At 41.0% G+C, this 576716-nt stretch overlaps 4 protein-coding genes and 1 pseudogene across 10 annotated transcripts; 2 read left to right on the top strand and 3 right to left on the bottom strand.

Moving 5' to 3' along the window:
- Positions 1–101437: 101437 nt before the first annotated feature.
- On the bottom strand, positions 101438–433494 carry Ccdc171 (coiled-coil domain containing 171). Of its 2 annotated transcripts, XM_075944990.1 has the most exons (26): positions 433284–433494; positions 422540–422682; positions 414720–414855; positions 411889–412063; positions 402450–402640; positions 398746–398877; positions 382662–382808; positions 368967–369059; positions 366867–367027; positions 349197–349335; positions 332592–332694; positions 318535–318641; positions 316595–316684; positions 315486–315686; positions 312317–312484; positions 310720–310908; positions 293389–293893; positions 292125–292241; positions 273382–273608; positions 272922–273104; positions 269660–269845; positions 210250–210395; positions 207811–207865; positions 180963–181094; positions 153677–153829; positions 101438–103429 (listed from the first exon to the last, which is right to left on the bottom strand). In XM_075944990.1, exons 2-26 carry the CDS (start codon positions 422584–422586, stop codon positions 103208–103210), a joined length of 4005 nt encoding a protein of 1334 aa, XP_075801105.1. In that variant the 5' UTR covers positions 422587–422682; positions 433284–433494; the 3' UTR covers positions 101438–103207. The 2 variants fall into 2 exon arrangements, with proteins under 2 accessions (XP_075801105.1, XP_075801104.1); XM_075944989.1 differs by lacking the exons at positions 101438–103429; positions 153677–153829; positions 180963–181094; ... (15 more) ...; positions 368967–369059; positions 382662–382808 and adding an exon at positions 389681–389769.
- A 32394-nt stretch (positions 433495–465888) lies between these two features.
- LOC142834269 (uncharacterized) lies at positions 465889–472372 on the bottom strand. The gene is made up of 4 exons (XM_075946564.1): positions 471678–472372; positions 471124–471176; positions 466322–466453; positions 465889–466144 (listed from the first exon to the last, which is right to left on the bottom strand). Exons 1-3 carry the CDS (start codon positions 472370–472372, stop codon positions 466359–466361), a joined length of 843 nt encoding a protein of 280 aa, XP_075802679.1. The 3' UTR covers positions 465889–466144; positions 466322–466358.
- Psip1 (PC4 and SRSF1 interacting protein 1) lies at positions 471869–511839 on the top strand. 5 transcript variants are annotated; one of them, XM_075944601.1, is made up of 16 exons: positions 471869–472004; positions 472349–472558; positions 474920–474996; positions 488048–488186; positions 490526–490630; positions 492474–492536; positions 499087–499183; positions 500397–500472; positions 501210–501435; positions 503133–503251; positions 505741–505796; positions 506671–506741; positions 506952–507053; positions 507158–507371; positions 508766–508877; positions 510432–511839. In XM_075944601.1, exons 2-16 carry the CDS (start codon positions 472487–472489, stop codon positions 510490–510492), a joined length of 1590 nt encoding a protein of 529 aa, XP_075800716.1. In that variant the 5' UTR covers positions 471869–472004; positions 472349–472486; the 3' UTR covers positions 510493–511839. The 5 variants fall into 5 exon arrangements, with proteins under 5 accessions (XP_075800716.1, XP_075800717.1, XP_075800718.1 ...); XM_075944602.1 differs by lacking the exons at positions 506671–506741; positions 506952–507053; positions 507158–507371; positions 508766–508877; positions 510432–511839 and having other exon boundaries at positions 504478–505796; XM_075944603.1 differs by lacking the exons at positions 506671–506741; positions 506952–507053; positions 507158–507371; positions 508766–508877; positions 510432–511839 and having other exon boundaries at positions 504423–505796.
- Positions 511840–512469: 630 nt separating this feature from the next.
- Positions 512470–541858, bottom strand: Snapc3 (small nuclear RNA activating complex polypeptide 3). Of its 2 annotated transcripts, XR_012907393.1 has the most exons (10): positions 541529–541858; positions 540775–540852; positions 532657–532741; positions 525578–525682; positions 524593–524742; positions 519471–519553; positions 518329–518493; positions 516437–516544; positions 514199–514660; positions 512470–513714 (listed from the first exon to the last, which is right to left on the bottom strand). XR_012907393.1 is itself a non-coding variant. In XM_075944606.1 (9 exons), exons 1-9 carry the CDS (start codon positions 541828–541830, stop codon positions 514513–514515), a joined length of 1224 nt encoding a protein of 407 aa, XP_075800721.1. In that variant the 5' UTR covers positions 541831–541858; the 3' UTR covers positions 512470–514512. The 2 variants fall into 2 exon arrangements, 1 of the variants encoding a protein (XP_075800721.1); XM_075944606.1 differs by having other exon boundaries at positions 512470–514660.
- A 9655-nt stretch (positions 541859–551513) lies between these two features.
- LOC142833567 (transcription initiation factor IIA subunit 2 pseudogene) lies at positions 551514–552246 on the top strand (annotated as a pseudogene).
- The last annotated feature ends 24470 nt before the right edge of the window (positions 552247–576716 follow it).

The raw sequence follows: 576716 nt of genomic DNA, 5'->3' as shown, positions 1-576716 counted from the left end.
TGAGGCTTTGTCCCCAGAGGATGGCTTGAAGGTTCTGGACACTTTAGAAATGGGATCTACCTGGAGGAAGTAGATCACTTGAAACAGATCCTTGGGAATATCATATTCATGTCTACTTCCTCTCTTGCTCTTAGTTCCTGGTCTAATGGGGAGATGAGGGGTCCTCTGTCTCTTCCTCCCACCAGCTCTGATATTATGCCTGAGTGCATAGAACACGTAGTAATCCATCTGCAAATGTGAGTTACATAAACCACTCCTTGCTTGGTTGATGCAGTCAGGCAGTTTGACACAGTGATAGGAAGGCTTCCTCAGCAGGACGGTCTTGCCTTTCTCCCCATGGAGCAGATAGCCAGAGACACCATCCACACTGTCAGTGAGCTTTGACCATTCCTTATGTGTAGCCCCTGCATACAAGGAAGGGAGGATGACCTGGAAGAGGTTAGTCTACAGCTGAGAAATCTCATTAATAAGAAGGTAATCTCATGCACCCTAAGCTGGCCAAGCTCCTGATGCCATGGATAGCCTTGGATAGCGGAGAAAATCCATGGATGGAGACTAAATTTCTACATCCTTCTCTATTTTCTCATCTTGAGGTATCCAGATAATGGCTTGACTTCCAAACTGTCTCCCATTGGCTTTCTATGGCCTTCTGGTTTCTAAGACAGTCAAAAGAGATGCTGAGAATGTGCCCACCACTCTTGGAGCTCTTCCATACATTGCCTTAGTGAAGTCCCTCAGTGAGCACAGCAGGCTAGTACCAATATTCCCACTTCATAGATGCAAATACAAACACCTCAAGACTCAACTTGATCAGATTCATAATGTGGGTTTGCCACTAGGCTATCGCACAAATCCAGGCATATCTGACCACCAAACCTGGAGCTCCTCGTGAATGAACAGTGTTGCCCCGTTCAGAAAGCCACCCCTCCAGACACACAGCAGCCTAAGCCTCTCACTCAAACTGGCAGAGCAGTGGTATCCACCTGGTTGTCACAACTTCTAGTGCTCTTTTAAGTAAAGTGCTTTGTAACTCTTATTCTGCTCCAGCCAGCCTCTTCCATGGGTCTCTTCCCTTCATGGCCCCTCCCGCTCTCTGAGGTGAAAGCAGTCAACTTATGAGAAAAGGCACCCAGAGAGACCAACCTCACATCAGCCCCTAGGTGCTAGCCTGCAGGCTTTTCCCAGAACGGCCCAGCGTGGCTGGGAGGGAGGGAGTCTTCACTTGTGCTCAGCCGGTTAGCTCTCGGGGCCAGCAGCAGTAATGGAGAACGTGACAGGCTGTCACTAGAAGCCAGCTCGGTTCTCCAAGACTTAATGGTAGAATAACACAATAGGGTCAGACTAGAAAGGTTCCCTTATGAAAATTTTATCAGCAACTTTGGTAAATGGCTATGGGAAAGGTGCATTGCTCCCAGGCAGACCTGGGACCCGGTTTTACAAGGTACAGGCGGCCTGCATTGCCTCTCCCCCACAAGATATTAAGGGCACTCAAATTGAATTAACACCAAATCAAGCCGGTGCACTTAACAATACAAATGCACTTAAGGGATGCCTCAGGATGATTTGTGACTAAAGAAAGCAAAGAAGAGAACAGACTGCAAGCCACAAGGGTGGTGTTGTGTGTCATATACAGGAAAGGCCATAAGTAGACCTCAGGATACCGGAAAACCATGAACTTTGAGGCCTCTCAGATACCTTAGACCAAGCTGTAAAGCAGAAGGCTGCTTTTGTGGTATGCAGAAACAACTGATAAATAAATTACAGCCAGTTTTCTTTGCGGGCATGGTCTCCATTACCTCTGACAGGAGCGGAGCCTCTCTGCTATGGGATGCATAAGAGACAATAATGGCGTATTGGGTAGCACCCCAGGAAATTTGATACCAGGTGCCAGGGCTCTTCATGACAATGATCAGACCAAGATCCTCAGTGACAGCCGAGTGATGAGACATGACAGTTCACCAGACAGTCCTTGACAAGTCCTAAAGAGAATCAACAGAAAATGTCCCTGGCAACCAGGACCCCAGAGTCAGAACCAGCACCTGGGTCTTCTCCTTGCCCCTCCACATTTGTCTGCTCACATCCCTCCCCAGCCTTTCTTCTTCTCAGCCCCTCTCTGTAGGCTTGCTCTGCCTACACTCCTGCTGACACCCCCTCACCTCTCTCCTGCACAGGCCCTGTCTACTGAGCTGGAAGACAATCGGCCCATCTTCATAGCTGACTGGCTCTTCCGGATAATCTCGGAAACTTGGATACATTCCGGACTTGTGAGAATTCAGGGGGAAGAAATGGCCTCCCTGGGAATTTCTTCCCATCAACTGAAATACACACAAAAGCAAGCTTTTGTCATCCTTTCAGGGAACAAGCCGCCTCCACGCAGGGTCTCACTCAGAAAATGGGCTCCATTTAGGTTGGAGGTGGCCTAATTTTGCCAGAGTTAAAGCAGTTGTTCATCTAGTCATGAGGTGGCTGAGAAACTGGGGCAGGCAGCTTCAGATTTTCACTGTGAAACGAAGTTTGGAGAGGGTGAGAAAGGTCCTTCCAGCCACTGTAGGGCCTCAGCTAGGTCTTGTTCCCTCTGGGAGGTTGGCATTACTAGAAAGGAAAGGGAGGCTCATTCTGCCTCCCCTTCACTCTTCCCAAGACTACCTTAGGTCCTTCTCCACCAGAACTGAACTGCACAGGGGACTGATTATGCCATGCTCTTTCTGTTGTAAAATAAACACATTTGCATCTTCTTCAACACCCTCAAGGCACTGTAGCATGGTGCAGAGACAATCACTGTGGACAAAGTCTTTGTTAACTAGGAAGTACCCACTGCTATATGGCGTCATCATGGGGACAGTTGCACTAAAAATGCACCTACAGATCCCCTTCTCACGGGAACAGTGGGCCCTAAGTTCCAAGGAAGAATTTTTAAACTACCTATGGTTTCCCATAATAGTAGCCTTTTCTCAGACCATGCAGAGGAAGAGCCAAGAACAAAAAGCAAATAGAACCAATGTCATCCTCCGATCACAGTACCAATCCTTTTCTGGCTTCTTCCACGTAGAACTTTAAAAGAAAGCAACATTCCTAAAGTCACCCAACACACCTGGAGGTGTAAGACAAGTGCGATTACTCATTTCTCAGAGCCAGAGATGTTCCCCATCCAGACTGTCATGGCAAGGTTGTCTCCTACACACCCACTAGGTGGCGTCTTTCCAGGTTCTGTCTTGCACTCTCTCCATGACTCACGATTGTCCCTTATGCATCACTTGCATGGTTAATTGTCTACCCTCGCTGGTGCCCTTGCTTCGAACAAACTTGCTCAGGGTTCACAAACCTTTATTTAGGAATGATTCACCCAGCCATCGCTGTTTTCTGCTGACCATGTGCCTCGCACAGACAGGTATGAAGAAGACAGGGGAAACCCAGACAAGTTCCTAAATGCACAGAACCTGCTGGCCTCATCGCCATCTAAGTCATGCCCCCGTCTTTGATTTCTCTGCCTAGCTCTTTGCTAACGCTAAAACGCAGATGACTAAGCTGCCTACACTACGGCTAGCAGGGAATACCTCCTACAAAGTAGCAAGGAAGCAAACCGTGCACCATAGGATCAATTCTGCTCTCACGATTTCCCATTGGCCACTCTGTTAGACCAGGCACCGAATTGCTTGTCTGTGTACCTCTGACCCAACACACTTTAAGCTCTTTAACTTCAGTGCCTGCTCCTCCTGTTCAGGTCTATGTTCTGATCACATATCAGCATCCTGCTAAGCGGTAGGGACTCTTCAATCCTATGTGGAATGAATGCATGCCATAAATACATGGGTGTATTTGCCATATCCTGACTATCTATCTCCTTGCTGGTTTCTTTTCTGCTAACCCTCATCCAGTCTTTGCTCCACAGGACTCACAGAGGCAGAACAACCTGATGGTGAATGCCATAAGTTCTCTCTGGGATGTGACAGTTTGTCTCCCCGTGGCTTTGCAGGAGTAGATTGTTAAATACTCAAGGTTTTTCCTCAAGCTGTTTTTAAAGGGCTTTATAGTTGAAATGGGTCACGGTGAGGGTATTTGCACCATAGAAATTAGCGTTACTGATTAGCGATAGGTAGCTCAGCTCTGTCACCCGTGAGCCGTGTGCAGAAACTGTTATCAGAACTAGTGACTATTTCCAGTAGATGTGACGTCACTTCTTGCGTTTCAACTAACACATTCTTTTATCCCCCTACCCTTTTTCTTGTTTTCCAAAAATTCATGACAACAAGGAAAGGCAAAGAAACATAAATGAAAATCAGCAAGAAGGAAAACGAACACTCCAAATCCCAATGCTATCCTGATTGGATGGGGCGTAAGAATGCAAGAGTCACCGAGGTGCTAGCTGTACGTTTCTAGGCACAGCAGACACGATGGTTGCAGGAGCAGGAACAACTTGGGATGTTCCAGCACAGTCTCCCAGGCCACAGGATGAAGTGAGGCACTCAGCTGCAGAACACCTTCATGGAGACCAGCAAACACACAGGAGTTGCTTTTGCTTCCCTCCCCCAAAGGGCACTGCACTTTACAGAGAAAGTCATTGAGGTCAGGGGAATGACACGGCTTGCCTGAAGCCACCTGGCTGGTGATGATAGAACTGAAATTAGGACCCAGAGTCCCATCTTCTGATCCACTCTGCTTCTCTGTTGAGGCACCCTGCTGTCTCCTCGCTCCGGGAAGATCCATTTTATGATAATAAAAAAGATCAAAAAATCTTTCAAGATTGAACAGAATCACACTCAAATGGGAAGAAGCAGAAGAAGAATGCCTGCTGGCGTCTAGAGAGAGGGGACTTCCCAGGGAATTTCCTGGATCTGACTGTGACACATGAAAGAATGACAAGCATCAGCCCAGTGGCAAGAGCAGCTGCTCCAGAAAAGAAAAAAAAGCCATGTCCTCATTTTGTATTGGCTTTTGACAAGAGAGCTGTGGTTATTAATTCATATTCTTTTGTGGGCCACTCTGAAGTCCAGGACGTTTGGCAGCGGCTCCCATACGTAGAAACTTTGCCCCAAACTTCTGTCTACAGCTCCAGCCTCCCTCTTCATGAAGCTCTGTTAAGGTCGCTAATAGGTAGACACAGAAATCAAATCTGGTTTCCTTCCTCTTCTTTGGAGGGAAGCAGCCAACGCAAGAGGGTGTAAAGGCGATCGATGGACCCACAGAAGGGCGAGGAAGAGGTTGTAATCCAGAGGGCGAACGAATCCATTTACCTTCGAGTTGACAGCAATGTTTCATTGATCAGGCAGCAAGCAGGCAGAGCCCAGCATGGGGGTCTCTACTTTATAGGGATCGGGTTATTGCCCTCCAAGTTGGAGCTTTCCTCACACCAAATAAACAGGTGAGCAGATTCCACAGTCGCCATCCCCAGGTTGCCACATGAGAGGTTCCACAGTCGCCGTTCCCAGGGGTGCCGCACGAGCCGGTTCCACAGTCGCCGTTCCCAGGGGTGCCGCACGAGCCGGTTCCACAGTCACCGTTCCCAGGGGTGCCGCACGAGCCGGTTCCACAGTCACCATTCCCAGGGGTGCCACACGAGCCGGTTCCACAGTCGCCGTTCCCAGGGGTGCCACAGAGGTTCCTCACAGAAACCCTTCCCTCTTCTCCACTCAGGAATGTCTCTGGCAGTTCCTGGCATTGTGTCAATAACTCTTGTCCCCTTTCAATCCCTCAAATCACCTGTCTTACCTGTCCAAGATCTCATGGACTGGACCTGCATTGACACACAAGAGCAGGAACAGCCACCAACCTCCAGAGGAACACTAAAAAGGCCCTGGAAAAAACTACTGATTTTTACATATACATTTCTGCAACTTCTTTTACACGTAGCAGAATTTCACCTCACTTAAGCTCAGTTCAACCGTGCCATAAGCACACACCTGAGCTCTGCCGCTCTGCCACCTGTTTGAGTGAGCATGGGAAACATGGACTCACTGTTGGTTTCCTTTTTATATGTTCAATGTGTGTAGGGTGTGTCTCTGGGCATGTGTCTGTATCTGGAGGGGGGGGCTCTGTGCACACATGTGCATAGGCATGCTTTGTTGGGGCATGAGTGAGAGAGTACCCACAGCCCAGGTAGAGACCAAAGGGTAGCCGCAGGTGTCCTTCACACCTGCCTCTCTTGTTCGCTGCTATCTTGGGGATGCCAAGCGAGCTGCCCACAGCTTCTAGGGGATTCCCGTGACTCTGCTCAGGTCTTGCTGTAGGAGTGCCAGGATTGGATCCCGCACCCCACCACATCCAGCTTTCATATGGGGTTCCAGTGCTCTGAACATGTCTCAGTTCCCCAGGCCTTGCTTGGACCCTTTCAATGAGTCACACATGATAAAGCAAGCAAACAAAGAAGTAAAGAGAACCTGCAACTAAGTCTTTTTTTTTTTTTTGCAACGAAGTCAAAGAAGAAATCCACCATCCAGTTAGAAAGCAAGACCAAGTGTCATTTGCTTCAGCCACCCTTGTGGAAGTCTCGTGTGCTGGACGCCACTGTCCCTCTGCAGATATCTGTAGCCAGCCATGGGTCCCAGAGAAGACTCATGAGACCCCAGTCCCACCCTTCATAACTTCTGTTACTTGAGGAAAGTGACCTTGACTTTCATCTCATGTAAGCAGGAATATTGTGGTAGCAATTGCCTGGTGAGCATCACCTCTCCAGTATGAATATTTTATCAAACAGTAGTGTGGGACAAAAATGGCACTTTATCATGGCCATTTGCCAGCTTCAGGAGCACACAGACGAATATTGGGCCCTGCCCACAAATGACATGTAAAATCATGAAGCAGTCTGTATTTCTGGTGGAAGAAGAGAACCAACTCCCACAGTCACTCTCATCTCCACAAAAAGTACACGCATGCACACACACACACACACACACACACACACACACACACACTATGAATCTAAAAAGATTGCACTTTAGTGAGGCATAAAAATCTGGGATGTTTAGTTTTGCAAGCATTTTTTTTCCCAGCTCATTGTGAAACACTGTGGAGACGGAAACAAACTGACCCACCTGCACATCTGTGGGAGAAAGTTCCACACAGTGATGTGTGGTGGTGAAGCCCACAGCTTGTCTGCCGTCCAGAGACTGGTGTTGAAAGCGCAGACTTCAGAAGTAAGTACTGAGTGTACACCCTGAACGCAAGGAATTCAAACACATGGGCTTGCGCTGGGGTTGTTTTCCCGGGCCAATCCAGACTCGGAACTTTGTTGGGGAATTTACTTTGCTCCTTACTTTGGGAAAATAGAAAGCTCAGTTGAGACAATTATAACTCTATTCTGGAGGTGAACAACAGCTCCAGCTGACCTGTGTTGTATCCCCCCCCATCTCCTTCGGGTTTTACCTGCAGCTTCCCCGGGGGAAGCACAGCTGGGAATTGGAATCTGCGGATCTGTTACAAGGTCTTTTTGTGTTCCGTGCCTAAAGTTTCTGAATCTGAAACTTGTGAAATACAACTTGCAAAGCATCTCTTTAGACAAAAACACCGCTGGACTCTTACCTCCTCCTCTACAGACTGGGAGAGGAGAAGGTTCCCCTGTGGTCAAAGCGCTTCCAGCTACATCTGGACCAGAGAAGGGCAGCTCAGACAGAGCAGCAAGGGACCAGGATCTGCCAGGCTGTCCCTGCAGGGTGACAGGCCAAGGGGCTGAAAAATGGAGGGATGCGGGAGGCAGGCAAGTGCTCGCACGTAGACAGTGAGAGTGGAAGGATGTGGTCGTGGGGAGAGAGGAAAGAAAGATGAATGGGGCCTGAGTCAGGCAGAGGCTAAAGCAAACAGGAAGGTTTTAAAGTGAGATTTGAGGAAAGGAAGTGGTTCCGAGCGAGGGAGGGAACCATCCAGAGATCTGTCTCCGAAAGCGGCCATTCTCCTTTTTAGGACAAGCTGACTTGCGTGAATATTTCTTGGCGGTATTGACAGACAAGTGGACCAAAGTCTTCATTTTTTATTTTTTTTAGATAACAACTGGTCCCAGCCTTTTCCTAGAACTTGAGTCAGAAAGAACTGAGGCTTTAGATTTGAAAACATTCAGAGGCTCACGGGTGTGAAAGACAGCTGCGGCTGCTCCAGACACACCAGCAGGGCCACTCAGCTGCCTCTGCTCTGAGCACACAGGCAGGCCCACTTAGATGAAGAACACACGGGAAGCCACCAACTCCTCAGCACCAAGAGAGTTTCCATGGCCATCGCCTGATACTATGTCCAACGCATCCCATTAGACCAGGGAACATGACTGGGGAGAGCCTGAAGGTTTTTAAATATGGAATTGCATTAGCTAACTCCCTGCCTACCTAGGACCCCATGCAGGAAAGGACCGGATGGATGTGTGGGGCCGGGACCCTAGTGAGAGTTCCCATAAGAAGGTGGAGGAGAGAGCTGACTGCATTCTCGTGGAAAGCACAGAGACACTAACCAACTAAGGGGAGACCCAGAGTACCTTCTGAGGACTTAAGATGATTCTAGAAGACAAAAACAAACTAACGAACAAATCTTCACAAAAATGAACTGCTTAAAAGCCTTAACCAAAATCAGCAATTTTTTTTTTGGTTTTTCGAGACAGGGTTTCTCTGTAGCTTTGGTGCCTGTCCCAGAACTAGCTCTTGTAGATCACCAGGCTGGCCTCGAACTCCCAGAGATCCGCCTGCCTCTGCCTCCCGAGTGCTGGGATTAAAGGCGTGCGCCACCACCACCCTGCTCAAAATCAGCAAATTCTCCGTCCCTCCAGTTCCTTCAGAAAGCCCCCTTCTTACAACTCTGGCAGCAATTAGTCTTCCCGTGTTATAAGGGTCAACAATACCCCCAGGGAATCAAGACTAAGAGGATTTTCATTTTCTGCTTCCTGTTTTACAGCTGTCTGAACAGAACCTCCACAGATCTCATTTTTCTCAACTGTAAAATGGCCGCAATATGCCTGGTTCCTGCCTCAAGAGATACTGCCCACTTGGAACGCCTCTGCAGACTGGAAGCGTGTACGTGTAGAATGCTGTCGTGTGTGATGGTGAGAGTTGTCATCGGATGAGAGCACCCAGGCTGTTTCTGTATAGTACACAGGTGAACAAGCCTCATCCTGGACCACTTTTTATTATGTAAGGAAAATCCACTAAAGAAAAGCTTCCGTGATTGCTTAGGCTGTGTCTATATTCTCTGTTTTAAAGTCCGAAGTCTCCACCATGTGACAATAATATTTCATGTTTGTACACTGCATGTGTATAGTGCATAAAAAGGCCAGAAGAGGGCATCAGATCCCCTAGGACTGGGGTTATAGAGTTGGGAGCCACCATGTAGGTGGTGGGACTTGAACCTGGATCCTCTGGAAGAGCAGTCAGGGCTCTTATCTGCTCTTAACCTCTGAGCCTTCTCTCCTGTCAAAATTACCAGGTTTTAAATGCTTATATTAACATATAATCAATGTCACCATTAATGATTGCTTTAAAACTACCTTACAAACACAGTAGTCACTAGCTCCTCCGATTTAAATGTTTAGTTTTTTATTTGTGTGTGAGACAGGAAGGGAGGGAGGAGAGAGCTGTGTATGCACAGATACTCATCAGGGCCAGAAGAGGGGACTTCTCCGGAGCTGGAGCGGTACTGAAAACCCAACTTAGATGCTCAGGAAGAGCGAGGCGTGTGTTTGGAGCGAGCAAACTTCCAGCTCCTCAGTCACACACTTCCCACAAACCATGTGTGGCCTCCAGAAGAGAGTAAGAAGCATTATCGCCATTGTAGCGAAGTCCACTGGGCAATGAGGCTCTGAAAGATAACATACCATTACAAATGCTTGAAAAATGCATACGTTTGGGTAAAAGAAATACAATTCTTAGCTCTCCACTACCCAGTGGAAACCATACTAATACTCAGTCAGCTTACTCATGATGTTTGCCAATTGTTTATTCTGAACGCATCTTGTTTTGTTCGGGTAACATAGTCATGATCTAGTGAACAGTGTTACTTGGTTTGCTTTTTTACCTTTGAGGCAATGGATAAGGCTCGCGGGCGTAGGTAATACTACCACGCAACACATTTTAGAAACCTCATTTTTGAGATGTGGGGTGTTTCGTTATCTTATTATTAGTCACATAGAGTAGATGATTTTTTTAAAAAAACTAAGCCAAAGGTAAAAATCGTAATTTGGTTGCATTTGCCGGGTTAAAGCGGAGGGCAGCAGAATGGCTACATCCCACAAAAGTTCCATGTGAACGTTTTTTACCAGGAACATGCCAGGAGTGTCAGGCTCTGGAAGGGCCCCCCTGACCTGGTGGTGCCTCTCTCGTTCTCAGCTCTTGGACTTGGAAGAAGCCACATGTGTGCCACCACACACCATAACAGCCATCTCCCGCCACTTTAGGATGTGCGCAGCAGATGCTAAGGAAGAGCCACACGCTGCAAAATGAGAATAATCGTCATGAAATTACAGGTTCCACTTGCCAAAAGCTAAAACCGGAGGATTACGCGCTCTCGCAGCCTCCGTTCCACCACATTCCCCGAGCCTGGCAAGGCTGCCGTGAGTGGCCTATGGGAGAACTCTCAGCAGAGAACCCACACAGAGCCTGGCATCCTCCTCCAGAAAGCTTCCAGAAGCCTCTGCCTGCTGGCCGCTCTTCTGCAGAACCGACTGCTCATTGCCCCTCTGCTCCAGGTTCCCCTAATCCCCTTCCCACCTAGCCTACACACTCCCCCTCCACAATTGACCTGTCCCAACCAAGCCTGTAGTTTCACAACCTTGAAAACCCCATATTCTCTCTACCTCTTGGAACCTATCTGAAATTCAGATGTGTCTATTTGCCTGAACATTTTCTCCGGGCATTAAAAGTTAAAATGCAATTTTACCCCATTCTCCCCATCAGACAAATACAGTGACAAATGGCTCCACTTTTGCATAGTTTTCCTTTGCTGCAAATGGTCTTACTAGCGTGCAGACCTGGGGTCCTCCTCGCCCTGCTCTTTCTCTAAAGCCTGACTGGTTGTTAAATCCCATAGATACTAGCTTCCCAATGCTACCATTTCAGTAGCGCCACCATCCTCTCTCACCTAGACCACCACGGAGGGAGGCCTCAGTTTCCGCTCTTTCTCCTCACCCCACCCAATCCTGGCTCACTGAAATCACCACTGTGAAATCTCTCAGGCTGTGCTATCAGAGGGTAAGGAGGGGCCAGAGATGCAACAAGTGTCAGCTCTGCGGGTCTGGAGAACAAGATCGGGCTCTAGGTGACGGCAGGGACTCTGGGCAGCTCCCCCTGAGCTCTCTGGCTTCAGGTTCCCCATCTGTCTGGAGCAGAGCTTCCCCAGACCTCTCAGAGCGGAGCCCTCCACCTGAATTCTATAATCTCAGGAACTTGCACTCATCGGCTACGGCTCTGCGGAGAAGTATTCCCACAGACCCAAGATGAGGAATGCTAAGACTTCGCAGAAGTGTCTGTTCCAGAAACAGCATGTGCGCAGAACGTTCCTGGCCAGGACGGTGGTATCAAGGAAGCATAGAAGCCTGTCTGTCGGCAGCAGACTTAAACGTGGCTGAGCGGCCAGCGAGCAGAGAGGGAAAGGGGTCTGGAAAGGCTCATGCGCTGTTTGAAAAGGAGGGTTTAATGGGATGTGCTCGCTCACTCGGGATTTTAATGACTTTTCAAAATGTAGCTGGGGCAGTGTGGGTGGGACAAATAAAGACAGAAGATTTGTGGCAAGAACAGAGCGGGGAGGAAAAAGAAAGTGACAAAAACTGGGTAGATTCAGCCCTGGGGCCTCTGGACATCGGTGAGGGCAGCCTTCAGAGCAGCCTGAACTGGGCTGGGGGCCCAGAGCTAATTAAGAATGCTGTGGCTGGTATAGTGAGGCACAACTTTAATCCCAGCACTCCATAGGCAGAGGCAGAGAAGAGTTCGAGGCCAGCCTGGTCTACATAGTGAGTTCCAGGACAGCCAGGGCTACACGGTAAGATCCTGTCTCAAAAAGAAAAAAAATCAAAACCAAAACCAAACAAGCAAAAACAATACTGTGAACCAGAGAGTGGCGTTGAGAGGCAAACATCATTTTAAAATCTGAAAAGCCCACTGTATATAACACACACCAGTTGGGTTAGCCCGAGAGGCCTCATTTCTGACAAGGAGAAGAAATTCCTTCTCCATGAGGGTTCTGCGAAAACAAAATGGTATTGTATACATGCAACTCTTAGGGGTCTTTGGCCTGAGCTTACCATCACCTACACGCTGACAGCTCGGTAAGCCGTACCTCACATAAATGAGGAAACTGAGGCACAGGGACATACAACCGTTTATCTACCTGAGACTTGCATCCCGGGATCTTTGCCGGCAAACCTGTGGTTAAGTGTTTCAGGGGCACTTGAAGAAACTGAGTGGGGTGATAGCTGTTCATGGGGTCACAGGATCTGCCGTAACTCACTCATTGGCTATGATACACGTTCTCCTGCCCTTCCTGTCCAGCCCTGCTGCCATGGAAACCACATCTGCACACAGGAAGAGCTCTGCACACTCCCTTCAGTTCAGTCTTTAGGCAGCATGTCCCATCCCAGCTTCTTTCACTATGGAGAAGGACCCCCACACGAGGTGAGTGCATGGGGGTCACGAGAAATGTCGTGCTGTTCCTAAGTTCTGAAAGAACGGCGACCAAGTTAATGCTGACCATCAATGCATAACAAGCCTGGGCCAGTTTTAGAAGAGCTCACCTGAGCTGCAGTGTGTCGCTTACCGCAGCCTGGCGGCAGCAGGTGTCTGCTCCGGACTGTGCACATACTGCCCGTTCCAGGGATGCCAGCGAACACAGCCGGGCATGCCTTATCTCAGATGTGAGGCCATGGTGCATGACGAACCGAAATGTTGTTGCTGTATGTACTAAGATTTCTATTACAGTGATGTAATGGAGACATTTTAGAGAATAAACTTTCAATATTTGGCTACCATCGCTCTTCAGCACGTAAACATGAAACTAGCTCGTCTTTGGATTGCCTTCGGTTAGAATGTTTGATTTTTAAAATTTCCGTTTGAGTTGCTGACTTGAGCTTCATTAAAAAAAAAGATCATTAAATGAATTTTGACTGAAGATTAGGACAAATTTTCCAACAATTTCGAAAATGACCCTGAACCTACCTCTTCCCTTTGTTCTGCGTATTAATACAAAGTAGCATTCTCAGCATGAAAGATAAAATCGAAATGTCAGCTAATTCTGAGAAAAACAGTAGAGATGTCCTATCCTACTGTATTAAATATCCAGCCATGATTTAATTCTTATGTAAAAATCAACAAGCACACATCCATCTCATTAATATGCAAATTTGTTTTCACCTTTAATAAATCATAAAATCAAATGTCTGCCAAAGGATTTAGACTGAATTAAGTCATTATTAGTAAACACTTGATTAATATACCTTATAGAACTGTATGTCCAAGATCATATAAAAATTTCTTAGGTAAAGGAACTGACGCGATAGGTTAGCTGGTAAAGTGCTTGCCATACAGGCCTAAAGACTGGAGTTCAAATCTCCTGCACTCTCTTGTAAATTGAGCAGGGACTGCAATCCCAGAACTAGGGAGGAAGCAACAAGAGGACCCCTGAAGACTTCTGGCCACCCAGTCTAGCTGGACCAACAAGCTCCAAGTTTAATGAGAGATGCTGTCTCAGAAATTATGCACTCAGGAAAAACACCCAACTGTAACTTCTGGCCTCCACACGCACAGGCACGCACATACCTACACCTGCACACGTACGCGAATTGTATCAGATTTTCAGAAAGGCTGAGTGGAATAAGTTTAAGAAGCCCTGCTCCGTGCCCTTTTTCTGCGCTCCCGAGGAGGCTCGCAAAACAGAGCAATGAGCTCTGACTGGAGCAATGAAAGTTCAGCAGCCAGTGTCAAATCTTGACAGATCAGCTGGTACTCCGGCTGACTGTCCTGTGAGCTTATCAACAGGTACAGCCCAGCCTTACACCCCTGCTCCCCTTGGGCACCTTTCATCTGTCCTTTCTACGGGGGTCCTGTTCCCTAACCCACCTCCTGGTGCTGGATCCAAACCCCTACTCAGGCCAGAACAAATAACAAAAGCATACAGTGGGTGGGGTGGTTTAAAAGAAATGGCCCCCAAAAGGAGGGGCACTTTCAGGAGGTGTGGCCTTGTTGGAGGAAGTGTGTCACCGTGGGGGGCAGGCTTGAGGTCTCTTTTCTCAAGCTTCACTCAGTGTGACAGTCAGGTGACTTCCTGCAGCTCCAGCACCACATCTGCCTGCACGTTGCCATGATCCCTTTCATGGTCATAATGGACTAAACCTCTGAAACTCTAAGTGAGCCCCCCCCAATTAAATGCTTTATTTATAAGAGTTGCCATGGTCATGGTGTCTCTTCACAGCAATAGGAAACCCTAACTAAGACAGTGGCTCTTCCACAAATGCCAGCTCACAGCACACCCATGACAGCCCCGGAAGCCAGTTTCCAATGATGGCAGAAAACACTCATCAGCTTCTTAATGCAGGCCGAGCCCTGCATCTCTTGACACAGCTACAGCAGCCTCTCCTGTACCCGTGAGGGGTACACGCCAAGACTCCAGTAGATGCCTGGAATCAGAGGTAGCCCTGGCCCTTTTGTAGCCTGTGTGTTCCTATACATTCAAACCTATGGTAAGGTCTAATTTATAAATTAGGCAGAAGAAACTATGAAATAAACTAAATAAGAACGACAGAGAAATTATTGCAATAACTGTAGCAGAGTCTTGTGAGTGGAAACTACTCTTCTCAGTTTCTGTTGTACTACGGGAATGTTTGGGGACCATGATTGACTGGGAGTCGCAGAACAGACAGGAAGGGAAAGCATGGGTGAGGGGGTCTGTGGAGGATGGGTACTGCTGATCTTAATCCACAATCCAGGATAAATACTCTATCTGAAGGGCCAGGATTTGGATCCAAGCAGGACGGATTTTTAACCATGCTGACATTCTAACTCCTCAAGCCACGGCAGATTTGGTATCTCTTAGCTCAACTGTGAAATTAGTGGTACTTCTTTGAAAATTTCAAACAGAGTATGATGACATTCCTTCTAAAAGAATGGCCCTATGGCCATGGGTAGGGAGTGAAGAATTAGAAGCTGAGAGACTGGGCGGCCAGTTCTGAGGCTATGGTATTAAACAGATATGAGCACCAAGGGCGACTGCCTGGGAAGGTGGCGGGGGGGGGGGGGGGGAGGCGGTGGAGAGGACAGAGTGGGCAGTTCAACACTGAGGGTAGAAAGAGACCTGAGGGGTGGGAAGAGCTCAGTGAATGGGGTCAGTTTGGGAGTATCTCCGATTTTGAGAAAGTGTAAAGATAAATAGAAGGAGAATACGAGGTAAAGAGTAGCTGGAAGGTGCAATAAAGGACAAACATTATGGAAGCACCATCATATTTAGATTGAATTTAAGGCCCGTTCCATGAGATGGGTTCATACATGATACTTCCAAAGTGGCCTAGGTTACAGGCCTAGGGAAAACCTAACACCAATACCCCACCCAAAGAATATAGCCATAAAATGACTCCTAGTGACAGATTGCTATACCTATAGAGTAGAACGTGGCTTGGACCTTATCAGAGAAGCTTCTTCTTTCAGTAGACAGTAACCAAGAAAGAGATCCCCAGCTGGACAATGTGCAGAGAGTGGGAGACTTTGGAGTACTCAGGTTTAGATGGGATTTTTTTTTAAATCAAATCCCACCTCTCAAGGCTCAGGACTCTATATGGAAGAGGAGGCAGAGGTCCTGAATGACTCCAGGGACACGGAATCTTCCCTGCACAACAGTACTGACACATTCATGAACACACAAAGTCTGTGACACCACACAGAGGACCTGTACAGGTTCAAAGACCCCAGCACGGAGATGAGGACATCAACACAAAGTCCCACCCCAGCCGGGAAGCCATCTGCAACTGATGGCTGCTGGGAGAGGGAACTCCAGTTTCTCGGATGAAGTGTCACAGGCTTATCAACCACACTGCAGGGCAGGCCCCACGCCCAGGATAGTTGGTCCAAACAAAATGGACTCCATATTATTTGTGAGTCTTTATTTTCTTTTTGTCTTATTTACTTTCTTTTTGTCTATTAGTCTGATTTTTTTTGTTTTTTTCCCTAATTTCTGTTCTTCCTTTCTTCCCTCCTTCCCTCTTTCCTTTCTTTCTTCCTTTCTTCCTTTCTTCCTTCCTTCCTTCCTTCCTTCCTTTCTTTTGGAGAGAAAGAAAGAGAGAGATCATAAAGTAGTGGGAAGAACTTAGGAGGAGTTGTGGGAGGGGAAAGAAAATGATCAAAATACATTACATGACAAAAATTTAAAAAAATAGCTAAAGGAAGATTTAATGGGTTCTGTCCCGGTTTACTGAGCTCCAGGTACACACAAGCCATCCAGATACAAGTGTGCCCTCCTTCACTAAAGAGCAGAGTTACAAATCAACCTGCCAGTCTTGATCTCTGGGAACTCACTACCCTGAAGTTTGTGAGACCGTTTGGGAAGACTGGGAAATAAACCAAGCAGGCAATCGTGCAGCCTTTAGCGTCTGCTCAGGCGTGGGCTGCAGGAGCAGAACAACCTGGGGAGCCTGCAAGAAGGGGAGACCGGGGGAAAAGGGAGGCAAAATGGCTAGGAAAGAAATTAGAGTGAATCCCTGAAAGAAGTGCTTCCCTGTTGAAGGGAGGGAAACAGGGCACATCCATCAGATGCAGCCATTTGACAGTCTGTGCCACGGCTCTGACAGAATACCATTAGTAGGGTAGTGATGGAGAAAGATCACCCTACTGGAAGCTCCTGGAATCTCATCTAAGCACTATGTTGGGCATGACTCACCAGTCTGGGGCTTGGAGTCTCCCATGAACTTTCCATCCTCCAGACCCAGAAGCCCATCTAACTCTCGGTAGCTTTTTTACCAGTCACCTGTTAGGAGTGTTCCCCCCAGAAAAGACACTTCTGCCTAAACTCTGCCCAACTTTGTGAGTTAACCCACAGAGCCAAAAGTCTACTGTTTTTACTTGGTACAGGTAGAGCTGTGTTCAAATCTATTCTTTCCTTCTCTGGGTTATCTACAGATGTTGACCAAGATACCATGAAAAACAGGTTCATGAGAGCTTTTCTGCATCTGTTGAAGAAACTGCCTTTCTCTCCGCTGGCTGCAGTTCTCTCTCTGGTCTTTCAAATAGTACAGGGAGGGAGACTTGGACTAATACAAACTTGGCTTGGAATGAACTTTTGGGGGGGTGAAGAGTCAGAGGATATGAGATTAACTGGAGTTCTCGGGAAGAGGGAAGAGGCACCAAAACCAACGATTTCCATGGGTTTGAACTGGGGCTTGCCTCCACAGCTGCCTCTGGCAGCTACTACAACCAATACTTTCTTTGACCTCCCCAGACTCCAAAAGAAAATGCAGTAGACAAAGCAGGGATCTTTGGTCACCCTTGTCATGTGGTATATGCCCACCAGACAGCCCATGCCAGAGCCTCCCTGGTTCCTATAATTCTGAACCATGGATGGTGCCCATCCCTAGAAATGTCTGGAGACACTTTTGACTATCATAGCACAGGAAGGAGGGGTACCACCCACACTTAATGACCAACAGCTGGCTAAACCTCCTACAGTTTACCTGACAGCCACTCAACAAGGAATTATCTCTGTCTAAGTATCGGTGGTGCTGAGGCCAAGAAATCCTCCTGGCAGTATTGAGATCCAATTGCCCACAGTGGCCTCCTTTCTTTCCTTGTCTCACTCCCAGGCTCTCCTGGGACTGCTCCGAAATGAGCCATTTGTACGCAAATCATTATCTCTGTCTGTGCCTCTCAGAAGATGGGAACAATACATTATCTAGTCTGGGGATCGTCTATTGACAGTGGAAAACCACACCGTAAAGTTAAATACACATTTTACGTTGTTACAGACAACATGTGAACGTCCAGATGCATCCGAAACCAACAGGGGTCTCGCAGGCTACCCACCACTGAGCTCTCTGCCCCAGCCTCTTTTTACTTTCTGTTTTGGAACATCTTTCTAAGTTGTTGGGACTGACCATGAACTTGTAGTCCTCCTGGTTCGGCTTCTCTGGTAGCTGAGATCACACCTGATTCATAGGACACATTGTAACGAATATTGAAAAGATCAGGGACAGAACCGGGATAGAGTCAGCCTCATTCTGGGTCCTGAAGTGACAGGTGAAGCCCCAGGCTGGAAGTGATAAACAGGGCTTCTCAGAGGAGACTCCACCTCAGAGACAAACCCCCAGTTGCAGCACCCTTGTTTCCTCCCAGCCAGAGACCCCCAGGACAGCGTGGAAGTTGCATAAAAACCAAACGAATGAAAAGCATTACAGAGCCTCAAAGGAGTATCTAAACCTCACCGCAGCTCCTCCCTGTCACCTCACCTCGGTGCCACAGAACTAAATGACTGCACACAGGTCCAGTGTGAAGGGAAGTTCTCTTTGGTGTCACAGCCAGGGGACCACATCTGTTTACAGTTACAGGATGTATCACTCCTGAGAACTCCCATGGCGTGCGCAGGGAAGCAAAAAGGAAAGAAAGAAGGCAAAGGTATTAAATCGCTGGCTATATTTGATCTATATTTTTTCTCCTGGGTTTTTTTCACCATATCCACTCTGACATGCCATTAAAATAAAGCCCTATGTATACAAGCAATAGATTTTAAAAAGAAAGAAAGAAAAAAGCTAATATATTGAAGGATCCAACGTATACAATTTGAAAGCGGTAACCAGATCCTGTGCTCTGGCGGACTGTAAACTGGGCTAGGGAGGAACGTTGTTTTTCTTTTGGTTATTCTGCCAAGTTAAAAAGGAAGTTGGAGATTAGAACAAAATATTTAAATCAAAAATGAATCCTTCAACGAAAGTCGCTTGATCCCCTTCCTTCCCAGCCCTGCCTTTCTTCCCCCTGTTGGAAGCGTATTTCTCTGTGAAAAGAAGTGGTGTATTGTTGTAGAACAGAAGGGAGACAGCCCACTGGGGAGCACATCCACCTCCTCATTCTAAAAGTGAGGGATAAATGACCTAAGGTCTCTTCCCGATCAAACGCTCTGTCTGTACATCCTCGAGATAAATGGCACCATTTCCCCTGGGGAGCAACAGGCTTTTCTCTCTCTCTCTCCCCCATGTTAACCAAGCTTCCTAGACCCTGGGACATGACTTGGCATGGGTAGAATGCCTGCGCAATGCATGGTTCTCCAAATCTCAAACAAGAGCTTGGTTCTTCCTAACAGCTCCATTGTAGGGGTCAGTATTTGGGTTACTTGAAATCACCCTCAAATTCACATAAGAGATGTGCAGATAGCCAAGGTCCTGGGATTCAAATTAGAGAAGGGGTCCAAGAAAGGAGTAGCCAGGAACAGAGCTACATCCGATATTCAGGCATCTCCAGCACTTCCAGGTCAACGTCTGTCCTCAGAAAGATCCTGTCTTGGTTTTTGAAAATGAATAAGTTGATGTGGCCCTTATGGTGCTGAGGTCAATTCATATGCATTTAAAACAACCCAACACGAATAATGGGATGGGACTTTACAACCCCATGCCATGCCTGTTAGAAGAACTCAGAAATGTATGGGTGAAAAAAATTAGCCCAGTGTAACTCTGGGAGAACACTGGCAAACCGGGCAGAGAGAAGGGCTGTCGTTCTCAGGACTGGCTACGCTGCATACATCAGTACTGATTTGTGTCTGTGACCGGCTTTGCAAAAATAATTTGTTGATGCTTTTTTGGCATCCTAAACAAATGTTGGTAATATAGTACCAATGACAGTCATCACAAACTAACTATAGAATCATGCAAGGTATACAAACTAAAGGACACATTGACCGCATTCATGGTAGTGTGGGAAGGTAGAAAGTGGTTTTATTCTCCAGAGGCAAGAAGGAATTGTCTTTCACGTTTGTATCTATTAGGTGATTTGATGGTGAAACTGTTTTCAAGCCCCACATGGATACATGTGTCCTGATGTTTCTCTCCAGTCTCTCTGGCTTCATTATCTTGTGGCCTCAGAAAGCTCCAAAGCTGATCTTGCAGCAAAGATGAGCTGGATGGTCACACTTTCCAAGTATAGCACTCACCCAACACCCCTGCAAGCAATGGGGCAGCCCGGGAGCCCCCTGGTGTATTTTAGGAGGTTTTTAATGGGGAAAAGCCACAGCAGCAGCAAACGGTCCCTGTCGGGCTCGCACGTGGACCGACCCCTTCCTGCCGACATTTTCCCCTGTAGTGCATCTGTAGCAGAACGAAACTCAAGAGTGACTGTGTGGTTGCAATGAGGATAAAGGGACTCTTTATCATCCCTCACTGGGAGCCTTTTGTCCTTGTCACCTCACCAGCAGCCTTACTCAGAGAAGCTGCAGTGCAGGTCTCCATGGCCCGCTCACCTGTGTGGCAGTCCTTCGCGGCAATCGCACGATGATCCACACTGAATCTGACTGGGGTCTGAGCTCCGTGCTCTCCAGATCATCTTGATTAATCTCTATACCTTACCCTCTCAACTCCACTTCGGTTTTTTTCCCTAGTAGCAAGTACGGCTCAGATAGATCAGCTGACTTGCTCAGGGAACCTGGTGGTAGTGGCGAGGTCGGGGGCCAAGAGCCTGCACCCTTCAGTATCGCTGCTCAGGAAGGCCCACCCAGAAGCTGGCCATTCTGGATGGAGCTGCCACTCAGTTGGGTAGCACCTCGTCTCCAGACCTGCACAGGCCTTTCTGTTTCTCGCCTTGTTCCCAGTCTTCTTGCTCCCGTTACTTATTTTTCAGGCTGTGAAGGGCTTCGCCCAGGCTGTGTCTCTAACTCATTGGAGTCTATCTTTTGCCAGCTCACTACCCTAAAGACACCAGCTGGATCCCTCCAGCTCCCAGAAAGTCTCACTTCTCCCCAAACTGGCTGAGTGAGTCTGGGACGGTCATTAACACTTTAGCTGGGTCTTCACCAAGTAGATACAATAATGGCAGCTCTATCTGGGATTAAATGAGACCCAGAAAGTAGGTTTTGGGAGACACAAATTTCCAAAATGGCTTGAAATGTACATTTTTATTTTTATTCAAACTTATTCAAAATGATCTCCACCCAAGGCCGAGTTGCACCCCTGCATTTCTCCTTTGTCCACAAAAAGTGAAAGTTTGTCACCTTTCAAAGGAAAATTGGAGTTTGCAGTATGAGCTCTAGAATACGCAGCTGAAATTACACCTTAGCAATAAACTGTATTTCTCATTGGTAAAGCCACCAATATGGAACTTTAATAAGGAGACTTGATTTTGGTTTGTTTGGTCTCAGACAAGTCTTGCTATCTGCCTGGTCTGGAACTCAACTCAGAAATCTTCTTTGAGGCCAGGCATGGTAACCCAAGCCTATAATTCTAGCATTTGAGAGGTAAAAGTGGGAGAATTAGTTCACCGCCAGCCTTTACTATGTAGCAAGTTCTAATCCAGATGGACAACGTGAGACCCTGTTCAATGAAACAGCAAGAAAGAAAAGAAACAAAAAGAGAAAGAAAAGCAGTCATTTCTTTTTAAAATAGGAACATCATCATATTTAACTAACTCAAGCCTAGCTCTCTGGGCTGGAGTCACACCCACTAAAGTCACTCAGCCCCTTAGCCTGATATTTCCAGTTGGCTACATAATATTCCTTCCTTCCACCATTTTTTCCCTACATGTGTGGGTTGTTTGCAGTCCTCTAAAGCATCCCAGATGTCTTATCTACGCATTTGTCCCGAGGCTTTTCCCCTCCACCAAGAATGCGCCCCTGTTCACCCTGACCTTGAGAAGATTCCAGACTGTCCATAATAGCAGAGCGTGAACTGAGAGCCCTCCCTGTGACAAGTGCAGAGTTCTTTCATCTTGTGCTGCCTTCTGGCCTCACTGCTGTCAGCTGGCGAAGGGCTAAGTGTCTCCCCTTGTATTGTAAAGTTTGTGTCTCATTCTACCTGTGTGCCCCAAAGCTAGCTACACACAGAGAAGCCACTCATTCAAATCACGACACGTAGATTTTCCACACATGCTTGCACACACAAAAAAACTATTCTCATGCATAAAGGAATAGGATTAGAGAATTTCATCCCTCGCAAATATCTTTTGGTGGCTGAAAAGGAAAGAGCCTTTCTTTCCTCAGTCTCAACAGAAACTGTGCATGCGGGTGTGTTTAGGGTACAGAAGTAGAGAGAGGCTTGTTAATTTTAAAGCCACATAGCGTGTTTGGCTAAGACTGTGACTCCGTTTGTGTATTTCAGCCACGTAAAATACACCCTGGGATTTTTGGACTGAGAAAAATAGCCATATAAGGAGAAAACACGGCATTCCCTATAGCCGTTCTTGTAAAACACTCCATGATTTAACCCTCTGCTCCGACAGATCCAAGCTCCTGCACTTCCCAAATGCAAACAATCAGATTCCTGGGAGGAACACCGCCTGTGACCTGCATCACTGGCCACAAAGATCACAAACAAACTCTGACAGGTCACACTCAGGGCAGCGTGACCGACCGACCAAAGCCCCACAGCCGTCTGTCTCTCTCTGCTGTGGACCATTCTGAAACAGGCACCAAGGCGACTCCACGGCCTCATTCATCCTCTCCTTTAAGAACACAGGATTCGGGGTCTGTCTCCATCTTCTAGGTGAAAGGTCATCAATCTGCAGAGTTCCTCCATGACTGAGGTGCAGGAATGAGAAGAAGGTGTGGGAGGAGGAAAGGGGACTCCAGGAACAGCGGCCAGAGGCAGAATCAGGCCAACTGCTGGCCACCTCAACTCAGTACCCATGACCTACAAGTGCTAGTGTTCCTGGCTGGGGCCTCTGGGCCACACACAGAAGGGGTAGCAGAGCAAAGGGATGACAGAAGCCTCCAGTGTGTCTGTTGTCTTCATCTTGGTTGCTATTCCCAATACCTCTGAGAGACTGTCCTCCAGATGGCGATGTTGAGGTTCTGAGGGGCTCTGATGTCCCTCGCATGTAACGTATGACCTATGATTAGGAATGCGTGGGATATACTGCTTGTTTCCTTGTCATACAATCTTTTCGAGGGTAGAAGGACTCTCCCAAAACACTCAGAAGAAGTGAATGCGGAAAGAAAATGATGTGCAGTTGGAAGCAGTGTTTCCTAACTCCCATGCTGCTTAGAGTGGCCCAGTCACCAATCTCCAAGTGGAGACATTACAGCGAAAGTCATATGTGCAAATTCTAGTTAAGATGTTATTAAAAAGAAAAGAAAAGAAGGTGAGAAGGGTGTTTCTTCCCTTGCAGATGTGGAAAACAAGATGAGACCAACAGTCTGGGCAGATGGAGCAAAACAGGAGGAAGCCGGTGGCTTTTGGAGCAGCACTGGCTACCTAACTGCCAGATGCCGCCTGCCTGCTGTTGTACTGCTCCCCTAAACAATCCCGTCAAACTGGCATTTCTCAGTGTCTCTGTGACAGCCCTTTAGCGCATGTCCTAACTAATGCATGCGACTTTCTGCTGCCTCAGCTCTGCAGCGAATCTTGAGGCCATACTAGCTCACATTAATTTAAAAAGCGGAAGGGGGAAAACACAGAGCCGAGTTACCTTAGAGTCAGCAGTATCCCCAGGCCCAGATCACTCCTCCCTGAGTCCTGCATGGGAGAGAGTGAAGGTCACGGAGTCAGCTCCCTTCCCCGTGGAAAGGGGTCCCCCAGAATATCTACCTTCCCAAACAAGGCTTCCAGCCCTCTGCTGCAACCAGAAACACTGTGTGGATAATTGTCATTGTCGCTTTATGACCGATGTATTCAAAATACCTTCCTCAACAGTTTTTAAACGTGTGCCACTTCACAGACACAGAGATGTTAAAGCATATCCGAAGGCTGCAGTCTGACACTTCCTCCTGGGACTTGAGATTGTGCTTTCTTTCTACTGCGACATGATTAGTTTGGTGCAAAGGCAACTGTGGTTTTCACATTACTGAAGTTTATCATTTGATACTGGAATATATTTGTAATAAGTGTGGCTAAATTATGGACAATTTTAATGCATATTTCTTGCTTTGTGCATTTGGCTAATGGCTCATTACTTTGTTGTTCAGTTTGTATTTATTGGATACTATGGAAATGGTGTTAGATAAAAAGCAAATCTGAGTGATTTTCTTACACAAGTTCAAAATGGGTTGTAAAGCAGAGACAATTCATACCGACAGTACCTTTGGCCCAGGAACTCCTAAGGAACATGAAGTGCCAGCAGGGACAAAAGTCTCGAAGGCATGAAGTGCAATGGCAGACCAAGTCAGAGCAGTCTCAAGGCCACTCCTCTTGTAACTATAGGAGAAGTTGCCAACGAACTCATCATGGGCCATTCAATGGGCATTCAGAGTTTGAAGCAAACTGAAAAGATGAAGAAGCTGGATAAGTGAGTGCATCGTGAGCAGACCAAAAAGAAAAAAGAAAAAATCACCATCTCAAACTGTCATTCTTTCTTAGGAAACATTTCTGAACTGATGTGACTTACAATAAATTTATAAAAATCGGTGAACAGCTCTGTGCTTAGCTCAACATGAGGCTCTTACCAAAGCCAAACGAGCACCAAAAAAAGGGTGACCACAGTCAATCTTTGGTTGTCTGCCGCTGGTCAGAGCCTCTATAACACTGGTTCTCAACCTGCAGGTCTCCACCTCTTTGGAGGTCAAAGGGGTTGCCTAAGACCGTCTGCACATCAGATATTTACATTACAAATCACTACAGTAACAAAATTACAGTTATGAAGTAGCAACAAAAATAATTTTATGATTGGGGGTCACCACGGCATGAAGAACTAACTAGACTAAAGGCTCACAGCATTAGGAAAGTTGGGAATCACCGCTCTACAGCTTCTTGATTCTATGCGAAACAATCATATCCGAGAAGTGAGCTCTGCAAATGCATGAGATGCACCAAAGATTGCCTTGCAGGTAGCTGGCAGTGGTGAGCGGGGAAGGGTCCAATTCTCCATGGCAATCTCCAGCCCTATGTCTAAGAACCGAAGTTTTGAATGTTGAGCGGATTGTGCTATGAAATTGTGCCTCTCCACCACATTCACCCGACCTCCCACTGAGCCTTCTCGAAGCATCTGAACCATTTTCTTCCAGGGTAAAAAAAAATGCCTGCATAAGCACCATGATGCAGAAAATGCTTTCAAGAGTCCCTCAAATCCTGAAGCATGGATTCTGATGCTACAGGACTAAACAAAATTATATCTCATATCCCATGAGAAAAATTGTGTTGGCTGTGATGGCTCCTATTTTGATGAATAAAAATGTTTGAGTCTAGTTACAATGACTTAAAATTATGATCCCCAACCATAATTCCTTTTGTACCAAAATAAAGGCATATGTTAGATTTTTCAAAAAGTAAGCTTTATCCATAGGCATGAATTTGGCCTTATATCTGACATAAATTTAGCTGTATCCAGTCTTTCTGTGATCTTGGTCTGATAGGGTTTTTGAACTCTTCTGATGTTCTTTTTCTGTCCCTATGTTTTAGGGAAATCTCTAATACCACATAGTGCTTAGCTTTTCATGCATGTTAATTGAGTGTTTTCATGTGCTTAGGATCTATTTGTATTATCTTATTGTGTACTTATCTTGCCATATGGACTTTGCTTCATTTTTCCCAAACTTTTCGAAAACAAAGTTTGCTTTATTTCATCTTCAACATTTCATATGTATATTTGTGTACGCATGCCACATTTTTAGACATCTTGACTTTGAAAGTGTCAATCATTCCTCTTCACCTAGAAATCTTCAGAACACTAGTCTCCTCCCATCTTCCTGACATAGGTTGGGCACCCAATATCTCATCTGCTTTTTCTACCCTCAAAATCTGTTAACATTGGCATTGCTTTCTACAGGCAGTGCCTGTGTGGATTTAATTTCCGTTCCCGTATCTTGTGCTTTCCTTTTCGGTTCAATGTTTTCTACTTGAAATAAAACTTTAACAATGTCTTCCTAGGAGTCTTTACGAAAATAAAACTTGATTTTTGTTGTTGTTGTTGAGCAGCATTTTAGCTGGATATAAAATTGAAAGTTTGATGTCCTTTTTTATTAGCATTTTGGCCATATCATCTTATTACCTTTGGTGTTCTGTGACTGCTACTGAGGAGTGCTCTGCCTATCTAATCATAGTTCCTACAGGGGAAATTTTCTCTATAGTTGTTTGAAGAAGTTTTTTGCTTTATTGTTTTCTAATTTTATTATAATGGCTTTATTTTAATAGTTATAAATTTACCACTTTTTCTGCTTGAGTATTTATTTTTCAGTTTCTGTCTTCTGAAACTCTCCTGCTCTCTATACTGGTTTTGAGAGTTCTCATGTCTTTGTTTCTGGGATACGATCTGACTTAGAATCAGATATCTTCCAGTTCAATGAAGTATTTTTAGTCATATCTACTTCATTATCATTGATAACTATATATAACCAGAAGTTTGTTTCTTTATCTCAGTTGTATTTTCTTCTTATATGGTATAGTGTTTAAAATGAAGATGTTCCCTGTGAGCTCAAGGTACTTGAACCCTTGGCCTCCGCTTGGTGGACTGTTTAGAGAAGTTCAGTTGGTACAGCCTTGCTGGAGAAAGTAATGACTGGGGGCCTTCAAGACCTTAAAGCGCCGGGCGGTGGTGGCGCACGCCTTTAATCCCAGCACTCGGAAGGCAGAGGCAGGCGGATCTCTGTGAGTTCGAGACCAGCCTGGTCTACAGAGCTAGTTCCAGGACAGGCTCCAAAGCCACAGAGAAACCCTGTCTCGAAAAACCAAAAAAAAAAAATAAATAAAAAATAAAAAAATAAAATAAAATAAAAAAAAAGACCTTAAAGCCTCATGCCACTCCCACTTTGAGACATGAGCATCCAGCTTCCTGTCCCTGCTGCCATGCCTCCCAGCCACAATGGCCTCTTATCCTTCTAGAAAACCCTTACTCTATATGTTGCCTTGGTTATGTAGTCTTTTCACCGCAACACAAAAGTAACTGATACACATGGCATCTTATTCATTTATTATATTTCTGATCCCTTATTTTATGCCTGCAAACATTTTAAGCATATTGAAACATCTTTCTGTTTCTGTTAGCTGAGTTTCTTCGGGCTCTGGTTGTGATGTGGCCTCTACCTACCGATGTACACAAAAGGCTGTTCTCTAAAATGCTTTATAATTTTTGGAAATGAGCTTCTGTTCAGAAGGACTTTACCTGAAGAGATCTAGTGTCACTTGGGTTGAGGTAATAACATATTAAATGCCATACAAACAAACTCACATCACATGGGCATTGGGCTTGGAATCATATTTTATGTTAATATCTTAACCTGTGTATTCCTAGATCATATACATAGGATAAACTCAAACCCCAGGCCCAAGTAAGGCTGAGGACTCTAGCTGAGTTAAAAGAGATTTTGTTTTGTTTTGTTTTGTTTTGATACCCAAAAATGCCAAATAAGAAAAATAACTTGGAGGTTTGGGGTATGCTTTGTCTTGCTATGGTTTTGTTTGTTGCATCTGTACTGATACCTTTCTTAACCTGCTCCTGGCCTGGCATGGAAACTACAAAATGTAGGTTTCATTATTCAGAACCCCTTGCCTTTCCAAACCAAATTCTCTAGACAATGCACACAGTCTGTGCTTCCAGACCAAGTGGGTCACCTTGGGTCAAGAATCCATGTCTAACGCAGCCATCTGCAGACATCTCGGTACTTTACAAATTCCCTTTGTTCTGCAAAGAAAGATAGCAAGAGGGCCTAGAGGAGAGACAAATCAATCGTTAGACTCGGTATCTCTGCAACCGCAATTATTCTTCGCTCTGCTTATCCAGAGCTCTGCTTTCAGTGGTTTCCTATTCCCCCAGTATGGGCATAAAATTACTAAAGGTAATGAGAGGGACATTGGTAGTGTCACAAGAAAGACCACGGTGAGTATAATTTGTAAAGTGGTAGAATTTATTTTCAACTCTGATCAAATCTGGAAGCTTCTCATCCACATACCTCCTAGCTCAGCAACTGACATAGTAGATATTGAATACATGTTGGTTGAAAAAATATCAAACATTTGCAGCAGCCTTTTGTAGGGGGGAAGGCAGCACACAGAGGCAGCAGGCAGAAGGTGTTCAAAGAGAGACAGAAAGCAGCAAGGCCATGCCGAAAGAAAGAAAGCTTTCCCAGGGAAATGAGAACCATGAGGCAGGCAGGCAGCAAAAAAATGCTGGGGGAAAGTAACCTCCCTTGGAAGTCATCAGAAAGAGTTGGGACTTGGAGTGAAATTTGGATGGGCACATAGACCAGAGATCTTCAGTTCATAAATCCGAGCCTGGTCACAAAGGACAGACACCCTCACTCCCAGATATTTCTGGCCCAGATATGCCTGTGGCCCAGGAAGGGCGAGGGGCCATCTGTGAACTTGGATGTTATATTCAATAATGTATTAAAGCAGATGAACTTCAAATCATCCTATAGATTGTTTTTTAATATGCTCTTCATGGGTTTTGGTCTGAAGACACAAGCTAATGGATGTGTTTCTAAATGCTATTATGAATTACTTAATTAACTTAAGACCTGTAGACAAGATGATGTAGGAACCAAGAAAACAGCCCATCCTACAAAACACTGACTAGATTATGATTATTATTATGATTATTATTATTATTACTATTATCATTGTAAATATATAATTCGTCCAGTTGAGTCTTCTCAAGGATTGCCGAGATTTTCTTCAGGAAGTCTCAGGAGGGGCCAGCTAACCAAAAGTCAGAGTCCAGTAGACTTGATTTAGAAACGTATGGGCTCTCTTCTCTACAACATGGCTTTTAAAAGAGGAAGCTATCCAACAATGCAAAATACCAGCTTGCCAGCTTACAGGCAGCAGGCATTATTCAAGCACAAGAATGTGTGGAATGTGGTGTGTGTGTGTGTGTGTGTGTGTGTGTACAATCAGGTAGCTTCCCTCCTTAAACCCTTAAACCTTTGCGGCTCATCATCTGAGGATCTCAAAGACAGACTATCAGTGCGAACTTGGCAACATGACATCAGGAACCCTCCCCCACCTCCCTATAGAAACAAAGAGACACCCTGCAGGGCCCCAAAGGGGGGGTGGCAGAGCCAATAACCCATTACCATCCATTGTGCCTTTCTGTGCCCAGGTAATTCTTGCTGGGAATGCCACTAGGTGGGTGGCACATTTGCCTTCTTCTAGCATTACTGAAAATATTTGAACTATGAGAGGGATAAGCAGGCCAATTCAAATTTATATTAAAAGGCTTAGTTAAGTGAAAAAATTCTACAGTACTCATGTCAGACATTCATAATTCTGGGGCAGCAACAAGCTGGGAAATACCGCTGTGGCTCCTTCCTCCCTGAGCTCTCTGTGTGGGCTCCACAGATAACCAAGAGGCGCGTTTGCTGAGGGCCACCACACTGGATCTTGGTCCCAGGCTGTTAGGAGAACGCAGGCAATCTCCTGACTCCCCTTGTCTGTCCTCAGTTTCTTCTTGGGGTTACTGAAAAGTAACCACTATCCTTATAAACAGGAGCAGTGCGGGCACACATAACCCCTTCCTTCCAGAATTCAGCAGGACCTGCGAGAATGCCTGCTGGAAGGTTCTGGCCTAACTCTGTAGGGCGCACACTGGTATTCCTGCTTCTCCAGCTTTATTTCCTGCTTTCTCTAACAATGGCACCTCAATTTTCTTCTGAAGAGCCTTTCTCCCATTGCTTAGGGTTTGGGTGCCCTCCTCTGGCCAACAGCTGGGAGCATGACCCAAGCTAAACCAACTACAATTGCCCTTCAGAGACTGTGGATCTTGGGCAAGAGTGGGATTGCGATAGAAAATATTTAGAGCTGTTTAAACCTGGAACCTATACCCAAAAATCCTTACCATTGTCCTCGTGATATCATAGCTTTGTAGTTGCCCTAACTCTTACCTCTCCCTGGGTTCTGGGAACTACTCCATGCTCTGACCATGAAACCCTTGTTTGCTTCTTGAAGGCAATAGGACTTCTCTGCCTTGTGACAGGACTTCCCTGTCCTCAGGTCTGGGAAGTAATGCAGAAGCCATGGCTCCTCTCCCTGAGTCTTCCTGGTCTCCTGGAGACACTATTCCTCTCCTTACTGCTGGTCCTCCACACTACTCTCTTAGGTTCAACATCATCCAAGTTTGCAAGCCATCATCTGCCCAACTCTCCAGTCTCTTCTTAGTCCCTGGGTACCAGCCTGCTTTCACAAGCCCTTCATTTTGAAATCAATCATGGTGTCCCTTTCTCCATAATCCTGAAACCCTCTATTATGTCCTTTCCCCTGGCAACAGATCACTCCAGGGGAGGTCCTTCCTACTTTAACTTTGGCAGCATCCTGCCCCCTCGGCTTGTTCTTCTGCCACCTTCTCTTGGAGGGAGAACGAGGTTGAGACTATTGGTGAGATGAAAGCACATCCACGCACGCCAAGCATAGCATTCCCCTGGCCTGCTCAGATGCATTCCTAGACAAGACAGCTTTCAAAATCATTTCTCTAGGGGCCCGTTTGGTGCCATTGTTTGAACTGAATGGCACTGTCAGGCTACCGCTCCTGGAGAGCAAGCAATGGTGGCTGAACACAGCAAGCTGGGGTCTGCCCCGCTCTGTGGGTTGCCTAGACAGCTGAGCACCATGAACTCCCATATTCTCCCAGAGTCCTCAGCTGAGGGGTGAGGGTGTCAGCATGGTCCATTCCACCTCGTCAAGTTTTCCTAGCTGAGCCTCATCAAAGCTTCCTGAGGTCATACTCCGTCCTCAGGAAGTGGTTGAGATTAGAATTTGGGCTATTTTTTTTTCCAGCTGGGAAACATTCTCTGGCCTGTCCTCGGGAGGCCTGTGAGGAATTTACACCTGTGATTAACTTCACTGGCCATCCAATTTCCCTACAGCCCCACACACATCCAGTTGAGAGGACGGCTCTCTGGCAATGAGCAAATCGAGTTTGAGTGAGAAAGCACTGAGATGCAGGTAATTTAGCATCCCATAATCAACACTGTGAGTGGAGCTAGGAGAGATGTCGCCGGCATCTACACTGAAAGCTGGCCCTGCTGGTCAGTACACGCATAACCTAACACATTCCGTCAGTTCCGAACAGCCGTTTCAAAAGGTATTTTTACGATGTGAAACATGAAACTTACTATTTATTTGAAATTTTCCATGTTACTTAAAACTAGGTTAATAATTTACCTTCTGTGGTATTCAGAAGTGGGCTCTGACCAATAGGATGCCCACATATGTGGGCCGTGTGTTTGTGTTCCCGTTGGGAGGTTGTTTTGATAAATGCAGGCTAAAGAATCTATTTTTTCAATGGCTGTTCCTCAACATAAATTTTATTTTAAGGTTAAGCCCATCACCACGACCAAGAAAGAAGAGACTGTAGGCGAAACCCAACTACTGATGCTGCACAAGGTAAGGGGAAGCCTTTAAACTCAGGCCAGCCTTTGGCTCTTCTACCCCTGAGCACTAGAAAAATGGAATCTGAGCCATGGGATCCCCAAATTTCCATACTCTCTCTTTCTGCAAGTCCATTTCCCCTCTGCCCTCTTCAAAAGTCTGTCTGTGCCCCAGAAGGAAAGGCAAGAGGAGCCACCTCAGCAGAGATCACACAAGGCGTAGAGGGAGGGAGGGCAGCCCCCCATCCAGTGTGGTGAACCGCCACCACAAACTTCAGTCTGAAGCTCCGAAAGGAAGTGAATCAAGTCCCTTGAATCCTGTGGTGATGAAGCCACAGCCTGTCACCCTCTTCCCCATCTGTGGGCGTACCCCTGACCAAACATGAAATGTCTGGTGCAAAACAGGGCCAAACAGACCTTCCTTGTTCCTGAATATGCCACACAAACTATACCGTGTTGTTCGCATTTGTAAGCTAAACTCACTGAAACCAACACAGCTATAGTAGAGAACATGCTGGAATTCTTGAAGCACTTCAGAACAGATGATGCCACTATATCCGTGTTTACATATAACAAACAAGCATATCTATAACTCAATATGAATCTGTGCCCATTCGTCCACATAAAAACAGGCATACAAGTAGAATGGTCATAAAAACCATACTACCTACGACCGTAGCTGCTGCTTCTGCCCCCTCTAGGAGAGTGTGTGAGAAAGCAATCCCAGTAACCAGTCTGGCATGGTCTGCATGTGTGTGTGAGAACCTCTCCCCGGTGATGAGGCCAGAGGAGGCTCTACCCTTGGGAACGAGTGCTGCATTAACCAAACAATCCTGGGGACCTCTTTTGCTGGACCTGCAGCTACCTAAGGCCCTATAGATGGCACCAACCCAAGGAATGAACACCATTAAACCTGTCAGTATCGTTAACCCGGATTTCCTCCATTCTCATCTTTACAGCATTGATTGTTTTGACTTTATAACCCTTTGGCTTCAATCAGACCAAAGCTCGGGGTTATCCAGTTAACTCGCACAGCCAGGCACTGTGGCACACACCTGCAATCCAAGGTACTGAAGATAACACATTTAAGGACAGCCTAGAAAACTTAGCAAGAACCTAGTTCATTTTTTTTTTTTTTAGTTAAACAGTAAAACAGGCCTGAGGCTGTCTGTCTGTAGCTCAGTGACAGAAGATGACCTATGTGCTCTGCTCCTGGTTCTGTCCCCACCACTGTGAAAGCAAACAAGAAAACAAACTACAGAGAAACTCCCCACAGCCTGGGCTCCTGAGGAGCCCCCTGCAATGGCCACCCCCACTAGCTGCATTGCCCTGTGCTTTGAGACTAGTTTGTAGGCTACCACCACCTTGCAAAGACAAGTTGTGCACTTACTTTGTTGTCCTGCCTGGAGTCCCTGAGATCTGAGGACAGAGAAGGAAGCCGATAGAGCATAGAAAGATGTAACTTGCTATGTCCTGGATGCCAAGCCATCTGACCATGTGGGCTTGGGCAAACAGCCTTGCCCGGTTCCACGTGTGGCATTAATATCAACAGCTTTACAACCAACAGGGCAAGTCTCCCTTTTAGCCCGTGCAGCTGTTTAATTAATCAGGCCTGTCGTCCTTGTTCGCCCTTGACTGGGCTTCCCTGCTGATTACCCACTGGAAAACTCAGCGCTTTAATGCAAACAATGTCCTGATTAAAGTTCTGTGCTCTGCACTAGGTTTGGGGAACGAGACTTTCATTAGTGAGCCGGTCTGCATTGCAATGTCCGGTTCTGAAAACTCAAACCCGATTTCATACACAGCTGCCTTTTCATTTTCTTCTATATCAAGCCTTCCTTCCCTTTCTTCTATACGCCCAACTTTAATTTGGGGGAGGGAATTTTGCCCGGAGTAAATATAAAATATTAAATTATTCTGATTTCAGCACAGTTCCAAGACAGACGGAGAGAGTGCCGAGGCGAGCAGGGTGTGCCTCCCGTTTGCTATTAGTCTCCACTACTCCGATACTCGGTCAGTATTGCTCTATGCCTTCTTGGGGGGGGGGGGGCAGGGGTTGGCAGGAGAAGGGGATCAGATGAGGAAATGAAAACCTTTAAATAAAATATCATTCACACAAAGGAAAAGAATGTTCCTCTGGGTCATTATCAGTGGAAGCCCAGTGAAAAGATAATAAGCACACGATTCCTGATTAATTAAACATTTGTGCTCATTGTATGCAATTATTCTGGGGAAAATCAACTCCGGGACATCTGTTTACTCAACCTTGGGCCGAGAAACCACCAGATTGCCCCTGCCCTGAATCTCCAGGCACAATGTCAAGATACAGAACCGCTAGCTCGGAAGACCAAGGAAGGCCCACTGATTTCTAAGCTAAAAAAACATGATCACGCTACAGAAGCAATAAAATATGAAGCCTCTATTAAAGACATAGAGGGTTAAGTGGGAAAAATCTAATGTGACAATGTATTAATATAACACATATTTACCAACATACATAATCATTTTATGCTACAGAGAAATTAAATATAGATAATAAACACTTTCATGAACACATCAGTTATTACTGCTTTTTACCCAGTGAAACCACAGTGCTTTTATTCGCCCCTTTTTACCCAGTTATGTTGCCTCTCAAGCTTGCCCTAATAACCAGCTCCTGAATTGTTGCCCCTATCTTATGTCTTCCATCCCTGGCAGTTGTGAGTCAAGGATCTGCCCTGCATGGTTTTGAAAACTCCGTCGCAAACAGAAATGGATGCTTTTCCCACTTGGCCATTGGTGAGCAAAGCCTTCACACTATGTATTGAAGAGAATCAGGGTCTGGGAGGGTCAACCGAGAGCCAAGCTGAGGACATGAGGTCAGCGGGGGAAGAGCAGGGCAAAGGAAGCACAATTGCTGGCTTGACTTGAAAACCCAAATGTTTATGGGAGATTTGGGTCATTGTCCCATCTCAAAGCAGTGAACCCAGTGGGGTAGTGTGGGCTCCAACCAGATAGCCTTGACTAGAGATACCAGAGGTACTTAGTGCTTGAGGAATTATTAATAATACCACACCCAGCTGCCTCTCCTCCACTTGCGAGTCTCCATGTTTACCCAGCCCCATATGCGCCTGCTGAGCCCTGGCTCCAGTGGGCAGTTCGGATGTTTTGGAATCTCCCAAGAAGGAAACACTGAACCTTTAGTTTCCACAGAGCACTTACCACATCACTCCTCTTGCCCAGTCTTCTCCAACATCACCTAAAGCTTGGCCTTGTGTCCCTGATATACCTCATCTTCCCTCCTTACCCAGGCGATCCTGGCCACCTGAGCGGCACTGCGGTTCCAACCATTCCTGTCTGCTTTCTATTGCTCTGATAACACCATGACCAACAGCAATCTTGGTAGAAAGGGCTTTCCTTCACCTCACAGATTACAGTCCATCATCCAGGGAAGTCACAGCAGGAACTCAGGGTAGGAACCTCGAGGCAGGCAGGAAGGAGGTCATGGAGGAAGGCTTCTTACTGGCTTTCTTTCCGTAGCTTGTTCATCCTGCTTTCTTATGCCATCCAGGGCCAAATGCCCAGGGATGGCACCACCTACAGTGAACTGGACCCATCCACATCAATCAATCAATAATCAAGAAAACCTCCCACAAATTTCCCTCAGGTCAATCTGATGGAGGCAGCCCCTCAACTGAGATTGCTTCTTCCCAGATACATCTAGGTTCATGTCAAGTTGACACAGCTGCCCCGCCCCCACCCCACGCGCTTGTCATCTTCACGTACACAGACACATCACTGTTAACCAACAGGGAAGAAATCAGGACACAGCCACAATCAAAGCAAAGCAAAACCGAAGTCCTCTCAGAAACATAAACAGCTCAGTGTCTGACGTCTGGGACTCATGATCTTCTGGGCTCCATGAGTTCTGGGCTGCTGCACTTCCAGCTTTCCCTGCTACAGCACAAATAGCTCATCTCATAGGCTCTGGTTGGCTCAACTCCACAGCTACTACTGTCCTTGGTGGCACCCAAGAGTAATGTTATCTTCAATATGATGGTGTCTCCACTGCAATTGGAGCTACACTCACACCAGTGGCCTCTCCCAGACTCTTTTCAGCCCTGCAATATAATACTAATCCTCAGCTGTCCTCATGACCCCTTCAAACTTTCAAAAGCAGTAACACACAAGAAAGTCTTACACATTGCTAACTTTGGCTGCCCTGGGAACCTCTGAATCACAGCTTCTGTGCACTGTCCCTGAGGAAATCTCACAGAATATCAGGCTTGGATGGTTGGCCAGTGAGTTCCAAGGATCTGCCTGTCTCTGCCTCCCCATATCTGGGACTGTAAGCAAACACCATCATGCCTGACTTTGTATTTTGTTCTGTGGACCAAACAGGTGCTCATGCTTGCAATGGCACCCATTTTATCAACTGAGCCATCACGGTAGGCTCAGTGCTTCTGTAACAATATGTCTCTCACTTTATTGTGTTTTCCTGTGTTCAAAGTCTTGTGAAAAATCCAGATCATTCACAAAGTCTGCGCTGAAGCCCAAGTGTCTACATTTCTTACAAACTCTTGGGTGGCCCTGGTGATGCTGTTGAACAAATCATAGTTCACAAAAGCAAAAAGGTGGACTGGCCATATCTTTTGAGGAATGTTGAGCTGCAAATACTCCAGCCTAGTACCTCTGGCCATAGTCTATAGGAAGAAGGGGATGGATGGGCAATCATACATATAAAAGGCTTTGAGAAGCATCTTCTGTCAACTAAGTGTGGTGGCACCCTCTGAAACATGAACATTCAGGAGGGTAAATCAGAAGTATTGTGAGTTCACAGCCAGCTGCTGCAGCAAAGGGAGACACTAGCTCAACCAAACAGACAACCACAGCAACAAAACCCAGCCAACACACAACAACAAAGCACCTTCTAGACCCCAGACGCTAACTAAAAGTTGAAAGGATAAGGCAAACAGTGCCTTCCCAACATCCCTAAAATTAACTAAGGAAAATAAAAGGTAGTTTGGGAGTTTGTGGAGGCAAAATGTATTCGACAGGAATGTATTTGCCACAGATAATCTATGGTGTTCTAAAGGGCAAGGCAACCCAACACCGACACGCCAGGACCCCCAGGAACAGTCTCTGGTGCTCCATGTACCCCTACTTTCTGCATGGTCTTTCATAGTGATTCTGTCTGTTGCAACCAGGATGTGTGGGAACAACTCCCATTGGTTGCACAACTTCCTTTGATCTCATGACTTTCCTTTAATGGGGCCTTTTTTTTTTGACATGTTCTATGTTTTACAGATGAGGGGGTTTGTGGCTCATGGAGCTGGTCACATGGCACAGAGCAGAAGGTAAAATCAAATCTGTTAAAAGGAAAACTAGATCTCAGATCCTTTTCTAAAACTGCATCCCTGCATGGCACTCCAGGTTGTTTGTGGTGGACTAGCAGGCCTAGATCCTTCTTTGCCTTGAGGTATGATAACAACTGGAGTTCTTATTCCCATATGAGGTAACTGCTATGATAGGGAACCTAACTCTTGAAGTAGACAGAAAGATTTTGGCTTCCAAACTTGAAATCTTTCTCTTTCTGCCCTGTTTGTTTGGGTGTTTGTTTTTGTTGCTTTATTTTGTTGAGACAGGGCCTCATTTATCTCAAGCTAGTCTTGGATTCACTATAGAGCTGAAGATAACTTTCACTGTCTCATTCTCCTGCCTCTATGTCTCCAGTGCTAGGGTTACAGGCATCCAAACACCACACAAGGTTTGCATGACATTACAAAGCAAATCCTGGGCTTCGTGCATAAGCATTCTGTCAGCTGAGTCACAACCTCACCTTATTCTCCTTCTAGATAGATGCTCAACGGTTTAATAGATGGGCCCAAGCAGGTTCGAGATCAGATGCTGTGAAAACATTGAATTCATTTCTTATTGCTGCTGTATCAAACTAGTACTGATTTACCAAGCAAAAGGAGACGTAGCCGTGACAATGACAGAGGAATTCCTTACATACCTTTAGACTGACATTTACTGGTATTATTGAAGAAATAAAATATTGAATGAGCTGTGAATGACAGCTACTGGACCTCCCAAGTTCAGGGGCGTCTGCTTATTTCTGAGCTGCCCACCCTGACCCAGGAGCTAATTACTTGAAGGAATCAAGGCAGTCATCTTGGATGGAATAAATGTAGCCCATCTCTAACCTTTCAAACTTATTTCTTTGGACAGGCCAAAAGCAGTACTGCTCACAGGAATACATTATGGCCCTGATTCGTAAGTCAGTGTGTCAAGGTTTATTATTTCCCAGGTTCCTAGCCATTTACCATGCTAATCACAGCTCACAGTCCAGAGTACAACCTGAGGAAGTATATTGAATCAAAGAGTTTTTAATTCAGATGGGAACCTGTCAGTGTCTTTAATGGGCTACAAATGGCTGACTGGGGAATACAAAATACTATGCCCCAGAATCCTTGGACCTTAGAACTTAGTAAACATTCATCAGAACCCTAGTTCATATTTTCAGCTAGGAAAAGGCTGACTCAGACTCCAGATGGTCCAAATGGTGATTCTGTCTAAGGCTCGCCATGGCACCTGCGGTTCACAGGCAGCCTCTTGGACATGGAGAAAGGCTCCGCCCCCTCCCAAGGTTCCCTCTGTGTGAAGGTGTATGGGGCTGAAACGGAGTGCCAGCTCAGCTAAGACAGACATCAGCAACACTGGGAGGAGAACGCCCATTTTTTTCTTCTTTACAGACACAACAATTGCCTGAAAAATATTATAAGGTAGGATAAGGGAAGTTTCACCACCAAGTTCATGTTTTACGGTGTGTAAAAAAAAATCAACCCTGGGTTCAGCAGTAGGGTACCCCTTTGAGAGAACACGGAACAGTTGTTTTCAGGCCTAAAGGACCTCTTCATTCCACAGTCCAGACCCGGACGAGCAGCCCTGCTTTGGGAGAATCTAAAGACAAGATCTAGTTAAGGTGTGCAGAGTTTCTGCCAGCAATACGTCTCATAAACGTATGGGACAGGACAGGGGACCCTGTGAGGAGGCTGAGGAGTCCTTGGGCACATAGCCCATGGCCCTCTTTCCATAGACATTGACACAGCATTTTCAGCCTGCTTAAGAGGGAAGGAAGACACCAGCTACAGAAGCATGCGGGAGGTCTCCAGACCTCTTTAACTTCCCTTGAGACGTTCCTGAAACCGAGCCAGGGAATCCAATGTCATTCCACATGAACAGTATTTTCCTTGCATCCCCGTCTTCAACATGTGAGGTTCCCTGCGTGTTCTACCACTCACCGTTGACATGCCACTGCCTTCCCCAGGCCTGGACACTGTCCTCAGCCCCTCTGTCTGCTTACCCCTGGTCCTGTGCCGTATGCCCTAGACATGCTGCGAGTAGAGGGCTCTGAGTCTTAGTCTACACCAGGCAAGAGGAGCTAAAAACAGGCTAGAGGAACAAGCAACCCCACGACTCAGTGACTTAGATAGGTAAACGTGTCTTGTTCTTTCATTCTGCACATTTGCTGAGCATCAGTCAGCAGGGGACGCAACTGTGTCCTGCTTGGGGACCCTTCATCATCCTTAAACACAACTATCTAAGTCTCGTAGTAGAGAAAAGAGGTGGAGAAACACATCTTGGACTGATTCTCAGAGACTTGGGCTCACATTATTTTATTAGTAGTATTTCACACAGTAAAGCTATCATTGAATATATATCTGGGCCAAACTTTATAAACATCAGCCCATTTGCTCTCCTCCACATCAACCTCATGATGAATTTATTTGTTCCGCTTTACCAGTTGTCATGGCACAGCGAGATGAAGTAATTTATTCTGAATCTAGCAAACGGCTTAATTCCTAGTCCAGTTACTACCAAGTCCTTGCTTTTAACCAATTTGCCTTCCTCATTTGAAAAGCATCTGCAATTATCTGAGCTTATTTATGTAGAAAACTATAGCAGTTACAATTGTATTTCAAAATAATTATCTATTGAAAAGGAAAAAATAATTAAAAATTAAAATACAGCAAACACATAACAATTAGTAAAAGTCTTGTATTCCTCAGTGTGCTAGTAAAATTCTAGCATACTGTCTTACTTGTGAAAATGTTGTTTGCTTAGTAATTGTTTATTTTCCTTTTTCCCCTCAAATATCTCTTGCCATGCCTCTGAATAGTGGTCCATGGTTCAAGACCCCGTCTATCCTTTCTCTGCTGTCTGGAAGAGACCAGCCACGGCATCCAGCCTTGAACTTGCCACCCTTGATGCCATGCTCAGGACCAACAGGAAGAACTTGCACAATTAGTAATGCTTAACGGTTTGCTTGATTCAGTAGCCACTTGTCAAAATACCTGCGTTTGCAGAATACTTTGATGTTTTCTGTGGGTAACGAAAGCAAACGTTTAAAATGTGAACTATCCTGGGAAATGTGAAATATACAGTAGTTACAGATTGTAGGCTCCCCAAAATCATTCTCACGATGTGTGGGCACGGAGGGGTGCTGGAGATGGTGCATGGTAGTAGAGTGCTTGGCTATCACGCCGAATCACTGGGTTTGAGCTGCAGCACACGTACACAAAAGTGAAATTCTGTCAAACATGTGACTCTGCCTCTTTCCCAATCTCCCTTGCAGCTGGACTCTGGCCCTTGTGTTCTGGCACGTGGCTGTGAAAAACACCTGGAATCTGGCACTCTTCTGTCTTTGTATCAACAAAACTCAATGTCCTTCCCATTAAAAAAAAAATCAAGTTTTACTTGAAATGGCCCTCATTCATTCTCCCACAGAGGGCACCAGGTTCACTCAGTAAGAGCCTGATAAGAGCCTTCAGTTCTAGAACCGGAAGAAGCCAAGGTGATGTTTTTCTGCCAACTTAACAGCTACACATGAATCTATATGAATCCACTGATATTTTAATAGCTGCCATCCCATGACCCTGCAGTCAGCACCCTGTTGACCACTCAGGCTGCAGCCTGGTGAGGCTTCTTCCTATCCCATGGTGTGAAGGTTTAAATTAAGTCTCTGTCCTTCCATTTATCAATAAGACTCAGGAGTCAAAGGCTGGGGTGAAAACCTGCTAGCTCAGAGAGATTGCTGACCTCGCATATTAGCCAGAGACACCATAAGAGACACAGCCCCTCCCTTGTCTCAGAACCCAAAAAGGAAGTTCAAACTCTAGTCTCCTTTCCTTCCTGTGAGTCTTCTCTATCCAAATCACTCTCTTCTTTATGACCAATTCTGGTCAGCTGGTTACTGGCTCCACCCCCTGATTCAAAGTTTAACTTTATCAGAGTGTAATCAAAATATCCCATAACACCAGGTTCTCAGCAGTAGCTGAAGGAGTTTTGCCTTTGTTTCTTGGGAGCAGCTGAGCAAGCACATCTCAGATCATTTCTCCAGGGACACAGGCAAGGTAGCACAATTCCATTTTTAAAAAAACAAAGGTCATGGCTTAGAAGTTAGCTCTTAAATCAGAGGCTTGGAAGGGGAGCTCTGATGTTCTGACTTTGGGACAAATTTGCTCCCATTCTCTTAAATTAATCCACTGCTTCCCTAGTCAGTCTCCCAAGCAGCCCTCAGGGTAAAAGCGTTATTACCTGTAGGCAAAACGCATCAATCTTGGATGCCAGCTTCAACTGACAAGAGACTAAGTAATAAAGGAGTTCTTGGGAAGCTCATGGGTGATTGGCTGAGTGCACACCACCTATAAAAATAGGCCATTCCCTTTCCTAGAGACTCAACTCCCCAGAATGCTCTTAGTTAGTTCAGATGGCTGAAAATTTCTGAACATTATTCAAAGAAAAATCAAAATCAGTTCTGTAGTGGGCTGAAGGAATGACCAATCCTCTGCACTAAAGGACAACCCCACAGGGTCATTTGTTTCCAGATCTGTACAAATCACATGACAGAGTGGCCCAAGGAGGGAGTCATGAGGGATGAAAGATACTTTTATCTACTACTGACTTTATAAATTAGCACAGTTTACTTAAAGAAGAAATAAGTTTTTTTTAACTTAATGAATAAATAAGGCCCAGATATTATTAGGAATAAAAATACTATGCTGTTGTGTAATAGACACCAAAAATATTTTTAAATTGCAAATACAAAGAAACTCATCTTCAACATCTAGACTTCCATTGGAATGAAAGCACTAGAATCAGCCCCTGGCCATTTCCAGGTAATGATGTCAACGTTTTACCTCTCAGCATAAACCTCATTGTCCATGTCTTTCTTATTTTGGGAGCTTCTTTCTCATGTTTTTCTAGAATGGGTTTTTAATTGGCAATTCATCTCTGAAGAAGCTGTCGGACTGACGCTAAGGCAGAAATGAGAGATTGGCATCCAGCATTGTCCTGCCTATCCTGTAGAAGTTGAAAACTCTGAAAATAGTTACTGTCCTCCCTCGCAGTGGGGCTATGGGTGTCACTGTCACAAAAAGACAGAAGTGAAGTCATCCATGTTTTGTGATTCCATGTCACCTGCAATAGCAACTCTGTGCTGGGCTTGCTGGTTCTCCTTGGGTGGCTCCCCAGCCATGGGGACTGGTGGTCTTACAGTGACCACTATTCAAAAGTCAACTGAGATCTGCTTCTTCGGCAGAACCTACAATGACCTGAACCCTGGCATCTAGATCAGGTGAGTTCCCTTCCTGACCTTGACTGACTCCACCTCACTCACCTCACTTACAGTCAAAGAAGTTTGCCATGTAGGACAGCAAAGTTCTTTAACAACCCTAAAGTATATGAATGCATTGCCAATGAAGCAGGAACTTATAATAGTAGGCCAGAAGAATAAACACAAACTCTGGAATCAATTAGGTAGTAAGAATCAAGAATTCTGAAAAGTTTATTTCCTTCTTAGAATCCTAGTTTTAAAGTATAGGAAAGGTTCTGTGGACTATGGCATCCTCTGATGAATTGCTTACGATGGCTAAAATACGGTAATCAACTAGAATTATAATCATAAGAAATATTTGTAACCAATGTGATTCGACCAGGGTGGCACTGTATGATTCTAAGTAAACTTTAAAATTTTTAAATGAAAATGGCAACTTTTGTGTATGACAAAAGTTATAACAACTAAACATGCAAATGCACACAGCCAACAATGGATTATCAAATGCACAGCCTTTTCTGGGCAGAGTCTACGTAGCATTTTTCCTCACTCTTTCATTTTCTAGTTTTCTCTTATAATTTCCTTAATTAAAATTACATTTTAAAAACAGATCAATCCAACTTTCTTAAATAAAAGAGTTATCTTTAACGTACATTTACAATAATGCTTGTGGTTAAATTTAAGCTCAATCTGTCCCCCTCCTGCCCTGTCATTTAATATTTATGGAGCAGGCCCTTTGGTGTCACAGGACTCTGGTGTCTTACACCGATTTTTTATGATCTTACTGGAGACCGGCTGGGTGCTTAGAACAGTATTGTGCACGAAGTCTGCACACACATCATACATCATTCCGGATTGCCAGACAGCAAAGGAAGAACACCATAAAGACTCATTCTTACTCCTAGATGGATTAGTAATTTGCTAAATTTCCTTGTAATTGCATCTAATTATTCATTACATTAGAGTACAAGGTGGTGGCTATAAATTTTCAATGAAAACAAAATTTAAATACAATGCCTCCAAAGTGTCTCCATAGACTCAAGTGGCAACCTGTTTTCCATGTTAGGGAAATCTGACAGATGCCAGCAGACACACGCTGCTGCTTAATGTGAAGGAGGTGAGGGAGCCAAGAAAGTAAAGCTAAGGGTTTGGTACTCGCTTTATGGGTAGATTGCAGAGAAAGCTCTGCCGGTTTCTCTCACGGACAAAGGAGTCTTGAGACCTGACCTCTCCGGCAGTGGGGAGTTTTAGGTACCCATGCTCAGCATTCTGCCTAGTGAGGTGTCAGCATCTCCGGGTGACTCAGAACCAACCTGGCGATTGCTGTACCCCTCCATTCATTCCCCAACCCACTGTCCTTTACTGAACACATGCCTATAAGAAAGACATGGGAGACAAAGGTGCTTCACTAAAGGAGGAAAGCGGTATACACGCAAAACACCATAACTCAGGGCAGTGGTCATGTCCCTGGGGTGGCCCAATCATGACGCATGCCTAGTTCTGGGAAGAGATGCCTATCTAAGCAGGGCATCTATAAAGCTTCAGGGAGGAGGTGGCAACAGAACGAGACCTCAAAAGACACTTCGTGGTTGGCAGTGCACACAGCTGTTGTGGGAGATGGTACGGCGGACCCTCATAAAGCTAGACACAGAATTACCATGTGACTCAACAACCCCGCTTTTGGGTATTTGCTCCCAAAAAGTGGGGGCAGGGATACAAATGAATCTAATTGTCCACTCATGTCCAGAGCAACACCATTCACAATGGCCAAAGGTGAAAGAACCCAATGGGGTTATTGGATTCTTAAAATGTGGGATATATATACATATATGTATATGTGTATGTGTGTATATACATATATATATATATATATATATATATATATATATATATATATATATATATATGACTTATACACACACACGGCTTATTCAGCCTTATAAGAAATGGAATTCTGACATACAACTTACCATGGACAAACATTCAGGAAATGAAATTAGCTAAGTGACATAAACAAGACACAGGGGGGTAACCACTGTATGATTCTAGTTTTTAAAAGAATTTATACGACGGTTAATGCTGATGACAAACATGACTTGATCTGAAATTACCTTGGTGCCTAGGCTCTTGGCATGCCAGTGAGGGTTATCTTCGTCCAGTTAACTGAGGTAGGAAAACAGAACCTAAAAGTGGGTACCACTCTTCTGTGGGCTTCGGTCTTGAACTTGCCCAAGGGAAGAAGCCAGTGGAGCATGCAAGCATCCATAGCTCTCGGCTTCCTGACTGTAGACAATAGGTGGCCAGCAGGCTTGAGTTCCTGCCACTACAGCTCCCCGCCACACTCGGCTGCACCCTTAAACTGCACGCCCAAATAAGCTCTCTCTCCCTTTAACTGCTTTTGTGAGAGATTTTTTTTTTTCCAGCAACAGAAAAGTAACTGATACATCCAATCATAGTGAAATTTGTAGCTTTGTAGAGTAAAGCCCGTAAAGAGGTAAAGTGGAATAGGGCAGGATGGGAGTTGGCGAGGACTTTCTTGGGAAGTTAGACTATATGGGAAACTCATAGTTTTGCTGGGGAAGATGAAAACCTTCTAGAAAGGAATAGTAGTGATGTTTATTCAATATAAATGCACTTAGTGACAATTAACCACACACCTAAAATGATCGGTTTTATGTTGTACATGTATAACCAAAAAAAAAAAGCATTTAAAACTTGACAATGTACAGAGAGTTAAAAAGGCATTTGAGGTGGAGAAATAGCCAAAGCCGGAGTCCTAAAGCAGGAAACTGGGCTTCTATGCAGAAGACCGGAAGGGAACCACTTTGGCGGAATGCTATTGGATCCACAATGTGAACACCAGTAACACCGAAGATATAAATGTGACCTCCAAAGTGATGGGGACAAGAGAGGGAAATGGGTCAGCAAGCTTTGGGACCTTGATCCTTGTCCAGAAGTCAGGAATGTCCTTGGTTTGGTCCTGGCCGGAGACCAGAAATACCAGAAACAGTCTCAGCTTCCTGATGTCTTGCGTTTCCTTCTACACAGCTGCTTGGAAGCTGAACTGAAGACATGATTGAGCCCACAGGCACCTGGACACTTCATGGATGGGCCAGCCGGGCTGACCAGTTCACTTCCCCAGGTTTGGCTATCAGAGCTATAAAAAGTTCCTCGACTAGCAGCTTGCTAATGCCCCATTTTCTAGGACCTGTTCCTTTCATTCAGGAGTTTTGCTTTCTTTTTTCCTTTTAAACTCCCATTATAATAAACTTCTGTCTAAAACTCACCCTTCTGTGGTCTGTGAATTCCATTCTTTAAATTCATGATACAAGAACATAGCTGTACTAACTCATTTTGTGTGTCCCTGAGCTTCTAGCATCCTAACTCCTGAGCTAAAGTCCACCTGAGGCTAGGAAGCTTCTGGTAGTTCTCAAAGGCAGCCACCCTCTGTCCAACACATTTCAAAAGAGTGTTTGTTCTGTCCCGAGCCCTACACTGCCTCTTCTGTATTATGTTATTGGGTGGCTTCCAGACAATGCCCAAACTAGACACTTGCTATGTTAACCTGTCCTGGGGAGACTGAACAGCATCTATTCACCCAGATGGGGCATCAACGACAGACCAAAGTAGAGTTTCACAAATAAGCAAGTTGGCAAGCTGTTGAATTTGTTGTGAAGGGTTATATACAAGAGTACTAGTAATCCCCCAAACAACTCCATCAATGCATGCTCTACCCCATCATGGATGATGACACTTGGAAGCTGAATCATAGGGTCCTGCTTTCATTTAAACTTCCACTTTTTATATATTTTAGCATCTCCCAAGATGGAGTAAAGGCTGACTCCAAGTCTATGGCCCTTTCGTCCTCTCTCCACCAAGGAAAGTCAGTAACTTCACCACTATTGTCATAGACCTGGCTGTGCCTGTATCATTCTGTTTCTTAGTGACTTCAGCCAAAATGTTCTCCACTCAAAGATGGCATCATGTTATGACTATAGGAAAATGCCATAGAACATGTGTATTATCTCAAAATTAGAATTAGAGCTCAGAGAGGGCAAATAATTTGTCCTAAATGTGTGGGAATCTGAACCTCACTGTGTCTGTCTGTCCTAGAGGTCATATTGCACACTTATCTCTACTGGAGGAGAAGAAACCTGGAGTTTAAATATCACATTGAGAATTATGTCTAGGAAATGTTCATCTGTCAGTTGAGTGTAGGAAGGTTGAGAGGCAGGAGGCTAGAAAGAAACTTGAATTTTTACGAGGAATTAGCAACGCTGGCCTGATTGAGGAGGCTGAGCTAGAAGAGGAGGCAGGGGTTATCTTTCAAAATTCTGGAACAGACTAAAGAAGAATGCAGTCCATCAAGATAAGCTATGAGGTTTATTACACAAACGCCAATGCAACTTTCAGAAATAGGAAGCCCAGGTAAAAAAACAGATACATGAAAGAAGAACTCGCATTGCATGGGCATCTGAGGCTGGAAGCGCTTCCTTGTCTGACCAGTGAAGCCATTCCTTAAACTGTTGGAGACAGAGGTGTCAGACTACAGCCTGAGAAAAACATAGTTGCATTCCTGGGTTAAAACCTGCGTGTTTTAAGGACATATGTGTCCCTAGGATTCTCTCTTGTCTCCTGCTTTCTCTCCCTCCACCAATGTACCCTTGTCCTACCAGTCACCCATGATCAGACAACAGAGGAATCAGTGGACACTGATGTCTCCAGTGTGAGCAAGGAGAACCATGTCGAGACAGAAGTGAATGAGTTCTAAGGAATATGTGGCCATTCAGTGAGTCAAAACTATTACCATCATATTCTGCAAGAGTATGAGATAAAACCATATCCATGAAGAGATCTTGGGAGAGTAATAGGCAACAGCAATCCCTACGGAATGACTTGAAACAAAAGTCCTGTGGCATCATAACAAAATTTCAATGGAAAGAAATTGCAATAAAGTTAAGAAACTGTCACCACAAAGAAAACCAATTAGCAGACAAGATCCTTTATGGAAGAAAAAGAGAAGATACCCAGATAATGAATCCATGAGGCCAACTTCTGACCAATCAAAGACCTACCCCACAGTGAAAGCTTGTGCACCATGTTATATGTGCCCACCAGGTTCTCAGCAAAAGGAACCGAAGAGTCGTGACTAGACATTCTCATGAAGCATCCACACCAAGGAGATCCTAAAATCCTCCAGAGCAGAAGAGACAGTGTGCTAGCATGACTTCTGTGGCTATAACAGCTAAGTGCCAGTGGGAGCCACACAAGAAGCACTGCCACGTCAAGGCAGCACACAGGAAAGCCCCAGAGAGGCAGAAATGAAAATCTTCCTGCTTGCCTTGGCCTGCAGGAAAGTACTACCTGTTTGTGGATAACAAGCGGACCTCTGACGCTAGCAGCTGGACCCAATGGTATGAGAGGGAAGGGAGAGAGAGTCCTCTCCACTCTCACTTCTGCAGGCTCTACACAAAAGAAAGAAACACGAGCCCACGGAGGACAAGGCTCCAGGTTGTGAAGGTGTCCTTGTATAAATATTGGAGAGCAGCCCTTGAGAAGAGCAGATCCAACATGGTCCATGCAGCAGGAGGTGAGCATACCCTCTCTGCCCCCCTCAGAAGGGCAAGGCCGAGCTTCTTTTTCTCAGGGCTGATCTCCGCTGCTCCCCTGCCTTATCTGGCTTCTCAATTAGCTATGGACTTCTGGACAATGGGGCCTGCCTTTTTGTCACTGGACCTGGTACCTGACCAGCCCTGTCACTCAACAGGAGTAAATACTGGTTGCCTGAGACACCTAGAGAAACAGAGTGGCTTGTCTCCTCTGTGACACAGAAGGGTGACAGCGGCCGCGACCTGCATCTGTAAAGTATGTACGCTCTTCTCTATTATCAAAAGAAACTCAACATAATAGGTCTCTCTTGTCACTCCTAGCAACAGAGAAGTCCATTTGCCTGTCATTCTTTTAAAACATATACGAATAATAAGTTTACATGGGTCATTGAAACTTCACATCTAAGAGAGTTATATTGCAAACATCTAAAACACAAATTTTCGTAGCACCACTGCCCCGTAGATGGCAGCCTTCAGTTCGGTTCCCAGGGCTGTCTTCCAGCAATTGTTTTTCAATGTCGCTGTGGAAATTTGTCATCTCTGCCTGTCACATTTCTAGCACTTTGGCACTCCCTAGGAGGACTTCACCGGGTTCTGACTCCGTGTCCTAGCTTTGAGGTTCCATGTTTGTGACCTGGGAATAAGTCCCTTTCCCCATCGCTTCCAAGGCATCCAGCTCCCACGCCCTCAGCGCTCATACAATCTTAGGCTCCACTTCAGAATACTGACACCACTGTGCAGGGTTCTGGTTCAGGTTTTGTTTCCATACCAACAACTAATCTCCTACTCTCTGGGTATCAGCTGCACATCCTCCAGGTCAGGACAATTCTGATCCCGGCTCCCTGGGATTAGTGTCAGACGGCAGAGTCTGTATGCACACGCTACCTTCAGTTCAGATAACGGCTACAAGTCCCATGTTGCTTCCAGTCGCTTCTGATCAGCCGTCTCTAAACCAGGTGCCCGCGAGCCCTCTCTCACGTGTGCTGATTTGTGAAGGCACTCATAGAATGCAGAGAGAAGTCTGTTTCCTATAGCCACTTTATTTCGGATGGCAAAGCTGTAGCGCAGCCAGAGAAGAGATGTATAGACATGGAGGAGTGGGCTGAGTGCCCAGGTTCCTATCCTCTCTGAGCTGAGCGGTCCACCCTCAGAAAACCAAGATTAAGGACCAGATGCCCACCCAACTAGAAGTTGTCCGACTCACCGTTTAGGTTTTACAGGTCCAAACTAAACACAATTGACTGAATCACTGGCCACTGGGAATTAGGTCAGCCTCAAGCCCCTTCCTTTCCCTGAGGGTGGAGATGGGACTGGAAGCTTTAACCCCCTAAACACAGGTTGGTTCCTCTGGCTAACAGATCTACCTTGGAGCTGTTCAAGGGCCCACTGAAAGATCACCCCATTAGGTAAGAGCACACAGAGATCTGAGAGGGATGAAATATGAATAACAAAAGATGGTCCTCTCACTCATGGGGGCTCAAGAAATCACAAGGGCATAAGAACTGGAGGCAAACTATCCGTTTCTTAAATTACATCATATCCATCCTTATTTTAGGTCTAAATTGTGTGTCAACCAGTCCCTAAAGCCATGGTTCTCAACCAGTGGGTCACGACCCCAATGGTTGCACATCAGATATTTTCATTATGATTCTCACCAGTAGCAAGATTACAGTTACAAACAGCAAGGAAATAATTTTATGGTAGAGGGGTCACCACAACATGAGGAACTGTATTAAACGGTTGCAGCATTAGGAAGGTTGAGGCCCGGGCACTTCAGCAGGGAAGGGGGGTATAGATGCAAACCTTTACTTTAGGTGGCTTACATTACTGTTCCTGGCCCCTCACATGAGTTTAAGTCTTAGCTCCTCCCTTTGTCTTCTTCTAACCACAGATTCATAGACTCCCGCTCTCAGCGGCTGTCTCTCTGCACGCCATCCCATTTCCTGGAGTGCTCAAGGCTGCTGGAACTTAGGTTGTGAGGTTAAGAACCAGCTAGAGCTCCTGTCTCCTGAGATTTCCTTCCTTTCTTTTTTGTTTATTTATTTGGCCCGACACCCTAGAGTAATAAGTGCAAGTGAATTAAATAACCTAGGGGAAAATTCTTCCTCTTTCTCTTGTCACTAGTGTAAGCCGAGAGAATTCTCCATTTTCTTCATCGTGGCTCTTGAACTTTTAGATTAAACTTTGAAAACAAAGCTGGAATCAATAGTGATTCTCACTGTCTTGATTTATCCTCTTTGTTTACATTCCCTTCAGGGACATCAGAGGAAAGAGCTGGAGATTGAGACAGACTCTGAATTAAGTGCCCTATAGCTTATCCATTTATGGACACATGTACAGTGTGTGTGTGTGTGTGTGTGTGTGTGTGTGTGTGTGTGTGTACCATTGGTGTGCTATGTACTCAAGTGAAAGTCAGAGGACAAACTTGGATGTTGGCCCTTGACTTCTACCTTGTCTGAAACGGGGTCTCATCCATGAAGCATGTACTAGACTAACTGGCCTTCAAGATTCTGGGAATTATCCTGTTTTTGCATCACACAGGGGATCGAGGATTACAGCTACAGGTTAGTGCACCTAGCTTTTACATGAATAACTCAAATCCTTACATTAAGTGTCAAGTGCTTCACTCACTGAACCATTTCCCCAGGCCTGGATATATTTTTTGCTTCTCTGTTTCCTGGGGTTACCAACTGTCTTAGTTAGGGTTTCTATGACCATGACAAAACATCATGACCAAAAAGCAAGTTCAGGGAAGAAAGGGTTGATTTGGTTTACACTTCCACATTGCTGTTCATCACAGAAGGAAGTCAGGAAAGAACTCAAGCAGGGCGGGATCCTGGAGGCAGGAGCTGAGGCAGAGGCCATGGAAGAGTGCTGCTTACTGGCTTGTTTCCATGCCTTGTCCAGCCTACCTTCTTATAGAACCCAGGACTACCAGGCCAGGGACGGCCCCACCAGCCATGGGCTGGGCCCTCTCCCACTGATCCCTGAATGAGAAATGCCTTACAGCTGGATCTCATGGAGGCATTCCCTCAACAGAGGTTCTTCCTCTAATGACTCTAGCATATAACAAGTTGATACACAAAACCAGCTAGTACAACTGACCCTCTGTCAACTAAATCTTTCCCTCCCTGAACTTGCTTTTTGGTCATGATGTTTTGTCATGGCCATAGAAACCCTAACTAAGACAGTTGGTAACCCCAGGAACAGAGAAGCAAAAAAATATATCTGGGTCTGGGGAGATGGCTCACAAACCCATCACTCTTAAGTTACAACTCTTCCTTATTTCTTCCCAAGATTTTACATTAAAGAAATGAATAATTTTAAAAGTCCCATAGATTTTACAAATTCAAACACATTATAATTTCTGTCTTAAATAGGGTTTCTGTTGCTGTGAAGAGACACCATGACCACGGCAACTCTTATAATGATAACATTTCACTGAAGGAGCTCACTTACAGGTTCAGAGGTTCAATTCATTATCATCATGACTGGGACCATGGCCGGGTGCAGGCAGACATGATGCTGACTACATCTTAATCAGAAGGCAACAGGAAATTGACTGAGACACTGGGCAGTACCCAAACATAAGAAGCCCACTCCCATGGTGACACACTTCCTCTAACAAGGCCATACCCATTCCAACAAAGCAACTCCTCCTTTTATAGTGCTACTCCCTATGAGATTACAGGGATCAATTACATTCAAACTACAATACTAATCCACTCTAGAAATTGCACCTCAATAATTAGTAAGAAGAAAGTCTCCCGTACTTCTCCTATTATATCCACAAAACTTTTGCAAAGACTCCATGTCACAATAAATGTTATCTTTCCCTATTCCATTTATGAAATAAAATCTGCATATTCTTATCATTTAGTATCTATAGTATCATTTAGTAACTATAGTAAACAAGGAGGCTTCTTCCAGCTGGGCCTCAAGAGTTACGGCATTTCTGTGGGAAAGAAAGGAGGAGTACCATGGGAAGGGAAGAGCATCATGGTCTGTTTCTGCTTCTTAGTTCTGCATGGTTTGAAGAAGACTGAATACTGTATAGTAGCTGAACTTAAAGATATACAGATCCAAATACAGTGTTCTAACTAATGATGGCATACAGGCTGGATGGAGGTGAATGCTGTTATCTCAGCACTGGGGAGGTGAAGGCAGAAGGATCAACTCAAGGCCAGCCTGGGCTCCATAAAATCCTGTGTCCAAACAAACATAAACAAACTCATAACAGTCTGGAGATCATTCTAATAACTCAAAAGGTCAAGTCTGTCTTAAAAGACTCATCTTTTTAGAAACCAGTTGAATAGAAAGTCAAGGTAGGCACCAGGTAATTAAGAGAAGAACATAAGGGATTAAGCAAACTTTTGTGATGTTTTCTCCAATTTCTCAAAAATCCAGTGAATTATCTCTGTTTTCACTTGAACAATGGCCAATTAATTTCAGTCCAATAAATACAGAGCCCTCTCCATGAATTCACCAAACTAAATATTTTCTTTGTTTTACTCATATCACTAGCATCCTGATTAAGGTAAATAAATTTTTAGAAGAATCTCTATATATCTGAGGGTATGGCAAGACCTGGATTTGCTTCTATTCAATCATCTAGCTCGAAATGTTCTCAAAGGGTTGATGGCTTGCATTTTGACATTGTATCGTACAGATTCATTATTCATCATGATAATGACCTCTGGAATGATTTTCTGCATCTCAATAGATATGGTAAGAAGTAAGAAGAAGGGAGGGAGGGTTGTGGAAGCTTGGGTATTTGGTATATTTTAGTATGCCCCAACCAGCCAGTGCCCCCGGATACTGTCTATGCTGAGGAAGTTAGGCCAGGTGATTGTGGAGTTCCTTTTCAGCTCAACAATTCAAGGCTTCTGTACCTGACATCAGAGTTCCTTTGCTTCAAAGCACACAAGATTGCATAACACAATGACCTCCTCACTTTTCTGGACATACAATGGAGAATTTGCTCAGAAATGTACTGGGGGAGTTGGAAATAGAGTCATCACAGATACATTGTCAAGAAAAGGCCTCTGGGATGGCACATTCTGATTCAGCTCAAAGTGGTGATGTTTAACCACCAGCTAAGTTGTTGGAGGTGGAGAATAGAGGAAGATAGTTGATGATCTCCAAGGTGGCCTTCAAGTGCTTGGATTACATGTAGCATAGAAGGACTGAATGCTCTAGTTAGGTCTTAATCACTTCATCATTTAAGACCAAGACCAAGGCTGTTGATCTCAAGATACAAAGGGTCATGTGAAATGGCCAGACAAGGCAGTTAGCCATCGTATAGACAAGGATGTCTGTGGGTTCATTTTCTCCAAGGTGTCCCTGGCTCCCCTCTGTTCCCAATGGCAATATTCATTGATGTTACATTGATTTCTGGGGCTGCTTTACCTGGTCAATTTCTCACATCAGTGAGAGAGAAAAAGCTACAGTCCTTGGCAGAATTCTGTGCTTACCAGAAATCATCCAGGCTATGGAATGGGTCCCCTGCTGCCCACACATACTCAGCTGCTACCACAGCAGCCACTTTAGCAAAGGACAGTTGGAATAAGTGTTGACAGAGGTTTCTGTCCTGCCCGGTCCCACAGCCATTCAGTCACAAAGAAATACACAGAGTCCTGCATTAATTATAAACTGGTTGGCCTATAGCTTAGGCTTCTTATTAAATAACTCTTACATCTTAAATTAGCCCATACTTCTCGACTGTGTTAGCCATGTGGCTTGGTACCTTTTATCAGCGAGGCATTCTCTTCTTGTTTCTTCTGCATCTGGGTGACAACTACAGGCTGAGCCTTTCCGCTTTCCAGAATTCTCCTATTCTGGTTGCCCTGCCTATACTTCCTGCCTGGCTACTGACCAATAAGCATTTTATTAAACCAATACAAGTGGCAAATCTTTACAGAGTACAAGAGCATTGTTCCACAGTAAATAAGAAGAGGGCAAACTATGAGCACCGAAAGATATCCCTTCTCACGTTCAAGTCTGGACTCTTGAACTTCATATGCTCTTGCCATTCTATTGCCAAATCTCTTTTTATCTAATAAGTTTCTGAAAGGCTTTGGGTTTGAGCATCAGTGGAGACAGGAAATGATATGGCTAGACAGAGAGAGGAATATAAGGTGGGAGCATACAGGAGCTCAGAGATTCAATCTGAGGTTTCATAGAGATGGCACTCAGTCTTCTGACTTGTAGAGACAGGATACCGCATTCTGTCTGAGGATTTCATAGAGGTAAGAACTAGTGGCTGGCTGCTGTTCTGCTTCTCTGATCTTTCAGCATTCACCCCCTAATATCTGGCTATAGGTTTTTATTATTAAGACCAATTAGAATTTATGCTATACATCAGTTCACAAAAGACATGAATAATAAAGTGATATGGATAAAAGATTAAGCTTTTCTTGGGTAGGCAGTTTCCTCAAAAATGTGATGCAATCTGTTTTGTAAGAAAGTATACTAAGTTCCATAATGCAGGAGCAATTCATATTCCGACTAACCATGTGAAAGTGTTTATTTCCTGCTGTATTCTTAGCCACATTTGTTGACTTTGATTTGCATTTTCTTGGTGACTAATAATGTTGATCACATTTTATTGACTATTTGTGTAGCTTCTTTAAATAAATGCCTATGCAGATCTTTTGCCTGTTTTAATTGAACTGCTTCCCTTATATTGTTGAGTTTTAACACTTTAAACATTCTGGATCTAAGACCCTTATTAGATAGTGTGATTTTCAAATATTTTCTTACATTCTTGATAATGATTCTTAAACTTTATATTTTTGATGACCTACAACTTATATATTTTTTGTTCTTGCTTTTGTTGTCGCATTAAACATTCTATTGCTAATGGGCAGACCACAAAGAGTTATTCCTCTGGGTTTTCTGTAGATTTTATAGTTTGATTTGTTACCTTTGGTCTTCCATGTGCTTTTAACTAATTTTTCATAAGGTTCAATGTGAAGTAGAGGTCAAATTTCACTCTTTTGCATGTGATTATACAAATTGCCCCAGTATTATTGTTTTAAAAGACTATTCTGGGCTGAAAAGATGGCTCAGGAATCAAAAATGCTTGCGGCCCAGCCTGATGACCCGAGTTTGACACTTGAAGCCACATGATGGAATTGAGTTGCATAAATTGTCCTCCAACTCCTACACACCATGGTGAACATCTGCATACACAGAAAGGAAGGAAGGAATAAATGAATGGAAAAAGGAAGGAAAGAAGGAAGGAAGGAAAAGAAAGGGAGAGAAAGAGAAAGAAAAAGGGAAGTAAAAAGGAAGGAAAGACAAACTAAAAAAAGACAATTTAATGTGTGTGTCTATGTGTTGCACACACCTGCATGTTTGAGATTGGAACTAGGACTTCATGCAAGCCAGACAAGAGCTCTGCCACTGAGCCACAGCCTCCAAAGAATGTTATTTATAACATTCTTAATAGATTTTTATGTTCAGCTTATAGCATAGAAACCCCCTCAGTCCTAGCTGTGGGGTACATCCTTCCTTTAGATCTATCTACTATAACCAGAGTTCTCATCTTTCATGAATGCAGAACTATCTCCCTTCCACCAGGCGTACCCAGTCTTTCTCCGAGCCCTGGAAGATGAACTGCAGCACTTTCTCCCCGGCCCATGAATTTGCCACTGCCTCCTACCTCGTCCCCCAGACTTCTATGCCTCAAGTATTCTCAAAAGCCTCATTTTTATACCAACAAACGCAGCCAAGACCATGCCTTGAAGGTGCAAGGTAAGCAGAGGAGAAATCGTGGGGGATAACACTCAGTTGTGCATGGTTTGGATAACCTGAGCTCTTCCCACTACATCTATCCATGGGGTATCAACTAGATAACTCAAACCTTAAGCCTCATCTATGGCCCCAGTTCTAATGTTAGAGGGCATCCCCCACATAAGTATACGCTTGACTGGTTCAGACCCTAAAGTCCCTTCCACCAAAGAGACAAGAAAACCTTCTCTTGGGGGAGTTGATTGGGGGCAGGGGAGGGATACGGGAGGCGGTGGCGGGGAAGAGACAGAAATCATAAATAAATAAATAAATAAATAAATAAATAAATAAATAAATAAATGAAAACCTTCTCTTTCCCTAGTCGCCATCATCACAATCTTGCAAAAATAAAAAGTGCTCATTGCCTGGTTCTCTTCAGGTTACTGAGGAGAGCAGTTGAGATCCTCTTTATCTTCAGCACCTTTTCCCAGAAAACAGCTGGTTTACACAAAGCTCATAAAAGTGTTCTTAAATCCAAAGAGCAGATCTGCCTGTCCTAAAGAGGACAGTCCAGCAGCCAGAAAGGAAACTCTGGCCCTCTCAAAGCAGTATAGCCTTACCTCCTGCCCTTCCTCTGACATGGCATATCAGGTATGGGTTCTGGGAAGCCATTAGTTAGTCCAGTGCATCGTGATCATGTGGCATTCACCCTGTGGTTGATTCTCCTGTTCGTAAACATCCTCCTAAAGTCATCTTTCTAAAAAACTAATGTTGTCTTATTTCCAATTTAAGCTTTAGGGAAATGTGTTTGCAACATGGATTTGTTATCTTTACGCTTTGTGTTCATTTTCTCTACAATTCTTTCTGGGGAGTAAACGAGAATCACTTAGTACATCTAATATCGTTCAGCCCAAACAGAGAGATGGGCGCATACATCAGCAGCCAAAGTCGTGGAGTACAGAGAGACCCAAACTCCGCAAACAAGAATAATGTGAACATAAGTGACACCCATTCAGCTTCCAGGGCCCGGATCTGCTCCTGAGTTACTTAGTTCAGTATTATCTAGAAAGGATAGGGAACTAATTTTTAACAGCACATACTTTATTTGAGCTGCAATAAAAATAAATTTGGGGAAAACCATAAATCATGCAAGTAGACAGCTAATGGCAGTAATCTCTTGGGCCCTGAACAAAATAACATCATGGACAAATTGAATGTTGGCAACTCTGTTAAAAATAAATGATGTTGCTTTTATTCCCAAACAAGAATTGATCCTCCTCATTTCTTCATTGTTAAAATTCAGGGGGAAAAAAAACTATTTTGCAGCCTGAGTAATTTACATCTTTACATCCCAAGTGCTTAGCAGAGTACCCAACACAGAGAAGCTCATGCAAGATGTTGCTGAATTAAGCAGAGGGGAAATGTGAATGTTCTTCCCTCGGCGTGCTGTGATTTGTGGAAAGATTACTTGCTTCCCCACAGTGTCCAGCCAAACTCCTCTGCAAGATAAACTTTACCCTCTTCTTGCTGGTTTTATGGGGGTAGTTCCCATCACCCAAACTTTATCATTATAATTGCATAGTATTCAACCAAAGTTTCATGGACTGAGTACTTTTAATACCCAGGTTGCTTGCAAGGTACTTGAACCTGCCAGGGTTTTGCAGGAATGTAGGCAGAGGACCCTGGGGGAGAAGAAGCAGGCAGCTCGGCTCTCCTCACTTTCAGTGCACACAGAGACTCCAGAATAGCAGCTGCAGCTTAAGCAAAAGCCCCTTGTTCTTTCAGCTTCCTCAATATTGACAATATTGTGACATAAGAATTACCTCCTGAACCCTAATTACATCTGTGACGAGAAGCACACCTAATTCTAAGAGTATATATCACTGTGAAGTTCTCATTCAGGATGCCAAGGCCAAAGACACACACACACACTTCTGGCTGAAGAAGCAGTGAGTACAGGAGAAAGGAGGGTTTGTTGTGTAACATGGCACTAAGATCATGGTCTTGAGCCATGCCCAAAAATTTTAGAATGAAAAAAAGCGGGGGGAGGGGGAGGGGAGTTTCAGGGCAGTGACCCAGGAGCTGTCCCAGGCTGGCCACGGCACAGACCAGACCAATTAGCTTCCCAGAATCTTGGTAGTTGGGTTTGTTTGTTTATTTGCTTGCTTGATGGTTTTTTATTCTTACTCTTTGCTCTTTGGGAGGCCTGCCGTTCAGCTCCCAAATAAATACAGAGACTCATTCTTCCTTATGCCCAGCCTTAGCTTGACTTGTTTCGAGCCAATTTTTCTTAAATTATCCTGATTATCTTTTGCCTCTGGGCTTTTATCTTTCTCTGTTCTATATGAGTTTCTTTACTTGTTACCCTGTTGCTGGTTATGTGACTTGATGGCTGGTCCCTGGCATACTCTCACCTCCTTTTGTGCCTCTCTCTCCTTTTATTCTTCTCTATTCTCTCTGCCTGGCAGCCCCACCTGTTTCTCTCTCCTGCCTAGCTATTGGATGTTCAGTTCATTATTAGAGAAACCAGGTGTTTTAGACAGGCATAGTAATACACCTTTCCAGAGTTAAACAAATGCAACATCAAACAATGCAACACATCATTGCATCATTAAACAAATATTTCACAGCATAAATGAATGTAACACATCTTCAACTAATATTCCACAGCACCTCTTCTTTGTTAATAGCAAGGTTCTGATTCATTCAAGACATTGTTTCTCAGCATCTTTTACAGCTAGGAGGCCAAAGGAATGCAGAACAAGGGTTATATTGTATCTATGAGTCTTCTAAAACCTCCCTTCCTGCTTTATGAGAAGTAGCACAAGCTGACCTCGAACTTGCAGTCCTTCTATTTCTGCCTCTGAATTGCTGGGATTATGACCTCTTTAATGACCCAGTTAGCAGTACCAACATTCTCTCCCTCCTTCCTTTGTTTCGATAGTTCATGGTACACATATGATGGCTGCCATCCACGAGGTGACCCTGGGGATGCTGGGAAACTGAAGGAGGGACAGAGGTGAATTCCTAGATACACTACCTTTGGATCACCTTGGTCTCTAATGGAAATATTGTTTTGTCTTATTTGAGCTACATGAATTTTCTTTTCCGTTAAATGCAACCACACTAAAACTTAACCGGAGAAGTGAGGCAGAGAAGGATAAGCTGATAGTGAGGAACTGAAAGAGCAGCTACTGGAGAAGGGACACTATGGTGGTGTTTGGGCTGCACACGGCACGAAGGGCAAATAATCCAAACTGCCAGATATCAAGGTAACAGTAACAAGGGATTGAGTTCCCTCTGGACTTAGTAACATTGACATCACGGTGATCTCGATGAGTCTGTTCCGGTTTTGAACAAGACAGAGTCCAGTGTGGAGTAAGTTGAGTGGAAAGAGGTGAGGAAATTGAGCTCACAGGTGGACACTTAGAAAGTCTGTTCAGCTGAAAAGGCAGGAGCTAGAATAAAAGAAGCAAATGGTGGGGGAGAAGGGAGAGAACAAGAGAGGATGACTTGAAAACCAGAGGGTTTGATGCCTTCTAAGAGGTGGAAACGAGGTGTTAAGTATGAAGAGAAGAGGGCATCAGTCTTTATCCAGACATCTTGTATCCACCTCTCCCCTTCCTCCATGGGTACCACTCTCCCCTTCCTGTCTCTCCTTGGCACACCTCATTCTGAACTGGGTGCAGCAATCCTGACATCTCCCTCTGAGCATCCACTGGAAAAGCCTCACAGCCAAGCTGACAGGCTCCCCTCGATGCTCCTCCCCCACTCTCTAAAGCCTATTTCTCCCCTCAGATCTCTACAGCTCTCTGCTCTTAGATTGCTGGTGGCCTCGCCTTGACTTTTCAAACCATTTTCCACCTCAAACCTTCCGTAGTAATGCAGCTTTCCACCTGGCCACCCTTGCCATAGACATGGTGATCTGGAAGACACATATTGCCTCAAGTTGTAGCCAAACATGGCCAGCGAAAAGGTCTCTGGAGAGAAAGGCTTTGGGTTTGCAGGTTTACACACTCTGGGGTTTCATAGATTTTTGCCAGGGGCCGTATGGAAATGAATGCGTGTACACTCACAGGGCCTACAATGTGACTCTTACCAGGAGGAATTATCCTGCCCTGAAGCGAATGAGGGCCCGCTAAGACATACTTTCTTATGGGATTTATGCTTCTGCCATAATTATTAGATTTACTTCAAAATCCTCATTGGATTGATAGATGGACGGATGGTAGACATATAGGTGGATAAGGGCTAGAAGGGAAAAAGAGATCTTAGTCGTCAGTGTCCTCCTGGGATAAATGCCTCAGGCCTTTGGACACTCAGGAGCCAGGTGGTGTGACGGAGTGTGGAATCCAGCAGCAGAGAAGCACCAGTTTTCAGTCCAGGGTGCAGCATCAGAATGAGGCAGGGCAGCGCGTGAAGCTGGAGCTGCTGTGGAAGCAAGAGACTTTACAAACTGCTGCATGGTGCCCGGGTAGATCAGGGGGCCAACGAGCTTCCCATGTGGTTCTGGCTCTGGGTACCGCAGTTGGACAGTCCTCTTTATGACGATTCCATCTACAGCCAGGGGCTGCTGCCCTGATGAGGTCAGATAGTGGGCCGAGCTGTAGATGCCTGACTCTGTCCTGAGGGCACCACCTGAGACCCTGTGGGGCTATGTCTGAGCATAAGGAGGCAGAGACCCATGAAGGTGAGCACTGAGTTTACAACTCATGCTGAAACAGTCAGACTAGAGGTTCATCGAGCTGGGGAAACCAGCTCAATGTTCTGCAGACTTGGCTCTGGAAAATGCAAAGTCCAAGCTGGTACAATATAAGCCCATTGTCCGTGCTGTTTCTTTCTTTCGTATAAGAAAAGGGGGGAGGAAGAGCTGTGTCCATCACCCAGGGGAACCTCAATGGCTTCCTTGTCAGGTTCTTAAAGGAGAAAGGGAATCTGGCTCCACTGCCAGGGAAGGAACAACATTGATTGGCAGGGAGAAGCATCTTTCAAGCCTTTCTTTGAACCTCTTTTTTCTAGCTCCTCTCTTGCCCTCTGTATGGTAAGACTCATCTAATTAGAGAAATGGGAGTATCACCCCCTCTCGTTCTCTTCCACTTCACCTCCTTCCATATTATCAAGTACCCAAGAACCCTCTTCAGCTACCTTGGGGTGTTTCCACCTTTACAGTGGGAGGTCACTTGGCAGTTCTGCATCTGCAGTGTCTATAACGTTGAGGAGGCAGAGCTAAGGAGGGGAGCATGGGTTATCCAATCTGGGGTTAAGAGGAGGAACATGGAGTGCTGTCCAGCTTGTCACCATGAAGGTAATCATTTCTCCTCATTGGAAAATGCCCAGGTGCCATGTCTGGATATAGCCATAGCCATCTCTCACCTAATCTACTGGACCTGATGAAAAACCCTATGCATCCTAATTCCCTTAAAGTCAAATCTAGCCAATGTACCCTGGCAGGGATGTAAGTCCTACGTGAACTCCTAAGACTCTATACACAGGTGTACATGTGTACACACACACACACCACACCACCACCACCACCACCTTTCTATGCTATCAGCTCCTTGAACATGCAACCCTCAGGAATTCGTACTGAACAAGCACCCTCTTCTGCTTTCTGGGCTATTAGCTCTCCTAAACCTTCCCTTCCCAATTACAGCCTTGAGAGATCTCTGAGTCTTTCTACTGTTACCTGTAGTTGTTTCTGTTCCAGCTTGTGTGGGATCACTCTTTGGGTTATGCTTTCCATCAGAAGGCAATTTTCCAGAGGGTTGTCCCTCTTATCTGCTTAGAGCTGTACTCCTATGTTCCTTGAGCACCAGGCCCTCAATAAACATCCAATAAGTAAATGAGGAGATGGGAAACCCACACATAAAACCTGCCTGCACCTCCCCAGAGGAGTTTGCTATCATCTGTAAAAAGGACCATTAGTTGACAGCCACTGGCTGTGGCACCTTTGTTCACTCTTACGCTCATGCTGTGGTCTCCTAGGACAGCTCCTAGCTCCCAGCATCAACTGGGAAAGATGCAGGTGTTAGGGCCTAACCACTTCTGTTCAACATGTAATTTTTGATCAGGCACTCCCCACTGGATTAAATAGATTGCCGGGACACTGTGACCATTGTGTTAGCCTTACCTTGTCTTACAGATAGGTAGACTCAGCAGTAAGGTGAATTCAGAACTGATCCAAAAGCCAAAGAACAAGGGTGGTGCGGGAGAAGAATTCTATATCTGTCAATTATGTTTTAAATAAATGCTGATTGGTCGGTAGCCAGGCAGGAAGTATAGGCAGGAAAACAAGACAGGAAGTAGAGGTGGGGCAATGAGAACAGGAGAATTCTGGGAAAAAGGAAGCCCATTCATTCCAGTCCTGTCCAGACCACAGAATAAGCAGGATGTGGCCTACCCTGTTGAAAAAGGTACTGAGCCATATGGCTAACATAGATAAGAATAATGGGTTAATATAAGATATAAGAGCTAATACAAAGCCTGAGCTAATGGGCCAATCAGTTTGTCATTAATTTAGCCCTCTCTGTGTGATTTCTTTGGGGTTTAACAGCTGTGGGAACTGGGTAGGACAGAAACCCCATTGAGTAGGCCCTCATGTGAGACAAGAACAATGTTATTGAGCTGATATTCAGGTCCTTGCGACACTGGGAACAGCTTTACCTGTGTTCTTAGTTCACCCATGGAGTCACATGAAGAAGGAATGACCTAGAACTTGCCAGGTACAAGTCAGATCGGTAGTGAGGGCGTGCCAAAAGTGCAAGGTGGTCAAAATCAGGTGTGGACTAGCGGGACAATGATGAGGTGGCGAGTTCCCACTGGAAGCAGGCACCCAGAGATTACATGGAAAGAAGAGTAGCCCTAAGTAAGAATATATATGGAGGGCTGGAGAGTTGACTCCACAGTTAAGAGCACTGGCTGCTCTTCCAGAAGAACTGGGTCCAATTTCCTCCACCTACATGGCAACTCACAACTATATACGACTTCAGTTCCAAGGAATCTGGCACCCTCACGCAGACATACATGCAGGCAAAACACCAATGCACACAAAATAAAGGTAAATACATCTTTTTATAAAGGAAAAAGAATATACATGAACTTGGGCAGTGGTGAATATTTTGGATGAATGACCGCAGGCCTGAAAGACTGGCAATGATACAAAACCCTGGGCTAGTGCCATGAACCACTCTGTAGGACGCAGTACATGGGAGGAATTTTGTACTACCCGACCACGCCCACTAGAAGTTACCAACCTCAGAGAGGGTGCCAAATAACCAAACAAATGAAATAACTTGGCAAATGATAGTATTCTTCTTTGTCAGCTACTGCAGACCTGGCATGCTAGCACACATAGTAACCATGGCAACAGATGCAGAGGGTTCTCAACTGCGTGAACCTGCCTAGCCAGTATTGACTCTGAAGGTCTAACCTATCAGCACACTAAGGATGAGGCACAATTGGCCACTTGGTGAGGAACTGACTACATTGGTCCCCTGCTGTACTAGGGAGACCAGTAGTCGGCCTCAAAGGAAGAGACAGCAGACGTTTGATGAGAGAATGCCTTTGCCTTTCCTGCCCAGTACCTAAACAAACATTGCTTTCACACAGATGTGGAAGGCCACACAATACAGTGACTTGCCATGAGGCCACCATTTCCTCACAAGGCCATAAGGAAAACTGGGATCCACTGGTTCTATAGCATACTGTACCACCCAGAAATAATAAGCTATGAGTATATGCTCTGCCAAGACAAGATGCTGTGTTCTGGGATGCAGAACACAGACAGAATCAGAGAACCCTATATGGCTGTGTGTTGCAAGGAGACTACACAGCTCTAGGATCAAAGGCGGAAGCAGAGGAGGCTCCATTGCTGTCACTCTGATGACACTCTTGGCTTGGGTGTCCTGTTCCCACAATATGAAATGCATTCTGCCATGTTGGAAGTAAAGGACCCTCAAAGGAAAAACCCCTTTGCCAAAGAATAGATTAAGAATCTTTATGGACTCTACAGCTGTGACCTGAGCATGCAGAATCCATGAGTCTGGACACAAGCAAGGAGGAGTTGCCGGTTTATCAGAGGAAGTTGGTGTAGTCAGCAGAGGGTTGAAGAGACTCTATTACATGGTGTGGTAAGGATGCAATGGAGGATCCACCTGGGCACAGCCTGAGATGTCTTCTGCCAGTTCAATAGTGAAGAGTAAGGATCTGAAAGGTTGCATTATCCGAAATTGTACTGTCTCAGGAACAGGGATCTGGGTAAGGCTTCCAGGCTGTTGAGACCAGAAGAGGTAACAAAAGAGAGCAAAGGGAAAGTTTTTCACTATTACACTTTTTTGTGTGCATATATATGGGTGGGGCGCACACGCCAAGGAAACATTTGGAGATCAGAGGACTTGAGAAGTCAGTTCTTGCCTTCCTCCACGTAGATCCTGGGGATCAGACTCAGCTAATCAGGCTTGGTGGCAGACTTCTTTACCCACTGAGTCATCTAGAGGGCCAGGATGAGGAGAATCTTAAAATGGGGAGCAATTAGGAGAAAATGAGTTTCTATACAGTGCTGAGATCAAATGCCAGAGTAAGGGCTGCAGTTTGTTCCCCAACCCTTCCTCTTCTAAATTCCTCCTCAAATTTAGGAAATTCCATTGGAGCTCTGGAAGAATCACTTCTTGAGCCTATATGACCCTAGCGGTCAAGCAGATGACTACGATCCTCTTTCCAAGAAAATTTTGCTTTTCCTCTTGCAAAGAATGCAGTTAATGTTGCAAAGGATGCGGTGAACTCTGCAAAGGATGCAGTGAACTCTGCAAAGAATGCAGTGTACTGACCACCGCTGCCATTGCATCTTTGGTTGCACACACACAGGAGGAGCTGAGGCTATGTTCTTCTGTGCTGTCCTAGCCAATTGTAGAGCACAGCAGGTGCTAGGGTCTGGTCATTTGTCCTTCAAAGAGGACTATTCTGATAGATCATCACTGCTGGGAGCTCCACCCTGGATTGGCAGTGTCTCACCCCCTTCCTGCTGAGTCCCTTCATACAGCCCTTCTTGCTCCTTAGGTAGAGATCAGCACCACAGCCTGAAGGCATTTTCTTCCTCTGCCATTCACAGGTTCTACTCAGTCAACTTCGTGTTCTTCTGACCTTGTCCCAGTGGCTGCTTTCTGGATGGCCTCAAACTGACATAGATAGTAAAATATATGTAATTCAAGATGCAAGTGGCAAGATTCTCACCCTCTCCCAGTGGAAGACAAGGTTTGTCTGACTGTTTATTATAAACATACAATATGCCTGCCTTGTGTCTCATTTTCATTGCCTTGCTTGAGTGGTTATTAGAATTTGTCTTAATATTAATCAGTGTTCTGAACAATACAGCATAGAATTCAAGCAACACAGATCTAAAATAATATATCTATTTAAAACTTTAGTCTCACTCCCCAGAGTTAACAATTTATAGTTCTTCTATAATCTTCCAGATTTGACATGTGTTTTTACAGACAAATAAATGGTCAGTAAACATTGCTCCACAACCTCTGAGTGTTTTTAACTTAAAGCTAATACTCTGGACATAGGAACATCTCTGCCTATCAATACACTCATTCTTCTTTTTAGCAGCTGCTATCATAATTTTGTCAACAGGTTTTACTAGTATCTGTCTACTAAAGCAAGGCATCGGTGAATCTCCAGATCTTTGTATGTTTTTATTGGAATGTCCATCTTGTCCTGTGTAGTTCGTTAGTTAGGTGTGGTCGCATGTATCTGGAGTCCAACTATTTGGAAAACTAAAACAGGGATCACTTCAGCCCAGGAACTCCATCCTAGGCAGCATACTGAGCCTTGTCTTTAAATATTAAAGAATTACTCATTTTCAGGTATGTGTGGTACCAATATTTCTCTTCACCAGTCGTCTTTGGACACTGTTATTATATTTTTTAATATATAAAGCCGAAAGACTTATCATTATAAAACATTAACATTTACCTGTGTTTTCTGTTACAGATTTTAGGTTTAGACTCTTTTAAAGTCCTTGTGTGGGCTGGAGAGATGGCTCAGCAACTAAGAGCACTAGTTGGCTGCCCAGAGGACCTGGTTCAATTCCTAGTACCCACCTGGGGTGACTCATAACTCCCTGTATCTCTATCTCTAGGGAATCAGATCCTGTCTTCTGACTCCTCAGGCACCTGCACAAATGTGGCTGGCACACACCCAATCCCACACACAAATCTTTAAAAATAGTTTTTAAAGGCCTTATCTGTACCAGCATTACAACAAAACAAACATCTGTATATTCCTAGCATATTCTTCATTTTAAGTATTTAATCTTGACTTTGGGGAATTTATTTCAACATAAACAGTTGAGTTTTATCCTTTGCCAACTAGCTGACGGTAATTCTAGTGTCATGTATTAAGCAATATATCTTTCCCCTCCAATTTGAAATACACTAAAGTCCCATAATATCTCTTAATTATCACATTTTCCATCCCATGGGATCCTTATAGAACCCTTGTTAATCAGCCACATGTGAAAAACAACGAAAATAAATAACAGAATGGAAACAGTCACGTGGACATGTCGGTCAGAATGTTCTTCGGAGGCCATTTCACTCTTGGTGCTCTGTCCAAAGTGTAGCAAAGATGGTCCACACCTTCAGTGGTCCCTATGGAAACGAGATAGCATGTGTCTGAATCAATCTGGTTGGTTCTCTCCTCTTAATATACACTCTTTCCCATCAGAGCTCTTGGACTTCATAAGAGCGTGGCAGTTTTAACTAGCATGTAACTGAAAGGAGGCTTTATACTTCAAAGCCTGCTGCTATTCCACCAGCAGCCCTGAGCACATAAGGAGGTCAGCCGCAGGGAGAGCTGTATCTTCTGCATCCCTCTGCAGCCAGATAGCCTTTCTGAAGGTGACTGCAGACAGATGTGGCCCTGCATCTTTGAAGTTGACTCGATGCAGAATCAATTCATGAACTCACAGTTACTATTATCAACCGTGTTTATTCACATCCCAGAGAAGGGTTTAATTAACGCAATACATATTAGTCAATTCTTTGCTTTTAAACCTTACCTTTGGCCCATCAGCAAATCGATATGTATTTTAATCTTCCTGTTTTAGAACTGGTTTTGAGATGCACAGCAAAGAAGCAAAGATTTCACAATCATTAATTGCTATTATCAGCTCCTTTCAATTCTTCAACATCAGCAGGTTCTTGAGTTGCTGCTTTCTTTCTTTCACAAAGTTTTCCTTTCTTGGTCATCACTCACTCCCGCTGTGTCTTTCAACAGAGGACAGAGTCTACAACCAGACAATAGCAAGAAGAAACAGAATGCGCTGGAATTTAGCATCAATTAACGAGTTTAGCCAACGTCATCAAGAGCTCCACACAAAACTCAAGGCATCCAAGAGCGTCATGACACTGTAAAATTTTCCAATGCAGCAGGCTCATAGGTTTTCTCCTCTCTTTCATCTAAGTGCTGAATTATCTCTGGGTCATCCATCTAGTATGCTGCGAACACAGAATAGTTTGTGTCTTTCTAAACTGTCAGTGTTTTCTATGATAGCAAAGGCTGAAGAGTCAGGAGACCCTTCCACTCCTCGCTGTCTAGCTCAGGCAAGCCTCTTCATTTCTCCGGGTCTCTGTGATAACTTCATTAGTAAAGGAAGATCATGCTAGGCCATTTCTGGGACTTATGAGGAAACCTGAATAATGTATTTTTGCACAGAGCCTTGTTGCAAGGCTAAAGGAAGGGCTCAGAACCCAAAGGAAGGATGAGTTTCCCCACACTGCAAACCATGCTGACAGCATTGCATTCTCAAGACTAGAGAAAGGGAACTGAAGGGTGGAAAGAGGCCATTAGTTAGTCAGCTGTATTAACGTGTGACTGCACCACGTGGGACTCAGGAAGAAAAAGAATGCGTGTGACCAGGAATTAAAACAAAGTCATCTTTTTATTCACTGTGCTGCATATTTCAAGAAAAACCATGTCCAAGTGGCACACAGTGACGGAGTCCCCCTGCCCGGAAGCTCTCCGTATCCACCATACAGCCTGCCCCTATTTTAATCCAAACGTATGAGCATATGTGTTCATTTCAAAAAATTAGGAATGCCTAAAACATGATGGAGACAAACGCTTGGTAGTTTTATTATTGATAATAGATTTTCTATTGTCTCTAAATATGGATATTTACATTGTATATAAGTATTCAAATGATTCAACCTCTGTTTATAAAAGTGCTGAAAGCAGGCTTGGTTCTGGAATAGAAATTGTTCTGCTTAAATGTCCATGGTGACTTTTTTTTTAAATTTATTTATTTATTAAAGATTTATGTCTCTTCCCCGCCACCGCCTCCCATTTCCCTCCCCCTCCCCCAATTAAGTCCCCCCCCAGCCCGAAAAGCAATCAGGGTTCCCTGTCCTGTGGGAAGTCCAAGGAACCCCCACCTCCATCCAGGTCTAGTAAGTTGAGCATCCAAACTGCCTAGGCTCCCACAAAGCCAGTGCGTGCAGTAGGATCAGAAACCCATTGCCATTGTTCTTGAGTTCTTAGTAGTCCTCATTGTCTGCTATGTTCAGAGAGTCCGGTTTTATCCCAGACTTTTCCAGACCCAGGCCAGCTGGCCTTGGTGAGTTCCCGACAGAACATCCCCATTGTCTCAATGTGTGGGTGCACCCCTCGTGGTCCTGAGTTCCTTGCTCGTGCTCTTTCTCCTTCTGCTCCTGATTTGGACCTTGAGATTTCAGTCCTGTGCTCCAATTTGGGTCTCTGTCTCTGTCTCCTTTCATCACTTGCTGAAGGTTAATATTCAGGAGGATGCCTATATGTTTTTCTTTGGGTTCTCCTTATTTAGCTTCTCTAGGATCACTAATTATAAGCTCAATGCCCTTGGTTTATGGCTAGAAACAGTAAAATTTGCCGTGGTGGTGGTTAAAGCAGACGGACCCTTTGTGCTTTGTGGCTGAATTCAGACCTATGGAAATCTGAGGAGAGTTTCTAAGTAGAACAGATTTTTTTTAGCCTCTTCTACATCAAATTCAAAACTATAAGATACTGTCGATTTAGTTGTGATTCTTAAAGCTATGCACTGCACCGGTGTGATGCACCTGAGACAGGAAGGGGAAAAAGGCTTAGTTCAGCTCGGGGACCCAGAGGCTCCAGTTCACAATCATTTCACCCTTTGACTGTTAATCTTGTGGCAACCAGGAATAGGAGGAGGATGGGGTGGACGGAGAGGGAAAGGAGCCACTAATACACACACGTACACATGTGTGTGTGCGCGCATACACACATTTTCCAGAAACACAATGCTTGTGCAATATTGGAGGAACTAATGATTGCACAAAGTTGCCCTCATGCTAGGTCCTGTTCAAAGGCAGGAGGCTGGACTTTATCTCACAGATGCTAACTTCCTGAGTACTGGAACTGTCTTCTTTCTCATTAACCACGTCAGCCCAAAACGGTCTGCTTCATGCCGAGGCTGCAGAGGTCCTGCTCCAGTTGGCGTTGTATTAGAAAGTCTGTTTACACTGCCGCAGTTGTTCTGGGTGACAGAATGCTTTCAAAGATAAGTTTCTGCTTTCCTAACTTCAAATGTCCTCCTTATCTTTGAGTTGAAGACAAAAGACACCCAGAATACTTACTTTTCAAAAGTCAGACAGACACGTGTGCATGCCATAGCCCTCCTCCCCACAGACACCCAGGCCCTTGCTTCCCGGGTGAATAAACACAATATAGTTCTCATACAGACGGTCACAGCTACCCTACAGCAGAGGCTATTACATTACCTTATCCAGGTCTCTGGCAACACCTCAAGAGAGTTCTCAAACAGTATTAGAAACAAATTGCTCCCCAGGAACAACTGCTTATGAGTCTTTGGAAGCATGGTTGAAGATACCACAAGAAGAAACTTAGGACATTTCTATATATTGTGAATGCTTCAGAGAATCAATCCCCACTCTGCAAACTGAGCACATGATAAAGAGAGTATTCACATTTCCAGGTCTGAGAGCACTCAGTGGAGTCTAGAAAGTGAAGTAAAATAGTGAGAATATCATGTTTATGCAAAATAAAAGACAGATGTTTCTAGAAAACTAAACCTAAGAGAAAAAGAGTAGATTCCCAAACTCTGTGGTTGATTTTAACAAGGGACATGAGAACCAGAAAACAGGAACGTGTGGCCTTAAAAGGTACTTTTTTATTACAGAGAAGGAAGAAAAAACGTAAAAGGATTAGGACAAGGACCTGTCAGAGTGGGAGGGTCGCCAGCATCAGGCATGGGAAGGTCTCCGGGATCAGGCATGGGAGGGCCCCCAGCATCAGGCACGGGAGCCCCAACTCTTCCAAGAAGCAGAAGTCCATGGTTAAGGAATGCAGTTAAGGGCAAGGAGTGATGGGTAGGGGAGATGTAGGTGCAGAGTCCGTGAGTCCTGAGTGAGTCCGATCAGATGCCCTATTTCCACCTCTCAGAGTCCACCTCAGTTTTCCCTCTGTGTCTGCTGCAGCAAACAGCCAGCAGGGTCCTCTCTCTCTAGACACAGGGATTATAGAGAAGGGGCCACATGACGTGAGTCTTTACACTGAATTCTTTAGGTTCTAAAGCTGAAAAGTCACAAGCAGCTATGCCCTGGACCAGGTGGAACTGGAGTTGAGGGAGGCAGTCAGCAGAGAGGGGAATGTAGAGGTACAGAAGGCGGCAGCAAGGAGCAGACACAGAGCCCCAGAAACAGGAGGGGGCCACATTGCAAGAAACAGCCCCTTCGCTCCATCCAGACCTGGGCTGTGCGCCATAGTCCCTTATTCTACCGAGAGACTTGTGAGTGGGATTACCACCTCCTAACCACATCAGCCTCGCTGGGACAGCGACTACTGTGTGCCGTTCAGCTGTGCACTTAATTCTCTCACAGGATGCTCCCGAGAGCTCCACAAAGAAGGTCTCATTGTCCCCCTTCTCCTGAGAGGCCCAGGAGGTTAAATAACAAGCCGAAGGTCACACAGCTGCTGAGCAAACTTGCTTCGAGGTTCTCATACCTCTAACCCCGGGCCATAAACACGAAGCATGAACTTACTTACTGTTGATAAGTCCTCAGAAGTGCACGAAGGCTATGTTGTTCCATGCTGAACTATGACCATAACACATTCGTGTGACTCACGCATGGGTATTCATGGCTCCCGGAGAGGAAGCATACATGAGGAGTCAGGGTCTTCTTAGCAGTCTGCATGCGCCTGGTTCCCGGATAAACTACAGCTACAAGATGAACTTCACCAGAAGTTCTTAGAGTCTCGAGCAGAAGTAAAAGCCTTTTCGCTTATTAGAAGAATTTGAGACTTTCTATTGTTCAGTTTTTTAAAAAGGCAAACTCCTCCCTTTCAAATTATTCTGCTTTATAGTACAATTCCTTCTGGCTCGAAGGACAGCTTCAGACACTTTTTTCAAATAACCCCAACCATTTAATCTATCCCTTTATGGAGTCATGCTGAGAGTATATGGAAAGGAGACAGATGGAGACAGAGGAGGGGGTGGGGAAGGGAGAGGCCGGAAGAAAAGATGGTGAGATACTTCTGAAGCCGTGAGACTCTCCCGGGTTTCTGGCCTACTTTAAAATGAGCTGGGCATCTCTCTTCACAGAGAATGGCTGTCGCTGTTTAGGCCTTTCAGCTTCTAAAGCCGTCTGCTTCTTTACTCCAGAAACACCGTCCTACCTGTGGTCACCCCACTCCCTGACGTCAGGACACTCTTTCAGAAAGTTTCCGCATATTCACAAAGAGCTGTCTGGCGGGCACTTTCTGCTTCACACATTGGTGTCTGGGAGTTTAGATGCTGGGTGAAGCAGAAGCAGGTTCCTAGTTAGGATGGTTCCTAAGGTAGGGGCGGGGAGGGGGCTCTTTTCCTGATTTGCACACAGGTTCCCTCCCCCTGTTCCTTCAGGGCACAGAGAGTCTGCTGGTCTAGAAACAGCCGACATAGCACACTCAAGAGAGGTGTTTACTACGCCTCACAGAGGTGCTGATCCATGTCAGGTTAGTGTATTGGTTGCTTCTCTATTGCTGTGACAAGACACGGTGGTCAGGGAAACTTATAGAAGAAAGTCTAACAGGCCTATGGTTCCCGAGGGTTAGAGCCTAGGATGGTGGAGTAAAAAAAGCATGGGACAGATGCTGAAACAGTAAGCTGAGAGCTCCATCACATCTTGATCGGCAAGCAGGAGGCAGAGAGAACCCTGGTAATGGTGTGAGTCTTAGAAACCACAAAGCAAGGCTCCAGGGGCACCTTCTGCTACAAGACGACGCCTCTTAATCCTTCCCAAACAGTTCCACCAACTGGGGACCAAGTATTTAATTATATGAGCCGATAGGGGCCATTCAAAACCATCAGATGGACATGCAGTGAGAACTCATGGAAAGGACACATTGGGAAACAAAACTGTCAAGTTAGGGCTGTGAAATGAAGAAAAAAGAGAAGAGAGGGACTGGGGGTTCCACAGTGTCCTTCAATGACATTTCCCAGTGACCTAGAGGCTCCCCACTAGAACTTGTCTCTTAAAGACACCACCACTTCCAAAAAGCAGCAAGCTGGCAACAATGCCTTGAATACATGGACTTTAAGAACATTCCAGCTCCAGACTATAGTAGAGGAGTTGCTTCCTCTTTCCTCTGCTCCCTATCAAGTTACTAGTCATACCATGAAGGCCTCACCTTTGTAATTCACCCAGCCTTCTCTCCTTCCCTCCCTCCCTCCCTCCCTCCCTCCCTCCCTCCCTCCCTCCCTCCCTTCCTCTCTCCTTCCCTCTAAGCACTTTGTATTTCAACCCATGAGGTCTTTCCCTTGGAGAATTTCACACACATGTACAGTGTGCTCTGATCACATCTGCTTCTCTCATTCCTCTCCAACTCCTCACCAATCTCCCTCCGCACCCTTCCTAGCTTTCTATTTATTTTCTTATACAACCCAATGGGTCCAATGCTATGACCACGTGCATGGGAGTGTAGGGCTATCCACCGGCTCCCCCACTCTCAGCAACTGCTAAGAGTCCCTCACTTCGAGATGAGGCCTCATAAGCCCATGCCCCCTCTGTGCTGAATGTTGGTGTCCTCAGTCTCATGCAGTTCATGGACAGGCAGCTCCGGCTGCTGGGAGCAGACGAGGACAGAGTGCAACAATCCTGTCATCTCTGAAAGACACTATTTCGCCAGCCCTCCCAGCCTCTGCTCACAATCCTTCTCCCTCCTTGATGTTCCCCGAGCCAGGAAGAAAGGCTTGTGATGGAAAGATGTCCCGTATAAGGAAAAGCACTTCACTGTCACTTACTTTCTGCATTTTAACCAGAGTATCTGTTTTAATTACCATCCACTTCAAAAACAAGCATCTCTGAGGAGGGATGAGAGCTGTACTAACCTAGAGATAGGAGGAGACCTACAGAGAAGGTAGTTTGATACTATGTCCTTCTAGCAAAGTATAGTAACAGATTCTTCTCTCAGGTCTAGGATTGCACCAGCTCAGGGTTCTTGGCCAAGGTTACATACAGTCCTAGCCGTGAGCACCTGCCTATGAAGTAGGCCTTAGATCCTATCAGAAAGTGGCTGGTTCCCCCTATAACAAGCACGTTACTTACTACTGCATGTCTTGGCGAGCTGGCCATTATTGCCATTCACAGGGTTCGCCACTGGGTGAAATGTTGACGACTTCTGCCACAACACCCTGCACAGCAGCTTCCGACATCATAAAAGCTACCATCCAGGTGAGCATCAGCTTGATCTCTTCCACATCTTGTGATCAAGGTGTAAGTACTTCACGATATCACCACTCGCCAGATCTGGGCTTCTGAGGGGCAAAGTTAAGTCCAAAGCAGATGGTAGGAACTAATTCTTTTAGAAATCAGTATAACAATATGATTATCACTCATGATCCATGGCATTGTTGCAGGAAGCCTGTACAGACAGAATGGTAAACCTTGACAAACGCCAGAGACCTTGTATCACTTGGAAAGGTTATGGACAAAGTACTTGGCAGTGGTATCAGACCCTGGGGGAAAAAAGTCTTCACTGAGAGGGAAGCAGATGAGACAGTGTAGGTATGAAGTGGCATAGAGGTGTTCCATATTGTCCACTGTCTCAGGAATAGAATTTGGAGGGTTCTAACCTCTTCTCCAAACACTATGCTTGGGAAGACTGCTCGCACCATGGAAAACTTGATAATTTTATCTGAGTCCAGTTTAAGAGTTGGCGCTGAAACTGGAAATTGCATATAATTCCAGCTCATTTACTTCAGTGTATTTTGGGAAGATTGTCATCATTATTTTTTGCAAAACCACTTTAATAAAACGTTCAGTTCTATAAGTAAACCTAAGATTGTAGTAACTGTTTTGCATATAATAATACCTAAAATTCTTTTGTTGTTAGTTTATGATATTGCAACTGTCCACAATAGACTGCAGCTAAGAAGCAGAGCAGGAGGGAAGGTTAGGGATTTTTAAGATCTCCTTTTAGGACTTAAATTATGAATACAGAATCTGAGTTCTGCATTAAGGATTAATGCTACAGTACATACCCATGTGAACAGAGAAGTCAGTCCAGGAAGCCTGGTCATGGAACAGAGAGAGCAATTTTGTAGAAGGGCTTAGCTTAAGGACATTTTAAACATGTGTGTGTGTGTTCCATATCTAAGATTTGTATTTTCTATGTTAAAATTCTTTTCATTTATTTTCAAATTTTCACTAGGTTTTGCTAAACACCACTGTCAAATTTTAAAGACTGAATTAATCAAATGATATTGTTGATACTGTTATATAACCATATAATAGCAGCTGTGTACTATAAACTTATATATATTAATATTAATTACAAAGATTTTTTTAAAAAAAAATATCTAAGCACACAAAGATTTCCCATAAAGAAAAGCCCAGGCCCAGAAGGCTTCCTTAGTGGATCCTAAATTTATATAACATCAATGTGCTCCAATTGTTCTTAAAGAGAAGAGGTCGAGTCCCCCAACCTAAGCTATCAGTTTAACACTGTCCTAGTTAGGATTTCTGTTGCTGAGACGAAACACCATGAGCAAACAACAAGTTGTGGAGCAAAGGTTAATTCGGCTACAGTTTCATACAACTGTTCATCGGTGAAGGAAGTCAGGACAGGGACTCAAACAAGGCAGGATCCTTGAGCTGATGCAGAGGCCATGGAGACAGAAGGTGGCTTACTGACTTGCTTTCCCTGGTTGGCTCAGCTTACTTTCTTATACAACCCAGAAACACCAGCCAATGGGAAAGCCCTACTGATCACTAAATGAGAAAACGCCTTACAGCTGGATCTCATGGAGGCATTGCCTCAACTGAGACATCTTGCTCTCTGAGGACTCTAGCTGTGTCAAGTTGACGTACTAACCAGTCAGTACAAGTATTCTCCAAATACTAAGTAAGTTAAAATTCAAACCAATACTCCTTCTTAACGAAGATGTAAAATAGTCAACAAATCCTAGCAAACAGAACCAGCAATATTTAAAAAATAATAATAGCAATATACTGTACCATAATGCTAAGGGGAATTCACCCCAGGACAAGTAAGATTGGTGTGACAGAAGAAAAGAAATCATTGTAGCACATGTTGTTGTTTGGCCGGTGGTGGCAGAGGCAGGAAGAATAGTCACACCATTCACAGAACTTAGGTGGGAGGTTTACTGGGGGAGGGGAGAGGAAGGGACACAGAGCTCTATGCACTGGCAGTGGCTTGATGACACACTCTGTCAGGACCCTTAGTGCTGGCCAGTGTAGATGCCTAGGTATTAACCAGCTCATGGGTACAAGGAGTGTTCTTAAGCGCTGCAGCTGGGGACCCGAAGGGCAGGCCAGCGTAAGATCTGAATGCTAACCTTCCTCCCTTCTGTTTATTATTAAAAAGGTGGGGAAATAGGAAGAGGGTGGCAGATGAGGCAGGAATGGGGGTGTTGTAATGGGGGTGTTGTGTTCTTGAGGCTGCTTCCTGTTGACCTGGGGGCATCAGCATCTCTGGGGACATGAGAAAGCTAAGGTGCTGGCCAAGTGCTGGGGTAGGTGGCTTGTCACTTCACTGTCCGGATATTGTAGGACCATCTGGTGCCAGGAAGGCGCAGGTCTAGGTGAAGTAGTCTGGAGTTTGACACTGGGGCTTGCCACTCTGAAGCTGTCCCAGATGCAAATTAAGGGGACACATGGACCTGGCAAGATGCTGACAAAGCAGAAGATAAAGTTAAGTTGCGGGGGAACATTTTTTTTCTTAGGTCCTGGTCACTGGGGGAGGAGAGAGGGAAAGGGTGGGGAAGCTAAGACTGTTGATTGATAGTACTTATCTGGAATGTATCTGACAGTGCCCCTGACCTGTTTTAGGTGGAGTCAAGTCAACTCCCTGGAACTCACAAGAGATCTTTGAGTTTAGAAAAAGGCATAAGTTTTAGACACGTTAGCATTCCCACTGTCTGTAATCTGTGCTGAAATCCACAGGGCAGAAAAGGCAGTAGACTCACACAGTCCTAGACTGCCAGATTGATAGCTTATTAGAATTCCATCGATTAATGTTGAGACTATGAACGTTTGGAGTCCTAATATAACAGTAGGAGAGAGAGAGACAGAGACAGAGACAGAGAGACAGAGAGGGAGACAGAGACAGAGAGAAAGAGAGAAAAGAGAGAGAATAAAGAAATCTGGATCATGTTTCATTCTTTTATACATCTTAAGCAATTTTTTTCCTTACCACCATTTAAGCTTTCTTATCTTCAGATAAGCAGACCTAAAGCACCTGGTCCTTTCCCATCACCCCAACACCCTCTTTCTATTCAATTTACCAGGGGACACAAGGTGGTTGATTACTGAGGACAGTCATTGTCGAGTGAGTACCTTTTAAATAAAGGAAGAGTAAAAGTTACATTGAAATCTATTCTCTAAGTCTCTTTTCTGAGTCTGGGAGACATGGATACCTCTGGGGTGCTGTGGTTCTCACCACCTGGACATATTTGGTAGTCTTGCACCTCCAGCTCTCTGGCTAGCAGTTAGTAGTCCTATAACAAAAGCTGATTAGTTGTTTGATTAGGGATTTTTTTAAATGTATCATTGGAGATATATAGAGAAGAGATTGATGAAGCAGGGTGTGATTAGTAAAGATAGGAGCACAAGGAAAGGGTCAAGAAGGAAAGCTTCTCCTTCCCTATGGGCTCTCCATCCAGTACAGGTGAGAACAGCTGCGGGATGAAGCCTCATTCTTCTGAAACTAGGGATCAGGCAGCTCATCAAAGTGTCTTCTGAAACCTAATGGAGCAGGGTCCTGTTGGGGTTGATGTATACAGAGGAAAATTGTCTTGAGGTGGGGGAGTAAAAGGCTTTAGGTAGGATGAGTGAATCCAGTGAGAGAGGCCCTCAAGCTTAGCAGCTGTGGGGTGACAAGAATTACCATTTACGGGAATGGTCTGGAGGAGAGAGAAGGACCTGATCCCAGATGCTGAGTGGCGATGGACAGGGATTGGCACACGGTCGGGGTAGGGAGTGGTCAGTAAGTTTCATAGGAAAGAGTGGAGATGACAGAGAAAGGGAGCGAGCAGGTGATCAGAGAGAGGTGAGGGTTTGGCTGAGAGACCAGGGGTTCAAACCAGCAGTCCATACACGATTCAAATGGCAAGATGGTAAGGGGTCACTTGGGGGGAGCCTGGGGCCCAAGAAGAGTGATGAGCAGGCAGGAACTTTACCCAACTGAGATGAAGTTACTGTGTCATTTTGACAAGGGTGTTTTTTAAGGAGCAGTTAGTTCGTTCTGTCTTTCCTGAGGACTGGGGATGATATGGAATATGAAAATGCCAAGCAATGTTGAGGGTTTTAGATAAATTTTGGGAAATCGGGGAAGAGAATTCAGGACCATTGTCTGTCTGGAGGTAGGCGGGGATTCCAAATCAGGGAATGATCTCCCAGAGGAGGAGGAGGAAGAAGAAGAGGAGGAGAAGGAGGAGGTCAGAGTCTTTCTGAGCCCTTTTGTTAGTGGTTGGGAATGCCTCTATCCATCCCAAGAACGTACCCTCTAAGTCCAGGAGGTATCTAAATCAGCTGACTGTGGGTGATGTCAAGTTGCCAGTCAGTCCCCAGGAGGAAGCCTCTGGCCCAGTGGATAGGAAAAGGAGGGCCATGGTATCTGAAGTTTGAGGTCTGACATTTGACAGTTATTACAAAAGTCAGTAATAATCATTAAGAAAAGCAAGTCCTCAGGGGTGGGCTGCAGGTGGGCCTTGACAAAGTGAGCCAGAGCCTGGCTATTAGGATAAAAGAGCTGGAGTAGACAGGACAGGTGTCAGGTGTCTGGGCTGACAGCAAGGGTGTGAGTTGTCATGCAAAGATTCCCTGTGGCAGGTGAGCTCAATGTGGGCCTTGGAAGGCTGCAGCTCTAGCTGCCTCGTCAGCTTGGTTGTTACCCCTAGAGACGATGGAGTCGTCAGCCTTGTGGGACCAGCAGTGGATAGTCCTAGGGTTGTGGGGAGATGAGATGCTTTTAGCGTGGCCTTAATTTGACCTGAGTTAGTTGTGGATCCTCCTTTTGCTGTAAGTAGTCTGTGCTCCTTACAGACAGCAGAGCAGGGCAGCAGAGGTAAAGAAAATCATATTCGGAGTCTGTGTAAACATTTAGGGAGTGCCCTGTGCTAACTGGAGGACACCTGTGAGAGCCTGTTTATTAGTGGTGTGGGCAGGGAGGGCCTGTGCTCCAGCCACCTCAGTGTCTGACAGGATGGCATAGCCTCATGTAAAAAGGAGCTGTCATCTGTGCACCAGGTATAGATGGCCTGAGGCAATGTGCCCTCCTGTATGTGTGAGGGATGGGGCAGTACTTCCTCTGGAGTTTCAATGCAGGAATGAGATGGGGTTTGGTCAGGGAAGAAGATTTGAGATATAGAGGGGTTGGCAAGATTGGAAAGTAAGTGTGGCACCTTCTATTAGTGCCACCTGGAGAGAAAGAACCCGGAAGGAAATAGAGTTTGCTAGCTCTTATACATTAAGAAATGGGAGAGGTCGTGAGAGCAGAAGATAGTGGTGGGTAACCCAAAGGTAAGTTTTTCTGATTTATGAATGAGAAACTCAACACCTCTAAAGTGCATGTGCAGGGTGCCCATCCCTGGGTGGTAAGGTCTAGTTCTTTGATAGGTATGATACAGGAGCAAAGGAAGGTCCCAATTGGTATCCCAGGATCCCAAGGGCAAATCCCTGTTTTCTGTTACCTAGAGAGAGAAGGGACAGGTTAGGTCTGGAAGATGTAGTGTTGGGGCCTGGAGGAGAACCTGTTGGAGCTTCTGAAAGGACTTGGAAATGGGAGTGAAAAGGGGTTCATGTGAGGGGCCAAGGGCTGCCTCATATAAGGGGTGGCCAAGGAGGGGGAAAGAGGAGATCCAGGAAAGTAAAAAGCCAGCTATTCCTAAGAATGATAAAATTTCCTCTTAGTAGAGGGAAGTAGATTAGGTGTTTTCTATCCAAGGTAATAGCTTTGTAGGTTGGGGTAATGGTTAGTCCCAAGTAGGTAACCTGAGGAGTGAACAGTTGGACCTTAGAAAGCGAGACTCTATAGTCCTAGCTGGACAAGAAATTTGGAAGAGCAGGTGTGGGTTGCCCCAAAACCCCTGAGCTACGATAGTCCAAGTGATCTTGGTAGAGAGGGGGATATCAGGGTCAGTCAGGTGAAAGCAGAGAATGCTTTGGGACTGGGAGCTGAGAGGGATAGAGAAGAAAGCATCTTTGAGATCCAGAATTGAGAAGTGGGAGGTCCCTGAGGGGACAGTGGGAAGGAGCGTGTAGGGTGAGGCACCACAGGGCAGAGAAGGACTACTGAAAAATTAATGAGCCAGGGGTCTTGAATCAAGCAGAAGGTCCCATTGGGTTTTTTTAACTGCAAGTATTGGGGTGTTAACGGGAGAATATGTGGGACAAAGTGGTTTTTTTCTTAGGAGGTCAGAGAGGATAGGTTTAAGTCCACTGAGGCTCTGGAGTGAGAGTGGGCCCAGGGCATGGGGGATGCACCTGTAGCCGGTAGGGTCAGTGATGGGGGGAATGGTGATTAGCAACAGAGGGGTTTGGGGTACTCCAGACTTGGGGGTCTACCTGAAAGGCTGGCAGAAAAAATGATGTGTTGGAACCAATAGGTTGGGTTGCTAGGAGGAGAAGGAGACGGGATGCTGGCATGTGGGTCAGGCAAATGGGGGAGCATTTGGCTAAAAGATCCCTTCCCAGTAAGGGGACAGGACAAGATGGCACCAACAGGAAGGAATAAGTACGAGGAACACCCCAGAAAATGCAATTGAGTGTTGGAGTCTGGTGAGGTAAATGAGGCTATCCCCCAACGATAGGGAAATAAGGATGAGAGGTGGGTCCCCAAAACTCCATCAGGATCAAGTAAGTGACCCCAGTGTCCATGAGGAAGGGGCTGGATCATGTTGATACTGTAATGACGATCCAGCGCTCCTTGTCAGACATGAAAGAGGTCAGGCCAAGGAAGCCCAGGCCCCTTCGGTCATCCATAGCCAGGCCTAAAAGGCTGACTGGAGGGTGGCCTGTGTTGATGTCCCCATGCCACAGGGGACACAGGGACAGTCAACAACCCAACATCCCTCTTGATGGCACCTTGAACTTGGACATGGCCTGGGTGGCCTGAGAGATTAGGGAAGGCCCAGTCCCAATGATTTTCCTGACTACATTTGAAGCAGGGACCTCAAGTCCTAGGAAGCAAGGGAGCCTGGGCAGTCTCCGAAGCTGGTTGAATGCCTTGGCCAGCATTGGTATTTCTGTTCATGGGCTTTCTCATCTCTCCTGAGGTAGACCTTAGAGGCCAGCACTAAGACATGTGCCTGTGGAGTTAGGGGTCCTCTCTCCCAATATTTGAGCTTAGCCCTAATATTGGAGAAGTTTTGGGAAAAGAAATAGTCATGGGGAGTTGTCTGCCCTCTGGGTTTTCAGGGTCTAGATTGCTATACTATAAAAGGGCCTTTGTGAGGCATTCTGGGAGCTGAGATGCGTTTTCCTGTTTGTCCTGTACAATTTCTTGAAGCTCTTCATAGTTAACTGGTTTAAGGGCACCTACAGAGACCCACCAGAGGCAGGCTGTAAACCCATCTCCATCACTCTCAACACGTGCCTGCTCCTTCTTCCGCTCCTTCAGCCTCCTCCTCCTCTGCAATAACAGGCCATTCTAACCAGCTGACGCTGGCACCCACTTTCACTCCCCCGTTACTCCTGCTCCACTATGGGGCACCTTCATCTTTTTCTACTCAGCCCGACCTTTGACCCCTGGGATACTACAGTCCCATGGGGATCCAAGTTGGGGTCCAACTCTGCCCCCGTTGGGTGTGCTGTGTTAGTTATGTGGATTTTTGTATGTGCTCTAGCCTGCTCCCAAACTTGCCTGCATTCCTCGGGAAGTAGGTTGTTAGGATATATATAGATAGGTAGATGATAGATAGATAGATAGATAGATAGATAGATAGATAGATAGATAATAGATAGATAGATAGATGGATGGATGATAGATAGATAGATAGATAATAGATAGATAGATAGATAGATAGATAGATAGATAGATAGATAGATAGATAGATAATAGATAGATAGATGGATGGATGATAGATAGATAGATAGATAGATAGATAGATAGATGATAGATAGATAGATAGATAGATAGATAGATAGATAGATAGATAGATAGATAGATAGAGGAAGGTGAGGATATGTGATTGAATTATATATTGGAATTCTTTAATGAAAGAAATAGAGTTAGACATATAAGACCCCAGTTTTTTCTTCTATTTGGGAGAGTTCACTTAATGAACAGGTGGCATATACCTTAACCAGTCCAACCACCTCAGGGAACCTCTCACAAAGGGTGAACTGTGGCCAGATTGGGCTGGGTAGAGAGAGATGAAGGGGGTCCCATAGCAGAGTGGAAGTGAGTAAGGGGGAATTGAAGTGGTACCAGAGTTGGATGGTTAGAATGGCCTGTTACTGGGGAGAAGGAGAGGGCTGAGGAGAAGAAGGAGGAGAAGTTTGTGTTGAGGTCAATAGAGTGGAGGCTCATTATCAGGTTTCTGAGTGGTGGAGGTTCCCCTAGTTCAGAGTTCATAGCTAGGAGGAGTGGAGTTGGGGAACAGGAAAGACAGAGGGAAGGTTTGGAACTAAGGTTCCTCTTTCCAACTGTCCAATCACTGGCAAAAGTTGTAAAGGACCCATATAATACTGGGATCCAGGTGACAGACAGACATTTTGATTGATGATTTAATGGGTATCTGGACTATACCTGACCTCAAAGGCAGTCAAGTATAGAAACCCTTAAGTTTGGTGCTAAGTGCAGGGGTGTGAGGGTTTCCAATAGACATCCCAGTGGGGAGCTGGGAGGTGTGGGGATGACTCGGTTCCCATGAGTGAGGCAGAGAAATAAGATCCAGTGGTCTGCAATGCCTAGCGTCCCAGGAATTCGGAGAGGCACAGACTTCATCACACAAAGAACAGAGCCCATGAGAGAGACATGGTTGCCTGGTACCAGGGCTTGGAGGGGCCAAAGCGTAAAAACCATACTCAAGAGGGTAGATCTCACTCATGAGAAATTGCCAGAGGTGAGTGTCGGCGAAGAGGGTCAACTGTAGCCTTGAAAACTGTGGTTGGGGGTTCCTCCACCTCTAATACCAGAGGGGTGCCAGATGCTTGACAGTCACTCTGACTGATCCAGAGAAGCCATTACCCTGACGGGAGAAGGGGAAATTTACCAATTGTGCTGGTGTTGGGTGGAAGGCCCAGTGATGATCCATCGGGTGAAAAGTAAGCCTGTCATAGGCAGACTGGGAGCTGGATCCCAGAATGCCTCAAACTTCCTGTGGGTGGGAGGAGCCAAAAGGATAGCCAGTCTGAGTCTCACTGAACCAGTGGTGTTGTTTGGCCCGTGGTGGTGGCAGGAAGGAAAGTTACACCATACAACAGAACTCACGTGGGAGAATTATTGGGGGAAGGAAGGGAAAGTAGAGAGCAGCCTCTGATTTGGGAGCAGTGGGAGAAAAAGAAAGACATAAAAGGGGCCTGATTTTTATAAGGGGTACGGTGCATGCACACAGGGAAAGGTCTACATAGCCCCAGCGGCTTGATGACGTATCTGTCAGTACTCTTAGCACAGAAGTGCTCAGAGTGGCTACAGTTGAGGACCCTAATGGCAGGCCAGCATAATGCCTGAATGCTAACAACACACATCAACAGAGTAGAGGGAGAAAATTACAGGATCTCTCAAAACACAGAGAAAAAGCATTTGGAAAAAATGAACACATTTCCATGTTAAAAACACTCAATAATGATGAACAAAGTATCATCTACTTCATAAAAGTAATATATGAAACCCCATAATTCTTCATAACACTAATAATAATTATAATATATAATAATACATATAATACATAATAATACTTTATAATACCAATTGTATAATTAGTATAATACTAATTGTATGCTTCCAACAAACCAGCTAGGATCAGGGGTAGGAAAGGCATGTCCCATCTAGGCACTACCATTCTACATTATGCTAGATGCTATAGTCAAATAAGTTTGGCAAGAAGAAATAATAGGTATTTGGACTTGAAGGAATAAAGCAGGCAGAATCTGTCTCCCAGACGGTATCACCCAGTAAACAGGAAAAAACACAACAACCCACACCTTAAAAAACCTGCAAGAATTTTTTAAATACTCAGGAAGGTTAAAAGACATAGGACAAAACACAGAAATCATGCAGTTGGCTACATGATTTGTAGTGCTAGCTACAAACAACTCAAAATAAAAATTTGAATTCATTTACAGTAGCTTCAAAAAGAATTCTTAGAATAAGTTTAAGAAGTAAGAATTATACCTCAACATGGAAAAGAAGAAAATCAATAAACAAATTAAATAAGATCTAAAGAAAGGGAAAGACAAAGACAGCCGCACTTTGGTTCAAACAGTAAGAATGTACTTAAGACAACAGTTCTCCAGAAGGATGTGGTGGAGAATACTGGGAGAAATGACTAGATTTGGAGGTAATATGGGGCAAACCTTGCTGTAGAATGTTACTTTAAATAAATAAAGATGTGTTACATTTGTTTATTCTGCAATTGTTAACCTAGGCAATGATGTGTTAGTTTTGTTTATGCTGCATTGTTTAATTGTGTAAATATGTGTTGCTATTTTACCTTGCCTGTTTAAGGCACATGATTAGTCTTATAAAAAAGCTGAATGTCCAATAGATAGATAGGCAGGAAAGGGATAGGTGGGTCTGGTAAGCAGAGATAATAAGTTGTAGGGGGAATCTAGGCTTGAGAGAGATGAGAGAACAAAGGAGAAGGTGAGGGAGACTGAATCATTAATCTAATTAATCTTTATCAATAAAGAATTGAAAGTCAAATATGGGATAAAAACATGAAAGATCAGAGAATGGGAAGCAGGCACTAGTTGTTTCTTATCTCTTCCATTTCTCCATCCGAAACGGCCAACATTCTCCCTCAGCCCCAAGTACTAAAACCTGTCTCCTCTCTGTCTACAGTCCTCCAAACCTCTATAGTCATCTAGTGGCTAGCTCTGCCTTTGACTCCAAACAAGCTTTATTTATCAGAATACAATTAAAACATCACACAGCATTTCTCTCCTTTTCTCTAAATAAAAAGCAAAGGTTTAAACTAACATAGAAAAACTGTTTACAATCAGTATAATAACTATATACAAATATGTACAGCCAAGAAGTACATTAACAATATCTAGTTCATTTGCATTTGACAAATTCAGAGAAAATGCTCCATTATCTATCCTTTCTTGGTGAGTTCAAAGTATTGTACCCAATTCATTTTCTATCCTAACTTGTATTACCAACCCAAAACTATCTTTTTATGTCTCTCAATCTTGCATACTTTACACCATTTTTGTGAGTTTCTTTTCTGAATTTTGTAATAAGGAAAATTATAACTGCAACTATCTAGTTTTCAACTCCATCAGAGTCTCAAGAAGGATATAATATTACCTGAGAAGCAGAAAATGTAGAGCAAACAACTTCCAATACTAAGAAATGACAGAAACAGCCAGCTGCCTAGATGGTCATCAATGATTCCCTTCTAACATTGGGGCATCCTTCTTTGGCTTACAGGCCCAGAATATCTGACAAACATTTTTGTGAAGCAGGATTTTTGAAGGCCTGTGCAACCTTGTCTTGGCGAAGTTTGGCAGTCACTCTCTTTTGTGTCCTGCTTGTCCAGTTTGGACAGTAACTGTCAGCAATTGAGACAAGGGCATTTTCTTGCCCAGTGACTAACCTTAGCCACAAAGCAAACTCCATATGGAGTGTCTTTAATGTCCATCTTCTTCTCTGAAGTAAAATGGTAATGCAGACATGTATCAATGTCATAAAAATCCTTATGACATTAAAACATCTTAAATGTCCTATTCTGCGAATCTCTGAAGTGTTTGAAGACCACTTGTCTATCTAAAATATACCTCTATTTGACTTTGAAAACATGCCTCACATGATTACAAGTTTGATTGTACTAGGTGACTAACTACTAACCTGTGTTTCTTTACTATCCTAAATAGTTTGTAATAATAACTTTCAAGGACTAAATATTTACATTACATTATTAAATGAACTATATAAGTACAATACCTTGAACAAGAGTAGAAAAGTATGTACAGTAGGATCTAACAAAAGTAACCTTAAATTCATATCAATATACAGAAATATCTTAAATAAGGACAGAAACATATATATATATATATATATATATATATATATATATATAATAACAAAAATAATCCCAAATTTGTATCACTATACAAAAATTCATACCATTGTAAAAATATTTAAGACTAGTAGTTGCTTTTTTGGTTTAAAGGTAGGTTCAATAATCTCCCTTTTTATCTTATCATTTTTATGTCCCCCCTTTTTCTTTTCAGAACAAGATCTCTGAATCTAGCCTCTTTTGTTTAGCTTTTTCCTGGCCATTACCAATAACAATAACTTAATCAATCCTCTTAAACAATGACAACTATCCATAACCCATAGAATGACCTAAAACAACCCACCCTACCTCTTTGAATTGTTGGCATCATGTTCTTAAAATTATTTCCTGTTGTCTGGAGAAGTGATGGCATCTTTAGGGAACCCTGAAAAAAATGAGATAATTATCAAGTCCTGGGAGAGATAGTTGTATCATTTGTTGTCCAGCCTCTGTGTAATGGGAAAGTATAGGGCTTATCTCCAGTCCTGTCTGGAGTAGTCTGTGAGACTGGACCATCTCAGTTAGCCATCTTGAAATTGTCCTCAGCAGTTTGTAGTCCAAATCCAATCTTTGGATGATTTCTTGTCATTTTGTGGGAGCTTGATATTTGGTGGTTGTTCCTGGATGGTGATGGGATAAAGTAAAGTTGGGTTGTTGTTTTTTTTTTATTTTTATAAACGTGGGCTGTTCGTTTCTAATTTTATGATGTAACAGCGAGGTTGGTTCTCCTATAAATTACTCTGTCTTTGTTTGAATATCTCTATTATCTCTTTTAATAGGTTTTTCTAAGGCTTGTAACATCAATTGAAATTGCATTATGTTCACTAGTAACTGTTTCTAAGGCCTGTATCTTGGCACCAATATCAATAAACTTTTTTAGAAATAAACCAAGAACTACCATATGGCTAATGATTATAATTGACATTACACAAATCCCAGCTAAATTAATTATCTCGTCATTTAATTGTTCCACATTCAAACCATCCATTGTGAAACCATACAGATACCTAACTCCCTCTATCATAATGTTGTTTTCTATTTTTTGTGTGTGGGGGAAAATCCTCTTTTATCTTTTTTTAAAAATAATTCCCAGGGAACTAACTGGGGACCTCAGCTTGGGCACCTGGGAGCCCCTCTAGGGTCAAGTCTCCTGCCCACCCTAAAGTGGGTCCCTTAACTAAGAATTGTGGTTCCGTGCTCCCCTATCCAACCTTCCTTTATCCCGATCCTCCTGTTTCCCCAAGTCCACCCTCCTTCCCTTCTACCTTTTCTCTCCCCATCTCCCCTAACCCCCATCCCACCCCACCCCCAAGATCCCACTTTTCCCCCCCGGCAATTTTGTCTACTTCCCTTATCCAAGAGGATAACTATATGTTTTTCCTTGGGTTCACCTTCTTACTTAGCTTCTTTAGATTCGCCTATTGTAGACTCCGTGAACCCTATTTATGGCTAGAAACCAATTATGAGTGAGTACATCCCATGTTCGTCTTTTTGGGCCTGGGATACCTCACTCAGGATAGTGTTTTCTATTTCCATCCATTTGCATGCAAAATTCGAGAAGTCATTGTTTTTTACCGCAGCGTAGTACTCTAGTGTGTATATATTCCATACTTTCTTCATCCATTCTTCCATTGAAGGGCATCTAGGTTGTTTCCAGGTTCTGGCTATTACAAATAATACTGCTATGAACATAGTTGAACAAATGCTTTTGACATGTGATAGAGCATCTCTTGGGTAAATTCCCAAGAGTGGTATTGCTGGGTCCAGGGGTAGGTTGATCCCGAATTTCCGGAGAAACCGAAACACTGACTTCCACAGTGGTTGCACAAGATTGCATTCCCACCAGCAATGGATGAGGGTACCCCTTCCTCCACAGCCTCTCCAGCAAAGGCTATCCTTGGTGTTTTTGACTTTAGCCAATCTTACAGGTGTAAGATGATATCTCAAAGTTGTTTTGATTTGCATTTCCCTGAGCAGCTGAGGATAGGGAACCTGAAATGACCCTACCCTAGAGCAATACTGATGAATATATTGCATATCATCCTAGAACTTGCATCTGGTGATGGATGGAGATAGAGACAGAGACCCACACTGGAGCACTGGACTGAGCTCCCAAGGTCCCAATGAGGAGCAGAAGGAGGGAGAACATGAGCAAAGATGTCGGGACCACGAGGAGTGCACCCACCCACTGAGACAGTGGAGATGATCTATTGGGAGCTCACCAAGGCCAGCTGGACTGTTACCAGAAAAAGCATGGGATAAAACTGGACTCTCGGAACATGGCGAACAATGAGGGCTGATGAGACGCCAAGGACAATGGCACGCGGTTTTGATCCTACGCAATGTGCTGGCTTGGTGGGAGCCTAGCCAGTCTGGATGTTCACCTTCCTAGATATGGATGGAGGGGGGAGGACCTAGGACGTACCACAGGGCAGGGAACCCTGACTGCTCTTTGGACTGGAGAGGGAGGGTGAGAGGAGTGGGGGGAAGGGGAGAGGGGTGGGAGGAGGGGGAGAAGAGTGGGAGGAGGGGGAGAAGAGTGGGAGGAGGGGGAGGGAAATGGGAGGCTGGTGGGAGGAGGTGGAAATTTGTTTTTTTTTCTTTTCTTTATCCTCCTTTTATCAATAAAAAAATTAAAAAAAAAATAATTCCCCCTTTTAAGAATTTCTAGTTGTCTTACCAAATCTGCTGATGCCAGTGAAGTGTAAGGCTGGCTGTTCCTGTGTAGCACATCTTGTCAGAGGACACAGGCAGTGCACAGCCTGACTGAGGACAGCTGCCACTGAGTGTATGTCAGCAAGCTGAGGGGGGGATCCAGGGAAAGCCCACAACCTGTGGGGAAAAGGAGTCAAAGAGCCAGCTGTCTGGAAGGGGGACACAGTGTAACATGCAAAAGCTGCCATGTGACTGGCAGGAAATGAGAGCACAGAGTTGCCTGAAGGCAGAGCTGGCTGGTGGTGAGGGGTTAACACTCAGGGTGTTTGGAGGCCAGTTGAATTCATGCCCCCAAAGTTGGACGCCAGATGAAGCATTAATCTAATTAATCTTTATCAATAAAGAATTGGGAATCAGATATCGAGGTAAAAACCTGAAAGATCAGAGAACAGTTGCTTCCTACCTCTTCCGGCACCTGATTGGTCTAATAAAAAGATGAACGGCAATAGAGGGATAGCTGGGTCTGGCAGGCAGAAAGAATAGGTAAGAATCTAGGCTCAAGAGAGAAGAAAGAAAAGAAGAAAGAATAACGGAAAATGAGAGGGAGATGCTCAGGGCCAGCCACCAGACAGCCAGACATGGAGTAGGACATAGAGAAAAAGAAAGATAAAAAGGCCCAAGGCAAAACCATAATTGATTTTCCATATAAAGTTGATTATTGTCCTCTCCAGATCTGTGAAGAATTTTGATGGGATCTTGATGGGGATTGCATTGAATCTATAAATTGCCTTTGGTAGAATTGCCATTTTTACTATGTTGATCCTCCCAATCCAAGAGCAAGGGATGTCCATCCATTTTTTTGGTATCCTCTTCAATTTCTTTCTTCAATGCCTTAAAGTTCTTGTCAAATAGATCTTTCACTTCCTTGGTTAGATTTACCCCAAGATATTTTATGCTGTTTGTGGCTATCGTGAATGGAGAAGCTTCTCTGATTTCCCTCTCTGCTTCCATATCCTTTGTGTATAAGAGGGCGACTGATTTTTTGGAGTTGATCTTGTATCCTGCCACATTACTAAAGCTGTTTATCAGCTGTAAGAGTTCTTTGGTGGAGTTTTGGGGGTCGCTTATGTACACTATCATATCATCTGCAAATAACGAAAGTTTAACTTCTTCCTTTCCAATTCGAATCCCCTTGATCCCATTATGTTGTCTTATTGCTATTGCTAGAACTTCAAGCACTCTATTGAAGAGGTATGGAGAGAGTGGACAGCCTTGTCGTGTTCCTGAGTTAAGCGGGATGGCTTTGAGTTTCTCTCCGTTTAATTTGATGTTAGCTGTCGGCTTGCTGTATATAGCTTTTATTATATTTAGGTATGACCCTTGTATCCCTAATCTCTCCAAGACTTTTAACATAAATGGATGTTGAATTTTGTCAAATGCTTTTTCAGCATCTAATGAAATGATCATATGGTTTTTTTCTTTCCAAAACAATCCTATACAATAAAGGATCCTCTGGAGGCATTACCATCCCTGACTTCAAACTCTATTACAGAGCTACAGTAATGAAAACAGGGTGGTACTGGCATAAAAACAGAGAAGTCGACCAATGGAATCGGATAAAAGACCCGGATTTTATCCCACAAACCTATGAACACCTCATTTTCGATAAAGGAGCTAAAAGTATACAATGGAAGAAAGAAAGCATCTTCAACAAACGGTGCTGGCACAACTGGATATCAACCTGTAGAAGAAGGAAAATAGACCCATATCTATCACCGTGCACAAAACTCAAGTCCAAATGGATTAAAGACCTCAATATCAGCCCGAAAACACTGAACCTGATAGAAGAGAAAGTGGGAAATACCCTACAACAGATGGGCACAGGTGATCGCTTCTTAGGTATAACCCCAGAAGCACAAACATTAAGGGCAACATTGAATAAATGGGACCTACTTAAACTGAGAAGTTTCTGTAAAGCAAAGGACACTGTCACTAAGACACAAAGGCAACCTACTGACTGGGAGAAGATCTTCACCAACCCCGCAACAGACAAAGGTCTGATCTCCAAAATATATAGAGAACTCAAGAAACTAGACTTTAAAATGCTAATTAACCCAATTAAAAAATGGGGCACTGAACTGAACAGAGAATTCTCAACAGAAGAAGTTCAAATGGCCAAAAGACACTTAAGGTCGTGCTCAACTTCCTTAGCAATCAGGGAAATGCAAATCAAAACAACTTTGAGATATCATCTTACACCTGTAAGATTGGCTAAAGTCAAAAACACCAATGATAGCCTTTGTTGGAGAGGCTGTGGAGGACGGGGTACCCTCATCCATTGCTGGTGGGAATGCAATCTTGTGCAACCACTGTGGAAGTCAGTGTTTCGGTTTCTCAGGAAATTCGGGATCAACCTACCCCTCGACCCAGCAATACCACTCTTGGGAATATACCCAAGAGATGCTCTATCATATGACAAAAGCATTTGTTCAACTATGTTCATAGCAGTATTATTTGTAATAGCCAGAACCTAGAAACAACCTAGATGCCCTTCAATAGAAGAATGGATGAAGAAAGTATGGAATATATACACACTAGAGTACTACACTGCGGTAAAAAACAATGACTTCTCGAATTTTGCATGCAAATGGATGGAAATAGAAAACACTATCCTGAGTGAGGTAACCCAGACCCAAAAAGATGAACATGGGATGTACTCACTCATAATTGGTTTCTAGCCATAAATAGGGGTCACGGAGTCTACAATAGGCGAATCTAAAGAAGCTAAGTAAGAAGGTGAACCCAAGGAAAAACATATAGTTATCCTCTTGGCTAAGGGAAGTAGACAAAATTGCCAGGGAGAAAATTGGGATTTTGGGGGTGGGGTGGGATGGGGGTAAGGGGAGATGGGGAGAGAAAAGGTAGAAGGGAAGGACGGGGGGGACTTGGGGAAACAGGAGGATTGGGATAAAGGAAGGTTGGATAGGGGAGCTCGGAACCACAATTCTTAGTTAAGGGAGCCACTTTAGGGTAGGCAAGAGACTTGACCCTAGAGGGGCTCCCAGGTGCCCAAGCTGAGGTCCCCAGTTAGTTCCTTGGGCAGCTGAGGATAGGGAACCTGAAATGACCCTATCCTAGAGCAATACTGACGAATATCTTGCATATCATCATAGAACCTTCATCTGGTGATGGATGGAGATAGAGACAAAGACCCGCACTGGAGCAATGGACTGAGATCCCAAGGTCCCAATGAGGAGCAGAAGGAGGGAGAACATGAGCAAAGAAGTTGGAACCACGAGGGGTGCACCCACCCACTGAGACAGTGGAGCTGATCTACTGGGAGCTCACCAAGGCCATCTGGACTGTTACCGAAATAGCATGGGATAAAACTGGACTCTCTGAACATGGCGAACAATGAGGGCTGATGAGGCCAAGGACAATGGCACGGGGTTTTGATCCTACGTAATGTGCTGGCTTGGTGGGAGCCTAGCCAGTTTGGATGTTCACCTTCCTTGATATGGACGGAGTGGGGAGGACCTAGGACTTACCACTGGGCAGGGAACCCTGACTGCTCTTTGGACTGGAGAGGGAGGAGGAGAGGAGTAGGGGGAGGGGGAGGGGGAGAGGAGTGGGAGGAGGGGGAGAGGAGTGGGAGGAGGGGGAGGGAGATGGGAGGCTCGGAGGAGGTGGAAATTTTTTTTATTCTCCTTTAATCAATAAAAAAAAAATAAAATAAAAAAACCATAATTGAAAAGAACCTGGTTAAATAAGAGCTAGTGGGACAGGCATAAGACAAGGCCCAACATTCATAACTAATAATAAGTCTCCATGTCTTGATTTGAGAGCTGGTTTGCAGCCCAAAGAGAAAGCCTGGTACAAATTCTGCACACTGAAACCTATGAACACATCTCTCAACATTAAGATTAAAAGGGCTTGAGCTCACTTAGCTTCTGGGACACAACTGTTTCCTTAATCATTAATCTAAGCCACAGTCTACACAGCTCCTCAGAAGAAACTCAGAAGCTGAGAAGAGTCTCAGCTTGTTTTTATTTTCCATCCTTTGCAGCCCCTGGTTTATCAGGGGCAGGAGCAACACCATATTTTGCTTTTACCTATATTAATTTTCCCTCTAAACTAACTTCTAACATAATCCCTTATTATATTTATGAAAACCCCCAGTCATCAAAATTCTATTTAAACTTAACACTATTATTGTATAAAATCATTGCTTCAGTTAAACAGTACAGTTTAAGAGAAAATCATCTTCATAATAATCCAGAGATTAAAATGCCCAGTAGAATGAGAAATTTCCATGAGATAATCACACCATTAAAGTCAGTAGGGATCCCCTACACACACACACACACACACACACACACACACACACACACACACTCCATGCCAGGCACCAGAGGAAAACAGCAATAGCAAATATGTAGCGATACAGCAGCAGCAAGAGACAGTCTGGAACTGAAGCCCTCAGGAGCCTTGCCTAGCTGAGATTCACCTGTCAGAGCTGTGCTTTCTAGTGGGCCATCCTCCCAAACGTCAGTTGCCACACGCTGCTTCTCTGACATGGCCAGCAGCACTCCACAGTAACCAAAACCATCTTGAGAACAAAAACAGAACACTAGAGAACTTTCGCTACTTATTTAAAACGCATTTCAGACCTACAGCTATCAAACCGGTGTGTAGCAGCTAAGAGGAGACGTGCAGAGCAGTAACATACAACTGTCAGTAAAGAAACAAGCCCCAAACTTAGAGGCAGTTGAGTTTTAGAAGTGTGCCAAGACAACCCAATGGGGAAAAACTGGCCTGCTAACAGACAGTAGTCAGGGCAGGTAGAAATAATGGAATCAGACCTCTTAGTACAGTAGAGAAAAACTAACCCAAATGAACTGTGACCGAGATATAAGAGTTAAACCTGTCAACCCTTAAAGGACACAGCAGAGTTAATCCTTGGGACCTGGGGTTAAGAAATATTTTTGTGACTCTGGATACCAAAATCATAAATGAGAAAAGAAAAATATTCTAAGTTAGACTTCAATGAAAATTTTCATCTTGATGCTTCAAAAGATAAAATTCATGTAGAACAGGTAAAAATATTTTTAAAAAAAATCTGTGACCACAATACTTAGGAATTCCTACAGCTGGAAAGTAAAATGTCATACTGCTTTCAAACAGGAAAAGCACTTGACAGACAGACATATATCCACCAAAAATCTATACAAATCCCCAATGATTGTAAGCACGTGTTCGGCAACCTTGGCTGCTGGTGGTTATGCTCCTGTGGCAGCACCTGGAGGCCAGTCTGGCCTGCAGAGCAAGATCTCTCCAACCAAACAGACCAGATGCTCACCATCGTCATTCATCAAATCAGAGCCACGGTCTACCTATTCACACCTACTAGCATAGCTACGCCCCAACCTATTCACACCTACTAGCATAGCTATGATCCAACCTATTCACACCTACTAGCATAGCTACGATCCAACCTATTCACACCTACTAGCATAGCTACGATCCAACCTATTCACACCTACTAGCATAGCTACGATCCAACAGATGACCTCAGCACTGCCGAGGACATGGAGAAATCAGAATGGCAAGACTTCATGGGTCAAAATGGAAAGTTTTTGAAAACTACCTTTAAAATCCTTGAATATGCTATTGCAGATTCCATTGGTTCATAGTTTAGAAAAATGAAAACATGCCCACACAAGAGCTAGTTAAAGAAGTGTGCATATTAGTAATGACAGCCCTTCAAAATGTCAGCCAGCTGATGACTGGGTGACCACAGTGTAGTACACTCATACAGCGGAATATGAGCTCCAGTAAGAGGGGTAGAAACACTGAGGTGTGCTACAATAAAAACAAACTTTTTATCAACTTTACAGAAAGAGAATCATTGAAAAAGAAAAGAAGCTGGGCGGTGGTGGCGCACACCTTTAATCCCAGCACTCGTGAGGCAGAGGCAGGCGGATCTCTGTGAGTTCAAGACCAGCCTGGTCTACAAGAGCTAGTTCCAGGACAGGCTCCAAAACCACAGAGAAACCCTGTCTCAAGAAACCAAAAGAAAGAAAAAGAAAAGAAAAGCTGCATGGTGGCACACACCTTTAATCCCAGTACTCAAGAGGCAGAGGCAGGCAGGTCTCTGAATTTGAAGCTAGTCTGTTCCACAGAGGGAGTTCCAAGTCAGCCAGGAACAGGTAGAGAATCTGTTTCAAAAACTCTAAAAAGAACAAGAAAAAAATGAAAGAAGCTAAATATTAAAGGCTAATAACATAAAGCCAATCCATAGAAAGAGGAGCTGAAGTTTGGTCACGGGGGGTGTGGCAATAGAAAGAGGGAAGTGATGGCCGTGCCCACGAAGTTTCTTTTAGGGGCCATGAAAATGCTCTGTAATTGGTGGTTGTGGAGGTACATTTTTATAATATTTTATAAATATTCCAAAAACTAGCAGTTTTATGCTTCAAAACAAAATTTTTTTTTTAAATTTTTTTATTGATAAAAGGAGGATAAAGAAAAGAAAAAAAAAACAACTTTCCACCTCCTCCCACCAGCCTCCCATTTCCCTCCCCCTCCTCGCACTCTTCTCCCCCTCCTCCCACTCTTCTCCCCCTCCTCCCACCCCTCTCCCCTTCCCCCCACTCCTCTCCCCCTCCCTTTCCAGTCCAAAGAGCTGTCAGGGTTCCCTGCCCTGTGGTACGTCCTAGGTCCTCCCCCCTCCGTCCATATCTAGGAAGGTGAACATCCAGACTGGCTAGGCTCCCACCAAGCCAGCACATTGCGTAGGATCAAAACCGCGTGCCATTGTCCTTGGCGTCTCATCAGCCCTCATTGTTCGCCATGTTCCGAGAGTCCAGTTTTATCCCATGCTTTTTCTGGTAACAGTCCAGCTGGCCTTGGTGAGCTCCCAGTAGATCATCTCCACTGTCTCAGTGGGTGGGTGCACTCCTCGTGGTCCCGACATCTTTGCTCATGTTCTCACTCCTTCTGCTCCTCATTGGGACCTTGGGAGCTCAGTCCAGTGCTCCAGTGTGGGTCTCTGTCTCTATCTCCATCCATCGCCAGATGCAAGTTCTAGGATGATATGCAATATATTCGTCAGTATTGCACTAGGATGGGGTCATTTCAGGTTCCCTATCCTCAGCTGCCCAGGGAACTAACTGGGGACCTCAGCTTGGGCACCTGGGAGCCCCTCTAGGGTCAAGTCTCCTGCCCACCCTAAAGTGGGTCCCTTAACTCAGAATTGTGGTTCCGTGCTCCCCTATCCAACCTTCCTTTATCCCGATCCTCCTGTTTCCCCAAGTCCACCCTCCTTCCCTTCTACCTTTTCTCTCCCCATCTCCCCTAACCCCCATCCCACCCCACCCCCAAGATCCCACTTTTCCCCCCGGCAATTTTGTCTACTTCCCTTATCCAAGAGGATAACTATATGTTTTTCCTTGGGTTCACCTTCTTACTTAGCTTCTTTAGATTCGCCTATTGTAGACTCCGTGAACCCTATTTATGGCTAGAAACCAATTATGAGTGAGTACATCCCATGTTCGTCTTTTTGGGCCTGGGATACCTCACTCAGGATAGTGTTTTCTATTTCCATCCATTTGCATGCAAAATTCGAGAAGTCATTGTTTTTTACCGCAGCGTAGTACTCTAGTGTGTATATATTCCATACTTTCTTCATCCATTCTTCCATTGAAGGGCATCTAGGTTGTTTCCAGGTTCTGGCTATTACAAATAATACTGCTATGAACATAGTTGAACAAATGCTTTTGACATGTGATAGAGCATCTCTTGGGTAAATTCCCAAGAGTGGTATTGCTGGGTCCAGGGGTAGGTTGATCCCGAATTTCCGGAGAAACCGAAACACTGACTTCCACAGTGGTTGCACAAGATTGCATTCCCACCAGCAATGGATGAGGGTACCCCTTCCTCCACAGCCTCTCCAGCAAAGGCTATCCTTGGTGTTTTTGACTTTAGCCAATCTTACAGGTGTAAGATGATATCTCAAAGTTGTTTTGATTTGCATTTCCCTGATCGCTAAGGAGGTTGAGCATGACCTTAAGTGTCTTTTGGTCATTTGTGTGGATTATATCTCAATATATCTGTAATTTTAAACAGATATGCAACGCATTAATATAGTTGTCGTTTGAACTGTTGCAAAGTGGGTGGACCCCATCAGTGGGTGCCTGCCATGCTCTAGGGTGTAAGGTTCTGTGCAAGCTCAAGTCACACTCACTTTCTACACAGATGAACCTGACACACAGGAACAGCTGTCTGGATGTCCAGAAGTTCAGTAGCTGGACTTCCTCGGGGCTTCTTCCAGAAGAATATGGATTCTGAGATTCTGTCTCCCCGCAGATTAAAGAAAGCAAGAAGCCCCACAGACAAGTAATTCTGGAGCTGAGCACGGTCTCCATATACCAGGACTATCCTGGGCTGCATTGTGCAGCCGTCCTTACCAGTCTCCGTGTTCCGATGAACACCACGCCCCGCCGTATCTGCGCTCTGCGGCAGAAGCACCATCACCCTGGGTTAGCTGTGAATGTGAACACCTCACACTGTGGCTGGGGTGTGAGCGCTGCCTGCTTCCTAGCACACCCATGGCTGGGCCCATTCAGGGTACACTGAGGCACACCACTGTGGTGCTTCTGCAAGTGGAGACATGTGGACAGCCAGTCACATAGCCATCTATACATCGAGCTGAGGGAATGGACTGTTGTTGCCTTTAATTCTTGGCTCCTTTAAGGTTTTGCAGGGCCTGGCCCATGTTCCAACACCTTCCTAACCCAGTCTCACTGCGGAAGCCTCTCACTTTCAGAACAGACTTAGAAAGAAAACTTTCTGGCTAAAGAGAAAAGGCAAAGACTGAGATGTCCTAGGACAGATTCCAATTTGTTTCTTTCATGCTTCATTTTCTAGGCATCCAATTAAATTTCACTCATTCTGAATCTCACTTAAGACTTTTCTCCACCAGGTGGTGGTGGCACACACCTTTAATCCCATCACTCAGGAGGCAGAGCCAGGCCAATCTCTGTGAGTTTGAGGCTAGCCTGGTCTACAAGAGCTAGTTCCAGAATAGCCAGGGCTACACAGAGAAGATTTTTCTCCTGTATTGATTGCCAAAACCTTAAATCTTGCCATTGCTGAAGCTTCATGGATAGCTGACTAATGTCCCAATCATTTGAGTCCTAACCCAATCTAAACGAGGCCTTATTTTCCATAGTTTTCCATAGCAACCTAACCTTGCAGGCTGCTTCACTGGGAAGGCTCTGTCAACAATTCACCTCTCTGGTATTATGTGCAGTAAAATACGATAAAACCCGACTCCATTAAACTACGGGAAGACTATCTTCAGATAACAAGAAGCCAGTGCTGTTCAAAGCTTCTACGGGCTTCTGCTGTATGACTAACATTACGGCCAGTGCTTTGAACACATGTGCCTAAGGATCCAACACATCTACATGCAAGATGATTGAAAGAGAGAAACTGTTTCATGTCCTTCCTAGACTGTATCCAGAGATTTGGCAACTCACAGCATGTGCTGTCAATTAGCACTGTAAAATGAGGAACTAGTCCACCTATGGAGGTGCCGATGGAAATGGAACTTGTGTGTATAAGATACACTTAGAAGACCAGTGGAGTAAAATGTGGTTAAGTATCTATAATAGGTCATGATGCAGGGGATGCTTTAAACGTATGTAAGCAGCCAATGGCCGAGTCATAGGATGTCTGGCGTTTAGGCGTGTGTTGGTCACTGCACAGCGGAAGAGAGCCTTCCAATGATGTTGCTGTTGCTCAGTGGACACAAGTGCAGCCCAGCCATGAGGATGAGGCGTGCTCCTTACTGAAGCAGAGACTTGTGTTTTTCCTTGCTTCTTTCTCTTTGTTTTTCTATGCTTAAAATATTTAACACTTTACATTTAAAACATCAATCTTTTAGCTTTCACAATTTTAAGCACAGCCATATTAGTTAAAAAGGCTTTACTTGTTCTCCCTAACTAAAGAGAGAGAGAGAGAGAAAGAGAGAGAGAGAGAGAGAGAGAGAGAATATTGTTTTGCTTGAGAAAGAGAAAAGGATTTCAAGTATTACAACAATGAAAATTTTAGAAAATTTCATAATTGAGGGAAATCATTAAAACTAATTAACTTCATTTATAACAAATGCTTTGATAAATGACCAGACATATGTTGCCCTCATGAGTACACAGCGAGCGGGGGGAGGTGATATCCTGCCAGCAAAGGGGACTTGTAAACTTCAAACCTTTATGTTAAACAGTATTTAATATAAATTCTTTCAGGGCTGAAATTCTTTCTAAGAACACTATAAAAATATGCCAACAAAATGAGATCAGGTAACTAACAAATCATTTAAAAATAGACCCTTAAGATAAGCGAAATCCATTCAGAGTGGGATGTCTTTATGACTGACATTCGAATGCGTCCTGGAACCCCCGGCTAACTGGAGAATTAGCCAATATGATAGCAACAGAGCGTGACTGTATGATGATCCAATACAGGCTGTTAGGATGCTGTTCCTCCTATGCAAAAGCCCAGCACATGAAATGCAAGCCTAATAAATAAATAGATAAATAAATAAGTGGACACTCAAATTGTGAGCACAGTTAGAGTAGTTTAAAAGAAGGAATTATTTTTTCTTTTTTGCTAAAATTAGATGATTAATATATAGATCTTTCAAAACCTAAAATTTCCTACTTGCATTATCTTCCCAGGGACACTGTAATACACTGTCACAAACTCTTGGGTTAGCAACATATTTCTTCTCTTACAATTCTGGAACCTCTGAGAGAATCCTTGTCCTTGGACTTTTCAATTTCTGAACTCTGGATTCCTCCAAGCTGGCTCTTCTGTCTGCCTCCAAAGCAGCTCCATCTGTCTCTGCCTCTGTCAATCATGTGACCTCCTCGAGTTCTCCGCAGCCGAGCCTGCCTCAGCCTCTCTCTCCTAAAAGGCACTTTGTACTGTGCCTGGGTCCCACCCGGAAAATGCAGAGCAATGCCTACACCCTTTGGCCATGTGAGGTAATATTCACATGTTCCAGAGATTAAAATGGCTCTCTTTGGGGCCAATATTCAGTTTACCAGAAAAAACAAATCTAATGGGTATACCCTAGTAGTTATATAGTAAATACTTTCTTGACCAGCCAAATCAATGGATGGAATAGTTTTCTCAAGATGCTTACCCATCGTTTATGAAGGCCTATTGCTGACAGTATGCAGTCTACCAGGCCAAGTTAGACACACTGGGAAACATAGTAAGGGTGTGAGTTCCTTTCAAAATTAGGTACAAACCTCACCGATCTTCCAGTTCCTAGTTGTACATGCACTGTTGATTGATTAGTATGCATGCAGGTTGTTAAAGCTGATCAACAGGCAAGAGACCTTGCCTGGAACTGGGATGGGGAGACAGCTCAGCTGCTGAAAGGCTTACTATGAAAGCCTGAAGACCTGTGTCTGGTTCCTTAACACCCAAGTAAGAAATTGGTGGCACACACTTGAACTCCTACAGCTGGGGAGGTGGGGACAGGGAGGACTCCTGGGGTTTACTGGTCAACCAACCTAGTCTCATGACCATGCCTCGGGTCCTACTGAGAGACCCTTCTGAGGAATAAAACAGAGGTTATGGCTCTTGAGGGATGATACCTCAGGTTGACCTCTAGCCTGCACAACCACTGTGTGCGCCTGCAGCTACACCAACATCCTAAGGGCGGGAGGGTGTCAGCGCTCATCTGTGGTATGACCGATGCAGTCACACCCACGCTGTAATGGGGAGGGAGTGTTAGTGCCTGTCTATGGGACAATCACATGCAGTCACACCCACATTGTAATGGGGGATGGGATATAGTGCTCATCTGTGGTATGACCGATGCAGTCACACCCACGCTGTAACGGGCAGGAGGGGTGTTCGTGTTCATCTGTGGGATGACTGGAATCATTGAGCTTCCTTTCTGGTGTGGTCAGAGAGCCAGACATCCCAGAAAGATAAAAAACCAAGCCACTGATAAAATGAAAGTAACTTTGTCCCTGAAGTATGGAAAGAGCCATAAGGCTAGTGGTCAACTTTATAGGCCCCTAGTTCTCCACGTTCCCAGACTGGACCTGTCTGGATAACTGGCAGCTGGTGAAGCCTGTCTGCTATTTCCTTCAATATGTACACATACACATGCACACACGTGCGCACGCACACACGTCTGCACTCTAGATTTCAAACAATAACATACTTTTAAAAAATACTACTAACTGGACAAGAAAATTTAAAATTTTTATCTTTAAAAAGCATCCAATATTGCTGGAAGGCAGGTCTGACAAAGTGGAAATGCTGTGGGTTCTGGAATTACGTCCCAGGCATATTTACTTCCTGTTACACTTGTTACTAGGTAGCAGAATGCCATCATTTTAGATATTCCGTTGTGCATGAATAAAATGTGATACAAATCTCAGCTGTTTGTTTTGATAGCACTAGTTTTTTTATATGGCTGAAACGGCGGCTGAATAAAAATTACTGCTACGTTTGGAAACTTGTCTATAAAACCTGTGTGTGAAATAGGATCAACCCACCAATGTCTGAAATGGATTCAGACCAGGAAATAAATTAGCATTAAAAATCCACCAAGAGTTCCGGGCAGTGGTGGCGCACGCCTTTAATCCCAGCACTCAGGAGGCAGAGGCGGGAGGATCTCTGTGGGTTCGAGGCCAGCTTAGTCTACAACAGCTAGTTCCAGGACTGGCCCCAAAGTTACAGAAAAACCCTGACTTGAAAGACTAAAAACCCGAAATAAAAAAAAAACAAAAACCCTGCTGACAAACCCTCGTTAAGTCCACGTGGTTTGGGGGTCAGAACAATAGCTTTTAGCGTCCCCCCGATAGTGAGGAGTCATGCAGGTGCTTTCCTAGATCACAGAAAGTTAGACAGAAAATCCACATCCTGAAATGTAAAGCAAAACTCCCCTCCCTACAAAAGTATTTGAAGTCACTCTCCTGAGAGACGCCAAGTCCATGCATCACGCTTAAAGAGCTGGAGAAGTTGAAGAGCAACTGTCCTGGCCGTGGAGATACGGATCTCAAATATGCAGCAATTGGTCACTGAGGTGCTCAGAGCAGTCTGGAGTTCCTCAGATCTCCATAGGACATGTCATTAACTCTCCTCCTCCTGCTGCGCCTGACTTCTGGGAGGAAAGCATATGGTATAAATATTACTGCACTTGCCCATGAATACTAATGCCCGCTCAGGAGGCCCATCCTTTGGCTCCTATGGCCGTTACCATCCAGTTGCTTATAAATGTGGCTTGCTTCAGTTTGATTTAATAATCTTTTTTTTTTTAGTTTATAACTCAGAATTCTCGGTGCATAGCACACACAGCTACACGATTTTATTTTTTGAGTTTTCCCATTAATACTGTGAAAGTAAAGTAAGCAGAGTAGGGTCTGTGCAGGGCGTATTTTACAAATGCCACTCATGCCTCTGAACTGCGAGGGTCTGAAAGTGCACAACACACAGAGGACGTGGTCACATGGGTGGCAGTGCCCTCCTCGCGAGAGGACTGAACCTTCAGTGATAACATGTAAACTGCAAGCCTCTATGAAAACGTCCGTGCAGAACACCCTCGTCACTGCAGGGCTGGCAGAATGAAGTACCTGGAAACGTGAGAAATTTGTCTACACCCTCATGAAAACAGCAGCACATCCTTTTTCTCTATGTTTCACCCAGGTAAATTTATTCGGAGCACAAGGAGAGTTCCAAAAAATTTTAAAATAAATTAAATGAAAAGAACTAAGAGCAATTTGGTTAAAAACAGAATTTTACTCCTCGTAAAAAGCTTTCTAGAGATGTATACAAAACTAGCTATCCTGGCCCAGCATTTTAAGAAATAGCATGACACGGTATGACAGCAAAGGTTCTGTGTCACCTCCGACAGCACACATCACTGGGGCGATCTGGATGCACAGTAAACAGAATACAGCTTTTATTTCCCAAGGCCAAATGTAACAAAACACAATATGGATTTCACAATACAAACTGCTAGTTTTTAATGTATCCATAATGAAAAAAATTCTATAATGAAAGATAATATCAAATATAGATTTTTATATTAAAATTCTTTTTCAAAAACTACAGTCACATTAGAAGTTAATGTCGCTGGGGAGTTAAATGACGAATATAAAAACAAACGCACATTACAAGTATTCTTTTGTTCTTCGCTTACCATGATGCAAACTGCAAGGAGTTAACCTTTAAGGGTTAAAGAGTTTAATCAATGTCAATGCCTGATCTTCTGACGGCGATAAAGAACAGTCTGTCTAGTGATACCCTACAGAACATCCCTTTGTCAAGCCACAAAGCGCCCAAAAGCTTGTCAAGTAAGTTACCAGAAACCTCTTTGTGGTTAGAACTCAGCTCCTTCCTGCTTGACCTATTATTTGATATTTGACCACTTGGTTGCAAGACACTTGCTCTTTCTAGCTGAAATGTCACTGGGGCATCTTGTCAGCTCCCCGACATCTCGGCCTGACATACAATTTTACTTTTGTGTGCTACAAGGCAGAAAATGCAGGGCAATGGCCTTGTTTTAAATTCTGTCAGCATCAAAGACGGTCGTCACTCTTGGGTCTTACCAACAACAAAAACAAAAAAAAAGGAGTCTATTCTGAAGGTCAAAACGGCCGTTACCTTGAAGTTTTTCAGCTTATACTAAATATATCACCTGCTACAGTGGCGTGGGAACTGTCCTTAGAAAGTGCCCAGGCGGACCACGGAAACCTTCCCAGCAGAGCCGCTCTTCCTTCATTTCAAACACAGACTTGATAAAAGGACAAGGTTTTCAATGCCTACAGGGACCAGATTCGGCAGTTAACTTAACTTGTTCAAATGGGCAAGTGGTATCATGTAGCTTTCCAAGAAGCAAGCTGACCTTCTCACACTGACCAGGAGTGACATTAGTGTGCGGGAGCAGAAGCACCCACATCATTTCTGTTTTGCACAACCTGCTTAAAGTTTGCAACTAAATGCTTGTCTTCCGCCGAGCTGACAAGAGAGAAGAGGGGCTCAGTGAACCATGGCAGCGCTGCCATGAAATGACAGGAATCATTGGCATACATTTCAAATAGCTCTCTCAATCCTATTAAAGTACTGCGGTCTGGCTTGAAAATAGACAAGTATGAAACAACTTTGATAGATAGAGACTAAAATGGCTTATTGATTTTTTTAAGTCTGAGGGAAATTACCCAAAATGTGTCATTCTTTAACATTTAAAAATATGTTACATAAAAATGAGCAACTGTGATAATAAATAAAACTTAGGGAGGAAAAAGTGGGTTATTTCATTATTTGAGGAGACAGAGATTCCTGCGCACATCAAGATACCACACAATTTTTTAAAGCCCACCCTCGCTTGTATTAAACAAACCTCAACTGAAAAGAAAATCCCCCTTCAAAACAATTTTAATTGTACCATTAACTCTTCCTCCATTTTTTATTTCATAAAAGTCATAACCCAATCTGAGATGGTCTTTTGGCATTAGCAGGAATCACCGCAGAGGATGACTGAGAAGATGTTAGAGAATGGGGTGCTGTATTTATGAATGTCTCCTTTAGAAAGGTGTAAGTTGTGTCAAGTTCCGCTTGCAGTGGAAGAAAGTCCCCAACTGTGTCCCCAGGGAGGGCAGCTCTTGGAGGGATGGAGAGGTTGGAATGGTCTCGGGATCCTGTCTGTGGGAAGAAAGAAGCACAATGAATGTTAAACTCTTAAGTAGACTCCACAAAGACAAACGAGGAAGCGGACAAGACTGGAGGTGGAAAGCAGACGGAGCTTGCCACTAAGTAATGTACGTGAGACTACATAAAGGAAGCAACCTCCAACTGTAACTGAATCACGCGTCCTATTGCGGCCAGCTTTCTTGTTGGACTATCTTTAGACCACCAGCCCCCAAATAACACAGAGACTTATTGTTAATCATAAAAGTTGGGTCTTAGTTTAGGTTTGTCCCCAACTAGCACTTATACCTCAGATTAATCTGTTTCTCTTAATAAACGTTGTGCCACATGGCTTGGTTACTTCTGCTCTGTATCTTATGTCTGACTTCTTCAGAGTCTCACCGGCATCTCCCACCTCTCTCCTTCCCAGAGACCTCTCTGTTCCCGAAAGTCCCACCTAACCTTTCTACTTAGCTATTGGCTATTCCACTCTTTATTAAACCAATCACAGCAATGTATCTTCATCCAGTGTACAAATATCCCATAACATCCTATGTCACAGGTGTTTCAGGAAATGGAGGAACAGCAGAACTTTGTGTAAGTTTTATGGCAAGAAGTCAATGCAACCAGGCATTTTCCAGCTCAGCTTCAATTCTTTGGTCATACACAGAGCCAAACCCTAGTAGAGTTTGTTTCATTGGTTTATAAGGTGCTGTATGGACTGCTTAGGAAATGATCCAGGGTGTTCATTTCTAAATTACATTTAATGACTTAATTCACAGGTTTAACACAAAGAAAAATAAGTGAATCCCAGTGATTTCTAGAAAATAATGCACTATGAATAGAGTCTAGTGAGGACTTATGTTATACCTTCATTAACAGTATAACAATCCAACCTGCTTTGATGAAGACTGTTTTAACCATCTGGGAATCATTTATAACATACAGATTATACTGTGAAATCAATTTCTCATATATAAATATATAAAACATGGGTAGAATCCAAAATCAAACTTTAAAACTGCTATATACCCATAAAATATTTGAAAACAAATTTAACATTTGATAAAGCTACAATTTAAGGCTTAAGAAACAAAATACCAGTGAATAGGAGTTAATATTAATGTGACTGAAGCCTTAAACATGAAGCAGGTGCTATTTTCAAACATCTACACATATAAGAAAATAATGATCAATTTTTAATCAGAATTTTCCAGATTCTCAGCAAATGAATGCTGGTGAGGTAATAGGGTCAGTTATGAGTGCCCACTAAAACCATTCCAGTTTACAGAGCTTTCAAAACACCCTTCTTTTGGATTGAGTTTTGATAATAAAATAACATAAGATATAAGAGTCTGATTCCCTATGTCATGTTATACAAAACTATTTCTGCATGTGGAGACAAGGAAGAAACCACTGCTGGCGTTAGGAACATATTAGAAATTCTACTGTTGTATGTGTTACCATTTTTGTAGATTTTTTTTAAAGTACAACTGGAGAAAATCGATGTCTGCATCTAACACCTAGTTCAGCAATTTTCTTTGATCTCTGTTCTTTTGATTTCTTGATACTCCACCGCAAGCAGATAGCTGATGGAAATCATCTCTTTTTATGCTGGAAGTTAATAAAAAAAAAGTGCCCACAGTGGCTACTCAGCTATCTCCAGGAAGCATGGGGTTTAGTGGGTCCCATGGAAGGAAAAGAACACCCAAAAGCATGCACCAGCCCTAGACAGCAGGGCTACAGCTCACTCAGAGCTGTCGTTCTGGGCCTGGGTACCTCAGGCTAAAACCTGAGCAGAGGCAGAGGGGGCAGCAGGCAGAGGGGGCACCGCGGGCAGAAGAGGCACCGCGGGCAGAAGAGGCACCGCGGGCAGCCTCACCCTCCCAGGTTTTCTGTTCCAGAGTCACATCCAGAACTTCGGCTGACTGTGTAAGGTGGTGGCCTCACTACCCAATTGGGCTTGCGGCTGGGAGTGCTATATGCCACCTCCTAAGTTTTCCTCTGCAGACCTAGGCCTTGGCAGAACGCTGAAGGAGCAGAGGACAGTGGGGCTGGACTCTCTTCCTCGCTTTCTTTACCTTCCTTATGACAAGGGTTTTCAGTGTGGTTGGGCGAAGCTTCAAATTTTGTTTTTAAGTCTTTCAGAACTTTACAATGTTGGTAAGTTACATAATGTGTACTGCTGCGACTCACACAGTGAAACTGTAATTTGAATATAATGCAGAGTGATTATATCAGGTACTGAGTGCTCTGTTTTGAGAACATCTCCCTTTTATTGTTAGCCGAACTGTGAGCTCCAGGCACCAAGGTATAAACCCATTACATTTTTGCTGCTCGTTCTAAGACTCGGAACATTTTGGCTGTTCTCTCTCCAGTCCACCTCCCTCGATGGCAATCACCATTCTACTCTCTGCCCTATGAATTCAGCAGATTCTCAATGGTGTCCCCTTACACATAACGGGGAAATCAGGCGTCGGTCCCGGGCTAGGCGTCTTTCACGCCTACCAGCGCTGTCACGCATGACAGGATTCTTTACTAAGTCTAGTAATATTCCAATGTGCAGATACTTCAGATTTGTCTACTCACTGACTGGAGGACACGGGGGGGGGGGGGGTGATTGCATAACCTGACTTGTAAAAAGCTGCTGCAATAAACACGGCATGCAGACATCCCGGCAATGCTGACTTCAAGCAGTCTGGGTAAATATACAGAGCGGCACAGCCCAGGGTGGGGGTCATATGATAATACTATTTCAGGTGGGGTTTTTCTTCTTGTTGTTGTTTTTCTTTTCGTTTTAGAATGAGTGTACATCTTTATGCTTCAAGTTCTGGTCTAAGAAATCTATTTGTGAAAGGAGGACAAACAGAATCAGATCAAGGGATCTGGTCCCCTCCTGGGGCTTCTTCATGTTCTACTGTTTGCCAGTAGCAGAGGTGCACGCAGCTTCCTGAAATCCGCTGCACTTGAAGCCTCCCTTTTACTCCTGTGAGTCCTCCAGTCCAGTACCTGAGGAACCAGAAGGCCGCCCTTCAGGGAAAAGTTCCACCAAGCGCTGCAGTCTGAAGACTGAGCAGGTCTAAGTATCTACACAGGCTAGGGTGTGCCTGCTCCTGCCCTTCTCTTTATGTGTCTAATTTTGTGCGTGTGTACAAACACCCTTTCATCTGATAGAGTGTTTTTACTAAATGACCCTGAAAATCTGTGTGTAGTGTTTCTGTACTATTTTAAATCAATCTCAACCTTTGTACATTTATTGAAAATGCCTTGGAGAAAAGGGGAGGGATGGAGGGAAGAAAAGAGGAAAAGGGGAAGGGGAAATTAAAAGGGAAGAAGGAAGGAAAGAAAGAGAGAAGACAGCAGTGAGAAAAAAGAGAGAATACATATTTCCTTAAAGATTTTATTCCTCAGCGGCCTCTCGCCAGCAGCCAGGCTTATATTTGTGTAAATGAAAACAAATGGCTGCTTCTGCTACTAGAATCACTTGCTACACTTTTAAAAAATATGTTTTTCTCATGAAATGAGATAAAATTTGATTTTAAGTACTTAGCCTCAAAAGAGCCCACACAATATCTAGTCAAAGTTTGATCTGAAAATTTGATGTTTAAATAACAATTAAATATTAAGTATTTTTCTTGTTGCAAATAATATCAAAAGACCTATGGAAATGCTTTTATAATGTAACAAAGAGGTAAGGATAGTAAAATAACTTTGTAGCAGAGATCAATAAGAGTTAATATCATTATCTGATCTTACACCCTAAGTCTGAGAAGCCTGTGGCCGTTTAGACTTCTTCATAAACTGTTTAGAGTTCTGGTCGTCTCATATAACTCTAAATTTGGGCAATTTTTAAAGAAGAAATTGGTTCCCTGAAATAAGAGCTAGGTGTCATGTGAATCACGGAAGCACTTTTATTTCCTCAATGAGCTGTAAATGATTCTATTAGAGTTGTTTCAACTGATCAGGTAAATACACACTCACAATACAGAATGCACCTACTAAATTTCTCCACTTAAAAAATTTGTGAAATGCAGTAATTGAATACACCCAGTAGCCATTTTTTAAAATTATGATTTTCTAAGAATGTTTCCAAACAATAAATATAGCATTTATCTAATAATAAAATAATCACACAACAAGTTGTCTATAAATCAAAGCCGAGTATGAGCGGAGGCTTCTAAACAGCTAGCGCAGGCCCTGTCTCCAGCGCAGCACCCATGATCCAGGTGTGTTTTCTAGGACTTATGGTTAGAGATGAGGGAAAGCATGATTCACTCACACGCAGATCATGCTAAGCACCCAGGACAGTGGAGGTTAGCAGACTGCGGCATACTGCCCAGTTCTGCTATGACTGAATCAGCCATTTGACACGGTAAGTCAGCCTTCCAAAGCCTTGAATCAGGGAAGCACAATTCTTAGTTAAGGGAGCCACCTTAGGGCTGGCAAGAGTCTTGAACCTAGAGTGGCTCCCAGGTGCCCCGGGCAATGTCCCCAGTTAGTTCCTTGGGCAGCTGAGGATAGGGAACCTGAAATGACCCTATCCTATAGCCATACTGATGAATATCTTGCATATCACCATAGAACCTTCATCTGGCAATGGATGGAGATAGAGACAGAGACCCACACTGGAGCACTGGACCGAGCTCCCAAGGTCCCAATGAGGAGCAGAAGGAGGGAGAACATGAGCAAAAAAGTCAGGACCACGGGTGGTGCACCCACCCACGGAGACAGTGGGGCTGATCTATTGGGAGCTCACCAAGGCCAGCTGGACTGTGACTGAAAAAGCATGGGATAAAACCAGAATCTCTGAACATGGTGGACAATGAGGGCTGATGAGAAGCCAAGGACAATGGCACGGGGTTTTGATCCTACTTCATATTCTGGCTTTTTGGGAGCCTAACCAGTTTGGATGTTCACCTTCCTAGACCTGGATGGAGGGGGGAGGACCTTGGATTTTCTACGGGGCAGGGAACCCTGACTGCTCTTCGGACTGGAGAGGGAGGAGGAGAAAATTGGGGGGAGGGAGAGAGGGGCGGGAGGAGGGGAAGGGAAATGGGAGGCTGGGAGGAGGCGGAAATGTTTTTTGCAATAAAAAAAATAATAATAAATGGAAAAAAAATAACATATGACAGTCAATTGTGACTGTCTTAGAGAAGTTCTCAATAAAAAAAATAAGGGTTGGACTCCTCAGCTCTGAAATACTGCGAGTCTGCTACAGCTCCATGTGTGCTGGTGTATGATAACATACTAGCATCTAACTTCTGTTTGATGCTAACTTTAAAACTCAGGATTTCTAGATATAATACTTACAGTTTTAATTTTGAGAGGTAAGATAGACCATGATAGACCATTCTTCTTTAGATGTATATTCTTAAAACTTTTTATTGATTCTTTGTGGATTTCACATCATGCATCCTGATTCCAATCACCTCCCCATCTTTTCGCTTCTACTCTCTGCCCCCGTGATCTGCCCCCTCAAAACAAAAATTAAAAGCAAAAGCAAAAAGCAAACCAAACAACAACAAAGACACATTGAAAAAGAATCTCAGCATGGAAGCTGTAGTGTGGCCCAGTAGACCCTTTAGTCCGTGCATCGTTACTTCTAAGTGTTGACTGCCATGAGCCATTGGTTCGAGACCACTGACTTCTGCTACACTATGGATACTGGGCCCTCACTGGAATTCCTCTTGGATTAGATACATATTCTTTCTTAAAATTTTTTTTGATTCTTTGAGAATTTCATACAATGTATTTTGCTCATCTTCACTCCTGTTCCCCCTTAACTCCGACCAGGTCTGCCCCCACCTCCCTACCCACCCCCTAACTTTCTGTCTACTTTTTTTCTTTAAATTTAATACCCATTGACTCATATTTCTAGGCATGGAGCATACCCATCCACTAAAGCATGGTCAACCTACCAAGAGTCAAACCTTAAAGCCGGGCAGAGGAAGTGCACTCCTTTAATCCCAACACTTGGAGGCCCAGGCAGGCAGATCTCAAGGCCAGCCTGGTCCGCAGAGTGAGTTTAGGACAGCCAGGGCTACACAGAGAAACCCTGTCTTGAAAAAAAAAAAAGGAACGAAGAAAAAGAAAAAAGAAACCTGACTTTCCCTCCCACAGAAGCCATCACTGTCTACAGCTCTTTTGAGCCCCTTGCCCACTCCATGCTGCCTGGCTTGATCTTGCGGGCTTCTGTGCGTTCCTGAGGGCAATGGTCTTGTCATGTCCAGAAGACATGGTTTTCTCCTCCCTGACCTCTGACTCTAACGGTCTTTCCACCCCCTTCTGTAGCGTTGGTCTCTGAGCCATGAGAAGATGTCCCATTGTGACTGATTCTGAGGCAGAAGGAATGCATACTGTCCGCAGCTTTTGTGTAAACCAAAACTCCATTCAGTTAAATTCTGTAGTATACTTTTTGTTACTGTAATCTCCAAGCTGGCATTTCAAGCCCGTATGCTGCTGGCTGCTTCCACACAGAGTGCGATAGCAGTGTTTATATTGATGGCAAAACCAAAGCCCCCACAGAGGGAATGACAATGAGACTGACCATTTCCACTCTGATTCCTAATGTGTCCTAGCGCTAGACTCTCAATACTTAGCATAACAAAATTTTCTTTCCCCCAGAAATATTTGTGTGTCATTTTCCACCTCCCTGCTTTCCAGTTCCACGAGCTGGAGTCATGGGACACCACAGTTACACAACCAGAACTGGAACTAAGGCAGGAAATTGTGTTCTCCTGTGGAAAATTCACCGCCCTGAGACACAAACACGCACATAGACATCCACCTTCAAGCACACACACATTTATACATGCGCTCACACACACATCTGTTATTACACTAAAATACTTATTTCATGAAGCTACTAAGTCTAACTTCCAGTTTGTGATTCCAAACCTTGCCTAGTGTTTTATACCTCCTTCTCCCTCTAGGTTAGCACAGACTAGCTTGCCTCAAGCTTACTGATGAAGGAATAGGGGAGAAGGCAGTGGAGCTTTAGAAAGAACTCTCTATGGTCAACAGACATCCTAAAGGCCCCACATACCTACAGATTTAGAAAGGTCAATCATAAGAATAAAGAGGAAATCAGAAACCTGGCCGAGACACCTACACACCGGTCACACCATTTTGTCCTCCAGCAGAACTCAGCTCCCAGGTCTATGTCTCAATTCAGCCGCAACAGCTTTCCTGACATGGAAATTTGATGGATTAATGACTCTGTGTCTCTATGCTTCCCCACAACCAGGACCTTTGCTGTGCAATCTCTGAGCTTTCTGCTCCCCTGTCCAGCCTCATCGACATTTCTCCTGGTGCTGTGCAATCCAGTTCGTGCCAGAATGTACTCCACAGTACACACCCAGCCCTGCTCCATCCATGTCTTCCTTGCAGGTGACTTCTCTACCCTTCAAACTCCCTGGTCAGAGCTTCTTTCTCTGCTAAGGGCTTTCCAGCTCCTCTCCCTACCTTTTCCCAACTACACTGATGATAAACATCCAATCAGAATTCATATTTCCTTGTAAGCATTTATATTTATTTCTATATTTTTGGTTTTCCCTTAGAACCATGAGCACACCATATGATGAAATAAACCATGACTTTGTATCTCTAGTATAGCCACTTAGCTAAGACTAAATAAGGCTCCTTATTGATGAACGACTAAGTGAACAAACCACCAAAACTCTATAGTTTGGGTCTCATGTTGATATTTGATTATTTTATGCATAAAGAGTATATCTCACATAGAAGTCCCACAACACAGCAGAAAGAAATGAGCTTTGAAGCTAAGCCTTCCAATTTTGTTGTCATTTAGTAAGTATGTGATCTTTGACAGATTATTTACCCTATTTGGGCCTTTATCTGTGAATCCTTGGGATTGCTACAAAGAGTCAATGAAATAAAATCCACAAAAATGTAATAATTTGTGTTTGACTTCTCTTTTCTGCTCTTAGTGATAGTAAATACCAAGTTTATTTTTATTTTTATTTATTTATTTATTTGGTTGGTTGGTTTTTCCTGACAAGGTTTCCCTGTGAAACGGTCCTGGCTGACCTGGAACTCACTCTGTAGACCAGGCTGACCTCTAACTTACAGAGAGATCCTCTTGCTTTTGCCTCCCTAGTGCTAGGATTAAAGGTGTGTGTCACCACCGCCTGACTCCAAGTCTATTTTCATAGTTAACATCTATTAGTTTATATGTCAGGTACCATGGTAGGCTCTTCTTGGTAGCCATTACATACATTCTCATAACTCAAAGAGAAAAATCCCATGAGTTCACATATCTTTTTTTAAAATTTATTTATTTATTTATTAAAGATTTCTGCCTCCTCCCCGCCACTGCCTCCCATTTCCCTCCCCCTCCCCCAATCAAGTCCCCTTCCCTTGTCAGCCCGAAGAGCAATCAGGGTTCCCTGCCCTGTGGGAAGTCCAAGGACCTCCCACCTCCATCCAGGTCTAGTAAGTTGAGCATCCAAACTGCCTAGGCTCCCACACAGCCAGTACGTGCAGTAGGATCAAAACCCAGTGCCATTGTTCTTGAGTTCTCAGTAGTCCTCATTGTCCGCTATGTTCAGCGAGTCCGGTTTTATCCCACGCTTTTTCAGACCCAGGCCAGCTGGCCTTGGTGAGTTCCCGATAGATCATCCCCAATGTCTCAGTGTGTGGGTGCACCCCTCGCGGTCCTGAGTTCCTTGCTCGTGCTCTCACTCCTTCTGCTCCTGATTTGGACCTTGAGATTTCAGTCCGGTGCTCCAATGTGGGTCTCTGTCTCTGTTTCCTTTCATCGCCTGATGAAGGTTAATATCCAGGAGGATGCCTATATATTTTTCTTTGGGTTCACATTCTTATTTAGCTTCTCTAGGATCACGAATTACAGGCTCAATGTCCTTTATTTATGGCTAGAAACCAATATCTTACTGTTGAAGAAACTAGGGCTCAAGGGGTTAGAATTATGTTGCCACAGGTTACTGCTTGCTGTAGCAGAGAGAGCTGTGAATTCTGATCTGGATCAATCGCTCAAACATCAACCACTGTCCTCTCACGCCACCCAAAGCAGAGACTGTCTCGGGTTTACCTCACATCACAGCCATTTTATATGGTAAAGGTTCAGCAGTCTTGGTGACTGGACAACACAAATGCATTCATTGTGCTGGAGGCAGAAATGGATGCTTTATTTGGGGAAGCACGGCTGTAGCACAATCTAGGCTCTGCATAGCCACCACGGCACAGGAGATAAACCAGCTACACAGCATTGACATGGAGCAGAAGTCCCAGCCTTTTTACCAGGGCTTTAAGCTGTTGTTAGGTCCCAATGTGAAATTCGGAGCTGAAGCTGTGAATTACCCCAGAACATTTAACTTAATTTTAAATTATTTTAAAGATGTCTTGTGCCTGACAAGATAACAGCTCCATTGTCTGCTCTTGGATGTTTAAATTTCCTGGTGTGGTAAAAGCTGGAAAAGGAAGGGAAAAACTTTCCTGGACAGCTTTTGTTTTTTCTTCTCCCACTTCCCTTCTCATCCCACACTTGGTTTGTTCCTGACTTCTTATTTCCTACATACGTGAGTGGAGAGCTCCAGAAATGGGAAGGAAAAAAATCACCTTTTTCCTGTCTTAGAAACCTGTATTTCCAAACAACTCAGAGAGAATTCAAAATGTAAATATATTCATATAATCAAATATACAAAAAGAACAAGAACTGTACAAACACAAGAATACAATGTAGGAAATCCTTGGGTGAACTGGTTTTTAGATATGTGTAATACACACGCTAATCACAGGAGTGACTGTCCGAACTTACAAGACTTATGCAGTTAAAAGTAACTCAGGTCTGTGTGTATTGCGTGTATGTCTGTGCACGCATACACACACACACACACACACACACACACACACACACGTATACATAGGCATATGTGTGTACATATATGGTATACAATAATATGTATATTGTTTTCATTTAAAAACAAACATAAAAGTACATTCATTCATGAACAGCTTTTTTTCTAAAAATGAAGCATTAAAAAATTAACTTTGGAATGTGGGTCATAAAAAAGCACTAAATTTTTATATTTCTCCAGGATTTCTTATGTTTAAAATTATTTGATTCATTAGCCAAGGCTGTAAAATTGGAAATACAGGTGACTAACAAATAAATTGGAGGAAATAATGCATCCTTATCAGCAGTTAAGAATGGGAAATAAATGAGATATTTCATGCTAATGAAAAGTGATCTTTAAAAATGATGGTACTGAGTGTTAAAGAGGAGGTCACAGACTGCCAGTTATTGCACACAGTGATGGAGCACAGTGACCATGACTGGGCAACTGTCCTGAACACTGTGACTGAACAGCTCCACAATGATTCAGTTCCTTCTAGTAAGGGAAGACAAAGTCCAGAAGCGATCCAATATTCAACCCCAGAGGCACAGCTGGAGCGCTACCCTCACCTGCTAGGGCACAGTGAAGTACAGACCTACAGCTTTATACCTTCAGGTTACACAGGCAAATGCTTAAGGCTGAGCAAGGGTCAGCAAACATTTTCTACAATGGACCAGATAATATCTGACAGGTAATATTTGTCGGCTATACATTTCTACAATACCTAAAATGTGTCATAGAAAATATGTAAATAAATTATCATAATTATATCCCAATAAAATTTTGTTTACGGGCACTGAAATTTAAATTTCAATAATTTTTATGATTCATGAAATATTTCTTTGACTTTTTTCTACAATTTAAAATATTAGAACCATTCTAAGATTGTGGTTGGAATGAAAATGGCCCCCATAGGCTCATAGGGAATGGCACTATCAGGAAGTATGGTCTTGTGGGAGGAAGTGTGTCATAGTGGGTGGACTCTGAGGTTTCAGAAGTTCAAACCAGGCCCAGTGGCTCACTTGCTCTTCCTGCTGCCTGCTAATCCAGATGTAGAATTCTCAGCTCCCTCTCCAGCACCATGTCTGTCTGCTTGCTGCCATGCTTCCCACCATGATGATAATGGACTAAATCTCTGAAATTGTAAGCCAGCCCCAATTAAATGTTTTCTTTCATAAGAATTGCCATTGTCATCGTGTCTCATCATTATATAGTTTTAAATATGGTTGTTTTCTTTAAGATCTTTTTAAAAGGTGTGGAGGGGTGTTTGCATGTGTGCATGCATGCATACATGAGTACAGGTGCCAGAGGAAGCCAGAGGTGTGGGTTCCCCCGGAGCTGGAGTTGTAGGCGGAGCTCCTTGAAGTGGGTGCTGGGAACTGAACTCAGGTCCTTTACAGGAGAAGCAAGCACTAGCACCAGCTAACCAGTCTCTCCAGACACCAGGGCTGTTTTCTATTCAGTTCTTTGAGTTCCTAGTATGTATTGGACATGAGCCCTCCTTGGATGTACGCCTTAATTGCAATCTGTGGGCTTTCTCTATGCTTTGTTAAATGTTTCCTTTGCTATGAAGAAGGTGCCTACAAAGTATCAGATAGCCTTTCCAGTGACCTACGCACAAAAAAAGTTCCCTATTTTCAGAAGTAATTACTAGTCCTTAATTAAGCTGTATACTTGAACTAGCTCTCCTTGAATCACAATTTGCCAAAGTAACTAACTATGCAAAGACACGACTGCTCTCTTCCTCCTGCAAGCTTTAAACAGCAATGCAGCTGAAAGATCCCCAGCTGGAATGAGCCAGGTTGCCCTGTTCTCCGATCTACTCACACAAACCTGTGCACCCTGGTGCAGTCCCGATCCAGAGCACCACCATCTGCCGCTCCTAGATCTGCAATCCCCATGTCAGGTCCTGCCTCGGATGTCCTAGAGGGCTCCCTGGGCCACACAGGTGATGTCACCACACAGACTGGCCATATCTCACAATCACCTCTCAGTCTTCTGAGAACTGTGGTCAGGCCACTCTGTCTGGAACCCAGTGTTAGCAGATTCTGACTCCAAACATTCTCAGCCGCCAACTGGGAGCTCCTTCGCTGAAAGAGCAGGGCCAGTTCCTAGAGGGTGACCACAGAGGTCACCCTCTCCACTGCCCATCTTCTTCTCTTGCTGTGTGCAAAAAAAATAATGCCAGTAGTTGCTCATAAACTCCTAGGGCTTTCTTTCAAATTAACTACTGCACATCAGTTTGTTAGGAAGGTCGGCACGTGTTTGAAGTGGAGTTTGGAGTCAGAATAAGGTGTCCCCTAGACAATAATTTCAAATGGACCTCAAAACTCTTAACTGGAATTTTTCATCAGTTCTTCCAACTGCCTCGCTTTCCCCATTCTTAATGCATTTGTTCACTGACGTGCCTGGGGCTGCATCCAGGGCCTTGTGCATGCTGGGAAGGCACTCACCAACCAAACTACATCCCCAGTGCCCTAAATGCATTTTAATTTTTTAAACAAGTCATTCTTTTCAGACTGTTTCCCACCTTATCTCTTCTTTATTGTATATCCACTAATTACTTGAGAATACTTAAATTTACTATTAAAGATGAGCAATAAAACGCGATAAATGAAACTCCTAAGAAGCATTAAGCACAGATAACAAATCAGCAAGTAATTTTCAAGACACAGACAGAATCCATCTGATAAGAATAAATAAGTAGCTTATAGGACATAGTACTCTGTAGCGAGTGATGGAAAGACTGCATACGGTAGAGATTCTAAAACTGGCCCCAGAACTGCAGTTCAGACCAGAGCCACTCAACGGCCTGTGTGGCAAACACCACCCCTGAGTCTCTCTTGGAAACCATGTCTGTGTAAGTGATTCTCGGAACCTCCTTTTCAAACTTTATCCCTGGTCCTCCTAACCTTCAGAATGGAGCAAGTTGATACAGTAGCAAGAGGTATGTCATCCGAATATCACTTAGCTGCTTAGCTGAAAGAGCAGCTGCTGGGACTGCCCCTGCTTGCTCCTTAGCGCCTCCTTTTGCTTTAATCGGCTGAAGCACCCTTGGGGCTTGGTCCTGTGCCATCTTCGGTTTCACCTCTCTGGGAAAACTTCAACAGTTTACACTGCCGTAGTGACGTAGCCTCCCACAGACCCTCACCTCTGCTCAGCAGAGTGAGGATCCCAAAGCTTGCCCTGCTTCCCACTGCTCTCGGCTTAGGAAGAGAGCCTAACTCCTACCAGTTTTCAAGATTCATGCCTGCTCTCCCCTTTGCGGCAACATTTCTCTGCCATCCATCGCCTTGCGCTAGGGTCAGGGGCCTCTCCTTTTATCCTAACGACCCTCTGCTTGTTTAGACCCCACCATCTAATACGGTGACCACATGTCAGTGGTTACACATTCATCAGAACTCAAATTAAAATTGAAGCTCATTTTCCTACTCACACAAGCCGTTTCCCAAGCACTCAGACGTGGTGTGTTCTAGTGGACGGCACTGGCTTGGTGACCATTTCTACAGGAACACAGGTGTGGGCGGGTCTGTTTGTTTCTGTTTTCCAGGGCCCTGTGCAGTGCAGACACACAGTGGGTCCTCTGCAAGCCTGCCTACCATTAGCTGAGTGAAGGAGTGAATGAACTCCAGTGGGAAGAACGGTTTTGATATCAGACGCTTTCTGAAAATGTTTTTATTTGTACTCTGACTTTATTTTCTTGAATCCCCGTTTCCTTCAGCCCCTCCTTTTGAAATGTCTACAGCTTCCTCACTCTTCCCGTCTGTTCGTTGTTTAGACCTTGGGTGGCTACACGGTGCTTTGCCTAGGCCTCTCAGAGAAGCGAGGGGAGGAAGCCTGAGAAGGGACACTCGTCCACGACTCTCATCCTCTCATCTGTCCCTTCTCAGGTCACACGACAGGACATCCTGCAGCAGGGAATGCACAGCACCCCTGCTGCTTTAATTGCCCATTTTCACCTCCTCTCGAAGAAGACTCCCTTAGGAGCTAAATCTGGAGGTGATGTAATGGTTTGATGTAAACCTTCAAAGTGTCCTTTGAGGTGGACGTCTATCTGCTTGAGTAGAAAGGGGGAAAAGAAGGAATTTACATTCACTTTGCTAAACATTAGCATCTTTTGTTCGATCATTTGAATGCAGGAGAGTTAGAGAGAAACAGCTTGGAGAACAAGAGTTGACATCCACAGTGGAAAATCTTTGAAGGTGCTTGGATTCAATGAGGGAGAAAGTGAGCCGAAACCATATTTCAGCTTCCTCACTGTGTTCCAGTCAGCGGGAACTTTGTGACAGGTCTCTGTCTCTCAGCTACACTTGACTGGCTTTGGCTGACATTCAGCTGTCAGACAGCAACCCTTTCCCAGGCCCCTAACATGCTCCACAGCTTCACCCAATTAACTCCCTTTCACTTGCCACAGCAGCGAAGAGCTTCATAATAGGTGGTCGGGGTGCGTGGTGTCTGCCTGCCCTCGAACCTGCTCACGCCCAGCAAAATGTTTAACGACTTTTCTTCTTGCCTGTGTGCTCAGAACGAGGATGACACAATTTAGTCATTTCATGGATTGAACTGGACAGGAAATCTAGGAAATACTACAACAATACATTAAGTGGCTCTAAAATAGGTCTCTGTGATGAAAATTGAGTGAATATCAATAATTTTTCTGGAAAAGCTTGTGAAGCTACTCAAAGCATTTTTGGATGAAATGCATTGTACTTTCAAATGTTTCTGGCTAAGATGTAGAATTTTTGTGACTATTTTGAAAAATGATCAGAGTTGTTCATATATTTTCTTTCATCTCCCTCTATGTTCAGACCTAAGTATATCATCAGTTTTCATTCAGGGGTTCTGAGAATCTGAAGATTATGAAAAGAATAAATGTTACACTGAAAATAAAGGAAAGAAACATAAACTCTACGGCCTTTGCAAACCTATATCATAAAGCTACATGATGAAGACAGCACAAAGGGTTATGGTTTTAAGATGGGGCTTTTATTATTGACATTCAAATGCAGATCCCTATAGAGATTCAGGCAGGCTTGTGATTTCAATTCCAAATAGTCTATCCATAATCACAGGTGAGAATCTAATTAAAGGATAGGGAGTTGTAGCCTCTGCCCGCAGAGCTAACCCCAGAAGAGATAACTCAGTGCCAGGCTAAGGGGTCCAGCGATAACTCGCCAGTCTGAGTGTGTGCAGACTTCTGAAGCTCTTAGCATCAGGTCTTCAAGCAGCTGTGTTCCTGTGGTGTCTCCTCACACTGAAATCTTCCTCTGCGCAAAACTAGCATGTGCTGAGCACAGCTCCCGTTAAACTGAAGTGGGAAACAATGTGAGTGCAGTAGTGGGTAACTTAGGAACCACCCATCTGAATCTAGAATCTGGTTCATCGCCAGCTCCTCTTCCAGTACCCTCACACAGATAATTACCACTTGTGACTTGCATTAGTTAGCAGCACTTATATAATTTGTTAAAAATACTTCTACAGTGCCAGAAAGATGGCTCACCGGTTAAGAGCACTTGCTGTTCTTGCAGAGCTTGGGCTTGGTCGCTAGCATTCATGAGGTAGCGAGAAACCATCTGTAATTCCAGATAGTTCCAACACTATCTTCGAACCTCTGGGAACACCAGGAATACATGTGGTGTGTCATATAGATAGATAGATAGATAGATAGATAGATAGATAGATAGATAGATAGATAGATAGATAGATAGATAGATGTGTGTATATGTGTATGTATATATGCACCTATGTATATATGTGTGTATATTTATATGCAAGCAAAAGACTCATACACATAAGATAAATCTAAAATAATTTTTAAAGAAGTACATATGTGTCTGTGATCTCTCTCTCTCTCTCTCTCTCTCACACACACACACACACACTCACACACTCACACACTCACACACAAAGCTATCAGACCCATGAGTAAATGTATATCTTTCATTCTGCCGATGACATAATGTGGTGCTCAAAATAAGGACTTGGAGGATTCTGAAAAGGCATCATTGGCGAAAGCACCAAGGACCATCTACACAATGACAGCCCTGGCAGAACATGACTATTTGGACCTCTGGACTCCTCTAGGCTGTTGGCCTCCAGGGAAGCTTGGACAGCTGTGCTTCATCTTGGCCTGCTTCAGCACTTACTGAGCATCTGTCCATTCGCCTCACCAGTCCTCGTGGCCAATCCTGTGCACAAGTTCGAGTAGCAGCGTGCAGCAGCTCGAGCACAGACCCCCTTCAAGCATCAGGGCCCACGACAGCAGTGCAGAGGAAGGGATTTATTGTTGTGCACCTTCCACAGCCCTGCTGCTGCTGCTGAAGTGACAACAAGAGGGTTTCAAGTGGACATCTTCTCCCTCTCCGTCATTATTCTTTTCTGAAGTCAGACAATAAGGTGAGAATATTCAAAACCTTCTTCATACATGTTATACAGGTTCAGTCAGGAAGCATTAGAGAAAATTACAGTTTATACCTCACCTCATGGTGACGCTTGGCATTAGAGACAGCCACAACAACAACCACAAAAGCAAAAGCAAAACGAAGTACAGAAAATCCCAAGAAAAGGTGTGGAGTTTGATTTCCAGAGTCTACACTGTTAAATGCAAATGACCAGTATACAATAACGCCAACAAATCACTAGGAATCTAAAGAATCAAGAATAAATGGCCCATTCAAAGAAAAAAAGCAAATCAAGAGGAAATTGATGGAAGGTGTGTAAGACAAAAAAGTTTTTATTTAAATAACTTTTTTCATTTATTTTACATACCAACCAGTTTCCCCTCCCTCCTCTCCTCCAGTTCACTCCCCTTTCCCATCTACCCCACTCCCCATCCACTCCTCCTCCATCTCCGCTCAGAAGGGGGCAGGCCTTCCATGGGCTTGCACAAAGCATGGTGCATCAAACTGAGGCAGGACCGAGCTCCTCCCCTCAAGTCTAGGTGGGGCCAGGCATTCCAGCATGGGGAACAGGCTATCAAAAGCCAGCCAAGCACCAGAGACAGATACTGCTTCCACTGTTAGAAGATTTACTAAGAAATAAAGCTACACAATTGTCAGACACATGCAGAGGGCCTAGACCAGTCCCATTCAGACTCCCTGTCTGTTAGTCCAGTGCTGGTCCATGAGCTCTCACAAGCTCAGGTCTGCTGTCTCTGTGGGCTCCCCTATTATGACACCCCTGGCTCATATAATCCCTTCTTCCTTTCTTCCACAAGACTCAGCACAGTACTTGTCTGTGGATCTCTGCCTCTGTTTCCATCAATTACTGGATAGATTATCTCTGATGGCAATTAGGGAAGTCACCATCTGCTTACAGTAGGTGACCAGAACCCTCTCTTAGTTAGGGTCATCCTCCTGGATTCCTTGGTGTTTCCCTGGCGCCAGGTTTCTCCCTAACCCCAAATGTTCCCCCATCAAGACGTCTCTTTTGCCACTCCCGCCCTCCATCCTGCCTCCAACCCACCTCCAGCACCCAGTCTGTGCAAGCTGCTCCCTCTAGTTCCTGTCCCTCCACCCCTGCCTCAAGTTTGCCCAGATCTTTTCTACTTCCCTTCTCCCAGGAAATCCATGCATCCTTCTGAAGCAGAATGCATCAGGTGGGGGGAATGCAAATTAAATAATCCTGCACTAGCTCCAAATCTCACAATAGCTCCCTTTTTTCCTTATTAAAAGGGAAAACTCAAGGAATAGGAATGGGGGTCCAATATCCAGGTGTGGAGAGTGTGAAGGCGGGGGGCAAGTGGGCAGGCCCACTGGCTTTTTGGTACCCAAAGCCATGCCTCAACCTGGTCCAGCCTCTCAAAGACCATTGGCTGAAGGAGGCTCTCCATCACCTCCCCCTTTTATCTAAACAAGAGAATTCTAAACCCAATACAAAACTATATACAATAAGAACAGATATCAAGTATAAAAATTAGTATAAACAATATCAAGCAAGCAACATGCTAAATGTTTCAATAATTATTCTAACCTAAGGAGTCTAAGTCTTGTATTAGAAATGGTTTGGCTAGATCATAAGAGGACAGTAACTATGACTATCTAATCTTCAACCCATTGAAGGCCTGAGAAGGGAGATAATATTACTTGAGTAGGCAGGAAGGACAACCAAACAGCTTCCAAAATGTGCAGTAGATGACAGAGACAACTGGCTACCTAGGCAATCACTCAAAGTCTCATTTGTAATGTTGAAGCAACCAACTTTGGCTAAGGCCTAGAGTAACCGACAGACCATTTTCAGAGGCAGGAAAAATTTTCAAAACTGTCTCACCCTGTTTTGGCAAGGCGTGGCAGTACTTTCTCTTGTATCTTGCTTGTCCATTCCAGACACCATGCATTTTGTCAGTGGTCGAGGCATGGGCAGTTCCTTGCCCAAAGGCCAAGAAGAAAACAAGCTCCAAGTGGAGTGTCTTCAGTGCTCAACATTCTCTTGAGAATAGTTTGGTGCTGCCAGGAGCAATTGTGTCTCATGTCAACAGAACCATAACTTATTTAAATGCCATGTTCTATAGTTCTTTGAAGTGGCTGAAGATTATCTATCTATCTCTGGAAACTACAATCTTTATGTATCTAAAAAAACCTGATTAGTCTAACTATAAGTATGACAAACATGAATAACTATTGACCTATAATACTTAATACCTGTATAATGGTACGAGACAATTGTATTCTGTCAATTATGTTTTAAATAAATGCTGATTGGCCAGTACCCAGGCAGAAAGTATAGGCAAGACAACCAGACAGGAAGTACAGGTGGAGCAATGAGAACAGGAGTATTCTGGGAAGGAGGAAGCTCCCTCTCCAGTCCTGTCCAGACACCAAAGAAGCAGGATGTGACCTGCCCCACTGAAAAAGGTACTGAGCCATGTGGCTAACATGAATAAGAATAATGGGTTAATATAAGTTACAAGAGTTAGTAAGAATCCTGAGCTAATGGGTCAATCAATTTATAACTTATGTAGACCTCTGTGTGATTTTCTTTAGGGCTTACCGGCTGTAGAAACTGGGCAGGACAAAAATCCCAACAAGTAGGCCCTCATGTTACAGCATAACTTAAAGACAAAGACTTCATATTAGAATATTAAACAATCTTTAAAAAACTGTGCAGCAAATGATGCCAATGACCTCAAAATGTAAGCAATGTATAAGTACCTTGATCAGAGATAGAAATGTTTAATGCAATAAGATAAATATATCCTAAAAATTGTATCTATATACAAAATGTCTTAAACAGAAGTAGAAACATGCATGCATACAATCTGACAAAATAATTTGCATAGGTGTATAAATATTGAAAACAGAAATAGGAGCATATTCAATATAACAAATATAATTTGAATTTATATCAATATACGAGAATCTATAAATCTATACCAATGTAAATTGTCTATAAATAATAGCTCACAAATATTCACTCTATTGCTCACTATTATTATTATCAGTGTAAGCTCACACTACTCTACCTATTATTCCATTCAATTTTCCCATTTTTTCCCCAAAGAGATCTCTAAGCCTACATAATTTCCACTCCAACTCCCAACCCTATACAATTAATAATCAACCCCTAAATGATGTCCTTCACCCTAAGGACAAACTTTGTTGGGAGAAAGGCCATCATCTTCTAGAATTACTTCCAGCTCTCATGGGGGCGAAGTTCATTCTATGGGATCCTGTAAAACTAAAATGATGGTTAAGTTTCAAGATTACTGTCTGGTATAATTGTAAATTGTCTCTGAGTAGTAGATAGGGTTTTGTCTGAAGTTTATATTTGGAGTTCTGGCCAGAACATTGTAAGAAGGGGCACCATTTCAGCGAACCAAGTTGGAACCATCTTGACCAGCTGGTACCCAAAAACCAGTCTCATATTAGCACTATCAGCATCATGACGTCATATCAACCAGGTGGAGTCATTGTTTGGGGTCCCATCTTATTCCTGAAAACTTCAAAGATTACTGCAGGAAAATCTACTGTTCATTGTGGAAAACACAAACATTATTCATATAGACATATATTCAATGAAAGATACAATATAGACAAAATAGGTATGGAGAAAAGTAAAATTTTTCCTAAAATCTTTATTTCTGTCCCATACTAGATGGCTCCTGACATGAGACAGAAACTCTGATATTTTTCTTTTAACAAATGCTTGGATTTAGAGAATAATAGCCATTGTCCAACTCCAAAACCAGATATACAGACAGGCAGACAGACAGACAGATACACATATACATATAATGAATTTTTAACCTTCAGATGACCTGTCCTCATAAGTCATATTCTTTTTTGCTTGGTGATCCCTTCTGAATAGTTATTTTTTCTTCTTTAGGCATCTAACTGTCCAGGGTCTCTTGACTTTTTGAGGATGTGTATTTTCTTGCAAAGACAAGAACAGAACCCTGTCCCAACCCTCATAAGGTTCCTTTATGACCTGTTTGATTGTCACCTCTGAGGATGAGCTATCATTTCTCTATCTCAAGAGGTTTCTACTTTTCAAATTGAATCTTTATTAATTTTGATGGTATCCATAGCTTTTCTTCTCCTGTGGAAACAAGAGAGAAGCCCCTTCCCCAATGTAGCACATCTCCTGGTTTTCATTCTGAGGTCAACACATCCTTAAAATATACCAGCTGATTTAATTCAGAGGGTTTTTTTTTCTATTATCAAGTGTCTCTCAGCTGTCATTGTTCGTTTCTCATTAGCATTAAAAAATTTAAGGTTAATAAAGTATCACGCAATTTATTTCTGAGGGTATTTTCCATCCCTTTCTGTTTGTTTGACATATCCTATGTAGTTCAATTTGATATTTCTATAACTGCCTGACCTGTAAGATTATTTGGTATACCTATAATATGCTTTATATTATAATAAGAAAAAACTTTCATTTTCTTAGAGGCATATGCTAAATCATTATCTGTCTTTATTTGTAAAGGTATACCCATGATACCTATAACTTCAAATAAATGTGTAATTACTGAATCAGTCATTTCTGAGCTCAAGGCAGGTGCCCATTGAAAACCTGAATAAGTGTCAATGGTGTGGTGTATATATTTTAATTTTCCAAATTCTGTAAAGTGGAACACATCCATCTGCCAGATTTCATTCCTTTGAGTACCATTTGGGTTACTCCCTGCAGGTAACGGTATTTGGTTATAGGAAGAGTAAGTAGGACATCTCTTTATAATCTCCTTAGCCTGTTGCCATGTAATAGAAAATTCCTTCTTTAAACCTTTACTATTGAGATGATGTTTTTTATGAAATTCTGAGGCTGTCAGCACACTTACAATCAATAATAGATCAATTTCTGTATTACCTTGTGCTAGAGAACCAGGAAGTCCTGTTTGGGATTGGATGTATGTTACATATATGAGACAAAGCCTATTCCTGATTATATCTGGAACCTGAATGAATAATGAAGTCAATTCTGTATCATCTGTCATAAATTCAGTGGTTTTAATATATAAGAAAACTCTGCATATTGCAAATCATTAACTAGGTTAATGATTTTAGGAGGTTCTTTAAAATCCCGTAGTACCAGGAAAATAGCATATAGTTCTGCCTTTTAGAGTCCACAATCAGACTCTACTAATTTGAGCCTTTGTATTCTAATTTTCTGTAAACCTATTTTATAATCTAAGTAATTGACAGAATCTCCTCTCTGTATTTTTTCAAGAGAAGTTTGTTTAATCCCTGTTTAGGCAAAACTTTCCTGACTTTTTCAAACATCCTTACTAAAGTATATGCATTTAAATCAGATATCAAAATGTCATCCGTGTAATGGTAAATTATAGACTTAGGAAATTGCTTACATATTATTTTCAATAGCTGACTTACAAACTATTGGCACAGGGTGAGGCTATTGAGCATTCCCTCAGGGAGGAGGTCGACTGATATCTCCTAGTACGCTGAGAATTATTATAAGTAGGCACTGTGTAGACAAATTTTTCTCTGTCCTCTTCTTCTAAAAGTATAGTGAAGAAACAATCTTTTAAATCAGTAACTATTAAAGACCATCCTTTTGGTAATAGAGAAAGCAGAGAAATTCCAGACTGTAGAGAGCCCATAGGTTGAATAACATTGTTGACTGCTCTTAGATCTGTCACCATTCTCAATTTTCCAGATTTCTTTTCAACAAAAAATACAGGATAATTCCAAGGGCTAGGTGATTCTTCAATATGGTGGGCATCTAGTTGCTCCTGTAACCATTTTAAAGGCAGGGCTGTTAGTACCTCTGAAGATTTGCTAGTTGCTATGTGTTCTTGTACAGCCTGAATGGCTGGTGACCTTTGTGTACAGTACATTATAATATCCTTCCCAGAAACATGAGTTTTGGGGACTTCAGGAATATTAATCTGAATATTCCATTGCTGCAATCAGTCACAACCCCATAAATTTACTGCAATATTAGCTACATATGGCCTCAGCCTTCCTCTCTGTTCTTCTGACCCTATGCATTCAACCCATCTCATGCTTTGTTTCACTTGAGATAGGGTTCCAGTTCTTAGGAACCAGACATCTGTCTCTTGAAGAGACCAATTCAGATGCCAAGATTCTAGAGCAATGATAGTCACAGCCACACCTGTGTCTAGTAATCTTTCAATTACAATGTTATTTACATGCACTCTTAGCTTTGGTATTTGATCATTTATAGAAGTCTGCCAAAATGAACATTTCCTATTTCCTACTGGAGTTTTTGATTCATCCTCTATGTCTATTCCATGAACATCCAGAACAGATTTTTTTTTTACAGTAGGCACTGGGTTGTTTAATTTTCCTGGTGAGACATATTCTCCACAGTGACTGGGAATAACTGGACCACTTTTGACATGGGGACCTGCAAGAGCCTTCCCCAAGGAGTTTCCTGATGGTATCAGGTTGCCTTGTCTGACTTTCTTTGATCTATATTCATTGGTCCAATGTCAGCCTTTGCCACATCTCCTACATATTACAGATGATTGAGACCATTTATTCTTGCCATTCCCAGAGGAGACATTATTACTAGGATTTCCTTGCCTACAGTCCCTCCTCAAATGTACTATTCTACCTCAATTAAAACATTTGGCATTTTGGTGCCTCCTCATACCACTGGAGATTTCTTCTCCTACCCAAGCCTCAGTACTATAGTCAAATTTCTCAACATTCATTTTATGTAAGGTCCATTCATCTATTGTTGCTGATCTGATTTTTAAAGGCTCAAGTATCTTTTTGCATTCTGAGTTGGGATTTTCAAAAGCCAGAGATTCGATAAGTACAATCTAGTTTCTGGGTCTGTTACTCCTCCTTGTACAGCCTCAGTTAATCTTTGTAAAGAGAAAAAGTCACTAAAGGGTTCTCTCTGGCACTGTTTAACCCTGGTATATGATCCAATTCTCTTTCCTGATTTCTGAATCCTGTTGCAAGCATTTCAAGCTGCTGTGCTGCATAGGAACAAGGTGTGTTCATCATAGAGAGCCTGGTCCCGAGGATCAGAGTAATAGCCCTCACCAAGGATTTGATTCTGGGAACTCTCAAATCCTTTTGCTTTCCCCTGTTTTTCTAAAATTTTTGCATCTTCTCATCAATAGTATTTTCATAGCAACTGGGGTCCATCTTCTAGGACTGCTGAGACTACTTGAAGCCAATTGTGTGGGGTAGTCTTATTGCTTGGAGCCCACAGTTTCACTATTTCCTCCTAACAAATGGTGAGTGCAAGGAATAAGATACTATTGCTTGCTTAAGTTACATTGTTCTTACCTATAGGTTGCCATTTATAGTCTTTGACTACCTTAGTACTTTGCACCAGATGGCTTCTCAGAGAAGATTACCAGATAAGCAGTTAAAATTCTGGGTAGGTCATTCCTGATGTTGACCTGTACTGGAGAGGCTAAATCCTGTTCTTGTACCTTTCCTGACTTGCTGGAGAAGCAGTTCTTGTCATAATTTCCACAATTGTTTCCAATTTTTTTTTACCATTGCCTTTTGTGAAGTCTGAATCTCCAGAACAGAAATAGTGGTCCAACCTCCAAGTGTGGAGCACGGGAAGAGAGGGTTGAGTGGGTCAGAACCATGGCTTTTGGTACCCAAAGCCATGCCTCAACCTGGTATAGCTTCTCAAAGGCTATTATTGGCAGAAGGAAGCCCCCTTGTTATCTAGACTATCTGGGGCCATGGGTTGTAGGTTGGATACCCTATACTTTACTTCTAATAACCACCTATGAGTGAGTACATATCATGCTTGTCTTTCTGAATGTAAATGTACCACATTTTTCTTATCCATTCTTTAGTTGTTTCCAGGTTTTGCCTATTATGAATAACGCTATTATGAACATAGTTGAGCAAGTGTTCTTGTGGTATCATTGCACATCCTTTGGGTATATGCCCAAATTTGGTATAGCTGGGTCTTGAGTTAGATGGATTCCTAATTTCCAAAGTGGCTAGTTTGCACTCCTAACAGCAGTGGAGGAGTGTTCTCCTTACTCCACATTTTCACCAACATAAGCTGTAATCAGTTTTTTTTTATCTTAGCCATTTTGAAAGGTATATGATGATAGAACAGAGTCATTTTGATTTGCATTTCCCTGATGACTAAGAACAATTCTTTAAGTGTCTTTAGACCAATTGAGATTTATCTGTTGAGAATTCTCTGTTTAGATCTGTACCCTCACTTTTTAGTTGGATTATTTGGTATTTTGATGAGTTCTTTATATATTTTGGAGATTAGCCCTCTGCCAGATGTAGGGTTGGTAAGGCAACCATTCCGTCTTATTGACAGGGTCTTTTGCCTTAAAGAGCTTTTCCGGAGGTCCCATTTATTAATTTTCTATCTTGATCTCAGTGTTTGTACTACTGGTGTTATATTCAGGAAGTACTATCTTGTGTCAATGTGTTCAATGGTTCTTCCCATTTTCTCTTCTATCAGGCTCACTGTAACTAGACTTATGTGGAGGTCTCTGAGCCATTTGGTCTTGAGTTTTGTGCAGAGAGACAGGTATGGATCTATTTGCAATCTTCTAGATGTCAATCAATATCCACTTATGCCAGCACCATTTGTTGAGGATGCTTTATTTTCCTAATAGTATAATTTTGGCTTCTTTGGCAAAAATCAGGTATTCTTAAGTATGTGAATTTAAGTTGGGGACTTTGATTTGATTCCATTGATCCATGTGTCTGTTTTTATGCCAATACCAAGCTGTTTTTACTACTAAATCTCTATTATAAAGCTTGAGGGATGCACCCACACACTGAGACAATGGGGATGTTCTATCAGGAACTCACCAAAGCCAGCTGGCCTGGGTCTGAAAAAGCATGGGATAAATCTGGACTAGCCGAACATAGCAGACAATGAGGAATACTGAGAACTCAAGAACAATAGCAGTGGGTTTTTGATCCTACGTAATGGCTTTGGGGGAGCCTAGGGAGTTTGGATGCTCACCTTAGGAGACCTGGTTAGAGGTGGGCGGTCCTTGGGCTTCCCACAGGTCAGGGAACCCTGATTGCTCTTCCAGCAGATGAGGGAGGAGGACTTGATCGGGGGAGGGGGAGGGAAATGGGAAGCGGTTGCGGGGAGGAGGCAGAAATCCTTAATAAATAAATAAATTTTAAAAAAAGAAAAAAAAAGCTTGAAGTCAGGGATGGTGATGCCTCTGGAAGTTCCTTTATCATACAGGATTGTTTTAGCTATCCTGGGTTTTTTGTTTGTTTGTTTGTTTGTTTCTTCATATGAAGTTGAGTATTGTTCTTTTGAGGTCTGTCAAGAATTTTGTTGGGATTTTGATGGGGATTGCATTAAATCAGTAGATCATTTACAGCAAGATTGCCATTTTTACTATCTTAATTTTACTTATCATGAGCATGGGAATCTTTCCATTTCCTGATATCTTCTCCGATTTCTTTCTTTAAAGTTCTTGTTATATGGGTGATGTGAGATGCCCTTCTGTATGCTACAAATATATGCTGCTTTTATTGGTTGATGAATAAAGCTACTTTGGCCTATGGCAGAGTAGAATATAGCTAGCCAGGAAAGCCAAACTGAATACAGGGGAAAAGAAGGCAGAATTGAAGGAGACGCCAACAGTCACAGGAGAAGATGCTCGAGTATTACTGGTAAGTCATGGTCAGGTGGCGATAACAGATTATTAGAAATAGGTTAATTTAAATGTAGAGTTAGCTAGTAATAAGAGTGAGCTTATAGGCCAAAGAGTTTGTAATTAATATTAAGCCTTAGAGTGGTTATTCTGAAACTGGCGGGCAGGAAGAAATCTCCTGTTATGTATTGGTCTTTCACCTGTATGGTTACAGTTACCCCAAGATATTTTACATTATTTGTGGCTATTGTAAAGGGTGTTACTTCTCTGATTTCTTTCTCAACCCATTTTTCATTTTTATATAAAAGGGCAATTGATTTTTTAAAATTAATCTTGTATCCTGTCACATTACTGAAGATGCTTATAAGCTGTAGGAGTTCCCTGGTAGAATTTTTCAGGTCACTTATGTATATAATAATATCATCTGCAAATAGTGAAAGTTTGCTTCTTCCTTTCTAATTTATATCCCCTTGTTCTCTTTTTGTTGTTTATTGCCCTAGCTAGAACTTCAAGGACTATATTGAATAGATATGAAGAGAGTTTCTCTCCATTTAATTTGGAGTTGACTGTTGGCTTACCGTATATTACGTTGAATATGCTTAGATATGTTCCTTGCATTCCTGATCTCTCTAAGACCTTTATCATGAAGGGGTGTTGGATTTTGAAAAAGGCTTTTCAGCATCTAATAAAATGATCATGTGGGTTTTTTTTCAGTTTGTTTATATGGCAGATGACATTTACAGATTTTCATATGTTAAACCAACCCTGTATCTCTAGGATGAAACCTACTTGGTTATGATGTATGACTTTCAAACAACTGTCCTGATGGTGCTCAAAGAACTAATGATTGGCATGAGAAAACAAATAAAATTATTTCTGAACAAAACAGAGGTATCAATAAAGAGAAAAAAACTACAAGAAACTAAAGAAGAAGAAGCTGAAGAATACAGTAATAAAAAAATAAAAGGAATCCATGACAGCTATTCAAAAGAAAATCTTGAAATCAAAGCAGACAGAAAAGTCAAGACCCTAAGAGAGATATACATAGATCTAATCTACATGGGAAGTAGAAAAAGATAAGATCTCCTGAGTAAATTGGGAGCATGGGACTTTGGGGGAGGGTTGAAGGGGAGGGGAGAAGCAGGGAGTGGAGCAGAGAAAAATGTAGAGCTCAATAAAAATCAATTTAAAAAAAGACTGAAGGTGGGAGAATAGAAACCACTGCTCCTGAAGAGCATAAAGAGGAAAAGATGGAAGAAAAGGGAACAAGCTTAAAGGGACTTGAGGGATTAAGTCAAGGGACCAACACTGTGGGAGTTTTAAGGGAAAGTGAGGGAGAGAGAATATCTAAAAAAAAAAAAAGATAACTACAAATGACCTCAATTTGATAAATACAAAAAGCTCAACAAATGTAAAGCAGGATGCATTCAGAGTGACTATTCCCAAAATCATGAGAAAACAGAGAATCTTAAAATCAGTAAGTCGGTGAGTTATTGTGGAATATTCCTTTATACTGTTTAAAGATGAGCCATTGTGATTTGTTTAGTAGAAAGCTAAATGACTAGTTGCTAGACAGAAGCTATAACAGGAACTTCTGGACAAACAGAGCAATAGGAAGAAAAAATGTAAAGTTGCTAGCAGAGTCAGAGAGAATAAGCATGTAGGAGGAGAGGGAAAAGCCACAAGTCACGTGGCATTTATATACATATATATATTAGTGTAGATTAATATAAATGGCTTAAATTATAATAACTAGTGGGACAAACCTAAGCTATAGGCTGAGCTTTTATAATTAACAATGTTTCCATGTGGATTTTGTGTGTGTGTGAGCTGGTGGCCCAAAGAAAAGTTCATCTACACATGGCACCCAACATGGGGCCACGTATAACCACATAAGGCTTTCTCAAGCCTTAAAAAAGAAGCCCAGAACATGGCGCCACACACAGCTTCCTGGTGACCATGTTCTTTTGGGTTGGCTTGGCAGTGTACAGAGACATGACTACCGGCAGTTGCCTACCAGCTGGAGCCAGTCACAAGCATGTTGAGTTGAGTCACACAGAAGTTTAAAATGTGTCTCAAGAGATTAGAGAATGCTGCAAATGCTTAGTAAAGACAGATCTAGATGGGGGGGGGGGGATCTCTAAACAGGTTACAGCGGATTTAAAAAATATGCATAGGCATTTTTTAAAAAGAAAATGGCCATAGACAGATATTGAAAAAATAAAGTTTATGAATATATCACAAAGTCTTTAAATAGAGAATAAAATAATATAAAAAGACAAGACATAAACATAGGAAATATACAAAGTCTAGACCCTATGTGGAATATTTTTACTTTAAATTTTTTTATTGCTAATAAGCAAACAATCAATGCTAAGAGACATTGGATTATAAAAGCTGCTAAATTAAACAAACATAAATTTTTAAAATGTCTGAATTTTAAAATGTAAGTCAAAAATACATGGCATTGGAGAAGAGGTTATCCTTTGGTTCCAAAGGAGAAAAAAAAAGTTGAGGATTCATTCAAGGTTGATAGAGATCAGATTTGACTAGAAGAGACCTCATGAGTATCTTGGCTACAGACATGGTTGAGGAAGCAAAGAAAGACTGCAGGATAGGTGATGTGTAAGTTGATCCCTCTGCATGAGAAAAGCTCAGAGATGAGATGAGACATGATAACTCTTGTTGGCTACAGAGTCTTCATGACTTATTTTTACATGTTATCCTTTCATACTGGCATGAATGGAGATTTATAATACAATTTGGCTATACAGCCTTTTACCTGCTCAGACATAGAACAAAAAAAATCATTTTTAACTTATTTATGCACATAGAATATTCCATCATTGTGTTAATGCAGATATGTATATTACCTTTAAAAGTTTTTTTGTGTTTTCAGAACAAAGGGATCAGGCACCAATGAAACTAGGTGGTCCAGCCCCTCAGAGTGACTCTGCTACAGTTATCTCAGAGTTCTGCATCTAGAACAGCTTTAAGACTGCTGGATGAGATAGATAATCTACCCAATAGGCTATTCTAGCCAGAATTTCAGATAAATCTTACATTATCCTACCACACAGAGACTGGACAACAGATAGCTTCCCCAGGATTTGGCCATTATCTTAATTTTTTTCAGAGTCTCCCCAAAACAGGAAGCAATCTAGAGAATACAACTCCCAAAATTCCAAGAAGTGGGGTGGAAAGTTTGTGGCCATTTAATGGGTTATAAATGTTTGTCATTGTTGAGAAGGGTTGGTTACAAATTGCTACTGGTTATGGTCAGGAAAAAAAACCTAAACAAAGGAGATTAGATTCAGGGATCTCTTTCTGAAGGGAAAATGTGGGATACAGTATAAAAATGATGGGATAAAGGATGAGTCTACTTTTAAATAACCACTGGTCTCGGATAGTTTACATTAGTATGAATTTTTGTGTATTGATACAAATTTAAGGTTATTTTATTATACTGTATTTATGTTTCTACTTACTTAAAGTATTGTACCTATGCAGGTCATTTAAAAGGTTATGTAAAGTTTTATCCTTTACTTAAGATATTCAAGAAATACAAACAAACAGTCATGTTATGTATTTTTTCAAAGTCAAACAGAGATATATTTTAAATAGATATATGGTCTTCAAACAATTAAAAAACCTAGAAAATGAGGTATTTAAGTTGTTTTAATAACATAAGGCTTTTCATAACAATGAGACACATCTGCTCCTTGTAGCACCAATCTACTTTATAAAAAGATGATATACATCAAAGAGTCTCCATATGGAGTTTGCTTCTTTTTGGCAAAAGTTAGCCATTTGGGCAAGAACCCACCCTTACTTCAACTGTTGACAGTATGCTATACAAACTGGACAAGCAAGACACCAAAAGAAAGCAATGCTGAACTTTGCCAAGACAAGGTAAGATAATCTTTCAAAATTCCTGTTTTACAAAAAATGTCTGTCAGATATTCTAGGCATATAGGCTAAAGATGGGTGCCTCAATATTACAGAGGAATCTTGGGGTGATTGTCCAAGCAGGCAAATGTCTCTATCATCTCTATAGTTTTAGAAGTTGCTTGTTCTGAACTTTCTGTTTATTCAAGTAATATTTTATTATTCTCTGGTCTCCAGTGGAGTTTAAAATGAGATAGCTATAGTTTTCTTTGTTACCAAATTTTAAAAAAAGACTTACAAAAGGATATAAAGTGTACAAGGTTGAAAGACAAAAGCTTAAGTTGTGTTTAAAGTATAAAAAATATTTTAAGTTGCGAATACAAGCTATGATAAAAAGTAAATTAGGTACAAAATTTTTGACTCACCAAAATAGGATAGATAACATGGTACTTTCTCCAAATTTGCTAAATACAAATGGACTGGATATAGTAAATACAATTCTTACCTGATAGTTATTCTTATTGTATATAGTTTTACTGTGTTAGAGTAGTTCCTTTTTTAGACAAAAATGGGGAAATGTTGTGGAATATTCCTTTATACTGTGTGAAGATATATCACTGTGATTGGTTTAATAAAAGGCTAAATGACCAGTAGTTAGTCGGGAGGAATAGTAGAGACTGCTGAACAGATAGAGCTTGGGAAATAGAAAGGCAGAGTCACCAGTGGAGGCAGAGGGAACAGACATACAGGGGGAGAGATAAAAGTCACAGTTCGTGGCAACATGTAAATTAGTAGAAACAGTAATTAACTATGTCTTAAGTTATAAAAGCTAGTGGGACAAGCCTAAGCTATAGGTCAAGTTTTTGTAACTAATAATAAATCTTTGTGTCAGTTTTTCGTGTGTGTGAGTTGGTGACCCCCCAAAAAAGTACATCTACAATGAGGCACATACAAGGCATCCAAGCTATAATTTTAGTCTATAAATGTGGTTTGTTTTGTTTTGTTTTGATTTCAAGATAAGGTTTCTCTGTATAACAGCCCTGGTTGTCCTGGAACTTGTTCTGTAGACCAGGATGATCTTAAATTCACCAATATCCATCTGTTTCTGCCTCCCAAACACTGGGATTAAAGGCATGTGCCACCATTGCCTGGCATGTTTTGTTGTTTACATGATGTAAAATACTATTTTTTGACACTGTGTCAGGACCATTACGGGTGGGGGGAACATACTATTTTCAACAATGGTTCTAGAGAAACTTGATGCATGCAGAAAAACTGAAATTAGAACCTTACTAAATACCATATATCAAAATAAAGTAAAAATGGATAAAAGACCTACCCATAGGTAAAGCCAAAAGCTATAATGCTCTCAGAAGGAGGCTCAGGACAAAGTTCTATGGCAAATAGATTTTGGTAAAGATTTGCTAAGTGTAATTCCAAAGGTATAAGTAAAAAGAAAAAAAACAGACTAATAGGTGATAATAACTTAAAAAGACTCTTCAGCAGGGGAAAGCAACAACCCACAGTAAACTGTATACCTGATGGGAGATTAAAATCCACATAAATACTGAGTTCTGGAACTCAGCAGCAAAATCTAAGTTCAAAACTGAGCAAGGACGTTGGGGGAACATCATCCAAAGACTGCATGAAGTTGATAAGCACATGAAAAGACAACAAATATCACAAAAACACTTGGATGAAAAGCCAAACCTCAGTGATATGTGACGTTACTCCTATCAGTAGCAACTCTCAAAGAAACAAAGCTAAGCAGGCTGGTAAAGATGCAGCAACACTGGAGATTTTGTGCAATGATTATAGAGCTATAAAACCATACAACCACCATGGAAAATCATATGCCAATTCCTTAAAAAATATAACAAAATTACTGTAAAATCCTGCAATTTCACTTCAGAGTTAACACACAGAAGAACTGAAAGCAAATTTTAAAAAAAAAAAATGTGGACACCCATGTTATTTAGCAGTATTATTCATAGTAACTAAAACTAGAAAGTGACTCAAGTCTATTAACAAATGAATTAATAAGTAAACTGCAGTATATAATACAGGGAAATAGGCTGGGCCTGTTGGTGTACAGCTTTAATTCCATAACTCAGGGGTCTGCGTATATAGTGAGTTCAAGGTCAGCCAAAGCTACATAAATTAGACACTTTCTTAAAAACAACAAGGAATTGCACTATTTGGGGACCTGACTGAAGAGATGTCTCAGTGGTTAAGAGCTCTAGCTGCACTTCCAGAGGATACAGGTTCAATTTCTAGTGACCACAGCCATCTGTAACTCTAGTCCAAGGGGATAAGACATTTTCTCCTGGCCTTTGTGGATGTTATATGCTTGTGATACAAACACATACATAAAGGTAAAACTTCCATACACATAAAAATAAAAAATAATTTACAAAATAATAATACAGTGAAATAGTCAAAAAGAAAGGAAATTATGACTACAACATTATATAAAATTAACTCTGAGGTCATTGTACTAAAAATCTACTAAAAGTTATATTTTATAGGAGATACATAAAGCAGCCAAAACAATGATGGCATTGAGTAAAATGGTAGCAGAAGTTTGGAGATGGAGAGTGATTTTTAAATTTTTTTTAATTGCCAGATGGTTTATGGGTATAGTGTCTCAGTTTTACAAAAGAAAAAGAGATACAGAGGTGGACAGAGGTAAGAATTTATACTATGAATAAATCTAAGATCACACTCAAAATAGTTCAATTGTATTTTAATCACACTATAGAGATGGAAAAAGAAAGGCCAACGATATACCTCAGGAAATTAATCTATTTCTTTTGCTTGACCAGCAGCTTCAAGCTGAAGCTGCCTGACTTGAGTGGCTTTTGTCAGACTGTTTTAACACAGCAACAGGAAAAGAAACCAAGGCAGCATCTTTCAAATTTTATTTGACTATTTTAGATGACAATATATAGACTAGTCTAGCACAACCTTAAAACTTTTAAAGTTAACTTAGCTTTGAAATGATATGGGATTTCCCTCTGTATGTTATGATTACCATTAATGAATAAAGAAACTGCTTTGGACCTATAGCAGGGCAGAAGTTAGATAGGCGGAAAAAACAAAACTGAATGCTGGGAGAAAGAAGGCAGAGTCAGAGAGAAGTCATGTAGCCCCGCCAGAGAAGACGCCGGAACTTTATCCAGTAAGCCACAACCACATGGTGATACACAAATTAATAGAAATGGGTTAAATTAATATATAAGAGTTAGCCAATAAGAAGCTAGAGCTAATGGGCCAAGCAGTGATTTAATTAATATAGTTTCTGTGTTATTATTTTGGTTCTGGGCAGCCAGGACAAATAAGCGGCTCCTTACTACATTGAAAGACAATTGTTAGTAAACATCATTTGATATTTAAATACTACCAAACAAACAGATCAAATATTTTATGTTTACATCATAAAGTGATATGTTTTTCCTTCATTTCTATTTGCTGACTATCTTATATTCATAATAAAGCATATATCCAGAAATCAATTGGGATGACTTAAATATATACTAAATGATATTATGACATAAACTTCCATCCAAAAATTCCACAACAACTCTGCAGGTTGTCTATGAATGTTAATACTCCAGAATGTCTGTAACATGCACAATTGAGAAGTCACAGCAATCTGCTGCTTCTACCAGTCTACCAGAGCTCAGAATAGTTTGATTTCTTAGGATCATGTTTTCAGGTTTTGCATGTACTTCATTTTATTGTGATGGATTGTATTAATGTAGTAAAATGCTAATTGTACAACCTATAAAACAAAAATTTTATATTCAGGGGAAAATATTAATATAATAGAGCACTACTTCTTATCAATGAGTCAGTAATTAAGTAGCATATTTTAAAGCCTAACTAAGTATTTAGACAAACAGAAAGTACAATCAAAAGCATTCTACTTCATACAATCTAATCCAAGGAAATAATATTTTCCTCCAAGACAAGAATTTCTTTAAGGCTATTAGAAACCCCTACTTTAAGAACAAGTAATAGTGATTCTATCCTCAACTGGTCAGGGCAGAATGAAAAATATGTTGTTATAGCAAGGACATTACAAGCATCCTTTTCAATTAACCATTACACAGCCCGGAGGGAGGTGCTATTGGTACCTTCATTCTCAACATATGAAGAAGCTGAAGCATTCCTGAATAGGTCAAACCAGGCCAAAGAGGTCAAACCAGGACTACACAGAATGCAGAGCCCACATAACTAGCCACCATGAATGAGCTACTTAATTGGACAACCAGTGTTCACATCCTTACTTCATCACCTATTGTTCCGGGATACTAGCCACACCTCAGAGTAATACAGCTGTATAGGAATGTTGTAAGTATTGAATATGTTAAAATATATAAGGCCATGACAGTGTCTCATACTGGAAAGTACCAGATAAATGTTAGCTAATTCTCCTCCTCTTTCCCTTCCAGCCCTTCACCAAGCCTCTGGTTTGAAAACTACATACATATGTAAGTATATAAGGTATCAACAAGTTCTGCTTTGTTTCATATTCATAGATTATACTTTTCTTTTGAAAATAATCTCCCTTGGTCATTGCACAGGTAGGAAGTAACTTCAATGGAAAACTGTATGTGACCTGGTAGAAGGAAAAAGGAGCCATGGAGGTTCGCAAAGAGCTAACAGTCTCAGCTCTTGGCTTACTAAACAGGATGAGGCTAGAAAAAAGTAACCTTGCTTTCCTAACATCACAAATAATACCTTTGTCACAAAAAAGAATGAGTATATATAGAAAACTATAAAGAACCGCAAAAATAGGTTAAAATAACAACACTGAACGAGAACTCACAATTTGGCTTTAGTTTCTTATAAACTAATATGCTATCTGCTCACATAGGTTTCCCTGCCTGAAATTTCTTGTTCTCTAACCCTATCCTTCCTTCAAAATAAAGCTGAAGTGCTCAAAAACTATTACCTAATCAGTCCGGTACAAATAAATCATATTTAAGCCCCATGAGCATTTATCACTTTATTGCATTATGTTTCTGTCCTGACTCACCGACTAGATTATAAATTCCACCAAATCAGCAACTCATTACATCTCTTTGTATTCAATCCATGTGTGAACACAACTAGCTTTCTTCCATAAAAGATAGTAAGAGAAAGAGCTCTAAAGAGCCCTTCAAAAGGAAGCAGAATTCATTGGTTCTATAATCCACTTAGTAATGGGAGTCAGGCACAGCAAGGGTGCAGAATACTTAACTTGCAGGCCCTATGCTCAGTAGAGACAAAGCTGAGCAAGGTATAGAGGCCATGGTCTTTATCAGGTCCTAGATATGAAGTCAGAGCTGAATGAGAAACAGATCTGGAAGACACGGGAGGTGGTGAGCTGATTCCAGAAACTTAGATTACCACAGGAAAAGGCTTAAAAAACGCTCACATCATCCTTTCATAACCAATCACAGTACTGGGACCAGACTAGAACTTCCAAAGGAGTGGGGCTGGGAATTACACAGTTTAATAACGGAGGCATTGAATTTTTATATCCAAATGCACATAAATGTCATCAGAAATACATCTCAATTCGTCTATGTGATCCCCAAATAAATATTAAGATGCTTGTCAGCAAACATTTATTAATTTAATAAATATTAACTCATTATCATTACATTGTTAAATGATTTCATGTCAATCAGGTGGTCTTGTTAAGCATACAGTACTCTCCCCAATTACAGAAATAAATTATGTACAATTTACTATCCTCTAGGTGCGAGTCTTTAATCCCAGCACTCAGCAGCTAGAGTTCAAGGCCAGCCTGGTCTACAAGAGCTAGTTCCAGGACAGGTTCCAAAGCTACAGGGAAAAACTCTGTCTTGAAAAAAATAGTATGTGTGTGCAAGTGTCTGAGTGCATGCGTGGGCACACACACACACACACACACACACACACATTGAATAAGATACCCAAACCCTGAACTAAGGTGGACAAGTCAATACATTCACATCAGCAAGTTCTCTCCTTTTCTGTCTCCTCCTTTTAAAGAAAATGGGAAGGCTGTTGAAATATGATTTTTAGTAATTGACAAAGGAGGTGGCCTGGCTAGCAATGAAATTCTGGATCCACAGAGAAGGGGTGACGAGCACAGCCACAAAACTTTGCCTCTGTCATCTACATTTCTAAGTAGGATGAGAACTGTATACTGTACACACAAATCGGAATCTGTGGTGTAACTTTTAGTATTCCTCACAACCTGTACCAGGTGTACTAACATAAAGGAATGCTCTCCCATAGCACCTGTAATGGGGTGAGTGGATTCATCACAGGAAATATGTATCAAAACACACAAACATGTGAAAGCATGGTATTTCAATAAAGATTGGTTCACAGACAAATTATTGTACAATCACAAGATGAGGAGTGAAACGTCTATACAGGTAGAAATGTAGTCATTCTTCAAAACTCTTTTGTTCTTGTATTTCCTTAAAGAAAAATGTTATATTACCAAGAAAAGGCATAACCAGTTAGGAGATATATATACAATTTTAATCATAAGGATCTTTACCCAATGCTACTTAATAAGATGCCTTTTCAAAATGAATAATAAGACACCAGTTAGGATCAGCAAGGCTGTATCAAAATAACCATTTTATTATGGGAATATAAAATCTATACAGCATAAATCTATATGACACATTTTCAACCAAATTCATTAGTTTCAACTAGACTTCAACAGAAATAAAATTAGAAAGACTACAAAAATAAAGTCTTCTAACCTTCATTGGCCCCTCATCTTCTTGAAGCGTATAGTCCCAATTTGTGTCAGGCAATCACTGAGAACAGAGGGTAACCACAAAATAAGCCAAAGGCAGCACCTATCAAAGCATGCCCTAAGCCAAAGTTCTGGAAAATGAAGACCGCTATTTCTTCACAATTTCTCAGCTAACACAGAATCATAAGAACAAACGCAAGACGGAAACTTCAAACCTTTCTACCATGGAAGAATACACCTTGAATTCTTTGTGCATGAAAGCAGCTTCAAAAGGAAAGGAGGAAGTCCTTTTGTTCTAGGTAAAAGATCGTACCTGTAGACCTAGAGAATCTGACACTCTTTATACACAACCACTTTATACTGAAATGAAAAAGTTAGTTTTTTTACAAAGAAAACTATAAAACTTTTCTTCGGTCTAAAATGTACTTGTCCCCTAATGGCCAGTGTGAACCTGGTCCTTCTTAATATATTTCCACCACTGTGTCACCTAAAATTCTTTTTTTCACAAAGAATTTGCATCTTTAGGGTATGGTTTTATGCAGACAGTCAGTAGCTCTAACCCAGACTCTTAGACACACTGCATCCCCGCTCTGGGCCTGCGTTCCTTCATCTAGAGATGGACAGATAGTATTTCTTTTATAAGTCTGACATGAAGATTCACTCAAATAGTAGATGAAACAAGAGCAGCTGTGAAGCATGTCTCCATCAAAATCTGGTATTATGAAAATGTTATTGGTTATTACTGGATACTTACAGGAATACTGATTTCAAACCTATTTTGAATCATGAGCCCTTTCAAAACACAAATCCACTTATCTATAGACATATCCATTCCTATGATGAACTACTTATGTGTGAACTCTTAATTCAACTTGAACAAATGCTGAGTTAGCTCACTAATCATTCAATGAGTCTGATCAGCAAGAAAGATACTTCTTGATCACATACATAAATTAATTTAATGGGGGTCTCATCTTAAAGAAAGCATTTGGGTCTCTCTCAAGTTTTCAGTTTGGCATAAACTGAATTTTTAAGTCCACAAAATTATTATAAGAATTATGCCTCTGACATTTGTTGTCCAACTGCCTACCATGTTTTAAAGATATTGCTTTCTTTTCAATTGCTGGAAATTTTTTAACCTGTCATATTGCCTTTCATGTCATATAAGAGTAAGTTTACATATCCAGTACTGTACAGAATTATAACTACCTAAAATATATAGGTATTCACAGTATCTGCGGCAATTGTATTCAAAAGTCCAAAGTATTGGAATCATCAAATAATTACAACTTTTACTTCCCCTGCAGGTGGAAATGGACAAGTCTAATCAGCCTTCCCACCACAGAAAAAACACAGGCAATATTAAAATATTAAAAACTATTTAATGAGGTTCATTTCCTTCCAAAAGTAAACTGAGTTTAGGCCTGAACAAGCTTCGGGCAAGGGAAGCTTCAAACATAACATTTTAAAAACTAGCCATTATTTCCCATGTTGAAAAAATGCAATTTTATTTCCTAACAGCAAATGAACCTGTCAGGAAAATTTAGGTGTAATAAAGTTGGGTGGCTAAACCAACATGTTAGATTTAAAATAAAACTGAATTAAAGGAATTAAAAGTAATTCTTGTGTCAGTTGGCCCTTCAAAAATACTACTCAAAACTTACTGTTTTGAACAAACAGAGCTTCCTTATTCTTGATAAAGTCATTAATGGTCAAACAAATGAAATTGTGTGTTGAACAATACATTGATTAAAATGTACTGCTTTTGGCAACTTTTCCACTTAAATAAAAAGTTGTCAAGCAAGGTGACGTTAGTGGTACAGGGTTTTAAAACGGTGGACTCGGTCCAAGGTTAGCTAATAGCAGCTGACATGCCCTGGAATCTTGCGGCCTAAATCAACAGTGTTTGCACAGCTGTAATTAAGCCACCTAATCAGAAGCACATTTTGACGGGACAGTTTCTGGAAGCCAGACATTACAATTCCTTATGCCTGGGGCGCAGCGGCTCAGGCGAGGTCCGTATTTAATTTTGGGTTAAAAAGGGTGGAGGGCAGTAAAATCGGAAAGACCACTGAGATGAAGCAGGTCTGTATGCTCCTGCCTTGACCAGCCTTGCAGGCCCCCCTCCCTGACTCTCTGCCGAGTCCCCCACTCTTAAGTGGCAGCTGTACACAGTAAGATTAAGGGCTGCTGCCAAAATCAACAGATGAGCTGGGCTGCACCGGCTCTCTGTGTGTTCTGATTGTAAATCGTGCTGCTGATGATTAGAGAACCAGCACAGGATGTCGACTCTTAAAATTGTCCAGAGAAAATCTTTTTTTTTTAAGTTCAGGGGGAAAAAATTAACTTTTTTTGTGGGTTGGTGCATAGTGTTGCGTCTATTACATTCATATGATTCAAGTGAATTCACCCAAATTAAGCAACTCTGTTATTAAGAAGGAGTGCGGGTTGGCTCGCCGCAGGGACCCTCATCTTGGTCTGTCTATACTGCAGCGCTGTGCTCTTCCAGTGGCTAAGCAGCCATGTGCGTCTGCCACCTGCCAACAGAAGACAACTAACACATGACGATCCAGAACGCCATGGTCACATATCATTAACACCATTAAATAGCCAGCTTGTTTTCTACAGCACTGTTGTATTCTGTAACATTTCAACTCTCAACCCCAGAGGCCATTGTAAAACTATCAATATGGAGGCACTAGTCACTGGAGTCTGATTACATTTAGTTCTGCATTTTAATTACATATGGATTCCATTAACTAAACCTCTTGCCTTATAGGCAACATTTTAATCAAATTACTATAATTTTCAAATATGTTACAATAGTTTGACAAGTTAAAAGTTCACATTCCTGACATATTAAATATCAAAAAAAAACTGTGTATTAAAAAGGAAATATTTCTTACAAGTATACTAATCCATTTTCCAATTACTTTGGGGACTTTTTGACTACCTAGTTATAAGTTATATTCTGGGATTTATATGCCTAGTATGCCTTTGTGAATGGTTTCTTGGTGCTGAATATAATCAAATTTAGAAACATATTCATTTTATTGATGTAAGTAGAAGCAGGAACAACATAAAGGACAGAATTCAGAATTCTAAATTGCTATTCATAACTCAAATAAAAAGATTTTAGAGTTTCGCAGGAATTCAGATTTCTTTTCATTAAAACTCTTCATTCTAGAGCCAAGATAATGAAGACCATGGAGACCGCATGGTTTTGCTTCCCAAAGCTCTGTGACTCAAGAGGCGAGTTTTCTCTAGAACCCAACTTCCTGTTTCTCTGTGTCATGTTACTTCCCAGTGTAACACTTGGCCATCCTGTGTAAGAAGAATCCCACACCAGCCAAAAAACTTCACGGAAAAAAATAAAATTTAATGTGGTAAAGCAAATGCAACATGGAATTTACCATCTTCTTAATTTTAAATCGCCAAGTGCACCCGCAATTCTGTACAGCCATCTCCTTCCAGAAAGCTTCCTCATCCCAAGGGGACCCGTACTCCCTCAGCAATCACCTCCATTGCCTCCTATGGTGACTGTCAACCATTCATCTGATTCTATCAACATGGTTTGCCAATCTGGGACATTTCTTACTAACGGAATCACACAGGTGTGCCCTCGGGAAGAAGACTAAGTGGGCTCTCCTGGTGAGCCTTGTTTTTTTACGCATACTGCACCATGAATCAAAATTACAAGGCCCCTGGGGACTGCAGAGATGGTTTGGCAGTAAGAGCACTTGCTGCTCCTGAAGAGAGCCTAGGTCCAGGTCCAAGCACCCACACAACAGCACACAACTGCTTGTTCACAACTCCAGTTCTAAAGGACCTAACACCCTCTTCTGGCCTCCATGGTCACTGGACGCATGCACAGTGTACATACAATCATGCAAATACTCATATTCATAAATTTTTAAATGTAATTTAAATGCATTGAAACTTGTGGTTAAAGGATATACCTCTGTCTAGATACAATGTATATTTTTATCACTTCAGCAACTGACGTCCATTGAGCAAACCCCCTTGGCTACAGTGAATATTCACCTGCTGTTATGCAGAAGTATTTTGTTTGAAGAACTGCTTTGGATTCTTCTGAACCTAGGAGGAACCTTGCTGTGTCAAATGGAAACCTCAAATTTAATTTACTGAGGAGTCATCAAGTGACGTCAAGAATTTCCTAAGTGTTTGTTGAATATGTTCTTTAGAAAAGCGGCTAAGACAATCCTTTGTCTAGTTTTAAAATTAGGTTATCATTTCTATATTGAGTTAAAGGGCTCTTATATTCTCTATACTAGACCTTAACTAGATACATAATTATAAATATTTTCTCCCAGTCTATTTATTATATTTATTCTGTGTTGGCTTTGTCTTTTCACTCATAAAAGTGTTTTAATTTTGAAGAATTCTGTCCACATGAGTTTCTCCTGACTCTCACCCTTTTGCAGTTATATCTATGAATCAATTATCAAATCTAAGTACTTGAGGATTTAAACCATGGGTTTTATGAATTTTCTCATTGTGAATCTTATACTCAGGACTTTGATCCACTTTTAGTGAATTTTTCTATGATAGGAGGTAAGTGTCCAAGGAAATACAATTTTAAATCACTTGTTATGTCTCAGGGCTCAGGGAGCCCCCATGGAAGAGGAGGCAGGAAGACTGTAAGAGTGAGAAGGGATGGAGGACACCAAGAAAACAAGGCCCTCTACATCAACACGAACGGGGCAAACGTGAACTCACAGAGACTAAGGCAGCACGCACAGGGCCTGCACAAGTCTGTGGCAAATGGGGTTTTAGAGCTGAAAGAAGTGGACACACGCCCCCATCCCTACCCAGAAGCAATCTCCAGCTGAACCACTTACAAATGAAAATTTAGTCTCTCCACCAAGGGAGTCTCACCAGGGAAACAAACTGCTCTGAAGGGTGGGGTGCATGCCCAGCTGTGGGTGCCAGCAGAAATGCACCCCACAACATCTTTGGAGGGTCCTTGTCTCATAACATCATGTCAAGCTTTTGCCTTTTTTCAAATTTTTTACTTTATTATTTTTATTTTATTTATCTTTTTAGTCTCTTTTTTTTTACCCTATAGGTCCTTTCTATATTCAGTATGGCTTCCAGTTTAATGTTTTTATGAGATTCCTATGTATGTAAATGAATGAGTCTGTTTCTCATGCCTGGTACCAGGGAGTCCAGAAGAGGACACTGGATCATCTCCCAAAACTGAAGCTATAGATGGTTGTGAGCCATTTGATGTGGATGACAGGAACTACACCTGAGTCCTCTTGGAGAGCAACAAGTGCTCTTAACTGCGGAGACATCTCCCTAGCCCCCACAACACACTTTTAAGAATGAAGCGCCTGTTGATCTGTGTAAATTAATTTCTACCTGAAGCAATCCTCTCACATGCCCAGCTATTGGAGGACTGAGACACATTTCACATTGATTTGTTTTTTAAAAGGTTCCCAACAAGCATTTCCTGAGCCCCGTCATGTGAATAAAAGGTACTATGCTGGTCACTTTATGTGTGCAAAGGCAAGAGCCACAAAACACTCAACAAAGTGTAAATTATTTAGATGACATGTCAAAGTAATGTTCTGCTTGGACACAAACACTCTCGGAATTTTGTCCCTTTTTATGAAGAGTAATACAAAAGAGAAGTACCCGATTTTATTTTACCATAGACAGAGTAATATATAAATTATTCCAGTCAAGCTTGCGGTCATCAAGGAAGACCATGACACACAGTTTGATGGGGACTCATCAGGAAAATGTACGGCAAGCTCAGGGGACCTGGGGTTTGTGCCAAGGACATGATGAACAGTAAGTAGGTATTGGACAGCTACTATAAAAGGAAGGCTCCTCCAATTAATATTAATTCAAATAAATCAGCATTTCTTTTTTTATGAAGCATATAAAGTTTTTATTTTGTCATTTTGTTCAAGACAGGATTTTGCCATGACAGTTCTGTGGCCTAGGCAGTCTGTGGAGTCACGGCAGTGGGACCAGGATTTTCCCCTATGCACGAACTGAGTCTTTGGAGCCCATTCCCTATGGAGGGATACCTTGCTCAGCCTTGATGGGGGGGAGGGACTTGGTCCTGCTTCAACTTAATATGCCAGACTTTGTTGACTCCTTATGGGAGGCCTTACTCTTTCTGAGGAGTGGATGAGGTATTGGGAGGGGAAAAGGTGGGGGGGCCTTGGGTAGGGGAGGGAGGGGGACTTTGGTTGGTATGCAAAGTGGAATAAAAACTTTTAAATAAAAAAATTTTTAAAAAAAGTTTGGTGTTGGCTGAGCTGACACCATGGGTATTTTTTTGCTTCCCTTATTTAGTTCTATTAGTACCCAAAGGCCAAGGCTGGAGCTTATGACAAACACATGGAGAGTTCAATTGGCTCACTTAGAAAGCAGGCAGTATTTAGCAAAATGTAAAATGAGTGTTGCCTTGCATAAAATGTGGGTGAATTTGGAGGACATAGGAAAAAAATAAGTTTAGAGCGGGAAAGAGAACTAAAGCAAAGGAAGGAGGTGCTTTTTAACAGCCACCAGTGAGAACTTAGTCCAGGTAGTTCTTAAAAGTGGAGCCTATCACTGCTCACGGACCACTGAGCATCCCTCCCCACGTCCCGCAGTGTCCACTCTCATAAGCTCCCCGCATCCTCCAGGTTCGGCTCTCATAAACCCCTCCCATCTTCCAGGGTCAGCTCCTTCAAGTCCCCCCATCCTCCAGGTTGGTCTCTCACAAGCTCCCCCATTCTCCAGGGTTGGCTCACAAGCTCCCCTCATCCTCCAGGTTCAGATCTCCGCATCCTCCAGGTTCAGCTCTCATAAGCTCCCGACGTCTTCCTGGGTCAGCTCCTTCAACCGACACTTGAATTCGGTTCCCCAGCTACAGCTGCATTCTCCATCTCCTTAGAGTGTAGTTCTGCGGACAGCTCTCTCATTCTCCTCTCTCCCTGTAGAGTAGTGCACCAGCAAGCTGCACGCTCCACACCAGTCTCAGGAAGGCACCAAAGAATCAGAGACCCAGGTGAGTTCTACCTGAGCATGGAATGGGATTCTGAATCTGCACTCTGTACCAGGCAGAGTAGAGTATGATCTATACATAAGAAACATTTCCTCATAATTGACATATTTCAAAGCTCAACTGTAGTAAATGCATAACTGATAAAATATGGTTGTATGTAGGCAAGAGAATCAGTATTTATTGTGCACCTACTAGAATGCCAGACATTGTCTTTATTTTACTCTTTCAACAACATTACAGTAGAGGTACTTCCATCTAAATATTAAAAACATCAAAACTGATTCTCAGAGTATTTGTACAAATGACAAATAACAGTGCCAGGGTGCATTAAAAGGCCTGCATTATTGGAAAGCTTTGTATGTGGGCTCTGGGAGAACCTGGTGCTGACGTGTGAGGTGTGCACTGGAAGACAGGACTAGTTAACAGGTTTCTGACATGACCAAAATAAACACTAGAGAGACCAAACACAGGCATCAAGGACATGATGATTAGAAGCATAATAAAATCAGATTATAAAATAAAAGGGGATCTTATTGTGTAAGAACAGAGTGGAAACACATGGAGGTGGGGCTGGAATGCCATAGCAAGCAGTTTGGGATTCTATTGTACACAGCTGCTTGAGTGCAGTGATTTTTTTAAACAGAGAGTATGCAATAAATACAAACGATACAATTTGAATAATATTATATTATTAAAATTTAAAAATGATGTCATTAATTAAACAAATCATTATATAGAAAGCTCACCCCTCACTAAAAAAAAATTAGGTTTCTCTTTCCTTTTAACAAGCTATCAAATCATTACAGAGACTCTCACAGACATTTCTGACCTTCTCAATACCTCTGACAATGTTAAGCAGAATGACCTCTCCCTCACCTGTGTTCCCATGGTTTTTCTATGCCTATTTTTGTGTTAGTTATGTTTCCAGGAAAGAACAGGAAACCACAAAGGCAGAGATCATGTCTTATCCATCTTAATCCACATGCTTCAAATGATGCTCATCCGGAAAATAAGATATAAAATGATCTATACATAACAGACACAGCAGTGCTTGAATTCTGATGGAGACCATACATACAGTCAGTGCTTTGCAGACAAGGTGGTACAAAGTACTAACTCTATTTCTCTGATGTTTGAAACACCTATGTCAGCAGGCATCAATATTCCCAACTATTAGATAAGGAATAGCAGCAGCTCACTGAAGTTAAAGACCTTACCCAAAAAAACAGAGAAATTTGAATGACGAGACACTTGTCACCATCATGCTACTGCACAACATGCTGTCCCCTAAGATAAAGTAACCCATAAAGCCCAACTCTTGAATTTGTTACAACTGAAGTATCTTGGGGAAATCCTAGAAGGACCCACTGAAGGCTCTGGAAAGCAAAGGAAAGTAAGCAGAGTTTAGAGAGGAGAGCAAGGTGTGCCCCCACAGAACTCTGGGTCTCCTGTTTCTTTTTGTTTGTTCTCGCTCCCTTACATGGAGCTACATCTGGCCAGCTTACTAAACGGGGTACTGAGAGCTGGGAGTAGAGGACCATCTCCACTTCCCTTTTTCTCTCTTTCCCCACTTTGTTCTAGGGTGATGTAGGTGGGTCTTCTTTCTATGTGTTGCTTTCATTGGTTAATTAATAAAGAAACTGCTTGGCCTGATAGGTCAGAACATAGGTGGGTGGAGAAGACAGAAGAGAATGCTGGGAAGAAGCCATGAGTCAAACGCCATGATTCCCCTTCCCGAGACTGACGCTGGCTAGACTCATGCCGGTAAGCCACGGCCTCGTGGTGGCATACAGATTATTAGATATGGGTTAGTCAAGATGTGAGTTAGCCAATAAAAGGGTGAAACTTATGGGCCAAGCGGTGTTTAAATGAATACAGTTTCTGTGTAATTATTCTGGGGCTAAGCTAGCCATGCAGGAGCTAGGTGGGACGAAAAGCAGGCCTGCTTGCCTCATCACTACACTAAGGGAAGCCTCACTCTCAGCAACTATATGGCAGCGTAGATAGCACCCAGGAGGCAGAGGCAAGCAAACTCTGTGTGTTTCAAGTCATCCTGGTCTACAAGGCGAATTCCAAGACAATTAGAGATGTTAAACAGGGAAACCCTGAAAGAAAAGGAAGGAAGGAAGGAAGGAAGGAAGGAAGGAAGGAAGGAAGGAGGGAGGGAGGGAGGGAGGGAGGGAGGGAGGGAGGGAGGGAGGGAGGGAGGGAGGGAGGGAGGGAGGGAGGGAGGAAAGGAAGGGGAAGGGGAAGGGAAGGAAGGAGGGAAGGAAGGAAGGAAGGAAGGAAGGAAGGAAGGAAGGAAGGAAGGAAGGAAGGAAGGAAGGAAGGAAGGGGAAAAAAGAAACTTCTCTCTGAAATATCAGATAGAGACCGTTACAGAAAACCACAGTTAACAAATTAAGTCATGGAGCCCAGTCCCAACTGATACATCTGCAATAAAAGTCCTGCATCTAAAGGTTGGATCACAGAGGAAGGGGGGTGAGAAGATTCTAAGAGCCAGAGGGACAGGAAATTTTCTGAGACTGTGTCTCCTAGGAATGTCAGAAGCATAAAGTCTCATCAACATGACTGCCTAATATGAGATGAACAAGGACAATAGACATGCCAAAGTGGATGGAGAAAGTCCGTAAGGCTTCACCCTACACAAGTACAGCCAACTAAGCAATGCTGAGAGTGGCAGAAACAGTATTCCCTAAAAAAGAACACACCAGCCAGTTACCCACACAGACAAGTAACATTACACAGTCTGAGTAGGTTGTATTTGTGTATTTAAAAGTAATATATATTATTATTATATTTAGAAATATATATATATATATATACATATACTAATGAAAAGGCATGAGTTGTAAAAGAGCAAGAAAAAGAATATGGAATAGGAAAAGAGGAGGGAGAAATGGGGTAATTATATTACATCTCAAAAATAAAAAAAATATTTTTAAAATTGAGCATACACGGCTCATGTAGGAATTACTGAGTACTTGCATAAGGAAAATACATATCACTTCAATTTATCATTTCTTGGTTAAGCAACTCACCTAGTAAGACCTAAATTGTAAGGCTAGGAGAAGTGCAATCACCCATGAGACTAGAAAAACAAGGGAAACTCCAGAATGCCTACCAGAGCAAACAAAGTGAGCAACGACAGACTTACCAGTTCTCATCAAGAAAACCAATAAAATCCATGATAAATTGGAAGAATATCAGTATTCTACTGATTATAATAAGAATTATAATTCAAACCATACAATGTGAAAATGTTCAAGAAATAATCTAAACTTACCCAACACAGCAACATAAAGAAATTTTGTCACATTCCTAGAAAAGACAATAGGACTGGAAAGACAGCTCTGCCATTAAAGGCAGGGTCACAACTAAAAGAACAAGAAGACAATAAGTACACTGTACTTCCAAAAAGGATTAACTAGTAAAATTATAAAACAAAGTCTAAAGTAGTTACTGACACTATTGAAATGAATGAAAGCATACAGTTTTTCAGCAGAGAAAATTATAAAAGAACAAATTGAAAATTTAGAAGTAGAAAACATATAAGACTGAAATTAAATTTTTATATGTGTTCACAGCAGATATGACAGACGAAATATATAGTGAACTTGTGTGAATTCACAGAATCCATCCAATTCAAACTACTGGGAAAGAAAATAATGGAAAAAGAGAGGGAAAAAGAAACCTCAAATACAGTTTTGCAGCAACTTGGTTCTGCAGAGATTCTAAGAACTAATGGCAGAAGACCGCCCACATCTACGGAGGTCTAAATGTAGAGATTCAAGAAACTCACTGAATATGACAAACTCCACCCACTAACCCTCAGAAACCTAATAACTAACTAATATGCATTGGCATATTAAAATCAAACTAGGAAAAACTGACAGGAAAATCTGGAATGAAAGTAGAGAAAAAATGAGATAACAGATGTAGGAGACAATCATTTGATGACTGGGTGACTGGAGAGGTCACACCAGAAACACGTAGGAGAAAAGGAAGTCGCAAAACATTTACAGTGTGGGAAGACTACTGTCAATACGGAGTGTCATATTCAATGAAAACATTTTCTAAAAATAAAGTTAAATAAAAATATTGTAAGATGAAAGAGAAATAATAAAATCCATTAAAATTTTTAATCTCTAAAACAAATACTAAGAATTATGGCTATCTGTTAAAAGAAAAATATTTGATGGCCCTTTCAATGTGTGTATGTCAGTTATGATATAATCATGGGAGAACAAATAACTTACATCCTAGTAAGGATTTTTTATTCTGAGATTATAATACAATTACATTATTTCTCACATTCTTCATCCCTCTCTCTAAATCTTCCTATATACCCCTCCTAATTTCTGTTTCAAATTCATTAACTCTTTTTTCATTAATTGTTACATGCATTTATGGCTAAGATTATAAATATAAACTCCTAAATAAGCCTGCTCAGTCTAGGCAAATTTACTTATATGTATGTTTTCAGGGCTAATCATTGGTATTGGATAACTAGTTGGTGTACTTACCATGTGTGTTATAATTTATAACTATAATTTTCTGTTATAAAGGATCATGGTAATTTTTGTAATGTATACTTAGTAGAATTCCAAATGGATACACATCTCAAAGCTCATGCATGCTCTTAACCCAGCAAACACTATTGCCTCTCATCCATATAAAGTCTAAGGTTTGCCCTACCCCCTCCCTCAAAGTTTTAAGAGGTTCAGATTAGAAAGAGCACGTGCAAATGCCTTGACATTTTGGAAAAAGTGCTGCTCAACAAAAGACATAAACAAAAGAGCACACATACATAAAGACACTGAACTCTCCAGGATGGTATGTCACATCACCAGGAGGAGGATTCACGGTGCATGTGTTCCCTTCTTGAGAACCATGGCGAGAAGGCACACATCTCCCATGTGAGGTGATAACAGTGTGTGCAGACCTGACTGGCAGTTCGGGTATGAGGCTGAGTACACAATTTCATCAAAAAAGAAATTGTTTTAAAAAATAACAATTCAAGAAACAATTTCTGTTCACCAAGTTTTGCCTTTCTTAAAATACAAGCAATTAGTTTTATGTGACTAATAGTAGCAATCAATAGGAATTGGTAAAGCCCAACTAGTTACCAGATGCTAACCAGTACAACACAGTACTAACAAATGAGAGCAGAGAACAAACATGAAGAAAGGTAAATATGTAAATTCAAATGTTCAAACGTGCAGTGTTCCCTCCTTCATCTTAATTTATCTTAGTAGAGGTCAAAGTATCATTAAACTCTCATTAAGAATCTAATAAAGGCATATAAAATTGAACTGACACTCTAGGTCCCAAGTAACTGCTTTTGATACTTATTAGATAAATTCCTAATATTTGTCTTTATAAACACTAGATATCAGCTGTGGCCAGACTGCTCTTGGCCCAGGGTGTCTTTGCGGCAGTGAAGAGCACCTCAAACGTGCTTGTATTCACAGAGCTTATCTGGGGTTCAGCGGAGGTCAGGGAGCAAACAGACCGTAAGCTCATGCATAAAATACCCCATGGGTCAGGGGATGACAGGAGCGATGGCAAAAATAGTAAAGCAAGAAAGGGAGAAATGTGGGGCAGAGAGAGGCAGAGAAGATTGGGACAAGGAGGGAGGGGTTGGTTGGTGACTGCGGTTCCAAACACCACAGTCCCAATGGCTGGGTTGTTAAGAGCACTGGCTGCTCTTCCAGAGGACCGGGGTTCAATTCCCAGCACCCACATAACAGCTCACAAGTGTATGCAAATCCAAACACCACAGTCCCAAAGGCGTCACTGAAATGCTGGCAGTGGAACTGAAACGGGAAAGAAAGCAGAGCCGAACCACAATTCTCACCCACCTAAGGTCAGCCAGGGTAACTCATCATTTACAAGAGGTCTACAGCTGAGTCTAAAAACTGTGGTTTTTACTTTGAAATCGCCCCATGCATTATAACCAAACCCAAACAGGAAAACATCCACTCCAATTACTAACAACCCTCTGAGCATTTGTTACATCCCACTACATCACATCCCACTACATCACAAATATATTCATTTTATAAAATTCCCCGAATGCACATCCCAAAAGTAGAATTTTTTATTTTTATTTTTAAATTAGCCCAAATTTCATCACTGCTAAAATTTTAAGACATAAAATGAGTGCTGAAGCGGAATTTTAATCATACAGATGAATCACAACATGCATCTTTAGATAGGCATGTATTATGAATAAGTCTCGTTTTCTACAGAGAATAATCACATGTTCTAATTACCATTTTGGTTATACGCATAATTAATAATATTCTGTCTTAATGGGACACACTGAATCTTCAGACGGTTATAAGCTGTAACTGTGCATACTACCAAACCCAACTGTCGGTGCACTGCCAAACAAAGGAGCCCTGCTGTAGTGCCTGAGAGTGATAGCAATGTGCATATCTCCGGACAGGATACAGTGGAAAAATTAATTGCTTTTTTCCCCTCTCTACTGTTCCTCCATACTAGTTTTATGTTATATGATTGATCACTTATCCTAAATTACATACACAAACATTCACACACAGATATAGCCAAATAATCTTAGGAGCAATAAAAACAGAAATATACATGGGACCAAAGACCCAAAGAAGACAAAACCATTTTGGTCAGAACTTACTGATTGTAAACTTTCATTCTCTCTCAGACAAGCTGTGTGGAGCTCGGATTTCAGAGTTGCGATGTGATTTCGATGCGATGTCATTTCCTTCTCTAATGTGGAGATTCTAGCGCTTGCAAGCTGGTAGACATCCATGAAACTTTTAATCATGGCCTTGAGAAACAAAAATAATGTCACTTACAATCCAAATGAAGTTGTCTCCAAAACATAATGTCTGTTATTTGAAAGCAAAATCATTACAATTAAAAAATAAACAACTTTTTTATATTGAAAATAGTCACTGAGAAAGCTTAGGAACGGGATGGGGAGATCGCTCTGTGGGGAAAATGCTTGCTGCACGAGAGTGAGAAGCAGAATTCAACCCCAGCACCCATGCAAAAAGTTAGGCATGGTGTTGCACATTTACAACTTCAGTTTGGGGGGACACGGGAGGATTCATGGGGATCACTGGCCACCAGCCTACCTTACCACTGTCTCAAACAACAAGGTGAATGGCCCCTAAGAACAAGACTGGCTGCACATGTGCACATGCGCACATAAACCCCCACATGCACACACAGACTTGCACACAGACGAGCAGATATACAGAGGGATAGAAAGTTTTGGGGAAAGATTTATTTAAATCAGATGTACTGTGATCTATTGTGCTTAAAATTTAGAACACAGGTTTTAAATATGGCACACTTACTTTCCGTAATAAAATTAGATTCAGGTTGTACTTTGACCTAAATTTCAATCTTATAAGAGACAACACATGGGTATAGGAACAACATATTAATATTTCATAATGAGCTGACTTAGTAAAACTTCTAATCTACCTAACAAAAGAGTTCAAATAATCCTGTGACTAACTGCTGATTCCTATACTGAGAGAAAAGTGTCCTCTGTCCACCATATAACACAGAGGCGTCCTCAGATACAATCTGCATAATAATAACAATACAAGCAGCTGCTGGCTCTCTTACCATCTTCCCTAAATAGTGCAGACTGGGGATTTGCTAAGCTCTGCAACATGGTTTAACCATATTCTATAGTCTTTTCCTTAGAAAAGAAACCTTCAGTGAATTTTAACCCAAAGGGATTCTATTGTACCCTCTTCAACTAATCTTACAAAATGCTTTAAGTACATCAACATTAATTCAAACATTTCAAAGATATGTTCAAAAGCAGTACTATAGCATTTATGAAGGAAATGTTCCTACTACAGACATATCATGCAATGAGCGATAGAGTCTAAGAATGTGTAAATTACATTCGGTCTGATGGGCTAAACTGAAAAGGCCTTGAGAGACCAGGTATTTATTTTAGCAATTCTGAATGCAAGTGGAGAATAATTTAGTGAACAAGTAAGAAATAGTGTTCAGTGTCTGAGAAGCAGAAGTAGGCTAGTTACTAGAAAATTTGGAGGTTTCCCCTAATAAATTCCTATTTGCCCTCAAACATCCTTCTGAGACAGCAGCTCTTTCAAGAACCGTCTACAAAGCCTCAAAACTGTTCTTAGTGTCTGTCCTCCCTCCCCGTGGGCTGCTCACACCAGCTTTGGTAGTCGCATTCACTGGAGACATTTACTACGTTACATGTTTTTCTTGTATGTCAGACAAGCAGTCTGTGAGGCCAGGCTCAATATCTACAGTTTGTATCCCAGAGTGTAGTTCACAGTGAGTATCTGAGCAAACGGGTGAAGTAACAACCTCTGAAGCATGTATTAACTACAAATTAGGAGAAATGAAAAACTACAACCTACCTATTTGTATAAATTACCTTATAGAAAGGAATAACAGTACTTGGAAAATATCATCTTAATATCCAACCTAATGGATAAAGTATTAATCACATTTTTCTCAAGCTGGAAGGGAAAAAAGCATAGCTATAAATATAAAACAGACTACCTAATATAAATTCTCTGCTGAACAGTAAATCATGATGCCACCTGGGGTGTGGGAAGATATCGTGTGTCCTAGCCTACCCCACCTTGAGTCACTTTAAAATAAGTTTATATCTAATAATAATGGGTACTTCCTGAGGTGCCAAAAGTCTGTAAAACTCAGACAGAAATGAGGCTGGATACTTCAGCAGTAGAGTGCATAAGGTTTGCGTTTATCACCGAGGTGGCAAAAACATCCAGTTACATCTGTTTCTTCCTATGTCCAATCTCTCTTCGTTGTTCTAAGTTCATTCTCTTCTCCAATGAGTTACTAAATCCACCCAGTTCTTGCTCTGTTACATACATAGCACTGTGTTCTCAGAAAACATAACACAATCTCCAGGGCCTTTATCTCCTCCCTTGCTATATAAAATAGGAATAAAAGAAACTTTACTCTCTACATCCAAAACTATTGTGAGATCCATACAAATAAAATACATAATGTTTATTAGTTATTTACTACAATCAACAACTGTTATTACATCTCTTTATAGTAATAATATAGGACAAATACTGTCTTTAATTTTCAGGGTAAAGCAGAAGGATATTACCAAGTGAGCAATACGGCAATGAGATTGAAACCAGGGAACATATGAAGCAAAGCTGTTCCCCTACACCTCTAATTGTATTGTACTGTATTGTATTATATTGTATTGTAATGTATTGTATTGTATTGTAATGTATTGTACTGTATTATATCTCTTATAAGACATGCTTCTAAAATAATAAACTCCTGAACCTCACTGTAATACTATTGTTCTATTTTAACTTCTGCTCTGAAATCCTAATGACATAACCTCTGGTAAGTGATTCACATATGTGTGTATACACACATATAAATGCAAGTATATATAAATATATTCTTGCTATATAAGGATATAAATGTATAAATGACTGTAAACATTCATATAACTTAATGAAAATGAGAATTATTTTTCAATCAGTAAAATGCTCTTATATTATCATTTCAATGTTAAGTCACAAAAGTTACAACCTTTAATATTTTGAGATGAAACAGTTCAACATTTTTTCATATTTTGTATTATTTTTATTGAGCTATATATTTTTCTCCACTCCCCTCCCTTCCTCCACAATCCTCTTCTACCCTCTCCCACAATCGCCATGCTCCCGGTTTACTCGGGAGATCTTGTCGGTTTCTAATTCCCATGTACGTTAGATTCATGTATGTCTTTCTTAGGATGTTTTGTTGTTGAGGTTCTCTAGGATTATGAATTGTAGGCTGGTTTTTCTTTGATTTACGTCTAAAATCCACTCATAAGTGAGTACATATTATATTTGTCTTTCTGGGTCTGGTTACCTCACTCAATATGATGTTTTCTAGATCCATCCATTTGCCCTCAAATTTCAACATTCCATTGTTCTTTTTCTGCTGTGTAGTACTCCAATATGTAAATGTACCACATCTTCTTTATCCATTATTTTGTCGAGGGGCATTTAGGTTGTTTCCAGCTTCTGGCTATGACAACTAATGCTGCTATGAACATAGCAGGCCATGTGTCCTTGTGGTATGATTGAACATCCTTTGGGTATATGCCCAAAAGTGGTATTGCTGGGTCTTGAGGTAGGTAGTTTCCTAATTTTCTGAGAAAACACCACACTTATTTCCAAAGAGACTGTACCAGTTTACACTTCCACCAACAATAGAGGAGTTTTCCCTTTACGCTACATCCTCTCTAGCATAAGCTGTCATTAGGGTTTTTTATCTTGGCCATTCATACAGGTATAAAATGGCATCTCAGAGTTGTTTTGATTTGCATTTTTCTGATGACTAAGGATGTTGAGCATTTCCTAAAGTGTCTTCCAGCCAATACCAGGCTGTTTTCGGTATTGTAGCTCTGTAGTAGAGTTTGAAGTCAGGGATTGTGAAACCTCCAGAAGTTTGTTTTTTTTTTTTATTGTACAGGATTGTTTTGGTTATCCTGAGGGTTTTTTTTTCTGTTTTTCTATATGAAATTGAGTACCGTTCTTTTGAGGTCTGTGAAGAATTTTGCTGCAATTTTGATGGGCATTGCACTGAATCTGTAGATTTCTTTTGGTAAGATTGCCACATTTACTATGTTAATTCTACCTACCCAAGAGCATGGGTGATCTTTTGATTTTCTGACATCTTCTTCAATTTCTTTCTTCAAAGATTTAAAGTTCTTATCATACAAGTCTTCTGCTTGTTTGGTTAGAGTTACTCCATGATATTTTATGCTATTTGTGGCTATTGTGAAGGGTGATGTTTCTCTGATTTCTTTCTCAGCCCATTTATCATCTGTGTAAAAGATGTTTTTTTCTAGTTAATCTTGTATCCTGCTACACCACTGAAGGTGTTTATGAGTTGTAAAAGTTCCTTGGAGGAACTTTTGAGGTCACTTATGTAAATTATCATATCATCAGCAAATAGTGAGAATTTGACTTCTTTTCTGATTTGTATCCCCTTGATCTCTTTGTGTTGTCTTATTGCTCTACCTAGAACCTCAACTACTATATTGACTAGAGATGGAGAGAGTGGACAACCTTGTCTTGTTCCTGATTTTAGTGAAATCGCTTTGAGTTTCTCTCCATTTAGTTTGATGTTGGCTGTTAGCTTGCTGTATATTGCCTTTATTATGGTTAGGTATGCTCCTTGTATCCCTATTCTCTCCAAGACCTTTATCATGAAGGGATGTTGTATTTTGTCAGAGGCATTTTCAGTATCTAATGAGATGATCATGAGGAGTTTTATTTTTCAGTTTGTTTATATGTTGGATTACATTGACAGATTTTCCTATGTTGAACTATCCCTGCATCTGTGGGATGAAGCAGACTTGATCATGGTGGATGATGGTTCTGATGTGTTCTTGGGTTTAGTTTGCCAGTATTTTACTGAGTATTTTTGCATCAATATTCATGAGTGAGATTGGTCTGTAATTCTCTTTCTTAGTAATGTCTTTGTGTTTTGGGTATCAGGGTAATTGCAGCCTCATAAAGAGAGTTTGGCAATGTTCCTTCTGTTTCTATTGTGTGGAACAATTTGAAGAGCATTGGTATTAGTTCTTCTTTGAGAATCCTGTAGAATTCCACACTGAAACCATCAGGTCCTGGGCTTTGCTTGGTTGGGAGACTTTTGATGACTGTTCCTATTTCTTTAGCAGTTATAGGTCTACTTAATTTGCTTATCTGATCTTGATTTAATTTTGGTAAGTGATATTTACTCAGAAAATTGTCCATTTCCTTTAAGTTTTCCAATTTTGTGGAGTACAGGGGTACACTCATCCATTGCTGGTGGGAATGCAAACTTGTACTTTGCAACTCTTAACATTTTTTCTTTATTCTATATGTTCTGTAAGCTTCTTTTATTTTCATATACATATCTTTCTTTAGGTTGTGAAAGTTTTCTTCTATGATTTTGCTGAATATATTTTCTGTGCTTTTGAGCTGGACTTCTCCTTCTTCTACCCCTACTTTTCTTAGGTTTGGTCCTTTCATGGTGTCCCATATTTCCTGGATATTTTGTGTTAAGCTTTTGCTAGATTTAACATTTTCTTTGACCAATGAATTATTTCCTCTATTTTATCTTCAGCACTTGAGATACTTGAGATTCTCTCTTTCATCTTTCATCTCTTGTATTCTGCTGTTTATGCTTGCAGATCATTTTCCCATATTTTCTCTTCCCAGAATTCCCTCAAATTCTGTTTGCATTATGGTCTCTATTTCAGTTTTCAAGTTGAATTCTTTCTTTCACCTGTTTGGTTGCTTTTTCTTGGCTTTAAGAGATGTGTTGATTTGTTCCGATTTTTTGTTTGTTTTTTCCCCCATTTCTTTGAGAGAATTTTTCATTTCAAGGGCCTCAAACATTTTCCTAAAGTTATTTTTTGGTCATTTGCTTCTGTTTCATTTGTATCATGTTGAAGTCTTGCTGTTTTACAGTCACTAGTTTTTGTTGGTGTTGTGTTGCTCTTTGTGGTGTTGAGTATGTTCTTACCTTGCCTACCCATCTTTTCCTCCAATTTTTGTAACTGGGGCCGTGTCTCTGATGATCACTCTTCCAGGTACCAGTGGCTCAGATTGCTCCTCATGGTGGAGTGGGGGAAACAGCTCCAGTCACCCCAGAGGTCACTCAGCATTCCCAGAGGTTGCTTAGCACTCCCAGAGGTCATTCTGCAATCCTAAAGGTTGTTTGGGCCTGCTCCCATGGAGGCTGCTGGCTTGGGCCTGCTCCTGTGGATATCCCTAGCTTGACCCTGCTGCTGCAGAGGTCACTGGCCTGGGCCTGGTTCCATCGAGGTCATTGTCTCAGGCCTGGTCCTGCAGAGGTCACTCACTTGGGTCTGGTCTTGAAGAGGTCACTTACTTGGGCCTGCTCCAGCAGAGGTCCAGTTCAATATTTTAAAAGCAATCCTGCTATCTAAATTTATAGAAAGTATTTCCTGAATTCTCAGATGTAACATGAATAGATAATATGAGATCCTACAAATCTCATTTTACAAACACAAAACATTTAAGGCCTTAGAAAATAGTTCCTCCAACTTGCATAGGGTTTTGGGTTTGACCCAAGATCTCAAATGAACCAAAAAATATGGCACAGGATGCCAGTGAACAGTAAGTTCCTTAACAAAGACAAAGGTGCCCCATTGGCATAAGACAAAAATAATAATCCAAATTAATGCGGGGTGAAGGGAACAAGTAACGTGTAGGTAGAGGCTGCCTGTCTGTGCCAGCCACCCAGAACCAAAATAATCACATAGAAACCACATCATTTAAATCACTGCTTGGCCCATTGTCTCTAGCTTCTTATTGGCTAACTCTTACATATTAATTTAACACATTTCTATTAATCTGTGTATTGCCATGTGGCTGTCGCTTACCGGCTAAAGTTCTGGCATCTGTCTCTGGCGGGGCTACATGGCTTCTCTCTGACTCCACCTCCTTTTTCCTAGCATTCAGCTTAGTTTCCCCCACCTAGCTCCGTTCCCCTATAGCGCTTCTATAAGCCCAAAGCAGTTCCTTTATTTATCAATGGTAATCACTGCATACAGAGGGAAATCACACATCACCCTCCCTTTTCTGTTTAAATAAAAAAGGAAGGTTTTAACTTTAAAATAGTAAAAATACATATAACAAAACATATATCAAGCAGGAATTACAGTTACAATATTTATATCTACTTTATCTTTTATCATAACTAAGGAAAACTATAACTATAAATTCTTCAACTCCATCAAAGACTCCAGAAGGATATAATATTATCTAAGTATACAGGAAGTACATTGTAAGCAACTTACAAAACTCTAGAAATGACAGAAACATCTCGCTGCCTGGACAGTCACCCAAAGTTCTTCTGTACCATTAGGTTATCCATCTTCAGCTTACAGGCCCAAAGTATCTAGCAGACTTTTCCACAAAGCGGGAAATTTCAAAGACAGTTCCGCCTCTATTGGCAGTTTGTCAGTCCCTTTCTTCTGTGTCCTTCGGAAGGTCAAGCAGCCTCTTTCATGAAGTAGGAATTCTGAAGAACCATCTCTCACCTGTAGGCAAGTTCAGCAGTCATTTTTCTGTGGTCCTGCATGTCCAGTTCATCAAGCAGTCCAGGAAAGAGCAGTTTCTTGCTCAAATGGCTAACCAACTCCATAAGGAGCCTCTTCAATGTCCATCTTCCTTTTGAAGTAGACTGGTGCTACCAGGAGCAGATGTGTTTCATTGTCATGAAAAGTCCTAAATTCTTAAACATTTTAAATGCCATACTCTGTAGTCTTTGAAAGGTTTGAAGAATGCCTATCCATCTGAAATACATATCTTTTCCTCTAGAAAATCTAACCAACATGACTACAAGCTTGACTGTTATAGATGATTATCTATTAACCTATATTTCTTAGATACACATTACATTTTTAAGTGAGCTACATAAACACAATACTTTAATCAAGTGCTGAAATATATATACAAACATAACAAAATTGATCTTAAATTTGTATCAATAGAGCAAGATCCATACCAAAGCAAATCTCTATAGCATATTCCCCTTTAAATAAAAACAAACATTTATAGATAATATTTGGAAATGTGGGCATAGTTCTGTCCAAACATTTTCCTGCTGTTTATTGGGCGATGTAATTTTGGGGGGATGTTCATGGTGACCTTTCAGGGGATCTTGGTGCATCAAACCACATTAGCCTGGAATGAATCCATAGGTTCTCATCCTCTGTGGAAACAAAGAAGAACCTCTTTTCCAAAGCACACATATCCTTACACCCAAATTCTGAAGTCAAAATACCTTTATAATATGCATGCTGGTTTAGCTTAGCAGCCAATAAAATTAAAAGCCTCTCTGTACTTAGCTACTTCACAGTCAAAAATTTCAAAGAAAACACAATAATATACACAATCCAGACTCTCTGTGAATTTTCCATTGTTACATGGCTTATTATTCTTTCTCTATTACTTTTTAATATTTATTTTATTATCTTTACTCCTTTAATCTATGACTGTCTGTACTCTTTCTCTTTAAAGATTTTATGTTTTTAAAACCATTTACTTCTTTTTATAACTGTCTTTATCCTTTTTCTTCTAGCTCCCAAGCCTATGTACATTTATCTAACACTGCAACTCATGTAGACGTCTTTTATATCTGAATCTGTCCCGTTGTGTATCTGAAATTCTTTACTGTCTTGAAGAGCTTTTAAAATGGTGAGCAGCTTGGTTGCAGCAGCTCTGGTGCTGGCTCTACCTTTCTCCACTTTCAAAATGGTGGAGGTACCATTACTGCCAGCTGTGGTAGGTAGGAGCTGTGCTCAGCACTTTAACTCTGAGAATGAGCATGCAATACCTAAACCCTTTTTATCTGAGTAATAGCTAAATATGCCATGCAGAGCATTGCGCTGCCTGGAAATATCTCTGTGTATGGTGGCAGGAATCTGCCATGCTCTCCTGCCTGTGCACTCCTAGCAGCCCTAATCCCGCCACCTGCCCAGGCAGGGAGCACTGAGCTTTGGGCATGGTTTCAGATACTTTCCCAAGGGGGCATACAAGCACCTGGGCCCACAAACCCCATTGAAGTGCTCCATAGCAGGATCTACAGAAAGAGTCAGAGTTGGAGCCTGCAGCATGGCCCAGAAAGCAGGCATATCAAACCTGCTGCTTTTTTTCCTGCTACCACTGAATCAGGAAAAGCTCTCTTAAAGGAGCCGCAGTGTGCCACCAGCAAGCAAAGCCCATTGGGGAAAATAAACGCAGCTAAACTTTGTTTTTTAGTGTCAAGAATTCCTTTCCAAGCCCTCTCAGGTTTTACATGAATTTAGCCCACCACATTGGCATGGTAATTTGTAGGTGGAGGCTGCATGTTCATCCCAGCTACCCAGAACCAAAATAATCACACAGAAATCATATTATTTAAAACACTACTTGGCCCATTAGCTCTAGAAGCTAACTCTTGCATATTAATTTAACCCATTTCTATTCATCTGTGTATTGCCACGTGGCTGTCGCTTACCAGCTAAAGTTCTGTTGTTAGTCTCTGGTGGGGCTACATGGCTTCTCTCTGACTCCCCCTCCTTTCTCCCAGCATTCAGCTTAGTTTTCCCCACCTAGCTCTGTTCCCCTATAGCTCTGCAATAGGCCCAAAGCAGTTCCTTTATTTATCAATGGTACTCACAGCATACAGAGGAAATCCCACCTCAGGAACAAGCATCTCATGACCCCGACCAGTCCTCTGAAGCTGACACTCTCACTACACACCCTATTTCCATATTGAGTCACCACTGTTTCACACTTGGAAAAGACAGAGCACGAGACCACATACAGCATGCCCAGGACCTGAGTGTCCTACATCACCCTTCACCCCAGGCACTTAGCAGGTACAATAGAGTCTGTACTTCAGAGGGGTTCACATAGCTATTTTAGAAACAGGGGAACATTTCTAAAACATCTCTAAAAATTGATTCAGAGATAAAATGTAGTATTAACAACTGACACTAGCAAGATGAGAGAAGCCAAACATGCAAAATACCCTCTGTTATTTTTCCACTGCTGTGATAAACAGCACGACCAAAAATTACTTGGGGAGGAAAGGATTTAGTTAATCTCAGAATTCTCAGGTCATAATCTGAGGGATGTCAGGACAGAGGATGAAGGCAGGAACCTGGAAGCAGAAACTAAGTGGAAGCCGTGGAAGAAGGCTGCTTACTGGCTTCCTTCATGTGGCTTGCTCATCCTGCCTTCTTATACCATCCAGGTCCACTTGTCCGGGGATGGTACCACACTCAGTGTGAAGGGCCCTTGCATATCAATCATTAACCAAAAAAAAAAATGTTCTTTTCCCCAGATAACTGAAACTTGTATCAACTTGACAAAAAGCTAGCCAGGACACCATGTTTTCATTTTAAGGAAAGTGTTTCCTATATTATGTGCTTCCTCCAGATGATGTAGCAGTCAGACTTCAAAACTGAGCATCAGAGAAAATGTAATCACTAGAGCCCTGATGCTAAGAGAAAAATCAGTGAAAAATATCCTAAAATTGAACATTTTGTCACACTGTTGAGTAACTGGGAAACAAAAACCTCTAACATTTCACCAAAATTTATAAATATTTTTCATTCTATGTTCTAAAAGGCACCAGGTAAAACAAATATGCCAAATACACTACATGTATTAAATATAATTATTTTCCACAAAATAATTACTATGTTTTAAAGAATTTATGAAAATTAAATGACAATTAATACATTAAAAGATATTAACTATACTATGCTTACAAGTAAATGCTATACATACACTCAAGTAAATATTAGCTATGTCAATAACTATATCAAATTAGGAAAATTAGTGTATTAGATCATCAAAGATTAAATTTTTCTGAGCAGTATCAGTATTAGACAGAGGTAAGATATTTCAAGTATATTTTTATAAATAGTAAAATAAATTCTTTCTAAAGAAACATCTAAACTCTAATCTATAGTTATTTGCTGCAACAAAACTTTTCACTGAAAATAGACAATATTTATGATACCATCCCTAAGGAAGACTGTCTCACGATGGTAACGTAACTTAATATCAAATTTGTTGACACCTGGAATGAGTCAAAAATAGAAATACATAGCTGGTACTACTTCCATCATCTGCAGTATAGTAATGGAGGCAAGGGAAAGATGCCCTCCCCAACTCACACCTACAACCTCTAGCTAGCTGGTGAGGTAGTTGACCCTCCCTTTTATCAGCTGCAACACTCAGGAAAGTGAGTCCTGTACCTCATCTGGACAGCACAGCAGAGCTGACCTTGTTGATGGCAGCCAGGGGTGAGCCAACCCGAGAAAGTAAGTGTGGAAGATCTGGTCCAACCCCTTATTTGCCATATGTTGGCATGGACAGGGGAAAGATGCCCTCCCACACCCCACTCCTCTATACCTGAGGCAGGTAGGAATGCAGGCCCTGAGGTCATAAGAGCAGGTGAGCTTCCCCTGCCTCTCACCAGCTGTAGTCTTTGGGAGAACAGGCCCTGCACCTCCCCAGCCCCAAAGTTGTGAGCATGGGAAAGATGTCCCCACTATGCATCTGTCATGTGGGGGTATGGATGGGGAGAGTCGACACCCTTACCCCTCACTGCCTGCAACAGATGATGGAGCTTACCAGGTGCAGACTCAGGAAAGCGGACCCTGCTCCTCACCTGGGCAGCATCAAGTAGAGCGACCCTGTTAGGGAGGTGTGGGTGAGCTCACCCTAAGGGTGTGAGGATGGAATAGGTGGCCACACCTCCGTCATATTCCAGGTGGTAGTGAGAGTGAGGAGAAGATGCCCTCTCCCCTTCCTTCTGCCACCTGTGGTGGGCAAGGGAGCTAACCCTCCTCCTTACCAGCTGCAACACTTCAGAAAGTGGGCCCTGCACCTCATCTGGGCAGCACAGCAGGTTGATTCTACTAATGAGGACACAGGTAAACAAGTCCAAGAATGTGAGTGTGGGAGATCTGGCCCCCACCTCTCATCTTCCATATGGTAGTGTAAGCAGCGGAGAGATGCCCTCGTGCCTGCCCCTGCCACCTATGGCTGGTGGGAGAGCTGGGTCATAAGAGTGGGAGAAATATTCCTGCCCTTCACTAGCTGCAGGACTCAGGAGAGTAGGCCCCTCACTACTGGGCAACCTCGCCTCGGGTACAGTAGATTTGGCACTTATGTTGTAAGTATAGGAGAGCCAACCCTGAGGGCACAAAAGCAGGAGACCTGGACCTGCCCCTTGCTCACTGCTGCAAGTGGTAAACTTTCCAACACTGTGCTGGAGAACTCACCCTGGTGGTGAGGGCAAGGGAGAGCTAGCGGACTAACCAACCCTACAGCTACCCAGGCCCAGAACCAGGGTTATAAGTTGAGCCACCCCATCCATGATCTGCCGAAGCACATGAAGGGGCCTGTCCTACAGATCTTCGTAACACAAGGCAACAATGGGATATGCAAGAGGAGCCCCGGTGAGGAAGCAGCACAAGAGTGTGGCAGAAACCAGAGGCTCGACCAGAACAATGACTCTTTGCAATGAACACTTGCAAGTAAAGATGGACAAAAGGTTTTGGGTGGTGGACTAAGTGCACAAGAAGCGTAAATTCAGTGTGAACTTTCACAGCTTCAGAGAGTGGCTATTCTAGCCATATAAAAGTTCGCTGAAGTATATAGACTTTGGATCGGGTTAATTAATTTCACTTTTGTAGTGTTTATTTTTAAGTTCTTTATAATAAAGTTTTCACTTAAAAATAACTTAAGATGATGTTTTCCTGGTAATGCCATTTATTCTGTGACAGGCATTTAAGAAACATTCGTAACAATTAATGTATCGCTTCTCCACGCAAACAAGTCATGGAACTAGTATCATTTCAACTGTATTTTGGTTAGTTTCCACATATATACATATGGACAAACATAAATACACATATATACTCACATATATGTGAAAGTAAATCATGAATCCACGTTCATTCCCTCTTTTGGCATTTGAAATGGCAGCAGGCTTGACTTATCTCGTCACTCAAGCTTTCTACGGCACCCTCTTTGAAGGATGTAAATACAGGAGCTCTTCAGGTCTAAGAAGGGCCTTGTGGGGAACCATGTTCAGCAGAGTTGCAGAATACATTCGCAGCAGATTTTTTTTAGAACAATGTTTTCTTTTTATCTTGTTTAGACCCTAATTTTTTTTTGGCTTCTACTCAACCATGGCATATACAACTTAAATGTGCCAAAAATAAAACCAACCCCTTTTCAAATACGTTATTTTCAATCAGAATTGAATCAAAGCCAATCTTAAGGCTAAGCGCAGATGCTAGACTGATGGTGATTACTGCTCTTATTATGTTGGAGGTTAACAAAATGGGGAACTAAAGGGATAATGACATATAGAAAAGAATTCACATGTTGAATTCCTACATGAGTACAGAGAGAAACTGAAGAATAATTGAAGACTGGGGGTAAAGTTCCTACTGGAAACCATTGCATATAGACACGAAGCAATTAAAAACATAATAATCTTGGAAAATTCAGAGTAGTGTGTTTCTCAGAAGATACTGCCAGATCAATAGGAGCTACCGCTGCAACACAACAATCATAATAAATTACCTTGCTTTGGGAACTTCAAACTTTAGGTATCTACAAAATGCTAATTATATAGATAAGGTATATGTTGCCAGTGAGCTTATTAATGTGTTGCTAATAGAATGTGATAAGTTGAGAATGGTGTAGCTAGTGGGTGACACAGAGTTGTGATGTATAATGAAGAAACCTAACTTTATTATGTTAGCTCTTGAAATTACTATAGTCACCATTTTTAAGCAACTGCCACACTTTGACAGAATCAGGCATTTTACAATGGAGATTATGAAAGTTGTTTGGGATTTCACCAGCATATGGATAAGGCACACCGTGTAAAGTATGTAAGAGAACCAGGTGGTAGTGGCACACGCCTTTAATCCCAGCACTCAGGAGGCAGAGGCAGGTGGACCTCTGTGAGTATGAGGCCAGCCTGATCTACAAGAGCTAGTTCCAGGACAGGCTCCAAAGCTACAGAGAAACGCTGTCTCAAAAAAAAAAAGTATATAAGAGAAGTTTTATTCCATTGTAATGGTGTGATCTGGAATTCAGGTAGTTAAACCTGTTCCAATGTCAAAATCATAACACATAGTGATGATAAAGAGAAATGCCACACAAGCTTTTGACAACTAAAAGTCTGCTCCTTGGAGATCACATACCTTGTTCTTCCACTCTTACTAAGTAACAGACACCTGTGTGGGGTGATTTCCATGACTCGCTCACAAGGACACTCCCTGATTACACTAAATAAAGCACACACAAACCCGAACACAGCCTGTTTTCTGTGACAGCATGGGTAATCTCTGTACACAATCTTCGAGTACCCATTATGTTCTAGGTGCTAAAAATAAAGTGCTTTAGTCAGCCAAAGCCTTGCTAACCTGGCACACTTGTGAGACATACAGTAACAAAGAGAGTATTTCTCTGTAGGAAAGTAAATCAGGGAGGGTGAGAGCAACAGGATGGAAGAGGAGAGGGGAGGCTGTTCCCTCAGTCATGAGAGACGCTTTCTTGATTTATTGTGAAGCAAGATGTTAATGGAACGATGGAGGCTCATGAAGATTTGGGGTGAAGGCAGACATATAAAATAAAGAGGCCAGAAAGCATAGACACTTCTCCTTTAGAGAAAGTGGGGAGACTGAGTCAAGAAGTAAATAAAACTGATAATGCTCACAAAGTTCCTAAAACTTACAAGGCTTGATAGGCCCTTCCTCAAGGTTATTTAGGCACTGACGGCTGGGGTGAAGGACTCTCCAAACAATCACGTTGCCTACAAGGATACAGCTTTTGTGATTTGCCATTCATGCTGGGGTGGGCTTTTCACTGATGCAGCTACCTTTGAGTCATCCAAGGTCTGAAAGAAACCCCTTACCTTGACTCCTTTAAACTTCAAAATTCTTTCTTTTACCTATTTAGAAATAAATTAATACATGACCACTTTGGTATGAGGATATATTGGTTTTAAGATATTTCTGATCCCCAACTAAAGCAACACATTTGCTTTCTGTACACTATGAAAGAAAAACACAGTAAGACTGATGGAAAATCCCATGTAAGCTCATGATGCACGGGATGGAAGAGTTTAAGTCATCAACAAAACCACTGTGGTTCAGTGGAGTCTATTTTGGAGCCCAAGTTCCCTTCCTATGATTCCTCATCCAAAGTCCTTACAGCCAGTGTACTCCATCATTCGAGACTTCTCAGAGTTTGGGAACATGAAAATACACCACACAGTAAACAATGTCATCATCAGGAGATAGGGCACATTCTCATGAAAAACTTCGATACCTGGCCAGCATTAGTTTTGGAGTAAAATCTGAAAAGGACTAATTCAAGAATCTTTATCATCACATTTTATGCAGTGTAATTATTCAGATATTTTGCCTATATAGTTTTGAGAGTGTCTGACATTTATAATTTTTAATGTGAGATTGTAGGCCTGAGTGATGAAAATAAGTCTTCTCTTAAAACAAAATATATCATCTGGACTTGATATGCACAATCATCTTACAGGAATATGTTTCGGTGGAGTATATGCAAATTTACCTACTAAGAGAAATTGCAATAAACCATTTCATAATTTATGATTAAATATCTGGTATAATATTTATATAGTTTTAAATGTGTTTGCTATATATCAACAAATATGGTCTTACCATCAAGTTCTGGACTGTAACCAATAATACTGTCAAAAGCTTATAATATTTGAGAGGTCTATGGGACCCCATTGGCCAGCAACTCAAAAAGAGGTAACCCATTTCTGGTACAGAGATTTTTTGGTAGCATGTGGCATATAGTTGGGGTATTGTCCCCTCCCCTTTAAAAAGTAAGTCCACTGAAACTGCACACATACACGAGTGCACACATGTGCGCACACACATATACACACAACTTCTACAGCAGTTTCAATGAGGCTTGTTCAAAAGGCTTTTAATGTTACTTATCTCTTTCCATACACTCTCCCCTACTTATAAGTGAGTCTCAGAACATGGATAAATCTGGCTTGTGCTGAATTGGAAGTTTCATCCATATTGTCTAGCTTTTATTGTCTGTAAGGTGCTATGAACACTACCAGAGGAGAAAAAACAATCATCAGTCTCACCCAGCTATGAATTTGGTCTGGTAAGATATAGTCACTAGTGCAATAGTGGCACAAATGTTATGGGTGTGACCAATAACTTTTTTACTGCATTTAAGGCTTGCAACCTAACACCATCAATGTGCCCATGAGCCTGTTGGATAAATAAGTCAAAGGCCCTAGGGGGAAAACTTACTACTGTTATTCTGCTAAATGAACATAGTAATGACTCCTAATGACTTACTGTTAAATTCATAGATTAGTGAACACTCAACGCTCATCAAAGAAGCCTCTTCTTGCAATAGAGCGTAGTTAACACAGAATCCCACATTGGTCAATATGCCAAAAAAAAAAGAAGAAATATCAGAATACTCCTAAATAGATACCCAAGGCTTGGGGATCTAAGTGGAAGAGGGGGCAGAAAGATTGTTACATGCCAGAGGTAGTGGGTGACTTCAAAGAAAGTGCCTTCCATGCACAATAGGGTAAATGCATTTATGAACACACAGTGGCTGTGACAGCATGCACAAGGCCAAGCTCAAGCCAGACAGAAATCCCTGCACGGAGGAGAGGAGGGAAGCTGAGCATGAAGCCCCACCCCTAGATGAGAAACTGTCAGCATCTGATTGCTGATAAGAAATGGAAAGTCAGTATTCTTCAACAGAGTGACCCCTGGTGTATCAACCACACTCAGGTGTGGACATAGGGCCCAGGAGCAGTTGGGCAACACAAACTGGACTTGGTGTGCTATGTTTTCTTTTTTTAACAAGGACTAAGAGTGACCACGAAACATAGGATGAGAATGTGATGATGGGTGGTAGGGAGGTGAGGGAGAATGTGGGAGGAGCTGGAGAGAAGGAATATGATCAAGACACACTGTACAGAATAAGTGACAAACATTTTTAATGCTACTCAAAATAAATAGCAAATATATATAAAGAAATGTGCCTAATTGCTAATTAATGTACTGATACAACCACTCAAATTAAAGGAGTATTTCTTCAAAACAGCCTGGGGTACGTGCCTGAAATCCCAGATTTGGGAGACTAAGACAGGATGATCACTTGTTAAGGAAGAGCCTGAGCTACAGGGCACCTGCTTCCCACAAAAGTGCCTTTCTTTCCCCAGTGACCAGAAGGGGCAAGTTCAAGTGAGTCCCCAAAAAGGCATGGGGTGCAGCAAGAAGCACATTCTACAAGTCTCCACAGCCACCTCATCTACCTCACTTCGGAGCTGAGCAGTGTGTTTTCCTGTCCTGTACTCCAGCTCAGACCCTGGGGGTGGGACGGAGGACACGGAATGGTGGGAAACAGGTCGAGGGCATGAGTCATCTAAACTTTGGCCCAGACTTATTCATACCCAATTCCCACTGTCTAAAACTAAGAGGATTCACTGTCTAGTACTGTTTAGTTCTTCAAGTGTGAGTGCTGTTATTTTTAAAGGAAGTTATTAAGAAAACAAGTTATTAGAAATCTTTTTATTTTTACTTTTAAATTAAATGAATATGTGTGTGCCTGTGGATAAGCTCGTGTGTGTGCATACACCTGTGGAATCCAGAGTTCAGCCTTGTGTCACTTCAAATGGACAGATTTGAGGCAGGGACGCTATTGACCTAGAGCTCAGACACTGCTCCTAGCCCCAGGGACCCTTTTTCTTCTCCACCAATGGGATTACAAGTGGCTGCTGCCATGCCTGGCTTTTCCCATGAGCTTGGCTTGCACTTCACAACTCACCTCCTCAGTGTCTGGGGCCTGTTTCCTCATGACTACAATTCTTCCATTTCTTCCTTTCCTATCTGCATCCCTGTTTCCATCTCTTGTGCTATTGATGTATCTAAGATTTCCAAACTCTAGTGAGTATGAGTGTAAAAACTAGACATCTTTGTCTTATTCCTGATTTAATAAAATACTTCAATGTTCACACACACACACACACCCCATTTTGCTTAATGGGGTTCCTTAATTTTGGTTCCTGGGCTATAGCATATTGTCTTTATTCTGTTGAGATATATTCCTTCTATTCCTAATCACTTTTGACTTTTTGATAATAGTCATCTTGAAAGTTGTAAGAAATGGGTCATTATGGTGCTGTTTTTATTAATCCCCTGATTAGTGATACTGAACAATTTTTCATACATTTATTAGCCACAGTATGTGTTCTCTGGGAAAATGTCCATTCAGGGGTTTTTGGACATTATTAAATTGGGTCACCAGGTTTTTGCTACACAGTTCTATGAGTTTCTTGTGTATTTTGAACATTAATATCTTATCATATATAGGTTTGTAAATTTCTTTCCCATTGCACACATTGCCTTTTCATTTTGATGATAGGTTTTCTTTGCAGAAATTTTTAAAAATTTATTTATTTTGTAATTCAGCATTTGTGTCATCTCAGGGTAACAAGAAAGATGAGGGGACAAAGTCCTCCCTAGAAGAAGTCTAGCTAATAAATACAAGAAATGTTAGAATTTCACTTTCAGAATGTTACAACCTCTAGTGAAAGATGCTAGTTCTAAACAACTATGACCAATGGATTCTAAACACATTTAGGTAATATACCTAACAGAATGCTTTATGATGGATGAATCCGGGCTACAATACTTGAACATAATGAAGAATTTTACCACTAAAAGAGAGACCAAATTTTTGAGACAGGATCTCGTGTATCTCTAGCTGGCCTTGAACACAATAAGTAGCCAAAGATGACTTCAAACCGCTAATTCTCCTGTGTCCAACTCATGGGTGCCTGTGCCACCCAACCGGATTTATATGGTACTAGATACAGAACTTGAAGCTTTGTACTTGCTAGGCAAGCAATCTACCAAAAGCTACCCAAAATATACCTGCTCTCATTGAAAATCATTTCAAGTATTCATCACAGCACAGAGACAGACACAAGAAGGCTGTAGAAGAAACAACGGACTCAGGAATCAGCCACATGTTAGTTATATAACAACTGTGTGCAGGGGTGGAGGGAAGAGAGAGATGAGAGTAGATATGATTAAAATATATCAAAGAGCAATTTTTTAAAGATTTATTACATATATATATGAGTGTTTAGATGCAAGTATGTATGCATGCATGCATGTATGTGCGCCAGGTGTGTGCCTGGGAAGGTCAGAAGGGGATTCAGATCCTGGAACTGGAGTTACAGGCAGCTGTGAGTTGCCATGCAGGTGCTGGGAACTGAACTCGGGTCCTCTTCAAGAGCAGTAAATGCTCTTAACCATTGCATCATCTCTCCAGCCCCTAGGAATCTTTTTCTTTAATAAAGTCCCACGTATTTATTTTTACTGTTGTTGTCTATGATTTTGGTACATCCTCAAAACGTAACTACCTGAACTAATATCAAAGAGCTTTACTCCTTTTTTACTACAACTTTTCTTCTAGGAGTTTTAAATTTTAATGTATGAAACCTTTTGAGTTGGTTTTGCCTATGGCATAAGATAAAGGTCCATTTTATTCTTTATTCTTTTTACATGTTTGTATTTGTGGGTGCTTAAGCATGTGGAGGCTCAGGGATCCATTTGCTTCTGTCTCCCCAGTGCTATGATTACAAGTTGTTGGGATGCCTTGTCCAGCCTACATACCAGGGGGAGGAGCTTGGTCCTGTCCCAACTTGATGTGGTTATGCCCATAGCAGGTCTTACCCTTTCTGAATGGAGACATAGGAGGAAAGGATGGGGAGGGGTGGGTGGAATGCTAGGATAGAGGGAACAGGAGGAGAGGTGGAAGAGTAAACTGTGGTCAGTATGTAAAATAAATGAAAAAATTAATTAATAAAAAACAAGTATGTATATGCAAGCCCAAGTGTTTTATATGGGAAAGAAGATCAAACTTGGGGTCTCAGCTGAGCTCTCAGCTCTAAATTTATTCTTTTGCATGTATGAATTCAAAATAAATATTTAATCTGTGATTCTGGCAACTCCACGTTTAACAAGTAAAGAGAAGATTTACCAATATGAGAAGACTCAGGACCACATAAGTTTTCCTCTTCAATTCAAATACATACATATACACAATAACATGTTAAAATATATTTGAGTGCTAACCTACTTCAGGAAACGTAAGGCATCTGTGGAATCACGAAGGAAATGACTTTTGTATGGAGTTTTAGGCCGAATGATTTACTGCACCTCCCTTAATCCTTAAGTTGCATATTCATTGCTGTATTTTCCTCTAACTACTGTCACTTAAATTGTCATGGAGAATAGGGCAAATCAGGGTCAGTTTATATAAGCGCCATCAATCTGAAGAACTTCATCAGTCTTTATTTCAAGGCATTATGCAAAGAAAACTGACATTAAAAGAGCCTTAACTGACAGCAAATGAAATCAATCAGCAAATCACTAAGCCATAATAAACTCACTCAATTTGCAGATAACCCTTCCCGCTCAGGTCTTCACCTAGGCAGTCCATCAAACAGGAAGATAACATGAATAGCAATTCTGGCTGTAGCACTTGAAAGTTCAAGTGCTCACAGGCTCCAGTCTCTTAATAATAAGCCACAAAAGGTGATAGCTAGCAAGGTTACGCTTGTGCTTAAAACTGGCTTCAAAAATGAGAAAAGAGAGAAAAGATCAAGTTTAGGATTTAGCTTTTGCCTTTTTGCATTAATGACAATAATTGCATCCTACATCACTTTTTCTATTGGGGCCGCCTACAACTGAAAAGTGTAACATAAAAAAAATCTGTACTCTTTGTTTTGTCACTTTTCTTCTTTGATAAGTGCCTAGCAAATATTTTACACATAGACAAATATCGCCATACTTTCACAGAGTTGGAATGTGAAGTCCAAACAAAAAATGTAAATAATGCAATCACAGTAACAAAAGGGGTTTAAAGGAAAACACAAAAACAGTAATAATGGCTGAAAATCTCCTAATTAAGACAGAAGTGTATGGTGAGCATCCTCCACCTCCACCTTGGCAATGATTTTAAAGTACACTGGGACAAAACACTGCAATTCTTAGCATTTTATTCTTCTGAAGGCAGATGTACACATCCTCCATCAAAAACTGGTAAGAGTCAAATCACTAAAATATTCCTCAATGCACTTAGGTCAGTGTTCCTGATCTTCACAGCCCACTCCAACAAAGCCGCTGCTCACACAGCCCTTCCTGATGTGGAAAACACCTTCACATGCACATTGTCTCATTGACCTTCGCCCAGTCCTGTGAGCCAAAGCAAGCCAGCTCCATCGCCCTTCCAGAGGTGGGAGTGGATGCTCGGGGATGCTGATGGACGTCAGCCCGTTGTTCTGATTCCCTACATGTTCTCTCTAATACCTTGATGCCTTCCTCCTTAGAAACGCAACAATTTTATCCTTTCCAAATGTCACTGTTAAGAAGCTACCGTCCTAATTAACATGATGTTTTAGCACATTCGGTGATGAACAGAAACCTGCAGCCTCACAGCTTCCAGCTTCTGCAGAATTGGTTTGTTTGCTTACATCTGGCAAGAGCATCTTAATCATAGCTAGATACCAATGTATCTTATACCTGACCCAGGAACATGAAGCAAATATTAAGAAAAACTATTTCAAATGTGCCATATGCTCCTCACAGTCATCCCAAAATGCACCATGGGACTCCATTTCACAGACGAAAACACTGATGTTCTGGAAGAGGGAAGCGCTAAGAGCTCTGGGAAATGGTGACTGTGGGACCAAAGCCCAGTTGCACTGTTGGCACCCAGAGAATGATACTCCATGTTTATTCTTTCCAAATAAGAATGAAGCTGTGTCCCATGGGAAGGACAGTAGGTATACAAATGAAAATCCCTGCTACCTGCAACCTGTGTTCAGAAGGAAGGCTTGAGTCCGCTCCACAGCGGAGTCACACAGCCTCTTCAAATTCCCTTTAATACGACTCTACCGAGGCTTTACTTCCTTCCTAAGTATGTCTCCCTCAAAAAATAAAATTGAAAAATTAGAAAGATTACTTTGTAAATCATACCCATTTAAAAGTTAGTTTAGTGTTAGCTCAGGCCACTGATACCCCACTGTTGCCACGGACGACACAATTCAGTGTGCGCATGCCCAGCAAGCATGGGCCTGGGAGAGTCTGCAGAACTGCCACAGAAGCTTCTGCAGTTCCATTCTCTACCCTCATGTGTCACTTCTTTTCCTTCCAGAAGGAGAGAGGGGTGGGGGTGGTCACACTTCTGACCCAAACAACAACACATATAGTGAGATGTGAAATATCACATGCGTTAAATATTTCTTAAAGCACAAACTTAGCAGCTTTTACCAGACAGTTTCTGGCTATGGTGTCCAAGACAACATTTCATCAATGGAGTTAAAGAAAAATACCTTATCATGACACATCATTTGAAATAAAACAGAAAAATTAAAGGAGAAAGGGTAGCATGTTGTCCTGTAAAACTGATACACCCCCCCCAAAAAAAGATAACCATGTATTACTGGGTTAAAGACAATACTTACAAAACAGTATGTATGGCCTAGTTATTATTTAAATATGGAAATACATTATAAATAAATAATACTTGCTTATGAGCTTGTAGTTACAGCTAAAAATAACAAGAAAGATATGCAAAGGTTAGCTCTGGCTGTCTGGATGCCAAATTTGAGATGATCTTAATTTTCTTTAAGACTCAGTGGGGGTATGATTTTTTTTGTCGATTATGTACAGCTTTCATATCTTTTAAAAATATCCAATTTTTAATGTTAGCAAGTTTTCTGACAAGTTACATTTTTGAGACAAATGTCACCATATACCAAGGAAGACAATACTGTCATAATAATACACTATATGTTATAAAACTAATGAGCCAGAGTAATAACATTTTTAATCAGATATACTTTTACTATAAAAAGTAATGCTTGTTATATTTAACAAGATTTTCACACCAAGTGGCTCGTTTTCATGTTTAAAAAGATAATAGTTCTCTGAAAATTCATGTATGCAGATGGGATGACATGAAGAGGAAAATATCAAGATAGTACAGTCTTATAAATGAAATTGTCTAGCATCTCTTAATTTCTAAGAATGCCAAAAATGTAGAAGTTTCTGGCAGAGCAATTAGAAGGCTGCAGCACTGCTGTTCCAAGAAAGCGTGTGGGAAGTCTGCTACTGATGATTGCTGGTGCTTCTCTTCTCAGACGGTTTAGGGACGGATACTATTTACTCCACCCTTTTTCAAATAAAAGGTTAAAATATTTCCTCCAGAAAATTATTTATAACTTATCAACAGCAATACAAAAATAGCTCAAAGAAATAGATAGATCTAATAACGACTATAAATGTAAAAATGATGGTACCCCAAAAGTCATGATTAGAGCATAGAACAAAAACAGTTAGCAAGGCTCACTGCATCCACAGGAAAGCCTGTGTTGTTTAAAGTCTTTGTAAGTAAGTGCTTTCAAATGAAGGCTCTCTAATGAAGTTCTCTTAAACACATATTTATAAAATATACTACATTTCCAGAGGTATAGTTTATTATGCACCAAGTCTTAAAACACTTTGACTCAACAGATTGGAAGATTCTCAGAGAAGCATGCACAGCTGTGACAAAAGCCTAGTGTGGCTTTTGAAATCCTTCGCCCATGTGTACTTGAGCCCCCTCTGCTCAGAGCTCTCGGGCTGCAGTCAGGAACAAGGCTGTTCCCGACCTCTGGAAGCTGTCATGCGTGTGGAGCTCTGACAAAATCTCAGCATTTACAGCGTGTCTGTTCCTACCCTGTAGTTGGGCTGGATGAGCCCATTTAACAGTCACATCAATGTTGAGCTGGGAACTGCTACTCTTCTTTTTGGAGAAGAAGAGGCTAAAATAGACAAGTCATATTTAGCTAATCCTCTTGTGGATTTCTATTTTCTACCTGAATGAAATTGCATTTTATAGAAAAACCCTAGTTTCATTCTTTCTCTCTCTTTGTCATCTTAGAATACAAACACAATCCAGTGACCCACGCTTTGCAAAAAGTAAAGGGCCACAGTTAAGAGCAGAATGCCCTGGTTACCCCAGTCATTAGATGTCTGGTCTGTTGATAGCTTACATCATCTCAGTGGATAGTTTAGTCCTTCTGGGCATCAGGCTAGGACAGAGTAGTAAAAGTGAAACTGAATCGCAGACTGAGCGGGCTGGAGGGTCTGCTGCGCACAGCAAACACGTCTCGAGTGGGCTACTGCAGTGTTTACTGCCGCGCTGCATGCTAATGAATACAAATATTTATTGGTCACTTGTCAATATTTGCTAGATATTAACAGCATTACAGATCAAAATGACTTTAAAAACACACTTTGGATGTAAGATAGCAGCATGGCTTTCATTGCCCAGTCCTCTGTAGTCACACTGGCCATTTCAGCTAAAGCTTTGGTCTGCGCAGTTTAATTTTTCTTGGCATTACAGTGACAGCTTAAAAGGCTATTAATTGGAATATTAAAACACAGTTTTAAACTTGCCATAGGCACTTAGACAAGAGGTTTCACTGAGCACATGACCTCCCTGGAAAAGTAAACAGGAAGTTAAAGTGAGCTGTACTTGATAAAGTACTTAAACTTCTGAAGAAAGAATAAAGGAAAGGTCCCGAACTACCGCCCTAGAAAGAGAACAGATAAACCCCGGGCAGCAGTGGAGTGAGCCCATTGTTCCCTCGCTCTCTCAGGGCTTCCTCCTGCCACTCTACATCCACTGCCTCACTCACTGCCATCACCGGCCTGTAAAATGGGTATAATTCACTTTGAAAATAAGAGACACTGGGACAAAAGGCTAGCACTTCCACATTAGTACCTGAAGAACATGCCTGTATTCTCACTCTTCCCTAGCAGTATTCACAAGTAAAGACATGGGGTCAACCCGAGGGTATATAACATACGAATGGATTAACAGTGTAGATATATACATGTTGGAATATTATTAATCAATATAAAGTAATATCTTGGCAATAATAATACCCATAAGTAGAAAGGATTAATGTTCTGGTGACACAGATGAACTTGAAGACCATTACGGTCAGTGAAGCAAGCTGGGCACAGACACCCAAAGCTCCAGGTTCTCATTCATGTGTGGACATTAATGAGATGCTTTCAGGGGAAGCTGAGAGGCTAGGAGGGCGGGTGCCAGAGTTCCGCGGCACAGTGCAGTGGGTGTGGTTTTGAGCCGTTTGCTATGTAGTTCCAAATTATAGAAGAAAGGATTCTGAACGCTCCCGACACCAATAATAACGTCTAAAGTGAAGATGTGCCCTAACTCCCTCCATTTGATTGTCACCTTCTGCTACATATTGCACATAGGCATGGAAAATACTGTACTCCATAAACACACACAATTACTATGTGCCAATTAAAAAGTTTTAAATACTGAATTCCTAAAAATATGTAGTTATAATGAACATACACATTATCCTGTAGAAAGTTGAAAAGTATATTCTAAATTTTATTTGGCTATTGAATGGAAAGCTGTATCTGCAAATTTGTCTACAATATACAATAAACTATAACCGACACAAATGTATAATTAATATCTTCTAAATGGAATAAAAAAATATGTTTCCAAGGTTTACTATCATCACTTACACAGGCTGTTTAACCCCTCAGTGTCAGACTGGGCACTTTGGCTTCACAGTCACCTATTTAAATTTGTTCTGCCATCTACCAGACTTGGATCTGAGGAGAACGGCCTGCTATGGTTGTTGTTCTCCACTTGTAAAATGAAGATACTGCCACTAGTCCGGCAGTCACATTAGAAAACCGAATGGCTTGACAAGGTCTGGACACGGAACTGAAACAGAAGCTGGCAGCAGCAGCATAAATTTTATTGTCTTCCCAACTTTCTAACTACCTGATATTAATAAATCACAATGTGTGCTGTGGATAGCATATGAAAACTTACCTGAGCATTTGGAATGTGGTAAACATGTACAACTGTTAGAAGAGTTAAACTATAAATTCCTTGCACTTCTTTTTGGCTATTCCTATATATCAGAACCATAGAGAATTAATGCTTTTACCCTCAAAATAGCATTCCTAGAATAAGTTTCCTTTAAATCAATAAGATCTAGTTCAGGGGAAATCTTTATTTGTAAATTTTGACAAGAACTAAGCCTGTGAGAGCAAATCAAGATAGCCAAATACAGAATTATTTTACATTTACTAAAAAAAAAATTCAGCTCATATTGTATTCAAGTCTAAATTTGTAAATATTTATAATCAAATTTAAAGCACACATTTAACCTTGTCCTAAATAATGGTAAAGCCTATAAAAAGTAGAAATGTTTTATGCCTAGTTATAAAATTATATTTTTAGATAAAGAAGCAACAGACATTTTTGTTTGCAGAGGAAGACCTGGACTCTAATAACCAGTTAGATGCAAAAATTAACACAGACCACACAAACCAATATTTGTCCAAAATTAAAACTAAACTTTTAAATGCTAATAGTGGGTTTAAAAAAGAAAACCATTTTGCTTTTAAATATATTGGGCAATCAAGAGAGCTGTTAATCTCCTTTGTAATATCAGGCTTCCTATAACTCACATAATACTGATAAGTATTTCCAAATGAAGGCTTTAGGCTCTAAAGGAAAAATAGAGCATGTGCTGAATTTTGTCTTTTCCAACTTACAATGTAACATAAACCTTAAGGAATATGATCACAAAAATGCAATCATGCTAGAACAGGACAGCCACAACATTTGAAAATGAATGATTTTGACAATAAGTTCCTGAATTAAGTTTAAAGTTACCCAAGGTTTCAAGAATTGATATTTTGAGCTTTAATGAAATGGCCCGGTTTGTACACTGTAGTGCAATGCTCAATAAAGCTAAATATTAAAAGGTAAAGAACTCTTTAATGCAAAATACAGTCAGGCTCTAAATTTTTCTGATATTAAAAGGTGGATACATTTTAGAATTAGCATGGAATTTTTCCAGATACTCTCCTGAAAATTTTTATATGAAATAACTTATTTTAAAACAACAAATAGTGATCAGCTAGAAAAGACAGCAGCCTCATCTCTTACCATCTTCCACTGATAGGAAAGTGGTCCTTTAATATTGCACTTAGACATAAGCACATACTTTTCTTTGTGACATGCTTTTCTGCATTGTTTTAATAGGCCATTTGTGGTGTTAAAGAAATATGTTTTTATACTATATGATAGAAAACATTTATTTGCATCTCATCTAAATTATTCACAATAGTTTGAGGCTTTCATTCTCTTCCAATTTGTACAATTTATTTTTCTCTACATTTCAGTAGCAAACAATGTTATTTAGACTCTGACCTGGCATGCTACAACCTCTGGCCCACCCTTGAGCCCCTCCATTGCAAAGGTCTCCAGGTGTAGTTTGGGTAGCTGCAGGGTGAAGTCATTCCTACTTGCTGCAGTCCGTGACAGCGAGATCTGATCTCTGACCTAAAGGGAAAAAAACAGCATCAATGGTAATTCCCCTTCAGACACATTAACTGGGATGAACTGGGTCCCCTTGAGCCCACTGAGTGGACTTGCATTGATCGCTGGACCTGAAATCCATGAATAAATTTAGGACTAATTGATTTTTCGTTGCAAATAAATCTCTAATTCAGAGTGCTGGGGGAGAATGTTAAGAAGAAAAAGCATCCTTCTGCTTGAAATGAAGAGGGAGAAGAGGCGCAGGAGCCTTCTGATCAAGACGCTTTGAATTATTCTTTCACCATTCCACTCAGAAGGGGGGGTAACAAAATCAAAGCAAGCTGCAATCCCCTAGTATCACTTTCCTAAAAGCGTGTTTAGCTGATGTTAGATCATGTGTGTTATACACAATAGTTACTAGGTACTGCGTTTTAAAAGAAAAACTTCACTATGCATACTCTGGGATAAGAACAAACACACTCATCACAAAAGGATACTTAAAAATGCACAAGTAAGATGTTTCTTTAGCCCTCCCAGACTTACGAAATTGTAGGGCTTAATTAAACTTAAGTCTTAACAATAAACATATAGAAACCGTCTTGGTCACAAAACGTCTAAGTGAGATAACTGGAACCAAATCAGTAGCATTTGTACTGTAGTTTAAGGATCCAGGAAGGTAAGGACACAGGCATGACCAGATGGAGTTCTAATTCAGAGGCCCCGCAGGCAGTTGATATCACACTGCCACCTTCTGGACAAACCAGCACACACATAACTAATACAAAGAAACCCCAGTATTTAGTCTTATGAATTCTACAGTCTAGTTTGCATTTCAGATAAAGTTCTCACTTTTAGTCAGATGAGTAAGATGAGTTTTTATTATACAGACATATTTTCTACCTTTTGGTGTCCTTGGGTAGGTCTTTGAATGTTTTTTATTTGGTATCCTATATTTAACAAATACTATAAAACTACCTTATATGATTTGGGGAGATGGCTCAGTGGTTAAAGAGCTCCCCAGCATCCATGTAAAAACCAGGTATATGCTGGAGGTAGGGACAGGTGTGGTCCTGGGGTTCTCTGGCCACCCGGTTCAAACAATCCAGAGCTCCAGGATCAGCGAGAGATCCTATCCCCAAAAATGGGGAGGGGGGAGGTAGAGGAAGATACTGACATTAATCTCTGGCTTCCATACCCCTGTGTACACATGTGCACACACAACATCTCAAAGATACCTCTCTCTGTCACACACACACACACACACACACACACACACAATCTAACAGCCATATTACAGTTTTTTATGTAGAAACATACATCAAATTTGGTGTGAAGTATAAAAAATAAGGTTAACTGCCAAAACGAATACATTTATATATCTTATTTTATTTGAGCAGCCTCAGCTATAACATTGTAGTTCATGTACTCCGTGTGTAATTGGCACACAGAGGCTGAGGCAAGAGAATCACAAGTTTTGGGTCAGCCTGGGCTACATATCAAGATGAAGGTCAGTCTGGACTATACAGAGATAGCCTAATTCAATCAATCAATCAATGAAATAAATAAACTCTCCATTTTTCTATTCTACTTGGGCAACTTGTAAAACTGTTAGAATTATTTATTACCATATAAATCAGTTAGATGAGAAATACAAACATCTCACAGGCTGTCATATTCTGTAGGTTTTTTCTTAAACCAGAAAACACCCATAAACAGACAAAGACATCTTTAATTGTCCATGCTAATATATGGATGAAAATAAGAATCCTTGTTTCCCAAGCTAGTCCCGAGATTTTCTATCAGTGAGTGAATGTCCAAGGGAATGCTCGAACACAGCAGGAGGGGTATGTCGCACAGAAGAGTGGCTATTACATGCTCTCTGGAGTCCTAATTCTCAATGTGTGGTTTATCTCCAACAACAGTCTTCTGTCCTGATGAAAATGCACTGAACTTCCTTAGCAGGACAAAATAAACTACATTTTACAAACAGAGCTGCTCCAGGTTGTACATTTCTTCAGTATACACACTTTTTCCTCTTCCTTTTTTGTCACCAGTGATCACTCAGATAAAAGAAAACATTAATGTGGATTAAGGTACTGAGAATTTATCAACATCAAACCACTAGTGTTTTGCCTTCTACCCTTCTGAACCATAGTCAATAGATCTAAATATTTTACTGCACCCTGGCCAATTCATTGTTTGATGTTTAAAAACTCACCCAGAATCAAAGAAAATTTATTAAATTTGAGCCCCCAAATGAGATACTATTAGCTTTGAAAGTCAAGTTTAACTGCGATATTGATGATTCTCTTTTTTCTGTGACAAAATTCACTAGGGAATTCCTAGATGTCAAAGTACAAAAGCAGATTGCTAATATGGGCAAAGAGGGGGAACCATGCAATGCAGGTGCAACCCACTGCAGTGCGAGTATGGGATTATCTTTAACCCAAGTGGCATCGGACACTAGCCTGTGCCCATGAAGGCTTGGCATGCAGCGAGCAGAGAGCCATATCTTACATTCACTAATAAAGCCTTTGGGCAGAAGCTGAGGCTCTTGGCATTTAAAATGTGGCTACTTTCAGTTCCCCAGCTTGGCCTTTCAGGACTAAGCTCCACCATCCTGAGGGCCTACAAGCACTGTGCTATCATGCCCGGCCTGTTTTCATGTGAAATACTCCTAATTAGGCAAAAAGGACTCTGTTGAAAGTTGGCAGTGCTACTGAGAGACCCAGGACAAATCACAGACACCACAAGTACTTCCACTAAAATTCTGAGAGATTTTCCTCCACTCTTAAATTATACAGGAACTTTGAAAGGTGTCTAAAAATGTTCTTCAAATAGCTGTAGGAAAAGTTTTTAGAGAAATCTTGAAAAAGGATTGTGTAGAGAGTGAAACCATCAAGCTGAGAGGGTATGGGTAACTGACACCGGGACAGGGCAGAGAACAGCAGCGCTGGAAAGGAGGTGCGTGAACGGCGGAAGGGAGAGAGGACTCGGGGTGAGAGGAGAGGCTAGTGAGAACAGTCAGAGGCTGTGCAAACTTCCGGAGACACGGGGAACTGACTGAATGGCACAGAGGAATCTCAGGCCATGGCATCTGCTTTGGATCCTGTCCTGGAACTAGCTCTTGTAGACCATGCTGGCCTCAAACTCACAGAGATCTGCCTGCCTCTGCCTCCGGAGTGCTGGGATTAAAGGTGTGTGCCACCACTGCCCAGCTTGTTTTGTTTTGTTTTATTGGGTATTTTTAGTTTAAATTGATTTTCAAATTTTGTTTTTTGTTTGTTTTGTGGGGTTTCTTTTCAATAAGAGAAGGAACATGAAGTTTGGTGGGTGGGGAGGTAGGGGGATCTGGGAAGAGTTGGAGGAGAAATAATATGATCAAAATATACTGTATCAAAAAATTTAAAATAAAAATATATTAATTTTAAAAATAGCTTTGCAATAAGACCCAGAAATGAAGACCATGAAACATCCTTCCTCTTCTCAGTGTACCACAATCTTTCTCATTTCTCTCCCTTTGCTCACATTCTTCCTGGAGCCTTGTGTGTGTGCACAGACACGCAGAGCAATTATTCTGAAAGAAAAGTTACATATGTGCAAAACACCACACTATGATGGCTCAGAAGGTAAACAGCCCCCTGACCCCACCCATTTAAGAGATCTTGGAAGTCCCTCAGCAGAGTCACTGTAGCATTGACTTTCACAGTTGGCAATCAGGAAGTGAGAAGCCAGTCTTGACCTGCAGCTTTCAAACGGCTGTCACAGGAAAGAGGCAAAGTCATCACCACAACCACCACCCTGGACAGCTACATCTCATCACAACCACCACACTGGACAGCTACATCTCATCACAACCACCACACTGGACAGCTACATCTCATCACAACAACCACCCTGGACAGCTACATCTCATCACAACCACCACCCTGGACAGGAAAGAGGCAAAGTCATCACCACAACCACCCTGGACAGCTACATCTCATCACAACCACCACACTGGACAGCTACATCTCATCACAACAACCACCCTGGACAGCTACATCTCATCACAACCACCACCCTGGACAGCTACATCCCATCACAACCACCACCCTGGACAGCTATATCACAACCACCACCCTGGACAGCTACATCCCATCACAACCACCACACTGGACAGCTACATCCCATCACAACCACCACACTGGACAGCTACATCCCATCACAACCACCACACTGGACAGCTACATCCCATCACAACCACCACACTGGACAGCTACATCCCATCACAACCACCACACTGGACAGCTACATCCCATCACAACCACCACACTGGACAGCTACATCCCATCACAACCACCACACTGGACAGCTACATCCCATCACAACCACCACACTGGACAGCTACATCCCATCACAACCACCACACTGGACAGCTACATCCCAACTACAGATAGAAACAACTGATCTCCAGAATCAAGCCAGCAAGCTGGCTGCATCCCACTTAAAGATCCGAAAAACTGAACATTCAGATCAAATTATCAAGATGGAAAGTCAGGTGATTTAATCATTCATATTTTATACGGGCACTAGACATCAAGAAAATCTTTAGGCTGCCATACAATGCTCCCACAAACAGATTACATTACCATGGCCTTAGGTTATTTAAAAAAAAAACCATAAAAACACGAACTTGAGAACAGACAAATATGTTTACAAATTGTTAAAGTCCTCCAAAATGAAATTCTTTCTCGAAATAAATTGTTTCAATGAGACACAAGCCATAGATTTCTCTAAACTGAAAGCCACTGAGCATGTGCACATGGCACTCTGCGCTGTCTTAGCCTTGGCTGTCAGGGCTCTAAATCTTTCCTATGCTGGTGTGCCATGTCCAGTCCTGTTAGTTCACAATGACACTGAACAACGTGAACGACAACACACAGAAGGCTATATGGCCAGGGTTGTCAATGTCAAGCTGGCTGTGCTAATACCTATGTGCCGTTTGACCTTCAGCTGTGAAACAGGATAAAAAATGAGGCTAGAGAGTTCAAAGATCACAATCAAGGTGTAGACAATCATTGATAAGACACTAATTACTGGCTTTTTAGAGACAACTTTTAAAATACAATCAGTTCCATGAGGAAAAAAATGTTCTCATAATCTTTCATTCCTTTGAATTCATTGGCAGACAAGTCAAAAGATAGTCATGCATCATAATATATCCTGGTCAACACATTAATGAAAAGATTATACAATCACATTTAAAGGCATAAAGCACGATTAATAAAAACTCAGAGAGAGAAAATGGGGTTCAACCTGAAGACCCAAAAAGCAAAACAGTCAGACTGGCTCTTAACTCAACTTCAGTCTGAAATGGTGATTCTGCCTTCAGGAATTTCATAAAGAGACTGAGACTGGGAGCTGTCTCCTCCCATTTTATAATCCTCTCCAGCACTTGGGATTAAAGGCATGCAACGCCCACTTTCTATGGTAAATTAGTATGGCTACCCGGATTAAAGGTGTGTATTATTGCAGCCTGGTCTGTGAGGCTGGCCAGAGTGGCTGTTTTACTCTCTGAACTTCAGGCAAGCTTTACTTATTAAAATGTAAATGAAATATCACTACAAAGGCCTGGCTATGTTATGTCTTCTTCAGTCATATCTGGACTTGCTCCTTCTTATTTTCGAGCACTCTCTGAATAGAAGTGAGTGTCTTTTTACTTCAGCATAGTCAAGTTGGTCATTACCTATGTCAGTTAGCACTTCTCTCTCCTAATGTACACTAACCACTGACTTTCTCCAGTAGCTATTGACTAGGCGAGGTAAACACAGATGGTATTTTTAGCAATGAAATAAACAAAATAGATGGCAGTATCGTCAAGACTTACAGCGGAACGTGGAAATAGCTTTTGTTATGTTTAGAGACTGGACGATGGTAAAGTTTGATTCATTCAGCAAACATCTGTTAAGTACCAGGATAGCGATGGATGCTGAGGATATAGAAATCAGGAGACAGAATTTCATCCCTCAATGACTTCCAACTCCAGTGGCATAATTAATCTCTCAGAGTGTGTTTTCTAGCCTCTCATTTATCCACAATGGTGTGTTCTCCTGGCAGTTGCTCTCCCACCTTCCTTCTCTGCCAGAATATTATGCTAATCAATCTTAAACCTTTATCAAGCACTGATTTCCCCTAAGGTTCAAAAACACATGTCCTGCTGGTTATTCCACATTACCTTAAACTAAGTACTTCAAAAGTGAAACTCACTTTTCCTCTTAAAGGTGGAGACCTTCATGAAATGGCCCCCTCATCACACAGACCATCACTCCCAAACATTTTAATCCCAACGTGCCATTTTGCTAAGTTTTGCATCTTTTGTTGTGGCACCATATAGCCTGATCCTTGTCTATACAGCACTCATCTAGCCTAACAGCACAGCCTCCTAACAGAACTCTCTATTCAGATGCACAACTCTTAAAACTGACTCCATCAAGGCCTTTCTCTTACACTGTCCTTGCATGTGATATTAAACTGAAAATATCTGACTGTGTTCTATGAACTTACATTCATATGTATTTTTTATTTTCTTCATGTAAATGAAGGAAGGACCCACCAACCAACTCACACATTAATCTTCTAACAAACCTTCAGGTAAACCCTGGGTTTTCTTAGTAAGCCCTACATTTGAATAACTACATGAATCTGCAAGGCCACATCTTGTAGATGTATATTTATAAATGAACGCTGGAATTATCTGTGCTTCACTGTTGACAGAGATGCCATGATTACTGAATTAAATGCAACAGATGGGCTCAAGAGAAGCTCAGAAGAAGAAAATATGAAAAAGAATGAAGATAACATACAGGACTTATGGAACACTATCGTGTGTGTGTGTGTGTGTGTGTGTGTGTGTGTGTGTACGCATGCGCACATACATGTATGAGACAGAGAGAGACAGAGGCAGAGACAGAGAGAGATGTGGGGTCAACAAAGAGACTAGGGAGAAAAAGTGCCAGGAAAGTCTGAAACTTTGTTCAAAGATGTAATAGTTAGAGACAGTGATGATCATATTTGACTGTATACCAGTATAAAATTATCAAAAAGAAATATTTTAAAGGTATAATGGTAGACAACTTCACAAGTCTGCAGGAGGAAAGAGACATCCTGACCAAGGGAGGCAAACATCTGACAAAAAGGAGAGCAAATAAATCCACAACAGAGCACACTAAAACTAAACATCCAAAGTCAGAGAGAATGTTAGAAACACCAAGAGAAAGATGACTTATCATAAACAGAGAAATGTCTGTTAAACTAGCAGCACATTCCTCACCCAGAACCTTGTAGATTATGAGGAAGCAGAATAATATCTTCAAAATGCTAATCCAGAATATTGACAAAAATGTCATTTGAAAATCATGAATACACAAAGACACCCCCCCCAAACAAAAGCTCAGGGAGTTTTTCACACTTACTTACATACTAAACTTCACTTACAACAAGTGCTTTTAAAAGTTTTTCAAGTGGAAACAAAAGAAAATAGGCTAGAGAGACTGCTCAGCAGTTAAAGTCACTTGCTGTTTTAACAAACAATATGGGTTTGGTTCCCAGCACTCACACAGTGGCTCACAAATATTAGTAGGCATACGCATGGTACATATACATACATGCAGGTAAAATACTCATGCATATAAAATAAAATAAGCAAATCTAAAAGAAAATTTTAGTTATTTTTAAAAGAACATTATAATAGCTCAGGAAAATATAAAGTTCACAAGGAAATATATATATAAATCAAATAAAAAGCACCATATTTGATTCTAGTGTTATTAAATAAATAACTTTTAAATTGAATGTAAAAGATTAAAGAAAATTTCTTTAAAATAACTGTAACAAAGAAATGTTACTTAACTCCTAACATTAATAATATGAAATGGAGAATGTAAAATAAATGTATATAATTTTTGTATACAAATGAAGTTATCATTGGATTATAAGTATATATAAGTTCAATAGTAATCACAAACAAAATACCTGTGTTAATTTGATTGAGAATGGCCCTCATAAGCTCATGTTTGAATACTTGATCATCATTTGGTGGAATAGTTTGAGAATAATCAGGAAGTACCGCCTTATTGGAGGAGATGTGTCTCCAGGGATTGCCTTTGAAGTTTCAAAAGACTTGAGCCATATGAGGCAGCCATCTCTGCCTCCTGCTTATGGTTCAAGACATGAGCTCTCAGCTGTTCATGCCACCATGTCTTTGCTCTGTCATCATGGACCAACCCTCTGGAACCATAGCCCAATTAAACACATTCTTTTATAAATTACCTAGGCCATTGTGTTTTATCACAATAGGAAAGTAACTAATACAACACCCACAAAAAATGTCCATAACAAAAAACAAAAACAAAGGAAAAGAACAAGAGAGGAAAAAGAAATTAATTACTCACAAAAATAATTAACAACATAACAACAAATCTTTATCAGTAATTACTCCAAATGCAAATGAATTAAACTTCCCAATCAGTTATTAATTACACAACTTATACTATTTACAAGAGACCCACTTTAGATTTAAGCTCATACACAGAGTAAACATGAAGAAATATTAAAAATTATATAAATGGTAAACAAATAATGTGAATAACTATACTGTATAAAATAGACTATAAGATGAATGTTCAAAAGAGATAACACAGAAAATAATATCAGTCTAATCATCCAAGATTATATGTATAAGCATGTATGTATATGTACATATACCTTTAATATCAGAGTAATTATAAAACAAACACTGACAAAGCTAAAAGAAAAATACCAATACAATAAGAGACTGCAATACTTCTCTTACAACAGACAGTTACTAAAGAAACAGCAAATAAGAACAGCACAATAGACAAACTGACCAGACACAAGCATAACATTCCCAAACAACAGCAGAAACATATTCTTCTCAAATATATTATACTAAAATAATAATTAACAGAATAAAAATATTTACAAACCTGAAATCTGTTAAGGAGCTAATTTTTAAAATACAAACAACTTTATGGCAAAAAAAAACTACCTTAAAAGCTAATTTAGAAGTAAGCCAATGAGAAACACAGCCTGGTACTACACAGAGAGAACCAAGGACCAAGAGGTGAGTGACCGTCCACCCAGCAGGACATCCCACTACTCTCTAGGCCCTCCATACTGGGGCAAACCCAGACCCCTCTCCCACCTGCCTTAGCTTCTTCTAGCCAGTCAGAAAGCCAGTTTCCTGTAGGTAGGCTGCTCCAACACCCTCACCTCATCCATCAGACTCTGCAAGCTACAAATTCCACTCTGCCCACAAACCCTCCTATCACCCCTCCCTACCACAACCTCAGAGGAACACTGAAACACAGCTGCAACTACACAAAGAGGACCAAGAGGGGAACTTAGACTGCACAGAGTGGATCAAGACAACAGACCTAGAGAACAGGCCAAGAGGGATCTCAGTGCCTCTCTGGAACACAGACAGCAATAGTGCAGAGCAGACCAAGAACAGTGCTCAAAGACACAGACAGCCACTGCAAGGATTGGACCAAGAGGCAAAGACACTGCCCGCACAAATCAGAGGAAGAGATAGGTAGGCACCAATGCAAGAAAACATTCAACAACCTAAAAAGCAATATAACACCAGAACCCAGTGGTAATACAGCAGGAAGACTTGATCATCCTAACCCACAAAAAGCAGAAGAAAATGATTTTAAACATAACTTTATGAGGATGATGGAGACCTTTAAAAAGGAAATTAAATTCCTTTAAAGAAATAGAGGAAAAGACAAAAAATTGGAAGAACTCAATAAATCTCCCAAACAAAACCAAGAAAAAAAAACAGGTGAAGCAAACAGTTTAAACAGTTCAAGACTAGAAGACTAAAATAGAGGCAATAAAGAAAACGCAAACCAAGGAAATTCTGGATAGGGGAAGTCTGGATAAAAGAATGGGAACTACAGAGGCAAGCATAACCAACAGAATACAAGAGATGGAGACAGAATCTCAGGTGTTGAAGATACTATACAGGAAATAGATTCATTGGTCAAAGAAAACATTAAATTCAACAAATTCTTAACACAAAACATCCAAAAAATCTGGGATACTATGAAAAGACCAAACCTAAGAATAATAGGGATAGAAGAAGAATTTCAGCTCAAAGGTACAGAAAGTATATTTAACAAGAACACAGAAGAAAACTTTCCCAACCTAAAGAAGAATATCCCTATGAAGGTACAAGAAGCTTAAAGAACACCAAATAGACTGGACCAAGAAAAAAAAACAGTCCCCTCACCATATACTAATCAACATACAAAACATACAGAAAAAAGAAAGAATATTAAGAACTGCAAAGGAAAAAGGTCAAGTAACATGTAAAAACAAACCTATCAGAATTACACCTGACTTCTCAATGGAAACCATGAAAGCCAGAAGGTCCTGGACAGATGTGCTACAGATACTAAGAGAGCATGGATGCAAGCCCAGACTACTATTTCCAGCAAAACTTTAAATCACCATAAACAGATAAAACAAAATATTCCATAAAAGAACCAGATTTAACCAATACCTATTCACAAATCCAGCCCTACAGAAAGTACTAGAAGGGAAATTCCAACCCAAGTAAGCTAACTACACCCACAAAAACACAAGCATTAGAGAGAGAACTCACAGCCAGCCCTGCCAAGAAGAAAACAAGCTCCAAGTGGAGTGTCTTCGGTGCTCAACATTCTCTCAGAAATAAATCAGTGCTGTTAGTGTTAATAAATCGTGTCTCACGTAAACAGAGCCCTAATTTATTTAAATGCCATATTCTACAATAGATTGTTTTCTTCTTTTAAAAAATGAAATAAATTATAAAAAAGTCAGCCAATGATTTCAATAGGCACTAGCACGCGCAGCAGGCATCTGAAGAGGCGCTCATGTTTAATGGATGCGGTGATATACCATATCTGCTTGCCACTGTAGAAAATAGTAAGAATTTGTCTCAAAAAGTAAAAACAGAATATCTACATGATTCAACAGCCCCACTTCAGAGCATTTATCAAAAGAATGGGAGTCAGAATCTCTAAGAAATATTTACACTCCCATGTTCATTTTAGCACAATTTACAATAGTCAAGCTGTGCAAGCAACCAAAAATTGTATCAACAGATTAATGAAAAAGGAAATGTCACATACACACAACAGAATATCAGTCAGGCTTTAAAAAGAAGCTTATTGTGCAGTATGCAATGATGCAGATACGCTTTGAATACATTCCAGTCACTTCAGTAAGCTACTACAACATGACATACACCACATAGCATTCCACAGTGTGAGGTGTCCGAAGCAGTGTAGATTCATAGAGACTGACGGTAGAATACTGACTAACCAGTTTATCCTGGTTAGACTTCTGTCAACTTGACATAAGCTAGAGTCATTTGAAAAGAGAAAACCTCAACTGAGAAAATACCCTTCACCAGACTGGCCTATGGACAAGTCTCTAGGGGATTCTATTGATTAATGATTAATATGGAACGACCTGTCTTGGAAGGTCCACTCTACTATAAATACCCTAATGTAGGCAGTACCAATCCTGGGCAGTTGCTCCCAAGTTGTGTAAGAAAGCAAGCCAAACAAGCAATGATGAGCAAGCCAGTAAGAAATGTCCCTCAGTGGTGTATCCTTCAATTTCTGCCTCCAGGTTCCTGTCTTGAGTTCTTTCCCTTACTTTCCTTTATGATGGACTATGGCTGGGGCATAGAAGCTGAAATAAACTCTTTCCTCCCCAAGTTGCTTTTGTGGTCTTGGTCTTTATCACAGTAATAGAAAGGTAACTAAGAAAGAAGTTGGAACCAGACTATTAAGTATTGCCGTGACAGACCTAACCACGTTTTGATGAGGACTGTCATGACAATCTTTGGGCTGGAGAAGCCATCAAGCGTTCTGAACTCAGTGGAAGCTTGGAAGATAAGAATATTGAGAGCAATACAGATGATGGAGACTGGGCTTGTGAAGTTTCAGAGGGATGAATGAAAGTCCCTTAAAGAATCTATCAAGGCCATTTGGCATTTTGTTTTAAGATGCTATGGTTCTGAGATCTGGGCTGAGCCTGATCTAAAAGCCACTTCCCTAAAGACAACATTTCATGGTAGCAAAAGGCAGCACAGAAACTTCTCAAGGAGGGACATAATGAACAGTGCCCGGCTATATGAAGTCTTATGAAGCACAGGACAAGGCATGTCATAATAACCCTAACGGTGTAAGAGTGGCAGGCAGTCTTGGTGCTGACCAACAACTCTCTAATTGAACTTAAGTCCATTCATCAAGAGAGAAATTGTGCCTTGTACTGGAAACCTAGCCAGCAACCCAGGGCTAGTGAAGCCATGGATCTTGGAGGAGAACCTGCAACCACAGCATTATTAAACCAGCACAATCCCTAACTATACTCTGAACAGTTATCCCTATGCCCACAGACAGTAGTTATCCCTATACCTCGCCCCTCATCAAGGAAACTTCTCTTTGAAACAGAGAGCATTGCAGAAACTGACCAAAGTGCAGAGTTGTGGAGCCCACTCCCAATGGATACATCTACAACACAACCCCTACAGCTAAGGCTCAGAGATCACTGCACAACTGATTGTCAGAGCCAGGGAAAGAGAAAATTCGCTGTGAGATCCTGTCTCTCAGAAATGTCAGAGAAGCGACACCTGTAAAGTCTCACCTACATGGCTGCCTACGCTAAGCTGAACGAGGACACCAGCAGTCATGCTAATGTGGACAGGGAAAAGAATGTTGAGAAGAGGAGAGACTGTGTGCCCTAGGGAAGAGCACACAAAGTGGTTTGCCAAATGGCCATCTCTGTAAATATACATGCAAGTAACATTATGCAAACTGAGCAGGTTACATGCATACATAAATTAAAGAAAAACATCATGAATTTGAAAGTGAGCGAGGTGGAATATAAGGGTTGGAATAAAGAAAAGGAAAGGGGGATATTATATGATTATATTATAATCTCAAGGAATGAAGATATATAACTCAAAAGAAAAAAGACTGTGGTTCTGGCTGGTTGTGGCTGAATAATAAGCTGTAATTAATAAGAAATCGGAACCACTGAAGTGAAACCTTTGCTTTGCTGGGACAATCGATGCTGAGTAACTGGAGCTGAAAAATTAATGGTGATTAACATGAGACCAGTGACACTGAGTGAAATCTTCTGGGTGTGTTCTCCTAGGGTCAGCACACAGAGGCTGTGGTCCCTCTCTTATGGTCAGCACACATAGGCTATGGTCCATAAGCAGCCAAGGTTGTACCACATTCTGACAGCCAAACTTGGTGATGTATAATAGTTTCACAGGAGGCTGGGTCTGAAGACATGAAGGGGTTATAGAGAACAGTTGAGGCTTGGCATGTGAGAGGGACGGAAGAGCCCTTTAGTGAAGGTGTAGCCTCAGCTGCAGCACAAGTCACAGGATTGAAGAGCTCATGAGGAGAAGCTGAGGCTTGGCACCAAGTAACAGGATCAGAGTCCCTGAGAGAGCCCAGAAGTTACTGGTGAAGGTGGGGTGAGCTGCAGTGGAGAGTACAGCATTCTGGAGATAACTATGTAATGACCACCAAGCACAACAGCAGCTGTGCAGTGGAGCCAGCCTGAGACTGAGGCAAGCAGCTGTGTGCTCCAAACAGCAGAGTTGGAAAAATGGAGCCTACTAGAGCCCAGAGGATCACGAGTGGGTCCCAGACGTCAAACGCTGAACCTTAAATGCTGATAAATCCTGGATTTGCATTGTTTAGATTGTGATCACACTCTTCTTTCTCTGAGTAAGAATGCAGGTAGATTATTTTTATTTCACAGGAACCTGCATCAAGGCTCTGGAATATTACAGAGACTTTGGAGACCTTTGAGAAACTGTGGATAGTTTAGAGAGGCTTTGTACTTTTGAGAGTGTAGATGGTTCAATGTGTTTGGATCTTTAAAGACTGTAAGAGGTGTTAATTTTGAGAGTGTAGGGATGAACAAGAAAGGAAAGCTTATGGTTTAACAGTTATGTGTCTGTGTGTCAAGATGACAAGGTAACAATTGTCCTGGTCAGTGTTTGTCAGTTTGACAAGTTAGAGTCATTTGAGAATCATGAAAGTCAATCAAGAAAGTTTCTGGCACTCTGACCCAGCCAGAGAAGAAGCAAGATGTGACTGCCTCGCTGAACAAGGTACTGAGCCATGTGGGCTAATATAAGTTGTAAGAGTTAATAAGAAGCCAATCAGTTTATAACTAATGTAGCTCTGTGTGATTTCTTTGGGATTTAATGATTGTGGGGACTCGGAGGGACAGAAACCCCGACAACAGAATGAGATCGGAGGATATAAATTGTAAATGAAGACATCAAAGTATTATTATTTGCAAATGATAGGATAGTATACATAAATGACCCCAAAATTGCACCGGGAAACTCTTGCAGCTGATAAACACTTTCAGCAAAGTAGCAGGATGCAAATTAACTCACAAAAATCAGTAGTTCCCCTATATACAAATGACAGATAGACTGAGAAAAAATCAGGGAAACAATATCTTTCACAAAAGCCTCAAAAATATATAATATCTTGGGGTAACTTTAACCAAGCCAGTGAAAGACTTTTAATTATGATTAAAAAAAACTTTAAGTCTTTGAAGTAAGAACTGAAGATAGTATCATAAGATGTGACGATTCCACCCCATGCTCATGTATCAATAGGATACATATAGTAAAAATGGCCATTGTACCAAAAGCAATCTACAGATTCAATGCAACACCCTCAAAATTCCAACACAACTCTTCACATATCTTTAAAGGACAGTTCTCAGCTTCATATAGAAATATAAAAACCAAAGATAGCTAGAACAGTCCTGAATAATAAAAGAACTGCTGAAGGTGTTGCCATCTCCAACCTCAACTTGTATTACAGAACTATAGTAATAAAAACAGTATGATGTTGGCACAAAAAATAAACATTGTCAATAGAATCACTGAAGACTCGGACACAAATCCATACACTTATAGACACCTGATTTTTTAATGTATACAGAGGCCAGAAATACACACTGAATTTAAAAAAAAAAAAAACAGCATCTTCAACAAATGGTGCTGGTCAAACTGGATGGCTGAATGTAGAAGAATTCAAATAGATCCATATTTATCACCCTGCACAAAACTCAAGTCCAAGTGGATCAACGACCTTAACATAAAACTAAATACACAGAACTTGATAGGAGATAAAGAGAAAATAAAGTGAAGAAGAGTCTTGATGAAGGGAAGTCAGGGCAGGAACTCAAAGCAGAAATCTGAAGGCAAGAACTAAAGCAGAGCCCATGAAGAACACTGCTTACTGACTTTTCCCCATGTAAATCAAAGTCCTAGGCAGATCCACACGTGTACCGGCTAGCACTAAGACGGCACTCTGTCGACTACTGGGATGTCAGAGAGGGAAGGGGCTACTACACTTCTTAGCTACTCACTGGAGTAGTAGCAGGAAACCAGCTTGCAATTTTCTTTTTAATTTTTTTAATTTAAATTTTTTTAATTTTACATACTAGCCCCAGTTCCCTCTCACTCCCCTTCTCCCACCATTCCCACATTCCCCCATTTACTCCAGAGAAGGAAAAGCCCCCTGCTAGGAGTTAACAAAGTCAGTATACCAAGTTGAGACAGGACCAAGTTCTCTCCCCCGCTCCGCCCCAGTATCAAGGCTGAGCAGGGAATGGGCTCAAACAGCCAGTTCATGTACCCAAGATATGTCCTGGTCCCATTGCCACCCCCCAACAGATCAAGCCACATAAATGTCATCCACATTCAGAGGGCTTAGTTCCGTCCCATGCAGCAGGATCCCCAGCTGTCAGTCCAGAGTTCATGAGCACCACCCCCAGCTCAGGTCAGCTGTCTCTGTGGTTTTCCCAATCATGATCTTGACCCCCCCTCCCAGGCACATATGATCCCTCCTCCCTCTCTTCAACTAAGCTCCAGGAGTTCAGTCCAGTGCTTGGCTGTGGATCACTACATCTGCTTCCTTCAGTGAGTGGATGTAGGTTCTATGATGACAATTAGGGTAGTCACTAATCTGTTTATAGGGGAAGGCCAGTTCAGGCACCCTTTCTACTATTGTGGTCCTCCTTAGGGTACTCTTAGGGTCCTCCTCTTTACCTAGCTTCTCTGGGGTTGTGCATTGTAACCTGGTTATATTTTGCTTTACATCTATGAGTATTTTATATTTTACTTTACTTATGAGTGAGTACATACTGTGTTTGCCTTTCTGGGTCTGGGTAACCTCACTCAGGATGTTTTTTTTCCTATCTCTATCCATTTGCCTGCAAATTTCAAGATGTCATTGTTTTCTAGTGCTGAGTAATAGTCCATTGTACAAACTTTTACAATGAAACCTTGAACAAACCTGGGGAAAGCAAAAGAGAGCCTTTCAGGTTCTTGGGGTCTCTTGTCTTTCACTGGATGAGTTAGTCATCACCCTGGAATTTTTAGTCTAGACTGATGGAATTTGAAGTCTTAGTAAGGCAAGAGAAAGAAGTAAAAGGGTATGAGACTAGGAAGTCAATTTACTGACAATATGATCCTAAAAACTCTACCAGAAAACTCTTAGAACTGATAAACACATTCAACAAATTAGAAAACCAGCATAAAGTCAATAGTTTTTTAAGTGGTTTTTCTATAAACAAACAAAAAACACAGAAAGAAATCAGGAAAATAGCTCCATTCACAATGGCCTTGCAAGGGGTGTTCAAGAAGCTAACTGGAAATGAACCTAACCAAGATGGTGAAATAATTCTTCAGCGAAAACTTTAAAACCTTGTTAAGAAAAAGCTGAACAAGACATCTGTCATAGTTAGCGTTGCTATTGCTGTGATGAAAACCATGACCAAAAGCAAGTTGGGGATGAAAAGGTTCATTTGGCTTAAACTTCAATACCACTATCCATCACGGAAGGAAATCAGGACAGGAACTCAAACAGGGTAGGTAGGATCCTGGAGACAAGAGCTGATGCAGAGGTCGTGAAGGGGTGCTGCTTACTGGTTTGCACCACATGGATTGCTCATCCTGCTTTCTTATAGTACCCAGGATCACCACCCACAACAAGCTGAGCCTTCCTCCGTCAATCACTAGTTGAGAAAATGGTCTACGGGTTTTCCTATAGCCCTAACCTTATGTAGGCATTTTCTTAATTGAGGTTCCCTCTTTGGTGACTTCAGCTTGTATCAAGTTGACATAAAACTATGCAACACAATAACCTATATACATGGAGAAGCACTAATATCATGCAAGTTGCCTTATTACCAAAAGAGATCTACAAATTCAACATAATCTTCATCAAAATTACAAGGACAACTTTTTTATTATTATTATTTTTTTATTGAAGAAAAAAATTTCTGCCTCCTCCCAGCCTCCCATTTCCCTCCCCCTCCTCCCACTCCTCTCCCCCTCCCCCTACTCCTCTCCCCTTCCCTCACCAGTCTGAAGAGCAGTCAGGGTTCCCTGCCCTGTGAAAAGTCCAAAGTCCTCCCCACTCCATCCTGGTCTAGGAAGGTGAACATCCAAACTGGCTAGGCTCCCACAAAGCCAGAACCTGAAGTAGGATCAAGACCCAGTGCCATTGAAGGACAACTTATTATAGGTATATAAAAAAGAAAGCCTAAAATTAAATTGAAACAAAAAATTACCATGGGGGCATCATAATAACTTATTTCTAAATATACCATAGAGCCACAGTAATAAAAACAGTATATTATTGGGACAAATACGGGTACATAGATCAAGTAACTAGAATAAAAGACATGAAATAGCTCATATAGCTACAACCATCTGATTCTCAGCAATGGTGCCAAAACATACATCGTCACTAAAAGTCCCTTAAAACCTGGTGCTAGAAAAACTACATGTAAAAGAATAAACCAATCCCTATCTCTCACCTTGTATAAAATTAATCCAAAGTGAGCCAAAATATTTTAAGATCTGAAACTAGTAGAAAAAAACATTCAGAAAAAAACTTCAAAATCTAAGCATAGACATTAAATACAATACCACAGATTGGGAAATAAGAGCAAGAACTGATTAAAGGGTTATCATGAAATTTAAAAGCTTATGTGCATTTAGAATAATGAAAGTGTGTCTGTAAAAAACTCAATTCCAAATTTATCAAGGACCTCAACATATGATCAGACACCCTGAGGTGTCTGAGGAAAGAGGAAGTAAGAACCAGTACTGAATTCATTGGTACAGGAAAGGACTATCTGAAGACGACACCAATAGCACAGGCACTAAGATCATGAGACTGAGAGGCTTCTGTATAACAAAGGACATCTTTGAAAAAATCAGAAGCCTAAAAATGGGGGGGGATATTTATCACATATATATATATATACACACACTAACCCTTTGTCTCACATGTTTATACCATAAGTGTGTGTGTGTGTGTGTGTGTGTGTGTGTGTGTGTGTGACAGAGGGTTAGTATCAAGAGTTATCAAAGAATTTAAAAACTGAGGCCAGGGAGTGGTCATGTATGCCTTTAATCCCAGGCCCCAGGAAACAAGAGCAGGTAGATCTCTGAATTCAAGTAGCCTGGTCTACAAAGCAAATTCAAGGAAGGCCAGGGATACACAGAGAAATGTTTTCTTAAAAAATAAAAAATTAAATTTTAAAAAATATATGTATATGTGTATTTTTTATCAACTGAATATATATGTATGCACCTACACTGAACTGGACATTAAGAAAACAAATAACTCAATTCAAAAAATGGGCTATACATGTAAGCACAGAGTTCTCAAACCACAAATGGCCGAGAAAAATTTTTTAGAAATGTTCAACATCCTTAGCCAAGAAATCAAGAAAATGCAAATTAAAACTACCTGGAGATTTCATCTTACCCCGGTCAGAATGACTAAGATTAATAAAACAAATGACAGCATATGCTAGCAAAGATCAGGGATATGAGAACACTTACTCATTGCTGGTGGGAGTATAAACTCACACAGCCTCTACAGAAAACAAACACAGAGGTTCCACAAAAAGGTAAAAACAGATCTACTACAAGATCCAGCCATATCATTCCCGGGAAAAGGATTCTCTATCTTCCTACAGAGGAGTTTGCTCATCCATGTTCACTGCTGCTCTATTCATAAGAGCCAGATACTGAGAACAGCCTAGATGTCCATCAACTGATGAATGGATAATAAAAATGTTGTGCATTTACACAACAGAGCTGTTAAGAAACACGAAATTTGCAGGTAAATGGTTGGAGCTAGAAACAGTTATCCTGAGTAAGTTAACCAGAAAAACAATTACTGCATGTTTTCTCTTATGCATGTTAGTTTTAATATAAGCCTTAGATATATGTGTTTCATTTAGAATATCCACACAGGCTAGGTACGTGATAAGGAACCAGGGAAAGGAGGGGATTTTTGAAAAATGGGGAGACAGAAAATAGTGTTATAAAGAGATAAAGTATAAACAAGAATAGATGGGAGGGGTAAAGGAAGGACTGGATAAAGGAGGGCATATGGAGGTGTGTGTGTGTGTGTGTGTAGTTACAATATAATGAGTTACAATAATACAAGACAATGACCCAACTAGGCACCATACACTAAGCAAAGCCTCCAGTACTAGGATGGGTTGCATATTCTTGTGTCATTGGCCAGAGGGTTTCCAGAGCTACAACCCCAGAACATTACACGCCAGTGCTACTGGTTACCACAACCTGATGGCACAATTCTATTGCTGAGGAGACCACAAACTTATGTCATGGAACACGAACCATGCCCAACAAAAAGCTTTACTCCTATGACTAAAATTTACAGTGATGTTACTATACATGTTACCAGTTGAGAAAAGAAGTCATCAATCTCACACAGCTACAAACCCTGTGACCTACAAGAATGACCTGCCTGCAAGAGAAATAGTGCTGCAATAGTGGCACAAAGGTTATGGGAATAAGCAATCACTTTTTAATTGGATATAAGACCCACTCCATGAGACAGAGCCCATGCCTGACATATTAATGAGGCCAAGACCTTCAATTAGATAGATCATCGTCCCTTGGGGAAAGCCTACTACTATTACTCTGCTAAAGGAACACCGCAATAAACTAACTCCTAATGGCATATTCCTACACCTACTGGTCAGTACAATGCTCAGTCTTCACCAGGGAGGCTTTTTCTTGTGGTAGATAGTAATTACACAGAGACCAGAGAATAAGAAACAACATGTTAGGCTCTAAATGGAATATCTCTATCAACCCCCTCCCATCAAGACTCAAGATCTATGCAGAAGAGGAGGCAAAAAAAAATTGTAAGAACCAGAGGTGGTGGATAACTCCAAGGAAATTGTGTTTTACGGATACAACAAGGCTGATGCATGTTGTGGAATAAAATATTTGCTTAACTATGTAAAGATGTGCTGCTGTTTTACCTTGCCTGCCTATGGCAACTAATTGGTATAATAAAAAGCTGAATGGTCAATAGCTAGGCAGAGGAGGACTAGGTGGGCTGGCGGGCAGAAAAAAAAGGGGGGGAGGGGGGAGCCAGTCAGCGAGTCATAGAAGAAGCAGGAGAACAGAAGGAACAGTACGCAGATGAGATAAACAAACCTCAGGACAGCACATAGATGAATAGAAATGGATCAGTTTAAGTTAAAAAAAAATAAAAATTAGCTATAAACAAGCCTAAGTTAGGGCCGAGCATTTACAATTAATAAGTCTCCATGTCATGATTTGGTGGCTGGCAGTCCAAGAAAGTCTGCTACAGGTGCACATAAGAACTCACAGAGACTGTGACAGCATGCCCAGGATCTACACAATTTCAAGCCATACAAAATCTCAGCATGAAAAAAGGAAATGGGCACGGAGATGCTGTCTGCAGTTTATATCCCTAGAAGAGGGAAAATTAGTTTTCTCCAATGGGATAGCGCTAGGCACACTCCAAGGCAGGCTTCATCCTCAGGAGTAGTTGACCAATACAAAATTGTCTCCATGTTTTTTTATAAGCTTGGTTGGTTGTTTAATTGGCTGGCTGGCTGGCTGGCTGGCTGGCTGGCCGGCCAGCTGGTTTGGTTTAGTTTGGTTTGGTTTCATTTGGTTTCGTTTGGTTTGGTGGCATTTATTTCTTTTGGTTGTGGTTATGTAGTTTGTTTGAGAGCGAAAGAACATAAAGCTGATGGTGGATGGGGGAAGATATGGGAGGAGCTAAAAGAGGAAAGAGAATATTATCAAAATACATAGTATGAGATTTTTAAAACAAAAAATTGCAAAAGCTTATGCACAGCAACAGAAATAACTGAGTGAACAGACAGACTACAGAACGGGGTAAAATCTCTGCCAGCTATATATCTGGCAACAGCTTAATATGCAGAACATACAAAGAACTCAACTCAGAAATTAAACAGCAAAAGAACAAATAATTTAATCAGTAAGTAGGCAAGTGAGTTGAACTTACAGTTCTCACCAGAAATACACAAGGCCAATAAATACATGGAAAAATATTCAACATCTTTAGCAATAAAGAAAACAGAAATCAAAATTAACTGAGATTTTATCTTACTCCAGTTAGAACGCCTATTATCATGACAAATATTACATACTGAGAAGAATGAGAAAGTGAAAGGGAGGAACCATTGAAACTTCTGGCAGGAATGTAAGTTAGTCAGGCACTGTGGAAATGTGATATACCAATATAATGGAATAATATTCTCCCACAAAAAGAATGGAGCCATTAATGCATACCCCAAATGGCTGAAATTTGAGCAAAACATGCCAAATGAAAAAAGATAGATAATAAAGCCCATATGTTGTATTTATTTCAACTATCTAGAACATAAAATCCAAAGAGACAGAAAATAAGATGAGTGTTTGTTGAAAGCAAATGAAGGATACACAAGAAATAATTGCTTAGTGAACACAGCATTTATTTCGGGGTGATTTAACTGTTGTACAATTAGCTGATATGCGCATTGTACAATAGTGTGGATATATTGAAATCACCAAACTAAGCAATGTAAGGTTTATGTGTTATGGCTATTTGTGTGTGTGTGTCTGTGTTGGATTCCATAAAGCTGCAGTTATGGGTGCTATGAGCTGCCTAGTAAAGGCACTAAAGACCAAACTCAGATCCTCTCTGTAAGAGCAGCAAGGGATTTTAAATACTGAGCCATCTTTCTAGCACCTAAATTATACATTATGCATTTTAAATGGTTAAAATGATTAACTTTTTACAGAAGAAAAGCTCAATAGATATAGATTTTTCAAAATATACAGCCAGCTAGGAATTCAACTCAACAGAGAAAAGAATAGTTCTTAAAATGTATATGATGAAACACTATAATGACTCCTTCTTGTTTCCCTTTTTCTTAACCCCTAAACCTGAAATTGATTCCCTAAGAATATCAATAAAAAGTTAACTTCTGACCGCCATCATAAACTCACATCACCAGGCATACAAACCCTCTCAACAGTTGGGAGACTGAGGCAGGAGGGTGGTGAGCATGAGTCCAACATGTAGTATTAAGCAAACCCTATTTTAAAAAGAGGCATTAATACATATATATAAATTTAATTTTATCATTTTAATCATATTATTGCAAGTGGGTATGTGCACATGAGAGCCCATGCCTTCAGGGGTCAGAAGCATCATAATCCCCTGGAGTTGGAAAGACAGGCACGTGCCAACCACCTGATGCGGGTGCTAGGAATCAAACTCAGGTCTTCTAGCTGAGCACTGTTAACTGCTGAGCCATCTCTCCAGCCCAATAAATGTATGTTTTATAATAATCAAAATTATTTTTTGGAAAAAACTGGTTGTCTCTGTCATAATACTGGCTCCAGAATCAGACATTTGGCCTACTAAACACATGAAATCCAAGGACAACAATTCCCCATCACAGAATGATGTGGTGCGGTTATGTAACGTAAATTACCTTCCCATATATTTTGTATTATTTCTGTTGTTGCTGCTCAGTACTTAACTCAAGCTTCATGCATGTTAACCGTACAGTCTACCAAAGAGTGGTCATTTACTTCCTCCCATACTTTTTAAATCATCTCTAGGTGATATATACCTAGAACACTGAAAATGCTATACAAGTTATACTATGGTTGTTATCTGTGCTGTTTGAGAACGACAGCAAACGTCTCCATAAGCTTAGCACAGTCATATTTCTTTTCCACGAGGATCTGAGAGGGTGGCTAGGGAAAGAGTGCAGTAAAGGAAGTGTTTGTTATGCAAGCACAGGTACCTGCATCCAGACCACCACACTGACATGGAAAGCTAGGGTCTATGGTGCACATATAAAAATAACCATGGGGATTATAGATCAGCCAGATCCCTGGAGTTCACTGGCAGTCAGGTTAGCTGAATCAGTGAGCTCCAATTGAGTGAGAGACCCTGTTTCAAAGAATAAAGTGGACAGAGAATAAGGAAAACACCTGATACCAAACTCTGGTCTCCACATGCATGCATATACACATGACACATGCTCATGCACGCACAGACACAGACACAGAAAATCTTATGCATAGTTAAAACTGTTGAGTATCAAAAACCAACTGTGTACATGCTTCTTCCTCTTTTCATTTAAATTAAAAATTATGTTACTAGTGTATGTGTCTGTGCATATGTATACTGTATATGTGTGATGGTGTGGGAGGGGGCGGTAGTGATGATGGGGGTCAGAGAACAACTTCCAGGAATCAGCTCTCCCCTTCCATCCAGGCCTGAGCAGCAAGCACTTCTACATTCTCAGTCAACTTGCTGGCCCCGCATGTGCTTTTAAAGAAAAGTGATTAATTTTTCTTATTAAATACCAGCATCATTCCCAAGTGGGATTAAAAAATAGTAGCTAGATAATTGCTTAATACAATATAGGTTTTAGATTGTGAAAAGTTTAATGGAGTATGTCAAGCTTAGGAATTAGCAAAGATCATTAAAATATTTAAAAAATGCAGAAATTGTAAAAGAAAACAAATTATTTATTATATTATAAGTAATATTTAAATTCATTTCATCAACTTACAGTTAGCTTTATTTTATAATAACTGATACCCTTAAGCTATGTGTTAAAAGCAGTAAATAAAGTTATACCACACAGTCTCCAAAAACACCAGAATAATCCCATGCATGGACAGGTATGGCTACCACCCTGAAAGCTTCAAGACCCTCTTGCTACCCAATACTTCTAGTCCAGACTTCACACACACACACACACACACACACACACACACACACACACAATAATTATCCCTAATTATCAATAGCCTTTCCTAAATTTTTACTTCAAGCTTGAAAAGAAACTGATAAGTTAAACACCACTACATTCATTGTCAAAGCCATAAAACCAAAGAGTTATCCACTACATCTGAAGTAGGAGGCATCAGGCCAGTGCTGCAAACATTCTTTCATTTGACAAAAAAAAAAAAAATCCTAAAGAACTGTGTGACTATGGCTGTCCTTTAGACTTGTTATATTCAAATAGATATTTGTCATTTTCATAAGGACAGGGTCTAATATTTGCGCTTCACATACAATGGCTTTTCCTTGACATCCACATAAATTGGATTAGTTAGCCTAACATTTCTCTTCCATCTGGAGAGCTGAACAATTAGATTTCATATTCAATGTTAACTATATAAGGAGTATGCTATATACACGACATTTCCATCCTAAGACACAGCAGATACAAATAATATCAAAGATGTATTTTGTTGAAAATCTAAATTTCTGAAGTACACACATACTTGGTTTGAATATTAAACTATACTACTGGCTAAACTTTCTGGGGAAGGATGGAAGCCATGGTTTAAAGAATCCTAAATGAAAATAGAACTCAAACTACTAGATTTTCCAGAATGTTTTTATTGATTTAAAACTATCATTTTCAAACTTCAGATACAGAGGTATAGTGATTTTTTAAGTGTTAAAATGCATTAAATATTAGTTCATTACTTTTCCTTTTTCTTTTTTGTTTAGTTTTGTTGTGTTGTGTTGTGTTGTGTTGTGTTCTTTTCCAGACAGGGCTTCTCTGTGCAGCACTGGATGTCCTGGAACTCCTCTGTAGACGAGGCTGGCCTTGAGCTCACAGAGATCCACCTGTCTCTGCTTCCTGAGTGCTAGGATTAAAGGTGTGCACCACAACCCAGGCTAGTTCACTATTATTTCATTTTTTTAAAAGCATTAGTTTTATGAAGGGACAAATACGGAGCCTGCATTGGTCTAAGCTACGTCCACTGCACATGTTTTGGCTGAGCAGCTTGCTGTTCTTGTGGGGCTCCCATCAATGGGAGTGCAGAGTATCTCTGACTCTTTTGCCTGCTCTTGAGAACCTATTCCCCCTAGTGGGTTGTCATGTCCAGCCGTGCTATGAGGGTTTGTGCCTAGGATCCTGCCTTCTTTTGTTGCTGCTGTTGTTGTTTTTAGGGAAACAGAAGGAGGTTGGGATGCAATACATGAGAGAAGAATTTTTAAAGAGTAATAATTTTAGGGTATTAAAATTCTTGTAGTCATTCATTACTTCTATATATCTTAAAAGTATTAGATATCTTCATTCCAAAATATTGTCAGTTAGACAATAACATAAATATGTAAAAAACACTACTTTTAAATAATGAGGGGCTGCCAACATAACTCGGTGGACAGAAGCACTTGTCACCAAGCCTGACGGCCCAAGTTCAACCTTCAGAATCCCCATGGTGGAATAAAAGAAATAACTTCTGCAAGTTGTGTTCTAGGTCTCCATAACTCCACCACGTTAGTGTGTGCACATACACACACACACACACACACACACACACACACACACACAGTGTACATGAATAAATAAATAAATAAATAAATAAATAAATAAATAAATAAATGTAAAAAAATCTTTCAGGTTTAGGGTTTTTTTTAACACACCAATCTCAGTTCCCCCTCCCTCCTCCCCACCCACTTCCCCCTCCTTCCCCCCACCTACCTCCATCCACTCCTCAGAGAGGGTAAGGCCTCCTCTGAGGAAGTCAACTAAGTCTGTCCCATCACCTCACTGAGGTAGGGCCAAGGCCCTCCCAACCCCAAACCCCGTGCCTAGGCTGAGCAAGGTATCCCTCCACAGAGGGTGGGTTCCACAATTCAACTCATGTACTAGGGTTCGATCAAGGTCCTACTGCAGGGGCCCCACATACTGCCATATCTTTCCCTCTAGATTAAAGTTCTTATACAATGAATATATAGCTAACAACTTTTTACTAATGTAACACATTTATGCTGCTAATTGCTACATATTAAGTGATGGTTTGTAATATAAAAATAATCACTTGAAAATAAGAGTTATTAAATGGGTTTTTCATTTTAAGAATATGTTCATATAAGTAAGAAACTTCCATTTGAATAACTTTATTACCCAGCTAAGATACACAACTACTGACAAAATATATCCTATCCCTCTATGTATACATATATGGACAGTTGTTTGACAGCAGTCAGGATTTTGTTAGGGGAGAATGGTCAGTAAAGACCACAGATAACTTCTGCACATTTAGACCAGTTTGGAGAAACCATAATTTTCATAGTTTCACCACGTACCTATAATGAGTTCTAGAAAACAACAATATAGTCCATAATCATTTCCAAAGTATGTTTTTGCTAATTTATGTTAAGATAGTCAAAAATAATTAAACTACTTTGCAGTTAATAGGAATAATGACCAGAATAATCATAGAACAAATTGAATGAGCTTAAAAAAATCATAATACCTTATGAAGCATGTTTTCTACTGTTCTCATGTGATTAGCAACACATTCTTTATCTCTAGAAAAAAGAAAAAAAGAGTAAGTGTGAGTATAACCCGTCTTCTTACATCTGTTTACATTTTATCCACTATTACTAGCTGTCTTTGATCTCCCTTTAAACGCATAGAACTTGATGCTGGGGAGATGGCCTGGGGAATGACGTGCTCGCTGGCAAATGTGACAAGAACCAGATCCCCCAGCATACAGTGGGAAGCCATAACAGGCAGTCTATAATCCTAGGCCTCCATAAGTGCACCATGTTAGTGTGTGTGCGCATACACACACACAGAGAGAGTACATGAATAAATAAATAAATGTAGAAAACTTCTTTTTGTTTTATTTTTTTAAAAAAACAAGGGGGAGGGAAATGGGAGGCTGGGAGGAGGCGGGAATTTCTTTTTTTTTCTTTCAATAAAAAAAAAAAACCATACCAATCCCAGTTTCCTGGAGCAAACTGGCTAACATAACTAGAAGAAACTGGTGAGCTCCAGGCTCAGTAAGAGACCTTGGTTCAATAAGCAAGAGTGGAGAGCAATCACAGAAGAGATTCAGTGTCGACCTATGGCTGTCACATGTACCACACACACACACACACACACACATGCACACACAAACATGCACACACACCAAACACATGTGAAAAAGGTATAATAAGTAACCACCGCCACTGGTATATTTACACTTAACTCTAATGCTCGCTTATGCTACTTGTCCTAAACTGGGGGAAGAGACCATAAGTTAAGAGAATGGGAAAGATAAGGAAACCATGATTACATTATTCATTATTCACAATTTAGAATTTTCTGAAAAAGCAAGACATTCTTTAAATCATCTTGGTAGCAAAACACTGTAAGCGGTGATGCCCTGTAAAATGCTATTGCTTATCCTCACATTCCTTTCATGCTGCCGTAAGTCAATTAAACCCTCTCTGACACAACACTGGTGCAGTAACAAGTTCATTTCTTAGCCTGTGTATTTAATTCCGCTTTCGCAATGAAATAAAAAAGAACTCTGAGTGGAAATGTTAGAGACATGTGACTGGAAAGTGTAAATAATACAGTGACACCCGATTTTTAATGTGTCCTTTAGTTGTATAAGATCGATGCCCATAGAAACAAGCCACAGTCATCTGAGTCCTGAGTTAAGTGCAACACTGTAAAAACACAGCAGAAATCCAGAGGTTTTACAGCGTTTTCACACAACTAAGACCCTCAGTCCGCTGTGAGGCTCAGAGTTAACTACCTCATCTTTCTTCACTTAATGCAAGGAGATAGAGAAAATGGCAACCAATCAGAGTTAGTCAGACTTATATTTTTAGAAATAAAAATTATATACATTTAATATGGAGCTACAATGTCATATAGCTGTATAAATTTCAAAAAAAAACTATTGTGGTTATTCAAGCAAGGCAATATTTGTACTCTGGAATTTGTCCCCTCATCCTACAGAAGTGAAGCCATCAACCTAGAAGCAATAGTTACTGCTGTTCCAAGACCAGAGATGCCTGCTCCATGATTCACAAGCTCTATCCTGCAATTTATAGAGTTATTCACAACTCACAGTTTGCATCTAACAGAAGTCTGTCTCAAAAGATTCTAACTAATATTTTTATATTTTCATGAATTAAAATTTTCAAACACACTGAATCAATAAATAAGAATCACATGTTTCTTTAACTCTTTTCATTATGCTGTTTGAACATTAGCCTGTCTTAAGGTAGTCCATAAACCTTGTTATAGGGAACAAACAAAAAGCTCAAGAGAACTATTGAACTTCGAAATGTATGCATGTCCACTTGTTAAACGGCGAAAGGGAAAACCTTCTCTACATTTATGTAGCTGTTTGCATTGAAATGGTTTTCTATTAAATATACTGCAGCATATACCTATGTAAGCTTAAGTGGATTCCCATATCAACCTGTTTTAGCTGAATTTTAAGGCTGTGATACACATGTTGATTGTATATCAATATATCTCTTTATGGAAATATTACCTGTAATATCAGTAGACTCTACAAAGAAAAACCAGGGGTGGAGCCAGTGGAACAGAAGATAAAGAAGAAATAATAGAACAACATAACTATCTGAAACTTTTAACTAAACAATTTTATGTTCTGCATTAATGAAAACGTGATTTGATTTCAAACATGTAATGCCACACTGAGCACCAGATATGCATAATCTGAGGCTATGTAGAAGCTCACGCTTTCTGAGGCTTCTCTATAAAATATACACTTAGTGTGTTCAGAGTTTTCTTTTTGAGGGCATATCAGAGAATTTCAAAGACAGACAGCTGCACTTTTGTTTTCTAGCACTGTATTATCCAGGGCTAAAACCCAGAGCATGAAAGTAAGAATTGATCTTTTGTCTGTTTTAAGTGATCTCCCCGCGGTCCAGATGCTCACTTGGCTGCCATGCGGAGGGCACTCTCTGCATCATGGATGCTCTCCTCCAGTCGACGCTTGTCCTGCTCCAGCTGGGTAAGATGTCTATTGAGCTGGCGCAGAGATTGATCTTTCCTTCTCAGCTCCATCTTTGCCTCGGAGAGACTCTGCGAGCAGACAGGAGACAGAGTTACTTGTCAGTCCTGATAATTAGCTCCAATTTATGCCATAGGCTATTAGACAGAGAAGAACACAGCCTGACGGAGAAGGAGAGCTGGGTCATTACACATCAAGGTTTAACAAATTTTCTGCAAAATTTTTACATACTTGCTAATTAGAAATGAGAGCTGTACTGTTTTAAGAAATATTTGGCTATAAAATGCAACTCTACATTAGTGTGCAAAGTAAAACAAACGAAATGTACCATTACCAAAAATTTCTTATTACAGAAATCTTAAGCCATAAGTGCTTGCTTTTAATGATGAAAAATAAAGAATTGATGGGACAAAGCACATGAAGGTTAGATTCTATTTAACTCTAGACATAACTAAGATCAGATGCCCCCCCCCCCAAGAGTGTATGGTTGAAGGAACGGAATCAGAACGCCAGAGGAGATGGTGGGCTCACATTTTTTTTAACTCTCTCTGTGACAGATTGTTCTACACATTTCAGTAGAGAAATGGGACTCAGAAATAACGTTGACTTGCTTCCTAACAAATACCTTCCACGTCAAGGATAACTACATAGGAATGATCAGCATGTTCTAACCAGCAAAACACCTAACATTGGCATTCATAATGATTAGGGTTTATAAATGATTCCTTACACAGAAATATAAACTGTGCGTTCACAGTTCTTTAAATACCAACTTAGCATAGGAATTCCAGCATGCAGTTATACAGATACAGCTCTTTTAAAGAGTTAAAGGAGAAAGTATTAGAATCAGAAACAATTTTAAGAAGTATTTTCTATTTTTAAATTTTAGGTTGTAAAATAGCATACGAGTCAAATGATCCCTTGAACACCAAAAATCTTCTCACCCCTTGCCTTCTAAAATTTCTAAAATAAGCTTATTGAACAGTTTTTACGATTAAATTTGTGGAATAGTCAGCCAAGCAACTGACTGTACACACTTCTGCTTTAATCTTTTTGCTAGTTCAGCCACACACGAATATCCACAGCTGTGTTTCACAACCCCCATGAAGAAGCAACACTCACTTTCATGTTTGAAACTCTCTCCTTGATGTAGTTACAAGGATAGTATGAACCCAAGCCACTTATGTGAGCTAAAGCAACTCATCCAAAATGATAGAAAATATAAAGCAATCCGTCAAATCGGGGTTTAAAATGCTGCAGGCTTTTAAATTCAGTACTTAACTTTCAGTCAAGTAACTACTACACATACAAGCCTCCAAATATAAGTAATAATACAACCATGGTTATTCATTAGATACTTAAATTTATTTTCAGACTTTAATATTAATAGAACTTTAAGAACACTCCAGAGGTGATCAGTTGGTACTGCATGATATTTATAGACAATTCAGTGGGCTGTTATGCAATGAGGTGATCATAAGTAACAGCAATACAGCGTATATTTCTAAAAGCTAAAAGATGGGTTGAATATTTCCCCCACAAAGAAATGATAAGTACTTGAAAGACTGATGTGTTTGATCTGAATTAAAACATCATATGTTACTACAGAAGCTGTGCCTTTATTTTCGATGTTAAAAATTAAATTATCTTAAATATTTTAAAAGAATTATTCACCGAGGAAATATTAAAACAATGTTTAAAGACAACAAAGAACATTTTTTAAACCATTCCAATTGTAGTAATTTTGTTAAGATACTTAAAGGTATTGAACTATCAACAAAGTCTTTTTTTAAAAAAAACTATTTAAACTTAGCATTTCTGATAACATTTCCCAAATTACTTTTCTACCAGCAGTTAGCATAAAGCTTTAGCTTTTCTTTCAAATGATGTGTGCTAATGCATTACAACTGCCTTGCTCAGTCTTAAGACGGCAGTGCCTACTTGTGAAGGGGCTACCCAGCTTTACCGTACTATTTCCAGTCTCGCTTGCCAGATCTGAGCTCATCCGTTTGCTTCATTTTCATACCACAACCATCCATTCAGGAATCTATGTTATACGTTCACAGAAGACAGAAGACAGCCTCAGAGCTTTCACACAGCCAGACCGAATAATGGCTGTTATCTCAAGTTCACCTCAGAAGAGCTATGACAGGCCACCAGACCCCTCTAAAAGCTCACACCATCACAGGGGTATGGAAAGAAAACACAAAGTTACGTAGATCCTTGAATGTGAAAATAAAACCATAAAACAGTTTTTTAAAAAAATAGAACACTCTTGTTTTACTTTTAGACATAGGATTCTTGTTTTAAAGAGTTGGGGGCCTAGTCAAAGAATCTACAAGTTCATGAAAATGTGTATAAAACACAAAATTACAAAAAGTGTGTCAAAAGTATGTCTTCTTAATATTAACCTTTCTGATAAAAAATTGGAATACTTTTTTTAAAAATTCTGAAATTCAGTTAAAACTAATTATATCTATGTATATATATATATATACATAGATATTCCATATACTTACATATAAAGTCATAAGTAAAATACAAACCCTACTTATAAATTTTTAGTTGTGCTTTTCTCTTGTTCAGATTCACCTAATTAAAACCCACAATAAATTTTATGGACTCTAATATTTGCAGCTGAGTGACTGAACCAAGAGGGTGTGCCTCTGGGCAGCAAGGCAACAATGATAAGCAGCAGGTTAGCCACTAATTTCTCAACCAGGGTAGATTGTGAAAGTGTGATGTTCTGATATCCAAGAAACTGTTCAGGAGAGAATAGGATAAATCAAGTTTAATAACTCTGCTCCTAATTGTTCCCCCAATGCTCAACTCTAATTACTTGGAGAACTCTCCCGACTGTCACCTGATATTAAGTTGTTGGAGGCTGAGCCTGGAACAGCGAGATAATCAATAAACATTTAGTGGGGAGAAGAATGAAGATCCTGTTAAGCAGTGGGAACCTGCAGCACCCAAAGCCCTTCTGCTCATGAGAAAACCTGTGGGACAGCCATAGTGATTGCAAAGCAATAATCCAAAGCACTGTTTTCAGGCCTTGAGGCCTTTAGGCAACAGTACATTTGAGGAAAAAAGGTTAACACGGTCACCCTAATTACAGCCCACTTTCACATACTTCATATATAAGAGAAGACAAGCCAATTAGGTAGAAAGGAAGATAAGGGAAGTTTTATTTGTATACTAATTAAACCCCTGATGAAATTAAAGGAAAAACATACAGCTCTGTAATTGTGTCTGAGAAAGGTCACTCCAGGTTCAGTTATCAGAGCAGCACAGCCTTGAGATACTTCACTTAATCCACAATACAGCCCTCATTTTGTACTCAGGTCTTAATATTTACAAAAAAAGAAAAGGAAATAAAACTCAAAGCCCGATACTGAACTTATCTTTCAATGGTGTTGTGAACAATTTGAGCTGTTAGAAAGTTAATGCTACATATTGTAATAAGAGTCTTTTAAAGGTAAAAGTATTCTGCTGACCCAAGACTCAGGTGTCAAAGATTCTACTTTTCGTTTTAAATCCAAAAATGCTTGAAAGAAAATTTTTAAAAGTATATCCCATCTACCACATATCTTTATGGTGTTTCTTTTCAGTTCCTACTCGCCTCTCATGATCCAGGAGGGAAAAGCAAATGCTTACAGTGAACTAGCATTACAAGTGTAGCTACACCTGACTACTTCCCTTAACTGGTCACAAAAAGTTATTTACTAGTAATAAGAGCTAGCAAAGCACAGAATGCACACAAAGAAAAGAGATAATACAGAAAAGCTTAGGGATATGGCTGGGATATTAAACACTCCATATATTTTTTAATATTTTTACTTATGGCTTCTGAGGTTTCTGTAATAACATGTTACTACTGAATAAGAATACAAATTATTTTAAGCCATTTATAATTTTGTATTTCTAAATCTTTAAATGTTTATTTAAATTAATAATTAATGCTAATAATTTCTTTAATTATTACTATAAATTGAAATTATATTGCTTTGCCCTAATAACTCATTTTGTGTAGTGAAAACAAATATAATGAGATATAACTCAAGTGTAACACAATTAATTATTTGTACAATTTATGGGGGTTGATATGTTCACAGAGTTTTGCAGCCATCACCAATGTAAGTCTTTTTTATATTCCTTCTTTTTTAAAATGGTTCTTTAAGTATAATATGCATAATTATTTCAACAAACTCTAATTTAAAGCTACATAAACTATATAAATGGTGTAATTTTAGTAAATGATTTTAAAACTTAAAAATTCATCTGGACAGTCGTGGCACACACCTTTAATGCCAGCTCTCAGGAGGCAGAGGCAGGCAGATCTTTAAGTTCAAGGCCAGCCTGATCTACAGAGTGAGTTCCGGGTTAGCCCGGATCACACAAAGAAACCCTGTCTTGAAAGAAAACAACAATAAAAAATACCATAAAATGGATTTCGTAAATCAGAGTATTTAATTAATAGTTGTACTTTATAAAAATTACAGCTATCTGTATGATGTATACATCTACCTAATTAATATTTCTGTACACCAAGGGATTCATCTAGTGTTGTCTCATGAGGGTACAATCTTGTGCTTTAGGCCATTAGGCCACTAGGAAAACTAAGCTCCAGGAGCTACAGCTTTTATAGATTTTCTTTCGTCTAATGGGGACTACCTTTGGATCCACATTCCTCCAGACTAAAAGCTAATGGCTATTCAATATGGCATAAAAAGTCAGTCATTCAAAGTGAAAGCAAGAAAAGAACCTTTAAGACTATGTTTCTGAAGTCAGGGGGAAATGTAACAACTTTTAGAACTAAGTTTGCAGTGCTGAGACTCGACTGAGTAGCCCCTCATTCGCAGGGTTATGGGTATGAACCCCAGCACTTCAAGCAGTAAGGATAAGGGTGATTACAGTAATACACTTACTGTTACCTAACAATGACTTCTGAACAGACACTCCTGGCTAACAGTAAACGAGCAAACAGTTTAAAATTAGAAAAGAAAATAATGTCATCTTCAGCCAGCTAGGATGTTACAACTAAGAAAATTATATTAATGAAGAATTAATTTAAGTCGCTACTGGTAAATTAAACTGCAAGCTCACAGAAGGTTTAATGTTTAAATGATAAAATCATCAAGTTCACTGCAGGGCAAACAGGGGTAAAGCTAAAACTCACTAGAGTCTACGATTAAGTCAACAGTCTCTGAGCTGAGTGATTACATAATTACATCATTTATAACAAATACACCATTGTGTATATAAAGAGGTATCACTATGTGGTATAATTATTTTACATGTTTTTCTTTCTTTGTATCTTTATTTCATAGAAGTAACAGTTATATTAAGCAATTTTAAGATAGCTTTCCTAAGGGGATTTTATCATTTTCTACTACTAACTTCACATGGATGGTAGATGGCATACTTAGGAAACGAAGTTGAACAACTCCATTTTCAGTGTGGAGTGGATGGCAGTGCCTGTCAGACTCCTGCGTTGAGTAAGACAACATATGTGTAAGTATCCTATAACCAGAGAGGACTAAATACATCTTAAAAATGTTTAATATGCTAATTATGTTTCTAGATCTTATGTCATTACACTACTCTTTAAATAAATATAAGCAGACCTCAGCAATTGGCCAGCAGGTGAGAGACCTGCAGGCAGGCCATACCACCACCAATGCCACCCACTGGACTCTCTTCCCCCAAGACCAACTGTGCTGCCCAAACCTACCTACCCCAGCATCCTCCCTGAGGACAGCCCTCTCTCATGAAATTGGCAGACCCTATAGGCACAAGCACCATCTGCATCAATCAGAAGAATAGCAGCCCCTATAGGCAGAAGCACAACCTACACCAGTTGGAAAAACAGCCGAGTAAACACTAGTGTAAGAATACATTCAACAACACAAAAGTCAATATGGCACCACAAGAACACAGTGGTCCTATAATAAGACCTGACATCCCAATGCATGATGAAGTGGAAGAAAATAACCTGAAAAATAACTTTATGAAGATGATAGATGCCCTTAAAGAGGAAATAAAGAATTCCTTTATAGAAATCGAGGAACGACAGACAAAAAATCTGAAGAAATCAATAAAACCCTTCAAGAAAGCCATGGGGGAAAAAAACCAAACAGGTGAAGGAAACAGTTCAAGACTTGAAAATTGATATAGAGGTAATAAAACATAAACTGAGGGAATTCTAAAAATGGAAAATCTCAGTAAATGAACAGGAACTACAAATACAAGAATCTCCAGCAGAATACAAGAAACAGAAGAGAATTCCAAAGCTACAGAGAAACCCTGTCTCGAAAAAAAACAAAAAGAAAAATAAAAAAAAAACAAAAGAGAGATTCTCACACATTGAAGATATGATAGAGGAAATATTCATCATTCAAAAAAATGTTAAATCCAAAAAATTCTTAACAGAAAACATGCGGGAAATCTGGGACACCATGTAAAGACCAAAACTAAGAATTATAGGGATGGAAGGAGAAAATTTCAGCTCCAAGTCACAGCAAATACATTCAACAAAATTATAGGAAAAAAATTTTCCTAACCTAAAGAAGGGCATGCCTATGTAGGTACAAGAAGCTTACAGACCACCAAATAGATTTGATCAGAATAAAAGTCCTCTTGCTACATAATAATCAAAACACTAAACATACAGAATAAAGAAAGACTATTAAGAGCTGCAAGGGGAAAAGGCCAAGTAACACATAAAGACAGACCTATAAGAATTACACCCACCTTCTCAATGGAAACTCTGAAAGCCAGAAGGCCCTAAATAAATGTTTTGGAGACACTAGGAGACCATGAATTTCAGCCCAGACTTGCTGTGGGATAATGCTCTTCTACACTACAAAGATTTGTCACCCATATTACTTTAATAAAACATTTATTGGCCAGTAGCCAGGCAGGAAGTATAGGCGGGGTAACTAGACTAAGAGAATTCTGGGAAGAAGAAAGGCAGAGAAACTGCCACCCAGCCAGATGCAGAGGAAGCAAGATAAGAATGCCTCACTGAAAAAAGATACCAAGACACATGACTAAACATAGACAAGAACTACGAGTTAATTTAAGTTGTAAGAGCTAGTTAATAATAATACTGAGCTAATAGGCTAAACAGTTATACTTAATATAAGCCTCTGTGTGTTTCTTTGGGATTGAATATCTGTGGGACCAGATGAGACAGAAACTTATGTCTACACAGACTACTATACCCAGCAAAGCTTTCAATCACCATAAATGGAGCAAGCAATATATTTCATGACATAACTAGATTTAAGCAATACCTACCACAAATCCAGTCCTAAAGACAGTACTAGAAGGAAAACTCTAACCCAAGAAAGTTAGCTGCACCCATGAAAACATGGGCAATATAAATTTCATACCAGCAAAACCCAAAGAAGAAAAACACACAGAGAGATACACATACCACCAACAACAAAAAAATAACAGGAATTAACAATCACTGGTCATTTATATCCCTTAATATCAATGGACTCAACTCACCTATAAGAAGACACAGTCTAATGAATGGATATGAAATCAGGATTCATCCTTCTGCTGCATACCAGAAACACACCTCAACTTCAAAGACAGGAATTACCTCAGAGTAAAGGGTTTGAAATAGATTTTTCAACAAAATGGACCTAAGAAGCAACCTAGTGATACTATCCTCATACCTAACAAAACAGACTTCAAACTAAAATTAATCAAAAGAGATAGAGAAGGACATTTCATATTTATCACAGGAGAAATCTATCAAGATAAAGTCTCAATTCTGAACACCTATGCCCCAAATATAAGGGCACCCACATTTGTAAAAGAAACATTACTAAAGCTTAAATCACACATCAAACCCCCACACATTAACAACAGCCCACTCTCCCCAACAGACAGGTCAACCAAACAAAACATAACAGAGAAATAAGGGAAATAACAGATGTTAAGACTTAAATGGACATAATAGATATCTACAGAACATTTCACCCAAACACAAAGGAATATATATACATTATTCTCAGCACCTCATGAAACCTTCTCTAAAAATTGACTACATACTTAGTCACAAAGCAAATCTTAACAGATAAAAAAAATGGAATAACCCCTGTATCTTATCAGATCACCATGGGCTAAAAATTAGGATTCAACAACAACACAAACTACAGAAAGCCTACAAACTCATGGAAAATGAAACTCTCAACTGAATTACCAATGGGTGAAGGAAGAAATAAGAATGAAATTAAAAACTTCCTAGATTTCAATAAAAAGAACATACTAACATACCTAAACTTGTGGGATGCTATGAAAACAGAGCTAAGAGGAACGTTCATAGCACTAAATGCCTACATAAAGAATATAGAGAACTCTTGCTGGGTGGGCAGTGGTGGTGCACTTGGGAGGTAAAGTCAGGTGGATCTCTGTGAGTTCAAGGCCAGCCTGGTCTACAAAGCAAGTTCCAAGACAGTCAGGACTGTTACAGAGTGAAACCCTGTGAAGAAGAAGGAGGAGGAGGAGGAGGTGGAGGCAGAGGAGAAGGAGGTGAAAGAGGAGGTGGAGGAGGAAGAAAAGAAGGAGGAGAAGGAGAAGGAGGAGGAAGAGGAGGAGGAGGAGAAAGAGGAAGGAGAAAAAGAAAGAAAGAAAGAAAGAAAGAAAGAAAGAAAGAAAGAAAGAAAGAAAGAAAGAAAGAAAGAAAGAAGAGGAGGAAGGAAGGAAAGAAGGAAGGAAGGAAGGAAGGAAGGAAGGAAGGAAGGAAGGAAGGAAGGAAGGAAGGAAGGAAGGAAGGAAGGAAGGATTTGGAGAAGTCTCACACTAGCAACTTAACAACACACTTGAAAGTGCTAGAACAAAAAGAAGCAAAAAAGAAAGAAACTCACCCAGGAGGAGTAGATGACAGGCAATAATCAAATTGGGGGCTGAAACCAACAAAATAGAAACAAAGATACAAAGAATCAATGAAACAAAGAGTGGGTTCTTTAGGAAAGCCAACAAGATAAACAAACCATTATCCAAACTAATCAAAAGACAGAGAGAGAACATCCAAATTAACAAAATCAGAAATGAAAAGGGGGACATAACAACAGACACTGAAGAAATTTAGAGAATCATTAGGTCATGCTTCAAATCCCTGTACTCCATAAAATTGGAAATGTAAAAGAAATAGACAATTTTCTTGATAGGTATTACATACCAAAATTAAATAAAGACCAGATAAACAATTTAAATAGACCTATAACCCCTAAGGAAATAGAAGCACTAATTAAAAGTTTCTCAACCAAAAGAAGCCCAGGGCCAAATGGTTTCAGTGCAGAATTCTACCAGAATCTCAAAGAAGAGCTAATACAAACACTTCTCAAATTGTTCCACACAATTGAAACAGAAGGAACACAGCCAAATTCTTTTTATTAGGCCACAGTTACCCTAATACCCAAACCACAGAAAGATGTAGCAAAGAAAGAGAATTACAGACCAATCTCCCTCATGAACACGGATATAAAAATACTTAATAAAATACTGGCAAACTGAATCCAAGAACACATCAAAAAATCATCCACCATGATCAAGTATGTTTCATCCCAGAGATACAGGGTTGGTTCAGCATATGAAAATTTGTCAATGTAATCTACCACATGAACAAACTGAAAGAAAAAAGTCACATGATCATCTCATTAGATGCTGAAAAGCCTTTGACAAAATCCAACAGCACTTCATGATAAAGGCCTTGGAGATATCAGAGATACAGGAATATACCTAAACATAATACAAGGCAATATATAGCAAGTCAATAGCTAACATAAATTTTAATGAAGAGAGACTCAAAGCAATTCCATTAAAATCAGGAACCAGGCAAGTCTGTCTACTCTCTCTGTATCTATTCAATATAGTACTCAAAATTCTAGCTAGAGCAATAAGACAATAAAAGGAGATCTAAGGGATATAAATTGGAAAGGAAGAAGTCAAACTTTTGCTATTTGCAGATGGTCTGATGGTATACATAAGTGACCCCAAAAAATGCTAGCAGCAAACTCCTAAAGCTGATAAACACCTTCAGCAATGTGGTAGGATACAAGATTAACTCAAAAAATCAGTAGTCCTCCTATACCCCTATATACAAATGATAAATGGATCAATAAAAAAATTAGGGAAACAACACCCTTTACAATAGCAACAAACAATATAAAATATCTTGGGGTAACTCTAACAAAACAAGTGAAAGATATATATGACAAAAATTTTTAAGTCTTTGAAGAAAGAAACTGAAGGAAATATCTCCCATGTTCATGGCTACATAGGATTAACATAGTATATTTGGTAAGATTGCCAAAAGTGATCTGCAGATTCAAAGCAATCCCCAGCAAAAATCCCAACACGATTTTTCACAGACCCTGAAAGAATAATACTCAACTTTATATGGAAAAACAAAAATCCCAGAAAGGCTAAAACAATTCTGTACAATAAAGGAACTTCCAGAAGTATCGCCATCCCTGAATTCAAACTCTTGTAGAGCTACAGCAACAAAAACAGCTTAATGTTGGCACAAAATAGACAGGTGGACAAATGGAACTGAATCAAAGACCCTGACATAAACCCACACACCTATGAACACCTGATTCTTGACAAAGAAGACAAAATTATACAATGGAAAAAAGAAAGCCTCTTCAACATATGGTGCTGGCATAACTGGATGCTGGCATAGAATGCAAATATCTATTGCCCTGAACAAAACTCAAATCCAAGTAGATTAAAGACTTCAATGTAAGTCCAGTTACACTGACCCTGGTAGAAGAGAAAGCAGAAAGTATCCTTGAATGAATGCATTGGCACAGGAGATCACTTCCTGAATATAACACCAGTAGCACAGACACTGAGATCGACAATTAATAAATGGAACCTCCAGAAAACTGAAAACAGTAAATAAAACAAAATGGAAACCTAAGGAATGAGAAAATATCTTCATCAACCCCACATCTGACAGAAAGCTGATCTCCAAAATATATAAAGAACTCAAGACACTATGGTGTAGGAGGTCCTTCTGTTTATGTGTTACTTTCATTGGTTGAATAAAGAAACTGCCTTGGCCATTTGATAGGGCAGAACTTAGGTAGGCGGAGCAGACAGAATTAAATGCTGGAAAGAAGGGCAGAGTGGAAGATGCCATGGTTCTCCTGCCTGAGATGGACGCTGGTTAGAATCTTGCCGGTAAGCCACAGTCATGTGGTGATACACATTAATGGAGATGGGTTAAACTAATATGTAAGAGTTAGCCAATAAGAAGTTAGAGCTAATGGGCAAGGCAATGTTTAAATGAATACAGTTTCTGTGTGATTATTTCAGGTGTAAGCTAGTCAGGTGGCCAGAACAAATGGACCCCTCCTTGCGCAACAACACTAGATATCAAAATACCAAATAATCCAATTTAAAAATGGGGTACAAATCTAAACAGAGAATTCTCAACAGAAGAATCTCAAATGGCTGAGTTAACTTCAAGAATTGCTCAACATCCTTAGGCATTAGGGAAATGCAAATCAAAATGACTCTGATATACCATATTATACCTGTCAGAATGGCTAAGATCAAAAACACTAATGACAGCTTATGTTGTAGTGGAGTAAGAAGTACACTCCTCCATTTCTGGTAGGAGTGCAAACTTGTATACCCACTTTGGAAATTGATAAGGCAGTTTCTTAGAAAAATGGTAATCAATCTACCTGAAGACCCAGCTATACCTCTTGGGCGTGTACCAAAGGATGCTCAATCATACTACAAGGAAACTTGCTCAACTATGTTCATAGCAGCACTATTCGTAATAACCAAAACCTGGAAACAACTTAGATGCCCCTCAAATGAAGAGTGGATAAAAAAAAACATGGTACATTTATACAATGAATTATTACTCAGCTGAAAAAAACCAATGACATCATAAAATTTGTTGCCAAATGAATCGAGTTAGAAAAAAAATCATCCTGGATGAGGTAACCCAGACCCAGAAAGACAAACATGGTGTGTACTCACTCATAAGTGGATAACATATGTAAAGCAAAGGATAATCAGGCTATAATCCACAGAATAATCATCATCATCATCTTTATAGAAATGTTTTTATAAAAAGTCCATATGTTAGATGAAAAACAACAAAACAGAACAAATAAGCAATGAAAATCCCCCCTCAAATTTCAAAGTATGCTCTAACACTGTTGTAAGCTATCTTATGGTTATTGGTACATTCTCGTGTCATTCTTTGATAACAGATTTCTAAATTGTGTTCAAATATAAAGAAAAAACAAATCTTTCCCGGTAAACATGAAAGTTGTCAATAGTACAATGAAAAGCCTCAAAGAGTGTTCAAAATGCACTGACTGCTCCTTGTCCTAGGTCTCTGTGCGAACCGCAGAACTGTGGAACAAGTTAGAAGAGGTGGATGACAGTGAGAGTTAGGAGGGAAATGGCTATTTTACATGTCAAAACAGTAGAGCCAAAAGATCCATAAGCTCTCTCAACTGGGAAAAAAACACTCAAAGGAACAAAACAGACAAAAGGTAGCTAACTACATTCACCATGACATGGCATGTTTTCGTGTCTCCCATACATGTTATTTTCAAAGAACACGTGGAAACTACCCGCACGTGACAATCATCATGCTGTTGCTACACTAAAATCAGCTCTTCCGTGATCTCTGCTTGTTCCTACCACCTAGGATATGTAAGAGGATAGAATGTACATTGCTCTTCTGTTAGACTTTACCAACTACAGACTTCTCAGCAGGCTCCAAATCTTTACACAACTGAAGACACTAGAGCCAGGCATGGCACTTACACCTACACCCCACATTTGGGATGTGGAAGACAGCAGAATCATAAATTCAAGCCCAGTGTTGTGATATTTTGTTTGTGTTTTAACAAATAAAGCTTACCTAAACATTGGAGTACAGAGCTAACCACACTAGTTAGCCACAGAGGCCAGGCAGTGGTGGCACACACCTTTAATCCCAGCACAGAGTCAAACAGATTTCTGTGAGTTCAAGGCCACCCTGGACTATGCGTAATTGAATCGGTCTAAAAGAGAAACAGAGCCAAGCGGCGGTGGCTCACACCTTTATTCCAAGCTCTAGGGAGGTGGAGACAGGAAGGGATATGGTTGGGCAGAGAGGAATACAAGGTGGCTGGAGACAGGAGCTCAAGGTATTCAGTCTGAGGATTTGTAGGGACAGGATCATCCCTTTGGTCTGAGGATTCGATAGAGATAAGAACTAGTGGCTGCTGCTCTGCTTCTCTGACCTTTCAGCATTTACCCCTATATCTGACTCTAGATTTTTATTATTAAGATCAATTAGAATTCACACTGCACCAGTGTGGGCCACAGAGAGACCCTGACTCAGAAAACAAAATGGTGAGGGAGTCAAAACACCCAGAAATATTCAACTCCTTGGGAATATTGAGACTGGGTCAGCTGTGAATCAAGTCGTAAGAAACTGATATTTAGAATACAAGTGCTGCTCTAAAACTGAGAATTTCCTGAAATAACACCACAAGAATAATTTTTAAAGATTTTATCTTTAATTATGTGTACATGTAATTACACAAAGCAGAGAGAACAGGTTTTGGGCATGTGAGTGTGCGCACTCCCAAAGGTAAGAAGAGGACATCGGATCCCCTGGAGCCGGAGTTAAATGTGGCTGTGAATCCCACCCCTTCCTCTGCAAGAGCAGTACACCCTGGTAATCACTGAACCATCTCTCCAGTTCCAAGAATTTTGGAAATATGAGTAATCTTCTACAAAAGTCTATGTAACTAAGTTCTAAACACTTAAATTAAAAAGAAATTATTGTTGAAAGAATCAACTTCAAGAATTTTTGGTCATATAGTCAAATAAGGTAAATATGCCTTTTAATAATTTTAACATCCTTACATTCAGTTTTCATTGTACTATAGAATGTAAATGATTATAATTTAACTCAAATATGTTATACACTAGCTAGTTTTAATAAAAGTAAATCAAAAGCATAATGATAATGGCTGTACTAGCAGTACTTTACACATGAACTCATGTCACCATGAATTACAGAGAAAGACTTTTCCTTAAAAGAAGGAGAAGCAGGAGGAAGAAGATGAAAGAAAAATCATTAAAGGCAAGTTTCTTTGGAAAAGCCAAACTCTCAAGTATGTCTTACTTTCTTCCCTAAATGCCTCTTTCTTTCAACCCGCATGCTTAAATCAAACTGATTGAAGTCTGTTTTAAAACTGCTTCAAAAATAAATAAAAGTTGAGTAAAGTTCATTATTTAAAAAAATCCGAGAATGAATTTTTATGCATTAATTGTTGAGTTCTTAATTTTAGAAGAACCCTTAGTTTAGGAATCAAAACTCACTATACTGAGTATTCTATTTGATATGAAGGAATGTGGTCCTCTCTTACAGCATGCTTGGAACATTGTCTGTCCTAAGATTAAATAAAGTTTTGCCATTATATTACTATTAATATTCCCACACACAATCCTGGGAGAAAACATGACTTCAACAAAAAAGAATGCCACAAACATCATCATCCATCGTAGCATCATCATTGCTATCCTCACCAGAGTCATCAACATTATCATCCAGGCACTCTGAGGACATCGACTCATTTGATTACTCACAGTCTAGGAAAGTAGAAAATATGCTAATTTCTACCTTACACAAGGGGAATCAAAGAAGTAATATGCCTGACTCAGTCATATAAATGGTATAGTTTTATGTCAAATGTGAGTCCTTTTCAACTAAACCTCTTTCCTTCCAGTACCACAATGATATTAGAAACTATCTCCATGCTTTCTATAAAATCTTTAAGCTGGAAAAATGCAATAAATACGAAAAGAGAGTATTTCACTCCTTACCAAATTCCTCAAAATCAGTAAAGCCTTCCAATCTGTCTAGAAAGCTTCTTTATTTTTTTATCTTAATTTTATTTTATGTACATTGGTGTTTTGCCTAAATGTGTTATCTGTGTGAAGGTATCAAAACTGTAGTTGGAGTTACAGACTGTGGTGAGCTCCCATGTGGGTGCTGGGAACTGAACCCAGGTCTTCTGGAAAAGCAGCCAGTGTTCTTAACCACTGAGCCATCCTCCAGCACCTAGAAGGCTACTTTCTATCATGCTGAAATGAAGTCTAGTAAGAGGTTCAACATTATTTAGTTATAGCCTTTTGACATCAAAAGACAAATAATATACAACTTAAGACTCCTCTGTGACCCTTAAGAATTAATCTAGTCAGGCTTGCCAGTCACTTGGCCAAGGGAACACACCACAGAAGAGCAGGCTCTCCTTAAACCATGCTAAAGGAAAAGGTGTAACTCATCTTTTTTCTTCCTTTTTTCTTTTTTTGGATATTGGCCAGAGACTACAAATGCTTTCACAGGTACTGTCTTAGTTAGATGTCTATTGCTGTGATACAGAACCTGGGTGGCAGAGAGTTTATCTGACTTACTTATCTCAAGTCACAGTCCACTAAGGGAAATCAGGGCAGAAACTCAAAGCAGGAACCTGAGGCAGGAACTGAAGCAGAGGTCATGGATGGAGGCTATTTACTGGCTTGCTCCTCATGGCTTGCTCAACCTGCTTTCTTTTTCTTTTTTAATTTTAATTTTTTAATTTTCATTTTTTTTAAAAAGAAACTATATTTTTCCATTTTACATACCAATCCAAGTTCTTACTCCTTCCCCTTACCCCATTCCCTCCACCTACCTCCTCACCCACCCCCTAATCCACTCCTCAGAGAGGGTAAGGCACACTGCTTTGGGGAGATCCAAGGCCCTCCCTACTATATCTACACTGAGCAAGAGAATCCATCCAAAGAGAATAGGTACCCAAAAAGCCAGTACAAGCAGGAGGTAGAAATCCTGGTGCCACTGTCAGTGGCCCCTCAGTCTGCCCCAGCTGTTACCCACATTCAGAGGGACTAGTCCTTCCCTGGTTCCTTCCCTGTTCATCTGGAGTTGATGAGCTCCCATTAGCTGAGGTAGACTGTTTCATTGGGTGAACCCATCATGGTCTTGACCTCTTTGCTCATATTCTCACTCCTCCCACTCTTCAACTGGACTTTGGGAGCTCAGCCCAGTGCTCCACTGTAGGTCTCTGCCTCTGTTTCCATCAATTACTGAATGAAGGTTCTATGGTGATGTTTAAGATATTCATCAATCTGACTACAGGGCGAGGCCAGTTCGGACACCCTGTCCTCTATTGCTTAGGGCCATACTGAATTCCAGAGTGATTGTACCAGTTTGCATTCTCACCAAAAATGGAGTAATGTTCCCCTTACTCCATACCGTCTCCAGCATAAGCTATCATTTCAACCTGCTTTCTTATGCACCTACCCAGGGTTGGCACCACCTACAATGGACTGGGCCTGCCCACATTAATCATTAAGAAAATGTCCCACAGAAATGCCTACAGGCAATATAATGAAGGCATTTTCTCAGTTAAGGCTCCTCTTCCTAAATGACTTTAGCTGTGTCAAGTTGACAAAACAAAGAACAGCAACCTCAGACAGGTACTTTGGGCTCTTTTTCACTCTTTCTATAAAGTTCCCCTCTCCATCAAATGGCTGCTTGTCTGCCATATGGTTGACTTCTGTGTCTTATTCAAATGGCGTTATTTAGTGGATAAAAAAATAAATATTTGCAAATAAAAACTAAACAACTCTAACTCTGTCTATGATGTGGATCAGTGCTCCTGAAAGGCCCAAGTGCTACAGGCTTGGTTACTAGGTTGTGGCACTAGTGGTAGTTGGTGAAACCCTTAGGAAATGAGACATAATAGAAAGAACAGTAAGATTCCTGGAGGAATGTATCCAAAGGGGACACGGAAGCCCAGGTCCTGCTCTTTGCTGTTCATTTCTCAGCCACCAGCAGGTGAAAGGGATTCCTTCGCTACAAGTTCCTGTCATGGTGTACTATGCTGCCACAGACCCAAGCTTCAGGGCCAAGACCATTGACGGAGCTTTGGAATCTGCCTGAGTAGGCTGTCTAAGCTCAAGTATTTTGTCATGGCAATGGAAAATTGGTTAATAAGGCATTCTGTTGCGGCACACATTTCCAATCTACTTAGTTTTGAGATTAGAATTATATATTTCCCCCTTCCTTTCCTCCCTCTAAACCCTCCCATATATCATTCCTTGTTATCTTTTAAATTCATGACCTCTTTTTTCATTAAGTGTGTGTGTCTGTGTGTGTGTGTGTGTCTGTGTGTGAGTGTGTGTGTGTGCGTGGGTGTGTGTTCCTAAATACATAAATAGAACCTGCCTAGCCTGTGCAATGTTACTTGTATATGTTTTCAGGGCTGACCATTTGGTACTGGGTAACCCAGTGGTGTGCCGGTCCCTGGGGAACACTATTTCTTCTGCTCTTAGAATTCTTTAGTTGCCTGTAGTTTTCAGGTAGAACTGAAGTCTCGTGAGCTTTCCTGCATACACAACAGCATGTCTACTGGTGTTCTCCTCATTCAGTTTAGGGTTAGGCAGTCATGCTGGTGAGGTTTTATGGGTGTAGCTTCTACACTCCTAGGAAACAGAATCTCACAGCAAACTTTCTGTCCAAGAAAGTCCCAAAACATTACAGGGTATTACTAGTTCCACACCCCCCAACATGCTCCTCAGAGGACCTATGAAACAAGCGGGTGTAGCTATCCTAATAAAGTTTAACAAAATAAACTTCAAACTAAAATCAATCAGAAGAGATGGAGGACACTTTATACTCATCACATACTTCATTCAACATAATCCCTGAACACAAACTAGTCTCTTGATGTCTAGTTAAAGATGCCCACACACGGCAACACTGCAGAGAAGAGATGATCACACACGGCAACACTGCAGAGAAGAGATGCAGAAAGCTTGGTGTTTTACATTTGAATCTTAACCCTCTAAACAGGAGACATTTTGAAAAGGTTAAAAGCAATATAAACAGTTTTCCTACTTGGGTATAATAAAAGGGATATCTCCCAAAATAAAATAACTATCATTTTTCTATTAACAGCTTCAGTTATTCCCTGTAAAGTTTCCATAAGCAATTATCACATACTTTTGTTTGTGTAGGTTTTGTTTTATACACTTACCTGAAAAACCTAACTTCAAAGTTGATATGACTATAATATAGTTTTATTCATCCATCATACATATATATTTCTCTACTGTCAAAGCCATAAAGAACAATAATAACAGACTGTTTTCTGAATTCCTATTTTGTTCCAGACATTAGTGCAGTTAGTACTCACAGTAACTCAATGAGAAGACTACTACTATCTCACTTTACAAATGAGGAAACTGAGTCATTGAGTTCAAATGGCCAACCTGTACAGAGTCTAGAACCATCTATTGTATAAATGAATATATACTTTTTTTCAGTTTCTTTAAATCACGTGTTTATTCTTGGAATGTGCTTTCATGCCAATAGGAGTGAAGTGTGCTTCAGATTACCCAACGCTGCTTACTGTTGTCATTCAGATAATGTTTCTACACACTTGTTCTTGAACTCTTGTGGACTTGGTGCATATGATCTTGCTTAACCCTCACAATATAAATTGTCCGATGCTCTAAATAAAGTTGGCTATTGCATGAGACTTTAGCTTGCCTCATTTGTCCGCTCCATTCTCCCAGATCCCACTGCCTCCAGGGAGATAAATACGAATTATTCTTGGTAGTGAGTTTCTATAGGAACGCAGTCTCAGGCTACAGTTATCTGGGACGAGGAAGCTTTGATGGATACTTTCTTTTTTGTTTGTTTGTTTGTTTATTTATTTTTTTTAGTTGTTGCAAAAAAAATTTCCGCCTCTTCCCCATTTCCCATTTCCCTTCCCCTCCTCGCACACATCGCCCCCTCCCTCCACTCCCCTACCCCTCTCCCCCTCGCCCCCACTCCATTCCCCCTCCCTCTCGAGAATGAAGAGCAGTCCAGATTCCCTGCCCTGCGGGAAGCCCAAGGTCCTCCCACTCCTATATAGGTCCAGGAAGGTGAGCATCCAAACAGGCTAGGCTCCCACAAAGCCAGTTCATGTATTAGGATCAAAACCCAGTGCCATTGTCCTTGGCTTCTCATCAGCCTTCATTGTCCGCCACGTTCAGAAAGTCCGGTTTCATCCCATGCTTATTCAGTCCCAGTCCCGCTGGTCTTGGTGAGCTCCCAATAGATAAGTTCCACTGTCACAGTGGGTGGGTGCACCCCTCGTGGTCCTGACTTCCTTGCTCATGTTCTCCCTCCTTCTGCTCCTCATTTGGATCTTAAGAGCTCAGTCTGGTGCTCAATTTGGGTCTCTGTCTCTATCTCAATCCATCGCCAGATGAAGGTTCTAAGGTGATATGCAAGATATTCATCAGTATGGCTATAGGATAGGTTCATTTCAGGTTCCCTCTCCTCAGTTGCTCAAGGTACTAGCTGGGGACATCTCCCTGGACACCTGCGAGCCCCTCTAGAGTCAAGTCTCTTGCCAGCCCTAAGAAGGCTCCCTTAATTAGGATATATATTTCTCTGCTCCCATGTCCACCCTTCCTTTATCCCAACCATAGCATTCCCCCAAGCTCCCCCCATTCTCCCTGTCTCATGTTTCTCACCCCATTTCCCCTTAGCCCCATGCCACCTCACCCCCAAATTCCCAGGTTTTGCCCTGTAATCTTGTCTACTTCCCATATCCAGGCGGATGACTATATGTTTTTCTTTGGGTTCACCTTTTTATTTAGCTTCTCTAGGATCACAAATTATATGCTCAATGACTTTTATTTATGGCTAGAAACCAATTATGAGTGAGTACATCCCATGTTCTTCTTTTTGGGTCTGGGATACCTCACTCAGGATAGTGTTTTCTATTTCCATCCATTTGCATGCAAAATTCGCGAAGTCATTGTTTTTTACCGCTGAGTAGTACTCTAATATTCCACACTTTCTTCATCCATTCTTCCATTGAAGGGCATCTAGGTTGTTTCCAGGTTCTGGCTATTACAAATAATGCTGCTATGAACATAGTTGAACAAATGCTTTTGTCATATGATAGGGCATCTCTTGGGTATATTCCCAAGAGTGGTATTACTGGATCTTGGGGTAGGTTGATGCCGAATTTCCTGAGAAATCGTCACACTGATTTCTAAAGTGGTTGCACAAGTTTGCATTCCCACCAGCAATGGATGAGTGTGCTCTTTACTCCACAACCTCTCCAGCAAAGGCTGTCATTGGTGTTTTTGATTGTAGCCATTCTGACAGGTGTAAGATGGTATCTCAAAGTTGTTTTAATTTGTATTTCCCTGATCACCAAGGAGGATGAGCATGACCTTAAGTGTCTTTTAGCCATTTGAACTTCTTCTGTTGAGAATTCTCTGTTCAGTTCAGTGCCTCATTTTTTAATTGGGTTAATTAGCATTCTAAAGTCTAGTTTCTTGAGTTCTTTATATATTTTAGAGATCAGACCTTTGTCTGTTGCGGGGTTGGTGAAGATCTTCTCCCAGTCATTGGGTTGCCTTTTTGTCTTAGTGACAGTGTCCTTTGCTTTACAGAAGATTCTCAGTTTCAGGAGGTCCCATTTATTCAAGGTTGTCCTTAATGTCTGTGCTGCTGGGGATATGCGTAGGAAGTGATCTCCTGTGCCCATATGTTGTAGAGTACTTCCCACTTTCTCTTCTATCAGGTTCAGTGTGTTCAGCCTGATATTGAGGTCTTTAATCCATTTGGACTTGAGTTTTGTGCATGGCAATAGATATTTTCATTCTTCTACAGGTTGACAACTAGTTCTGCCAGCACCATTTGTTGAAGATGCTATCTTTCTTTCATTGTATATTTTTAGCTCCTTTATCAAAAATCAGGTGCTCATAGGTTTGTGGGATAAAATCTGGGTCTTCTACTCTATTCCATTGATCGACTTCTCTGTTTTTATGCCAATACCAAGCTGTTTTCAATACTGAAGCTCTGTAATAGAGTTTGAAGTCAGGAATGGTAATACCTCCAGAAGTTCCTTTATTGTATAAGATTGTTTTGGCTATCTTGGGTTTTTGTTTTTCCATATAAAGTTGATTAATGTCCTCTCAAGATCTGTGAAGAATTTCGATGTAATTTTAATGGGGATTGCACTGAATCTATAAATTGCCCTTGGTAGAATTGTTATTTTTACTATGTTGATCCTCCCAATCCAAGAGCAAGGGAGATCCTTCCATTTTCTGGTATCCTCCTCAATTTCTTTCTTCAAGGACTTAAAGTTCTTGTCAAATAGATCCTTCACATCCTTGGTTAGAGTTACCCCAAGATATTTTATGCTATTTGTGGCTATCGCGAAAGGTGATGCTTCTCTGATTTCCCTCTCTGCTTCCTTATCCTTTGTGTATAGGAGGGCAACTGATTTTTTGGAATTGATCTTGTATCCTGCCACATGACTAAATGTGTTATCACCTGTAGGAGTTCTTTGCTGGAGTTTTTGGGGTCGCTCATGTACACTATCATATCATCTGCAAATAATGAAAGTTTAACTTCTTCCTTTCCAGTTTGAATTCCTTGGATCCCCTTATGTTGTCTTATGGCTATTGCTAGAACTTCAAGCACTATATTGAAAAGGTATGGAGAGAGTGGACAGCCTTGTTGTGTTCCTGATTTTAGTGGGATGGCTTTGAGTTTTTCTCCATTTAATATGATGTTAGTTGTCAGCTTGCTATAAATAGCTTTTATTATAGTTAGGTATGACCCTTGTATCCCTAATCTCTCTAAGGCCTTTATCATAAAGGGATGTTGAATTTTGTCAAATGCTTTTTCAGCATCTAATGAAATGATCATATGGTTTTTTTCTTTCAGTTTACTTATATGATGAATTACATTGATAGATTTTCGTATGTTGAACCAGCCCTGCATCCCTGGGATGAAGCCTACTTGATCATAATGGATAATTTTTCTAATGTGTTCTTGGATTCGGTTTGCCAGTATTTTATTGAGGATTTTTGCGTCGATGTTCATGAGTGAGATTGGCCTGTAATTCTCTTTCTTGGTTGAGTCTTTGTGTGGTTTTGGTATCAGGGTGACTGTAGCTTCATAAAAGGAATTTGGCAATGATTTTTCTGTTTCTATAGTGTGAAATACATTGAGGAGTATAGGTATTAGGTATTCTTGGAAGTTCTGGTAGAATTCTGCATTGAAACCGTCTGGACCTGGGCATTTTTTGGTAGGGAGGTTTTTTATAACAACTTCTAATTCTTCGCGACTAACGGGTCTATTTAGATTGTTCACCTGGTCCTGGTCTAACTTTGGTATATGGTACTTATCTAAAAAAGTGTCCATTTCCTTAACATTTTCCAATTTTGTGGCATATAGGCTTTTGTAGTAAGATCTAATGATTTTCTGAATTTCCTCTGTGTCTGTGATTATGTCTCCCTTTTCATTTCTGATCTTGTTAATTTGTGTATCCTCTCTCCGCCGTTTGATTAGATTGGATAGGGGTTTATCAATCTTGTTGATTTTCCCCAAGAACCAGCTTTTTGTTTCATTGATTCTTTGGAATGTTTTCTGTGTTTCTATTTTGTTGATTTCAGCCCTTAGTTTGATTATTTCCAGTCTTCTACTCCTCCTAGGTGAGTCTGCTTCTTTCTTTTCTAGAGCTTTCAGGTGGGCAGTTAAGTCTCCAATGTGTGCTTTCTCCGTTTTCTTTTTTTTTTTTTTTTTTTGGTTCTTCGAGACAGGGTTTCTCTGTGGCTTTGGAGCCTGTCCTAAAACTAGCTCTGTAGACCAGGCTGGTCTCGAACTCACAGAGATCCGCCTGCCTCCCGAGTGCTGGGATTAAAGGCGTGTGCCACCATCGCCCGGCTTTCTCTGTTTTCTTTAAGTGGGCACTTAGTGCTATGAACTTTCCTCTTAGCACTGATTTCATAGTGTCCAATAGGTTTGAGTATGTTGAGTCTTTATTTTCATTGAATTCAAGAAAGACTTTAATTTCTTTCTTTATTTCTTCCTTGATCCAGGTGTGGTTCAGTAGTTGACTGTCCAGTTTCCATGAGTTCGTAGGCTTTCTAGGGGTAGCATTGCTGTTGAATTCTAACTTTAATCCATGGTGATCCAATAACACACAGGTGGTTACTAATATTTTTTTGAAACTGTGGAAGTTTGCTTTGTTACCGAGTATGTGGTCAATTTTCGAGAAGGTTCCATGAGCTGCAGAGAAGAAGGTATATTCTTTCTTATTTGGGTGGAATGATCTATAGATGTCTGTTAAGTCCATTTGATTCATTACCTCCCTTAATCCTCTTATTTCTCTGTTATGTTTCTGTCTGATTGACCTGTCCATTGGTGAGAGAGGAGTGTTGAAATCTACTACTATTAGTGTGTGTGGATTGATGACTGCCTTGAGTTTTAGTAATGTTTCTTTTACGTAAGTGGGTGCTTTTATATTAGGGGCATAGATATTCAGGATTGAGACTTTGTCCTGATGAATTGTTCCTGTTATGAGTAAAAAATGTCCCTCTCCATCTCTTCTGATTGATTTTAGTTTGAAGTCAACTTTGTTAGAAATTAGTATGGCCACACCTGCTTGTTTCTTAGGTCCATTTTCTTGATAAACCTTTTCCCAGCCATTTACTCTGAGTAGATGTCTGTCTTTGTGGTTGAGGTGTGTTTCTTGTAAACAGCAGAATGTTGGATCCTGTTTTCGTATCCAATCTCTTAGCCTGTGCCTCTTTATAGGTGAGTTGAGTCCATTGATATTAAGTAATATTAATGACCAGTGGCTGTTAACTCCGTTCATTTTTCCTTTCTTTTTTTTTTTGGTAGTAGAGTTTGTGTGTTTCCCTTCTTCGAGTTGTGCTGGTGAAGGGTCATTAGATGTCTGAGTTATTGTGGGCATTGTTGGACTCGTTGGGTTGTGATTTTCCTTCTATTACTTTCTGTAAAGCTGGATTTGTGGCTACATATTGTTTAAATTTCTTTTTATCCTGGAAAATTTTGTTTTCTCCATTTATAGTGAACGAAAGCTTGGCTGGGTATAGTAGTCTGGGCTTGCATCCATGGTCTCTTAGTTTCTGCAGTACATCTATCCAGCACCTTCTGGCTTTCATGGTTTCCATAGAGAAGTCAGGTGTAAGTCTGATAGGTTTACCTTTATAAGTAACTTGGCCTTTTTCCTTTGCAGCTCTTAATATTCTTTCTTTATTCTGTAAGTTTTGTGTTTTGATTATTATATGGCGAGGAGATGGTTTGTTTGTTTGTTTGTTTGTTTGTTTTTTGGTCCAGTCTATTCGGTGTTCTGTATGCTTCTTGAACCTTCAAAGGAATATCTTTCTTCAGGTTGGGAAAGTTTTCTTCTATAATTTTATTAAATATATTTTCTGGACCGTTGAGCTGTACTTCTCCTTCTTCTACCCCTATAATTCTTAGGTTTGGTCTTTTTATTGTGTCCCAGATTTCCTGAATGTTTTGTGGTGAGAATTTGTTGGTTTTGCTGTTTTCTTTGATCAGTGTGTTTATTTTCTCTATGGTATCTTCAGTGTCTGACATTCTTTCTTCTATCTCTTGTAATCTGTTGTTAGTACTTGTCTCTGTAGTTCCTGTTTGTTTACCCAGATTTTCCACCTCCATCCTTCCCTTGGTTTGTGTTTTCTTCATTACTTCCATTTCATTCTTCAAGTCTTGAACCGCTTCCCTTACCTGTTTGATTGCTTTTTCTTGTTTCTCTTGGTTTTCTTGGGTATCTTTAAGCGATTTATTCATTTCCTCTACCTTTTTGTTTGTAATCTCTAATTGTTTATGGCAGTTTTTCACCTCCTGTTTAAGGTCCTCTATTATTTTCATATAATTCACTTTTGAGTCGATTTCTTCTAATTCTTCTGGAGTAGGGTGTACAATTATTCTTATTTCCGGATCCCTGGATTCTGGTGATGTCATGTTGCCTTTCAGGTTGTTGGAGGAATTCTTGCATTGGCGCCTTCCCATCTCTTCCTTCAAATGGAGCCAGGAGAAGCCTGGTGTCTTGGTCCAGACTTTGCTGTGACTGACTCTTGGGTGTATCTCCTCAGTGTAGAAGCAGGAACCGTTCCCGTCCAGATGAAACTCCTCAGCACCGAAACATGGACGCCTGGTAATCCAATGACCAGCGGACAAATGAGCGAACACAGGAGACCCTGCCACGGTAGGCGGGCACTCACCTCTCTGGGTGGGTAGCCTTAGTGTAGGAGCAGAAAACTGTTCCTGAGCAAAGGACCTTGCAGATCACACAGGCTTGAGGGGGGGGGGGGGTCATGTGTAAGAAAGACAGCCCTGCAGAGGGAGCTGGGGGAGGGGGGTTTGTGCTTTCTTCAGGGACAATCCGCCCCTGGATAGCACACACTCACCTGTCCAGATGGAGCTCCTCAGCACCTAAATAGGGACGGCTGGTAGCCCAATGAGCCGGGGACAAAAGGAAGAACGTAGCAGGCAGGACGGGGTCCAGTAGAGCACAGGAGACCCTGCCTGGCAAGCTGAAGGTGCCCACGCTCCCTTTGGGGGTCCTTGAGGCCTGCCCGGTATGCAGGTACTCACCGCTCTGGGTGGATAGCCTTAGTGTAGGAGCAAAACACTGTTCCTGAGCAAAGGACCTTGCAGACCACGCAGGCTTGGGGGGAGGGGAGGATCGTGTGTAAGAAAGGCAGCTCTGCAGAAAAAGCTGGGGGAGGGGGGTTTGTGCTCTCTTCCGGGACAATCCGCCCCTGGATAGCACACACTCACCCGTCCAGATGGAGCTCCTCAGCACCTCATGAATATATACTTATAAACTAATAATAATAAATTCTTCCTAGAAATGGCCATCAGGAAAAACTAGAGAGGTTTGAAAGTTCTCCATCAGATGGAGATGGCATCAGAGTTAAGTGCTCAGTGGTGTAAAGAGCGTCCTCAGCAGGATAAAGTGGCATGTCCACTGAAACCCACAGGGAACAGGGCACTGCTGGAGGGTCCGAAGAATAGGCAAAATCGGCACAAAGATCAGACGTGACGGGGAAATTGGATTTTTCCATGCACATAACTGTTCACAACACTTTGTGGGACTGCATAAGTATACTTGGAGGGGGAGGGGGGCTTTGATATGGCTGCCGAGTTTGTAGGCTCCCATCCCTTGTCCTTTCAGCCAGATTTATTTTAACATTTTCTGTGAGCTTTGTGTAAGATTCTGTTCAATGTCCAAATGTGCCAACTGCTGTCTCAAGAGGCATGGAAAGCTGCTGCAGGGTTCCAGGCTGTGAAGCAGAATTCCCCACGCTGTCTTGGGATCACACGTGCAAACTGTAACTGCCAAATGGCAGTAAACACCAGAGATTGTGCTGGACCACTACAACAGATCATCTGACTCTTTGCTAGAACTCTAAGCAACGTTAAATAGGATTTAAGGGAAAAGATTCATAGATATACTAAAGTTTGAAGGAGTCTTTTAAATACATATTTTGAAATAAACCATTTCCTTAATAAGCTAAAGAGTATGTCACCAAAATTTACTCTAATGATCCAGTTGGACTGTACTTAATATTCACTTTCCACACATGTAGCATACCAGCTATATATTCTGTGACTACTAATAATAAAAGATATTTAAGTTTGTTTAAATTAAATGAAGGCCTTAAGGCCTGAGTCAAAGCACAAATACACGATGAAAAGAATATATTACTTTAGAAGCCAAAACTGCAGGCAGACAATTTAAGTCTGTTTTCTTAGAAGATCTACCTTGATGGGTCTATACTGTTTCCTACTATGTGAAAGAAATCATTAAAATTGTTTTAACAGTCCTGAGTGAAATGTATAATTTCTTTATTCCCACTAATTATAGGAGGAGAGCTGGAGGTACAATCAGTAGTGCAATGCATGCTTAGCATGTACAAGGCCCTAGGTTCAATCCTCAGCACCAAAAGCAGAGGAGGCAGAGATGGACGGAGGGAGGGAAAAAGGGAAAGCAAGTGAAGGGTTACACCTAAAATAATCCTGGTTTCAATAACAGTGAGAAAATTCACCTGTCATCCCAAGAAAACAATGTACTAGGAATAGATCTAAACCTTATTGCAGTATCTGCAGAAACAGTGCTCAGGAAAATACCTGCATTTGTTCAGAGAGCAAGACTTGAAAAATAAGGTGTATGTGTGTGAGAGAGAAAAAGTGGGAGAGAAAGAGAGGCAGGGGGTAGAGGGAGAGTGTGTGTATGAATGAAGGTACATTTGGTGTGCAATATTGTGCATTGTGGGAGTGTGGATATGTATGTACTTGTGTGTGTGAGTGTATGCATGCATGTCTGTGCATATGTATATATGTAGGGGAATATGTGCAGGTGTGTACATGCAAGGATGTGTACTGTGTGCACGCTTCTTCTTTTTTTTTCCCCAAGACAGGGTTTCTCAGTGTAGCCCTGACTGTCCTGGAACTAGTTCTGTAGACCAGGCTGGCCTCGAACTCACCAAGTTCTGCCTGCCTCTGCCTCCTGAGTACTGGGATTAAAGGTGTACACCACCACCACCCAGCCATGTTTCATTTATTCTAAGAAAACACTGTAACAGTATAACAAAATCTACAGGATTGCTCAGATTGGGTCTGGATGTTTGTGTGCATGTGCATTTACATACTCAGTAAATGGTACCATTTGAATCATTAAAAACTTAAAATAAAATTAGCTTGTTTCATATTTCTGATCCCTCTGTTATCAACCCATTCACCTGAAGAAAACCACCGTTCTAGCCTTCTAAATGAGCGAGGTCACCATCTAGCGGTGATTCCTTGAAATGTCAGCAACACGGCTTCTGGAACCCAGAAAATGCTAACTGAAATGTATCTAACCTTGGGCACACAAACTCAGATTTACTTATAAATAACACCAATTAATTTTTAAATGCTAAGAAACGTTTTGCAAAAAAATTGTCACTAGACATACGGATTCCTAAGATAACCATTTTCAACCCTATATAAAAAGTAGAGAACCTAGATATTAAAATGTAAAGTTTGATCAAATTCGGTCAGTTTGACTGAATAGACACTGAGACAATGGGGATGTTCTATCGGGAACTCACCAAGGCCAGCTGGCCTGGGTCTGAAAAAGCATGGGATAAATCCGGACTAGCTGAACATAGAGGACAATGAGGAATACTGAGAACTCAGGAACAATCGCAGTGGGTTTTTGATCCTACTGCACGTACTGGCTTTGGGGGAGCCTAGGCAGTTTGGATGCTCACCTTAGGAGACCTGGATAGAGGTGGGCGGTCCTTGGGCTTCCCACAGGTCAGGGAGCCCTGATTGCTCTTCGAGCAGATGAGGGAGGGTGACTTGATCGGGGGAGGGGGAGGGAAATGGGAGGCAGTTGCGGGGAGGAGGCAGAAATCCTTAATAAATAAATTTTAAAAAAGGGGGGAAAAAGGAAAAAAAAGAAGGAAAAAAAAGAAAATATATTTGTTTTTGTATGCATCACCAAGAAGAAAATGGTTATTTCAATGATTGTGTTGTTAATCAAATTATTTGCCCACCTCCCTGAAAGGTGCATGCACCCTTTTGTCCCACTGATTTCAAGTTTAATATGGCTGTACCTTGTCTGAAAAGAAAAGCCTGCATGTTGTGTGTCCTGCTAAAATCAGAAGTGTGCGCAGTTCTTGCTTTGTTGATTGAAATGTAGCTAAAAGTAAAGTGCCGATTCCAAGAAGACACAAAACAGCAGTGTCACTGCACAGAAATTTCTACCACAAAGCTAACTTGCCCCAGTTTAAAACTGCCTTATCAATGATACCTGCAGAGTGAAGCTGCAGCTGGTTATGGCGTACAAAGGGATACGCATCGTCGTAGGCCACTGAAACTGCAAAGTAGGTTAGCAACACTGACGTCATACAAAGCTCCCTGACATATTTCCACACTTGGCAATTCTGAAATTTATGTCTCCCCCAAAAAGAAAAATCTGGAAATTTTAGAAAATCAGTTTCTAGATTGATCTAATAATGAATCATCAAGAAAGGAAATGAAGTTGGGCAGTGGTGACATACACCTTTAATCCCAGAACTCAGGATGCAGAGGCAGGCAGATCTCGGGAGTTCGAGGCCAGCCTGGTCCACAAGAGCTAGTACCAGGACAGGCTCTAAAGCTACAGAGAAACCTTGTCTCGAAAAAAACAAAAGAAAAAGAAAAAAGAAGAAAGAAAGAAAAAAAGAAGAGTTTTAATTGAATAACAAAATCTGCCAGGTAGTGATGGGGCACACCTTTAATCCCAGCACTCAAGGGGCAAAGGAAGGCAGATATCTGAGTTTGAGGCCAGCCTGATCTACAGAGAAAGTTCCAAGACAGCCAAGGTTACACAGAGAAACAAACCTTGTCTAGAAAGAAACAAACTTGTAGTAAGTCACTTGAGACAAGGTAGTATAGATATATATACAATCATACTGCTATTTTACATAAAAGCATTGACTATGAACACAACTAGTCAAAATTTATCTGTCCAGCTATAATTCATAAAGAGCATGTTTTTCCAAATCTCTCTTAACATATTTAATACATGCAATAATATTCTAAAGTAGTTGTTTGCCCATAAAGGTATAAATAGAAAACACATAAAGAAAATTTTTCTTTCTTTGCCTTCTTAAAATTATAGCATGAGTATAAAGCATAATACTACATTTTAAACACATGTATGATATACACATTGCACTAGGTAAATGCATGCATTTAAAATGAGATGCATACACCAAAATTATCATAGAGGCACTCCTTTCTTCCTAGTATTTTCAGTATAGCATGTGTAAACTTTATGTAACTGAAAGTACATTAAATACAATTTTGCCAAGCTCAACTTTTATATATATAGTGACATTATAACAATATTAATGAAAAATCACTTAAGAGTTTTCAACTACACAGCAGTTTTATAAAAATTACATAATTTTTATCACAGCCTCTATTCTATACTTTTTTAATTTATTTTTTTGAAAAAATCCCTACATTTGCATGGTATTTTCTGGAATAAAAGAGAATAATAATTCTTTCCAGTGTTCAAAGTTCAAAGTATTGAAAAGTCATATTCACTATATAACTACCGAAAACTTCAAGTAGTTCAGTTAGAGCTTGCTAAGATTATTCAGCAGATCCTCAAGGAGTAAGACCATGGAGCAGTGTGCCCAAACTTCCAAATAAAACCTGAGGATTTAATTAAGCTTTTCCTAGAAACAAAGAAGTATAATTATTTAGACTATATATCTCCAAACAGGGGTAAAATTACTTCTAAGATGAATTAAACATTGTCATTTAATCATGTTGGAATTATGAACATATAATTGGATAATTACTCAAGAACCTGGAATACATAAATTTATACCCATTCCATTAAAAATGCGATGTTCTAGAGTTACAATAATGGACTGCAATTAAATGAAGTATTTCTGAAACAAAACTATCACAGAGGCTGGGCATGGTGGCTTAGACTTGTAATTCGAGCACTCAAGAGGAGGGGACAGAAGGATCCCCTCAAATTCAAGGCCAGCAACTAGCTGTATAGCAAATTCCAGGCCAGTCTGGTCTTCAAAGTGAGACTATCTCAAAAATAAATAAATAAATAGACACAACAAAAATTGCTGAGTCTTAAATTAATGAGAACTAAGACAATTATATTCAGATAATGATCAAATTGTTATTAACCCATTAACTTATAATGCAGTGGTTTCTAATTTAAAATTAGAAACACCAAAATAAGGGCTTTAAAGATGGCTCAGGGATTAAGAACACTACTCTCGCAGTGGACCGCGGTTTGAGTCCAGTACCCACCCATACGGTGGCTCACAGCCAAATGTCTGTAACTCCAGTCCCCAGGAGCTCCAATACCCTCTTCTGACCTCTGTGGGTACCAGGTACACCAACACGCATGCAGACAAAAGACAAAACACCTACACATATAAACTAAATAAATAAAATTTTAAAACATGAAAATATCTTCATAATCAACAAACTATTTAAATTAAACCATATTATTCAAGTTCATTCAAAAGAAATAATTTTATAACAAAGAAAACTATTATTACCTTCCTAGCTCTGTGACCTGAGCTTGTGTTTAGATTTTCCATCCAAAACTATAAGTGATACTATTTGTCCTAAAATTATTTTAAGGATTAAATGAGGTATTACCTAAAAACTACTTAGCATAATTAAATCCTAGAAAATCTATCTTAGTTATTTGTATGTGATGTTAAGGACAGATGTCACATAAATAAGAATTTACGTGGTAGCTGAAGCATTGGCCTCAAAGCTTTAAGTTTACAAAGAGCCTCCACTACAGCTAAAGATAAAACAAACCACTAAGCAAAGGCAAGATAATGGAAGTCGTTAAGATTACATATGCTTGATACATAAAACATCTTAACATATCATCAGTTCTATTAGTCACCAGAAATTCTTTAAAGAAAATAAAGAAAAAAATCAAATTCAATCTTACAGATTATATGTGGCAATAAGGTAAAATACCATTTGCAGAAACTTGAAAACTGATGTTCAGACAGAAATATATAATTCCAACTAAAATATAACTTTATTAAAATATAGCTGTCACTCAGGTCAAATTCCAGCCACAACTAAGTCAGTCAAACTGAAGAAAAGAACTGAGAAGTAGAAAACACATGGAAGTCCAGCACAGACCCATTTGACATATTTACCTTTCACACTCAAAAGTTTACAAAGTGGAAGACCTTCTAGAGATGCCCTAAGGACCACAGAATCTCTCTAGAGCTTCTAGATCCCGGGGAAAGCTGGCTACAGATGCCCTAAGGAATATGGAACTTCTCTATAACTTCTAGATCCTGGGGAAGGCTGGCTACAGATGCCCTAAGGAACACGGGACTTCTCTATAACTTCTAGATCCTGGGGAAGACTGGCTACAGATGCCCTAAGGAACACGGAACTTCTCTATAACTTCTAGATCCTGGGGAAGACTGGCTACAGATGCCTTAAAGGAACACGGAACTTCTCTATAACTTCTAGATCCTGGGGAAGACTGGCCACAGATGCCCTAAGGAACACGGAACTCTCTATAACTTCTAGATCCCGGGGAAGGCTGGCTACAGATGCCCTAAGGAACACGGAGCTTCTCTAGAGCGTCTAGATCCTAGGTAAGGCTGGCTACAGATGCCCTAAGGAACACAGAACTTCTCTAGAACTTCTAGATCCTGGGGAAGGCTGGCTAGCATTGCCCTAAGGAATACGGAACTTCTCTACAGAGAGCAAGGGCAAACATGAGAGGTCCAGGCTGGGAACAAAGAAGAAAGCAAAGCCCAAATACTCTAATGCCTCTAACTATAAGGACTTTAATAGTGAAACAAAAATCCAGGAGGAGGGAGGGAGGAAGAGAAGAATGCAAGCATAGACAAGCCAGCCAGAGAAGTCCTATACATTGATATTCAGAATACCAGGCAAGTAATATTTCAGACATTTTTAAAGGCAGTTTTTAGGCCTATTGATTGCTTTTGCACATTTCAATGTAAAGTGGTTACTTGTAGTTGACTCAATAATATAACAAAGATCTCTCAGAAATCAGGATTTCATAAGAACCTTCCCTATTTCTGAGAGAAAATCTGGAGACAGGGCTCAAATCTAACTGGAATACACTGTATGCAGCTCTGCGTGTGTGTGTGTGTGTGTGTGTGTGTGTGTGTGTGTGTGTGTGTGTGTAACATGCAACTATTTATATAAGAATCCCATTTTTCTTCCAAAGTATAAGTCAATAAATCTTTTCTTCTGCACTATAGATTCCAAGGTCACGGCCAAAGATGTTTATTAGTATAATTACAATGTAGAAATAATACCACTAAGCCTCCAGTTCCAGGTTTTGTAAGTTAATAGAAATAAAAGATTAAGGAAAATGCCAAGTAGCTTCTAATCCTCAGACACTACAGCATTCCTGGCGGGACTCTCTCCTTCTACAGGATCTTCCAATTTTGTTTACATTTAGCCTTCAATGTTACTAAAAATACTTGTCAAATACAGTTTAGATTTTTCAATTTAAAAAAGTAAAATATTTCCCTTTTTCCTTCTGTTTAAAACTATATTAAATCATTCTATTATGGTATCACTTAATATGTAAACTGTATTACTATACATTAAGTATATTTTAAGTGTTTTAATTTTTAAAATATTAAGATAAAGCCTAAGGCAGAGGTAGAAAAAAGCAAACTGAAACAATGGGGAAAACCTCACTTAGAATATAATGAATCCTAAATGCTAAAGAATTTCCTCTACAGATCTCTGTTCAATTTCTAAGTACTCAAGATTCTATAAAATTCTTAAACAGAGTTTGATATGTGCTCTGTACAAACTGTAAACAAATAGCAACAGTGGTTTCATGTGTTAATCCCTCGTAATAAGCAGAGAATCCAAACTTCAAAGAAAAAAACTGAAACTGTGGTCAAAGCCTGTGTGCACTGTGCCTATGGGAAAGAGAAAGGCATTGGATGAGTGTATAATTCCCGGCACCTGAGCTTTCTTTCAGTGAGATTTTACAACCACCAAACCCAATGGCCTGGTTCACACACTGCGTGCAGTTTTTGTTTGTTGGGGGAGAGGCTCTTTTTTAGTACGTTTTTCTTTAATAGGCAGTAAACAGTAACAAGGAACTCAGGGGGAAAAAAAAACACAGTTTGCTTTTCTCACTGAAATACCATAGGATGCTGCAGAGGCTGTTTGCAAACCCTTTGTTGGTCCAGTATATCTGGCGAGCTTAAGGCTAAAGTAAATCTCAACAGGTAGCCTAGATCTACTGAGTCTTTTGTGTCTTGCCCCTTAGAACAACAAAGACACTTTCTTGTAAGAATTTTAGCTTAAACTCGATCTTCTACTGATGTCTTGGTAACTTATAAATGTAAAAACTGGCCAACAGCCTTCCAGCGAGTCCTCTCCCTGAGTCCTGCCACTGCTTGAGAAGCACTGGGCAATAACGTGCAGTAAGGGAAGGGATGGCAGCCCTCACAAGGCAAACAGGGTCAAGTGCCGCCCCTGGCGACCTCCTCGGCTGTTTTAGCCTCACTCATTCAGCAGTCTGCTTCTTTCTTCCCTGTTTGCTATCAGTACAACACACATCACATGAATCACTTTTATGGAGCTTTTTGAAGCAAATGTTATAGTCATCAGAGAAAACATACACAGACAGACTTACAGCACGTTATACTTTAATGTTTTAGACCTTACTGAAGGATGTAATTTTCCTATCCCTGTATCCAAGCCCAAATCTTCACCTCTTCTTGTCCTCCCTCTCACCATTTTAGAATACTTCGGGATGCACTCTCACTGCAGGAATAGCTCCGCGCTCTTAGTTTCTTCAAACTGCACTTGACCACAGGGCTCCTTCAGGTGATCACGAATCCTTTTCCTGGATAAGTTCTCAAAAGAAAATAAATGTCTCTCTACTCCTTTCACTTCCATTTCTCCCATGAGATGCAGAAACAAAGTAGGCACTGCAGAGTGCACACTTCGGAATACACAACCCTGTTCTAATGTTTACGAGCAGAGGGAACTTGGTCAAATTACTAACAGCCCTGTCTCACTTATCTTCCTAGCCTATAAAAGAAAATTATTTGCCTGCATGATCTTCTCACGTGAATACTGAGAGTGATAATATATTTGAGGTATCCATCAGAAAAGCAGACACTTGTAAACAGAAAAGTTCCCACTGTTTGTCAAATGAAATTTCATCTTTAGTCCCACAATTCCCCTTACAGAGCCAGTGCTCTGAATAGCAGGGTACAGTTTCCAGTTTCTTCTGGATGCCAATCAAAAGAAGAAAGTTCACATGTAAACTAAGGATCCATGTTTAGTGAAAAACACTAACTCTCTCACCTGCTCTGTGATTTTAAAAGAAATTTTGTTTTAAAATGTAACCACCAGCAATCTTAGTTTTTTATTTTACAAATTATTTTTTATTATTTTACAAATACTATTTGGGCTTCTATAGCTCTCCCCACTTCTTCTGCATCCCACTTATATATGCAAATGTTTGTTTCTCCGAGTTCAGGAACAGCTGTGCTTTTAAAGTCTTTCTTTTAAAAACTAATCTTCTTTTAGAGTTTCTACATATAAAATAAAACTATATAATAAACAGAAATATTTTAACAACTTTCCAATAAATTCAAACCCAATAGTTATAATCTCTGATTATAAGACATTCCTGAGCAGTCTCCATCAATTCTTAGCACCTGTAAGATTTCTCTCAGTCCTGTTTTCTTCACTTCCTCTTTATCTTCAGGCCTTCCAAATATATCCTTTTATATATCTCTTCATACCCTCAGGACACTTAGTACTGTTTTCACATTTTATTACAATCACCAACTATGTATCTCCTCATTCAAATTTATGATCATCCCAAATTAAAATGAAAACTCAAATCATCTTTCACACAGATCTGATGCCCTCGTCTGGCTTCCATGGACACACATTGTATGGCATGCATGCATGCACACACACAAACACACAAACAATAATAATAAATTTTAAACTAAACAAACAAATATCTTTAATTCAGAAACTATTTTAAGACGGTCTGAAGTCCAGTTCAAGTGGAAGGTGGCACTACCTCTTTGTGCCAAACTCTATGTCAGAAGCAGGAAAATTGTCTTCAAATTGGAGTACATGCTGAAGACTTACACAGAAAGAGAAAACTTTGCATCTAGAAAAGTGTGAAGACAAAAATACAGCATAGTGAGGACAGGAGTGAATCAAGGTACAAGAAACAAAAATGAACGGAAAAGCTGTCCTCAGAATGTACTCAGCCACCTATCTGTCATCTCCCAGTCATAGAGAAGCCCCCGTAAACACACAAATTTGTGGGGTTGAGGGTAGCTTTACTCCATAAAACAAACAAGAACCAAAAAAATGAAGACTTCTCCCAGGAATAAATAAGCAACTTGCTCTGAATGTTAGCGCCAGAGAGGAGACTTGCACATTCGTTAGGGGTCACCTACAGCTTATAAGCAAACTCACAGCCCATTTGCTCTAGAGCAAACCATCAGTCACCAAGACTTGCCCACATACAAAGGACCCTTAATCAGCTTTCCATCCCTTCATTCTTAAATGTGAAAGCCAAACAAAGTTTTCAACAAATTTGATGAAAGTCTTTGTTCCAGTTACTAGAACTACATAACAAATTACTCCAAAGTGTAACGGTGCCAAACTAGTGTTTGCCGGGGCCATGTACATTCTATCCACCAGAACACGGCCCAGCACAGACTGCCATGCTCCGTTCCCTGTGCAGCTTGGCTGAAGGCCAGAACGTACAGTCATCCGAAGGCTCCTTCACACATCTGGATGCTGTTGGTAATTTGTTGCATTAGACCTTAACTCAGCTATTAGCTGAACACATGCATTGTATATGTGACTCAAGAATTCTCAGAGAATTATAGCTATATTCAAAAAAAGAAAAAAGAAAAAGATGAGAGAAGAAAAACAAAGGGAAGGAGAGGAATGGGAAAGGGGGAAAGAGATCAAGCAGTGAGAATATGAATTAAGCTTTTTAGATAAATTCTCAAAAGTCATGCTGTCTTATTTCATTAACACACAAAAATCCAAAGAAAGGAAAATAGCTCTGTGTCATGAAAGGAGTTACAAAGCTCTGAGAGCTCTCATGGGACCACAAACGCTGCTGTGGTTGTTGCCTTTTTTTTTCAGGATATAATCTCCATACCATCCAACATGAAAGAAAAAGATCAATAGAAACAAATGAGAAAGATGACACTACTCAGCGGTAAAAAAACAATGACATCTTGAATTTTGCATGCAAATGGATGGAAATAGAAAACACTATCCTGAGTGAGGTAACCCAGACCCAAAAAGATGAACATGGGATGTACTCACTCATAATTGGTTTCTAGCCATAAATAAAGGATATTGAGCCTATAATTCGTGATCCTAGAGAAGGTAAATAAGAAGGTGAACCCAAAGAAAAACATATAGTTATCCTCCTGGATATTGGAAGTAGACAAGATTGCTGGGCAAAAATTGGGAACTTGGGGGTGAGGTGGCATGGGGCTAAGGGGAAATGGGGTGAGAAACATGAGACGGGGAGAATGGGGGGAACTTGGGGGAATGGGATGGTTGGGATAAAGGAAGGGTGGACATGGGAGCAGGAAAGTATATATCTTAATTAAGGGAACCATTTTAGGGTTGGCAGGAGACTTGGCTCTAGAGGGGTTCCCAGGGTTCCAGGGAGATGTCCCCAGCTAGTTCCTTGGGCAGCTGAGGAGAGGGAGCCTGAAATGGCCCGATCCTATAGCCATACTGATGAATATCTTGCATATCACCATAGAACCTTCATCTGGCGATGGATCGAGATAGAGACAGAGACCCACACTGGAACACTGGACTGAGCTCCTAAGACCCAAATGAGGAGCAGAAGGAGGGAGAGTATGAGCAAGGAAGTCAGGACCACAATTGATTCACCCACCCACTGAGACAGTGGGACTGAAAATGCATGGGATAAAACCAGACTCTCTGAACATGGCAGACAATGAGTGCTGATGAGAAGCCAAGGACAATGGCACTGGGTTTTGATCCTACTGCATGGACTGGCTTTGTGGGAGCCTAGGCTGTTTGGATGCTCACCTTCCTAGACCTGGGTGGAGAGGGAAGGCCCTTAGACTTCCCACAGGTCAGGGAAACCTGACTTCTCTTTGTACTGGAGAGGGAGGGGAGGGGAGTAGGGGGAGGGAGAATGGGAGGCAGGGAGGAGGCAGAAATTTTTAATCAAAAATAAAATAAAAATAAGGGGGTATTCAGGGAACTAAGAAGAATGTAAGTATTTCTCTATTGTTTGTTAAACACAAAGTGGCAGACTGCAACTTAAAAAGAAACCAACATTTTTTTTTTTGTTTTGTGTTGTTTTTGTTTTTCAAAACAGGGTTTCTCTGTGGCTTTGGAGCCTGTCCTGGAACTAGCTCTTGTAGACCAGGCTAGCTTCGAACTCACAGAGATCTGCCTGCCTCTGCCTCCCAAGTGCTAGGATTAAACGTGTGTGCCACCACCACCCAATTGAAACCAACTTTTTAAAAATGCTATATAAAGTAACACTAGACTAAAAGATGGCAACAAATATAAAACATCTCAGTAGAAATTAAAAGAGAAATTCAGATTTTACTAATCTTAAAAAAAGAACTAAATATGCAAACGTAAAGACATAAAAGATCCACAGAAGACCATATGCTCCTTTAGGGAACATTTTATACTTACACCATGATACTAGTTATAACATATTTATTGTATGTGAGGTAATTATCCATAGGGATGATAGCCACCTTGCCTTTACATCATCAAATAGATTCTCTCTGAATTCATGGTAGGTTGACTGGCCAGCCTACTGCCAGGTCTCTTTACTCTTTATGTTTTTAGTTATCAATCATATAATTGGTATTTTTAAAGGAAAAAGCTTTAGTAATCTGAATTCTAAAAGCATGACACACTGGAAGCTGAATCATAATATCATAAACAAGAAAAGTATTCTCTGAAATTCAGTTATAGAGGGAGAATAAACAATCAATTTAATTCATACTAAAAGAATAATTTTGAGAGAGTTAAGTGGAAGACAGAAAAAATCTAATTTATTCAATTTATTTAATTAATATTACTTCTCTAAGAATAATAAACAGATCACTTCTGAGTAAATTGGGAGCATGGGGACCTTGGGAGAGGGTTGAAAGGGAGGGTAGAGGCAGGGAGGGGAACAGAGAAAAATGTAGAACTCAATAAAAATCAATAAAAAATAAAATTTGCAAAAAAAACCATATCACTATTACTTAAGTCTGAGTATCCTAGGAAAAAAGAAAAGCTGTAGCATCAGTGAGCCTGAACTCTCAAAGCCATGTACATAACGATGCTCTCTGAACAGTATTCTGAGCCATGCTGGAATCCTGGCAATGATTTGACCACTCAGAGGAAATAGCATCAGAGAAAAAGCATATTAGAAGAAATTGCTCTTTTTATTGAATTTTTTAATTAAGATATAATTACATCATTTCCTCCCTCACTGTCGTCCCTCCAGCACCTCCCATGCCCATGACCCTTCTTCAAACCTCTCCTGTGCTGGTTACAAAAAGGAAAAAGTAAACTGTGACTATGGGGGGCACTGAAGAGAGGACTAGCAGATTCCATGATGAAAAAAGGTGAAATGGGAAAAAATAAGGGGAGTCCCTAACTGCAGAGGGAGAAGGAGGTCAGTACAGAAGGAAAAGGTAAGGAGAGAAAAAAATACAATACCAAAGGCATTTCATAAAGCCTCAAGGGATCATGTGTTTCTACCATTTTGTAAAATTTCACATAAAATATACATGTAGACATAAATATTTTTAATGAAATTATGCCACTTGGGCTGAAATGATCCCCATTAGACCACAGACTAACATCTCCCCTCAGTACCAGGCAAGAGGAACCTCAACCCAAATTCTTTACAGTAGTCCAAGTGACTCCCAAAACAATACAGGATTTTGTTGTTGTCCTTGCTTGCCCTTCAGAGGATGAAGGTCATCTCCTATTGCTGAAAACAACACACACTTTGACACAGGACTCAGAACATACAAGCTGGATCTAAGCTGAAAGCCTCCTTCCTGCAGTACAGCTTTCAGAGTTCCAGAGAGAGCTAAGTTAAGGAAGGGAAGCAGCCAATGGTCCTATCAAGCTATGCTGCCAATGGATTATGACAATGGCCAGCAAGACAAAGGTACCCACAAAGGTGCGGTAGTGGTATGCATATCTTTGTTATAGTCAACAGTGATCTAATTGTACTTAAGACACACTCAACAGGAGGCAAGTCATCTCCGGTACTAGAAATATAGCCAACTACTCAGTGTGACTGAGGTCATAGATCTTAGAAGAAAATCTACTACAACCATTTTACAAGACCAACGAAACTCCTAACTGCATTCTAAAACATTTCCTTATACTCAGAATAAGTGTAGTTTTCACCCCTCCCAAAGAAGGAAACTCTTTACAGCAAATAGAAACTACTACAGTAAACCACAGCAGGCCATGATGCATAGACCAGTGAATTTTGTGAAATCAGCACCAACAGATTCATCTACAACAGAACTCACCTAGGGCTCAGGGAACATCACGGAAGAGGGGAAGCAGAAATACTAGAAATAATCATTCTAATCAAAGTACTAAGATCAGCCCAATATAGAGAACATCAAATGGTTCATAAAGAGTACCAAGTCACACATATGCACTTTAAAGAATTTTGGAGGGCTGGTATAAGAAATCAACCAGTGTCATGCATAAAATTTGCTTTGTTATGTAATAAAAAGTACATCTTAATTACAGAAAAAGAAAAGAGTCTGTAATATACTCAATTTTATCTAAACCTCAACTAAAACAGGCTCTGAATATCCAAGTGAGGCCACGAACTTGGAGTGAACAACCAAAGACCAGTTCAACTTGAGATCCATGCCACGAGAGGGAGCCCACGCCTGACACTACCTAGAGAGCCAGAACCCAGAGGCTAGCCAGTTCACAGACCTAGGACAGAACCAAACATGATCAGAAAAAAAAGTCAATGAAATGATTCCTAATGACATTCTGCTGCACTTGTAGACCAGGGCCTAGTGTAACCATCATCAGAGCGGCTGCATCCAACAACTGAGGGGAGCAGATGCAGAGACCCACAGCCAAATATTAGGCAGAGCTCAGGGAATGCCTGGAAAGAGGTGGAAAAAAGAGTGCAGAAGCCAGAGGGGTCCAGGACACCACAAGAAATCATCCCACAGAATCAACTAACCTGGGTGCATGGGGACTCACAGAGACTGAACCAACAATCAGGGAGCCTGCATGGGTCTGACCTAGGTCCTCCGGATATATGTTATGGTTGTGTATCTTGGTCTTCTTGTGGGACTCTTAACGATGGGAACGGGGCTATCTCTGGCTCTTATGTCTGCTTTTGGGACCCTTTTCCTCCTAGTGGGTTGCCTTGTCCAGCCTTAATATGAGAGAATGTCCCTAGTCTTATTGTAACTTGATGTCCCCTGAGAGGCCTTCTCTGAAGGAAAACAAGGGTCTGAGGGAGAGGAGAGGTGGTGGAGAGGGCCTAGGAAGAGAGAATTATGTATATATATATTAGAAGTGACAAATAGAAAACGGGGGGAGAGGAGAGGTGGTGGAGAGGGCCTAGGAAGAGAGAATTTTTTATATATATATTAGAAGTGACAAATAAAATAGAAAGCGGAGGGAGAGGAGAGGTGGTGGAGAGGGCCTAGGAAGAGAGAAGTGAAGAGATACTGAGATTGTAATGTAATGTATGAGAGAAATATATATATTGGAAGTGACAAATAGAAAACGGGACAAAGAAGTTGGACAAGTGGGTTAGTTAAAGGCACTTTGTGCTCTTGTAGCAGACCTGAGTTTAGTTCCCAGAATCTGTATGGTGGCTTACCATTATCCATAACTCCAGTTAAAAATATTTTCCTTGCAGGGCGGTGGTGACACATGCCTGATGTAGGAGGGTCTTCTTTCTATGTGTTGCTTTCATTGGTTAAATAAAGAAACTGCCTTGGCCTTTTGATAGGACAGCAGCTTAGATAGGTGGAGTAGACAGAACAGAATGCTGGGAGGAAGAAGGCAGTGTGGCAGATGCCATGGCTCTCTGGTTCAAGATGGACGCTGGTTAGACTCATGCCAGTAAGCCACCGTCAAGTAGCATACAGATTATTAGAAATGGGTTAAAAGAATATGTAAGAGGTAGCCAATAAGAGGCTAGAACTAATGGGCCAGGCAGTGTTTAAATGAATACAGTTTTCATGTAATTATTTCTAGTGTAAAGCTAGCCGGGAGTCGGACAGCAGGAACACAGCCTGCTGCTCCTCATTACTACACACACCTTTAATCCCAGCACTCGGGAGGCAGAAGCAGCTGGATCTCTGTGAGTTGGAGACCAGCCTGGTCTATAAGAGCTAGTTCCAGGACAGGCTCCAAAGCTACAGAGAAACCCAGTCTCAAAAAAAAAATTTCCTTATTCTATCAAGCAAACATTTCTATAACATGTAATAATATATTATGTGATTGGGGGGCTCATTTTGGAGTTAGAGAGAAACCTGGTGCCAGGGAAATGCCCAGGAATCCACAAGGATAACCCCAGCTAAGACTCCTAGCAATAGTGGAGAGGGTACCTGAACTGTCCTTCCCATGTAATCAGATTGGTGACTATCCTAATTGTCATCAGAGAGCCTTTATCCAGTAACTGATGGAAGCAGATGCAAAGATCCACAGCCAAGCACTGGGCTGAGTTCTGGGAGTTCTCCTGAAGAAAGGGAGATGGGGGGGGGGTCAAGGTCATGACAGGGGAACTCATAGAGACAGTTGACCAGAGCTCCTGGGAGCACATGGACTGAGGACCAACAGTTAGAGTCTGCATGGGACTAACCTAGGCCCTCTGCATGATGTGTAACAGTTGTCTAGCTTGGTCTGTTTGTAAGGCTCCTAGCAATGAGATCATAACCTGTCCCTAGCCTGTGCTTAGTTGGCTTTTGGGAACCTATTCCCCAAACTGGATTAGTCCAACCTTGATGCAGGGGAGGAGATTGGTCCTGCCTTCACTTATGTGCCATGCTTTGTACAAGCCCATGGGAGGAGGCCTGCCCCTTTCTGAATGGAGACAGAGGAGGAGTGGATGAGGAGCATATCTGAGAAGTGGGAGGAGGGAACGGGAGGAGTGGAGGGAAGGGGAAATAGTGGGTATGTAAAAGAAATTTTAAAAAACATGAATTTTTGTTTTGTTTTGTTTTTTGAGACAGGGTTTCTCTGTGTGTCTCTGACTGTCCTGGATCTCACTCTGTAGACCAGGCTGGCCTCAAACTCACAGAGATACACCTACCTCTGTATCCCTGAGTGCTGGGATTAAGGGCATATGCCACTACCTCCCGGCAAATTAAATAAAGTTTTAAAAAAGAATATATTATGTTTACCAAGTTTCCCTTTAAATAAGTGTATTCCTTCCGAATGTAAACTATGGAGATCTCTTGGAATCGCAAATCAGAATTTTAATTTTCCAGCATAAATCCCCTAAAGGTATGAAGAACTGAAAGAGAATCTGTCAAGCAACATGGCCGAAGGGTTTAAGTTCTGCATACAGCAACTTCATCATGTATACTGTCCTGTTCTCTGAAATTAATTTTTTCACTTATGTAGCTATAATACTCAACTGAGTGTGTTGCCAACTAAAATAATGTAAAGTCTTTGTATTGTGTTGATCTGAGTGAACATGCTCAATGGCATTAGTTCTCTTTTCAAAAAAAAACCCTAAAATAGAAAACTACATAAAAATATGTAAGCAAAAACATACTGTTTCCAGTATTATAATAATAATACCTAATGCTAATAAGTATGGAATTAGATGGGTGTTCTCAGTCATGTGAATAAAAATATTGGACCTGAAAAAACCCTATCCAATGCTTTAGAAGAAAAACAGCAAACAAACTTAGAAACACCGGTATCTGTAACTTAGCAACTCTCCTGCTTAAGAGTTCTTGTTGAGTATAAAGTCAACAATACAGTCAAAACCAGAACTACAGATAAACTAGTGACGTGCATAGGAAGTGACTGTGTTGTTTGAGATAGTATCATGTAAAGCAGGCTGGAGTTCTACCGGACTCTTCTCCCCACTTCCCACCCAGTGCTAGGATTAAAGTCATGACCACCTTACTAACTGTATCAAAAGATTTTTTTTATTTTTGAGATTATAATATAATACAATTAGATCACTTTCTCCTTACCTTTCTTCCCTCCAAATCCTTCCATATATAGGAAGATAAAAACATATGGGTTTAAAGTAAAAATGATAAGACTTTTAAATTAAGTAATGATGTTAATAATTCTTATTCTGTAAAAATGAATTATATAACATGTTATTTTAATTATATTCTGGGTGTGTCCATTAAAAGATTCTTAAATTGTTTCATATATTTTTCTTGTTATTAGCATATTCCATTGCACATGATACTGGGTTACATAAGTATAAAGATATTTTCACAGGAGTATATAAAGCACTTCAGGATGCATATTCTCTTACCCTCTTTTTTCTCTTCCCTACTATTTCTCCTTTGTTTCTATATGCAGTTTCATTTCTAATTCTGTGTGTGTGTGTATGCATGTGTGTCTATGTGTGTGTGGTATGTATGTATAAAATCTAGGAGCCACAAGTGAGAAATAATAAATAATATTTGTCTTTCCAAGACTGATTTAATTCACTTAATGATTATCTTGAGTTGCATCCATTGTCCTACAAACAACATGACTTTGTTCTTTATAACTGATACAAACATCAGAATAGATACCATGTTTTCTTAATTGTTTGATAATTTAATATATGATTATATATTAACTATATTAACATCATTTCTATCCTTCCCTCTCCCTTCTCCAACTCTTCCCATACCCTGCCCACCACCTACTCTGAAATTTATGTCCTCTTCTTCTATACTTGTTACATGTATATATGCGAATATACATGTATTGTCTATAACACATATTGAGTCCAGTTAGTGTTTCCCATACACCATGTGTTTGGTCTTTCACCTGACTAAGTAGGATTGTCCTAAGGTATTATTTGAGGCTACTGTGAAAGGCACTGTTTTCCTAATTGCTTTCTCAGTCCATTTGTCATTTGTATATGGGAAGACTACTGATCTGGAAGTTAATTTTGTATCATGCTACTTGGCTGAAGTGTTTATCAGCTTTAGAAGTTTCCCTGTGGAGCTTTTAGTGTCGTTCATGTGTACAATCATATCATCTGCAAATAAAGATACTTGACATCTTCCTTTCCTATTTGGATCTCCTTGATCTCCTCCGGTTGTCTTATTGCTTGCTCTAAGACTTAAAGTACTATCTTAAATAAGTATGGAAAGAATGGACAATCTTGTCTTGGTCCTGACTTTTGGGAAAATGTTTTGAATTTCTCAAGCTTCTTTCTGTTTAGGTTGATATTGACTATGAGTTATAAATTGCCTTTAGTATACTGAGATATGTCTCCCTAGAACTTTTATCATGGAAGTCATGTTGGACTTTGTCAAAGACCTTTTCTGAATCTAATGAGATGATCATGTGGTTTTTCTCTATTATTTTTTATATGATGGAACACATTTATCAATTTATGTATACTGAACCATCTCTACATCTCTGTGATAAAGCCTACTTGATTGTGGTAGATGAGATTTTTTATGTGTTCTTGTATTCAGTTTGCAAGCATTTTATTGAGACATCTTTCACCTATGTTCATAAGAAAAATTTGTCTGTAATTCTCTTTCTTTGTTGGGTCTTTATATGAGTTAGGTATCAGGGTAACCCTGACCTCATAAAATAAGTTGGGCAATATTCCTTCTATTTCTACTTTTTTAGAATAATTTGAGGAGTAATGGAATTGATTCTTGGAAGGTCTAATAGAACACAACGCTGCACAGAATCCATGTGATCCTGAGCTTTTTGAGCAAGAAAGGAGATTTTCAATTACAGCTCTGTTTTACTAGTTATTGGTCTGTTTAAATTGTTTGTTCCGTCTTGATTTAACTGTGACAGGTCATATATTGGGAAATTTGTTCATTTCTTTCAGGGTTTGCAATTTGGTAGAGTACAGATTTTTAGTTTGTTCTTTTGATTCTCTAGATTTCGCCAATATCTGTTTTAAAGTTTCCCTTTTTTATATCCAGTTCTGTTTATTTGGATCTTCTCTGTGTCCTTTGGTTAACCTGCTAAAGGTTTGCCAATCTTGCTGATCTTCTCAAAGAACCAATTCCGTTTCATTGTTTCTTTGTACTGATTTTTACTGTTTGTTTTGTTTCTATTTAATTGAACACCAAATAAATTGAACCAGAAAAGAAACTCCCATGACACATAATAATCATAATACTAAATGTACAAAATAAAGAAAAGATATTAAAAGTTACACAAGAGTCCTTGATGGGCAACTCTTTCATTAGATTAGGAAAATTTTCTTCTATGATTTTATTGAAAATGTTGTCTTGTATAGTGGAATTTTATTTGTTATTTTAATGACTAAAGTCAACCTGAATATCAGAAAAGCAAAGCAGCAGCCACTCACGTTGACCTCAATCCAAAAATGGTGATCTTGCCTCCAGGAGACCTCAGAATGAGACTGAGACTGAGAGCTGTCTCCTCCCATTTTATAATCCTCTCTAGTTCTGGGATTAAGGGCGTGCACCACTACCACCTGGTTTCTATGGCAAGTTAATATGGCTAATGGGATTAAAGATGTGTGTCACTGTGGCCACTGGGATTAAAGGTATGTGTCATTGCTGCCTTGTCTGTAAGGCTGGCCAGTGTGGATGTTTTACTTTATGGATCTTCAGGAAAGTTTTATTTATTAAAATACAAATGAAAAAATACAAATGAAATGCCACTACATCTGTGTCTTAGATTTGTTTTTCTACTCCTTCCTCTATTCCTATTGTTTGTATATTTTTAAAGCAGATAAATCAAGAGACTCTTTTTAGGAGATCCTATAAATACAAAATATTTTATGTCTTCCATAAATAATAAGCATTTACTATGTTACAGCTAAATTGAAAATTATAAGAATTTAATAATAAATATCTACTTTTCAGGAAGAAATATATATATAGCTATTCTAAAACTAAATTATTGAGTTTTTGGAAGAAGGGTAGTGGGAACAGGGCTTCACTGTGTAATTCAGGCTAGCTTTGAATTCATAACCTTATTCTTCAGTTTCCTGAATTCTGAGATGATGGGCATGTGCCACTGAATTCAGATTATCCAGTCATTCTTGACCTCAAACTTTTTAGAGAGAAAAATGAAGAACCTGCATTTCATATAAGTAGTGCCATTTCAGGAAAATGCTATGATGATACTCAGTCTTCTGCACTATTCCTACTTTTGCTAAAAACTATTGTCATTTCATGAGCTGCCATTTATAGCTTTATTTACTCTTATATCCCAATCCTTTCAGTATTTCATTTATTGTCCATTTATTTTAACATATTATGCAACATCATATATGCATTAAACCAAAGAGGTATATCATCAAATTATAATTTACAACGCAACACAGGAAATCAACTCATTTTGGGACAGTGAAATGGATATTCAGATGAACTAAGTCCAAGAATGACACCAGCCGCGTAAAAGCAGAAGTATCAGTGAAGGTCAACAGTCTTTATTTTCCTACCTGATAATTAATTAACATAAGATTATTGTTACATTTAAAGACTTGACTTCAATAACGGGGCCTTTGAGGTCCAGCCTCAATGTCTCGTCAGGGTTCAGAGAGGACTTTATAGCAAGCAAAGGCTCGGTAGGTATCTAAGGGCAAGAAATGAATCTCTCATTCCGTGCTTCTTCATTCCCGTTTCTTCATTGTCCTGCTTCTATCACAATTCTCCTGCCCTACCTCCAACTTCTCCTAGCTTCTTTTTCTCCTAACCTCAAAACTCCCTTTTCCCAGGAACCTTGAAGAGATAAAGAAAATACATCTCTCATTGGTCAAAAGCACATTCCTAGAGCAAGCAATAAAGTCGTTTACCATGGCCACACAAGGGTCCGATGTTACAGGACTAAGTCCATGACCAGAGGGCAGGGTATACAGTACCCAGTGAGATAAAGATTGAGACATAGGTCTTTTGTTAAAAGACTGGCAAGTAAAGAATTGGCAGGCTTTTCTTAGTAAACTTAGTTGGACATCTGCGGCTCTGACCTTGTGCATAGCTGTAAGGTTCCAAAATTACGATCTATTTACAGAAAGCCTTTACTCTAGTTTGAACTTGCTCTGAGGTGAAAGTGATCTAATTGTGTACAGTTGGTCTGAGCAAAACAACAAGGCAGGCTTTTAAAATTGAGAGTCCTTGTGGGACAAATAGATCCAGTTATGAAGCATGTCCCACTATATGTATATACTCTATACATTAAAATTATACAGTCAAATGAAAATTCATTTTCCTGACCACCCACAGATACATGTGTACGTAGATGGAATATTTTCATGAGATAAACATACAAGCAGTCTGAAAATACCCAAAGCTATTCTTAGGGAGGAAATGAAATTCTTAGGAAAGAAATAAATGACTCATGAGAAAAAATTACAGACAGGAGCAACTGGTTTCCACAGGCAGTAACTGCACAGCCTTTACAGGTGGGGCACTCTACTAGAGAATCACTCATCTGGTAGGTTATCACCTGCTCTATCTGTCATGGGCCCTGACACTTCAGTACATTTTTTTATTTGTACCACCTGAGATACAAATTTTCTTAGTTGATGTGGAATAATATGAACTGTAATGCTGAATTCCCCCAAAGATTTCTGTGTTTTCTATCCTGCAGTAACATCCTTGCTGAATGATTTTCAAGTTCTTCCTATAAGAATATTGATTCTGAAAAAACTAGACCATTTTCAAGGTAATTTCTCAGCCAAACTGCCCTTGAATCATAGCAGGGGTATATACTAAGATTCTATATTTGTGTGTGAAGAGACTGGGGTGTCTGTTCTTCAGTAACTAACTTACTTTTATCCGCTCTCCAGGAACAGCTCCCGCATTCCTGTGTAGCTAGTAGACATATTATCTAGTACCCATCTCACAGTAGCCCTCCCTGACGTCACGCTTCATGCAAGTAAATGTTCTCTTAAGATATGAACCATTCTCACTCATGAATATTGATGTAAAAATACTCAATAAAATACTGGCAAACTGAATTTAAGAACACATCAGATGCTCCATCAGTCCCAGTCCAGAGGGAAATGGGAGGAGGGAAGGAGGTGGAAATTTTTAATAAAAATAAATAAATAAGTTAATTTTAAAAAGACCAAAAAAGAGAAAACATCAGAAAAATCATCCACCATGATCAGTCAGCTTCATCCCAGAGATGCAGGGATGGTTCAACATATAAAAATCTGTCAATGTAATCCACCATATAAACAAACTGGAAAAAAAACACATGATCATCTCATTAGATGCCAAAAAAAGCCTTCAACAAAATACAACATCCCTTCATGATAAAGACCTTGGAGAGAACATGGATACAAGGAACATACCTAAACATAATAACTGCGATATGCAGCAAGCCAACAGCCAATGTCAAACTAAATGGAGAGAAACACAAAGCGTTCCCACTGAAATCAGGAACAAGACAAGGTTCTCCACTCTCTCTATAGCTATTCAATATAGTTCTTGAGATTCTAGCTAGAGCGATAAGACAACAAAAGGAGATCAAGAGGATATAAATCAGAAGTCAGACTCTCACTATTTGTTGTTGATATTATAGTTTACATAAGTGATCCCAAAAATTCTACCAAGGAAATTCTACAATTCATAAACACTTTCAGTAAGGTAGCAAGATACAAGATTAGTTCAAAGAAATCAGTAGCCCTCCCCTTTACACAGATGATAAATGAGCTGAGAAAGAAATCAGAGAAATATCATCCTTCACAATAGCCACAAATAGCATAAAATATCTCGGAGTAACTCTAACCAAACAAGTGGAAGACCTGTATGACAAAAACTTTAAATCTTTGAAGGAAGAAATTAAAGAAGACACCAGAAAATAAAAAGATCTCCCATATTCTTGGGTAGGTAGAATTAACATAGTAAAAATGACAATCTTACCAAAAGCAATTTACAAATTCAATACAATGCCCATCAAAATCCCAGCAAAATTCTTAACAGACCTTGAAAGAACAATGCTCAACTTCATATGGAAAAGCAAAAAACCCTGTATAGCCTAAACAATCCTGTACAATAAAGGAAATTCTAGAGGCATCACAATCCCTGACTCCAAACTCTACTACAGAGCTATAGTACTGAAAACAGTCTGGTATTGGCATAAAAACAGACAGGAGGATCTGAATCAAAGACTCAGGTATCAATCCACACACTTACAAACACATGATTTTTGACAAAGAAGCAAAAAGTATAAAATGGAAAAAAGAAAGCATATTCAACAAATGGTGCTGGCATTTAACTGGATATAAACATGTAGAAGGATGAAAATAGATCCATATCTATCACCATTCACAAAACTCAACTCTAAATGGATCAAAGACCTCAATTTAAAGCCAACCACACTTAACCTCATAGAAGATAAAGTGGGAAGTACACTTGAATTCATTGGCACAGGAGACCACTTCCTAAATATAACCCCAGTAGTACAGACACTGAGAGAAACAATTAATAAATGGGACCTCCTGAAACTGAAAAGCTTCTATAAGCAAAGGACATGGTCAACAAGACAAAAAGACAGTCTACAGAATGGGAAAAAATTTCCCTAACCCCACATCAGACAGAGGACTGATCTCCAAAATAAAGAACTCAAGAAACTGGTCATCAAAAGAACAAATAATCCAACTAAAAAAAAATTGAGTACAAACCTAAACAGAGAACTTTCAACATAGGAATCTAAAATGGCCGAAAGACACTTAAGGAAATGCTCAACATCCTTAGCCATCAGAGAAATGAAAATCAAAACAACTCTGAGATTACATCTTACACCTGTAAGAATGACCAAGATCAAAAACACTGATAACAACTTATGCTGAAGAGGATGTAGGGTAAAGGAAACACTCCTCCATTGCTGGTGGGAGTGCAAAGCCCCTTTGGATATCAGTATGGCAATTTCTCAGAAAATTAGGAAACAACCTACCTCAAGACCCAGCAATACCACTTTTGGGTATATACACAAAGGATGCTCAATCATACCACAAAGACATATGCTCAACTATGTTCATAGCAGTACTGTTTGTCATAGCCAGAATCTAGAAACAACCTAAATGCCCCTCGACCAAAGAATGGAAAAGAAAAATGTGGTACATTTACACAATGGAGTACTACACAGCAAAAAAGAATAATGACATCTTGAAATTTACGGGGACATGGATGGATCTAGAAAATATCATACTGAGTGAGGTAAACCAGACCCATAAAGACAAATATCATATGTACTCACTCATAAGTGGCTTTTATGAAGCAAAGAAAACCAGCCTACAATTCACAATCCCAGAGAACCTAGACAATAATGAGGACCCTAAGAGAGACATACATGGATCTAATCTACATTGTAAGTATAAAAACACAAGATCTTTTGAGCAAATCAGGAGCATGGGGACTAAGGGAGAAGGTAGAAAGGGAGGGGAGAGGTAGGGAAGGGAGCAGAGAAAAATATATAGCTCAATAAAAAATATTTAAAAAATACATTGATAGACTTTGAAAAGTCTTGAAGATATTCTGTATCTTGCAATATCATATAATCAGCCAAAACTTAATTCTTCATGGGAAAATAAGGCTATTACTTCATTAGCATAATGATTTTGTGTTTATCTTTAATAAATGATACAATTACATGTTTACCAAAAATTATTTTTAAATCAATTTCCTTATGATTTATTCTCAAAAAGGGGGGAGGTAAATTCAGCTACCTTCCCTTTCTCATCACCCAAGTTGTCTTGCCCTCTGCTGTCTGCGACGGGATGATGTAGAAAGACCTTCAACAGAGGCCAGAACCCTGCTGCTCTTCCTGCACCCTCCAGAACTGTGAAAAGTAAATGTCTGTTTGTATGAATTACCAAGTCTATGGTGTTCTGTTAGAGCAGCCAAAGAAAGAACTAAGACACTACTCCACGTGTGATTATGCCAGGTACAGGCTTTACTACTTATTATTTTATGTTTACTTGTTCACCATATATACCAAAAAATCCTTAGCTCACTCACAGGCCAATACCCAATATAATCTAACATAGCATAATATAGTAAGAAAGAAAAACAATATAATTATCTCAATGGGAGCTTAGAATATATTTTCAATATCCAATATCAAGTCATGTTATTTTTAAATATGTATAATCAAGGAATAAAGCTCCCTTAACTCAATAATGATTATAAACTAAAAACCAAAGGCAAGTTTCCTTCTTCTTTTACATGTATTTATTATGTGTGTGCATACCTACACATGCCAAATCATAAATGTGTAGGTCAGAGGACAACTTGTGGGAGTCATTCTCTCCTTCCACCATATGAGACGCACACATAAACACACACACATACACATGAAATTAACCAGTAAATAAGTAAATATAAAGAAACCCCTAAAATGTGGCTATTTTTAGATAATAAATCATAGGCAGCATTTTTACTCTTCTCTATTTTCTGTATCTTCTATTCATGAATATGTTTTATTTTATAAATAGAAACCTATAAATCTTATTGTTTTAAAGTCTTATGAAAACCACAGAAGAATATTTATTAAGCATATAATTGCTTTCAAATAGTATCTTAATTTAGTCTCATGAAAATCCTGTAACTTGGGTATCATTATCCCTATCTCTGCAGAAGAAAGCAAGGCTGAGAAAGGTTAAGTAATTTGCTCAAGTGACAGAAGTGGGATTTGAATTAGAGAATCCTTGTTCCAAGGCCAGTTTTTTCTTCTACTGAACCATGCTACCTCCCACAAGAGAACATTTTTACATTACCACCTGCTAGTTCTAATTAAGAGATAGTAATTAAACAATTTTCCACTCCTGACAACAACATTTAAGCTACTCATATTTTAAAGAAACGAACTCAAGCAACTCTATCATCTGGAAGATATGATATCTAAACACAAGTGCCAGCATTTACAGAAAGACTCCCGTATGACCCTGTTAATTATATTATCTATTTATAGGACAGGAAGCACAAAAATGTTTAATGATCAATATACTTGTAAAAATGCTGAATTAATAATCAAAGAAATATAAATTAAAATAAGAAACATGTGTATTAAGTTAGCAAAAATTCTGTAAATAGAAACTGCCAGGTTGGGCAAATGTACAGTTTTCAAACATCTAAGAGCTAATGAAATTCATTAAAAACTTGCTGTGAGTCAACTGATAAAATATGCACTTTAACAATGTCTGTGGGAAGCCAGGTGTGGTGGCATATGCCTGTAATCTCAGCACTTGGAGGGCTAACACACAGGGATCATGACTTCAAGGTCAATTTGGACTCTATGGCATGACTCTTATCTCAAAAATAAAATGGTTTCTTTGCTCATGTTCTCACTCCTTCTGCTCCTCATTGGGACCTTGGGAGCTCAGTCCAGTGCTCCAGTGTGGGTCTCTGTCTCTATCTCCATCCATCGCCAGATGCAAGTTCTAGGATGATATGCAAGATATTCGTCAGTATTGCTCTAGGGTAGGGTCATTTCAGGTTCCCTATCCTCAGCTGCCCAGGGAACTAACTGGGGACGGGGAGGACCTAGGACTTACCACAGGGCAGGGAACCCTGACAGCTCTTTGGACTGGAAAGGGAGGGGGAGAGGAGTGGGGGGAAGGGGAGAGGGGTGGGAGGAGGGGGAGAAGAGTGGGAGGAGGGGGAGGGAAATGGGAGGCTGGGAGGAGGTGGGAATTTGTTTTTGTTTTCTTTTCTTTATTCTCCTTTTATCAATAAAAAAAATTTTAAAAAAAAATAAAATAAAATGGTTCGTGGCTTTTGACCAAGTAATTCCTCATCTAGGAGTTAATCCTAATTAAGAAATCACAGACATGTATATAAAGATTTAGATACCAGGGTATTCATTTTATACTACTTTGAGGAGAAAATGAACATGAGGAAGAATATGGAATAAATATAAATTTATTAATAATAAATTAGGTTACTACAGAACACATACATCCAGTGGTTAACAGAGTCTGGAAAAGGGGGAATGCTGGTTAAATGGTACAAAGTCATAGCTACACATGAAGAATAAATTCTGGTACTCTATTCTTCAGTGACTATAGTTAAAAACAGTGTGTATTTCAAAATTACTAAAAGAGTGGCTGTTAAATGATGTGAATAATAAATATGTTTAAAATTTAGATAAACAACTCAATTTAGCTTCAGGAAGTACCAGAAACTGAACAGGTTCACGAGGCCTCTCCTACTGAGGGTAAACAATAAAGCTGCTGAAAATCACTCTCAGATAAGACAAGCAGAAGAGAAGTCTCAACCAAACCAAGCTGCCAAGAAGACTCTTGGAAAAGAAAAAGCTGCAAAACAGATGTTGAAACCAGACCAGCTGCCTGAAAGAGGTTTAGACAAAGTCACTTAGAAAGGACACCCCAACCCACATTACTGAAAATAATCCTTTAAAAACTCATTGGTTCACCAAGTTGAACTTTGGTGGTATTCATACTTTGGTCTGATTCATGGGTTCTCTACCTAGAGTAAGTGAGCCTATGTATTGCATCTCCCCAGGGAAAGTTTTGTCACACGACACAAGCTTTCCAACTGTAAGCATATAAGATTTGTCAATCAAAAAGGAAAAAAGCTAAACATTAAATATATTCAAAGGAATCCAATTTTTAAAAACATTACTACCGAGGACTCTGCCAGGCCTTGGAATGCTTTGTTCCTTCCTATGGACCCTTCAGCCCTCCCCTCTAGTCCATTCCCAAAGCGTTGTGTCAGCCCCTAATGCCCAGAAACACTATCTTCCTGGACCTCAAAAGGTCGCGACAGGCTGGGACTCGAGCAGGTGAATCACACCCCCTTCCTGTCCTCCATTCTCACCCTCAGTCCTTACCAAGCCACTTGCAGCTGCCGTGCCTCCCACTGCGAGTCTTCCCACTGGAGACTCCACTGCGAGTCTTCCCACTGGAGACTCCACTGCGTGTCTTCCCACTGGAGACTCCACTGCGAGTCTTCCCACTGGAGACTCCCACTGCGAGTCTTCCCACTGGAGACTCCACTGCGAGTCTTCCCACTGGAGACTCCCACTGCGAGTCTTCCCACTGGAGACTCCACTGCGAGTCTTCCCACTGGAGACTCCCACTGCGAGTCTTCCCACTGGAGACTCCACTGCGAGTCTTCCCACTGGAGACTCCACTGCGAGTCTATCCACTGGAGACTCCACTGCGAGTCTTCCCACTGGAGACTCCACTGCGAGTCTTCCCACTGGAGACTCCACTGCGAGTCCATCCACTGGAGACTCCACTGCGAGTCCATCCACTGGAGACTCCCACTGAGAGTCTTCCCACTGGAGACTCCACTGCGAGTCTATCCACTGGAGACTCCACTGCGAGTCCATCCACTGGAGACTCCACTGCGAGTCTATCCACTGGAGACTCCACTGCGAGTCCATCCACTGGAGACTCCCACTGAGAGTCTTCCCACTGGAGACTCCACTGCGAGTCTATCCACTGGAGACTCCACTGCGAGTCCATCCACTGGAGACTCCACTGCGAGTCTATCCACTGGAGACTCCCACTGCGAGTCCATCCACTGGAGACTCCACTGCGAGTCCATCCACTGGAGACTCCACTGCGAGTCCATCCACTGGAGACTCCACTGCGAGTCCATCCACTGGAGACTCCCACTGAGAGTCTTCCCACTGGAGACTCCACTGCGAGTCTATCCACTGGAGACTCCACTGCGAGTCCATCCACTGGAGACTCCACTGCGAGTCTTCCCACTGGAGACTCCACTGCGAGTCCATCCACTGGAGACTCCCACTGAGAGTCCATCCACTGGAGACTCCACTGCGAGTCTTCCCACTGGAGACTCCACTGCGAGTCTTCCCACTGGAGACTCCACTGCGAGTCTATCCACTGGAGACTCCACTGTGAGTCTATCTACTGGAGACTCCACTGCGAGTCTTCCCACTGGAGACTCCACTGCGAGTCTATCCACTGGAGACTCCACTGCGAGTCTTCCCACTGGAGACTCCACTGCGAGTCTTCCCACTGGAGACTCCACTGCGAGTCCATCCACTGGAGACTCCACTGCGAGTCTTCCCACTGGAGACTCCACTGCGAGTCTATCCACTGGAGACTCCACTGCGAGTCTTCCCACTGGAGACTCCACTGCGAGTCTTCCCACTGGAGACTCCCACTCTCACTCTTGGTACAGCCCTACTCCCTTGGCCCTTTCATCCCTGAATCCCCAGATTAGTCTCACTGCAATGGACTTGAAGAAGGCTGTCCTCCTACCACATCTCCAGTTCCCTGGGGACCCTGCCTCTCTCTTGGTGTGGACAGGATCCCCAAGTGCTTTCCCGAAGCCCCTCGCAGCCTTTTCTCCAGGCCCACCTCTATCCCTCTCTGCTACTCACCAACCTGAAGAAGCATTCTCTACCAGGCAATTCATGGCCACCATGCTTTTCTAAGATCCAGGAGAGCAAACTAAGGAACAAACATCCACTCACCAAAGACAAGACCAAACATCAACTCCTAGAATCACCTCAGTCATCCCAACTCCAGATGACTAGACACCAGCACAAAATACACAAAACTTTACAGCCAAGACAATATGCCTCCACCAGAAACCAGTAACCCTACTTACGTAGTAAGTCCTGAGAAGTGTAATAACAACTGAAGAACAAACAAGGACTTCAAAACAACAATCATAAATATGTTCAAGGACTGCCATAGAACAATTTTTGTACACTGTTTTTGGAAGTTGCCAGCCAGATGTAGAGGAAGCAGGACGTGTAGAAAATGAGGTAACAAGGCATGAGTCATGTGGTAGAATTTAGATAGAAAATATGGGCTAATATAGATTGTAAGAACTAATTAGTAACAAGCCTAAGCTATCAGTCAAGTATTTATAGTTAATAGTAAGTCTCCATGTTGGTTATTTGGGAACTAGCAGGAGGGAAAGAAAAGTCAACCTACAAAGGACTTGAAAAAGATAGGATAAATCCCTTAATAAAGTGTGTGAAAACACAACAGTAAAATAAAATAATAAAAACAATTCATAACATAAAAGAAGAATGTAATAAAGAAATAAAATCAATAAGAAACTCAAACAAAAATAAAACTGGAAATGAAAAATTTAGAAAGTCAAACAAAGACCTCAGAGGTGAAGCTCACCAACAGATTATAAGCATGGAAGAATCTCAGCAATGGAGACAAGGAAGAAGTGAAGACCTCAGGCAAAGAACATGTTCAATCCAGGCACAAACCATCTAGAAAATCTGGAACACTATGAAAAGACCAAATCTAAGAAAAACGGAATAGACAAAGGAGAAGAATCCCAAATCAAAGGAAAAACTCATCCTGAGTGAAGTAACCTATACCCCCAAAATTCAAGTATTTTATGTATTCTCTTATATGTGGATGTTAGTTCTTAAACTTTTGGTAGGCATGCTACAATCCATGGGACCACAGAGGTTAGGTACAGTGTAGAGTCTAGGGTATCTCCTAAGGAAGGAGAAATAAAACATGTAGTTATGAAGAGACTGGAGAATCATAAGACGGGGACTAAATGGGAAGATGGAGAGAAAGGTAAGAGAGGGAATATGGGGAGGGGCAACTAGTATTGAGAGCCATTTGAGGGGTCGGTCATATGAAAACCAACTACTGTAGACACTTCTCAAATTATATACATATATGAAAGAAAGCTAAATGATATCACCAAATAATGGTGGAGACAAAACCCTAAATAGATATCTTTCACCAACAAGTAATATCTCTTGTGTCAGGAATGGGTTATATCTAGTTGAGCCATTGGCCAAAGGGGCTGTATGGAAACCCCAAACCTCCCAAGTTATTTCCAAGGCTATAGGTTGTTCTCCACAAACTGATGATAAACCCTATTGCTAAAGACAACATTCGTTTATCTCATTAAACACAGAGAAGATGAGTTTGTGCCTACCTAAAGCCACAACCCTACTGACTAGTGTTCATAGTCCTGGAAGGTGCTCTGAATGCTACCAGAGGAGAAAGGTACCAGCAACCCAGATACCAACCCTAAAATCTACAAGAGTGACCTGCCTGCACCATATGCTGGTGCAATAGTAACACAAGAATTACAGTAATAACCAACTATTCTTTGCTTAGGTTTAAGGTCTATTCTTGAGATAAAACCCGTGCCTGACACTGCACAGGTGCCAAGAACCTAGGCCATGAGCCTAGGAGAAAACCAAATAAACACAGCAATAAAAGAACTCCTAATGACACACTGCTTTACTCTAGATCAGTACCTCTCTAAGCTATCAGCAGGGAAGCTTCCTCTCGGCAGCAGATAGGAACTAACACAGAGATCTATGTGCTGAGAGTAAGAGACTTCGGAAAACAAAGTCGTAAGCGAGATTACCTTCATCAAACCCCTTCCCTCAGGGCTCAGTGAACCACTAGAAGAGGCAATTGAATATCTGATACCAAAGAAACAGTTTCTTCCCAAACACAACAGGACTGAAGCACGTATAAACTCACAGAGCCTGTGGCAACACATTCAGGGCCTGTACAGGTTCAAGTTAGACAAGATCCCAGTGTTGAAAAGGAGAAGTAGACATAGCCTCCCATCCCTAACCAAGAAGCAGTATCTAGCTGACATTGTTTACAAGGAAAAAATAGTTTTCTCCAATGGAATCTCACTTTTAATCTCACAATTAACCACACGTAAGAGCAGTCTCATGCCCAGCAGTAGATGGCCAACACAAAATGAACTCAATAGAATTTTATAGATGTTTTGTCTCATACAGCTTTGTTTGGGCATTTTATCTTATTATAAAATCTTTTGCTTGTATATAACAATTTCTAAATTTTTTGTTTTTACAGGGTGTGTGTGTGTAGGTGTGTGTGTGTGTGTGTGTGTGTGTGTGTGTGTGTGTGTGTGTGTGTGTTAAGGCAGGGCAATCATGTGAGCACAAGCAAGCACATCCAAACTCACAATGAGTAAGCAAAATTGGCCAAGACGACCTGTCAGCAGACCAAAAGCATGGTAACTAATGACACGTGCTCCTAGCCAATCACAACACACCAGCAGTGAGCACCAGCTTCAAAAGGACCAACCAGAAATGTTCCTACGGCAGCTTAATTTCCCTAACCCCATACCCTTCCACTCCCCACCCCCCACCTCCCCACCCCAACCCCCACTTTTTACAATAAAGAGCATCTGTGTCTATGCCTCTGTGTCTTCTCACCCCCTGCCTCCCAGAAAGCAGATAGCATAATGAGCAGCAGCAACAAGCCCACAGAAACTCTGTGTGTATATGTGTGTGTGAATTTCTTGTGCTTTTTTTATTTTTTATTCTAGTTTAGCTGTTGTTTGCCTTTGTTTTCTAAAGAGAGAAAGAAAGGATATGTAGTTGGTAGGTAGGTGGATAGATGGTGAGGATTTGGGAGGAGTTGGAGGAAGAGAAACGATCAGAATATATTATATGAAAAATATTTCAATAAAAAACACATTTTAAAAAAATATTCCTGGAAAAATACCTGTGTTGTTTTCAACCAGTCATAAAGCCCACTTTACATCTTCCATACATGAACATGAAGGCTCGAGGTGAGGACAGAATGACACCTCACACCATCCTTAAAAACCCATTTATGGAGAAAGATTTCACACCTTTGGATCTATCCCCTATATCAGGAGCTATGCATGACATGCACAAGCAGACCAGGATCCATACAAGCAACAAATAACTCATTATACAAGAGATTAATTATACCTTAACAGCTTCTCCAAGAGTCTGGTTTTTGTCAGCTTCCTCGCTGGAGTGCAACTCAAGTCTATAATTCAACTCCTGTAGTTGCTGGGCCTGTTCATTCAACAGCATTTGAGCCTGCTGTTCCCGAAGTAATGCATTATTTAGTTCTTCACATGCACTTTCAAACTTCTCATGGGTGATCAATTTCTTTAAGAAGAAGAGGAAAAATCAGTTGCAAGGCAATTGTACTGCTGTACTATTTCTTCTTCAGAGCAGTATTTGGTGACATAAAGAACATAGCATGGATCACTAATTATAAGCTCAATGTCCTTGGTTTATGGCTAGAAACCAAATGAGAACTCAAGAACAATGGCAATGGGTTTCTGATCCTACTGCACGCACTGGCTTTGTGGGAGCCTAGGCAGGTTGGATGCTCAACTTACTAGACCTGGATGGAGGTGGGGGTTCCCTGGACTTCCCACAGGTCAGGGAACCCTGATTGCTTTTCGGGCTGGGGGGAGACTTAATTGGGGGAGGGGGAGGGAAATGGGAGGCGGTGGCAGGGAAGAGACAGAAATCTTTAATAAATAAATAAATTAAAAAAAAAAGAAAATCCAAAAAAAAAAAATCAAAAAAAAAAAAAAAGAACATAGCATGGGGCTGGAGAGACAGCTCTGTGCTTAAGAGCACCAACTGCTCCTCCAGAACAGAATTCAGCTCCAAGCACCCACAAGGGGATGGGCTCACAACTAGCATCCAGGGGACACCATGCCCTCTTCTGGCCTTCACAGGTACCTAGACACATGTCATACTCACAGATATCTATACATAAATAGAAATTTGAAAAATAATGTAATGGCAACCATTTCTAAGAACTTATTATAAAACAAAATATAAAATTTGTTTTGCTCAGAAAAAGTCAAAATAAACTATCACTTTTGTTTTTAAAGTATAATAATTATACTTTAAAAGTTATCTTTTTGTCAAACAAAATCTAAGAAAACACTTGAAATTCCAAATAAAGTTTGGTTTTTGGTTTGGTTTGCTTTGGTTTATTTGGGCCAGGGTTTCTCTGTGTAGTCCTAGCTGTCCTGGAAGTTGTTCTGCAGCACCACGCTGGCCTCAAAGTCAGAGAGATCTGTGACTGCCTCTACTTCCTGAGTGCTGGGATCCAAGGCATGTACCACCACACCCAGCTTCCAAATTAAAAAAAAAAAGGTTTTTGTAAAGATTATGATTATGAAAAAATATTCAAATGACCATAAGTATTGGAATGATTGTCTAGATCTATGTTCATTATGCTACTGTTTGGATCTCTCTGGCCCCATGTCTTCTTTAGCAGTTCCTACCCACGCTCACACTTTCAGGCTACCATGTCTTCTTTTCCCACAACAATTGTAATTATCAAAATTTGCCTTATTCTCTTGCCTACATACATCTTGCGTGGAAATAGCTGTACCGAGTTGAGAACTCACTTAGCTTTCTCACTCAACACAGAAAAGAATGAACGATATTCATATGTGAACGCCTGCTAATGAAACTCTACACCGTCATATAAAAGATGACTTACAATGCGGTGACTACTTGGAAGGCAGGACACAGCCCTGAAGGACTAACGAGAGCTCTCCACAAGCCCAGCCTCCCATAAAGGCTCATGGGGTCTAGGTCAGACCACTTGAATATCCCTTCTTCAAGGCACTTGAGTGAGTAAAACAGTTATAAGACACCTGACACTGTCATCTTCAAGTGCGTAAGGAAAAATGTTTCAGGAAAGGTGCATTCGCCTGTGGAACTAGGGAGACGCACGGCTCCCTTCATGGTTCTACCTGCACACGTACTCATCTAAGAGTCAGCTTGCCCCCGTCAGCGTGGATTTGAAGGGGATTCATGTAATTCATCACAAACATAATGCAGCTGATTTGAATCCTTAAAAAAAAATCTAAGAATGGCAGAATGAAAATCTTACTATATATATCTAGAAAACATAAAACTATTGCTATCTTATGAAGCTCTTTAATCTCCTAATTTTCTGACAAATATGACAAAAATATTTTCTCCAAGGCCCAGAAATGATGCAACTCACAGAAAAAGAAAACTTTGCTTGAATTAAATTTGAAGGTAAATTTATAGCATGAGCATATATATAATACTAAAATATCACTAAATAATCTAATATTAGCATTCAAATTATAATAGTGTATAAAACATAAGAATAAAAATTATTCAAAATATAAGCGAGGAGAATTTTGTCCCCTCCACAAACAGCAGGCTTCCCGATAGAAAGCATACTAAAAGGGAAGTTTTCTAAGGGAAAAGCCATCCTACTTAATGGCCACATTTCATCATACACCTTTTAGGGCTGTTAGCTTTGTTAATCACATGCCTGTAGCAGACGAACAAATACAAGTCTTAATTAAAATAAAAATATATGCTTTAAAATGGCATTCTGGGAAAAACAAGACAGGTCTGTAGGGCAAAGTAGCTGTTGCCATGCAAGCCTGAATGACAACTTGAGGCTGATTCCCAGAACCCACGGTGGAAGATAACCCACTCCTAAACATAGTCCTCCAATTCCACACTCATGCTGTGGTGCAAACGTGTATATGGGTGAGCATACACAAACACAAAATACATTCATACCCAAAAACACACACACTGATAATGAATAAATTGATAGATAGATAGATAGATAGATAGATAGATAGATAGATAGATAGATAGATGTAAAGAAAGAATGAAAAATTGAGGAATATAATCCACTCTTAAGGGCAGGTTCCATGCCCAGCAGTAGATGGAGGCTCTTTGTTTATAACCTTACAGGTCCTTTGGATATTTATATTATAGTTTCTGGTTTTGTGTGTTTAAGGGATTCCTGTGAGTGAAAACATGTGTCTCTTGTGTCTCTACGTATTTCTTGTACTTTTCTCTCATTTTTTCCTACATGCTTGTTTGTTTTGTCCTATTCTGGTTTGATTGTTATTTTTTAGATGGTCTGTTTCCTAATGAAAGAGAGAAAGAAGGGTCAAGAATTGGGTGGGAGGAGAAACAGGGAAGATCTGAGAAGAGTTGGTGTAAGGGAAACTATTCAAAGATAATGTATGAAAAAATCTATTCTCAAGAAAAAATAAAACTAGAAAATAAATAACAGAAACTTTTAAAAACAAAGCAATCCTATTGAAGGGACTTGGAATTACTTCTATTAACCAAACAAACACTGTTAAGGAAATCATATAGAAAGAGGTATCACAAAACCATGGTGTATTACTACGCCAGATCTACTTACAGAGTGCTTAAATTCATTTAATTGCATCTGCAGATTCTGTGATTTGTCAAGCTCCTTTTTCATTTCACTCAGAGTCTGTTTGTATTCTGTAACCTCTAGGCGCAGTGAGCGGCGCTCCACTTCAGCTGCATGCAGCCTTTGCGTAAATCCAAATATTTGCTTTTGTAATGATGCAGTACTTTTCTGTCGTTAAATAAGAGTACATTTACAAACATCAGCTACAGATTTACTAGTAAATCAATACCAATGAGCACTTTGCTAAGTTGAACTCAAACATTAATAATGCAAAAAATAATACTAGCTATCTCTAAACCAAGTAAACTTATTCAAGAAGCTTTATTTTATTAAAAGTTCCCGTGAAACTAAATTATTCACATACAATTGATTTACACTATAAATAGGCTAATACACTTTCTAGCCCACAAATCCTAAAGTCACTACTGAATGAAATAGCACATACCATAATAGGCATATGGCTGCGCAAACCATACTTCAGGGCCAGCGTGTTCACTTTGTGAAGTCCACGGGCCAGCCTCTGAACCAGGGAATCTTTCTCTACATATGTTATGCTCCGGCTGCTATGCAGAGGTATACTTTCCATTGCCAAACTAATTTTATCCATTAGTTTTGCAAAAGAAGTCTTGGCTGCACCTATGAGTAAATGTCCACAGATTCTGGAATTTGGATCTTTAAAGGAAAAAAAAAAGCACAATGTATGAGTTGCCTCATGTTAATTTTACAGTGTTACTGATCACAATAGAATATTTCAGTTATGTAGCTCTCATGCCTTTATAGCCACTTCCCCACCGAGCTTTACTATGAAAAGCTGAGCACAAGCTTGGCTCACTACTGAGCAGCAGCCCTACAGAGAACCTCCTCAACTCCAGTCTGACCTTCATATAAAACAGCATCGCTCTAGAAATCCACTTTCCCTTTCCTTTTCTAAAACTTCCTATAATTTGATTTCTATTCATAATTATGACTGCTTATGACCTTAGCCCCATAATACTTATATTCTCAGACAAAAAAAAAAACACAATTTTCTTTATTCAGGAGAGTTAAAAGCCTACAACTATAATTACTTATTTTCTGGTGGGATTTCAGTACCCAACCTGTGTCTAATGGACTTGAGACTCCTTACGTTTGCTACACATCTACCAGCTTTACCAGCTCCTTAGGTCTGTAATTAAGAACTGTGCCTAATGTTGATACACAAAACTGTCACTATTCTCCCTACTAACTGATATTCCAGATACAGTTAATAGGCTTATTTATACCTTCATAAAAGTTATGCAATTTCATTTTCCTATTCAAAGCAGGTCTTGACCTGCCATTCCTTGTCTTATCCATGTGAGATGACCAGCACCGGAGTCTTCAAACCCAAATCTAGTGGTGTACATACTACATTCTGAGTCTCTACTACTGCAGTTAATCTAAATTTTGCCTTTCTGTCATAAGGGCAATATTCCCAAGTCAAATTGTATTGTGTTATTTGTGAGATTATGTGCAGGTCAAAACTGAAGAGCAACACTGACCAAGGGCGATCAATGATTTCCTATGGCATTAAGAACTGCCTCACCAATACTCTGCATTCTACCTTACAGACATTCTGTATTCAGAAATTTGAACTGTATTCTATTTCTTCTATTCCTCAATGTATAAATGGAAGGATCAATTTTATATGCCACATAGCAGTCAAGATTTGAAAATCACACTGCATCCGAGTTACACTTAAAATAAGATCGCCAATTTGATAAAAGTATAATATTCTATATATATATAAATTTATTAGTTGTTAGTGTGTGAGTTTTGAAAATATAATATAATATATTTTCATTCTATATGACACTCAATATAAATACACTCTCAAAGAATGTCATGGACACAGTCATACAAAATTTAATTAAAATACATAATTGTTAATAATGAGACATTTAGTAAGTAATGAATGACAAAATTACTAGCACACTTAGATGACATTCAACACATTAATTTAAAACAGTTAAGTAAATAACTAAAATTATAGCAAATAATTCACTGCTCAATGAAATAATAGTAAAATTTAATTTTCTCCTAATAGTCAGCATATCATTTTAATATCAAATACATGTATTCTCTGTGTCTCTAGTTGCACTGTATTTTTTCATTTGTCTTCTTTCATTTCCAGCTGCCCTATCTTCACTATCCCAGGCTAGCATATGTGGATATTTTTATATATTTATTGGATTAATCACATTCCATTTTACTTCCATAGCAGCTGCAACAATACTAAACTCAACAATGCATTCAAAAATACCAAGAGAAAGTAATATTAATTTTCATGCGCAAATATAAAATCTGATTTTAAATTTTTAAGTAACATAAAAGTAATGACATTTTCAATAAAAAGAGCTTTAAAATAAAATTCAACTACAATTAAATTATAATACATAGTGCTTTCTTGTTTTGTTTTTGTTGTTATTATTTACTATATCCCTGAAATATGTTTGGTAGACACCAACCACTAGGAAAGAGAAAATTAAATGGCAATACTATTCCACTAGGCATTCTTCTGAATTTTTAAAAAGTTAGGAAAAGACACATTCCAAGTCCCTGAGTGCTAACCATCATGAGCTACAGTCAGAGCAATAAATAATTTATGTTTTAAGAGGCACTTTTATAATAGAACTCACATTTTACCATATGGAATACATTTTATAATGAAAGAGGAAGAGATACTGTAGGGTCAGAATTACATATTTATCTGTATGACAGAGAACAAGAGCCACTAAAAATCCTCATGTTTACATGTCTCAACTATTTTAAAATTTATACCTGTTAAAAACAATTTTTTCTTTACGTTAATAGAATTTGCTAGCCATTTTCCCAACTTAAATAATGTGACCTTTATAAAGAAGCAGATCACAGTTGCACAATTACTTTTCCCCATAGAACAGGCATGCTTTCACATCAACAAATAAATCTTCAAAACAGGTTCCTAAGCAGCCGACTGGCCTAGCAATTCTAGCCCTGAAGGTTGGAGGACTCCTGGGGGGGACAAGGACTTACTGCGGGAGTCCTGTCCTTCAGCTGCAGCAAGCACAGCAGCTTGATCTTTATCTGTCATAACAAAATACACACAAGAATGACATGTCCCTGATGCTGTGTGTAATAAACCTAGAAATCTTTAGAAAGCATTACAGAATCTATTGCTACTAAAAATGCAACTGGAGTCTATGACGTGTTTTTCTAATTAAAATGGAGCGTTTCAACTCAGAAAGCATGAGAAGCCCCCTTTAAGCAAAGAGTAATAGTGAATTAACAATAAAGTGCATAAAAGTATCAATGGGGAATAATGTTGCTAATGCGAGTAGCGTTACTAATTTAACATTGTCTTTTAACTAAGGGACTGAGCTACAACTCACTATGTAGGCCAGGCTTGCCCTGGATTCATCTTCCCACTTGTGCTTCAAAGCTGCTGGCATGTACAACCAGGCCTAACTAAGGTCTTGGCTTTCTAATTACAGCAATAACTTCTCAGTAACAGAAATGCAATTTCCCACTGGTTTGACCTTCCAAATATGAAACTTCAGTCTTGACATGAACACAATTAGGCTTCTGAGTTGGCCCTTTGGAGATAGGACTTCTGCAAAGTTTACTGCAGCATGCAATAGGAGGTAAGGTGCATAGCAACTTACTAGCAAGGGGGAGCTTGGGTCATCTACCTTCAAGACAGCTAAGATTTCATTACTGAGAAGGTAAGTAATAAAATGCACTGACATTCTACCTGTGTCCAGTTGCCATTGGATATACTCAGAAATAAACTTAGAAATCAAATAAAATGCATTTGTTTCTACATTTAAATTTTTAGTTTAGCCCAGTCATGCCAAAACATTGAGCCACCTACATTCTATTCTCATAATGATTGATATTTCAGCCCTTCAATGAAAGCAGCGTACTCCCCTGTTTGAGGTAAATGATCTCTTGCAGGCACGCCATTTGGATATCTAGAACAGGTAATTTATCTCAAGTGGGCAAACACTATCACAAAAGCAAAAGGTTGCCACCTGTCCAGTTCTTATAGAGGCAAAATGGAAACCGGAGTCTCTGCCCAGTGCCTATGAATACACCATCAAAGTTTATAAAAGCAGTGGCCAAACACTGTAAGTACTTTCTAAAATGTGACTTCAAACTCTCATTATTAAACTTCCAGTTCTGTGAAGAAAAAAAAAGCAATGTTAGTTCCATTAAGATATCAATATGTGCCGGACAGTGGTGGCACATGCCTTTAATCTCAGCACTCAGGAGGCAGAGGCAGGCGGATCTCTGTGAGTTCAAGGCCAGCCTGGTCTACAAGAGCTAGTTCCACGACAGCCAGGGCTGTTACACAGAAAAACCCTGTCTCAAAAAACAATACACACACACACACACACACACATATACATATACATATATATATATATATATATATATATATATCAGGTACATATATGTATATATATATCAGTATACAAAAAAGAGATAAAACAATGGACATTTACATATTCAGAAGATATGTCCAAACAAGTTACTTTTTTTTCTAATGAACATATTAGCCAATGTCTTAGTTAGGGTTACTATTGAGATGAAACACCACGATCAAAAGCAACTTGGGAAAGAAAGGGTTTATTTTGTTCACAGTTCCATATAACAGTTCATCATCAAAAACAGTGAGGATAAGAACTCACACAGAGCAGGAACCTGGAAGCAGGAGCTGATGCAGAGGTCATGGAGAGGTGCTGGTTACTGGCTTGCTCACATAGTTTGCTTAGCCTGCTTTCTAAAGAACCCAGAACCACCAGCCCAGGGATGGAACGCCCCCACAATGGGTCGGACTTTCCCAAATCAATCACTAATTTAAGACAATGCCCTACCTACAGACTTGCCCAAAGCCTGATCTTACAGAGCCATTTTCTTAGCTGGGTCTCTCTCCTCTCAGACAACTTTAGTTTGTATCAAGCTGCCATGAAACTATCCAGCACAATCAGAATGTGCACATGCGAATGTTAAGGCTGAACAGCACAGTCAGAATGTGCACATGCGAATGTTAAGGCTGAACAGCACAGTCAGAATGTGCACATGCGAATGTTAAGGCTGAAAGGGGGCAGAGTCACACAAATAGCACACGACAGCACACACTCAGATGCCAAATTCTTAGCCAATGTTCAGTCAAGAGCACAATCTCTCTCCTAGAAGATAGATTATATATAATTCAGAATTCATTCTAAAAGCCTAGCTTTTAAAAATAATCACTAATTGAATTTTCTTTAAATTAAGAATAAACGCAAGCAATACAGTTATTTAATATGCTAAAAAGTACTGCTTGATGTTGGCATACATGACCACAGATTTCCTGAGGTGGACAGAAAGAAGTCACAGTGATGGTGCCAGTATACAATCCTGATGTTTAAAGTAGCTCCATTTTCAGCAAGATATTAAAAGGGGAGGCACAGCAGGGGCACTCAGTGGCAGCGTGCTTACCTCACACGCACAACACCCTGGGTTTGATCCTAGCACTGAAAAGAAAAAGGAAGAGAAAGAAGAGAGAGGAGGTATGGAGAGACTAAAACACATAAGAAAGTATGTAAGCATTCACATAAATATTCCTGAGTGGTTTTAGTAGTCTTTTTTCTGTCTTTCAATTTTCCTACTCTGCACACTTCAAATTGTGGGGTAATAAGATGTGTGACCAGAGCAAACGACGTCTTTGACTAATGATGTCGGGGGACTTCCTTGTTGCAGCATATACAAGGGCTTTGTTTCTTGTGTGTCTATCCACTCATTGGCTGGGGACAGTTCAATTTGCAGTCACATTTTGTTTATTATCATTAGGGCTATGTGCATTTATGCTCATATTTTTAGATACAAGGCTTCATTTCTCTTAAATCTATAAATAGTAGAGGAATTACTAGCATATAATACAGTTCAATCCTAACATTTTAAGAAACCACAAAATTCCGTTCCAAAGCAGCTCATCACTGTTATTCCTTCCAGCAGTATATGAATGCTTTCATATTTTGCCTTTCTCTATTCCCTTCCTAAGCAAACACAACCTGCAGAGTGGGCAGGCACCAATGTGAAGATGATAATAAGGACGGCAGAGTAGAAATACGGTCTAAATTTTTACAGCTCTCTAGACTTCCTATTACTTAGAAGAGAGAAAATCATCAATTTTACTACCGTGCTTTAAGTGGGTCTTCCATAAATTACAAAGAAAGAAGCCCCAAATAAGGTATAATTTTATTAGAGAAAGAATTTTCCTCTTTATCTTTACATAGTAATTAAAATAAAACCAGTTCTCCTTTCCACATATATATGGCATGTGTACGTGGTTGCATGTTTATATGCATGCATGTGTGTCCACACACGTGGGAGTCAGAGGCTGAAGTCTGACTTGGTAGTCTGATTAGCACACTTGCTCCAGGGATGCCCTGTCTTTGCCTCTCAAGTACTGGTGTTAGAGCAGGCCATCATGTCCACTCAGCCTTTACATGTGTGTTAAGGATCCAAACTCCAGACCTCATGCTTGCATGGCAAGTGCTTTACCCACTGAGCCATCTCCCAGGCCCAAGCACTATATTTTAAAGTGTTGGAACTGGGGCTGGAGAGATGGCTCAGCAGCTCGGAGTACTTGTTGCTCTTGCAGAGGACCTGGGTTCTGTTCCCAGCACCCACTGTGGATCACAATCATCTGTAACTCTAATACCAGGGGCCAAGAAGCCCTCTAACTTCTCTGGCACCAGCACACATAGAGTATCCTACATACATGTAGACAAAACATTCATAAACATAAAGTAAAATAAATAAAACTTTAAAAATTAGAGTTAAAACCGCATGTAACCTGAAAACTTCCTTGAAATTTTAAACCAATAAATTTTACTATAAGTTTTTATAAATTTCTCTATTATTTATCAATGTACTAATGATAAATAAAATATTTTCTGAAGCAGAGAAAAATAAAGACTATATCAAGCACTTCATAGATTTACTCAGTCTGCTAAAGTACTTATAAGAAAGGTAATGTAACAATCCTTATTTTACACATACAGAAACTGACACAATTTCCTTTTCTCTGTTGTGTCTTTTTCTTACTGGGGATTGAACCTAAACCTCCATGTATGTTAGGAGCCTCTGAGTTCAAACACAGGATTTTTTAACTTTTTATTTACAAAGCATCACTGAGGAGACCAGGATGGCCTTGGACTCACTCTGTAGTCAAGGCTAGTTTTGAATTTGGGATCACCCTACTCTAACTTCCTCAGAAACTGAGAAGGCAGGCATGCAGCACCAGGCACACCACACGCCTGGTATCAGAAGTCTTCTGTTGTGGAAGGTCCTTCCGCTCCTCCAGCCAATAGCTGCTGAGATACCAGCCCATTGGGGCGTGGTCTCTCTCTTTAAAAAAGCGGTGTCTTGCTTCCTCAATCTCTCTTACTTCCTGCTCTGCTTCTGGTGACTAGACTCCTTCCTGATTGCGCAGAGGGCTGTTTCTGGGACGGTGATCTGTAAGTTTTTTCCCCTTTAAATAAATACCACCTTATTAATCATAATTCCAAACTGCTGTGGGATTGTTTGTGACTTACTCCTTCACCTGGCACCCAACGTTTGGTTTTAGGACCTCTCCTTGCCCCGCTCAGCTGCCAGCCGGGAGTTTGGCTTGGCACGAGCCCTCCCTTCCTCAGCCACGGCCTGTGCCTTGCGGCCTGTGCCTTGTGCGTGGAGGCAGCAGTTTAATATAAATTATCACACACTGGCTTTTCTTGCTGCAGTTCTTTATATTTTTCTTTTAGACACCTCAGATTGACTTCAAGTCCCCACGTACCCTATCATTTGCCTCCCCACGTGGATTTAAACTCCACAGGCTCCTGTAGTCTCTGCCCACGTAGTTTGCTCTTTTCTGAGTTGTTTTCAAATCTCCCTTGCAAGCGCAGCTCTTAAATGGCGCGAACCAGAGCACGCGGTTGCCGGTTGCTGAAAGCTGCAACCCCTCGGGGCGACTCTGTCACGTGGAGGCATACACAGCTTCCAGGTTGCTCTTCTCTACCCCTGGATTCTGGGTTTATGGTTCTGTGTATGGAATTGATTTAATTACATTTACATTTTGAGCAACTTGCATTTCCCAGTTTTTAACAAATACTAGGTGGACACTGAAACACGACCCCATTTTCGTCGTGACTTGGCAACAGAGCCACCTGCTGGATAATAGGTAATATGGCAGTTTTCGTTCCTAACGCAAATTTTACTGCTTTGCTTACGAATACAATGGCTTATATCATGCAAGGTTTATATGACTATGGGGATAACTTAATTTACTGGTTACTAGGTTTCAGTATTCTTTTGCATATTCTATCATTTAGGAAGAATATGGCACTCCTAAGAACCATACAATCTTTACTAGAAACTCATGAAGGTCAGGAGATTCAGGATTCAAAAGAGACAATAATAAAAAGACTTGAAATGCTTGAAGAAATTATTGGAGCTGGTGAACAGAGTAAGAAGGCACGAGGACAGGATACAATGCCACTACCAGCTATTAGAACTGGCTTACCCAGGGTTTTAGAGACATACCCTATACTTAATTCTGACAAAGTGTCAACTTCTAAAGGCTCAAAGGGAGTCAGAGAAGCTAGATGGACGCCAATAGCAATGAATGATCTAAAAGAAATTAAGCAAGCTATTGTTAATTTTGGCTTGCACTCTGCATATGTAAAGGAAATGATAAGGACTTGGGCTTCTAATGCTAGAGCTACCCCCCATGATTTCCATCAGTTAGTGTCTGCAGTTTTAGATAATGGACTTTCCTTGATGTTTGGAATTTATTTCAGAGAAGAATCCAAACATATGGAACAGCAAGGAAGAGCAAAAGGTGTGGAGGTTTCCCAAGATCAAATTCTTGGTGCAGGGGAATATACTGATCCACAGGTCCAAGCTCTTTATGACGATGAAGTACTGTGTCTATGTCACCAAGCAGCTTTAAATGCTTGGAATAGGATACAAGATCCAGCAAAAAGGGTTGAATCATATACCAGAATTAGGCAGGGACAGAGAGAACCCTTTATTGACTTTTTGCAAAGATTAATTAAGGCTCTGGACATAGGGGTAACAGACCCAGAAGCTAGACGAATACTTCTTGAATCTCTAGACTTTGAGAATGCAAACATAGAATGCAAAAAGATAATTGGGCCTTTAAAGTCTAGATCAGCACCTATGGATGAATGGATTCAGCATACGATGAATGTCAAGACGTTTAGATATAATGATGAATCTTGGGTAGGAGAAGCAATTTCCACAGCAATGAGGAGACATCAAACTGCCAGGTGTTTTAATTGTGGTAAATTAGGACATCTGAAAAGGGATTGCAGGCACAGAATTTCTAGGAATAATATCTCCTCTGGGAATGACAAAAATAGGAGACCTCGGCCTTCAGGTATATGTAGGAGATGCGGTAAAGGCCGACATTGGTCCAACGAATGCAGGTCAACAACAGACAGACACGGCAACCCAATACCATCAGGAAACTCCTTGAGGGGCCCAGTCATTCCCAGTCACAGTGGAGAACGTGCCTCACCAAGAAAATTAAAAGCTCCAATTTCTGCTGTAAAAAGTAATAGTGGTCTAAATGATGAATTACGCGTGGAGGATCAGTCAAAAAACCCAGTAAGACAGAGTAAATGTATATTTTGGCAGACTTCTATTAACGATCAAAGACCAAAGCTAGAAGTCTGTATAAATGGCACTTTTATTGAAGGCTTATTAGACACAGGTGCGGATGTAAGTATCATTACTCCAGAATCTTGGCATCCGAATTGGCCTCTTCAAGAGGTAGATGTTCAGTTTCTGGGAATTGGAACCCTATCTCATGTAAAACAAAGCACAAGATGGGTTGAATGCATAGGACCCGAAGGGCAAATAGGAAGACTAAGGCCATATATAGCCAATATTGCCATAAATTTATGGGGCCGTGACCTGCTACAACAATGGAATACCCAGATTAACATTCCTGTAGTTCCAGGAACTCATAATTCTGGGAAAGATATGATGAGGTATTATGGGAAAAGGTCACCAGCCATTCAGGCTGTACAAGAACATACAGCAAATACCAAACCTTTAGAGGTGCCAACAGCCCTACCTTTAAAATGGCTAACTGAGAAGCCAATATGGATCAAACAGTGGCCTCTAGCTGAAGATAAATTACAGGCATTGGAACAGCTGGTGCAAGAGCAACTAGATGCTCACCATATTGAAGAATCAACAAGCCCTTGGAATTCTCCTGTGTTTGTTGTAAAAAAGAAATCTGGTAAATGGAGAATGGTGACAGATCTAAGAGCTGTCAACAAAGTAATTCAACCTATGGGCCCACTACAATCTGGAATTCCTTTGCCTTCTCTGTTACCAAAAGGATGGCCTCTTATAGTTATTGATTTGAAAGATTGTTTTTTCACTATACCGTTACAAGAAAAGGATAGAGAAAAATTTGCCTTCATAGTGCCTACTTATAATAATTCTCAGCCTAATAGGAGATATCAATGGACTGTCCTCCCACAGGGTATGCTCAATAGTCCTACATTGTGCCAATATTTTGTGAGTAAACCATTGGAAATAATTCGTAAACAATTCCCCAAGTCCATAATTTATCATTACATGGATGACATCTTGTTATCTGATTCAAATAAAGATACTTTAGAAAGGATGTTTGAAGAAGTAAAGAAAGTCTTGCCTAGGTGGGGATTACAAATTGCCCCTGAAAAGATTCAAAAAGGAAACTCTATTAATTACCTAGGTTACAGAATAGGGTTAGAGAAAATTAAAACGCAAAAGGCACAAATTAGGAGAGACCGGTTAAAGACTCTTAATGACTTCCAAAGATTGTTAGGAGACATTTCCAGTCTATGACCAGCTGTTGGGATAATACCTGATCTAATAGTTCATTTAAACAAAACCTTAGATGGTGATAAAGATTTGAATAGTCCAAGGAAACTGACAGCTGAAGCAGAAAAGGAACTGACAATGATTGAGGAAAAATTACAGGAGGCACATGTGGGTAGGGTGAACCCAAATCTTAGCTGCATCCTAGTCATATTGCCTTCCAGAATTTCTCCTACAGGGATTCTAATGCAGAGGGAAGATATTATTTTAGAGTGGATATTTATACCTAATAAACCAAGTAAAAAATTAAAAACTTATGTGAAAAAAGTCTCTGAATTAATTATAAAAGGTAAGCTGAGACTTCATCAACTAGCAGGTATAGACCCAGCAGAAATTATAGTGCCTTTTACTACTGAAGAAATAAAAAAGTTATGGGAAGACAATGAACCATGGCAAAGAGCTTGTGCTAATTTTTTGGGAGAAATTAATAGCAACTATCCCAAAAGTGGTAGACTTAACCTCATAAAGAGAACTTCTTGGATTCTTCCTAGAATTGTACGTGATGCTCCAATAACTGGAGCCCGTACGTTCTATACTGATGCAAATAAATCAGGGAAAGCAGGTTACAAGTCGGATGAATTGAGTAAGGTGGACAAAGCCCTTATAATTCTGTCCAGAAGGCAGAATTATATGCCATTCTTATGGTGCTAAGGGATTTTAAAGAACCTCTTAATATAGTTACAGATTCACAATATGCAGAAAGAGTTATCTTGCATATTGAAACTGCTGAATTTATACCAGATGACACAGAGTTGACTTCATTGTTTATCCAGGTACAAGACATAATCAGGAATAGGCTTTGTCCAATGTACATAACACACATCCGGTCCCATACAGGTCTGCCTGGTCCTCTAACACAAGGTAACGCTGAGCTTGATCAATTATTAATTGGAAGCGTGTTGCAGGCCTCAGAATTTTATAAAAAGCATCATGTCAGTAGTAAAAGCCTAAAGAAAGAATTTTCCATTACATGGCAACAAGCTAAGGACATTATAAAGAGATGTCCTCCTTGTTCTTTCTATAATCAAACACCGTTGCCTGCAGGGAGTAACCCAAAGGGTATTAAGAGAAATGAAATCTGGCAGATGGATGTGTTCCACTTTATGGAATTTGGTAAATTATAATATGTACACCACACCATAGACACGTATTCAGGTTTTCAATGGGCTACTGCCCTGAGCTCAGAAAAGGCTGATTCAGTAATCACACATTTATTGGAAGTTATGGCCATCATGGGTATACCTGCACAAATAAAGACAGATAATGGTCCAGCATATGTATCTAAGAAAATGAAACACTTTTTTGATTATTATAATATAAAACACATTACAGGTATACCAAATAATCCTACAGGTCAAGCAGTTATAGAAAGATCAAATCGTACTCTAAAGGATATGCTGAACAAACAGAAAAAGACCGAAAATACCCCCAGAAATAGATTACATAATGCTTTATTAACCTTGAATTTTCTTAACGCTACTGAGAAAGAAACGAGAGCAGCAGAAAGACATTGGATAATGGAAAAGTCTGCTGAACAAAATCAACCGATTTATTTCAAAGATGTGCTGACCTCTCAATGGAAGCCAGGAGATGTGCTACGTTGGGGAAGGGGTTTTGCTCTTGTTTCCACAGGAGAAATATTGTGGATACCATCAAAATTAATAAAGTTTCTATTTGAAGGGGAGAAACCTCTTGGAAAGGAGAAATGACAGCTCATCCACAAAGATGATATTTATACAGGTGGTAAGAAAAACATATAGAATGGGGGCAGGGTTCTCTTCTTATCTCTGCAGGAAAACACTCATCTTCAGAAAATTCAAGGAACCCTGGATGTTTGAATACTGACAGATCGAAACTATTTACAACCCAATAAGAATAAGCAAGAAAATCAAATAGGTCTCGTAAGTAAAATTATTCTACTCTTATCTTTAAATATGTATTAATGTGCATTTATTTATAAATATATAGAGCTGGTTTTGAAATTGAACTATGGCTCAGGACCTCTCCAATTCCAAGCCTGTTGGTAAGAGAAAAACCCAGTGTTTCTGGAGTTTCTGTCTCATGTCAAGAGCCATGATATGGGACAGAAAGAAATATGAGTTTAGAAAACATCTTGGCTTTTCTTCATATCTATCATACTTTCCATTGAATATATCTATCATGCCTTTCATTGAATATATATGTCTATATATATATCTATATGATTAATGTTTAAGTTTTTCACAATGAACAATGAATTTTTCCTGAAGTGACATTTGAATTTTCCAGGAAGAAGATAGGGCCCCATAACAACAACTCCACCTGGTTGATATGACGTCATGATACTGATAGCTCTACTACAAGACCTGTTTTGGGTACCAGCTGCACAAGATGGTTCCAACTTGATTAGCTGAAATGGTGCACCTCTTTTACAACATTCTGGCCAGACCTCCACAAAATACTCAGAGACTATTTGCAATTTTAAAAGACATTGATCTTGAAATTTAATCATCATTTTACTTTCACAGGATCCCCCAGAAAGAACGTCGCCCCATGACAGCTGGAAGTAATTCTAGAGGACGACGTCCCCTCTCCCAGTAAAGTTTGCCCTTGGGTTTAGGGACATCATTTAGGGGTTGATTATAATTAGTATACGGTTGAGGGTTGGGGGAGGAATTTTATAAGCTCGGGGATCATTTGAAAAAAAAGGGGGATAATGGGATGATGGGATAATAGATTGGTACTTGTTGGTACTCGTGAGTTATTGTTTTGAGACAAATATATTGGTATCGATTCTTATATATTGATACAAAGTGAAATTATATTGACTATTGTATGCATGCATGTTTCTACCTCTGTTTAAAACATTTTTTATGTATTGACATATATTGTATTGATATATATATATTGTATATATTTACCATATTGCAGTGTACATTTCTACCTCTGATTACGATACTTATATATTGTTTGTGTATTGATATATATTTACCATACTGCAATGTATATTTGTACATTGTTTATATTTGGAGGTCATTGTCCTCATTTGTTTCACAGTTGTTTATTGTCTTAGTCTTTAAGTTAGATAGGTATTGAGAATTATATATCAATAGTATTCTAAGTTTGTCATTTATAATTAGACTAATCAGGTTCTTTAGATACATAGAGATTATACTCAGTATAGATAGATAATCTTCAACCTCTTCAAAGAGCTGTAGAAAATGGCCTTTAATCTAACTCAGAGTTTTGTGGTAGTGAGACACAATTGCTCCTGGCAACACCGCTCTATTCCTGAGAGAATGTTGAGAACCAGAGACACTCCACTTAGAGCCTTTCTTTTTGGCTGAACTGGTCTTTGGGCAAAGAAATGCCCATACCTCAACCACTGACAGAGATACAGAATACAGAGATAATGAGTGGAAAAAACAGGACTGTCATATCCTGCCAAGACAGGGTAAGATAGTTTTGACAAGTTTCTTGCCTTTGAAAATGGTATGTCAGTTATGTTAGGCCTTAGCCAAAGTTGGTTGCTTCAGCGCTGCAAACGTGACCTTGGGTGATTGCCCAGGTAGCTAGTTGTCTCTGTGATTTGTTGCATGTTTTGGAAGTTTTACTGAACTTCCTAATTACCCAGGTAACATTATTTCCCTTCTCAGATCTTCGATGGGGTTGAAGACTATATAAATGTAGTTACTTTCCTCTCATGACTTGGCCAAGCTATTTATTATATAAGACCTAAGCTAGTTAGAATAGGATATTTGTACTTATTGTATATAATTTCATAGTAGGTTTAGAACTCTCTTACTTAAACAAAAGGGAGGTGTTGCCAGAGGTCCTTCCGCTCCTCCAGCCAATAGCTGCTGAGATACCAGCCCATTGGGGCATGCTCTCTCTTTAAAAAAGCGTCTTCCCTCCTCAATCTCTCTTACTTCCTGCTCTGCTTCTGGCGACTAGCCTCTTTCCTGATTGCGCAGAGGGCTGTTGTCTGGGACAGTGATCTGTAAGTTTTTTCCCCTTTAAATAAATACCACCTTATTAATCATAAGTCCAAACTGCTGTGGGATTGTTTGTGACTTACGCCTTCAGTCTTCTTTGCATCTAAAATGCTGTCTCCCTTACGGTAAAGTCCAATTTTAGACTACAAAACTAATAATCTGTACCTTAAGTGTACAAAGATATGTGGGCATATTTTTATTAATTTTTACACTATTTTCATGGTAAAGGTGGTGGTAAGAGAAAAACTATAATTTAATCCCACTTATAGGGGTAAATATTAAATAAAATGTCCCTATCTCAGTAAATTCTTTGTGTAAAGTTTATGTATTTTCTTTTTAACAAGGCATATGGGTATTTCTGCATGTGAGTACATGTGCTGGTGCCTGCCAAGACCAGCAAGGGCATTGGATCCCCTAAAACTGGAGTTCTGAGCTGCCCAACATGGATGCTGACAACTAAATGCTCTTCTAGAGGTCCCAAGTTTGATTCCCAGAGCCCATATGGAGATCACAACTGCCAGACTTAGGGGATCTGATGCTCTCTTATGACTTTCACAGGCACTTCACACACATGAAGCACAAACATATATGTGGGATGCCCTGTATATATGTTGCTTTTATTGATTAATGAATAAAGCTGTTTTGGCCAATGGCTTAGCAGACTAAAGTCGGGTGGAAAATTCAGAGAGAGAGAGAAGTCAGAGAGACTCCACGTAGCTGCCGAAGGAGAAAGACACCAGAACCTTACCAGTAGGTGTTGTGAGGAGGAGCAGCAGGCTATGTTCCTGGCACCCGGCCACCCGCACAGCTAGCTTTATACCCAAAATAATTACACAGAAACTGTATTCTTTTAAACACTGTTTGGCCCATTAGTTCTAGCCTCTTATTGGCTAACTCTTACATATTGATCTAACCCATTTCTAATATTCTGTGTAGCACCACGAGCTGGCTTACCAGGAAAGATCTTAACCTGCATCTGTCTAGAGTGGAAGAATCATAGCGACTGCCTGACTCGGCTTCTTTCTCCCAGAATTCTGTTCTGTTTACTCCACCTACCTAATTTTCTGTCCTATTAAAGGGCCAAGGCAGTCTCTTTATTTAACCAATGAAATTAACACAAAACAGAAGACTCTCCCCCATCAAGTAGGCCACAGCCTCGCAATGGTACACAGATTAATAGAAATGGGTTAATTTAAGATCTAAGAACTAGCTAGGAATACACCTAAGCTATTGGCCACCACAGTGTTGTAATTAATATAGTTTCTGTGTGATTATTCTGGTCTAGGCAACTGGGAAACCAACACTCTGGCTCATTTTACACATACATACAGGCAAAACACCCATACATATAAAATAAATTAAAACGCAAAATCTTAAATATATGCATTTCATTATAAGCCTTATAAGTTGTCAACACTTTACATTTATTACCCTTGTTATTCCATGAAAACCATTTACCTTTAACTGTTGGAAAATGTTTCCTTTTTTTCTAGTATAATATCTTCTGTATCTATTTGAATACACTAAGAATAAAAATGATTTAAAAATATGTTAATCTTCATTTTGTTTGGAGAGACTCTTCTATTATCCTGCATCAGTTTCTTGCCACTGTAATGAAAACACCTGACAAATAACTAAAGTAAAGAAAAGGTTTTATTATCTCAGTTTCAGAAGTGTTATTGCATCATACCAAGAAGGTTCTAGTAGAGTAAAGCCGTTTGTGCCATGCAAGCCAGGAAGCAAAATGCACCAAACGTCCAATTATATTCTTTACTAATCTGTAATATGCAACTTTAAATTTTATACGGAAACACGGAAGATCAAGAATAGCCAAAACACTCCTACACAGAAAAGGCAATACTGGAGACAACACAATACCTAATCCAAACTACACTACAGAGATGCAGTAACAAAACAGCATGGCGCTGACACGGAACAGAAGACCTGCATACAAACCCACATAGATGTAAACCCACAGAGGCCGAGCCACCTGAGTTTTCTACAAGATTTTTACTCTTTCAACAAATGGAACTGAGGGAAGTGAATTTCCACATGTGGAAAATTAAAATTAGATTTATATCTTTCACCTTGCACATAATAAATGGATCAAAGACATTAATGTAAGACTTGAAGCTTAGAAATCCTGGCAAAACACTTCCATATCTAAACAAAAGGAAGGGTTTTCTAAAAAGTATTCCAGTAGCAAAAGAAATAATTTTAAGAACTGATCAACTGGGTTACTAACAAATAAAAAGCTACTGCTCAGCAAAGAAAATAATCACCAGAGTAGACAGCTCACAGACCTGAAAACAGTCTTTGTCAACTATAAACAAATAGTACATTAATATCTAGAATGTATAAAGAACTGTAAAACTAACCACCAAAAAAGTATCTATTTAATAAATGCATTGACAATCTGAATAGGCAGTCCTCAAACAGAGAAACACAAATGGCCAGTAATGACTAGAAAATATAGTCATTGTCTTTAGCCATCAAGGGAATGTGAATTAAAACCAGTCTGAGAGTCCATGTCAGCCAGAGCACAGGGACTATCTCTAAGAAAGCAGATGACAACAAATCCTGGAGGGAACGCAGTGGGGAAAACCCATCTGCGTTGTTGGGATTATAAACTGATACGGTCACTAGGGAATTCAGTGTGGAGCCTCTCAAACAACTAAAAACAGGACGAGTGGGTGATGGAGCCACACCAGAGAGACACTTACACATCCATTTCACTGCTACACTGCTCACTATACATGCAAAGTTAAACAAGCTTACATGGTCAACAGATGACTAGAAAAAAATGTGGAACATACACAAAATGGAATTATTTTTAACTGCAAAGAAAAATGAAATCATAATAGAAGAAGGGGACCAGCAAAACACGGTATGGGAAGAGTTAGGGAAAGACAGTGAAAGAGAGGAATAATAACAAAGCATAATTCCACATATGCATGAAATCACCATAGTGAAACTCACTGAATAACTTCTTAAAAATAACTTTAAAATATATATTTATTACACTAAATCCAAACATTATCATTATTTCTTTTAAAAAAAACTAGTTTATGCTTTGAATCTACAAAACCAAAATTCTTAATTTTGTTTGAAACAGCCTGAAGAAATCATACTATTTTATATTTATCTAAAATTATAAATGTGTGTATAATATTTATTATGTCTTAATTTAATCTTTTTAAATAATTAAAATTTAAATTTTATTTCTACTTCAAACCCAGCACGTTAATGTTCACTAAAGTATTAAATATGCTCACGGATTACCAATATCAGTGGCCACACTTAAAAATAATCTGAGAATCGGTAAGTTTCCTGAGAGAGGAGCCTAGGTTTAAATACCTGAAATTTTAATGAAATGATTCTCATTTACATTGACCTATCTTTAAAATTTAAATCATATCTCACATTATCATGTTCCCGTGCTTACACTTCCCTAAGCAGGGAAGTCTTAACAGGTCAGGACACACTGTTACTGCTAATGCATCATAATGACTATGACTGGTCTAGGGTTCAGCTTACCCAGAACATGGCCACATTTCTTACAGCTTAGAAAAAATAGTCATCATTACACCCTCCTGACACACACATGCACATAAACATGCACAACCTGAGTCAGGAAATCAAACAAATTTTTAAAAATGCATATATCACCAAATTAGACGTGGCATTTTCCATGGGCTCAGCTATTATTGCTCAAGCTTCTGAAACTTATGGCAAGAAAACCAAAACCAAGTAACAAAAAAGGAAACTTTGGGCTGGTGAGATGGTTCAGGGTACTGGCAGCTCCTTCCAAGGACCCTGGATCGACTCCCAGCACTCACATGGTAGCTCACAACTGTCTATAACTTCAGTTCCAGAGTATCCAACACCCTGTTCTGGACCCTGCTGGCACCAGGAACACACAAGGTGCACAGATATATACATGGAGGCAAAAATCTGCACACTTTTAAAAAGTTAAAATAAAAAATAAATAAAAGAAAAAACTAATGGTGTGCTTTTCATAGGAAAAACAAATCACAAAGGGGAAGAATGGGGTAGATGCATTCACCCCAAAATGCTATTTAATTTCCTTTACAAATAAAGACAAAGTTTGTCATCAAATTTCCCTTTATTTACTGTATCATTAGATACAGATTTAACAATCTCTCTGTGGCTAAATAAAAAACAGATGTATTTTCCTCCAAGACAATTTATTAAAATTTGTACCATAAGTGATTTCTAGGCATTTTTTTAAGTATACTTTGCATAGACATAAAAATGATCATACCTGTTTTACTAATGACTTCCTGCAGCTCGGTCATAGAACTGACAATGGCAACAAGAAGGTCAGAACTGGTGAACCAAGTAAGGGCTTGTAAACAACGTAACTGCTCCCTTTGATGCTCTGCAGAAACGGAAGGAACCATTATGAAATGCTACAAGTTATTAAAATCCACATTTAAATTTCATAGCAGTGTTCAGCTACTTAAGTAAATCAGCCTTTGTATGCCTAGTGTTTTCTAGTTAGAAAATCTAGTTACATCTGACTAATACAACATTAAATAACAAGCATCAAAGAAGACAAACATTTCTTTTAGTTTTGGTTGTATTACAATTGCCTGATTCTTAGCAGTTGCATTGTTGGGCCTCATGAGGCCTGGGCATGAGGCCCAGTGTAACTTCTTAAGCCTAACTTGAGTTTGGTGAGGCCTAATGCAACTTCCTGAGCCTAGCTCAAGTTTGGAGACCTGTCTCTGGCTACCCAACCTAGGCACGCCTCTGCCAGCTGCTAACTGCTAACGAGCAGATATTATTGGCCCTTGTTCCTTGCTCCACCTCGACCCATCCCCAGGCTTCCCACCCCTTATCTCAGCCTATATAAGTTCATCCCTGATGCAATTAAACGAGATCCTGCTTTGACATACTCAGAACTCAGAACCAGGTAAAAGTCCCACAGGTCTGGCTCTGCCCCGGCCCTTTCTGCCAGAGAACCCGGCATTGCATCAGGGCTGAGGACGCAATGGCAGAGCACTTGCTCCATGAAAGTAGCCTTAGGGCTGATCCCTAGGCATAAATTTTAAAAAATTAACAACTAAATCTACTGTTTTCTCAAAAATAGTAAAACATTCCCAAGAAATGTCAGCTGAAAATTTATATTTGCCTCACTTTTAAACAACTCTTCAAGATATTCTTAACTCTCTCATCATTTTATTCTTATTTTATACTGAAAGCATGGATAACTTTTAAGTGTCTGTTTTGGATTGTCACAATTGAAAACGTGAGGTATAAATGTTCCACTATACTGTTTTAAAAAGATAATACAAATAAATCTAGACAATATGAAAGTTATACATAATTGCTTCATAATATCAGTTTATAAAAAACTCAAGGCTAATTTTTATAAATTAAACATTTATACACATACACATGTGAAGATGAACTAGACTATGTTACATGATTAATTCTTTGAAGGTTTGTATAGTAGATAAGCACACACATATTATATTTCACTTACATATAACTAGATTTTTTTAAAGCACAAACCATCTTACTTGGAAATTTGTGCTTGTCTTTGGGCTCTCCTGTACACACCAGCATGCCTATGCCTTCCTTACAGCTTTCCATCCAGGTAAAAAGGGAGGCACAGGATTGGCCCAGTATCTTGAGTCTGTTTGCTGCCAAAATTGCAATTGCACCTTTCCGGAATACACGAGTCAGTCCTTTGAACGGTTTTTTCTTTGGTTTGGCTTCTTCTTGTTTCTTTTCATCTACTGCTGCCAGCGCCTGGGCTAGCGTTCTAATTTCCAGTTTGAACAATTCCAAGCTCCTGACTTGCTCCTGGAGAAAGTCTCTCTGTGTGGATAAGGCACATGACCTGCTATAGAGGGGATACAATGCACCAGCCATCAGCGCACACGCCGCCAACAAGCATGTCTGTTCCCTCTGAGTCTTGGCCAACGCATTTTTGAAATGCGAATTCTCAAGAACCAGTTGTTCATGTGAGTTCTCAATACGGTTCAATTTTTCCATGTTTTTTTCAGCAATTTCTTGAAATTTCTATAAGAAAAGTCAAATAATATATATTAATAATATATATCTATATATGCAAAATCTTGGAACAAAGAAGCATTTTACTAATTTTTGTTAATACAAGGAAATATACTTTAGCTCAGACTACTAGTTTCCTTCCAAAGGTCTGTGTTATGAAATATCCAGTGGCAACAGTGGGCCAGCCAGCTGAGATCTGAACATGCACATTGACTGAAAATCTCTTACAACAGCGGCTTTACATCAGCCATATCACATAAATTTGTGGGTATTTCATGAATTTCCTGTATACTTGCATATGAATATACATATGTGGAAAGGGAAATAAATATGTTTTCTGGGCCTAATTTCTCCTTTCCACTCCTCAATAATTACTATTTCCTCTTAAATAGAAACAGCACTGAAAACTGGGGGGGGGGGGGGGGGTGTATAGTAAACGCTATTACTGTTGCCAAAATAAGCAATGAGCTACATTAGTGATGTAAGAAACAGTGATCAATTAACAGTCGCCCTTTCTGACTACCGGGGACTGACGCTGAATAGAGCCTCTTGTTTCAGCTCCTAACTTCCCAAGCAGAGCACCACACAGCAGCTCCAGAGCAGGAGGGAAGGACTATGGTGAGCTGGGCCTCAGCAGCTCTCTAATCCTTTTTCTCTGATCAACATCCTTAGAATTCAAATTGTAACTTGAAACCAAAAATAAACATTAACAGGAAGAACACCATTTTAGTAACTAGAAATAAACTGGCAATCATTGTGGTCGGTGGAGGCAAAGGAGAAGGGTTCTAAACTAATAGATTGTACTCTACTATTCGGTCACCACTCAGTAAATATTGCAGACTACTCACAAAGGTTAATATGCTATGAAAACAGCAATCAATCATCATTATGGTGCAATGCTATAGTAGATATACACCAGGTTGTCAGAGCACCAGGGGCACCTGCCAAAATGATGCTGACAAGCCTTTGGATGGCTATGACAATTAAAGGAGAAAGAGGAGTGAGTTATGCAAAAGGAAAAAATTAAATCTACACCATTAATAAGGGGGCTAGACAACAGCAACCCTTTAATAATTTAGTCTAACCTCGCAAACAACCGTGATTTAAGAGCTGCAGTTAGACTTTTATTTTCCTAGTGAACCATCATGACACAGCCATGAACCTCTTTCTCTTGAATAGAAAAGTAGGGGAGTTCAATTCTAGCATTATAGTCATTTAGAAACAGAGAAATAGTATCCTCAGTATCGGCGTGGCAAAGTCAAGTTCTGTCTTCATAATGAGACTCCTTCGGGACATTAAAGGAACTATTTCTCTTTGTACTACTGGTTTAAACTGTACTATGTGAAAAATTTAAAGTTGATCTTTGGGAGAGGTATATGATGTCTTATTCAAGAGTTGCCCAGTGAACACCCAGAAGAACAAAAGGCACTTGTAAAATTCACATTGGCAGGAGAGCCTCAAAAGACATCAACATCTAAGGCAAGTCATGCACACGCTCAGCCACAGTGCAAGATGTGGTGTCAAAGGCTATCATGGGCAGTGCTGGTAGGCAACAGCAAAATAGTTTCAAGCTAGCAGACATGACAACCCACGAAAATAAATCCTAGGAGATAGTTTTCCAAAGACAGAAAGTAAGAGGAGACATTCAGAGGCACAGGCGAGCAGTGAACAGGAAAGGAAAGCATTAAAAAAAAAAATCACTGCTTAAAAGATTTAATTTATTTGCATGCCTTCCCTTCAGGAAAGGAAAAGTTGAATTTTAGAAATGGATTTCCTATTGAATGGAACTGGAAACTGTATATCAAGTAAGGTAACCAAAGCCCAGAAACATCAATACCATGTTAGTCTCTCATAGGCCGATCCTACTTTAGGAATTTTAGGTTTCAGTGTTTGTTGGGAGTGACGGTAGAAGACGATAGAAGAGGTGGGCAGTAATGGAGGTGGGCAACATTGGAGGCAGAATGATTTGAGCAGGGGTGGGGTTTAAGGGGCAGGAGAGCAGAAGGGATAGAGGGATGGTTAGTAAAGACTAAGGATGCATGAAAAAGCCATGTGAAAACCTTACTCTTAATATTAAAAGCTAACTTCTAAAAACTTTAAAAGGAAGCTCCCTGCACAGATGAACAACATTGCTTCCAGAAGTCATGGTGCCAAATATGGGCTGCTTCCTGATGAGATGTTAGTAAGAGGCTCCAAGGGTATCTACAAAAATATAACCTATTACCTTTGTTCTTCATTGCCTACCACAACTAGAAACCTTATTACTAAAGGCACCAGACACTGGTTTCAGGGCATCAAAAAAATCCTACTGGAACTGAAATGGAAGGTTCCCCTGCTGGTTAGGTTTCCTGGTCACAGAAGATACTGTACGGTCTGAGGCTGCCGGGAGAGAAAAGACATCAGTGGTCTTCCCCAGCTGTGAACCCTGCAAGCTGTAATAACAAACTGCTAGGCAAGATGCATCTGCAGGTGCAACAGGTACAAGACTGTTGTTGGGACAGCCAACCACTTCCTGCTCAGATTTGAGGCCCCAGTCCACTGAAGTGAATTCATGCCCAGTATTGCAAATACGGTCAAAAGCCAAAAAGGCTGGGCCATCGCGGGCCCTGAGCAGGGCAGGTGGGGAGATTGAGGCATGGGAAATAGCTACTGCTGTTGTTTTGCTAAATGGTCATGGTATCAACTGCTTTCCAAATATTTATGTTTATACCCATAGATCAGCACTGCACTGAGTCTTAGGAATATTCAGCTTGCTGTGGTCAACAGTTAACGCACAGCCTCATAACTGATAAAGGTGCTGATACTAAGTGGCTGTTGAGTATTTATTCCTATAACTTCCCCCCACCAAAGCTCGAGGAACATTTCAGAGGAGGTAGCAGAAATAAATGGAAGAGCCAGATGCTGTGGAGGAGTGCCATGAAACACCATCTTCTCGACACTGTGTGGCCACCGCACTCATGGACTCACAGGAGCTACAGTCCCCAGCACAAGAACTACAAAAGGTCAAAATCCCAGTGCAAGCAGAGGAGTCTCTTGGGAAGCCCCACCTCTACCTGAGAAGCTATTGGCAGTCAATGGATGCTGGTGGAAGGGAAGTCATTTTCTTTAGTATTATAGCAACTGGTAAGTTGCTCTAGTAAATAACATCCCCACCCATGATGACACAAGCAGCCTCAATTTACACTTATTAAGCCATAAGAAAAAAAACGAAAAGAAGAAGGGAGGAAGGGAGGGAGGGACAAAGGAAGGAAATAAGGAAAAAAGGAAGGAGGGAAGGGAGAGAGGGAGGGAGGGAAGGAGGGAGGGAGGAAGGAAGGAAGGAAGGAAGGAAGGAAGGAAGGAAGGAAGGAAGGAAGGAAAAAAGGAAGGAGAGCAGGAAGTTTATCAAAAGAGAAGGGGAAATGAGATGGGGCCAAGGGGAGAGAAAACTGATCAAATGTGTTGTAGCAATGTATGAAACTGTCAACGAGTAAAATAAAGAAATAAACATTAAATGTGTACCAACACTAGAAGGAAGGAAAGAAATAATTTCCTCTCTTCTATAGTACATTTCCATTGTTTTTATTTACTCCAATCTTCCTTTTCTAAGACCTGGACCAGTCATGCTTCTGGTAGAAATGGTAAGCAATGAAGGAATGAGGAAATAAAGATACTGTATCTTGCCCCCACCAACATCTCCACTGAGGGTCAATCTCTGGCAGCATTATTCTACCAATGTAACTGAACTATGTCCCATGGCTCCACACAAATACCATTAGCAAAGTAGGTAGTGCCCCAAGAGGAATGGCTATTTAAAACATGCAAGAATATCTGAGTAGCAGTGCCGACACGGACTGTTTCCATGTACATAGCCTCATCTGGGAAGCAATCTCCAATGACACTCTGGGTACAGCTAGATGAATCAGAAGAGTAAGATTTGGAAGAACAACAGCCAGAAAGTAAGACACCATGCTCTATGAGATTACAAACTGCCTAGAGAAAAGGGAATGGAGGGATCCGAGCAGTGCGAAAACATGGTGGGAGACTTGTGTGGTGAGCTAAGAATTTCATATGCCAGGAAAGCTGTAAGAGGACATGAAATCCCAGAATATTACTACGCTGAGTAAGTGAACATGAGAATCAGAAAGGTTAATAAAAACTGCTAAGCTACAGAAGATTGGCATAGCATGCGGTTAGAGAAGCAAGTCCTGAAGCAACCCTAGACTCTCACCAAGAGTTCAAGGAAGACAAAAGCGGAAGACACTTAGAAGGTCTACGAGGATACAAAAGGCTGGTCAGCAGCAGCCACACAAGAAGAAACAAAGTGAGTCCTGGATCTCAGGCTTTTAACCTGTCTCCAACAAAACAAATGATATGGGGAAAGATATGTGCTAATTTTATTATTTATTTCAAATGTTTAAAACATTATTGCCACTGGCATAAATCAACTGGATTGCTGAAGAGCTAAAAATTAGGCAGACTCATTAAGAAAAGGTTCTGGATTAAGCCGCCTGAATGTGGGTGACAGTTATGTGGCTTAATCTGTTGGCGGGGGAGGGCTGGCACTGGGGCCAAGACTTACCCTGGGTGTAAGAACTGGCTTTTTAAAGCCCATTCATTCCCTATGGTGGGATACCTTGCTCAGCCTTGATACAGGGGGAAGCGCTTGGTTCTGCCTCAACTTGGTATGCCAGACTTTGTTGACTTCCCAAGGGAAGACTTAGCTCCTCTGAGAAGTGGATGGGGGATGGAACAGGGAAAGATAGGGGGCAGGAGAAGGGAAGGGAAGAGAAGGGGAACTGGAGTTAATATGTAAAATTTTTAAAATTTTAAATAAAAACTATTACTTATCAACAAAAAAAGGAAAAAAGGATTCAGGAATGAACAGGGACAAAATATACTGACATACATGTATATATGAAAATGCTGCCTTGGTGGTGGCACATGCCATAATCCCAGCACTCAGGAGGCAGGGGCAGGTGGATCTCTTGAATTCAAGGCCAGCCTGGTCTACAGAGCGAGTTCTAGGACAGCTAGGACTACACAGAGAAACCATATCTTCGAAAGGAAAAAAAAGTAAAAAAGAGAGAGAGGAAAGAAGAGGAAGGAAGAAAGGAAGGAAAGAAGGAAGGAAGGAAGGAAGGAAGGAAGGAAGGAAGGAAGGAAGGAAGGAAATGAAAGAGCCATTATGAAACATTGTATGCCAACAAAATAGCTAAAAAGTTTTTTTAAAAAATTAAAAAACTTAGTTCATCTTACTTAGCACATGACAAATCCCAAACTCCTGCACAGCATACAACTGCACATCTATAAATAATGAAACTAAGCCCAAGTCCTTCAGTGGGCTCACCTATCTTATTATGCAGCCTTCCCATCTGAAGTATTCCTAGACTTTCCCCTCAAGTCACAAGCCTTCCCCTGTGGAGCCGTCCTCCAGCTAATGAAAATGGAGAGCTGGGTCCTCCTTTCCACGAGCCTGAACGCTGCATGGTTTCAAATGTTCTCCAGCTCCCTCCCATCTCCCCTCACACCATCAGAACATCTTCACGGCCCATTTCAGCCATCTCTTCTGACATGCTTTGCTATCACTGCCATCCATACTGGTCTAGTGATGTGGGAGTGTCATATATCAATCTGTTGATTTCATTGGTTAAGTAATAAACAAACTGCTTGGGCTCATAGCTTAGAACATAGGTGGGTGGAGTAAACAGAACAGAATGCTGGGAGGAAGAGGAAGTGAGATAAGACACCTCAGACAGAGACGCCATGCTCCGCTCTCCCGGGCACATGCGATTCCCGGTAAGCGCACCTTGGGGTGCAACACAGATGATTAGAAATGGGCTAAATTAATATGTGAGAATTAGCCTAGAAGAGGCTAGATAGAAATGGGCCAAGCAGTGTTTAAATGAATACAGTTTGTGTGTTGTTATTTCGGGCATAAGCTAGCCAGGCAGCCGGGGTGCTGGGGACACAGCCCCGCTGCTCCTTTTACTACAGTCTAGACTTTCCCTGAGCTGAAGAAGCGCTTAGGCACTCAGTCGCCACACTGTCACCTACTGACTCCATGTGTCTCTATCCCCTCGTCCCCAGCACTTTGACTGACTCTTCCTAGAGGACAAGGATCACTTACTATGCAGTCTGTCACAGTGCTCTATACTCTGCAGGTAGCTAACAAACACCAAGTGACTTAAGTAGCTCTTTATAAAAAAATATCCATCCCTGGGCTTAGCACAGTTTTGTCCACAACAGCAACTGAATAAAGGCCTAATTGATGAGAAAAGCTTTACAATGTAAAGAAGAGGGAAGAAAAATCTAGTAAAAATAAGGTAATTTCCAGATATATTTTAGAACTTACAAATCAAAATTCTATTTTAAATCGATTCAGACTTTCCGTGGGGACTCTCAGAGATATACATTATTTACTACGAAGTTCTCTTGAAGAACAAAGCCTGTTTGATAGTCAGGCTAGAATCAGCTGTACAGCAAATCTGCCCTTAAAGAAAAGTCAGTGTTCTCCACCCAAGGATATTAAAGGCCAATATTTTTAAAACAAACATAACACACATCAATTTCATATGAGGCAAAAGCATTACTCATACTGAAATAACCTACTCTACCTTAGGGTGTTTAATTTAAAATAATAATAATAATAACAATAATCTCAAAGTCTTCCAGAAAATCATTCTTATCTTGAACTTTTAATAACTCAAAATATAGGATGAATAGCTTTTACCCAAACATCTTTAACATAACAAAACTATTGTGTAACGTGACTATTTTTCCTTTTCTCACTGATAAATTCAAAAGTCAGTCCAAAATCTGGAAGAAAAAAAAAAGGACACCTTCTTCCCTGTGGGAATGTGCCTCCTGAAACATGGGCTTTCAGGGCTGCCTGCTAAGCTTGTAGAACCCTGCGAGCTTTGAAATGCTGGGCCAGAAGGCCAGGAAACAGACTGATCTTAATCAGGTTATGCTGTTCCTTATGATAGCACAAATCACAAACTAGCTTCAGATACCAGGGACTTCAGTCACAACACCTGTATAAATTACTCACCTTGCCTTTTATGCAATGACAATATTGAAAAAATGGCAAACACAGACGTATGATATACATACACCTCTTCTAAAACAAACTGTCTTTTGAGGAGACTGATCTCTCATACAGCGATGCTGCGGTTGAAATGATACAGACACTTTCAATGACAGTTTGGCTGTTATTCAACAAGCGAAACAGAATTACTGAATTATTTAGTAATTCAGTTATCTGTATCAAAATTACACTGTATGTTTGCATGTATATACATAATCCCTCAAACTCCATAAGGATTAATAATTTAACTAATAATTAAAAGTATTATCATTACATAATTAAGCATGTCAAACATACGAGCCAAGAAAGAAAATATGCTGAAGTTTATGCTTTTATTTCTAATACAATATGAATTATAGAAGTCCCTTTAGCTTAACCAAATCTTCCTGTCTTCCTGGAGTGGGGGAGTGTGTGTGTGTGTGTGTGTGTGTGTGTGTGTGTGTGTGTGTGTCAGAGACAGAGACAGAGAGACAGAGATTCTCCTTTTCATTAGACAGAGTCAGTGTATTGACACAAAATATGCTTGCTCTGTTGAAGTTTTATTAAAAGATAAACAGTATTCAAAAAGTCAGCAGTACTCCCTCTCCATTCTAACTGATTCCACTCCTCCTGTCAGACCTACAGATGGGAATGGCTCGGCTCTCTCCTCTATCAATAGGAGACTCCTCTCCTTCTCAAACTCTGGCCTCCTCTTACAAATTGACAGCATTCCTTGGGTAATTAACATATTGTAACAAACCTTATACTATACAATTGTTCAGGTGCCTCTCCAAATAAATTTTCTGTTTGTTAAAAAATGAGCTATGCATTATACCTTTCTGTTTAGTGCCTCCACAACAAACACAGTGTCCCGTATATACAGTATATAATGAAAAGTATTTTTATTAATTTTAACTAAATTATATTAAACTACATTGATTCTTTACCTACAACAGTAACTTTAAAATATAATGCATTATACTAAATCTTTTATTTCTCAAGAAAATGAACTAAGGAAAACATAAATTAAGAGAACTACCACTCGTGTGGGTAGGTAACAATGTTGATTATCTTAACTTCTTCATATAGTATCATGCTTGATTATTAGCTGCCAAAATCATTCAGTGATGTGAATCAGAGAATAAAGAACTGCTATTTCATTAGATAGATATTTTTCAGACATTGTTTTACATATAAAACTCCCATGTATTTCTAAAAGAAACCGTGCTACAGGATACTATAAAAAGGACTAGAAGCTAAGGATGACAATGCATTAAACCAGTCCATATGTCTCACCTTACACCTTATTTCTAAATGCCTTGTCCTCAATGATTTACATTGGTTACCTACATTTTAATCCTGTCCCCAGAACTTCCTTCCTACACAAATAAGATGCTAACAGTTTCCAAACTATTTTCCTCACGTGAGATAGAAATGATGCTTAAATGGCCTACCTATCTCATGTGGTTGTGGTTGTCTGGGGGAGGAAGCTCGCAAAAGCACGCAAAAGCACTAAAAACAAGTCTAACAAGTATTATATAAATCCAGCAGCATTATCATTAACTAAAACAATTATGCTGAAAAGACTTTCAAGCATCCATTAGCGGGACCCACTCATGACTTGGTCCCTCCACAAGCATGGACACAGCGCATCATGCCATCACATACACCTTCAGGAACATCCCTCCAACCATACCAATAAACTGTGTGTGTGTGTGTGTGTGTGTGTGTGCGCGCGCGCGCGTGCGCGCGCGCGGGCACCTGCATGCCAGAGGAAGGCATCAGATCCCATTATTTTTGTTTGTAAGTGCCCTGGTGGTACCTGCGAAGTGAACTCAGGACCCCTAGGAGAGAGTTCCCAGTGCTCTTCAGCTGAGCCTTCTCTTCAGCTCTCCTACATTGCATTTTTCCCTCTCTTGCTATTGAATTCACTTTAGAAACTTAGTCATAAAAGGATGATTAGCTATTAAAATATTTTTCTCTATAATTCTAAAAAAATTCAAAGATGAAGTGGAACTCGTATGTTAAAAATATACATAAATAAATGAGTTAATTTAAAGTGCAATGTAGAACCACAAACCTCAATTTTTTCACTATTTACTCAATTTTATTTTAATATTTTGTTTATTTTGTACATCTTAGTGGGGGGGGAGGTAGGTAGAGCAAGAGAATCCTGAGGATCCAACTCAGGCTATCAGGCTTGGCAGCAGACATGCATTTTTACCCACTGAGTCATCTCACCAGCCCCACTTCCTTCTCCATTTTAAAGTCATGTGAGTTTACAGAAATGTCCAAGTTTAACTCTGAAATAAACATTGCATCAAGTGTTACTATGGCTCAACAGAGAATGAAAAATCCTTACTTCTAGAATGTACGTTCTTGGTCCACTAATTTAATTATTTTCAGATACAAAGGAAAAAGGAACATAAACACTAAGATTAGAAAGTAAAGTTAGTCCATGGATGGAGTTACCCAGATGACTCAGCAGAACAGACACTCAAGATGTATTGTGGGATGTTTCCGATATATTTAGACTCAAGAACTCTCCCACCGCTCAGCTGGCATAAATCACTGAAAACTAAAAACATGCTAGGATGCCAAAACTGGTTTTATTTTTGAAACCAGCTCTACGGGTTTTATTTATATAATGATATTTATACATCACTATTACTTTCTTCAAATAAAAACAATTGAAATTACAATATCGTTTATTCACTAACCACTCATTTATAAAAACCAGACATTAAACAAATCCATAAATAAGTATTTTGTTTCCTACAAATCCCCTTTACTAATGATTATTTCCATCTGACATCACCAATCCCTACCACCCACAATCCTAGACAATGGCTATGCTCACCCATGTTCTTATGAGTATAATCTTGGAAAATTAACTGAGTGACATCAAATAAAATATCTTATTTACATTTAGCTCTTACAATAACCAACTCCATACAATTGATTCTAACAAAATTTTCTAAAATAAAATCCATAGATCAGGTAACATGTATCGTAACAGTTCTGAACTCAATATGAAGCCAAAATGAATTATCCCTGCATACCCAATTGTACTTCATGAAGTTGCAAACATGAACATAATACAGCCAATATATAATACTAAATTATTTTTATAAATAATGAAATAAGAGTTTTAATTTACAGATGTATGCACAAAACCTAAGTGTAACAAATTCTTTTAGAGAAAAGTCTTCAAGACTTCTCCTAAAAACTGCTTGCTGTCAGCATTTGTGATGACATAAGCCATCACTTCCAAAGGTAAACTGCAAGCCTGTGGGATGGCTCAGTCAGTGAGGGCACCTGTCACCACGCCTGACAACCAGAGTTCAATCCACTTCAACACTCTGTGGACAATACACACACACACACACACACACACACACAAACCCCAAATAAATAAATATTTAATTTAATTTTTAAGTGATTTGTTATGCCATCCTACATATATGGAATCAAGTGAGTTTAAGAAACTGCTAGCTATTGAAACTAAATTAGTGTAGCATGGAAAACAAGGAGTGGGTGAAATAAAGCACAGAATATATAAATATAGTAATCTCAGACCTTGCAAAGGTACAAAAGCAGTTCAATATAGAAAATGTAGTTTTTATTGGCCATATAAGGTGACCCAACTTCAACTGCAGCATTTAACAGGCAGAGGCAAGAAGATTTCTGCAAGTTCAAGCCAACCTGGTTCAAGCTAATTCCTTCATAGGAAATTCCAGGCAGCTCACTGTGAGACCTAGAGAGAGAGAGACAGACAGAGACAGAGAGATGGAGAGACAGAGAGGAAAGAGAAAGTATTGTCTTTTCGATTGAAGAACCATATCCAAAAAAAAAGCCAACCTCAAAAGCCAACCTCAACCCATACCTCACACTTCCACAAAAATTAGCTCAAATTTTACATAGACCTACTTTACAAAACTTAGAAGGCAAAGTGACAAAAAGGAAAAACTAAGGGAAAATTATGATTATGCACTTCAAGAATTTTTATCCATAAAACCAAATATTAAAAACAGAAACTTTATCAAACACAAATGCTTCTGGGGTGTAGCTCAGCTGGTAGATTAGTACTCAGCTGGGATGTGTAAGACTTGCATTCAATATCAACACTATGAAAAAAAATTAAAATGCTTCTTCTGTAAATTAGGTGCTGCTAATTGGACAGGAGAAAATATCTGTAAACATATTTCTGACAAATTACAAATTTTAAATGTGTGCAAAACTTCAAAAATAAAGACTAAGAAAATAACCCAAGCCAAGTATGTGACTCAGGATCTCAGCTCTTAGGAGAGTGAGACAAGAGGGTTGCCATTGTTATGGTTTTTGTCTCTTTAAGAGGCAAGCCATGCCCACTCCCCATGACCCCTGCTCCCCTGCTATCTTGGATCTCCTACTGTTCCCTCTTCGCATGCCTGTCTCCCCACTTCCCCTGTTCTCTGTCTCTTTGTTCTCTTCTCCTTCTTCCCCCACACTCTCTCTTTCCTCTAAGTAATAAATATTCAATTCTATTCTGTATGATGTGCCTTCCTTCTACCCGCCGCCTGCTCACACCGACCAGCATGGCGGGACCAGCCGACCAGGGACCACTGCCTGCCACCACATGGCCCTCCGCCGTCTGTCTTGGGACTGGCTGCTCCCCAGAGTCTGCTGCCTGCCTACTGCCACCTGGGACCTGCCAGCATTTTTAAAAAATCATAAAAATCTCAGGACACATAGTAAGTTCAAGGTCAGCCTGGACTACAAGGAAACCTTGTCATAGTATAAAATAAATAAAATAAGCCACGAGTAGTAATAATATGTGCCTTTAATCCTAGCATTTGGGAGGCAGCAGGAGGAAGATCTCTCTGAGTTAGAGGCCAGCCTGGTCTACAGAGTGAATTCCAGGACAGCATGAGCTAAATAGCGAGACCTGTCTTGAAAATAAATAAATAATGGACAAAATATGTACACAAGGCCAGGGATGTGCACAGGGCCGGGGATGTGCACAGGGATGGGGATGTGCACAGGGCCGGGGATGTGCACAGGGCCGGGGATGTGCACAGGGATGGGGATGTGCACAGGGCCGGGGATGTGCACAGGGCCGGGGATGTGCACAGGGATGGGGATGTGCACAGGGCCGGGGATGTGCACAGGGATGGGGATGTGCACAGGGATGGGGATGTGCACATGGATGGGGATGTGCACAGGGCCGGGGATGTGCACATGGATACGGGTGTGCACAGGGATGGGGATGTGCACAGAGCCGGGGATGTGCACAGGGCCGGGGATGTGCACAGGGATGGGGATGTGCACAGGGCCGGGGATGTGCACAGGGATGGGGATGTGCACAGGGCTGGGGATGTGTACAGGGATGAGGATGTGCACAGGGCTGGGGATGTGTTCAGGGATGGGGATGTGCACAGGGATGGGGATGTGCACAGGGATGGGGATGTGCACAGGGATGGGGATGTGCACAGGGCCGGGGATGTGCACAGGGCCGGGGATGTGCACAGGGATGGGGATGTGCACAGGGATGGGGATGTGCACAGGGATGGGGATGTGCACAGGGATGGGGATGTGCACAGGGATGGGGATGTGCACAGGGATGGGGATGTGCACAGGGATTGGATGTGCACAGGGATGGGGATGTGCACAGGGATGGGGATGTGCACAGGGATGGGGTGTGCACAGGGATGGGGATGTGCACAGGGCCGGGGATGTGCACATGGATAGGGAGGTGCACATGGATGGGGATGTGCACATGGATAGGGATGTGCACAGGGATGGGGATGTGCACAGGGTTGGGGATGTGCACAGGGATGGGGATGTGCACAGGGATGGGGATGTGCACAGGGCCGGGGATGTGCACATGGATAGGGATGTGCACAGGGATGGGGATGTGCACAGGGATGGGGATGTGCACAGGGATGGGGATGTGCACAGGGATGGGGATGTGCACAGGGATAGGGATGTGCACAGGGATGGGGATGTGCACATGGATAGGGATGTGCACAGGGCTGGGGATGTGCACAGGGATGGGGATGTGCACAGGGATGGGGATGTGCACAGGGATGGCGATACACCTTAGTAGTAAAAGTGCTTCCTACCACGTACAAGTTCCTGGATTCAGTAAAACAGAGGGAGGGAAGAAGGGAGGGAGAGAGGGAGAGGAGGAGGAAAAGAAAAACAGAACCAAAGAGGACAGGGGGAAGAAAAGTGAAAAGGGGAGGGTATAGGAAAGGATAGGGAGAGGAGGAGAGAAAAGAGAAGGGGAAGGGAGGGGAAAGGAGAGAAATAGGGAAAGAGGTGAAAGGGAGGAGAGGAAATAAGTAAAATTGTTCAAATAGGAACAGTTTGAGCTGCTTTCCTCTTTCATCAGACTCCCACATATTTATACAAGAGAAATGAAACCTTAGGATTATATAAAAAACATTTTCATTGTATCTATAAATTGCCTTTGGTAGAATTGCCATTTTTTACTGTGTTGATCCTCCCAATCCAAGAGCAAGGGAGATCCTTCCATTTTCTGGTATCCTCTTCAATTTCTTTCTTCAATGCCTTAAAGTTCTTGTCAAATAGATCTTTCACTTCCTTGGTTAGAGTTACCCCAAGATATTTTATGCTGTTTGTGGCTATCGTGAAGGGTGATGCTTCTCTGATTTCCCTCTCTGCTTCCATATCCTTTGTGTATAGGAGGGATACTGATTTTTTGGAGTTGATCTTGTATCCTGCCACATTACTAAAGGTGTTTATCAGATGTAGGAGTTCTTTGGTGGAGTTTTTGGGGTCGCTTATGTACACTATCATATCATCTGCAAATAACGAAAGTTTAACTTCTTCCTTTTCAATTTGAATCCCCTTGATCCCCTTATGTTGTCTTATTGCTATTGCTAAAACTTAAAGCACAATGAGGGCTGATGAGAAGCCAAAGACAATGGCACTGGGTTTTGATCCTACTTCATGTTCTGGCTTTGTGGGAGCCTAGCTGGTATGGATGTTCACCTTCCTAGACATGGATGGTGGGGGGAGGACCTTGGACTTTCCACAGGGCAGGGAACCCTGACTGCTCTTCGGACTGGAGAGGGAGGGGAAAGGAGTGGGGGGAGAAGGAGAAGAGTGGGAGGAGGGGGAGGGAAATGGGAGGCTGGGAGGAGGCAGGAATTTCTTTGTTTTTCTTTCAATAAAAAAAAACATTTTCATAAATATTAACCACAACTGTTAAAAAATAAGGAACCAAAGGCCCATTAGCAAGTGTCCAGAGATAAGAAAGCAACTATATAGTAAAAAAAAATGAAAAGCACCCCAGAATGAAAAATGATTACCTGCTGATATGCATAAGACATGGAGGTGTGTCTTCCTAAGTGAAAGGTGTGGCCTGGATGTCTGCATACCTCACTGGTGCACTGCAGGGCACCATGGCAAGGGCAGGGCTATATAGATGGCCACCAAATCTGTACCTCCTGTGTGTCCTAAGTATGCCCAACTCCTAAGACTGTACAGTGAAGCAAGGAAATACTGTCATAAATTACATAAGAACAATGTATATAGGGAAAAAAATAACCTGAGCTCCTATTAGGCAGCACACAGGTGTTAATTATGACTGACCATACAGACATAAAAACTAAAACCATGAAACTTCTAGAAAATAATAATAAGGGCTTATTATCTTCACTGCCTTGGGGTAATGGAAGATTACTATAACAAAAACAAAGAACCAAAACTGAAAAAAAAATGTTTGATTTCTGTGAGAACAAAAAGTGATATTACCATTTTGGAAAAATCCTCATACAGTTTCTTCATACAACTAAGTATGACCTGACAACTGCACTCTTTGTAGGCAGCCAAGAAAAATGAAACCATACATTCACAAAACACTTATACAATAGTTTTCACATAAAACTAATTTATAATAGCCCCAAACTGGAAATAAACTGAATAGCCACACCCATCATTCAAATTGTGATGTAGCTATGAAATGGAATACTATTAAAGCATAAAAATAACAAACTACTGATAAATAACAACATAACTAATATTATATTCAATATCAACATTGCATAAAATAAGTCAACTCCCAATGAATAAATACTGAATGATTCCATTTATAAAAAATTCAAAACCTTGTGTCACTGATGAGTAATGAGGAACAGGACAACAACTGCCAATAAAAAGTAAAAACTGACTGGCAGAGGGTACAGAATATTCAGACGATGGAAATGTTTGAAGCCTTTGGTAGAGTAAGACTATATGAATGTTTACATAAACCAAAACACCAAATTGGCCATGCTGAGAGGCACACTTATTTATATACCAGCACTAGGAAGGCTGATGCAGGAAGACTGTGAATCCGTGATACATAAAGACAGTCTGTCTCGGGGGTGGGGGATCAAGCTATACACTTGTGAACACCCTACACTGAACTAGACTTTTTACTTCGGTTTGAAAATATAAACTACATCATATCAGTACCTGAATATAATGAACAAATGGCTGTTTTCAAGAAATACGTTTACTGACTAATTCAAATCTACACAGAAATGCTGAACCTCACATAGGGCTATCATTTTCTATTCTTAGTCAAAGCTTACACCTCGGAATTATTTTACAACTGTAAATCTACCTCTCATATTAGTAGATATGAGAGTCTCACCATTATGACACCATCGCTGAGGAAAGCTCTGTGACTAGTGAACAACAGCGCCATGATTTGCATCAGGAAGAGGGCAGAAACAGAAAGAATGGGCGGGGCCCAGACCTCTTCCTAGGTTACCCCCAGCAAGCTACTTCCTACTACCTGGATCAGCCTCCTATTGCTTGTCACCTCCCAATAATGCCATCATAGCCAACAGAAACTGCGTCTGCTAGGTAGGAATGCAAGGGACTCTAGCACTTCACCAGAGCCTACCAACTTGCGAGTAAACTCCCAATTCATGAGCTCATAAAAAATTTCACGTTCGACCTCTAAGTCAGTATAACACATTTTAACCACATATAAGTTTAAGTGATAGTTCAACTGAATGAAGCCCCCAAAATGGAATTAACGCCATAAAAGAATATTTACACTGCCATATGTTACCTGACCTCCTAATGCTTTATTGAAAAATTAATTAAAGATTTCTTCATTTAACTGAAAAGATTAGGGTTTTAAACAACAACGAACAAAAAACTATCTTCAAACTCAAGTAAAGACGATCCTTGTGACACAAACAGAAACACACAAGGTATTTTGTCATATCAGTGAAACAGTAATATATCTAATGTTATATGAGAACTAGAATTATAGTTGCAGGTCCTATTGCAAAATGACTGTGATACATTATTTTATCTTCTATGCTAGGTTTAATTGGGAACGTAAGATTTAGGTAGTTAAACATATTTTCTCCATATGAATTATTGCCATTTATATATTGTTAACTATCATCCCTGCCTATAAGAAGTAGCATAATGATTAATGAGTGTTTGCGTGGACATAAACAGGTTCTATGAGATCTTCAAAAAGGTTAGAAATGATACAAAAAGAAAACATTTGAAGCATGGTGGTGCACACCTTTAATCCCAGCACGTGGGAGGCAGAGTAAACAGATCTCTGAATTTCAAGCTGGCCAGGGCTACATAATGAGACTCTGTCTAAAAAGCGGGGTGGGGGGAGGGGGGAGGAAAGAAAATGGTTAAACAGAACAGCTATTTTTTCTAATACTTTTATTAATTCTTTGCCAATTTCCAAGAGTGTTTCAGTCTGATTCAGCTGGCTCCTCCCATATACCCTCCAGCTCTCCGGAGAGTAGCCTACCTGTGCCCTCCTCTGCACCTCCAGGAGGAGTTCAGAATACTGGAATTCCAGCTCCTTCTTTTGTTTGTGCCAACAGCTCTCTTGGGCCTTGATCTGCTCGGCCACTTTGTTGAAGGTGTCTTCCTGGGTCTGTTGAAGTTCTCTCATTGTATCAGACTTGTTTTTACAAATATACTCCAGATGACTTATCTATAGACGGAAAAGAAGTACAGATTGAGACACGGCATCACATCTGTGGATCAAGAAAAAACCTATATTCTCCACTACAGAGAATATTTACATAGAAATATTTTAAGTTAAAGATGTTAATAAAGTAAGAACCATAAATTATGGGGGAGGGGAGCATACCAGACAGTTTAGCAAAAAAAAAAAAAAGGACTGGTATCATTTTCATACCTAAACAATGAATTCTTATTTTTTCTCTTTCTAATATTGGGATGTCTTCAGTGAGAAAGAAAATATTTAAGTGGGATTTACATATAACACAGACCATTATACCCAGTTTTCTTCTAAAATGTGTGTGCATGTCAGTTGATGCTTTGAAGCTATGAACGTCTATTAAAAACATCATCTCAGAGAGGCAAAGCACATATTTAATTATCAGTTTTAACCACTGGCACTGACTCACAATCACAGACAGCATCTGTTCCTCAGCTTAGTCCCACGTTTCCTAGCCCCATTTCACAATGCCTTTGGTTGTACTGTTAATACACTCAAGATAAAATGCTCAATAATACAAGATCTCACCCCTGAAGCTGAGCCATTTCATTAGTACAATATATATTTTTTAAACTGACAGAACTATTTCTTCTCTTCTGGTCCTTTATCAGTGAATGTCACTGTACCTGAGACCTAAACATTGCACCACAGTTTGTCATAAACACAGTTCTGATCCGTTCAACAGGCCCAGGGTAAGTAATGGTACCTTAAATGGTAACGCACATGACCTACTACACCTCTTAACTTTCTACAGCAAGAGCAGGGCTATTTTCTGTTTGGAAAAGACTGAATTCCTAGGTTTATAGAATGGTAAAGTGACCATAAAGTCTACTGTTTTAATTATAAAATATACATTTCCCATTCTAAAATATGGATTGTTTTCTCAGTTTGTGACATTTGAAGAAACAAGCAAAAATATAATTTAAATTTTCTAAGTACTTTTAAAACAATACTTCATATTTCCTAAGCAAAGACTTTTAAGATGATGTTTTTTAATAACTACATCCTGATTCTATCTTATGCTAACATAAAGAGTTGGTTTATTAATGTAAATGACTAAGTTCTTTGAATTGCTTCATCAGTAAGATTAATTTATTTTCTCTTAATTAGGTCCCTGTGGCTAATACTGGCTAGTAGTATTAGCATGTCCTGCACAGAAAGTGGAGCTTAGAGACTTCATACAGACTTCAGTCACATTTACATGCCCACAGCAATGGCATCAAACTGAGTTGTAGACAAGCCATAATTAATGGTACTGAATTATTAACATTCAAATTCTTTTTGAAATAAGATGAATGTCAGCCTCTCTTAATGATACTGTGATGTGGACAAATGTCACTGAATTTAATAGAGGTATCTGGTGCCTGAGGACAGCTACCTTCTCATTAGCCCTGTTGAGGTCTGCAATGAGGGCATCAACATTCTCCTGCAAGACTGCACAGAGCTCAGACCACGAGAATTTATCCAGCATGCCTTCTGGTTGCTTTATGAGCACACAGCCTGCTACCAAGTGCTGATACAAGGTGTGAAGGAAGGTTAGTTTCTCCTGCAAGAAAAAAGGACTCGTTAACTCCTGAATATAAACACTGTAGGAAGTAAAATACACAATACAAATAATACAGCATTTTTCATCATCTAGAAGGAAAATACCCAAGCTATTTTCAGCTAGAATCGTTTAGATGGCCTTTTTCTCACATTCAGAACCAAGCATTAGATAAAATACTAATGTCCACTATAAACTGCTTAGACTTCTCAGACATTCAAAACACAACTGTAATTAGATGTGATCCAACTTGTTACTGCTGGGATGTGAGCACCTGTTTAGGTCTAAGTTTTAAAATCCATAATACAAGGTATCTGGGTTAATTTAAGAATCTTTAATTTGAAGCCAATAGAGTAATTTACAATCTCCTACTTACAGTTATAAAGCAGATGTTAAGTCATAAAACGGCACTGAGATGAGAGTGTGTTCTACACTACTGAAAGGCACACTGTATCGGTATCTGTCCGCTTGTCTACAATCGTGCAGCTTCCTTCCTTCCCTAGAGAACCAACTCTACTCACCACTTATAGGAAATCTATCCCGACCCCCTTAGGCAAAGCACACAGTGATATGAAAGATATGGAAGAAGGGCTCATTTGTTTTCCCCACTCAGAGGTTTATATTGTATTCGGCACACTAGGCATCTGTTGGTGTTTACGTATTACAAAGTAGCAGAGCAATTTAAAGTGGACAGGCTGACTAAGACACACTTTCAAAACTGTCCAATTAGAAATAGGTTTGAAAAACACTTTAAAAGCATATTGTCATTACAATCACTAACTATCCCCTGCTGAATGGCCCAGAGATATTTACTCTGCTCTAGAATCCAGTGTAACCCTTACTCCTCATGAGCACAATTGGAGGATTTAGTTACTAAAATGGCAGACAGCCCTCTTCATCTAAAAAACATGAAACCCAAAAGATGAAGAAATTGCGAAACTGCAAAAGGTACATTTTATTAGACAGAACCAGTTTCCTCAAAATGTCGTAATACAACAGGAGGACAAAAAACTTGAAAGAAGAAAAAAATGGGAAAAATGGAAATTAAAACATCGATTTAAAAAAACTAAATATGGTAAATGAAAGACTTTGTTTTGTTATTGGAAACTGCAGCAATTGTTTTCTTGAGCATTTCAAAGTAAATGACAGTAATTTATGTGTATATGCCTCACTTTCTCAAATACAGAAACTTAAAAATAAAAAGTAAAAAGTAAATGAATATAATTATACCAGAAATGGATCAATAAATGAAAAGTAAAAAGTAAATGAATATAATTATACCAGAAATTGATCAATAAATAAAAAACTGCTGGGTGCACGCCTTTTATCCCAGCACCTGGGAGGCAGAGGCAGGAAGATATCTGTGACTTTGAGACCAGCAGGTCTACACAATGAATTCCAGGAGAGCCAGGGCTCTGTAGAGAGAAACCCTGTCTCAAAGAAAAAAGAAAGAAAGAAAAAGTACAAACTGCTGCTACAAATGTACTGTTCATTGTTCCTTTAAAAGCAGTTAAAAATAACTTCTACACTTTCAAGTGGTTTGAAGTGTATAAAAATCTGATTGAGTATAATCGTACAAGTGTAATATTCAGGCACTAAAATCATTGTTCCCCCACATTTTTACTAAGATCTCAGCTCTGCTCACAGAAGCTCCTCCACAAGGATAACTCATTGTGTCATCACGAAGTCCTTTTGGCTCAGGCTGTGACAAAGCAGGGATGGAAGTCATCCATTTGGTGTGAAAAGATCATCACAAGATCTAAAGTCAATTCACACATGTTGAACCCAACCACAGCACTCTAGACACTGACGTCACAATGCAGTCTGGCTTCTGGTTTCCTTTACTTTAACCATTGTCTGCTGTGTAGGACAATTCCAGTCCCTTCATGTGGACACAATTGAAATCCCAGACTATGAGTGTGGAAAGAATGTTTCCTTTTTACTCTCTTGGCATTGGAGTTTGTATTTGTTGAAATAATTAATACAATATGCAGGAATTTAGATAAACAAATCTATCAACTATAAGAGCTCTATATCCAGAAGTAAAAAAAAATTATAGAAAAAACTGGTTCATACAGAATACGAAAATTTTGTCATGACATTTTCAGAATGAATCATGAATAAGACTTGAGCAATAATAATAATAAGACTTCCAGCAATGAAGAGCACTGACTGCTTTTGCAGAGGATCCAAGTCCCAGCACCCACATGGAGGCTCACAAACGCCTGTAACTCCAGGTCCAGGAGCTCCAGTATCCTCTTCTGGCCTCTGTGGGGACCAGGCATCCATGAGGTACACAGACATACGTGCAGGCAAAGCATCCATAGGCATAAAATAAAAACAAATAAATCTCAAAATAATTTTAATAAGTTACTAATAATTATAAATGGATAGACAACTATTCAGAGCATCCAACTTACAGTTTTAATTTTGTGAAACTTTTCTTTTCCTCAGTTTTTATTAGTATAACATAATTATAAAGAATAAGGAGACAGTATGGAGTTGTTCTTCCTGTTTTACAGTTAAGGAAATTGAGATGTGGGGTGACAAAACCTACATGGCCTGTCCCCAAGGAGGCTCTGTGTAAACAGAAAAAACGGGATCCAAGTCCAAATCTATTTGGTTCCAAAAAAATATTCTTTCCATCAACACACTATAGAATTACTCTAATAAAAAATGATGTTGTTACTGGCAAAGAGGCCAACCTTGACAAGACAGTAAGAAACACGGCAGTGTGAGATAGGACAGATCCAAGCAGGGGAAGAAAGTTGATGTCCACGTGACAGAAGGCTGAACTAGGTTACCTCTTTTTTTTCCACAAATTAGGACAAGGAAGAGGAACAGAGGAAGTGATTTTGCAGCTGTGAGGAGCATTTCAAAGTGTGACACTCAGAACATTTTTAAATTAAATCAAATATGAGTAACACCAGTCACTGGTGCAATGCAATACACAGGGCTACGGTCAGTGAACGGCCTTCCCATCCCCCTTCTGTCTGGGTGATACCTCAGTGTCCTTACGAAAAGTCTGGGACAGTTTCTGCAGCTCGTTCTCAGACTGGGCGGCTCGCACCTTCTCCTTCTCCCAGCAGTGCAGCACATTCTGCAGCTCCACCTTCAGTGTGCTTATCAGGGCCTCTCGGTCTGCACACTTGGTGCGCAAATGACTGAGCTCCTTGTGGACCTCAGTCAGCTTCTCCTGAAGTTCCTGTGGGAAACACCACATAAAGAGACTGTAGGATGGCAGAAGGTGAGAAGCATGCAAAGAGCAAATACTTGGTGAAAACCTTCAAAACATTAGTATAAAACAAACACCATTTGCTTATGATGCTAAACATTTACAGTACTTTACTGAATTTATTTTCTAAGTAGAATGTTTTCATTCAAAAATTAGAAAATTTGTAGTGTTCAAGCATATAAATTTTATTAAAACTGTTTATTCCAAAAAGTTACTCAAAAAAGTTTTCTCTTTAACTTGTTATTTTAAAAAGGTAATTTTTAAAAAACAACTTTAATAACACTTAAACAACATGGAAACCCATAAATCTTTTTGCATTTACTATAAGGACATTTACTCTCCAATGGCATTCCAAAGACTAATAGCAATGTCAAGAATGAGATGTAAAATTCTAAGCTGTGCTATCAAATGCCCTCCATTACAGATTCAGTTTCAACAGCAACACTATAAAACCCCAATGAATATTGAAAAACTCACATTCTGCAGCATTGTAACTAGCACAGAAAATAAAATCGACTATTTGCTTGAATCTTAGCCAACTGGGCCTCACCCGTTAGCCAGACATGCTTACTAAAAACAATGGATCCACCCAAAAGTGACCAAACTGACTCTACAGACAGATATGCTCATGCAAAATGTATTTAATACTTATTTAAAGCAGGACACTAAGTCTCAAAGCATTTTAGTCTGTAATATTATAATTATATTAGAGAAATGAATTGTTCCGTTAACCAAAACAGTTTAATCAACAAAAAAAATTTAATGTTCAAAATTCAAAAATACCTTTAAAATGGAAGCTTTATTTTCAGGTATGTCTAAAATAATCCCTTCGTGATATATTTGTCTCTTAACAAAAGGAAAAAGTTAAATTGCAATACCTTTATATTTTTAGTGTGAAACTCAATCTTTTGTTTGGTGGAATCAAGTTCATTGGATGTCTTTTCCTTGGCATCATTTATGTTGCTTAGCTGATGAGAGAAAAACAGCTTTTTGACATTTCTTCAAGAAGGAGTGACCCAAAAGCTAACTTTCAAATGCTTGCTATGCAATTAATTAGGCATAAATATTTCAACAGTGATTGAATCTTAGGTGCAACACTTCTTTTGGCTAAAAGTTATGCAGTTTCTGTCACAGGCTCACCTGGCTGAAAAGAAAGCATTCAGCCTTAAAACGCCAGGGATGGCCTTACTGTGCTTGCTATCTAAATACAAGATTCATTCTTACTGTAAACATAACTTTATTCTCAAAATCCTACTGGACCAAATGCCAAAAGCAGTGGCATCTATAAGGAAAGAAGAGAGAGCAAGCAGGAGACTGTTTTGCTTTACATCAAGAGGGTATTCGCTGGTCGCTCACTCCGTATGACAGCTTCGGGCCGTCACAGGCAGTCCTACTGGGAAGGCTGTGGCAGGTCATCAGTTGGTCCTGCACTCCCTGTGATTTATTGCCTTTGACAGTTCATTCTTCTTTCTGTCAGGCTGCTCTTTCTGCTTTCTTTGTGGCCACCTCCTTGGTCTCCCCACTGCTGTCTCTGGCACTGGTTCACAACAAAGCACATTACAAAGCCAAAGCCTGCTGAGTCGGCTTTGCAACTGTGCTGAGGATCATGTGACATTCATCCTCCCAAATAACAATTCGCTGTGGGTAATATGTTCCTAGTTACTCGGCAGCTTCCAGGCCTAGGCCTCAGAAGAACTTCAAAACTACTAACAATCCAGGTTGTCTTGTCTCTCTAGGAAAGACTTAGTAATGTCTGATCTTCAAAGATTTAATTATTTTAATGGTCACTTTTCCTTCTAAACAATTATAGAACGTGTTTAAAGAACAGACTTATCCTTTGTCCACCCTGAATACCCAAAATAAGCCTCTACCAATATAGTACACAAAGTGGATTTGCAGGTTTTGAATAACATAAAACAAAGAGATAAACCCTAAGCCATGTGACTTGTCTATGGCTGCACAAAAATCTGTTGTTTTGCTAACTAATATAATTACTACATATGCTAATTTGACAAGATATAACTAGACAAACTCTTCAATTTTTAAAGCATGAATTCATAAAATATTTTAATACCCAAGAAAATTATTAACTCACACATTAGACAATACAAATGAGATGACAAACAGAAGCATGAGCCTTTTTAATGTGCAAATTAAAAGATTCCAGTCTACATCAAACAGACACTTGTTTTTAAAAACTTCTAACAACACTTAACTCCCTTTAGAGCACAAAAATTAATTTCCCTTTTTTACTAAGATTTCTGAGGTCTGGGACTGGAGACATGGCTCAGTGGTTAAGAGCACCGGCTGCTCTCCCAAAGGATCTGGGTTCAATTCCCAGCACCTACATGGCAGCTCACAGCTGTCTGTAACTCCACTTCCAGGGGATCCTACACCATCCTAAAGACATCCATGCAGGCAAAGCAGCAATGCACATAAAAATTAAAATGAAAAGATTTCCGTGGTTTACAAACACTTAAAAATCTTGATTAAACCAAAATTTCTACTAGTTCCCCACAGATCATAAACATGCTGACATTTAATGGAGTTCATTTCACTTAAATTACTTGCACAAATATGTTGCACAGGCCAGGAAGTGGCAGGGACCGCTCACTGTGACTGAAGAATGATAAAATGGGAGTGAGAGTCTACTTTAGGCCACACTGGAAGCAACAACAGTGACAAGCGGTTTATTATTTCTGTATCTGTGAAGCTGTCAATTCCACAGCCCCAATCTCTTTGACCTTTGTAACAAGCAAAGGCTGCACACTGGTACTGCCCGAAGGCCGTGTGTGGAGCCAAACAGTCCACGTGTTACCTCATTAGCCGCCTCTTCCAGCTTGTTCTGGTAATCTGTCAAGGTCCGCCTCAAAGTCTCAAGGACGACAGAGAAGCTGGGAGGCTTATCTTTGTCCTTGTGGATGCCTGGAGAAAAACGGGGATGAAAAACACCCTTAAAGTCACACAGGCACAGAAGCTAAGCAAACAGTAACAGAGACGTTACCATTAGTAAGAAAGCCAAAAAGACATGAAACATTGAACAGAAATTTATTCTCCAAGTACATGGCTATATAGTCAAATACTGACAGTTTCTAAATAAATGGTCAAATTAAATCTTATAATCTATTAAGTTCAAATTTATTTCTACCTTATTAAACACTTATCTTGTCCTGTATCTCCTAAGCAAAGTCAGGGTTTATATGTACCTACTATCCAACAATTAAATCATCTATACTAGCATTGTTTAAAGGAATTACATATATTTACTGTCATGTTTCTTTCCAGTCAGGCACTTTATAATATATTTTGCTTAAACAATAACTTTTGAACCAAGAATATATCATTTTCTATTATGCTTAGAAATACTCTTTAGTACCTACAATTTTAAAATGAAATTCAACGTAAACAATAAAAATGTTACTAACCACATAGCCCACACCATGTTTTGAATAAAACATGATGGCTGATATTCATTATAAAAACATGACTATTTCCATATTATACCCTCAAAGTACTTTAATGTAGTTGTGACATAAGTCATATTAGTGGGACCAATCAAGGTTACATGGTCAAGTGTATTTCCAAATATGATGCCAAAAGAATGAAAAGGTGAGCTTCAAATACTGCATCAAGCTCATTTTTATTTACCATTCTTTAAATTTTAAAAAGCAAGTATAAAATTTAGCTTGAAAATATTCATGCAAGAAGTATTTTTCAAGTCCTCTTATAATTTTTCTCCATTGTATTTTATAAAACAAATATTTCACTATATAAAAAACATTTTCAATAAAGAACAATTTTTAAAGAAGCATTTGTGAGCTGGACATGTCTTTAATTGTAGCACTCAGGAGACAGGTAGACAGATTTCTCCGAGTTGGAGGCCAGCCCAGTATACAAAGTGAGTTCTAGGCTAGCCAGGACTAAATAGAAGCCTTGTCTCTAAAAGCAAAAAATAAATAAAAGAAGCATTTAAAGTTCATGTTTTATGGTTCATTTATTCACACAAGTAATTAACTAAATTCCCAGTGGGTGTTAGTTTAGGGCACTGGACATGCAGAAGAGGATAAGGTCAGAGCAGCATCTGCTCATACAGTATATACAGCGCAATAAGAGGGAGAGGGGGCAAGTACACAACAATATGGCTTCATTCATCCATTTTCCAAGTGCTCAAAGGCAGGAACTCATGAGGGACAGGAAAGAAGACAAGAGTGAAGAGAAGATGGGAGAAAGTTCTTTATCAATAACAAATCAACTTTATTCATCTTAGAACATTGCTGATATTTATGGCTTTAATTCTGAGATAATTAAAGTTAAGACATTATCAAGGTATATTTAAATATTAAAGTATAGATACAAGTTAGATAGTCTTAAGTAAAACTAAAATATTCAACTAAAAAACAAAAGCAATATGAGAGCAATACCTTTTCTAAACAGAAAACACAGCCACGCTCTGAGCCACAACAACAGAGGAAATGACACTGAGAGAAATGACTCTGAGCTGGAACGATGATTTATTAAAATTTTCCCCCAACATAATAGTTTTGTTAGTTATTTGGGAATTTTGTACAATGCACCCAATCACACTCGATTCCCGTCCCTCCCAGTCTGCCCTCCCACTCTTGCACATCCCCACTCCTCCCCCCCAAAAACGGAAAATACACCAAGTCCAGTGATGGAGGAAGGTCATTGGTTAAATAAAAAGAAACTGCTTGGTCCTCATTGGTTAGAAGATAGGTGGGAGGAGTAAACAGAACAGAACGCTGGGAGGAAGAGGAAGTGAGCTCAGATTCCACAGCTCTCCTCTCCAGAGCAGACGCCTCAGAGAGACACCATGCCCCAACTCCAACCCAGGATGGACTTAGGCTAGAATCTTCCCGGTAAGACCGGTGCTCACAGATTATTAGAGATGGGTTGATCGGGATATCAGAATTAGCCAGTAAGGGCTAGAGCTAAAGGTCCAAGCAGTGATTAAAAGAATACAGTGTCTGTGTAATTATTTCGGGGCATAAGCTAGCCGAGCAGGCGGCTGGGGTGTTGGGGACGCAGCCCCGCCGCCCATATTACTACAGTCCAGTTTGGGTTGCCCATATACTCATTGGCAGGCTCTAACTCATACTGGCTGGTTCCTAAAGAAAACTGAGTCCTCCCCCAGCCCAGCAGAGCCATCAACTGTGAAGAACTCCACCTCGTGTCTTTATCACAATTTTAAGGACTCTCTTCAGTAGTTTCACGTCTAGGCTTTTCTTTCCTTTTTCAGGAAGTAGGGAAAGGTTTGTCACAGCAGCCTTCATTCTCAGTTATGAGTCTGCAGTCATCGGCACCACTCCAAAAGATGTCTCCCTGCCGACAGCAGCTGGCAGCAGCAGGGATCACGGACATCCAGAGTCTCTGGCAGTAACATGGACCACAGACATCAACATGGCCTCCAGCAGCAGCAAGGATCATGGACTTCCACATGGCTTCTAGTGGCAGCACAGGTTATGAACATCATCATGGCCTCCAGTGGCAGAATGGATTACAGACATCAACACGATCACCTGCAGCAGCCCTGATTGACAATCTTACTGAATATATTTTTAAACTGTTTCCTTAAACAAGATTTAAAGTTGTATAATTTTGCCACTGCACAAAGTAAGCTGTAAATAAATTATTCAAAACCAGCCAGAAAATCTTCTAGTTTTTAATCAAAGAACTACTCTCAGAAATTCAGAAGAATAAAATTATCAGAACATGAACATTTACAGGTCAATATGCCCTCTCCTTATTGACTTATGCACACATTTATATATTATATAAAAGTAAATTTTCTTGCTTAAAAAATGTTTATACAATAAAGTTTCCTTGAAGTATAATTATTCTTTATTTTTCTACCAATATCTCTTATAAAGCAAACAATAACCTTTAATATGACAAAACACAAGAAAGGAAGAGAAAAGGAGAGGATAGGTGGAAGAGGAGAGAGGGAAGGGGAGGGAAGATGGTGAGAAGAGGGAGGGGAGGGGAGGGGAGGAGAAGAAAGAAAAGGGAAGAGAGGGTAAGGAGAGGAGAAGGGAAGAGGAGGGAAAAGGAGGGGAAGGTAAGGAGAGGAAAGGGAAGGGGAAGGGAGGGAAAGGAAGGGGAGGGGAGGAGAAGAAAGAAAAGGGAAGAGAAGGGTAAGGGGAGGAGAAGGGAAGAGGAGGGGAGAGTAAGGGGAGGGAAGGAAAGGGGAAGGAAGGGAAAGGGAGAAGAGAGTAAGGGAAGGAGAGGGAAAAGGAGGGGAGGAGAAGGGGAGGAAAGAGAAGGGGGAGGGGAAGGAGAGGAAAGAAAAGGGAAGGGAAAAGGAGGGGAAGGGAAGGGAAGAGAAAAGGAGGGGAGGGTAAGGGGAGGAACGGGAAGAGGAGGGAAGGGTAAGGGGAGGAGAAGGGAAGAGGAGGGGAGGAGAGGGGAGGGTGGGGAGAGAAAAGGAGGGGAGGGGAGGGGAGGGGAAGAAAGGGAACCGAAGGGAACAGAACATTTCTCAGGCAAAAGTTCTTATTGACTAAGCTGATCTAACCAAGTATTTTAATCACTCATTGGCAGGCTCTAACCAAGTATTCTAATCACCATGGCCCAAAACTTGATATACAATTAAAATTACTCAGAGGTTCAAAAACCCAGAAAAAAAATATTACAACAGTGGTAATTACTGTTTGTTTGTTTGTTTGTTTGTTTGTTTGTTTTGAGACAGGGTTTCACTGATGTTTTGGAGCCTGTCCTGGAACTAGCTCTTGTAGACCAGGCTGGCCTCGAACTCACAGAGATCTGCCTGCCTCTACCTCCCAAGTGTTGAGATTAAAGGTGTACATCACCACCACCCAGCAGCTTTTCAAAAGTGAAATTCAAAACTATAAATAATAGCTACATCATGTAAAATTACTGAGTAAATTATATCATACAGATAAACATAGAAAAATTAAGTATCTCTTACAATAAGTTATTTGTCCATATGGACTTGACATTCACTATTAATTCAGTAAGTAAGAAAAATAAGTTTAAGATCCCTGTGAATAACTTAATACCAGCTTTTATAGAACTAAACAGCAAACATACACTTAAAAATAACAAATAAATAGGGGCTGGAGAAATGGCTCAGCAGTTAAGAGCACTGGCTGCTCTTCCAGAGAAGCTGGGTTCAAGTCCCACCATCCGCATGGCAGCTTACAACTGTCTGCAACTCCAGTTCAACGGGATTCGATACCGGCACACCAATGCACGTAAAATTAAATTTAAAAAATAAATAAATAAATGGCTACATCAGGAACACCTTATAAACTTCAATTCAAAGTAACCTGACTTCCTCCCTCCCTCTTCTGTGTGCATGTCTCTGCACACAGAAGCCAACCTAGGCTCTCACATTCTGCTCTATGGTATAGAACAGTGAACCTCCCAAAGCTGCAGGGATGGCTGCATGAAAATGAGCTGCTCACTGGGATGTTCTTTGGGGGCTGGGGAGCAGCTGGGCAAAGCTAGACATGAAAAAGGCAGCAGCAGTGACAATGTACATCCTGGACTTTGGATGGTGTTACAGATATCAGTCAAGCAGGAAGTCTAGTGGGAGTAACTAGAACTTTTATCCACTAAACTACAAATGAAAAATGACACCATCTTTCAGGGTGGGAGCAATATCAAAATTAGTGCTTCTAGAAAACCTGAAAAATAAAGTAGTGGTTCCTAACACCTCAGCATTCAACTGGCATATGTGAACTGGCACAGCATACAAGCAGATCTGAGGAAACAGTACAGACTCAGCATGAATATGCCAATTTGTGCAGCTGCAGTAAAGTATGGTTTTAGTGTGGAGTGTGAGGTTTGGAAGAAAATGACCCCCAAAGGGAATTGCACTATTAGGAGGTAAGGCCTTGTTGGAAAAAGTGTGTCACTGTGGGGGCGGGCTTTGAGGTCTCCTTTGCTCAAGCTTCCCTCAGTGTAACAGTCAGATGACTTCCTGTTGCCTGCACGATGCAGCACACTATCAGCTCCAGCACCACATCTGCCTGCACATGGCCATGCTCCCTGCCATGATGATAATGGACTGAACCTCTGAAACTGTAAGTAAGCCATCCCGAATAAATGTTTTATTTGCAAGAGTTGCCATGGTCAAGGTGTCTATTCACAGTAATAGAAAACCTTAACTAAGACATGGAGTAAGCAGGGCTATGGTGATGTACACCTTTAATCCTAGCATTCTGAGGGGGCAGAGGCAGGCAGATCTCTCTGAGTTTCGAGGCCAACCTCATCTACAAAGTAAGTTCCAAGACAGCCAGGGCTACACAGAGAAGCTCTGTCTCAAACAAACAAACAAGCAAGCAAAAAATACATAGTGTAAGCAACAGAAGCTGGAATTAAGTAACCAATTTCCTTCAGCTGACAGGACAATCAGAAATCCTCATTTCTCTACCTTACAAATACATCATTTCTAGCTCTGTATGATAACGTAGTCTATAAAAATACTGACCAACTTCCCATTTGAGAAGGTACCATGTATTCTATTTAGTTTTCACAAAGTTGATAGTTCTGACTAGTCTGGTAAGCAAAGAGGGAACTTTTAGAATTTTGGAGAAGCAGTCCATTCTCTAAAGATTGCTATTCTCCTCTTAAGAGGTGACTTTGGACTTGCTACTGTGATGTGGGAGTGTCGTATCAATCTGTTTATTTCATTGGTTAAGCAATAAAGAAACTGCTTGGCCCTGATAGGTTAAAACATAGGTGGGAGGAGTAAACAGAACAGAATGCTGGGAGGAAGAGGAAGTGAGCTCAGACTCGACAGCTCTCCTCTCGGGGGCAGATGCCTCAGAGAGACGCCATGCTCCCCACTCCCGGGCAGACACACGTGATGAAGCTCCGACCCAGGATGGACATAGGCTAGAATCTCCCTGGTAAGCCACCTCGTGGGCTATACAGATTATTAGTAATGGGCTAGTCCAGGTGCAAGAGTTAGCTGAGAAGAGGCTAGATATAATGGGCCAAGCAGTGTTTAAAAGAATACAGTGTCCATGTAATTATTTCAGGGCATAAGCTATCCAGGCGGCTGGGGTGCTAGGGACGCAGCCCTGCCACTCCTATTACAACACTACTGGTCAGCAGAAAATGAAGGCAAGGCCACCAATATGTCATATTACCTGATATGGACCTTCCTAAAACAGTTGGTGACTGTTTCACCAACCTATAAATTTTATTTGGTCATCAAGTGAAAGTGGTACATACAAGACTGGGCTTGAACCCATCCTGAAAGCATAAGTTAGTTGCATGGGCAAGTAATACAGACCCTATAGGATAATCCTATCACCATCATCATCATCATTGCTATTATTATTATTATTATTATTATTATTACTGTTATTATACTGTCTACTTTCTATTAAACCATAACCATACCCTGGAGGTTTAGAAAGTTCCCCTTTCCAGATGGTCAACTGGGAAAAAAATAAACTTCAAATGTGTTTTTGGTATGCTATGCTGACACCAGTCAAAAATAGACAGCTACAAGGACACTATAACCCCACTCAAGAATGGCTCTAAAAAATAAAAATGAAAGAAGTCTTCAATGTGGGCAGAACATTTTGTAAAGGCTTGACTATTCTTTTCCTACAGTAAGAGGGTCAGAGATGTAAAAACATGTCAATTTATGAGCAGTACCTAAGATCTTAGCTGAATAGTCAGAGACTAGAAAAGAACATAAATATTGGTAACAGAGTTGCAAAGGAAGAATATGTGGACAGCCTTCTCCAAATAGACCATGTATCCAGCTCAACTTCAGTAGCAAACAATCTTAATAATCACAAAGAAAAAATGAAACATTCTATGGATATAAGACATCATCTTTCCCCTGACACCTGTGCCCATACTCAATTGAACCAAGGAGTCATGGCTGCAAGAATGGAAGCAATCATCTATCTCAGCAATATGCACTCCAATTCACCGAGGCTCACTGGATTACCAAGTTGTCAACAGCAAAAACAAACAGTGGGTCTATCACAGGACAGCATTAATTGGGTAAATCACCAACTACTGGAGTGCAACATAATTATGTTGAGGCATTTCCACCAGGAAGTGGACAGTGCTTTATTCTTACTAAGATACATATGCATAAATTTTTCTTCCCTGACTAAAATGTTTCTGATTAAATCATTGTCTTTGTTAGGGTTTCTACTGTTGTGAAGAGACACCATAACCACAGCAACTCTTACAAAGGAAAACATTAGTTGGGTGGCTTACAATTTAGAGATTTAGTCCATTATCATCATGGTGGCACATGGAAGCCTGCAGGCAGACATGATGCTGGAGATGGAGCCGAGAGTCCTACATCTTGATCTGTGGACAACAGAAAGTGTTCTGTCTCTTGGGGTGTAGCTTGAGCATAGGAAACCTCAAAGCCCACTCCCACAGTGACACAATCCCTCCAACAGGGCCACACCTACTCCAATAAAGCCATTAGTGCTACTCCCTTTGGGGGCCATTTTCTTTCAAGCCACTGCAATCACATCTATAAATTTACAAAACACCTTATTCACTATAGAAATTCCAAAAGGCATTACTTCAAAACCACAGAAGTCATTTTATCTTGTAAGAAATGAGAAAGTGTTGGTTTTCATAGACTTCATTGTTCTTGCTATTTGTCATAACTCTAAAGTATCTGGCACACACACACAAAAATTATTCAAATTTTGAAAACTCATGGTACCTGGCAGATGACAGCAGTTTTTATATGGTGTTAATACCGTCCAGGAAGAAGTGCATTTTGAACCAGCAATCAATACATGGTGTTACCTGTCTTACTGTCAGGATCCATGGGTCCTGAAATCAAATGTTAGAAATGACAGTGGCTTCCCTCACTATTACACCTCATGAGGCAGGAGTAAAGGATCTAGCTGGGGGGTGGTGGCACACGCCTTTAATACCAGCACTCGGGAGGCAGAGGCAGGCGGATCTCTGAGGCCAGCCTGATCTACAGACCAAGTTCCAGGACAGCCAGGGCTACACAAAAACCCTGTCTAGGAATTAAAAAAATAAAGAATCTGTTTCCCTTCCCAGGCTGTGGGCTTTGATGCTTTAATTCTTGATTCTCAAGAAAGAATGCTTACAGAATGAAACACTGGTTCCATTAGCACTGCTAATCACTGCCACCTAGTCTCCATGATAAAAACACGACAACAAAACAAAGCGAGTTCTTTCTGTACCAAAGAAGCTGGTACTTATTATCAGGGGAGAATTAGTAGAAAAAAGGACACAGAAAATACCACAGAGAGCTTACTGCTAAATTCATGTGTTATAAATGTTAATGGTGTCAGACTTGGTAGCGCATGTCATTAATCCCATCACTTGGGAGAAAAAAGCAGATCTCTGTGAGCAGAAGGCCAAACTGGCCTACACAGAGAGATTCAGGCCAGCCAGAACCACACAGTGAGACTAAGCTCAAAATACAAACAAAGAGTTAATCGATGTGGAAGGAAAATTATAAGATACTGTAGATGGGAAGAGAGTAAGAAAAGATGGAGAAAATATTCTAAATGAGCCCCAAAGTAGCACTGGCTTTGTTTATTTCTGTTACTGGGTAAACACTGTGACCTAAAGCAACTGGGTGGCAGAGGAGAGGGTACTTCAGCCTGCAAGTGCCAGGCCACACTCCACCACTGAGGGAAGTCAGAACAGGAACTCAACCCAACAGCCTGCAGGCAGGAACTGAAGCAGAGGCCATGGAGGAGCAATGTTTCTCGGTCTGTTCCCCATGGCTTGCTCAACTTGCTATTTTACCTGCACTCACCAGCACATGCACCCATTGAGCCGTCTTCCTCACCTGAAGTTTATTTACATCCTCCACTTCAAAAGCTGGGAGGTGCAATGGCGAACAAAACATCTACCACCAAGGAGATAACACAGATGAGAAGTTGACTGAACTGTTTATTCTATTTCTGTTGCTCTCTGTGTGTGAGTGTGTATGAGAGTTGTGTATGTGTGTGTGTCTTAATTGATTCATTTATTCATACATACATACATACAATGGAGGCTAAATATTTATCTGGTTTCCAGTACTACTGTATGTCTTCAACTTTTCTATGCACATGTATTGTTAAGTGTTATTTTAAATACAATTGGTTTAAAAATCATAAAGAATCACAAGATTGTTTTAGAAACCATAAATAAGCAGAGTCATGTTTAATATTTAGAAATTTTAGTTATATAAATATTTTCTTTATATACTATAAGTACTATAAGTATACAGTCTATAGTTCATAAGTATATATAGTATTAGTATATATAAGTATATATACTATATTGATATACACATTAGGAGAATTATAAGCTCTACAATTTACAAAAAACCAAAGTTAAGAAAAATCAAAATGAAATAAAAAAATGACTCACTTTAATTGAATATAATTTATATCTATGGAAAAGGAACAAAAACGGGAGAATAATAGTGTATTTTAAAACTTTACAATGAACAAGAATCAAAGTTTTTTCTGTGAAATCCTATGACGTTGAAGTATAACTATTGTACTAGTTACTCTTCTGTTGTAATAAACCAATGTAAGAAGAAAGGGTGTCCAGATCTCCTGAGTAAATTGCCATTAGCTGTTGAGCGACTACTTTGTGGCACACACTGCCCTATACATTCGTGAACAGGAGATGACTTAGGTGTGAAGAAATGCACTAAACAGTGTGTCAGAAATGTGTGGCAATAACAAGTGCTCTGGCTCAAAAATGCCCAGCGAGAAAGGAGAGTGGTGTGACACAGAACACATGCGAGCACGCAGTGGGTGAGTTTAGTGGACCCTGGAACTCAGCCTTAAGAACAGTAGGAAAGAGTTATACTCCACCAAAACAAAAATAATATCCAAACCCTGCATCTAGAAAAAATGACCATCATAAAGATTGCTGAGGCAAAAGAATGCTTGGTGTTGTTCAAGAGCTGTAGGAGACCTGAACCCCAGCAGGCAGATTAGAAGTGAGGTCAGTGGATAAGAAAGGACAGAAGCTGATCATTGCTAGCACTTTGGCTTCTACGTGAAATGCAAAGCCTGCACAATTTAGAGCAAAGAAAATCCATGCTCTAACAAGTTGTTATCTTCTGGCCTTATTGAAGAATAATTGACTATGAGTTCAGGTTATACAATGATTTGTTGTGTGTTCACACTGTGAAGTGATTCTCACAATCAAGTTAATTAACACATCCATCATTACATATAAAAACTATTTTGCAGACAGGGAGGGCAGTGAGGACACTTAAGATCAAATATCTTCACAAATTTCAAATATACGATGGATTATTATTGACCAGACTTACGATGCCATAGATTAAGAGTCCTAAAACTCACTTATCTTTTAAGGGAAAGTTTAGAGCTTGGGTCTCTCACTCATCACCCTGTCAGTCAAGAAAGCAGACTGGAAAAGACAGACAGAGCACAGAGAGAGGCACCTGGTCAGAGAAGCGCTGGAGACCTCAGGAAAGAGCTGGGACTGCCACACTGATGAGAAAATAAAGGTAATCCTCTGTGTACATAAACTCCTACGCATCCCTGGGCTAACTCAACACTGTTTGTTTGCTACCTGAAAACAAACTCGTGGCTTATACTACCACAAAACTAAAACACTGTCAGTTCTCGACTAAGATTAATTCGTGAAAATCATTTTCAATCACTTCATTTTTCTATTTATTATTATTGTGGGAGACACACACAGGCCACAGTGCATGTGTACAGATCACAGGACAGCTGGGAACCTCTTCTTCCAATGTGGATTTCAGGGATTGAACTGAGGTCCCAAGGCTTCTGAAGCAAGCACTTCTCACTGGCCCAATCATCTCATTTGAAAGAGCAAGTTTTAGACAAACTATGTAACCTCATCTCTATATCTCAACTACAGATTACTTTTCCTGAAATCCAGGGTATTAAATTTAAAGAAACATTGAGGTGATAAAGGAGGTAGAACCACTGCCCACTTACAGTAACAAGCAAAGGAACTCTGGGAACTCTTCCCAACTAACTGATAACCATTTGTTATATGTTCTAAGAATGTGCCACCATCACAAGGTGAGAAAGTATGCTTTTATCTGAATAGACTTTCTCTCAGATGTTCATATACCTAGAGATAAATAGTTTGTAGGGATATGACAGAGAAGTCCTCAAATGGTATAGGATATTTTAATGGGTCATATTCTTTGTAAAATATTAACAGAATTACTTAATATTTGACAGCAATTATTGAAAACATCTGTTGTAGGGAGCTGCGGGCTGCATTCCTGCCACCCAGCTCCCAGCCACCTGGCTAGCTTATGCCCCGAAATAACAACACACAGAAACTGTATTCTTTTAAACACCGCTTGGCCCATTAGCTCTAGCCTCTTCTTGGCTCTCATATCTTGCCTAACCCATAGTTAGTATTCTGTGTAGCACCAGTCTTACCGGGAAAGATTCAGCATGTCTGACCTGGCGGCTTGCTTCATCGCGTCTGCCCTGGAGAGGAGCAACATGGCATCTGCCTCACTTCCTCTTCCTCCTGCATTCTGTTCTGTTTACTCGACCCACCTATGTTCTAACCTATCAGGCCAAGCAGTTTCTTTATTGATTAACCAATGAAATCAACAGATTGATATATGACACTCCCACATCAAACATCTCAATATCTAATAAGCATCTACTTAATTTTAATGTTGGATATTTAAATTAAAAACTGCCATGCAGTGGTGGTACACACCTTTAATCCCAGCACTTGGGAAGCAGTGGCAAGTGGATCTTTATGAGTGTGAAGCCAGTCGGATCTACAGAGAGAGTTCCAGGATAGCCAAGACTATACAGAGAAACCCTGTCTTGAAAAAAAAAAAGCAGACTTTAAAAAATAAACAATAGTAATCCAACCTGAGCTAGTATAAGCAGAAACAGAACCCAAATAAGAATAAGAGTACAGGGATGAAACAGATCCCGAATAGGAATGTGAGTCACAACAGCTCACCAGAAGACAATCTATTAAAGAGATTACTAACAGAAATGGAGGCAAGCATGACATGTACCAAAACAGACAAGTTGAAAACTAACTCTCCACCTAAGCCTAAAAGGTCAAGTGGAAGGCTCACTGTCACTACCGTCTACCAAGAGCTCCACCTGCTAAACAGGGTGCAGGTACAAGGTGCAGCTAATGGAAGGAGAAGCTACTTCAAGGGTGCACCAGAACAGATGGTGAGAAGAAATAATATCCTGACTTCTTTCTTCTCCCACCCCTTAAATCCACTATTAGTACCTACTATCCACACTTAATAAGAAGGCAAAGGTGCCCAAATGATGAAGCCAGCCTCACACAGTACAAGGCAAAGCATGCACAGAGGAGAATGGACCCACAGGACAAACTGTCCAAACCACAGTGCCTCTGTGCCAATTCCTAATTCAGCCACAGGCCTCCTCTGGCATGTATCTCCTATAATATACAGTATATGCATGTATATAGAAACTAGAAGTTTAAGAAGCTACTGGGGGCAGTAAGATGGCTCTGCAGTAAAAGCACCTGCCATTAAGTCTAACGCCTGAGTTCTATCCTGGGACCCACATGGTAGAAAGAGAAACAAAATCTCACAAGCTGTCCTCCAACTTCCACTGACATGCTATGGCCAGTGTGCACATGCTGTACATGTACAATGTGAAACACTTTTAATTCTTTCAAGAATTATTTATTTAATATGTGTTTTTCTGTATGTGTGGAAGTGGACTTATAGACAGTTGTTAGTTGCCATGTGGGTGCTGGGGACTAAACTAAGTCCTCTGGAAGAGCACTTAGTCTTGGTCTCTGGACCATCTCTCCAACCCCCATAATTCTTTATTTTAAATCATTGCTAAAATATAAGAATGAAAAGTTATGTGTGAACTTAACAAAAATCACAGCTAAAAGCATGAAAAATAAAAGCAAACTGAAAAAGGAACAGCACATACTAAATGTCTAATAGTTCACCAGCTGAGAGACCCACAGGTCATAAGCTAAAGCCAAGGACAACAAACTTCTATAAGACTCCATTTCCTAAAGAACTCCCTTCCTAAACCACTTTTGATGGCTGTGTGTGTGTGTGTGTGTGTGTAGATAGATATAGATTGCCTTAAATAATATATATATAAGTAAATATATGAGAATTTAATTTTATGTCCTTTTTAAAAGACTATAGTCACATCATAAAAACAACTAAATAAACTGAGACAAAACCGGGGGAAGTAAAAGTTTCAAGTTAGAGCTACCGTAAGCATTCATGATGCAAAAATCACAAAAAAAAATAAGAAAGGAGATATTGTAAACAGAGTGTATTAGCTAGTTCCAAAAGTATTTCTAGTTAATATTATTAGTTCTTAGTTATGTGAAAGTGGATGAATACTAAAGCAAAAAAAGTATTTTAGCTGAGCACTGCTATCTCCAAAGCACATACATGTACATGTGAGAAGAGGCTCAGAAAACAACAGTACAGAGCACGAACTGCTACAGCCTGTGTCCTACATAACCTTTGGAATGCATGACCTTTAAGTTGCTGAAGGTTGCTTCGGAACTTGGCTCGGTTTGATGGAAACATCTGTTCCCCTTGCAGGTATACTGTAAGGACTCTTCTCTCGGTTGGATTCAGAACACAGCAAGTGAGCCCTTGTCTGTCCAAGCACACAGACTTCAACACTTGTAAATCAAGTTCTGAGAGGACAACAGCAGGTCCACACTCCGTCACCCTCTCCCAGCCAGCCAGGCCAAGAGACTGCTGTGAGAACTGCTCCTATCATGTCATCAAATCAAAGCATGTGGAGATGAGGGACTACGAGAGGCATCTGCAGAATTCCCAAACTGCAGCGACTTTGGACCATTGACAGATGCATCTGTCATTTTATACCTTCAACTAACCTGATGTCCACTGGGCTGACAGAGTAAAGCTGTCCAAGACCGATTCCAATTCTTTTACGTTATTTTCACATGTCTCTACTAGGAAGGCCTGGTGCTTCTTAGCCTTTTAATTAAGGAAGAAAAGCATACATAATAAGGTTACATATTGTAGTAGCTGTAAATTTTATTGTGAATTTATACAGCATAATTAAATCTCGACAAGCTAATAATTGCACAATTCAAATCCATTACTAATTACTAATAAACTGTGTCTTATCATATTTTTACTTGGCCAAATGTGCAACTGTACAAAGTCTAGGGTAATAATTCACTGAGAATTTAGTGCCTCATACTTCTTAAGTACTTTATAAGCACTGTAAAGGCAAGAGGCATGAGTTCAAAGTCAGCCTGTCTATAATCCCAGAATATGTCCTAATTCTAGGATAGCCAAGGCTATTAAAAAAGAGAAATCCTGTGTCTGGAGCACTGGACTGAGCTCCCAAGGTCCCAATGAGGAGCAGAAAGAGTGAGAACATGAGCAAAGATGTCGGGACCACGAGGAGTGCACCCACCCACTGAGACAGTGGAGATGATCTACTGGGAGCTCACCAAGGCCAGATGGACTGTTACCAGAAAAAGCATGGGATAAAACTGGACTCTCGGAACATGGCGAACAATGAGGGCTGATGAGACACCAAGGACATTGGCACGCGGTTTTGATCCTACGCAATGTGCTGGCTTGGTGGGAGCCTAGCCAGTCTGGATGTTCACCTTCCTAGATATGGATGGAGGGGGGAGGACCTAGGACTTACCACAGGGCAGGGAACCCTGACAGCTCTTTGGACTGGAAAGGGAGGGGGAGAGGAGTGGGGGGAAGGGGAGAGGGGTGGGAGGAGGGGGAGAAGAGTGGGAGGAGGGGGAGGGAAATGGGAGGCTGGTGGGAGGAGGTGGAAATTTGTTTTTTTTTCTTTTCTTTATCCTCCTTTTATCAATAAAAAAATTTTAAAAAAAAGCAAGCAAAAAAAAAAGAGAGAGAGAAATCCTGCTCAAAAAGAAAATAAAGAATAACCTAAGTACTTTATACATAACAAATCTTTCTATCCTTAAAACAATGCCATGACAGGAGATAAGAATTTTATGATAATAAAACTGAAACAGGAGTCTATAAAGATGGCTTCATGGGAAAAGCGGTCACGGCACAAGCATGCGGCCTGAGTACAGATTCCTAGAACCCTTGCAGAAGCCAGGTTTGATGACACATACCTGCGACCTCAGCACTGGGGAAGCAGAGACAGGAAGATCCTAGGAACCCACAGTCGCTAGTTTACACAAGCCCACAAGCTTTGGGTTCACTAAGAGACCATCTCAACAGATAAGATGGAGAACAATAGAGGATCTCACACATTGTTGACCTTTGACCTCCACCTACAAGAGCATGGGTGAGTGTGCACACATACACGCATGTGCATATACAAAGAACAAATGAATAAATACTCTTTCTAAACTGAGAGAGAAAATGTAAAGAGTATTGTTTTAAAGAAACAAAAAAAAACCCTGCTTCCAGGCACAAGGCAAGCTGTCAGAAGACAGTCAAGAGTAAATGCAGTCAAGACCAATAAATCTAATGCAGAAGTCAAGTGATGGCATTAGCAGTGAAAGGGGAATACTAGCTACAACGAAGGAAAGCTCTGCAGTCGGTAGAACACCCGGGCCTTAGGACACACACTAGGTTACATGGCACTCACTAGACTCCTCCAATAAAAGGAGGAGTCAAGATTAGGCCTGAGGATTCAAATTGAAAGAAGTGGTGGGAATAATGGAGGTCAAGGGCATTCAGGCTACTGTTGTTCTCTAGCTTTCTTGCCTCCTTGCATATTGGTTCACTGTTAGCGGGAAGAGTGAAGAAATCACTGCTTACTCAAATTCCACAAAGGAGACAGAATTCATCCCTAGTACCAACACGATGCCTGGTAAGTAACAGGCATTAAATGAAAATGTAAAAATGAGCAGAAAGCAAGCAACGTAGAGAGCAATGAGAGGCAACTGAACACACTACTGCAAAGCCAGGGCAAGTCTGGGAATCACTTACAGGCACTGTCTGACATTCACCTTTGGAGTGCCTGATGAAAAGGGAGAAGAGCACACACAGTCTTCAGGAGCTCCAGCATCTCTACCAACTAAAAAGAACAAGAGAAGGGGGAAACGGGACAGCATAATATCATGAAAAGGAAGTTTCAAGTAGAGTTGTCAATTATGTTCAATGCTGCAGAAAGGCCAAGTAAATGAGGACTAAGAAGGATCCACTGGGCATGGAGGTCATTATCAACTTTAAAGAAATGTCTTCAGCTACAGAACAGCTTTAACCCAGACTGAAATAGGTTGGAGAAAGGATAAGTCTGATATTTTTTTCCTAATCAAGTATAAGATGAATAAATGGAAACAGAAACTTCAGAAATCTCTTTTGTGAAAAAGGAAAGAAAAAGAAAAATAGTTGGAAAGTAGAAGGGGTCAAAGAAGAGTGGTTGGGGCTGGAGAGATGGCTCAGTGGTTAAGAGCATTGCCTGCTCTTCCAAAGGTCCTGAGTTCAATTCCCGGCAACCACATGGTGGCTCACAACCATCTGTGATGAGATCTGGTGCCCTCTTCTGGCCTGCAGACATACACACAGACAGAATATTGTATACATAATAAATAAATAAATATTAAAAAAAAAAAAAAAAAAAAAAGAAGAGTGGTTGTTTTTTAATGTGAGAAAATGTAAGTCTACCTCAAAGCTGATGAGATCACTGCTAGTGAAGGAATGCTTACATAAACAGAACAAGCAGGATGGCTATGACAGGACAAAACCACATCTCAGAACACAGCACCCCTCTAGTCACAAGGGAACTCTTCCAAAGTTCCAGAGCATGCCTGGAAGCAGACAGCACTGAGACAAATGGATACTCTATTTTTCTGTACATATATACCTTTATTTATAAATTAGGCAGAGCAAGAGGTTTATAGTAATAGCTAAAGTAGAACAATCATAATAACAGGTACTATTATAAAAATCATATCAATATGGCCCTCTTCTCGCAAATATCTTACTCCACCTCCATTTTTTACTTAAAGGGTTGCAGTCTGAAGCTTTTCATAGCCTGTCTAAATTGTCAGTATCACTACTTCTGTGCTTGGGAAATCATATGAAATGAAATAAGGGTTACCTAAACACAAGAGTCTGTGATATTAGGATGAGTCCACCTGGTCACTGGGAGTGGTACTAATGGTTAACAGGCAGGTAGTGTACATATAGCATGGCTGTCCCACTGTGTCCTTGATTGGACAATGTAAGAAATCGTCATTCAGATGACTTCATTCAAACTCGAGAATTCTTCATTTCTAGAATTTCCCAATCAATATTTTTGAACTATAGTCAGCCTCAAATAACTAAAACCACTAACCACAGCTACTAGGGAAGTACCAAGCATTAGGGATGTATAGCGCCAGCCTAGTGTACTCAAGGTCCTGGGTTCAACACACAGCATTGTAATAACTGGGACTGGGCTACTGTACATGACAAGCAATAATTCCGTATTCAGAGCTTTGCTCAATTGCCACCTCAGAAAAGCAGCCTTCAAATCCCTGCCTACGCCAGCTTCCTTGACAGACCTTCACAGCACCTATCACAAGAACACTGTTTTCAACGTGAGGAGCTCAAAGAAGTCTCAGGAACAGGGGATTACTTCTGTCCTCACCAATATATACTTAGCACCAAGAAATTACGTGATCAATTGACCTCTTTTGTGTGGTCTGGAAGTACCTAAGTTAGAGTGAATCGTTGGACTTACATTTCAAGGAGAAATCCCACTGGACACAGTACAATGCTTTTTTTTCCTGTCCTGCTAAACCTTCTATTTGCTGGTGTCATGCTGAGAATTTTACCAGCCATATTCAGAAGGGCACTATATGCAGCTTTCTCGTGCCTGTGCCTGGGTTTGTTACAGTGTGCTATCACTGACCACAGAATGAAATGTAAAGTCTTTTCTCTCTGGTTCCTTTAAGAGTTTGTATTAATTCTTCTTAAATGGTTGGGATTTACCAATAAAGCAATCAAGTCTGTGCTTTTCCTTTTAGGATCTTTTTCTAATTAAAAACTTAAACATCTTACTTGATTTTCTATCTCTTTTTAAGTTATTTTGGTAATTTCTATCTTCCCAGAAAACTGTCTATTATAACTAACTTATCTAACCATTAGCAAACAGATGTTCAGGGTATTATCTTATAATTACTTTTATTTATTTATATTTTCTCTATGGTTTAATAATTTGATCTCTTTATTTTCTTAATGAATCTATCCAACTATTGTCATTTTAGCTATGTTTTCATATAACCAACTTTTGGTTGAGTTCCTTTTTTGTTTTGTTTTGTTTGTTTGTTGTCTTTTGAGATAGCATTTCTCTGTGTCACCCTGGCTGTCCTGGAACTCACTGTTTGGACCAGGCTGGCCTCGAACTCAAGATCTGCCTGCCTGCCTGCCTGCCTCGGCCTCCTGAATGCTGGGATCAAAGGTGTGGATTTCCTCTATTTTTAATCTCTTTCTTTTCTTTCCTTTTCTCTTTCTTTCTTTCTCTACTGGTCTGAGATTTGGTTCAGGTCTCTAGAGTAGGATGTGAGGTTCCTGCTTTGAGAATATTTCTTCTTGAACACCCCTCTTTTGCCCACTACCATCCTATGAAGTTTGGTATGTTTTCAAAGCATTTCCTAATTCCTTTGATTTCTTTTTAACCTACAAGCTACTTGAAGTGTGTGCACTAATAGTCTTATATTTGCTAATTTTCCCTATATGTCTTCTAACACTGGTTTCCAATTTAATTCTATTATATTCAGAAGCTTCATATAGTTTTTTCTTCTTTCTTTAGGCAGTAATAAGGACTGAACCGGGTTTGTACATGTGAGGTAAGCTTCCTATCACTGAGCTATATCCTTAGACGAGTCTCTATAATTTTAATTCTTTCAAGTTTATTGACTTTTCACATAGCCTAGGCTACAGTGTGTGCACACAAGTTTTATATATACTTAAAGAGTGTGCTGTACCACTGATGGAAGTGGTTCCACAGATATCTATAAGGTCAAATTTGTTTATAGTACTGTTGAGTCTTTAAACTGCTGGTATTATTCCTGCTTGGGCCACTCACTACTGAAAGTAGTGTACTTGGGACTGCAAATACAATGCTGTTTCCACATTCAGTCAGGTCAGACTTTGTTCCACATATTTTGAAGCTATGTCACTGTGTGTGCGTGTGTGTGTGTGTGTGTGTGTGTGTGTGTGTGTGCGCGCGCGCGGGTATCATTGCCCACTTACCAATAGCAACGTTTTTATTCCAAAGTCTACTCTGGTTGCTATCCCTCCAGTCCCATGTGATTGTTGTGTGCACTATGTTTTCTCCTCCATTATACTGACACATATATTGTATTTGACACTCAACAAAACTTGTATGTGATAAAAACTGTTAGGGTTATTTTACAAATGAGCAAACAGATCACAGGAATAATCACTACAGGTCACACAGCTGCTTTGACATGGAGATGGCATTAAAACTCCGTTTAATCTGTCTCCAAAATGTGTTCTTTCCTGCAAAAAAAAAAATTAAATACCAAGTGGATCAAGATTTTAACCCCAGCACTGTGGAGGTAATGGCAGGTAGATCTCTGAATTCAAAATAAATGTGGTCATGAACAGAAAGTTCTCAACAGAAGAAACACAAATGGCCAACAAATATTTTTGAAGTATTTAATACCCTCAGCCTTCAGAGCATAATAAAACTACACTGAAGTACAGAAACTGTTACAACATTACCTCCTTTCCTGTCCTCTTTCCAAACCCTTCTCATATGCCCCTCATTGATCTCTTTCAAATTCATGGCCTATTTTTTTTAACTGTTGTTACATGATGTGTGCATGTTTCCAAATATATAAATACATCTGCTCAGTCTGTATAATGCTACGTATGTGTCTTCAGGACTCACCATTGGTACTGGCTAACCTTAAGTAGTGTGTTCTTCCTTGGAGAAGACTCTTTCTCCTCCTCTCAGCACTCTGTAGGTCTTTCCACAGGGTTGAGGCCTCCTGAGCTTTCCCCATCCGCATTAACATGACGACTGGTTCAGCTAAGAAGTGTAGCTTCTGACATTCCTAGGATACGCAGCCTCACTGAAAACGCCCTGGCCCTCCGGCTCTTCCCATTCTTCCACCCCTCTTCTAAAATGACCCTCGAGCTTAGCAGCAGGAGCTGTGTTGTAGCTGTGACAGGTAGGGCTGGGCTCCACAACTCTGTTTTGACTGGTGTGCTTTCTCTAACAGTCTCCATCTGTTGCAAAGAGAAGTTTCCTTGATGAGGGGAGAGGACTACACTCACATCTGAAGATTTGGAGCTAGGTACCTCCGATGAGAGAGAACGTGAGATGTTTGTCTTTCTGTGTCTGCGTTAACCTCACTCAATATGATCTTTCCTAATGCCACTATTCACCAGCAATGCTTGAAAACTGATCTTAGCATAAACCCCCAGGAGAGCTGGGAGGGGGCACTGACATAGTTTCATTTGGTTAATCTTTAGCAGCCTGAGGAGTTTCCCTCAGCTTTAGAAACCTTGAATCCAAGAAATATTTTTTTAAAATACTTTTTTTAAAAAAACTACTTGAAAGGGCTGGAGAGTTAAGAGTTAAACAGTTAAGAGCACTGGCTGCTCTTCCAGAAGACCCAGGTTCCATTTATGCCCCCAAATGGCAGCTCACAGTCATCTGTAACTCTAGCCCTAGGGGATTAAATGCCCTCTTCTGTCCTTGATGTCTGTGTACCACAAGTAAGTGGTACACAGACATATATGCAGGCAAATATTTCAAGATAGGTAGAGAAATAATTTCTTAACTTTCTTTTATTTACTCTTTGTGTCTTTGGCATGATGCATCTTGATTCCATTCATATCCCCAATCTTCATATCCACCCTCTGCCCTTGCTGCCCCCCAAAATAAAATAAAATTTAAGAGAAAAAAAAAGAAAAAGAAAAAAAAACCTCTTGTCATGGAAGTTGCGGTGTGACGCAGTAAGTCACGCAGTAAACCCTTTTGTCCTTACATCTTCACTTGCAAGTGTTCACTGGGAAGAGTGATTGGTCTGGTTTGAGGCCTCTGGTTTCTGCTATACTATGGATGCTGGGCCCTCACTGGAACTCCTCTCAGATATCCTGTTGTTGTCCTGACTCGTGGAGACTGGCCCCTTCACATGCTCCTGCAAATCATGGATGGGCCAACTCATAACCCTGGTTCTGGGCCTGAGTAGTTGCAGAGTGGGTCAGCCCTGCCAGCTCCCTGCCGTCCTCACCCCCACCCGGGTGAGCTCTCCAGCACGGCCCTGATTAGTTCATCCCTTGTGGCAATGAGCAAGGGGCAGGGGCCAGCTCTGCTTCCACACTCTCAGGGTCAGCGTTCCCGCACATGCACCATCAGGGCCAGCTCTAGAGCTGCAGCTGGTGAGGGGCAGCTCTCCCACCCACCACAAGCAGCGAGGGGTTGGTGGGGTATCTCTCCCCCGCCCACACTACCACATGGCAAATGAGGGGCATGACCAGCCCTCCCATGCTCCTTTAGGGGCCAGTTCAGCAGTACCAGTCAACAGGGTCAGCTCTGCTGTGCTGCCCAGGTGAGACACAGGGTCCACTTCCTGAGTGCTGCAGTTGGTAAAGGGGAGGGTCAGCTCCCATGCCCACCACAGGAGGCAGAGTCAAGGAATAAATAACTTTTTAAAAACTACTTTGAGCTTCCATCTCCCCCTGTCAGAATGAGTACTGATGGAGGAAGGTCATTGGCTAATAAAGGAACTGCCTTGGCCCATTTTATTGGTTAGGACATAGGTAGGTGGAGTAAACAGAACAAAATGCTGGGAGGAAGAGGAAGTGAGGTCAGACTCGACAGCTCTCCTCTCGGGAGCAGACGCCTCAGCAGAGACGCCATGCTCCCAGCTCCCAGGCAGACGCACGCTATGAAGCTCCGACCTAGAATCTTCCCGGTAAGACCGGTGCTCACAGATTATTAGAGATGGGTTGATTGGGATATCAGAATTAGCCAGTAAGGGCTAGAGCTAAGGGCCAAGCAGTGATTAAAAGAATACAGTGTCTGTGTAATTATTTCGGGGCATAAGCTAGCCGAGCAGGCGGCTGGGGTGTTGGGGACACAGCCCCGCCGCCGCCCCATATTACTACAGACTACCATCAAGAAAAGTGACGACATGGCTGACAAAGGAAACCTTGTACTGCTGGTTAGTATGTAAGCTGGTGCAGCCATCGGGAAAGTAGATATGAAGGTTTCTTGAAAAAACAAAGCCAGAAATATCAGATGCTGTTGCCATTCCTCTCCTATGCACACACCCAAAGGACTACAACCTCCCACAGAGAGATTTGCACATCCACGTTCAGTACTGCACTATTCACAACAGCAAAGAAATAGGAGCAGCCTAGAGGTCTATCAGCACGTGGGTGGTTACTGAAAACTGTATATACACCCAGCTGGAGAGAAAAATGAAATTGGAGGCTGGAGAGAGGGCTCAATGGTTAAGAGCACATACTTTTCTTCCAGAGGACCTGAGTTCAGGCTCTGGCCACACTCAGCTCCCAACTCCCTGTACTTTCAGTTGTACACGAATCTGTTACCTCTGGCCTCTATGAACACTACACACACACACACACACACACACACACACACACACTTAAAAAATAGTTTCTTTTTCTCTAGAAAAAGAAACACCATGAAATTTGCAGGAAATAGATGGATCTGAAAACTATTCTATTAAACAAGGTGACCCAGACTCAGAAGTACACAGTGCATGTTCTCTCATGTGGTATGGTTGTTGGAATGAGAATGACCCCATAGACTCATATATATAAGTCTCTAGCACTTGTCAAAGGAAAATGCTCACCTCTTGGCCATAGGCAAGCACAAACTACACAGAGGGATCTAGGACAAGACATAATCCTGTTCCCCAAAGGACATACCCTTGTGACCTCGCTTCAAAAGTTTCTACTACTTCCCAATAATGCCATCAGATTATGAGTCTATCAACAGATTGGTCTGCTAATTAAGTCAGAGCTGTCATGATTCTATTACCGCTCAATGACTGGATACACCACCTGGGGACCCATACTTTAATATTTCAAACCTTTTGAGGGATACTTCATGCACAAGTCATTACAGGGCCTTCATATAAATCAAAATCAATCTGTCTGTCTGTCTCTGTCTCTCTCTTTTTCTCTCTATCTACCCACCTATTTATCTAACTATCTCCCCTACATATTATCACCATTTTTTCCCAAGGCTAAAACTAAGAATTGTATTTTCATATTTTGCTTACTTTTGAATTTATTAATTAATCCAGCCCCATATAATAATTGCCTAAATATACATAGATATACACTTGATAGACACTCCTTAACAGTGTCAAATACTGAGGTCATTAAGAGAGACAGTGATATTTACATGAGCTAAAACAGTGCTCATGGTATTAACACTATTTTCCTTGGTGAAAAATAGCAAACAATAATTTTTATTAAATTTTATAATAAAATATTCATTAATCCATTACTTTTGAACATGTTCAACAGAATCAGGAAAATGCTCTCTACAAAATTCAACAGGACATTTGAAGCAAAAATATCAAAGAACATTAACTTTACCACAAAGCATAACAATCAAAGAGCACTTCCAAAATTGTATGTAATGAGAGCAGTCATTATTATTATGCAATAAGTTAAGTCTCCAAAGCATAGGAGATGTTCACATGACTTTTCAATCATAAGTTCTTCAGGGAATAAAACATTCTTTCCAGCAAAACCTCATGAGAACTAGAATTCCCTTTTCAATATATGGTCTCTCCTAGAGCTCTAGCTAAATATTACTGAATGGCAGGAAAACAAATCTCAGAAATGATGGACTTAAGAAAATTTCATTGAAGAAAGCACCAGGCAAGTCACAATAATAGCGATTTGAAAATGAAAGCTCCCCTGTTTCAAAAGAAGAGAGTATCAAAATCAGCTTTCTCTGGCAGACCTGCCGCAGCTACTGCGCTTCCAGGATGCTTTTAATATGCACAATTGCTAAGCAGCTTCTACTAGAAATGTAGTTTTATTCAGTAGCTGATTAAACCATTGTCCAATTATCAGATTTTACAATTGAAAGCTAGATTTTTTAAATTTAAAACTGTAAGTTTTCCGGGTTTTTTGTTTGTGTGTTTATTTGCTTGTTTAGTATGAATATGTGAAGGGCGGGTATGATGCACACACGAGTCCAGGAGAGGGCATAGGAGCCATTGGACTTGGTGTGACGGGAGGTGAGAGCTACCTAACAGGGGTCCTAATCAAAATATTTTCTAGGAAAATTCTTTCAAGATTCATGTTGTATGGTCAGGTGAATATCAACCTAATTTTCTTCACTTTTTAAGTGTCCTGTGTTGAAACTCGATTCTATGACATTAAAAATCACCATAGGCCAATAATTAGTAACCGGAAGATAAATGGAATTTCACTGTCATTTAAACTCACCTGACTATCTGTTAAATAAAGTTTTTAAAACTCCAAGAAAGGCTGGGCAAAGGGTGCACACCTTTGACCCCAGCTCTTGAGAGGCAGGCTGATCTCTGTGACGTTGAGGCCAGACTGGTCTACACAGTGGCTGCACACCAACCAGAACTACATAGTGAGGCCCTGACTCAAGAAAGGGGGGGCATTTACCCAGTTTGGACTTTTCCAAACTTACAGTCTATATTTGTATTATATGTCTTGAACCAGAGGAGCAATCGCTTTGAGGGCGGTTTGCTAACACTTTGTATGTCCTGAACTAGGGCATACAGAGTCTCTTTTAGACCTAAGTCTTACTATGCTGTGCGAGATTACACAGTGTTATTTATGTCTCAAGACTGCTTGAAGCCCTTGTGTCTTACTAATAGTATCAGGGCTTCACTGGAAAAGCAACGAGGAAAGCGATTTTAATTTTTCTCTTCCAATGCAGCAGAGAAAATTAAGACCAGGCTTGAAAAATGGTCCTGAACAGGACCTCAACTAGAAATACGCTGTTGGCATGAAGAGAGAACGAGCGTGCATGCTCTATGTTACCCTCTATATCCTGTCAATCACCAAACACCTATGCTGAAAATAAATGTCAGAAAGATTACACACCACCATGAAAACAATTTTGTTCCCAAAATGAATAAAGGAAAAGGAAAAGTTTCTTCATGAGTCAAATTCTCTTCATATGGAAAAGTATTCATTCAAAGCAGAAACCAGAGTTTTAAGATATAACACTACAAAATTTATGCTTTGTGGCTTTAACCTTTTAACTTGTTATTTTATTTCTATTTTCCTATTTTGGAGTGGTTTGCATGTGTGTACACATCTGTCCATATGGAAGCCTGAGGCTGACGCCAGGAATCACCTTTGGTTTCCCTTCCACCTTACTGAAGGCAAAGTCAGCAAAACCAGAGTTCATCAATACGGCCTGTGTTACCAAACACCTTGCCTTGGTTTGTTAAGAACAAAATCAATAAATAAGTATGTAAAATATTTAGTTAACTTTGCACTAAAAAGTTAAACTTTATATTCATATATTTTACCATAATAAGAAACAGAGAGAACAAAAACATATGTACCCTACATGGATGGGTAGTACCAATCCCACAAGCCATGAGTGATGGAGTGAAAATCCCGGGGCAGGCGTGGGATGGCTCCCTATTAGCCATTGTTCCGGAGGGGCTCAGAGGCCCCAGAACTGTACAGGCTGTTGCAGCTGCTCTTGATTGCCCACAGAACTAGCCGGGAATACCCTAATGCTGACGACACCACACACACTGGTTATAGGACATAGAAAAATCAATATGGAACTAAACTAGAGCTCCCTCCCTGCTGGCCTTTATACATAGTTCCAGAATGTGCAGTGAAGGCTATAGGGGGGAATACTCATCAACAGTTTTACCCAGCTGAGTGAACAATATCAGCCTATCAGGCAAGATGTGCCCACTGATACAGTAATAGCTTGACTTATGGGTATGTTATAGTTTCATGTCTGTTGTGGTCATGAAATACTCTAGACCAAAAGTAATATAAGAGAGGAAAGGGTTTTTTCAGATTACTGGTTACTCTGCATCACTGAGTGAAGTTGGAGCAGGAACTTAAGTGGGAACTGGGGAGGGATGCTGTTTGCTAGTGAGCTTACTCACCCCTAGGTAGATTTCTTATACAGCCAAGAACACCTTCCCGGGAAACAGTGTCACCACAGTGGACTGGGTCTTCCTACATCAATCAACAACCAAGACAATCATGACAGATAGGTCCCAGGTCAGCCTAATCAGGGCAATACTGCTGATAGATTCCTTCTCTGGTGCATCTAGGTTGTATCAAGTTGATAGTTACAACTAACTGGGATAAGAGGTAACTAGCTGTCCTCCGATTGGATCTGAGGTCCAATCCAGAGGAAAGAATTCATGCCTTCTTCCATAAACTTGGTCAAAAATTAATGTCTGGGAAGGCCATAGGTCCTGACTGAAACTTACTACTATTGTTTTATTAAATTGATAAGGTGTCAAGCAATCTTTTAAATACCTGTTTTGTTCTTGGCTGTGATTGGGAAGTTTCTTATTGCAGTGGATGGCTGTAAACACAAAATCTGGTCAAAATGCTAAGAACAAGGGACTGTTGAGTGTCCGACCCTAAACAGAATGCTCACCTCATCCCCTCTGTGGCTCAGAGAACATTATAGAAGAGGGAGCAGAAAGAAATGACAGCTGGATGGTGGGTAGAAGAGCCATGAAATGCTATCCTGTAGGAATGATGACTAGGCCATCGCAATCATGAACTCAGAGCGAGTGCATTTATCTGAATGTAGATAGACTCCTAGGCCTGTCGACAGTCAGTCACACAGATGAAGGAGAGGTTCCCGGAGCCCTATTCCTCCCTGGGGAGCTATTGGCTACTTAGAAATGCTGGAAGAGAGAGAAAGTAACTGTCTTTTAAGTTGTGTAGCCACTGCTGAGTTCACTCTTCAAAGAATAGTTTCACACGCATGTGGAAAGCCCTGGTTAAATTGAATGGGTCACAAACTTAACAAAAGACATGGAAAGGACTTCGGAAAGGACCTTTAGGGAGAATGGGGTCCATGGCAATGGGAGGAGAATATGGAAGGGTGGGAGAGTGTGTGTGTGTGTGTGTGTGTGTGTGTGTGTGTGTGTGTGTGTATTAAACTGTGAAAATAAATTTTATTAAGAAAAACAAATAAGACAGCTGTAGAGATGGCTCAGAGGTTAAGTGCACTGGCTGCTCTTCCAAGTCCTGAGTTCAATTCTCAGCAACCACATGGTGGCTCCCAACCATCTATAATGAGATCTGGTGCCCTCTTCTGGCATGAAGGCATACATGCAAGCAGAACACTGTATACATAATAAATAAATCTTTAAAAAGTAAAAAAAAATAATATAAAGAAAATTAATTCAATCCATTAGTTTTCTGCTTCCTGTCTTTTCCCTTATTATCAAAGTATCAATATACTAAAGGCAATGACAGATGAATAAGAAAATCAAAAGAACATGACAATAAAATTTAGGAAAAGCAATAAATTAATAACTTTATAGAAGGAAAAATATACTTACTAGCAATACTATCTTCATTCAATAATTTTTACTAACTGCTATTTAAATTTCCTAATACAGTCAGGTAAGGAAATAACAGTAACTTCAAACAGGGGCGGCAGGTAAAAGTACCTGCTGCTCCAGTCTGACTGAGTTTGATTGCCCCGGAACCACAAAGGAAGGAGAGAACCAACTTCCAAAGGCTGTCCTCTGACCTCCATACACACCCACATACAATGATGCACACACATCATTAATAATAAAAAACAGAAAACACAAAAGGCCTCAGGGTTGGGATATAAACTCAGTGGTATGGCTCTTGCCTACCATGCAGGAGGCTCAGGTTTCAAGCCTCAGGAGTACACAAACAAACAACAACAATTAAAGTTGAAAGACAAATGGCAATAGGAAAGAAAAAAGCAGAGAGATGAAAAAATAAGACATGTGTGGAAAAGACAATATGATATATGTGTGTATGAAAATGCCAAAACGAAATTATGCCAGTGGATCTCAATTGTCACCTTGATAAGAAGAACCTCTGGGCATGACTACGAGGGATCAGATTCAGTTAAAGAACCCACTATGGTGTGCCGTTCCCTGGGCTGTGTAAACAGAGCTCGCCCAGGCAGTCATCACTCTGCTTTTTGACTACAGATGAATATGACTAATTCCCTCATGCCCCTCTGCCATGATTCCTTCATCATCAAGGACTTTATCTTTCCACACAGCAAAGTAAACCTCTTCTCCCTTAAGTCACATTTGTTAAAGTATTTAATTATAGAATGAAAAAAACATAACTTAGAAACCCTGTCACTGTGTGCTAACTTAAAATAACAATAAAAATAAGATACAAAGAATTTCAGAGATAAATGAGATGGAAAACGTCATTACTTTGACACAAAAGCTTTACATCACTTTGGTTACAACCCAATAATTTTTAAACATCTCTCATTAGTTCTGCAACTGCTTTTTATGACCTATCAAGCTTTAAAGAAACAATTAGTCATGGCTGGGCAGTGGTGGCACACACCTTTAATCCCAGCACTTGGGAGGCAGAGGCAGGAGGATCTCTGTGCGTTTGAGGCCAGACTGGCTCCAGAGAAACCTTGTCTCAAAAAACAAAAAAAAAAAACAAAAAACAAAAAAAAAACGAAAGAGAGAGAGAGGAAGAAAGAGCAAAACAATTAGTCTACAATTTTCAACACCACCAAAACAATCAGTTTAATAGAAAGAATACCAATCAAAAAGTTTCGGGTAAGCTGAAACTTGCCTTACTTTAGACTACCCATCAACATGCAAAAGTCAAAAACTAAAATTAAAACTCTTGCAACCGAGTACATTTTCTGATCACAAAACACCCATAAACTCTGTAGTGAATTAAGTTAGTCTTGCTTTTTTTTAAATCTACTTTTTTAAGCTCTAGGCTAGGACTAGGAAAAATTGTGCAACTTTTGGAGTGATAACGACTGAACTCTGCACTCTTACACTCTGACCCACTTTCCAAACTACTGAGAAGAATGTTTAGTAAGCTCAGCCACCCTAGGGTATTTTTCTTCACCAATTCATCCCTTTGAACTAAGAGTTAAGAACCAGGACACGCACAAAACAGCTCAGTGGTAGAGTGCTTGCCTAGAATGCAGAAGTTTAAATATAAACTGTGGGGGAACAGAACAGACTGTGGATATGTGTTACACACATCAGTGATGCACACTAAATAGGAAGGTCTTACCTTTACTAAACCCACATTCAGATGACAAATGATCCACACACAGCAAACAGGATTGGCCCCTGAATCTGAGATACTGACCATCTCATGATGAATAGGGACTATATATAATGTAGGAACATTTGAAAATACTGAAGAGGACCTAAAAAACTGGGTCAGACGTTGAGAGCACTGCCTGTTCTTCTGGAGGTCCTAAGTTCAATTCCCAGCACCCATGTGATAGCTCACAACTGTCTGTAGTTCAGTTCCAGGGACGCTGTGTGCATGTGGCACACAAACATATGTTCAAGTCAAAATTCATGCACACAAAATACATTTTTTAAATCTCAAAAATAATTTTTAAATACTAATGAGTTTTAATTTAATTCCATAACTACCTTTGGAAGCACTGAGTTGGTCACTGATTCTTAATATAACCCTTTCATTACCTTTTTGGGAAAGAAAAATAACTTTCATTCTCCTCAGTCGAATCTCCAAGAGTCATCTGACATAACTGAAAGGGAAGTAGCCAAGTCTCTAAGGAAGTTTGCACGATGAAACAAGGCTGGAGGACGTGCAGTGTGACTACAAACTATGCCTTCTTCCCTGCTGTGGTTCCCACCACTTTACAGGATGGGCAGGCATTTGTAAATGGACAACAAAGAGCATTTCAGTCAACAAGAGTATAAAAATATAATCGTAGTATGTTAAAAAGCCAGAATTCTGACAGATGAAAGGCAGCCAGACAGCTAACATGAACCCAGAATGAAGAGCCCCCAGATTACATGACAAAAAGCTGGGTGTGTTCTGATGCAACAGGGAGATGCTGGTACCTTTCAAACAAAAGATGATCCACGAGAAAATATCAATATTTTAGGGGAAAAAATATGTGATAGCTAGCTTACTCACAATAGTTAATTTGATTAGATATTTATGAAATGTAATGTTTATGTACAAAATGATCAGAAAATGAAGTCACTAAAATTATTAGATCTATTGCTTATAAATCCTGATTATCTTCCACCTAAGTAAAATCATAAAATCATTTTTAAACATTATATGATTGAGAACTATTAATTCAATTGGTTTTTCCCAACTGTTCCAAGTTTGAGAATTATGCATATATTTGATGCAACTGGAACTTCCAGCTTGAAACTTTGAACGATGTCACTAAAATTACTTTCACACTATTATCTCAAGATATACGGTGGGGGATAAACTTGCTACACATCAAATATGACCCAATAAAGCCATTGCCATAGGGTTTCTATCTTTAACCTTACCATCACAAGTTCCTCTTGTAACTCACTGCAGCTTTTTTCATTATATTGGAGTCTCTTTGAAAGATCTATAATTACTTTCTTCTGTTCTTCGATCTCTTCATTTAGTTTCTTGTTTTTGGAGAAATACTCTCTTTCTAATCTGAAAAGTTAAAAATGTCAGAGCAGGTTTTTCAAATGTACTTCTCTTTCATACAAGTAGGCAATGTTCTATATATCATGTCTACATGCCAAAAGGCTTTTTAATGCCCATTTTCCTTTTTTCAAATGAAAAGGTTTATGCACTCTTAAATGAAAGACTTTAATGGAATAACAGTTCTCCTTTGACAGTAGGTATCTGAACTGTGTCCAAGGTAATACAAAAAAGAGAATGGAATAGTATTGTTGGGATATCACCATTATTTTTGATGAACAAAATCTACCCGTCTCAATTAAGTCAGTTCAGAAACTGCCTTAAACTGATAAAAGTTCATAGGGTGGGGTTGTGAGTAAGTATGAATGTTGTAAGCTCTTGAGTGTGCAAGTGAACACACCTGTGCACACAGACACACACAGAGGCAACAGCAGGGTATAAGTGTTCTCCTCGAGACTGTCTCTTACTGACCCGAAGCTCGTTATCACTGACTTCTAACATGGGTGATGAGGATTCAAACTCAGTCTCTCATGACTACAGAGCACGTGATCTTACTGACTGAGCCATCTTCTGAGCCCCCAAGAAAATTATCTTAAAATGAGTGATAAGGTTATTAACATACATCAGAAATGAAACAAATGTTTGTATCCCTTCGAGTAGAATTGATTTGCCGTAAGGAAAACTCAAAAACAAAAAAAAAATCAAAATGTTCATTTACTTTGAGGATATGTTTACTGCTCTAGTTGGAGACATGAACCTGGGAGAGGGGGACTAAAAATAAGGCGGACAAAAGTCTCACGTAATAGCCAAATTTATTCAGAGCATCAGACAATTTATACTTGGGAGTTAAGAAGAATCACCTGAATGAAGTATGCAATGACAAAGACAAGTTGTACATGATAAAAATATGTTTTTCCATTGAGGCACATGAATAACCACAGCTGAAGCAAGCTCACTCCTATCCCCCAAACTGGGGAAGCACAATAACACATTCTAAACACGATTCTGTGTTTTGAAAGAACTGAGGTCACAAGACTCTTGTCTTGTTTCCTTGAGTTTTCTCACAAACATTCTGAATTTTCACATGACTCCATTCTTGGACTGTGTTCTAACAAGGATATAAATTTCTTTACAATACAATGTGTGTTATTATTTAAATGTAATTCAGGCTAGCATTAAACTGTGTTTACACTGGTTTGGTTTTGTGTTATAAGAGGTTCATCATGTAGCTCACACTGGCCTGGAACTCTTTTTTGTAAATGTACTGTGCTGGCTTAAACTCTGCCAGACTTCCTCTACAGCCTCCCAAGTGCTGAGATTCCATGAGGGCTAGCACATGGAGCTGTGTATGTTCTCATGTGGACATCACTGAAAGGCAGCTCATGAGTATTGTGCTTTAGAAATTCACATGCATATGAATAACATCGATTCAATCAGCGTCACCATTTTAGCCTGAGAGCTTCCTAGTAGCTGCAGTCGACCCACTTCTGCTGTGTGAAGCTGGGTCACAGGGAGATTCTGACACAGTCAGCAGTGCACTCGGGCTAAAGGAAGAGCAAGAGGCTAAGTTTCCAATGACACTTGTCCATACTCTGACATTTTCCCCTCTCAGGGCACGATGCAAAGAAGACTTGCATACTGTCTTTTGAACCAAAGATATTCCAAGGTAAATTAACTAACACTACTAAATGTGTATAGAAGAATTAGATGCTACATTTATAGCAGGTAAATCTCTTAGAAAGTAGAATAAACAATGAAAATGGAGCAAAGTAAAGAAAAGGTATGTAAATCCAGAGTCAGTCCAAGAGTCCTGACATACACATGGTCAAAGTTCCAGGCTGAAACAACTCACAAGAGGCCTGGCATCCTGAGAGTTCTGAACGCTGGATCAAGAGAGGAGAGTCCACAGAGTACAAAAGTCATCCATATTATTATTTCATCATGCATTACAAAGTGAGTCTCTATAAACCAAGTAAAAGATCATTTGCCTCTGATTTCAGATGCAGACACTGAGTTTCCAGAGGAAACCATAGACCACAAACAAAAGATCAAGAATCAGATGATGTCACGCTTGCCTGACACTTGAATTGAATAGTCAGCTGACTTACAAAAAGGTGTGAAGACCAAAAGCCATTTTCAGGATGTGCCTGTAAACTCTCCCTGATATATAAGCTTTCCAAGAAGCTAATTTACAATGCAGCAAATCAAATGACAACAGCACAAGATTAGAAATCAAGGGGCTCACAATGGAAGAAGTCAGAGGAACTCCAAGGAGGATGTTAAAGACAGGTCCTGAGTACATCAGGAAATCTGAAAAGTCAAATAGAGACAGAAAGGCCCCAGAGGGATACTTTAGAAAAGACACAAGAGGACAGAATTTCAGACTACTAGACTTGAAGAGGCTGGAGAGACGGCTCAGAATGAAGAGTGCTTGCTGCTCTTTAGTCTGGCCCTAGAGCTCCTGACATCAGTGGCTCATAACCATCTGTAACTCTCTGACACCCTCTTCTGGCCTCCACAGGCCTCCACATACACATGATATCCACTCACACAGACACACACAAATAAAAACTACAAAAATTAAGCTAAATTAAAAATAGCCACACAGCTGGGCATGGTGACTCACACCTTTAAACCCAGACTTGGGAGGCAGAGGCAGGTGGATCTCTGTAAGTTTGAGGCCAGCCTAGTCTACAAAGCGAGTTCCAGGAGAGCTAGGACTCTATTACACAAAGAAACCCTATCTCAAAAAAACAAAATAAAACAAAACAAAATCCAGGAAAACCTGGTCTACATAGTGAGTTGCAGACCAATGAAAGCTACATAGAGAGACCGGTCTTGCCTCAAATAATAAATTAAAATAAAAACTAAACAAGAATACTTCAATGATTGGTTAATCAAACAAACTCTCACTGTATGTGTTATTGTTGTTTAATCATCCAGGCCGTGGTGGCACATGCCTTTAATCACAGCACTCAGAAAGCAGAGGCAGGCAGATCTCTGAGTTTAAGGCCTGTCTGGTCTACCAGTAAGCTCAGGACACCCCAGACTAAAGAGAAAACCCTGTTTTAAAAGAAAAATAAAAAAAGAGTTATTTAATCACAAGCTAAACCCATTCATGGGGTAATAAGGAACTACATTTGTGCCTTATCTGCTGATTCAGCTGCTCTCGCTACTATACCAAATACTACTGTAGGCATCTGGAAAGAACACGAGCAAAGCACATGGAAAAATGAAAAACAAAATATCTAATAAGACTGCCATAAAGAAACATGAAGACAAGTTACCAAGAAAATAGTGTAGGAAAAAGGATGCTGCACTCAGATTATCACTCTGGGGGAATAGAAGCAGGAAGGAACAGGTAAATATTATGTGACAGAAGCAGGCAATAGAGCTCAAGCAGCAGAGGTTACTTTATAATATTTAAAGGTAGGAACAAAAGCATGGCAAAACATGCATACAATTTTAAAATCTAAAGTTGGGGACTGGAGAGATGGCTCGGCAATTAAGAGTACTTCCAAAAAAAAAAACAAGTTCCATTCCCAGTGCCCACTCTGGGTGACTCCAAACTGTCTAAGAGCAGCAGCTCCTGAGGGTCCAGCATCAACTTCTGGCCTCCATCCACATGTGCTCACAAGTTCTCCGCCCCCATACACACTTAAAAATATAATCTTTCTACAATAAAAGACAATCTTTTTAAACTAAACATAAAGTTAACATCAAAGCAACAGCAGTAAATATTAAGCAGCTGCCATACATGAAGGGAACTGAGAGCCAAAGGCAAAGGCATCATGCTGCTGTGTCTCATCATCTTGGCAGTGCTGTTTACTCTTTAAACTATGGACAAGTGTTAACTTGATAAAAGTCAGTATTTTAGTCAAAATAACTATTATTCAACACATATTAACATTTATTTAATTTATTTAATAACATTAAATTTATGTATAATTTGTGCCATTTTTAAAATTCAAAACCTAGGGTTAGTGCTGGAGAGATGGCTCTGCAGTTAAGAGCACTTGTTGCTCTTGTAGAGGACCCGGGTTCAGTTCCCAGCACCCACACAGCAGGTGTCAACTCCCTACATAAAACTCTAGTTCCTGAGAACCTGACATCTCTTCTAGCCTCCTCAGGCACTAAGTGCACATGGTGCAGACACACACATGCAGGCAAACACACACACACATAAAATAAAAACAATACATACTTTAAAAATGTAAAACTCTAAGATCGCTAAAATGAGGTGTGATACCCTTCTGTTAGCAATGTGATATAAAGCTAGCTTCTCCACTTCTAACAGCCACAGCCAGTAAGAACATGTAAGGAAAGAAAGGCGCAGGTTAGGGAGCTCCTGGATCCCGGGAGAGTCAGGACTTACAAAGCAGACGGCTGGGGAAGAACAGACGAGAAGGAAGCCTATAGCCAGGATGCTTCCTTAATGGAGTCTGATTATTTTAACTTCCACTAACAGTTTGTCAATAAATATGTTCCTTAAAACAAGTAGCATTTCTTTAGGCTGTATTTTAACAAGAACATAAATAACAGTGCCACTAAACCATAACACTGTTTTTATTCAGAAACACATTTAGAAAAATAAAGAAGCTCCTAATTATTGAGGAACACAAGAAATAAAATTTATCTGCAGTCGATTCAATATCCTATCTTTAAAGTCATTTTAAATTATATTTCAATGTAGACTGGATTTAAGGCTTATCACAATCTTTTCCCTACTACTGCCCAATAATCAATTACAGAACTAATTAAGATCAAACTACATCTGAAAGCTCTATAATCCAAAATCATTAAAAAGCTTTTCCTGTAAGTTTTAGATTTAAGGAAACTTTACAGCTAAGAAAACGTAGTGATATAAATGCGGTTTGCTCCACCTCAAACAATTTCATAGCGGTGCATCACGTCTAAGACACTGTGCATTAGAACTCTGATTCTGAAATGCAGATGTGTCGTACATATCTGCTCCTGCCACCCAGGGAAATCCTGGCAACAAACAACTTTAACGGCCCCATCCAGTGACAGCAACAATGTGAGGTGAAGAGTGGCCTTGGGCACTGGCACTCGTGGGCTCCGTCTGGACGGCCTGCACCATGGGAGCTCTGGGCATGGAGCTTATCTGATCCTGCCAGGAGCTCTCCGGCCACTGCACCTCCTCCTTGCCAATACCCATCAGCCACTATGCCCTGGGCACTGCAATCTGTCATGTGACCACTTTTCACAACCATGAGGACACTGTCCTGAAGCTGCAGAACCAGACCCAGGTGGCCAGAATCTAGCCACCAAGTGTTTGGCTTCTCCCATTCCACCCTAGAAAGCCCTCCTTCCCATCATTTATGAAAATCCAGGTTTAATCCCTAAATAAGAACAAAACTGCTCAACCACTGCTAATATTCTGGTACCATTTACTTTTTATAGCTTCGTTCTTAGCTGTTGTTACATCAGTCTTTCACATCCTACCCTAAAATTCCCATCTCAAAGCTCTAAACTAAAAGTGTGCTTCAGGGGCTGGAGAGATGGCTCAACACAGAAGACGATGTATACCCAGGTTCGACTCCCAGACTCTCCTGGCAGCTCACAACTGTCTACAACTGCAATCCCAGAAGATCTGATACCCTCTTCCAGTCTCTGAGAACACCAGCATGTACACGCATACATGCAGGAAAAACATTCATAAAATAAAATATTTTTTAAAAAGTATCATTCACAAGAGAGAATAGTAGAAAGAAGAAAGTCAAATACCACATTTACACTCATCTGGGTTACAGATTTAAATATATACATAAATGCACATGTGCAGTGCACATGCACACACTCAAACACCCACACAACATGAAAACAGAGACTATCGAGTGGAGGAAGGGGCCATCATGAGAGAAGACAAGGGAAGGTTACAGAAGGAAGTGAGATGAGGAAAGCACAGTCACACACGGCATGGAAACGTCACAAAATCTCTCTATTTTGGGTCCATCAGAAAGCTTCTTGTTCCTCCCCTTTGCTTTCCCACTCCCTTTATCAAATCCTACTCTCTCCTTCTTTGTATTCCATCCTGGCAAAAATGAAGATATTCTAAATAGACAGCTCAGAGCCTGGAAAGATGGCTCGGTGTTGTGGAATATCCTTTACACTGTGTGAACATGTGTCACTGTGACTGCTTAATAAAGAGATGAAAGGCCACTAACTAAGCAGGAACAAGTTAGGAGGGACTTCTGGGGACAGAGAGCTCTGGGAAGAAGAAAGGAGGAGTTGCCAGTCAGATGCAGAGGGAGTGAGACATGCAGGAGGAGAGGGAAAAGTCATGAGTTATTGGGGCTGGAGAGATGGCTCAGAGGTTAAGAGCATTGCCTGCTCTACCAAAGGTCCTAAGTTCCATTCCCAGCACCCACATGGTGGCTCACAACCATCTGTAATGAGGTCTGGTGCCCTCTTCTGGCCTGCAGACATACACACAAACAAAATATTGTATACATAATAAATAAATATTAAAAAAAAAGTCACGAGTCATGTGGCAATAAAATAGGCTAATTTAAGTTATAAGAGCTAGGGGATAAACCTAAGCTATAGGCCAATCTTTCATAATTAGTAAGTCTCGGTATCATTTTTAGTGAGCTGGCAGCCCAAAGAAAAATCTATCTACAGCTCAGTAGTTATGATCACTCACAGCTACTGCACAGGACTGAGTTCAGTTCCCAGTAACCCATATGGTAGCTCACAACTACCTGTAACCCCAGTTCCTGGGAATCCAACGGCTTCTTCAGACTTCTATGCACACCAGTCTTACATGGGCTGTACATACATATATGCAAAATACTTATACAACATAAAATAGAATAAATAAACCTTAAAAAGCTGTTTAAAGACATAGTCCAGTTGTGACCCTTTAACTGACTACAGATTATTGAGAAAATCAGCCCCAAGAAATCAGAATTTCTCCAAGAATCTCACTCTAGAAGGAAAAGGCTGAAGCCTGATGCTAAGCAAAGCAGAAACCTATCTCTCAGGAAGCAAATTCATCTAGCTTTGATTACTTATCAGACTACCTAGCAGGAAAGACTGGAGTCAAGGCAATGGTAACAGGCAGGACCACATCTTTTTTTTCCCCCGTTTATTTATTTATTAAGGATTTCTGTCTCTTCCCCGCCACCGCCTCCCATTTCCCTCCCCCTCCCGCAATCAAGTCCCCCTCCCTCGTCAGCCCAAGATCTATCAGGGTTCCCTGCCCTGTGGGAAGACCAAGGACCACCCATCTCCATCCAGGTCTAGTAAGGTGAGCATCCAAACTGCTTAGGCTCCCCCAAAGCCAGTACGTGCAGTAGGATCAAAAACCCACTGCCATTGTTCTTGAGTTCTCAGTAGTCCTCATTGTCCGCTATGTTCAGCGAGTCCGGTTTTATCCCAGGTTTTTTCAGACCCAGGCCAGCTGGCCTTGGTGAGTTCCCAATAGAACATCCCCATTGTCTCAGTGTGTGGGTGCACCCCTCGCGGTCCTGAGTTCCATGCTCGTGCTCTCTCTCCTTCTGCTCCTGATTTTGACCTTGAGATTTCTGTCCTGTGCTCCAATGTGGGTCTCTGTCTCTGTCTCCTTTCATCGCCTGATGAAGGTTAATATTCAGGAGGATGACTATATGTTTTTCTTTGGGTTCTCCTCATTTAGCTTCTCTAGGATCCCTAATTATAGGCTCAATGTCCTTTGTTTATGGCTAGTAACCAAATATGAGTGAGTACATCCCATGTTCCTCTTTTTGGGTCTGGCTTACCTCACTCAGGATAGTGTTTTCTATTTCCATCCATTTGTATGCAAAATTCAAGAAGTCCTTGTTTTTTTACTGCTGAGTAGTACTCTAATATGTATACATTCCATACTTTCTTCATCCATTCTTCCATTGAAGGGCATCTAGGTTGTTTCCAGGTTCTGGCTATTACAGACAATGCTGCTATGAACATAGTAGAGTATATACTTTTGTCATATGATAAGGCCTCTCTTGGATATATTCCCAAGAGTGGTATTGCTGGGTCCAGGGGTAGGTTGATCCCGAATTTCCTGAGAAACCACCACACTGCTTTCCAGAGTGGTTGCACAAGTTTACATTCCCACCAGCAATGGGTGAGTGTCCCCCTTTCTCCACAACCTCTCCAGCAAAGGCTATCATTCGTGTTTTTTATTTTAGCCATTCTGACAGGTGTGAGATGGTATCTTAAAGTTGTCTTGATTTGCATTTCCCTGATCGCTAAGGAAGTTGAGCATGACCTTAAGTGTCTTTTGGCCATCTGAACTTCTTCTATTGAGAATTCTCTGTTCAGCTCAGTGCCCCATTTTATAATTGGGTTGATCAGACTTTTACGGTCTAGTTTCTTGAGTTCTTTATATATTTTGGAGATCAGACCTTTGTCAGTTGCGGGGTTGGTGAAGATCTTCTCCCAGTCAGTGGGTTGCCTTTGTGTCTTAGTGACAGTGTCCTTTGCTTTACAGAAGCTTCTCAGTCTCAGGAGGACCACATCTTGACTAGGACTACTTAGCTATAAAAACTCCTTGCCCTCTATCTAAACCTAACCCTCAGGACCCCAAAGACGGGCTGGGAGTCACTAGACTCCTTACTCCTGCCCAGTGAGGCCATACTGAACCAATCCTTTCTCTGGCCTCTATTATTATTATTATTTGTCTCTCTAAGTGGCCTACTGTGATGAGTGACTAGACCTAGCTTGCTAGGACTGCCAGGGCTCTTAACTCAAGAACATGGTAAACAATTTCCTGCTGCAGGGTCCAGACTAAAGCATGTGATGCCAAGCCCAATACATGACTGGGTGGCCTGCACCTCGCCACCTCCCTGCCTTGTGTGGCTGTGGGGCCCTGCCAGCACAGATGGCCCAGAGAGCAGTGCATGAAAGAGGAAAGCACCTACCTCACCAGGAGGTGAGAGCGAAGGTCAGGCTTGCAGCTATCTGGGATCATATCAGTTCCAAAAGGAAAATGACCCCCCCCCTTTACTTTATTACCTCATTCTCACCCTCTAGGAAGAGATTCTTAGTTTCCTACCTATATTTAAATATATATATATTTATGAATATATAGAGCTGGCTTTGGAGTTGAACAATGACTCTGTACTTCTCTAAACTCAAGCGCATTGTTAAAAAGAACATTCAGAGTTTCTGTTTCATATCAGGAGCCATCTGGTATAGGACAGAAGGAAGACTTTTAGGAAAAATCTTACTTTCTCCGTGTCTATTTTGTCTATATCGTATTCTTTATTGAATGTATGTCTCTATGAATAATGTTTAAGTTTTCCACGATGAACAATAAAGTTTTCTACAGATCCTTTTCCTGCAGTAATCTTTGAGGTTTCCAGGAAGAAGATGGGGCCCCACAGCAACAACTCTACCTGGTTGAGATGACATCATGATGCTGATAGCGCTGCTATAAAACTGGTTTTTGGGTACCACCTGCTGAAATGATGCACCTTCTCATGATGTTCTGGCCAGAACTCCAAATAAGAACTTTGGAATAAAACTCTATCGACTGCTCGGAAATCATTTGCAGCTAAGGTAGACAGTAATTTTGAAACTTAACCATCACTTTACTTTTGCAGGATCCCATAAAGAGAACATCACCCCCATGACAGCTGGAAGCAATTCTAGAGGACAACATCCCCTCTCCCAAAAAAGTTTGTCCTCAAGGTTGGGAACATCATTTTAGGGGTTGATTATATAAGGTAGAGGGTTGGAATAGAAATTATGTAGGTTAAAAAAAAAGATAATAATAGTGGGAAACAGAGTGAATATTTGTGAGCTATTATTTATGTATAATTTATATCAGTATAGTTTTTGTATATTGATACAAGTTCAGATTATATTTGTTATTTCTGTTTACAATATTTGTACACCTATGCAAAGTTATTCTGTCAGATTGTATATATGCATGTTTCTATCTCTGTTTAGGACATTTTGTATGTTGATACAACTTTTACGATATATTTTCATATTGCATTATATATTATTCTTACCTCTGATCAAGATACTTGTACATTGTCTACTTTTTGAGGTCATTGTTTTATTTGCTGCACATTTGTTTACAGATTATTTAATATTATGACATGAAGTTTAGTCTTTAAGTTATACAGGTATTAAGTATTATAGGCCAATAGTTGTTCATGTTTGTTATACATATAGTCAGATTGATTAGGTTCTTTAGATACATAGAGATTGTATTCTGCCTAGATAGGTAATCTTCAACCACTTCAAGGATCTGAGGAGCATGGCATTTAAATAACTTAGGGCTCTGTTGACATGAGACATGATTGCTCCTGGCAGCACTGATTATTCCTGAGAGAATGTTGAGTACCAAAGACACTCCATTTGGAGCATGCTTTCTTCTTGGCAAAACTGGCCTTTGGGCAAGGAACTGCCCATCAACCACTGACAAAATGTACAATGTCCAGATAGGACAAGCAGGATACAAGAAAAAGCCTGTCAAACCTTGCCAAGACAGAGTAAGACAGTTCTGAAAAATTTTGTGCCTATGAAAATGGTCTGTCAGTTATGCTAGGCCTTAGCCAAAGTTGGTTGCTTCAACATTGCATATAAGACTTTGGGTGATTGCTCAGGCAGCCAGTTGTCTCCATCATATACTACTCACTTTGGAAGCTGCTTGATTGCCTACTCAAGTGATATCATTTCCCTTCTCAGGTCTATGATGGGGATGAAGATTAGATAGTCATAGTTATCTTCCTCTTATGATTTAGCTGAGACTCTTTGGAATAGAATGTTTATTAAAACATTTGTCATGTATTCCTTGCTTAATACTGTTTATGTTGGTTGTAATTTTATACTTGATATCTGTTCCTATTGTATATAGTTGTATTGGGTTTGGATCACTCTTCTTTAGACAAAAGGGGAAGGTGATGGGGAAAGCTTTGTTAACCAATCATCTTTAAGAGGTGGAACCTAGGTAAGGCATGGTTTCCTGGAGCCCAAGAAAAAATGGGGCACGGACCACCAGGTGCTCTCTCTCTCGCTCTCTCGCTCTTGCTCTCTCTCCTCTCTCTCTCTGTGGTACTCCTGCAATACAGCTGAGCTTGGACTTCTATTTCCTGTTTCATGAGTTTTCCCCTTATAATAAATAAAAATATAATTGTTTTATCCTTTAGCTAGCCTGGTTATTTCCCATATTGAGCTAATTTCTACAGGGTCCACATTCAGATTAGCCATAGAGAATCAGACATGAGTTTTTGCCTAATACTCTTTACATCCACTGCTACAACTGGCCTCTTGCCCCACAAGAGGGGAAATTCATGCCTGGTGTTATAAACATGCTGAAAAGCAATGGCTACAGAATCCATTGGCCCTCGGGGGTAAAAAAAAAAAAACTATTAATGTTTTTCTAAATGGTCACGGTATCAAACTGCCTTCTAAATATTTATGCTTATATCTATAGATCTGTGATGCTTCCAACCTTGGTCAGAAAAGTTTCATTTTCTAAGATTTATTTACTTATATTTCATGACTGAGTTCTTCCATATATGTTTATATAACATGTATGTGCAAGGCCCTTGAAGCCAGAAGAACTGGAGTTGTAGAGAGTTGTGAGCTGACATGTATGGTTGGGAGCAGTGAGACCCCAGATCCTGAATTTCTTGTAATCCCCTGATCTGAGTGCCTACAGCTGCTCTGACCTTCAGGAGTTCCTGATGTCAGGAGAGTGGTTTCTGGTGGGTTTGGCTGGGGCATAGCTATCTCTATATAATCTGCCCCTGAACACAATAGAGGGGGCATTCTTGAGGAATTCAAGGATGACCTGTGTCGCTGTCTGTGTGTGTGTCTGTGTATTTTAACCTCCAGCCCTTTGCCCGAAGCTCACGAACTGGGTGCCAGCGCACCGAGCAAAGACACGGGGGCGCGGTGTGCGGTAATTGGAGGTCCCCACCGAGATATCGGGGAACTAGGGAACGCTGAGAGGTCACTCTCAGAAGGTGAGGGTGGATTGGGGTATATGTGTTAATCCTGACGTCCTTCGCTTGGTTTGGCAGCAAGTGGAAGTCCAGCTGAGAAAGAGGGGTAAACGAACAGCGTCATTTGGCCACGGAAACATATTGAGGAGAAAAGATGGGAGGTATCTTTTCTTGGTTGAGAAGAGAGTCGGACGATAGGGAGGAGTTTGATGATTTATAGCTAGTGGAGGATAGTGAGGAGGATTCATCAGAAGAAGAAGAGGAGATTATACGTAAAGAATTAGAAAATCTCTTTTAAAAGCTGAGAAAACGTAGAGTAAAAAAAGACTCACATCCAACTCCCTCGGCCCCACCGGCTTATAATAATGAAGGTTGGTGGTCTTATTTGAGTAGGGGCTTTCTGAACAAGCGTTATGGAGCCGCGTGTGTCAGTCTATCTCTGCGTCTGTGTTCTCAACCTCCAGCCCCTTTCCCGAAGCTCGGTAACTGGGTGCCGGCGCACAGAGCGCAGACACAGGGCGCGGTGCGCAGCAATTGTATATTCTGGGAACTGAACCCAGGTCTTCTGAAAAAAATCAGCAAGTGCTCTTAACCCCTGATCCATCTCTCTAGCCCCAGACAGGCTTCTTCTTGCAGTGAGCAGTAATTAATGAATGGAACATTACTGTTTACAGTGCTAAGAGTAAGTAACTGATGTTGAGTTCAACACATTCAGGAAGAGGAGGCAGAAAGAATGTAAGAGCTGAAGGATAGACATGAATGCTGCAAAATGTCGTCCTCTAGAAGTGACATGGCTGTTGCACAGATGAACTCACCCCCACAGGATCAAGCCAGTTAAAGCATGTCCAGCATGGAGAGGCAAGGACCCAGGCCCCACCCCTACCTGAGGAGCTCCTGGCAGTTGATGACTACTCGGGGAGAGAGAATCGCTTTTCTTTAGGAGTGTGGCCACTAGAGGGTGGTCCATGCCCTAGTAGATAACTGCACACCCATACACATATGAGCAGCACCTACTGGACCCAATGAGTTAAAAAGTAATTACAAAAGGAAAACAAGAAGTTGGGAGGGAGATGTGGTGGAAAGCAGGAGAGAAGAGTGAAGGGATAATACTATCAACATACATTGTGACATACACTGCATATGTGTATGAATTTTTCAAGGAACAGATAAACTTCTTAAAATGTAGTTCATAATCTTTACCTAGTAAAATATAAATATTATTCCAATGTAAAACAAAACAAAAAATCAATATTTTGTAGACTAACTAAAATTAAAATTAATTTTGAAAGATTCTGAAAAAGAGCCAGAAGTACAAAATTAACTCATTCTTATGCTTTGAATATGAAATGTCCTCCATAGGTTCATGCATTTGAACACTCAGTCCCCAGGCAATGGCCCTGTTCTAGAAGAACGTAGAAACTGGGAGCTAAGGACCAACTGAACAAAGTGGGTCACTGAGAGGTGAGCTTTGCAGGGTATAGCCCAGCCCCATTTCCAAACTGTGTTCTCCACTTTCCTGGTTCATTGGATGAGACCATGCAACCTTGACCTCCTGCCACCATGAACAAGAGCTATCCTGAAAACACACCTTTACCAGCCTGAACTGTGAGCTAGAATGAATTCACTGCCTGGTGTGGTGGTGCACAACCTCAATCCCAGCACTTGGGAGGCAGAGATAGATGGATCTCTATGAGTTTAAGGCCAACCTGGCCTACAGATGGCATTCCAGGACAGACAGAGCTATGCAGAAAGACCCTGTCTCAAAAAAAGAATCCAAAAATATAATAATCATAATCATCTGTCCCCCTTATGAGGTTTTTGTCAGGTATACAGCTGGTACTCGTTAGCTTACACTCTCTCATCCCTCAAGTAACATCATTCACGTACCGCACAGAAACAGAAACAGCTTTCACATTCCACACAAGGAAAGAAACAATGCGATAGGTGAAAAGATCCACAGGAACTATCAATGAATACAGGGCTTTAATTATTTGTTATCAGTACTATCATTGTTACTAAACTGCATTGTTATAATACAGTCATATGGAAATTTAAAAAAATAGCTAAAGGGCTGTGTTTGTCACTTGTTTCCACTGTAACAAAAAAAAGATGACAAAAAGAACTTTAAAAGCAGAAAGGAGCCAACTAGATGACTCAGCAGGCAAAGCACCTGCTTCAAAGTCCAAGGTCAATTCCTGGGACCCACATGAAGGAGAAAGCTAACTCCAGTAAGTTGTTTCCTGACCTCCACAAATGTGCCAGGGCATGTGCACTCAAGAAATAAAAATGTTTAAAAGATGTATCTTCCATGGCTTTATACCATTCAGATCATGGTATGCTGGCTTCTTTGCCAAAGGGCCCAGAGTAAGACGGAATGTCATGGCAAAGATAACGTATTGGAGCAGAGTTACAAACATCATGGCAGCCAGGAGGCAGAGCGAGCAGAGAGGTTCTGGAGACACATTACACTCCTCAAAGGCACATCCTCAGCCATCCACTTCCTCCACCTCCCAGTAATGATGTGAACTTATAAATCCAACCACAGAACAACCCTTTGATTAGGTCAGAGACTCATGAACCAGCCAGGGACTAAGCCTTCAACACATTAGCCCTTTTGGAGATAGTTCCTATCCAAACAGTAACAGACTCCTTATATAAAAGAATTAAAGGATTTGGGATAGCTCATGAGTACTTAGAATTATCCACTGGCACTTACTAGAATACAAAATTTGAGCAAAACTTCCAAGCTCCAGACCAGGAGAGCCATCATTGGGGACCTTTATCTGGTGATGGATGGAGATAGAGACAGAGACCGACACTGGAGCACTGGACTGAGCTCCCAAGGTCCCAAGGAGGAGCAGAAGGAGGGAGAACATGAGCAAAGAAGTCAGGACCACGAGGGGTGCACCCACCCACTGAGACAGTGGGGCTGATCTATTGGGAGCTCACCAAGTCTAGCTGGACTGTGGCTGAAAAAGCATGGGATAAAACCAGACTCTCTGAACATGGCGAACAATGAGGGCTGATGAGAAGCCAAGGACAATGGCACGGGGTTTTGATCCTACTTCATGTTCTGGCTTTGTGGGAGCCTAGCCAGTCTGGATGTTCACCTTCCTAGACATGGACAAATAGTAATAAACAAACCTTTTTAAAAGGAAAGAAGAAATCTTGGTTAGGAAGTACCTCTTAAATAAACACAGCGGAACGTGGCTGAACTTCCAGCTGACTAGGAAGGCAGAAGCCTTCCACGTGTGAGGGCTACCGAGATAGACTACATCAGAAGTTCATGACCAGCCTGGGCAACTATGCAGGACTCTATCTCAATACAAAAATGGAATAGGGAATTAGGTGTGATAGCATGAACCTTTAATCCTAGGAAGTGGGAGGCACAGTCAGGCAGATTTCTGAGGCCAGCCTGATCTACATAGATAGTTCTAAGCCAATCAGGGATATATAGGACATACCCTGCCAAAATAAATACACACACAAACACACACACGAAGAATAAAGCTACAAATGATAGTTTGACTCTTATTTTGGAGACAATGGTTTGAGATATATACTATTGAGAAATTTTTTGAAACATTTAAATCTTCCTTTTTTTACAGTATTTCATAGACTCTTCAAGACCAAAGGCTTTTAAACTAGGAAAAGGTTGAAATCAGCAGGAGTCAAATGCTAACATCACTTGTGAACTATGAGTCCTTACCCTCATTAAGACTCTATTTTCAATAGGCATCCTCATGAATATTAACCTTCATCAGGCGATGAAAGGAGACAGAGACAGAGGAGCACGGGACAGAAATCTCAAGGTCCAAATCAGGAGCAGAAGGAGACAGAGCACGAGCAAGGAACTCAGGACCGCGAGGGGCGCACCCACACACTGAGACAATGGGGATGTTCTATCGGGAACTCACCAAGGCCAGCTGGCCTGGGTCTGAAAAAGCATGGGATAAATCCGGACTAGCTGAACATAGAGGACAATGAGGAATACTGAGAACTCAAGAACAATCGCAGTGGGTTTTTGATCCTACTGCACGTACTGGCTTTGGGGGAGCCTAGGCAGTTTGGATGCTCACCTTAGGAGACCTGGATAGAGGTGGGCGGTCCTTGGACTTCCCACAGGTCAGGGAACCCTGATTGCTCTTCGAGCAGATGAGGGAGGGTGACTTGATCGGGGGAGGGGGAGGGAAATAGGAGGCAGTTGCGGGGAGGAGGCAGAAATCCTTAATAAATAAATAAATTTAAAAAAAAAGACTCTATTTTCACGTCTGAAAAAACTGGTACTAAAAGTTGAGGAAAACCAGACAGTATTGGAGCATGCCTTTAATCCCAGGACTCAGGAGGCGGAGAAGGGCAGATGTCTGAGTCTGAGGCCAGCCTGGTATACAAAGCAAATTCCAGGACAGCCAGGGATACACAAAGAAACCCCTGTCTCAAAACTCCCCTGAAATAGGTAAAGAAGAGTGGTGGTTGATAGGAATACCCCCATAGACTCATATGTTTAAATGCTTGGCCCATAGGGAGTGGCACTATTAGGGGGTGGGGCCTTGTTGGAGGAAGTGTGTCACTGTGGAGGCAGGCTTTGAGGTCTCACAAACTCTAGCTAGGCCCAGTGTGACAGCCTCTCCTATTGCCTGCAAATCAATATGTAGAACTCTGAGCTCCTTCTCCAGCACCGCGTCTGCCTGCATGCTGCCATGCTTCCCACCATGATGAAAATGGACTAGAGCTCTGAAAGTGTACGCCAGCCCCAACTAAATGTTTCCTTTGTAAGAGTTGCCATGGTCACGGTGTCTCTTCACAGCAACAAAACACTAACTAAGACGAGGAGAAAGCTTAGTCAGTGACGTGCATGCCACACAAGCATAAAGGCCTGAGTTGAGATCTGTAACTCCAGCTCTCGGAGAGTAGAGACAGGTGGATCTCTGGAGCTCACTGACCAACCAGTCTAGCTGAATGGTGGAGTTCCAGGTCCAGTGAGAGACTCAGGCTCCAACAGTAATAATGATAATAACATGGAGAGAAACTGAGGAAGAGACACTCTACGTCAACCTCCAGCTTCCAAACGCACACGCACAGGTGCACAAACACAAACATATGCACACTCATGTCACACACAGGAAAAAGACAGGATAAATAAAAGGTAGCTACCGCATAGAATGTTAAATTAGTTAAATTAATTATTTGGTGGCCATGTACATAATGAACCACAATGCACATTTCCCACTAGTTGTAATTACTGCTACTACTATTATTTCTGCAGTTCAAAAAATCCTGAGCATTATCTCCCCATGTGGCTTATAAATTAAGGTGTTTAAGACATGGCTATATTAATTTTAGAAAGGCAAGTGCATTGATGTATTTACTTTCTAGTATATAAATATGTTTCTGGAACTGCTGAGAAACTTTACAGCAAAAGAGCATCCCCATATTTGCCCACAAGGCCATTTGCATATGTCTTACAAAGACCTATACTCTCTGGTCTACCACAGATAGCAGCTTTATATTAGTATATAAAGTACTACATATTCAAACTCAGCAATCCTAAAGCCTTCACACAGATTTAGAATTTTACCATAAGATACTTACAAATTCAGTTTTGTAAAGCTTTCTTGTGCATTATGCTTTTCTCGCTCATATGCACTTTCGACTTCTTTAAATTCATTCTTGATCATTTCCAGATCAGCAACGGCCTCTGCTTGGCTGGCTTTTTCTACTTGTAAAGCTCCTTCAAGGTCTCGAATCCGTAACTACCAGATGACAGAGAAGTAGTTTTAAAAAGCTAAGAAATATGTTTCCATCTTAAATTGAATAGACTATTTTATCAGCCACAGATTGTCATTTATCTAAATATTCCTTTCTTTCTGTTTTGGTTTAAAAAGAAAATAAACTGGCCTCAAATCCCAAATCCTCCTGCCTCTGCCTCTAGAAGAATGAAGAACTGAGATATGAAAAGCATAAACTAACACAGTATTACCCAGCCTGTCAATGTGCTTAATCTTTACCTTCTAATGCATTCACATTTCTTTCATAAAATATTATAAGTGGGGCTGGAGAGATGGCTCAGTGGTTAAGAGCACTGCCTGCTCTTTCAAAGGTCCTGAGTTCAATTCCCAGCAACCACTTGATGGTTTACAAACACCTGAAATGAGATCTGTTGCCTTCTTCTGGCCTGCAGGCATGTAGACCACTGTATACTTAATAAATTAATTAAATAAATACCTTTTAAAAAATATATTATAAGTGGTTTTTGAAAACTAAAAGAAACATTATGACATGAATATTATTAAAAGCTTAAACATGGGCTAGCAAGATGGCTCAGTAGGTAAAGGCACTTGTCACCTAGCCTAATGACACAAATTCAATCACCAGGACCCACATGGTAAAAGGATAGTATCAACTCCCACAAGCTGTCTTCTCTGGCCTTCATGTGTGTTTTGGTGCACGCATGCGTGCGTGCATGCTCAGACACACACACACACATACACAAATATGAGCAATTTTAAACTTAAAAAGAATAAAGCTTAAACAGATCCCTTCATCCCCAGAAATTTTTTACTGTAGAAGAAGAACCTTTATAGTCAAACAACACTACCTGACTAAAATATTCATAGTGATATAACTTGATAACTTGTATTTCCTTAATACAATCTGGAAACAGGACAGTGTAGGGGAGAACTACAAACACAATTGGCTTGAAGTAGGTTTAAAGCTGGGTGATGGGTGTACTGTGAGTTGGTTTTAATAATTTGTCAGCTTTTGCATATATGTGAAATTTTGCATAATCAACATCTTAAAATTGATGCCTTGTACCTGTCCACAACAGAATAAACACACAAGTGCATTCTCTCAAACCAATGATTTATAGCTCTTAAATAGCTATATACCACGTTAAGGAGAGTCTGCAGGACACTACAGAATAATGTATTACTCATACATCCTGAAGATAGCAAAGTCCAGACCAGTGTTCACAGGGTGCCAAACCTTGAAAAATGGTGAAAGAACAAGAATAAGCAGACAAGGGAGGAACAAAATACTCTGCAAAGTGTCAAGTGGTGATAGCTCACGTTTTTCAAAATGCTGCAGTTGGCTCTTGAATTCAAGTGTCAGAAACCTAGTGCCCTGAACAGCACTATTAGGCAATACCACAGACCATCGGGAGGTGGGATTGTGTGGTGGACCCTCGCATGGACAAGAACGTGGCCTCAAGTAGATGGTGGGACCCTGCTCTCTCTTGCTCTGCTTCCAGGCTCATGAGGTGAGAGGAGAGTGTACTCCACCATGACGAGGTGCTTCACCAGAGAACCACTTAATCATGGACTTAAGAAGCATGAGCCAAATAAAACCTTATCTCTTTAGAGTTACGGTTCCTGGGTTAGGTTGTCTCACGTATTCCATTATAGTCACAGAAAGCTGACTAATACTGACACAAGCCATTGAGTCTCTGTCACAAACACTGTACTCTTCCATTGCAGTACAAATGCCCCCACAGATGAGACAAGGGCAGACAGTGGTGGTGTTCTGGCCTGAGGCTACAGAGTACCAACATCTCCCCTAATAGAGTATCCGAAATTATACCCTTATCCTAAATACAGCGCCAGCATTGTGTTACCATTCTCAACCACACCTTATTTTCCTAGTGGTTACAACCAGAGAAAATTCATGCCAAAAAATATGTTTACATCTTACCTGAATAATTTCAGAATTAAATTTTGATTCCAAATGTGCCGCTCTTTCTGCTTCAATGCTCTCTTCTAACTTCCTCACTCTTAGAGTAGTTGCCTAAAAACAAGTCAGGTTTAAACACATAAACATTGACATTAAAATTATACAGAGAACACTAATCACAGAATTGTGACTTTAGATGACTTATGCTGTGCAGCCAGGATGGCCTAGAACCCATGATCCTCCTGCTTCAGCATCCCAAGTCCGAATACAGGTATATCCCACTATACCTGTCTAGACCCATGTCTCATACTTTGCAGGTGGGGAGTGTGAAAACAATGCCCAAAAGGAATGCTCCAAAGCCTTGGGTTTTTTTTTTCTTTTTTAATCTTATTGAGGTAAAGTTTCTATGTAATTAATTAGGATGTAACTGACTTCTGGCACACACTTCCATGGAAGCTGTCAAAGTGTAAAGTATAGCCTTACATGTCCCCTATGTTGCATGGTCCTTTCTAGACTCACTCTCAGTGCCTTCATATCAAGAAGTCATTCTGCTGAGAGATCATCATTTTGTGTTTCACAAGCACACAACTCACAAGGCACTTTCATACACTGAGCCACTTGCTTAATGTAGATTTTACAACCTTGAGACAGTCTCACAGTGTAGCCATAGCTGGACTGGAACTCACAGATATGTGCCGGCCCCAGCCTCCCAAGTGCTGGAATTAAATACATGTCTACCATGCCCAGTCCTTTCAATAGTTATTTAAGATTTCCTTTTATTACTTTAAATTATGTATAGGAGGGGACCTAGGTGCATGTGAATGCAGTGCCTATGGTGGCCAAAGGTCCTGGATCCCCTTAGAGCTTGAGTTATAGGCAACTGTGAGTCACTCAACATTGGTGCAAGGAATCAAACTCAGCTCCTCTACAAGGGCAGCAAATGTTCTTAACTGCTGGGCCACCTCTCTAACCCACCATCAATATTTCTTAACAATATTGTCACATTAGAAAATAGTTCCCAGAGGCTGAAAGTAGTAATTCCAAATTTGAAAACTAAAACTCGTTGAAATCCAAAAAGACAAAAAAAGAAAAAATACTTTGAATATCTGTTGTAGTTGGAATGAAAATGGCTCCACAGCTCACAGAGAGTGACAATATTGAGAGGTGTGATCTTGTTGGAGCAAGTATACCACACTGAGTGTGAGCTTTAAGGTCTCAGATGTACAAGAGTGTGTCTCGGTGTCTCCCTGCTGCCTGTGGATCCAGATGTAGAACTCTCAGCTCTCTCCAGCATCATGTCTGCCTGCATGCTACCATGCTTCCCACCATGACAATAAAGGACTAAACCTCCATGAACTATAAGCCAGCCCCAATTAAATGTTTTCCTTTGTAAGAGTTGCTGAGGTCATGGTGTCTTTTCACAGCAATAGAAACCCTAAGACAACAACAATCACTTTTGGTTTTTAATTTTTTTTTTTGAAGCACGGTTTCTCTGGGTAGCCTTACCTGTCCTGGAACTACACTGTAGACCAGGCTGGCCTCAAACTCAGAGTCTACCTGCCTCTGCTTCCCTAGAGGTGGGATTAAAGGCATGTACCACTATGCCCAACTAACATAGTCTTTTTTTTTTCCTTTGGTTTTTAGAGACAGGGTTTTACTGGGTAGCCCTGGCTGTCCTGGAACTCACTCTGTACATCAGGCTTACCTCAAACTCACAGAGATCCACCTATCTCTGCCTCTCGAATGCTGAGATTAAAGGCATGTATCACCACCATCCCCCTAGCATAGTCTTCTTAAAAGTAAAATTTTAACATTTAATACTTAGTTTATTTGAAAAACAAGTATCTCATCTGAAAATGAAACTAGTAAATCTCAATAGTCTAAAGAGAAGATTCAAAAAAATGGGAGATGATGAGATTTCAATGCTTGATGATACTAAAGAATAATTATATTTTTAAGATTTACTTTCTAGGGGGCTGGAGAGATGGCTCAGAGGTTAAGAGCACTGCCTGCTCTTCCAAAGGTCCTGAGTTCAATTCCCAGCAACCACATGGTGGCTCACAACCATCTGTAAAGAGGTCTGGCGCCCTCTTCTGGCCTTCAGGCATACAGACAGAATATTGTATACATAATAAATAAATATTTAAAAAAAAAATTAAAAAAAAAAAAAAAAAAAGATTTACTTTCTATATAAGAATGTTTTGTACCTGGTGCCTTCAGAAGTCAGAAGAGGGCATTGGGTTCCTTAAAACTGGAGTTATGAATTGTTATGAGCTACCATATGGGTCCTAGGAATTGAACCTAGGCCCTGTTCAAGAGTAACAAGTGCTCTTAACCACTGAGCCACCACCCCAGCCCTTATTACTTTTAAGTATGTTTTTTAATTTATTTATTATGTGTACACTGTTCTGTCTGTGTATATGCCTGCAGGCCAGAAGAGGGCACCAGACCCCATTACAGACGGCTGTGAGCCACCATGTGGTTGCTGGGAATTGACCTTTGGAAGGGCAGGCAATGCTCTTAACCACTGAGCCATCTCTCCAACCCCTAAGTATGTTTTTAAAATACATAAATAATAGTTATTATGAATGAAATTATATTTGGCTTGGATTTAAACATATTCAAGCTGCCGTGAATATTGACCATTGCTGATGATAACTAATGAAAAGAGACAGGCGGCTGGGCAATGGTGGCGCATGCCTTTAATCCCAGTACTCCGGAGGCAGAGGCAGGCGGATCTCTGTGAGTTCGAGGCCAGCCTGGTCTACAAGAGCTAGTTCCAGGACAGGAACCAAAAGCTACAGAGAAACCCTGTCTCAAAAATTCAAAAAAAAAAAAAGAAAAGAAAAGAAAAGAGAGAGGCACACGGGAGTGGTCATTACAGTGTTCTTTCTGCTTTCATGTATGCTTAAAATTTTCCATAGAGTACCTTTTATAGATTTTTAGATTTATTTTATGTGTCTGAATGTTTTGCATGCATGTGTGCCTGGTGCCCACGGAGGTCAAAAGAGGACATCCGATCCCCTGAAAATGGAATTACAGGTGTTTGGTACTTTGCAAGAACAAGTGTTCTTAACTGTTGAGTCATTTCTCCAATCTCATGTTAACAGCCAGTTTTTAATTTTAGGGAGTTTGTCTTTTGTTTTATGTTATTGTTATTGTACTTGCTGTTTTGTTTTGTTTTGAGACAGGATCTCTCTGTTAACCCTGGATGTCCTGGAACTCACCATGTAAAGCAGACTGGCCACAAACTTACACCTAACTTGGCCTTCTGAGTGCTAAGATTAAAGGCATTTAATCTCAGTCAGTAGAGCATGAGATTCTTAATATCAGGGTCATTGGTTCCAGCTCCATGTTAGGCACCAAATGTAGCATGAATAATAAGAACAAAGAGACAGAGATTGAGGTTCAACCCGAAAACCAGAAAAGCAAGGCAGCCAAGCCACTAGAGAAGTCTTACCTCTACCAAAGCTAGGCAACAGTAAAATAGCCAGACAGCTTCTCTCTCCTCTTATTTTATATTCCCTCTAGTAACGGGAGTAAGGTGTATAACTCCCTAGTACCGGGAGTACTAAAAGTATAGCCAACCACCATCTGGATTTATTTCTGCTTGTATAGCCCAGGATGGCCTTGAACTCACAGAGACCCACCTGACTCTGTCTCTCCCAAATCTTGGGATTAGAGGTGTATAGCACCATTGCCTGACCTATAGTGGCTTTAGTTTTGCCACTGGTCCTCAGGGAAGATTTTTATTAAAATACAAATATACCACTATATTTTCCACCATGTCTGACCAGGTATTTTAAGTTTACATGCACAACTGTTTTGCCTGCCTGTAAATATGTGCACTATTTGTGTGCCTGATGCTGAGAAGGTCAAGATGAGGTATGGGGTTCCCCTGGAACTGGAGCCACAGGCCGTTGTGAACCACCATGTGGGTCTTAGGAATTGAACTCTAAAAGCATTTAACTGGAGGTTTGTGTACATATTCAGAGAATTAGTCCACGATCATCATGGCAGGGAGCATGGCAGCGGGCAGACAGGCGTGGCATTGAAACAGTAGTTAAGAACTTACTTTGGCCGGGCGGTGGTGGCGCACGCCTTTAATCCCAGCACTCGGGAGGCAGAGGCAGGCGGATCTCTGTGAGTTCGAGACCAGCCTGGTCCACAAGAGCTAGTTCCAGGACAGGCTTCAAAACCACAGAGAAACTCTGTCTCGAAAAGCAAAAAAAAAACAAAAAAAAAAAAACTTACTTCTAATCTACAAGATAGAAACAGAGAGAGACTGCTCCTGGCACACACTTCTGAAATCTCAAAGCCCACCCCCAGTCCAGTGACACACCTTCTCCAACAAGACCTTACCTCCTAATCTTTCCCAAATAGTCTACCAACTAACTGGGAACCAAACGTTCGAATATATGAGCCTATTGGAGCCAATCTCAATTGAATATGAGCATGCACGTACATACACATATATTTGTGTGTGCGCACACACACACACACACCTAAACAGAACTAAAATAATGAAAAGATATAACCATGACTCAATTTCTGTTTCCCATTGGTGAAAAACAGTTCCTTTTAAATTCTGACTTTACATTCTCAGAACAACGAACTCCAGGAGTTATGGGTACAAATCACAGTGTATAGTATAGCTGAGAAATTCTTATGCATAGTATAGACTATAATAAGTAATAACCTGGGAAGATCTATACTGATAAAATATTTATGTAGGGGCTCAGGAGTTAAGAGAACTAGCTGCTTTTCAAGCGGTCCTGAGTTCAACTCCCAGCACCCACATGGCAGCTCACAACCATCTGTATCAGTAGTCTCAGGTGATCTGATGCCCTCTTCTGATCTGCAAATGTACATGCAGACCATAAAATACAGCCATAAATAAATAAATCTTCTTCAAAATCATGTAAACCTGTAAGATGAAGTTGATTCTGTCAATACATAATATTGTTCATCTTAGATTCTGTGGATCAGGATCAGCCAGTCACAAGGAAATAATCTATGGGTGTTGGGAATAAGATTTTAAAAACTAATAAAGGACAAGGGAATTGAATCAGTCTAATAATGTCTAAGTCCTTTTCTCAGTTGCCAAAAGTATATAAGCAAGTTTATTTATCAAAATGTTGGTCCTGTTTTTTTTTCGGGGGAGGGGGGATGCATGCACAAATATATGAATGCCCTTGTGTGCGGAGATCAGAACAACCTTGGCTGTTAATTCTCAAACACCATTCATGTTTTCTGGCCTGATTTGGGTTTGGGTTTTTGGAGGGAGGATGGAGACAGAGCTTCCTGTGAGTCTGGAACTCACCTATAAAGCTAACCTGGGTAGCTAGAGAGCCCCAGAGATCTGACTGTTTCATTTCCCAGGGCTGGGTCAAGAGCAAGGTAAGCAATTTAACCAACGGAGCCATTATTTTAGTCTCATATTTTATTGAAATACACAATATTCCATAATTCTGATAAAAGAATCAACAAAATATTTTATTTTATTATATGTATAATTCAGTAACTAATTAATGATCTGTTCCCACTCAAAAACATCAGGACCAAAGTTCTAGTTTCAAGGGCAGAACAAAGTGCAAAGAGGCTGAAGTAATAACTTGGAGATAAACCTTTGTTTTCATACCTTCCTTTCTGGAATAAAATGCCCCCCCCAAAAAAAACTAACATGCTGTTTAATATTGCTACAGCTATCAACAAATAAACAAGGCAATAAAAAATTATCAAGTCTGAAACAAACACCTCCCAAGAGTGGATTTTTTTGATAGGCATAATTAAATAAATGCCTTCATAATTTTTTTTTACATCTTCCATCTGGTGAATTAACTCTTAAATCCAGCAGAGGGTGCTACAGTAACACCAACCTGCAATTCTCTCACACATTTACATGCACACAGACACACACACACACACACCCTGTAATTCCAAAGAACACTAGTATAAGTCATTAAATGTGTCATTGATGTTTTATTCTAACATAATCACAAAATTACTGGCAGAAAAAACATACTTGTGATTAAAGTTCAAATTCAATCCAAATTCTTAAATTTAACTATATATAACTTGTCCAGTAATAAAATGTTATAATAATCCATATGTTTACTAACACTGAAAACAACAGGCTTCTACATATCACAGAAAATCAAACATGATTCTTTTTTAACTTTTTACATTTATTTATTGGGGTGATGTGTACATGCAGAGGTCAGAAGACAACTTGCAGGAGCTGGTTCTCTCTTTCCACCCATATGGACTCTGGGAATCTGACTCAGGTCACCAGGCTTAGTAGTAGAGGCCTTAACTTGCTGAGCCATCTTGCCAGCCCAAGTATGTAGTTCTTTGTTTAATACATATCCTGCTATTTATTTGATGATGGACATGTCCTTTATGACAAAATACATGCTGAGAGATTTTGTTTGGATAAATATAGCTGTTTTTATCTGATTTGTATCTCACTAGATCTTACTAAACATAATCAGATAACCTACTGCCCTTAAGAAAGTGAGTGTTCAATCCTGAAAGAGAACCATGTCTAGAAGGCTGCCTCCTGCCCAGCCCTAGGAGCACACCACTTATCACTAGGCAGGCATGAGCAAACACACCCAGATGTTCCCTACACTACGTCTGTTCTTCAGCTCACACGGGCTCATCCCTAAAGCTTCATGACAGCTATGAAAATGTGTGCCAGTGAATGTGCTCAAAGTCTCAACTAGACAACTTTTCTCCGCAAATACAATATATTTACCTTAGGAGGTTGTATGTGAACTGAAAGGAATTCATAAAGAAAATTTTCCTGTGCACTACATAATATAAATATAAATACCATAAAACAAACAGCAAGAAAGAAAACTGGGGAGGCAATCTCACCCAAGTACCTATTAATTAGCCACTGATCCCTAGAGATAGATAGATAGATAGATAGATAGATAGATAGATAGATAGATAGATAGATAGATAGATAGATAGATAGTCTTGATTGTGTTCCAGACATTTGCAGTTGCCACAAAATATCAATAACTCATGTAAATGAAAAGTGATAATTATTTTTCCAGATTTTATTATCCAGTAATTCCTGTTATTGGACAACTTCATAACCAATATGGTAATAATTCATCTGCTAAGGGTGATTCTAAGGAACTGAATCATCACAAACTGATTAATTCTATAATGATTCTTCAAGAATCCATTTTATTTTGTTATATTTTAAAGGCCAAGAATAATTTTATTATACATTTGTTAACATTTAACCACAATAGTATTCCTCAACTGCCCAGCAGAAGAAAAACAGTCACTAAACTTTAAGTTTTTGTTTTGTTTTGTTTTGTTTTGGGTTTGAGACAAGGTCTCACTGTATAGCCTGACTGCCCTTCAACTAACAGAGATACACCTGCCTCTGCCTCCTGAGTGCTGGAATTAAAAGCGTGTAATACCACAACCAGATAAACTTTGAGCCTTTAAACTGAAGGTTTCAGGCTTGTGAGATGGCTCAACAGGTAACGGTACTTGCCACCAAACCTGAGTTAGATCCCTGAGAGTCACATGGTGGAAAGAGAGAACTGACTCCAAAAAGTTGCCCTCTGACCTCCATATGTGTACTACAGTACATAAACACGCATGTACACACACAAAAAAAATACTTATAAATTCAAGAACTTATAAAAAGCAAGCACCCAAAGACCTCCAAGTTATTTTTACTATCAAAAAAAGACCTCCCAAGAGTCAACATTTCCAGTTATTTTAAAGACAGAAGTACTGTACCATACCATTTACCCAGAGCCATACATTGTGGGGACACAACTAAGAATGTGTTCTTTACTATTTATTATCCTTGTTAGGTAGTATTATTTAATTAGTCTGACCATTGTGTACATGTGTGCACATGTAAATGCACATTTGTGTAGGAGGTACATGTGTGGGGTACACATGCATGTGTGTGCAGGAAATGAACATGTATGTAGAGGCCAGAGGATAATCTTTGGTGCTATTCCTTGGGAACACCCACCTTGTTTCATTTGTTCAAACAGCATCTCTCACTGAGACCTATGATTTGCCCATTCAGTTAGGGTGGATGGCCAACAAGTCCCAGGGACCCTCCTGCATGAACCACAGCCACACCTGGCTTATTTTGTGGGTTTCTCAGTTTGCACAACAAGCATTTCATTCATATTATTAGTAACAAGAAATCAGATAACAAAAATGGGAATATTATAAATAAAATTTGTGGATCACAGCTTCTGCTTAGTGTGGAATTACTGCCTTAATTTCTTCTAAAACTGCCCTTGTTTGCTGCCAAACCTACAGAGCTAAGTGTGACCCCAGGGCCCTAAAGCAGAGGACAGAACAAACTCCTGTCAGCCGTCCGCTGCTCCACATGTATACCACAGCGCATGGAGATGTGAGGACACACACATAAACAAATGAACACCACATGTATACCACAGCGCATGGAGATGTGAGGACACACATAAACAAATGATGAACACCACATGTATACCACAGCGCATGGACATGTGAGGACACACATAAACAAATGATGAACACCACATGTATACCACAGCGCATGGAGATGTGAGGACACACACATAAACAAATGAACACCACATGTATACCACAGCGCATGGACATGTGAGGACACACACATAAACAAATGAACACCACATGTATACCACAGCGCATGGAGATGTGAGGACACACACATAAACAAATGAACACCACATGTATACCACAGCGCATGGACATGTGAGGACACACACATAAACAAATGATGAACACCACATGTATACCACAGCGCATGGACATGTGAGGACACACACATAAACAAATGATGAACACCACATGTATACCACAGCGCATGGACATGTGAGGACACACACATAAACAAATGATGAACACCACATGTATACCACAGCGCATGGACATGTGAGGACACACACATAAACAAATGAACACCACATGTATACCACAGCGCATGGACATGTGAGGACACACACATAAACAAATGATGAACACCACATGTATACCACAGCGCATGGACATGTGAGGACACACACATAAACAAATGATGAACACCACATGTATACCACAGCGCATGGACATGTGAGGACACACACATAAACAAATGATGAACAAATAAACAAATGTAACCAAAATGTTTAGTTGCCTTTACCTTTTCTTCAAAAATAAGTATTTTACAATTTTTTTTACTTATTTCTAACTTCAAAATCCATTAGGAACATGACATGTTATTTTTAATGAATAATACTTGTACATATGAACATACAATCCAAGTTCGTTGTCATTTACCTACTTTATAGTTGGCAATCAGCACAAACAAGCCCTTAAAGATAATGCCCTACGAATGCATGAAGGCTTTAAAACAATGGACTTAGAGGCCGTCTTCGTGGGTATTAGGAAAACTGAAGGGCATTTGCCTTCCCCTCTTCCCTCAAGAGGAGCAGGCATTGAGTTTCTACGGTTACCTCCCCTGCCTCTGTGCTCCTGAACAGGGCATGACTGACGAAGCAAGGCAGCATTTATTTTCAGTCTCTCCCACTGCAACCCGCAACAGACTCCTCTGTTCTCTCTCAATTAGGTTTGCATCTTCTCTTGTCTCTTTTTTTATTGCATTAAGACTTATTTCCCAGGATAATAAACTCTTCTTATTATAAAGAGCTTTACAAAAGCCACAGATATTCTTTTTCCAGTTCACGTTTTCCTTGGTTCCACAAAATATAGCACTGCATTTGTAAAATTGGACAGGGAGCTTGTTTTTTTAAATCTAAGAAACCATTGATCCATGTTATAATGACAAAGCCACACAATGGTATCACATTTTATAAATATGTTATGTATACAGATGTCTAAGCAGTTTTTTAGCCAGGCACATAAGAGACTGCCTTCATACAATGTAACTGTTAGAAAATATTTGCCAAAAAAATAATTAATTAGTTAACTTAACTTTAAAGATTCACCAAAATTTGAACCATTTACTAGGCTAACTATCCTTTATATTAGATGCTTTAGCCTGATACTACTGACATTTAAAATGCTTTTATTAAAGTATTAGAAAATTTCTTCTTTATCATAGATTTTGCTATAATTCTTTTACAATACCACTTACTGCTGTGGGATAATGGTTTTACCCTGTAAAAATTTGTTTCTTGTACTTGTTTAATAAAATGCTGATTGGCTAGTAGCCAGGCAGGAAGTAGAGGTGGGGCAACCAGGCAGGAAGTAGAGGCAGGGTGACAAGAACAGGAGAATTCTGGGAAGAGGAAAGGTCAGTCTGCAGCCATACCCAAAAGCAGAGGAAGCAAGATGAGAATGCCTTGCTGATGAAAGGTACATTAACCACTTGGCTAACACAGACAAGAATAATAGGTTAGGATGTAGGATGTAAGAATTAGTTAATAAGAAGCTGAGCTACTAGGTCAACCCGTTTTATAATTAATGTAGACCTCTGTGTGTTTATTTGGGACTAAACAAATGTGGGACCTGGTGGGACAGAAACCTCGGTCAACAACTTATAATTATTTAAGTAACTAGAATTATTGGTAATAGTCTACAAAGTTGAATATAAAACTAGCAAGAATTTTATCTGGAAATTTAACTTCTTGTTCATTATGTCATCATCTGGGCAAACAGCTAAATGTATTCATTTCAAAATAAAACAAAATTTAAAGGCATCTAAATACAAAACTAACAGATGAGTAAATAATCCAGGCTTTATAAATAGAATAAAAATAAAAACTGTAGGGCAAGTGAGCTGACTTCATAAGCAAAAGTGTTCAGTCCCTGGAACCCACATGCTAGAAGGAAAGAACTGACTCCTACATGCTCACAGTGGTAAGTACAGGTACACACATACACACACCACAGAGGTGAATAAATGTGAAAGAAAAGGAAAGGGGGAAAGAAAAAAGAAAATGAAGGAAAGAGAGAGGGAGGGAGGGAGGGAGGGAGGGAGGGAGGGAGGGAGGGAGGGAGAAGGGCATTGCTCTCAGCTGGTCGCACTGCCCTGGGAGGCTGTAGGAGCTCCAAGAGGTAGGACACTTCAAATAGGTAAACTTATGATACTCAAATTAAGTCTCATTTTTTAATCAGCAAGATGAAAAGTTAGAGCTCTATGCCTCTAGTCCTACCAAAAACAACTTCCTAACCATCAAACGCACTGGAAATTCATATGCTGAAGAAGAAAACTAATCAGAGGCTAGACACGGAAATACACAGCAAAGAAAAAGAAAGAAATGTGCAGACTTAAGTCAGAGGCAAGACCACACAAAGTATGACACCCTGCTGCATTTCCTTCTTGCATTTTATAACAACAAACATAGAAATTAAGAGCTGGCTCTTAGGAGAAATTATAGAAATGCAAAGTCCTGAACAGCAACATTTGAAATCTCCAAATAAAACTTGTGTGGCATTTCCACATGCCCCAGAGTAAAGTTTCCAGAAGTCCCAGCCCTTCTAGTCAACTGTCTGCCTGATCTCTCCACCCAGATATTTAACAGGCATGCCGATCTTAACCTCTCCCATTCAGTAAATGGAAATGCCAGTTATTTGCTCAAGCCAAAATCTTCATAGCACTGATGACAGGGTCTGTTGCACACACCTCTAATCTCAAAACACAGAAGGCTGAGGTAAGTGGACTGTCATGACTTCAAGATCTACTGACTACACAGTTAGTTCTGCGACAGCCTGGTTTAGAGCATGAAATCCTGCATCTAAAATAAATAGGTAAATTTAAAAATATAGCAGGTGTGAGGGAGCTCAGCAGGTAAAGGTGCTTGCTGCCAAGCATGACAACCTGAGTCTAATGCCCCAGAGCCCAGATGATGGAAGAAGAGAACCAACCCCCTGCAAGTTCTCTTCTGATAGCTATACACGTGTCACGGCAAGCATGCAATTACACACACATACACAAATAAGTAAATAACTAAATAAAAGTTTAATGACCAGGTTTTTTAATTAGGGTGAAATAAAAAATAGTTTACTAGGATATAAAATTTTTCAAAGATGGAACTGAATAGAAGACTCGGATATCAATCCACTCATCTTCGAACACCTGATTTTTGACAAAGAAGCAAAAAATATCAAATGAAAAAAAGAAAGAATATTTAACAAGTGGTGCTGGCATAACTGGATATCAACATCTAGAAGAATGAAAATAGACCCATATCTATCTCCATGCACCAAACTCAAGTCCAAATGGATCAAAAGCCTCAACATAAAGCCAGCCACACTGAACCTTACAGAAGCAAAGGTGAAAAATACATTTGAACATATTGGCACTGGAGACCACTTTCTAAACACAACCCCAGCAGCACAGACACTGAAACAATTAAGAAATGGGACCTCCTGAAACTGAAAAGCTTCTGTAGAGCAAAGGACATGGTCAACAAGACAAAACAAGAGCCTACAGAATGGGAAAAGATCTTCACCAACCCCACATCAGACAGAGGTTTGATCTCCAAAATATACAAAGAACTCAAGAAATTTGTCACCAAAAGAACACATAATCCAATGAAAAAAAATAGAATACAGATCTAAACAGAGAACTCTCAAAAGAGGATTCTAAAATGGCTGAAAGACACTTAAGGAAATGTTCAACATCCTAAGTCATCAGAGAAAAGCAAATCAAAACAACTCTGAGATTCCATTTTACATCTGTAAGAATAGCCAAGATCAAAAATACTGATGACAACTTATGCTGGGGAGATTGTAGGGAAAAGGGAGCACTTCTGCATTGCTGGTGGGAATGTAAGCTGGTCTAACCCCTTTGGATGTCAGTGTGGCAATTTCTCAGAAAATTAGGAAACAACCTTCCTGAAGACCCAGTAATACCACTTTTGGGTATATATACAAAGGATGCTCAACCATGCCACAAGGACATTTGCTCAACTATATTCATAGCAGCTTTGTTTGTCATAGCCAGAACCTGGAAACAACCTAAATGCCCCTCGACTGAAGAATGGATAAGGAAAATGCAATGCATTTAGCAATGGAGTACTACACAGCAGAAAAACAGCATGACATCATGAATTTTGCAGAAAAATTGATGGAGTTAGAGAACATTATTTTGAGTGAGGTAACCCAAACACAGAAAAACAATTATCACATGTACTCACTCACAAGTGGTTTTTAAACATCCAAAGAAAACCAGCGTACAAACCACAATCCCAGAGAACCTAGACAACAATGCGGACATTAAGAGAGACTTACATATATCTAATCTACATGGGAAGTAGAAAGTAGAAAAAGACAAGATCTCCTGAGTAAATTAGGAGCATGAGGACCTCGGGGGAGGGCTGGAGCGGGGAGGGGAGAAGCAGGGAGGAGAGCATAGAAAAATGTAGGGCTCAATAAAAATCAATGAAAAGAAAAAAAACGAGAATGAAAAAATTTTTTTCAAGGAGGCTGGAGAGATGGCTCAGAGGTTAAGAGCACTGGATGATCTTCCAAAGGTCCTGAGCTAAATTCCCAGCAACCACATGGTGGCTCACAACCATCTATAACTTAATCTTGTGCCCTCTTTTGGCATGCAGGCAGAATACTGTATTCACAATAAATTTTTTTAAAAAATTTCAAAGAAGTCAACTATACAACAGAAGTTGTCCCCAGGTTTCCTGACGTACCATGTCCTCTAACCTGAAGTCACTGCATGAATAACAAACAGCTGCTAAAAACACTGATAAGCCGTACCTCAAATTCTTTTCTCAGGCGCTCTTCCCTTTGAGTGCTAAATTCAAGCTCACTCGTTTGTCTCCGCAGAAGGTCAGTGCAGTCCATATGTTCTGCTTCTAATTGTTCCACTTTTTTCTGCATATTTTGCACAGCACTATCTTGCTCCTGGAAAATAATTCACTTTTGATTCAACAGTTTATAAGCCATTATAAAGTCATTATGCAGACAGCACTGAGGAAAATCTGTGTGTCAGTTATAACGGCAGGTTAACCTGTAGAGGCAGGAGACGCTTTGACTTTTTTTTCACAGTGTTTCAGAATGTACATGTGACTTTTATAATTTAATAAGTGTGATCAGTAAATACTACAGCTAAAATTATGTATAGAACACTAAAATGTTATACTAGCTCAAATGACCTCTGGGGTATCTGCAACATTGTTGTGGTTCAGCTGTCATATACCCTTTCTCCTGTCATTAACATGCATAAGTATTTAGGAAGACAAATGGAAATGTCCCTTTGTGATAAGAGCTGATTAGCTTGAACAGTTAATAATGATTCTTGAGAGACATTAATGCGAGCTCATAGTACTTAACTGTTGCTTAGTGCTCTTAACATTATAACCACTAGATGGCTCTGTTTCATTTCCTCTTCAATTTTCAAAATAACTAAAATAATCTAGGATCCTCATTCTCACTGCAAGGCTTTAAAACAGTGGTTCTCAACTTGTGGGTTGCGACCCCTTTGGCACAAACAATCCTTTCACAGGGGTCACCTAAGACTACAAAAACAACAGAGATATTTACATTATGATTCATAACAATATCAAAATTATAGTTATGACGTAGCAATGAAATAATTTCATGGTTGGGGGTTACTACAACATGAGGACTGTATTAAAGGGTTGTAGCATTAGCGAGGTTAAGAAACACTCCTTTAAAAGATCCCTCTTTCTCCACCAACATACATGGACACAAACACAGAGCAGGGGGCTTCCAAGAATCCCTGGCCACTTGAAACAGAACCTAGGTACAGAATTTCAATTACAGTTCTCTATCAAAGACTGTTAAGTAAGTACCACTGTTACCTAGCAAATCCAAGTTCTCTTTTTTTGTTTTTTTTTTCCTTTTAATTTTCCTTAATAAAATCATTTAAAAAGAGACTCTGAGGCTCAAGGACATTTTATTAGAGTTTGAGAAAACAGGGCGGGCAGGTTATAAATCTCAGCAGCTGCTGGGAAAGCAGAGATACAGAAGAAAAAAAGCCATTCCTTTTTGAGTTAGGGTCCACGAAAGCCAGCGTTTCCAGCAGTGCAGACTGTCAAGCAGCTGCATGGTGGAAGGGGACTGGGGGCTTTAAAGAAACAGTAACAAGCCCCAGAGGATGGGGGAAGCACGCTTAGGCTTTCCATCATTATCCTAAAGAAAAGGAGATAGAAAGAGGGAAAACTATGCCTTTTTTGAGTTAGAACTCAAATTATTCTTCCCATCTCCCCAGCATGTCTTTGGGTGTATCAGTTTTCCTGTTGGGTGGTTTCCCAGATAGGTGATTGGCAGGACCACCTATATTACCACTTAAGGAAGGAGAAAATGGATCTAATGTTTCAATGTTTGCAACAGATCAAAACAGCATGTGTTCACCCAGGGCCAGAGGTAGGGCATTTTCCCTTAAAGGGCCTCAACAAAGCCCTGCTATCTCCACCTTCTTATATGTTGTTTCAAATCCTGGGGAAAATGCAGTTGAGGTTCCCCTTTCTAGGGTGACCAGGGAAACAAACGGAAGGGGACACAATGAAGGGATCCATCCGTAAGGGCCTCTAAAACTACTCCCTGTAACCTCACTTTCCATACAAGCATGTACACACTTCTAAAAATTCCTGGTCACTCATAAAACATTATCAGAATCCAAGTATAATTTGCTACTGAAAACTGTTTGGAAAGTACCTTTCACATGTAAAAACAGCTTTAAGAACATTAAGCACTATATAAATATACAACTATTATTACCTGCATCAGTACCACTCCTTCAAGCAGTTACTGACAAGAACATTAACTCAAAGTCACTTTTTGTACCCTTTTATTAGCATACATTCATTGTGCCAAACGATGGGTTTCATGGTCAGGTTTTCATGGACTTTGACCATAACCAATATCCAGTGCCTTCTCTTGTCCTCCCACTGGTTCCCTCTCCCACTCCCAGAGAAGACCTCTTTATAGTTCCATATAACATATTGTATTTTCCTGATCTTTTTAACCTTTATTTGTACTGTATTATTTATTGTATTGCATGGGTGTTTTGCCTGCAAGTACACCTGTGCACCATGTGCATGCAGTGCCCGTGGGGGCCAGAAGAGGGAGCTAGGTTCCCTGGAATCTGGGTTCAGCCCCTGATATCTTTTACTTGATCTAATCTAATCCTGAGTTCTGCGATTATGGGAATACACCACCATTGCCCCCTCTATGTGATGCTGGGGTCAGGTGGGGGTGACAAAGACTCTACCAAATGAGCTCCACCTTTTTTTTTTCAGAATCTCAGTTTCCTTGCTAAATTCCTTTTCCATGGTATCAAATATTTCATCCACATTGCTTTTTTTCCTTCCTTTTTTTTCTTTCTTTCTTTTTTTTTTTTTTTTTTTTTTTTTAGAAAGGGTTTCTCTGTAGCTTTGGAGCCTGTCCTAGAACTTGCTCTGTAGACCAGGCTCTGGCCTCGAACTCAAAGAGATCCACCTGCCTCGGCCTCTGCCTCCTGAGTGCTATGATTAACGGCATGCACCACCACTGCCCAGCTTCGTATTCTCTTTCAAGGTGCCAAACTGATTTTCTTATCATGATCTTCTGCTTCTTTTGAAACCTCTTTGAAATCGCTTTTGTTTGTTTTTTTGCTTTTTGAGACAGGGTTGCCCTATGTAGCTCTGGCTGCCCTTTGAATTCAGAGATCCACCTGCCTCTGCCTCCCAAGGGCCAGGGAAAAGCATGCAACACCATGAACAGCCCACACTAATCACTTTCTTAAAGCACAATTTTGAGTTCTTTCTTTAGTACTTCAACAATTCAATTATGGTTTTGTTTTGTTTTGTTTTTTTCCTGTTAATGAGTTATAAGCTTCAAAAGGGGTCATATGGCGTGGCATGTAGTGTGTGTGTATCTACAAGTTTTTGGTTCTGTTTTTCCCATCATTTTTTTCTTTGTTTCGTGGGTATCTTTTTACTAATCTTCTCTTTAACCTAAAATCCTCACTGCCACTCAGAGAAAGAGAAAGCTGATAATAGTAACAGAAACTATGATTTAAGCCAGATACTAAAGTGCAGAAAAAAGCAATTAGGTGCTTTACTTGCATCTTTGATGAGGACAGAAAACAAAGGAGCTGGATAGAAACAGGATAAATGATAAGTTGACAGACTATTACAGCTAAAGACAGGGCCAATGAGATGGTCAACAGGTCACAGCACTGTGTAAAGTTGATGACCTGGGTTCCATCCCTGGAACACAGGTTTAAAAAGAGAAAACAGCTGGCGGTGGTGGTGCACACTCCTAAGGTGAAGAAGGAGACTGGACAAGCATCAGAAGCTCATGAGCTAGGCAGGCTGGAGCACACAGCACAGCGGGTACAATGGATCCTAATCAGAGTGGGGAACGTTGTCGTCTGACCTTGGCACGTGTTATGCCACGAACATGCCTAGATTCCATTTAAACATGAGTTTTCAGGGGAACTGTGGTATAGGAGGTCCTTCTGTCTATGTGTTGTCATTGGTTAATGAATAAAGAATCTGCTTTGGCCTATAGCAAGGTAGAACTTAGCTAGGCAGGAAAAACTAAACTGAATGCTGAAAGAAAGAAGGCAGAGTTGAAGAGAAGCCATGTTGCCACCACCGGGAACAGACGAGCCAGAACTTTACCTGGTAAGCCACAGCTATGTGGCGATACACAGATTAGTGGAGATGGGTTAATTTAAGATATGAGTTAGCCAGAAATACGCTTAAGCTATTGACCAAACAGTATTTCAAATAAAATGGTTTCTGTGTGATTATTTCAAGTGTGGGGAGCCAGGAGCAAACAAGCCGCCTCCTACAACAGAACTGTAGTGATATTTGTATTTTAATAAATAAAGCTTGCCTGAAGAAAAGAACACAAAACAGCCACACTGATCAGCCATACAAGCCAGGCGCTAGTGACACACACCTTTAATCCCAGCAGCCACACTAGTTAGCTACAGAGGCCAGGCGGTGGTGGTGCATGCCTTTAACCCCACTAGAGAGGAATATAAGGCGAGATGAGATAGTAACTTGCTCTCTTTCAGTCTGAAGATTTCAAAGAATTAAGAGCTCTTTAGTGGCTTGGCTGCTTTTGCTTTTCTGATCTTCAGGTTGAACACCAATATCTGTCTCTGGGCTTTTATTATTTGTGCTACAGAGAGTAGTAGTTTGAATGAGAATGTCCCTTCCAGACTCAGGTGTTTGAACACTTGGTCCCCAGTTGGTGGTGCTGTTTGGGTGGGTTGAGGAAGTAGAGCCTCACTAGAGGAATTCTGTCACTGAGGTTTTAAAAGCCATGTGCTATTTCGTTGTGTTTATCTGTTTCCTGCTAGCAGTTGAGCTCGCAGATATTCCTGCTACCCTGCCTTCCTGCTGCCACGCTTCCAGCCATGATGATGAACTCTTGTCTCCTGGTACCATACCTCAAAATAAACTCTTCCTTCTGTAAGTTTGTAGCTTTGATCATGGTGTTTTATCACAGCAAAAGAAACCAAATTAAGACAGTAGTTGGTACTAGGAGTGTGGTAGAGTCATAAAGAAGCCAACCATGTGGTTTTCTGGGTTGGTTTTTTTTTTTTTTTTTTGAAGAATGTGAAAGACTTTGGTACTTTGGACTAAAAAGCAATTGAATGCTTTAAGTAAGACTTAATGGGCTTAAAAGACAGTACTGACAGTAATATGGACTATGGAGGCAAGCTCTATTGTGAATGCTTTTGGAGGGGGGGTAGCCACTTTCTGCCTTTGTCCTAAGAACTTGCCTGTTGTTAATTGTAAAAGTAATATTCTGATTTCTTTGCTGGATATGTCAAGGCATGCTAATATTAACTCTGTCCCATGGTTATGAGTAATCACTCTTTTACAGATCTACAATAAAAAAGGCAAAAAATGAAGCAAAAAGAAATACAAAATGAATCTGCAGAGGAAAAGAACACTAGCAAGTTTTACAGGTAAGTTTTGTGCTAAAAGAGACTCCAATTGTTAAGAAAATTAGTGCCATTGCTGGGGGGACAAATCTCAACTGGAATAAAAGGAAGAGTTCTCTTGAGGACAGATCCCACCCAATTAAGCTTCCAATTTGTGAAAGAAAAATGCCAAAGGAATTTTCTGATACTAAAAATGAACAACAAATAGAAGCCCTCCTCTGGCCCCTGTGGACAACAGACAACAGGCACCACACCTAAATGTAGTGCACAGACATGCATGTAGGCAAAACAATCACACGCTTAAAATAAAAATAAATTTAAAAAATATTTTAAGAGTGGACATTTTGTTTCAAATAGTCCAGCTTCACTGGGCAGCCAGTGAGTGTCCTGTCACTGCTCGCCAAGAGTTATCTGCAGGGGTAGTATGAATGTCGTCTTATTAGGGTTTCTATTGCTGTGCAGAGACACCATGACTACAGCAACTCTAATTATAAAGGAAAAAACATTTAATGAGGGTGTCTCACATTTTTCAGAGACTTAGTCCATTACCATCACGGTGTAACAAGGTGGTGTGCAGGCAAACAGGAAATGGTCTGTCTCACTGGGAGGAACTGGAGTACAAGAGACTGCCTGCTGCCATAGTGACACACTTCCTCCAACGAAGCCACACACCTCCTAACAGCGCCACTCCCTTTGGTGGCCATCAGACATGTCATCTCCATATTAAAATGGCTTTTTCAAGTATTAATAAACACTTTTCACAGAAATTACTAAGCAAATGTCAAGACATTTCTTCAGCTGCAGTGCGTCCTTCCTGATGCAACACCACTGATTATCTTTGTTTTCTTTTTTTTTAGATTTTATTTATTTATTTATTAAAGATTTCTGCCTCCTCCCCTCCACCGCCTCCCATATCCCTCCCCCTCCCCCAATCAAGTCCCCCTCCCTCATCAGCCCAAAGAGCAGTCCAGGTTCCCTGCCTTGTGGGAAGACCAAGGACCTCCCACCTCCTTCCGGGTCTAGTAAGGTGAGCATCCAAACAGCCTAGGCTCCCCCAAAGCCCGTACGTGCAGTAGGATCAAAACCCAGTGTCATTGATCTTGACTTCTTTTTTTTTTTTTTTTTTTTTTTTTTGGTTTTTCGAGACAGGGTTTCTCTGTGGTTTTGGAGTCTGTCCTGGAACTAGCTCTTGTAGACCAGGCTGGTCTCGAACTCACAGAGATCCTCCTGCCTCTGCCTCCCAAGTGCTGGGATTAAAGGCGTGCGCCACCACAGTCCTCATTGTCCGCTATGTTCAGCGAGTCCGGTTTTATCCCATGCGTTTTCAGACCCAGGCCAGCTGGCCTTGGTGAGTTCCCGATAGATCACCCCATTGTCTCAGTGTGTGGGTGCACCCCTTGCGGTCCTGAGTTCCTTGCTCGCGCTCTCTCTCCTTCTGCTCCTGATTTAGACCTTGGGATTTCAATCCGGTGCTCCAATTTGGGTCTCTGTCTCTGTCTGCTTTCATTGCCAGATGAAAGTTAATCTCCAGGAGGATGACTATATGTCTTTCTTTGGGTTCACCTTCATATACATATTAAAGTACTACTCAGCAGTAAAAAACAATGACTTCTTGAATTTTGCATGCAAATGGACGGAAATAGGAAACACTATCCTGAGTGAGGTAAGGCAGACCCAAAAAGAGGAACATGGGATGTACTCACTCATATTTGGTTTCTAGCCATAAATAAAGGACATTGAGCCTATCTTTTAAGGTTTTCCTACACCTTAAGGGCATGATATAAAATGCTTTGCTTGGTTTGTCATCCTCAAGCATTTCCCCTGCTCCAACAGTTTAACAGCTTTAGGTCTGAATCCCTTACGTCTTCATTCCATTTTGAGCTGTAGCTGCTATAAAATGATCTTGTCTCATTCCTCTGAGCAGAGCATCCAATATCCCATCTATTGAAAAGACTGGGGAAAAACCAATCTTGGCACCTTTGTCAAAGTCAGATGGGTGTAGATGCAGGGCCTTCTTTTAAGCACTCTCTATCATTGGTCTGTCTGTTTCTAGGCAAATTCATGCTGGGCTGACAAGTACAACTCAATAGCTAATTTAAAAGCCAAGCAGTACAATGTTCCTTCAGCTTTGCTATATGATTGATTGACTATAAAGGATTTTATGGTGGCACCATAAAAAGTTAAAGGATTTTTTTCTTTTTAAGTTCTTTGAAGATTGCCACTACTACTCTTTACTTGATTTGGTTTGGTTTTTGAGCCGGGCTTGAAACCCTGGCCCTCCCATGGTGAGGAGGCGCTGCCGGGATTGTGGCCCTGCCGCACCACACCAGGCTCCAGCACTGCATTCCACGGGACCCGGAATCACTTCCCATGTCTGCTGTGATACTCCTGGGAGATGTGAATGTGCCAACAGGGCACGGAACAGACCAAAGCAGCATTCCCCACACATCTAGCCTGATGATCCAGAGCATGGGTGTCTTCCAGGCAGCAGCATGGGTACCAGTTCTCAAAAGCGTCTCTGGAGCCCCCTGCCCAACTTGCAGGCAGCTCCTCCAAAGACAGCAACTGTTCCCTGTCCCTAAGACTGTGGGAGGGTTCCTGTGAGTCCTGTCATCGCCTGTGCTTCCTGAGCTCTGAACCCCACTCCTTCCTCAGTCAGGAAACAGCTACACAAAAGTGTCAATAATTTTATATGTGTAAACACATAACTACAATATTTCATACATAGAATCACTGTAATGATTTAAATTTGGAAAGAACTTAATTCTCATGCAGGCAAAGACTAAATTAATTATAATAAATACAGAATAAAATTATACAGTAGTCAAACTGAGTGAATTAGAGCTATTACATTAACTTGTCTAAATCTCAAAAAGCAAACAACAAAAAGACAAGCTGGACAAATATACATATTGTATGATATCCCACTTACATATGTAAAAGACATAAAATGCTAAAAAAAACTAAGTAAAAGCATATCAAAGTATATAGACAACATTCAAGGTCAAGTTCACAATGGGGGCTCTGCAGTGGGATAAGCTGGAGAAGGATTCAAAATGGTCTTCAATGATATAAAACTGTATTTTGTTTCTACATCTGAATTGAGAACAGCAAACACTAAGATGAAGTACATGGTAGCTGCTAGCTACATCACTGGTACTGGTTGCTTATATTAGGTATTAGTTTTTAAGTGTATGGCTTTACTAATATAATCCAAGTCTGGTTTGTATTGTAAGATACAGACTAACTTTCCTCCAGTGAAACATATTTAACTTTAATTTTTGTCATACAATTTATCTTCTAATCAAACGGAAAGCGACCTCAGTTCTTGCATTGGAAAAGCAAGAGAGATAACTTCTGTGGAATTCAGACACTAGAGAGTTGGGATGTTCTTCTGTCTGCCCACTAGAGGGAGCTGTTGAACTTAAAATGTTTTTTTAAACCGGCTTTTTTTTTTAACTGACATTTACCATCACAAGAAACCACATTGTGCTGTCAGAAAATAAACTTGTTTTCTTTCCACATCTTCTACAAACACACACCAAAAACTATGATTCTTTATATGTACTTATGTAAACAACCCTTCGCAGAACCCAAACTATAGCTCCAATCCTGAGGAATTTTAATTAAACTGGTAGAAGTGTATTTAGAAAGTATCGGAGCAAACGTGCTCTTTCTAGCTTAGAAAACACATCCGTGTGCTTATGTATAGCACGAATCTGGTATGAGGCTTCTCTTGAAAGGATCAGAAGAAAAGCAGTTTGTTCCTGCATTGTAAACTGCACGCTGTGGATACTGAAGAAACGGCTCAGCTCTGAGGAGCATGCACTGCTCTTCCAGACCCGTTAGATTTCCCCAGCACTCACATCAGGAGGCCCAGAACCACCTGTAACTCCAGCTGCAGAGGGTCCCACACCTCTGGCGTCTGCAGATACCTGCCCTCCCCCCATAACTAGAAATAAATTTAAAAAGATTCATAGTCATACCGAGTCATAAGGGGCCATTTGCATAGAAAAATTAAAGAAAAATAAATCAAAAGACTGATAAACTGTACATGGCATCATAACTAACATAAATCCATATACTATTTAAGGCTGATAATCTCGGTCTTTTCCTCACACCTAGACCAGCTGTGGGTCTCTACACCATCTACTACAGACAGACATTTCTACAATGAGAGTTAATGGGTGTACTAATGTACAGGTAAAACAATAAATTATTAGGACTCGGTTTAATACTATTTCTATTTAGCAGCATAATAGCAGTGAGTTCTTTTAGAAGAAGGTACGGATTTCATTTTGTATATGGAGACTTAAATCCAGTCAAAAGTGGTTGGTTACTCTCACGTTTGCAGCCACTGTTATACCAATGGGCATGTCTTGATGAGCCTTTTTTTATTCCTTTTAGATTTTTTAAGACAGGGTTTCTTTTTGAAGCTCTAGCTCCTGGAACCAGCTCTCATAGGCCAGGTTGGCCTGGAACTCCCAGAGATCCACCAGCCTCTGCCTCCCAAGTGCTGGGATGAAGGTTCCCCTCCTCTGGCAGCATGCACAGTGCCTTCCAGCACTATGCTATGAAAGCAAGCCAGTGTGAATGCAGCCTCCCAGTGAGTCTGACTTCTCCATGTCCTACGGTTCAAGTCTGTGCTGTCTTCAACAATACAGCTGTCAAGTCATGGAGCGTGACCAGCAGCAATAGCAACAGCCAGTAACGTGCGAGGGTCTATGAGGGCTGAAGGGAACATCACTGGCCCACAGCTGCATCTGGGCACTGGGCTTCTCATTTGCTCATACGTGGTGTCTAGCAGTATCATACTGCTGGACGGCAACTCCATTCTGACTGTCTTTTTTGTGCATGTGTATCTTAGGAAGCTTCTACAGCAATAGGTTTCCACATGACTTTCTGGAAAGGCCTATAGTGTACTTATTCTACCCTGAATTCCCCCCTCTACCTTCCCTTCCAATCCCCAAATCCAATTCAACTCTTCTGCTCCATTAATCTCCTGCAAATCTTTTGTGATTTTATTTTTATCTTATGTATATGGGTGTTTGCTTGAATGGATGTCTGTGTACCACATGCACGCAGTGTCCTCAGAAGCCAGCAGAGAGCACTGGATTTCCTAAAACTAGAGTTACAGACAGTTGTGAGTCACCATATAGATGCTGGGACTTGGACCCACGTACTCTGTAAGAGCAGCCAGTGCTCGTAACCCCTGAGACATCACTGCAGCCCCACCGTTACCCTCTTTCACCCTTTATAACACTGTATTCTTTCTCCTGTATCTGAAAGGCCCCTCTCCAGAGCCCCTTACTGTTCTGATCATTTTCCAAACGAAGTATAGATATCTGAAGAGTCACAGCTAGCATTCAGTAATGAGAGAAAGTGTCATGTTTGTCTTTCTGGGTCTGGATTACCCCACTCAGAATAACTGCTTACAGCTCCATTCAATTGCCAAAATTGTGTTTTTCCTAACAGCTGAATAATATTGTGTCGTGTAAACATAACACATTTTCATTATTCATTCATCAGATGATGAACATCTAGACTACTTCCATTTCATGAGCATTGTGAATATAGCAGCAATGAAGGTAACTCTGAAGGCTCGGGATCATTGCAAAAGAGGATGAGGAAACCCGGTAAAGGCCAGAGGCAAAGGATTACAGGGAAAAAGTATTCTCCAGACACAGCAGGACAGTTGTACATATGAGCTCACAGTAATCATGACAACACACACAAGACCTGTGAAGTTCAGGCCAGGGAAAATCCCACGTGCAAATCAATGAATGTAATACATCACATAAATGGGCTCAAGGACAGAAATGACATGATCATCTTAATGGAAGCAGAAATGGTTTTTGACAAAATATGGCATCTATTTATGATAAAAAGCTCCAAAGTGGGCCAGTGAATGGATCCACAAGCAATAGGACTTTCCACCAAGTGTAAAGCTCCAAGTTTGAATGGAGAATCTCTACAGTACAGGGGTTTGACTCATTCAAGTTGTTCTCTCTCTCTCTCTCTCTCTCTCTCTCTCTCTCTCTCTCTCTCTCTCTCTCTCACACACACACACACACACACACACACACACACACAAACAAACAAACAAAATAAATGTTAAAATTTTTTACTTTGTTTAAACAAGCACTAAAGAAACTAGGTATAGAAGGAATATATCCCAATATAATAAAAGTTGTATATGGCAAACCTATTGTTAACATCATACTAAATCAAAACAAACTCAGAGTATTTCCGCCAAATTAAGAACAATATTTTTTATTAAATGCTATTAGAAGTCTTAGCTACATAAATAGAAGAGAAGCAAATGAAAGGAATATAGTCCCAGTCTCCTTATTTGTAGTTTGTATGATTCTATCCATCATAAAGACTACACCATTGTGGTACATACATGCCTTTAATTCCAGAATTCTGGAAGCAGAAGATAAGATCTCTGTGAATTCAAGAACAACCTGAGTTAAAAGTATGAAGAAAAATACAAACTATAACTGCCTTAAGGTCCTCGCACATCCATATAGTTACATACAGCAATAAGGAAATACAATCAGCCTAGACACTGATCAACTGATGATTAGATAATGAGACTGTGGTACAAATACACAAAGTTTACTCCGCAGTTAAACAGATAAAATGGATGGATTTGAAATATTGTATTAATTCAGGTAACCTGGACTTAGACAAACAGCGGACAGGCAGTGGTAGAGCACGCCTTTAATCCCAGTACTTAGAAAACAGAGACAGGCAGATCTCTGTGAGTTAAAGTCCAGCCTGGGCTACAGAGCAAGTTCCAGAACAGGTTCCAAAGCTACACAGAAGAAACCTGTCTTAAAAAACAACAACAGAAAAAGACAAACAACAGAGTTAACAATGTTCTCTCACATAGAGCCTTAGCTTCTGATTGTTAGATATGTGGAGGTATACAGAGGCCAGGAAACTAGGGAAACCCACAAGAGGAGGAAAACAGGAGACATCAGTGGAGTAGCAGAACATATGTGATATGAAAGGGGGAGAAATACTGAGGGTGGAAAGGTTTAAGCAATGGTTCAGGAAATTGGGGGGAAGGGGGAGAGCCAACCAAAACTAAATATGTACAAAAGGACCTGCTACTTTGTGAACTTATTACAAAATAATTTAAATGGGGGACGAGTGTTGAAGGGAGGCACCCTGTATGGGTGGATAAAGCCACTCTCCAAGCCACAGTTATTAAACGAAAATTGCAGTGCCAGTGGCTGGCTACCTCCCTACAAGTTGTTGACCAGGGAGACTTCTGAAGTCCCCAAAACCATACTGGCTCTTGCCACTAGTACTGGTTACCCACCAGAACTACATGTGTGCTGGATAGTTGTACATCAACTTGACACAAGCTATTGTCATCAGAGAGGAAGGAGCCTCAATTGAGAAAGTGCCTCCATAAGATGGCTGCATGCAAGCCTATAGGGCACTTTCGTAATAGTGACTGATGGGGAGGGCCCAGCTCATTGAGGGTGGTACCACCCCTAGGCTGTTGGTCCTAGATTCTATAAGAAAGCAGGGTGATCAAGCCATGGGGAGCAAGCCAGTAAGCAGCACCCCTCCAGGTTTCTGTCCTGATTTGAGTTCCTGTACTAGCTTCCTTCAATGATGAACTATAATGAACTAAATAAACCTCTTCCTTTTCTAACTTGCCTTTTGGTCATGGTGTTTCATTGCAGCAATAGGAACATTAACTACAACAGCATGATAAGACAACTAGTCCTGAAGAAACCACACACTTTGCAGGTTATAGAAAAATGAAGTTGAGCTGGGCGATGGTGGCGCATGCCTTTAATCCCAGCACTCGGGAGGCAGAGACAGGTGGATCTCTGTGAGTTCGAGGCCAGCCTGGTCTACAAGAGCTAGTTCCAGGACAGGAACCAAAAGCTACGGAGAAACCCTGTCTCGAAAATTTCAAAAGAAAAAAGAAAGAAAGAAAGAAAGAAAGAAAGAAAGAAAGAAAGAAAGAAAGAAAGAAAGAAAGAAAGAAAGAAAGAAAGAAAGATAGATAGATAGATAGATAGATAGATAGATAGATCGATCAAGCTGAAGCTGAGCTAGAAGTTTCCTCCCTCCTCCTCTCTGGTAGCTACTACTATAGTGCCCAAAGGCACTACTTCAAACTGCTGGAGGAGAGGTGTCAACAATGGTCTTTCTCAGATTCAGACCCTTCATACTATATGGCCAGGTTGCCAGGCAAAATATGCCCACTGGTACAATAATGGCATGACCTTTTATGAAGGTCATCAACCACTTTCTGACTGGATTTGAAGCCTGTTCCACAGGAAAGAACTCCCATCTGGTATTGTAAATCTTGTTCAAAGACAATGGGTAGAAAGAACACAAGCACTAATGGGTGTAGAAAGGAGGCCACTAGTTTGTTCCTGGCTGCTTAGCCCCAAAATAATCACACAGAAACTGTATTAATTAAATCACTGCCTGGCCCATTCGCTCTAAGTTCTTATTGGCTAACTCTTACATATTAATTTAACCCATTTCTATTCATCTGTGTATCACCACATGGCTGTGGCTTACCAGCTAAAGTTCTGGTGTCTGTCTCCAACAGGGCTATATGGCTTCTCTCTGACTCCGCCTTCTCTCTCCCAGCATTCAGCTTAATTTTCCCCACCTAGCTCTGTTCCCCTATAGCTCTGCTATAAGCCCAAAGCAGTTCCTTTATTTTTCAATGGTAATCATAGCATATAGAGGGAAATCCCACATCAAATGGGGAAACTACAGCGGTTATATGGCTAAATACACAATATGCCTGTCAAACTTCCTACTATAAAGGACACCTGAGTCATGAAAAAAGAAATATATAACTCCTCTTCTTCTTCTTCTTCCTCTTCCTCCTCCTCTTCTTCCTCTTCCTCCTCCTCCTCCTCCTCCTCCTCCTCCTCCTCCTCCTCCTCCTCCTCCTCCTCCTCCTCCTCCTCCTTCCCCTAGCTATCCTGGAACTAGTTCTGTAGACCAGGCTGGCCTCGAACTTACAGAGACAACCTGCCTCTGCCTTCTGAATGCTGGAATTAAAGGGTGGTATTTATTTAAAGGGGAAAAAACTTACAGACCACTCTATTAATCATAATTCCAAACTGGTGTGGCATTGTTTATGACTTACGTCTTCACACCACCATTGTCTGGCCCATATAACTATTTTCTAATTTAACTCTGTCATGAATTTTTCAAGGTAGGTGTGTGTGTGTGTGTGTGTGTGTGTGTGTGTGTGTGTGTGTGTAAAAACATAACTGACAGTAAAGTGTAAAATGTAATATGAAGCACCACAGCTTCAGAACAGCCATTCTAACTGTATACAAATTCACTGGCACGTATAAGCTTTGGGTCTGGCTAATCTCACTGGATGGTGTTTGTTTGTTTGTTTGTTTGTTTTTAGAAACAGGGTTTCTCGGTATAGCCCTGGCCATCCTGGAACTCATTCTGGAGACGGCCTTGAACTCAGATATTTTTTTAAGTTGAAAGCTCTTTATGATAAAATTTTAATAATCAAAAAATTCCTTCCTCAATATTTATGTTTACAACTGAGTGTAATTATGCATGTCTTTAATCCCAGCACTTAGGAGGCAGAGGCAGGCCTGTTCTACATAGTGAGTTCCAGGACAGCCAGAGTTACATAATATAGCAAGACCTGGTCTCAAAACAGAATAAAATAAAACAAAACACCCTAAATATTTACATTTATGCCCATAGATTAAATCCTTCAAAAAGAAAAAGAACAAGTGACTGTCAAGTGCTCAGCCCTAAGTGGAACTTATCACCCATTCCAAGGTGCATGGGACACAAAGAGGGAAAGAACATAAGCCCTGGCAGACTGAGGAGGGCTGTGGGACTGTCCTCCAGGCTGCCACAGCCTTCACACTCTCAAGTCTCAGCAGCTGACCTTACTTGTACAAGACCTGCGCAAGATTTCACCTGTGAACAAACTGACGTGGAAAGGGGAAGAGGCTCTTGAGGCCACACCCATCCCTAAGAATTTGTAGGCAGTTAGTGGATGCTAGGAGGAGGTCCTGGTGAGGACCCACCCCTCTCTAGGCATCTATAGGCAGTTCATGGTTGTGGGGGAAGAAGAGACATTATCTTCTGTGGTACAGCCACTGCTGAGCTGCCCATGCTCCTGCACTAATCCCCATCCATGCTCATGTGGGCAACCCCCCAAAAGACAGGAAAGTAGAAAGGAACTGTTGGGAAGAAGAAATGGATGAGAAGTAAAGGGGAGCAACGGGGGTAATAAGAGTGCAGATGATCAAATACACTATACTCATGTATGAAAATGTCATAATAACAAGCCCATTACTGATCCAGCCATGCTGCAAGCCTTTAATCCTAGCACTTGAAAGGCGGAGCCAGATGGATCTCTGAGTTTGAGGTTAGCCTGGCCTACAAAGGGAGTTCCAGAACAGCCAGGACTATCACACACACAAATCCTGTCTCGAAACCGCTCCCCCAAAAATTATTTTGTATGCTTAATATATCCTAATAAAAGTATATTTTTAAAAAACACCTACTTTTAGTAAGCATGATGCCTCATGCTGAAAATCCCAGCACTCAGGAGGTGGACACAGGAGAACCAGGAGAAATTCAGGAATAACAAGAGATATGCAGCAAGTTTAAGTCCAGCTTGGTCTACGTAAGACCCTATCTCAAAACTAAAGACCTAGAAGTCATACACACCCTGCAATGAAGCTATCCAACTGTAATAATCATGATCATCCCTATTTGCAACAGCTTCCCTACTGTCATGTCACCACAAGTGAAACATGGCCTTCCAGAAATCAAAGACTTAGAATTATTTTTCACCTGAGGGAGCTAGTAAATTATCCTATTAATAAAATTTTAGTATCATAAGCATCAAAAACACATTTTAGAGACTAATTATTTTTAAAATACCTGTACTATAAGCTGTAACTCTCTTCGTTCTGCTTCCCATTGTTCTGCTTGTAATCTAAAGTCCTCCAATGCAGTCTCCCTGATGTGAGACTCCATCTCATTCTTCTCTTGCTGATGCTTTTCCAGCGCTTCCTTTACGTGAATAAAATCTTACTTTACTATTACATCAATAAAGGTTACCTTTTATCTTTTAAACCTAGTTTAAACGTACAAGGGGCTCTCCCTTCTAACAGGCTCTTTAAAAACTCTTAATCTGTGTTAAAATCTTGGGGTTGGCATGCTTAGCATGCCTCAAGACATGGATTCAATCCCCAGTTTGCACAACACCAGGCATGGTGGTACATACCTATAATCTCGGGGTTTGGGAGGTGGAGGCGGAATAATCAGAAGTTCATAGTAATCCTAGTCTATACTGAGAATTCAAGGCCAGCCAAGGACTGGCTCTCAAAAATTAATAATTCATGCTTAATATCTTAATAAAACTATCACCTTGATTATCAAAATATAAATCTGAAATAAATGAATTCAACATGAGGGGTTGGGACAAAATGAAAAAAAAAATGAATTCCAGTTAGTATGGACATCTTTACCTGTGAATAAATTGTATTATCCCTCATAACAGAGTCAATAATGTGACCAGTGCTTATTGTGAAAAATGAAAATAACTCTAAGAGGTTGAGACTGGGGTTCTTTCAGCAAGTATAAATCAAAATATATCTTTCTATCAAAACTGTATTATCCCTAAAATTTATATGCAAATCTGTTTTTTTTCAAAAAAAAGTATAAAGGGTGTTGTTCAATAAGTCAGAGTAAGAATATTCCTAAATGATGCCAGATCATGGTGGCACACACCTTTAATCCCAGCACTTGGGAATCAGAGGCAGGCAGATCTCTTAAGAGTTTGAGGCCAAGCCAAGTGGTGGTGGCACACACCTTTAATCCCAGCACTAGGGAGGCAGAGGCAGATGATCTCAGTGAGTTCAAGGCCAGCCTGGTCTACAAGAACTAGTTCCAGGAAAGCCACAAAATCTACAGAGAAACCTTGTCTCAAAAAAGAAAGAAAGAAAGAAAGAAAGAAAGAAAGAAAGAAAGAAAGAAAGAAAGAAAGAAAGAAAGAAGAGAGAGAAAGAAAGAAAGAGTTCGAGGCCAGCCTGATCTGCAGAGCCAGTTCCAGAACAGCCACTACTACACAAAGAAACCTTGTCTCAAACCCCCTCAAAAAAAAGAGTATTTCTAGAAATTAAAACTTTGAAAATATAAATTCTCAGTTCAGACTATAACTAATTTCTAGTTCTATACATAAAGAGTGGTTTCAAAGGCTTTTCCTTTTTAATTTTCCTAAATATACTACATTTATGAGATCTAATTAAGTCCAAATCCTTAATAAAAAAAAATACAGGTTTCTGTGAAGATAAATTTTCTAGTCTACAGGCTGAGGAGAAAAGGTCTAGGCTTCTGGGAGGAAAAAGGGGCCTGTCCACAAGGATCTGATTTATACACATTACCCTCTTAACTTTCACCAGCAGAAAGCCTCAAGAGCCTGAGGTTCCCGACCCCTAGGACCAAAAAGTGACTCCTATTCAACCCCAAACTCCTCTATCCATCTCAGTGTGAGGGAGCTCAAACACAACAGACTAAACTCAAAGCAGAGATATACAAAGTAGTGGAAAAGATCATACCAGATTTCATACCTTAAAGTGAAAGCTAATTGATGTAAGGAATGCTGCCACCATCAACCCTTCTTTCTTCCTAGTGTGACATTTTATTCAGGCAAAGTAACACATGTCCACCTAAGGACTTACAGACTGAGCACACCGATACAGCCATCATTCAAACACCAGGACATAGCAATGCAGTGGTTACCAAGAAACAAGTCAGGATTATTGACAGGGAGAAAAATAAAAGTAAATCAGTTGACACTGTCTGGGGAAACATAGGACAAAACTTTTTTTTGTTTGTTTGTTTTGTTTTGTTTTTTGGTTTCTCAAGACAGGGTTTTGATGTAACTTTGGAGCCTAGCCTGGAACTAGTTCTTATAGACCAGGCTGGCCTTGAACTCACAGAGATCTGCCTGCCTCTGCCTCCTGAGTCCTGGGATTAAAGGCATGCACCACTACCACCTGGCCAAAACTTTTACATTTACTAAATGTTGTGGTAAAATAATTTTTTAGTGAAAATCCAATATAAGGAGCAAGAAAAGCCTGAGTGGGTGTATGTTGTCTGACACAGGCACAGCCATGTCAGGGAGCAATGCCTATCCCAGGTGAGGCTCAGAAGGATGGCAAAGCCTTCCATGGGTGCCATGTTGACAGTGTGTACAGAAAACGTCTACCATAGCTTTCTCCCCAGATGTGTGTGACCTAAGACTGCTCTCCTGCAGAGACTGCGCCTGCGAAGATGGGCTAACCCTGCCTTCCTGGCTGCCTCCACATTTGTCCACATGCAGTAACCCCACCTCCTTGTTTAGCTGCAATAAGTACACTGAGCTTCCAGGACGCTGGGGCTTCTCCATCAGAGGGCCCAGAAAACCCAATACCAGCTTTTCTGTGTCCCTGGGTCTGCCCTTTCTTAATTCTCATACCTCCCCAGTCAGGTCAAGTTCTTGAGACCATGCAAGAATGCAACAGCACATAAAAATAATGGATACTTGAGGTAACTATGGAGCATTTTTATATTTTTCTTTTCTTTTTTAAAAAGTTTAAACTATTATACCAGAATGTGGTGGTGCACGCCTTTAATCCCAGCATTTAGGAGGCAGAGGCAGATGATCTCTATGAGTTTGAAGCCATTCTGGTCTACAGAGTGAGTTCTAGGACAGCCAGGGCTACACAGAGAAACCCTGTCTTGGGGGAAGAAAAAAATTAAAGAGCTACTTCAAAATCATGGCACATATACTCAATTCAATATCTACTGTCTAAGCTGCTTGTCAACTTCAACCCCAGCCACTTGTACTGTAGGGAGTGTAAAAAAACGGGGGGGGGGGACCCAAAACTAATATAGTCTTAGTAAAAACTAAATGTTTTGCATTTCATTATTCATCATAGAATGTGCTCTACATAAGGCATTATAAAACACATAATTTTCTATATTTATTTCATATTCAAACTGAAATCTAGAACCCACTTTTATTTTGTTTTGGTTTCTGGAGACAGGGTTTCTCTTTGTAGCCCTGGCTGTCCCGGAACTTGCTCTGTAGACCAGGCTGGCCTCAAATTCACAGAGCTCAAGCACCACCACCGCCCAACTAGAAGTGACATTTTTAAAATCTACATTTTAATGTTGCTAGAAGAAAAAGGATATGTGTCTTAACTGTCACAGTATTCCAAAGAAACAATGGCTGCTTTCCTTTTGGCTATCATTGTTACCTTTTATTTGCTTAATTTCTGTTGTGTTTCTTCCACTTATTTGTGATGTGGATCAAACCCAAGGCCTCAGACAGTTGAGACAAAGACTTACCAGGATCAGAGATCTCAAATGCTTTTCACAAAATAAACAGTATACATCTTAAAACAACACTGAAGCACAACCCAGGAGATCTGTGAAAATGCCTCTAAAAGGGAGGGAGGGAGGGAGGGAGGGAGGGAGGGAGGGAGGGAGGGAGGGAGGGAGGGAGGGAGCCCAAGGGTAGTCTGATGTACTATCCACCTCAGTGGGTTGCGGTGGGTATTATACAGAGAAACTTTCACTTAGGTGAAGTATTTTACCTGTAGAGTTTTTTGTAGCCTGTTCTTTTCCTGCATAAGTAACTCGTATTCTTGATTGCAATTTTGAATTATATTGTCTCTTTCCTCCAAATCATGTTCAAATTTTCTGCATTCTTCTTTCCATTTCTCTTGGGAAGTCTGAAATGTTCTCTCAATTTCATTTACCTTTCCTTGTAGTTCTGAATTCTGAGCTATTAAAAATATGATAGAATTAATATATTTATAACCACAAATTAATTCATTAAGAGTCTAAGAAGAACCTAGCCAATAGAACTTAAGGCAAAATATTTCTCCCTTCAGCAAACTCTAGAAAAACGCACAGTCGCTGTAGTACTATACTGATTTTTCACTCTCTTGCTGCCCTCAGATGGAAGTGATTTTGCTATGAGCCAATATGGCAGGTTCTTAAGGGCATGTTCATGTTTAGGTACACCTGTAGCACTAGCAGCACCTAGCGCTAACTTTTTCCTCTTTTCAAGAAAAAAAAATCACACACACATACACACACACACACACTTACTTCTATGCAATAATACATTTTTGGCCAGGCGGTGATGGCGCACACCTTTAATACCAGCACTTGGGAGGCAGAGGCAGGCGGATCTCTGTGAGTTCAAGACCAGCCTGGTCTACAAGAGCTAGTTCCAGGACAGACTCCAAAACCACAGAGAAACCCTGTCTCGAAAAAGCAAAAAAAAAAAAAATACATTTTTAAAAAAAAAAACAAACTAAATGTGTGCTTTTCTCCTTTTTTGAACAAGGCCCTCACTAGAGCTATTTTGTTGTGTATATGTGCACTTGTGTATGTACGAGTGTGTGGTATATTGTACATATGTGCACTTGTGTATGTATGAGTGTGTGGTATATTGTACATATGTGCACTTGTGTATGTACGAGTGTGTGGTATATTGCGAAGGCCACAGCAAGATGTCAGCTGTCCTGCTCTACCACTCTCCATCATGGTTCTCTAAAACAGGGCCTCTCACTAAGCCTCGGCTAGACTCCTACCGCACTGGAGCTGACTTTATCTACAGCATGATCCTCAGGATCATGTGTGTGGGTATATGTATGTGTGGCCATGGCTGACTTCCTATGTCAGTACTGGGTATCTGAACTCCAGCCTTCACGTAATAAGGGCTTTTACTGAGCCATCCCTCCAGCCCCATACTGATCTTTTAAAAGATCATGACATTGCTGGGCGGTAGTGGCACATACTTTTAATCCCAGCACTCAGAAGGCAGAGGCAGGTGGATCTCTGTGAGTTTGAGGCCAAGAGTTACAAGAGCTAGTTCCAGGACAGTCTCCAAAGCTACAGAGAAACCCAGTCACCAAAAAAAAAAGACATTGAGAGCTATTTTTTTCTAAGATTTTTTTTTATCTATGAGTCTTCTGCCATCACATGTCTATACATCACATGTGTCTGAAGCCCTTGGAGGTTAGAAGAAGACATCAGATTCCCTCTAACTGGATTTACATATGATTGGGAACCAAATCTGGGTTCTCTATAAGAGAGAACAGTAAGTGTTCTTAGCTCCTGAGGCCCCTAGAGCTACATTTTTTAACTCCAGCCCCCCAGAGCTACCTTTTAAAGACTCAATTATAGCTTTTGATGTTTCATTATTAGAAAAATGCTTATTTTTTTGTTTGATTGGTTGATTTACTTTTTGGAGACAGGGTTTCTCTAGTTTTGGAGCCTGTTCTGGAACTCGCTCTGTAGACCAGGCTAGCCTTGAACTCACAGAGAACTACCTGCCTCTGTTTCCCAAATGCTGAAATTAAAGGTGTGTACCACCACCACCTGGGGGAAAATGCTAATTTCAACGCACATTAGCAATAAGAAAGCCGGGAAGCTGAAGCTCCAACAGTGCTGCAGCCTCAGAGCTGCACTATCCCTGCCCTACCACAGATGCACTGCTCGCCTCTGGCCCTACTTTACCCTAGCAGTGAGCCGCACATCATACTTCCATTGCTGGTTAAGCATCTAGAAAAGTAGGGAATGGCTTCCAGGTCTGGCTTTACCAACTAACTCCTGATCAAATCTCCAATTCCCCAACCACAGTAGGAAAAAACACCTCCTCATTAAGTTTTACTGTAGATAAAATGAAGTACTTTATAAACATACATGTTAAACAAAAATGCTAATTATATCAGTAGCATGAATTTTAAAATTCTATTTCTTTCTGTTTTGCATGAATCATATAAAAGATGCAAAATTCAAAATTGTAAAATAAATATATAGAAGTGTTTCCATAGCACCTTTCCATGGTGCAGCAGTCAGTGTTTCGAAGTCTGACACTTGGGCCTCTACAGTCAGCCTACTTCATTCCTACTTCTTTCAAAGCTTTAAAATCTCTTTGCTCTGAAACTTTACACTGCTTCCTGGGCCTTCAGTGGTGAAATTCAGTGGTGTGTTCAGTCTGGCAATTCACACCCCGTAGTCAGCAGATGTGACCTTCGGTGACTTCGGCGACCATCAACCATCAGCTGGCCTTCTACCACCATCTCTATAATCTATTATTTGGATTGTGCTTAATTTTCTCATCTCTATTTTCCACTCTGCCTTCTGCACATTAATTACTAGGAATTTCTTTCATTTTCGTCTTAAATAATTCTCCTAATGCTTTTCATTTCTACTTCATTTTTTAATTTCTAAGTTTTCCCCTTTTTGTAGCTCTTGATTCTTTCTTTATGGAATATATGCTATTTATTTATTTAATTTTTTCATAATGTTTTTTATTGATATTTTTTATTGCTATTAATTGAGCTCTACATTTTTCTCTGCTCCCCTCCCTGCCTCTCCCCTTTCCACTACAACCCTCCCCCAAGGTCCCCATGTTCCTAATTTACTCAGGAGTTCTTGTCTTTTTCTACTTTCTACCTCCCATGTAAATTATATCTATGTAAGTCTCTCTTAGTGTCCTCATTGTTGTCTAAATTCTCTGGGATTACAATTTGTAGGTTGGCTTTCTTTGTTTTATGTTTAAAAAACACCTATGAGTGAGTACATGTGATAATTGTCTTTTTGTGTCTGGGTTACCTCACTCAAAATAATGTTTTCTAGATCCATCCATTTTCCTGTGAAATTCAAGATGTCATTATGTTTTGCTGCTGTGTAGTACTCCATTGCATAAATGTACATTTTCCTTATCCATTCTTTGGTCGAGAGGCACTTAGGTTGTTTCCAGGTTCTGGCTATGACAAACAATGCTGCTATGAACATAGTTGAGCACATGCCCTTGTGGTACGATTGAGCATCCTTTGTATATATACCCAAAAGTGGCATTACTGGGTCATGAGGAAGGTTGTTTCCTAATTTTCTGAGAAATCACCACACTGACATTCAAAGGGGTTGAATTCCCATCAGCAATGCAGAAGTGTTCCCTTTACCCCACAACCTCTCCAGCATAAGTGTCATCAGTGTTTTTGATCTTGGCCATTCTTACAGGTGTAAAATAGAATCTCAGAGTTGTTTTGATTTGCATTTTTCTGATGACTAAGGATGTTGAACATTTCCTTAAGTATCTTTCAGCCATTTTAGATTCCTCTGGTGAGAGTTCTCTGTTTAGGTTGTACTCCATTTTTTTATTGGATTATGTGATCTTTTGGTGTCCAATTACTTGAGTTTTTTGTATATTTTGGAGATCAGACCTCTGTATGATGTGGGGTTGGTGAAGATCTTTTCCCATTTTGTAGGCTGTCGTTTTGTCTTGTGACCATGTCCTTTGCTTTACAGAAGCTTTTCAGTTTCAGAACGTCCCATTTCTTATATTTTTGGTTGTGAGCCTCGCCTTTAACGGCTGAGCCATCTCTCCGACCCAGAAGGTCCCATTTCTTAATTGTTTGAGTGTCTGTACTGCTGGGGTTATATTTAGGAAGTGGTACCCTGTACCAATGCATTCAAGTGTATTCCCTGTGGCTGGCTTTATGTTGAGGTCTTTGATCCATTTGGACTTGAGTTTAGTGCATGGTGATAGATATGGGTCTATTTTCATTCTTGTAGATGTTGATGTCCAGTTATGCCAGCACCATTTGTTAAATATGCTTTCTTTTTTATTTGATATTTGTTACTTCTTTATCAAATATAAAGTGTTCAAAAATGTGTGGATTGATATCTGGGTCTTCTATTTGGTTCCACTGGTCCTTCTGTCTGTTCTTATGCCAATACCAGGCTGTTTTCAGTACTGTAGATCTGTAGTAGATTTTGAAGTCAGGGATTGTGATGCCTCCAGAAGTTCTTTTATTGTACAGGATTGTTTTGGCTATCCTGGGTTTTTTGCTTTTCCAAATGAAATTGAGTACCATTCTTTCAAGGTCTTTGAAGAATTTTTCTGAGATTTTGATGGGCATTGTGGTGAATCTGTAGATTGCTTTTGGTAAGATTGCCATTTTTACTATATTAATTCTGCCTGCCACGAGTATGGGAGGTCTTTCCACTTCTGGTGTCTTTTTCAATTTCTTTCTTCAAAGATTTAAAGTTCTTGTCATACAAGTCTTCCACTTGTCTGGTTAGAGTTACTCCGAGATATTTTATGCTATTTGTGGCTATCGTGAAGGGTATTGATTCTCTGATTTCTCCCCTAGCCCTTGTATCATCTGTGTACAAGAGGGGCTACTGATTTTTTTTAGTTAATCTTGTATCCTGTTACATTGCTGAAAGTGTTTATGAGTTGCAGAAGTTCCTCGGTAGAATTTTTAAGATCACTTATGTAAACTATCATATCATCAGCAAACAGTGAGAGTTTGACTTCTTCTTTTCCAATTTGTATCCCCTTGATCGCCCTTTTGGGTCTTATTGCTCAAGTTAGGACCTCAAGAACTATATTGAATAGACATGGAGAGAGTGGACAACCTTGTCATGTTCCTGATTTCAGTGGAATCACTGGGAGTTTCTCTCCAATTAGTTTGATGTTGGCTGTTTGCTTGCTATATATTGCCTTAATTATGTTTAGGTATGTTCCTTATATCCCTGCTCTTTCCAAGACCTTTATCATGAAGGGATGTTGTATTTTGTCAAATGCTTTTTCGGCATCTAATGAAATGATCATGTGGTTTTTATTTTTCAATTTGTTTATATGGTGGATTACACTGACAGATTTTTGTATGTTCAACTATCCCTGCATCTGTGGGATGAAGCTGACTTGGTCATGGTGGATGATGGTTCTGATGTGTTCTTGGATTCGATTTGCTAGTATTTTTTTTAGTATTTTTGCATCAATGTTCATGAATGAGATTGGTCTGTAATTCTCTGTCTTAGTATTGTCTTTCTGTGGTTTGGGTATCAGAGTAATTTTGTAGCCTTATAAAAAGAATTTGGCAATTTTCCCTCTGTTTCTATTGTGTGGAATAATTTGAGGAGTATTGATATTAGTTCCTCTTTGAAAGTCTTGTAGAATTCTGAGCTGAAACCATCTGGTCCTGAACTTTTTTTGGTTGGGAGAATTTGATGACTGTTTCTATTTCTTCAGCAGTTATAAGTCTGTTAAATTTGCTTATCTGGTCTTGATTTAATTTTGGTAACTGGTATTTTTCCAGAAAGTTGTCCATTTCCTTTAAGTTTTCCAATTTTGTGGAGTACAGGTTTTCAAAATATGACCTGGTGATCCCTCTGTATTTCCTCCATGTCTGTTGTTATGTCCCCCTTTTCATTTCTGATTTTGTTAATTTGGAGATTCTCTCTCTGCCTTTTGGATAGTTTGGATAAAGGTTTGTGTATTTTGTTGATTTTCTCGAAGAACCAACTCTTTGTCTCATTGATTCTTTGTATTGCTTTCTTTGTTTCTATTTTGGTGATTTCAGCTCTCAATTTGATTATTTCCTGCCGTCTAGTTCTCTTAGGTGAGTTTGCTTCTTTTTGTTGTAAAGTTTTCAAATATTCTGTTAATTCACAAGTGTGGGATTTTTTTCCAGCTCCTTTATGTAGGCATTTATTGCTATGAACTTGCCTCTTAACACTGCTTTCATTGTGTCCCATAAATTTGGGTATGTTGTGTGGTCATTTTCATTGAATTTTAGGAAGTCTTTAATTTCCCCCTTTATTTCTTCCTTGACCCATTGATGATTCGGGTGAGCATTGTTTAATTTCCATGTGTTTGTGGGTTTTCTGGATTGGTATTGCTGTTGATTTCTAGTTTTAAAGCATGGTGATCTGATAAGATACATTGGGTTAGGCTATTTTTTTGTATTTGTTGAGGTTTGTTTTGTTACCAAGTATGTGGTCAATTTTTGAGAAGGTTCCATGAGGTGCTGAGAAGAAGGTTTATTCTTTTCTGTTTGGATGGAATATTCTATAGATGTCTGTTAAGTCCATTTTAGTCATAACATCTGTGAGTTCTCTTATCTCTGTTCATTTTTTGTCTGATTCACCTGTCCAGTGGTGAGAGGGGAGTGTTGAAGTCTCCCACTATTAGTGTGTAAGGTTTAATATATGATTTAAGGTTTAGAAGTGTTTCTTTGATATATGAGGGTGGCCTTGTATTTGGGGCATAGATGTTCAGTATTGAGATTTCCTCTTGATGGATTTTTCCTGTGACTAATATGAAATGTCCTTCTTTGTCTCTTTTGACTGATTTTAGCTTGAAGTCTATTTTGTTAGATATTAGGATAGCTACACCCATTTGTTTCTTAGGTCCATTTGATTGGTATATTTTTCCCAACCTTTTACTCTGAGACGATATCTGTCTTTGAGGTTGGGATGCATTTCTTGTATGCAGAAGAGGGATGGATTCTGTTTTCGTATCCAATCTGTATCTGTTAGCCTGTACCTTTTTATGGGTGAGTTGAGTCCATTTACATTAAGGGATATTAATGACCAATGGTTGCTACCACCTGGTAATTTAGTTTTCATCGATGGTGATGTTAATTTGTTTTTTGTTTTTTGGGTTTTGGGGGGGGGGTTGGTGATGTTAATTTGTGCATTTTTCTTTTTTTTAATATTTATTCATTTATTATGCATATAATAGTCTGTCTGTGTGTATGTATGCAGGCCAGAAGAGAGCGCAAGACCTCATTACAGATGGTTGTGAGCCACCATGTGGTTGCCGGGAATTGAACTCAGGACCTTTGGAAGAGCAGGCAATGTTCTTAACCACTGAGCCATCTCCCCAGCCCTTGTGCAATTTTTTTTTCCTTCAGGATTTACTGTAATAAAATCACCAATTGTCTGTGTTTTTGTTGGTGTAGCCATCATCCTTGGGTTGGAATTTTCCTTCTAGTATTTTGTATAGGGCTGGGTTTGTGGCTAGGTATTAGTGAAATCTAGATTTGTCATGGAATATCTTGTTTTGTCATGCTATGGTGATCGACAGTTTTGCTGGGTATAGTAGTCTGGGCTAGCATCCGTGGTCTCTTAATGTCTGCATAATGCTTGACCATGACCTTCTGGCTTTCATTGTCTCCACTGAGAAGTCAGGTGTAATTCTGATAGGTCCACCTTTATATGTTACTTGGCCTTTTTCCTTTGCAGCTCTTTTTTTTAATATTTATTTATTTATTATGTATATAATATTCTGTCTGTGTGTATGCCTGAAGGCCAGAAGAGGGCACCAGACCTCATTACAGATGGTTGTGAGCCACCATGTGGTTGCTGGGAATTGAACTCAGGACCTTTGGAAGAGCAGGCAATGCTCTTAACCTCTGAGCCATCTCTCCAGCCCCTCCTTTGCAGCTCTTAATATTCTTTCTTTACTCTATATGTTTAGTGTTTTGGTTATTATGTGGCGAGAGGACTTTTTTTATTTGGACCCAGTCTATTTGGTGTTCTGTAAGTTTCTTGTTTCTTCATAGGCATATCTTTGTTTAGGTAGAAAAAATTTTCTTCTATGATTTTGTTAAATAAATTTTCTGTGCCTTTGAGTTGAATTTCTTCTCCATCTTCTATACCTATTATTCTAAGATTTGGCCTTTTTATGTTGTCCCATATTTCATGGTTATTTTGGGTTAAGCTTTTGTTAGATTTAATGTTTTCTTTAACTGATGAATCTATTTCCTCTGTTTTATCTTCAGTGCTTGAAACTGTCTCTTCCATTTCTTGTATTCTGTTGTTCATACTTGCATTTGTGGTTCCTGATCTTTTTCTCATGATTTCTGTTTCTATAATTCCTTCAGCTTGTGTCTTCTTTATTTTTTCTATCTCAGTTTTCAAGTCCTGAATAGTTTCTTTTATATGTTTGAGTTCTTTTTCTTGGTTTTCTTTAAGTGATTTCCTGATATCTTCTAATTCTTTGTATGTTTTTTCCTCCATTTCTTTAAGGTAATTTCTCATTTCATCTTTAATAATTTCAAACATTCTCTTGAGGTTATTTTTTAGATCATTTTCTTCTGTTCATCCATATTTGGTTGTTCAGGTCTTGCTTTTGTAGGATCTTTAGGTTTTACTGGTATTATGTTTCTCTTTGTGGTGTAGCATGTGATCTTACCTCTTCTATTCATCTTTTCTCTACTAAGTGTGGTTGGGGCTGTCTAAGATTCTGTTGAATAATCTTCTAGGTGCCAGTGAATTCAAAGCTCAGGTGGTTGAGCTTTGAGTTATATGACAATTTAAGTGAATTTATATACATTTATATATACTTAAATAATAGTTTATTTATAAGTAAACCTACATAACAGAAGATTTGGGGTGTTAAATTTGGTGCCTTTTTCTTTTTGAGGCATATAATCTAATGCAGTGACACAGAAACCTATGCAATCAACAAATCACTTGCATTGTTTCTGGAACACAGGCTAGAAATTCTGACTCAAATTATATATTATGAAGGGGCCTAGAGTATATATAGAACACACACATACTTTGTGATTTTGCATGTTGCTTGAAGAACAAGTATTCTAAAAACAGCATTCTGCACTGTTTTTTTCTATTCATACAACATAAAAATATTAACTGAATAAACAGTTCAGCTGGTAGAGTACCTGACCAATATTCAGAGCCTTGTGTTCAATCAGGAGCAGTAGAGCGTCTGTAACCTCAGCGCTTAGCTGGTGAAATCAAGAAAGAACCCAAAGCTGGGCAGAGGTGGCTCACACCTTTAATCCCAGCACTAGGGAGGAAGAAGCAGGTGAATCTCTGTAAATTCTAGGACAGCCAGGGCTGTTACACAGAGAACCCAGTCTCAAAGAACAAAAACAAAAAAAGGAAGGAAGGAAGGAAGAAATAGTCCAATTTCAAAGTCATCTTCAGCTATGCAGCAAGTCTGAATCATCATGGAATACATACCATTCTTCCCCTAATGCCAAAAAATGTCTCAAAAAAATTAATGTAGGACTGAAAACCCAATTCAGTGACAAAGTGTTTGCTTACTATGCATGATGCTCTGGGTTAAATCCAAATGTGGAAACAAAAGAATTTAAACATAGTCCCATGAGTGAAAACCCTACATGAGATCCATTATGGATATGCAACAATGAGCAAGGATGCTCTAAACTGGGAGAGGAGGTGCTGCCTTACCGCAGAGTTTCTCCTGGATCCTCTGTGCCTCAGCCAGTCTCTCTTCTGCTGCCCGGCTTCCCAGACCAGCCTCCTTCCTAGCCACAGCCAGGTCGTACTCCAGACGCTGCCGCAGCGCTTCTCCTTTTTCCACCTCAGACCGCAGCCTGGCAATATGGCTCTCGTAGCTTGACAGCTAAAGAACAGATTCCTCAGCTCATGAACTAGCACTAAAGCATGTTTCCAAGGCGACGCGATTTATATTTCTTAGCAAAACCTCATTCTGTGTCTACCGGAATTCTCAAACACTAGGAAGGAAGCGCTGCCTCTTACCAAATGATAATCATGAGTGCCTGATAGGCTCCTTTAGAGGAAATCCTTTCTAAAGAAACAAAAGGAACAGAAAGCACATTTGAATAACAAAATCATGCCTGGGGCTGAAGAGTTGGCTCAGAGGTTAAGAGCACTGGCTGTTCTTCCAGAGGTCCTGAGTTCAATTCCCAGCAACCACATGGTGGCTCACAACCATTTAGAATGATATTTGTGCCCTCTTCTGGCATGTCCCCACCTTCAGAAAGCCTGGGAAGTGGCAGCTCCTCCCCGTAGATGCTCGGGACCAAGCCTACAGGTTATTTAAGACCTGGTCCCTGGACCTGCCATGTCATTTTTCTCCTGCCTTCCTGAGAGACACCTGGGAGTTGCTTTGCTCTGTGTATTAAACCTGGTCTTATTAACTGGGCTAGACTTGGCTTATTACATCGATGAAGAAAACCACAACCAGGGATTTCCAAAATACTTATCACAAAATTTTATGATAGTTTGAAGGAAAGTAAAAGTGGTATGTATTTGGTTTTTAAAGAGAGGAAAAAAAGAGACTTGAGTTAGGTGGGGCAGGAGAAGTGAAGGATCTGGGAGGAGTTGGGGAGGGGAAGTGATCAGAATACAGTGTATGGAAAAAATTTTCAATTACAAAATAATAAAATGCTAAATATTTAAGCAAAAAATGTAAGTTAAGTTCTGTGCTTTAAAAAAGTAAAAAAGCTGGGCAGTGGTGGCACACGCCTTTAATCCCAGCACTCAGGAGGCAGAGGCAGGCGGATCTATGTGAGTTTGAGGCCAGCCTGGTCTACAAAGCAAGTGCCAGGACAGGCTCCAAAGCTACACAGAGAAACCCTGTCTTGAAAAAACAAAACAAACAAACAAAAACAAAACTGACAATGTAGTCTACTAACAGAGAAATTGCCTAGCATTAGGTAGGTTTCATTCCTACACCACATACACACACAAAAAGAAATAAAACTTAAATACAGGAAGAAGAGTAAGGGCACAAAAGGCATAAACATATGATTTATGAATTCTCTTAGAAGGGAAAGAAAACTACTCTAAATATACATATGTACCTACACAATACATACACACTATTAAGATGTCAAAATATAAAAAACCAAGATGATTGCTGAATTATACTAATAAAAATTCTATACACAATGGACTTATCTAGGAAAAAACTGTCCCATGATTCATACCCTAAAGGAATCTACATTATAACTTCAAAAATGTGTATGGTTTCAGCCTGCACAGCAGTACACACATAAGATAGTATACACATAAATACAAAAGTAGTACACACAGAAGATCACAGCACTTGGGAAGCTGCAGTAGAAGGACTGAGTTTGAGGAAGCTCTGTTACATAACAAGAGTGCTCTCAAAATAGTATTTTTCTAATTTATAAATTCTTTAGTCATCAATCACATCCATCAAGTAACACATTTGGCCATGTCAATTCTTTTAATTAAAATTCATCTGGTCATCAGGATGGCTCAACCTGCTGTCATACCTGACCGCATTTTAGTCCCTGGCACCACAGGGGTCTTAAATTGGAGTTCCTATTGCTGTGATGAGACACATGACCAAAAAGCAAGGTGAGGACAAAATGGTTTATTTGGCTTACACTTCCATAGCACTGATCATCACTGAAGGAAGTCAGGAGAGCAACTCAAACAGGGCAGGAACCCTGAGGCAGGAGCTGATGCAGAGACCATGGAGGAGTGCTGCTCACTTGCTTGCTCCCCATGGCTTGCTCAGCCCGCTCTTGTTCTGTGGATGGAACAACCCACAATGGGCTTGACCCTCCCCCACCAATCATTAACTAAGAAAATACCCTACAACTGGATCTCATGGAGGCATTTTCTCACTTTCGGATAACTCCAGCTGGTGTCAAACTTACATAAAACTATCCAGCATAACAAGGTACCACACGTTATCCTCTGACCTCCACTTGAGTACATGGCATATGCACTTCCACACACAAAAAGTAAAATATTTTTGCTTTTTCTGAGACAGGGTTTCTCTGTGTAACAGTGCTGGCTGTCATGGAACTTGCTCTGTAGACCATGCTAGCCTCAAACTCACTGAGATCTGCCTCCCAAGTTTTGTAGTTAAAGGTGTGCGCCACCACAGCAAAGTCAAATATTTTAATTAATTAAAATACACTTAAAATAACAAACAAATCAATATAATAACGTTCAACTTGGATGTTCCTATACAATTCTGCTATATGAAAGGGTTTCATTATTGCAGCTTCCTTTGAAGTACTAGAATGACACAGTGGCAAAGGTCACATGTAGTTTCTAATGTGAGATGAAACAAAAAACTGAACCGCAACTTTGGGGAAGACGTTGCGGGAGGGTTCACAACAGGGTTTCTCTGTGTAACCCTCTGTAGAGCAGGCTAGTCTCGAACGTGGAAATTCACCTGCCTCTGCCTCCCCAATGTGGAACTAAAGTTATGTTCCACCATGCCTGGCTGAAACTCGACTCCTAACATTACACGGGAGGAAAATGAATCCTACCTCTGCGTTGTGCTTGGCTGTCATGTCTAACTTCTCCTTCTTAGCCCGATGGAGTTTCTTTCTGAGATCGGAGGTGATATCTGACTCAGTTTCATTTTTAAGCATTTGCTTTATATCTGATGAGGCATTTTTCAACCTACAAAACAAGGTAGTAACAAAATCTAATTCTCGTGCAATAAAAATATTCTAACAGCATTTCTCGTAGCTTATTTTAAAAACAGAATTTGAAAATAACAGAATATGATGAAGCCCTAGGATAATAAATTCACAACTTAGTAAAATGTGTCCACTGTAAAACTCGGGTAACAATGCAAAGTGGTATCTTACTAGTAACAAAATACTGTCCACTGAAAACACACTATATTTTTCAAGCTCTGTATCCATCAAACGCTGGGTACTTTTGGAAGAGAGAGACTTCTTTCTTTTTTAATATATTTCAATCACTGTAAACGTAACACACATTACAAAGAGAAAAAGTATAAATGACAGAATACACATTCTTACTTTAAAATGGCAAACTACCCATGATACTCTCCTGAAAATCAACAGTAATAACTATAACAGGAAAGAGCTCCCAGATAAAGAGCACAGGCAGAAAAGACATCACAGCAACAGAACAAGCAGGTAGATAACTGATGTACCTAACAATTCAAAGCAAGCAGTGAGGCAAGCAGCTGACATGCCAAAAGTCGCAGCTTAAAGCACAGGACTCTAGAAGGTATCGGTTGTTCACTTTGTCTTTGTTGAGTTCTTATCAACCTGACACAAGCTAGAACTCTCAGGGAAGGGAAACCCCAGTTGAGAACATGTTTCCATCAGGCCTGTAAGCAAATCAATGGACATTTTCTTGATTATCTGTGGTAGGAAGTCAATAGACAAAAATTAAAACTGGAAAACCAAAGACTAACATTAAAAATAAAATGTCAAATTATTCAGATGAAAAAGAAAACTATCTCAAAGAGCTAAATGTGAAGGTTTCTAGGAATTAAGAAAAAGATTTGTCTCAAAGAAATTAGCCCTGTCTCTCCAACAGCAGTAGCCCTAGAGAAAAACAATGTGTACATACAACTTCAACTTCTTTCAATACCACTAAAACAGAAGAGAAAAATCAGCAAAACCAATATTGAGCTCTCTGAAAAGACTAAGCTGATAAACTCTCCTAGATTAACAAAGAAAAACAGAGAAGAAACTCCACAATATTAGAGATTGGCTTCAGGGCTTCACGCGCACTGTGCAAGTGCTCTACCACAAGGCTATATCCAAGCCTTCTTTTAACTTTTTATTTAGAGCCAGGGTCTCGCCAAGCTGCCAAGGTGGCCTTAAACTCACTCTGTAGACAAGGTAGGCCTTGATCTTCATCCTGCCTCTGCCTCCTCAGCAGCCAAGATTACAGGCCTGTACACCACCATGTCAAGCAGGAGGAGCAACTTGATAAATAAAGACTATCTACAAATACCTATGCTCCTAGCATATGCAATGGTTAAAGACGAAAAGGGAGAGAAGAGAGCAAAGACAACTGCTGTTAACAAGGCATTCAAAGACTTACTTAACATCCTTAAATGGTGAATGAAGGGAGAGAGGGGAAAGTGTAGAAACAGAGATGTGTATTGGACTGGAAATCTGTTTTTACTTCAAAAATATGATTTTATAAAAAAAATCCTAAGAAAACAAATAACAAGAAAAAAACTAAAAATCAATTTCAGCAAGGTTATAAAAATACAAGAACAGGGCTGGAGAGATGGCTCAGCGGTTAAGAGCAATTGCAACTATTCCAGAGGACCCAGGTACAATTCTCAGCACCCACTGTCTGTAACACCACTTTCAGAGGATCCAACACCCTCACACGGCCATATATGCAGGCAAAACACACGAATGTACATAAAATGCAAATACATATTTTTAAAAATATAAGATCAATGTGCAAAATTTTTTATTGATTTTTATTGAGCTCTACATTTTTCTCTGCTCCCCTCCCTGCCTCTCCCCTCCTCTCTTCAACCCTCCCCCCAAGGTCCCCATGTTCCCAATTTACTCAGGAGATCTTGTCTTTTTCTACTTTCTACCTCCCATGTAGATTCAATCTATGTAAGTCTCTCTTAGTGTCCTCATTGTTGTCTAAATTCTCTGGGATTGTGGTTTGGAGGTTGGTTTTCTTTGCTTTGTGTTTAAAAACCACCTCTAAGTGAGTACATGTGATAAGTGTCTTTCTGTGTCTGAGTTACCTCACTCAAAATAATGTTCTCTAACTCCTTCCATTTTCCTATGAAATTCAAGATGTCATATATTTTTCTGCTGTGTAGTACTCCATTGCATAAATGTACATTTTCCTTATCCATTCTTTGGTCAAGAGGCATTTAGGTTGTTTCCAGGTTCTGGCTATGACAAACAAAGCTGCTATGAACATAGTTGAGCACATTTCCTTGTGGTACAATTGAGCATCCTTTGGATATACCCCAAAGTGGTATTACTGGGTCTTGAGGAAGGTTGTTTCCTAATTTTCTGAGAAATCGCCATACTGACATTCAAAGGGGTTGTATCAGCTTGCATTCCCATCAGCAATGCAGAAGTGTTCCCTTTTCCCCCACAACCTTCCCAGCATAAGTTGTCATCAGTGTTTTTGATCTTGGCCATTCTTACAGGTGTAAGATGGAATCTCAGAGTTGTTTTGATTTGCCTTTCTCTGATGACTAGGGATGTTGAACATTTCCTTAAGTATCTTTCAGCCATTTTAGATCCCTCTGGTGAAAGTTCTCCGTTTAGGTCTGAACTCCATTTTTTTTATTGGATTATTTGTTCTTTTAGTGACAAATTTCTTGAGTTCTTTGTATATTTTGGAGATCAGACCTCTGTCTGATGTGGGGCTGGTGAAGATCTTTTCCCATTCTGTAGGCTGTCGTTTTGTCTTGTTGACCATGTCCTTTGCTTTACAGAAGCTTTTCAGTTTCAGGAGGTCCCGTTTCTTAATTGTTTCAGTGTCTGTACTGCTGGGGTTATATTTAGGAAGTGGTCTCCTGTGCTAATGTGTTCATGTGTATTTCCCACTTTTTCTTCTATAAGGTTCAGTGTGGCTGGCTTTACGTTGAGGTCTTTGATCCATTTGGACTTGAGTTTGGTGCACGGTGATAGATATGGGTCTATTTTCATTCTTCTAGATGTTGATAACCAGTTATGCCAGCACCATTTGTTAAATATGATTTCTTTTTTCCATTTGATATTTTTTGCTTCTTTGTCAAAAAAATCAGAGGTTCAAAGATGTACATATTGATATTCAGGTCTTCTATCCGGTTCCATTGGTCCTCCTGTCTGTTCTTATGCCAATACCCCAATACCAGGCTGTTTTCAGTACTGTAGCTCTGTAGTAGAGTTTGAAGTCAACTCTACTCTACAACAGGGATTGTGATGCCTCCAGAAGTTCTTTTATTGCACAGGATTGTTTTGGCTATCCTGGGTTTTTTGCTTTTCCATATGAAGTTGAGTACCGTTCTTTCAAGGTCTGTGAAGAATTTTTCTGGGATTTTGCTGGGCATTGCATTAAATCTGTAGATTGCTTTTGATAAGATTGCCTTAATGTGCAAAATTAATATTTTTTTTGGCTTTTCAAGACAAGGCTTCTCAGTGTAGCTTTAAGCCTGTCCTGGAACTCTCCTGGTAGACCAGGCTGGTGTCGCACTCACAGAGATCCATCTGCCTCTGCTTCCTGAGTGCTGGGATTAAAGGCATGTGCCCAACTTCAAAATTAATATTTCTATATACTATCAATAAAATCAAGAAAAAGAACTCTACTTGTAATAGAATAAAAAAGAGAAAAATAAATTTAGCAAAAGAAGTATAACACCTTTACCTTAAAAAAGTTACTGAAGTTAAAGACATAAATTAATGAAAAGATCTCCCACAATCATTTGTATTTAGAAAATGCAGTGTTATTAAAATGGTAATTCTATCTACAGATACAATACAATCTTTAAGCAAATCCCAGAATGTCCTTTCGTAAAAATTGACAAGCTGATCCTAAAGTGTATTATGGAAAGGCAAAGGATTCAAAACCGACAGCATCATCCTGATAAACACATGAGAACTTACTTCACTTCTGACTTTCAAAACTTTGAACTGAATGGAAAAGTCTTCATAGCCTCCTGTGTTGAATGAAAGGCTTGTTCCTCGGCTGGCAGAGTGTAGTAAGTGGAGCTGTGGGCTGTGTTCTGGCTGCCCTGGCTCCTGCATGGCTAGCTTATACCCCGAAATAATTACACAGAAACTCTATTCTTTTAAACACTGCCTGGCCCATTAGTTAGAACCTCTTATTGGCTAGCTCTTACATATTGATCTAACCCATTTCTAGTATCTGTATTGCCACTTGAGTGTGGCTTACCGCGACAAGTCTAACGGGCATCCATCTCAGAGAGGAGAGTCATGGCGACTGACTGACTCGGCTTCTTTCTCCCAGCATTCTGTTCTGTCTACTCCGCCTACCTAATTTTCTGTCCTATTAAAGGGCCAAGGCAGTTTCTTTATTTAACCAATGAAATCAACACAAAACAGAAGACTCCCACATCAGCAGAGGAAGTGGCAGAGGCCTTAAGAGGTGGGGCCTCCCAGAGGAGGTAGCGCACCTGAGGGATGTCTTTGAGGAGTATACTGTCCCTGTTTACTCCAGTCCTCCTCTCTTCCCTCTCTGATCTCCAGCTCCACAAGGTAAGCATCCCCTCAGCACATGTTCCTGATGCTGCAATGCTTGCCTCAACACAGACCACTGCAGTGGAGGAAGCTAACCAGGGACGTACACTCCCCAAACTGTCCAGTCCAAATAAACCTCTTTCTAAAATTTCTCTCAAAGATTTGTCAGCAATAATTAATTGACACATTTCAATAATCAAGACACGGTAGTATTTAATTAATAACAGACAACATTTTTTTTTTTTTTTTGGTTTTTCGAGACAGGGTTTCTCTGTGGCTTTGGAGCCTGTCCTGGAACTAGCTCTTGTCGACCTCACAGAGATCCGCCTGCCTCTGCCTCCCCATGGATTAAAAGTGTGCGCCAGCACCACCTGGCCAGACAACATGTTTTAAAAAGAAAACTTAAGTGAGTGCTTGACCACTTGGTATACCTGTGTGTGCAGAGTCTAATATCACAAAACATTAAATGACGAATTATCAGAATTGAGACTCCTGAAAAGTCTATATTTTTATAGTCAAGCAAATTTCAACAGCAGTGCAAAGACAGTCCAATGAGGAAAAACAGTATTAACAAGAAATGTTCTGAAGCAACTGGCTATCCATATGTAAAACAATAAGTTTAGACCCTAACCACTCTGGAAGCAGAAGCAGACAGATGTCTGAGTGCAAAGGCAGCATTGTCTACAGAGCAAGTTCCAAAACAGCCGAGGCTACACAGAGAAACCCTGCTCTACTCTGCTCTGAAAAAAAAAAAAAAGCAAAAATGACATTTTACCCAGGAAGACATGTAAATGACCAAAAGGCACATGTAAAGATGCTGAGCATCACTGATTATCGAAAATATTCAAACTAAACCCATAATAATGTACAATTTTACATTTATGAGAATTAAATTTAAAGAATTACTATTTAAAAATTAAGTAATTTTTTTTTTGCCAGGCGGTGGTGGCGGCACACGCCTTTAATCACAGCACTCAGGAGGCAAAGGCAAATGGATCGCTGTGAGTTCAAAGCCGGCCTGGTTTACAAAGCAAGTTCCAGGACAGCCTGAACTGTTATACAGAGAAATCCTGAAACCTGTCTGAAAGAAACAAAAATTAAGTAATTTTTAAAGTGCTGACAAGGATATAAAGGAATTAAAGCCTTCAAATACTATTGTCATGAGTGCAAAATTATCCAATCACTAAATTTGGTGGCTTCTTAAAAGATTTGGCATAAATTTGCTACATGATGCAGCAAGGCTGCTCTGTGAAGCTGCCTGAAAAGAGAAACAGAAAACATGTGAGCACAAACACTTACACATCATGTTTATAGCAGCACTACTCCTAACAGCCAAAAGGAAAAACTACATTAATTCCTGACGACTTGAGAATGAGTAACTAAATGTAATAAATCCATACAGAGGAATGGAATATTATTCAACAGTAAAAAGAAACAAAGGCCTATACATGCCACAATATAATAAATCTCAAGAACAAGCGCAAAGAAGCCAAACATAAAAAGAGGCATGGTTCCATTGTCAGGAATTATTGAGAACGACAAAGTTATAGATATAGAAAGAAGATCAGTGGTAGAGTTGAAATAACTCTATTCAGAATCTAGAATTCAGAGCAAAGATTTCTCCAATAAAAGCATGGGGTGGGGGAGGCTGAAGAGACAGCACATGCTGCTCTTCCGGAAGACCTGAGTCTGAGTCCCAGTTCTGACATTAGGAAGTTCTCAGTGCCTATAGCTCCAATTCAAATGGGTGACAACCTCTTCTGGTCTTCCTGTCTCTGTCACACACAGAGTCTGAGTCAGGAGACAGAGATTCAATAAGTAAAAATTTAAAACATATATATTATGGATGTCTTCTGATGTTTTCTTTCTAAACTGAAAAAGCATAATAAATAATGTAAAATATTATTATAATTCTAAAGTATGTACTTATATAACATACTGCTACTTCATAAGAAAGGCCCTGGACAAATATTTACTGAATTATCCACGGTCAATTCTAAGAGGTAAGATTATATATACATATATACATAGTCTCCATCAATCCTTCTCAAACTAAGTATAAAAATTTATTCACAGTTTCAGCTGTGTGATGGTGGTGCACACTTTTAATCCCAGCAAAGGCAGATGTGTCTCTGAGGCTGAGGTCAGCCTGGTCTACTAGAAAGTGAGTTCCAGGACAGCCAGAGCTACACAGGGAAACCCTGTCTTGAAAAAACAAAATAAGAAGAATTATCCACAACTAACCTTTCTGATTCTGTTACAGAATATATTTTAAATCGTTTACTTCAGGTAACTGACAGACTATAACGTCAAACGTTCTATTTTTAGATTCTGCAGAGATGAGTCTGTTCCTTGACTATAGAAGTTCTAAGCACTTAGTTTCTTGTTCTGTTTTTTGTTTATTTGAGACAAGGTCCTTGAAATCTGAAAGTTGTTCTATATACTAGACTGCCTGAACTCACAAAAATTTACCCACCTCTGTGTCCTGAGTGCTAAGAATACAAGCAACACAAACCAGACCAGGATAATTTTGATTACTGAACTTATTTTCTTGAAAAATGCACCTTAGGAAAAAAAATCACACCTAAAATGGTTCATTTTGTATTGTGGACCCCATCCCTCAAAGGCAATGGAATAAATTAAGCATCTTACAAAGGACAGAAAGAAACCCCTGGCACAAAAACAAAAAGGAGGAACAATATCAATGGAACACATCTTCTTGAGATGCACTCGAAGACACCAAGGACGCGCAGTCGGCAAGGGGGCTAAAACTCACAGAGCACTCAGGCAGAGTCAGAGATGCAGCAGGAGGCAAGGACACAGTCACCGAAGTCATGGCAAGCAGGCAATGGCCAGACAAACGTAAACAGACAGAAACACGGGGGAGAAAACAGGAATCGTGGGGAATAAGCAAATCTCCAGCAGGAGGAAAGATTCAGGGGCACAGACATTTATGATCCAAGTTAACAAAAGAACACAAGGAGTCCTGAGAGTCAGTGCTATACCTGAAGGAGCTGTTGCTCTTTCAGTCCCAAGAAACCTACTTCCTTCACCGTCCTACAAGACTCCTTCGTCACCCCCTTAGTTCTCCCTGGTTCTTGCAATCAAAAGCATTTTCCAACCAAAGGAAGAGACCAGAGGCTTACCTTTGGGTATCCCCAGTAGTGGCATTACTTGAAGTATTTAAACTCATGGTAAGTCTTCCAATTTTCCACAATACCCCACAGTTTCTTAATGATGTTCTTCTTTATGTTGATGTCTGTGACTTACAAGTTAAATGGACTAAAGCCTGTTAATAAACAATACAACAGCAATTTTATATTTGAATCCTGGGAAGGTAAGCTTTATTTTGATCTATAGACTATTTGTTAATTTTTAAGTTATATAGAAGATAGACAATCCAAAAATTTATAACACACAGCTGGGTGTGGTACACATACCTATAAACCCAGCACCTGAAGGAAGCAAGGGGACCAGCTCAATGTCATCCTCATATTAGTAAGGTGGAGGCCAGCCTGGGATAAATGACATTCAGTCTCAAAAAATAACAATGATAATAATGCTATAGGACTTTTCATTTGAAAAAGAATTAGAAGCCAAAAAAAAGGCATAATGTTAAAAAAAGTTTTAGAAAACCGTAGTAGTTAACTTTTAATCTACTTTAGCTGCTTAAATAAAAATAAAACTGACAAATTACTTTTAATATTTTTTATGGTTTATTTAACTTTATTTATGTGCATTGGTATGAAGGTGTCAGATCCCCTGCAACTGAATCTTCAGACAGTTGTAAGCTGCCATGTGGATGCTGGGTCCTCTGGAAGAGCAGTCAGTGCTCTTAACCATTGAGCCATCTCTCCAGCCCCTGACAAATTATTCTTGCACTTGCAAAGGAATATATTTAGTACCAACTTTTGGGACACAGAATTCAGTCTAAATAAATGAGATATTTTAACACAATGTTGTCAATGAAGATACCAAAATACTCCCAAACAAAAGATCTCATAATAATTTGCTTCCAATTCAGAAATTTGGTGTTTTAATAAGTCCTAGGAAAATGTAGGCAGTGGTAGGGCACGCCTTTAATCCCAGCACTCAGGAGACTTAAGTAGGCAGATCTCTTGAGTCTGAGGCCAGACTGGTCTACAAATTAAGTTCCAGGACAGTTATGGCTACATAGAGAAACCCTATCTCAAAAAAGAAAGCAAATAAAAAAGTCCTAGGAAGGAAAACTACACTGTTATCTTCAACCAGAGAAATAAGTTTCTCTTAGCAAGTCTGTGCCACTAGTAAGCAAAACAGAAAACTAACCCTGCTGTCAAACATTTCGTATCAATCTGTATAAGATGTCTTCCTTCATAAATTAATGTCATAATTTAACCATTTCCTCCAAAGAGGTAGCAGGAAAGAAAGGTGTTGCTTACTCTGGCTGACCTTCTAGAACCCTCTTCTACAGGAGATATTCCGAATCACACAGAGTCAACCATGTAAATCAAGTTACTTTACTACAGTGCTAAAGTATCTCTGGGTAAACGCTCTAAAATAGCACTAATGTAAATATCAATATCCCACAAATACCTCCTTATAGTCCCTAAAATCCAATGTCTTAAGAAAATCTGAACTTTAAACTTAGAGACCTGAAGCAGGATCCAACCAGCACAAGTATATGGCCTTAGGAAAGACAAGACTTTTTGAACATTCTCCCTCTGCCCAAAAGAGAGTTAACTTTGGCAGGCTCTAAATCCTTCACACAGCCAGGGCTCAGCCACTATCGGTTTTTATTACTGGGTCGGGGAACCTGGAAAAGCTTAATGATCCCAATAAAAGGGAATAGCTGAGTAATTTGGTCTGGGAAAAAGATGTAATAAAATAATTATTTAATGATATCATGTGTGTATAAAGGTACCCAAAAGATGAAAACAAGAGGAGAAAAACTGTCAACATATTCAGCCTCTGCTCCATTAACCAAGCTCTAGAAGAAACCATGAAAGGAAGCTATTCAAATAGACGAAGGCCAACATGAATCCTAGGGCTGAGAAATAATGATTCCAACAACAGTGACTCATGTAGCTGAAAGAATAATTTGGTCCAAGGAAAATAGGATGGAATTTTAGCCAAGTCCAAAAAAGAAAAATCTGATTTCTCTGGTGACCTAAATAACCAAACTTAAGAAGAGTGGCGACAAACAGTATTTACTGTCGCTCATCTATGCGGCACCCAGTGCAGCATCCAGAACTACAGTCTGACTAACAACAACTCTGCTCCCTGCGGCACTGCAATGAAAGGGCTACCCAGGTTTTCAAAGGACAAAAGACACAGAGTAGAAAATAGCTTGAAGAAAGTAAAAGGACCAAATCCCCAGTCATAACTAAGATTCCGAAGCCCAAGTTCTTCCCGCAACACCAATGACTCAGAATACGAAGCTATTGATGCTCTTACCCCACCTTTGTTGCCCTTCTTTCCATTAAGGAAAGGAAGCTGGGGCAGAGGAGCCAAATGACTGACTGCCCAAGACCAGTGTCAGTCACCCTTTAAGGTAATGTGGGGATGGTGATGCTGGCACTCAGCCAGGTTATTTGTCTGTTTGTTTGTTTGTTGGTTGGTTGGTTTTTGGATTAGAGTCACAAATGTTTTTCATACTACCAGGATGCTCCCAAAGATGAGACCCAAACAAGCCTCCTTCAGAATGTTTGTAAGAAAAGTTGGAATCTAGCAAAAAGACTGTTCTGTCCTCAGTGTAATGTCCAGAGATCACTGACACACATAACAAAGGATTTTGTTTTCTTCTGGTAATTTTAGTATTGTATGCATCTGAGTGCTCTGCCTGAGTGTATGTTGTGTGCCCCGTGTGCATGACTGGTGGAGTGGAGGTCATCAGAGGGTTTGAGATCCCTTGGGACTGGACTTACAGACAGCTGTCACATCAGGTGGATGCTGGAACTCAAACCTGGGTTCTCTGCAAGAGCAACCAGTGGTCTTAATCACTGAGCCATTTCTTCAATCCAGCAAAGGTTTTCATTTCTGGGAGGGTGGGGGGTCAAACATACATACACAATCTCCACACACGTGCATGTATACACATATAGTCCAAAGGCATGAAAACATCTCTATTTTCCCCTCTGGGGGAAGAATTTTAGATGTCTAGAGATACATGACTGGTAGGGCCTAGCTTAGCAAGCAGGGGATCATGAATTTGATCCTCACCAGCGCACACACACACACACACACACACACACACCAAAAACCAAAAACAATTTTTAAAAGTTTTATTTTTATTTATTCATTTTTATGTGTATAAGTGTTTTGCTTGCATTATATGTACGTGCACCACATATGTGCCTGGTCTCCTCAGAGGCCAGCAAAGAGAGTTAAATCCCCTGGAACCAGAGTTAAATGTGGTTGTGAGCCATCGTGTGGATGCTGGAATTGAACTGAGGTCCTCCAGAAAAGCATCAAATGTTTTTAACCTCTGAGCCATCTCTTCAGCCATAGAAATGTTTTAGATAGTAACAACCTTAAAAGTGTTTTTTTTTTGTTTTATTTGTCTTTGTCTTGGGAAGAAAAATGGAGAAAGAAATAACTGATCAATTTTTTGAGATTGTTTTAATAAAAACAAATAGAAAAAATCCTTTATTCTATGTATTTAGGCACCTAACATCTTCAAATCTAAAGTCTTCTAGACACAGGCTTGTATAGAGCCCCACAGAGAGTTCCTTCAATCCCCAGATCAGATCACTCAGACAGATGATGTGGTAAACAGATGACCCCACATCATTCTGCACCTGGCCTGTGACTTGCTTCTGTGGCAAAGGTGACAGGATAACACTGCTATGACTGTAAGACTGTGGGAGTGACCGGATAGCTCATTGGCACAGCACTTGCACAAAACGTAAAGAACCCTTTCTTCAAACCCCAGCACTCAAAAAAAAAAAAAGATTTACCACCTTTTTTTAAATTTATTTCATGTGCATCAGTGTGAGGGTGTCAGATCTCCTGGAACTGGAGTTACAGACAGCTGTGAGTGAGCTATCATGTGGGTGCTGGGAATTGAACCCAGGTTCTCTGGAAGAACAGTCAGTGCTCTTAACTGGTTAAGCCATCTCTCCAGCCCCCAAAGCTTACCACCTTCAAAAAAGTAAATTACCATGCTATGAACTTCCTAAAGGCAGGGCCACAGGGAAGTGCAGGCAGTCTCATGGCCTCCACCCAACAGCTAGCACTAGATCCCTCAAGCATACAATTTACAAATAAATAAGTAAATAAATAAATAAACCCTGTCAGGGACCCGAGGAAGGGGGCAGATTCTACCCAGGCTGCCTTTAGGTAAAAATACAGTCCAGTAAGCATCTTGTAAATCCCGAAGCAGAAGGCCCAGCTACACTGTACCAGGACTAGTAAACCATAAAGACTGTAATAACAGAAGTGTGCTGCTGGCCAGCTGTGGTGGGAGGCACCTGAATCCCCACACTTGGGAGGCTAAGGTAGGAGGTTCCCAAATTCTAGACCAGCATGAGCTACTAACAAAATGCAGTTTCAAAAGAAGACAGAAAATTAATAAAGCAATGTTCAAAGTGTGCACAGTTTTAAAACACTGAGTTTGTAGTAACTTGTTATACAATAATATAAAACTAATATTGACAGCTTGAAAATGCTCATAGGATGGGTAAAAGTTTTTAAAGTTGAAAAGCACAAGACAAGAATATAATAGGAGAATGTATTCTCAAACTACCTCTGGCTACAAGTATCTTGAATTAAGGCTCTTAATTTGTTTTTCATTGCTCTTTTTGTTTTCAATTTGGTTGGTTGATTGATTTTGTTTTTTGAGTCAGGATCTCACTTTGTAGCCCTAGCTGGTCTAGAATTCAATATGTAGACCATGTTGTCCTTAAACTCAGAGATCTGACTGCCCGTGTCTCCTAAATGCCAGGACTAAAAGCACGCCAGGCTGGTTGGTTTTGTTTGTTTGCTTCCTTGCTTGTTTGCTGTGAGATAAAGTCTCATTAAGCACAGGTTGGCCTTGGATTTGCTACATAGCTCAGACTGGCCTTCAACTCCTGATCTTCCTGCCCCCTTCTCCCCACCTCCCAAGTGCTGGGATCACAGGTGTGAGTCATCATGCTTGACTTCTTTGTTTTTTCTATAGCAAAATTTCCTTATTAATTCAAATAAGGGAATCTGTAAAATGAGGGCAACTAGTGAGAGAATCCAATCAATCATAGAAAACACTTAGTAAAAGACCATCAGCCAAGACATCTACAGAGAAGCAGTGAGAGTCTTTAGATAACACATAGGGACGAGGACATCTGACAGGACCCTGGGGAGAAAGCAGATATTATTACAGGCCTATCTGAGAGCAGAAGATCAAAGAGGGAGAGCTTTGTTCACTTTCACAGTGGACACTTGAAACACACATGGTAAAATGGTCATGAAAGAGCTGCTGTGGCCTGTTAAGGGCCTTTCTGGACTGAAGGAAAGTTTCTGTGGCTGGAATCTAAATCAGACAGGGGTGGGTGGGAAGAGAAATGGAAGGGAGGGAAGGAGAGGGGAGGGGGAAGGGAAGAGAAGAGAAGGGAAGGAAGGAAGCTGGCCCAACAAAACTGGAGGAGGAAACAAAGAAAGATCTCAAAAAGCAAGCTCCCATAGCATTAATATACAGAAAGAAGCAACTTTATGAAGTTAGAGCTTACCTGAGCCTTGCCTTACTCTCAAGTTGTAAGTCTATCTCCCATAAAAATTAAACAAAATAAAAGGGGTGTGGTCGCCAAGTAAAGAAAAAACAATACCCTATCTAAAAGTATGAAAGAAATATATACCAAGACTAATGAAAATATAACTACTCCAAAATAACTTAAAAACATTAGGAAAAGGTACAGACGAGAAAGAGGCAAGGAGTGTGATGGAGTATGCTTTTAATCCCAGCACTCGGGAGAAGCATGCAATCTCAGTACAGTCTTCAGTGAGTGGTCCAGGGCAGCCAGGATACACAGAGATACCTTGACTGGGGAGGGGAGTGGAAGAAAGAGAGACTCAAAAGTGCCGAATGTAGTATCATAGACAGGTTGATTTCTGGGGATCTCTGTAAGTTCTAGGCCATCCTCTACCCAGCACGTCCCAGGCCAGCCAGGGACAGACAGTGAGACCCTGTATGAAATAAAGAAAGAAGGGGGGGAAGGAAAGAAGTAAAGAAGATAAAGAAGAGAAGAAGGAAGGAATGAAGGAGGGAGGAGAGGGAAGAAGGGAAAGGGAAATAGAAATACTCAAAAGTGAGATGATACGGATGAGCAGGTGGCACCTGCTTTAAGATCAGCACCTGAAAGGCAGAGACAAATGGATCTCTGTGAATTTGGGGACAGCATGGTCTACACAGTAAGTTCCAGGCTACCCAGGGCTACATATAAATGGTGCAGTGATAAGAATCAGAAAGAGGGAGAGGGAGAGGGAGAGGGAGAGGGAGAGGGAGAGGGAGAGAGAGAGAGAGAGAGAGAGAGAGAGAGAGAGAGAGAGAGAGAGAGAAAGAAATTCAGAAAGAATTAGAAATAAAAGAAAAACTCACTTAAGTCATGAAGATTAAACTGGAGGGACCATAAAAGCTAATAGAACAAAAATGTTCCTAAAGAGAAATAAAAAAACAGGAAAAATGGGGATTGGAGAGATGGCTCAGTGGCTAAGAGCACACATTGCTCTTGCAGTGGATACAAAGTCAGTTTCCAGCAACCACATCGTATCAGGCATCTCACAACTACCTGTCAGTCCAACTCTGATGGCTCTGATTTACCCGAGGGAACATGCACTCACACACAAATATACATGCATACGCATTAATTTAAAATAAAAATATATTGAGAAAAATGATCAAACTTTAGAATATATATACATACACACATATATAAAGATATTAACATAATAATAATAAAAAACAAAATTACATTTTTTAAAGAGGAGGCTGGAGAGATGGCTCAGCCATTAAGAACTACTGGCTGCGTCAAGAGATCCCATCCTAGCACTCCCATGGCAAGGGGCAGTTTACAACCATCCATATATTAAGTTTAGGAAATCCTAAGCCCTCTTCTGGACTTGCATGCACATGGTATACAGACATACTTACAAAGCACCCATATATACAAAATAAAAATAAAATTTAAAAGGAAAGAACGAAGGAGGGAAGGTCGGTCAATTAGGGATAACATGAAAGAAAGGAGAGATAAAGAAGGAAGGAAGGAAGGAAGAAAGATGGGCTGAAGAGATTGTTCAGAGGTTAAGAACACTGACCGCTCTTCCAGAGGTTCTGAGTTCAATTCCCAGGAACCACAAGGCTGTTCATAGTGCCTTCTCTTGGCCTGCAAGGACACATGCAGGCAGAACACTGTATACATAATAAATAAATCAATAAATCTAAAAAAATGGAAGAAAGGAAGATAGACAGACAGACAGACAGACAGACAGACAGACAGGAGCTGGCTGGTGGTGACACATACCTTTAATCCCAGCAGTTAGAAGGCAGAGGCAGGTAGAACTCAAAGTTCAAGCCCAGCTTGGTCTACAAAGCCAGTTCCAGAACAGCCAGGGCTACATGAAGAAACCATGTCTCGAACAAACAAACAAAGAAGGAAAGAAAAACAGGAAGGAAGGAAGGAAGGAAGGAAGGAAGGAAGGGAGGGAGGGAGGGAGGGAGGGAGGGAGGGAGGGAGGGAGGGAGGAAGGAAGGAAGGAAGGAAAAAATAACATGCTAGGGAACAAGCAGATTGAAGATGACAGGGCAAAGGAAAATTAACCATCCTTGCCAACTCCCCCACCGTGACAAAATCTGAAATAGAGTATTATGCTATCTATAATGGCCAAAACTGGTGTCCACCAAGTACAGTGGCAATAATATTGATTTGGGCACAGAATACAGAAAATACTCCGGAGTGTGCACACTGCCTGTCAGTGGTCCAGGAGGTAATAACACCATTAGAAGCAAACTGAAACAGACCAGCAAAAATTAAACCTTGATTTCTTTAATAAAAGTTGCCATTTCAGTCAGGAGGTTGTGGCCCATGACTTTAATCCCAGCACTCAGGAGGCAGAGGCAGATAGATCTCTGAGTTTGAGGCCAGCCTGGTCAAAAGATCAAGTTCCAGGACAGCCAAGGCTATCCAGAGAAACCTTGTCTCAAAACAAACAACAAAACACCCAACAATAAACAAGAAAAACTTGCACAAGAATATTCACAGAAATATAATTCATATCCACAAGAAAGTATAAATATTAGCTCAGTAAGTAAATAAATATATATTAAACAATTGGACAGAAGTTAATATATGTAAAAATATGAATAAACTTTAAAAACATTGTGCTAAGTGAAAAGGCCAGGCACAAAAAGGTAAGATAGTTTTGATCTCATTGCTCTGACATGTTTAGAAGAAGCAACGCCACAGAAAGTAGGTTATTGTGGGGGAGAGGACAGGGAATTTTACCTGTCATTAGATTTCCTTTTGCGGATACCAGAATTGCTCTGGAGTTAAATAGTGGTAACGGTTACACTATATATGGGAATACACGAAAACCACTGAAAGGTATACTTTTAAATGGTGAAATCTGTGTTATATGACTTATATCTCAATTTGTAAACACATCAGCTGGGGGCAGAGGTGGAGTAGTACCTCAGTCATAGGACACATGCTTAACCAGTATGAGAGCAGGCTAGACCGCCAGCACAAGAACATAAATAAACAGACTAACAAGAAGTCACAGCATTCTCCACACAAAGGACGCCAACCTGCATCAGATTCTCAACCCAGACAGCATCTTCACAGGCTTCGGCTGCAACTAGGCCATCCTGAAGCACCGGTAGACAAAGACAAGATTCTTATCAACAGACCTTAAATGATACCACTCAAATACATCACTCTTCTCTTGTTTGTAGATTTGAACTACTCTGGATATTTCTGCCAAAATATATAACTGTTAGAGATACTGTTTAATAAGAATTTTAAAAATAAATAATATGGCATAGAAATACGAACGTTATAAATAATTATTTATATATATATAAATTTTAAAAATAAGAATTCATTTTCAAATAGGTAAATGAGCAGTCAAACCCAAGGGATCAAGTCTCTGGCCATCCCAAAGGGAAGAAGAGTCTCCTTTAGATGTTAAGAACCATTTCTGGCACAAGTTTCCTACCAACATGTAAATCCTTCAGTTGTCCTTTCACAGTGTCCTCACCTCTCAACCAGTCTGCAGAGACCAGAGGAGGGGGCTGAAGAGTCACACCCTAGAATGCAACACTTCCAGGGTGCCACATACACGGCTAAGCACGCTTGAGCTCATTCTCCTGAAACTCTTGAGACTATCTGCACATCTCACAAACGAGAAGACTGAGTTTCCCAGAGGTTGAGTAATTTGTACAAAGATATTCACCAAAGAATTAAAATCCATTCTCACATCTAGATGACTTCAACGACACTCTACAAAGCAAACAGCCCCACAGCCTCCAAGTTGTATTACTGCGTCTAGAAGAGTCTCTGCCTCCCTGAGCACCCAGCCTAATCTCTCCTTCCTCCATCTTCAAACTGATGAACACTAACACAACAGCCACCAGCTTTCATCCAACAGCAAAGCCAGCCCCTCCACCCTTCTCTCTCTTGCTTAAAGAGAAAATGAACGTAGCACCTGTGTTCACGACACTATCTCACTCTCTTCCTCATTTGGGTGTCTTACCAAATAGTACTTTTTCCCCTTGATCCAACAATGTGTTCTCAAATCATTCAGTCCTTTTCAAGTCGAAAGTAAATGGCTTATATTCCCTCACACTAAGTCCGGGTTGTTGTTGTGTGTGTGTGTGTGTGTGTGTGTGTGTGTGTGTGTGTGTGTGTGTATGATTTCTGCAGTTCTGTGTCCATTCATCACAACACCTGTGTAGGCAGTGTTAGCAGTTACTTTACTTAGTAAGGAGGAACTTAAGAGCTGGTGCACAGCTCAGGAGCAGAACATTTAATACCTATGCTTCTTGTTCAGTCTCAACCACCTTCCACCCCACACGTGAAAAAAAAAGAAAAGAACTAAAGGAGATATGTGAGTCTTTCCACAGAGCAAAACGAAGACAAAAAGGACTGAAATAGATCAACAAAAAAAATTCATGGAACCTGAGACTAAGCCCCTTGTGCTTATCCGACATAAAGACCCTAAGGTCCAAGCAGTTAGGTGATTTAAGACAGTAATAAACGGCTGAGCCAGGACTGACACAGAAAGCTCCAGGTTACAACTGCCTTCACTTTTCCTACTATCGGGTTGCACTGGCTTCATTCCTCTCCCGTTCTCTGGAAAGCACGTTCATTTCCGGCTCTCCCAAAGTTTGGTCGTTACTAAGCACTGTTAAATGCAAACAACAAAACGGTAACTTCTTTTCTCCAACATTATGAGAAGAGTAAAGCATCGCTGTGGAAAGCCTTAGAAAGTGTTTGATATCGACTTTAATAAGTTATATTTGCCTGAGATGGATATCGTAAGGCTTAAACATTTTTTAAGGCACTTCTACAAAATTTCAGCTCTGAAAACTCACAGCTGACTTTACTTAGCATCCTGGTGGATAAGCAGAAGTTGCCGAACTTCTGACACAACTCACTGTTTGGTTATCAAAGTGTGGCTAGCATCTAAAAGAAAAGGAGGTAGGACGCGAAATAAGTTGTGATTCTTAGGTACTAATCCTAAGGCGCTCCGAGGACTCTGGTCCCCATCGGTCCTCCGGGTAGCGCGGAGGATGCTCCTCTATCTGCCTCCGGGTGGGCGGAGAGCGTCGGCGCTGAGCGGGAGGCGTGTCCGCACCATCGAGCATCCCCAAGGCCGGTCCTCCCTGCGAGCCCAGGCTCCTCTCAGCACCTCCCGGCCCCGGGCACAGCCCGCGGTTACCTCGGGCTCGCGTGGTCCAGCCTGCACACCCACGAAGCCCCAGGCCGCTTCAGGTCTAGGGCGGAAGGTCAGGCAGCCCTCAGGAAAAGGAGTGACAACTGAGGGGAAGCCGATGGGCTCTAGGACCGGGATGGAGAAAGTCTGCGAGGTGAAGTTTACAACGGCCACTTCCGGGAGACGGGAACACGCGACTGGGCTCCGGGCCGCGGCGACTTTCTCCGCCTCCCTGGCCCCGCCCCGGCAGGCCCGCCCCTTGTCACCGCGTCCCCGGCGTCCGGCCGCCCGTGTCGCAGCTCCGGGAGACGCAAGAGAACGCGGGCTCGCGCAGCAGGGGCCGGCCCGCGAAACCGCGCGCGCTCCCGCGCGGGGCGGACGAGCCTGCGCGTGCGCCAGGGATGGGGTGCGCGTGCGCAGACCGCACAAGAGGCTCGGGCGTGCGTTTCGCCCAGTACGCGCTCCGGCCCCTCTTTTGCTATGCCTTCTCCTTGTCTCACAACTGCCCGAACAGACTAACGTGCAAATTTCCATCTTCTAATTCCTTTTCCTTGCCTGCCAAAGGATACCAACCCGTTCCTAATCTGTAACCTGGCTTTCGAGCTCTTTCAGGGTCTGGGAACCCCACTGAGACCGGGCGGATGCCGGGGTCCCCAGGGAGAGTCTGCCCAGGCTTCGGCACAGGTGGCGAGCTCTCCCCAGCGCCCTCGGCTTGCACAAAATCTGTCTTTTCTTCCCACCCCCTTTGTATCTCGGCTTGGGTGGGAAAAATGTAGGTCGATGCTCTGATGCTGTTGAGCGTCTTTGATTATAAATATTGTGGAACCGGATTCATTGGCAAATAAGGCCTCGGAGCCTTCCCGTGTGCTCCATCCCTGCTAGATATCAGCCCCTCCCCCTCCTCTCCCACAATTTATAAAGAGCTTTGGTTCTCCCTGTAGCAGCTTCAGGGGATTGGGAAAGCAAATCCTCTTTTGTTCCTTGGCTTTTTGAAAGCCTATTCCCCAAAGAACAATGCAAATTGGCGGGATTTTGATGAAAGGTTTTTATCCTTACCACCTCTACCTCCACAAGTGTTCATACAAAATGAGCCTTTTATGCTAAACTTGTCCCGGGTTGGTCGTAATCAGCCTGAACCAGGTGTTGGGGTCGTCCTCAGCTGCTCTTGTTTTGAAAATCCAACAGTCCTAAAAATAAATAGATTAAAACTGATTCTTGTGCTGCTGAGAATCTTTAATTGGTTTGAGGTCAGCCATTCAGTTTTTAAAAGGTCTTCCTTGCTTCTTAAAACTTTAGCCAGAAAAGATAACTGCTTCAAAAAAAAAAAAAAACACCTGAAGGAAACAAAAGTAGACTACTCTGCTTAGGAATCAAATGGAGAATTATGATAAATAACATTAGAGCTTTTTAAAAAAAAATGTGTATGGTTTAGTTTTATTATTTGAAAGGTTTTTGTTAAGGGGGTTGTTTTTTTGTTTTTTGTTCCGTTTGGTTTTCTTGGTTTGGCTTGGAGTGTTTGTAGCCCAATCAGGTCCCAAATTCTGGATCCCCCTGCCTCATCCTCTGGAGCAATGGGGTTACAAAAAATGAGCCACACATCAATTTGTCGTGTCTTGTCTTTGTATCATTAAAGAAGGGAGTATTACATTGCAGGGATAAATGTTAAATGTATTTTACACTGTGCATTTTTTTTTAAGGAAAATTGGGTGACTTGAAGCCTTGCAAACTTAATTTACTTGGTTTTTAGCATTTATAGAATAAAGTTCATGTACGTAGCATGGAGCTAAGTGATAGAAATACATGGTATGGGGGCAGGAGAGATGGCCCAGAGGTTAAGGGCACTTTCTGCTCTCCCAAAGATCCTAAGTTCAATTCCCAGCACCACATGGTGACTCACAACCATCTATAATGAGTTCTGGTGCCTTCTTCTGGCCTGCAGGCAGAATACTGTGTTCATAATAATAAACAAGTAAATCTTACAAAAAGAAATACATGGCATAAAGTACAAGAGCAATGGGGATCAGAGAAAAGAACTGTTAACAACCCTGAGTACATGGGAGAAATTTATGGAGAATTTCAAGTCTAGTGTGGGAAGGTAAAGTAACAGCAAGTTAGAACAAAAATGCAGGAGGCTTTAACAAAGGTAATGAAAATTATAGTGATTATATAATAAACCTGATCACCTCAGAATCCTTAGAGAGTTTCTGTTTTTCTCTGGTGATTACAGCTCCGTTTTCTGTTGTCTCTTGTTTGGTTAAAGGCTACTCCGACCCACTTCCCTGTTGTTCATCCTTGTCATTTCATCCCCTTCTCCTCTTTCTACCAATCCTTTGAGAGACAATTAGAGTCACCCCAGCGCTCTCTCAGAGCAGATAACCACCTCAGTAATGACCTCATTACCAGATCCCAGACCCCTTGGCTTTGCTAAGCTTCCTCGAATTTCTCCCCAGCACCTCTCAGCTCTCACCATGGCACTGGCATTGCCCTCAGCCTTCAGTTGGTCCCTGCTAAGCATACTCAGTCCTGCCCAAGTCAACCCTAGGTACTGAGATTTGATTATTTATTCACTTGGTCCCTGCTAAGCATACTCAGTCCTGCCCAAGTCAATCCTAGGTACTGCTAAGCATACTCAGTCCTGCCCAAGTCAACCCTAGGTACTGAAATTTGATTATTTATATCTGAGTTTGAATTTTTCACTCTTACTCAACAGTTCTGCTTTAGTGTCTGGCAGTCTTTTGCAGTAGTGGTGGTTCTTAGGTCTGTTTTCCTTATTTTTGTAGGCAGGGTCTCACTGCACAGCCTATGATGGCCTGATGACCACCCTGTCTTAGTCTCCTAGCTGTTGCAATTACAAACTTGTGCCACGATGCCAGTCTGGGCTGGAAGTATAGACAACAAAATATCTAAAATGTTATTTTTTCGGCTTATCATGAGTTGCCCAAACTTTTCTTCTGCCTGTTCATAAAGCTTAAACTCTCTGGAAAAAAGCCCATATGTCTTCTTTTCTTCTTTGCCTTCAAGATCTCAATTCCTAGACCCAAGAATTCCACCTTCTCTGTTTGCCTTCTGTCTTCCTTCTTTCTATGCCCGCTACTGAACCCTTGTGTCTGGTCCCTGTTTCTTCTTACCCACTCACTCACAGCCAGTCAGACATGCCCTTCTCCTGTGCACTCAGCAATTAACAAGTAGGGCATTTTTAAACTGACAACTAAAAGAGGGAAGGATCCAAAAACAAACAAACAAAAAAAAAAGCAAAAGGAGGCCTGGAGGCACGTACGTGTTTTGATGGCCCCGGGGGAGTATTCCGGGGGAGCATTACTGCAGGCTGTACGTGTGTGAGCCTCAGGGCTAAGCTGCAGCTGACTTGCCTCCCCTTGACCTCTCCATAACCTCCCCCTGAAGGCGCAGGCACCAGGTGCTTCATTATCGTGGTGTTTGGTATCAAGTCAGAAAACTGAAAAGCCTTGGTATAATTGTTGCTCTCCGTGGCTCTGGCCCTTTGTCCCTTCCAGATGCTGTAACAGAGACCTTTCTGAAGCCTCCGTCTGACTATGTTGTTATCTTGATTAATTCAGTGTCGTCACGCTGCTTACAGGATAAAACTCAAACTTCTCCTGTGTCAAAGGACACTTAGCCTCCTGCTGCCTCTCCAGCACTGCTACCTCCCGGATACAACAAACCTTCCTCATTCTTCCCCACCCCCCTTTTTTCTTTACTGATATTTTTTGAGCTCTACATTTTTCTCTGCTCCCCTCCCTGCCTATCCTCTCCCCCTTCAGCCCTTCCCCAAGATCTCCATGTTCCCAATTTACTCAGGAAATCTTGTCTTTTTCTACTTTCTACTTCCCATGTAGATTCGATCTATGTAAGTCTCTCTTAGTGTCCGCATTGTTGTCTAAGTTCTCTGGGATTGTGGTTTGGAGGCTGGCTTTCTTTGCTTTGTGTTTAAAAACCACCTGTGAGTGAGTACATGTGATAATTGTCTGGGTTACCTCACTCAAAATAATGTTTCCCGCAAAATTCAAGATGTCGTTATTTTTTTCTGCTGTGTAGTACTCCATTTGTAAATGTACCACATTTTCCTTATCATTCTTTGGTTGAGGGGCATTTAGGTTGTTTCCAACTTCTGGCTATGACAAACAAAGCTGCTATGAACATAGTTGAGCACATGTCCTTGTGGCACAATTGAGCATCCTTTGGATATATACCCAAAAGTGGTATTGTTGAGTCTTGAGGAAGGTTGTTTCCTAATTTTCTGAGAAATTGCCACACTGACATCCAAAGGGGTTGTGCCAGCTTGCATTCCCACTAGCAATACAGAAGTGTTCCCTTTTCCCGACAACCTCTCCAGCATAACTTGTCATCAGTGTTTTTGATCTTGGCCATTCTTTCAGGTGTAATATGCCTTCCTCATTCTTACTGGCAACGGAAAACATACAGCTGGGGATAACTGATAAAATGTAAACATAGACATCTAAGAAGTCTTAAAATTAATACAAAAGCTTTAAGTGCAGATAATGTTATAAGGCATACACTAGGTGCCAAGTTCTATACTAAGTAGCTTTGCATTTATTCCAATCTTTTCTTTCTCTTTCTTTCTTTCTTTCTTTCTTTCTTTCTTTCTTTCTTTCTTTCTTTCTTTCTTTTTTTTATAGACAAGATCTCTCTCCATAGCCCTGGCTGTCCTGGAATTCATGCTGAAAACCAGGCTGGCCCGGAACTCACAGAGATCAGCCTGCCTCTGCATCCTGAGTTAAAGAACTATTTTACCACACCCAGCATATTCCAATTTTTCAAAAGTGCTCTGGTGGCTTAAATGAGAAATGTCCCCTATAGGCTTCCATATTTGAATACCTGGTTCCCAGCTGATGGCACCATGTGGAGATTCTCAGGAGGTGAGGCCTTGAAGGAAGTAGCCCATTGTGAGCGGGTTTAAAGGACTTAAAACCTCATCTTACTTCCAGTAGGCTCTCTGTTCTGTGCTTGCTGTTAGGGACATGAAGTCTCAGCCTCCAGACCCTTCCACCATGCCTCCCACTTGTAACTATGATTCCCAAGCCACGATGGGCTCTTCTGCCCCTGGAATCGTATGCTGAACTCCTTCTTCCATAAGTTTCCTTTAGCAGCACGTTTTATAGCAGCAGCTGGTAATCCGCTGCTTCAAATGCAGATATCTTTACCACTGGTTTTGATAGTGGCTAGTGGTTTTTAAAATGAGGATAACTACCGAAGGCCAAATCTCTCTAATATCCCCAAATATACAAAGAAATCTTAAAACTCAATAATAAGAAAGTTTGTGGGGAAAGATTTTAAAATGGAACCGAGTAGGCTGGAGCTAGTGCTCAGTGGATAAGATCACATGCTGCTCTTGCAGAGGACTGGGATTCGGTTCCTAGCATTCAAATGATGGCTCACAAACATCCATAACTCCAGATCCAAAGGATCTGACACCCTCTTCTCGCCTCCACGATGTGTGGTATAAATATATAAAATTTGATAAAAATATAAAAAATATTTTCATGGCAGTGGTTTTAATAGGACCTCACCTAAGAAGATATACAGAAAAAATTATATGAAAAGACATTCTACATCATGTGTCAAATGAGAAAGAAATCTTTACACACCTATCAAGGTGATAAAAATCTAAAACACTACCAACTTGGTACTTTGGTGGCAGAGGTAGGTGGATCTTTGTGAGTTCAAGACCAGCCTACTCTACACAGCAAGTTCCAAAACAGCCAGGGCTACACAATAAGACCCTAGCTCAATAAAGGAAAGAAGGAAGAAGGGGAGGGAGGGAGGGAGGGAGGGAGGGAGGGAGGGAGGGAGGGAGGGAGGAATTGTCACTCCTTGTAGGAAACACGAAGGTACAGCCACTTCAGAAGACAGTTTGCACATTTTGTTTGTTTGTTTGTTTTGTAAGACTAAACGTACCCTTGCCGGGCAGTGGTGACACAGGCCTTTAATCCCAGCACACAGGAGGCAGAGACAGGCATATTTTTGTGAGTTCGAGGCCAGCCTGGTCTACAAGAGTTAGTTCCAGGACAGGCTCCAAAGCAACACAGAGAAACCCTGACTCCAACACATAAGCTTCCTTCAGAATTGCTAAAACTTGGAAGTCAGTAAGATACCCTTCACTGGGTGAATGGATACATGAACTGATGATATTCAAATAAAAAGAAATGAAAGAGCAAGGCATGGTATCATGGACCTATTGTCCCAGCACTCCAGAGTTTGCAACGGAAAGATGGCAAGTTGAAGGTTAACCTGGGCTACAAAATGAGTTCCAATCTAGCCTTGACCATGTGTCAAGAGCGTATCACAAAAGTGAGGGACAAAGATTTGGAGGGAACTGAGCCTACAGGAAGCCGCCGTAGTGTGATTACGAATACACTGCTTTTCTTTCCTCCTTTGGGCCATCCCTGGCATTTCTCTGACTTTTAGGGCCTTCCCTAGTATTATTTAGCTCAAGCTTTGAAACCTTAGGAATCCGTGCCTCTAATTCTCCATTTTGAGACACTGAAGTTGATAGACTTTATTACTGCAGCAAAAGTAAGACACTTAAATTTGCTTGATCAACAATTTCTGTGATGAGAAGTATTTGACGGCATATTGTAATAACTTCTCCATACTAGATTGCCTCCCAGGAAGGATGCACCAGCATGGAATTGTATAAGAGTGTCTATTTCCTGCTACTTTGGCCATCACTGTGTTTTGCAGTATTAAAAATTACAATTTGCTGGACAAAAAGTAATATATCATTTTATAATGTTCTTTTAATTTACATTTATGTGAAGATTAGTGGAGTTTAATGCATCTAAAAATGTCACATTTATATAACTGGAAGAATGAATCATAACTATTACTAGGAAAAATTAGAAACCTTACCATGCCTGAGAACTTAATTTTTAACCTTACAAATAATTATAGCCAGGCGTAGTGTGCATGCCTCTTTAATCTCAGAACTTGGGAGGCAGAGGTAAGTGGATCTTTGTAAGTTTGAGGCCACCCCAGTCTACATAGTGAGTTCCAGGACAGCCAGGACTATGTAGAGAGATATTGTCTCAAAAAAACCAAAAAACAAAAAACACGAATTGCTTAGTCTTGTTAGCAGCAATCATTTGGGGAAAAATTTCCAGTTGCTGATGGACCGGGTGGATGAAATGAGCCAGGACATAGTCAAGTACAACATGTACATGAGGAACACCGTAAACAGCGGCAGCAAAAACATCAGTACCAGCAGCGTCGCCAGCAGGAGAACATGCAGCGCCAGAGTCGAGGGGAGCCCTCGCTCTCTGAGGAAGACCTCTCCAAACTCTTCAAGCCCCACCAGGCCCCTGCCAGGATGGCTTCGCTGCTCATTGCACGCCAGATTAACACTGCCAGAACATCAAAGAGTTCACTGCCCAAAACTTAGGCAAGCTCTTCGTGGCCCAGGCTCTTCAAGAATGCAATAACTAAGAAAAGGAAGTTTGCAGAAAAGAAGTTGAGTGGAAAACTGTTGAGACTCCATCAGAGTGACTCTTGGAAAACTATATTTCTGTACTGCAGAGTGGAGAGGGGTTCTCTAATGTCACTGCTGAAATGTGTTTCTAACCAATAATAAAACCTTGATTGTGCAAGGAAAAAAAATGAACAAAAGCTATCCTCAGAGATGTTGGCACAAGCAACGGTGCCTTTAAAGGTTCTGCGGCAGTGAAATGTCTCGGCTAGTAAAGACTCTTGCCTCCAAGCCTGACAACCTGAGTTCAACCAGGACACATATGATGGAAGAAGAGAACCAACTCCCTGATCTCCACATATGTGGCAGGGCATACACGTGTGCACACACATGTGCGCAGAAACACTTTTTAAAAATAACCTAGTATCATGAAGTTCTATAATCTTGCAAACGAGGAAGGCTCAATGGGACTGATTTAAATTACAAGTTCCTGATGTTCAGTAAACTCTAAGACCTTAATATTGAAAGAAAACTGGGGCCATGGACCTGGCTCAGCGGTAGAGCACTTGTCCAGCATGTGCGTGGCTAAAGATCCAATCACCAGCACCAAAACCAAACCAAAGTGAACATTAATTACCAAACATAGTTTAAAGTTAAGCTTGGACTTCATTTTTACATAATGGATAGCTATAGCAACATGTAGAGCAATGAAATATGCAAATACTTTGTAATGATTATATATGTAAGGGGATCTGAGTCTATATGTTCAGATTTATTATCTGTTATCTTAAAATATATGCCTAATCAAAAATTAAGTACAATAGCTCTTGACTATCTACCTTTTAATTTCTCAAATAACTTTGGGCAAAGTTTGTATTGATAGGAGTCATTAAATAAAAATAGGATGCTGGCCGGCGCTGCCTTCTTAATCCCAGCACTCGGGAAGCAGAGACAGGAGGATCTCTGAGTTTGAGGTCAGCCTGGTCTACAGAGCAAGTTCCAGGACAGCCAGGGCTACTCAGAGAAACCCTGTCTCAAACCTACCCCAAAAAGAAAAGAAATAAAATGATACACAATTAAATAAATATGGTATACCTGTTTGCCTTGTAAAAGTATTGTTGAAGTTTATAAAGATATTAAGTTAAATAACAATATATGTATATCTATATAGACACACACACACATTCTGTCCAATTTAAGAAACTAGTAAAGTTTTATATATATATATATATATATATATATTAAACACACACATATATATACTACACTCCACATTTATATATATACTTTTGTTTTTCAAAATAGAGTTTCCCTGTGTATCAATCCTGGCTGTCCTGAGTCTTACTTTGTAGACCAGGCTGAGCTCGAGCTCGCTGAGATCCATCTGTCTCTGCCTCCCAAATGCTGGGATTAAGGGCCATGTGCCACCAATGCCTGGCTAGTTAAATATATTTTAAAGTCTTAGTTTAATCATTTTTTTGCCATATTTTCACATTTGTGGCTATGTCAATGCATATATAGAGTGGTGTAGATTCAAAAAAGGTAAAACCAAAATTTAAGGGTTCTACATAATTATATAATTTTCTATTTGTTTTTTTTTTCTTTTTTTTGCTTTATCTGTATGGGTGTTTTGTCTACATGTATGTCTATGCTCTGTGTTCATGCAGTGCTCATGGAGGACAGAAGAGGGCATTAGATCCCTGGGACTAGAGTTAGAAATGGTTGTGAGCGGCCTTTTAGGTGCTGGGAGTTGAACCTAGGTCCTCTGGAACAGTAGCCAGTGCTCCTAACTGCTGAATCACCTCTACAGTCCCTAATTTGCTCTTTTAAAAATGAGAATTTATATTTTTCTTCAAACAAATTTACAAACAAATGAGTTACGCTCTCTAGACTTTTGGCATTTCGAGACAGGGTTTCTTTGTAACTTTGGAGCCTGTCCTAGAACTAGCTCTTGTAGACCAGGCTGGCCTCAAACTCACAGAGATCTGCCTGCCTCTGCATCCCCAGTGCCGGGTTTAAAGGCGTGAGCCGCCACCACCACCTGGCGGCAAGATTTTTTTAAGTTGAGAAACTAACAATTGTTACAATGATTGTTATATGTGATATTTACTATTTATGATTATTAATGTTTGTTTGGGAACTGGAGATTAACCCATATATACTCAGCCCATATTCTATCTGGGATACACCCCAGTATCTCTTGCCTTTAGCTGAAATAGCCTACAGACAACTCTTCTCAATTATCTGTCCCAAATTAATAATCACATTAGGTTACTATTTCCTACAAATCAAAACTCTGTTTTAAATTTACTAGGATAGCCACAAGTTCAACCAGACTTGATTAGGCCTTTCTAACAGTTGTTTTTAATTCACTTAAAACTGGGGAGGAGGTGTTGGCTGGAGGGATAGCTCAGCAGTTAAGAGCGTTGGCTCCTCTGAATTCCCAGCACCCACACAGCAGCTCACAAGTGTCTGTAACTCCAGTTCCAGGGCTTCTGACAGCCTCACACACTCACATGATGAGGAGGGTCATCACCAATGCACATAAAAAAAATAAGTTATATAAAAAAGCTGTGCTGAGAATTCTATCAAATTTAGGAGAAAAGTAAAATCACAGATATCTTTGGATTATTGTGAATTTCTAGCAAACAATTAATTTAGTATTATTGTTGTAAATCTACCCTTTTGCCCTGACTTGTAAGCCTAGCCCTGGACCTTAGGAGCCCGACCCTCCCCCACCCCACCATGAAATGTTACCGCTCATCAGCAGAGGGCAATGGAGCGACAATGCATGGCACAACAAACAGCAGAAAGACAGTGTGTGTGTGTGTAGTGTAGATGCGTGTGCATATTTGTGCGTATGTGTGTACAGGTACGTGCACATGGAAGGCAGAGGCTGATATCAGTGTCTTCCTCTACTGCACTCCACAGTTTTGGACGGATAGCCCTCTTTTTTTAATATTTTATTTTTAGGTGTGTGTGTGTGTGTGTGTGTGTGTGTGTGTGAGAGAGAGAGAGAGAGAGAGAGAGAGAGAGAGAGAGAGAGAGAGAGAGAGAGAGGAAGAAAGAGAGAGAGAGGAAGAGAGAGAGAGGTATGTATGGGTACCCACAGAGACAAAAGGGTTTAGAACCCCTAGAGCTGGAGTTTAGGCAGTTGTGAGCCACCTAATGTAGGTGCCAGAAATTGAATTTGGGTCCTCATGGAAGAATAATACATGCTTTTAACTACTGAGCTATCTCTCCAGCCCCATTCATCTATTTTTTTTTCTCCCCAAACAGGCTCTCAATATGTACCTCTGACTGTCCTGGAACTCACTATGTAGACCAAGCTGGTCTTGAACTCACAGAGAGCTGCCTCCCCTCTGGCTCCCAAGTACGGGGTTAAAGGTATACACCTCTACCCCCAGTAGTGCTAATTTAATTCTTCAGTGCAGGAGACTGACTCAGGAGCCCCAAGTGTATCTTCCAGCTAACCTCCCTCCCTTTGAGGCTACCTTTTGCCGGATCCGGTCCATCTCCAACTAATGGCCATTTCTGTAGTTTAACACCGCTTGTTTCTTCTCACAGCAGTGGCAACCCACTTCTACAATTACCTAAACCATGTTTCTTCACCACTGGTAGGATGGATGGTTGTGTATGTAGCAGATATGTTCCCTTTCTAGAATTCTCAGGCCCAGTTGTGGGGTGAGGTAGCTCCTTTCTTCTTCCTAGGTTCCCTCAGAAGTCCTTAGTCCTGACCCTAGAGGAAGTGATTATCCTCCACACCTGCTACTTCTGCATCATTCCGCATCCCCATTTACCTCTATTGGTATTTATCTACCTCCTACTTAGTTGATAATCCCTTCTATTAAATTTTCCCTATCCTAAAATGGATGTTTGCTTGCAATGGCAGTGCACACCTTTAATCCCATCACTAGGAAGAGAAAGAGGTAATGGATCTCTTGTGAGTTTGAGGCCAGCCTGCTCTACCAATTTCCTAGTCAACCAGAGCTACATATTGAAAACCTGTCTCAAAAAAAGGGGTAGTGGGGGAGATATAGGCAGGCCCAGGGATATTCATGAAAAGCTAGCTACTTCTGGAAGCTAAGGCAAGGGGTTTGCTTGAGTCTAGGAGTTAGTTGAAGGTTATCCTGAGCAACACAGTGAGACCTTGTCTGAAAAAGGAAATACGAATAAATAAAAATACTTTTTTTCCCCTGAGTAATCTCTCAATGACATGGTACAGAACTATACTTTTATTTATGTACAAACAACTGGTACAAAGCTTTCTTTGAAAGGATCCTATTTCTAGGTTAAGTTGCCATGTCTTTGTCAATCAAGGACCATTGTAATACACCTAGTACAATCATTGAAGTCTCAGGGTCTCCTCTCTGTTCACATGCACTCCCAGAATAACTGCAGAGTATAACCTTACATACCAATTTACTTTTGCTTTTTGTTGGGTGTTAAAGGAACTCTGGGCAGGCCTGCTTTTCGTCCCGCCCAGCTCTCGCACGGCTAGCTTTACACCTGGAATAACAACACACAAATTGCATTCATTTAAACACTGCCTGGCCCATTAGTTCTAGCCTCTTATTGGCTAACTCTCACATCTGATTAACCCATTTCTAATAATCTGTGTACCACCACAAAGTGGTGGCTTGCCGGGCGGTGGTGGCGCACGCCTTTAATCCCAGCACTCGGGAGGCAGAGGCAGGCAGATCTCTGTGAGTTCGAGACCAGCCTGGTCTACAGAGCTAGTTCCAGGACAGGCTCCAAAACCACAGAGAAACCCTGCCTCAAAAAACCAAAAGAAAAAAAAAAGAAAGAAAGAAAGAAAAAAAAAAAAGAAAGAAGTTCTCATTCAAGACTCATGAAGTCAGATCTGTGTGCTTGGACCCAGAGACTGATGATTCTGTCTGCATTATTTTAGTTTTTATTTTATTTCTTATTGGTTGTTTTGAAAGGCTTTGAATTAACTCTGATCTATAGATCCTAGTTCTTCGTCAGGCTTCTTGCATTCTTTGCCCCTAGTTCATAACTTGGGGCTGATGAGATCAAGAGCCCTTGCTGTTTCTGCAGAGGACTTGAGTGTCAGGAGCTATTTCCCCCCAAAATTGGCAGAGCCTATCCCACACCCAATTATCTGTTAATAGAGAGCTATCTGTTAGCGGAACCTGCCCCACATTCCAACTATCTAGAGAACTAGGTGTGTCAACTTGTGACTTCCTGACCTAGGAATCGTGACCTGACCAATCATAACCTCCTGGCTGACAACCTCTCTGCAAGATCCCTTCCTGCTCTGGTCATGCCCCTGCCCCCCCAAATTCCTCATCCAGGGGCTATATAAGCTGTAACCATGACTCAAATAAATGGAGGCTCTGACAAACCTAGCATGGCCTCCTTCCTCTCTCCCGCCCATGTCTTTCAGATAGCGCCTCTCCGGGACCCAGGAATTACTGACCTGCCAGGCGGGTTACAACCCTAGACTTAGTGACCCGCCAAGGCGGACGACACTTGAGTTCAGTTCCTAACATCCACATGTCTGCTCACAACTGTCTGTGACTCCAGTTCTGAGGGAACTGTTGTGTAACAAAACTTTTTCTGAGGTGTGGCTACCCACACACCTACTCACCCCAGACAGGGAGCCCACGACAGACCAAAGGACTGGGACCACCAAAGTCCAACTTGATGAACCAATAAGGCAACTGGTCTGGTCTCAGAGCCTTCTTTGCAGGTTGGCTTTTATGAGTCATTTTTGTAGCTTACCTTGTCTGAGAGTGAATCTTAGCTGTATTTATTGCTGGACAGAAAAAAAATGCCTAAAATATGTATTGGAGAAATACAGTTTTTTTTCTTGGTTTGGTGTTTTGAGATAAGGTTTCTCCACGTAGTCCAACCTGTCCTTGAACTCACTCTGAGACCAGGCTGTCCTCTGACTCAAAGATCTGCCTGCTTCTGCCTCCCAAGTGCTGGGATAAAAGGCCTTTGCCACCACGGCCTGACTAAATGTACTTTTAAAATTAAAAACAATAAGAAGAATCAAACAAGTGACACTGGGGTGGTGGCACACTCCTTTCATCCCAGCAGGCAGAGGCAGGCAGATCTCTGTGCTTTCAAGTTCAGACTGGCCTACAGAGCAAGTGCCAGGACAGCCAGGGAGACACAGAAAAACCCTGTCTCAAAAAACAAAACGAAACAAACAAACAAAAATATCAAACAGCCTAGCCAATAAATGGGCTAATGAAATTAACAGAATCCTCAAAACATAGGGGGCTGGAGGGATGACTCAGAGGTTAAGAGCACTGACTGCTCTTCCAGAGGCCCTGAGTTCAATTCCCAGCAACAAAGTGGCTCACAACCATCTGTAATAAGATCTGGTGCCCTCTTTTGGTGTACAGGCAGACATGCTGGCAAGACACTATATATAGAATAAATACGTCTTTAAAAAAAAAAAGGATGAAATTGTTGGACTCTAGCGTCCAGACACCAAGGAGGAGTCACCCTCAGAGACCACCTCATACACCACAGCCAATGAAAAAGCATGAGGATTTTGTTAATTCTGTCATGACAGGGTCCCCCAGCATTCGGGAAGTGGAGGGACCTCGAATAGCTGGTACACTCTACTTTTAAAGGGGCCACAGAAGCAAGGGGGGTTGTTCTTTGACTATTCTGATTGGCTTATTTGAAAGGGCTATTACCAATAATTGACTGGAGAGCTGTTGCCAGATCAGATGAGGTAAGAGGTCATTTTGACCCCATTTCCCAGGGGACCGAACCAAAGCATACATATATGGGTAATTGTTCAGGAACTGAGTGTAGCTGTTAGGCCCTTGGTTCCCAGGGGAGGAGAGGAAGCACTATGGCACAGAGGCTGAGAGGATTCAGAATTGACAAAAATGGCTTCCAGATTGTCTTAAAGTCTTACAAAATACACATGACCAGGCCGGGCGGTGGTGGCGCACGCCTTTAATCCCAGCACTCGGGAGGCAGAGGCAGGTGGATCTCTGTGAGTTCGAGACCAGCCTGGTCTACAGAGCTAGTTCCAGACAGGCTCCAAAGCCTTAGAGAAACCCTGTCTCGAAAAACAAAACAAACAAAAAAAAATACACATGACCAGTAAATATAGAAAAAAATGTTCAACTTCACTAGGTGTGGTAGTTTGAATGTAATTGGCCTCCATAATCTCATATGGAGTAGCACTATTAGGAGATGTGGCCTTGTTGGAGTGGGTATGGCCTTGTTAGAGGAAGTGTGTCCCTGTGGGAGTGGGTTTTGAGGTCTCTTTTGCTCAAGCTTCCCTCAGTGTGATAGTCAGATGACTTCCTGTTGCCTGCAAGATGTAGCACTCTCTCAGCTCCAGCACCACATCTGCCTGCACACAGCCATGCTCCCTGTCATGATGATAATGGGCTGAACCTCTGAAACTGTAAATGAGCCACCCCACTTAAAAGTTTTCCTTTATAAGATTTGCTGTGGTCATGGTGTCTTTTCACAGCAATAAAAACCCTCACTAAGATACCAGATGTCTGCTTTGATAGGCATGACCATGCTGTTGTTGGGAGGAATATGGAAGACTTTGAGACTTTGGACTAGAAAAGCAGTTGAATACTTTAAACGGGGCTTACTGGGCCTTCCTAGTAGGAACATGGAAGACAGTGATGCTTGAAGAACCAAAGTTCCTCCATTTTGTCCTCTGCCTCTATTTTGTGTCTTATGTAAGCTATTTCCCATAAAACATTCTAGTTCTCAGAAATGGCTAGAGGCAAAAGTGACAGGGTAGCCATCTGGAAAGTACAGATAACCATAGAATGTCCCCACCTGAAGGTCAGCTAATAAAAAACTTGACAAGCAACAGGTGAGGTTAGAAAATAAAATTTCTGAAAAGTCCGTAGACATGAGCCGATCAGGACTGAACCTGTCACCCCACACCCTTCTAATGTAACTTTCCTGGTCTTTGCCTTTAAATACTGCCCGCTAGAAGGACGGGGTACCTCCTCTTGCCACTGCTGCACAGGTTGCTTTGATGAGGTCTCTGCTGGCTTGTATTGTGCACATAATAAACTTTGCTTTGTGATTTCGGTGAGTCGATCTCCCTGGTGGTCTTTTGGGGTCTCCATGGATTGGGCACAACAAATGGCTAGGCTGATGTGGTCCAGCTCAAGAGGTTTCAGGAAGAAATAATATTAGTATGTGGCCATCAGTATGCGGTATTTTTGACAAAGACTGTTTATTTTTTGGCCTCGTCCTAATAATCTAAGACTAAATTGAAGCGTTTTCATGTAACATCATTGGCAGAGAGATTTCAAGACAGCCTAATATTGACTGTGTTGTGTGGCTATTAGTAGTCACTCTTATGTAGACTGACAATGAAAAGGAGCAAGGGAGCCAGGCGGTGGTGGCGCACACCTTTAATCCCAGCACTCGGGAGACAGAGGCAGGTGGATCTCTGTGAGTTCGAGACCAACCTGGTCTACAAGAGCTAGTTCCAGGACAGGAACCAAAAGCTACGGAGAAACCCTGTCTTGAAAAAATTCAAAAAAAAAAAAAAAAAAGAAAAAAGAAAAGAAAAGGAGCAAGCAAGGCAAGAGAAATAAAATGTCCAGGTCGAAGAGAAAAGGAACACTGGGAAATGTAGTGCTAGTGCCAAGTCTAGTGCTCAAGGAGATAAAAAGTTTTAAGAAAGGCCTGATGCTAACTGAAATAAAGGGAGTGGTGTCCTCAGTGAAGGACCCTACCCAAGGAAGCATCCACTTTGTGAAAAGGAATTAAAGGAGACCTTAAGTAGTAAAGGGAACTATAAACAACCAAAAGCTAATGCAAATGTGGTTGAGCAGAAGGGGCCAAGTTCCAGCCCTAGCAAACAGCAGAACTTGGAAGATTCAACCACATGGATAGTCAAGGATACAAGTAAGCGGTTGTGGAATCTCCCTTAATGGCAAAGGAAAGCTGCTGAGGCCAGGCATATGTCAGGGATGTCCTTCCACAGAGGTCCAGAGAGGCCATTCTATGAAGCTGTGAAGGTGAAGCTTAGATTGCTTTGAAGACCCTTAGATATTGGAGATGCCAGAGTTATAGGATGCCTGCTGAGAAAAGCTGCAGATTGGGTATAGAACCAGCACAAGAGAGAGAAGTGTGTTGTCAACAAAGCTAAAAGGAGTTGGAGATCTGAAGAGTGCTTTGACATCAGGCTGGAGATGCAGAGCTTGGAGTTTGCCCACCTGGTTTTGAGTCTTACTTTGGTCCAATATTTCTTCACTATGCTTGTAATGGATTAGGGGCAACAGGCAGTGAACAGTGGGTCCTGAGAGCAGCCAGTCCCAGGCAGAGATAGTGCAGTTCCCACAGGTCTCCGAAGGTAGCTGGTCCCGGACAGGGAACCACACTGCATGTGAGAGACAGATAGATAGGCACACAATGCACAGTGAGGTTGGATATTTATTTAGTAGGTTCTGGAAGGGAAGTGGAGAAGGGGAGAAGAGCAGAGAGGCAGAGAGAGAGAGAGTGAGAAAGAGAGAGAAGGGAGAGATAGAAGCTGCCTCTTCAAGAGACTGTTGGGGGGGAGTGGGCATGACTTGTCTCTTAAAGAGACAGGACATACCATTACACTGCTCCCTTTCCTCCCTTTTGGAACTACCATACATCCTGTGCCATTGTTTGTTGGAAGTATGTTATCTGCTTTTTGATTTTGATTTTACAGAGGGTTGCAATTAAAAGATTGTCCTAAGTCTCAGAAGAGACTGGATTTTTAAGCAGTGTTGAGATTGTGATATGAGGACTGAATGCATTTTTGCATTATGATAAAGCTATAAGTCTATGGGGACCAGGGAATGTAGTAGAATGTAGTGGTTTGAATAAGATTGGCTCCCATAGGCTCATATATTTGAATGCTTAGTCACTAGGGAATGGAAGTCTTTGATAGGATTAGAAGGATTAGGAGGTGTAGCCTTGTTGAAGGAAGTATTTCACTAGGGGTGGACTTTGAGTTTTCAAAAGCCCATGCCAAGCCCAGACATTCTCTCTCTCTCTCCTCTCTCTCTCTCTCTCTCTCTCTCTCTCTCTCTCTCTCTCTCTCTCTCTCTCTAAGTATATAGCTCTTGACTAATCAACAGCACTATGCCTACCTAACAACATGCTCTCTGCCATGATGATAACCTCTGAAACTGTAGTCCTCAATTAAAGGCTTTTTTCATAAAGAGAGTTATTTGATCAAGTTATCTCTTGACAGCAATAGGACAGTGACTAAGATAGTGTCCTAGCCTCCCTTTGCTGCTGTGACAAACCCCAAAACAAAAGACATCTTAGGGAAGAAAGGATTTGTTTTTCTTACAATTCCAGGGTATGGTCCAGGCAGTATCTTAAAACATTACAGCCACAGGCAAGAGCAGAGAGAGAATAGATACATGGAGCCTTGCTTGCTTCTCTCATTTCTTTCTTCTCTTAAGCTGTTCAGAACCCCATGCCTAGGGAATGGTGCCAAGCACAACCTGCTCTTCCTGTGTCAATTAGCAATCAAGACACTTACCCTCAGATGTGTCCACAGCCCACCCAGACTAGATAATTTCTCACTAGTACTGTTGTGCTTTCCTGTCGCTTTAAGGGACAAGCCACGCCCACTCCCATTACCTCTGACCTGCCCGCTGCCATCTTGGGCCCTTCCTTTTCTGCTTCCTTGATGTGCGTGCTTTTTATTATAAGGAAGACCTGGGAATGTTATGGTTTTGGTCCCTTTAAGAGACAAGCCACACCCATTCCCCTCCCTATCCGCTGAGGCAGGCTGATCTTAAGCTTCTGGCCTGAGCTCGCTCTCTTTTCCATCTTCCTCTCAGAGAGGCAGCTTTGCTTCTGCCTCTCTCCCTACTTCTCTGCTTCCCCCCCTTCTCTGTCCCTTTCTCCTCTTCTCTCTCTCTCTCTCTCTCTCTCTCTCTCTCTCTCTCTCTCCCTCTCCCTCTCCCTCTCCCTCTCCCTCTCCCTCTCTCTCTCTCCCCCCCTTCACCCTTCCTCCTCCATAACCCCCTGAATAAACATTCAACCTCACCCTGCCTGTCGTGTCTATCCATGTTTCTGTCTTCTGCCCGCCCGCCTTGTGTCTCCCTGCCTGGGACCAGCCATTGCTCAGGGACCAGCAGCCTTCTCTGCCTGGGGCCCACTGCCTGTTGCCACATGGCCTGCCACCACTGCTCTGAGACCAGGAGCTGTCTCTGCCTGGGACTGGCTGCTCCAGGGCCCGCTATCTGCCGCCACATGGCCCACCACCACCGCTCAGGCCACCACTCTGGGACCGGCAGCCATTTCTGCCTGGGACTGGCTGCTCCCAGGGCCTGCTGCCTGCCACCACATGGCCCGCTACCACCATTTGGGACCTACAGTATTTCTGCTGCCTACTGCCGCGGGGATCTTGCAGCATTTTTTAAAAAAGAACAATAAGTACAACCTTACTTGGAGATTGTAGTTTGTATCAAATTTACAGTTATAATTAAATATCCATTGTCTTAGTTAGGGTTTCTATTGATGCGAAGAGACACCATGACCATGGCAAATATTATAAAGGAAAACCTTTCATTGGGGCTGACTTACAGGTCAGAGGTTTAGTCTGTTGTCATCGTGGTGGGAAACATAGTGGCCTTCAGGCAGACATGGTGCTGGAGAGGTAGCTGAGTGTTCTATATCTTGACCCACAGGCAACAGGAAGTGGTCTGAGACACTGGGCAGTATCTTGAGCATATATGAGACCTCAAAGCCCGCCTCCATAGTGACACTCTCTCTCCAAGACCACATCTACTCCAACAAGGCCACACCTCCTAATAGTGCTATTCCCTGTGGGGGCCATTTTCTTTCAAACCACCACACTACCAATCAGGGAAATGCAAATCAAAACGACATTAATATTTTACCTTATCCCAATCAGAATGTCAATCATTAAAAAAAAAACCTGCAAATGCTAGTTAGTATGTGAGCAAAAGAAACTCGCATATGCTGCTAGTCAGAATGGAAACCAGTCCAGCCACTATAGAAATCACTATGAGGTTTTCCTTAAAAAGCTAAAAGTAAATTTTCTGTATGACTCCTAAACCATATGGAAAAACCTATATTTACCCAAAGCATTCTAAGTCATCATATGCCAGAGATAATTGCCCATTGATGCTGAGTTTCTGTTTTCAAACCCTTGCTTACTTGTGTACCATAGCTTGGAGAGCTATGTACAAGATTCTGACCAATGGACCATAATAAAAAAACCTCAGTGAGACTTCAGGGAGGGCTTCTGGTTTGGATGAGATGACTTAGTAAACCTGCCCCTCATCCTATGCCATTTCTTCCTTCCTAAAACTTAACTATGGCTCCCAAAAGAGCTGTCATCTCTTGTCTGTGAGTAGACTAGATAGGAGGCAGAGCCACATCAGCCTCCCACCTACCCAGCGGCAATGCCTCGCCACATTATCTTCCCAGCTTCCCAGTGGCAATGCCATGCCACATCAGCCTCCAGCTTCCCAGTGGCAATGTCATGTGCCTTGTGTATGCTAGGCAAGCATGAACCACACATATTCTCACATTCTTTTAAAACTGTTTAAATCTAGCCGGGCGGTGGTGGCGCACGCCTTTAATCCCAGCACTCGGGAGGCAGGGGCAGGTGGATCTCTGTGAGTTCGAGACCAGCCTGGTCTACAAGAGCTAGTTCCAGGCTCCAAAACCACAGAGAAACCCTGTCTCGAAAAACCAAAAAAAAAAAAAAAAAAAAAAAAAAACTGTTTAAATCTTATATATTTAATTATCTATCTATTGAGACAAAGTCTCACTGTATAGCCCTTGCAGCCTGGAACTCACTCTGTAGACCAACTGGCCTTGAACTCACAGCAATCTGCCTGCCCTTGGCTCCCAAGTGCCGGATTAAAGGTGTGTGCCACCATACCTGACTTTTTGTTATTTTCATTATTCTACATTTATTTATTTGGAGTGTGTATGTACCATGAAGTTCATGTAGAAGTCAGAGAAGTTGACTCTCTCCTTCTACAATGTAGATTCTGTGGACTGAACTCAGGTCTTTAGCTTTGGTGACAAGTGCCTTTACCTGCTAAAACGTCTTAATGGCCCCTGTAACTTTAATTTTTTGGCAGGATCTCACTAAATGGACCATGGTGGCCTTGAACTCACACTGTTGCTCAGATGAGCTTTGAATTTATGATCCTCCTCTGTCACCGTCTTGAGTAGCTAGTGTGGCAGTTAACGCTGACTGTGAACTTGGCAGGCTCTAGAGTCATCCAGGAGACAGGCCTTTAGTACATCTGTGGGGGAATTTCTAGACTGAGCCAACTGAGGTGGGAATACCTAACCAAATGTGGATAGGCAGCTCCATTTCCAGGGCCGGATCCTGGGCTGAACAGGAAGAAAGAAGCGAGTTGAGCACCAGCATTTGTGGTGGCATTTCATTTCTGCTTTAATAAATGAAACTTGAGGATCAGAGAGCAAACAGCTGCACTCACTGGTCAGCCTTACAGACCAGGCAGCGGTGACACACACCTTTAATCCCAGCAGCCACACTCGCTTGTCATAGAAACCAGGCGGTAATGGTGCACACCCTTAATTCCAGAACCAGGAGGAGACAGCTCTCAGTCTCAGTCTCATTCTGAGGTTTCCTGGAGGCAGGACCGCCATTTTTGGACTGAGGTTAAGGTAAGAGCCAGAGGCTGGCTGCTTTCCTTTCTGGTCTTCGGGTTGAACCCCAATATCTGTCTCTGAGTTTTGATTAATTGTGCTTCAAGCATTCTTCACTGACTCCCTAATTATGGATGCAATCTGACCTCATTCTCCTGCCATCTTTATTTGCCTGCACGACAGACTGGACCCTTGAACTGTGAGGCAGAGTAAACCCTTCCTTCCTTGGAGGTTGCTTGGGACATGTTTGTTTGTTTGTTTGTTCTGGGGGTTTTGTTTATTTGTTTACATTTTTCATGTATGTCTCTGTGTGTGGATGTGTATGTATGTGTGTGTATGTGAGTGTGTGTATGCATGTGTGTATATATGTGTGTGTATGTGTATGTATGTATGAGTGTATGTGTGTGTATGTATGTGTATGTGTGTATGTGTGTATGTGTGTGTATGTATGTGTGTGTATGTGTATGTGTGTGTATGTATGTGAGTGTATGTGTGTATGTATGTGTGTATGTATGTGTATGTGTGTGTGTATGTGTGTGTATGTATGTGTGTATGTATGTGTGTATGTGTGTGTATGTATGTGTATGTGTGTGTATGTGTATGTATGCATGTGTGTATGTATGTGTGTATGTGTGTGTATGTATGTGTGTGTATATGTGTATGCGTATGTGCACACAAGGGAGGGTTATGCATACAGAGGCCAGAGAGGGATATTAAGTATCCTACACCATCATGCTTTGTCATTTTACTAGGCTGCCTGGCCAGCTATCCAGCTCCTGGGATCTGTCTCTACTACCCGGCACTGAGGTTACACACAAGCCATGCCTGGATTTTGTTATGTGGGCGATGGGGATTGGAACTCAAGTCTTCATGTCTGCTTAGTAAGCACTCTGACTCATTAATTCATCTCCCTAACATACTTGTCACGATAATAAGGAAAATTACTAATCCGTGTGTGGTAGCACGCCCCTTTGGTCAGGGGGTAGAGGCTGGCTGATGTCAGAGTTTGAGGCCAGCCTGATTCACAGAGTGAGTTCCAGAAAAGCAAACACTACATAGACAAACAAACAAACAAAGTGAAAGACCCCAGCTTAGCTGCTGTAATGCCGTTTTGTAAAGCCTTCACACAAACAAATTTTTTTTTTTTGTTTTTGTTTGTTTTTTTGAGACAGGGTTTCTCTGTGGTTTTGGAGACTGTCCTGGAACTAGCTCTGTAGACCAGGCTAGTCTCGAACTCACAGAGATCCGCCTGCCTCTGCCTCCCGAGTGCTGGGATTAAAGGCATGTGCCACCACCGCCCGGCCACACAAACAAATGTAAGTTCAAGGTAAAGTCAGTACTCCTAGGCAGTCAAACCGGATATCTGTGGTCAGACACCAGGCCTAGGAGGGGAACGAACAGTTCTGGGAAAAACTACATGTACCCTAGATAGGACCAAGTCTGCTATTATTATCAGACCTTCATGTCTCCGGGGAACTTGTCCCCTAAATGAACCCATCGCCTCATTCGAACTGACCAATGAGATCCCTGTAACCATGCATTGCTTCTGTATGCTTGCTTTTGCCACCCTTTTCCTATAAAAAGACCTTCTCCCAGCCTGCAGGCGCGCAAGTCCTCCAAAAGGACTTTGCCGCCCACAGGTACCTGTGCCCACCCAATAAACCTCTTGCTAATTGCAGCCAGTGGTCTCGGATTGTTCCTGGGTTCAGGGGTCTCCTCCTGAGGGAAGGTCTTCTCTGAGGGTCTTTCAAAAGAAACAAACAAAACAGAAAGAAAGAAAGAAAGAAAGAAAGAAAGAAAGAAAGAAAGAAAGAAAGAAGAAAAAAAGAAAGCTGGGCAATGGTGATGCACACCTTTAATCCCAGGACTTTGGAGGCAGAGGCCGGTGGATCTCCATGAGTTCGAGGCCAGCCTGGCTTACAAAGCAAATTCTAGGACAGCTGGAACTGTTACACAGAGAAACTCTGTCTCAAAAAGCCAAGAAAAGAAGGAAAGGCAAGGAAGGAGGGAAGGAAGGAAGGAAAGAAAGAAGGAAAAAGAAAGAAAGAGGAAGATAACTAATACATCAAGATTATGGACATTAGCTTCCAAGGCCTTTTATGTGTTAGCTATTTTATCCTTGGAATATAAGCATAAAGAAAACCGAGTTCCTACCCTCACGGAGTAAAATAGAATTGAACATTATGGTTAAGATGTGAAGAATGGCGCTGAACATGATGGCTCACACCTTCAATCCCAGCACTCGAGAGGCAGAGGCAGGAGGATCTCTGAGTTCAAGGTCTTGGTCTACAGAGCTAGTTACAGTACAACCAGAGCCACACAAGGAAACCCTATTTCAAAAAACCAAAAAAAAAAAAAGTGGAAGGAGAGAACTTAACCCACAAAATTGTCCTCTGATTTCCAAATACACACTGTGGTATTATGAAATAATAATAAATTAAAAATTTACAAGTAGCCCCTTTTCTTACAATTGTATGTATGTATGTATGCATATATTTATGTGTGTATGTGTGTGTGCGCGCATGCGTGCACATGAGCACCACCGTGTGTGGAATTCAGAGGACAATTTGTGAGGGGTGGTTCTTTCCTTCAACTACATGAGTTCCAGGGATCAAACACAGGCCACCAGCCTTCTAACTGCGGCGGCTGTGCCAGTCTCAATGTAAACAAAGAGACTCAACAGCACAAGGACAAGCTAAATTGTAATCCTGATAGAGAAATAACCTGCAGGAAGGTAGGAAAAAGCAGATAATGGAAACAAAGGAGAACAGAGAAGAGAAAGCAGAATTCCAGAATGAAGTCCTAACAAATCAATGATGACATTAGATACAATCCCTTTACACACACCGACTAAAGGACAGAGAGGTGCATCATGGGTATACAGCAATTACAGTGTGTCTCTAAAAACACCTCAACTATATAAACAGGTTAGTTTAAAATAAGAGTGATACAGGGTGAGGAATATGGTCAAGCGATATACGTATTAAATAAATTAAAAAATAAGTGACTGAAAAAATCATATCATGCAAATGTTTATCAAAATAAGAAGGAAAACCACATGGTGATAATGTCTTTAATCTCAGCACTTGGCAGAGGCAGACAGATCTCTGAGTTTGAAGCCTGGTCTACAGAGCAAGTTTTAGGACAGCCAGGACTACACAGAGAAACCCTGCATCTTAAAACAAAAATGTAAGCAGGAAGATGGGCTCAGTTTGGCCCAGGCATATAATCCCAGGAGACTGAGGCAGGAGGATCACAAATTCAAGGCCTGTGTGGGATATAAGAGAGGGTTCATGACCAGCCTGAGCAATTTAGGGAGGCTGTCTCAAACTACAAAACACAGAAGAAAGGGCTGAGATGTAGCTCACGGGCAGAATGCTTGATTAGCGCAAGCAAGGCACTTGGTTCACTTCCAAGCACCACACACAGACAAGTAGAAATGCAGTAAGCAGGAGTAGCTACATTACTAGATAAAGCAGGTCTTCCAGGGAAAGATAACAGCAGTGCAAAAAAAAAGGCATTCAACAAGGACAAAGCATTTACACACAGAGAGACACAGAAATACACACACCACAAAACTACAAATGCACAAAGCAAAAACTATGTATTTGAAATGGAGGAAAGAGTAAACCCACAATTCTAGTTAGAGACAAATCCCTCTCAACTATTGACAGAATCAGAAAGCTGTAACAATGGGGAGGAGGAGACAACTTAGTGGTAGTTGGAGGCCTTAGGTTCATTTCTCAGCGGCGCGCGCGCGCGCACACGCACACACACACACACACACACACACACACACACACACACACACGGCGGGGGAGGTTTGTGGGTATGGAAGCACACTGTAGTCCCAGCAAACCAGATGCAAGCAAGGCGGAAGGACAGCAGCAGTGTCCAGGCCAGTGTTACCTACACAGCGAGTCCAGGTCCAGGTCACCGGGGCTGCTGAGTGAGACTCTCAAAAACAAAACAACACCCCGACCCCCACCCCCAGAATCCGATACTCTCAACCAGCAATCAGAGTTGTTGAACATTTCACTTAATTAAACCATTCTTTTAAAGATTTCTAAACGTCTCTGTGTGGTGTTTCTCTAGACAGGGTTTTTTTTTAAAGTATTTATTTGTTTGTTTGTTTATTTATTATGTATACAATATTCTGTCTGTATGCCTGAAGGCCAGAAGAGGGCGCCAGACCTCTTTACAGATGGTTGTGAGCCACCATGTGGTTGCTGGGAATTGAACTCAGGACCTTTGGAAGAGCAGGCAATGCTCTTAACCACTGAGCCATCTCTCCAGCCCCTGGTGTTTCTCTATTTGCAACATCTTTCATAATAAAATTTTAAAATAACTAAGAAATTAAAAACGTTAAAGATGCTGCGCACAGGGTGGAGGGCAGTGCCCCACAGGGTGGAGGGGGCAGTGCCCTCTACCTGAGGCTTCACTGCAACTGCTTCCCCCTCCTTTCACCTCCTGGTGGGGCTGTAATCCATCAATCAGGACCGCCAAGCTCTTTAAGATGCAACTGAGGAGACACTTGGTCCACGGGAAACCCAAGGGAGGAGTGGAGACTGAGAACAACATATTATTTTGAAGCGAGCGGGGCAGGATATTTCTGTGCTGTAATTTAAGATCGAAGCGGCTTGAACCACTTAGTAAAGAAATGACAGCCTATTGTGAACGACAGGGTTAGTGAATCAGGCAGCTCAGAGTCCTGTCTGATGGACAGCCAATCAATGAAACAGACGCGCCCACTCAGTCGAACCGGAGGATGAAGATACAATTAATGAGGGCGGAAAGTTTCCCCTGAACGTGAAGAGTACTACTTTATTCCAGAATTTTGTTGCGGACTAAGAATACATTCGCAGCTGGAAAGTAGCAACTTGGTTCCCCACAAACCAGAGTATAGTATTCTTTATTCTTTCATTTTTTCCTTTCTCCATTCCTTTTTTTTTTTTCTGTGCACAAAGTGCATATTGAGCCTTAAGAAAAAAATTGCCAATGTTATGTTTTGGCTGACCTCAGATGGAGATGGTATGGGGGAAAATCTAAGTCCTGCCCCCTTGTCATAAACTAAGATCAAATAGGCGTCCGGAGAGATAGCTCAGGAGTTAGGAATGAGTACTGCTCTTGCAGAGGACCCAAGTTCAGTTCCCAAGCACCCACGTCAGGCTGCTCACAATGGCCTATAACTCCAGCTCCAGGCTTTGGCCTTCATAGACACCTGCATTCATGGGTACATAGACACACATGCACAAATACAAATACTAAAAGCATGGTCAGATGTGTGTTAATAGAGCTCAGTTGGGGCTGGAGAGATGGCTCAGAGGTTAAGAGCATTGCCTGCTCTTCCGAAGGTCCTGAGTTCAATTCCCAGCAACCACATGGTGGCTCACAACCATCATGATGGGGTCTGGTGCCCTCTTCTGGTCTGCAAACACACAGATAGAATATTGTATACATAATAAATAAATAAATATTTTTAAAAAAATAGAGCTCAGTTGGAAAGCAGTAGGGTACTTTCTTTTTATTGATTGATTGACTTTTCGAGACAGGTTTTCTCTGTGTAACAGCTCTGGATGTCCTGGAACTCACTTTGTAGAAAAGGCTGACCTTGAGATCCTCCTGCCTCTGCCTCCCAGAGTGCTGGGACTAAAGGTGTGTGCTACCACCACCAATCACGATAATTTATTATATTTGAATTGCCTATACTTTTGACCTGAAGATGCGAAGGCTTCTGCGTTCTTGTGAACTTCTAGAAGCAAGAAGGGAACCTGATGGTGGGACTCGATTTCCTGGAGTCAGTATTATTGGACTCAGAGTAACCTTTTAGTTGTGGTTTTGAGCTCTGTTTGTCTCCCTTATAACCCAGGCCAGGCTATAGTTCATGGGCCTTCTGCCCCAGTCTCTTCGGTGCTGGGATTGCGGATAGAGACCACCATACCTGCCTCCAGTATTTGTTATTAAGTTTGGAGAACTGGGAACGTTACTCAGTTGGTGGAGCTCCTGCATAGAAGGCAGAGGAAGCCCTGGACTCAATTTCCTGTTTGAATACAACATATGTTTAATGCCTGTAATCCCAGCACTTGGGAAGTAGAGAAAGGAGGGTCAGAAGTTCAAGGTCATCCTTGGCTGTGTACCAAGTTTGAACAAGCCAATCTGGGTTACATGAGACCCTGTCTCAAAAAATAAAAAGTTTGTGAAATTCAAGCTTATGGCATTAATTGGATCTTGTGATTTTTCTATTTTCCTTATAAGCACTTATTGCTTAACAGAACAGCAATGGCCCAGTTCTGTCTCATCTATCTCTCAAATTATATAAAAAGGGTATAAAAGACTCTCATATGAGCAAAACAGACACAGCACTGACAAGAAATACAGACTATTTGAGTGTCTCCTTATTCCTCTCAAAGAAATAATTCTCAGTGGTTTTATGTGTGATGAGCATTTTGCACATGCATGCCTTGTGCCTGCAGAGGTCAGAAGAGGGCATTGGAGCCTCTGGAACTGGGGCTACAAACAGTAGTGGGCTGCCATGTGGGTGCTGGGGATTGAACCTAGGACATCTTTACACAAACCTGTGACTTCTCACTCACTTAGCAAACTATGATTTTAACAGATATCTGGGAAGTTTCCAAAATTCCTATTTCCAAATATGTCAGTACAAATTTAGGATAAAAATGTGATTCTGTCAAACGGAATGTATTCTGAAATAGTAATATACTTCAAACTTATTATAACATTTTTCTAGCTAACTTTTAGATTACTTTAATCCTGTAACATGTTAAAACATTTCTAACATGTGTTAAAAATTTAAATATATGCTAACTGCCAAACTGAGTAATATATATGTATATATTCCCCTTTAATTAAATATATATGTATGAAAGTTTTTAAATGATTTTTGTTTTAAAGTTTATGTATGTGTCTCTGTGTCTGACATATATGTGTAGGTATCTGCAGAAGCCAGAAGACATTAGATTCCCTGGAGCTGGAGTTATAGACACTTAAGAGCTACCCAAATGCTGGAATAAAACTTGGGTCCTCTGGAAAGGAGCAAATGCTCTTAACTGCTTAGCCATCTCGCCAGCTTCCCACTGTCCTTATCTAATGACGGGTACAAATGAAAGACTGTAAGTAAATATTTCAATACAATCATTTGATGTGAGATTCCTCTCTATGCTATAAATGTTTATTACCATTGGTTAATAAAGAAGCTGCTTTATTTAGCCTATGGCAGGGTAGAATATAGCTAGGTGGGAAAACTAAACTGAATGCAGAGAGAAAGAAGGCAGAGTCAGGAAGATGCTGTGTAGCTGCCCAAGAAGCAAGATATGAGGTAACAAACCATGAACCTCACGGTAAAATAGAAAATAATAGAAATGGGTTGATTTAAAATGTAAGAGCTAGCTAGAAATATGCCTGAGCCGTTGGCCAAACAGTGTTATAATTAATATAGTTTGTGTGATTATTCAGGTCTGGGAGGCTGGGAAATGAAAGTACAGTCATTAAATATTAGTCCTTGGTTACGATGCATCTGCTTAACAGAAGTAGCTTGAATAGAACTTTGATGATGAATATTTTATCAAAATCTGTTATGTATGTTATATGGCTTAGTCACTGTTATACTGCTGTGAAGAAACACTGTGACAATGGCAGCTCTAGGAAGGAAAGCATTTAACTTGGGTCTGGCTTACATTTTCAGAGGGTTAGTCTATTATCTTCACGGCAGGGAACATAGCAGCCCACAAAGTACTGGAGCAGTAGCTGAGAGCTACATCTTGATCCACGAAGGGGCAGGGAAAGAGAGAGAGAGAGAGAGAGAGAGAGAGAGAGAGAGAGAGAGAGAGAGACACAGAGAGAGACAGAGAGACACAGAGAGAGACAGAGAGAGACAGAGACAGAGAGAGAGACAGAGAGACAGAGAGAGAGACAGAGAGACAGAAACAGAGAGAGACAGAGGGACTGAGTCCGGTGTGGGCATTTGATACCTCAAAGCCCACATACAGTGACGCACTTCCTCCATCAAGGCCACACCTCTTAATCCTTGTAATCTTTTCAAAGAGTCCCTGGTGACTAAGCATTCAAATATATGAAAGTATGGAGGTCACTCACATTCAAACTACCACATTATTTAATTAGTTATGCATGACTTAGTATTACAAAAACCCATCTAAAGAACTGGGAAAATGGCTCAGTTGATAAAATGTTTGCTATACAAACAGAAGGATTTTAATTTAGACCCCTAACACATATGTAAAACAAAACAAAACAAGGGTGGGCACGTTGAATCTGGAATCCCAGTGCTGGAGAGACAAGACCAGAAGATCCGTGGAGTTCATTGGCTAGCCAGCCTCATTGGAGAGCTCCATGTTCATTGAGAACCCTGTCTCAAAAGACAAGGTGGAGGGCAGTAAGATATCTCAATGTGAGAGATGCTTGCTGCCAAGCCTGATGATAAATAACCTGAGTTTGATTGTGGGACTCACATGGAATCAGACATTTTGGTTGGGACTGTTGAGTCCCTAGTAAATGACACAGAGACTTATTATTAATTACGAAAGCTTATCCCTAGTTCTTTTATTTTTTTATTTTTATTTTTTGGTTTCTCGAGACAGGGTTTCTCTGTGGCTTTGGAGCCTGTCCTAGAACTAGCTCTTGTAGACCAGGCTGGTCTCGAACTCACAGAAATCTGCCTACCTCTGCTTCCCAGGTGCTGGGATTAAAGGCATGCGACACTACCAACCAGCTTGTCCCCTAGCTCTTTTTTTTTTTTTTTGTTTGTTTGTTTGTTTTGTTTTCGAGACAGGGTTTCTCTGTGGCTTTGGAGCCTGTCCTGGAACTAGCTCTGTAGACCAGGCTGGTCTCGAACTCACAGAGATCCGCCTGCCTCTGCCTCCCGAGTGCTGGGATTAAAGGCGTGCGCCACCACCGCCCGGCTGTCCCCTAGCTCTTATGACTTAAATTAATCCATTTCTATTCATCTGTGTTGCCACATGACTTGTAGCATTTACCTGTCCTCCTGAATGTCTTGCTCCGTCTCTGCTAGCATTTCATGGCATGCACATGTTCACGCCAATAGAGAAAAACATCTGAAGTTGATCTCTGGCCTCACAATCATACATACATGCATGTGCACCCTCCCTCATGAACATGTGTGTGTGTGTGTGTGTGTGTATACATACCACCCATACACTCACACACAAAACCCATCCAAATTAGAGGGGATAGAAGTGGGATGAGAGAGAAGTATGGGGTAAACAGGATCAGTGTGTGTTTACATATGTAAAAATGGCAATACAATTCACTTTTTGTATTAATAGCATGCTAGTTAAAAAAACATGAGGAAAAGTCTATACTTTATTATCACACATACAAATGCAGATTTAAAAACCCATCCAATGGGGCTGGCAAGATGGCTTGGTGGTTAAGAACACTCATTGCTCCTGAAGAGAACTCAAGTTTGAATCCTAGAATCCACATGGTAGTTTACAACTATCTGTAACTCCAGTTCCAGGACCTGAAACCCTCTTCTGATTTCCATGGGTACCAAGCACATAGGTAGTACACATACGCGCAGGCAAATCATTCATACATATTAAAAAATAAAGCAAACAAACCCCACCCATCTGATTATAAAATGCAAAACACCCAAATTCAGTAAAGAATATGGATCACTTTGCCGGGTGGGAGTGATGGGGCACATGCCTTAAATCCCAGCACTCAGAAGGCAGAGGCAGGCAGATCTCTGTGAGTTCAAGGCCAGCCTGGTCTACAAGAGCAAGTTCCAGGACAGGCTCCAAAGCAACAGAGAAACCCTATCTTGGAAAAATAAATAAATAGATAAAAGAAAAAAATATAGATCACCTAAATGAGCTCCACTTAATATATATTTAAAAAAAATTTTAAATACATTTTTTGTTTTTGAAATTAATATAATTATATAATTCCCCCCTTCCTTTTTCTCACTTCAAGCCCTCCCAAGTACCATCCTCCATTTGCTCTCCTTTTTAAGAACCCATCTAATGGGGCTGGTGAGATGTCTCATTGGGTAAAAGCACTTGCCACCAAGCCTAATAGCAGAGACAACTGTTAGCATTCAGGCATTTACACTGGCCTGCCCTCAGGGACCTAGCAGGATGTGTCAGCAGCAGCAGCCAAGATGTGGCACTGTGCATGTCTCTATGTGCATACGCTATATCCCCTAGTTAAAAAAAGCAAGCCCGTGTGGCTCCACTCTTCCTTCCTTCTGCTCTTACTTGGAGGTCACCTCTGCATGCACGCGCGCACGCACGCGCACACACACACGCACACATGCAATAAACATCCTATGTGAGCTCTGTTGCATGGTATGACTCCTTGGCTCCAACCCACCAGGGTTACCTTCTGCAATTAAACTATAATAACAACCTCAACTGATCCCTGGGACGCACATGGCACATGGAATTGTTCTTTAACATCCACACTGTGCCAGAGAACACTTACTAATAAATAAATAAGAATATAATAAAAAATATAATATAATCCTGGAGGCTGAGGCAAGAGGCGCAGCTGTCAGATGCTCACAAAGGCAAGGTCAACCTTGGCTACCTGAGACCTTGTCTCAAAAAACAGAAAAGGAAGAAAGACAGGAGGGAAGTGACAGGTAATTTTGGATCCTGGTAAGTTTCTCCGACAACATAGTAAGCCAGATCAAGCCAAGTTAAAAGACCAGGTTTAATCTGAGGAAAGCAATCATCCAGTGACTGTCGGGAAAGTGAGCAGAAGAGAAATCCCTGTGCAGGTCCAAGGACCAGGGCTTAACTCCCTGTGGGTGAGATCTTGAGCTTCAGGGGAGGAGGAGCCTGGACTTTAGGCAGTCTTTCTGAGTGGGCAGGGTCCGGAGAGGGAGGAGCAGAGCACCCCAACCTTCTTGGATAAATGGGTGATGGTTCAAGTCTGCTTACTACCTGTTGGTATAGGACTACATGGTGACAGGGAGTAGGGAGTCAGTGGACTCAGGCTCAGCCGGAGGTATGGGTGAAGAAGCATTCAGTTAACTGCCATCCTGGAGACCTCAGGAATTTGTTTCTTGAGGAAGCAGAGAAGGCAAGTTGCTAGGAGAAGAAAGAAAAAAATGGTTATTATCACAGCCCTATGAATGAGGCTAGCCATGGGAAGAGTGGAGATTGCCGGGAAGAATGAAGCGGAGACATGCCCTGGTTGTACAGAAGAGGCAAAGTTGAACGACAAAGATGAACGAGCAAGACACAAGAGCATATATGCTCTTTATCGGGACATTTTGAAAAACCGGAAAGCAGAGGGTCCCAGTTGTAGGACAGACCATTTATCCTGGATAGGTGCCCACTTGAGCCTGGAGATGTGGTACCAGCGCTGATGTCCTAGGAGCTTGCGAGGGCATGGCATGCCAAATTGGGGATGATGTGTTCCAGGAGTAACTGCACCATCACTACTTCTTCTTCTTCTTCTTCTTCTTCTTCTTCTTCTTCTTCTTCTTCTTCTTCTTCTTCTTCTTCTTCTTCTTCTTCTTCTTCTTCTTCTTGGGGGGGGGGGTTTCGAGACAGGGTTTCTCTGTGGTTTTGGAGACTGTCCTGGAACTAGCTCTTGTAGACCAAGCTGGTCTCGAACTCACAGAGATCCGCCTGCCTCTGTCTCCCAAGTGCTGGGATTAAAGGCATGGGCCACCACCACCCGGCTGCACCACCACTTCTGCTGTTTCCCTGGAGATGGGAAACGCCTCCATCCATCCTGTAAAGGTGTCAACAAGAGATAATGGAGCTTTTTAAGAGTGGGCATGTGGCCGGGCGGTGGTGGCGCACGCCTTTAATCCCAGCACTCGGGAGGCAGAGGCAGGCGGATCTCTGTGAGTTCGAGACCAGCCTGGTCTACAAGAGCTAGTTCCAGGACAGGCTCCAAAACCACAGAGAAACCCTGTCTCGAAAAACCAAAAAAAAAAAAAAAAAAAGTGGGCATGTGGGTGAAGTCAACCTGCTAGTCCTTGCCCAGTTGGTATCCTAGCTTGGTGTCCTCAGAGCTGGTACAGGGGCTGGCATAACTGGAAAGCCCTCTGCCATTTGGCCTTGGCACATGTCTAGCAGGAGGAGTGGACCTGTAAAATAGGAAGAGAGAAAGGAAGGAAGGGATCAGGAGTGAAGAAAAGGACAGGAAAAGAGAAAAAAACTATGCTAATGTAAATTGAAGAAGCATGATTGTGTGTGTGTGTGTGTGTGTGTGTGTGTGTGTGTGTGTGTGTGTGTGAAGTGCTGCACAACCATGTGTGTGGATGTGCATGTGGAGGCCCGAGGGGTCAGCCCTGAGTGTCATTCCTTAGGAACCATGTACTTTATTTTTTTATATTATTTTATTTATTTATTTTTATTTTTTGTTTTGTTAGAGACAGGGTTTCTCTATGTAGTCCTGGCTGTCCTGGAACTCTCTGTAGAACAGGCTGACTTGAATTCAGATTGGTCTGCAGAACAGGTTGACTTTGAATGCAGAGATCCCTCTGCCTCTGGCTCTCAGGTGCTGGGATAAAAGTGTGTGCCACCACTGCCTAGTTATATGCACCTTATTTTTGGAGACAAACTCTCTTGCTGGCCTTTTCTCTAAATAAGCTAGGCTAGTCCCAGGGATGCTCTGCTCCCTCCCAGCACTGGCAACACACCCATGTGCCATCCTTGCTGGCTTTTTCTCCCGTGGGTTCTGGGGTTGAAATCATGTTCTCATTTGCACAGCAAGTACTTTGTCTATGGAGCTACCCCTCAGTCCCAGCAGAGTAATGAATATACACAGAAAATTTAAAAATCAACTACTTTGCATTTTCCAATCTGTACATGAACTCAATTTTTCAAAAGCCCTTAATTTTCATGTTATTTAAGCCAAAATTCTTTTTTCTTTCCTTTTTTCTTTTTCTTCCTTCCTTTCTTTCTTTTTTTTTCTAGACAGGGTTTCTCTGTAGTTTTGGAGCCTGTTCTGGATAGTTCAGATAGATTAGGCTGGCCTCAAACTCACAGCGATCCGCCTGCCTCTGCCTCCTGAGTGCTGGGATTAAAGCCATGTGCCATCATTGCCCCACTAAGCCAAAATTTTCTACTAATCACTGTGGAAAACATGATAACAAGTCAGATATATTTACATTTAAAAAGTAAGAGCAAAAATCCACACCAGCCGGGGATGGTGCACTCCTTAAATCACCAGCACTCAGGAAGCAGAACTAGGCATATTTTTGTGAGTTTGAGGTTAGCCTGGTCTACATACATAGCCAGTTCCAGGACAGCCAGGAGCCAGGACTACAGAGAAACCCTATCTAGAAAACAAAACAAAAACCAAAGCCAAACAAAGAAAAAGCTTGCTTTAATTAATTTGGCCATGATGATTTGAGTCGGTGGTCTATCTTCTTGCATCTTTGGGATTAATAATAATAAAACAGATCAGTAATTACTATTAAGTATAAGGTTGGTTAGTAAGACTATATGAAAGTCAGAACTGTGGGAAAGTATGAAGGAATATTTTTTGTAATAAGCATCAAATTTCATTTAGAAAGAAAAGCTATTAAAATATTTTAGATCTTACTTTATTTTTAAAATAGTGTGTATTTTTTAAAAGCAATCATTTTTCATTTTACATACCAATCCCAGTTCCCACTCCTTCCCCTTCTGCTCCTCCCACCTTTCCCCCCCACACCATTCCCCATTCATGCCTTAAAGAGGGTAAGGCTTCCCATGGGAGTCAACAAAGTCTATCTAGCCTATCACTTTGAGGCAGGACCAAGGCCCTCCCAACTGTATCTTGGCTGAGCAAGGTATCCCTTCAGAGAATGGGCTCCAAAAAGCCAGTACAAGCACTAGGGATAAATCCTGGTCCTGCTGCCAGTGGCCCCAGAGACTGCCCCAGCTATACAACTGTCACCTATATTTAGAGGGCCTAGTTTGGTCCTATGGTGGTTCTGCCGCTGTCAGTCCGGAGTCAGTGAGCTCCCTTTACTGTTCGTTCGGTGTTGAGTACCTGCAAAATACAGGCACCTATGAGGATAGTTGGTTCTAAGTAGTTTAAAAAGTAGGAAGATTGTAATAAGAAAGTGAGGCACTAGAAGATGATAGTTAGGTGTGATTTTTGGATTGAGTTATTTAGGAAAGAGTTAAACGGAAGATCATCCGGGCCATGGGGTGGGTGGGGAGATTGTTAGGGAATTGAAGCAGGGCTAAGGGAACCGGGCTGCCTCTACTTCCAGCATCTTTCTCTAATTAGGAGCCCCTCTCAGCCTTCTGCAACCTCCAGCCTTCCTGCACAACCTAGAGCGCTTGTGAAATTACAAAACGGAGCGGACCAGAGAGCACAAAGGCTGGAAGTTGGTTCGGGCCCTTGATGGCGAGTGTGCTTGGGCAAGTTGCTCATCTTCTATGAGCCTGCTTTCTCATGTGCAGAATGGGAAGATGGTGCTTGTGTTTTGTCCAGACACACTGAGATTTGCTGCTCTCTTTGGCTAGCTGATTACAGTTTTGGGAAGTGTACTCTTTCTCCTGTGGTGGGAGGAGCAAAGCTCGGCCAGGGGCTTTCACACACCCAGCCATTTCCATTCCCACCTCCCCTCCTCCTTTTTCCCTTTCCCCCCCTCTTTTCCCCTCCCACTTAGATTCAGAACCGTTGTTGCCAGGGATTATGGCCCTTTGTTCTCTGGAGGCTTAAACCACCACCTGTTTTGCTTTGATTTGTTGTTTAAAAGGTGTGACCTGTTGTGTTCAGACTACTGGTAGCTAAAATTGCCAAAATGTGCCGCTAATGAGTGTAAGTATCATACTGGTTCAACACTCGTACATCAAGTGCATGTCCCTTTTCATTTTTTTTTTATTCCTGATTATCCCTACTAGCAATAACCACCTCCTTTACTTGTTGGCATGGCCATTTAGCACTAACACAAAGGTATCTTTAAAAAGCAATATACACCTTCATCTGATAGTCTTTCTCTCTGTGTGTCTCTCTTTCAGAAAAGGCTTTGCCTACAGGTTGGCCTCTAATTTCTCATCCTCCAGCCTGCGTTTTACTGCTCCTGTGGATTATAGCCATCACCACCGTGAGGACTTCCAGTGGATTGTAAACTTTCTCTGCAACTTGAGTATTCATAAAGGTCACCAAGGATGGAAGGGGGCAGCAAGGTGACGCAGTAGGTAAGGGCCCCTGTTGCCAAACCTGGAAAACCCGAGTTTAATCTTGGGACCCACATAGTGGAAGGAAGAAACCTGCTTGAACATGGTGGCCCCTGGTCTCCATAGGCAGTGCCTCTACCACAATAAAAAAACAAAAAACCAAAAAACCCCAAACAAAAACCCAATAACAAAACAAAATAAAACAACAAAAAACCCAAACCTGGGGATCTTGTTAAAAATGCAGATTAGTAGATCAGGGAGGTTAAACTGCTATCTAGTTCTCAGGTGAAGAAACAAAGCAAAACAAAAAAATCTGGGGCTCTTGTTAAGATGCAGATTAGTAGATGGGGTGGTGAAACTGCTAGCGAGCCCTCAGGTGAAGCCCAGGCTGCAGGGCCTGAGGACAATTGCAGTTTCAAGGCCCTGTAGCATTGAGGACAATGGCTGGGTGCTGCTTTGATACTTGTTACTTAGGATCAGACATTTTTCCATCTCTTTCCAGGTCCATGATTTACACTCACACCTGACAGTTGTTTTGATAATCGCTTAGTTGTGCTTTCTTTCTTTTTTTCTTCCCTTCTTAATCAACAGTGACACATAACAGGGTCTGTTTCTGCTCACATCTACACCGAGACATCAGTAATCCAGTTTTGTGGTTTTTTTTTTCTTTCAAGCCATGTTTTCCCTGTCTAACTCTGGCTGTCCTGGATTTAGCTCTTTAGACCTGGCTGGCCTTGAACTCACAGAGCTCCACCTGCTTCTGCCTCCACAGCGTTGGGACTAGAGGTGGGTGCCACCACCACCTGGCAATAATCCACTTTTAAAGAATCAGTTTTACCTCCTTCTTGCTGTGCAACTTTGGATAGCCCCCTAAACACAATATCAAGTTCAGAACGATAAACTTGATGACATGCCACCAATATTTCCCGTTATTTCTTTTAGTTCCACACGGAACCCTCTGACTAATGCAGCTCTACAGTTGCCTCCTTGCAGTAATTTAACATTTGGATGCCTTATTTCCTTTTAAAGGCATGGAATATTCCTTTAAAAAAATAAAATCCCACAATTTTTGCTATTCAAACAAAGCCTTTTCGAATTTATTCTCAGCTGTGAGTCTTTATTTAAAGCAGTATTAGATAGGCATAAATACTTACACGTTTTAATATTTTTCATGTCATTAACTTTTCTAGCCTGTCTTATATAGGAAATATCTGATCTTGTTAACGTAGGTATTTTCAATATCAAATAGTGCTTCATTATAAACAGCATTTTGGGGAGAATCAATGAAGGATGAAAGAAAAATGTCTTCTACTGTACCACATATTTGTTGAAAACCAGGGTGTTAATGGATAGAAAAATTAGATAGTTCTGGTACAGTAAAAATCATGAAGTGTCAATCCACATCAGCAAGCTAGGTATGTTACAAAATATTAAAAACATTCATTGGCTAAAGGATCAAAAATAACATCACCTTTAAAAACGCTTTAAGAGGTGAATATGTAGGTGTTTGTAAGACTTGTCTCTTGTACCACCTATTAGCCACCACTATCCTAAGGAAATAAAATTTTAAATTTAGTTTAGGCCCGAATCTATGTCCTAACCAGCTAACTGCGCTTTCGGTGTCATTGTTTTGTACCTTTCACGTTTTGCATCCACTGGGATTGCATTTTTCTTAACGGTTCTCCGTGGCTGAAATGGTAAAGAAATGAAATAAGGCTTTCTCACGTTACAGTCCCAAGGAAAAGAAGACTGCAAAGCCCATTCTGCGATGTTGAAGAGGCCTACAAGGTGCACACCCTGCAACTGCTTCATAGCCCAATTTGATCTCTGGGTTTTTGCACAGCTCCTCTTTTTTTTTTTTTTTTTTTTTTGGATGATGTAAACCGCGCAGGAGCATTACAGTACCACCACCTTAGAGGAGGAGGCGAGAACAATCACCTCGAACTGCCAGTTTTTCTTAAACATGTAGCCATGGGCTACAGGCCCGAATATCCGCCCCCAAACGGGGTTCACAACAATCGTTTCCTCCCTCCCCGCCTTTTACATACAGTACACATACAAATACACACACGCAGAGCAGCCAGCAGGGGCGGGCCGGGCACGACCACTGTGCCAGCCGCGGGGGTGGGATACAATCAGCTCCGGCCCGCCTCCCTGGAGGCCCTTCCCGTCCCTCTGGTCCCACGGCACCTGGCTGCTGTTTCTTGTAAGCAGGGGCACCTGTGGGCCCTCGCGTCTCCAAGAGCTCCGCTTCCGAGCCACGACCCTCGCCAGTCGCCGCGCCACCCCCATCTGGGCGAGCAGTTGGTACGGCCCAGCGCTAGCGGGCGCCGAGCGGGAGCCGCGCGGGAGCGGCGCAGCGACGGCGGCGGCGGCGGCAGCGGTGGCGGTGGTGGTGGCGGTTGCAGCTCGGAGCCGTTGAGACGCCTCTGCGGCAGCTGGTGGTGCAGGTGGCCGGCGTGGACGTGGGCACAGGCGGCCAGCGCGCCCCGCAGCCCCAGCGTCGCCGCCCGGCAGGTGAGGGCCGCCCCGCCCCCGCTCGGCGCGGGTGGGAAGCGGGCGGCCGCGCTAGCTGCCTCCCTCCCCTCTCCCGCCGCGCCCCTCCCTCGTGGGCTGCGGCCCGTGGGAAAAGCGCTGGCAGCGATGGGGTGGGGAGGCGGGCGGCCGGGTGGCGGGCGGTGATGCTGCCTCAGGTGGCGGCGGCCACAGGCCCGGACGCTGCTCGGGACCGAGGCCGCGCTCCGAGGAGGCGCGCAGGCGGCTCCCCCTCCCCCTCCGCGGCCTCCCCTCCCCCTGGCCTCCTCCCCGCGGCCCCTCCCTGGGGTTTGCGCTTTAACCGCCCTCCCTGCTGTCCCTCGCAGGCTCGTCGGGACACCCCGAGGCATCCTCCCCCGCCCGCGGGCCCGCCAGTCCCAGCTCGTGTCCGCGCTCGCATCTCCCGACCGCGGCTGTGCTGCTCCCCCTTCTGGTCTTGGGACTCCCGGCGTCGCCCCTCCAACATGACTCGCGATTTCAAACCTGGAGACCTCATCTTCGCCAAGATGAAAGGTTATCCTCATTGGCCAGCTCGAGTAAGTGATTTGTAGCCCCGGTGGAGCGGTGCGGTGCGGCAACCTTTCCAGAGGCCTACTTCCCATCGTTTCTTCTCCGCTTCCTCTCCCTCGCTTCCCTTTACCGTTACTTGGATCCTTTCATTTTAGTTTTTTTCAGTACTCTTCCCGTGCAATTTGTAAAATTGTCGGCTTTTCTGCATACCCGCGCTTTCCCTGTGGCTTGCTTTTGAGTCTGACAGGTGTTCTTCATAGGAAATATTTAGAGATGACATTCAGCTAATGTTCCATTGTAGGCGAAATCAACAAGTATGATCTTTATGTTTAAAAATGACATTTCCTTAAATTTTGGAATTTTGAATAAAATACAAATCATCAACGAAATATGCAAACTACAAACCCTTGTATGTCAGATGTGATTAAACTAGATTTAGACATGTTTAATATAGGATTTGCAGTTGGTGATGCAGTTGGGCCTTTTTAATTCACATTCCTTGTCTTATGACCTTGAAGTTGCTTTATGGTTTTTTGTTCCCCACAGGCAAGGGGGAGGGTGTAGACGGTACCCTGGGTTAAGGAAACCTGAGAAGTCTTAAGGACTCAAGATGTGATATGAAAAACCCAAGCTCCATTTTCAGAAAAAAAAGTGATTTTTTTTTCTAGTTTATAATGGTGCCTAGGATTAGAACATGATAAAGAATTTTGATTAGATAAACTCATAATTTTTTAGAAAATAAACTGATGTTCTGAAATTGTAATTATTCTTCATACAGCTCATTTTTGTTTTGTTTTGTTTTGTTTTTTGAGACAAAGTTTCTCTGTGCAGCCCTGGCTGTTCTGGAACTCACTCTAAATTAACTTGTTTCTTTCAAGACAGTACTTCTCCCTGTAGCTCTCTTTGTCCTGGAACTTGCTCTTCAGGCCCAGCTGATCTTGAACTCATAGATCTGCCTGCCTCTGCCTCCCAAGTGCTGGGATTAAAGGTGTGCGCCATCACTGCCAGTTGAAAAAATAATTATTTTAGAAATCTTTGTTTACGGATGTTTTGCCTTTGTATATATATGTACACCACCTCCATGACTTGTGCCTTGTGCAAAGGATTGTTTGATCCCTGAAACTGAGGTTTCAGACACTTCAGAGCTGCTATGTGGATACTAGGAATTGAACTTGGATCCTCTGGAAGATCAGCAAGTACTCTTAACCGTTGAGCCATCACTCCAGCTTAGGAGTTCATTTGGATTGGAATAGGATGTTTTTACCACCCCACCCCACCCCATTTTCTTTTTCTTAGAAGCAGCTCAATTTGTTTTTTGGTTTGTTTGCTTGCTTGTCGGTTGGTTTGTCATTTGAGACAGGGTTTCTCTGTTTAACAACTCTGGCTGTCCTGGATTAAAGTCATGCTCCACCACAGACCTGGAGTTCTGACCCTTACTGTTATTTAAACATGGGAAAATAGTGCTTTAAGCTTTTGTTTCGGTCTGCTTTTATATTTTTTTTTAAATTATTTCGGCTTGTAAGTTTGTGTGTCATGTGTATGCGAGTACCTGAGGAGGCCAGAAGAGGGTGATGGACCCTAGAAGAAGTGGTTGTAAGGGGCTTGGCTTGGGTGTTAGGAGCTGAACTGGATCTTTGGAAGAGTTGCAAGTACTCTTAACCACGGAGCCATTTCTCTAGCCTCACATTACTTACTGTTTGTAGAGCCCTCCTGCAGGATTGCACAGCAGGTGGAGACTCCTGTATGAAATGCTTGGTGTCAGATGTGTTCTGAAAATGAAGTAATTGGGGATTTTAGAAAGCTAATTGTACACTGCTTTAAGATTTGCTGCTGGGCCTGACAGTGGTGGCATAGCCTTTAAACCTAGCACTTGGGAGGCAGAGGCAGGTGGATTTCTCACTTCAAAGATAGTCAGGGCTACATAGAGAAACTGTCTGGAAAAAGAAATAAAAACAATTTGCATGAAAAATAATTACGATTTCAGAACATCACAGTTTATTTTTTAAATGATTTTGAGTTTATCTAATCAAAATTCTTTTAAGTATTATCTATCATGTTCTGATCCTAGGTACCCTGTCTCAGAAAACAAAGCAAAAGATTTGCTGCTGGGATGATTTAGTAAGCACATGATAACCTTAGTATTTTTCCAAACAAGGATAAAACTGTTAAATGTATGAAAAAAAAGGACTTTGGTGTCAGTACAGGTTTTACCACCAAATGAGTTCTAGGAAAAATAATCTTGCCTTTAGAACTTATTTGAGTGGATTTGTAAAATGAGTCAATTTTGTATCAGATCCATTTGGGGTGTCTTATTCTATGAGTTCATACGTGTGCGGCAGGGTGTGTAAGATTTAAAAAAGCTTTACCTTTTCTGATCTTTCTTTTAGGTAGATGAAGTTCCTGATGGAGCTGTGAAACCACCCACAAACAAACTACCAATTTTCTTTTTTGGAACCCATGAGACGTAAGTCCTGATTTCAAAATTTAAGGGGAAGTGACAGTGAACTTTTTTTAAAAACAGGGTCTCATTATGTAGCCCTGGCTGGCCTCTGGTGTTCCGTGTAGACCAGGCTATCTTGAACTCACAAAGATGAACCTGTGTCTGTCTCCCATGTTTGGAGATAAAATGCCGCCATATCTGGACTGAGATGGAAAACTTAAAAGTGATCTTTAAAGTTTCCTTTACTTTTTTTAAATTTATTTTTTTGTTCATTACTGGAACATTGTTGTTTGTTTGAGACAGACTATAACTATGTATCCATGGCTAAGAACTCACTATATAGACAAGGTTGGCATTGAACTCAAAAGAGATCCCTCGCCTCTGCCCCTTAAGTTCTGGGATGTAAATGTGTCACCATGCCTGACTGGGCAGCCTTGTTTGAAGGTAGAGATTAAGGACAGTACGTCTTGGGAGAAACTAAAAGGAACATTGGTCACAGGGAATGAGGAGTGGATGTGATCAGAATATGCTATGTAATGTATGAAGTTTTCAGAGTTTGTGAAAAAAATAATGGAATAGAAGCTGTGTGTAAGAAGTTACCCCTCAGTGATCCCAGGATGAAAATAGTAGCAAGGCTTTGAGTATTCTTTGTAAGTAAAATCAGGACAGCCTGGTACTGTGTTAGGTCTTGTCCTCTTAGCCACACAGATGCCATCAAGAAAAAAGGGAAGAGAGACAGTGCCCTGTGTGAGTTGTTATTCTGACTGCTGTCCCAGGTGTATGTATGGCTAGCTGGTGAAGGAAATTGGTATTCTATACAGCTGAATGTTGAAATGTTTGTTCCTTATAACCACATGAAATTGCTTTGAAGGCTATTTCAACTTATTGCCAAAGCTTATTTTCTTAGATACCTATAATTGATTAGCCTTATGTGCACTGTGTAATCTACCTGACTTGAACTTAATGTAATCTATAGGATAGGCTAGTTTACTTGAGATGAAACAAAATTATTGACACCTTAATTATCACTATTTTTTTTCCTTTTCTCTCATATATTATATCCCAACCACTCTTTCCCTTTTTTCTCCTCCCAGTCCCTCACCCCCAGATCTACTTCTCCATTTTCCTTCAGGAAAGACAGGCCTCCCAGGGATATCAACCATACATCACATACCAAATTATAAGAAGAGGCACATAGCTCATATCAAGGCTGAACAAGGCAGGCTAGTAGGAGGAATCATGTTGGTGTTTTTTGTTGTTGTTGTTGTTTGTTTATTTTTTGAGACAGTGTTTTTCTTTTTTGGTTTTCCGAGACAGGGTTTCTCCATAGTTTTGGATCCTGTCCTGGAACTAACACTTGTAGACCAGCCTGGCCTCATACTCAGAAATCTGCCTATCTCTGCCTCTCAAGTGCTGGGATTAAAGGCATGCGCTACCACTACCCAGCTGAGGCAGTGTTTTTCTATGTAACTTTGTCTGTTTGGCTGTCCTGTAACTTGCTCTGTAGACCAGACCTCAGACTCAGAGATCCACTGGCCTCTGCTTCCCAAGTGCCTAGGATCAAAGCACACATCACTAGTGCTCAGCCCATAATTAATTTTTTAAAATCAAAGTTTTGGATCTAGAATTGGAATAGCCTTCACAATATTTAGTTTGACTTAGGTTCACATATGTTTTGTATATGAGAAAACAACTTTTAAGAAATGCTTAATTTGTGATTCCAGGGTAATGTTCTACAATTTAGAGACCTTGTAGTAAATTCAGTAGGGAAAAAGGTCTTTAAAAGGTTAAATTGCACTGTGTATCAAAATAGGGATGTGCACGGTGTGGTGCAAGCTTTGCGGTGCCAGTATCACTTGGAACTGTAGTTGGAAAAAATGCTCTTAGGGCCTGGCCCTTACCTGCACCAATTGTGTGTTCTCACTCAGAGCCACAATCTCAGCCCTCCAGTACTTTAAATGTAGAAGAAAAAAGACTGTCTTTTACCTCTCATTTAAAAACAGAACTTTTGTATTGCAAATAGTTTAGATTTTTATTTCTTTTGCAGTGCTGAGGATCATACACAGGGCCTTGCTCTACCACTGAGCTATTATATCCTAGCTTGATTTTTATATACTTGAAGTTCAACAATTACATTAAATATGCAACTTATTTGGTTAATTTGGAATTAAGATGGTTAATGTTGGGGCTGGAGAGATGGCTCAGCAGTTAAGAGCGCTAAGTGTTCTTACAGAGTTCAATTCCCAGCACCCAAATGGCAGCTGATAACTATAACTCCCATTCCAAGGGATCCGACGCCTTAACACAGGACACATATATAGGTAAAATACCAATGTGCATAAGATAAAAATGAAAAATTAAAAAAAATTTGTTTGAGTTGAGATTTAAATTTATTGGTAAAGTGCTTGCCTATAACACATGAGGTTGTAGGTTAACTCCCCAGTACTATACCAATAAAGGTTGTGAATGAGGAAAATGAATTAATATGAAAGAAACTAGGATATAGTTAAAGATTTGAAAGACTTTTTTGGGGGGTGGGGAGGGGCTCAAGATAAGGTTTCTATGTGTAGTGCTGGCTGTCCTGAAACTTGCTTTGTAGACCAGTCTGGCCTCAAACTCACAGAGAGAGCCTCCTTAGTGCTGGGATTAAAGGCACCCACTACCTCCGCCTGGCAAGTTAATAATTTTTTTTTTATTTTTTTTTTTATTTTTTTTTTTTTTGGTTTTTCAAGACAGGGTTTCTCTGTGGTTTTGGAGCCTGTCCTGGAACTAGCTCTGTAGACCAGGCTGGTCTTGAACTCACAGAGATCCGCCTGCCTCTGCCTCCCAAGTGCTGGGATTAAAGGCGTGCGCCACCACCGCCCGGCAATAATATTTCTTTTCAAAATAGATTTATAGTATTTTAATCTACAGTGGCTATACATACCATTTACCTTTGGAAAAACAGTTGCTATATCCATGTTCTGGTTATTTAACTTTTTAAAACAATTTTTAAAAGATTAATGATGAACTAGGTATGATAGTCTTTTCTGTTCCCAAAATTTGGGAGGGTAATTATTTATTTGAAATTTGAAATTTAGATTTTTCCAAGATGGAAGTGTATTGTAATAAGAAGTTAGAGAAATGGGGAAGGAAGAATATAGAAAAGCAAGTAGAAATTCAGGAGAAGTGTACATCTCATAACTGATTTGTTTCTGAAATTTATTTATAGCTCTGATTGGCCTGGAACTTGCTATCTAAACTAGTTCATGTTTGAATTCACAGATTGACCTTCCTTGTTTCTGGATTGCTAGGATTAAAATTGTGCACCATCATTCTTGGCCTTAAAGTTTTTTTTGTGTGCACTTAGAGTTCATTGGTTACTATATTCTGTCCTTTATACACATCTGATTCTCCTTAATCCTTTTATGTCATTTATATGTCTATTTTGGTAGTCAAGTTTTAAATATGAGACCTTGACCTCTTAAGGTATACTAACCATGCATGGTATCTTAGACTTATCTTAGTCAAAACTGATTTTTATTGAGTGGTTCTGATATGGACCCAGTCCAAAAACTTGGATTATCAGACTCAAAAGTCTAGATAGTACTTCTCAACCTTCCTAATGTGATCCTGTAATATAGTTCCTTAATGTTGTGGTGACCCCCAACCATAAAATTATTTTATTACATAACTGTAATTTTTCTACTGTTGTGCATTGTAACATAAATATCTGATATGCAGGATATCTGATGCAACCCACAGATGGAGAACCACTGGTCTAGGTGTTAACTTTGATTTCATAGCAGATAATCCCTCCATTTTCCCACAAATCCTGATTGACTTCTGTTAAAGCTCAAGTTCATGCTGTAATCTAGGATTCCTATAATTAGTGTTTTTACATAGGTGTTTTCTCTCTCTCTCTCTCTCTCTCTATATATATATATATATATATATATATATACACACACACACACACACACACACACATACATACACATGAAATCAAAGTTATCTATGTTTCAATCAGATCATGCCGTTTTCTGGTCCAAAAATCTTCACTAACTCCCTATTAATATTACCAATAACTTAAATGACTAACTAGCAATAAGTCCTGGTTATAAAACTCTGTATGAATTAACCTTTTTTTAGCTCTCTAACCATTATTTTAGTTAAAAAATTTTTTTAATACTGCCCTAAACTCCTCCTAGGTCCTCCCACCTCCTTACTCTCTCAGCTAAAACAAAACAAAATACAGACAAAACTGAAGCAAAAAATATTTATTTATTTATTTATTTATTATCCATACAATGTTTTGCCAGAAGAGGGCACTAGATCTCATTCTAGATGGTTGTTGCTAGCCACCCCGTGGTTGCTGGGAATTGAACTCAGGACTGCTGGAAGAACAGCCATTCTCTTAATCTCTAAACAACCAGTTCTCTAATCTCTGAGCCATCTCTCCAGCCCAAGGGAGTCTATAGTATGTTAGTGCATGGTGTGTGTGTGGAGGGGGGCACAAAGAGGATAACTTTGGGGTCGATTTTATGTTTATACCTTGATGAGCATTCTGGGGACCTGAGTCAGTGTTCGCAGGCTTGTGTAGCAAGCACTTCAGTCGCTGAGCCAAGGCTCCAACCAGCCCACGTGGTGTCTTTCACTGCCTTGTCTCATCTTGCCTGAGGGTGTTCCTGCTTTTTTCTGGAAAGGTTATGTTTTCAGATATTAAAGTCAGTCAGATCTTGCTCAGTTGGTCCTGTTTATATTCTCTGTTGAAATGATGGATGGATTTTGTTTCCTTGGCTTTGACTACAATTGAAGAGCCTGAACAGCTCTATTACTTAAAGGGCTACCATGTACTATCAGTTCAGTATTTGATAAAGGACAGCTCTTGTGCTAAAATCCTCTGTTTATGAATTTTCCGTTAACATCCTGGACAATACTAAATACAGATAGACTAGAAATCAGCCATTTACTTGTTGAGCAGGTCTTTTCCTGATTTGTAGACTAAGAATAATAATAGAATCTACCATGGGCTTTTGGGGTGCTACATGAAAAGGGATGGATATGTAATAATGTTTTGGCAAGTGCTAAACAATAAGTATTAAAAATTGTGTTGTTTTGGGCTGCCAGTAAAGTATGGCATAAGCATGAAGACCTGAGTTCAGATTCCCAGTATCCATGTAAAACCTGAGTAGTGGTGTGCTTCTGTAACTAGGTCTGGGGTACAGAGACAGTTGGCCAGCCCATATAGATAGCCAAATCTCTGAGCTCTGGATTTAGTGAGAAATCCTGTCTCAAGAAATAAGATGAAGGGCAAGTGAAGAAGACTGCCTGGCATCTTCATTGATATGTGCACATACCCCGAGCGTAGACACACTTAGACGCATACATATATATTGTAAAGGTTTGACAAGCTTTTGAGAATAAATCTAATTTTCTTGGATTTATAAATTAATATTAACACATTTTATAGTTTACTTATATTTATCTCCCCACCCCACCCCCCTTTTTTTTGATACAGGATTTCTCTAACAGACCTGGCTGTCTTGAAACTTGCTTTTTGTAGATCATGCTGGCCTTGAACTCACAGAGATCTTCCCACCTCTGCCTCTTGAGTGCTGGGATTAAACGTCACCATTGCCCAGCTTAATACTTGTGTATTGATTGTCTAACGAATCATTTCTTATCTAAAAAATTAAACGCTATTATATAGTATAAAATCCTTAAAGTTTTTTAAAAAGGTTATTTTGTGTGTTTGGATGTTTTTATTTTTTAATTTATTTAACTATGTGTTGCTGTGAAGGTATCAGATCCCTTGGAGCTGGAGTTACGTATAGTTGTGAGCTGGAGGTGGGTGCTGGGAATTGAACTCGGGTCCTCTGGAAGAACAACCAGTGCTCTTAATCACTGAGCCATCTCTCCAGCCCCACGTTTGGTTTTGTCTGCATTCCTGTCTGTCTGCCTCCAGCAGCCAGAAAGGGCTTTGGATCTTTTGGGACTGGACTTGTGAGCCACTCTCCGGATGCTGAGACTCAAATCTGTTGTAGAGCCAGTCCTTTAAACTATTTATCAGTCTCCCTAGCCTCTTAGATTTACTTTTTGAAAGAGGTCTCTTGTATTTCAGGATGACCTTGAACTTGCTATGCAGACAGTAGGACTTCTGATCCTTCTGTCTCTTCCTCCCTTATGTTGAGATAACAAATTACATTGATGAGGTGCTAGAGATTGAACTCCAGGGCTTGTGTGTTGGAGGCAGACATTGAGCCATTTGTCCCTCCGTCTCCAACCTTTCATGTTACAGTTGATTTTTGTGTTTTTTTCTTTTTTTTCTTTGTGGCAGGGTCTTTCTTTAGAGCCAGCCCTCACTGTCCTAGACCAGGACAGACCAGGATGGCCTGAAGCTCACAGACATCCTCCTGCTCTGCCTCCAGCGCTCCAGCGTGCTGGGATTTAACCTTTGAATGTTTTCTGAACAGTGAGTCAGCTGTCACCACACAAGATGTCTCTTGGGAATTAGTAATAATATCCACAAACTAATCTGGATACCATTTACTAATCCGTGAGGTTGCATCCCCAGGGAGGGAATCGCTCTGTTTTGTTTTTCCTGCATTAGGATTTTCAAGATAATCCTTTGACTCAACTCGTTTTAGAATTAGATAGGTGCAAAGATTGTGCTCCAATAGGCTGCATTATAGCAGCATTTTTTAATAATAAAAGTAATATGAACTAATTTTGGTGTAACATTCAGGGAAAAAAATCTTTGTCAACAAATTGTTTATCGTAGCTGTATGTATGATGTATTGAAGTGATTTTTAACGAAGAATAGTGTAATTGATAAAATTATGTGTTATTTTTTGTAGGATATAGTATTCTCTCAAAACATAAAAACTGAGACAGTTTTCATGTTCACCCAGCCTGGTTTTGATCTTGATGTACAGGTAGTGATGATCTTGAATTTCTGATGCTCTTGTCTCCCAACTCCTGAGTACAGTTTTACAAGTGTGAGCCACCATGCCTGTTTTTTTTTTTCTCGGAAAAAAAATTATAGAAGCTAGAAGCTTTATTGAGATAATTTGTTTCATACAGTTCACTCATTTAAGTCTATAAATTTCGTAGTTTTTACATTTCCAAAACATTAGATTTTAGATTATTACTGTTTCAAAAGATATGACAGGTACCTTCTGTTTCTCCATCCAGTCTTTGCTGTGGCTGACACAACTCTTAAACTACTTTCCTGAGTAAATGAAACAATTTAATGAGGTCTTTAATCACTATTAATTTTTAATTTCATATAGTGTTTCAAGATTAATACTTAAGTATGTGATAATGCTTCCCTTATTTACTGCCAACTAATATTTCATTTTCTGATTTTACCATGTTATATTTATGACTTGATAGACATCTGTGGTTTCCCACTGCTGGGTATTATAAATAATGTTGATATAAGCACTAATAGGCAATTATTCTTTTGATGATGCTGGGATCTAGCCCAGGGCTTTGCATATCCTAGGCAAGCTTTCTACTACTTAACTATGTACAGTCATTCATTGTGTATGGACATATGTTTTTACCTCACTAGAAACAAATTCTTGGTTCATATGACAGCTTAAATGTTTAATCATTTGAGAAATTGTCGGACTTCTTGCAGAACTTTCAAGTATAAATATTTCAAATTCTTCATTTTAGTTTTTGCCTTTTCTTTTGAGACAGGTTATGTACATCATGAAGGTATGTATGTTTATACCAAATAACTGAGGTATAAACAGAGGCAGAGTTCTTCTTTCCCTCTGCCCAGCCCCAAATAATCACACAGAAACTTATTAACTACAAAATCCTATAGCTCAGGCTTATTACTTAACCAGCTCTTACAACTTAAACTTAGAACCCATTTCTGTTAATCTACATTTTCCCACATGGCTTGTGGCTTTACCTGTTTTCCAACATGTCTTATTCCTCTGTCAGCTTGCTTGCATCTCTTTCTAAATCCTCCCCTCTTCCTCTTTATTTTCAGTTTGGCTTTCCTGCCTCGCCTTATTCTGCCTTGTTATAGGCCAAATCAGCTTTATCATCAACCAATGATAATACATATTCACAGTGTACAGAATGATTATCCCACAGCACTGAGGATAACTTTAAACAGATTCTCCTGCTCTACCTTTAGAGTGCTGGATTAACAGGCCTTTGTCACTGTACCTTAGATGGATTTTGTGGTGCTGGGAATGAACCTAGGATTTTCTACATTCTAGAGAAACACTGTACCAACAGAGCTACATCTCAGCTATAAATTGGTTTTATTTATATTTCTATGATTGATTAGTGATGCTGTGACTTTTATGTGTGAATTAAAAAAGATCTTAGGCTGGGAGGTGGTGGCACATACCTTTAATCCTAGCAATTGAAGTCTGACAGTTCGAGGCCAGCCTGGTCTACAGAGTTCCAGGACAGCGAGAGCTACACAGAGAAGCCCTGTCCCAAAGAATGAAAACAAAGCAAAAGATCTTGGGCCAGGCATGATGGGACACATCTTTTTTTTTTTTTAATTTTAAAAAAATTAACATTTTGTTGTGAACATCAAACACTGTACCAAAATATGAGCCATTCATCTGAAGACATCTTTACCATGACTGAGGCACTGGTGTTTACATTTATAAAACCTAAACTGCTTAGTGACAGTGCTGTCTGATTATCAAATGTCATTAGCTGAACACAATTATGAAAAGAGCAATCTTTCCTCTGCCTTCAAATCAAAATGAAAAGTTTTCACCTGGAAAGAGCACTGACTTCACCCGGTTTTAAATAAATCCCAGCGTGCTCTCAGGCTCAGGAACGAGGTATCCCAGAGCTATACAATAACGCTGGGAGTTCCCTGCAACAATCAGTTGCAAAAAGAGAAGGTGTTCCCGTCGTCCTAACTGTTCCTCTCTCTGATGCCGTGCTTCAGCAGCATTGCAGAAGGGCAAAGGGGCTGCACTCAACTCTGGTCCCTGTCCGTTCTGTGGTTTTTAGCAGCTTTAGTTTGGGGTCATCACAATAGTACGATTTTTTTGTCCCAACTGAAACTGTGCAGATGGGTTAGACCACAGGAAGTGCAGTCCTGATCACAGGGCTGTGTGCATCCTGCACAGCCTGATGGAGAGCAGCCATCAGTTCTACAACAGTGCTTCAACACTCGACATGAAAGCCAACACTGGAGTTAGAGTGAGCTGGAGGACAGAGGGCAGCACTGACAGCGACTCTGAGGCCAGTCTGCCAACAGTGCCTTAAGGGGTTTTTCTTTTTGTTTTTTTCGGTTTTTTGAAACAGGGTTTCTCTGTAGCTTTGGAGCCTGTCCTGGAACTAGCTCTTGTAGACCAGGCTGACCTCGAACTCATAGAGATCCGCCTGCCTTTGCCTCCCTAGTGCTGGGATTAAAGGTGTGCATCACCACCGCTCGGCAATGGGACACATCTTTAATCCAGTACTTGGAAAGCAGAGACAGGCAGATCTCTGATTTCTAGGCCAGCCTGGTATACATAGAGAGTGTCAGGCCAGCCAGTCTCAGAAATTTTTTTGTGGGGCAGGTAGTGTTGGAGACATGCATCAGTGGTTAAGAGAACATAACTTCTTATAGATGACCCAAGTTCCCATTACCTATGGTGTATGGCTCAAAACTGCATGCAACTCCTACTCCAGGAAATCTGGCATCCTCTTCTGACCTCTGGGTACTGTACTCATGTGCATACTCCACCCTCCCCATATACATGGAATTAAACAAAAATCTCAAGAAAACCTTTGTATAGTTATTGTATGCTAGTTATTTAGGTTTGTAAAGGTCTGGGTTTGGAGGGTTCAAAGGATGGATAGAAGTTTTAGAAACCTCTGCAAAATGTAAATTTAAACACTATCAAGTAGAATGGAAAGTTGTGAATTTTTAACTATTTCTATGTAAGTGACATGCTTTTATTGAGACCAAATATAACTTGATTACATTTTGTAATCAGGCAGAATTCTATTAAGGTGAGAATAGTGCAGTTCAACGTCCTAGGCAGCAGAGAAAGGCTGTCCTTAACTTGGTATAGTATTAGCATGCACAAATTTAGTTTCTACAGTTTAAATAACTCACATACCCAACAACATGTAAAATTTCATTTCTGCTCTAGTAACTAAGATTGCTGTTGGTTTTACAATCTATAAATTGAGATGTAAAAGATTTATTTATTATGTACACAGTGTTCTGTCTGCAGACCAGAAGAGGGCACCAGATCTCATTATAGATGGTTGTGAGCCACCATGTGGTTGCTGGGAATTGAACTCAAAACCTTTGGAAGAGCTGCCAGTACTCTTAATCTCTGAACCACCTCTCCGGTCCTGAGATATGAATTACTGATCATTACCAGGTCACTTTGAAAGTTTCTTGATGTGCTAGCACACATCTTTAATTCTAGAAGGATCTCTGAGTTCCAGTACACAGAGAAATCTTGTTTAGAGAAAAACAACGATGGTGGGTCATCCTGTATTCATCAGATCATGAGTAGTTTACAAGTAATTTGCCTTTGTTTCCTGATAATAAACACCTACGTGACATTTTAATAAATGAGAGAGCTAGCAAAAAAGAAAATGCACCAAAGAAACAGTAATAATGCTAGAAGTTAGTTGAATGTGCTAACCTTGATTAGATCTATCTGTACATTGGAGAGGTACTAGATGGCCAGCCAGAAGTTGTTAGTGAAGCAATGGAAACAAATGTCAGCAGAAGAGAGAAACGTGACTAGTGAAAGGATAAACATGTCACAGAAGTAAAGCCAGCAAAAAGCTATTAAAAGCATTCCCTGGGCCTGTTGAGGTGGCTCAGAGGTTACAAGCACTGGCTGCTCTTCCAGGGGTCTTGAGTTCTATTCCCAGCAACCACATGGTGGCTCACAACCATCTATAATGAGATCTGGTGTCCTCTTCTGGTCTGCAGACAGAAATGCAGGAGGAACACTGCACATGTGCAGGGTGGTGCACAACTTTAATCTTAGTACTCTAGAGTACTGTGAGTTCAAGGCCAACCTGGCCTGAATAGAGTTCCAAGGCATCCAAGGTTATACAATGAGACCTTGTTTCATTATAATATAATGTAATATATAAATATAATATAACAGTATTACAATACAGTTTCCTAAGGATAATGTGGGAAGCTGATTCAAACTTAAAAGAGTATGACATTTGTCAAGGTAGGACAATGTGCTTGTTGAACACAAGTTATTAGAACAGAAGTACTGAAGCTGCAGCTTTTCTGTTTAGTTTTTCTTTTGTAGTGTTGAGATTAAACTCAGAGCCAGGCTGTGGTGTTACATGCCTTTAATCCCAGTACATCTAACTGTATATGGGTTCTGGGGATTCAAATTCAGACCCACTGAACCATCTTCCTAGTTTCTATTTTAGCCTTTTTTGTTTGTTTTGTTTTTTTCTCCTTTTCTCTACACTTGAATCTCCCTAATTTCTGAGAGACATCTCTGAGCACTGACTCACGTTCACAGGTAAAATTATGAGGCTAAATATCTTTCAGCCAGCCGGGCGGTGGTGGCGCACGCCTTTAATCCCAGCACTCGGGAGGCAGAGGCAGGCGGATCTCTGTGAGTTCGACGGAGAAACCCTGTCTCGAAAATCAAAAAATAAATAAATATCTTTCAGCCTATCTTGAAATTAAACTTGAATCTTTGAACTTTGCTTTGAAGGACTGAACTCATTCAGTTGTTGTGACGATATTGTGTTATGTAGAAGCTGATTGATCATAATTGCTGAAGTTAAAAACTAACCCCATGGGATGGCTCAGTATATAAAGTGTTTGCCTCACAAGCATGGAGACTGGAGTTCGACCTCAGAAAAATACTGAGCAGTTGGTGGGCTGCTTACAGTTCCAGTGCTGGGGAGGCAGAGACAAGAGGGTCCTCAATGCCCTTGGTTTGGCCAGGCTGTCCTCCTTGCTAGTTTTTCAGGCCAATAAGAGTAACTGTCTCAAAGGAAGCCCATGATTTTCTGATTATGACACCCAGGGTTGTCCTCCGGCTCTAATTTGCAATTACCTGCACACGATACACCCACACATATACTTTACACAGCCACACGTGCAAAAATATAAGTTAAAAACCTCCTGTGAGTTCAGGATAATGGCAGTGTATGTAGTTCTTTCCCTAGGGGTTTCATAGGTGTGTGAGAAAAATTATTCACAGCTGATGGATGAGGCAGTTAATATGCATTTAATATAGGAATACATATTTTATGTATGTAATTACATGTATTCATTTTATATTTCTGAATAACTTGTTTTGTTTTTTAATAAACTTGGTGCTTTAAGCCAGCACACTTACTTATTTTCTTAGTTTCCATGGCCAAGCCGACTGACTGACTGGTAGTCTGTCTGGTGTTCTGTTCAGCTCATTCCGCTTGGCTCTTTAGCCTTTGTTATTTGTTTGTCTGCCGGTCTGGTTTTTCTAGACAGGGTTTCTCTGTGTAGCCATGACTGTACTAGAACTTACTCTGTAGACCAGACTGGCCTCAAAATCAGAAAGATTCATCCACCTGCCCCTTCCTCATGAGTGCTAGAATTGAAGGTGTGCTTTGTAAGCCATGTTTAAGTGTACAACTCAGTGGTATTAAATATATTTCTTTTTTTGTGCAACTTAAAAATAGAATTATGGATTTAGGAAATAGTGAATTTTATTAAAGTATTTCTAGGCTAGAAGTATTACTTGGTGGTAGAGAGCTTGCCTACCAATCATCAGTACTATAAAGGAAAAATAGGGTTTGGCATTAAATATGACTATTTGTATTAATTCCTCTACCGGTACTAATGAGATCACTAGGATTTAAAACTAGTTTGTATGATGTGCAAGTGGTGGTGTACCCGCATAATCCCAGCACTGGCAGGCAGAGGCACGCAGATCTTGAGTTTACTTAGTATGTGAATTTTAGGAGAGAGAGGCTACACAGAGAAACGCTGTCTTGAAAAACAAAACAAAATACAAAAAACTAGTTTGCATATATAAAGTGTTTATTGAATCATGTCACCTAGTAGCCTAATACATATTTAATTGAGGTTCCTTTGTACTTAACATCTTCCTTTCTGTTACAGTGCTTTTTTAGGACCAAAGGACATATTTCCTTACTCCGAAAATAAGGAAAAGTATGGCAAACCAAATAAACGAAAAGGTTTTAATGAAGGATTATGGGAGATAGATAACAATCCAAAAGTGAAATTTTCAAGTCAACAGGTGAGTGATCCTATTAAATTTTATTTAGTGTTAGAGGAAAAACGTTGTCATTGTAAAATACATAACTAATTGAAGAGCTTTTACGAATTTCAGATTGTTGTGCTCTTTTTAGGTTGAACCTTGACATTTTTGTGTCTAAATTGTTACTAATTGAATGGCTACCTAGATCTCAAAAACTTGGAGACACTTGGCTGCTTAGCTCTTCTTGACTGACAGTAAAGTTTACCTAAACTTTTGCTGAGTTTAAAGCCATAATTTTTAAGGTCTTGTTAGATTCAGGGCTTTAAAATCTTATTTGTTTGTTATTGTATGTTTGATATGTGTGGGGACATATGGTGTTGTGCACGTGTGGAGGTCAAGTACATGTTTGTAGAGTTCCATACACCTTTCCATGGTTCTGTGGATGGAACTCAGGTTAGCAGGCTTGAATCAGTGAGCATCAGTTTCTTACCTGCTGAGCCATCTCACTGACGTAATTGTTTAGTAAACTTAAAGTATATGCCCTTTACTTTCCTTACAGCTTTATAGAATGGGATTAGAATGGACCTAATGAATTAAATATGTAACAGAAGCACTTATCGCCCCAATGGAAATTCTATCTATTAGTTCTAAACAGTCTCCTGCCCAGAGCTTTTAATTTATATGTGGCATTACATTTTTATAGAGTGCTTTGTTTTGTGCCTGGTTTATTCCATTTTCCTTTTTTCGAGGTTTCTCTGTATAACCCTGCCTGTCCTGAAACTTCTTTGTAGACTAGGGTAACTTCAAACTCAAGAGATTTCACCCACCTTTTCATCCCAAATACTGGTATTTAAAGGCATTCACCACTACTTGTTCAGTTTTTATTCTGTCATGGTACAGATACAGGTTTTGTGTTTGTGTGTTTGTGTGTGTTTATATGGGTGTATGCATAGTGGTTTGAGTACAACTTTGTGGATTTGGTCCTTTATCCGCTTTTACCGTGGTTGGTGTTGGGCTTGCTGGGCAAGTGCCTTTACCTACTATAACATCTTGTGGCTCCAGTGCTACTTGAATAATGTTTTTCTAAGATTTATTTATTTATTATATATACAACATTCTGCCCCGATGTATGCCCGCATGCCAGAGGAGGGTGCCAGATCTCAGTACAGATGGTTGTGAGCCACCATATGGTTGCTGGGAATTGAACTCAGGACCTCTGGAAGAGCAGCCAGTGCTCTTAACATCTGAGCCATCTCTCCAGCCCCAATAATGTTTTTCTATATTGCCAATTGCACTCTTGAATATTTGAAAGCTCTGGAACTTAGATAAGTGAGCTACTGTAGCTGGGCAATGGTGGCACATGTTTTTAATGCCAGCACTCGGGACACAGGCAGGTGGATCTTTGAGTTCAAGGCCAACCTAGTCTACAGGGTGAGTTTTAGGACATCCAGGGCTACACAGAAAACTTTTCTTGTGAAGGAAAAAAAAAAAACCACTGTTTATACTAGGGCCAAAGGAGATGTTTATGAAACAGTTCGCTTTCTCATTCATCAGTAAGATACTTGTTAAGGCCTTAGGTGGCAAAAACTGGAAAAAGTACAAATCACCCTAAACTGACCCTTTATTCAACTCTTTAAACTGATGATGAGTCTGGTGTGGTGGAGGAAGCAGAGGCAGGTAGATTTATGAATTTGAGGTCAGTCTAGTCTATAGATAGAGTGATTTCCAGGACAGCCAAGGCCATACAGAAAAACCCTGTGGATGGGGTGGGAGACAAAAAAAAAAATCAGAATCTGGTGTTTTTTTTCCTATGTGCCATACAGTTTCTTTGTCTTTGACAAATTTTTAGATATTCTGTAGAATTTTCGTACCTTTCTTTCTACATATTAATTCTTCCTTAGATGGTCTTAAGTCCCTTACCATCTACTTGGTATGTGTCATGGTACCCAGCATCATATACTGTAATTGCTTCTGTGTTTGTAACTGCCATAATCCTTAATCAACTTGCTGATTTAATGCACGATGGCCTCAAATGTAGAATTCACCTGCCTCACTCTCCTGAGTGTACTATGTCTTGCCAAAACTAATTATTTTAATTTATAGTTTAAAAAATTTTGGACGCAAGGTGTCACTATATATCCCAGCTTGATTTATCCCTAGCTGTTTAGCTTAGGGTATTTTTAAACTTGTAACCATCCCTCTACCTAAAATGCTGGGGTTATAGTAGCACCACTCCCTGCTTTAAAGTTCTACATATTAATGTCATTTGCTACAGAAATTTGGGTAGACCCAAATTTTTGTTTTTTTTTCCATGAATAGAAAAAAAACCAAATTGGGTAAACCATTTGTTTTAGAAATTAATAATTTATTCCTCACAGGCACCAACTAAACAATCAAATGCATCATCTGATGTTGAAGTCGAGGAGAAAGAAACTAGTGTTTCAAAGGAAGATACTGATCATGAAGAAAAAGCCAGCAATGAAGTATGTTTTATATCTTTTTCTGGTCTAAGAAGAAATGAAAATGTATTTGAGTAGTAGTTACATTGAGTATACTGCAAGGAGGGATAGGCCTCGGGGTGTCTGAAGTACTGCCTGTGAACTTTATAGTTATGGCAAGGAAGAAATTATAAAGTGAGTTGACTGGCAGATTAGGAAGTAATCTTTAAAATATTTGAAAAGTGAATGAAAGCAGCTTAATTTCCTCAAGTATTAAGTCTGGTTTTATAAAATAGCTATGCATCTTTAATATGCCTGTTTTTAAAATTTTTTTTAATTTCCTATATGGATATTTGAGCACTTGATGCATTCCTGTTGCCTGTGGAGGGCATTGGGTACCCTGGAACTGGAGTTAAAAATGGTTGTGAGCCACCATGTTCTGTGAACCAACCATGGATCTTCTGTAAGACCAGTAATTGTTCTTAACCATTACACTTTCTCTTTAGCCTTTGGATGGAGGTTTTTATTTGAAATTGTTTTGTTTTGTTTTGTTTTGTTTTTTTTTTTTTTTTTTTTTTTTTGGTTTTTCGAGACAGGGTTTCTCTGTGGCTTTGGAGCCTGTCCTGGAACTAGCTCTGTAGACCAGGCTGGTCTCGAACTCACAGAGATCCGCCTGCGTCTGCCTCCCAAGTGCTGGGATTAAAGGCGTGCGCCACCATCGCCTGGCTATTTGAAATTGTTTTTATATGTGAAACAGGTATAACTTTAAGGTAGGTTCGTGCTTATTAGAGATTTTTGTGTTTTGGTTTTTTTTTTTGTTTTTTTTGTTTTTTTTAAATAGGGGTGAGTGGTTAAGAGCACTGACTGCTCTTCCAGAGGACCTAGCAACTACATGGCAGCTCACAACTGTAACTCTAGTTCCTGAAGACCCAACACCCTCACATAGACATATATGCAGGAAAAACACCAATACACATAAAATGAAAATAAATTTCAAAATAACAACAAACAATGTACTATGGGGCTGGAAGTGCTTAAAAAACATTTAAAATGAAAAAAATTTTAAGCAAGCCTTGCTTTATTTCTGCCCATGTCATTATCAGAATAGAGATACTCAGCCATTATATGCTGTCTGTTACATTATATAACTGTCTGTTGTATGGTTATTGTTCTGTTGCTATGAAGAGACACCACTACCAAGGCATCTTTTACCAAAAAGGGGGTGGCATTAATTGGGACTTGCTTATAGTTTCAAAAGCTTAGCCTATCATCGTCACAGGGGGCATGGTGCTTAAGAAATAGCTGAGAGTTCTACATCTAGAGCTGCAGGCAGCAGGAAGAGCTTCTGAGACGTCAAAGTCCACCCTCAGTGACAAGTTCTCAAGTAGTGCTACACTTGATGAATGAGTATTCAAATATAGGAGCCTTTGGAGGCTATTACTATTCAAACCTCTGAAAATAGGTATTCCAGAATTTTTTTTCCTGAGGATACTAATTGTTGCTGTTACTATAAAGTAAGACCTCATAATTTCAAAGGTCAGAGTAACAAGAGACTTCATCCAGCACTTTCAGTGAATCATGTTTTCACTTTAAGAAAATTTCTGGGGGAGCTGGAGGCTGGAGGGATGGCTCAGTGCTTAACCACTGAAGAGCATTGCCTGCTCTTCCAAAGGTCCTGAGTTCAATTCCCAGCAACCATACGGTGGCTCACAACCATCTGTAATGAGGTCTGGCGCCCTCTTCTGGCCTGCAGGCATACACACAGACAGAATATTGTATAATAAATATATTTTTTTAAAAAAGAAAATTTCTTACATAATCTTGTATACCATGTTCAATTTCATCTGTGGTTTTGCTAGTTTTGTTCTGCTTTTGTTTTGTGTTTTAGGATGTGTCTAAAGCAGTTGACATAACCACTCCAAAAGCTGCCAGGCGAGGAAGAAAGAGAAAGGTAATTTCTTTAATACACTGTAGGAATTTTAAAAGAAATTTTACTTAAGCTGAGGAAGAATTGAGATAAAGAAAGCTTAACACACTTGACCTATGCCTTTTAATTTTTACAGGGTAAGTTGGCTACTAGTAAAGCTATTTTTCTTTTTTTTTCTTTTGGTGATAAAGCTGTGGCACATTAAGGTGAATGACAAAGGGAAATAATGTGAACCAATTTTCTCCTTTCAATTTCTGCCATATTTTCTCTGTAAAATGAAAAGTATATAATCACATTCTTGATGATTTAATACAGTGAAATATTTACAGTAAAATCCTAACTCAATCCTAACATGACTGTTGTCCATGGTGCTAGTGTACTGTTATGTGAAACGAGAGCGGCAGTGACAGACAGCCTGAGTATTTATTTCATAGGCTTTCTTCAGTTAACGGTTTGCTCACACCTTTCTTTACCTAGGTATTACATTCTAGACCTTTGAATGCCAAAGACAGAAATTAGAAAATGGGTCAAGAATTTCATGTCTCATGAAGTAAAAAAACAATTACAGTGGCTTTTTGTCCTCTGGTGTACATGTGGTAACTAATAACTTTACAGTGTTAAACAATGGGCAACTAAAGAAGCAGATCATCTGAGGGGCCTCTATCTACTCAGGCACATACAGAGGAATTTCAAGACTTTGTGATGCATATTTTATTACTGATAGGCTTTAAAGTTGGAGGTAAATGGCTATAAAGCTACATTGTTTTTCTGAACTGAAATTGTGGGGAATCATTTTAAGCATTTTAAATGTTATGTGACCCCCCCCCCCGTTTTCTTCTTTTCTTTCTTTCTTTCTTTCTTTCTTTCTTTCTTTCTTTCTTTCTTTCTTTTTTTTTCGAGAGGGTTTCTCTAGCTCTGGAGCCTGTCCTGGCACTCGCTCTGTAGATCAGGCTGGCCTCTAACTCACAGAAATCTGCCTGCCCCTGCCTCCCGAGTGCTGGGATTAAAGGCGTGCGCCACCACCGCCTGGCCCGTTTTTTTCTTTTTAACTTTATTTTTTTATGTGCATGGGTATGAAGGTGTCAGATCCCCTATAACTGGATCTTCAGACAATTGTGAGCTGCTATGTGGGTGCTGGGAATTGAACCCGGGTCCTCTGGAAGAGCAGTCAGTGCTCTTAACCACTGAGCCATCTCTCCAGCCCCGTGACTTTTGTAAGGCAGTGTGATGATAGGGAAATTTAGAACTGACTTCACTGGCACAGTGAATAAATGAGAGGTTTGTATTTTTTTCTTTTTAAAATCAAAATAGAAAAATACAGAATGCTTCATTTTCTTGAGCTTTTCTGTATTGCACTATGGAATACAATATAGGCTTTGTTTTCCCATTTGTTTATTTTCTTATTTATTTTTGAGGTAGGGTCTTTCTGTGTATCCCTGGCTGTCCTGGAACTGACTATGTAGACCAGGTTGGCCTCAGACTCACAGAGATCTGCCTGCCTTTGCTTCCTGAGTGCTGAGTTTCAATGCCTGCACCACCATGCTTGGCCCACCTAGCATTTTACAAACTGAAGATTTGTGGCACTTCTGCTGATCTAGTCTTTCCAACAATGTGTTTAGTTTGTGTCATGTTTTGATAATTCTATTTATAGATTTTGTTATTTCTGTTACAGTGGTCTAATGATCTTTGATAATTTTTTGAGGTTCCACAAATTGCTTACATAAGACAGCATCCTTAACTGATAAATGTTCTTACTGCTCCTGTATAGGCCATTCTCAGTCTTAGAATAATACTGAGATTAGTCAGTTTATAAAAGGCCTCTAGGTGTTCAGGTGGAAAAAGTGACAGGCAGGCCTCTTTAACTAAAAGCTATAAGTGATTAACCTTAGTAAGCAGAGCATGTTAAATAAAGTAGACTGAAAACTGAGCTTCTTGGACCTGTCAGCCAAGTTCTGAATGCAAATACAAAGGGAAAGTTCTCACACAAAATTCAAAGTGTTGCTCAAGTGGATCCTGGAATAAGAAAGTTACAACAGATTCCCTGCTGCTAAGGAGAAAGTGTTAATGGCCAGAATAGAAGACAGAATGCTGCTGTAAGCCAAAGCGTAATCCAAGGCAAGGCTGATGGAGGTGAAAAAAGGACAGATCCACAGATGAAGCTATCCTGGGTTGGTTCATGAGGTACATAGCAAGAAACTGCCTCCACAATGCAAAGCTGCAGGAATTAGAAGGTCCTGATGGAGGGGCTCATGATGTTACCCAGATCTAGACAAGATAGTTGAAGAATGTGAACACACTCAATGAAATGCCATCTAGCAATAGTCAATGTCTGTATTCAAAACCTCAGAAGATCATTAGGGTCTGGAACTACTAGTGACTTAAATAGGAACTCATTTTGAAAACCCTAGGGGGGCTGGAGAGATGGCTCAGTGGTTAAGAGCATTGCCTGCTCTTCCAAAGGTCCTGAGTTCAATTCCCAGCAACCACATGGTGGCTCACAACCATCTGTAAAGAGGTCTGGCGCCCTCTTCTGGCCTTCAGGCATACCGACAGAATATTGTATAAATAAATAAATAAATAAATATTTAAAAAAAAAAACCCTAGGGAATTTAGGACTTAAACTAAATGAACCCTGCCTCTTCGTTATAAATGAAACAAAAAACTCTGGATGGCAGCTGTTCACAACATGGTTTGCTGAGTGTTTTAATCCCACGAGAGTCCTACTGCTCAGGAGAAAAAGACTCCTTCCTCATTCCTCAAGATGTTCAGAGACAGTGCACCTGGTTGTCCAGGTGCTGTGATGTGATGGAAATGTACAAACTTACAGTGAGAATATTTTCATACCTGTGAATAAATCAACACTGTGGGTGAACAGTGAGAGTGATTTCTTGATAGAGTCTCCCTGGTGAAGATAGTATAAATGCTGAAAGGATACTAAAGGATTTAGGATATTATATAAATGGCTGATAAAGCAGCAGTAGATTTTGAGGAAAGTTGACTGCAATCTTGAAAGAAGTCTGTTGGTATAGTATTAAAACAATCACTGCATAGTACAAAGAAACATTTTGTGCGTGGAATACATCAGTTGATGGGACAGTGCATTTTTTGTATCATTTTATGAAATTGCCACAGGTACCCTATCTTTAGTAACTACCATGCTGATTAAGTTGTAGCCATCAGCACCAGAGTATGGTTATTTGGCAAAGCAGTATGGCTTACTGAAGGCATTGGTGGTTTGTTAGCAATTTCAGTCTTTTTTTTTTCTGTGTTGGTCAAACCTGGGGCTGTCAACATGCTATAAGCAGAAACTCTACCACTGAATGAATCCCCAAAACCCTGTCTAGTGAATGTTTTTGTAGTGTGGTGCTGGGACTCAACCAGTGCTTGCAGATTCTGGACAAGACGTCCACTGCTGAGTTATATGCCATCATAATTAAGTGTCCCTAAGGTGAGGTATGTGCATTGTTCTCTTTAAGACAGTATCTTCACATATCTAATAGACTATAGCATAATACACATGTAAATTTGATATGTACCAGCTGTTTGTTTAAATTGCCTATAATGGTTAAGGTGAGGATTGTAAGAGTGGCCAAGTATGAATAGGTCATAGAAAGGCCTTTTAAGGAGTTAGCATTAAATTTCAAAGACACAGGCCTTATACCAAGTTACTTATTTATTTTGTTAGTGAGAGAAGGAATTTAGAACACTTTTGGAAGTTTAAGTGATAGCTGAATGAAATAAATGGTAAGTAGAATGGAGCAGAATGTAGGAAGACTCCAGGGTGTTTGCTTTAGTGATTGTATACTAGATGTGGACATAGACATGTCGGATTGGGGTCTAAAGAATTCATGGGAATTGCAGTGAAGATACCTGTGATAATAGTACAAAAGAAGGAAAAGATACACCCACTGGTATAAAGGTAAGATGTTAGAGGAGATGAAGAGAATATGTTTACTGGGGTAGATGCAGAAACTAGAATTGGGATGGGATATGATGGAGATGAGGGGAGGTGCCGCTTCAAAATGGTGACTAGAGGAAACATCAGGAAACACCAGAAGTTGTCTATAAGCAGCAGAGAAGAGAATTTGAACAAGGGAGTTAACAATAGTGCCTAGTACAAAGGATCCAGTGAGATGTTTGGTAATTAACCTATTCAGGAGCTTTCAGTTTCATTTAGGTAAGTGCTGAGGACAGAAATGAGATGGAGTAGATTGGTAGTGTTTAATGGTAATATATTTTTGAAATCTCAAGAAGTGACAGAAGTAATGTAACAATGCATCAGGGATTTGCATATATAAAGGGAAACATTTAATGTGAAATAACAGTAAAAATCTTACCATTTTTCTTAGCGAAACTGTGAAAAATTGGTAGTTAAAGGGTTTGAAAGGAGGCCGGGCGATGGTGGCGCACGCCTTTAATCCCAGCACTCGGGAGGCAGAGGCAGGTGGATCTCTGTGAGTTCGAGACCAGCCTGGTCTACAGAGCTAGTTCCAGGACAGGCTCCAAAACCACAGAGAAACCCTGTCTCGAAAAACCAAAAAAAAAAAAAAAAAAAAAAAGGGTTTGAAAGGATTGATTTAAGAAAAGATGTGTTCACTTTGGCTCAAGGAAATTCTCTCTAGCTCTTTTTCCCCTTCTCCCCCCATTTAGTTTAAATCAAGAGTTTAGATCAACATAAACGGCTAAAAGTTTATGTTAGCTATTCAGAGCTTGTAGTAGAAGTTAATAGGATTAACAACAGATTTGAGATGCCAACTTCAAATACAGAAAATGATTTCATGTTTGTACCACTATCCCATCCTGCCTGCTAGGGCTTATCAGCTTAGTAATCTTTGTTTAGGATTTGTGAAGCAGGTGTAGCAAGGCAAGGATGCAGTGGTCTTGAAAAGGGGACATGAATAGTGGATCCACGATGCCTGTGGAATTACTTTGGGAAAGAGAAAAGATAGTACAGTTGAAAGTCAGGATAATAATGAGAAAGAAGTTTCAGCCAGATAAGTAAAGTTATAAATAAAATCTAGTTAGAATGTGAATTTTAAAGATATTCATGCATATATTTTAAATAACTGAATTAGTCCTTTCTGTGGTCAAAATATTTTCTAGAGTAATGGCTTTTACTTGGATGATTTTGTAATAATAGTCATAAACATGTATCCATGGTAGGTCTTTGTTTAGTATTAGACTTAATCTTTTTTTACTGTCTAACTATTCAAGAATATGTCACTTACTGTCTATTGGTATCTTCTCAAATGATCCATCGTACCTGTAATTCTTACTTGCTTTCGACTTATTTCCAAATGCAGAAAGGGTAAGTGAATAAGTTCTTTTTGCCCCGAAGAGCTGATCTATCTATTTGAACCTAACTTTGACTTACTATAAGTCATCAGTAGGAGAGTTTAACCTTTGGGACCTGCATAGCTTTACTCTTACCTGGTTCCTACATGTGGTTGCAGGATCGTATTTAGAATAGGGCATCATGATCTCTTTCTTTTTTTTTTTTTTTATGTTTTTTTGTTTGTCTGGTTTTTTTGAGACAGGGTTTTTTAGGTGTGATAGCACTGGCTGTCCTGGAGCTCTTTGTAGCTTTGTAGATCAGGCTGGCTTCATACATAGAAATCTGACTTGATCTTAACTCTAGCTCTTAACGTAGAGGTTTTTGCTTTTATTCAGAGAACAATCAAAGGGTAACTTTAGGTCAGTTTTAATCTAGTCTGAGTGCACATTATGCATTAATCTTAGAGATGGATATTCTTATCATCCCTAGGCATCATTGATTAAAAGGTAGATTGAGCTGGGCCTGCAGGCAGATGCCTGAAATCAAAAGTACTTGGGAGGCTGAAGCACGAGGATTAGAGCTTTTAAGGCTGGTCTGGACTGTATTTCTTTGCCACTCCCTTCAAATAGAAGTAAAAGTAATGCTGTTTCTTACTTGGGAACATAAGTAAATTAATTAATTTTTTTAAATTATTTGAATTGGGTTCTACATGTTTAGATACATTCTTGCTCTTTGGTTGGCACAGTTAAGACTGAAGTTGAAGTGGCTTTTGAATGTCCTTACATCCTTCAATTGAATGTGTTAGTTTTGTTCCTCCCTTTGCAATTATAACTGCCATCTGTTTCCTCATGTTTTTATTTCTACCTAATATGTGGTTCTTATCCTTATATAAGTCATTAATAACTGATTCTCACTGGGACTCATTAACTTTTCAGCCTTGTAGTTTGGAAAGCTTTCTATGAGAAAATAAAAGTAACTTTTATAGGAGAGCCTCAGATGTCCATCTCAGTTGGAAGATGAAGCATATGTATATATTCACAAAGTTAATGAATTAAAGTAGCAATGATATTTGTTACGGCATAATTGCATTATACTTTGGTTCTCATATTATATTAAAAATGTTAGCCTTATTTTTTCAAATGGGAAATATTAAAAAGGTTATTGAAAAAACTGAGATGATACTCTTAAACTGATTGTTCAAAAGTAATAAAATTATACAGAAATTATTCTGATATTTATGTTATTATTGTAGACTGGCACGGCATTGCTAAATAAGTTAATTAAATTTTTGTGATTCAGGCCGAAAAACCAGTGGAAACTGAAGAAGCAGGAATGGTGGCTGCAGCAACAGCTTCTGCTAACTTGAAAGCAAGTCCTAAGAGAGGACGACCTGCAGGTAGATCATTAATAAATACTTTCTGGCTTGTTGTTAATATTCCAATCCATTAAAACATTGCTGGCTCAGATGTTTTGCGATAATATAAACAGAGGTTGATGAAAGACAATCATGTATCACTTTAACCATGGATATAGATGAGGCCTGAGAAATTCATCATTAGAAAGGACTGCGTACTTACACAAGCCGGGCAATCTGTGGTGCCAATGGGACATACAGTCTCATAGCGGTACCACTATATGTGCTTGTGCTATGTGTCCTTGAGAAAATGTCATGCATATGTGAGACTGTTTAAAATAACAATATCAAAGGAGATAGAAATGGTTAATTTTGGAGACAGCTATTAAGTTTGAAATAATTGTGACTTGGCTTCTTCTACCAGATGAATCTGGTGAGCTTAAGATAACTACTTTGAATAGTAGACTTATCTTATTTTTTCACTTTAAAATTACTATATTCTGGTAGTTCATGAACAATTTGGAAATAATATAGAGTAGTAGAACACTAAAAATGAAACAAAACAGGGCCTTTTTTTTCCTACATCGTTATAGGATCCTTACTGAAAACTGTTAAGGGGAAAAAGGCATATTGGGAAAGAAAGACATTAAAATCTATGTTTTGTAGTATTACAATGGATCAGACTAGTGGTAATAAAGTATGGACAATACTCATACAAAGTTCCAAAGATGTATGCAAAGTATACATAAACTATTGTGATAGAAATAGGAATTCTGGTTGAGTGATATTTCTCTGTTTTGTGACACTTGGTAAAACAGCAATGAAAAATGCTCTTTTAAAAAAACATGTATATATCTTTAAATTTATCCTCTTCTCATATATATTGACTGCAGTTTCCCCTTCCTCCACTCCTTCCAGTTTTGATTTGTGAAATATAATGAGGACAGATGGAAATTTACTGTTAATAAAATTTTCACTTTCTTGATGCATGGCATGACTAGTTAAGCCCTTAAAGAATACTTTTATACAGCACTTGGGAGGCAGAGACAGGCGGATCTTTGTGAGTTCGAGGCCAGCCTGGTCTACAAGAGCTAGTTCCAGGACAGGCTCCAAAGCTACAGAGAAACCCTGTCTTGAAAAAAACCAAAAAAAAAAAAAAAAAAAGAATACTTTTATATATCGTGCAATATATGTATTCAACATAAGCTTTGTATTTAAAAGGGAAATTGTATCTTTTTTTCTATATGAAAATTAGCTACTGAAGTCAAGATTCCAAAACCAAGAGGCAGACCTAAAGTGGTAAAACAGACCTGTCCTTCGGAGAGTGACATGTGAGTTTTTTAAAATTCATTATATTATATTTTTATTTATATTTCAATATAAAATTCATTTCTACTTTGTAAATTAGTAGAAAATACATTTGTATTTTTAACAGTTTTATTGTCTTATGTTTCTATTGCTATTCTGTTTCTGAAAATTGTAGAGACTGAAGAATTTGTATGAGCAGGAAAGATTTCTTAATTGAAAATCTGGTTGTTTGAGCAAAGCTTTTTCTTTGGTGTATGATAACAGAAACTTTGGTAATGTAGACTAAAAGGGGAAATTGGGCAGGGAAGATTGCTGAAGAAATGTTTGGGTAGATTATAGCTAAAGTAGTTTGTCCATAGAGGAGCTTCTGTTCTATTCTGTGTAATAAGTTCTTTAAAATAGTGTAAAAATTATGTTAAAAGCAACTTGGAAAACTGAGGAAGATCATTTTTATTGATGTGGTGCCACCATAATTTTGTATCTTGTAATATTTGTTGTAGAAATTCATTTCATGATAGGATAGCATAAATCGTCTTTTATGTTTTAGATTTTATTTTACATATACATTTGCAATGATTTTTCCTTTGAAATACTTGTTTGGTAAATGAGTATAAATGAAGGCTGAAGAGACCACTCAGCAGTTAAAAGTGCATACCTCCAGATATACATATACATGAATAAATACAAATAAGTCTTTCAAAAAAGAAAAATATAAATGAACACATAAAAGTTCATCTTCTATTTTTGTCTTCTAACATAGGGTTATTGATGAAGACAAAAGTAAAAAAAAGGGACCAGAGGAAAAACAACCAAAAAAGCAGCTTAAAAAGGAAGAAGAAGGTCAAAAGGAAGAGGATAAGCCAAGAAAAGAACCAGATAAGAAAGAGGGCAAGAAAGAAGTTGAATCTAAACGGAAAAATGTAGCAAAACCAGGGGTTACATCAACCTCTGATTCAGAAGACGAAGATGATCAAGAAGGTGAAAAGGTAGAAAATCACATTCAGACCTCCCTACCATTTATGACCACACTGGCAACATCAGATGACCTCCTCTTTGGCACTTTTTGTATTTTGTATGGTTTGCATGTACGCTTGGGTGATCTTTCTCAGTTGCTCTTGACCTGACTCATTAAGAAGTGTTTCTCAAGCAAACCCAAAGCTCCCCATGTGCCTAATCTTGGTATAGCCAGTTTGTTCTGGAGATCACTTGTATTTGCCTACGAGACTGTAATTACAGATGAGCCACTGCAATTATCTGGAATTTTTAGTTTTGGGAATACAGACTCTGGTCTTCTTGCTTGCATACCAGGAACCTTAACTGATGAACAATCTCCCTAGCGTCTTTTACCTCAGGTTAATTTTTTTGAATGGCTGTTATGTGAGTTGGAGGTATGTGGGAGCATGGGTTTCTCTGTGTAGCCCTGGCTGTCCTGGCTGTCTTCAAACTCACAGATCTTTTTTTTTTTTTTTTTTTTTTTTTTGATTTTTTGAGACAGGGTTTCTTTGTAGCTTTTTTTTGATTCCTGTCCTGGAACTAGCTCTTACAGACCAGGCTGGCCTCGAACTCACAGAGATCCGCCTGCCTCTGCCTCCCGAGTGCTGGGATTAAAGGCGTGCGCCACGACCGCCCGGCTCAAACTCAGAGATCTTTCTTGCTTTTTAATACACATAATTCTTATGCTGCAAGCATAAGTTTACATGGGTCTCTTTATGTTTTCTAATAGAATTCTATTAGTTAATATAAAAAGCTTATTTGAAACTTTGAATTTATCTTGCCCTTATAATTTTTAGAAATTAGACTTCTAGGGGCTGGAGAGATGGCTCAGTGGTTAAGAGCATTGCCTGCTCTTCCAAAGGTCCTGAGTTCAATTCCCAGCAACCACATGGTGGCTCACAACCATCTGTAAAGAGGTCTGGCGCCCTCTTCTGGCCTTCAGGCATACAGACAGAATATTGTATACATAATAAATAAACAAACAAACAAATAAATACTTTAAAAAAAAAACCCTGTCTCGAAAAACCAAAAAAAAATTATATTAAAAAAAAAAAGAAATTAGACTTCTATTAAACCAGCTATGTAAACAGAGGTTGTAGATAGATGACCCTGATCAACAAAGACACAAGAGGTGTATTTATACACGAAATTTTAAGCTTACATTCTTTTAATAAAATGTAATTTTATTTGGATACTATATCTTTTTTGTGAAAAAAAAAATAGAAATTTTGTTTAATAGCCCTGAAGTGTTTATATGGGCTTTAATAGCTCATTTGTCTGAATATTTTAGTTTCTAATTTTCGGGGGGAAGGAGTGGTTTTAAGATAGGGTCTGAACCTGGGTCTTCAACCTTGGCCGATTTATAACTTGCTTTGTAGACCAGGTTGGCCTTGAACTCACAGGGACCCACCTGCTTCTGTCTTCCAAGTGAGATTAAAGGTTCATGGTAGCATACCCTGCTCAAATTCAACAATGTTAATTCAGTAGCTTCAGAGTGTTGAAGTTAAAATGATTTTGAAGGCAGACAGGTCAGCATCATCTCAGTCACAAAGCTCACTGCTACAGGGTGGTAGTAAGCTCACTTCTACAGATAGAGAAGAGCCAGCACATGCTGGGTGGTTGCTTGCTATCTACCAAGATTGTAATCAGTCAGTGGGAGTAAACTAAATCCATCCTAATTCTCAAACAGAAGAGAAAGGGTGGAAGAAACTTCCAGACCGCTCACAGGAGGAATATGCTGAAAGGCCAACATGAGAAGGAAACCACAGAGCGGAAGCGCAAGCAGGAGGAACAAATGGAAACTGAGCAGTAAGTAGTCTTTTTAGTTCTATAAATCTTAAGCTTTTTTTTTTTAAAGAGTAGTATGAAAGATTTTAAGTGCACTCTCATTTTCCAGACTTCATGAAACCTTTTGAAGCAACTTTCCATATTAGAAAAGTGTTCGGTATGTGCTGTTGGAGGATGAGATGCACTGAGGTGTCCTCCTTGGGCTGTCTGTTAACGTCAGTGAAAGTGCAGTGAGGAGCTGTTAGCACTTTACAGACTACTCTCTCCTCCTTATTTGTATAACATGCGAAACACAGAATGATGGAAACATTGGTGGAGAAAGAATGCAGTAAATATTTGTATTTGTCGTACCACCAGCAGGCCTGTATAAAAGTTAGTAAAGATAACAAAAGCACTGTTGGAAAGCAGGAAGCCGATTAAAGTAAACCCAAAGGCTGGCAGGACTTGCATTTGATGCGTTTGAATTACACTTTGACACATGGAAACAATAGACGTTTTCCATGAGGAATTTCTTCCTCCTTTATTGTATACCATTATTTTATCAGAACAAGGAATAATGATTGCTATGATAATTAGACTTCATGTCTTTATTATATAGTTGTTTCCTAGTTTATTGTTAGACTCTTTTAGACCAACACTTTATAGTGTCAAAAACTGGGCTTTTTTCGCTAGTGAGTTGATTTTGTAGGTAAGACAGTGTGGCAACCACTAAAAATCATTTTCTTTTGCCTTTATGATGCATCTATCTGCAAGCTGAACATCTTTATAGATATATTGTCTCTGATTCTGTAGCTATTTGGAGGATACAGAGCAGTTTAGCTGCTTGAGTTTAAAAGTGATTAAAATGCCAGACCGTGGGCACATCTGTAAATGCCGTTACTCCTGTCCTTTCTCTCCCCTGAATAACTGTGACTGTTGTTGCTTTTAACTCCCAGACTTAAGGCATAAATTAGTTGTTGCTTAGTAAATCTAGCCCAATCCTTCTTCAGAATCTCAAGATATCTTTTTGTATTTCAGTTTCTTTTGAATGTCCTCCAATGTAACTTTCTCAAATTCTAATATTTGTGTTTTCTTTCCTTCTCCTGTTATTACAAAACTTTGTACTTGGACAGTTTTGCTCTGTAAAGCATTTCAGATGCAACTTGTGTGAAATGCATTATGCAAAATAAAGTTTATTGTATTGTATTCCCAGCCAAACAACATGTAATCTACAGTAATAAAAAATATATCTCATTTTGGGCTCAAAGCATTAATCCAGTAACTGAAAAGAGAATACAAGTGGAGCATACAAGCGATGAAGATCTTGAGACAGACTCATTGGACTGAATTTCCCCTCCCCCCCTTGATGGAAGAAATGTTCCAGATTCTAAATTGAGGACTTCATTATTAATGGCATTATTAACTGTGTCATGATTGTTAACAAAATATCCTGTAAGGTGCACACTACATATTAAGGTTGGCCATCATTCCTGTTTTTTTTTTAAACCAAGCTTAAAATGAAGCTTTGTGTTTGAAAGTTATATAACAAACATAGATGAAGAAGACGGTGGTTGTACATTATTTCATTTAGAAAATATGAAAACTCATCTTGTTTTGAAGCTAGGTGTTAAACTGGAATAGCTATTACGTTCTTGAAAAATGGGGCAGTTGTGCCCTTTCCTTGACATTCTTTTGTTGTTAAATTCTTTAGTCTTGTTTTTTTCTTTTTAATCCTGAGAGATTAAACATTAGACTTGTTAAGTAAAAAAAAAAAAATGAAACTGTAACCAAAATTTTAAAATAAAGTTTTTTTTAAAAAAAATGTGATTTTTAGGTATTTTTTTGTTCTTGTCTATTTTAATTGGTTCATAATAGGGCCTGAACACCAAGCCAAGGTACTAGAGATTAAAATTTCTAATTTAAAAGGTTATTTTTGTTAATATTAGTAATATAGTTAGTTTTCATGTATGAGATGGTTTGTGAATAACAGTGGATGTCATTTAGCTTGATAACAATGGCACCCTTTCCAGTTTTAAAAGACCATATAATCAGTTTAAAGTATATCTAATCACTATTGAAGTTAATCTCAACGTCCTTTGATTTACCTGCCCTTTGGAGATGTGGGGAACAACTAAATTGGTCTACTTTATAATATGCCTTAAAATAATTATAGGAAAAGAAGTTGATTAAAAATCCATTAAGCATTTATAGGTGTTCTCTTCCCATTGTGGCTTGTTTGGCCAGTGATCATGAAATTGGATTTTTAGCATTACATTTCAGTGTGACTGCTTCAAAGTCACACTGTGATTATCTCTGAAAAACTAAATTAGCTTGTTTGAGTTTTGTCTGTATTTATGCTAATGATGTAGAACTGCATAGTTTTAGAAACTAGTCAGTGTCCTGTGTTGTAGGCTGATTTACTATTTTTAAGGACCATTTTTTTTAAACCTTTACATAGGGGAATATGGGCGTCTGCTAACCTAAGTCACAAAGTTCCAGTGTTTTGAAATATTTGTGTTAACATTTGATAGGCAGAATAAAGATGAAGGAAAGAAGCCAGAAGTTAAGAAAGTGGAGAAGAAGCGAGGTTAGTTACTTTACTTTCTAAGATACAAAATCACACATAGAAAGTTTTGTAAGCTGGGTATGATGGCACATTCCTGTAATCACTTAAGGAAGCATAGCCAGGAGAACCACAGTTCCAGGGCAACCAGGGATACAAACTGAGACCCTGACTTAAAAAACCAAAGTAAACAGATTAAAAAACTTTTAAGAGTATTTTTTGCAGTTCCATCCCATGTTTTTATTTTTTATTTATTTTTTTATTTTTTTTTTTGGTTTTTCAAGACAGGGTTTCTCTGTGGTTTTGGAGCCTGTCCTGGAACTAGCTCTTGTAGACCAGGCTGGTCTCGAACTCACAGAGATCCGCCTGCCTCTGCCTCCCGAGTGCTGGGATTAAAGGCGTGCGCCACCACCGCCCGGCTCATCCCATGTTTTTATATTCTGCAAATAATACCTTTTTAAGTCTGATGGAATCTATGTTAAATTGCATTTTAAGCAATTAAAGTGAACTTGCTAATGTCTCTGTATTCTAATGCTTATTTGGGGACAGTTTTGCAACCCTGCTAGAGCACTGTAGGTTTACCCATTTTGATAAATACCTTGCAGTTAAATGAGTGAGGTAAAACAAGTTAAGAGCTGACATGTAGGTCATCATATGAGACAAGAGTTTAGAAACAAATGCAGCTCAGCGGTATTTTTGTGCTTTTATGCTGCATGTTTCTGCTCCAGACCATATATTAAATTTAGTAGGTAACTTCTTAGACTATTCATCTATAATGGGCTTCTTAAAGACTACTAAGAAAACTTTGTAACCACCATTTCTTTTATTTGTTAAACTGTACAGAGATATGGTGTGGGGGAAAAACTATTTACTGTTTTTCACATATTTCAATTTATAGAAACATCAATGGATTCTCGACTTCAAAGGATACATGCTGAAATTAAAAATTCACTCAAAATTGATAATCTAGTAAGTGTTTAACCTCATTTAAAATGCACTGCTTTAACAGCTTTAAATATTTTCTCACATGACTTAAGTGTGTAAGTTTTTAAAGATTAAGGAAACAATACCTGGCCATTTCGTGCCTATCATCTTAAGAGCTTTAAAAAAATCTTCAGAAGTAGATTATGTAGATGCTTTAGTAATTAACAGTTATGAAATTGCTGTTTTGTCATGAAGGATGTGAACAGATGCATTGAGGCACTGGATGAACTTGCTTCACTTCAGGTAACAATGCAACAAGCTCAGAAACACACAGAGATGATCACAACATTAAAAAAAGTAAGTGGTTTGACGACCTGTAAATTTTTTTTCAGTTCTTCATTTTTAAAGAAAAATATAAGTAAATCAATTAGGAAAGATAATCATGACTATTGTTTTCTCAGATACGACGGTTCAAAGTTAGTCAAGTTATCATGGAAAAGTCTACAATGTTATATAACAAGTTTAAGAATATGTTTTTGGTTGGTGAAGGAGATTCAGTCATCACCCAAGTGCTGAACAAATCTCTTGCTGAACAAAGACAGCATGAGGAAGCAAATAAAACCAAAGATCAAGGGAAGAAAGGGCCAAACAAAAAGCTAGAAAAGGAACAAACAGGTATGTAATAACTTAATGTTGGGTTTCCCTCTCTGTTACTTGCCAGCACTGCTTTTGTAAATGGTTTTGTTACACGTGTTAGAAAAGGTGGCTATTGAAACCTGTATCAGCAATGAGGTCGCATTGTATATTCATTGACCTTGAAACAGCTGAGATGTTCAACACAGACACAGAACTTGTACACAACATAACTGGTAAAATTGTTATGTTGGGTATTTTGAAGGACTAGAGCAGTAATACTTGTAACAAAACCATTGTTGATGACAGTTTAGTTTCGGGGAAAGGATGTCTTCTAGAGAAGCAACCCATTTTCTCTCATTAGCTTTTGCCAAAAAATACAGTATACAGTAGGCACAGAACCAGAGTTGCTGCATCCTAGTTGGAGCCAAAGATGCTGCTTGTTTCTTTCTGATCATGCCAACAGGTTTTCAGTGTTAGTTACCCTAAGCATGTTGTACACTGTGTTAAGTACTATATCTTTAAATTGTTAAGTGGCTATGTGTGGATATAAGTGGTATTTTACTGTGTTAAAAGAAAATAGTAACCAGTATCATCTAAATGGAGTTAGGAATAGGTGCTGAGAGTCGATCACAGACTGTCCGAATAGATGGCTGACGCACCTTGTTTTGATGTGCCAATGCATAAAATTGTCTTGAGGCAATGTGTTTAAGATGCATATGAAATTGAGTCTTATAGTCAAGATATCTAAAACACTGCTGGCTCCAAATTATTAGGTAAACGAGTGCTAAATGTGGTCCTGTGTAGCCTTTTGCCCACCCAAGTATATTTAAAAATAAATTCTATACATACTGTAGTTCAGAACTACAATACATTGTAGTTCAGAATTTACCTACAGAGGATTCTAAGACTAGAACACCACTATCTGCCCTCCAATTCCATGACAAAACACCATAACTGGCATATACTTGTGGTTAAAACTGACACAACAACCAAAAAGCTTTTATACTCATTAGATTCCCTTAGATACTTATTAGTAAGTTTCCACAAGAATGCCCAGTCACATCAGTTTGAGTACTTTATGCTCTAAAATACTATAAATACTAAATTTAATTATTCCCCCCAAAAAAGCTACATGCATGCTAGTGACTAAAAAGTTCTGCCAGTTACAGTATTCCAGATGTAATGTGATGAGATTAGTAATTCAAGTCATCTGTCCACTTTTAAAAAAATGTTTCTTGTTGTGCCTTACCTACTCTAGACTTTGAATGATACAAGTTATTAGTATATCTTTTCATTCATCTTCTTTGAAATGACATCAGACCTAATCCTAAAATAAAAAGTGTTAGGAGCATAAGGGTCATACTTTGACCTTGAACATCTAGGATAATTTAATGTATTATTTTGTATGTACTAACAGTTTTTGTATTCTAAAGGTTCAAAGACCCTAAATGGAGGATCTGACGCTCAAGACAGTAGTCATCCACAACATAATGGTGACAGCAACGAAGAAAGCAAAGACAGCCATGAGGCTGGCAGTAAGAAAAAGTAAGGGCAGTAAGAAAAGTAATGGCCTTTTGAAATTAAGGCTGGAGAGATGAGACTCCAATGTTAAGAGCACCGGCTGCTCTTCAGAGGACTTGGTTTGGCACCCATATATAAAGCAGCTCAGAACTGTCTTAACCCCAGTTCCAGATGATCCCTACCCTTCCTGGCCTTGTTGGCACCAGACACTCACATGGTACACAGACATATGTTCAGGAAGAAAGCCCATACATAAAATAATAGAAAAAATTTCTTGAAGGGTCTTAAGTGTCTTGCTTTTTTTGGCTGAGTCTGGCTTCAAACTCCTGAGCTCTAAGAGATTCTCCTGCCTTGGCTTTCCCAGTTGTTGGGACTACAGAGTTGTACCATTGTGCTTGGCTTATACAGTTTGTTTTGTTTTTGAGATGGGGCTTTTCTTTGTAGCTTTTGCTATCCTGGAACTCGTTCTGTAAACCAGGCTGGCCTCGAGCTCAGATGCCTGCCTCTGCCTCCCAAGTGCTGGGATTAAAGGTGTATGCAACTCCCCCCCCCCATTAGTTCATGATTTTAGCACAGTAATTCTTCCTAAGGCTAAATATGCTGGGGAAATACTATCACTGAGCTCAATGATTAAAAAGAAAAAAAATGATTTTTGTTTAACACTTCCTTTCCCTACACACCCCTTTTAGACAAGGTCTCACTGTGTACGTTGTGTTGCCTGGCTGTCGTGGAAGTTGCTGTGTAGACTAGGCTAGTCTTGAACACATAGAGAAGTCTGCCTCTAGAGTGCTTTGATGGTCCACTATATCAGTCTTACTAAGTTGTGAATCAAAACAGCAGGAGGGACTGAAGAAGTGGCTTAGTGGTTAAGAGAACTGGCTGTTCTTATAAAGGTCCCAAATTCAATTCCCGAAAGCAACCACATGGCTACTCACAACCATCTATAATGAAACCTGATGCCAGCTTCTGGTGTGCAGAGGAATAAGCAGAAAGAGCACTACTCATTTATTTAAGGGAAAAGACAAGAGGAAGAAGGGTAGATGTTAAGGCAGGCTGAGTTCAGTCCCTAGCACCAGCAAAAAGAATAGAAGGCTACATAGTGACTCATCCCAACACCCCCAAAAGGTTTATGGAGACAGATCTCCCTACACTGTCCAGGTCAGCCTTGAACTTGTAGCCGTTACCCAGACACAGTCTGTTTGGGATGACAGGTTAATTACTGCCCCTATATTTACTCAGAAATGGATCTCAGTAGGAACTCTGAAAGAAAACAATTTTTCTTTGAACCTTGATATGTTAAGTAGGTACTTTGTAAAGTACCTATGGACCTGTATTTGTCTAGTTCTTATTTTATGTTGTCATCACAGATACAAATTCTGTTTAAATAAAATTCATCTTAAATTTAGTGCCAGATCTAGGATGCCTCCTTGGGTTATCTCACCAGATCTGTGTATTACTTTAGCAACATACATGTTAAGTGTTTGTGATTTTTTTTTAAAAAAATTAGAATTAAAGCTCTTTTTACTCAAGAGAAAACCCCAATACTTGTGACAGCTTTCTTTTTTCCCTTTATTTTAGATCACCCGGAGAAGAGAGAGAGGCTGAACTATCTCTGAAGGAGTCACCACTAGATAACTAGATTGGCAGACGTGGGGTGTAATGAGTATGTGAAGTCTGTTGTGAGTGGCTTCATCTGAAATACTTAGGCTGCTGACTGAAAGGATTAAATTTTTTATAAGTATAGGTTTTGATGTTTAAGTAGTTTGGGGAAAGAAAAATCCCTTTATGTTTGTGTAAAAGTAAAACTTATTGCTAATTTTCCGTGTGCAGTATTAATGGCTCCATCATCCAGTTCAAGTGTGAGGGAAACCTACTTAGAAAGGTTGACCTGCTTTATAGACGTGACTAGTGTATTTTGGTTAGTGTGTGTGTGTGCACGTGTAATTGGTAGTAGGCCAGTTACATTTTAAAACTGCTACTTGTATAAATCGTTCTTCTCCCAAATAATGTGGGTTTGTGCATAGTTTTTATAAATCTTGGATTTACCAGACTGTCTTTTCACTGTTTGTGGGTTTTTTTAGAAGTTGAGCATTTTTATGGTTGGTAAAATGAATGTTACTTCTAAGTACTCACTCCTTTTTATCAGAAGTTAATGTAACCTCAGTCTATTGTGCTGCATTAGCTTGCCTCTTCCTAATAATGTGTAGTCTGTGTGACACCCACATGTCCAACTAGAAGGTACAAATTTGATGACTTTTGAAAGTAATTTAGTTTCAGGGCTGCGAATTCAGTGGAGTCAGAATTAAAGAGAACAGATTGGGTATATAGAGGAACTTCATATACAATCCTTTATAGTTACTAATCACAAAAACCTAAAACTAGTTTGTTTTTAATCTCACATTAAGAAGGTCATGCTCATTGAGGTATGTGTGTGTTTTTAAATTGTAATCAGTCCATGATGTTTATTAAGTGGTAAATAAATAAGAAAACTAATGGGATTTATATTTAGTTTCTGTATCATCAGGCATCACAAGATTACAAAAATAAAAGGTAGAAACAACAGTTGCTCCAAGACAGTAAGTAGATAATCCATACAAAGAGACCATCAGAGTCTGTTAAGGAATAACATTTCAAAGGTCTTCTGAGTAATCACGTCATCATTTGTTTCCAATTGGAAGAAAGGTTCATCACTATGTTTTGAAATTTTAATGGGAAAGTGACTTAATAGCAGTGTTTTGTGTGTTATGTTTATATATATGACCTTGACGTCTCATAATTATTTTCACTTATGTAAAGGACTTTGAATTATTCAGTAATTGAACTTTTGCTCTTATTGAACTACTGTTTGGGGCAAATGCTGTACATTATCTACACCACTCTTCTGTTTTGTCCTTAGTACATTTTTAGCTTGAATGAAAATTATTCTAGTTAAGCCATTAAGTGTCAAATGTGTAAACTTGTTTTAATTAAAATTTTTTCTACCAAACTCTATTAGTAAATTATTATTACTGCTAGTTGAGAAGAACTACTGAAAGAATTGTAGATCACCTGCTAAGGAAGTAGTGTCGTCCTTAGCCCCCACTGAGGTCCTGTTAGGGGACAGAGGAGGTATGCAGTGGTAAGCTCAGGGAAGCACTGTCACTTGCCTCTGTGGACTTCCCGTTCTTCACTACAGTGTCCCACTCAGAGTGCTAGCAGCGTTCTTCTAGTCATTACCTTCTTAGGTAGGTGTCTGCTTGAAACCATGTGTGCTTTGGAACTGTCTGTCACAGGCAAGCTATCACTCTGAAAACTCTAAACAAAATTGCATTAAACCTACCACCTCTCCCAGTGTGCATAGTATGCATGTGTAATATGCATGTATGGATACCTATTTTGATGTTGTTTTTCCCAGTTGTTTGGATCAATTTTACATATTCCACCTTAATGAAAGATTCTGATTGCAAGTCCTGATGTACAAACAGTTCACCACAGCTCATTAGACCATATATGCTATTCTAGCTAGAAACTCTATAGCATGGTGGATTTTGACCCAGACAATGATGTGGCACACTAAAAATGTTCCTGTTTATATCCACTGACCTGATTAAAAAGTGCCAGGTGGGGATGCAGTCTGCCATTCACTCCTGTATGCAGAGCAAAGGCTTCAGCTAAAAAACTTTATTCCATTGGTCAGAGAATAGACTACTATCTACTGCAAATAGCAAAATGTGCTTAAATTTGTGTTGTGTGATTCACCAACAGATATTAGTGATGAGTGCCCTGCTATAAAATTATCCTTAAAAGAATTGTGAAGTATAAGCAAGATGCTTGAGGAAACAGCATTTTCTATACAGCAGTCTTGTGCAGGTATATCTATAGGGTTTTCTATACAGCAGTCTTGTGCAGGTCTATCTATAGGGATTTTCTATACAGCAGTCTTGTGCAGGTATATCTATAGGGATTTTCTATACAGCAGTCTTGTGCAGGTATATCTATAGGGAACAGCTGTTTTCTATACAGCAGTCTTGTGCAGGTATATCTACAGCTATTTTCTATACAGCAGTCTTGTGCAGGTCTATCTATAGGGTTTTCACTGATAAGGTTGTGCCATTCATGTTTACCTCTGCCCTTAAAGTGACACATGAAATTTAATTGTTATGTTGTATTTAAAAGATATACTGGCATAAAGAAAAACTGTTTGAAGTCAGGGGCTTTACACTTGTAACTATAAAGTTGAAATTCTTTTCATGTGAACTAGTTGGGATACCTAAATAATTGATAATTATAGTAACCTGGTGAGCCTTTCCTTATTTCTACCATCAAAGAAATGGAAGGTATGTGAACTGTGGGTAAAAAAAAGTAGAATAGCATTCTTAATAAATAAGGATTCCATATAATAATGTTTATCTGTTATCTGTCATCTTTGTCTATTAAAATGGGATAATTGGCATAACATATGTATTAGGGATAACTAACTTCCTGTAAATTTACTTTGGGAGAGTATGAACAAGACCCACAAGAATTGCCATATTAATCTAGGAATTGAGTAAATCATTCATTCATTATTAGTGTATGATTGTGAAGTAGAATTCTCAGTGTACTTAATGTTAATATCACTCAATACAGGAAAGTAAGAAATTTGGGCACATTGTAAATTAGCCCTGGAGAGTAAATGACCTGTGTTGCTACAGCACTAAACAAGAATACTTTAGACATACCACATAGAGGCACTTGTCATCTCCATGTCAGTGGCCATAATTGTGTTTGTGCATTTAAGTCCATGAAACATGCTTCACAATCTTTAAACAGATGTGTAGGTCTCTGGTTTACTGATCTGTTCTTAGCCATCTGGAGAAGATTCAGTGAATTTAAGTTAAACCTAGGACAGAGAAAGTTAATAAAGTTAATTAAAGTTAAATGTCTATTTTATAATATTACAAAGTTCATTTTCTACCCCAAAAGTTTCCACAAAATATTTTGATAGTTTGTTTAGCAGTTTTCTTCTGTATCTCAGAATGAGAAATGTCATTACAATTTTACAGCAAGGGGACAAAAAATGGAGGCGCTAAGCTGGAAAACTTTCCCTACTGATTTTCACATGCTCATAATTATTATGAGGATTAAGTGAGCCATGGTAATGTAAAATCCGCTATTTTCTTTAGCCATGACAGATTAAACATTTGTGATTTCAAGAAATGGGCTTCACTTTAAATAATACTATGGGCATAACTAAATCTTTTTAGATTCATTGTAGTCTAGTGTCTATCTTAAAAAATATCACAGGAACCTAAAATGAAATTATAGCTACTCCTAATTTTCTGCTCTTAGTTTCTCTTTACTGCAGATACTTGAAGGGTCTTTACCTTGGAAGCTTCATAGTAGGAAGTGTAGCTCTCATGTCCTTCACAGATTTCTTTAAAGGACTACTAGACTTGATGTATTGTCAGCTGCATTCTACCATTAGCAAAACCCATTCGGGTACAGAATGCATAGGAGTCAGAGACAAGAATCAAAAGCTGGTTTCCAACAATGTTTATATATTCAGAATACAAAAAAAGTATTTCTACATCTCAGTAACATAAACAACATAAGTAAAAAGCCACAAGAAAAAAAACCCCACTGTATAATAAGTATGAAATATATTAACTAAACTTTAGTATATAAAATATATATGGTACTAATTAAAGGTTCCTGGGTCAACATAAGGATAAGCAAGGAATTCCCCTAGTTTGTTGCCTTCAGAATCATAATGGAGCATTCTGAAACAGACATCACAAAAGAAACACGGATCCTCTGGTGCAAAGGTGTCGTCGTTTGTCACCCATCTGTAGTTTAAAAAAAAAGTATATGTTATATTATAGCTGGGATTTTTTATGCTTCAATAGTCTATGACTTATGGCCTATAACAGCAGTTCTCAACAGATTACATATCACATATTTACATTATAATTCATAATAGGAAAATTACAGTTATGAAGTATCAACAAAAATAAATTATGGTTGGGGGTCACCACATCGTGAGAAACTATTAAAGAATCATAGTTTTAGGACGGTTGTGAACCAATGCTCTGTAGCAATACATAAAAAACATTCTCACTACTGCTTCAACCAGCTATACCAACACAGTAGGGACATACACCAGGAAATGCGGCAGAACTGTTTAAGATTGCCGCTTATGCAAACTATCAGCAGCACACACATTTACGAGAACTCCTGTCCTTTAAGTAACTCACTTGTTTTCTAATAATCACCTTGGAAAATTAATAGATCTACATTTTACAGACCCCAGAAGACTTCCTTAAGTTATGTAATCCGGGCCGGCTTTCAGCTTTCAGGGTGCTGGGATTATAGGTATGTGCCCACATACACAGATACTTATTTTAAAACAAGGCAAACGTACAAATAGTATAGAGCATGACATTTCTACACGAAGTGACCATGTCTTCTAGTTACTCTACAATGTATCAAATAATTGGAGATGATAGGTTACCTTACTTTGCCATCAAAATAGAGAAACTTGAATTTGCATATGATCCCTGCACAGGGGCCATAATGGTCTATATCATTCTTATTTTAACAAAAATTGTTTAGTTTGGGGATGTAAGGATTTTAATCTAGGTTGAAGATAAAAATATGACAATTTGGTCTATACACAGTATAGGGACAATGTTCACCTGAGATTATTTCATGCTGTGTCACTCATCACATGAAATTTCTGTTTTTAAGTTTCTCTCAAATTTATCATTTTAGTTTAATTTTTTTCTGATGTTCTGAAAAATTTAAACCAACCCCTGGATTTTCATTTTGGTAACTGATTTCTATTTTCCTAGTGATCCTTTAGAAAAAATACTTTGATAGGGAATCCAAAGCAAACTGAAGATACTAAATTTTCAACTATTTCCCTAAATAGGCCAAAATTTTTGGCTCTGATTAACAGTACGAATCATCTCATAGTTGACTTATACCTATAATCCCAGTACTCAAGAGACTAAGGCAGGAATATAAGAAATTCAAGGTCAAGTCCTTAATTTACACCATTGGTTTGAGAATAGTCAGCTCAGGCTGTGTGAGGCCTTGTCTTTACAACAAAACCAGAAAATAATCCCCACAGTGTAAACATGCTGGCCGCACTCAAGACTAGAGAGAGCTCTTCACGCTGTGTCACATTCCACCTTTTATTTTCTATTCTGTGAGGAGGTGAGATCTTGTTAAATGCCCAGGCTGGCATTAAACTCAAAATCTTCCTGCCTCAGCCTCCTGAGGTTTGTCCCACATCGATTGTTCAGAACATAAAACCTGAGTTGAAACGTAAACGACAGTCAAGAAGCAAAGAAAGCATGGCTCCTTGATGTATGCATTCCCTCGTTTTCAAACGATATGGGGTGTAGCCTAGTGGTGTACAAACGCTGATTAACAGGCAGCAGGCTCTGGGTTTCATCTTCCGAACAAAACAAACAAAAATCTCATTTTCACCAAACTGCATCAACACTGGAATAATGACTCTAGTAGATTAAAACTTTGAAACCCAAACTGAAAGCAGATATCTGAAGTACTAAAAGTGAAACCCAGTACTTTTTAAAGGAAAGAAAGCTGTCACTCACCTAGCTGTATACATCTTGCAAACAAAACATTTTCTGGTCCACAGCCAATGCTTCTTGGTAAGAAGGGGATAAAGTGTTCTATCCAAGCAGTCATCGTGATGTGCAAGCCTTTCACGAGGAAAGCAAATTATGTGAAACACAAATGCTATACCTGCTCCCCAACATTAGGAACATGGTTTGACCTTCTATATTTTGTTCACAAAAGATTTCAGTAAACTGATTTCTTGGATTAAACAGCTTGTACCTAATCTCATTACTGGGGATGTAACTTAGTTCTAGGTCTTGCCCAGCTTACTATAGGGCAAGACTATAGCCACCTGTACTGAACACTTTGCCCAGCATGCTTTCCAGAAATCAATTTCTCAATTCCCTTTATGATAACATGCTGTGACAGTCTGCATGTAATATTTTTTTATGTATTTCATCATAATCTAACACCACACTGTTATTTGTGGAACACAATAAAAGCAAGGCTGCCCAGTGATACCTGGCTTAGATTAACTAGCTCTTACTACATGACTTTCTCATTATAAAAAATAAAAGATTTGGATCCTTGAATGACATAAATTATGATTTTAATGTTAAATGTCAGAACTACAAAATTTAAGTGCCACTAACCAGCAGCATGGTGCTGGGTAAGTCATAAACCCTAAAGATTTATTAGTTGTAAAATTTACAAACTAGGTTTAATCTCAGCTCTGCTGGGTTCCTGACATGGATGGTTGTGGTCGTCTTGTGAGTGCTGGAAGAGCAGCCTGTGCTCTTGACCACTGAGCAATCTTCAATCCCAAGGACCAGGAGTTTAATGCTTAGCTTATACAGCAAGTGTGAGGCCAGCCTGGGCTAAGTGGAACAAAACAAAATGTATTTGTACATAAATAAAAGACCAGGTTTTAAATCTTTCAAAGGTTAGCAAAGAGTCATACTGTAAATAGGTTTTAAAGGTCATATAAATATGAAATTATGAGATCTTACTTTTACATCCTTCCTCCCCAGGGAACTAGTTTTCTGTTTTTTGTGTGTGTGTGTGTCTGAGGTAGGTGTATATGGTACTTGTGTGCATGTAGGTACCTGAAAAGGACATGAGATACTCTGCACCACCACTCTCTGCCTTACTGCCCTGAGACAGGGCCTCTCAGTAGAGCTAGGCTGGCAGGCAGGCAGCCCCAGTGATCTTCTGTCATTGCCCGCCACAGCACTAGAGTTACAGGTGTACAAGGCCATTCCTGGCTTTTCATATTTGAACTGGTCTTATCCATCAAGCCATTTCTTCAGCATCTCAATTCTAAACTATTCATTATTTTGGAATTTACTCACCTTCCCACTATAGAATCACTATTTCAATTAAATTTAGATACTTAAAAAATATGGAATTTTAATCCTCCAATAAATACTTTTTAAAATAGGTTTTCTAATACATAGTTTTGATTTATAGACAGTTTCTTTTTATTAAATAGCTCTGGCTGACCTGGAATTCACAGAAATCTGTTTGCCTCTGCCTCCCAAGTACTGGGGTAATAGGCCACATCTACTATAGATTTTCAGAAAAATTAACAGGGTGTGCAAGCTTCCCACTGCATGGAAAGCAGATGCTTACTGCTCCCAGGCTAAGCCACAGGGACAACTCTTTAATTCGCTGAATTTCTCTTAAAAGCTACTTAAACTTTTGTAAGGAGACAGAACGTAGTTAATGAGCCATCTCAGTGGGTAAACATGCTTGCTTCTGAGCTTCAATCCAATCCCCAGGGCCCCACGCACGTGGTAGAAGGACAACAGACTTCCTGCTAGTTGTCTTGACCTTCACACTCTTGCTGAATAGCATGTGTCGTCCTCCCCACCCCCAATTAATGGCACTTTTTAAGATAAAATATTCTCCAAGTGATGCCACATACCTTATGTCTGTAATAACAACAACATGTTCACAGTCTCCCTGGTGACAGTATAAGTAAGGAAAGCCAAGTTTAATATTCAAGTCATTAAATGTGAAGTCTTCCATTCTAGCGGTCTGAAATTTTCCATATCCTCGATCATGGGACTCTGACCATTCTATAATAGTTCTGTTTTGGGGGAAAGATAAGGATAAAGCAATATTACTAAAACTTGAACAGGAAAGAAAAGAGTATACCTGCAATGTTTCATACAATCTGGTCTCCTTATTAAATGGATCGTTGCCATCTAGAAGGGAAGATAATGGTGGCTTGTGAATTCTTGGATTAAAAGAACAGTGAATTTGGACCAGTAGGTAACAACATTGGTCACCAAATCTGGGTTCAGTCCCCGGGATCCCCATTGGAAGGAGAAGATTAACTCCTATCTGTTTTCCTCTGCTCAAACTTGTGCCATGGCACAAGCATACACCTAAGCTCCAAGAGTGAGAAATGTTTAAGGGGAGTAGGGGTGTAGAAAGGATTAGATACTGAACTTTTTATCCGTCTGAGTAACAGCTCTTTTTTATTCTTGGGTTTTTGTTGCTTTGAGACAGAGTCTGGCTCTCCTGGAACTCACTATGTAGACCAGGATGGCCTTAAAATTAGAGTCACTTCTGCCCTTTTCATCTCAGTGAGGACCAGTTTTTTAGGATGCTGTTTTTAGGATATGTACCACTTGTAGAACAAACAAAAAATGTATAACAATGTCACATTTTGTCCTCAGTTTATTTTTGGCAACAGGGTTTTTGGTTGTTTTTACATATTTAGCATATACTAAGATTAGAATGTTACTATTTCTTAGTTTCAAGTTCTAATTAAGGTGCTAGCTGATGGTGGCAGCAGTGCACGAATTTAACCCTACTTAGCATTTGGGAAGCAGAGGCAGATGGATCTCTTGAGTTTGAGGCCAGCCTGGTCTACAGAGTGAGTTCCAGGACAGCCAGAGTTACATACAGAAACACTGTATAGTTAGGTGTGTTGGTTCGCATTTTTAATGTCAGCACTAGGGAAGCAGAGGCAGGAGGATCATTAGGTCCAGGCCATCCAGGACTTTCTCAAAAGAAAACAAAACACAAAGACTTTGAGAAGATTTTTGGAAGTAGTACCTGCTTAAGTCTCTACATTCTGGGTACCTTTTGTCATTGTAAAAGGTTCCTTCAAAATAAAAAAAGGCTGATTTGTATAGGTCCTGCAAGAAAACAGATGGTATTTAATGAAATCCAGTTGTAACAATTTAAGTATTCAAAATCTGTACACCATAAAATCACATGGATGCCCAGCAACTCATGTTTGGGGCCCCTCTCTGCTGCCATAAGCTGTCACTCCTCAATAAAACCCCACGCAAGAGAGAGGCTCTTTTCAATTTTACCCTTTTGCTATTTTAATCATAGTGAGAGTCAAGAAAGGTAACTAAACTGATTCTAGTCAGCCTCACTGCTCACTTCCTAGGTGCAGCTGACACTCAATTATTTCTGTATCAGAACTAGAAACTCGACAGTCACAGCTTTGATGGTAATAATGACAAAGATCTCTTAGTTGTTTTTCAGTTCTTTTATATATAAAACTTTCCTATTTTCAATAACTCTTAGAGCATGGATGTCTATTTCTGGGGGACAGAATTTCTCTGTATCATCTTGGCTGTCCTAGCAGTCTGTAGATCAGGCGGGCTTCCAATTCAGAGATCCACTTGACCAACCTCCTGAGTGCTGAGATTAAAGGCATACACTACCAGGATTTCTGTTCTTAATCAGTCTTGCCCCCATGTAACACAGTAATAGGCACAAATGGCCTCAATTCTGAGGCTCTAAGTCTTACTACCAGACTTCAAGGGGTGGCCGTGATCCTCACTACAGTAGGCACTGAATCCTCAGGGTACAGTGTATCTAATGTCCCGGCTGGCAGCTTGAACACAAACCTGTCCAATGTATGCTTCTGAAGCACTCAGAACTGTAAACTAAAATCTAAAATAAAGCTTCAAGGGCCAGTGAGATGGCCTGGGAAGTAAAGTGACTGCTGCCAAGCCCGAGGGACCTAAGTTTGATCCCTGGGCCCTCAAGGTAGAAAGAAAACCCATTATCACAGTTGGTCTGTGGACCTCTACACATGGACCGCAGCACACACTTGCCTACAAACACACACAAGTAAAAATTTTCTTTGTTTTTTTGAGACAAGGTTTCTCTGTAGCTCTTGCTGTCCTGGAACTCACTCTATACACCTGGCTGTCCTGGAACTCAGATCCACCTGCCACTGCCTCATAAATGCTGTGATTAAATGACATATAATTCCATCATTCAGAGGACTGCTGTGAGTTTGACGCCAACCTCGGCTACACAGTGAGTTCTGGATCAGCCTATGCTACACAGTGAGACCGTGCCTTAAAACAAACAGCCAACTCATGTCCTAAAACAATGAATAGTGCCTTATTTTGTTTCATTTTGGAAACAAAGTTTGGTATGCATACAATTTTGTTCATCATATAACACTTGTATAAAACTTCTGAAGTGACTTGAGCAATTTAATGCCTTCTCACATTATTGCTTATTTATTTACAAAGGGAACTCTAAAAGAACAAGAATGACTTCCAAAGCCGGGCGATGGTGGCGCACGCCTTTAATCCCAGCACTCGGGAGGCAGAGGCAGGCTGATCTCTGTGAGTTCGAGACCAGCCTGGTCTACAGAGCTAGTTCCAGGACAGGCTCCAAAGCTACAGAGAAACCCTGTCTCGAAAAAACAAAAACAAACAAACAAACGAAAAAAAGAATGGCTTCCACCAAAAGTTACCTATTAATAACCTCTCCTCGCTGTACAAACAGGTAACATAGGCAGATTTAATTCTAGTACTAGTGAAATTGAAGCAGAAGAACCACAAGTTCTAAGCCAGTCAGGACACATAGGAAGACAATATATTTGATACTTGATCAGAAAATACTAGCACTGTTTACACATTTGTTTTAAAAATACAGTTCCATTCTAAAAACAATTATAATAAAAAAACCCCAAATACCAGCAAATTCTTTTCCACTTTAAAGTTTTTTGGTTTTTTTTTTTTTTTTTTTTTTTTTTGGTTTTTCGAGACAGGGTTTCTCTGTGTAGCTTTGAAGCCTGTCCTGGAACTAGCTCTTGTAGACCAGGCTGGTCTCGAACTCACAGAGATCCGCCTGCCTCTGCCTCCCGAGTGCTGGGATTAAAGGCGTGCGCCACCACCGCCCGGCCTCCACTTTAAAGTTTAGGGACTTAAATACTCTGAAATTTCACCCGAGTTCTGGCACACTGGCAATGACTCATCATATAAGCTGCAGGCCCTGTACACCTCGTCCACAACTGCCAGTGGGATACATGCTGGGGAACCACCAAAACATCAACCCAAGGACTTATTTTCACTATTCTTTGGTGTACACAACACAGAATAATTTTGGGGAAAAGCTGAGAATACTGAACATAGGTAATGAACACGAGGTTCATCTATTCTCTGTATTGATTATATGCTTGAGCCCTTACAAATGAGGGGAAAAGAACCCCAAAAACACTGCAAAATACAAATGTCAATGAAATAGTTTTTTTAAGGCTCATAAATTGTTAGGCTTGAGCCAAGCCATGATGGCACACACCTTTAATCTCACCACTTGGGAGGCAAAAACAGGTGAATTCAAGGTCAGCCTGGTCCACGGAATGAGTTCCAGGACAGCCAGGGCTATGCTTTGCGGAGAGACCCTATCTCAAAAAAAACCAAACCCAACCAAAAACAAAAACCCAGTAACAACAACAAAAAAGGTGCTAGGTTCATTAATACCTCATTTATTGTTGTCTGTCCTTCTAAATGCATTTTTTTTTATTTTTTTGAGACAGGGTTTCTCAGTAGCTTTTGGTTCCTGTCCTGGAACTAGCTCTTGTAGACCAGGCTGGCCTCGAACTCACAGAGATCCGCCTGCCTCTGCCTCCTGAGTGCTGGGATTTTAAACTTCATAGGATTCTAAACCATCGCTGAAGAAGAAGAGACAAATGAAGCAGATTTCTGGACAGATAAATAAAGCCCTGTGCTAGAAGCCTGCAGGTGAAGTTAATCACACTGTTTCTCAGGGCCTCATCACCAGATAGCCATCCACAGCCAGAAGCAGGGGTTTGGAGGGGAAAACATGGATCTGACTTCAGCCTCCACCACTGCTTGGTGAACTCATAACTGCTCTGTTTCTTTCCAAGGCCAGCATGTTCTGGGCATATAACCTCTACACAATCAGGCTATTATTTAGTAGACAAAAGCAGAAAGAATGTAGCAGCATGGCTGTAGGTATCATTAAATAAGGCAGTGTTTAGAGGGATAGTTAGTGGTTCTGAGCAGTTGCTGTTCCAGAGAACCTGGGTTTCATCCCCAGCACCCACATATCAGCTCACAACCCACATGGGAGCATACAAGCATCTCTAACTCCAGGTTCTAGACCCAGTGCCCTCTTCTGGCTCGCCCAGGCATTGCATACATGTGGTACAGACATGTAGGCAAAACACCCATACAAATTTTAAAAAAATGTAATAAGACAAACTGTTTAGTTCCTGCTTAGAAAACTGAAGGGTTTGGCACCAAGGTGCAAATTCTATAAACTGACTAGTCCTGCTGACTAGGAATGACCGGCATAGCTGATTCAAACAGCTCTGACCAATGCGACAGATTGCTACAGAAGGTGAGTTTAGATTTTTCACATCAATTCTTTTTGCCCTCTTGTTTTCAAAGAAAAAAATCTCTATGTAGCCCCAACTGTTCTGCAATTTGCTATGTAGACCAGGCTAGCCTTGAACTCACAGAGATCCGCCTGCCTCTGCCTCCCGAGCGTACCACCATGCCCAATTCACATTAAATTAATTTAAACTTATACCTTCCTTTTCTGCTAGGGTTAAGAAGCCTGCAAAAGACCAGTGCTTTCTTCCTTGAGAAAAAATAAAACAAAACATATCCTTAAAATTCCATTTGTTTCTCTTTATCATGGCAGATCTCTCCCCAAGCACTGACAGGACAATTTGGAAGAGTTTACATATGTTAAAACCATCTTCAACATAACCACAGACGTTCAGTGTAATCTCTGCCTGAACTATGATGCTGATCTCCATGTCAGTCACTAGAAGATGGTGGTTTATAGGGCAACCATGGAAACTGCACCAGGATATACTATGCACTGTAACAGACACAGAAAGCCTGGAATCGAGTTTGGAAACGTGACTGTGAACCCCCAGATGCACGGTAAAATGCTTCTGCCACACCGTGATACTCAAAACAGGAAATGGAACACACAGAAGACAGACACACAAATTCAGTATGTGAAGTCACATGGGGCTCAAAAATCAAAGAAATAAAATGTACATGGCTGGTGGAAAAAGACTGACTTTTGATCCTTCTCCAAGTTCTAGCTTCATCCTGCTTGTTTCAGATGTCATTTTTTGTGCCTGCAGAGATGCTCTCTCCTCAGTGGGCAAGTCAACCCTGGCTTCTCTGCCAAGGCGGCACCAGTAACAGAATCTCTGTCTTGAGAATTCAGCGATATTAGGTCATTCTGTTTGTTTAGGTAAGCCCTCCCTCACTTCTGAAAATGTTTTTGGCAGCCCACCTGATACTTCGCTCCTCTCCAAGACGTACTCGGGGCATTTCTGTCTCATGAAGAGTGCCCTTATCAGGAAAGGCCGGCCAGCAAAGATCAACTTTCCACATCTCCTTGTCTGATATTGGCCTGGGTACTTATTGCTCCTACAAGCAGTGAAGGAGTGCAAATGACAGGCTCTTAGCGAACTCCAGACTCTTCCTTGAGGTACTTAAGGTGGGCTGAAAACCTTACAGCATTTTAAACAGGAAAGGATGAAAACAAAATCAAAGCAACAATAAGGCCAGGGCTGTAACTCAGTGGAGAATGCTTCGTTAGCACTAAATAAAAACAAATGAATAAGGAAGCCACGGTGAAGTCCGACTGTAAGGAAAAGGAAAAGAGAACAAGGGGCCAGACAGCTAACTGGTCAGTATTAATTAGCTCAGAAGTAAGAACATCCCAGACCAGCTGTAAATGGTGAGCACTGAGGAACACAAATACCGCCTCTAAAAGGCTGGAGGGATGGCAAAAGAAGACATGGCAGAACCTCAGTCAGTCACAAGAACCATGAGAACAATCAACACTCATGACCCTGCTGCAGCAATTACTGTTTCTTTTGCTTACTGTTTTCTTCTTTTAAGGGGGAAGGGAAAGGTCACCTTACTTTGCTGATATGCTCCGGGGCTTGGTCTGGAGTGCTACTGAATTCTCCACCAATCTGGAGGTCACTGACACAGCAAATCGAATCCCGCAGTTCAGTTAGCTTCTGACTGCCCAGTACCAACACTGTCTGGTATGGCTTGTGTTCTTTGTGCTGAAGTCAAACAGTAATTAAGTGTCCATTATAAAATCCAGATAACCATAAATCCCACCAAGACCTCATCTAAATCAAGTTACTACTTCCCCCCACTTGAAACAGGGTTTCTCTGTGTAGCCCTGGGTGTCCTTGAACTCAGAGAGTGACCTGCCTCTCCCTGAGTACTGGGATTAAAGGTATGTGCACATCAGGTGTGATTTTCATTATTTAACCTACCCCGTTAGGCTGGACAAGGTTCGGTAGTCAGCACTTGCCTAGTATGCACAAGCTTCTGAGTTTGATTTATAGTACTGAAAGCAAATCACATTCATAAGTTGGCATTCTGTATTTTCTTAGTTTCTGTATTTGTATATTTCATATCCATTAATTAGAAGACCAACGTACCAAAGTTGGCTTAGTAGTAAAGTATATATCTACCATGCACAAGGTGTTGGGTATAATTTTTGGTTTGTTTTTTTTAAGACGGGGTCTCTCTGTAGCTTTGGAGCCTGTCCTGGAACTCACTCTGTAGACCAGGCTGGCCTCGAACTCACAGGGATCCAACTGCCTCTGCCTCCCGAGTGCTGGGATTAAAGGCGTGTACCACCACTACCCAGGGGAATATTTCTTATTAAAACAAATACACCCTGTCAGTCCTAAAAAGTAAGATGTCAGACTGTGTATGCTAACATTTATTTTGAAACCTGAGTTAGAACTCAAATAATTAAATACCTTGTTAAAAGTTCCTTTTAGGGACTAGTGGTATCCCCATGGTAAAGTGCTTGCCTAGTATGCTTGCGCGGGCCTAGGTTCTACCCCTAATACTCAAACAAAACCAGGTTTCACTACTGACCTTATTAAATATAACAGGGTATAAGATGTTCACAGATAAGATGAGCTCCCCTTCTTCGATCATGTCTTCTGGATTTTTAGGTTTTTTCCCAAGTGCATGAGATTCCTGAAGAAAGAAAACAAGACCTTGATTGAAATCAGTCATTGTAACTCAGCTAAGAGACAATGCAATGCAGAACCCCTAGCGAGGGCTCCAGTCAGCCTTGGGTTTGATGGCCAATTCCAAGTGAGGAATGGTTTGTCTCCTTATGCTCAGCTTCACCTATTGTAATAACAGAATACTTTTTACAGACTGTTTTTTGGGAATGGGCACATAAAACATGTAAGAAGACATTTGGTGTTATATGCTTAACAACCAATGATAAACAGGAATGTTAGCCAATTGCTGTTCTGAAAGGCATTTCTCCTCACTACTCCTTGTTTACAGCCCTTAATATACTTATAAAACCAGTTTTAAGAGAAAGCTTGAGGTTCAGCAATCTACTCAGGATTGCAAATATATAGTATCTTTAATATACCATATTGTTTTATATGAGCTTAATAGTTATAAGGGGCCACTAAAGTACAACAGTTTTGTTTTAAAAATTAGTGAGGCCGGGCGATGGTGGCGCACGCCTTTAATCCCAGCACTTGGGAGGCAGAGGCAGGCGGATCTCTGTGAGTTCGGGACCAACCTGGTCTACAGAGCTAGTTCCAGGACAGGCTCCAAAGCCACAGAGAAACCCTGTCTTGAAAAAAAAAATTAAAAAAATAATCTTAAAAAAAAAATTAGTGAGAACAGCTGGGCGCTGGTAGCGCACGCCTTTAATCACAGCACTCGCGAAGGCAAAGACGGGTGTATCTCTGTAAGTTCAAGGCCAGCCTGGTCTACAAGAGCTAGTTCCAGGACGGGCTCCAAAGCTACAGAGAAACCCTGTCTTGAAAAACCAAAAGAAAAAAAAATTAGTGTGAATCAGGGCTGAGGAGATGGCTTGGTGATTAAGATCAGTGAGTGCTCTGCCGAGGTCCCAGGTTTAGGCTCCAGCATCCACACTGGTAGAAAACACCTGTAACGGCAGTTCCAGGGGATCTGATGCCCTCTTTTGCCCTCTGTATGTGGTGTTACATTCGTACATGCAGGTATGCAAACATACACATAAACTAATCAATATTTGTGTTTTTAAGAAGTGGGAGTGATGTCATGCAGAGTAGAAAGTCCTCTCTACAGAAGGAGCCACTAGGCTGAGAAGATAAAATGGAATAAATTACTTTGGAAGTCTGGAAAGTGATTCCCATATGCAGGAGTGTTTGGAGAAGGGAGAAGCTGATTGTATTCTGCAAATAAGCAGTATACGCAAACCAATACTTCTCACTATTCCCTCCACCCCCTGCAGATGTGAGATAGCAGCTCCTAAACAACAGGAGGGCAGCGCCAGGGCAGACAAGCAGAGACCCTGTCCTTAAAATGGAGCGTTGTGTTTGGTGCGCTGGCCTTGACTGGCCTGTAGGCAGTACCCGGCAGAGCCACCTATTGGGATATTTATGTAACCTTTCTTATAGGTTTTTTTTTTAATTTTAATTTTTGAAGCCAGACATTTAGGTCACTGATAAACACAGAGGTAACTGAATAGAATTATCAATGACTATGCACATAGCAAAACAGTCTGGAAAGAACATAACAATAATGTATAGTTTTCAACAAAAACTCAGGCATGGAACAGGAAAATATGGCTCATTTACAGGAAAGTAGGAATTTTATATTAACTGACCTCAAGGAAACTCAATCAATGAAATTACTAGTTAAAGAGTTAATTAGGAAGCCACGCCTTTAAACCCAGCACTCAAGAGGCAGAGGCAGGCAGATTCTGTACATTCTCTCTGACATCTCTCCGCCCAGCATGTTCTACAAAGTGACTTCCAGGACAGCCAGAGCTACACAGCATCTTGAAAAAAATTAAAGGTAATTAATGAGGTCTGGCAGATGGCTCAGCAGGTAAAGAATCTGTTGCCAAGCCTGGCAACCTGAGTTCGTGATCTTAGCAACCCTTCCAGGGAAGAAGAGAACTGAGTCCTCTAAGTTGTTCTCTGACCACATAATGCTGCGGCAGGTGTATAGACATGCTGTGTGTACCTCCTGCCCAACAGTCTCACGCATAATGCTGCGGCAGGTGTATAGACATGCTGTGTGTACCTCCTGCCCAACAGTCTCACGCATAATGCTGCGGCAGGTGTATAGACATGCTGTGTGTACCTCCTGCCCAACAGTCTCACGCATCTCTCTGAATACAATGAAAAAAATGTTTTAATACGGCAGTTAATTATTCCTACACACAAATTCTAGACTCACATATAAATAAAAGTCTATTGATTAAAAGCAAATAAATAAGATGCTAAGCCAGCTGCCATAAATATGGTCAGTGAACCAACAGAAACCAAACTACAGGAAATCAGGTTCCTCAACTGTTTCAACAGCAGATTTCTCATCAGAAAAGATAAGAACCAAGTCAGATGACACACTTCAAACCATGAAAGAAAACAGTCACCCAGAATTCTGTATCTACCAAAACTATTAGTGATGAAGGGAAGATGCAGACGCTGAGGTACACAGCAGCAGACCTTCAGACCGCAGTGAAGAGGCGGTGGCTTAGAGCCACATACGGTAACCACCGACAAGGTATTTTCATTAAAGGCAGAAAAGGAGGAAGGTGAACATCAAACAGATATACAACAAAAATCAGTATCTAAAGTAAGGAAATAATGAAAGAACAGAGGAACAAAGGACAACCAAAGACCTGAATAACAGAAGCTCTTTTCTTTCCCCACTTAGAGACAGGGTTTCTCTATATAACAGCCTTGGCTGTTCTGGAACTCTGTGAGGCTGACCTCGAACTCACAGAGATCCACCTGCTTCTGCCTCCCAAGTGCTGGGATTAAAGGTGTGTGCCACCATTGCCCGGCTAGAAGCCCTTTTTTCGCCAGTAACCAGTGTAGCTGTAAATGGATGCTCCTATTGAAAGGGCAGGCTGACAGACTGGATTGCAAAAACTTTATTCAGCTGTATGTTGTTTACAGGAGACTCATTTTAGATACTACGATAGAAACATGTTGAAAGTAAAAGGGTAGAAGATAGTCTATGCAATCATAAAAAAAGAAAACCGTTGGAAGCATCAGGCTGTGGTGGCACATACCTTTAATCCCAGCACTCGAGAGGCAGAGACAGGTGGATCTCTGTGAGTTCGAGACCAGCCTGGTCTACAGAGCTAGTTCCAGGACAGGCTCCAAAACCACAGAGAAACCCTGTCTCGAAAAACCAAAAAACTTGGAAGTTGTTTTACTGTCTCTGTTAATCTTACACAAGGTTTAAGAGAGATTATGAGACGGTATTATATGTTGATAAAAGGTGCTATATAGTACTGAGATACATAATTACAAAGAGCAAAAGGATCCTAAAATAAATGCGAAAAAAGCTGATAGAGTTTTAAAAAAAAGAACCAAATGAAGCCGGGCAGTGGTAGCGCACGCCTTTAATCCCAGCACTTGGGAGGCAGAGGCAGGCGGATCTCTGTGAGTTTGAGACCAGCCTGGTCTACAAGAGCTAGTTCCAGGACAGGAACCAAAAGCTACAGAGAAACCCTGTCTCGAAAAACCAAAAAAGAAAAAAAAAACAAACCAAATGATTCTGGACTTTAATATTTTTCTTACAATAATGAACTCAGACAAGAATTCATTAGGCAGTGGAAGAACGAACTGAACACGAAAAACAAAGACAAAAATTGCAGGACTCTTCAGCCAGCAGTAGCCTTCTCAGGTGCACATGAACCATTCTAGACTTAAAGAAACTAAAACCATACAAAGTAGTTCTGACCACAATTCAATAACCCTAGAAATCAATAATAAGGAAAACTGAAAATTCCAAATGCTTGACAATCTCAGAAATTCAATAGTACAGCCATGCACAGTGGTTTATGCCCGTTACCCCATCACTGTGGGGACTGGGATGACTGGGACAGGAAGGTTTTAAAGTCTGAAGCCAGCCTGGGCTATACAGGGAGACCCTTCTCAAAAACAAACCAATGGGCTGAAGAGGCAATTCAGAGGTTAAGAGTATGTACTGCTCTTGCAGAGGACCTGAGTTTGGGTTGCAGCATCCATGTAGGGCAGCTCAGAACTGCCCATGAATCTAGCTTCAGGGGATCCAAAGCCCTCTTCTGGCATCCATGGGCACTGCAGGCATGTTCATAAATTCCCACTCAGGCATACAAATATACACAATATTAAAATAAAATAAAACAAAACCCATTTATAAGCCAACCATAGGAAAAGGTACACAAGGGAAGACAGTGAAGGGCAGCATACTGGATACTCTTAAGAGAAGCTTGTACATGGAGGACAATCTTAAACATTTATCTTTTTTATCATATGTGACCAAATCAAGATGGTATTCTAGTGAGATATCCTATCCCTAGCACTGGGGATCTGAGCCTTGGCCTGACATTGCAGGCTAGCACTCAGCCTAGACCCAACCCACCCATCTCTATTCATTTCCTGACTGCTCACAAAAGGGACCACTTAGTGTTTCCTGCTTCCTAGAAAGAAATTAGAAAAGGAGTGGAAGGAGGGAGTAAAGAAGGAGGAGAGGGAGAGAGGGCATGTTTACACCACCAAATTAGCCACACAAACTCATCTTGTCACCCTTTTCTGAAGTCTGTTTCTAAAGTGCCTACATCATGTTTTATATTAGCCAGTGCTAGAGAAACCTTGACTAGCTTCTGTGTAACACTTACAATTTTATATTATTTTGAGTGCCAGTGGAGTAGCACACACCTTTGATCCCAGGACCAAAGGCAGAGGTGGGCAGATCTCTCAGTTCAAGACCAGCCCGCTCTACATAGTAAGTTCTAGGCTAGCCAGAGCTACACAGTTGAGACCCTGAGGTCTCAACAAAACAAAAGCAAACACAGACAAACAATTTAAAAATTATGCTTTTAGGGGGCAAGGGTGCTCTGTACCATACCCCTACCTGGCTGCAGTCTGTGGGCTGGTTTGTACTACTATGTATGAAAGAATGAAGTTGGCCTTTTTTACATCACATATTAAAACTAATTCAAAATGGAGCTGGAGAGATGGTTCAGCAGTTAAGAGCATTTCTTTTTTAAGAGAACCTGGGTTTGGTTTCCAGTATCCACATAGGGTTCACAACCATCTTTAACTATGGTTCCAAGGGATTTAGCACCCTCTCTGGCCTCCATGGGCACCAGACACACGGGTGCTGTACAGACCTACATGCAGGCATAATCCCCAAACATAAAATAGCTTTCTTTTTAATGTTAAAAAAAGTCAAAATGAATCAAAGTTTTAAAACCTGAAAACATCAGAAGAGTGAAAAAGATAATCTAGAAAATGAGAGAAGATATTTTTAAATCATAAATGGGCTAAAGCCTAGCATTCAAAATACCCACTAACAAGACAATATACTCTAATTGCTAAAGAATTAGAATAGCCCAGGCTGGCCTTGAACTCATGACCCTCCTGTCTCCACCTCCTTCAGCAAATCCTACCGAAGTGCCTTTAATCCCAGCACTCGGGAGGCAGAGACAGACTCTGTGAGTTCAAAGTCAGCCTGATCTACAGAGTGAGTTCAAGTACAGACTCCAAAGCTACAGAGAAATCCAGTCTCAAAAAACCAAAAAACAAACAAAAAACAAAAAAAATTAGAATTTAGAATAGATGTTTTTCAAAGAAAATATACAAATGATCAATAATTATATAAAAAAATGCTTACCATCATTAACCATTAGGAAAGGACAAATCAAAAATAAAATTATAAAATAAGATCGGTGTCTATTAAGGTGGTTATTCTAAGCAATGTATGAATTGAAAAGGATCTGAAGAAAGTAAGCTTCATGAATTACTAGTAGGTACAAAATGCACCTTTTTATGGGAGACAATAGAACTAATGCAGAATTATCACATGTCTATAAAATTTTAAGCAATCACTATAGTGCCTAGCAACTCCACCCAGCTGTATCACGAAAAGAACTGAAAACAGAACTCAAACACTTACTTATACTTCAGTATTATTCACAATAACCGAAAGGTGGGAACAAGCTAAAAGCTAACAGCGCACTAACTAACAGAATGTGGTGCATCCATGTAATAAAAGATTTCATTTGGCCAGAGAAAAAAATGAAGTTCTAACATATGCGACAACATGGAGGAAACTTTAAACTTTATGCTAAACAAACCACACAGAAAGAAAAATATCATATAATTCCACGTATGTGAATATGTACATAGAATAGCAATTTCATACAGACCAGGGTTACCAATGAAAGGAGACTAAGTCATTTCTTACTGGGTACAGAAAATGTCTGGTCCTGGAAGTGATGATCAGTAAACATCTTTGTGAATGCCCCCCTCCCCCACCCCACCCTCCCGGATTTTCAAGACAGGGTTTCTCTTGCTGTTCTGGGACTTGCTCTGTAGACCAGGATGGCCTCGAACTTACAAAGATCCACCTGCCTCTGCCTCCCAAATGCTGGGATTAAAAGTGTAAACCACCACATCTGGCTAGTCTTTGTTACTTTTGATTGTTTGTTTTTTGAGACAGGGTCTTACTGTGTGGTCTTGGTTAGCCTAGAACTTGCTACAGACACCAGGCTTGACCTCAAAGTCAAAAGTCACTTTCACTTTGTCTTAGAGTCACACAGGAAGCAATAGATTAAGTCTATAGTTTTAAAAGCTGAGTGTGCTGGTAAGTGCCTTCAATACCCGCACTTAGGAGATAGAGGCAGGTTAATCTTTGAGAGTTCAAGGTTAGCCTCATCTACAGGAATCTGCTCCCATTCCAAAACAATATGGTTAAAGTAAAATTAGGAGCAGAACAAAAGGTTCCAGGAACAGAGTGGTAAACAGGCATAAATTTGGCCGGATACTGACAGTAAGCACAAACTAAAGCAGAAGTCAGTCAGAGAGGTGGAGTCAAAGTGTGGTCCTTTCAGCTCCACGGGACGCTCTCCAATTAGCTCTTGGTGACTAACAGTCAGTGACATTCTCAGCTTACTGTCTTAGAGCAGAGAAGGGTGGAAAGGTGAGACTTACCATTTCATAAGCAAATGTTTCTTGTCTACAGGCGCGATCTATTGTGATGTTCTCTTCTCGATAGTCCAGGAGCCCCTTCCTAACACTGACATGGACACATGAAAACAGAACAGTCAACACGCTTTCCTGAATATTTAAAATATCTTTTAAAAAAAGATTTTTATTTTATTTGTGTGTTTGCATGCATGTGTGTCTGTGCACATGTGTACCTGGTGCCCACAGAGGACAGAAGAGGACATCAGATTCCTTGGAACTGGAATTACAGATTTGTGAGCTCCTATGTAGGTACCAGGAATGGAACTCAGGTTTTCTGGAGGAGCAAGTGTTTCTAACCACTGAGCAATCTCTAGGCCTTTTTTTTTTTTATTGTTGTTTTAGCAGGGATAAGAATCAAACCCAAAGTTTCACATATACAATGCAAGCACTGTACTACTGAGTCACACTAACCAGCTCCAATCTTAATATTTTAGACTACTTTTAGACTTGAATTACAAAAATAGCACAAGACTATCTCCCTTATGTCTCTCCCCACAGCTTCCTCCGTTCCAGTATCTTCTGGGATCACAAAATCACAAACAGGAATTAAGCTCAACACAATGATTATTAGCTGCAGATGGTTTCCAGATTGCACGCAACCTTTAATTTAGGGCTGGCTTTTTCCTCCCCGTTCCAGACTCCTATCTAGGATCCTAGATGATGTTTTTTCTTTCACCCTTTAAGCCTGTTTGTTTCTCAGTCTCTCCTCATCTTCATGATTCTGACACTGCGGAAGAGTGCCAGTGAGTCAGTTTACACAATGCCCTTTAATTTAGGTGACTACAGTTTCCTTGAACTGGAGTAAACAGCATCTTGTCGAGAACACTGCAAGACTGATGGCGCTATTCTTGGGGCAGCCCAGTCCAAGAGTCCGGTACTAACATAGAGTGTTACTAATGATGCTCGCGTCAATTCTGCCTGCTCAGTGCCCCACACAACAGTCCTTATTTCCTGTGCAACAGGTAGAGATTTGGAGAGAGGTTCTTTGAGACCATACAATGCTGCTTCTTTATGCACTCATCTCACCACCCCCAACATTATTTACTGTGGCACATACCTGATGATTTTCCCCCACTAGAATTCTATTGCAAACTAACATGGCTTTTCTTCACTCATTATTTTTTTCTTTTTAAGGTTTTTCAAGACAGGGTTTCTCTGTAGCTTTGGATCTTGTCCTAGAACTAGCTCTAGTAGACCAGGCTGGCCTTGCACTCACAGAGATCTGCCTGCTTCTGTCTCCTAAATGCTGGGATTAAAGGCAAGCACCACCACCGCCCAGCTTCTTTGCTCACTTCTGCTAGTACAAACTCTACTCACACTCATTTTATTCCACGGGTTAAAAATCTAATATTATTTTGTTGCTCAAATTGTCCTAGCTTTGGTTATGAGGCGCCCCAACACTCAACAGGCTCTGATCTTTTATTATTTTTGGTAGAGGAGGGAGATGTGTGTTCCTTAGTTTCTGAAAACATGGACATTCAAAACCCATGCTCCACTTTTCCTATGCAAACCCTGGCATTAACTCTTCAGGAGCCCGAGTTCCTTTACTGGAGAGGAAATTTTTGTTTATTTTTAAACAAGGTTTCATGTAGCAGAGTCTGTTCTTGAACTCACTATCCAGCAAGGGATGACCCTAAGCTGATTCTCTTGCCTCCATCTTCCAGTCACTGGATTACAGATTACACCATCATGCCCAACTTAGGAGACAAATTTAGAAGCCAGTATCTAGATACTGTGTTTTGATTACTAGAGTTAGTGCTTCTACACCTTTTAGCTGAGACAGGCAAAATAATGTACGTCTGTTAACCCATGTATGGACAAGTAGCTATATTTCCTGTGCCTTCGTTATGTATTAAAAAAACCTAAGTTTACATATGTACTTTTATGTGCATTTGGTACACACACACACGTGTGTGTATATATATATGTGTGTGTAAATGGAGGTCAAAGGTTGACATTGGATATCTTTATCATGTTCCTTTATTTTATTTTAATTAATTTACTTATTTATTGTAACAGGATCTTACTATATAGCCCTGCTAGCCTGGAACTTGTACACCATGATGGCCTTGAACTTGGAGATCTATCTGCCTCTACTATCTCAGTGCTAGAATTAAAGGCATACATTACCATATCTGGGTTCCCCTTATTATTTTTTAATTATCATTATTTTATGTATATGGATGTTTTGCCTACATGTCAGTCTGAGTGTCTGGTGCTCTTGGAAGCCAAAAGAGAACATCAAATTTCCTGGAAATGGAATTACAGATGTTTGTGAGCTACCATGTGGGTGCTGGGAGTTAAACCCAGGTCTTCTGGAAAAACAGCCAGTATTCGTAACCCTTAATTAACTTCTGTTGTCCTGTTCTCAGCTCCCCATGCCTCTGCTTGACTGCAGCAGGATTAGATATGCACCACTACCTCTTCTACAGTAGGGGCTAGGAATATGATTCAGTTGTCATGCAAGCACTATCCTGACTGAGCCAGCTCTCAAGTCTTCTACTTGGACACTCCACACCCCCAAACCACAAGACTCATCATTGTGAGAAGGATGGCTCTGAGGACTGGCACCTGTTATGGGTTCAAGTCCAGTAATCACATCCAGTAATCAATCAGTTTCCAAGCTGCTCCACTACAGTCTGTGTTAAGTACCAACAGGTGAGTAGTTCTTCCTTCAGCCGTACATCACCACCAGCATGCAGGCTCTGAGCCAGTTCTCTGTGTCCTCCTTAATGCTGTTATACATTTGCTAGTTTTTGCATCCTATTTTGGGCTTTTGTACTCATACGCAGGCATACATTTTCAAGTGTAAGTGTGTGTGTGTGTGTGTGTGTAATCCAAAGGACAGTCGTTGGTGTTGTTCTTCAGTAGCTATTCACTCTTTAAGTTTTATTTACTTATTTATTTTGGTTTTTCAAGACACGGTTTCTCTATGTAACAGCTTTGGTACTGGTTGTCCTGGAACTCCTTCAGTAGACCAGGCCGACCTCAAACTCAGAGATCTGCCTGCCTCTGCCTCCTGAGTGCTGAGATTAAAGGCTGTGCCACCACTGCCCGGCTTAATTTACTTTTTTTTGGTGGGGTCTCACTAGACCAGGGTAACCTTCCATTCATAGTCTGTCTGCTAGCCTCCTAAGTGTAGGGTTACAGATGTGAGCTACCACATCCTGTCTGCAAAATATTTGTAGTATCTTAAATACATATATATATATAGGAGAGTATTTAACACACGGTGGGAAATCCACATGGTAGAATAAATAATGAAGCTATAATGAAGATTGAAATCAGTAACTTCCAAGACATAGTAATGAATGAAGACAGCAAAGCCACACAGCATATGGTAACCCTGGAAGAAAGGTTAGCTGGGTCCAGCCCATTGGTTCTTACCTACAGACAGACATGTTTCTACCTGTTCTGTAAGAACAAACCTTCACGTTTTGAATATTTTTCATTTGCCAGCTGGCACTCATTAACTCTGTAAATAAAGGACAGTGGAGAAACCCTGTATGTATGTAGCCCATGAGAGACGTGCCAGCTCAGCAGTCCTGAGGTGTACACAGCCTCCACCATGCCAATGCTCAACTCCCGCAGGGCACTGCAGTCCACAGCACCGAGGCCCGGAGGTCTTCCTTGCCGCCTCCCTGAAGAGCTTTCCCTGGCACACTCAGGGTAGTGCTCCACCACAGTGAATCACTGCCCCCCAGGAAACACAGGCAGGCCCTCTCTCAAGGGTCCTACTCTTGGGGAAGAAAGGCCCTCCTCCGACATCTCTCAGCCCGAAGTATAGGACATTCCTAACATCCGCTCTGCCATATACTCATATTTCCGTTATTGTTTCTCTCACGGTGCCATTTCTCCAATCTTTCTTAACATTTTTTTGCTTGTTTTGTATTTTAAACTGAAGGGTTTTCTGTATAGTCCAGCTGGTTTCGAAGTTGGAGTAATCTTCCTGCCTCAAGTGCTGATATCACAGGCATATACTACTACGCCCAGCTTTGAAGCTAACAGTTCTTTAGATTAAGCTTTCTCCATTAAAGTGGCTGTTCTGCTTCTCCTCCTAATTGAACTCAGATTGCTAAAGGAGAAAAATGTAAACCAACACTGTATAGAGAGGTTGGCTGTCTGCAAGGGGCCAGTGGTAGGAAGTGAGGGAATGGGAAAGCTTAGCGAGACCTAAAATGTGTGGCATTCTTTTTTTTTAAATATTTATTTATTTATTTGTTTATTATGTTTTTGCTTTTTGTTTTTTGGTTTTTCGAGACAGGGTTTCTCTGTGGCTTTGGAGCCTGTCCTGGAATTAGCTCTGTAGACCAGGCTGGTCTCGAACTCACAGAGATCCGCCTGCCTCTGCCTCCCGAGTGCTGGGATTAAAGGCGTGCGCCACCATCGCCCGGCTTTATTTGTTTATTATGTATACAATATTCTGTCTGTGTGTATGTCTGCAGGCCAGAAGAGGGCACCAGACCTCATTACAGATGGTTGTGAGCCACCATGTGGGTGCCGGGAATTGAACTCAGGACCTTTGGAAGAGCAGGCAATGCTCTTAACCACTGAGCCATCTCTGCAGCCCCAATGTGTGGCATTCTTGACTCTGCATAGTTGTGGTTACATTTCTCCTTGCTGTTGTTATGCCCGAGGGTAGTCAGGGCAAATCAGTGTTTCAGTTTTGTTTTGACTTTGGAACAGGAGGCCAAAGCCAGTGCCTTATGCATACTCTGCAAGTGTTGCTACCAAGTGCATCTTATTCTGGGATCTTTTGAGACAGGGTCTAATTTATAGTCTAAGCTTGCCTGGGACTTGGACTTCAGCATTTCAACCAGGACTAGAAGGGGTTGTAACTGTGGTCCACATACCCACATCACCTTTCTTAAAAATTTAAATGTAAACTATTGGCTCATATCTCTTCCCCTCATTTTCCCATGGAGTATTTTTGTCCTATACATGGCTCTTTGTAGTAAATACTTTTCTCCAAAGTCACAGGCTGTCTTTTCGTATTTACAGTGCTTCTGCCATAAAAGCATTCTATCAGTTTCTTCTCACTGTCTGTGATGAGTCCCAGGTTTATTGCACTTATATCTATCTTAAATTGACCTATCAACAGTCACTTCCTGCAGTAAGTTCTCTTTGGAATCTCATTTCCTCCTAAATGTGTTTCTGTGATATTTGGGATCAGTTTAGAAGAGTCCCAATTTAATGGTGCTTTTCTGTCATTCTAGCAGTCTAGTTTGATTTTTGTTTTTACATTTATTTGTTTAGTGTGTGTGCAAGCAAGTGTGCTCTTGCTATGGTAGATGTACGGAGGTCACAGGAGGATTTATGAGGAGTAGGTTCTCTTTTTTTTCTTTTTTTTAAAATTTATTTATTATGTATACAATGTTCTGTCTGGATGTATGCCTGCCCGCCAGAAGCGGGCACCAGATCTCACAGATGGTTGTGAGCCACCATGTGGTGGCTGGGAATTGAACTCGGGACCTCTGGAACAACAGCCAGTGCACTTAACCTCTGAGCCATCTCTCCAGCCCAGAGTAGGTTCTCTTACTTCCACAATATAGATTCCAGGAACTGAACTAAAGTTGTCAGGTTTGGTGGGAAATGCCACTAATGGTGGCTCAAAATCTACTTTTAAAATATCGTTTCTGGTTTGCGTCTTAGGATGACAGTTACGGACCTTCCAATTTTGTGGTTCTCTTTTTATTGTAGAACTTCTACAGTTTCTTTTAATCCTTTAAATGGCACAAGATGGCTGGAGCAGTAAAGAGTGCTTTCTTGGCCACACCAGCGAGGGGGATGGGTAGATACAGCAGTTAAAATTGTTCTGTGTGAAATGCAATAAAGGTGTTAAAGGCTTTGGGAAATAGATTTTACCATTAGCATATGTAGTATTAACAATTCCCTCTCTGAGTTCATGAATTAAAACCCTTTGTTTTGCTGGGTGGTGGTGGTGCACACCTTTAATCCCAGCACTTTAGAGGCAGAGGCAGGTGGATCTCTGTGAGTTTGAGCCCAGCCTGGTCTACAAGAGCTAGTACCAGGATAGGCACCAAAGCTACAGAGAAACCTTTGTTTTGAAAAACCAAAAATAAATACATAAATAAATAAAAATAAAACCCTTTGATTTAAGTTGTTAAAAAGTTGAATACTGGGAGGTGGAGAAATGGCTCAGCAGTTAAAAGCACTGGCTGCTCTTCCAGAAGACCCAGATTCAATTCCCAGCACCTACATAGCAGCTCACAACTGTCTGTACTTCTAGTTCCAGGGGATTTGGCACCCTCACACAGGCAAGACACTGCATAAGAATGAATACTTTTTTTTTTTTTTTTTTTTGGTTTTTCGAGACAGGGTTTCTCTGTGGCTTTGGAGCCTGTTCTGGAACTAGCTCTGTAGACCAGGCTGGTCTCGAACTCACAGAGATCCGCCTGCCTCTGCCTCCCGAGTGCTGGGATTAAAGGCGTGCGCCACCATCGCCCAGCTATGAATACATCTTTTAAAAAAGGAAAAAAAAAACCCTTACATACTGAAGTCAAGTTATTTAGCTTGTTATGATAAGGAGGATGGCACAGAGCAAGAATCCATTTCTGACATGTGTCCTCTTTCCCTCTCCAATACCTGAGTGTGCCAAGAAGCTTCTTCATCAGAAAGGGATACAGGCCGGGTGGTGTGGCACACACCTTTAGTCCTAGCACTTGAAAGGCAGAGGCAGGAGGATCTCTGTGAGTTCAATGCCGGCCTAGTCTACAGAACAAGTTCCAGGACAGGCTCTAAAGCTACACAGAGAAACCCTGTCTCAAAAAAACTAAAGAAAAAAAGAAGGAGGAGGAGGAGGAAGAAAGGGAAATAGAATGGCATAAAATTATAATTAAGGAATTTTAGATTTCTGTTCTTAAAATAGCCTGGAACAAGGCTGACCTTGACTTTCTGGCAATCCTCATTCCTCTGTCTCTCAAATATTGGGACCACAAACGTGAGCTGCCACTCTTGCTAGATTTTTGTTTTTATTTTTATGTTATTGACAGAAGAAAGTTTTAGGAAAAGATAAGCATAGAGACAGATTTAGGCTGTTTTGAAAAGTCAAACATTTTACAAGATTATTAAGATTAATTAGTGAGCCTGTCGGTGGCGCCCACACCTTTGACCTGTTACAGAGAAACCGTCTTGAAAACCAAAACCAAACAAACAAATGAACAACTGGTGCTTCCTTCTTTCTTTCTTTCTTTTTTTGAGACATCATATATCCATGGATGGCCTGGAACTCACTATCTAGACCAGGCTGGCCTCAAACTCACAGGTATTTGCCTGCCTCCCTCCGCCTCCCTGGGATTAAAGGTGTATGTCATCTTTCCTACAACTGGCTCTTTACCATGGGTATTTCAAGAAACACTACCTGAGTTATTTAGCTTGCATTCCGAAATCTAAATAGATTAAGTCTATATTAAATATAAGTACAAATTTGAATATGTATTGTATATCAGAGGTTTTGTGTTTATAAGGTTTTATTTTAGATGTAAAAATATCACTCTTGCCAGGCAGTCAGTGGTGGCGCATGCCTTTAATCCCAGCACTCAGGAGGCAGAGAGACAGGAGGATCTCTAAGTTTAAGGCCAGCCTGGGCTACAGAGTGAGTTCCAGGACAGGTTCCAAAGCTACACAGAGACACGCTGTCTTGAAAAACCAAGAAAAGAAAATCACCCTGATTATGCAAAATGGTACTTTTGGAGCTACAAACTGAGGTACCAGTGGGAAAACTGTGCCCCAGACTCAAAAGGTTAAAGCAAGGGAGTCCAAATGTTTAAAAAACAACAAAAATCAGTCGTTGAACTCACTATGTAACCGAGGCTAGCCTCTAATTTGCATTAATCTTCCTGACTCAGCTTCCTAAATGATGGAATTGCAGTCATGAGCCAGGACACCAAACTCAGTGGTTGAATTTAAGTGGTGGGAATGTGGAGAATACTACACTTTCCAAAGAAAGACATTCCAGAAATGTTCAGATAAATAGCAGAAAGCCTAACAGGGTAGTTTAGTGATAGGTCGTGCTTCGCCCCAGCATTAAAACAAATAGCGTATGACAAAACAAAATCATACCATAAAGTCACCAGGTCAGTGTTCTCGGGGATGACTTCCGGGTCTTCATCTTCTTTGAGGCATCTCAGTTTATCAAGGCTTAGAAAGAGGGAGGGGTCAGGAGAAGGAGAAAGGAAAAACAACATTTTATGATCAGCCGTGCAGTTTTCAACAGCGGGTCAGAGCTTGTCCTAAATACATCACTAAATAATTAAGAAGTCTTATGAAATCCAGCAGGCGGCTCAAAGGAGGCCAGAATTCAAGACAATGGTTTCTGTGCCAATGTTATACTGAAAGGATGGATTTGAGGTCAGTTAGTACTGTCAAATGGAGAACCATTACAAAGAAGTTTTATATTTCTACCCTCAGGTAGTTTTTGGAGAAATTTAAGTAATAACATATTAACGAGTACCACTAGAGACTACGGTTAATTCGGGCTTCAGCGCTGCTCTGATTAAGTCTTCCCCAGCCTCACGTACTTCCATTGTCCAAATGTCAATGATATATACCGCTGGTAGTCCAACAAGCGTTTTCAAGATAAAAGAATAGCAAAGTCTTTTATGCAATTGTCGTGTCCCGTTACTGAATCTATCCTCATAAACTGTACTTTTGGACCCCAGCACCTCTTCTCCTTCCGGAACGGGTTTGGGGGTGGGGGTGGGGGGAGAGAATGAAGGTTAAATCACTGTCCCTCGCCCGGAAGAGTCCCCGGGGAGAGCAGGGACGAGGCTGCACCCTGCCGTACCCACGCTGAGCGCCGAGGCCGCGCACTCACCCGCACACGACCCTCAGCTCTGCCGCCGCCTCCAGACTGCAGCCCAGATCCCGGGCTACCGCAGTATCCTCCAAGCTGTTGTCCGAAGCCCCTCGGTCCGCAGGCTGCCCGGCTGCCTGCGGCTCGCTCAGAGACAAATCCCGGGCCCCGAGCCGGCAGCGCCACAGCTCCCCAAAGGCGCCCACGTGGAACGCCCGGGTGTGCAGCTCCGGAAGCTCGTACTCTGGGAAGCTGCCGTGGCTCGCACTAGGGACTGGGTGCTGCGAACAACCCGCACCGCCGCCCTGCGGGTTCTCCGCCATGTCAACCGCGATCCCTTCCGGCAAATCTGACGAGTGAGTGTCGCGGGGCGTGACGGGATTTGTAGTTGCGCGCGGCTCCCGGGCGGCGGACAGTTGCGCAAGTCAGGCCTCAGAAACTACATTTCCCGGCAGGGCGCGGCCACCGCCTGGGCGCGGCTCGGTCGCTGGGGGCAGGGCTGGGTGTATTGTTCTCTGGGTTTGTCCGAGGGCGGCGGCTTTCGGTGTGTGCCAGGCGGAGCTGAGGGATTGCTGAGACCAACAGTTACCTAAAGACTCTGTCACTTTCCTCAGCCCTCGGTTGTGGGGGCACTTTTGTCCACTGGTGTTGGGAGTTATGCTGCTACCCCCTGTCCTAGAGCGAGAGAGTCCTGGAGGGCAAGGACCAGGGGCACTGAGACCGGTTCGATCAGAACCTTTCGAAAGGCCCCGTGTGCATTTGTATGTGTGCCTTGCTGTATACATACAGAATAACGCGCTCATGGAACGCGGCTCTGCATCGCACACAGTTCATTTTTAGCCATGGTGTTATTTTAAAAAACTTGCCACTTTTCCAGGGAGAGAGAGGGTCGTATGTGACTGTTAAAGGGATTAACGAATAAACTAGCAAATGGAAGTAGCTTGAAACTCAGTGGGTTTAGATACACAAGAAGCTGTTGCCATCTCTCAGGTGTTCCAAAGATCAAAACAGGGTGTGCACTACAAGCCCTGGCTTGTATGGTTGTCATGTGAGACATACTGTATAATTCACCCATTTAAGCTATTCTTTCCGCGACTGTGAGGATATTCAGTTGAGCAACGATTAATTTGAGCGTTTTACCACTCACAAGAAGAAAGTTAGTTGTATTTAACTGTGATTCCCAATCCTTCCCATTTCAGCCAACAACTTAGAGACTGTGCGTCTGTAAAGTTTTGGTATCTGGGCTTTTGAAAACAGGATCTCACTATGTAAACCAGGCTATCCTTGAATTTACAGGGATCCACCTGCCTCTGCCTTCAGAATCCTGGAATTAAAGGTGTTTCCCACCACACCCAGCTTATTTTCTGTATTTAATATAAATATATATGATCATTTGTGACTGGTTTCTGTAATATTGCACAATAGTGGCACTTTATAGCAAGTTTCGTTACTTTATTCCTTTTTTGGTTGAATGAAATTGCAGTGCATAGATATTACAGGTTTTATGTATTGGAACTGTCATTGGATGGGCTGGGATGTAGCTCAACTGAATAGAATATTTAGCTCACATGCATGAAGCCGTGGGCTCAGTCCTTGACACCACATAAACCCAGTGTGATGGCACTCATCCATAAGCTCAGCACTTGCAGGGTGGAGGCAGGAGGATCAGAAGTTCAAGATCACCTATAGGGAATTGGAAACAAGCCTGGTATACATGAAACCCTGTCCCCAAAGCAACAAGGAGGTATGGAAAGGTGGCTAAGGAGCTCTGGGTGCTCTTCAAGAGGACGATGGTTCAGGTCCCAGCACCCACAAGGTAGCTCTCAACTGTCTGTAACTATAGTTACTGGGTATCTGATGCCCTCTTCTGGCCTCCTGGGGCACCAGGCATGCAAGTAGTGCACAGATAATACATACAGGCATAACATCCAGACACATTAAAAAGAAAAGGAAATGCCAAGTAAAAGTAATAGAAAACAAGTTCAATTAAAACAAGGGGGTAGAGAGATGGTTCAGCATTTAGAATACTTGCTGCTCTTTCAGAAGACCCTGGTTCAGTTCCTCGCACCCATGTTGAGCTCACAATCCCTTGTAATTCCAGTTCCAGAAGATTCTGATGCTAATGTCCTCTTTTGGCTTTTGAAGGCACCAGGCACACACACAGTTAAGGAAAAATACTCATACACATAAATCTCAAAACAAAGCAAGAAACAAGAAAGAAATGTCATTGGGAGATTTTTTTTCTATATTTTTCAAAGTTCTGAAGGAGATGTATACAAGATTTCACACAAACACACTGTCACTTCTGGCTCTATAGCGAGGAGTGTATTTATGATAATTATAATGTAGGATTATCATGAGGAGGACCCTACTTTCCTGTAGTCTTGAACCCCAAAAGCAGTTTCAGTGTTATCAGGGAAATTGGAGTCCCTTCTTTGGGTGCGTAGTCTCATTAACAAAAGAATTCTTTTTAAAAAAGGAAGGCTTGGTAGCACACGCCTTTAATCCCAGCCCTTGGCAGACAGAGGCAGGTGGATCTCTATGAGTTTCAGGCTAGCCTGGTCTACATAGTGGGATCCTGTCTGAAATAAAATAAATAAATATTAAAATGGACCCAGAAGGAAGCTTGAGGATGGTTTTGTTAGAGTTTAATAAAGAAAACAACAACAACAGAGCAGGCAAACTGTATGTCTCAGCAGCTTCCAGAAGAATAAAGCAGAAAAGAGAGACAAAGCTGCGCCTTTTGACTTAGACGTGGAGGTTGGACAAAGAGCAATATGGCAGAAGCTGGGGCATGGACTGCTTCAGGAGAGAAAGACAAATGCCTAGAGCATCAGGGGAAATTGTTTGGTTGGAAGCATCACTCCAGCCCCTGGCATCCATTCTAAAATGTTTGAGTGGAACTTTCCATTCCAGGCCTCCTCTTCTTGGAGTTGCTACAGCCCAGACTCCACCTCCGAAAAACCCACCAAAGAGTGACCCTTCCCCAGGGAAGGTCAAGACCATTCCTACAGACTATTTAAACTGCCCCCTAGAGAACGAACACGTGGTCTGCCCTGTTCCTCTTTCCCCTGTCTGTGTTCTCCTGAAAGGCCACCTGGGAGTGCTGGCATCCATTAAACCTGGGCTTTTTCTAATTCGTTTTAATTTGGTCTGATTTGGATTATTGCATCAGCAGAGAGGCTTATTGGGCTACAATCTTGAAGAATCCAGAGCAGGGAGAGAAAGTAGTAGACTAAACGTGACCAGTAGAGGGAGAGAGAGAGAGAGAGAGAGGAGAGAGGATGCTGGCTGTTTTTATATCAAGTTAACAAAAGCTAGAGTCATCAGAAGATAGAACTTCAATAGGGAATGTTATGGTAAAAATGAAACACCGCAGAGGTCTCTGAGTGCCTGCAGCGGGCAGCAGACCACTGGGGCTGCGGTGGTAAAACACTGTGGTTCCCCAAGTGACCCGTGGGCCACGAGGGCCAGCAGGTTCCAGGTGGGGAGCTGTGAGGCAGGTGAGAGACAGAGGTGTGCCACGCAGAGAAAGTGGGTATTTATTTAGTGGGTTATGGAGGGGAAAGGGGGAAGGGGAGAAGGGAGAAGAGCAGAAAGAGGCAAAGAGAGAAAGAGAAACACAGAGGGGAGAGAGAAGAAGTGGGGAGAAGAGAGAGAGGCAGAAGCTGCCTCTTTGGGAGAGAGATGGAAAGGAAGAAACTCAGGCTGGAAGCAGAAGGAAAATCTGCTTGCCTCTGTGGGGGTTAGGGGAGGGAGTGGGAGGGGCTTGTCTCTTAAAGGGACAGGACAGACCATTACAGGGAAAATGCTTCCATAAGATCTGGCAGTAGGAAAGTCTGCAGGAAATTTTCTTAATTGGGGAGGGGAGCAAGTCAGTAAGCAGCAACCCTCCATGACTTCTGTATCAGCTTTTGCCTCCAGGTTCCTGCTCTGTTTGAATACCTGCCCTGACTTCTTTTAGTGATGACCTGTGATATGGCAGAGTAGCCAAATAAACCTTTTACTCTCCAAGTTGCCTTGATCATGCTGTTGCATCGCAGCAAAAGCAATACTAAGACAGATGGGGATGCAATGGTCTGTCCTGTCCCTTTTAGAGACAAGCCCTGCCCACTCCCTCCTCCTCCACTGCCAAGGCAGGCAGATCTTCTGTCTGCTTCCAGTCTGAGCTCCCTTCCTTTCCATCCTTCTCCCAAAGAGATAGCTGCTGCCATGGCTCCTCTCCTCTTCCCCCACTGTTTCTTTCCTTGTCCCCCTTGTCCCTCCCTCTCCCCTTCCCTTTCATAACCCACTAAATAAATATCCAACCTCACTCTGTATGGCATGCCTATCAGTCTCAGTCTCTCACCCACCGCATGGTTCCTTGCCTGGGACCACCATGGTCTTAGGACCCACTGTCTGCTGCAGCCACTTGGGGAACAGTGCCATAACGTTGGTGCTTGTGACTCGGCCAGGCTCTTCATGTTCCCTCCTGCCTGTGAGCAGGACTGCTGAGGACACATGGAACCCTGTGCTCAGGAACCAGGTTTCTTTACAACAGCTCTGCATTCTATCTGCCTGAATGCCACCCTCTATGCACACCAGTAGCTTCTGAGTCACCCAGACCAGAGCCAGTCAGGCTTCAACACCCCACCTATATAGAGAGAACACTCTTCTATAGGCCCTGTGGTGTTTTTTGTGGGTTTTCATGTTTTCAGCTATGGTATAAACCCTCAAACTATGCTCAGCCGGTGTCCCGCCAGCTCTGCTTTTCCTCAAACTGTCCCTGCCACCGCTACCGACAAAATTGGTTGGATCCACAAGGCAGTGGTTTTCAATGCCAGCCTTTGCTCCCCGCCACGGCTTGTGGCATGGCAGCTCGGCAACAGGGAGGGTCACACCTCTAGGTCTCTCTTCCATACAACATGTGACTGCTGCCATTTTGACTGAGGTCAGGTGACCTTACTGCTATATTAAACTGAGGTCAGGTGACTTCACCACCATCTTACCTGAGACCCAGGTAGGGGACCAAGTTCTGCCATCTTTACTGAGGTATTCTCCCTGCCTGGTTTCCCAGTGCTGACTCTGTTACATGTGTTTTGTGTAGTGGCATGCCCTATCAAGAGCATCCACTTCACACAATTCTTGTTCACTGTGTGTGTGTGTGTGTGTGCATACATGAAGCTTAAATACACCTATGTTTACTGTTAAATGTTATAATTGTCTGCTCATTCTATCTCATTTCAGACTACAAAGCAATACATCTCATGTTTTAAATTGGTATGTACTTTTAAGTCTCTTACAAAAATACAATATATTTAATCTTGTTGTGCTTTCCTGTCGCTTTAAGGGACAAGCCACGCCCACTCCCATTACCTCTGACCTGCCCGCCACCATCTTGGGCCCTTCCTTTTCTGCTTCCTTGACATGCGTGTTTTTTATAATAAGGAAGACCTGGGAATGTTATGGTTTTGGTCCCTTTAAGAAACAAGCCACACCCATTCCCCTCCCCATCCGCTGAGGCAGGCTGATCTTCAGCTTCGGGCTTGAACTCACTCTCTTTTCCATCTTCCTCTCAGAGAGGCAGCTTCGCTTCTGCCTCTCTCCCCACTTCTCTGTTTCCCCTCTTCTCTGTCTCTTTCTCTTCTTTCTCCTCTTCTCTCTTTCTCTCTCCCTCTTTCTCTGTCCCCCCCTTCACCCTTCCTCCTTCCATAACCCCCTGAATAAATACTCAACCTCACCCTGCATGTCATGTCTATCCATGTTTCTGTCTTCTGCCCGCCCGCCATGTGTATCCCTGCCTGGGACCACCACTGCTCTGAGACCAGAAGCCACCTCTGCCTGGGACTGGCTGCTCCCAGGGCCCGCTGTCTGCCACCACATGGCCTGCTACCACCGTTTGGGACCTACAGCATTTCTGCTGCCTACTGCCACGGGGATCTTGCAGCATTTTTTGAAAAAGAATAACAAATCTAACCCTGATTTAAAATATATTGAGCTGTTCTCTACTATTGTCAGTTCTGCTGTTAACCTTCTATTGCAAGCAATTTTTCTTCTTTCTGTCTTTTTATGAGTGTAAATCTTGCCTGCTAAGTTGAAAGTCAGTACACTCAAGCTCAGACCCAGCTCTCCAGGCAGATTCTATACTGATAAACAGCCTTTAACTGTTCAGAGATCTGGGGAATATGGCGTTTAAATACTTAATTATTTAAAAACTTTTCATTAACAAAAAGAGACAGGTTGGCTCCTAGCAATAGCACTCTATTTTCTCCAAAGACAGAAGAACAATGTCCATCTGCAATTTGCTTCAACTGCCAAGCACTGACCACTGGGAAAAACTACCTTTCACTGAAACTGAAGATCTCCAGACATGGACAGAATCACTAGAATCAACAGCCTAGCTGCTCAGGTCAAGGTAGGCTTATCTTCCTACAGATTTCTTAGCCCACAGGATCCTCTGGAGCCTGGCAGGCCCTGTGTTAAACAGCAAAAGGCAAATATGACCCTCAATAACCATGGAGGACCCTGAGGAGTAGCTCTAGGTGCCAACCAAGTAAGTATTTTTAAATCAATAACTCAAGTAAAGTTTTATCCTTCTCAAAGATCTCTGATGCAGTTTGACAGCTGAGAGGTTTTGTCAGTTTAAAAGGACAACCTCACCAAATTTCAGCAAACTACAAATACAAGTTATCAAGGCATGTACGTGCAAGTTATAAAAGTGTGAGGACAAGCACATGCTATCAAATTCTCTCTCATACTGCCCTTCATAGTCTTAAAGATACTTTTCATTTTGCAAAAAAAAAAAATCTGTCACAGTCATTCTGATGTCTAAAACTTAAATTTTCACAAACAAAAAAATTCTTGTGAGTTCTAGGGAGCCTAGTTGAAGAATCTGTCTTAAACAGGTCAGATAGATTCACCACTCTCAATTTCCTGGTCCTAATTTCTTTTCCTAAACTTAAGTTTGTCCTCTGTTCTGCCAATATCTTAAACAGATGTAAGAGACACCAGACATTTCCATACCACAAATACCAGACAGGAACAAAGAGACCAGCTACACCAGAATGGAACCAGCATCCAGCTTTCTCAGGTTCCCCTCCCCCGGATGATGCCCACATATAAGCAGGAAGCAGTCTTGAAAACCCATCGCCCTAATTTCTTTAACATGTTGTGTCTAACCTTCCACCTTTTTATTATAAAAAGGGATGGGAATGTAATGGTCTGTCCTGTCCCTTTAAGAGTCAAGCCCTGCCCACTCCCTCCCCCATCCACCACTGAGGCAGGTGGATCTTCCTTCTGCTTCCAGTCTGAGTTCCCTTCCTTTCCATCTCTCTCCCAAAGAGATAGCTGCTGCCATGGTTCTTTCTCTCTCTCTGTTTCTTTCCTTGTCCCCCTTATCCCTCCCTCACCCCTTCCCTTCCATAACCCACTAAATAAATACCCAACCTCACTCTGCATGGCCTGCCTAGCTGTCTCAGTCTCTCACCCACCATGTGGCTCCCTGCTTAGGACCCACTGGGCCACTTGGGGGCTCCCTGCTTGGGACTGGCTGCTTCGTGGCCTACCAAGGTCTTGGGACTCACTGCCTACTGCTGCCACTCGGGGACCTGCATAGTTTCTGCCTCCACACTCTTCAGGGAACCGCAGCATTTTATTTTTACCGTAACAGGGGAGAATGAGAAAAGAAGAGAAGAGATTATGGGCAAAGATTACAGGGGGTCCTATGGAGCCCAGGGCATCTTAGCCACACAACTGTGTGACAGACTTGATAAAAACCAGCCAAGAGAGTAGGCCTGAATTTCCAGCTATTGTCAGGTAGCACCTGGTGTGGTTCCAAAAAAAAAGCCATAAATGATACAATCCAGGGATGGGCCAGCATCAAAGGTGAAGTACCTAACATTCCAAGGCCCAACCACGAGATAAGATTAGATAAGATCACCAGATGCCCTTGAACCTGGCACACACCTCTTTCCTTTCATCAAGACACCCCTAGATAAATGCCAGCCAATTAGGGTCTTGAACCCTGAAAATCCCCTCACCCCAAACTTCTACTATGAATAAAATCCCTACTCCTTTTGGGCTGGTCACTCTCCGTTCATACAGCTGTGTTGAACACACGGAGAGTTGAAGACCAAGCTTTGCTTTAGCATATGGATTCAAACTTCTTGGTGGTCTTTGGGGGACTCCGTGATTTGGGCATACCGGGGTCAAGAGAGACAGAACCAAGAAGGCATGAGGCAAAAATGGCAGGGTTATATAAGATTGAGAAGTTAGGGGAAGGGAGACCCATGAGGGCAGGGTGTAGGGTAAGAAGAACCAGGATGCTAGCAGGGACTCTGTAACAGACATTTGCATGCGGAGAGCACCTGGAGGCCAGCATGCGCGTTGGTGTGCTAATAGGCACACTAATAGTTGGTTATGTATCTTGAGTTTCTTTTGGACCTGACGGAAGTCCCTGACTTAAATGTGAGCTGATCCAGTTTGAATTTAGCTGGCCTAGCTGGAGCAGCTACTACTATCTATTGTTTTTTATGTCTTATTTTGGGGGAGGGGGCATTTTTTAGTCCCTCCTGGAGCTGACCTGACTAATAGGATCAAGGTGGCAAATGCTTTCCAAAATGGTTACCCCACTTCACATTCTTTCCAACAGGTTACCATCTAAATGTATTCTCTCTGTGTTAGCAAGTGTGAAATAGTATCTCATTGTACTTTGCATTTCCCTGATGGCTAAGGACACTCACTGAGCATGGGAGTCACTGGAAGATACAGTGCCTGTTGTGGAATATCATTTTAACTATGCAAAGATGTGTTACATTTGTTTGTGTTGTGGAATATTACTGTATCTATGTGAAGGTGTTTACATCTGTTTCTGCCTTTGTTAGCTATGTACTTGTTTTGGGTGGAAGTGTCGCTCCAGCCCCTGACATCCATACATCCAAGGAGTCTGGCATGTTTGGGCAGACCAAAGTCCCCTCCCCCCAGAGTTGCCTCAGTCCAGACTCCACCCTTGAGAAAGCCCACCATCAGTGGCTCCACCCCTAGGGGGCATTACTCCACCCCTCAAAAAGCCACTGGTGACTCCACCCACCAGGGTATTAAAAGCCCTTACCTCATCCTTTCCCCTTGTGGTATCCTCAACTTCCCCTGGGGCCACCCAGGAATGCTGTGCTCAGAATAAACCTGGATTTATTAATTCAGTTTGATTGACTTATTATATCAGTGGTGGCAGATATCCATTAACCAGGGATTTAAACTTAACATTTGGTGCCAAAATCCAGAAATGAACCAGGGATCTTGCCCACCCCCAGCTTCTCTCGGAGTTTGTGGTTTGTCTGTGTCTCTGCACTTCTGTCTCTCATTCCTGCCATGTGATTGGGTCACACTGAGATTCTCCCTGTGGTGGATCTGTTCCCCCTGCCCTTCCCCTCTGAGCTGCACAGGTGGTCCATCTTTAGTTTCTGTTTTCCCTTACAGCATCTGCTAATCTGGCCTTCAATGGGATACCTGTGTGTTTGCCTGGCTCCCACAGCCTACTGCAGGATTTTTAAGTTGGCCAGCTGACAAAGTTTCCTGGAAAAAGTTCTGTTTGTCTGTCTGTTAATATATATGTGTGACTAATGTGGCCAGCGTATGCTTGTTTTAGGTCTCTCTGTGTATGTGTGGTTGTTTTAAAATCTGTAAAATTTGTAACTCCAGATTACAACAGCTCCGGAGAAGTACAAACATGTGCATAGCCATCATTTTGGTTGAGGTCAGAGTGGAAACTTCAAGCCAGCTCCTGCAGCATCCTATTGTTTGGTTGGAAGTGCCACCTTAGCTCCCTGGCACTCCTTCATCCAAAATGCCTGGAATGTTTAGTTGGCGGCTTCACCCCAGGCCCCTGGAATCCATTTTGGAATGTTGGCTGGGGGTCAAAGCCCCCTCCTCTGGGAGTGGCTGCAGTCTAGACTCCACCTCCAAGAAAGCCCACCAAACGGTGACCCCTCCCCAGGGAGGGTTAAGACCACGCCCACAGCCAGCGCTGTGGTTTCCGTGGCCTAGGAGGTGGTCGCAGCAGGCGCCCTGCCCGGTTCTGCTGGTGCCGGGCGGAAGCGCCTTCCCTCAGGACATCATTGCAAGCCTGAAGAAAAAGTAATTGCTTCATTTTAAGCCATGGCATATCAGTTATACAGAAATACAACTTTGGGAAACAGTCTTCAAGATAGCCTTGATGAGCTCATACAGTCTCAACAGATCACCCCCCAGCTTGCCCTTCAAGTTCTACTTCAGTTTGATAAAGCTATAAATTCAGCATTAGCTCAGAGAGTCAGGAACAGAGTCGATCTCAGGGGCTCTCTAAATACATACAGATTCTGCGATAATGTTTGGACTTTTGTATTGAATGATGTTGAATTCAGAGAGGTGACAGAACTTATTAAAGTGGATAAAGTGAAAATTGTAGCCTGTGATGGTAACAATACTGGCTCCAATACTACGGTATGAGTAAGAAATGCGGCTTTTTTATGCCGCCTTCTGTTATTTTCATCGCTTTTTGAAGAGAAACATAGAAGAGACTTTTTTTTAATTTATTCTCACGGTGCAGAAACGACAACACTGTGCTATACTCCCCAAGGGTTCCACAGAGAGAAGCATGTGGCTCTGTTCTCTTACATGACCGTTAGTACACAGCATAAATGGAACTTTTTTAAATGACAAATCAAAAGTGGTTGCCTTCAAAAGAATATTCTTCAATAAACTTGTTTTAAAACTTAAAAAAAAAAGACCACTCCCACAGGCTATTTAAACTGCCCCCAAGAGAATGAACATGCGGTGTCCTGGCTTTCTCTGTTCTTTTTGGTTCTCCTTTCCCCTCTCTGTGTTTTCCCGGGGGGCCACCCGGGAGTGCTGGCAGCCATTAAAACTGGGTGTCTTCTAACTTGGTTTGATTGGGTCTGATTGGCTTATTGCATTGGTGGAGAGGCTTGTCAGTCCAAGAAGATACTTAACACCTGTATTTCTAAGAAGACGCATGGCTGCAGAAGCACTTCCTCCGGCAGGCTTGCCTTTGGATATGGCAAAGCTGCATACACAGCAAAACACTGTCTTTCACCTTGTCGGCTGCCTGGACCCTGCTTGGATTGGACTACCCTGTGGGATCGATTGTCTCATTTTTGCCAAGACAGGTAGACTGAACCCTATTGCCACAGGAAAATCTGTCAGGCCTCCTGGGTTTAGCAGTTAAAGGCAAGCATTGCTTCTAAGTCTGGTATTCACCAAAGATTACGGAGAGGCTTGGCATTGCCTGGGTAACTGGAGAAACTGTCTCAATTCTACTCATTTATCCCTCTCAGATATGTCTGATGGTATCTGATGACTTAGGATACCGGTAGCTCATTAGTTTATTAAGTTTACTGCTAAAAATTCAGACAGGTGGGCCTTTTTCGTTAAGCTTCATAGTCCAGGTTCTAACAGGTTTCAGATGTTACTTCGGAGGTTCCTAGGAGAAGTTCTGCTGCTGTATCAAGAAATCTGGTCTGGCCGGGCGGTGGTGGCGCACGCCTTTAATTCCAGGACTCGGGAGGCAGAGGCAGGCAGATCTCTGTGAGTTCGAGACCAGCCTGGTCTACAGAGCTAGTTCCAGGACAGGCTCCAAAGCCACAGAGAAACCCTGTTTCGAAAAACCAAAAAAAAAAAAAAAAAGAAAAAAAGAAAAAAAAAAGAAATCTGGTCTGCTAAAATTTATCAGTCTCCAGAGCCTATTTTGACCCCACCCATTTTCAACCATATTTTATAGGTCACTCCTACTGGCTGGGCCAAGACCAACTTACAGGGGGTCCTCCAGATAATGCCAGTACCCGCACCAACTCCTGGGACTTCACCATTTGGTACCACCTCTCCAGGCTCAAGTGTGCACCAACCCAGCAACTGAAGTCTGGTTTAAAGGGCATATCTGCTCTTGTGTCTCACTCATTCACCGTTGCCTCTCCTGTACAACTTGGGCGCTTCTCCAACTGTCATTCTGGTAGTTGGCACCCTTCCATGGCTAGCATACAAGAAACACACCTCAATCTCAAAGACAGACATCGCCTCAGAGTAAAGGGTTGGGAGAAAATTTTCCAACCAAATGGACCTAAAAAACAAGCTGGTGTAGCTATCCTAAAAGCTAACAAATAGACTTCAAACTAAAATCAGTCAAAAGAGACAAAGTCTGTCTTTGAGATTGAGGTGTGTTTCTTGTATGCAGCAGAAGGATGGATTCCGTTTTTGTATGTCTTTTTTTTTTTTTTTTTTAGTTTTTCGAGACAGGGTTTCTCTGTGGTTTTGGAGCCTGTCCTGGAACTAGCTCTTGTAGACCAGGCTGGTCTCGAACTCACAGAGATCCGCCTGCCTCTGCCTCCCGAGTGCTGGGATTAAAGGCGTGCGCCACCACCGCCCGGCCTAGCCTGTGTCTTTTTATAGGTGAGTTGAGTCCATTTATATTAAGGAACATTAATGACCAATGATTGCTATCTCCTGTTAATTTAGTTTTTGTTGTTGGTGACGCTATTTTGTGTGTTTTTCACTTCTTTGGGATTTACTGTTGTGAGATAATTGTGTTTTTGTTGATCTAGTCACCCTTGGGTTAGAGTTTTTTTTTAGTACTTTGGGATGATGTTCTTTCTATGGGATCCTGTAAAAGTAAAATGATTGTTAAGTTTCAAGATTACTGTCTGTTATAATTGCAAATAGTCTTTGAGTACTTGGTAGGGTTTATTTATTTATTTTTAATTAGATTTAAAAAAACACCAATCCAAATTCCCACTCACTCACCTCCTCCCATTCCCTCCACATACCCTCCCACCTGGTTTTTCTTATTTAAAGCTCTGACTGGAATGTTGGTGCCAATGTGGTCAACTAAATCCACTTAAAAATGTGAGAGAGCGGCCGGGCAGTGGTGGCACACGCCTTTCCGGATCTCTGTGAGTTCAAGGCCAGCCTGGTCTACAAGAACTAGTTCCAGGACAGGCTCCAAAGCTACAGAGAAATCCTGTCTCGAAAATCAAAAAAAAGGGGGGGCTGGAGAGATGGCTCAGTGGTTAAGAGCATTGCCTGCTCTTCCAAAGGTCCTGAGTTCAATTTCCAGCAACCACATGGTGGCTCATGGCCATCTGTAATGAGATCTGGTGCCCTCTTCTGGCCTGCAGATGTACACACAGACAGAATATTGTATACATAATAAATAAATAAATATTTAAAAATAAAATAAAATAAAAAAAATGTGAGAGAGCTTGAAAAGGAATTCTAGACACACACACACACATACACACAGAGTTTAATGCAGCTTCTTGCTCTGTTTGCTGGTGGCAAGCAGAGACATGGCTCCTTTAAGAGGTGTCCTGACTCAGCTTTAGCAGTAAAACCTGCATGGCTTCCTTGTTGCCAACACAAATGGTTCTGACTCTTTCAGGAGGTCTGGCTAAGGAGCATTTTAATGGGCTTTGTGAGCAACATGTTACAAATTGCTTAATGGTGACACAGACCCACTGCAACCCTGATTCTGGGGTGGAAAGAATGATTCTCAGAGGCAGTGAACATGCCTCTGCCATGTTGTAGTGGGTGGAGTTGGTTCTAGGCATGCCTAGTTAGCATTTTAAAAAAAGTGCTCCTGGTCAAAAAATAATTACATATACACACACAATAAAGCCAGATTCAGATTTTAAAAAAAGGGGGGCTCTGAATGAGTCATAGTGTTGGATAAATGTACGTAGGCTTAGAATAGAGAAGAAAAATATAGACAATTAAAAATAAATAAAAAGGTAAAGTCTTTAAAGAGATAGAGTACAGACAGTCATAGATTAAAGGAGTAAAGTAAAATAAGCATGTAAAGATGGAATATACACAGAGTCTGGATTATGCATATTATTGTGATTTCTTTGAATTTTTTGACTGCAGAGAGACATTTGATTCTGGCGATTGCTAAGGTAAATCAACACATATATTTTAAAGGTATCTTGACTTCAAAATTTGGGTCTAAGGATAAATTGTTGGGTTTTGTTTTGTTTTGTTTTTAGAGACAGGGTTTCTCTGTATAACAGTCCTGGCTGTCCTGGAAGTAGCTCTTGTAGACCAGGCTGGCCTCAATCTCACAGAGATTCACCTGACTCTGCCTCCCAAGTGTTGGGATTAAAGGCATGTGCCTCCACTGCCCAGCAAGGATATGTTGTTTTGGAAAAGAGGTTCTGTTTTTGTTTCCACAGAGGATGAGAACCTGTGGATTCCTTCCAGACTAATTTGGTTTGATGGAACAAGACTACTCCCCCCAGAGGTTTCCATGAACCCTAGGAATGATTTGTCCAATAAACAGCAGGAAGCAGTTTGGAGAGAACTATGCCCAAATTCCCCAAATATTGTTTATAAAAGTTTATTTGCATTTAAAGAGGGATATGTTATAGAGATGGATACTTTACACTGGTAAGGATCTTGGTCTATTGATACAAATTTCAGGTCAATTTTGTTAAACTGTGTATATGTATTTCTGCTTCTGATTAAGGTATTGTGTTTGTGCAGCTCATTTAAAAATGTAATGTAGCCAGGCGGTGGTGGCGCACGCCTTTAATCCCAGCACTCGGGAGGCAGAGGCAGGCGGATCTCTGTGAGTTCGAGACCAGCCTGGTCTACAAGAGCTAGTTCCAGGACAGGCTCCAAAGCCACAGAGAAACCCTGTCTTGAAAAACCAAAAAAAAAAAAATGTAATGTATAATTAAGAAATACAGGTTAATAGATAATTATCTGTAATAGTCAAGCTGGTAGTCATGTTTGTTAGGTTTTCTAGATATATAGTAATATATATGTATATACATATACATATATATCAGTAAATTAGGTATTCTTCAAATCTTCCAAAGACTAACAAGATATGGCATTTAAATGTTTTAAGAACTTAGGACTTTTCGTGACAACAAGACACATTTGTTCCTGGCAGCACCAATTACTTCAAGAGGAAGATGGACATTGAAGAGGCTCATTATGGAGTTTGTTAACCATTTGGACAAGAAACTGTTCTTGCCTAGTCTGCTTGATGTTATTTATGCTGTATGAACTAGGCATGCAGGACCAATAGAAAAATGAAGTGAACTTGCTGAAGTTGCCTAAAGGTGAGATAGTCCTTCAGGATTCCTGCTTCATGATAGAACAAAAAGAGTCTGCCGGATGTTCTGCAGGACACAGAAGAAAGCAACTGATGTACTTTGCCATTACAAGGAAGAACAGATCTTCAAATTTCTTGCTTCATGGAAAAGTCTGCTGTATACTATGGACCTGTAGGCTGAAGACTAGATGCCCCAATGTTCAGAAGAATTTTGGGTGAGTGTTTAGTCAGGGAGATGTCTCTGTCAATTCTAGCGTTTTGGAAGTTGCCTACAATGCACTTCCTATTTACTTAGGTAATATATCCTATTGTCTTTGATGGAGTTGAAGAATAGTTATAATTTTCCTTAGTTAAAATAAAAGATAAAATAGACATAAATATTGTAACTTTAATTCTTACTTGATAACTGTTTTGTTATATGTAATTTTACTATGTTAAAGCTAAAACTTTCCTTTTTATTTAGACAGAAAAGGGGAGATGATGTGGGAAGTCCTTCTGTATATGTGTTGCTTTTAGTGGTTAATGAATAAAGAAGATGCTTGGGCCTGTGACAGAGCAGAATAGAACTAGGCAGGAAAACTAACCCAAATGCTGGGAGAAAGAAGGTGGAGTCAGAGAGAAGAAGCCATGGAGCCACTGCAGGAGACAGACACTGGATGCCAAATGGAACTTTATCAGTAGGCCACAGCCATGTGGCGATACACAGATTAATAGAAATAGTTTAATTTAAGAAATAAGAGCTAACTAGCAATATACCTAAGTGACGGTCCAAGCAGTGTTTTAATTAATACAGATTTCTGTGGGATTATTTCTGGAGTCTGGGTGGCCGGGAAATGAACAAGCAACCTCCAACAACACACAGGGAATTTTATTGTCCCATTGATATTTGTTTTATTGTCTGAGACAGCAACTTCCTATGTAAATCCCATGTCTTGGAATTGTTGGTTCTTAAAAACAGGATGGGGGCCAGGTACAATGGTGCATGCCTTTTTCCAGAGCTTGTAAAACTTGGTCCTGATCTCTCAACAGGGGGAGCTCTCACTCCAGATAATTCTGTTTAAGTAGCATTCTTCAATGTTATCTGAAATTGTCTGACACATTGTTTGCAGAAATAGGGGCCAGAGAAATTCCTGGGCAGCAGTGTAGAGGGAGGACAGGGTCAGAAGAAGTGGGGCATGGTGGATGGGGGGTTAGGGAGGTTTCAGGAAGTGTTACACTCTCAGATTTTCTATTGAAAAGCAACAGCTTGAGAAGCTTGAGCAGGAGGATTAGTGATGAGCACCATATGAACCACAGCAGGTTGATCAGCAGCTGCCCTTTGATTGGAGGAGGCATAGCAAAGACACCTCCTGGCCCTATGGCACATTTGGATGATGGGGATATGAAGCCTGGCAGTAGGACCCAAGGACAGTAGAAAGAGGAGGAGAGATTCCTGCTTCCAGGAAAACTACAGTACCTGTAATTCTCTTATTTTACCTTTGCCCTTAACTTGGAGGGAGGAACGAAAAACAACCTATGATTTCCTAATTGTGGATATTGGAACCAACCATTGTGTTTCAACCAAGATGTAGAGTATAGAGTCAGGAATTCTGAGTACTGGCACAAAGGTTATGAAATGTTACCTGGCTCTTGATTTCCTAACTCTTTTTTTTCTCTTCTGAGACAGGGTTTCTCTGTGTCACACTGACTGTCCTGGAACTCACTCTGTAGACCAGGCTGACCTTGAACTCAGTGTTCTGCCTGTCTCTGACTCCCCAGCACTGGGATTAAAGGTGTGTACCACCAGTGCCCTGACCCTAACTCTTCTTTTATCAAATAAAAGACTAAACATAGGTGAGTGAGACTAGGGACCCACGAGCCCTCGAAGTTTGCCTCTTGGGTTTCTCACCTGGCTTGAATCAGCAGGTGATACAATTATAGTGATCTTAAACAAGAAAAGCACCTCGTCCACCCAAGGCTCAGGAACTATCACTGAAGAAGGGGCAGGGGACGTAACGGCAAGAGGATGGGAATGCGTGCTGGTGTCTTTGCTGGGGTTGCTATGGTTGTGATGAGACCTATGACCAGAAATGACTTGGGGAGGAGAGGGTTTATTTTGCTTACACTTCCACATCACTGCACCGCTGTTCATCACTGAGGAGAGTTAGGGTAGGAACTTAAGCAAGGAAAGATCTTAGTTACTGGCTTGTTCCTCATGGCTTGCTAGACTTTTGTTCTTTTGTTCTTATAGATTCCAGGACCACCAGTCCAGTAGTATCTCCACCCTCAATGGGTTGGGCCCTCCCCCATTGTTCACCAATTAAGAAAATGCCCTATAGGCTTACCTGCTTACAGCTTAGATATTCTGGGGACTGGACATTTTCTTAAATGAGTTTCCCACCTCTCAGATGACTATAGCTTATGTTAACTTGACAAAAAAATAAAACAAACTAGACAACACACTTGTGAACAACTGCTTTCTGGACATGATCTGAACTTACAGCTGCTTTGATTACCTGCAGAAGTCCTGCATAAGACAGGGCCCTTCAACATTCTAGTATGGTTGAGGGGGTGAATCATAGTCTCTAGGCAGCTACTGGACATTCTCGCTGCCTGGGCAGTAGGAATCATATTCCTCAAGGATGTGTCCCTTGGCAAAGGCCCATCCATGGTCCAATAAACAACCTCCATGTACCCGGAGGTAAGCAATCCTAATTAAATCTGGTGCATCACAGAAACCAAAACCAAACCACAAAAAATAGTATTCGGACTTGTTGGGAAGAAGAATGATGTCAGTGAGACCAGGATGGGAAAGGGAGAGGCATGGGGGAGAGGAGGTGAGCATTCTATCTACATGTGAAATAGTAAAAGATAAAGACTTAAAATTATTTTTAAAAAAACCCAGTTACTGTCTGAAGGAATAGCTGTAATAACAGTTCCATGTAGGCAGTCAATCCCTAGAGCCCACAGGCAGAAGAGAACTGACTCCCACAAGCTGTCCCCTGACCTACACACACACACACACACACACACACACACACACACACACAGGCTTTAACCTCAGAGTTTTCAAAAGAAGCAGAGATGAAGCATTTATCTAATTATTATTTATCAATAAAAACTCAGAAGTCAGATATTGGGGTAAACCTCATTGATCAGAGAACTGGTGAAGAAGCACCCAGAGACCTCCTCGCTCTCCTTTCTCAATCCAAAAACACGTTGAAAATCTTTCTGAGCCCTCTCCTACTACTTCCTGTGGCTCTCTACATGTCTTTGGTCCTCCAAAACCTGTTGCAAAAGGAGTGGTGGGCTGCATTCCCACCGGGATCCAGGCTCCCTGGCTAGTTTACACCCAAAATAATTACACAGAAACTGTATTCATTTAAACACTGCCTGGCCCATTATCTCCAGCCTCTTACTGGCTAACTCTCACATCTTGATTAACCCATTTCTAATAATCTGTATGCCACCATGAGGTAGTGGCTTACCGGCATGAGTTTAGCCAGCGTCTGTCTCGGGAAGGGGAATCATGGCGTCTGCCTGACTCTGCTCTTTCTCCCAGCATTCTGTTCTGTCTACTCCATCCACCTAAGGGCTGGCCCATCAAAAGGTCAAGGCAGTTTCTTTATTAACCAATGAAAGTAACACATAACAGATGACCCTCCCACATAAAAAACCTCTATAACTAATTTTGGTCAGCTAGTAGCTAGCTTCACCCTTTGATTCAAAGTCAACTTTATTGACAGTCTCAGGAGTGTCAGAGTGGGATAACAATGGACCTACATTTCTTATTTATCTTAAACAGTTTGTAATAATAGCTTTTAAGCACTAGAACTTTACTTAGATTTTAAAATGAGCTGTATAGGTACAATACCTTAAACAAGAGTAGAAACATATATACAGTATGTTAAAGCAAAAATAACCTTAAATTTGTATCAATATACAAAGATATCTTAAACAAGAGTAGAAACATATATACAGTATAACAAAAATAACCTTTAATTTTTATCACTATATAAAAATCCATACCAATGTAAAATATTTAAGACTAGTAGTCACTGTTATAATTTTAAAGTAGATTCAACAATCTACCCTTTTTGTCCTATTATTTCTATATTTCCCCTTTTTCTTTCAGAATGAGATCCCTGAATCTAATCTCCTTTGTTCAGTTTCCTTCCTTACCATGACCAGTAACAACTTGCAACTAACACCCCAAATGATGATAACCATCCATAATCCACCAAACAACCCAAAGCCATCCATCTTACCTCTTAGGAATGTGAGCATCCTGTTCTTAAAATTATTTCCTGTTGTCTGGGGGCAATGGCATCTGTAGGGGTTTTTGAGAAGATTGAGATAATGGTTAAGTCCTAGGAGAGCTAGCTGTTGTCCAGTCTTGGTGTGACAGAAAAGAACAGGGCTTCTCTGAAGTCCTGGCTGGGGTAGTTTGTGAGGCTGAACTATCTCACCTAACCACCTTGAGTTGTCCTGAGGGGTTTGTAGTTCAAAATTGATTTTAGGGTGATGTATTTCAGTTAGATGGTGTTTCTCCAATTCAGGCGATATCGTCATTGTGGGCCTTACCATCCTTTAGGATATTTCAAAGGTCCCTGTTAGAAATAGTCACAGCTCACTGCAGAACACTTAAACATTTTAAATGTCATATTCATCAGATCTCAGAGATGTTAAAGGACCACAGTCTATCAAATACATCTAGGATACACAAGCTTAATTCCTAGTTACCTGACTCAGACTCAAGCTGAAATCATGTATAGGAAACTAGGTGAAGTTTATTTCTAGGATTAGTTAGTACTCTTTATGACCATTAATATCATGACAGAAAATTTAAATATACATGTATATTAATCTTATACATTTTGAGATAATATTTTTACATTTGGGGCCCAGCCACCTGTGGCATTTGGAGCCAGGCAGCAGCTGGAGGCAGAGAAGCTGCAACAGGAAAACTCCTGACTCCTGTGGAGGCCTGTGGGGAGAGAGGGAAAGCCAGCTGGAGCAGCCATTCCAACAGCTGCCTCATCATCTCATGCCCCAGATTGGATGCCAGATGAAACGTTTATCTAATTATTCTTTATCAATAAAAACTTGGGAATCAGATATTGAGGTAAGAACCTGAATGATCAGAGAAGTGGCAGAGAAGCCAGAGACCGCCTCTCTCTCTCTTTCCTCCATCCAAAACAGCTGAAAATCTTTCTATGACCTACCCCACTACTTCCTGTGTCTCTCTGTATGTCCTTGGTTCTCCAAAACCTCTGTGACTAATTTTGGTCAGCTAGTGGCTAGCTCTGCCCTCTGATTCAATGTAAACTTTATTGCTGGTCTTGGGAGTTTCAGAGTGTGATCAAAATATCCCACAACACAGATATCTAGTTGCTTATTTGTATTTATTTATTTGGTTCTTGAGACAGGGTTTCTCTGTGTAGTCTTGGCTCTCCTGGAACTTAATTTGCAGACAAGGCTGGCCTTGAACTCAGAGATTCACCTACCTCTGCCTCCTGAGTGTTGAGATTAAAGGAATGCACTTTAATCTAAGCTGCTGAGCTTAGATATTGATTTTTAAATATAAAAATATCTGTTCTTAAAATGTTGGCAATTAATTTATATTAATTTTGAAAGCAGCAGTCATCTGTCCTGTGGCTTACAGGTGTGTGACCTTTCATCTATGGTATTTCTACCATCAATTAGCTCCCAATAAATGTAATTCATTGTGGGAAATCCTCCCAGTTGGCTTGCTTGCTTGCTTTTTCTACTACCAGGCATGGAACCAAGGACCTCATGCATCCTGGCCTGGCCAAGTGCTCTGTTGCTGACCTACAGCCCTGACTACAACAACTCTTATAAAGGAAAAGAATTTAACTGGGATGACTTACATTTTCAGAGGTGTAGTTTATTATCATCATGGTGTGACATGGTGGCACACAGGCAGACATGGTCCTGGAAAAGTAGCCAAGTGTACATTTTGACTTGTAGGCAACAGGAAGTGGTCTATCTCACTGGGTGTGGCTTGAGCATATATGAGACCTCAAAGCCCACCTCCTCAGTGATACACTTCCTCCGACAAGACCACACCTACTCCAATAAGGCCACACTTCCTAATATGCCACTCCCTTTGCGGGCCATTTTCTTTCAAACATCACACCCTGCAATCACCTTTTCATCTATCCACCAAAAGGTTTAGACTGAGAGCTCATGAACGGTGATCCCATTAAATTACGCCTAAAATCTAATCTACATGGGAAGTAGAAAAAGACAAGATCTCCTGAGTAAATTGGGAGCATGGGGACCTTGGGAGAGGGTTGAAGGGGAGGGGAGAGGCAGGGAGGGGAGCAGAGAAAAATGTAGCACTTAATAGAAAAAATCAATAAAAATTACACCTAAAAATGGGCTTAGGTAAGAAAAACAAATCCGTGCTGGATCACCATTCAGCAGCCTGCTGGAGTTCTGGAATCTGTGTGTGGATGGGTAAAGTTCTCTTTCTTCTCTCAGTTAGAGGGAAAGTTGAGAGAAACCTGGGTGTCCTGGGGAAGAGAGGTGACACTGGAGGGTTGTACTTCCTATTGGTCCACCCAGGAGGAAACTCCCTCGAAATCTCTTTCAGAAGTGCTGCGAAACTGTTAATCTATTTCTCATGGTCACCCAATGAAATGAAAGCCGACCCCAATAGACTCCTGAAATACACAGACACCATCGTTTCTCGGCTCCTGAGCAGAGCTCCCTCCTCTCAAACCTGCTTCATTCACTTGAAACACGAGTGCTAGAAACAGATTCCACAGCACACATACTTTTAGACAGGGCCTCACTATGCAACCTTGGCTAGCCTGGAGCTCATTATGTAGGCATGGTTGGTTTCGAACTCGCAGAGATCCTCCTGCGTCTGCCTCCTGAGTGTTGGAATCAAAGGCATTCACCATCATGCCTGGCCTCTTTGGGAAATTTTCATTTGCCAATTCTTTCTCCATGGCAAGGACAGATCACTGGGGGTCCTAAACCATTCCCATGGGGGGGGGGCAAGTGTCCACTGGGCATGGTGATGGCTCTGGTTCTTGAAGGGAACATTCATAGTCACGTGCTTATCCAGACCCCACCCTTCACTGCATTCCTGGCCCAAGGCAGTGAAAAGCAAAGCTCCAAAAGCAATCCACGTCCCCAAGAGAGAATGTCCCTTAACCACCGCCAGGGTGGTACAATATTGTACCACTCTTGGGTTCAGTATTGCCACTTCTGTGGAGCTCTGGCCGAAGCTAACTAGAAATTGGGGCAGCATGCTGCCTCTCAATCTGTAGATACCTTAGTTGGCTGGGACTGTTTCCTGACTGGCAAGGGTTGGGATCCACAAGTTTGCCTTAGTATGTGGGGATCAGGATTGCCACCTTTTTCTTCTTTTAATAAATGAACAAACTCCTGAACTAGGTTAGCACAGATATTGCAGGAGACATTTAGTCTTGAAAGATAGGAACGACCCTATAGTGGGGTACAAAAACACATACACAGAGGCCAATCATAGGCAAAGCAAGGGGCTCAGATCTGGAACAAGACAGAAAGACACTCAGGAGAATGAGTCCTCCAAAGGAGTCTGCTCAAGGATCGCAGCTGGGATTTGAGCTATCAGGAGATTATCTAAGACATAGAATATAGCCACCTTCTCTTTCCTCAGAGGGTCTTTTTAGATGAGTCCATGTTCAGGCATCATTGCAGTCTGTATTTTGACCATTAGTCTACACTTTGTTTCGGGGTCCTGAGTTGGCTCACCCACTATTCTATTATGGCAGCACATTTGTTAGTCCCTCTTAGAGCTAACCTCCTGCCTAACACCAGGTAAATAGGAGTTAGGCTCCAGATATGTGTAAGACAAGCTAGGGCTCAGATTCCATGTCTTAGATGCTGACCTGTGGGGATTTAGCTTTGGTGTTTGATCTTTTGTTTCTATCAGCCATACAAAGATAAGGGTCAAGAAGAAAGATGAAGGTAAGAGTTCTTTCAGTGCTAAGAGTACATACCCATGTCAATCAACATGGAAGAAAGCATGCTTACGATCTTGTGGGGGATCTAGGTTCTGTTTGGTCTCCGCATCCACGTGATGGCCCATAACCACCTGTATTGCAGTTTTGGGGAGGCCGACACTCTCTTCTGACTTTCACGAGCTCCTGCAAGCACAGAGTACACATACACACACTTCGGCACACACATACACACACCCCGGCACACACATACGCAGACACACAAACATGCAAGCACAGAAACATTTTTTTAAAAGGGAATCTAGACATTTCCTGGGCAAATCACTGTTCAGGTGGCTTTTTTTAGAGCCTTCTAAACATCAGGTAACTACAGGAAGTTTCTATTGTCCTCGTCTCTGTTGTGTTTGAGAACAGAAAAATGGAGAAGTTGGCTTGGCGATTCTCCAGCAGCCAGAAGGGCATCTGCTTTCTGGCAAAGAGAAGAGGAGTAGATCAGTGGGAGGAGAATCATGTCCACAGGAAGCCAGCAGAAGAGAGGGCATCGCTATGAAGGCAGCGTAGTAAGAACAGCCATTGCTGTCAGAACCAAGATGCAAGACCGCTAAGAAGCCTGACGGTAATTATAAGGAATTCCAGCCAGGTGGAAAACCCGACTCCACTATCCTGCTCTGTTCTAATCAGTGCTTCCGATAAAGCCTGAATAACTAAATAGATGCATATTTGCATAATGACTTTCTTTTTTATTCTCTTAATTGCCCTAAGATGTCTCCACAGTTCCTACTTCTCTCAGCACAGGCGTCTCAGATCCACTGCTATGTAAAAATAGGAATTAGTTTTTTCAAGAATTGTGCCCGACTTATTGGAAGATGTTGAAATTCCTAATTAGCAGGGGCAGGGGGGAAATGTGGTTAAAAAATACAGAATCAGAGAAAAGACATTAGAAAATATTCTAGTTCTACTAGGTTATAGGAGTGTTGGATACAGGGTGTGTGTGTGTGTGTGTGTGTGTGTGTGTGTGTGTGTAATGGTGTAATGGAGGATTTGGGAGAAGATGCGGAATTTTTTTGTCATTTTTTAAATTTTATTGGGCTATACATTTTTCTCTGCCTTCCTCCTTTCCTCTCCCCTCCCCTTCAATCCTTTCCCATGGTCCCCACGCTCCCAGTTTACTCAGGAGATTTTGTCTTTTTCTATTTCCCATGTAGAATAGATCCATGTCTGTCTGTCTCAGGGTCCTCATTGTTGTCTAGGTTCTCTGGGATTGTGAATTGTAGGCTGGTTTTCTTTGCTTTATGTCTAAAAGCCACTTATGAGTGAGTACATGTGATAATTGTTTTTCTGAGTCTGGGTTACCTCACTCAACATGATGTTTTCTAAATCCATCCATTTGCCTGCAAATTTCAAGATATCATTTTTTCTGCTGTGTAGTACTCCGTTGTGTAAATGTACCACATTTTCCTTATTCATCTTCGGGTGAGGGGCATTTAGGTTGTTTCTGGGTTTTGGCTATGACAAACAATGCTGCTGTGAGCATAGTTGAGCACATGCCCTTGTGGCAGGATTGGGCATCCTTTGAATATATACCCAAAAGTGGCATTGCTGGGTCTTGAGGTAGGTTGTTTCCTAATTTTCTGAGAAATCGCCATACTAATATCCAGTCTGCACTCCCACCAGCAATGCAGAAGTGTTCCCTTTACCCTACATCCTCTCCAGAATAAGTTGTCATCAGTGTTTTTGATCTTGGCCATTCTTACAGGTGTAAGATGGAATCTCAGAGTTGTTTCGATTTGCATTTCTCTGATGGCTAAGGATGTTGAGCATTTCCTTAAGTGTCTTTCAGCCATTTTAGATTCCTCTGTTGAGAGTTCTCTGTTTAGGTCTTTACTCCATTTTTTATTGGATTATTTGTTCTTTAGATGACAAGTTTCTTGAGTTCTTTGTATATTTTGGAGATCTGCCCTCTGTCTAATGTGGGGTTGGTGAAGATCTTTCCCATTCTGTAGGCTGTCATTTTGTCTTGTTGACCGTGTCCTTTGCTTTACAAAAGCTTCTCAGTTTGAAGAGGTCCCATTTATTGTTTCTCCCTTGTCTGTGCTACTGGGATTATATTTAGGAAGTGGTCTCCTGTGCCAATGTGTTCAAGTGTACTTCCCACTTCCTCTTCTATGAGGTTCAGTATGGTTGACTTTATGTTGAGGTGGTCTCTGAGATGCAATATTTTAGAGAGAGGTTTGGATCACCATGTCTGAATTCCATGACAGGAAGCTAGATAGTGTTACCCTAAATATCTTAAATTCCATGACAGGAAGCTAGCATTATCCTATCCTATGTATCTTCTTCTTCTTCTTCTTCTTCTTCTTCTTCTTCTTCTTCTTCTTCTTCTTCTTCTTCTTCTTCTTCTTCTTCTTCTTCTTCTCCTCCTCCTCCTCCTCTTCCTCCTCCTCCTCCTCCTCCTCCTCCGTCTACTCCTTCCTCTGCCTTCTCCTTCCTTCCTTCCTTCCTTCCTTCCTTCCTTCCTTTCTTTTTTTTTTTTTTTTTTGAGATAGGGTTTCTCTGTCCTGAAACTTGCCCTGTAGGCTAGGCTGGTCTCAAACTTAGAGATTTACCTTCCTCTGCCTCTCAAGTGCTGGGATTAAAGGAGTGCCTGGCATGTTCTGAATGCCTTAAACTGATTTTTTTTAACTTCCTTCAGTGATGAACAGTGATGTAGAGATGAGGACGTGTAAGCAAAATAAACCCTCTTTTCCCCAAGTCATTTCTGGCCATGGGTCTCATCACAACCATAGCAACCCCAGCAAAGACACCACCACGTATTCCCATCCTCTTGCCGTTATGTCCCCTGCCCCTTCTTCAGTGATATTTCCTGAGCCTTGGGTGGATGATGTGGTTGTCTTGTTTAAGATCACTATAATTGTATCACCTGCTGATTCAAGCCAGGTGAGAAACCCAAGAGGCAAACTTAGAGGGCTCGTGGGCTGGCGGGAGGGGAGGCAGACTAGAGCCAAGACAGGCTCTCTTAGTAGTCCTGATAGAGATCAGGCCTTAGTTTCGGTTCACTAGACCAGACAGAGCTAAACAGACAGTCCTCAGGAAAACCACAACTTAGGAGAAACAGTCATCAGGTGCCCCACAGACTCTGTTAGCTCAGCAGCCACCCCACGACCCCTTCTACTGGCTCAGCAAGCCCCCAAAGCCCATTTTATGGCTCAATAGGTACCCCCCCCCCAGTCTCCTGATAACTAAAGGGAGCTTTCCCTACCCTGCTGCTGAGGTTCCTAACCACTAGGACCTCTCACCGTTCAGCCCCCATACTAATCTTTCTTCCACCCCTCAGCCCAGATTAATCCCTCCTCTTTGGAATTTCCCTAACTAGCTGAAAACGAGCTTGTGACCTTCTTTGGAGGTCACCAAGTGCCACCCCAACATTGGTATTAATAAAGGGCTCTTGTTATTGCATACACGGCTGTTGGTCTTTCCTTGGAGGGGCTTCTCTCAGACCCTAACATGACTAATGTTATGTTAGTCCCATATCTTGATTTTGGTTGTAATTTTACAGAATTATGTAGTGCCGAACTTATCAAACTATATATTTAAGATGGCTGCATGTCATAGTACATAAATTATATCTTAGTAAAACCAGTTTTAGGGAAGAGATGGTTGTACTTTTGCTAGAAGGAATGATTTTATTTCTGCTAACTAAAGTATTTTATAGCTTTTTGGGAAGGAGAAAAGAAGGAAGAGAAGAAAGGAGGGAGGGAAGAATCTTTGTTTATTAATATGCAGTGTAAGATTCTGTAAGATGCGCTAGAAGGAGAGGCTGGGCACAGTGATGTACACCTGCAATCCAAACACTGGGGAAGTAGAGGCAGGAGGACCAGCAGTTTGAGGCTAGTTGGGTATATGTAAGACTCTGTCTCAGAAACCAAAACAAAATACAACAAAACCTAACACAAAATAACAAAAAGACATCCAAGAGGAGTTACTCTGTACACCTGCTCCACACTTGGAGGAACCCCAAGAGAACATCTCTGAAAGCAGAAATAGGCACATTCAGGCCTGGGCTGTCCTAGGAGGGCTCCCTAGGGGCTGAACACACATGCCTAGATCAATATCCTTTCAAAACATGACCAAGAAAAGAAAAACGCAGAGGGAAGCCAGTTTCCTGACAGGACTGGGGCATTACCATTCAGAATTCTCCTGAGCTAAACAGCTATGCCATGTGACAGCCGCATCCCGCGGGAGGTACCTTCCAGATTGTCTTGATGCCTGAGAGAACTCTCACAGGCAGGGAAAGCAGAGTGGTCAGTTCTTCTTTCACAGGCTCCAAATAAAACAGCCAGCGAGCTAAAAGCAGGAGCTAGCAATTAAGGAGGACACACAGGATTTGGTTTCTTCTGCTCACCTGACGTAAGGCAGGCCCCAGGGGGGAGATCTTGGATCTCAGAGCCAAGATCAGTTGTTTGTGGTGTTCAACCTCAGCTCCTGCTGAAAACCAGGCAAGAGTTAGGTGTGCTCAAGGAAAAGCAAATGATAGGTAGAGAAATACCGTTCTCTCCTTCCCGAGGGGCGATGTGGTACAGGAGACAGCTTGAGCCCCAATAAGACTGAGTTATTACGGGTTGGCTCTCTCTCCTCCGTTCTCCTCCAATCATGCTCTTTAATTACAGAAGCTAATAGCCACTTTGATGAGCTCTTGTAAGGTTTAAGGAGCAGGCACGCACGCAGGCACCTAGCACAAAGCCTCGTACCAAGTGCCTGGGAATAGTAAGCATTGTCCGAACAGCATCTGAAATACCACCGGAGAATGTTGAGTAGCGAACATCGTAAGTAAACAGTGACTAAATGGTGAGTGTGCGCGTGGACCTCTCTCGGAGGTTGTTGCCTTTGCAGGACTAACCCCGAGAGGGTTGGGTAAGAGAAAGCCTGGCGGAGACTCCTGCCTTCAGTGGGGAAGCGAAGAAGGATCTGCAGTGCCGGCCTGGCCTCGCCCGCTTCTCTTTGTCCTCACACCCGTTCCATTCCCCGGAGGCTACTCTCATGGGCTCTCTTAGCTCCTTTTCTGGCTGGCTCCTGGTTTAATTGGCCAGTATGGGCTCTGACAACTTCTCATTGAGCGAGAGGAGGGAGTTTGGGCATTGCATCCCTGCTGCCTCTCTGTGCCCACGCCATGTCTTTGGCAGTACCAGCATCCTTTCAGAATGATACATCTAGGCTGCTCCTTGATCACCTTTCTTGCTTTATTATCGACGCTAGGGCTGTGCTGACTAATAATGCTCACAGTTTCAGAGGTGTGAAAAATCTTGGCCGTCCCTTATGTTAGGACTTCCTTCCTTTACTCTTTCATGCCTGGGGTGTCATTTTTGGTTTTGTTTGTTTGTTGTTACAGATCTGTAGGCAACGTTGTCCTTTCTGTGTCCCATTAAGCCCATTTCTGTAATCTGAGGTGGCACATACTATCCTATGTCAAGGTCCCGACTCAGGGGTCTCTAAAGAGGTGACAAATGTGTGCTTTAGGGAATGACAGTTGTTTTTACCATCAATGGGTAACAAGGCTCTGAAAAGGTGTTAAAACCTCTCCATGTTTGCATTCGGGGTCCAGGACTTTGGGGGTTAGAATAGCTCGAAGTCCCAACCCCAGAGAGGGACTGTCTCCCAGGAAAACGTTAATCTCAGTCTGACAATTATCTTAAAGTTAGGTAATACGCAGTTATTCATGGTACTGTTTTACCTTTTCTGTAAACTGTATAGGCAAGGCAGGGGGAAGCAGGGAATCTTTCCCTCCCCAGGTTTGACCAAAAGTCTAAATAAACACAGACCCAAAAAGAGGAACATGGGATGTACTCACTCATATTTGGTTTCTAGCCATAAATAAAGGACATTGAGCTTATAATTCATGTTCCTAGAGAAGCTAAATAAGAAGGTGAATCCAAAGACAAACACATAGGCATCCTCATGAATATTAACCTTCATCAGGCGATGAAAGGAGACAAAGACAGAGACCCACATTGGAGCACCGGACTGAAATCTCAAGGTCCAAATCAGGAGCAGAAGGAGAGAGAGCACGAGCAAGGAATTCAGGGCCATGAGGGGTGCACCCACACACTGAGACAATGGAGATGTTCTATCGGGAACTCACCAAGGCCAGCTGGCCTGGGTCTGAAAAAGCATGGGATAAAACCGGACTCGCTGAACATAGTGGACAGTGAGGACTACTGAGAACTCAAGAACAATGGCAATGGGTTTTTGATCCTACTGCACTTACTGCCTTTGGGGGAGCCTAGGCAGTTTGGATGCTCACCTTACTAGACCTGGATAGAGGTGGGCGGTCCTTGGGCTTCCCACAGGGCAGGGAACCCTGATTGCTCTTTGAGCAGATGAGGGAGGAGGACTTGATCGGGGGAGGGGGAGGTAAATGGGAGGCGGTTGCGGGAAGGAGGCAGAAATCCTTAATAAATAAATAAATTTTAAAAAAAAGTCTAAATAAACACATTTCTTTTTGCCAATTCCTATCTCTTAGTTTCAGTCCAACCTAAGCAGAGAACCTGAGGTTAAATGGAAACAATCGCTTGACCTGGATTTTGCCAGCAAAGATTCCATGCCTCCTAATGGCTTTTCCTGGAAATATTAGAAACACAGCTAGCAAGGTAAAGAAGAAATAACAGCCCAAAGTGGCAGATAATCTAATTCCAGCTAATAATGTGTTAAAGTTAAAGTTGGGTGAGTGAGGAGAGCAGCCCTCAGCTAACAAGAAACCCAAATGAGAAAAGCCTGAGACTTTTAGCACTCAACCAGGTAACTGTGGGATAATCAGGAAGGAAAAAAAAAAAACGAAAGAAAGAAAAAGCTGTTTTAATTTTTAAAAAGTTAAAGAGAAAGAACAGCATTAAATTCATTGGACCCTGACATTCAAATTCTGGACCAGGGAAAGGTCCTAGCAGAGGGCACTGCAGAGACATTCTGACTTTCAAGCACAGCACAGTGGTTTGTTTGAATTTACAGGATTATATGTTCCCATAAGAGCAGCCTAGGTCAACTGAGAACAAATGGACTCTTACTGTCTTGTAAATTAAGTGGCTACTCTGTTTGGTTATAATAACTGGGAAAATGAAATCTAAGTTAGAGAGAGCAAAAGAAAAGCAACACAATCGCCAGGCGGTGGTGGCACACACCTTTAATCCCAGCACTCGGGAGGCAGAGGCAGGCGGATCTCTGGGAGTTCGAGGCCAGCCTGGTCTACAAGAGCTAGTTCCAGGACAGGCACCAAAGCTACAGAGAAACCCTGTCTCGAAAAAAGAAAAAAAAAAAAGAAAAAAGAAAAAAAGAAAAACAACACAATCAAAAAGTTTGTTTAAAAATATTTTCCAGCCCTGGTAACACGGGACTGGAATCCCAGCTATTGGTTGATAGGCGATGACGCTGGAGGTGAAACGTGGGGCCTCATGCTAGGCAAGGGCTGGACTTGAGCATAATTCTAGCTCCTTGGGAAACTGAGGCTCAAGGGTGGGAAGTTCAAGGCCCACCTCAGTGTTTTGAGCAGACTGTGTCAGAAATGGGTGAACTCTTTTGTGGCTCTCTACAGTGTCAGAATTTACAAATTCACAGGTGACATCCGCATCCTTGGCTGTGGTTTGCCAAGTAGTCCCTTAATTTCTTTCAAAACACGGCTTATTTTATACCAGTTCGTGCTACCAACACTAACTCCCAAAGATTACGCTTTACGTTATAATTATACCTATACATGCACATATGCGTAGATTCTATGAGGGTTATAGAAAATTAAAGAGGCCATAGCAGAGTCCAAGGAGTTAAAAAAAAAAAGCCTTCCAGAAGGCAGAGGCAGAGCACTGATGCGGATACAAAGAGAGTGACCGGGTGAGATGTGTGGATCCGAGTTGCAGTGCTGCTGGGGTTGAGCAGAGCTCAGTTGTGGCATCATAGGGGTGAGACAGCAACAGAGCCCCTTGGGGAAAGACTTGGGGGAAGAGGCGTAGGACCACAAAGGTGGGTGAATGCAGGGATGAACTGATACTAAATGAGGATTGGGATGAGTGGCAAACATTAGCGACTGAGTTGAGCCAAAGCCCCACAGACAGCTTGGAGTTCTCTGCCTGCCTGTCCTTTGAAGTACTTACCTGTGGTCAGATGATAGGTCAGCGTGCTCATTGCCTTCACAGGATAAGGTGTACTCTGTATGAAGTACGGGTGGAGCACCGCAGGCCTCATTAGTCTTGTGTATCTTATTTTGTGTATATGAGGGCTTTGCCTTCAAGTATGGATGTATAACATGTGAGTGTCCAGTGCTCTTGGAAGTCAGAAGGGGTCAGATTCCTCTGAACTGGAGTTACAGATGCTTATGAGCCACTGTGTGAGTGTGGGTAAGGGCAGCAAGTGCTCCGAACCTCTGAGCCAACTCTCCAGCACCAAAATGTCTTTCTCTTTCTTTTCATTTACTTTTTAAAAGAAGATTTATTTTTATTTTATGTGCTTGGGTGTTTTGCCTGCATGTGTGTCAGTGCAGAACATGCATGCCTCGTGCCCTTAGAGGCCAGAAGAGAATTTCAGGTTCCCTTCTGATGCTTGTTTCAGACCATTGTTTGCTGTCATGGAGGGGCTGGGAATAGAACCCTGGTTCTTTGGAAAAGCAGACAGTGGTCATAACCACTGAGCCATCTCTGCAGCCCCGTACTTTTTTTCTTTTGAGACAGGTTCTCAGTATATAGTCATGGCTGGCCTGGAACTGGCTGTGTAGCCCTGGCTCTCCTTGAACTCAGAGATTCCTCTGTCTCTGCGTCCTGAGGGCCAGTACTAAAGGTGTGTACTAGTCCTCCCAACTTTCACTAATCTTTCAAACATCTTGCTTGACAAGTTCTCAGCCTGTTTTTTCCAACATGGTTTTAATATTTCCATATGCTTCTATGCTCTAAATCTGCTTGTTAATGTTATAGATGGTAATAGGTTTTCTGCTCTCCAATGGTAAGTTTCTCTGCTGACACAGTAAGCCAAATTGGAAAAAAAAAAAGTAGAACAAAGGTTTATTAGAGCAAAGCAACTCCAGGGCGAATTCTCCAGTCCCAGAGATCAAGGCCAGGGAAGCTGCACCCCAGCCCCAACTGAAGCAGGGAGATTATATAGATTGTAGGCAAGGGGCAATGATGTGTCAGTCATAGGTTTGTGCCCAAGTATGGTCAAACGCTGAGGGCTTAGGCAGGGATTTGGGCTGCTGGTGGCAACAGGGGAGGAAGTTGCAATAGTTGCCAAGAATGTGGAGCTGGGCTTTTTGGTGCCTTTTCTTTGTTCAGATACTCTCTGAGCAGGCAGGGTTGAGAGAGAGAGAGAGAGAGAGAAAGAGAGAGAGAGAGAGAGAGAGAGAGAGAGAGAGAGAGAGAGAGAGAGAGGGAGGGAGGGAGGGAGGGAGGGAGGGAGGGAGGGAGGGAGAGAGAGAGAGAGAGAGAGAGAGAGAGAGAGAGAGAGAGAGAGAGGAATGGGGCTTTCCAGATCATTCAGGGGCGAGCTGAAGGTTCCAACCGAACAGGTGGTACCTTTTTTCTTTTAGGAATAGGTTATTATCAGTTTGTGCTCCATGGTTAGCGCGGGACAGCTGGTGCTGTCTGCCTCTACACTAAAAAGGGAACCAGATGCTGCACTGTCAAATGGAGTCAGCTAGGACAAGTCTGCAAGCCACTGTTGTACAAAATACGGAGGAAATAGGACAGGAATTTGACTCAGCCTTACAGGCGTGTGCTTTGCAGACTCAAGATACTTCGGAATAAAGAGAATACTAAACCCTTAGCAACTTGTGGTGAAGCCTGTGATGTGATACCAGGTTTTCCAGCAGAGTTTTAAAATCTACATTCTCTTTCTTGAATCTGTGGAAGACAATGTCCTTTCTGCCTTGTCTAAAGCTAATCCCTGCACTTCTGGTCTCTCAGAATATCCAGGTACACACATAGGTATATCTCATTGATTTGCACAAGGAATTACGTTCATAGACTCTCTAAACCTACTGTGGGAATGTCCAGGGGACTTTATACCTTGGTGGTATAATGTCCCCTCCCCCTTTTCTTTCCTAAGGGACATTACAAGAAAACCTTGTGTTCCCTGGGTAGACTAAAGCTTTATTTCTGACCCCTGATGTGCTAATGGTGCTAATAAGCCTCTTACCCAGAGTACAGTGGGGCTCTATGCCTTTCTTTTCAACCTTCCTTCCCAAACCTAACATCTTGGTGCTCACACACCTGGGAGAGGTAATTTCATAGTAGGGTCCTGTGTGGCCCCTCCTAGGCTGTTGTTTTCTCTGCTTCTAACCCAGAACTTGGACTCTCTTCTGATAATTCTCCCGGGTCCTCAGAGACACCTGTCTGTCTGTTCCGGGAATTTTGGTACTTGTCAGAGGTCTTCTGAGCTTCAGTCTGTTCCCTTGTCCAGACCTATGAGTTCAGGGGCTGGAAGGGAACCTGAGGAACAGGAGGCTGCTTGTTTCCCTCCCCCCATTTCCGCCAATCCTTCTTGAGTCAACTGAATTCAGAATGGTCAACCTCACTTGCCTGAAGACACACCCTGCTTAGTTATCTTCTTTGTAACTTCACAGTGCTGTATCCTGGGTGTGATGCTTGACCTAGGAAGTCAGTCTTCCTTTTCATACTGTCTGGCCTGTCTGTAGCATTGCTGTATGCTAACTGGCTAACGGCAGCCAGTGGCTTGGAAATGGGACCTTTGACTTTACCTTATTCTTAGAGACTTAAGCAAATTCATTCATGGCAATGACATAAAGCGGTCTGAGACTCTTTATATTTGGGTTTTCTGTTTTGTCTATAACCAACCCCCCTCTCTGTCAATACTGAGTCACCTTCCAAATCCTGCTAGGAGGCAAAACACCTGCACTTTTGGTATAACCTTCTCTTCTGGAAGATCAACTCTGGCCCCACTGACTATGCTTGTTAGAGCAGGATTAATGGAGGCAGCACAGAACAACCAACTGTGTTCACCTGTTATGGAGGTCTTGGGGTCTTATAGGATGGAAAAGGGGAAACTGTGGGGATGGAAGATTCCACGTACAGGTCAGCTCCCCTGTAGCCTAGAAGTAGTAGATACCAGCGGGTTTGGTGTGTGGGTCTCCTTATCAGAAACTTCCACAGGTGACATCATCACATCCTGTCCACAGTGGCTTAGGCCACCTGAGGCTTTTAGGTGATTAACCCTTTAATGTTCCCTCCCTCGTTATGTCCCTTAAGCTGCCTTCAGTTACTTATCCTTGCCCTTTTACTGCCTTTTCATCCTTCTCCCCTGCTCCTCTGGTCCCACTAACCAAATGACCTGAATTCTTTTTCCTCTGTGGCATCACAGAGTCAGGTTCCTGCTCTCTCTCCCAGCTCCAACACCCTCCTGACTCTTTTTTCTCTCTCACACTGCTTTTCCCTTTGGCCATTGGCTTAAAACCCAATCCTCTGAGGTTTCTAGAACCTTTCTGCTCTTCAAGTTACTGCGTCCAAGGGGATATTCATGTTCACACACACACACACACACACACACACACACACACACACACACACACAGAGCCTCATTTTTCCTGAATCAATAAATGTCTGTGGTCTTCTGGTATCCTACCTGGTTCACCAAGGAATTCCAGCACATCTTAAACTCTCACAGTCTAACATTCCAGGACACTTAGGTTGATATTTCTTTCTCTGCTACACTGTAAGAAGCAAATCCCATATCTGGGCTTTGGCAATGTTTTTTGTTTTTTTCAAACTCTTTTCATTCCCAGGATTCCCACTATCACCCTGCTGGTAATGAGATGGTCCCCTCTACCTAACCTAGATAGAATTATCAGCCTAACTCTGAAGATCTGGTATGCATGTCACTTCCTCACCCGGGGCTCCAGGGTATGGAAAAGGCTCACTTACTGTAATAAACTATGATAAGATCTTAAAAAGTCACCAAGAGGGCCGATGAAACCCCCCTTGCCTTCATGGCCTATCTTACAGAGCTTCCCAAATATAACCTTCTAGATCTGAATTCAAGGGCAGGAAATCTATGTTTACATGCCTCATGCGTCGCCTAATCCTACTGAGACACTAGGAAAATGCTCCCTAAACTGGAGGATGGCCTTTAAACTCCTCAAAAAGACCTCTTTAAAGTCTTTAATATTAACTAGACAGCAAGCACA

The sequence above is a fragment of the Microtus pennsylvanicus genome, chromosome 13 (genome assembly GCF_037038515.1).
Source record: "Microtus pennsylvanicus isolate mMicPen1 chromosome 13, mMicPen1.hap1, whole genome shotgun sequence".
Classification (NCBI taxonomy): Eukaryota; Metazoa; Chordata; class Mammalia; order Rodentia; family Cricetidae; genus Microtus; species Microtus pennsylvanicus.
Note: the sequence above shows the minus strand (reverse complement) of the source record. Positions and strands in the feature narration are given on the sequence as shown.

Bases quoted from the DNA above. Each gene is read 5' to 3' on its own strand.
- Ccdc171 (XM_075944990.1), bottom strand. From the start codon at position 422,586: ATGAGTTTAAATACTTCAAGTAATGCCACTACTGGGGATACCCAAAG. The intron at 318,642-332,591 runs GTTAGTTGAAGG...GTTTTTCTCCAG, and splicing joins GTCAGCCCAGTGGACATCAG to GCATCCACAAGGACAAAGAT. The intron at 181,095-207,810 runs GTATTATGATTT...TTTTCCCTTTAG, and splicing joins TAGAAAACATGCTTCATAAG to GTCAGAGATCAGATCTCGCT.
- LOC142834269 (XM_075946564.1), bottom strand. From the start codon at position 472,372: ATGCCTCGGGGTGTCCCGACGAGCCTGCGAGGGACAGCAGGGAGGGCG. The intron at 471,177-471,677 runs GTGCCGTGGGAC...TTACCATTTCAG, and splicing joins TTACAAGAAACAGCAGCCAG to CCACGGAGAACCGTTAAGAA. The intron at 466,454-471,123 runs GTACAAAACAAT...CCTATTTTACAG, and splicing joins GTGGATGCAAAACGTGAAAG to GTCCACTCCTCCTGCTAGAC.
- Psip1 (XM_075944601.1), top strand. From the start codon at position 472,487: ATGACTCGCGATTTCAAACCTGGAGACCTCATCTTCGCCAAGATGAAA. The intron at 499,184-500,396 runs GTAGATCATTAA...TATGAAAATTAG, and splicing joins TAAGAGAGGACGACCTGCAG to CTACTGAAGTCAAGATTCCA. The intron at 507,372-508,765 runs GTATGTAATAAC...TGTATTCTAAAG, and splicing joins GCTAGAAAAGGAACAAACAG to GTTCAAAGACCCTAAATGGA.
- Snapc3 (XM_075944606.1), bottom strand. From the start codon at position 541,830: ATGGCGGAGAACCCGCAGGGCGGCGGTGCGGGTTGTTCGCAGCACCCA. The intron at 540,853-541,528 runs GTGAGTGCGCGG...CCTCTTTCTAAG, and splicing joins GAGCTGAGGGTCGTGTGCGG to CCTTGATAAACTGAGATGCC. The intron at 532,742-540,774 runs GTATGATTTTGT...TGTCCATGTCAG, and splicing joins ACTGACCTGGTGACTTTATG to TGTTAGGAAGGGGCTCCTGG.